Source organism: Papio anubis, chromosome 3 (genome assembly GCF_008728515.1).
Source record: "Papio anubis isolate 15944 chromosome 3, Panubis1.0, whole genome shotgun sequence".
Classification (NCBI taxonomy): domain Eukaryota; kingdom Metazoa; phylum Chordata; class Mammalia; order Primates; family Cercopithecidae; genus Papio; species Papio anubis.
In genome coordinates this window covers 144,699,228-145,275,943 of record NC_044978.1, presented here as the reverse complement: position 1 = coordinate 145,275,943, position 576,716 = coordinate 144,699,228, and the positions used below count along the sequence as shown (strand labels likewise).

Here is a 576,716-nt window from a genome sequence, read left to right as displayed (position 1 = left end):
ACAAGCGAGTGTCACCATTCCTGGCTAATTTTTGTATTTTTTTTTAGTAGAGATGGGGTTTCACCATGTTGGCCAGCTGGTCTTGACCTCCTGACCTCAGGTGATTTGTCTGCCTAGGCCTCCCAAAGCGCTGGGATTACAGATGTGAGTCACTGGGCCTGGCCTTGTTACCTTCTTTTTAACATCATTTATTAATTTTCTCATTGTGTTCAAGGCCAAAATGAGAAGGAATCAGCCAGAAGTTCTCTCTTCTTTAAAAAAAGTTTTTAGAGATAGTCCTGTCACCCAAGCTGGAGTGCAGTGGTGCCATCACAGCTCACTGTGACCTCGAACCCCTGGGCTCAAGTGATCCTCCCACCTCAGTCTCCCCAGCAGCTGCGATTACAGGCACATGCCACCACATCCAGCTAATTTTAATTTATTTCTTGTAGAGACAAGGGTCTTGCTATGTTGTCCAAGCTGGTCTTGAACTCCTGGCCTCAAGTGGTCCTCCTGCCTTGGCTTCCCAAAGCAATGGGATTACAGGCATGAGCCACTACACTCAGCCATCTTTTTGTTTTTTGACATTGTACATGGTCAGCTTTGATAAGCTTCACTGTCTCTATCTCAGTTGCTAGTGATTGGAGAGAACTCTATATTAATCTTCAATCCATTAGCTCAGGAGGAGGGACAGTGGACATTCTGAATAGCGATCCCATTTAAAATCCTATAGAACAGTGAACCAAACAAAGAACTCAGTCATGAAAGGTTAGATCTCACCAGTCTTAAGAGACTAGAGGCTTTGGTTATCTAACCATGGGAACGCTTGCCCCTGATTTCTGCTCTGGCTCTACTCTGGAATACGGAGATTGGTCCAGTTAACTGGACACATGGAATTGTCTTGCTAACCATGAATACTGTATTTCAAACTCTTTGTTAAGTGTTATAAACTGCCACTTGTTCAAGTGACAAATAATTAAGACTGATATTTTCATTTCAGTGAAAAATCTAAAGACTGACATTTTGTGCTGAGTGACAAAAATGGGGGCAAAGTCAACCTAAAATGGTCTAAGAAAAAGAACAAATGCTAGAGAAGATAATTAATCACTCAATACCAGGCCAAAGACAGGAGTGCAGGAGATATGATATACTAGTCAAGTAAACTAGCTCTGCAGTCAGCCTTCTGGGGTTTGAATTCTGGTGACCTTAAGCACAGTACTTCATCTTACTAAGGCTCATCTTGCTAAGCCTCAGCTTTCTCATCTGTAAAATAGAGAGGATAACATTATGATCCTCATAGGGCTGTTACTGGAATTACCAGTGCCTGGAATAGAGAATGTGTGCAATAAATGGTGCTGGACTTCCAGCTATGGGAGAGTAAGGACACTGACAAATCATCTCTCCCAAAAATAATTATAAAACTGGACAAAATTGTCAAAGAGTATCATTTTAGGGTTCTGGAAACCAATTAAAAGCAAAGAACAAATTGAAGAGCATATTATCTACCGAAAAAATGCTGGGCTTTGGGCAAGAACGAAGGTGACTGCGGCAGTCCTGCATGTTCGTTTGATACCTCTCACCCCCAGCTTGGTCAGCACAGTAACTTTACCAGGGTGGAGCTGGCCTTGAAAGCCAGTAGCAAAGTGATGACTTGATTTGGAGGGAAGGGCAGGAAATCTATGCCCCGCGGTGAATAAGAAAAGCCTTCAGCTCTCCTAGCCTGAGGCTGCAGTCTCAGGTGAGGAAGCTCCTGGAAATGAGATAGCCATTGAAAACTCAGACACTAAGCTCTCATCCTCGGATGTCTGGGTGCCTGTACACATGCAGTAGAGACCCGAGAGAGCCTAAGAGAAAGCAAAGGTGAAGGCGGACTTGAAAACTTCCCAAACTTGGAATGCACTCTCCAAAACAAACACAAATCCACAGCAAAGCATGGAAACCTTACAGGCTCAAGGTGTTTGAGCAAAATCTCCCACTAGCCACTGGCTGATCACTCAGCTACAAGACATAGCGTCATGGCCGGGCGTGGTGGCTCAAGCCTGTAATCCCAGCACTTTGGGAGGCCAAGACGGGCGGATCACGAGGTCAGGAGATCGAGACCATCCTAGCTAACACGGTGAAACCCCATCTCTACTAAAAAATACAAAAAAACTAGCCGGGCGAGGTGGTGGGCGCCTGTAGTCCCGGCTACTCGGGAGGCTGAGGCAGGAGAATGACGTGAACCCGGGAGGCGGAGCTTGCAGTGAGCTGAGATCGCGCCATTGCACTCCAGCCTGGGCGACAGAGTGAGACTCTGACTCAAAAAAAAAAAAAAAAAAAAGACATAGGGTCATACTTAGAAAGACAGGTAACACAGGAAAATAATAATTTTTTTAAAACCCAAACTGAGAAGAGCCTTTTTTTTAAGACTCAAACTGAGAAGAAGGCAGCTACACACTGGAGTGATCCTTTATGTAGAAAATCCTAAAGAACCAACAACAAAATGACTAGAATAAAATAAAGGTTAAGCTAGATTGCAGGAATGTAAAAATCAATTGTATTTTACATACTAGCTACGAGCAATCTGATATTGAAATGAAGAAAACAATTTCATTCACAATGGCATCAAAAAGAATAAAATACCTAAAAATAAATTTAACAAAAGAAGTATAAGGCTTGTATACTGAAAACTACAAAATATTACTGAAATAATTTTTTAAAGCTCTAAATAAATGGAGGACACTCCATGTTCATGGCCAGGGAGACTCAATATTGTTAAGATGGCAATTCTACCCAAATTAACATACTGATTTAACCCAATCTCTATTAAAATCCCAAAAGAGTTTTTTTGGGGTGGGGGTTGAAATTAACAACCCTGTCTGCCGATCCAAAAATGTATATAAAAATGCAAAGGACTTAGAATAGCCAAAACAATTTTAAAAAGAAAAACAAAGTTGAAGAAGTTGCATTACCTGATTTCACAACTTACTATAAAATCATATTAATCAAGGCAGATAGTAATCAAGATAGACAAGTCACTCTGTGGAACATAATTAAGAGTTCAGAAATAAATCATTACATTCATAGTCAAAAGCTATTTGACAAAGATACCAAGGCAAATGAGTAGACAAAGTATAACCTTTTTAACAAACGATGCTAGGATAATTAGATACACATATACAAAAAAAAAGAATTTAAACCCTTACTTTACTCCATACACAAAAATTAACTCAAAATGCATCACAGACCTAAATGTAAGAGCTAAAACATTAACACTTCTTTAAAAAAAAAAAAGAAAAGAAAAGAAAATCTTTGTAACCTTGGATTAGGCAAAGATTTCTTAGATGACCTATAAAGGAAAAACTGATAAATTCAACTTCATCAAAATTCAAAACTTTTGTTCTTCAAAAAACACTAAGTACAGCTTAGGGTGGTGGCATGTGACAATAGTCAATAGCCATGCACCAATATTTTGCCCGAGGTGTCCTTGAACTCTTATCTTAAGCCATCCTACCACCTCTGCCTCCTTAGGCCAGCCTGGCCAAAATAGTGAGATCCTATCTCTAAAAAACAAAACAGAAACGTACTCAAAAACACTGAGTAGAAATTTAAAGTCACAGAACAGGAGACAGTATTTGTAAATAAAATATCTGATAAGGATCTAGTATTCAGAATATATAAAGAACCATTATAATCCATTAATAAGATGAAAAACTCATTAAAAATGGGCAAAAGATTTGAATAGACATTTCACCAAAGAAGATACTTGCATGACTAATAAGCACCATGAAAAGATGCTCAATATCAGTTGTCATCAGGGAAATGCAAATTAAAAGTGCAGCGATACCACCACATACCCTCCGTAAAGGCTCTAGTCAGAAAGACACTGACAACAGCAGGTGTGGCAAAGATGTGGAGAAACTGCGACTCTCATACATTGCAAGTGAGAATGTAAAACAGTACAATTGCTTTGGAAAACAGTTTGAGAATGTCTTAAAAGGTTAAACACAGAGTTACCATTCAACCCAACATTTCCACTTCTAGTATCTAACTAAAAGAAATGAAAATATTTGTCTACATATAGACATACACAAACCTTCATAGTAGTGTTATTCATAGTAGCTAAAACTAGAAGCAACCCAAATACCCATCAACCACTGAATGGATAACAAAATGTGATGTATCTGTACAATGGAGTACCATCCAACAATGAAGAGAAATTGACCTCTGATACATGCTAGAACATGAAGGAACCTCAAAAGTATGCTAAGTAAAAGAAACCAGACATGAAAGACTAAGTATTGCACAATTCCATGTATGTGAATGTCCAGGAATGTCCAGGACAGGCCAGTCTATAAAGACAATAAAACATAAGTAGTTGGCTGGGCTGGGAGAGGAAATTGACTGCAAAGGGCAAGAGGGAGCTTTTGTGGGTAATGGAAATGTTTTAGAACTGGATCGTGGTGATGGTCGTACAAATGCATAACTCTACTAGAAAGCGTTGAATTGTACACTTACAATGAGTGAATTTTATGGTATGTCAAATGTACCTCAATAAGCTGTTAAAAAGTGTTCCAATTACCTGAGAAGATAATACGTTTGACTAGAAACCCATCAAATGTTTGACAGAGCAGAAAATTCATCTATTACTTCTCAGCCTCAAACTACATCCTTACGCACGGTCAGATTCAGCTACTTAACAATGAGTGTCTATTAGTTATCAGAATCATCAGAAGGTAGTTTTTAAACGGTCCATCCCAAATCTTCATTATTGTAAGAAAAATAATGCTTATGATAAAAAATTCTATTGCTGGTGAATCAGAAATGGCATCTTTTTTTTTTTTTTAGAAAGAGCAACATATTCAGGCTGGGCATGGTGTCTCACACCTGTAATCCCAGCACTTTGGAAGGCTGAGGTGGGAGGATCACTTGAGGTCAGGAGTTCCAGACCAGCCTGGTCAACATGGTGAAACCCCATCTCTACTCAAAATACAAAAATTAGCCGGGCGTGGTGGCGGGTGCCTGTAATCCCAGCTACTCAAGAGGCTGAGGCAGGAGAATCACTTGAACCCAGGAGGTGGAGGTTGCAGTGAGCAGAGATTGTGCCACTCCAGCCTGGGCATCAGAGTAAGGCTCTATCAAAAAAACAAACAAACAAAAAAGAAAAAAAACCACATTCATCCATTGATTTTGTTTCTCTGCCTGTATACACACCCAGTGGAATCTAAAATGCTTAGGATTATAAACAAGGAAACTGGCACCCAAAGTTCACACCATTCTTTAGCGGCAGAGTCGGGAAGACTGGAATTAAGGTCCTCTAAACAATCGTTTATAACGTTCACCATCACACCAAATTACATCTTTACTTCTTTTACCTTTGAAGACACAAAGAACCATATTCTCCTCAGTACTTTGGGGGTATCTCAATATCAGTGAAAAGAAATTACTTAGATGGGCAAGATGGCTCATGCCTGTAATCCCAGCACTTTGGGAGGCTGAGGTGGGTGAATCACCTGAGGTCAGGAGTTTCAGACGAGCTTGACCAATATGGTGAAACCCCATCTCTACTAAAAATACAAAAATTAGCCAGGCGTGGTGGTGCACACATGTAGTTCCAGCTACTCGGGAAGCTGAGACAGGAAAATTGCTTGAACCCAGGAGGCACAGTGCGGTTGCAGTGAGCCCATTGTGCTGCTGCACTCCAGCCTGGGCAAGAGAGCGAGACTCTGTCTCAAAAAAAAAAAAAAAAAAAAAATTACTTACTGAGGAGAATCACAGAATATTAAAGCAAAAAGGATCTTGGAGTATATATCCATCCAAAAAATGCTGGACTCTGGGCAAGAACAGAGGTGTCTGTGGTGTTCTTGTATGTTCTTTTCTAGGGGTCCCCCTCACTCCCACCCCAGCTTGGTCAGCACAGTAATTTTAAGTGCTTCCTTTTTCCCTTCCCCGTCCCTTTCCCCTTTCCTTCCCCCTTCCCCCTTCTCCCTTCCCCCTTTCCTTTCCTTTCCTTTCCTGTTCTTTTTTCTTTTCTTTTTTGAGACAGAGTTTCACTTTGTTGCCCAGGCTGGAGTGCAGTGGTAGGATCTCAGCTCACTGCAGCCTCTGCCTCCCAGGTTCAAGCGATTCTCCTGCCTCAGCCTCCCGAGTAGCTGGGATTACAGGCACATGCCACCACACCAGGCTAATTTTTATATTTTCAGTAGAGATGGGATTTCACCATGTTGGTCAGGCTGGTCTTGAACTCCTGACCTCAGGTGACCCACCTGCCTCGGCTTCCCAAAATGCTGGGATTACAGGCGTGAACCACTGCGCTCAGCATGCTTTCCTATGTAAACTAATATTTTCCTCTGATTTCTATCTGTTTGTCCTGAATTCTTAAGATTTCAAGCTTCCTGCCCGTCCCCCTCCAACAGAAGTTCTTTCTACCACATCATTAACAGATATTAATCAAGTCTTTGAAAAGTTCCAGGCATGATGTGGCAGACACTGGTAGCTGCCTGTCAAGTAGCCTTGCCCCTACCCTATTCCTTGGTGGCAAAGCCCACCTTACTTCTTGGAGTCTAAAAATGCTACATATTTACTTTGTCAGCCTCTCTTTTGACTAGTGCATGAACATGTGATTAAATTCAGGCCAATGGTACCTAAAAGGAATTCTTCAGGAGGGTAGGGCTTCTGCAAAAGCTTCAAACTTGAGAAAGAGCAAGAGTGAAAGAGAATATCATCTTCCTTCTTGCCTTTGGACCTTGTGTGAGGATGTGATTCTTACAACTTCTGTAGGCACCTTACAACCATTATGGATGACACTTTCAACAATAACATAAAGACAATGGACTGGAAAGATGGAAAAACCCTAAATTCGTGATAAGATCATTGAGCCATGTGTGAAATTTGTCAGAATCAAAATGGAGTCACTTGTGTTAAAAACAAAAAACAGGCCAGGCAAGGTGGCTCAAGCCTGTAATCCCAGCACTTTGGGAAGCCGATGCAGGTGGATCATCTGAGGTTGGGAGTTCGAGAACAGCCTGACCAACATGGAGAAACCCTGTCTCTACTAAAAATGCAAAATTAGCTGGGTGTGGTGGCACACGCCTGTAATCCCAGCTACTAGGGAGGCTGAGGCAGGAAAATTGCTTGAACCCGGTAGGGGAAGGTTGTGGTGAGCTGAGATTGCGCCGCCATTGCACTCCAGCCTAGCAACAAGAGTGAAACTCCGTCTCAAAAAAAAAAAAAAAAAAAAAAAAAAGATAAAGAAAAACTTAGCCAGGTGTGGTGGTGCACCTGCATTCCCAGCTACTCAGGGCGCTGACACAGGACGATAGCTTGAGCCCAGAGGTCAAGGCTGTCATACACTATGATCCTGCTACTGCACTCTAGCCTAGGTGTCACAGGAAGACCCTGTCTCAAAACAAAAATAAGACCAGGCACCATGGCTCACATTTGTAATCCCAGCACTTTGGGAGGCCAAGGAGGGTGGATCACCTGAGGTCAGGAGTTCAAGACCAGCCTGACCAACATGGTGAAACCCCATCTCTACTAAAAATACAAAATTAGTTGGGCGTGGTGGCACGTGCCTATAATCCCAGCTACTCGGGAAGCTGAGGCAGGAGAATCGCTTGAACCTGGGAGGCGGAGGTGGCAGTGAGCCAAGATTGCACCACTGCACTCCAGCCTGGGCAACAAGAGCGAAACCCTGTTTCAAAAAACAAAAACAGAAACAAAAAACAAACAAACCACAAAAAGCCTCTGACAAATAGAGCTGGGAAAGCCAGGAAGATAATGAGTCTCATGCATAAATGCCTGATAACAAAAACTATCACAAAGACTGCAAAACCTGCAACTTTGTACAAAGGCCATCACAATTTTACATAAAAAATCCTTCCACAAGGACATGTGCCCAGAAACTGCTTGTCCAGCCTCAGACTGGTGTCACCCTTGTTATTGATCCTTGTAGCCAAGGATAAGTATTTCAAAACGATTATGTAATATTCCTTGTTTGTCCTTAAAAAACCTTTATCTTCTTGTATCTTCCCTAATACACACACAGTTTACTATGGCATGTGTATTCCCATTGCAATTCCCTATTCCTGAATAAATATCACCTTATTTTAGAAAACATTTCTCTGTTATTTATGTTGACACATGGACAACCCTAGAACCACCAACCTCCAGTCATTGAGTTAAGAGAGGCAATTAACATCCCTAAGCTTTCAGTCAGTTTTAGTTGGGTATTCTGCCCTTGGTAGACATAGTATAATACAGCAGTCCCCAGCCTTTTTGGCCCCAGGGACCAGTTTCATGGAAGACAATTTTTCCATGGACTAGGGGTGGGAATGGTTTTGGGATGAAACTGTTCCACTTCAGATCATCAGTCATTAGATTCTCATGAGAAGTGCACAACCTAGATCCCTCGCACGTGCAGTTCATAATAGGATTTATGCTCCTATGAGAATCTAATACTGCTGCTGATCTGACAGGAGGTGGAGCTCAGGCAGTAATGTTTGCTCACTCGCCGCTCACCTCTTGCGGTGCCACCCATTTCCTAACAGGCCACAGACCCGTACCAGTCCTCAGCCTGGGACGTGAGGACTCCTGGTATAATATAGTACAGTGGTCAAGAGTACACACTGTCTGTGGTCAAATTTCAGTTCTCAAGATTTAAATAACCATAGGCAAAGAACTTAACCTTTCTGATCTTCATTTCTAAATGAGAATAATAATAGTAACCTACCTAGTAGGTTGTTACGTTGATTAAAAGGGTTAATACATATAAAACACATAGAAGTAGTGCTGGGCATCCATAAGCAATCAATAAGTGTTAGCTATGATTACGCTGCCAAAAGCATGCTCACCATTACATGTGAATAATTTACATAAATGTTGAACCACTCCAATTATTAAGTGCTTTCTTATATAAACTAATGTTTTCCTCTGACTTCTACCTGTCTGTCCTGTATTCTTAATCATAAAGATTACTCTCTCCCTCTTTGTATTTTTGAGCATTGGTATCAATGTAACTCCCCTCCCCAATCCCCAAACACACACACAAACCCGTTCTCTTCTCCATATCATATACTGTCTTCTCAATTTCTTCAACCACCTTTGTTCATTATTTTGGCACTCCGTCTCTGTAAACTCTCTAATATGTCAATGTCTCTTTTGAAGTGTGATAGTTCGAATTTTCAGTTGAAAGGTATTTATCGAGTGTTCATTATATGCCAGGCTGGGCATCATAATCCAGTTATAGTCTGGTCAATTCTGCCAAAGGTTAGCAAATACCTGGTTATCCTTACCACTTTCCCATACTCATGGTAGACACCACTAATCAATCACAGCATTTTTCCCCCCTACTGGATTCAGGACTCTCCTTCAGGAACCTACTATGATTAAAATGAAATTGAGTCTCTCATTCCTGGTATAAATGAAGATTGCACTAGCTTTATAGTCAAATTATGACACCTGAAATATTTGACTCTTTTTCTCAGGTACTATTCACAAAGCCAGGTCTAACTCATTAATGCATCTTTAAATGATTTTTTAAAAAATGTTTTTCCTTCTGGTCTCTGTGTATTTATTTTCAAATGGTTATAATCAAACTATTGTGATGTTTTCACTTGATATTTTCCAAATTATTTCATACTTTTGCAATCATAGCATCAAGAAAAAAGTTAATATAAAGATTAACTATATTGTGATAATTGACAACTGTACTACAATATAGAGCCTTACACATATTCCTGTTACATTTTTATAGCTTTATTGTGATACCTGAACCCACTTAAAGTTTTTTAGTATATTCACAGGGTTGTGTAATCATCACTTAAATCCCTATTAAATTTCATCATTTATTTTAAACTTATTTTTTAATCCCCAAATTCTGCCATTTATTATTTATTTCAAGAGATGGGGTCTCACTCTGTTGCCCAGGTTGGAGTGCAGTCATGCCATTACAGGCTCACTGTAGCCTCGAATTCCTAGGCTCAAGCAATCCTCCCACTTCGGCCTCCCAAGTAGCTGGGACTATAGGTACACAACACCACACCTGGCTAATAATTCTGCCATTTAGACTGCTTATTCTTGCTTATATGTGTGAACTCTCTTTTTCTCTGCTGTAATAAAATGGCACCAGACAAGGTTAAAACCATTGTCAGGTGGCTACAAGTTGAGGTAACTCATCCAGTACCCCCTTTTTTTTTTAAAGGTAGAATCAATTAAATAAGCTATAAAACCACCTCAACTGTGGTATCAATGCCAACCCTGGCAGCATAAGAAATACAATGACAGTGTTCTACCTGTCCATCCAGTTAATAACTCCCAAAGAAAAGAAGGTAAGTTCTGGTTGGCATAACTTGTTCTAAATGCATCCATCTTATTGCTTCTAAAAGTAAAAAATTATGAGTCCTAACATTTGGCTAAATTTGGCTAATGACTGATATAAACACTTCTGGCCTGCAGTTTCAGCAGTATATTCCCAATCACCCCCTACTTCTTTTTTTTTTTTTTTTTTTTTTTAAAGATCAGGCTTAAGTTTGTTCATATCCAGTCTCTGGCATCTCTTTGTAAGCAAGGAGTTGTTTTATTCACTGCTCTGATGCTTCCTGGCACACAGTAGGCTACATATATGTATATACATATGTATATGTATACTTATGTATACGTAGGCTACATATGTGTGTATATGTATACATATTTATATATGTATGTTAAGTGAATGAATTAATGCCTTCAACAAATATTTGACAGTGATTTCATGACTGCTTTTATTAGTTATTTTGGCAATCACTTATAACTGCTAACTTCTGCTTGCCCATCAGCCCTTAGCTTAAATGTTACTTCCTTCAGGATGCCTTCCTGATCCCCTCCACTAGTTTAGGTGCTCCTGATCTCTGCTCCCTTTCATACAACTCTTATGACTGATAAAAATGGCATGAGGGAAATTTCCATGTTTATTGTGTTCATCTTTGTATCCCTAATTCCAAACTTCCCAAGCTTGGCACCCAGCACCCAGCAGGTTCTTAATATTTGTTGAGTGAATGAATAAATGAAGTAAATTGGAAATGTAATTTGTCTTTGTCTAAAGGCAATAACTCATTCAATATAACCTTGTCACTTGTCTTGACCTTCACCTCCTTTTTTCTTTAACAACCTTATTGAGGGAAAATTTACATACCATAAGATTCACCCATTAAGCTCTTCTTACTAATTTTTTTCTCTCTCATTTTTGTGTGTGAAGGTCATTTTCTAATGGCAAAAATGGAAAGAAAATAGAAGTAGAATGTTGTGGAATCTTAGATAATGAATGGGCTCTTAGAGCCCAGTTTAGCAGGGTTTACTTCTCAGTTTTACTTTTCAATTGTGACTGTAAGCAAATTAACTTCTGTAGGCCTGGGATTCTGATCTGTAAAATTGCACTAATATGAATCTCTTCCTGGGCTCCTCTAAGGATTAAATGAGACGACACATGCAAAGGATCCCCAAAAACAATAACTCAAAAAACGTTGATTCCCTCCCTTCCTTCTGTCATCTGTTAACCTCAACTTCCTAAATAGAAAGTCTATTCTTTTGCCATCATCATTATTTTGTTTGGAGCCTATTTTTTAAAAATACTCAACCTTCTTGCTTCCTTCGCTACCTAAGTATTTCTGCAAGCCCACTTTATTTTGCAGCTTAGCTTTCCTGGCACAATTCTTACAGATTTTGGTCTCTTTTAAAATTCATTCTTCAGCATATGCTTTCTCTCTCCATCTTTTGAATGTGTTTGTGGGAAAACCCCACCTGAGATGACTAGAGAACAGTGGTTTCCTTGGTTACCATTCCCTTTCTTCTTCATTGGGAGTATTCTGCGGTGAACTCAGAAATTTTATTTTTCAAAGCTTCCCATTCTTTTAAAAATGCTTTTCCTTTTACAGCCTCTCGCTCAAAATCATACCCTTCTTTTCCCTGGATCTGTTTTCTAAAGTCTCCAACCGCCTGCCTTCTCTGTGTCTTGTATTACCCTCACATCCCCCAGCTTTCTACTGCTCTCCCAGGACCAACCATTTCTTCCCCGGGAGTCACATTACATCAGCATTCCTAATGCAATATCTGTTATCTGCCAGATTCTGCTTTATTCTAGGCAGTCACTTAAAAATGAACCTCGGTACTGGTCTAACTTAACATGGAGGAGGAATTGTCTAAGGTTAAACGCAAACTGCTGAGAGATTTGGGGTGGGGGGCACACATTTACATTCATTCATATTAAATATATACCTGTTGAATTTGTGCTTTTTCTCAAATGCTTCAGAGACCCGAGCTTTAGGGTAATTGGGATGGTAGAAAGGATGGGTTTCCAGAAACTTCGCCCAAAATTAAAGACTCCATCAAAAGGACTGCTCCATACACTCAAGGAACACCCACCAACAAATCCCGTCTCCACAACCACCAGATTATCTCACCGGCGAGTGAGACTGCAAGGTTTGGGGGCCCGGCCGTACCACTCCGCGCTGCGCACGGGGGTTTCGTACCCATCTGGCCGCGACCGGCCGTTTCCCCCTCGCTTGGTTCTGCCCCTGCTCCCCCTGCGCAGGCCTCACAGTGCGTCTGGCCGGCGCTTTATAGCTGCAGCCTGGGCGGCTCCGCTAGCTGTTTTTCGTCTTCCCTGGGTTATTTCTGTCGGGCGCGCCGCGAAGATGCAGCTCAAGCCGATGGAGATCAACCCCGAGGTGAGCGCCAGGTGCACCGCTGCTCGGAGAGCGCAAGGCCGAGGGAGAGGGAGCCGAGTCGCTGACCGGTTCGGTTTTGCTTTTTTCTTTGCATTTGCCTTTCAGATGCTGAACAAAGTGAGTGGCGTCTCGCGCCGTCTCTGGCCCCCTCCCCCGCGAGCGCCGAGGCGGGGGCGCCCACCGGCTGCGGCTGCTGGCAGAAACCAAGCCGCCCGCTGCGCACACCGGAGACGGCAGGGCTGGGGCGTGGGCTGGGCGCCCTTCCTGAGACCCTGCATTTAGCGAAACCGGTCACGGGGAGACGGAGGGGCTGCGCCCCTCCGTCTAGCTCGGCGAGCTAGCGCCGAGCGGAGCTCCCGAGGGCGTGGCGCGGGCAGCACAGACTCGGCTGCACGGGCTTCGCGGGCGCCACGTGTGGGCCGCGCTTTGTGCTGTGTCATTGCGCCCGCCAGGGTGGGGGTGGCAGGGCGGGACTGGGGCTCCTCCCAGGCTCGGGTGCCGGCGCGGAGGGCGCGCGCCTGCTGGCCCCGCCCCCGGCAGGTGCCCGCGACCCGCGTGTCCCCGTGCCCCTGGCCGCCTTGTTTCCTCTCCGCAGGTGCTGTCCCGGCTGGGGGTCGCCGGCCAGTGGCGCTTCGTGGACGTGCTGGGGCTGGAAGAGGAGTCTCTGGGCTCGGTGCCAGCGCCTGCCTGCGCGCTGCTGCTGCTGTTTCCACTCACGGCCCAGGTAGGGCGTGGGGCCCAGGATGCGCGAGCCCCCGGTAGTGCACGCCGCTCCCCAACTTGAGGCGTCCGGGGCTTCCCGCCCCGCCACCTCCCCTGTAGGTGATGCGGGGCGCGCCTCTAAGCAAGGGAGGAGCCTACATTTTCGTGGTACCTACTCCCTGGGCTGCTGTTCCAGCAGTGCCTATTGCCTTCTCTCCCATCCGACCACAACTGCTTTAAATTTGGAAGAGCGGCAGTGTCTCAGTTCCATCGATCCCGTTATCCAGGGAAATCATTCATCCTACTCATGAGTTCCCTCGAACTTGGGCTTTTTCGAGCCTCCGGTTCCAGGGAATGGCTGCTGGTTTCCCTTTAAGGGCTGTAACCTGTCAACTCATTGTTTGCTTCTCAGACTCCCACATAGCTGTAGAATGGAGGGGGAAGGGCTATCCTAAATCGCAGGGAAACAATTAGGTTCGCTAATTCTCCGCCTCCATTGCCTGGGTTTCTGATAGTCTTAAGGCGTTCTTCTCACTTCTCCACTCCCACTACTTGCTCACTTGGTTTTTAGCCTCTTGAATGTATTTCTTAAAGCTTAATCATTTGTGTATGGCTTCTGTGCGGGAACCTCCTTCCTCTTCACTTAACCTCGTTCATCTCTGACCTTGTAGCTAAATGAAATGGGGGTTATTAGCTCAGTTTTGAAAGCACCTTTGCATTTCCCTTGAAATGATTTTCCTCCTCCAAATGTGTATGGATAGATGTATCTCAAAGACAGCATCAGATTTTTTTTTTTTTTTTTTAAAGGATAGGATATTTGCTGTCTTGTGATGTATGGAATCCCAGTCATTAGCATGGCATTGTCTTATCTCCTGTTGTTGTCACTTGACTGCTGATGTGGGAGAGACTGAAATTAGCTTTAGCAAAACTTGGGGCATCACTCCAAAGGTGAGGTTAACTGAAGCACCGTCCTAAGGCCAGGTGTTCTGGAAGCATCTGTAGCCAAAATCAAGAGTATGGGAAGTTCCAGGCCTTCTTCCTAGTAAATAAGCTAAGTATTATGGGTAAATACACTTATTACAGCTAATAAGATGATCTCACTGACATGTTTTTGTTGCTAAAGTCTTTTACTCGGGCTAAAAGGGAGCTGCCATATTGTTGGAAGTCGAATTAGCTTCTTGGTTGACCAAATCAGTCTCTTGTCTCCAGTTGAGCATCACACAGCGGTTTTTTTATTAGGGCAACCATGATGACTCGGAGGTTTTGAGCAGCATTCAGAGGCAAGGCCTCTGGGAGGCAGTGGTGCAGCATGTTTGCCTTTAAAAGCTGAGTGTTCTCCTTTTGCTGGATCTTATTAGAGAACATTCTAGTTTGTGTTATGTTTGAAAGAGCTCGATACTTTGTCCTTTAGTTTCAATTCAACCTATCAGATTTATCGAGCGCCTTTTCTGCTACATAGAATGCCTACTGGAAAAAACACTGAAGCCAATTGAAAGAAAAGTTGAGATTTTATAGGCTGACTTCAAAGATGCTAACGTTAATTTGGAAGGCATTTAATTTTTGACTAAGGGAATGTTATGACCCCCTACATGGACGACTTCTGAAACATTAAGTGCTAGTAAACTATTTACAGAATGATTTCCATGGAAGAGCTCAAGTAGCCCTAAAAGATGGGGCTATCCCCATTTTAATATTTCATCTAATTAGCCTAGAAAATGAAAGAAAAACTCTTACTGGTCAATGAATACTAAATTGAGGATCTAGTTAGATAGAAGTGAAAAAGTTCTGCTAGTTGGAGTTTAAGTTGATCTTCTGGGGTAAGAGATCCTACTCTTCTGTTAGTACCAGAGAGCAAGCTTAAACTTCAGTTCGTGTACAGAAATGCGAAGCTACTAGAGTTGGAAATGTGTTTCTGATGGTCTGTCTGGTTTTGCTTATTATGGGAAATCAGTGTTTCTATATTAGTACCCTACTCTTTAACTGGGAAGTCCTAACTTATTTATTATATTTTTATTTTTTAGAGACAAGGTCTTGAACTCCTGAGCTCAAGTGATCCTCATGCCTCAGCCTCCCTAGTAGCTGGGATTATAGGTGCAAGCCACTGACCCTGGCTCAAGAAATGATAACTTCTAAGGTCTTTAAAGCTAGTTAGTGAAAAGTCCAGATAGGCTTACTAAATTACTGTACAAAAAGCTAGCAGATGCTTTGAGGAAATCTGTTTCCTAGTCCCATTCACTTACCAGTCTCTATCCTCCTCCTCAAATTGCCAGTCTGTCCTCAAAGTAAACTGTTTAGCTGGCAAGGACAAGCTAGTGTCACATCTTCCTCTTGTAAAATCACAGCCCAATACCCTGGACCAGTTGTCTTTCCTTCCTTAAAAAGAGGGTGGAGGGGGAATGGTTAATTTCTTTCACTTGCTCTTTTCAGCAGTTAAGGCTGTTTTTGTTTTTGAAGTGAAGTGTACTTGAGCCGAGTAGAAGTAGAACTTGAAAGAATAGTGAAATGTAAACCAGCTGGTGCTCTTGTTGGGCATTCAATTGACTGAAGCTTGATTAAGGATGCCTATGTGAAATACGGTTAAGTGTTAAAGAGAGAAAATAATGAACTGGTTTGTTTTCTGACTTCATGACACCATTTTGGGCTGAAAGGTTGCAGTGGTGTCTAGACACAGCCTTGGGCAGTATCCAATGCAGTCACTGCACTGCAGCACCAGGGTGGAGTCTCCGAACCTCTCAGAGCCCCACTGGCCAGCGTGGGTGTGGGAGGCAGACAGACGGGCCCTTCTCTGGGAGTTGACCAGCATCTAGAACTAAGGCTCCTGGTCACACATCCCCCTGGTGTTTCCATTTAGGTGGTAGAACTCACGGTGCTACCATCTGTTCTTTGCACTTTCATTCTGAGATGTAAAAACGCTTTTTACATTCGCAGCATGAGAACTTCAGGAAAAAACAGATTGAAGAGCTGAAGGGACAAGAAGTTAGTCCTAAAGTGTACTTCATGAAGCAGACCATTGGGAATTCCTGTGGCACAATCGGACTTATACACGCAGTGGCCAATAATCAAGATAAGCTGGGATTTGGTAGGTGTGGGTTTTGAGGCCAGTCATCCTAAGCTTGAACTTGAAACATGGAGTTCAGAAACACTGTGTTCCCGAGGTCAGAGATGCTGTACCTTTTGAACCCATTTTGTAATGATGGTGTCACACGCTTAAACTGACTCACAGTCTTCCTCAGAAAGGATTCCTAGCATTTCTGAATTTTGAAATGGTCCCATTTCACAAATTTTAGAGCTGAAAGTTCAAATTTTGAGGTCTTTTGAAATATGTTGTTCTTGCTATAGGTTTGTAATTAGTGCCTCTTGGGCTTGTCCACGCTGAGCAGTAACAAAATGCTTACGTCAGTGGTTATCCAGTCAGGTGTCTCTATGCTGGACTGTTGTGTTTCTTTACATTTCTATTCAAGATCTTTATTTTCTATCTGAATAACTGAATTACTAAGGTTGAATTTTCTACCCCAAAGTAATAATCTTGGTTTGGGAACCATTTTAGATTAGAACATGATGATAGTGTCATGTATATAATAGATGTGAACTGTACATTCTTAGGTGCTGTAGATACAGCAGGTAAACAAGGCAGCCCCGGCTTTTATGGCTGTAGAAATCTCAAATACGTGTTACAGATTAAGAATTGCTGTGAAAAAGTGACAGAGATTTGAGAGATGAGTGAAGTGGGAGGGAAAAAGGGGTCCGGGGTAGATGAGAACAGAGGCAAGAAAGAGCTTGGCATATTGGGGGAGTGGAGCGACCTCTCTGGCTTGAAACTCGTGAATAGAGAGGGGTTAGAAAAAGAGGCTGGGGGAAAAGGTACAGCTCATCCACAACCCTGGAGGCAGTATTAAAGATTCACGTTGCTCAGCATGTTTGGCAAAGGCTTAAGTCAACAATAAATATGTACCCATTTGTATTATTTTATCTGTGCTAACATCCATTTTTTTCTTTAAGAGGATGGATCAGTCCTGAAACAGTTTCTTTCTGAAACAGAGAAAATGTCCCCTGAAGACAGAGCAAAATGCTTTGAGAAGAATGAGGTAAGAGAACTTTCAGAGCATTGCCTTTAAATAACTCTAGAGATTTTTGTGCTAATTATTTTCTTTTTTTTGCAGGCCATACAGGCAGCCCATGATGCCGTGGCACAGGAAGGCCAATGTCGGGTAAATGCAAATACAAATCGGAGCCAGGCTGCCTGGGTGCTATCTGTGTTTCCACTGAAATTGTTCAGGAATATCTTACTGGAACACAGCAAATGTTATCCACCCAAGGCCAAATGACACCAGAAAGTTCTACGCAAATAATGCTTTGACTAGACCTTTTCAAAAGGCTCTTCAGAAATTGTATTGGCTGTTGAAATCTTGAGTAAATTCAAACTGACAGTATTTTGTTTAGATCCAAATGAGTCTTATAGGCCAGGTATAGTTGCTCATGCCTGTAATCCCAACAATTTGAGAGGTCGAGGAGGGTGAATCACTTGAGCCCAGGAGTTTGAGACCAGCCTGGCAAACATGGTGAAATCCCATCTCCACAAAAAATACAAAGAGTAGCGAGGTCTGTAGTCCCAGCTACTCGGGAGGCTGAGGTGAGAGAATTGCCTGAGCCCCGGAGGCAGAGGTTGCAGTGAGCTGAGATCATGCCACTGCACTCTGGCCTGGGTGACCCTGTCTCAAAAACAGAAATGAGTCTTAGGGAATGTACACCTCTCCTAGTAAGTGAGCATTTCAAATAATCTTCACAGGCTATTGGGGAGAATGAAATACACCACAAAGGACAAGTTCTAGAAGGTTTGAATGTACCATAATCTGATGAGAACCTCTGAGTCAGCTGCCAAATTTAAGTCAGATCTCAGTGTCCTTTTATATAAAAAAAAAAAAAATTTTGGCAAGGTCAGGCTCCATTGCCCAGGCTGGAATGCAGTGGTGTGACCTTGGCTCACTACAACAGTTCTCTCACCTCAGCCTCCCGAGTAGCTGGGATTACAAGTACACACCACCACGCCTACTAATTTTTATATTTTTTTGTAAAGATGGGGTTTCAGCATGTTGTCTGGGCTGGTGTTGAACTCTTGTGAGCTCAAGTGATCTGCCTGCCTCTGCCTCCCAAAGTGCTAGTATTACAGGCGTGAGCCACCATGCCCAGCCAGATCTCAGTGTCTTTATAACTACAACTGGCTGTGCCATTTTCTAGTATTGACCTTGCTTGAGATACTTAGCCTCTCTAAGCCTCAGTAAAAGTCCTGTAGTAATAGCATCCTCATAGAATTGTTCTGACAGTTAACAGTATATTTACCTTAATGGGCTTAGCGTAGGGCCTAATGTAAGACATACATAAGTATTAGCTATAATTTTTTAAAATCAAATCAGTTCAAGCATATTTCACTTGAATTGCAAGATAATTTTTAAAATAAGTTCAGCTTACACTCATTTTCAAAAAAATGTCTTGACTTTCTTTAGGTAGATGACAAGGTGAATTTCCATTTCATTCTGTTTAACAACGTGGATGGCCACCTCTATGAACTGGGTATGTTTCACTCCGTTTTTGGAACTCAATGTAGTTTCATGCATTCTTTCAGACTGAATCTCTTGATATATTGTTGTGTGACTTTATGGCACTTGGCATATCATCGTTTATAAAGCCACAGTAATAAAGTATTCTCATGAGGGCACTTAACCCCTTATTATCCCCAGAGCAACTTCCTGAGGCAACTGACCTAATCAGTGGCTTTAATACCTAATCAGTGGCTTTAGTCAGAAACCATTGAAGAGCGTAGATTGGATCAGTGCCAGGTGAAGGTATATGTGATCAGACTTTCTTTTCCCATCTCCTCCTATAGCATACCCTAGTATCATCCTTTCTGGGCAAAGAATAAATCTGAAAAAGGATCAGTGCCTGAATATGACCTTACTTGTCTAAAAAGAATCTGGATATGTTGGAATAGTTTCTATTAGCTAGTTTATGGCATCAAGAAAGACGACCTACCTTGTAAGATTCATTCCTTTTGAATGAATTAATGGAGAAAGACTTGTAACTGTGTTGTCTCAAGCCAAGATACCACCTACAGGCTTACAAAGGCAAGGAAATAGTGAAGGCAATCTAGTCATTGGAGGACAGATGAAATCTCAGGTGTCTCCTCTTCTTGCCTCCATCTTTCCTATACCCCAGAGACTGCATCTGACTTTTGCTCTGTGGCCTTTTCGTAGAGTTGGGGCACAGGCCCCTCCATTAGGGTAGCTGATTTGAGCTTGTACGATCTTGTAGACTAGAATTGCCTGGGATGGATGCCTAGGGACACTTGAACCTCATTTGCAGCCTGTTGCTTCATAACCAGGCTTCCTTTTGTGGGTTTGGCAGTGGTTTTTGGAAGAATCTAAAACTTCCATCTGGGCTAGGTAAGCATGGTAGCCAGAAAACATGCAGAGAAAATTGACGTGTCTGGCTTCTTTTGTTACAGATGGACGAATGCCTTTTCCGGTGAACCATGGCGCCAGTTCAGAGGGCACCCTGCTGCAGGTCATCTTTGGAATGCATCTCTTCCTAATGGGCCCCACAATTCTTTGGCCAAATTTTCTATTCTAAAGTGCTAACACTCTTCCAGGACAGCCAGCATCAGTTGCCTGGGTTAATAGCAGTCTTTAGGGCTGCAAGATCATCTTAGTAATTCTGTCTACCTTATTTTATTGTGAGTGGTTTTAAACAGGGCTTCAGAGACACCCTGAGTAATCTGTTTCATGTGCTGTCTTTAGTCCACAGTTAGAATTAGCCTGAAAGCTGTTGCTTTGCTTCCTGGTGGGATTAAGGTGACCATTGTCCTCTCGTCAGATTACATCATAGTTAAAAGACTCACGGAACAGTAGACTTCCATAATCCCTCTAAGACGACTGGATTTGGGTCAGTCTTGGAGGTAGTGTATTATAGGTTCTAGTTAGGTGGTTAAATTTAGGAGTTTTTCCTTCCCACATGGTCTACTGTTACAAGAACAAAAGAAGCAGATTTAAAATGCACCTGACAAAAACTCATAATATCCAGGATCACTTTGTAACCATCCTGGATAGAAAAGTGATTCTGGACAAAGGTTGGTAGGTGACTCTAGGCCTTTTCACTAAAAAATGAGTGTCTAGAGTTGAATCAGTTTACTATTATAAAGGAAAAATGCTTAGTTATGATATAATACAAAATACTGTTTTTAGCTTGCTGTGCTGAAGAAAAATACACAAAATGCTGTTAAAATATAACTATACTTCATTTGAGTAGTAGTAGTATCAAATCTTACTTGCTGTGTGCAGACCAGGACTCAGCAAGCATTTTCTATAAAGAGCCAAACAAAATATTTTAGGCTTTGTATGGCATATGGCTCCGTTGCAAGTATTCAGTTCTGCTGTTACAACTCAGCAGCCTATAGACCCTCTAAATGAACGTATGTAGCTGTTTTCCACCACCACAGGCTGGGTTAGGCCCACATGCTGCAGTTTACTGTACTTACGTGCTCTTCTAGGTGATGTATGTCTTTTATAGAAATCCTTTAATGACACAATAAGGTAGGTATTATCCCCATTTGAGAGCTGAGAAAACTCAGAGTTTAAGGCCTGAGGTTAGTGACTTACATGGCAAACTATGGTTCAAACCTATATAGTCTGGCCAGGCACGGTGGCTCATGCCTATAATCCAGCACTTTGGGAGGCCAGAGTGGGAGGATCGCTTGAGCTCAGGAGTTCAAGACCAGCCTGGGCAAAATGGTGAAACCCTGTCTCTACTAAAAATACAAAAATTAGCCGGGCCTGGTGGTGCATGCCTGTAGTCCCAGCTGCTCGGGAGGCTGAGGCACAAGAATCGCTTGTACCTGGGAGGTGGAGGTTGCAGTGAGCCGAGATTGTACCACTGTACTCCAGTCTGGGCAACAGAGCAAGACTCTGTCTCAGAAGAAGAAAAAAAAGAAAACTTAGTCTGCATTTAGAGTTTGTGCTCTTAGCCACTGTACAATACCAATAGGACCTTTCATTAGAAAAGACCTCCCTTTGGAACTTCACAGACCTGATAGCCCCAAGGTGCTAGTGGACCTAATAGGGAGGATTGATTGCTCTCGTCTGTCAGACACACCTGAGATCAGTTAAAGCTAATTCTTGGTATTGAAGAGGTATGTGGGAATAGGAATATGGAATGAAGAATAGACCTGGAGAGCCAGGATGGGAGGGAGGGGTTACATGAGAAAATCAGAATTTACTTGGTGAGAATAAGAAAACAGAGGGAGAATTTCTGGTCTTTGATCCGTTTGGAGGAAAGACCCTGATCCTTCCTAGTGAAGCATTTAAGGTACATGCTAACTCATCTAACACTGCACTAATGCCATAAAAATGTGCCCCCCATTGGGATACTTACAAGTGTCATGTGAGTAGCATTTTTAAGGTGTGGGGAAGGTAAAATTTTTGTATAGAGATGGGGCGGGAGGGACTCACTGTGTTGCCCGGCTGGTCTTTAACTCTTGGACTCAAGTGATCTTTCTGCCTCAGCTTCCCAGAGTGCTGGGATTATAGGCATAAGCCACAGTACCTGGCTAAAACCTTTTTTTTTTTTTTTAAACTATTCTAATTAGAAACTTATTTAAAATTAAAAGAGTTTCTAAATTAAACCAGCATTTTAGTTAAAATTCTTACCCTAGGTAAGACTGGTTCTATATGGTTAAAGATGTTTTAGGTTGTCTAAACTTCACACTAAATCATTAAACTGGTGAGAAGATACATGCACTTAACCCAAATATCCTAAACTTGGATGAATTAGGTCCCTGCACATTAGCTCTATAGAAGATGGTTATCCTCTTTAAAGATACAACTTTAATAGTGAAATCAATATCTAGTAAAGTCAATTCAGGGAAGACAGGTCTGGAATATTGATATATTAAAAAGCCTGGTAGAAGATAAAAGGTTGATGTCAATCCAGATACTCTTTGGTTGCTTTTTTTGAGAAAGGGTCTCGCTCTGTCATTCAGGCTGGAATGCAGTGGTACAATCATGGCTTACTGTATTCCTTGAATTCCTTGCTCAAGCAATCCTCCCACCTCAGTCTTCTGAGTAGCCAGGACTAGAAGTGCACACCACCATGCCCAGCTAATTTTTCAAATTTTAGTAGAGATGTTGCTCAGGCTGGTCTTGAACTCCTGAGCTCAAGCCATCGGCTGCCTCAGCTTCCCAAAGTGCTGAGATTGCAGGCCTGAGCCATGTGGCCCAAACTCATTGAGTTGGTGATTTCTAAATTTTAGGAGTAATGTTTCATTACCGTTCTGTATCATAGAGCATTCCCTTTCTCCTTCAGGTATCTTTCCTCTGGGCTTTTTGTTACAGATTCAACAGAGTAATATTTTTGATCCCCAAACAATTGTATCCTAGAAGTTGGTAAATAACCCTGGGATCAATTTTCTGTTACCAGTCTTTGTCATCAAGATTTTTATTTTATTTTTTTTTATTATTTTTATTTTTTATTTTTTTTTTTGAGACGGAGTCTCGCTGTCGCCCAGGCTGGAGTGCAGTGGCCGGATCTCAGCTCACTGCAAGCTCCGCCTCCCGGGTTCACGCCATTCTCCTGCCTCAGCCTCCCGAGTAGCTGGGACTACAGGCGCCCGCCACCTCGCCCGGCTAGTTTTTTGAATTTTTTAGTAGAGACGGGGTTTCACTGTGTTAGCCAGGATGGTCTCGATCTCCTGACCTCGTGATCCGCCCGTCTTGGCCTCCCAAAGTGCTGGGATTACAGGCTTGAGCCACCGCGCCCGGCCTGTCATCTAGATTTTTAAAAGTAGTAACATATGTCACTTTACCATCATTCTTTAAGCTTCCATTGCTTGTGTGTACCTAGAATACCAGGTAAACATTAAGGCTGTTTTTTAAAATGTTTCTTAGAAGACAATTGTCTTTATTTTGGGAATTTCTGAGTTACAACTTGTCTTTTATGCCACCTTATGGAAGAAAGATCGATTTCCAATTTTTAAATTTGAGGAAAATAGCATTAATGGTTGTGTTTTTGTTGTTGGTTTTTTTTTTGTTTTTTTTTTTTTAAACTTTTCCAAAACCAGTTACAAGGTGAGAGAAGCACAAATCCATTTGGTGGAAGTGATAAAGAAGTCAAATCCATGATGTAACCCTGTCTTTCCCATTACCTGATTTTTTCCTTTAAGCCCTGGTTTTCAAATTAATGATGGAATTAAAGTTGATGAGGGTGAACTTTGAGCATTAATAGACCTAGGAGCCTTTCCCTATGTGACTTTCATTTTTGAGCTCTTGCTCTTTGGATATTAACGACATTTCTTTTTTCCAGGATGCTGCGAAGGTCTGCAGAGAATTCACCGAGCGTGAGCAAGGAGAAGTCCGCTTCTCTGCCGTGGCTCTCTGCAAGGCAGCCTAATTCTCTGTGGGAGGGACTTTGCTGATTTCCCCTCTTCCCTTCAACGTGAAAATATATAGCCCCCCCCATGCAGTCTACAATGCTTCAGTACTTGTGAAACACAGCTGTTCCGTTCTGCAGACACGCCTTCCCCTCAGCCACACCCAGGCGCTTAAGCACAAGTAGAGTGCACAGCTGTCCACTGGGCCGATGTGGTGTGAGCTTCAGATGGCGAAGCATTCTCCCCAGTGTATGTCTTGTATCCAATATCTAACGCTTTAAATGGCTACTTTGGTTTCTGTCTGTAAGTTAAGACCTTGGATGTGGTTTAATTGTTTGTCCTCAAAAGGAATAAAACTTTTCTGCTGATAAAGTAGCCACAGCTGATTCTCATTTTCTTTTACCCTTTCCCCAAAATGTCAGATGATTTTGGTAGTAATATAGGAATGTCTTCCATATAGGTAACTCATACAGTGCTGGTAAGAATTAGCATAAAAACATAGGTTTGGTGTGTCTTTGGATTTTTTTGCGTTTGTATTCCCTATGTATACCTGTAGGAACTAATCTTTAAAGATTTTTAAATAGGCAGATTTTATAGCACAATTCTAGACTTATTTACAGAAATATTGAAGACAAAAAGAAAATACTGAAGACATTGTAGAAGTCCCATAAACCCACCATCCAGTTTCCTCTATTGGGGTTCTCTAGAGGACAGAACTAATAGGATACATGTATTATACAAAGGGAAGTTGAGTGTTGACCCATACGATCAGAAGGTGAAGTCCCACAGTAGGCCCTCTGAAAGCTGAGGAGCAAGGAAGCCAGTCCGAGTCTCAAAACCTCAGAAGTAGGAAAACCAATAGTGCAGTCTTCACTCTGTAGTCAAAGGTCCAAGAATCCCAAAGCTGAAAAACTTGGGAGTGATATTCCAGGGGAGGACATATCCAGCACAGGAGAAAGATAGAGGCCAGGAGACTGGGCCAGTCTAGTCTTCCCACATTCTTCTGCCTGCTTTTATTGTGGCCACGCTGGCCGCTGAGTAGATGGTGCCCATGTGGATCGAGGGTGGGTCTGCCTCTCCCAGTCCACTGACTCAAATCTTAATCTCCTTTAGCAACACCCTCACAGACACCCGGGAACAATACTTTGCATCCTTTAAGTTGATGTTCAATATTAACCATCACAATTATTGACATGTTGATACACTGCTATTAAGTCCATAGCTTGTTTAGATTTCCTGGCTGTTTCCCTAATGTCCTTTTTCTGTTTCAGGATCCCACCCAGGAGCCCACATGACTGTTACTTGCCCTGTCTCACCAGGCTCCTTTGGGCTCTGTCAGTTTCTCAGACTTCTCATTCTTTGACGACCTTGACAAATTTGGGTACTATCAAGTATTTTGTAAGGTGCCCCTCTATTGGGATTTGTCTAATGTTAGACTAGGGTTATGGGTTTTTGGGGAAGAAAACCACAGAGGCAAAGTGCTGTTTTCATCATATGCTATAAAGGGTATATAAGCTAATTTATCACTGATTCTGGCCTCTTACCTGGCTGAGGTTGTGTTTGAAAGACTTCACTGTAAACTCACTCCCGCGGCCTTTTCCATGCTGTACTCTTAGGAAGTCACCATGCAAAGCCCACACTTAAGGAGCAGAGGTGTATCTTCTATCTCCTTGAGGGCCAAGTATCTATATGAATTATTGGGAATTCTTTTGGAAGGGAGAGTTGTCTTTTTTCTCCTATTTAACCATTTTTATCAGTATGACCTCATATCGTATACTTTGGATTTATATCATAACCCAGTACTACTTGTTGCCCACACTGTTCCGTTTTAGTTCTTGGGAGCTCTTTCAGTTGGCTTCTGTGTCGCTTTGACATACCCCAATCAGTGTGGTGTGTTTTGTTTTTCTTAGCAATTCTTACTGTGTAGAAATTAATTTAAAAAAAAAAAAAAGCAAAATTCTTTGGCATTTGTTGTTAAACTTTACTTTATAGATCAATGTGCTCTTGTTTTATAGGATACACTATTATGTAATTTATAGGTTTTCATTAAAGATTAAATGAGGATGTATGTTCTCAACAATGGACATGGAATGTAACAGTTCACTTCCAGTTACACAAAGTGAGGGAAGCGGGGAAGAAACCCAATGCTTCCTGCCTATACTGTGATCCTCACAGAAGGGCTCTGTCCTGTCTGGTGCCAGGAATCCAGATAACTTGGGTCTCAGCTGCCTTATTCACAGTTCTCTTAGCCCTGATTATGGTGGTAATACTCCTGATTCCAACTTTTTTTTTTTTTTTGAGACAGGGTCTCACTCTGTCACTCCCACTGGAGTACAGTGGTGAGATCTTGGCTCACTGCAACTTCCAAATCCCAGGCTCAAGTGATTCTCCCATTTCAGCCCCCGCAAGTAGCTGGGACTACAGGCATGTGCCACCACACCCAGCTAATTTTGTATTTTCAGTGGAGATGGGTTTTGTCCTGTTGCGCAGGCCAGTCTTGAACTCGTGAGCTCAAGTGATGCACCTGCCTCAGCCTCCCAAAGTACTAGGATTACTGGCATGAACTGCCATGCCTGGCCCAATTCCAACTTTTTTTTTTTTTTTTGAGATGGTATCTTACTCTGTCACCCAGGCTGGAGTGCAGTGGCACTATCTTGGCTCACTGCAAACTCCGCCTCCCAGGTTCAAGTGATTCTCCTGCCTCAGCCTCCCGAGTAGCTGGGATGACAGGTGCCTGCCACCACACCCAGCCATTTTTTTTGGGGGGGAGGCGTATTTTTAGTAGAGATGGGGTTTTGCCATGTTGGTCAGGCTGGTCTCAAACTACTGACCTCAAGTGATCTGCCCGCCTCAGCCTCCCAAAGTGCTGGGATTACAGACGTGAGCCACCGCACCCGACCCCAACTTTTATATGAAGGACATCTTGGTTCCTTCAAAGAAAGTGATCACTTCTGTTGACATCCTATTAATGTAAAAACTAAATATACAGTGATTCAGGTGATTCTACTTGCCTTTAAATATTAAATTCTAACTTGGTGCATGACTTCTATACAATCATCTCGAAGGTTGACTTAGGGGAAAGAAAGAAAGGGCTCCTTCCTGCATATAAGCGCTGGTACAAAGGTTATTTTTGGCCTCCGAAATGTAAATTATACCACTAAACTGAGCTGGAAGACTTTATACTTCATATATGAGAAACATATTTATTTAAATGCTCTCAAAATCCAACATAACTTAATGTGCCACCCCATGGAAGGTTATGCAATAGATCATGTATGTGGGTGATTGCCACCCCAGAGGTGCAGATAAATTTTGGTTTCACTAAAGAAATGCACAGAGATTAGGTTACATGCCCATGTTCTTGTAGCTAATCACTAGGGAAACCAGGACTTAGGCTATGGACCTGTATTAGTGCATTTTCATGCTGCTGATAAAGACATACCTGAGACTGAGAAGGAAAATAGGTTTAATGGACTCACAGTTCCATGTGGCTGGCAAGGTCTCACAATCATGGTGGAAGGTGAAAGACACTTTTTACATGGTGGCAGGCAAGAGAGAATGAGGAAAAAGCAAAAGTGGAAACCCCTTATAAAACCAGATCTTGTGAGACTTATTCACTACCACAAGAACAGTATGGGGGAAACTGCCCCCATGATTCAATCACCTTCCACTGGGTCCCTCCCACAACACATGGGAATTATGGGAGTACAGTTTAAGATGAGGTTTGGGTGGGGACACAGAACCAAACCATATCAGAACCTCAGGGCAGCTATCCTATGTTGGTAGTCAATATCATAGGCTTTAGGGTTCCTTAAATCTGTCTTTGAACTTGGCTTCTACCTGAGTAACTTTGGGCAAAGGAATAACGCTTTACTACATCTTCATTGTTTCATGTTGAAATAGACACAGTGAAGATGTCTGGGAAGGGCCTGGCCTCTAGAAGGTGGCATCTAATACCATAGTCTCATCTCCTTTCCCTGGGCCCTTAGCAACACACAACCTCAGGGGGTGCCATCAACTTTGTATTCCATGTTAAGGCAGAGTGCTTCCAGAGGACCTTGCTTCTCCAACAAGCCCTCTTATTTGACACCTTGGATTTGCCAATAGTCTGTGTATAATTGACTTACTCCCTAAAATGTTACTAGTCTTTGGTGATGAAGGTGACTTTTTAGTGCTTTCAACAGCCAAAGCCATGTGATGTTAAGTATCTCCCTATTTATTTGTTTATTTAGAGACGGAGTTTCACTCTTGACACCCAGGCTGGAGTGCAATGGTGTGATCTGGGCTCACTGCAATCTCCACTTCCCAGCTTCAAGCAATTCTCCTGCCTCAGACTCCTAACTGGGATTACAGGCACGCGCCACCATGCCCAGCTAATTTTTGTATTTTTAGTAGAGACGGAGTTTCACCATGTTGGCCAGGTTGGTCTCGAACTCCTGACCTCAGATGATCAGCCTGCGTCGGCCTCCCAAAGTTCTGGGATTACAGGCATGAGCCACTGTGCCTGACCGTATCTCCCTTTTTAAACTAACACCTCAAATGACTTATTTAGTCTAAGTTATACATCTATACAGTATAATACTTGGACTGACTTAAACACCCATGAACTTGGAAAAATGTTCATGTATGAAACTAGTGAGATCTGTAAAATGTGTATACATATGTGTTTAGAAGAGACAGGACTATAACAGCTAAGTGCTTACTATATCTTAACTGCCTTACATGTTCTACTTAGTCATCATATGATGTTGGTATTATTCTCATTTTGCATATAGAAAATTAAGGCACAATGAAGCTTAAGCAACTTGCCTAAGGTCATTGGGTTAATAACTGATGTTCCTGAGATTCTAACCCAAGCCAATTGGCTCTAAGAGCCCATAGTATTTAATGATTCTTCTGGGGGCAGGCATGGACCTAACTTAAAAGGAATGAAGGAAATTTAACCTTTACTGCTCCACACTTTAATGGCCCTTGTAATAGTCTGGCTTGTGTGTCCTTGTAAAATTTGCAACAATAGGATATTATTGTATTTTTATTCTAAAAAACATGGGTCTATGCCTGTGTCTGGGTGTTAAGATTATGGGTGATTTAGCTTTATATTCTAATTTTGTAAACTTTCTAAAATCACATTATTTTTATAATAAAAAAAGCTTAAGTTTTTCCCCTAAGACAGAATTCTGCCATAAGCGCCTATTGGTTAATTCTAGCTTACTTCCAAGTTTCCTTAATTTATAACTGAAGTCAGTGCAACTTATAAACTTAGTTGCCTGTCTTCTAAAATGTTTTTCAACAGGCTCTGTGTTAGTCCATTCTCATGCTGACAATAAAGATATACCTGATAGTGCGTAACTAATAAAAGAAAGAGGTTTAATTGAATCACAGTTCCACATGGCTATGGAGGCCTCACAATCATGGCTGAAGGCAAAGGAGAAGCAAAGTCACATCTTACATGGATGGCAGCAGGCAAGAGGACATGTGCAGGGGAACTCCCCTTTACAAAACCATCAGATCTCGTGAGACTTATTCACTATCACAAGAACAGCACAGGAAAGACCCGTCCCCATGATTCAGTTACCTCCCACTGGGTCCCACCCATGACGTGAGAATTATGGGAGCTACAATTCAAGATGAGATTTGGGTGGGGACACAGCCAAACCTTATCAGGCTCCATTATAGGGCTACTTTATTTGTTTTTAAAAAATTGTTTAATTTTTAGAGACAGGTTCTCACTGTCACCCACACTGGAGTGCAGTGGCATGATCACAGTTTACTGTAACCTCAAATTCCTGGGCTCAACAATCCTCCCACCTCAGCCTCCTGAGTAGCTAGGACTACAGGGATGCACCACCATGCCTGGCTAATTTTTAATTTGTTTTTGTAGAGACAAGGTCTTGCTGTGTTGCCCAGGCTGGTCTAGAGCTCCTGGCCTCAAGTGATCCTCCCACCTTGGCCTCCCAGAATGCTGAGATTTACTTTAGAAATTAAAATCATCTTCATGTGCTCCTAAATCTGAACTTATTTGGAACACATTCAGTTTCCTGCATACCTGCTATGTTAAATAGTGACTTGCCATGCTAATTTGGCAGAGTTACTTTCTTTGTCTCCCTTGATCGATGCCATCTTTTAAATTCATTAAATTATTCACCTGTTTGTTTTCTTGACTGGGCTTGGCATTCACTTAGGAAGAAGGCGTGGCTTGGCATAGCAGGTAAGAGTGAGCTGCTGTGAATTGCCTGTGTAGTCAGAACACCTGGTGTCAAACCTGGCTTCAACAGCTTCCATATGATCCTGTAGGAGGATAATGGTGGACCTCTTCCACAGGATTAGGAGGACTGAGCTGAGATAATGCATACAGAGCTTAGCACACATAGCAAGTACACCTTGAGTAATTATCTCAATTTAACATACACTGTTAATAGAGGGTTGAGAAGTGTGTGTGTGTGTGTGTGCATGTGCGCGCATGTGTGCGTGCGTATGCGTGCACGTGTGTGTGTGCGTGCCTGTCTGGGTACATGTTTGAATCTTTATGAACAAAGGAGAAAGAGCTGTAGAGTAGTCTCAGCAGAATAAATAGAATGCATAATATTCCCTCCTAGTACAAAATATCTGTATTTGGACACTTTAAACCAGTTGATAGTTTCCTTTCTCTGGTCATGTTCACAATCAACATCCTTAAACTGATGCAAACTCAGATTAAATATGAACCTGTCTTTTAACTCTTTTAGGAGAAAATAATTTCTCCTCTTTTAGGACTCAGATACTTTCCATAGTGTTAATCATTCTCCAGAAGGCAGGCTTAAAAGATTAATATCTCACATTAGTATGGTACATTTGTCAGAATTAATGAGCTAATTACCAATACATGATTATTAACCAAAGCCCATACTTTATTCATATTCCTTTAGTTGTCACCTAATGTCCCTTTTCTGTCCCAGGATCTTATCCAGGATACCACATTACATTTGCTGTCATGCTTCCTTAGGCCCCTGGCCTGTGATTTGTTTTTACTAAAACCAATTACAGTGACCCAGGGTGCTTTGTCTTTGTCTCCTGACAATCCTACTTGTCCCTCATCTCCTGAGGCGCTGCCGCGGCACAGCTCTGGTTGACAGCTTGGGTTGTGCAACCAGCTCCAGCCCTTACCAGCTGGGTGCCTTGGCCGATGAACTCCCTAAGCCTGGATGTCCTCATCTGTAGAGTGAGGTCAGTATCTGCCTCATAGGATTGTTGTGAGCAGCACATGAGAACATTGTAAAGTTCTTGGGGATGTTCCTGGAATGTATCAAGTGTTATTGTTTTTATTTGTTTATCACCACTTAGCTCCTTTCTTTATCTATGTTAATAGAGGGGAGTTTGGCAGGGATACATTAAAACTCCTTTTTCTCCAGTCTTAATCCCAAGGTACAAAGTGCCCTTTTCAAACTTGCACGTTATGCACATGTACCCTAGAACTTAAAGTATAAAAAAAAAAAAAAGAAAGAAAAAATTAGAATTAAAAAAAAAAAAAGTGCCCTTTTCTGCTCAATGCCATGCTAGACCTCATTCCCTGGGTGTAAGGCGCGCTCTCGCTCTCTCTCTCTCTCTCTTTCTCTTTCTTTCTGACGGAGGCTCGCTCTGTCGCCCAGGCTGGAGAGCAGTGGCGCCATCTCGGCTCACTGCAAGCTCTGCCTCCCGGATTCACGCCATTCTCCTGCCTCAGCCTCCCAAGTAGCTGGGACTACAGGCGCCCGCCACAAGCCCGGTTAATTTTTTGTATTTTTAGTAGAGACGGGGTTTCACCGTGTTAGCCAGGATGGTCTCTATCTCCTAACCTCGTGATCCGCCCGCCTCAGCGTCCCAAAGTGCTGGGATTACAGGCGTGAGCCACTATGCCCGGCGGTAATGCCCTATTTCTAAAAGAAGTTTTCTTAAAAGTTATCTTAAACCACAGTGCCCAACCCATCAATGCCTTGTTCATTGCAACGAGACGAATGCATTTTGCCTTACATTAAAACATGAAGAATATAAGTGTATTTACCCTCTTGAGAGTACCAATTTTTAAAAGGGAATGATATAATTTAAAATTTGTAAGCTAATTTTCTAAGGACAAGAAGTGTTTTGAATTGAAAACAGATTCATAGGTTTTTGCTTTGGTTGACATAAGGTATCTCTAGTCATTAAAATAAACAACCTTTAAATGTCCAATATTTGGATGTTTAAATCCAAATTGAGTGGCTAATATCTGAATTAACCCATTTCACACCCAAGCACACTGACTAATACAGAAGACAGATGATGTATTCAAAGCTATGTGCACTATATCCAGTAGGTGGCAGCATAGGAAAACTTATGGCACTATTGTACTGGTAGGATGAGTCAGAAATTTTAATACCAGGAGCAATTTGGTGACTGCACTTCTTAGGCAAGATGGAGCAGTTTGATAGCATATCCCATATCATTCTTCATTTTAGCGCAGTGTTTCGGACTGGATGAATTAGTCCAGATACAGATTGGCCAAAACTGGAATTGCCTGTTGGTCCATTGATATTTTTGGGTAGGTTTTATTTATTTTTTCATGAAAGTAAAATGAAAGAGATAAGCAGTAATAGTTTCACAAGTTCACTATAATGAATGTCTCTTCTGCTTACATCGAGTTAGATATTATCCCAAATATAATTGATTTTATGTAATCAATTATATAATCAGTTCTACTTCTAGTAAAACCTTGCTTTCAAATCTATCTTAACATAGTAGTTTAATATAAACCGGTTTGACTGTTCCATCAAGAAAACTGAATCTGGTTCCAACATTAGTTGGGTTACATTAATCAATTCTCTTTTCCCTTTTTGGTCTCAAATGTGTGTGTGTGTGTGTGTGTGTATATATATTTTCTTTCTTTCTTTCTTTCTTTTTTTTTTTTTTTTGAGATGAAGTCTCACTTTGTTGCCCAGGCTGAAATGCAGTGGCGCGATCTTGGCATACTTCAGCCTCCACCTCCTGCGTTCAAGCAATTCTCCTGCCACCGTTACATGAGTAGCTGGGATTACAGGTGTGTGCCACCACGCCTGGCTAATTTTTTGTAGTTTTAGTAGAGATAGGGTTTTACTATGTTGGCCAGGATGGTCTAAAACTCCTGACTTCAAGTGATCCGCCCACCTCAGCCTCCCAAAGTGCTGGGATTATAGGTGTGAGTCACTGCGTCCGGCCTCAATTATATCTTAAAATAAAAGAATTAGGTAGGCTTGAAGTCTACTAAAGTCTCATATCTTACGAGTTTATGTACCACAAGCTTTGAAAATGTTCTTTTTTTTTTTTTTTTTGAGAAAACAGTAGCAGCAATGAAATAATAGTTATTATTTTCCAGGGTAACAATTTTACGAGATAAATACCCATTTGCATGCGGAAGTCCTAATTAATCCCATTCCCTTGTGGTCATACTTCCAACAATGACAATTTGATGTGGCAGGTTTGGGATGGGAACAGATCCTCAATTTTAGAGTTTTTCCATGATCTACTTTTTTTTTTACTTAATGTAATTTTTTTCATTGTAATACACATTTATTTCCCTTTTAGTGCTTTTTTGGGGTTCTTACAATAGAGCTGATAATCTTTTTAACAGGTGCTTTCAAAAGAAAGAGGTGATGAGATAAGGATCAGAACTGCTGAAAGACGTGTAGGAAGTAGCAGGGTTTTTCTTCTAGACTCAGAACCTGGTAAGATTTTTTAGAGTTTGAACGTGACTCAATCCTTTGTCTTATACATGAATCCTCTCTGCTTTTATATTCAGCCAGTGGGTTATTTTTGAACCCCTAGTTCTAGTAAAGCTCAAATGTGAGTGCTTCAAAGAAGTGCGTTATTTGTGAACCACCAAGCTGAGGACCAAAACAGGTTTTATGAGAAACTTACTTTTAACAACATAGTGTTAATTATCCATAAGCAACTTAATTATCTTATGCTAATAGAGGGGATTATGGCATGAATACATTAAGTCCACTTTAAACTAACTTAAATATTTTTATATTATTGTGTCTGTTAGTCTAAGAGTTCTATAAGGAAGGGGCCATATGGTTGGGTGTGATCGCTCACACCTGTAATCCTAGCACTTTGGGAGGCCAAGGCCGGAGGAATCCTTGAGCTCAGGAGTTCAAGGCCAGCCTGGGCAACATAGTGAGGCCCCATCTCTACAAAAAATAAAACACTTAGCTGGTTATGGTGGTATGCGGCTGTAGTCCCAGCTACTCAGGAGGCTGAGGCAGGAGGCTCACTTGAGTTCGGGAGTTTGAGGCTGCAGTGAGCCATGATCACACCACTGAACTCCAGCCTGGGCAACAGAGTGAGACTCTGTCTTACAAAAAAAGAGTGGGGGGCATATAAGTTCAAAAGAAGTTTATAATCAATTCAGCTTCCTGATAGTGTCACTTATCACAGCCAGCCTTTCTTAAAGTATGGCCTGGGGTCCCATGGGGCTCCCTGAGACCTTATAGAGAGTCTGTGATGTCAAAACTATTTCCATAATGATACTAAGACATTATGTATCTTTTTCACTCTTGAATGTAGAAGTAGATAGGTGAATCAGATGTCACTATTAAGCCAGTACTTTAGTTTAGATGGAAAAATGTAAAACAATGCCATTCTTCTATTTTTTTAATTGTAAAAAAAGTAGTTCTTTTTTGTAAAAAATGTGTTGTTACCATATTTATAATTTTTTTTTTTTTTTTTTTTTGAGACAGGGGCTTGCTCTGTTGCCCAGACTGGAGGGAGTGGCATGATCACTGCTCATTGCAATCTCAACTTCCCAGGCTCAAGTGATCTTTCCACCTCAGCCTCCCAAATAGCTGGGACTACAGGCTCAAGCCACCATGCCCAGCTAATCCGTGTATTTTTTATAGATATGGGGTTTTGCTATATTGCCCTTGTTGGTCTCAAACTCCTGGGCTCAAGCGATCCAACCATCTTGGCCTCCTAAAAGTGCTGGGATTACAGGCGTGAGACCTGGCCCCATATTTACAATTTTAATTTTAAAGTTAATTAATAAATATTTAAATTATTCTCAGCTTTAATTGCTAAGATGATATATATCAATAGACATAACCCACCTAAGAAAAGTTATTTGAGGTCCTCAGTACTCTTGAAGAGATAAAGGGTTTCCTGAGACCCAAAAAGTTTGAGAATTATTAGACTAAACCCAAGTACTGAGCTAGAGATACTCCCCCGTCTCTTTTTTATTTTTTGGGACGGAGTTTCATTTTTGTTGCCTAGGCTAGAGCGCAATGACAAGATCTTGGCTCACTGAAATCTCTGCCTCTTGGATTCAAGTGGTTTTTCTGCCTCAGTCTCCCAAGTAGCTGGGATTGCAGGCACCCACCACCACACCTGACTAATTTTGTATTTTTAGTAGAGACAGAGTTTCCCTATGTTGGTCAGGCTGGTCTCAAACTCCTGACCTCAAGTGATCCACCTGCCTCGGCCTCCCAAAGTACTGGGATTACAGGCATGAACCACCACATCCTCCCCTCCTGTATTTTTGGATGTTTGTTTTGCTGCCTACAGTTTTTACATAATTAATATAAGCTATATGAAGAATATTGTTCTCCTTTCATAAGTTTCCATGTGTCTCCATAGCCATTACTCTCATCGTTTGTAATCCCTGTTATACTCTATGATACTAATATATAATATTATAATTTAATGTAATTATTCTTTTTATAACAGTATTACATTTTTTGTTATGGAATATAGTCCAAGGTGACAGCAGGGTCAGTATCTGGTTAGGGCCCTCTCCTTACACTATAGACAGCAATCTTCTCAATACACCCTCACATGTTCTTTCTTTGGTGCCTGCAGTGGACAGAGAGAGAGAAAGCCCCTTGGTGTCTCTTCCCATAAAGGCACTAATGCCACCATGAGGGCCCCACCCTCATGACCTTATCTAAACTTAATCACTCCAAAGGCCCCATCTCCAAATACCATCACACTGGGGCTTAGGGCTTCAATTGATGAATTTCAAGGGGATATAATTCAGCCCATAGCAGAGGTTCACCCCAAAACAACCTAGTAGCACAAATTCACCTCATGTTAACTTACATATGATTGGGTATATTTTATATTAAATAACAGAAAACAATTTTAGGTACGTGGGAATTGTACAACAGTTGCTTCAAAAAATGCATGCTTAGGGGGTTGGTGATTAGGGGTGACTTTGAAATCTACGTCAGGGGCTCACCATCCTCATCAGAAATCCTTCACTCCTCCAGAGAAAGGGCAGCCACGTAATCATTTGCCCAGGCCCCAAATGCTCTACCTGGGATGTTTGATTGGCTTGAGCAAAAGGACTTTGATGTTCCTTCGGGGGAGTTCAAAGGACCGCTCAGCTGCCATAGATTATCCCAAAGTTCTGTGTAGTCAGATTGCCTGGTGCTTTATTCCTAAGCTGCTTTTATGCCTTCCTGTCCTCACCTTGCCTGACTTCTGAGCAGCAGGGCCCGCTATTCACCTCTTGGCCAGTCCCAGCCTCAGTAAATGCATGCTGTTGGTTGATCTTTGACTTTCAATTCTACCAGCCCCACAGTTGCTTCTTATAAGCAATTTGTAATGCCCCCTTTACTCTCCTAAAATAAAATTCATAGCTAATATAACCTGCCTACACATATAATGTTTACACATCGATTTAAAGACAGAAAATATGTGCTTTTCAACCTGTAAATGCTCAGGTATTACTCCATAAGATGCACAAAGTAGGGAGAGACTTGTACGTAAACATGAGATCCCTGAGAGAGGAACAGACACGCAGCTGATGTAATCAGGGGTGGTGTATTGGCAACTCAGATACCATAGCAGCTCATTATTGGCCATGGGAAGTTTCCAAAATGGTGAACCATCTTGGTAAAGTTCCAAACACAATTATACTACATTCTGCCCTTGATTTACCCAGTAATTGCACTTATGAAAACTTCAGTACAAAAACTCTGTGAAAAATATTTCATATATAGGATCAGACAATTATACACATATTTTTCATCTACATGAGTCCCCACGGGGACATTCAAAAGCTGTGTAAGACACAGCACAAATTCCTCATTGTATGAGACTGCCTTCTGGTGACTCGGGCCCTGAACACTAAAGGCAGGTGGGACCTGCCCTACTATGATTACAACAACAACATATCTGTCCACACATTTCCAAAGCAGCCCTTAGGGGTTGGTACTACCACCCGTAAGGACCACTTAGCTAGACTGGAGAATCTTTCATAAGTAATCTATGCTTGGCGGAATTCAAAAATGGACCCCAAGATTCCCAGCCCCTGGTGCACAAACACCTTCTCCCAGGTATTTAATCCGACACTAATCCAGATGCTGCACTGAAGGGATTTTGCAGGTGTAATTAAGGCTCCAAATAAATGGACATTAAGATAGAGAGATTATCCTCAGTTGGCCTGACCCAGTCCTTAAAAAGGACTGGGCTCTTTCTGGCAAGGGAATGATTGGCAGCCTTGAGGGGCTAAGAGTGGCCCGCAACTGACCATCAGCAAGGAAATGAGGATGTGAGTTCTACAGCTGCAAGGACTTGAACTTGACCAACCGTCCCGTATGAGCCTGGAAACTGATTCTTCCCCCAGAGCTTCTAGCAAGGGACATAACTCAGCCAACTCCTTAATTTCAACCTTCTAAGGTTCTAAGAAGAGAACCCAGTCACTCTGTGCTAGACTTCTAACCTGCAGAATTGTGCTCTAATGAAGGAGTGTTGATTTAAGCCTCTAAGTTTGTGGTAATTTGTTGTGCAGCAACAGAAAACTCACACAGAATTTAATTTTATTCATTTTCTTTTAAGAGACAGGGTCTCCCTGTATTGTCCAGGCTGTTCTCAAATTTCTGGCCTCAAGCAATCCTCCCACCTCGGCCTCCCAAAGTGCTGGGATTGCAGGTTTGGGCCACTGTACCTGGTCTCACACATAATTTAATAAGGCAATGCAATGCGTTCACTGAGACACTGGGCATCCCCCTTGTCGCCCTCTGTCAACCACCCATTCTCTATCCCTACCACTGACCCTCATGGTTGGACTGGGAAGAAGTCATATCGATTCTTCTCAGTTCCTTGCCCTCTCTAGCTCTCTGAATATGAGAGTGAAAAGCATATACTGAAATTTCAAAAACTGACCACACTCTCTGATTCTAGATCCTCCCTGCGGATGTTGAAGGTCGTTCGGGTTCTCTGGTTCAGCCCACAGCCTATGTTTGCCTCATTTATAACCTCTGCTTATGCTTTTCATCATGAGGCACTGTGCTGGTGAAACCTAAACAGGAAAAGTAATGTGTAACCTTAATTATTTATTGAAATCGGATCTGCATGTTTTACTCATTGCTGCAGAAGGTCACATAAATCTAATCTGTATGAAAACAATGAAAAAATGTTCTTCAGCATGCATGGGACTGAAATATTTCACATTTTGTGTGCAGGAAAGAATCCCAGGCCCTTAGGTATGACCCATTGCCTACTTCCCTCTGGGACTATTTTTTTCTGTGTTCTCCCACCCCCTACTGCCCTTTGTAGCCATTAGGCATCAGAAATGCCATCAACAGAGCCAGTTCACTCTGGAAGGCTCTCTTTTTTGTTCCTTTTGGAAACACGAAAGCCACATTTGAGAGCTTCATGACAATTATTATTTTAAAATTTAAAGCCCATAAAATCATCTTTGAAATAAAGAATAACAGTTGGCTCAGAGACCAGGCTTGGTTTTTCTACTTCACGTGCCTATATTTGCTTCCGTGGGATGCTATGGACCCATGCCCCTTTTTGTAATGATGTGTGGTGCCAGTATAGAGGCCATAAGTTTACTATTATTTGTGCAATTGACTTGTTTCATGAATTTGCCACCAGACTATCTTCTGATAGTGTTTAGCCATCACAAAAGGGGCCTTCAAGTATTTACAGCATTTCCTTCTTTTTTGCCTTACAATATACTCTGGATTTCTCAAACTTAAAATCAGCATGTGTTATACATTAATTTTCTTCCTAATCTTTCCCCCGATTACATATCTCTCCCATTTTCTTAATCGCTTTGACACAGGATTATTTTGGTGCCACTTTGCCAGCCAAAAATCTCCACAGTCAGCAGTTCCTCTGCTCGGGATTCACATGGGCCTGCTGGGCTCACTTCACCCACTCTGCCCGGCAGGCTGTGCTCTGCTCGTGCTACTGGCCCAGATCCCATGCCTGCTGTGGCTCTGTGCCCAGCTTGTGGCTGGTTAGGGTGTGCAGTGACCAACTTCTGCCTTGGGTGCTGGTGTCTGGACAAGGGAGATGTGGTGGTACCCAAAAACTCAGAGACGCCAGCAACCATAGAGCCCCCAAAGGGTGTTACAGCTTTTGGTTGGGAAGTCCCAAGGTCTGAGCCCCCAGGAAGTGTCACAGATTGTTCGGTTCTGCCACCTGCAGCTCAGTGAATGGGGGCATGTGGTGTCAAGTGGTTTATTCACTCCAGTAGCTCTGTGAGCAGGAAGGTATGTTACAGCTCTTTTTGCACCCTCCATTCAGCAGGTTCCAGGTTCTTGTCCCATGACCAAGAGGAATGAGGTATGCAGACATCGGAGAGTGAGCAAGGGAGATAAAATTTTATTGAGCAAAAGAAAAGCTCTTGACAATGAGAGGGGCCCCAAAGCAAGCAGCCCTCTGTGTGAGACGGGGCTGAAAGTGGGTAGTGGTCTGTGGGGGCTGAGCCTGGGTTTTTTGTGGGCTCAGAATGGGGGAGTATGTGCTAATTGGTCCATGATTTGGCCTGGAAAAAGCACCATTCAATTGACTAAAAGGCAGGAAGGAAGTTATCACTCTGGTCGTGGACTCCACCCAGAACTGGCAGTTTGGTTTTCAGGTTTCAGGCTGTCTTTGACTTGAAGGTCGGATTTCACTGGGGACCTGTCCCTATCTGCCTAGGAATTTGTCTCCTGCTGCTATCAGCTTTATTAAGGTATAATTTACATACCATAAAAATTTAACCATTGTAAGTATAGAATTTATTATTTCCATGAATATAGTTGTTAAACCATTACTGCAAATCCAGTTTTAGAACATTTCCATCTTCCCTAAAAGTTCTCTCATGTCTGTTTACAGTTAATCCCTGATTCCACTGCCAGCCCCAGACAACCACTGATCTGCTTTCTATCTCTGTAAATGTGCCTTTTCTGGACATTTCATATGAATTGAATTATACCAATACAGTCTTTTGTATTTGGCTTCTTTCACTTAGCACAAGTTCATTTGTACTGTAGTATGTGTCTTAGTTCTTTCTTTTTTACTGCTGAATAGTATTCCATTGCATAAAAATACCGTATCCTATTTACCCATTCATCGGTTCATGGACATCTGGGTTGTTTCCAGTTTTGAGCTATTGTGAATAATACTGCTCTAAACATTATGCATGTGTTTATGTGGATCAGTTTTAATTTCACTAGAGTAAATTCCTAGGGGCGAGTTACTGACATTCTGGTTTCTGTCTCACTGACTCCTTATATAAGAACTTAGGATACATAGAGCAAAGTCGGGTGTTCTGATGGCATCCACCTAGGCAGGTGGCCTGTGTAGAGGATGGCCCTCCTCCTCTGCCACTATCTGGTAGTGTCAGTGGAGAAGGGAGTGGAAAAGATGACTGTCTATCAGTGGTTACTGGCTGAGCTGCCATATGTGGCAGTGGCCCTACTCAGGCTTGAGAGTCCCTAAAGCTGAATTCCCTGATGGCCCCTATGGATTCTCAAGGAACATATTTCAAGATTTGGTTTTTAGGCCAGGTGTAATGGCTCACACCTGTAATCCCAGCCCTTTGGGAGGCCAAGGTGGGCGGATCACCTGAGGTTGGGAGATCGAGACCAGCCTGGCCACCATGGCAAAACCCCATCTCTACTAAAAATACAAAAATTAGCTGGGTGTGGTGGTGCACAGCTGTAACTCCAGCGACTTGGGAAGCTAAGGCACAAGAATAACTTGAACCCAGAGGTGGAGGTTGGAGTGAGCGAGATCACACCACTGCACTCCAGCCCGGGTGTTAGAGTGAGACCCCATCTCAAAAAAAAAAAAAAAAAAGACTAGTTTTATAAATATAAATATATATATACACATGTATTTTAAATTATATACATATTTTATTTAAAAATTTTTAAATATGTATTTTTTGAGGCAGGTTCTTGCTCTGTTGCCCAAGCTGAAGTGCAGTAGTACAAATGCTGCTCACCATAGTTTCGATTTCCTAGGCTCAAGCAATCCTCCCACCTCAGCCTGAGTAGCTGGGACCACAGGTGTGCACCACCATGGCTGACTGATTTTTGCATTTTTTGTAGAGACAGGGTCTTGCTATGTTGCCCAGGCTGGTTTTGAACTCCTGGCTGAAGCAATCCTCCCATCTTGGCCTCCCAAAGTGCTGGGATTACAGGCATGAACCCTGCCTGGCTTATTAATATGTTTAAGTGTCCTCTATTACTATTTTAAATTTACAATGACAGGCAGTATATGTTAGTAAGAACTTCTGATTTGGAAGACTTGGACTTGAATCTTGATTCTGTCACTAACTGTATATATTTCCTTGAGCAAAAAGCTTAACTTCTCAGAATCATCGCCAAAAGAGGGGGAACATACCTACCTAGTAGGGCCATCCTGTGGCTTAAAAAGGAGATAATTTTTTGGGGGGACCAAGTCTCACTTTGTGGCCCAGGCTGGAGTTTGGTGGTGTGGTCTTGGCTCACTGCAACCTCTGCCTCCCAGGTTCAAGTGATTCTCTTGCCTCAACCTCCTGAATAGCTGGAATTACAAGCACCTGCCACCACAACTGGCTAATTGTTGTACTTTTAGTAGAGACGGGGTTTCACCATGTTGACCAGGCTGGTCTTGAACTCCTGACCTCAGGTGATCAGCCTGCCTCAGCCTCCCAAAGTGCTGGGATTACAGGCAGGAGCCACTGTGCCTGACCAATACCAAGTAATTCTTATACAAGAGAAGTTTGGGAAACTCAGATGTACCCAGTGCTTCCCAAGCCTGCTCAATTGTAAGAATCACCAAAGGATCCTATTAAGCTTCCAAATCTATTGATAGGCCCATCCAGACCTTTTTTTTTTTTTTTTTTTTAAGACAGAGTCTCGTTCTATTGCCCAGGCTGGAGTGCAGTGGTACAATCTCAGCTCACTGCAACCTCCACCTTCTGGGTTCAAGCGATTCTCCTGCCTCAGCCTCCCAGGTAGCTGGGATTACAGGCATGCACCACCACGCTCAGCTAATTTTTAGTAGAGATGGGGTTTCACCATGTTCTTCAGGCTGATCTTGAACTCCTGACCTAAATTGGTCTACCCCGCCTCAGCCTCCCAAAGTGCTGGGATTACAGGTGTGAGCCACCATGCCCAGCCCATCCAGACCTATTAAACTTGAATCTCCAGGGGAGGACTGAGACTCAGTGGATTTAATATGCTACCCAGCTAATTCTCCTGACCAGGCAAACTTGAGAAACACCACCTAGTCTAGCCCTCAGTGTTGGCTGTTCTACAAAAACTCCTGTGTGCTTAAAGAAAAAGTCAAATTCCTTACTCCCAGAGATGCTGATTCTGGGTCGGGCACAAGTATCCAAAGTTTATTATTTTTTGTTTTATAAGCTACCATCCCTGAGTTTGAGGAATAACTGCAATGCATCACTGTTGCAGCCATTCTTTCAGAAAGCAAATTGTGCTCATGTTTCATGGTTACTTATTGAGTCCTTGAGCATGTGCAGTTCTACACGGCAGTATATCCAGAAGCTGAGAATTAGAAAAGTAAAGGTGTCTGGGCCTACTGTAAGGCAGATGGCTATGCTTTAGTCAGGAGTAGGCTGAGGCAGCCTTCTAGTGCAGCATAACTCAGCAGGTTTGGAGTGCAGGTGCACAACTCCACACAGTATGTAACCACGCCAAGTCAGGCACATTATGTAACCACGCCATGTAAGGTGCATTAGGTGATCACCCACGTGAGCTCATGCTTGGCTTGGAGCCACTATTGTCTGTAAAAGGTATAATTATCCTGCTGATGCTGTACATATGGCTGGCACCCAGGGAGAGAACGTACATACAGCTTGCGCCCATGGCTCATGCCCAGGCTAGTTTGCACCCAGAGAGAGAGTAAAAGCCATGTTGAAACTGTCTACAATTCCTCGTGTGTTTTTCCAGCTACCCACTACCCAACCAACTCCCCTCAGACCTCAGTTAGAATCTAACACCTGCCTACGAAGTGGCTGGGAACAAGTCACGGAAGCAGGAGGAAAGGGACTGAGATGCACAAAGAGTAAAGAAAGAGAATCCTCAGTGACAGGTTGCTGTCATGTAAGGGAAGCAGAGATCCCTGGTGAGCTTTGACATATTCTCCAAGGGACCTGGTTGGCAGAATGTCTAGGGTTGTGTCTTGAGGGAAGCCCCTGGTGGGCTGTGTCCATTCTCTATCTAGCCAGATCCCGAGCTAATTACAGGAAGCTGCTACCTCCTCCAAGTCAGGGAGCTCAGTGATTGCTTCTGACTGGAATGTTGTTCTACTTGAGGCAGAAAACCCATAAGAAGATTAATTCTTTTCCAGTATCTTGGACTTGATAGGAAAACATACAAGTCTGACAGTCAATTAGAATGAATCAGAATTCATTTATTTCAGTAATCTTTATATCTGTACAAGGCAATTCTCTATTTTACTCTGCCTATCCAAGTTGTAAGTTTTCAGTTGTCTCCTAAGGTTGTCATAAGTTTTTTCTCTTTGTCTTGCCAGCATCCATATAATCTCTTCTTATGTTGAGAGTATAGGGAGAAATAGACCCAGGCTTGGCTCCTCTAACAGCCCTCCCAGAGGATCAAGTGCATGACAGATCCAGGCAGAAAGAAGCGCAGTGAAAGTAGTGACCTAGAAAGTTGCTGCTTATCTGGCTCTGCTGGCTCTGACCCCTGGAATCTTGGTGGCTGTGGTCAGGTAGGGTTCTTAAATAATCCAGTGTTTACCCCAGACATGAAGGAAACAAATTACAGTCATGAGCCCTATAACGACGTTTCAGTCATTGATGAACTGCATATATGACAGTGGTTCCATAAGAGTATAATGCAGCTGAAAAATTCCTATTGCATAGTGACATTGTAACCATCAAAGCACAACTTCACTCCAGTGTGGTGATGATGCTGGTGTGAAAAAACTTACTGCATTGCCAGTCATATAAAAGTCTAGTATACACAGTTATGTACAGCACATAGTGCTTGATAATAATACATGACTATGCTACTGGGTTATATATTTACTATACTATACTTTTTTTCATTACTTTTGAGTGTACTTCTTCTACTTATTAAAAAAAGTTAACTGTAAAACAGCCTCAGGCAGATCCTTCAGGAGGTATTCCAGAAGAAGGCATTATTATAATAGAAGATGACAGCTCCATGCATGTTATTGACCCTGAAGACCTTCTAGTGGGACAAGATGTGGAAGTGGAAGACAGTGATATTGATGATCCTGACCCTGTGTAGGCGAAGACTAATGTGTGTGCTTGTGTTTTAGTTTTAACAAAAAAGTTTAAAAAGTAAAAAAAATTAAAAATGGAGAAAAACTTGATATAAAGAAATAAAATATTTTTGTAAAGCTGTACAATGTGTTTGCATTTTAAGCTAAGTGTTATTACGAAAGAGTCCAGAAGTTAAAAAAAAACTAAAAGTTTATAAAGTAAAAAAGTTACAGGAAGTTAAAGTTAATTTATTAAAGAAAAATACTTTCAAAATAAGTTTAGCATAGCCTAAGGGTACAATGTTCATAAGGTCTATGATAGTGCACACTAGTGTCCCAGGCCTTCACATTCACTCATCACTCACTGTCACACAGAGCAGCTTCTAGTTCTGCAAGTTCCAATTATGGTAAGTATCATATATTGGTGGTTTTAAAAAAATCTTTTATATTGTATTTTTACTGCACGTTTTCTCTATTTAGACAAATTTAGATACACAATACTTACCATTGTGTTATAATTGCCTGCATTATTCAGTACAGTAACATGCAGTACAGGTTTGTAGCCTAGGAGCAATAGGCTATACCACATAGGCTGTGTGTAGTAGGCTACACCATGTAGGTTTATGTAAGTACACTCTATAATGTTCACACAACGACGAAATCTCTTAATGACACATCTCTCAGAACATATTCCTGTCATTAAGCAACACGTGTTGTATAAGTGTTTGTAATCTCCCTCTAAATTACATTTTTACCCATCTGTCTCCTGGCTAGATGGAGAACTTCTTGACAACAGGAACCTGGCTTTATTTAGTTATATCTCCAGCAATTATCTCAGGGTCTGGCACAGAATGGAGAGTTGTAATTGTTGGTAAAATTAATGCATGAGATATAGACTCTGTCTCTTTAGAAATAACAAAATGATGACAAGCCTAAATTTATAAGAGGAATATAAACTGCTGCATAGATAATAATCCATGCACTTTGATGTATCTATATCTGCATTCAGCAACCAATGTTTCAGTGGTCTAGCATTCCCCAAATAAATACTTTCTACTTCTGTTATTAGTTATCAACATCTGCTTCATATGGCTTAAATAATCTTTTATTTTTTGTTCTACCCTCAATTGTACAATTCAAAGAAAATATTCACGCTTTCATAATGTGCTTAATTTTGTCAATTATAAATTTTTTTCAAATTTGATTTATTCATAGTTTGACTTCTCATCAAATGCAGCACATTTTGAGCTCCCTTATCTGCTGGATTTTCTACTTTTAACAAAAATAGAGTATGAAGATAGAGCACATAAAAAATCTAACATTAAATCTCTGCCTAAAAACACAATAGGAAATCCCAGAAATTTTTGCCAGAATAATTGGAACACACCAAGGAAAACCAGCACAACAATTGCCAGGTGAAAATGTTCGTGTTCATTTGAATCACCATTGGTGACCTAGTTTGGCCAAACCATTGTGTTATCTCATCCTCCTAACATACAGCACCTGAGTCAGCATTCTAAAAAGCAAAACAAAACAAAACAAAAAGCAACACCAATTTTCAAAATAAGTTTGAACTTGGCCAACTTGTGTTTTATGAGCTTAACAACAGCAAGCAATAATGTTTGTTACAGTTTAATTTGTTTTCTAAAGAATTGATGTCCCTGGGCCTTCATCTAAACTAAAAGTGACATTGTGGTACTTAAAATGCAAAACATTCAGGACCCATATGGAGTAAGAACAGACTGATTTTCATGTATGTTTAAAAGGTAATGGATTGCATTGATTGCCATTTTATATGGAATTCTGCCTCTCATACTAGGATTTTTCAATATGAAAATTCAGATTTGGCCGGGCGCGGTGGCTCAAGCCTGTAATCCCAGCACTTTGGGAGGCCGAGGCGGGTGGATCATGAGGTCAGGAGATCGAGACCATCCTGGCTAACATGGTGAAACCCCGTCTCTACTAAAAATACAAAAAACTAGCCGGGCGTGGTGGCGGGCGCCTGTAGTCCCAGCTACTCGGAGGCTGAGGCAGGAGAATGGCGTGAACCTGGGAGGCGGAGCTTGCAGTGAGCCGAGATCGCGCCACTGCACTCCAGCCTGGGTGACACAGCGCGAGACTCCGTCTCAAAAAAAAAAAAAAAAAAAAAAAAAGAAAATTCAGATTTAAGTTAGACAAAGGCAGAGGAAATATTTTGACTTTGGGTCAATGTGGATATGCAACAGGAAAACTTCCTCTTCCAAATATCTGGGAAAGCCATGATCACACCCTTGAAAACATCATTTGCTAACGAGTAGATCTGTTTTGTAACTGGAGAGCATCTGCCTTGCATTTCCAGAGCCCCCTCATTTGAGGGTATGATTTAGAGAAGCACCAAGCTATAACATTCCAATGGTAGTTTTTAAATATTTTTCAAGGGCATCCCAAATTCCAGGCTGTTTTTTCCTATTGGTTGTAGGCTTCAGTTGCTCTCCAGGGCTGACCTGTTTGTTTTGTTACATTCATTTAGTATAGAAGATCTAGAAGAAAATGAGCTTTAGGGTTCACCAACCCTTAGGTTTTCATTGCCCAAAAGCATCAGTGACTGACATGTATGTCTAACACCTACTGCTCCGGGAGCTGCGCTCTTCCTCACCCACATGGCCACTGTAGGAGGTGCCATTTTCTTATGTGACCCCCACCCCTCATCCAAGCTGGGCTGTCTCTTCCTTGACTTTTTATTTTTATTTTGCATTCAGGGGGTACATGTGCAGGTTTGTTACATGGATATATTGCGTGATGCTGAGGTTTGGGCTTCTATTGAACATACCACCCAAACAGTGAATACAGTACCCAATAGGAAGTTTTTCAACCCTTGCTACCCTCCCTCCTTTCGTCCCTCCCTCCCTCCCTCCCTTCCCTCTTTCGGAGTCCCCAGGGTCTATTGGTCCCCTCTTTGTGTTCATGTGGACCCATTGCTTAGCTCCCACTTGTAAGTGAGAACATGTGGTATTTGATTTTCTGTTTCTGCATTAATTCACTTAGGATAATGGCCTCCAGTTGCATCCATGTTGCTGCAGAGGACTCACGATTTCACTCTTTTTCATGGCTGCAGAGTATTCCATGGGTGTACATGTACTACATTTTCTTTATTTAATCCAATGTTGATGGGCACCTAGGTTAATTCTATAGCAAAGATGTTTTTGTTATTGTGAATAGTGCTGCAATAAACATATGAGTGCAAGTGTCTTTATGGTACAATGATTTCTTTTCTTTTGGGTAATGGGATTGCTTGGTCCAGTGGGAGTTTTATTTTTATTTCCTTAAGAAAACTCTAATTTGCTTTCTGCAGGAGTTGAACTAACTTACATTCCCACCAACAGTGTATAAGTGTTCCCTTTTTTCTGCAACCTCGCCAACATCTATTATTTTTTAACTTTTTAATAATAGTCATTCTGACTGATGTGAGATGGTATCTCGTTGTGGGTTTGATTTGCATTTCTGTGATTATTAGTGGCATTGAACATTTTTTTCATATGCTTGCTAGCTGCTTCTATGTCTTCTTTTGTGAAGTGTCTCTGTCCTTTGTCCACTTCTCAATGAGGCGATTTGTTTTTTCTTGCTGATTTGTTTATGTTCCTTACAGATTCTGGATATTAGTTCTTTGTCAGATGCGCTGTTTGAAAATATTTTTTCTCATTCTGTGGGTTGTCTGTTTACTCTGTTGATAGTTTCTTTTGCTGTGCAGAAGCTCTTTAGTTTAAATTAGGTCCCAATTGTCAATTTTCTTTTCTTTTCTTTTTTTTTTTTTTTTTTTGAGATGACTTCTCACTCTGTCACCCAGCCTGGAGTGCAGTGGCGTGATCTTGGCTCACTGTAGTCTCTGCCTCCTGGGCTCAAGCAATCCTCCCATCTCAGCCTCTTGAGTAGCTGGGATTACAGGTGTGCACCACCATGCCCAGCTAATTTTTGTGTTTTTTGGTAGACACAGGGTTTCTCCAGGTTGACCAAGCTGGTTTTGAACTCCTCAGTACAAGCTATCCGCCCACCTTGGCCTCCCAAATTGTTGGGATTACAGGCGTGAACCACTGTGCCCGGCCTATTTTTGCTTTTGATGTCTTAGTCATAAATTCTTTGCATAGGCCAGTGTTCAGAATAGTATTTCCTAGGTTTTCTTTTTGGATTTTTATAGTTTGAGGTCTTAACATGTAAGTCTTTAATCCATCCTTAGTTTTTGTATATGGTGAGAGGTAGGGGGTCCAGTTTCATTCTTCCGCATATGCTTAGCCAGTCTTCCCGGCACCATTTATTGAATAGGATGTCCTTTCCCCCATTGTTTATGTCAGCTTTGTCAAGATCAGCTGGTTATAGGTGTGTGGCTTTATTTCTGGGTTCTCTATTCTGTTTCATTGGTCTATGTGTCTATGTTTTTACCAGTACCATGCTATTTTGGTTACTGTAGCCTCATAGTATAACTCAAAGTCAGGTAATTCAATGCCTCCAGCTTTGTTCTTTTTGCTTAGGATTGCTTTGGCTATTTGGGCTCTCTTTTGGTTCTGTTATACATTTTAGAATAATTTTTTTTCTATTTCTGTGAAAAATGACACTGGTAACTTGATAGGAATTGCATTAAATCTGTAGATTGCTTTCCAATCCATGAGAACAGAAAGTTTTTCCATTTGTTTTTGTCATCTATGATTTCTTTCAACAGTGTTTTGCAGTTCTCCTTGTAGAGAGCTTTGACTCCTTGGTTAGATATATTCCTACGTATTTTATTTATTTATTTATTGGCTATTGTAAATGGGATTGCATTCTTGATTTGGTTCTCAGCTTGAACATTATTGGTATACAGAATTGCTAGTGAATTTTGTACATTGATTTTTGTATCCTGAAACTTTACTGAAGTCATTTGTGAGGTCTAGGAGTATTTTGGCAAAATCTTTAGGGTTTTCTATGTATAAAAAACATTACTCAGGAGACTGAGGATTGCTTAGCCCTGGGAAGTTAAGGCTGCAGTGAGCCAAGATAGCACCACTCCACTCTAGCCTGAGTGATGGAGTGAGACCCCGACTCAAAAAAAAAAAAATTATATTTTCACTGAAGAGAGATAATTTGACTTCGTCTTTTCCTATTGTCTTTCTTTCTCTTGCCTGATTGCTCTGGCTAGGACTTCCAGTATGAGGTTGAATAGAAATGGAGAGAGTGGACATCCTTGTCTTGTTCCAGTTCTTGGAGGGAATGCTTTCAGCTTTAGCTCATACAGTATGATGTTGGCTGTGGGTTTGTCATAGAAGGCTCTGATTATTTTGGGATATGTTCCCTCAATGTCTAGTTTGTTGAGGGTTTTTATCATGAAAGAATATTGGAATTTATAAAAAACTTTTTTCTGCATCTGTTAAGATGATCACATGGTTTTTGTTTTTAATTCTGTATAAACAGAATTCACACCATAAGGTATGAATCACATTTATTGATTGGCATATGTTGAACCATCCTTGCATCCCAAGAAGAAAGCCCACTTGATTGTGGTAAATTATCTTTTTGATGTGCTGCTGGATTCCATTTCCTAGTATTTTGTTGAGGAGTTTTTAATCTGTATTTATCAAGAATATTTGCTTATAGTTTTTTGTTTGTTTGTTTGTTTTGAGACTGAGTCTTGCTCTGTTGCCCAGGCTGGAGTGCAGTGGCGCTCACCGCAAGCTCCGCCTCTTGGGTTTTCACCATTCTCCTGCCTCAGCCTCCCGAGTAGCTGGGACTACAGGTGCATACCACTATGCCCGGCTAATTTTTTGTGTTTTTAGTAGAGACAGGGTTTCACTGTGTTGGCCAGGATGGTCTCGATCTTCTGACCTTGTGATCCGTCCACCTTGGCCTCCCAAAGTGCTGGGATTACAGGCATGAGCCACCCCACCCGGCCTAGTTTTCTTTTTTTTTGTTGTTGTTTTCTTGCCAGATTTTGGTATCAGGATGATACTGGTTTCATAGAATGAATTAGAGAGGAATTCCTACTCCTTGATTTTTTGGAAGAATTTCAGCAGGATTAGTACCATCTCTTCTCTGTATGTTTCATAGAATTCAGCTGTAAATTTGCCTGGTCCAGGGGTTTTTTTTTTTTTGGTTGGTAGGATTTTTTTTTTTTTTTTTTTGTGGTAAATTGAGTCAATTTCTTAACTCATTTTTGGTCTGTTAAGGGTTTCAATTTCTTTCTGGTTCAATCTTGGGAGTTTGTGTGTATCCAGGAATTTATCAATTTCCTCTAGATTATCTAGTTTGTGCACATAGAGATGTTTATAGTAGCCTCTGAGGATCTTTTGTATTTCTGTGGGATCAGTTGTAATGTCATCTTTGTCATTTCTGATTGTGCTTATTTGGATCTTGTGACTTTTACTAATGTAGCTAGCAGTCTATCAATTTTGTTCACCCTTTGAAGAAACCAACTTTTTATTTTGTTGATTAAAAAAATTTTTTTTGTCTCAATTTCATTTAGTTCTGCTCTGGTTTTAGTAATTTTCTTTCTTCTGCTAACTTTGGGTTTGTTTTTGTTTTTCTAGTTCTTTTATCATTTTTGAATTTATTGTAATATTGAGAAAGCCAATCTATAATGAAAACCAATAGTCAAAACAGAGAGCCTGAGAAGAGAGACCAAAGGGGATTACTGGCTGGTTTTATAGCCCTGGTTCTAGTAGTTCCTTGGGTTCAACGGCATCCCTGCTTGGTTTGGTTGTTCTAGAACTCCTTGGGTTTCTATCACTTGAAACCAAATACAACATCAAGAGTAGTTTATAGTCACCTCCAGGGAAAAGTTCTTTTTCTGGAACTTACTTGAATGATTTGTACATCTATACTCTATATGGTTGCCAGAAACAGTGTTAGCTGAGTAGCTTTCTTCATTAGAATTTACTGGAGGAGATAAAAATGGGAGAAATAAGTTCAATCAAGATTTTTTGTCCTTAATACAAAAAGATGCTATTATTGACACTCAATAGAATGCTTATTATTATTATTATTATTATTATTGTTAGGGCTAGTCAAATGAAGCAGTGGGAGTGGAGAAGAAACAAAGAAATCTGTAACTAGTTATGATCAATTAGTTGTAAACACCATTATATGGGACCAGCCTAGAATTCTTTTTGAGTTACTTTTCTAACAATTAGCATTAACGCCATTCAAATTTGTAAATGGCACATATTGAACACCTATTGTATGCTGGGCACTAAGCACATAGAGATAAAGGCCTAATTCTCTACAGAAGTTCATGGTCTAGGACGATTGTGCTCAAATTGTCCTCTTCAAGTTGGCAGCCACTGCATCACCTGGGAACTTGTGAGAAGTGCAAATGACTCCCAAACTCAGCAATCTGTGTTTTAACAAGCCCTGCAGGTGATGCTGACATAGCTAAAGTGTGAGAACTGATCTAGGGACTTATTTATGTGTATCTGCTTACCCATTTCCCTTCTCACTAATGGCACAATTTGTAAACTATAATACAAACCCAACCCCCAATTTAAATGATTGAAAATGGAAATCATTTTGAGCTTTCTGAACAATAAAATCAAGCCATAGATGTCCTGGGAAAATCACTCATGCCCTTGCCCCAGGGCCAACAATAAAGGTAGGTGTGGGCTCCTGGTCTGTCTAAAGTGGCTCCAGCTTATCACAGCAGATAAGACAACACATGGAAATAAATCAGAACGCTTGGCCCTTGCAGGCCTTGACTCCATCTTGGCACAACCTCACTCAAACCCGGTCTGTGAGCTGGGAGCCTGTGCCAGGGCCTCTGTGGGGAGGTATCTGAGAAAAGTCAGCCATATCAGCCCTCAAACCACATCACAGAGCTCTCACCCTTTCCTTCCTCTATTAAAACCTACTACTTGGTGCAAAGAGAGAGAAACTGAGAACAAACTAAAATCAGTGTGTTTAGAGAAGGTAAGAATTCTTCAACCCTGAGAAGTTCTAATTGTCATTGTCTTTGTGAAGACTCTGTCTTCTAGTCGCCTTCTCTCGCAGAACTTTCTCATTTGTTCTATCATTTTGCTTCATTTCTTAATTTTAATATTTCCCAACACTCAGTCTAATTAAGCAAATATGTCAGTGAGTACCTAATAGGCAAGCCAAGCATAACATGATGAAGAAGACTTAGTTCCCGCTCTCAAGAAGCCTAGAGTTGGCGATATTTCACAATCAGTCAACCACCACTTGAGGGCTGAAGTGCATGCCAAGCATTCAACTAGGTTCTAGGGGTTAAAAATGAATACAACACCACCTGGGCACTGAAAGAGCTTGTTGCCTGCAGGAGAGATGGGTACAAACAAAACATGCTAAGGGCTGTCATGGAGGTAAGAATGCATTAAGAAAGGGCAGAGATGAGAATGAGTGAATCTATCTGAATGAGCAGAGGAAGGCTAGAAGGAGAATCTACCTTTGGAGTTGGGTTGGCCTTGTCAAGGGTGGTGGACAGAGGGATAGCCTGTGACAATGTAGTGTGTCCAGAGGAAAGGGAGAAGCTCATGCTGGCTAGAGTGCACCTCTCACGGTTGAAGATTAGGTTGGAAAAGTAGGCTAGGGCTAGGTTGTGAAGGATTTCATATGCCACACAGCAGGCTTCAGAGTTGAGACCTGATTCTCTAAAGAGTAGAAGCTCATCAAGGTTTTATCAAGCAGAGAAGAGATATGATCAGATCCAGGTCTTAGGAAGCAGTGCGGAGGGTGGATTTAAGGTGATAAAATCAAGAAGTGAGTGTTTTAGTTATCAGTCACTGTGTAACAAATGACCCCAAACTGAGAGACTAAAAATGATGATCTGTTATTGCTCACAATTTTGTGAGTTAGTTGAATGGCTCTTCTGCTGTTCTCATCTGGGCTCACTCATATGATGCCATTCAACTAGTGGATCTGAGGGTTGGACTAAGGACACTGCAAAGGCTGGGCCTCATTATCCATGTGGTCTCGAGGCCATCCTTGCTCCATGGTCACTCATCTTTCAGTATCTAGGCCATGTTTTCTCACATATTGGTGAGAGTGTAAAGAAGGCTAATGCCGAACTTCCATGTCTTCTCAAGGCCTGTCCTTGGAGGTTGCATGATATCTCTTCTGCTACAGTGTATTGGTGATAGCCACATGGGAGAAGGAGACAAGATGAAGATGTGAATACAAGTTGGTTTATTGGGAACCACAGATTATGAAGTTATTTTCAGAATGTAGGCAATAGACAATGAAAGGCTGAGCTACGAAGTCATGTGAGTGGAGAGGAGAAGATATTTAGAAAATGGAAGAATTCACCATGCAATAGGACATCATATTAAAGCTCAGATGAGAGTTATAGGTGCACAGTGCTAATGAAGGTCAGGTTGCAGGTGTAGTGGATACTGTTGGTGCTTCCTCCTCCATCCCCATTAGCTGCCAAGCCTCCATCTCCCAGCTGCTGTGAGTGCTGGCTGACAACTCACAGCTGTTCCTTTCTCTGGAAAATTGCCCTCAACTGAACAGGAGCTGTCTTCTAGGGAGGAGATATACTCCACCTCTTACTGATTGGCACAGGCCACAAAAGGCCGACCCCTTGCCTGTGGGTGAGATTGACTCAGTGGTACAATTCATGCTCCAGAGCTTCCCTGTGGGATCAGGCTGAAGCTGGTCTCCAGGTGAGTCCACATCCTTGCTCAGCTGCTTCTCCTGCTCTATGCTGCTTCCTTCACTTTCCTTCTTCTGAGAGCGAGTCCTGGCTCTAAGAAACCCAACCTAAGAAGTGGAGAGAAAAAACGTTCAATTAGGTGCTGGAATTCTTTTTGTATATTTTTTCTTCCCCAAAGGTACCTAGATGCTGGAATTTCTTTTTTCTTTTTCCTTTTTCTTTTTTTCGGAGTCTCTCTCTGTCACCCAGGCTGGAGTGCAGTGGGGTGATTTCAGCTCACTGCAACCTCCACCTTCCAGGTTCAAGCCATTCATTCTGCCTCAACCTCCCAAGTAGCTGGAACTATAGGTGTGCACCACCATGCCTGGCTACCTTTTTTTTTTTTTTTTTGTATTTTTAGTGGAGACAAGCTTTCACCATGTTGGCCAGGCTGGTCTGTAGCTCCTGACCTCAAGTGATCCGCCCACCTCAGCTTCCCAAAGTGCTGGGGTTACAGGCATGAGCTACTGCGCCCAGCCCCTAGGTGCTGGAGTTTCTAATAGGTTAGCTCCTCTATGCTTTCTTGGTTATGCTATTTTCTCCATTTTTCAGTTCATGGTTCTCTCCCTACTTTTTGTCTTCTCCCCTATAAATTAGTTTCTCCTTAAAGATTTTTCTGCACAACTGGGCAGATTTATTTAGGAATGCTTAGATGATTCTTTCTGTTAGCTTTATCTGCAAAAGATAAAGCTTTACAGAAGGGAAGCCAAAAAGATAGGATTAACTCCAAAACATAATGACCTCAAGCTTATAATAGTTGTTCTATGAATAAAGAACACAGACTATGAGTTTGAAGACCCCACAGAGTAGACATCTGTTACATGTTTCTTCAGCATCTGTGTTAGTCCAATCTGTGTCACAATAAAGAAACACCCAAGGCTGGGCAATTTATAAAGAGAAAAGGTTCATTTGTCTCATGGTTCTGCAAGTTGTACAGGAAGCATAGTGCTGGCATCTGCTTCTGGTGAGGGGTTCAGGAAGCTTACAATCATGGTGGAAGGCCAAGAGGGAGTAGGCATACGACATGGCAAAAAAGAGCAAGAGAGAAGGGGGAGGTCCCAGACCCCTTTAAGCAACCAGATCTTGCACAAGCAAGAACTCACTCATCATAAAGGGGGTGGTGCTAAACCATTCGTATTAGTCAGTTCTCACACTGCTTTAAAGATACTACCTGAGACTGTGTCATTTATAAACAAAGGAGGTTTAATTGACTCACAGTTCCACATGGCTGGGGAGGCCTCAGGAAACTTACAATAATGGTGGAAGGGGAAGTAGGCACATCTTACATGGCAGCAGGTGACAGAGTGTATAGGAGGAAATTCAAACTCATATAAAACCATCAGATCTTGTGAGAGCTCACTATCAAGAAAACAGCATGGGGGAACCACCCCCATGATCTAATTACCTCCCATCAGGTCTCTTCCTAGACAGGTGGGGATTATGAGGATTACAATTCAAGATGAGATTTAGGTGGGGACACAGCGAAACAATATCACCATTCGTAAGGGATCTGCCTTCATGATCCAATCACCTCCTCCCAGGCCCCACCTCCAACATTGAGAATCACATTTCAATGTGAGATTTAGAGGGGACACAAACTTCCAAACCATATCAGGGTCCTTTTACCCTCTGACCCATAGCCTGATTCCTCCAATAAGGACCAATCCTCTTTTCCACCCTTAGCCCATGTTCTTCAGGTGGAGCCCCATTTCTGATTCAGAGGAAGGCATGCAACCTAGATATACACTGATCAGCACATGATACTACCCAGAGACTTGTTCACAGATATAGACCACAGGTCAGGCCAATCAGACAATCAGACTCAATTCAAAACTTTGCTTAAGTTCCCAGAGAAGGAGGTTCCTGCTTTTCTTCCTTTTGGTGTGAATCAGGAAGTATGTAACCCCAGGAGCTGCCGGCAGCTATTGTTTGCTGGTGAGAGGAGGCTCCAAGCAGAAGGAAGTCAGCACAGAGGAAACAGAGCTAAGAAATAGACAAACTGCATCCTGATGTCATAATATGAGCTCTTGTATAAAGCTGTGCCTATTATTCCTGGACTCTGCAGTTACATGAGCCAATAGATGTCTTGTCTTTTTTTTTTTTTTTTTTGGCTTAAGCTGGTTCCAGTTGCATCCTGCCACTTGCAACCAAAAGAGAACCAACTAGAACACATGGAATTTTTATTTAAATAAAGCACTTGCTTTATTATACTTAGACATTTGTCTAAAATAATAGACATTTATTATATTTAGACATTGAAGTGCTTACATAGACATTTAATAAGGCTTCTTAATTAGAAAACTAAATAAAAAGAAAACAGTATTAGCCAAAATGAAGATTGGCAGGTAGGTGGAGGTAGTAGGACACATGAACTCTTACTCAGCTCCTAGTCCAGTATCCTCTTCATTTTGTCATATCACTGCTAAATTCCAAACCTCTTCTGTACAGATGCTCTGCTTGCTATCTTGTTTCTATTGGGTCTTTGGATATTTTTCTTTCTCTCATTCCCTTTTTATCTCTATTCAAGGGACCTACTTACAAATTTGAGGCATCCCTATATTAAAAAAAAAGATCTTCATGAGTACACAACCCCTGACTTCCAGATCTCTGGCCTTGTTTTAGCTATTTAACATTGAAATGCTTCCCCAACCCTTACCATGATAACACCATGCACAGACTGCTTCACCAGTAATTTTAGAATGTTTACAAAAGGGATCATCAACTAACATCTATTAATATCCTAGGAACCTTGCAAGGTAAGTATTTCTATAGCCATCTTATAGACGAGAATATTTAAGTTCAGAGTAAGTAATTTGGCCAGAGTCTAAAAGCTAGTAGGTGGGAGGCTGAGAAGGGTGGGTCACTTGAGGTCAGGAGTTCGAGACCAGCCTGGCCAACATGGTGAAACCCCGTCTGTACTAAAAATACAAAAATTAGCTGGGAATGGTGGCACACACCTGTAATCCCAACTACTTGGGAAGCTGAGGCAAGAGAGTTGCTTGACTCCAGGAGGCAGAGGTTGCAGTGAGCCTAGGTTGCACCACTGCACTCCAGCCAGAAATAAAATAAAAGCTGGTAGGCGAGAGTCAGGATTCAAGGAGTGCTGCCTCAAAGCATATGCCTCCATATGCCATGTTCTTTCCATTGCCCATCAGGCAAATACTAGGCTTTCTACAACCGCATTGGGGAAGGCAGGTACTTTTGCACCTCTCCCCAACCCCTGCTCTTACACTGAAACCTCCTTGAAAGTCCTCCATGAGATTAAAACTGCACATTCATTAATTTAAAAAAAAATTGCTGAGCACATACTGGATGCCTAGCATAGTTCTAAATGCTGAGAAGGCAACAGCAAACAAGATAATGTTCCCAGTCCTCAAAGAGCTTAACATCCCCGGGGAGATAGATAATAAACGTGCAGACAGATACTCTGTCATGTCAGGTGGTAACAAGTTCTAGAAAGAAAAACAAAGCAAGGTGAGGGAGTGATATGGTTTGGATGTTTGTCCCCTCCAAATCTCATGTTGAAATGTGATTCCCAGTGTTGGAGATGGGGCCTGGAGGGAGGTATTTGGATCACTGGGGTGGGTCCTTGCTCTGCTGGATCTCTGTTGACTGCAATAGGGATGGCACCAGGTTCACCAGGTGGAAGAAGAGACCTGGAGCCGTCAGATAAGACATAGGGTTTTATTAGCATGAAACTTACACACAGGGGTGGTCCAGTGGCAGCAGGCTGGATAGGAGAACCACAACCACTTGCAAAAACCCTGAAATTTATATAGCATTTTCACTCAGCACCCTTCCTCTAACAGTCTCCATCTGGAAAACATCATTTAACTCAAAACAAAGGGACTTTATCCCCTGTATAACCCTTGTTCCATGAGATGGGCTAGGGGTTCAGATGTTCCTCACAAATATGAAATTAATCTCTGGGTTGGCCACTCCTCGATTTCTTAGCTTGCAACTCCAAACACATATTCAGGTGCACCTGCTATACAGGGTAATTCTCAGGGTATGCTTAAGTTTATTGCTGCCAGGTTGATCTGCCATACAATACCTCATGAATGACTTGGTGCTGTCCCCATGGCAATTAGTGAATTCTTGCTCTATTTGTTACTCAGAGATCTGGTTGTTAGAGTCTGGCACCTCCCTCCCCTCTCTTGCACCCTCTCTAAACGTGTGACACATCTCCTCTTTTACCTTCTGTCATGATTATAAACTTTCTGAGCCCCTCAACAGAAGTAGATGTTGGTGCCATGCTTCTTGAAGGTTCTACAGGTTGGTACCTGCAGAATCATGAGCCAAATAAACCTATTTTTAAAATTTCCAGTCTCAGGTATTCCTTTATAGCAGTGTAAAACAGACTAATACAGGGGGTCAGAAAGTGATGGCTTGCTAGTTTAGGTGGAGTGGTCAAGTAAGACCTCTTTGAGGAAGTACATTTGAACAGAGACCCAAATGGAGTGAAAAAGTGAGGTATGCAGTTTTCTGGAGGAGGAGTGTTCTATGAAGACACTGCTTCCTCAGTGTATTAGCCTGTTCTTATGCTGCTAATAAAGACTTACCTCAGACTAGGTAATTTATAAAGGAAGGAAGCTTAATTGTCTCACACTTCTGCATGGCAGGGGAGGCCTCAGGAAACTTAAAATCATAGCGGAAGGGGAACAAACATGTCCTTTTCCACATGGCGGCAGGAAGTCAAGTGAGTGCTGAGTGAAGTGGGAAGCTCCTTAAACCATCAGATCTCTTGAGAACTCACTATCATGAGAACAGCATGGTGGAAACCACCCTCACGATTCAATTTCTCCACCTGCTCCCTCCCACGACACGTGGGGATTATGGAAACTACAATTCAAGATGAGATTTGGATGGGGACACAGCCAAACCAAATCACTCACCATGGGGCATCATCAGCTGTGACTTACCACCCCACCATGCCTCCACTAGGTAGATTTCCCGAACATAGGGAAGCCATGCAGAAGAAGAGCAGAAACTTCTATAGTGATGGTGGGTGTGTGGTGGAGCATGGCTGGGAATGAAGGGAGAAAAGAAGATGCTAGCTACAGATAGGAATCTGCTTTCTTAAAAATGTTTACCACCTAAAAGCTATGTGGTAACATGAATTGGATCCTAGAATACAGAAAGGACATGAGTGGAATAATTGGTGAAATCTGAACAAAGGCTAAAACACCTCCATCTTGGATGCTAATCCATCACTTTGACTTCTGATTAACCCAGATCCAGGAAAGCCTCTAAGATTTCCAGTTCATCTATTGTTCCTGTGTAACCGTAAGTACTTACCATAAGTCCTGCTCTTAGGTTAAAGTGACCTTCATGCTATCATATTTCAGTTGTCTTACACATCCCATCTGAGTGACCCTTAGCTATGGTATATAAGCCCTTGGTCTGGTGGGTAATGGCACAGGGATCCACCATTTTGTCTGGCTGCTGCCTGAGACACAGACATGGCTTCTGTTCATAAGTCCCTATTAAATATTTCTTTCTTAGGAACCGAATATGTTAACCTCTTTTTTGGCCTTTCAGCTTCCTTGGACTTTGGGTGCAGGTTTGCATAGGCCTGTCCACTGCAGAACAGTAGTTAAGGGTAATATTTACCAATGTTAATTTTCTTAGTTTTGATAAACATATCATGGTTATAAATGATGTTCACATTAGGTAAAGCTGAGTAATGGCACCAAAGCTGAGTAATGGGAGCTCTGTGATGTTTTTGTAACTCTTCTGTAAATCTAAAATTATTTCAGAATAAAAAGTTTAAAAAAGACAAAAAAAGCCAGGCATAGAGGCTCATGCTTGTAATTCCAGTACTTTGGGAGGCCAAGGCAGGAGGATTGCTTGAGTCCAGGAGTTCTAGATCAGCCTGCACAAACTGAGCAACATAGTGAGACCCTGTCTCTACAAAAAAATACAAAAATGAGCTGGGTGTGGTGGTGCATTCCTATAGTCCCAGCTACTTGAGAGGCTGAGGTGGGAGGATCACTTGCGTCCAGGAGTTTGAGGTTACAGTGAGCTATGATTGCACTGATACAGAATGGCTGGGCTCCCAGCTAAACCCCACCCTTAAGCCTAGAACTGTGGCCCTAAGTGAAAACAGCTGACACCATTTTCCACACAAATGCTGCCTTTTTGACCTGCCACGCCCCTATCCTGTGCCCATAAAAAGACTTCAGCTGGCAGAGCAACACAAGTGGCTGAGCAGCAAGTACAGAAGCAACTGAGCATCAGAGAGTACAGATAGATGGGGCTAACTTCAGACTCTGGCTTCAGGGAAAGATCACCTTCTTCCCGTACCATCCCCTTTCCAATCCTATCCCGCTGAGAGCCACTTCCATTGCCCAATAAAATTCTCCATATACACTAACCTTCAATCTGTTTGTGTGATGTGATTCTTCCACGATGCCAGACAAGAACCCAAGTGCCCAGAGGGCAGGGGCTTGGATGCTGCTGCGGGACTCGCACAGAACCTGCTCCTGCCACAGAGGAGTAGTGACTGGCAGGTTCTAGCGTTCATTCTCTCTGGTTCCTGCACTCACTTGCTTGAATGCTTCCTCTCGGGAGGAGTGGCCAGTCGTGGGCTGAGTGAAACGTGTCACTCCAGTTCTCACCCACAAAGAGGGTCAAAGTCAACGGAACAAGCCTATCTTAGCACCACTACACTGCAGCCTGTAACAGAGCAAGATGGTCTCAAAAAAAATATAAAAATAAAAAAATGCCATCCACTTTATACTAGCAAAATATTGATGAAACTACAAAATGTTACTGAAACTCTCAGTAAACTAGGTATTGAGAAAATTAATCAAAACTCTCAATAAACACGGTATTGGTGGAACATATCTCAAAATATTAAGAGCTATTTATGACAAACCCATAGCCAATATCATACTGAATAGGCAAAAGCTGGAAGCATTCCCTTTGAAAACCGGTACAAGACAAGGATGCCCTCTTTCACCACTCCTATTCAACATAGTATTGGAAGTTCTGGCCATGGCAATCAGGCAAGAGAAAGAAATAAAGCGTATTCAGTTAGGAAGAGAGGAAGTCAAATTGTCTCTTTTTGTAGACAACATGATTTTATATTTAGAAAACCCCATCATCTCAGCCCCCCAAACTCCTTAAACTGATAAGCAACTTCAGCAAAGTCTTACAAAATCAATGTGCAAAAATCTTTACACCAACAATAGACAAGCAGAGAGCCAAATCATGAATGAACTCCCATTCTCAATTGCTAAAAAGAGAATAAAATATCTAGGAATACAGCTAACAAGGGATGTGAAGGAACTCTTCAAGGAGAACTATAAACCACTGCTCAAGGAAATAAGAGAGGACACAAACAAATGGAAAAATATTCCATCCTCATGAATAGGAAGAATCAATATGGTGAAAATAGCCATACTACCCAAAGTAATTTATAGATTCAATGCTATTCCCATCAAACTACCATTGACATTCTTCACAGAATTAGAAAAAACTACTTTAAATTTCATAAGGAATCAAAGAAGACCCCGTATAGCCAAGACAATCCAAAGCAAAAAGAACAAAGCTGGAGGCATCATACTACCTGACTTCAAACTATACTACGAGGCTACAGTAAACAAAAGAGCATGGTACTGGTACCAAAACAGATATATAGACCAATGGAACAGAACAGAGGCCTCAGAAATAACACCACACATCTACAACCATCTGATTTTTGGCAAACTCGACAGAACAAGCAATGGGGAAAGGATCTCCTATTCAGTAAATGGTGCTGGGAAAACTGGTTAGCCATATGCAGAAAACTGAAACTGGATCCCTTCCTTACATCTTATACAAAAATTAACTCAAGATGGATTAAAAACTTAAATGTAAAACCCCAAACCATAAAAACCCTAGAAGAAAACCTAGGCAGTACTATTCAGGACATAGGTATGGGCAAAGACTTTATGACAAAAATGCCAAAAGCAATTGCAACAGAAGCCAAAATTGACAAATAGGATCTAATTAAATAACTTCTGTACAACAAAAGAAACTATCATCAGAATGAAAAGGTAACCTACAGAATGGGAGAAAATTTTTGCAATCTACCCATCTGAAAAATGTCTAATACCCAGAATTTACAAGGAACCTAAACAAATTTACAAGAGAAAACAACCCTATTAAAAAGTGGGCAAAGGATATGAATAGACACTTCTAAAGAAGACATTTAGGCTGGGTGCGGTGGTTCATGCCTGTAATCCCAGCACTTTGGGAGGCCAAGGTGGGCGGATCGCTTGAAGTGAGGAGTTTGAGACCAGCCTGGCCAACATAGTGAAACCTTGTCCCTACTAAAAATACAAAAATTAGCCGGGCATGGTGGCTGGCACCTGTAATCCCAGCTACTCAGGAGGCTGAGGCAGGAGAATTGTTTGAACCCAGGAGGTGGAGGTTGCAGTGAGTCGAGAGTGTACCACTGTACTCCAGCCTGGGCAACAGAGTGAGACACCTTAAAAAAAAAAATTTTATATAGCCAAAAACATATGAAAAAAAGCTCAACATTACTGATCATCAGAGAAATGCAAATCAAAACCACAATGAGATGCCATCTCAGGCCAGTCTGAATGGTTATTATTAAAAAGTCAGAAAACAATAGTTGCTGGTGAGGCTGTGGAGAAATGGGAATGCTTTTTACATTGCTGGCGGAAATGTAAATTAGTTAAACCATTGTAGAAGACAGTACGGTGATTCCTCAAGGATCTAGAACCAGGAACACCATTTGACCCAGCAATCCCATTACTGGGTGTATACCCAAAGGAATATAAATCATTCTATAAAGACACATGTACATGTATGTTTATTGCAGCACTATTCACAATAGCAAAGACATGGAACCAACCCAACTGCCCATCAATGATAGACTGGATAAAGAAAATGCAGTACATATACACCACAGAATACTATGCAGCCATACAAAGGAGTGAGATTATATCCTTTACAGGGACATGGATAAAGCTGGAAGCCATTATCCTCCGCAAACCAACACAGGAACAGAAAACCAAAACCTGCATGTTCTCACTCATAAGTGGGAATTGAACAATAAGAACACATAGACACAGAGAAGAGAACAACACACACCAGGGCCTGTTGGTGAGTGCGGGCTGAGGGGAGGGAACTTAGAGGACGGGTCAATAGGTGCAGCAAACCACCGTGGCACACATATACCTATGTAACAAACCTGCACGTTCTGCACGTGTCCCCCCTTTATTTTTTATAAGAAATTTTTAAAAAGACCTAAATAAATAGAGAAATATGTTATATTTATGGATTGATGAACTTGGTATTTTAAAAATGAAGACTAGATGTAATTGCCCAACAGGTTTTCTTGCCTCCTGCAGAGACAAAACCAGTTCACTGAGACCATGGTATTCCAGCAAAAGAAAAAAGAAAAGAGTTTAATTGACATAAGCCTGGCCACATGGGAGACGAAGTTATTACTCAAATCAGTCTTGCCAAAAACTCAGAGGCTAGGGTTTTTGTGGACAACTTGGTGGGCAGGTGGGTAGGGAATGGAGGCTGCTGAATAGCTGGGGATGAAATCATAGGGTTGTGGAAAGCAGTCATTTTGTGCTAAGTGCACCTCTGGGTGGGCCTGCAGGGTCAGTTAAGTCATGAGTCACAGGTCCAGGTGGGATCAGCTGGTGGCCAGAAAGTCTGAAAAAAAATCTCAAAAGGCCAATCTTAGGTTCTACAATAGTGATGTTATCTATAGGAGAAATTGGGAAAGTCACATATTCTATGGCCTCTGGCCACATGACTCCTGAGCAGTAAGGGATTATAAAACTACAACTATATTTTAGCAAAATTCAGGCCTCTCTCATAATCCTAATATTGTGGACTTCCATTAGTCTCACAAAAGTGGTTTTAGTCCCTCAACTAGGAGGGGTTTGGTTTAAGGGAGGGACTTTATCATCCTTGCTTCAAAGTTCAGCTATCAACTATATTCCTCCCCAAGTTAGCTTGGCCTGTGCCTAGGAATGACCAAGGACAGCTTGGAGGTCAGAAGCAAGATGGAGTCAACTATGTTAGATTTCTCTTACTGTCATAATTTTGCAAAGGTAGCTTTATAAACAGTCCAGAAACAGACAATATGCAGTCACTAGGGTTATGACAAAGGGACAATAAAACACAAGAAAAAGAATGATCTTCATAAATAGCAATAAATCAATTGGATACCCACATAGGAAAAATGAACCACAACTTCTATACTACATGATATACAAAAATCAATTCCATATGTACTGTATGAAACAAAGCTTCTGAAAGAAAACAAGGATATCTTTATGACGTTGGTGAAGGCAATTATTTTTCAAACAGGATGCAGAAAGTATAAACCGCAAAGAAAATAAGTCATAAATTGGACTAAATTAAAACTAACAACTTCCTTTTTAAAAAGATCCCATTAAGAGAATGAAAAAACTGGCCAGGCGCAGTGGCTCTCACCTGTAATCCCAGCACTTTGGGAGGCTGGGGCAGGCAGATCACCTGGTAGGCAAATCTCCTGAACTCAACCAGGAGTTCAACACAAGACTGGCCAACGTGGTGAAACCCCATCTCTACTGAAAATACAAAAATTAGCTGGGTATGTTGGCATACATCTATAATCTTAGCTGCTCGGGAAGCTGAAGTAGGAGAATTGCTTGAACCCAGGAGGCAAGCGAGCCAAGATTGTGCCACTGCACTCCAGCCTGGGTGACAGAGTGAGACTTTGTCTCAAACAAACAAACAAACAAACAAACAAACCGTAACATGGGAGAAATTTGTATCTCACACATCTGACAAAGAACTGGTCTCTAGAATACATAACTACTACAAATCAGTAAGACAATTCAACAGATACTTTTAAAGCACAAAGCAACATGGATGAATCTCACAGACATGATGAGGTCAAGAAGCCAGACACAAAAGAGTATATGCAGTAGGATTGGTATGATTTAATTTATATAAAGTTTAAAAGCAGGCAAAACTACTGTATGGCAATACTTGTTATATTTAAGGAGGAGGTGGCTAGTAACTGAAAAGGGGCATGAGGGTGCTTCTGGGATCCTGGTGATATTTTATTTCCTGATCTGGGTGTCGTATAAAGGAATGTATTCATTTAAGATTTGTACACTTTCTGTATATCTACATCTATATCTCTGTGCTATATTTCAATAAAAGTTTGTTAAAGTGCCATATGGCTTAGTTGGAGAGAAAAGTGTAGATTGGGATGGTAATGAATTATTCTCCAACGAACTGTTGAACTCACCATTGTATTACCTACTGCGGCAAAACAATTATTCTGAAACTTAGCAGCTTAAAACAACAAACATTTATTATCACTCAGTGTCTCTCATGAGGTTGCAGTCTAACTGTTGGCTGGGGCTACAGTCATCTGAAAGTTTGACTGGGACTGGGGGATCCACGTTCCAGCTCATTTGTACTGTTGACAGGCTCTAGCTCCTTGCTAGCTGTCAGCGGGTCTTCAGTTTCTCATTACATGGCCCTCTCCATATAGCACCTGAGTGTCCTCACAACATGACAGCTGGCTTTTTCCAGAGTGAGTGAGCAGAGGGGGAAAGACAGTGCAAGATGAAAGACATTGTGTTTTTAAATTACCTAATTGTGGAAGCGACATACCATCACTTCTGCTATATTCCACTGACCACAGAGATCAACCCTAGTGCAGTGAAAGGGAACTACCCAAGGGCATGAAGACGAGCTGGTAGGGATCTTTGGGAGCCATTTTGTGATGGTTTCCACAGCTATCTTTCTCACAACCCTTCCTAGAATATTTATAGAAATTCTAAGATTCTTATACTTCTCTCTATTATAATTCATTAATATGTACAAAAATCTCTAGCTGCTTTCAAACTGGTGACTCCATTGGAAGAACTTGCTGGTGGGGGTGAGGAGAAACCTGAGAAGAGGGTCAAATTCTCCCATCCCTGTCCCAAGGGGTATAAACTCTGTGAAGATGGTCCTTTCTAGCCTGTGATTTCAGAAATTCTGGCAGGTCCCCCTGCCCTTGGTACCGCAACACAATGTGACCACTAATCCCTGAAATAACTCCAAAGGAAGCCTATGCCACTAGTGAAAGATGTTTCTTTCCTATCAAATGCAGGCACACTGGCAGCACAGTAAAGCAGTGGTTCCCAAACTTGGCTGCTTGTTAGAATTTCATGAGGAGCTGTGAAAAATAAGAATTCCTGAGTCTGCCCAGATCACTGATTCAGACTCTCCAGAGGTGGGCTTCCAGACTCTGCAGTTTGAGAAGGCTTCTCTCCATCTGTCTGAGTAAGAAAAAAATTTTTTAAATAAATAAAAAAGAAAAAGAGAAGTCTTCTCAGGAAGTTCTGACAGAAGAGTTGGCCAAGCATCTGACAGCTGGTCCTGCAGCGGTATTTGGAAACTACTGACATATACCATTAGCGTGTGTAGATTTCAGACCCCTTCTGGGGAGTGAGTTTCAATGTTGGGGGTGGGGGTGGGGTAGCCATTTGTCCACAAAGAGCCCATTTTTCTTCCCAGCTCTCTCTGCTCAATGTGCTGAGTGAGATAGTGCTTCTCAGCCTCTTTGAACGCTTTCTTGTCCCTCTGCCTGCACTTTGGTTCCCATCACGTCAGCCTTGAAGGTGGAGTGGCCTGTCAGCACCACAGGCTTGTGTCTGGAGCCACAGGATCTCCTTTATCGCCTCAGCTTCAGGCTCTGTTGTGTGAATCCAGGCTAAGAGCAGTTCAACGACTTAGGGTTAAGAGGACACACGGCCATCACTTGACCCAGCCAGGAAATCCTTCCTCTTTAGCAATAAAAGGACACAATGCTTTGTAGAGTTGCCACTTAATATAGATGAGATTACAGTTTGTGGACTGGATTAATCTAGAGACTTGTTTTCTCACCTATGAGAAAATATGCAAGGCATGGGAACATTCTTTGTAGTAGTAAAAATTGAAAATATTTGTTTTTTTCATCCATTCACTCAACAAATATTTACTGAGCATCTCTGATCTTATCTTCTACTACTCTCTTGCTTATACCTCTCCAACCACACTGACCCCACTGATCTTCTTAAAACAACCAGGTACTCCTCTGTCTTAAAGAATCTGCTGCAGCCTGGAACTTTCTTACCCAGTTGTCTGCTGAGTTAACTTCCTCATCTTCAAACTTTGCTTACCTCTCACCTTCTCGATAGGGCTTAACCTCACCACCCTATTTACCTCTGCAACCAGCTTCCCTTTCTTACACTGTTCTACCTTTTATTCTTCACAGCGATGTTTACCTTTTAATATACTATTTAATTGATTAGGTGATCGTTTATCGTTTGAGTTCCTCTTTTGAATGTTAAGTTTCATCAGGGCAGGAATCTTGGTCTGTTTTTTTCACCATGTTGTCCCAGATACCTGGCATGGAGTCTGGCACGTAAGAGACACTTGATAAATATTTGTTGAATGAATCAATTGGGAGCCGGAAGAGCGGCATGCAATACAGATAAAATCACTGGTGTCATAGAGTTCATGATTTATTGGAGGTGAATGCAAATAAATTATTACAGAAATGGTTATTTACTAATAATTGTGATAGCTAAGAAGGAAATATGGAGTTGTATATGAGAGTATATGAGGGGCCCAACTTAATTAGGGGGCCAGGGATAATTTGTGGTGGCAGCAACACTTAACCTGAGACCAGAAGGTAGAGTGGAGTTACCTGGCTGAAGGGAGCTGGGGAGGCAGTGGAAAGACCCTCTTAGATTTCAAGTATTTTTTCAGTTGTCCAGCTTGTGACAACCGGGCATGCTGACAACCTCATGGAGGTGCCTCTCTTTTCTCTTGAAGTAGCTATTCAAACTGAGTTTCCAAAAGTCTGTAGACTACTTACACTACCTCTACATCAACATCTGAACACCAACTTCAGAATATTTCTCTTGTTACAGATGGATGCTCTTTGATGAATAGCATTTTTGATCTTCTGAATGTCTCCTTAATCAGTTGAAAACAAATTAAGTTTTTAATTGATTAAATAAATTTACTCAGTCCACTGGATAAAGTTTAAATATTTATTGGATCAGTACACTGAATAAATAAAGTTGAAATATTCTCAGCAATCAATCAAGAGTTTAAGAGATCTTATCTCAGAAATAAAACCACATAAAGGCTGAGGTAAAAGAGCTTCACACTGAGAGGAAAGCCTTAGTTGATGAGATGAGCAATTCTCTAGGTATTCTTCCCAGCACTTGAAATAAAGTACTTTGCACAAGGCAACTAAAAAGAATGTCTGTAAGAATTAGGTCAAAGTTGTAATAGTTAGGCAAGGCACAGAGGTTTACACCTGTAATCCCAGTGCTTTCAGAAGCCAAGGTAGGAGGATCCCTTGAGGCCAGGAGTTTGAGACCAGCCTGGGCAATATAGAGAGACCTGTCTCTACTAAAAATAAAAACAAAATTAGCTAGGCATGGTAGTGTGTACCTATAGTCCTAGCTATTTGGGAGGCTGAGATGAGAAGATCACTTGTACTCAGGAGTTTGAGGCTACAGTGAGCTATGTCATGCCACTGCACTCCAGCCTAGGTCATAGAGTTTGGGACCCTGTCTCTAAAACAAACAAAAAAAAATTTTAGCACTTAATCCCCTTCTAGAGATCACCTGGCTGCATTAGGCAGTTTTTTCCTTTTTATTACTCAGAAGAACAAACACATTTATAAGAAAATATACAGGTATGAAATAACGAGTCAGTGGTAAATACTGTGAAAAAGATTTTGAAAGCTTCTGAGTACTAACAGATCTTAAACATTAACTTGTTAATTCACTTCTGGGAACTCAATCTTTGACCTGGAAACAAGAAGAAAAACAGCATCTTTTCTTGAGCAGTGTGTTCTCAGCTTCAGAGCTGCCCAGAGATTGGGCCTCAGATGATACCTTAGAACCAGACTCAATGCTTGTGGGAGGACCATGTAGGCTCCTTCATCAGAGGCATATAGTGATACCTCCATTAATAAAGCCTCTGGGGATTCTGTGTTCTTTTTGCTTTTTTTCTGTTTTATTTTGCTTTTTTGCTAAGTTAGCCAGGTTGTGGAGGGGAATGGTATAACTTTATCTGAAGGTGGTGCTGGTTGTGACCGTGTCAAAAGAAGAAATAACTTTATCTCAGGATTTCCCTCTGTATCAGTCAGGAGATGCTAGGTTATGCTGCTGTAACAAACAACCCCACAATCTCAGTGGCTTAAAATAGTAGAGGTTTATTTTTTTCACTTAATAATACATGTCCATTTTGGGCCTGTGATGGGAAAGGCTGCCACAAAGGTCTCTGACATATCCTGGAGACATTTTCTCCATTGTCTTGGCTATTAACATTCAATTCCTCTTTACTTATGGAAATTTCTGTAGCAGGCTTAAATTTCTCCCCAGAAAATGTTTTTTTCTTTTCTACCACACAACCAGGCTGCAAATTTTCCAAACCTTTTTGCTCTGCTTCTCTTTTAAACATAAGTTTCAGTTTCAGATAATCTCTTTGTTCACACATATGAGTGTACACTTTTAGAAATAGCCAGGTCTCATTTTGAATGCCTTGCTACTTAGAAATTTCTTCTGCCAGATACCCTAAATCATCTCTCTCAAGTTCAAAGTTCCACAGATCTCTAGGGCAGGGAGAAAAAGCTGTGTCTCTTTCCCAAAGCATAGCAAGACTGACCTTTACTCCACTTCCCAGTAAGTTCCTCCTCTCTATCTGAAAGCACCTCAGCCTGGACTTCATTGTCCATATCACTATCAGAGTTTTGGTCACAACCATTCAACAAGTCTCTAGGAAGTTCTAAATCTTCCGTCATCTTCCTGTCTTCTTCTGAGCCCTCTAAACTGTTCCAGCCTCTACCAATTACCCAGTTCCAAAGTTGCTTCCACATTTTTGGGTATCTTTATAGCAATACTCTACTCTTGGTACCAATTTTCTGTAATAGTCCATTCTTACACTGCTATAAAGAACTACCTGAGACTGGGTAATTTATGAATAAAAAAGGTTTAATTGACTCACAGTTCCACATGCTTCACAGTAAGCATGACTGGGAGGCCTCAGGAAACTTATAATCATGGCAGAAGGTGAAGGGGAAGCAAGCATCTTCTTCACATGGTGGCAAGAGAGAGAGAAGGGGGAAGTGCCACACACTTTTAAACCATTGGATCTCATGAGAACTCACTCACTATCAAGAGAACAGCAAGGAGGAAATCTGCCCTCATGATCCAATCACCTCCCACCTGGTCCCTCCCCCAACACTGGGGATTACAATTCAACATAAGATTTGGGTGGGGACATAGAGCCAAACCATATCACATAATTATTCATAATGGGTGGGAAAGGATGTTGCTAGTAAGTATATTATAGGTGGTCTTCTGGGTATTCTCAGTAGCTGTACATGCTTGTTCATATATCACATGTCTCATTAGCATCTTAAATCTCCATCCAGGGATGTGTTTTTTTACTATTATGGTGAGCAAAGGGTCAATCTGAGGACAAGTAAAATTAAAATGCACATGCTTTCTACAGGGGAAAGTCCCTGAAGATAGTTCTGCTTGGATGGGCTTGATTACAATGTGAGTGCTGGGGTTTGTTATGTTGCTGGTGCAGTTGCCGTGTCGCACATAACAGACACGGTAACAGACGTGGTTACCAGATCATGTGTCGACGGTGCGGTTTCCATGTCCCAAGGACATGGTTATTTCCTTGACTATCTATCTTGTCTCAATAATACTGTACTAAGCTTTGGCAGCTTGTATTTTTTTCTCTGAAATTATATTTTTAAGAGTTACCCAAGTTGACACAAGGAACCCTAGTTCATTCATTTAATTGTAAGAACAGCCCTTCTTGAACCTTAATTGGCACATGAATCACTAGAGGATCTTGTTCAAGTACGGATTCTGATTTGATATATCTGAAGTTCTCAACTGAAGTCAACACTGCTGGTTGGGCATCACATTTTTTGAGGCAAGGCTGCATAGAATTTCCTTGAATGCATATGGGACAATTTATCCATGTATTCCCCTGTTGATGAACTCTTAGCTTGTTTTAAGTTTATTTTTACCATTACATAACATTACAAGTATTACAGTGAACATTCTTTTGCATATCTCTTGGCATCCTTATGCCAGAGTTCTCCAGAGTGTATACCTAGAAATGCAGTTGCTGGTCTACCGCTGTTCAATTTTACGAAGTACTGCTATCTTGCTCTCCAAAATGGTGGTTCCCACTGATTGCTCTACCAGCAGTTTAGAAACATTCCTCTTGTTCCATATGCTTACTGCACATGGTACTTTCAGCAGTGAGTGTGTCTTTTCATATATTTATTGAACATTTGATTTCTTTAGTCTTTTTTCTAATTTTATGTGACAGATACTAATCTCAGTGTGTACCTCAAAAATACGATTTTCTTCACTTTGCCAAAATGAAACTGAGGGTTAACCTGATTAAGCCCACCACACTTAACCTGCCCTGCTTGCTTTTAATCACTTACTTCTAGTTGATCTAAAAACTCCCACTAGCAAGTCATAAAGCCAAATAATACAGAACTAAACTCCTACTAGCTTCCTTATAGATAACATCTCTGACTGTGGGTCACCAGAGTAACAGTTGCTTAAGGTTATTTTTCAGGAGCGAAGGGGCAGGTCTTGTCCAGTTCAAGCTGGTTAAGACCACCAACCCTTCAACTGGGTCTGGGAGAATGCCTGAGAGGTGACATTTTGACATTAGAGGGCCAAAAATTCTACCCGCAGATCATGCTGACACTGCCACTTTCTGAACCTGTGTTCTATGAAGAGTCATGAAGCTAGACTATGCGTGCACAGATTATGGATTAACTCACTTTTCCTAATCCTTACTTGCCCTTCCCCTCGCCTCAGACCACCTTGCTCCTCTATCCCATAAACATCCCTAAAACCTCATCTTTGGGGAGGTGAATTGGGGAAGGTTCTCCCACCTCCTTCCCTGGCTGCCTTGTGAGTAAACTGTTTCTTTTGCAAAACCCATCATCACAGTGATTGACTTGCCGAGTGTGGGCAGAATAAACCTAGTTTGATATCAAAAACACAACTGAGGCTGGGTGTGGTGGCTCATACCTGTAATCCCAGCACTTTGGGAGGCTAAGGTGGGTGGATCACGAGGTCAGGAGTTTGAGACCAGCCTGACCAACATGGCAAAACCCTGTCTCTACTAAAAATACAAAAATTAGCTGAGCTTGGTGGCGCGTGCCTGTAGTCCCAGCTACTTGGGAGGCTGAGGCAGGAGAATCACTTGAACCTGGGAGGCAGAAGTTGCAGTGAGCTGAGATTGTGACACTGCACTCCCACCTGGGTGACAGAGTGAAACTCCGCCTCAAAAAAACAACAACAAAAAAACAAACAAGAAACACAACTGAATTTTGAACCTGTATTTTTCTAGACTGGTAGAAAATTAATCTTAATCAGTTTGGGCTTCCCTTACCACCTCTTTCCCCTGAGATTAAATCTAAATTCCGGGAGGTTTATGTAGATCCAAGGTGTTCGAGTATAGATCCCAGGTCCTCCATCTCTGTATATTGTCACTGATGTGTCCTTCAATCCTGCTATCAACCTAAAGCATAATTGCCTGGTGAGTTCTTCCTGCCCACTGCAAAGGCAAAGTTAATTTACTGAAACCAGGGCATTGCAGTAGAGAAAGAACATAATTGACACGAGACCGGCCTGTGTAGGAGAACTGGAGTTATCACTCAAATCAGTCTCCCTGATGGCTTGGAGGTTAGGGTTTTTATGGACAATCTTGTGGGCAGGAGGCTAAGAAATGGGTGCTACTGATTGGTTTAGGATGAAATCATAGGATGTGGAAAACTGTCCTCATGCACTGTGTCCACCTCTGCGTGGGGCCATAGGATTAATTGAGTCATGAGTTCCAAGTCTGGGTGGGGGTCAGTCTGAAAAACATCTCAAAAAAACCAATCCTTACGTTCTATAATAGTGATGTTATTTATCTGTAAGGGCAATTGGGAAAGTCACAAGTCTTGTGACCTCTGGCCATATGACCCCTGAGCAGCAAGGGATTACAGAAACTATGCCTACATTTGAGCCAGGCCCCTCCCATAATCCTAATCTTGTGGCCTTTCTTTAGTCTTACAAAGGTGGCTTTTGGTCCCTGAGCAAGGAGGGGATTAGTTTTAGGGAGGGACTATTATTCTTACTTTCAGGTTGAACTATAAACTATATTTCTCCTAAAGTTAGCATGGCCTATAGCCAGCAATGATCAAAGACAGCTTGGAGGTCAGAAGCAAGATGGAGTCAAGGCCAGATTTCTCTTACTGTCATAATTTTGCAAAGGCAGTTTCAAAAGGAAGAAGCTGAGGCAAAATTAATATAAGTAGAGTTAATTTGGGCCAAGCTTGAGAGTTGCAACCAAGAAGCACCGATTCAAGTTGCTCTGAATATATACTCTGATTGGCAGTAGTTACAAATGGATTTTTAAAGGGAAAGAAGCAGCAGTTGTTGAGTTGTTTACCAAGAAGTTACATTAGAATTATGCAAGCTATTGGTTATCCATTGTTCTTTGTCTCATAAATTCCAGGACCATGAGGATAATGGGCAAGGCAGGTAGTTGGGGATGAATTCAAATAGTTGCCCCCAGGTATGGGATAGGTAGAGGGGCATTTTGGGGGGAATGATTGAAGTTTCATACTCATGTCTCTCTGGGCCTGCATACCTCCATATAGCTCAGACAGCCTGAGCTATTTTTCTTTTTTCATTGCCAATCTGGCCCTTCTGTGTTAGCTTAGAGTGCACTGAAGCATCTGCTCTTCTTGCCATGCTGGGATGAGGAAATGTCTGCAAGACTCTAAAGACCCAGGAGCCTAGATGTCCTATGCAGCAATTTCCTCCGTGAGCTTTGGAAGTCTACTAAATAAGGAAAGCATGTTGTCCATTCAGCAACCTCCTTGGGACCCCCTAACAACTGCCTTCTTATCTCTTCTCTCTGGTCTCTTGTTCTCTTCTCAGCCCTGGAAAGAATTTTTCTTTGTGTTGAAGATTAGGGTGGAGTGGAATGAGGGAAGTCCTCTCTCTGTAATTCCTTTTTCCTTTTTTTTTAAATTCTGCCAGTATTCACTGGTTTCCTAAGGCTTTTAGAAATGAAAGTCAGAAACACTCTTTTTTTCTTCTTTCAGCCAGTCACATCCTTCTCCTGAGGCAATGGGAAAAGAGAGACCTAAGTGTTTGAACCGGGGAGAGGAGGAGGATAGGGCAGATTGTGGCAATGTGAAATGGTGCAGCAAATGTGGAAAATGGTTTGGCAATTTCTCAAAAGATTAAACATAGAGTTGCCATATGACCCAGCAATTCTACCCCAGTAGAAATAGAAATATATGTCCACATAAAAACAAATGTTCATAGCAGCATTATTCATTGTAGCCCAAATGTCCATCAACTAATGAATGGATAAAATGCTTTATATTCATATAATGAAATATTATTTGGTGATAAAAATTAATGAAGTGCTGGTACATGAGACAACATTGGATGAATCTTGAAGGCATTATGGGAAGTGAAAGAAGCCTGATGCATAAGACCTTATATTGTATAACTTTGTATATATGAATGTCCAGAATAGACAAATTCATAGAGACATAAAATAGTGGTTGCCTAGGGCTTGGGGGAGGAATATGAGTGACTGTTACTGGGTATGGGGTTTCCTTTCAGGTGATGAATATTCTGAAATTGATTGTGGAGATGGTTGGACAACTTTGTGAATATACTAAAACCAATGAGTTGTATATTTTAACTTGGTGAGTTGTATCACATATGACTTATATTCCAATAAAGCTGCTAAAAAAATGAATCAATTGAAAAAATACTGGTTGCTTCCTCCCCCTAAACTATTATTCAACTACATGCACATCTTATGTATTGCAGATATTTTTATTTTATTTTTAATCATTTTAAATTTATTTAGTTTTTGGAGATGGAGTCTTACTCTGTCACCCAGGCTAGAGTACAGTGAGTGGTGCCATCTCAGCTCATTGCAACCCTTGTCTCCAGAGCTCAAGCAATTCTCTCACTTCAGCCTCCTGAGTAGTTGTGACTACAGGCATGTGCACTGTGCACCACTAATTTTTTAAATATTTGGTAGAAATGGGGTTTTGCCATGTTGCCCAGGCTGGTTTCAAACTCCTGAGCTAAAGTGATTCATGCACCCTGGCCTCCCAAAATGCTGGGATTACAGGTGTGAGCCACTGTGCCCAGCCCAGATATTTCAAAAATTTGAAGCAGACATTACATACAGGTTATCTTACTTTTCCTCCTAAATATGTATTAGGTGCCTACTTTGATCAAACTACTGAAGCAGTATCATTTGTCTGGGTTAATATCCAAGGTTCATTGTCCCACCCCAAGGAAATTAGGGACGTGGACACACAAGGAGTGAGATTAAGAGCGGAAGCTTAATAGACAAAAGAAAGAGAAAAGCTCTCTCCTGCAGAGAGAAGGGTCTTGAGCAGGCCTTCCAGTCCGCAGTGAAGTGCAAGAAGTTTTACAGATGAGCTTGAGGAGGTGGTGTTTCATTTACATAGGGTGTGAAAGATTGGTTGAACCGGGTGTGCCATTTGCATAGCATGGGAAAAACTGGTTAGGGCTAGGTGTGCCATTTGCATAGTGCATGAGAAACTGGCTACCCCCATCCTAATCTTTTATTATGCAGATGGGTTCTCTACCTGGCAGGTGCCATGTTACCTGTTCCTTTACTATACATATGGTGACAAAGAAAAGAGAAGATGGAGCCTCCATGTTGAACATGGCTGACCCTCAGATAGCCCTTTTCTATTGGCACAGCTGCTGGCATTCACCAGTGCAAGCTTCCAGCTTGCTTATCTATGTCTGCAGCTCGGTTTTTCAGGCTGCTCTTTGTTAGAAAAGAAATGATTTGGGGGCTGCTTTTTGTTAAAATGGAAATTCTGCTGAGGACTCTGTTGCCCTTACTATCTGCCTAAATAATTTCTACTTTCTGTATCAGTACCATAGTAGGATACTGTGGAAAGACAAAGATGAATAAGGTATATCCCTTCCTTTGAGAAGCTTCAATATGATCATTTCCATTCATTTGACTTCTAGCTGCTGTGGTCTGCAAATGGTAACAATTACTTATTTCACCTGTCCACATTAACGTCACAAAGTTTAGTGAGTTGAAAGTAGCAGTTAAAATAATCAAGAGGATGGAAGGATTCTGTAAGAATTCATACTAAAAAGATTTAAACTTTTTGGCCTGTAAAGATGAATGTGGAGAAGGGCTAAATTGGCTTGAACTGAAATGTTTGTTCCAAACTAGGAATTCTCAATCTTGTAATTTTTGAAGAATCTCTGTTCCACCCTATATTCATTAAGCCAGACTCTGGGTGTAAAACGCAGGCATAAATAGGTCTTTAAAACTTCCCAGTTGATGCCAATGTGTAGCCAAGTTTGAAAGTTACTGGCTTAGATGCCTTAACTGAATAGTTTCCTGCAATTAAGAAAAGTGATATAAAGGGTGAGCAGTTAACCTAAGTATATGCTTTACCCATCAAAGAATATTTTTGGAAGGCTCCGCCATACTTGGTGTGACCTTCCTGAGTAAAGTGACAATGCTAACATAGTAGGTGGCTCCCAATGACCTATTTGTGACAAAGAACTGTCAGAGGGACATAGGAGTTTATAGACCAAGAAATGGAACTTTGGGCTAGAATCCAGAAGAGGCATTTCTCAGTGCATTAAAATAGAGGGGCTATACCAAAAATTGTGGGAATTCACATCTCAAGGGAATTGAAGGGGAGGAAGTAAGAGAAGCAGGAATTCTGGGAGGTAATTTCTTGAATGCTGAGTGCTGACTAGGCAGGATCCAGTCTCTTTGGTTAGGTTAAAGGTAGAAGTGTTGTATGACAAAGTTAGTCTTATGAGGACATATAGGCTGTAATTAAGGCCCATTAGAGATATATTGGGCCCATTGCTACTCTTTGGGCTTTACATTATGAAGCTCAATTACACCATTCCTTAAAACATTCATTAGTTTCCACTCACAAGCACAAAAGATTGACCTCTGGTCTGGCTCAGTGGTTCCAGTGTTCAAATGTCTTGCATTTATTTTTCTGGGTTTTTTTTTGGGGGGGTTGATTTTCATGTCCAAAATGAGAAGAGAATTATGACTGGAAGTCTTTATCCACCATATGATACAAGCAGGGACAAAGGTTTCTGTGTTTGCTCAAGGCTCTATGCCGAACAGGATGTACTTTCGACATCATGCCTTTTTGTAAAGCATTATTCCTTCAGTAGCAGTGAGATGAAACACAGCATGTCAACCTCCATATGATTGGGGTCTTGGCACTGGAGTTATCTTGGCACTAGGAGCTATTTCCTGGTACAGGAACCTAGAGGAACTGCTTTCCTGTTATGTTTCAGCTGTCCAACTTGATTGTCCTCTCTTCAAGGGGATCCAGAATAGGGGGCTAATTCCATTGTGGGGAAACTTTACCCAGGCTTTTAGGACCACTAGGCAAGATTTCCCATGGCAGAAAGGCTGTCAGCAAAGCAGGAGCAGAACATGCATTGGAAGAGTCCAAAATAGGGTCACATCACAGTGCTATGGGGGACCCTGGCATTTGGTTGGGTAGCCTCAAGGGCATTTGGTTTAGGATCAAGCCAGAGTTTATTTGACAGCTCTTCAGTATCTGAAGAGGTATTATGGGGGAGTCATTTGATAGTTCATTTCCACCCTTGATTACCCACCCCCTTTTTTTTTGAGCCGAGGTCTTTCTCTGTCACCCAGGCTGGAGCACAGTGGCATGATGTGTTCTAGTATACTCAAGGGAATTGAAGTGGAGGAAGTAAGAGAAGAAGGAATTATTTGGGGAAGTAATTTCTTGAATGCTGAGTGATGACTATGCAGGACCCAGTCTCTTTGGTTGGGTTCAAGGTAAAAGTGTTATATGACAGCGTTAGTCTGATGAAGACATATAGGCTGTAATTAAGGCCAATTAGAGATATATTGAACCCATTACTACTCTTTGGGCTTTACATTATGAAGTGCACCAGTGGTAGCTCACTGCAACCTTGAACTCCTGGGCTCAAGCAATCCTCCCACCTCAGCCTCCCAAATAGCTGGGACTACAGGTTCAGGCCACCAGAACCCACTAATTTTTTTAATGTTTTTTATGTAAAGATAAAGTGTCACTGTGTTTCCCAGGCTGGTCTTGAACCCTGGGCTCAAGCTATCCTCCCATCTTACCTCCCCAAGTGCTGGGATTACAGGTGTGAGCCACTGTACCTGGCACTGGGATTACAGGTGTGAGCCACTGTACCTGGTCCTGATTACTTTTTTTTTTTTTTTTTGAGACAGGGTCTCACTCTGTAGCCCAGGCTGGAGTGCAGTGGCATGATCTCAGCTCACCGCAACCTCCACCTCCTGGGTTCAAGCAATTCTCCTGCCTCAGCCTCCCGAGTAGCTGAGAGTACAGGCATCCACCACCACGCCCAGCTAATTTTTTTTTTTTTTTTTGTATTTTTGGTAGAGACGGGGTTTCACCATGTTGCCCAGGCTGGTCTCGAATTCCTGAGCTCAGGGTGATCTGCCTGCCTCAGCCTCCCAAAGTGTTAGGATTACAGGTGTGAGCCACTGCACCTGGCCTAACTATATTTTAAAGTGCATTTCTCCCCAAGTTCCAGTTGCTTATGGGATTTAGCTCTGAAGTCAGGGTATCTGAGATTTTATAATCCATGTGCTGGGAAAGAGAAATACTTCTAGAAATTTAGTTCTGCTAACATTGTCACAAGATTGTAGGTTCTGCAAAATCAAATGGTGTTGGGTGAGTTTTATTTTGCCTTTGATGGAATGGGTTGCTTCTTGATATTAAAGTTGGAGAAATGGGTGAGATTTTGATATAAGAGATACTGGATGTGTGTTATCAGTGTCTGCTCTGATATCTCTTTATTTGATTACTGGGCACATTCTTGAGTTGGAAAAACAAAGTTGCTAAGGATTGGAATTGTCTCAATTTTGTTTTTACTTTTACATGTTGACACTATTTGATTAAAGCCATTGCACATTCAGTTTATTTTCTTAAAGTTTGTTATAGAGGCAACTGAAGTTCTGCAGATTTGTAAATAAATTATATCTAACTGTACATAACCTGGGTTACATTCTTGAGTGAATCATATCAACATTGGCAGAACATTTAAATAAACATGCTAGGAAAGGTTAAATAGAGGTTAACCAGTTTATTCTTCCCTTCATACCAAGTTCCTTAGGCATTTGGATTCACCTTAAAATTTTCTATTTTACTCAGCAAAAATTTTAAGAACAAAGAATTTTATTATCATTCTTAATAAAAACTGTTAATAGAACTTGCTATAAAAGCATGTTAACCTTTTGTTAATTGCTCATTTAATCTAAACAGGTCATTGCCTCTTAAGTGTTATAATATAAGAACTAAAAGTTTTTATCATCTCAACAGGTCTTTGCCTCTAAAGTGTCACAATATGAAAAAAGTGTTTTTTCTAAAAAAAAAATGTTGCACATAAAGTGTCATAAAAACTATTTGTGGCTGGGCATAGGCTCACACCTGTAATCCCAGTGCTTTGGGAGTAGGAGGATCGCTTGAGACCAGGAGTTCCAGACCAGTTTGGGCAACATAGCAAGACCCTGTCTCTACAAAAGATAAAAAATTTAGCTTGGTGCCATGGCTTGTGCCTGAATTCCTAACTACTTGGGAGGCTGAGGCAGGGGGATCACTTGAGCCCAGGAGTTCCAGGTTACAGTGAGCTACGATCATGCCACTAGGCTCCAGCCTAGGCAACAGAGTGAGACTCTGTTGCAAACAACCCTGTTTGCTAGAGAGTTGTCTCTCTATATAACATCCATAGCTGGTCATAGTGGCTCATGCCTGTAATCCCAACACTTTGGAAGGCTGAGGCAGGAGGATAGCTTGAAGCCACGCATTTGAGACCGGCCTGGTCAACATCTTGAAATCCCATCTCTACAAAAACTTAAAAAGAAATTAGCCAGGTACCGTGGCATGCACTGCAGTCCCAGCTACTCAGAAGGTTGAGGCAGGATCGCCTGAGTCTAGGAGCTTGAGGTTGCAGTGAGTTATGATTGCTCCACTGTAGTCCAGCACCCCAGCCTGGGTGATAGAACAACAAAGACCCTACCTAAAAAAAAAAAAAAAAAAGAAAGAAAGAAAGAAAGCAAAGAAAAGAAAATACCAATAGATGTTTCAACTTTTAACAGAGTTTATGAGTGGGGTGGACCTTGGAAGAAAAGGGTTATAGAATAAATGAGAACATTGGATTTCCTCTGTGTTCCTAGTGAAGCGCAGCACCCCTAACTTCTTTCTATAATAGACCTTATCCCTTTTTGTACAGGGGTTGCAGGGCTGACTCATGACCCAAGTTGGGCTGATCACTGTTCCTTATCCTCTTAACTTCAGTGATTGGTCCAGAACAGACATGTGACTCAAGCTGGACTAATTTTAGAACTTTCATGGAATTTTGCAGACAGGGGATAGAAATAAATAATTCTTTTTCTTCTTCGATCAGGGAGTGATCAAAGGATCCGGGAGTGATTTGGGATGTGAGTCAGTCACCACAGGCCACCACATTCCTCTTTGCATGGTGTATTAGTCTATTCTTGCACTCCTATAAAATACTTGAGACTCAGTAATTTATAAAGAAAAGACATTTAATTGGCTCACAGTTCCACAGGCTCTACACAAAGCATGGCTGGGGAGGCCTCAGGAAACTTACAATCATGGGGCAAGGCAAACGGGAAGCAGACATGTCTTACATGGCTGGAGCAGGAGGAAGAGAGAGAAGGCGGGAGGTGCTACATACTTTTAAACAAGCAGATCTTGTGAGAACTCACTCATTATCACAAGAACAGCAAGGGAGAAGTCTGCTCCCATGATCCAATCACCTCCCACCAAACCCCTCCTCCAACATTGGAGATTCCAATTCAACATAAGATTTCGGCAGAGGCACAAATTCAAACCATATCACACGAAGATTTTCATGCTCTGCTCTGAAAATCTCTACCACATGGAGTCCCCAACTGGGCTGGCTCTGAACGAAAGTAGGAGAGCCAGTGGTGTAGAGAATAGTTGCAGTATATTGGATGGAGATCAGATAATAATCACCTAAAGAAATGCCACACTATTTTTGTTTCCTAGGCAACATAGGCAAAAGAAAATACATTATCTGTATTTGAGCCATTTGCATGAGTTTAAAAATGTTAAGATATTGGCTCTAGTATTAATTCTCAATGTGATATGGCTCTAGTATTAAATTCATGGAGAATGTCCTTTTGGAGTACGAGAGAATGAGGGCAAAGGCAAATAAAAGGAAAGAGAAATAGAGATGGTTACAGTCATAGGAGAATTGTGGAAAATGGAACATACTAGAGTTACTGAAGTCCAAATCATTGCTTAGCAGTTAGTGTTGAGTATGCCAAGAACTCCAGCCAGGCTGGAGTTCTGTGGCGCGATCTTGGCTCACTGCAAGCTCCGCCTCCTGGGTTCATGCCATCCCCCTGCCTCAGCCTCCGGAGTAGCTGGGGCTACAGGCGCCCGCCACCACGCCTGGCTGTTTTTTTGTATTTTTAGTAGAGACGGAGTTTCAGTGTGTTAGCCAGGATGGTCTCGATCTCCTGATCTCGTGATCTGCCCGCCTTGGCTTCCCAAAGTGCTGGGATTACAGGTGTGAGTCACCACGCCCGGCCGCCAAGAATTTGTTGTATTGGTCATTGAAAATGTTTATTGATTACATTATTCAGTGTATCCTTTTATGGGAATACATTCCCCTCTTCTTCCTGTTTCCCTGTGGAGAGAGATCCCCACTGTCCCACTCCTGGCTTCTGTTGCTACTTCTTACTTCTCTCATGGCAAAAGGAGTTCCTGGGTTAATCCATTAAGTGTGGAAGAAGGAAGAGTGCGTCCTCAGCTGACCTCCTCCCTCTTTCCTCTCTTTGGGGATCTGCCTGCCTCCAAAGAGCCTGTGTTCTGGTCTGGTTTAATGATATGCATGCTGAAGTACTTAGAGGGGGAAAAAATAAGATGGATTCATGGATAGATGCACACATAATTATAGAATAAAGCAAGAATAACAGAATGGTAATGTAGAATTTAGGTAGTGGGAAAATGGGTAGTAATTGTAGAATTTTAAAAATTCACTTTATGTTTGAAAATTTTTATGCTAGAAAGGTGGGAAGAAGCAGAATGCTTTATGACGGTCTTGCTTGACATGGGCATTTGATATAAACTTGGAAGCTGGCAGAGATTGTATTCCTTAAAAAGAGCCTGGCATCAGGTATTGAGTTTTGCAGATCCTATTGGTATTACATCCAATTGGGTAAGTCTAGCTGTACAGTCTCAAAAAGTGACCAAACAGGTCAAACCAGTGATTGTCTCGGAGCAGCAATTCTTCTTCACTTGTGAAAGCTGTTGCTTTATTCACTGGCAGGAATTTTGAAATGCTATTCTGTTTACCAGAAGGCAAAGTAATGGAAACTGGATATTTGGGTGTTTGAGGGGATATGGAGGTGGGTGGGGTGGGGAAAAACATGTTTTAACTTAATTGAAAAAATGCTTATAAAATGCTTAGCATGTTGGCTAAGTTTTCAATAAATGTTAGCTATGATTATAATTGGCTTCTTACCTAAAAAGTAAATCACATATGGGTGTAATATTGTAGTAGCTTGAATTATATCCCCCAAAAAGATATGTTCAAATCCTAACCCCTAGTACCTGTGAATGTGACCTTATTTAGAAGTCAGTTCTTTGCAGATGTGAGTTAAAGATCTCAATATGAGAGTATCTTGAATGTTGGATGGGTCCTACATCCAATGACTGGTTGGTGTCCTTATAAGAGAAAGAGAGAGAGACACACAGGGTTGGTGGCCACAGCATGAAGACAGAGGCACAAGTTGGAGTGATGCTGTCATATGAGGAAAGCTGGGAGCTGCTAGAGGCTGAAAGAGGTTAGGGCTCTCCCCTAGACTGTCAGAGGAGTTTGGTCCTCCTGACACCTTGATTTTGAACTTCTGGTCTTGGAACTATGAGAGAATAAGTCTTTGTTGTTTTAAGCCCCCAAGTTTGTGGTAATTTGTTATAGCAGCCCGAGGAAACATACAAATGTCAAACCAAGAAAAAGGATGTTTAAAGGGAATATGTGTTTTTTAATTTGTTTTTTTGTTTTTTTTAAATAATGGAATAGTATGGATCAGATTGGGCGTGTCTAGTGGGGACATATTATAATCACTTGGAGGAGGTTTCAAGGCTCCATCCCTCCTTTCTGGGGGTGGGGAGTGGGGGCACTAGAAATGGAGCAAGCTCTGCTCTGAAAATCTCTACCACATAGAGTCCCCAACTGGGCTGGCTCTGAACGAAAGTAGGAGAACCAGTGGCATAGAGAATAGCTGTAGTATATTGGAAGGAGATCAGATAATAATCACCTAAAGAAATGCCACTCTGCTTTTGTTTCCTAGGCAACATAGGCAAAGGAAAATACATTATCTGTATTTGAGCCATTTGCATGGGAATAAAAATGTTAAGATATTGGCTCAAGTATTAATTCTCAAGGTCTCCTGATACCTTCTGAGAGAGATGGCTGAGTCTTTTTTTTTTGAAACAGAGTCTCACTCTGTTGCCCAGGCTGGAGTGCAGTAGCACAATCTCAGTTCACTGTAACCTCCGCCTCCCCAGTTCAAGCGATTCTCCTGCCTCAGCCTCCCGAGTAGCTGGAATCACATATGCCTGCCACCCCACCCAGGTAATTTTTTTTTTTTTAGTAGAAATGGGGTTTCACTGGCTGGGTGCGGTGGCTCATGGCTGTAATCCCAGCACTTTGCGAGGCCGAGGTGGGCAGATCCTGGCCACTATGGTGAAACCCTGTCTCTACTAAAAAAAAAAAATACAAAAATTAGCTGGGTGTGGTGGTGCACACCTGTAATCCCAGCTACTTGGGAGGCTGAGGCAGGAGAATGGCGTGAACCCGGGAGGTGGAAGTTGCAATGAGCCGAGATCGCGCCACTGCCCTCCAGCCTGACAACAGAGCAGGACTCCATCTGAAAAAAAAAAAAAGAAAACGAAAAAGAAAAAAGAAATGGGGTTTCACCATGTTGGCCAGGCTGATCTCAAACTCCTAACCTCAGGTGATCCTTCCGCCTCCGCCTCTCAGAGTGCTGGGATTACAGGCGCAAGCCATCATGCCTAGTCAGTCATTTTTATAGTTATGTTATTTTCTGGAATGTTGGGTAAAATGCCTATGTGATATAGGCAGGACAAATGGCAGTCTTGGAGCTTAGGATCTGAGTCTGAGGTGTCTCTCTGTTTCCCACCCTCATCATTCATCCATGGTCATGGTATCACTCAGTCATCCTCAACTATTTTATTTTTTAAATAAAAGAAAAGAGTAACACAAGCAATTCCTGTCGATTGTAAGATAATTAGAAAATGCAAAGCAGCCAGGTGTGGTAGCTCATGCCTGGAATCCCAGTGCTTTGTGAGACTACGGTGGGAGGGAGGATTGCTTGAGGCCAGCAATTAGAGACCAGCCTGGGCAATGTGAGACCTCGTCTTTACAAAAATTTTTAAAGAATTAGCTGGGCTCCCACTTGAGCCCAGGAGTTGAGGCTGCAGTGAGCCATGATTGCATCCACTATAGCCTGAGCAACAGAGCAAGAAACTGTCTTAAAAAAAAAAAAAAAGGATAAGAAAATATAAAGCAGTCACATGGACTTGGAACTTAAGTTACTCATAATCATGTGAACCAAAGATTGTCACTGTAAACACGCTGGTGAAAATCCTCACAGAATTTTTCTATGCAAGTATAAGCATGTAGTTACAAGAATTTGATCACACTATACACACCTTTTGAAAAGTTGCTTTTCTCCCCTTTAACTGTGTATTATAAGCATTGGATATATTACTAAGCATAGAATTACCTCAGTCCTTTTAATGGCTATATATTGTTCTGTTTTAATAATTTATTGTAACTTAATATATCCCTTATTGTTAGACATGTACATTACTGTAATTATTCACTATTGTAAGCAACACTGAAATGAGCAATCTTTACATATTAATCTTGAGGGTCTATTGATTTCTTTAGAGTTGATGCCAAACTAGTCTCAGAAGCATTTATATTGGTGTACTCTCCCACCAACAGCATTTTTGAATGCCCATTCCCCTGCAATTTCACAGACTGGTAATTATCAACCTATTTAATGTTTGTCAATCTGCTACATAAAATAAATGGAATTTTGTTGTCATTTGTATTTCTGTGATTGTTGGTCATTCCTTTCCTTTTTTTTTTTTTGACACAGGGTCTCACTCTGTCATCCAGGCCAGAGTGCACTGGTGCAATCTTGCCTCCCTTGCAGCCTCAATCTTCTGGGCCCAAGTGATCCTCCCACCTCAGCCTCCTATGTAGCTGGGATCATAGGCATGTGACACCGCACCCAGCTAATTTTTGACTTTTTATAGAGACGGGGCCTCACTTCGTTGCTTAGGCTGATCTCAAACTCCCAGGCTCAAGCTGTCCTCCCAAAGTGCTGGGACTACAGGCATGAGTCACCAAGCCTGGCAATTATTGGTAATTTCTAAAAGACGATACGATGCTTGTTCCGTAATTTAGGTGTGCAAAAGGCACTCTTTATTTTTCTGTACTCAACCTATTTTCTCAGCTTGTGAGTCCTTACTCCACTGGGAGACAGAAACAATCTCCAGTGCCATACACTTTTCCCTGGATCACAGCCAAATTCCAAGGGACTAAGCATTAAGACATTAGGTATGAGTATTGCTGTCAGGGTCAGGGAGTATCCACCTGATTGGCTCTGTCACCCCTTCCCCCATAAGAATCTACTAAAGTGAGGTGACCATTTACCCATTGGTCCTTGGTCATCTGTCCCTTCATGATAAGTGACAACAAGATGTTCCTTATTCCTGCCAATGAGGACCTTTTTTTTGGAGACAGGTACTCACTCTGCCACCAAACTGGAGTGCAGTGGTGCTCTCTTGAGTCACTGCAACCTCCACCTCCTGGGTTCAAGAGATTCTCCTACTTCAGCCTCCTGAGTAGCTGGGACTACAGGCATGCACCACTATGCCCGGCTAATCTTTGTATTTTTAGTAGAGATGGGGTTTCACCATGTTGGCCAGGCTGGTCTGGAACTCCTGGCCTCGAGTGATCCACTTGCCTTGGCCTCCCAAAGTGCTGGGATTATAGGCATGAGCTACCGCGCCCGGCCAGATCTTTCAGTTCTGACAGCTCACTTCACCATTTCTGAGGCCCCCTTTGGGGCACAGACATCATTCTGCTGCCCTGTGACAGGTTGGCACCCAATGGGAGAAATTATGAGGCTGTGAGAGATTCCATCAGCCTAGACACACCACCACTTGCCTAAGGCAGTCAGTATGTAGCACTGAGCTATTCAAATGCGGGAAGGGCAAAGGGAGAAAGAAAATACCTGTTTAAAACATTTGCTAAATAAATAAATAAAATAAAGTAAAACATTTGCTAATATTTCAAAGTATATATCCTACCACATTATTGGCCAGTTGTACTAATTCTTTGTGAAATGCTCGTTCTTGTTTTTGGCTCATGCCAACTACTTTCAATTTTCCCAAAGCATCATATTCTCTTGTACTTCCAAATGTCTTTTAACATACTTTTTTCCTCCTGATTAACTCCTGCTTTAACTCTCTGTATTATCGTATTTCTGTTTCCCTCCATAATAACATATATCACGCTACATTGTAATTGCATATTTATTTGTTTGTGGCAGTGTAGGCAATAAAACCTGCTAAAACAATTGTCCTTCTCGTTGAAATTCTATACTCCCTGAGGTTAAGGACTATGTCGTAGACCTTTTTTTTCTTCATTCTGAATATATTCTAAAACAGATTTAGAATAGAAATAGTTTACACTCTTGGTAAATACACTTAAATAAAAATAAGGATGAATAAGCAGTGTGGTTTAATGCACAGGCTGTAGAATACCCCATCGGACAAAATTGAGTAAGCTGGAGATTGTTATTTACTAGCTATTCAGCTTTGCATAATTTTTGATCCTCCTAAGTTTCAGTTTTCTCAACTATAAGATGAAAAGCCTTATAATGACTTGATAGGTAGTTGCTGTAAAGCCTATTGCCTGCCACGTAGGAAGTGTAATAGTTTATTTTCATGCTGCTGATAAAGACATACCTGAGATTGGGTAATTTATAAAGAAAAAGAGGTTTAATGGGCTCATAATTCTACATGGCTGGGAGGCATCACAATCATGGCAGAAAGCAAAAGGCACATCTTACATGGTGGCAGGCAAGAGAGAATGAGAGCCAAGCAAAAGAGAAACCCCTTATCAAACCATCAGATCTCTTGAGTCTTATTCACTACCATGAGAACAGCATGGGGGTAACCACCCCCATGATTCAATTGTCTCCCACTGGGTCTCTCCTACAATATGTCGGAACTATGGGAGCTACAATTCAAGATGAGATTTGAGTGGGAACACAGCCAAACCATATCAGGAAGCAAACAAGTTCAGGTGATCATTATTAATATTAGATGGAGAATGGAAAGGCCAACATGCTTACAGCTTTCTACTTTACTGATCCTTAATGGAAAGCACTGCAAATTACTTAAATCAAACAATTTATGCTAGAGAATTGATGCTAGAGATGCAAACAATAGTGATTCACATTTATTTTGCTAGTCTAAGTTTTAGGCAGGTAAAAACACTGTATTCTGGGAGCTAGCATGTGTTTGAGTTTTAGAGTTTCTGTATTACTTTTTTGGAAGTGGGCATTCCATGAATTTAAGGCAGAAATTGTGAATGTGAATGATCCAAGCAGCTACCACCAATAAATGAAGTATGACTACTTCATGAGTAAAGAGTGACACGGATTATGGCAAATGGGACAGCCCCACCCCTTCCAGGGGCAGGAAGGGGCAACTGCTACTGAGCTCTGGCTTTGACAATGCAGGAACGCAGAGCCAGCTGCATCTTCCAAGTTTTCAAGACAAGCGATAGAATTCTAGGGTTGTGGTTTTTTTTTTTTTTTTTTTTCCCCCCATAAAGTTTCCTAATTTCTAGACATTGGCAATTAATTCAAGCACTATTTTAAAATACTGTGCAGACCAAAACCCATGTCTGCAGGCTACAGCTGAATCACGGGTCACCAGCTCGTGACCTTTGATTAATGATATTATTAACATTTTCAAGAAGCACTAGAAATTTGGCCTATTTTAGAGTTTAAAGGGATGATAAAACATTACACAAACTTTGTCCAATGTAATATGAACTGTTTGTAATATCCCATGCAGTCAATTTGCATTAAACATCAGCTAATTTTTTAAAAGAGCTCACACAGTATATTGTAATTTCTTTCATCCTTCAACTAATTCAGTATTAAGGTTCGGCTGAATCTGTTTTCAATCTTGACCTCCTGAGGTAACAGCCCAGGGAGTTCTAAGTAAACTCCATTCTCCTTACAGGCCTCTGTTTGGTATTTGCTGGAGAAAGCCCTGTAGCTCAACAGGCAGATGGCAGTAAGAAATTAACTTGAATTTCAGCAAGGCTGGGGTTTCCATGGGAACAGAGGAAGCAGCCATACTGCCTGGCATTTGAACAGAATAGGAAACAGGCTCCCCCGCCACACAGTCTTAGAAAAATGGCTGCATTATTCTACTCTCTCCCCATATATTTAGTTTTTCCCTCCTAAAGTGCTTTAACCTTAGTTTATAATAGGATAATAAATGACATTTAGTTAATGCTTCAGGTGTCTGTGAGTTAGGTTAAGATATCTGTATCAGACAAGTTTAAGCATTTCTAATTGCTGAAATCTGAAAATTGTTAGTAAGCTGTAAGGTCTCCCTCAGGTAAGCTATATCGTTTACTAAGGAAGCCATGAAATGCAGAAAGTCATTGTTTTAATTTTTATAAATTTTTAGTAACATTTTAAAATAAATTTTTTAATGAATTTTTATAATTTTTATAATTTTTAATACATTTTGTATAAAGAATAGACATTCAAAGAAATTTGATTTTTCTGTCAATGTGGTTTTCTTTTGGGAATAAAATATATCATTAATAAGTTTGTCTGAACTTCCAGGCACCCAATGGACATGTGAGAAATAAGACTCCCTGGAAAGCACTCTGCTCTTCTGAATTAATGGTTGAAGAGAGTTGGTCTCATTTGTGCCTGTCTCTCATCCAGAAGAGAATTAAAGAGGAAGCTAAGGAAGCCTGAGCTTCATGTCCCATCCCTTTTGTCCTCTTCCAAGGCCCTGAGGAGACCCTTTGGAACATTCACATGGCCATATATATTTGAAAAATTTTGTAAAATATGTAAAATATATTTTAACTGCAATTGATTAAGACTACTGTCTCTTTCCACTTGGACTTCCTCTCCATCACAATTTCCCTAGTGTTGGGTGGTGATGAAATGGTGGCAGGTATTTTTGTGGTCTGGGTAAATGTATGTTGAGTTGGCAAGATATTAAGCATGGATTTAGTGGGATTTATTTACGTGGTTCATGGTTTTGTGTACGGGTAGGCCATTGCCAGTTGTCCTGGTACAGGAATATCTTGTAGAAATACTTCTATTGCCTGCTATGCCTGTCACTCAGCACCGTGACACAGAAATCCTGCACTAGACACTTGATGCCTGTGTCCTAGGGTGGCTGGCACCGTGGGGTATGGAAAAAGAGGAGAAACAAGGTTGAAATGGAGCTCAGAGTTAAGCTGTAGAAAACTCTTCCCATCCTCAGATACGTAAAATCATCAATGGAGAATTTGGTTTTCAATGAGTCCTGGTCAAAATGGAAGTTCTTGTGATATAGTTTGGATCTGTGTCCCTACCCAAATCTCATGTTGATATATAATCCTCAGTGTTGGAGGAGGGGTCTGGTGCGAGGTGATTGGATCATGGGGTCAGATTTCTCATGAATGCTTTAGCCTTATCTCCCTTGGTGCTGTGGGTGATTCTCTTGAGATCTGGTTATTTAAAAGTGTGTGGCACTTCCCCTTTCTTGCTTGCTCCTGCTTTGGCCATGTAATGTGCCTGCTTCCCTTTTGCCTTCCACCATGACTGTCAGTTTCCTGAGGTTCTCCCAGAAGCTGAGCAGTTGCTAGTATCATGCTTCCGGTACAGCCTGCAGAACTGTGAGCCAATTAAAACCTTTTTCTTTGTAAATTACCCAGTCTCAGGTATTTCTTTACAGCATTTTGAGAGCAGACTAACACATCTTGTCCATCAAGAATAGACTTGATAATGGAGCATATATAAACACACTGCACAGTTTTATGAACATTTTGTGATATATAATTTATCAGAATTTCTATGATTAAATTTCTAGTTGAACTAACATGAGGTACTGACAATGAAAAATGTAACATAAAGCTCAATATACAACTACTACCAGAACATTGATGACAAACCAGTTAAGGACTGCTGCTTCAAAGAACATTTAAGATTGGTCACTACTAAAGGACTGAACTATAGGAAAATTGAAAGGCCTGAAATATTGTATCTCATATAAAAAAACCTGATAGAGGTTTCCCCAATTTGTCAGCAATCTTAAAAATTACATCACATTATCAACAACTGCCATGGTCTGAATGCTTATGTCCCTTCAAAATTCATACATTGAAACTTAACCCCCAATGGAGTGGCATGAGGAGGTGAGGCCTTTGGGATGTGATTAGGTCACGAAGGTGGTGCCCTTATGAATGGAATTAGTGCCCTTATAAAAGAGGCCTGAGGGAGCTTGTTGGTCCCTTCCACTGTGTCCTTAGGTAGAAGGTGCCATCTTTGATGAACAAGTTCTCACTAGACACTGAATCTGCTGGCCTTGATCTTGGACTTCCCAGCCTCCAGAACTGTGTGCAGTAAATTTCTGTTGTCCATATTACCTAGTCTATGGTATTTTGTTATAGCAGCCTGAATGGACTAAGACAAAAATGAACTGTGAAGCCAAAAGAAATTTTCTGAACCATCAGTAACAAAAATTAAGATTTTCATATGCCATGGGCCAGGAATTCTTAATATTGTTAGTGATGGAATATTCTTCTACAAAATCTTGTTGGTTCAAGTTTAAAACAATTACTACTGTTATTGTTGAGTTTTTATAACACAATATATGTATAAGGTTTAAATTGGCCAGTTCAAAAATGATTTATCCTTTATAAGCATTGTATTCCACAGTTATGTTTGATAAACTCCCAGTTATATGATCAACTCCAGGCATACACTGACTCAGTTACATATATATTATTTTGAGAGTAGGTTCATAATGGTTCAGAATCATTCCAGTTTACTTTAAACACAGATTGTGTCTCTAATTCTGGTGATAATACATAACCCTGGATTTAAACAGTAGTTGCTTTAAACTTTCATTTATTTATTTTTTATTTTTTAAAGACAGTGTCTCTGTCACCCAGGCTGGAGTGCAGTGGTGGAGTGCAGTGGTGCAATCATAGCTCACTACAGCCTTGAACTCCTGGGCTCAAGTGATTCTCCTACCTCAGCCTCCCAGGTAGCTAGGACTATAGGTGTATGCCACCATGCCTGTCTATTTTTAATTTTTAAATTTCTTGGTAGAGACAGGGTCTTGCTATGTTGCTCAGGTTGATCTTGAACTCCTAGCGTCAAGTGATTCTCCTGCCTTGACCTCCCAAAGTGCTGGATTACAGGGAAGAGCCACTGTGCCTAGTCTTAAACAATAGTTTCTAAACAAACAATGATAGCACAGTGATTGTAAAAATGAAGAAACAGAACTTAAATTACTTCAATGTGTTATTCTCAATGCAAATCAACCCTGAACTTTGGAGAGTTTACTTTTTAGAAGCAATTTTTCATAAGCTTTCTCCCCTTTAAAAAAAATGTATTGTAGATATAAAAAAAAAAGAAAAGAAAAAATTAATCCATTATTTTTCCTTTTTCTACTATAATGTATATTGTAGTTTTTATTATTTTATTTTAGTTAAAAATTTTCCTGGCATGAGTATGCAAATGAAATATAATAAAAAACACTTTCAGTGAAAAAGCCCCAAATGTCAATTTAAGTGGTAGAGACGAGTGAATAATCTCTCTCTCTTCACTCTATAGAAAATGATTATCCAAGCCGGGCACAGTGGCTCATGCCTGTAATGAGCACTTTGGGAGGCCAAGGCTGGCAGATCATGAGGTCAGGAGATCAAGACCATCCTGGCCAACATCCCATCTCTACTAAAAATACAAAAATTAGCCGGGCATGGTGGCGCATACCTGTAGTCCTAGCTACTTGAAATGCTTGAACCCGGGAGGCAGAGGCTGTAGTGAGCCAAGACCACACCACTGTATTCCAGCCTGGCTACAGAGTGAGACTCCATCTCAAAAAAAAAAAAAAAAAAAAAAAAAAAGAAAAAGAACATGATTATCCAAAATATAGTTATATAAAGAGGTAATCAAAGAGGATGCAGCCCAAAAAAGATAGGAAAAAAAAAAACATTATAGAGATGTATTAGGCAGCTAGATAACGAAAACAATTATATGATTCTTCCGGATTTTATAATAACTGTGTTGTATGACAGTCTCTTAAAACTTGTAATCTGTTTGATTTCTTTTGTCTTCCTGAATAAATACTCACTTTCAAACCTAATTTTACATTTGTAATTTGTAAGAACTTCAGGTTCAGTAAAACTTAGATCTACCCTTCCTCTCATTCCTCCTATAAAAGCAAAGCCAGTTTTGTAAAGGTAGAATTAGAGTAAAATGGACAGGTATTGAATACAGCTCACTGAATTTTTATATAACCATGTGACCACCACCCATGAAGATGTAAATTATTTCCATCACCAAAGAAGAAACAGATGTAAAACCTCTAAATACACTTAGCCTGAAGAGGCAAATACATCTACAAAACAAGAATATCTTGCTAAGAATAAGCAATACTCAAGGAACATGGTGAACTCTTAGAGATAAAGTTATAGATACCACAAATAAAAATTCAGTAGAAAGACTAGAAAATAAGGTTACAGAAGCCACCCAGAACATTAAGCAGAAACTAAAAGAGGGAAAAGATGAGACAGAGGAAAACCAAGAGGAAAAAATCCAGAGTACTCGCTCTGTCTCTCTGTCACCCAGGCTGGAGTGCAGTGGCGTGATCATGGCTCACTGCAGCCTCGACCTCCTGGGCTCAAGCAATCCTCCTGCATCAGTCCCCTGAGAGTAGCTGGGACTACATGCCCAGCTAATTTTATTTTATTTTATTTTATTTTTTGTAGAGATGGGATCTCGCTATGCTGCCCAAGCTGTTATTATTATTATTATTATTATTGCCTGTCTCACTCTGTTGCCCAGGCTGGAGTACAGTGGTGCCATCTCAGCTCACTGCAACCTCTGCCTCCCGGGTTCAAGCGATTCTCCTGCCTCAGCCTCCTAAGTAGCTGGGATTACAGGTACACACCACAAGGCCTGGCTAATTTTTGTATTTTTAGTAGAGATGGTGTTTCACCACGTTTGCCAGGCTGGTCTCAAACTCTGGACCTCAAGTGATCCTCCTGCCTCGGCCTCCCAAAGTGCTGGGATTATAGGTGTGAGCCACTGCGCCCAACCCAGGCTGTTAATTTGATTCTTTGTTGTGCCTCTTGAATTTGTTTAGGTTGCATTGTTCTTGCATTTTGAACTTTTGGATTATAAACTGATCTTCAGCAGGGTTTGTCTGTAGGAATCTCATGAGGTTTGGATTGAAGGCATGTCTTCCAAATTTACATTTGCGTCTTCCAGGTGACTTACAGGTCCTAGACCAAATTCTAAGTTAATTTATTAGCTTGTGGTGGTGGTGTTGGGGGAGGAGGGAGGTTCCTGGATCATGTGCACTTTGTTCATAAAGAGAATTAGGCTTATATTTATACATTCTCAAGGGAGGTTTATCTGTAGTCCCCTGCCCTTCCCCCCACACACCCAGAGCTGAGGTCAAGACAAAGAAGCTTTATTTGGGAGGTCGAGGCAGGTGGATTGCTTGAGCCCAGGAGTTCAAACCAGTGTGGCCAACATGGCAAAACCCCGACTACAAAAAACACAAAAAATTAGCCGAGCGGGTGGCACACACCTGTAGTCCCAGCTACTTTGGAGGCTGAGGCAGGCAGATCACTTGATCCCAGAAGGTGGAGGTTACAGTGAGCTGAGATTGTGTCACTGCCCTTCAGACTGGGTGACAAAGTGAGAACCCATCCCCCCAAAAAAAATGAAAAGAAGGAAGCCTCCTTTTGTTTCCCTCTGTGGTGACAGTGGAATATCTTCTGGTCCATCGTTTCTCTGTGGGAGTAGCCGCTGTGTGTGTGTGGGAGACAGAGACAAGGTGTGTGAATGTGTCTGTGTGTATGTGTGTGTCTGTGTGTGTGAGAATGTGAGTGTGTGTCTATGTGTGAATGTGTGTGAGTGTGTGTGTCTGTGAAAGCATATGTTTGTATATGTGCATGTATGTGAGAGTGTGTGTGAATGTGTAGGTCTGTGTGTGTGTCTTTGTGTATGCCTGAGCATGTGAGTGTGTGTGTGTGAACGTGTGTGTGTGTTTACGTCTCTGCGTGCGTGTGTGAATGTGTGTGTGTGTGTTTGTGTATGTCTGTGTGTGTGTGAATGTGTGCGTGTGTGAGAGTGTGTGTGTTGGTGTATGTCTGTGCGTGTGTGTGTGAATGTGTGTGTGCATGTGAATGTGTGTGTGTGTGTGTGCGTGTGTTGCTGCTCAGTTCCAATTCTCCACATAGCACAGCCCCAGGGCCTGGACTCCTAGCAGGTAAACCCTGGCCCTCGGCTTCTGAGCCACCTTTCACTCTGTTTCTCCAGAGGAGTCAAAGGTCAATTCATGGGCTTACTGCCCTGGCTTTATGTTTCCCCTCCAGTTTGCCTCCTGGGGATTTCTGTTCATTTCTTTTCAGCTCAGCTATGCATGCAAAGAATATAATTTATAGTTTTGGTGGCATTTATAGAGTTTTGTAGTAGGAAAATGATTCAGTATGTCATAGTCTAGGAATTAGAATTGTTATTCACATTATTTTTGAATGGCTTAAAAACTTAAAGCAATGATGAATTCAGAGTAGTTTTTAAGACTTCCCTAAAGACTTCCATACCTACTTTTTCATGTTGAGAGTCACTATGTTATGGGAGCACAGAAAAAGTGACTAATATTGACTTGGTGGCTAAGGAAGTCTTCACCAAAAAGGTGACATTTAAGCCAGAACTTTGAAGACGAGAAATTTATTAAACACTTATTAACATCCAGCCACAAGTCTGCAAAGTATGATACATGATGACATTTGGAGTTTTTCTTTGTCCAATGGGTTTATCTTATTTTATATGCTAACATATTAATAAGAAGTAATCACTTTGTATATTAATAAATATGCATACTTAATATATAATGCCACCAAAGTTATTACTAGCCATGATTTCTAAGTTCCAGGCAAGAAAATAGGTGCATTATAAATAAAACTGAGACTCAGAGAGATTCAATAATGTTTTTGTTCATGTAACGAAATGAGTGACAGGGTGGGAATCAAAATGAAGTGTGGTAGTCATGAATTGTGCCCCTCTGGGAGCTGAACTGACCAAAGGCCCTAGCTGTTGTGCTCTGAAATCCATTGTCTTGTTTGTACTGAGGCCACACTTCCCACTGGACTTTTCCCAGTCAGTTACTGAAAATGGCAGGGACACTAAGGCGGGCCTGTTCCTAGGAGACCCAGGACTCCTCTGAGGCTGACTTTGGCTCAAGGACCTTCTGATGGCCTTGCTGAGCTTTGAACTGAATGGCAGCCTGAAGTCGCTTCTACCCAACAACCTTCCTTCCCTCTCTTCTTCACTCAGTGTCACACTTGCATTGCGCTCTGACTGCTTCCTCAGCATTTTTCCAGTTCCCTCTGTGTTTTCTCTCATTTAATAAAATCTTTGCATGTTTAGTTCTGTCTTTTCTTCTTCTTCTTTTTTTTTTTTTTTTTGAGATGGAGTCTTGCTCTGTCACTCAGGCTGGAGTACAGTGGCACTATCTCAGCTCACTGCAACTTCCCCTTCCCAGGTTCCAGTGATTCTCCTGTCTCAGCATCCTGAGTAACTGGGATTACAGGTGTGTGCCACCACGTCTGGCTAGTTTTTATTTAGTAGAGATGGGGTTTCACTATGTTGACCAGGCAGGTCTCGAAATCCTGACCTCAGGTGATCCACCCATCTCAGCCTCCCAAAACGCTGGGATTACAGGCATAAGCCACCATGCCCCACCTAATTCTCCTTTTTTTTTTTTTTTTGGAGACGAGGTCTCACTCTGTCACCTAGCCTGGAGTGCAGTGGTGCAGTCACAGTTCACTGCAGCCTGGAACTCCTGAGTTCAAGCGATCCTCCCACTTGAGCCTCCTAAGTAGCTAGGACTACAGGCACACACCAGGCACATGCTGCTAATTTATTTATTTATTTGTTTTTGTAGAGGGCTCTCATAGGGGCTCTCCCTATGTTGCTCAGGCTGGTCTCAAACTCTTGGTCTCAAATTATTCTCCTGCCTCAGCCTCCCAAAGTGTTGGGATTACAGGTATAAGCCACCATGCCTAGCCTAATTTCCACCTTGGTGTCTGCTTCTCAGAAGACCAAGACTATCACACTATTTGACCTCAAAACCCACGCTCTTAAAAAAAATTAACTAAAAATCGATCAAAGATCTAAATGTAAGAGCTACAGCAATAAAACTCTTAGAAGAAAACAGCAAAAAATTTTCATGACCTTGGATTAGTCAATGCTTTCTTAGATATGACACCAAAAGCACCAGCAACAAAAGAAAAAAATAGATAATTAGACTTCATCAGAATGAAAAACTCTTGTGCTTCAAAGGGTACCACCAAGAAAATGAAAAGTCTCACTACAAAATGGCAGAAGATATTTGTAAACTATATATCTGGATAAGGGACTTGTATCTAGAATATATAAATAACTCTTATAACTCAATGATAAAATGAGAAGTAACAACTAAAAATGAACAAAAGTTTTGAACAGATATTTCCCTGAAGAATATGTACAAATGACCAAAAAGCACATGAAAAGATGCTTGGCATCCATTAGCCATCAGGGAAATGCAAACTAAACCCACAACCGGATACCACAACCAGATACACACTAGGATAGCGATAATAAAAAAAAACTTGGACAATTCCAAGTGTTAGCAAGGATGTGGAGAAATTGGAAACTTTATACACTGCTGCTGGGAATGTAAAAGGATGCAGCTGCTGAGGAAAAGTCTGGTCATTTATCAAAAGATTAAACATAGAGTTATCATATGACCCAGCAATTCTACTTCTTCTCCTATACTGAAGAGAAATGAAAACATTTGTCCATACAAAATCTTGTACATGAATGTTTATAAGCAGCATTATTCATAATAACCAACAAGTGGAAAGAACTGAAATATCCATCAACTGATGAATGGGAGGGTCTGTTCCAAGATGGCTGAATAGGAACAGCTCCGGTCTGTAGCTCCCAGAGTGACTGATGCAGAAGACAGGTGATTTCTGCATTTCCAACTGAGGTACCTGGTTCATCTCACTGGGACTGTTTGGACAGTGGGTGCCGCCCACCGAGGGTGAGCCAAAGCAGGGGGGGCATTGCTTCACCAGGGAAGCACAAAGGGTTGGGGGATTTCCCTTTCCTAGCCAAGGGAAGCCATGACAGACTGTACCAGGAAAATCAGGACACTGTGCTTTTCCAATGGTCTTAGCAAACAGCACACCAGATTATACCCCGGGCCTGGCTCAGCAGGTCCCATGCCCACAGAGCCTCACTCACTGCTAGCGCAGCAGTACAAGACCGAACTACGAGGCAGCAGCCTGGCTGAGGGGAGGGGCGACCGCCATTGCTGAGGCTTGAGTTGGTAAACAAAGCAGCTGGGAAGCTCGAACTGGGCGGAGCCCACCATAGCTCAACCAGGCCTGCCTGACTTCATTTCTAGGGGTAGGGCATAGGTGAACAAAAGGCAGCAGAAACTTCTGCAGACTTAAATATCTCTGTCTGACAGCTCTGAAGAGAGCAATGATTCTCCCAGCGTGGTGTTTGAGCTCTGAGAATGGGCAGACTGCCTCCTCAAGTGGGTCCCTGACCCCTGTGTAGCCTAACTGGGAGACACCTCCCAGTAGGGGCCGACTGACACTTCATACAGCTGGGTGCCCCTCTGAGACAAAGCTTCCAGAGGAAGGATCAGGCAGCAATATTTGCTGTTCTGCAGCCTCCACTGGTGATACCCAGGCAAACAGGGTCTGGATTGGACTTCCAGCAAACTCCAATAGACCTGCAGCTGAGGGACCTGACTGTTAGAAGGAAAACTAACAAACAGAAAGGAATAGCATCAACATCAATAAAAAGGACATCCACACCAAAACTCCATCTGTAGGTCACCATCATCAAAGACCAAAGGTAGATAAAACCACAAAGATGGTGAGAAAGCAGAGCAGAAAAGCTGAAAATTCTAAAAACCAGAGCACCTCTTCTCCTCCAAAGGATCACAGCTCCTCGCCAGCAATGGAACAAAGCTGGATGGAGAATGACTTTGATGAGTTGACAGAAGTAGGCTTCAGAAGGTCAGTAATAACAGACTTCTCTGAGCTAAAGGAGGATGTTTGAACCCATTGCAAGGAAGCTAAAAACCTTAAAAAAATATTAGACGAATGGCTAACTAGAATAAACAGTGTAGAGAAGACCTTAAATGACCTGATGGAGCTGAAAACCATAGTACGAGAACTACATGACACATGTACAAGTTTCAGTAGCTGATTTGATCAAGTGGAAGAAAGGGTATCAGTGATTGAAGATCAAATTAATGAAATGAAGTGAGAAGAGAAGTTTAGAGAAAAATGAGTAAAAAGAAAGAAACAAAGCCTCCAAGAAATATGGGACTATGTGAAAAGACCAAATCTACATTTGATTGGTGTACTTGAAAGTGATGGGGAGAATGGAACCAAGCTGGAAAACACTCTTCAGGATATTATCCAGGATAACTTCCCCATCCTAGCAAGGCAGGCCAACATTCAAATTCAGGAAATACAGAGACCACCACAAAGATACTCCTTGAGAAGAGCGACCCCAAGACACATAATTGTCAGATTCACTAAGGTTGAAATGAAGGAAAAAACGTTAAGGGCAGCCAGTAAGAAAGGTCGGGTTACCCACAAAGGGAAGCCTATCAGACTGACAGCGGATCTCTCAGCAGAAACTCTACAAGCCAGAAGAGAGTGCGGGCCAATATCCAACATTCTTTTTTTTTTTTTTTTTTTTTTTTTTTGAGACGGAGTCTCGCGCTGTCGCCCAGGCTGGAGTGCAGTGGCCGGATCTCAGCTCACTGCAAGCTCCGCCTCCCGGGTTCACGCCATTCTCCGGCCTCAGCCTCCCGAGTAGCTGGGACTACAGGCGCTGCCACCTCGCCCGGCTATTTTTTGTATTTCTTAGTAGAGACGGGGTTTCACCGTGTTAGCCAGGATGGTCTCGATCTCCTGACCTCATGATCCGCCCATCTCGGCCTCCCAAAATGCTGGGATTACAGGCTTGAGCCACCACGCCCGGCCCAACATTCTTAAAGAAAAGAATTTTCAACCCAGAATTTCATATCCAGCCAAACTAAGCTTCATATGTGAAGGAGAAATAAAATCCTTTACAGACAAGCAAATGCTGATTTTGTCACCACCAGGCCTGCCTTACGAGAGCTCCTGAAGGAAGCACTAAACATGGAAAGGAAAAACAGGTACCAGCCACTGCAAAAACATGCCAAATTGTAAAGGCCATTGATGCTAGAAAGAAACCGCATCAACGAATGGACAAAATAACCAGCTAACATCGTAATGACAGGATCAAATTCACACATAACAATATTAACCTTAAATGTAAATAGGCTAAATGCCCCAATTAAAAGACACAGACTAGGCTGGGCGTGGTGGCTCACACCTGTAATCCCAGCACTTCAGGAGGCTGAGGCGGGTGGATCATGAGGTCAGTATCGAGACCATCCTGGCTAACAGAGTGAAACCCCATCTCTACTTAAATAAAATAAAATAAAATAAAATAAAATAAAATAAAATAAAATAAAATACAAAACAAAATACTAGCCGGGCGTGGTGGCGGGTGCCTGTAGTCCCAGTTACTTGGGAGGCTGAGGAAGGAAAATGGCATGAACCTGGGAGGCGGAGCTGGCAGTAAGCTGAGATCGCGCCACTGCACTCTAGCCTAAGCAACAGAGCGAGACTCCGTCAAAAAAAAAAAAAAAAAAAAAAAAAAGACACAGACTAGCAAATTGGATAAAGAGTCAAGACGCATCAGTGTCCTGTACTCAGAGACTTATCTCACTTGCAGACACACACATAGGCTCAAAATAAAGGGATGGAGGAAGATCTACCAAGCAAATGGAAAGGCGAAAAAAAGCAGGGGTTGCAATCCTAGTCTCTGATAAAACAGACTTTAAACCAACAAAGATCAAAAGAGACAAAGAAGGAGGCCATTACATAATGGTAAAGGGGTCAATTCAATAAGAAGAGCTAACTATCTTAAATATATATGTACCCAATACAGGAGCACCAAGATTCATAAAGCAAGTCCTTAGAGACCTACAAAGAGACTTAGACTCCCACACTATAACAATGGGAGACTTTAACACCCCACTATCAATATTAGACAGATCAATGAGACAGAAGGTTAATAAGGATATCCAGGATTTGAACTCAGCTCTGCACCAAGCAGACCTAATAGACATCTACAGAGCTCTCCACCCCAAATCAACAGAATATACATTATTCTCAACACCACATCACACTTATTCCAAAATTGACCACATAATTGGAAGTAAAGCACTCCTCAGCAAATGTAAAAGAACAGAAATCACAACAAACTGTCTCTCAGACCACAGTGCAATCAAATTAGAACTCAGGATTAAGAAACTCACTCAAAACTGCCCAACTATGTGGAAACTGAACAACCTGCTCCTGAATGACTACTGGGTAAATAACAAAATGAAGGCAGAAATAAAAATGTTCTTTGAAACCAGTGAGAACAAAGATACAACATACCAGAATCTCTGGGACACATTTAAAGCAGTATGTAGAGGGAAATTTACAGCACTAAATGCCCACAAGAGAAAGCAGGAAAGATCTAAAACCGACAGCCTAACATCACAATTAAAAGAACTACAGAAGGAAGAGCAAACAAATTCAAAAGCTAGCAGATGGCAAGAAATAACTAAGATCAGAGCAGAATTGAAGGAGATAGAGACACAAAAAAACCCTTCAAAAAATCAATGAATTCAGGAGCTGGTTTTTTGAAAAGATCTACAAAATTGATAGACCACTAGCAAGACTAATAAAGGAGAAAAGAGAGAAGAATCAAATAGATGCAATAAAAGATGATAAAGGAGATATCACTACTGATCCCACAGAAATGCAAACTACCGTCAGAGAATACTATAAACACCTTTATGCAAATAAACTAGAAAATCTAGAAGAAATGGATAAATTCCTGGACACATACACCCTCCCAAGCCTAAACCAGGAAGAAGTTGAATCCCTGAATAGACCAATAGCAGGCTCTGAAATTGAGGCAATAATTAATAGCCTACCAACCAAAAAAAGTCCAGGACAAGATGGATTCACAGCCGAATTCTACCAGAGGTACAAAGAGGAGCTGGTACCATTCCTTCTGAAACTATTCCAATCAATAGAAAAAGAGGAAATCCTCCCTAACTCATTTTATGAGGCCAGCCTCATCCTGATACCAAAGCCTGACAGAGACACAACAGAAAAAGAGAAGTTTAGACCACAATCTCTGATGAACATCAGTGTGAAAATCCTCAATAAAATACTGGCAAACTGAATCCAGCAGCACATCAAAAGCTTATCCACCAAGATCAGGTTGGCTTCATCCCTGGGATGCAAGGCTGGTTCAACATACGCAAATCAATAAACGTAATCCAGCATATAAACAGAACCAAAGACAAAAACCACATGATTATCTCAATAGATGCAGAAAAGGCCTTTGACAAAGTCAACAACCCTTTATGCTAAAAGCTCTCAAAAAATAGGTATTGATAGAACGTATCTCAAAATAATAAGAGCTATTTATGACAAACCCACAGCCAATATCATACTGAATGGGAAAAAACTGGAAGCATTCCCTTTGAAAACTGGCACAAGACAGGGATGCCCTCTCTCACCGCTCCTATTCAACATAGTGTTGGAAGTTCTGGACAGGATAATCAGGCAAGAGAAAGAAATAAAGGGTATTCAATTAGGAAAAGAGGAAGTCAAATTGTCCCTGTTTGCAGATGACATGATTGTATATTTAGAAAACCCTATAATCTCTGTCCAAAATCTCCTTAAGCTGATAAGCAACTTCAGCAAAGTCTCAGGACACAAAACCAATGTGCAAAAATCACAAGCATTCCTATATACCAGTAACAGACAAACAGAGAGTCAAATCATGAGTGAACTCCCATTCACAATTGCTACAAATAGAATAAAATACCTAGGAATCCAACTTACAAGGGATGTGAAGGACCTCTTCAAGGAGAACTAAAAAACACTGCTCAATGAAATAAAAGAGGACACAAACAAATGGAAGAACATTCCATGTTCATGCATAGGAAGAATCAATATCGTGAAAAGTAATTTATAGATTCAATGCCATCCCCATCAAGCTGCTAATGACTTTCTTCACAGAACTGAAAAAAACTACTTTAATGTTCATATGGAACCAAAAAAGAGCCCACATTGCCAAGACAATCCTAAGCAAAAAGAACAAAGCTGGAAGTGTCATGCTACCTGACTTCAAACTATACTACAAGGGTACAGCAACCAAAACAGCATGGTACTGGTACCAAAACATATATATAGACCAATGGAACAGAACAGAGACCTCAGAAATAACATCACACATCTACAACCATCTGATCTTTGACAAACCTGACAAAAACAAGAAATGGGGAAAGATTCCCTATTTAATAAATGGTGCTGGGAAAACTGGCTAGCCATTTGTAGAAAGCGGAAACTGGCTCCTTTCCTTACACCTTATACAAAAATTAATTCAAGGTGGATTAAAGACTTAAATGTTAGACCTCAAACCATAAAAACCCTAGAAGAAAACCTAGGTAATACTATGCAGGACCTAGGCATGGTCAAGGACTTCATGACTAAAACACCAAAAGCAATGGCAACAAAAGCCAAAATTGACAAATGGGATCTAATTAAACTAAAGAGCTTGTGCACAGCAAAAGAAACTATCATCAGAGTGAACAGGCAACCTACAGAATGGGAGAAAATTTTTGCAATCTACCTATCTGACAAAGGCCTAATATCCAGAATCTACAAAGAACTTACACAAATTTACAAGAAAAAATCAAACAACCCCATCAAAAAGTGGGCAAAGGATATGAACAGACACTGCTCAAAAGAAAACATTTATGCAGCCAACAGACACATGAAAAAATGCTCATCGTCACTGATCATCAGAGAAATGCAAATCAAAACCACAATGAGATACCATTTCACACCAGTTGGAATGGCAATTATTAAAAAGTCAGGAAACAACAGGTGCTGGAGAAGATGTGGAGAAATAGGAACGCGTTTACACTGTTGGTGGGAGTGTAAACTAGTTCAACCATTGTGGAAGACAGTGTGGTGATTCCTCAAGGATCTAGAACTGGAAATACCATTTGACCCAGTGATCCCATTAATGGGTATATACCCAAAGGATTATAAATCATGCTGCTATAAAGACACATGCACATGTATGTTTATTGTGGCACTATTCACAATAGCAAAGACTTGGAACCAACCCAAATGTCCATCAATGATAGAGTGGATTAAGAAAATGTGGCACATATACACCATGGAATACTATGCAGCCATAAAAAGGATGAGTTCATGTCCTTTGTAGTGACATGGATTAGCTGGAAACCATCATTATCAGCAAACCTTCACAAGGACAGAAAACCAAACATTGTATGTTCTCACTCATAAGTGGGAATTGAATAAGGAGAACACTTGGACACAGGGCGGGGAATATCACACACCAGGGCCTGTTGTTGGCAGGGGGGAATGGGGGAGGGATAGCATTAGGAGAAATACCTAATGTAAATAAAGAGTTAATGGGTGCAGCAAACCAACATGGCACATGTATACCTTTGTAACAAACCTGCACGTTGTGCACATGTACCCTAGAACTTAAAGTATAATAAATACATACATACATACATACATACATAAATGGGTATAATACCAACCATGTAAGATCATTGTAAGGATTTTTTTTTTGAGACGGAGTCTTGCGCTGTCACCCAGGCTGGAGTGCAGTGGCCAGATCTTGGCTACTGCAAGCTCCGTCTCCCGGGTTTACGCCATTCTCCTGCCTCAGCCTCCCGAGTAGCTGGGACTACAGGCGCCCGCCACCTCGCCCGGCTAGTTTTTTGTATTAGTAGAGATGGGGTTTCACCGTGTTAGCCAGGATGGTCTCGATCTCCTGACCTCGTGATCCGCCCGTCTCGGCCTCCCAAAGTGCTGGGATTACAGGCTTGAGCCACCGCGCCCGGCCGATCATTGTAAGGATTAAGTGACAAAATGTGTGTTAGATTCTTGCTACGAATAATGTGCTAAATATATGTAAACTGTCTAGAAAAAAACAAAAAAACCCTGATGAATGGATATACAAAATACATAATCATACATTGGCATATTATTTGGCAATAAAAAGGAACAAAGTACTGATACATGCTGCAACATGAATGAACCTGAATATCATGCTGATGAAGTCACACACAAAAGGGCCACATATTGTATGATTCCATTTATATGAAATGTCCAGAACAGGCAAATGTATGGAGACAGACAGTAGAGTCATGGTTGCCAGGGCTCAGTTGGATGAGGTAAAAATGTGCCAAAATTAAATGTGGTGATACTTGCACAACTCTGTGAATATACTAAAAACCATTGAATTGTACACTTTAAATAGGTGGATAGTAGGGTATGTGAATTATATCTCCATAAAGCTGTCACCAAACAAAACCAAACAAAACAAAACCACCAACAACCAACCTATATTCTTTGAATACACTACATCTCTAATTTGGCACTTATCATACAGTATTTTGTCTTGTGTGTTTTTCTCCAATCATAATCGGCCAGGCACAGTGGCTCGCCCCTGTAATCCTAGCACTTTGGGAGGCCGAGGTGGGTGGATCATTTGAGGTCAAGAATTCGTAATCAGCCTGGCTAATATGGTGAAACCCCATCTCTACTAAAAAAAAAAAAAAAAAAAATTGCCAAGCATGCTGGTGGGTGCCTGTAATCCCAGCTACTTAGGAGGCTGAGGCAGGATAATAGTTTGAACCCTGGAGGTGGAATTGCAGTGGGCCGAGATCACGCCACTGCACTGTAGCCTGGGCAACAAAGTGAGACTCCGTTTCAAAAAAACAAAACCAAAACCAAAAAACTCGAAAACGTTACTTCATACCCCCCACATCATGATACTCTCTGAATTGTGGGGTTTCTTCAAAATTTATTTTCTTCACTATATTTTTCAAATTTTCCCCAATGGCACATATTATTTTTATATTTGAAAGAACTACATTATAGAGAAATGAAAATATCATTTCACTAATGAAGTACTACTAAGTACTATTCAGCCATGGAAAAGAATGAGATTCTGTCATCTGCAACAACATGGATGGAACAGGAGGTCATTGTGATAAGTGAAATAAACCAGGCACAGAAAGACAAACTTAGCATGTTCTTACTTATTTGTGGGAGCTAAAAATTAAAACAATTGAACTCATGGAGATAGCAGACCCATGGCTACCAAAGGCTGGGAAGGATAGTTGTGGGGGGGTGGGGATTGGATTGCAAGTGGGGATGTTAACGGGTACAAAAAAATAGGAAGAATAAATAAGATCTAGTATTTGATAGCACAACAGGGTGACTATAGTCATTTAATTGTAAATTTAAAAATAAGTAGGCCGAGCGTGGTGGCTCATGCCTGTAATCCCAGCACTTTGGGAGGCCAAGGTGGGCAGATCATAAGGTCAGGAGATCAAGACCATCCTGGCCAAAATGGTGAAACCCTGTCTCTACTAAAAATACAAAACATAGCCTGGCGTGGTGGCGGGCACCTGTAATCCCAGCTACTTGGGAGGCTGAGGCAGGAGAATCGCTTGACCCTGGGAGGTGGAGGTTGCAGTGAGCCCAGATTGTGCCACTGCACTCCAGCCTGGGTGACAAACAAACAAACAAAAACTAAAAGAGTATAACTGGATTGTTTGTAACACAAAGATAAATGCTTGAGGTAATGGATATGCCATTTACTTTGGTGTGATTATTACACATTTTGTGCCTTTAACAAAATATCCCATATACCTCATAAATGTATATACCAGCTCTGTATCCACAAAAATTGAAAATTTAAGTAAATAAAAAACCACAAAATTATTAGCTCCTAAAGAGCATAGTCTTTTGTATCTTCCACATAGTAGGTTCTTAACAACTATTTATGGATATTATTGATAGCAGCACTAGGTTTGAATTCTATTATGGTTCTAAGTCTGTGAGTCTTTGGTAGCCTGTGCGAATTTGTGATTGGTAAAAGCTCAGAAAAAGCAAATGTTACCTTATGATTATAAACCTTAAAAGATGTAAAATGTATTTTCACTGAAAGAAAAAAAAGTTTTCGTTTAAATGCCAATTTCAATGCCAGATGTATCAGGGATATGATAAACTTTCATACTCATTTTCAAATGAATTCAGATATACCATCTGGGCTAGCTGACTTACCCTCCTCCTAGTTACTCCATGCAGTGGAACCTGCCTATATTAGCCCATTCTCATACTGCTATAAAGAGATACCTGAGACTGGGTAATTTATAAAGGAAAGAGGTTTAATTGACTCACAGTTCCGCATGGCTGGGGAGGACTCAGGAACTTACAATCATGGCAGAAGGCGACGAAGAAGCAAGTGCCTTCTTCACAAGGCGGCAGGAGAAAGAGAACAAAGAGGGAGCTGCCAGACACTTTTAAGCCATCAGATCTTATGAGAACTCATTCACTATCATGAGAACAGCATGGTGGAAACTGCTCCCATGATCTAATCACCTCCCACCAGCTCCCTTCCTCAACATGTGGGGATTGCAATTCAGATTATAATTAAAGATGAGATTTGGGTGGGGACATGGAGCCAGACCATGTCACTGCCCAAAGCCATGTATTGTATTAGTGTACCAGAGTCATTTTGTGAACTATTTGCTTTGCCATGTTTCTTTATGGAAACAAGGTCATCTTCTGCCCACATGTCTTTAGCCCTTTCCCATGCTTGCCTTCTTTATCTTTTCTTTGTATACTTTTCCCTCCCTCTGTTTTGGACGGCAGGGTGGAGGTAAGGATCAGTGGTCTATACTCAGCAACTGTTTGTTTGTCAGGTCCAGCTTTGGTCTGTTTACATTCAGTCCCCTTGTTCGTGCCTTTCACAATGATTCTGCTGGATGACTATATCCACCTCATTTTAGATGAGGAAACTGAGGCACACCCTGTAAGTGGCAGAGTCTGGACAGGACTCTGTCTAGTTTGGTGTGCAGTTAGGAGCAGACCTGGCGCCAGGCTGTCTGGGCTTGAATCCAACCCTCCCCGTCCACCAGCTCTGTCCCCTGGTTTCCTCCTAGGAATGATAATAGTCCTATCTTACAGGGCTGGAATAAGGATTGAGTTAGTCAATTATTTGTAATGCACTTATAACAGTGCCTGGCATAGCATAAGTGCCACATAAGTGTTTTCAAAGTAAATAAACTAAAGCCTGTCTGACTCCAAAGCTGGTAATGGTGGAATTTTAGGCCTGCTTTTTGTTCCATTCCCCTATTATAGCAGCAGAATTGGACAAAGATTAAACTCGAATTCTGGATGGGGAACAGAGATTTAGCGGCTGAGGCACCCAGGTGACCTCCGGCCACCGTCAGAAATCTCCTGTCAGCAGCCATTCTGAAGAGGGGAATCCATTTGCTTGAGGTCCCAGCGCCGGGCTCACATAGGTCAGAGCTCCCTGGTGGCCTACCAGGGGATACCCAGGCAACAATCTAAAAGGTAGTGTGTGCCCCTCACCCGCAGTCGGGACCTGGCCTGCCTCTCCCAAGCTATCATTCCCGCCTGGTGCTCTCCTCACCAGCTCCAGTCTTGCTAGCCTGCTGCTGGCTCATCCATCTGGAATTCTTCCCCCAGACTGTTACACAGTTAAATCTCCCTCACTCCTGTCACCTCTTCAGGACATTTCCTTACAGACACCTTCCTTGATCATCACTTGGGCTCTAGTGCAAAACAGAAGGCGTGCTCAAGTGGGAGTGGCCGACGAGAGTTTAAAGGAAGGGTTAGAAAGAAGTGAGCCGGGTCGGGAGACCATAATGGGATGGGGAAGCCTTTACCATACCTAGGCCTGGGAGGTTTAGTGGGACAAAAGGAGACGGGGAACCTTCTGGAAACCCCCTACCCACCTGCAGGAAGGGACGAGATAAATAAATGCACGTCTCTCCTTAGCTCACTGACCATCTGCCTCCCTCCCATTAGTGGAACCGTGACTCACAGGTCAGCCTCCCAGCCAAAAGGGGGGAAGGCTATAGGAAATTACCCCGCGCTTTTTCTTCCCAAGTCATTATCTTCTCCTCTTCTATCTTAACAACACCCGCCACAATTATCTTCTTTTGATTTACATGTCTATTGTCTGTCCCGGCCCTCAATTCCTTCTACAATGTAAATACCTCGAAGGCAAGGTAGGGTGTCTATGTTATGTGTGTGTGTGTGTTTCCGTCTCTGCGTCCCCAGCGCCTGGCCCAGTGCCTGACGCATAGTAGGTACACAGTGACTGTTGGTTGACTGCATCGACAGACTAGGACACAGATAGCTTCCCTGGAGAAGGAAAAGCTCATCGGGGTCGTTTTTCTTTTTCTTTTTACAAAAAGATCAGGTGGCTGTGTACTTCCCGGCGCCGGGCCAGGGGCTGCCCCGCCTTGCCCCAACCTCTGCGGCCAGGAGGGACTGCAGGTGCTGCGCGGCCCGCTCGTCCTCCCGCTCCGGTGCCGCAGCGCCGGCTCCCCCGGGTCCGGGTGCGCCCCGCTGGGCGCGCGTCTCCCATAAGAGGCCAGACCCGTCCGCCCGCCCCTCGGCAGCCGGCCGGGCGCAGGGACGTGCGGGGCGGCCAGTGGAGTCCCTCTACCAGGCCGGTGTGAGCGGGAGGGAGACACGCAGTGCTCACTCCGGGTTATTTTTAGTCGGTAGCTGTGCCCCACCTCCCCGGGGGCGGAGCGGCCCGCCAAGGTGGGGAGGAGAAGAAGCTCCTGGCGTCTCCGCGCTCGCTCCCGCGGGGCACTCGCGGCGCGTTGGAGCCCGGGCGGCTCTGGGAACAGCTGCCGCGGCGTCCTCTAGCAGCTCGCGGCTCTCCCGGGACCTGCGCCGGCCGGGGGCGGGGAGAGGCGGGGAGGGGAGGCCGGCGGGCGGGAAGGGGCGGGGAGCGCGCTCCTGCGGCGGCGGCGGCGGCGGCGGCCGTCCTCATCCCGGCGCTCGAGCGGACGCGGGGCTGCGCAAATGGCTTGTCCCGCTCTCGGTCTGGAAGCTCTTCAGCCCCTGCAGCCCGAGCCGCCCCCCGAGCCCGCCTTCTCCGAGGCGCAGAAGTGGATCGAGGTAGGTGCGGGTGGCTGGCGGGCGGCCTTGCACTGGCGCCCTGAGCCACGGACCCGCGCACGCTCGGACCGCAGGTCCAGCCTCGCCTTCCCCCAACCCCCCCGCTTTCTTTTGCCGGCTGCTCCAGGTCACCCCTTGGGCCTCGGCGAGCCGCGAAACCCTAGCGCTTTGGCACTGGAATCCCGGGCCAGGGTGGGCGTGAAAGGGGACACTGCAGTCTAGCTGCGCGTGAGGGCAGGAAGGGATCCCCTGCGCCTCCATCCTTCCTGCCCGCTGGCCTCGCAAATCTCAGCTCGCGCCGCTTCCAGGCGCTGCCAAGGGAAGCGCAGTGCTAGCAAAGCGTTGCAAAGGCGCAGGAAGCGCGAGTCCCCAGAGACTTCACCGGTGCTCGCATTTCGGGGTATCTTGCTTCTGGTCCCACATTTCGCCCCTTGCCCTCCTACCCGCACCTTTCCGGAGCGGAGTTGGCGGTGTCTCCACGGAGGCGCATACCCACCGGAGCCTCTTGCTGTATTCCTGGCACCGGGTCAGGTGTGAGGCTGGCACAGTGCGCAGGGCCGGGGTAGCCTGCAAGACCCCCCTGCGAGCACGCATCCGCATAGACGCTGCCCAGCCTTTGGCGACATCCGCCCCTCTCCATCCCAGGGTCGGCAGGGTCGGTTCCGAAGTACGGGGTACCCGGTCTGGTTGGCATATTTCACTTCTTAAATGACTCGTTGGCAGGCCAGAGAAATCACTGGAGCTCTCGGCTCAGTCCAGGAAGCGCTCGCTGGGTGATCCTGATTCACGATATCTATCAGTAGATGCAGCTTGGTAGCCCCGAGCTCCCGAAATGACCTGTCTGCGGGGTTCAGGACGCTTGAAGGGCATGAAGGGGAAAGGTGACCCCCCTATGATTAGTGCAAGGAGCCTTTGCTTCGATGGGTGGCCTTTCTGGAGGCTTAGTGGAAGGTATGAATTTGGCCTTGTTTCCCTCAGTGACAAGCAGACCTCTTTGCCTGGTAGTTCAGAGGAGGAAGTGTACCGCTAAATCATGACCCAGCAGTGTTGAAGCTTCCAGAATTCCGCCTGTCACTTAGTGACTCCCTACTCCGTTCAGCATCGTGGTTCTCAAGAAGCTGCTAGAGTAACAGAGCTCCAAGTACAGATTTAAACCTGCTGAGCTTCCTGCAGAAACCACCCTCACTTAATGTTGCTCTCCTGCTCCAGCCAGAGAGCTGTACCCTACAGGGTTAACCTGCTTCCCGCAAGCAAGAGTGCTACTTAAGAGTTTAGAAACATCTATTTGAAAATAGGGCTCAAGAAACAAAACAATGAACATGAGGGTTGTCTTGCTGAAAGCCCCAGGCATGTCTCATAATTTCATAGCTCACCATCAGATGAGAAAAAGACCTTGGCTTTTTTATTTTTGATATGTGGCTGGAACGGTTTGGCGTGTGACAGGTGCCTCTCTCTGTGTTGCATATTTAGGCTCCCAGGATACACAGGAAACATTTGTAGTTACTGGCTTGGTGCAGAGTTGGATAACTATTTTTCAGGTTCTTGAACTTTAAAATTCTCAGGAGAGATTTCGAGTGTGGGTAGGGGTAAGGGGAGGATCTAGAAGGAGAACAGTCTTACTATTCTTGAAGGCAAGTGATTTATTCTCAATTTCCTTAACTGTGAGTATCGTTGACATATTCTCTTTTAAAAAAATGTATTGTGGTATAAGTTACACACGTAAAGGTGCACACATCTGAAGTTTACACCTCCATGAATTCTGACATATGTATATTACTATAGCCCCCACCTAAATCAAGATACAAAATATCTCCTTTGGCCCAGATTACAGTTTGCTTTTAAGAGGTAGTATATTTCAGGCTATTATGCAGTGCAGAGTATTAGCTCTAATATCACGTTTAAGAAAAGGAAGAAGGGATTCCTTAAGAAAGTAGAGCCTCATTAAGCCCTATAGACAGTTTGGCATTGTTCTTGATGCTTTACCATTCATACCAATTTAAGAATGTTAAAACCGTAATGGGGCATGCGTGGCTTTAGGACCAGGCATCCCAGGAGAGCTGCGTGTGCATTATTGAAGCGGCCTATCTCCTTTCAATTGTTGGGTTCAGTTTCAGGGAAAGGAGAGCTTCCCCCTCCCAGGCTATATAAAAAGGTAATTGCTCCAGGGGAAAGATAGAGACCTCCCCCTTCCTTCCCGGAGGTTCTTCTTGAAATGTAAATGCCGTGTCTGCAAACCAGGGGAACCCAGGAGTTGTAACAGATGGTTTTGCATGCAGTTGCCTTGTGAACAAAGATTCCTCAGCTAATATAGCAATAATGTAGTACTTAGGGCCAGCGAATTCCCGGGGTGGGGGAGGGGGGATTGTTATCTCGAGACAGTTGCAGCTCCTCTAGGGGCCCCATTGTCTCTGGCAACATCTTCATTGGTAGGGCTTCGTTTTTACTTTTATTCAGTTGGTGATTAAATTTCCCATAGTTTTTTTTTTTTTTTTTCTTTCTTCTTTTTGAGTAGTCGGGAATTTCACCCTTTCATAAAAATGTTCCTTTGGGTGGAGCAAGTTAATAAACAAACTTTGCTGCTTGTCTCGCCTCGGTTCTCGGTCTTCCTTGAGTCATGGATTGGCAAGAAAACATTCATTCTTAATAAAGGCTCAGGGAACCAGCTCCAGGACGTAACTTGTTAGTGAGGAATTTCTCGGCCTGCAGCCTTGGCTATTTGAGGACCATGTTACTGGGCAGGAAATGTGGCCTGGGAACCATTCCCCCACCTCAGCCCCCCTCCCCTCACTCCTTCCTTAGCTGGCAAAGGTGAAAGCTCTAATGGAGCTCTAGATTGTCACAGACCATGTGGGGACAGCCCCGTAACACTCCTAGTGACTTTTTATAGCTGTAGGAACAGGCTGCACATCTTACTGTGTGTTTGGGAAGACTCCTAGAGGAGACAGCAAACTTGAAGTAGTAACTCTGGCTAGCAGCAGGCAGGGGAGTGACTAACTTCTTTCCATACTACTTTTCTAGAAGGCCTTAGTAACAACAAAATAACTAAGAGTTATTATTGAGAGCATCCGTAAAACAGGATACTAATAACAGCTCCTATTTCATAGGAGTGCTGTCAGGATTAGATCAATTAATATATTTAAAATGCTTCAAACAGTGCCCAGTACATAGGAAGTGCTGTGTAAGTATGGTTAGTAGTAGTATTACCATTATTATTACCACTGCTATTACTTTTACTACTACTATTATCATTATGCTCATTATTACTACTATTGCTATTGCTATTGTTTTTTCCGTTGTTAATAACAACTAAGGTTGATTTTGAAAGAAATGATTCAGAATACCAAATTTCCAGGGTAGAAAATATGATTTAATTGCCTACTGATTTCATCCTGTTATCTCACTCAACATGTTAACTCTGGATACCTGGAGTAGAAGTTAACTAGATGCTACATGTCACTCTAATTTGCACTAAAAGTGACTTGGGGATCAGAGAAAAACCTTTAATATCTACTCATAAAATGATCTTGGTAGTCCATCAAAGCTTAGAAAATTATTCCTCAATATTATGCTGAATATGTAAGTTTAATGTGTAATCTTTGTTACCAAACTCCTAGCAGAATGTTCAATGCCTCTCCTCTTGTAGATGATCTAATATTAAATCATTATACAAATAATGGGTCCAAATGTTCATCTAAATGCAGCAGAGTTTTATTCACTGAAGTTGTGTCAACTGCTAGGAATAAGAGTAATTCTTCCATTGATTTGCTTTCCCTCTTCCTCCCTTCTTTTATTCTTTCCTTCTTTTTTTCTGGTGGTATTTATTGAGTTACAAGAGTTTATTGGTAGGTTAGATGACTCTGATTTTCCTGATTCCCCGCTTCTCTTGGCCTCACCACCCACAACAATATTTATCTGTTCTAATCTGTGGTTCTTCTTTTCAATGCCAAACACTTTCTGAAGAAACAGATGTCCTTCAGCTTGGTTTCGGTTATGATTTGGAACAGGTTCCCAGGCCTTTAGGGAGGGACTGGAAATTTCAACCCAACTCAGCCTTATTTCTCAACTTGAGAAGTTCCTGGACTCCTTTACCTTCAATCAGAGTGTGCCCATGGGGTTTGGTGATGAATACAATCTTATTTGTGACCTAATCCATACTTCACAAGAGTGAGAGCTAGTGCTGGAAGGGATCAGTTTCTCATTTTGGTTCATTCCCTGCTGCCCACATAGAATTGTTTTCTTATTCAGCTGGGACCTAATTCTGAAGATTAAAAACACTGAGGGTATCATAGCTCTCCAAGACTGAAAGATGCTTGTGTTGTTTGGCAATAGGGAAAATTTATGAATAGCTTTTGAGATAATTTAGCATTTAATAGCCCGTAACATATGACATTTGTGATGTAATACCATAAGTTATACATGTAGTCATTCTAATTCTCCACCTCTGTAGGGACTAGACTCTTAACATCTTTTTCTCCCAACAGGTAGTTAACTTTGCAGATGGTCCTCCAGCTCTGCATAAATTGCCAAGGAAGAGGAAGAAAAAACTTTTCTGGCGGATCGAGGAAGGAGTAGTGGTCTGAATAGATATGTAAATGAGAGCAGGCGGCATCTTTCTCACAATGACATTTAAATAGTCTAGCTTGTTTGTATACAAGAGCAGCTATGACACAATGCTGTCACATGGTAGGAAAACAGTGAGGTCCCACAGATTTGGGGAAAGGGGACGCGGAATGGGAGGTGGAGCTGGCACTTCTTGCCCCGGCATCTCCCTGGAAACCAGTTGCATCAGGCGAGCTCCGAAGGGCAGACTGAGCACTGGCTACCAAGAAAGGGAAGGCTGAGCATGTGTTCCCAGCCACTGGGTCTCTTGGCCTCCTGCTCTCTGCCGACGGATGACAATAGAGCCATGATGTAGACAGTTGGCCTTGATTCTGTGGGTGGCAGTCAGTGCTAGGTGGGACTGGGAAGCTCTAGGAGTACTAGAAATTGGCCTGGCAGCTTCTCTTTTCGCTTTAGACCATTCTGAAGCTTAAAAGCATCGTAGTTGGGGGATAACATGATGATAAAAATTATGGCAATGATGCTGATGTTGCTGATGATAAAAGGTACTATTTATTGAGTGCTTATTATGTGCCTGCTAAAGTCTATGTACAGTTGGCCCACCAAGTGGTGCAAAATACATTTTGTATTTTGGCCTTGATTTTCATGGTTCAGGACAGAATCAGTTAACACTGGTTGATTTGTGACCAAACTGTTCTCGCTGGAATTAGATTTTCCTTTTAAGCCCAGTTCACTGTTCTGAGATTTTAAAAAAGGCACAGTACAATTTTGTAATAGAACACCTCATATATTCCTTAGGATGTGTGTGTGTTTACATTTGAGGCAGAAGAAAGGTATCAGATATGATCTTTTCTGAAGGAAGGGTAGGGTGGAAAAAAGGATGACTTCAGTGCTATTAAATGACGAAAGGAAGGAATAATAGAACTTTGGTTTTAAGTGATTGAGAAATATAAAAATAGCCTAAACTAGAGGGCTAAAGATAATATAGGGGAAAAATAGTTCTTAAAAAAATGATAGAATAATTTGAAAGACTTCTGCCTGGACATGAGATGTTACATTTCAAGGAGGAATGATGCAATGGAATTCAGTTCTACTGTGATAAAATTCCATGTTTGCAATATTGAAAACAACACTTCTGAAGAGACGACCTCATACATCTAACCCTGATAGGATGTGTATTAGTTTGTTTACACACTGCTATAAAGATACGACCTGAGACTGGGTAATTTATAAAGAAAGGAGGTTTAATTGACTTACAGTTCCATGTGGCTGGGGAGGCCTCAAGAAACTTATGATTGTCATGGAAGGCAAAGGGGAAGCAAGACAGGTCTTATATGGTGGCAGGAGAGGGACAGCAAGTGAAGACGGAACTGCCAAACGCTTTTAAAACCATTAACTTTCATGAGAACTCACTCACCATCATGAGAACAGCATGGGGGAAACTGCCACCATGATCCAATTGCCTCCCCCCTGACATGGGGGGATTACAACTTGAGACGAGATTTGGGTAGGGACACAGAGCCAAACCTTATCAGGATGGCTAGTGTATCTCAGGGAATTACCTTTGGCATCAGGAAAAGGACAGATGATGTAGTCATATAAGATGCACCTAAGAAATAACTTGGCTGACACCTTTTCCCACTGTCAGCAAAACTGTGCTCTATGCTGAGACCTTAAGAATAAAATATTGGTTAGGGTGGGAAAGCGCCATGTTTCTGCTGCCCTGCATTTTGCCTGTGAGAGTTACTCTTGTGTGGCTATTGGAGGCTGCAGCTTGGCCTCCTGGTCAGTGTAAGTTAGGGACTGCCCCACCCATTCATCCCTAGATAGCCCATTAGGAGGCCATGGAGGAATACACCTGCACTTGCTTTTAAAATCAAGGTCAGCTGGGTGCGGTGGCTCCCGCTGAGGTTGAGGTGGGCAGATCACCAGGTCAGGAGATCGAGACCATTCTGGCTAACACAGTAAAACCCTGTCTCTACTAAAAAAAAAAAAAAAAAAAAAAAAAAAAAAAAAAAAAAAAAAAAAAAAGAAAAATCAGCTGGGCTTGGTGGTGGGCACCTGTAGTCCCAGCTACTCGAGAGGCTGAGGCAGGAGAATGGCGTGAACCTGGGAGGCTGAGCTTGTAGTGAGCCGAGATTATGCCAGTGCACTCCAGCCTGGGCGACAGTGCAGGACTCCATCTCAAAAAAAAAAAAAAAAAGTCAAGGTCAAGAACAGAAGGACTTGTGGCTTTTTCATTTTCATGACCGAACAGTGTTAAAAAAAATTCCTCAGTCTTATTTTTTTTTACCAAGTGTGTTCACCGAATGGGTCTGCAACAAGTGAGGAACTGAAATTATATTTATTGCGATCAGTACATCACTATCCTTTTCTCCCCTCAGAAGTGTTTAAAAAATATTTTGAACAATTATTTTAATTGAATATCTTACTACAATTGAAATTGAATGAAAGCTACAATAAGCTCAGTCAAATTGTTAAAATATGAAAATAATTATTTGGGAGGCTTGGCTATCACTCATTTGTAAGTTTGCTTCAGTATAAACAGCGACAAAAATAAGCATTAATATTTTAATGTGTGAAAGTGTGGTTTCAAAAATTATTTCCTGAAAAGTGTTTACTGAGCTCCAACAATGTGCAGCATAGTACTAGGCATAGTGTTAGTTAATGAACAAAATAAATATAGTTCCTGCCCTCATGAAATATACAATGTGGCGGGCGGTGGGGGAGGGACAGAGAGATTAAACAATACATATATAATTACAATTTGAAATACATACGATGAAGACAAAGAATGGGGCAGGGGGGCTTAAGAGAAAAGTACTCTTTAAAAAGACAAGGATTCTTAGTGAAAGTAAGATTTAAGCTAAGACCACTGAATAATCCTAAGCAGGAGAATTTGATTGATGATGATTTATTGAGAAAAGGGGTTGCGTTGGATGCAAAGCATACTTTTATTATTATTGTGTATTGAAACAAGGTAGGGTAGAAGCACTCTTAAATTTCTCTAGGTCTGTTAAAGGTAGATGTGTGTTGGTGGTGGGGCAGGGGGTGAAGGTACCTGCCTTGGAAGTTCTTGAATATTCCTTGCAGGCCACTCAGAGTTTGCATGTAGATCCACTGTCCATTTTACATCTGAGGCACAGATAAGAACTCTTCTAAGAAAAATACAGAGAGGACTTTGGGATTTGTGTTTGAGCCTAGACTCTGGATTAAAATTCTTGGACAAAACAGAGGCTGTAGAGGCTGTACTCCACTCTTAGTAGGAAGGGGCTGTGGGAAATCTGCTTGCTTTTCAGGGAGGGAAGGTAGCCATTTTGTGTGAGACTTTGGGTGGTGACCCACAGATGTTTTCTCATTTGGGAACTTTCCCCAGATTCTTCCAAATAAGGGGGCTTTATAAACTAATAAAGCCAGGTGCCCTTTGGGAGCCTCATAAATTGTAAATCCTGGAGGTCTCTGACTGAGATTCCTTTCAACACTTGAACCCACCATTCTTAGACCCCCTCCCCCATCTTCCCAGTCTAACATGGCTGCTGGAGAGTCGTGATCATATCACCTTTCCAGGAAGCTGGATGCAGGCAAGGCAAGTGAAGAGTGCATCCTTCCCATGTAAGGTGCCTTCCGGGAAATCCTTTCTGACATACCGGCTACTATTTTATTGCCCAGAACTTCAGGAACATGGCCCTTTCTGGGTGTAGGAGAGACTCTGGAGAAGGGTCTTTTACCCCAGGCAGGAGTAATGCTCAGATAATATTCTTGAGTTCTATTCTTCAGGAAAAAGGGGAGAATGGCTATTGGGATAGCCACACCGTGGAATGCCCCTTCTCCACTTCTCCAGGGACAAATCCTTTCAAGACAGAGCTTAAACACGACTGCCTCTGCAGCACGGTCCCTGATTCCTCTAAGCTCATTAATCCTTCCCTTCTCTGTGCACACCTGAGCCTCAGTTTTTGCCTTTTTTAGAAAAGTTGCCATATTTTATTATCACGAATGTGCGTGTGCGTGTGTGTGTGTGTGTGTGTGTAGGGGGGATTTGCCTCCTTTGGTGAACCCCAGAACCCTGTGGCCAAGACTGGGTCTTAGTCATCACCCCGTTCCCTCCTTGTTTCAGCCAGGCTGTACCTCGCTAGGGCCCCACAGCCACATTTCCCCACTGCCTGAGCGCTTTCTCAGTGAGTCTGTGCCCAGCTACAGTTGCCTGATTGGCACTTGGACTCGGCTGTGGCAGAGAAAATAGACTCTCTTGCTGCCCTGACAGGAAGCAAAGTGTGTGCATGTGTGTGTGTGTGTGTGTGTGTGTGTGTGTTTGAGTGATTAAAAAAAGCAGTTTACCCAATAGTTGCCTGGAGACAGTCAGCGATTGGACACTCAGAGGGTGATTTCTCTGTTGGTCCTTGGGTGAAGATATTCTTTAGGGTGCTAAGCCTCCCTTCAAGTTGGACTGGCTCCTTGAACTTGGAGTTCCTGGCTGCAGGGCTGGAGAGCAGACATCTCTTTTCTTTAAGTAAACATGCCCCCAGCATTTGGCCCTGGGACTCTCACCTTCTCTTTCTTTCCCTAAGTCAAAGCAAACCTCTTTTTCACCTGTTATAGAAGTGTAGCTAATTCCCACTTCTTAGGATTAGGGAAAGATAGAGCACTTCCAGTGATAGTGAATCTAAAAAGAAATGGAAGAATTTTTATTATAGTGGTCACCTGTATGAGTTCTTATTAGGCAGGTATTTTTAAAGGAAAATAACCCAAAATGACTGACTAGTAGCTGGTATCAGTAAACGACCATGGCTGTGACTGTTAATTGTCATGACCCAGTGGGAGCACTGAGAAATAGCATCCCCTCCTCCTTTACATGGAAAAAGAAAAAAGTTGCCTGTGGAGCTGAATGTTGTCATCAGCCAACAGATGAGGTTGCCACCTGTTCCCTAAGGGACCATGCAAGATGTCATAAATAGGAGGGGCCAGTGGCCAGTAGAAGCCTGATTCATTATGCTGTTAGAGTTGACAGAGTGTGATAATAGTGATAAAAATGGCTAGTTCAGTGCCAAATAAAAATAACAGCAAACACACTTCTGGAACACTTACCACATACAAGTGGTAGTCTAGGTGCTTTCTTGAGTTCATGAGGTGGTACATTATATATAGAACAAACACCCAGCACAAAATGGGAGCACGGAAATGGTAACTGATATGCTTGGAGCCACACAGATCATCAGTGGCAGAGCTGGGATTTGAACCCAGGCAAACTGGTTCCAGAGCTTGGACTGGTGACGGCCGTGTCCCGCTGCCTTATCCTTAACAACTGCTCAGTATATATTTACTCATTGGAAAAAGTACCTTTGCGGACCCGTTAGAAGTAAAAGTGATTTGGGTCCCAAAAAGTATTTGGGACCCGTTAGAAGTAAAAGCGAAACTTCTAAAAAGAATCACGATCCCAAGTAACTACCTAACCAAGCAGGTGACCTGCCTCTCTCCCTCTCTCTCTCCATTCCCTTAATGGTTCAAGATGCTGTTTATTGAGCATCTTCTATATACATAGCACCGTTAGTTGTGAGGAAACAATTTCTTCTGTATGGCTCCCAAGCACACTTTCTGAAACTGGAGCCCTTTCAATGTTTTTTAAAAGATAAATGTCAGGAGGGTGGTTAGGACTATGATGAAAAATCATTACAGGGGCCCAATGAACCATCGTCAGGGGGTGGAACCATTTTTATTCCCTTTCACTTCACATCCCCTCCCCCAACCTTTTTGTCCTTGATTGGGACCTGACGCCCCCACTGGATTCAAATAGTCCTCGATGCTGAGATCCAGACTGGAATGATTATAAACAAGGGGAAGGAAAATGTGGATTTAGGGCGTCTCCCTGCCAGGCACTGTTAGGTTCTTTGCATATAGTATTCTGTTTAGTCTTTGTGTAACACAGATATCTGCTGCCCCCTGTCCCAGTTTGAGGTTCTCTACTGTGCCTGTTTCAATAAATTTCACTCATGTTAAGACTGGCAGGCCTGATCCCACGTAGCTCCTGAGTCCCCACATGGTACCCACATGATAGTCCTTTTTTTTTTTTTTTGAGACGGAGTCTTGCTCTGTCACCCAGGCTGGAGTGCAGTGGCATAATCTCGGCTCACTGCAAGCTCCGCCTCCCGGGTTCACCCCATTCTCCTGGCTCAGCCTCCCGAGTAGCTGGGACTACAGGCGCCCGCCACCGCGCCCGGCTAATTTTTTTTTGTATTTTTAGTAGAGACGGGGTTTCACCATGGTCTCGATCTCCTGACCTTGTGATCCGCCCGCCTCGGCCTCCCAAAGTGCTGGGATTACAGGTGTGAGCCACCACGCCCGGAGATAGTCCTTCTTTTGGCCTCATCTGGCACCTCCCAACAGCAGCTCCACTCTTAGACCTCTCGCGTGGCACAGGTTCTGGTGTTCTGAACAAATACAGTTGGCTATTTTATAATGTGGGTTTCTGTAATGAGGATTATTACATATGCGATTGGGAAATAGGAGAAGCATGCTTGGAAAGGTGCAAGTTGCGATGGTTCGTGTGAGATTTTTATGAGCACTTGCGTATTTTGTACCACCAAATAGCAGTAGTTGAAAACAAAATAGGATAGTAGAAGTGAACACAACCAGCCAGGAGGTGAACACCCCTCTTCTTGCTCTAGACTCCATTTAGCTTTGTGTTGATTGAAAGGTCTGGTTTTCCCAGATCTTTCTGCATTTTCCTCTTATCTCCATAACACAGCAGCGTCGGTCTTTCCTCACACCCTTCCACCATGCACTCTGGCCCCTGCCTTTTTGTGAAATCCTCCGTTCTGTAATAGGAAATAGAAAACATCTTTTTATCTGTGCTGGTAATTTTTAGTGTTCTTGTTTTTGTTAGGGCTCTGGTTGCAAAGTTGAATGGGGTTTGGGCCTTTTACATGAACTCTGTATTTTCCATAAGCCCTGTTATTTTTAGTGTGTGATTTTGTAGGATACAAGGTTTTTGGCTGTCTGTCTTAGTTTGGGACATTATTCATACATTTACAGGAATATGGATACTGTTTTATGGTAGAAATACTTAGATATTAATATTTTGTGCAGATAGTATCTCTCACACACTCACCTACACAGATGCATAAAACAATACCTTAAAGATTCCCAGTGCTGGAGCCTGGGATCTTGGGTCATATGGAAAACTTTTTCTTTAGAAATTTCACATTTCCTTTCTGCTGTCAGAAGACCTTGGACAACATTTCCAGGAGAAGCTTCTCTTGCCTTTGGAGGAGGTAGTTGAATATTGTCCGTGTGTGTGTTTTTCTGATCCATTTTTCTTTGGGATTTTGTGCCTGGGTACTACATAAAGCAGCACTCTTTTCACCCAGGGAACCTACAGGAGTTACTTATTGTGAGTGAGAAACTCAAGTGAGTTGGAAATGAGGAAACTGAGACTTGAGGGTTGGCGATTTTACTGCAGGTCAGTGACTTCTTGGCTGCAATTATTCCTGTTCTCTGGAGCCCTGTCTACACTAGTATATGAGTATTGGCAATTTGTCTCAGTTTGGGACATCATTCATTCATTCATCATATAGTTATTGAGCATGTCCCAGGGACTCAGTAGTATGAGAGACAAATGTGGGATTTCTATTCCATCTGGAAGGACGTATGCTGAGCACAGAATCACGCGTGTGATGCATGTTCAGAAAGGGAAGAGCAAGTTGGTCTGGAACACGAAGAGGACTGGGATCTCCTTTGGTCTAAGGGGCAACAGGACAGCCTCTCTGAGGAAGTGCTATGTAAGCCGAGACCCCAAGGATGAGCAGGGGTTGGCCAGCAAAAATGAGCAAGAAATCACGTTCTAGGCCGACACTTAAGGCTGTGTGGAGACTCTAATGGAAGAGCTGAAGGAGACCAGTGAGGGAGGAGCTTTGGGAGTCGGTACAAGGGAGGTGCAGGATGAAGCTGGAGTGTCCTGCAGGAAAGCTGCATGGTCCTGGCACCGAAGACAGGAATCCTCTGTGCTGCTTGGCCCAGCCTGGGCCATGGCTGGCCTTGTCTGGGAGGACAGCAGTTGGATTTTCTCCAAACTCTCTCAAATTACTATAGTTCCTGACAAAAGAATAGAAACATAGCTAACATTTATGAGAGCTTATGGCCTGGCAAACTCTGTCCTAAGCACCTAACTTTTCAACCATCCTATGAGCTAGCTACAAACTCTATTACTACCATCAAATGTAGAAATGAGTGAATGGCTAAGGGTTATACAGTCATTAGGTGGTAGAGCTGATCTTCAAACTCATGCAGTCTGGCTGCTTTACCTATACTCCTAACCACCATGCTATGGGGTATGATATGGTTTGGATTTATGTCCCTGCTCAAATCCATGTTGAATTGTAATCCTCAATGTTGGAGGAGGCACCTGGTGGGAGGTGATTGGATCATGGGGGCAAATTTCCCACTTGCTGTTCTTGTGATAGTGAGGGCGCTCTCATGAGATCTGGTTGTTTAAAAGTATGTAGCACCCTCCCCTGCTCTCTCTTCCTCCTGCTCCTACCATGCAGGACATGCCTGCTTCCCCTTCTGCCATGATTGTAAGTTTCCTGTGTCTCCCCAGCCATGCTTCCTGTAGAGCCTGCAGAACTGTAAGCCAATTAAATCTTTTTTCGTTATAAATTACCCAGCCTCAGGTAGTTTTATATAGCAATGTGAGAATGGACTAATACAGGGTGCAAATTCTGGCTGTTGACCAAGGGTGTCCGTGAGGGATATTGATGAGGGGGAACAGCAGTAAAGAGCTGGGGGCAGGAGGGTAGAGGTAGGGGATGCCTAAGGATGCTGGAGGCCAGTGTTGGCTTTAGACATGTTTTCTATATTTTAAAAGAAACTCCAAAAATAAGTCCTCTCACCTTGACAGTTGTTGCCACCTGGGAAGGACAGTGATTGTGTACAAAGAGGGCTCCAGGCGTCTCCCAAACTTCACATTCTAATGTGTAGGGACTCTGGTTCCCAAGCAGCCTGATGAACCCTGGTATTGCTCTGACATGATAGGCCACTAATTTTTAACTGCCATCAAGAGTTGTAAGTAGTATAATATATTTAAAAATGTATTTCTTATTTGATTTTAAACTCTGTGTGTGTGTTTAATAATTTTTTCATTCTATTTTTGTTTTGTTTTAGTTAGCATTCTTATGGTTGCAAGCAACAGAAATCCAACCAAAACTGGCTCCAAAAAATAGACAGTTGATTGCTCATTGACGGTCTGGAGGTAGATCCCTACTTCAGACAAAGGCTGACTCAGCAGCTCAATGATATCAGTAAGGACCTGGATTTTCTCTGTCTTTCCACCGTGCTGTGCACTGTGTGGCTTTATGCTCTGGCTTTACATGGCGCCTCCACACCTGCCCTACCCCACTTCAGAAGGTCCAGGCTTTTCCACTGAGGGCTGGCTGGGAAAGAGTGACTCCAGTCCTCAAGTTCTCTTTACACCCTGGGCAGAGAAAGAGAAAGAGAACACATTCCTCATTCACGATCACCAGGGGAATAGATGAGTTGATTAGCCTAAGCCAATCAGACTTCACCTGGTCCATCCCTATCAAAGATGCTGGCTGCTACCCAACAGAGAAGCAGTGAATTCCCTAGAGGAAAATCTGGGTGCTTTTAGTAGAAGAATGGGTAAAGTGGATGCCAAAGAGGCTACCACCAATTGTTACTAACATTTTATTAAAAATTTGGTAATATACATGAACACACACAGGTGATAAGGGAAGGAAGGAAATAATTAAAATGAACTATTCAGAACAGTGACTACTTCTTGGAGGGGAGTATAAGATTATAAGCTGGGAGTGGTTAAAAAGAGGCATTAATAGATTGTTTTATTCATATTTTTACAAGACTAGAACAGTGCTATTTTTAGAGATATCGCTGAATGTCAAGTGCCAAACCCACACCTAATTGGTTCTGTTAGGTGTAAAAATGCAATTGAACAAACTGGATTGATTTTTGAACTGTTGATTAAAAAATAAAAATGTTCATTCTGGGTACTTCAACTCTCTTTTCTTCTCAATATATATGAACCTTTACACTGAATTATTGTAGCTTTAAAAAGATGTTAGAAATGACAGTATCCAATACCAGTATCTGATTTGTTTTTTCCCATTTAATTTCATATTTCTCAGGTAAAGATATATATTTTTTGGAGCCTGAAGCCTAGAAATAGCAAAACCATGCAGTTGCTGTTCATCGGACACTCTGGGTCCGGGGGTGTGCAGCTCTGTGCCTGAGCAGTCCCCAGGCATGTGGGGCCTTTCTAAAAGTGGATACAGCGGCTGTTGCCCACTGATCCTCTGTGCTGAGTGACCCAGATTGGCACAGCGCAGCTGGGTTCTACCAGGGCGAGTACGGGAAAGAGGAGTAAAAATAAAAACTGGTTGGATGGCTTAGGTGGAGTCAGGATACTTGAAAGCTCACAGGTTACTTTGCTGATTCTTGGGCAGATTTTTCCTTTTTTCTTTTTTGAGGGGATAGTGATGATTCCAATAACAGTTTTCTATGTTTCTTGGATTTGGCAAAATAGTTTCATACAGAACAGCAAAATGAAGTGAGGGGTGCTTTTTCTATATGTAGAAAATATGTTTTTTTTTGAGATGAGAACGTTTTGCCCTTGACATGAGTTTCTTATTTACTCTATTCAACATTCAAGTCTTTAATAAACTTTTCCCCAATGGTATCTCTTTTATGGAGTTACTTTCTGAATGAAGACATTTCTGTCTTTTTTTGTTAATAGAATGAAATGTACTTGCCATTATAGTTTCTATATAGTTTTCTATGTTATCTAAGAAAAATGAGTAACAGTATTTAGGTATGGTGTCAAGGTATCCACCCAGAGTAGTCGTTCAGTCTCTGCCACTGTTTGGCATTTTGACATTTGTGTTTTTAAAGTATGGATTTGCTAATTTTTGAAGCTTTGGTCCGTACTATTAGAAATTTTGAGGTTTTATTTTTGGTGTTTGACCAAGAGATTTTTTTTTTAATGCAAAAGCAGATTTTATGTAATGTTTTCCTCAGTTATGGATAGCTTTGATAAACTACATGAAATTTTTTCCCTCCTGAATGCTTTGTGGCTTTTAATGTAATCATCTCTCTGTGATCTGTAGGCCAATAATTAAATCTCCAAATGGCCTTTGCGTTGCAATAGCAACTGAAAAGAATATTAAATATTTATACTTAAAATATATGGGACATGTGGATATAACTTCTTTTAAAGATAAAATATCCTTAAAATACCCTAGTGGTAGGAATATCCTAGTTAAGACACTTTTCTGGGAAAAAGAATTTTCTGGAGTGTTTACATCATGACACTAATTTGGAATAAGAGTTCTTCTAAGAAATTTCTTATGTTTTCATTCATTAAGTTATTTACAAAATCTATTAAGAGACTGCTAATAGCTATGGGTTTCCTTTTGGGGTGATGGAAATGTTCTGGAATTAGATAGTGGTGATAGTTGCCCATATGTAGTACTTAGTGAAAAACTAAAAAATGTTTAATTATAAAAGGGTGAATTTGATGGTATCTGAGTTATATCTTAACAAAAAATCTGCTAAGAGTTCTTAATGTTTTAAGCATGATTTTGAGCTCCCAAGATACGTAAAAAGCACATGAAATTAAGACTTCCAGATGTGTGTACAATAATGCAGCATAACAAACCACCCCCAAACCCAGTGGCAGATAGCAATGGTATATTTTATTTTTCTTGCTTATGGGTTGAAGGGGGGTCAGCTTGAGCAGCTCTGCTTCAAGTTGTGGGTTGGCTGTACTTGGCTCAAGGCTGTGGGTTACGTTCAAGTCTGTTTCATGTGTCTCCTTTCTTCTTGGACCAGAGGCTACCTGGGAGATGCTCTCTTTATGGCAAATGAATGACAGGTGCACCAGAACCCAGCCAAAACCATGCAACAAATGGATTTAAAGTCTCCACTTGCATCACATCTACTCACATTCCACTGCAAAAGCAAGTGATGTGGCCAAGCCCACAGTCAGTGGGGCAGGGAAAGGCATTCCACTCACAGTGGGAGGGGAGGGGAGTGGATATTTTTCCAGCAATACACTCATCTACCACAAAGTCTGTTCAGGGTTCCTTGGTGCTGCAAAGGAAGATGTGAACATTCTCCCTCGGTACTGGAATGTTTGAGAGATGGGCATTGGGTTCCTTGGTGTCTTGGTTTGTTTTCTGTTGCTATAACTAAATACCACAGGCTGGGTAATGTACAAAGAAAATAAACTTATTTCTTACAATTCTGGAGACTAGGAAGTCCAAGGTCAAGGGGCTGCATATAGTGAGGGGCGTTCTTGCTAGTGGAGACTGCAGAATCCCGAGGTGGTGCGGGGCATCACATGGCAAGAAGGGCTCACTAGAGACGGCCAAACTGGTTTTGGTAAGAGACCTACTCTCGTGATAACTAACCCACTCCCTTGGTAACCCATTAATCCAGTAATTCATGAATGAATTAATCCAATCATGAGGGCCGAATGCTCGTGACCAAATCACCTCCCAAAGGTTCTATTTTTCACACTGCTGCACTGGGGACCAAGTTTTCAACACGTGAATTCTGGGGTACACACTTAAGTCATAGCACTTGGGTTGAGTCTTGAAAAATTAGCAAGCATTGTCAGTTGCATGGGACAGTAAGGGTGAGGAGAGGTGACAGCAACGGCTAGACCTTGAAGGTAGCATGAGCAGAGGCATGGAGGTGTGTGGTAGCAGAGTGCACTTGGGAAGCAGCAGAGCTGGGACATAGCATTTGGAGAGTGCTGCTGGAAGAAGACACACTGGGTCACATCAGCAGAGGCCTTGTGTGCCATGCCTGAGGGTTTGGTGCTGGAATTAAATGGGCTGGGCTCAGAGTCAGCCTGAATCACAAACTTGGCTCTGCCATTTACTAATGCTGTGACTGTGGGGGAAGTTATTTGGCCCCTCTGTGCTTTACCTCTTAATCTGTGAAATGGTGAGGGTATTTTTAGCTACCTTGTGAATTGTGATTAGGATTAAATAAATTAATATACTCAGTGCTTGATATAAAGTCAAGTGCTCAATAAGTTTTAGCTGCTGTTAGTATTTTTTAATGGAGTTTAGATTTTATTTGTAAGCAGTGGGGTATGACTTAAAAGTAAGAAAGGGATATGATTATATTTTGGCAAGATGACGGTGGTGGTAGTGTAGGAGATGATTACGATGGCCAGCATGGAAGCAGGGAGGCCATAGGGTTGTTGCAATAATAGAGGTAAGAGATGATGATGGCAACATCAATGGGAATGAATGTGAGAGATGTTAAAGGCGTAGAAATGTTGAGATTTAGTGACTGAGTGGATATGTGAGGCGAGAGAAACAGAGAAATCCAGGGAAAGGAGGAACAAAAGATTGTAGTAGGATTTGTTCTGTATTTAAGGATGGGAGAGACTTGGACATATTAGAAGGCCTTGACGAAGGGGTAGAGAGGAAGCCATTGATTATATAACAATGAGAAGGAATGATGGATAAAACAAGTTCCTGAGACATTCAGAGAGGGAGTTGAGAGTAGATGTACATAGTAGAAGGGACACTTTAGATACTTGTCAAGAAAACTGTTAAAAGTTTTTTGATGCTGATTTAGTTATTGGTGCATAATAAGTTATCTCAAAACACAGTAGTTTAAACCAACAAATATTTATTGTTTTATAGTTTCTATGAGTCAGAAATTTGGGAATGATTAGTTAGCTGGTTCTGGCTCAGGTTTTTCTTGAGGTCGCAAACAAGATATTGGCTAGGGCAGGTGTCGTCTGAAGGCTTGACTGAAGCTGGAAGATGTGCTTCTAAGATGGCTTCCTCATGTACCTGTATGCAGGAGGCCTCAGTACTTTGCTGGCTGTTGGCAGGAGGTAGTAGTTCCTGTCATCTAGGCCTCCCTGTAAGGCTGCTTGTATGTCCTTATAACATGGCAGCTGATTTCCCCTAGAGTGAATGATTCAGGAGAGCGAAAAGGAGGGCATGGTAGGACCTGGCTTCAGACTTCACATGTCACCATATCTACCAACTTATCTGCCACTGTATCGGCCACCATAGCTTCCTAAGAAGTTAGTCACTAAGTACAGCCCACACCCAAGAGGAGAGGAATTAGGCTCCACCTTTTGAAAGGAGGAGTATCAAAGAATTTGTGGACATATTTTAAAACCATCATAAGTGGCTACGCAGTTAATATGTAATTTTAACTGTAACTGGTCATTTATCATGTTTCAAATATAAAGGATTCAATATTAGATATTCTGATACTAAGTCATTTGTCTAGTCCAGTCTATTTAGATAAATGGTGAGGGTAAGATAGTCTATCTAGATATATTGTCCAAAATAGGTCTAGTATTTTATTTATTTATTTTTATTTTTATTTTTTTGAGACAGTTTCACTGTGTCACCCAGGTTGGAGTGCAGTGACGCAATCTTGGCTCACTGTAACCTCCGTCTCCCAGGTTGAGGCAATTCTCCTGCCTCAGCCTCCTGAGTAGCTGAGATTACAGGTGTGCATTATCAAACCTGGTTGATTTTTGTATTTTTAGTAGAGATGGGGTTTTGCCATGTTGGCCAGGCTGGTCTCATACTCCCTGACCTCAACCTCAGGTGATCCACCCATTTTGGCCTCCCAAAGTGCTAAGATTACAGGTGTGAGCCACGATGCCCAGCCAGGTCTAGTATTTTAAACACAACCACCATCACCATCACCACCAACACCAAACAATACAGGAATAAAAATGCTTCCACTCTGGAATCCCAGCTGATACAGGTAATCACTGGTAATATGCACTATTTATATTGAAACTCATGTTACTGAAACTTTTGATTAATTCTGGAACCTATTATTCAAACAAAATCTTACAGAGATTTGATATCTTCTTTTCTTTTCTTTCTTCTTTCTTGTAGAGATGGGATCTCACTTTGTTGCCTAGGTGGCCTTGATCTCCTCCTGGCTTCTAGCAATCCTGCCTTGGCCTCCCAAAGTGCTGGGATTACAGGCATGAGCCACTGCGCCAAGCCTGAGATTTGATTTAATATTTTCTTTTCTTTTCTTTTTTAAAAATAAGCATGTAATAATAATTACTGCCTCCCTGCTAGTGAATAGCTCTGGCTCAGCAGTTCTCAACTGTGGCTACACATTAGAATTATTTGGGAGCTTTTGATTTAAAATGATCTGGATCAGAGCCTGAGCATTGTTATTTTATAGACGTTTTCCCCCGAGTGATTGCAATGTACAGCCAGGCTGGAGAACACAGCAGATGACAAAACAAGTGAGTAAGTTGCACTGGGTGATACTGGCAGATCTAAGATTTAAAACTTGTTTGAATGGTTATGTGGGGGTGTGTGAAGTGATGTGCATCCTGGGAATACAGTTATATTTTTTCTGCCAGCAACATCATTCCTAGTTCACATGATGGAATAAAATAATCAGTATTTTATGGTGCACTCTAAAGAGTAGTAGAATGTTCTAGATACCTGAGCAAATTTGACCACAGCTTCTTTAGGAGAATCATATTTTCTGCACTGAATCACAGATATCCCTGAGTGTAAAGTCACATCACAATCAGTCATTCTCCTTTGTATGAATGTCCTCATTTATTCATTTATTCACTAAACAGATCTTGAACACTTACTGTGTGCCAGGTAGGTACATTTAATGTCCAAGGCACTGAATGCCAGACACTGAATGCCCAAGGAAGAACTTAACCTTATTCTTAACCTAATATCTTAATATAGATTCTAGCGCCAAGTCAGTGATTCTCTGTCCCATAGAGGAGACAAACAGGTGCACAAAAGTGGAGGCCAAGATAATGAAACTTAAATAACTGTACAGCACAGCACCAACCAATCAGAGCAGACCCAGTCACAGTAGTGCCCGCCATGGTGAGTACTGGCTGTCTGTCAGCTCCAAGTATTGGTAATACCAAGTGCAATGTTTTAAACACCTAAAGAGGAATGTAAACAAGAGGGAGCAGAGAGAAGGGAACCACTTTTATAATTCCAAATTCATGTTTCCCTCACAGAGGGAGCTGAATTGGTGTGGTTGGCTATACCAGTTTTCCATCCCGTCCGGTATACATACCCCTTGCCAAGTGACTGCAGTTCTTCTCCCTGAAGAGGTGGAGTCTATTTCCTGACTCCTTGGATGTGGACAGGCCCTCTGACTTGCTTTGGCCAGTAGAATGCAGCAGAAGTGATGAGGTACCCGTTCCAAGCTTAGGCTGTAAGACACCTTGGGTAATTCTGCTTGTTCTTGCTCCTCTGTCATCACTGTGACAAGATGCCCCAGATAGCCTGCTGGAGGATGAGAGACCTGGACAAAGCCAAGTTGCCCCACTTGCCCCAGACAAAGCTGTCCTAGATCAGCTAATAGCCAGCCAGCACCTACAGTGAAGTTTCTCAGCAGAAGCACTTTGCCGTTAGGGGTTGGATCATTGTTTGTTTTGGGGAGTTGTTCATTTTAGGATGGTTAGCATCATCCCTGGCCTCTACTCACCCGATTGCAGTAGTATGCCCCCAGCCAAAGGTATGACAACCAAAAATGTCTCCAGACATTGCCAAATGCCCCCGAGGGGCAAAACAGCCTCTGGTTGAGAACTTATGCTCCAAACTGATGAGTGTGTCCAGCTAAGATCAGCAGCGCTACCTAGTTTCTGACCGCAGATACATGAGCAGTAAATGCCTAGTGGTGTTTACCACTGAAGCGTGTGGTTATTTGTCTCATAGCATTGTTGTGGAATAGGTAGCTAATACAGTGATCAAAAACATGGAAACATGGAAGTGGGAGATGGAACTGGACAATTGGAAGTAGTTCAGTTGGGTGGGAACTTGACAAGTAGATTTGTAGGTAGAGTTGGGTTAGTGTGAAGTACAGAAGAGGCTAGAAAGCTAGGGTAGGCTGTATCCATGGAGACTTTAGGTGCCTTGGCATGAATTGGGGACTTGGTTATTCATGGGCAGGGGGAGGGGTGCTGTCAGAGGTTTTAGTTATGTATTTATAGCTGAGGAAAAAGGGTTATCAGTCTGTACTGTAGGCAGCAGTAGGGAGGGGGAATTGGAAGCAGGAGGGAAGACTCTGCAGTAGTTGGTTGATTCATACATAAGGCCTGAATTAGGGAATTAGGAGAATGATCATAGGTGTGGAAAGGAGGGGAGGGCTCTGAGGCACGTTTGGTGTAAAATGGATGCAACTTGGTAACCTGTACATTGCTACCTTTGCATATTTGGTTTCCCCTGTCTCAAAGGCTCCCTCTTCTCCAGTGGTGCTCTACTCAACTGTCAATACTCAGTTCAACACTCGGGGAAGTCTTTTTGCTAGCTTCCATGTCTTGTGAAGGCAGAGTTTATATGACTGTCACCTTTGTTTTTTTGATACAGAGTCTCGCTACCATCGCCTGGCCTGGAGTGCAGTGGCGCAATCTCGGCTCACTGCAGCTTCCACCACCTGGGCTCAAGCAGTCCTCCCACCTCAGCCACCCAAGCAGCTGGGACTGCAGGTGCATGCCAGCACCTGGTTATCTTTTGGTATTTTTTAAAAGGTGGGGTCTTGCCACATTAGCCAGGCTGGTCTTAAGCTCCTGGGCTCAAGTGATTTACCTGCCTCAGCCTCCCAAAGTGTTGGGATTACAGATGTGAACCACTATGCCCAGCCATGCTAATCTTTTTATCATTGAATTGTCCATCTTATATTTGAACTAATAATCAGTTGTAAGTCTGTCTCTTCCATATTGTTAGCTGCTAATTCACTTATTAAGCACCCTTTCTATGTTTGGCCTGGTGGTAGGTGCTTGGGACACAGTGGTGAGTTAGAGAGATATAATTGCTGATTTCTTGAAGCATATAGTCTAGTCTCCCCACTAGATAAACAGGCAATTACTGTACATGCTGTAATGGGGGAAGTAAAGAAGGGTTTAGGAACATACAGGACAGACAGCCTGGAATGTGTGGGTGCCAGTGAAGACCTCATGAGAGCAAAGTGATGAAGGGGTAGGATGTGGTGTAGGGAGGAGTTAAAACCAGGGAACTGTGGGCTTTGTGGCTCTGGATTAAGAGAAAACAGCACATTTGAGGAAAAGAAGAAAATTCAACATCATTGTAAAGGGTCTTGTAAACTATGATCAGAGCTGTGTTGGGAAAAATCACTGATTGATTTTCAATCCTGCTGCAGAACAGAACCATTGTATGGTGCTTTTAATAGTAGAGAGACCTGGGCCCCACTCCAAGCCTGTTTAATTACTATGACCAGAGCATGTGGCTCGGAGATACACACACACACACACACACACACACACACATATATATACACACACACTATATATATATATCTGTATGTGTATGTATGTATTTAAGGCTCCGTAGGTGATTCTGGTGTGTGACCAGGGTTGAGAGCTGTAGGGCTATGTGGAGAGCAAGAACTAGAGTAGAGGAGCAAGACTGGAGGCAGGGACACCAGAGAGACAAAGAGTAATCCAGGTGGTGATTATGGAAGTTCAACCCAGAGTAGTTCAAGTGGGACTGGAGAAAGCATGTATAGATTAAGAGATATTAGGAGTTAGAACACATAGCACTTAAGGTTGATTGAATGTAGGGGCCTGGAGGGGCGCAGTTCAAGAAAGGCTCCCAGTTTTCGGCACAACCACAGAGTGGAAGGTTGTGCTTGTCACTGATCTAGGAAATGTTAGAGGAGGAGCAGTTATTTAATGAGAAAGGTAAGGTTTTTAGGTTTTAGGTGAGTTTCAGATGCTCATGGAACCTCCAAATAGCATTGTCCATTAGTTTATTGACTATAAGAGTCTGGAGTTCAGGAGATGTATCTAGCCCGGGGAACTATAGGTCAGCACCGTCCATCTTACTTACACTGGAGCCCATGAAAATGAATGAAATTGACCAGGGAGCAGGTGAAAAGTAAAAAGAGAACTGTAAAGAATAACATTTAAGGGATGAATAGAAAGAGGAACCTGCAGAGAAACTGAGATAGGGAAGTCAGAAACGTGGACAATTAAGCGGGAGAACTCCTAGTTGTTAAATGTTGAAGACAACTAATAGTATCAGAAGCTAAGGCAAGAGGAGTTTTCTAGAAGGAAGGGAGGAACACAATTGTCAGATGCTGCCAGGAAGGTAAATAAGGAACTGAAAAGTGACTGCTGAATATGGCTGAAAAGGTTGTTAGAGATCTAGGCTGGAGTCATTTCAGTGGAATGGTGGGGCAGAAGCCAGACTGCAGGGGGCTGAACAGTGAGTAGGAGGTGAGAGGGGTTAGACAGGGAGGGGTCCTTCACATTACGTCCTACTTTCTTGGCCATCACAGAATCCTCAACAGTCAATAAACTTTGAAGAAGTGAAAGTGTGGGTATTGGAAAGTAAGGATTAAGTTGATGCAACATTTTTAGCCTGACTGGTTGGGCACATGGCAGTGGCATTTGCTGAGATTTGAAGCAAAACCAGAAGAAAGGGCTGAGCTTGGTTTTGTGTGTTAGATATGCAAAGGAGAAGATGCTAAGTGTAGTTGTAGATATACTAAGTTTGGTGCTCTTTTTCTGATTATTCTGTAAGTATAGCATTGTCTTCAAAGTCACTCCAAATACTACCAAGTATTACTTGGTGTTGATCAGAAGTAGGATTTCCCCTCAACTTTGTATGCTTGAAAATGTGATAGAACTTGAAAAAAAGAGGAAATATAGGAATTTAAGAAAAAAGTCTGAACAGCATCATTTTGGGATATAAGTGAGGCAGGACTGATAGAAAGGGGAACACATCCTCTTTGCCTAAGGAAGTTGGACTAGTTCTACCTCTGTTATGGCATTTAAAAATTGTATATTTAATTTTTCAGTGTATTTAACTTCTCTTTGTCCTCTTGAAGTTGGGAACATTCGGTGGTACTCTGAACCAGTGGATAATTGTGACCTGGCGCTGTGCCTCTTGGGCCAGCTTTTGTTTCCTTAATGAATGCACTTCCTTCATCTGTTAGTGATAAGCAGGCAAGTGAAGAATTCTTATCTGCATCTATGGATTGAACATCTGTTTCTATTCCACTGTGTTTCAGTTTTAACTTCTTTGCTTAGAAATTAATGTGAGCAAGTGAGCCTCCTCTTTTGTAAAGTCATTTTGGATTGAGAGTATTTGTTATCTGAGCATTTTATATGCATTAAATTGATAATTTAGAATTTTTTCTAATATTTTGAGTGATGCAGAAATCATCATCATGGGTTCTCTTAAATGCCTGTGATAGTGGGTTTATTTAAAAAATGTAATTTTGTGCATGGAGATTATTGGAGGGATACCAAATTTATCCTATGGGTGTTCAATTTTGTCAGAGAGTTATGATAAATTTTATTCTGCATATTAAAAATGTTCAAGAAAGGAAAGCAAAAAATCACCATGACAACTCAGTAGAATACCATTATTTTGTTTTTCTGAAGGGAAAATTCTAAATCTGAGTAATGAGGTATGAGAAAAGAGCAGTGCAGATTGTGTCTCTGGCTTCCAGGAAGTGAGCTCATAAAAGAATGGATTTGATGCCCTGGGTGACTCAGTGTTATTTAGGGCCCCATTTCTTTTTTCTCATAAGGAAGAGCTATAAAAAGGTGGCATATATATTGACACTACTAAAACAGATCTGCCAAAGAGCCTGTTGAATTTTTCTTTATTATGCAACTTTTTGGAGCCAATTGTAAGTGTCAAGGCTGAGAATGAATGGAGAGCTGTAGGGGTTGGTGGGGGAAGGTTCTTAAGATGTCATCACACCACTTTTGACACTTCAACACTGAAAGAGTGCTACTAGGGTGAGTTTGATTAGAATGATTCTGGCAGAGTGTCAAAAAAGAAACAATACATAGTCAATGAATTGATACATTGATCAGTAGTAAAAAGTAGAATCAAGCCATGTACCATTTTTGTAGAGAGACTAGTGGGCAGATCAGTTGTCAACACGGCATCCAGTTGTAGCACCAAACTGGTCATCTAGAACTCAGTGTCTGACCTGTAAATCGTTGCTATTTCAGGGCTTCTGTTACCCCTCTTGGGGAAGCACCAAAGGACCTACAGGAACATCAGTATTCCATAGAGGAGGGATGAAGTGCTCAGGCATAGACCTGACTGACAAGGCTGGAAGTAGCTTGGGAAAGTTACTTAACCTCTCCAAACATCAGTTTTCTTATCTATGAAATGGTTATGGTTATAATACCTATCTGATAGGGTTGTTTTCAGGAATACATGAGTTAATATATGTAAAACATTAAAAGAAATGCCTGAAACATAGTAAGCACCAATTATTAGCTCTAATTATTGAAGAATCTACAAGTGATGCTTTTTTTGGCTGTGACTTTTCTAAATTGGATATGTTTATGAAATGGACAGGCAAACAATTACTTTTTGTTGTTGTTCTTTGGTAATTACTTTGTAATAAGTTAAAATGGGATGGATATAAATGGGGAGGGGATATATTGAAACCCAATTTTCAGTCACATGGCGTCATGTGGGATACTGAGAGATAACTGACACATGGAACATTCTGGTCTGTAGCATTTAGGGAAAATACGGATATTTAGCAAAGACGTATCTAAGGGACAGCCTAGGTAACTTATCAGTTCAAGAGTGAGGTTTCTGATGTGCATGACATCCAGGGGTGAGATTTCTGCTGTTATATGGTAGGAAAAGGAATTGCATGCTATTTTCTTTAATTGTTTTTAGCCAAAGTAACTGTTATAGCTGTATGCTATGGTAAAACACTGCAGCTTTTGGTTGTTAGGAAACCATTGGGTTATCTGGGCTCTTCTTTTTCCCAAGTTCTGAAGATGAAGAGCTGGCTATCAGAAGGTACAAAAAGAATAAAACAGTTTGTGACTTCTGAGACAAAAATTGTTATCCATAACAATAAATACTTATGTATACTGTATTTTTTAAAGTTAAACAATATTTATTTTCATTTGTCTTATTAGAAATGATGAAAATACAGAAAATGAGGATGTACAGATAATGTACATGAGAGTGAGATGTATGAGAATGTACAGATAACATACATGAGAACATACACTGTTCTGTACATAGAATGTACATAGAATGTATGTACATTCATTCATAATACTTTTGCACAGAAATCTACTTACATGAACATTTTCTGGGTACATACACATTGATGTAAATGGGATTCATATGCTTTCTATTTTAAAGTACATTATAAATACATTTACTTTACAGTGAATATACATCTCCTATATAATTGAGCAATTCATAAAGTAATCAAAGGATAGACCAAAAAAAGTATTGAATCATTATTCTTTATCAACGTGTAGATTATTTCCAATTTTTATGAACATGTTCTTAAGTAACAGGACTGGGCACTTGCCAGCCAGGCAGAACAGTGAGCCTCCTTCAACCTAAAGGGTTATTTATTTTAACAGAGCCAAGGCAGCAGCTTCTCTGTGCATATGTACCTCTGGGAAGATTGTTTTCTGATGAAGGCATGGTTTCATTCAGCATTTGATGACAGATCCACACCAGTTTAGTGAAAGAGATATAGTCATGTTCAGTGATGCACCAAGGAAGGGCAGGTTATTACCTTGGAAGTCTACATTTGGCAACTATTTCACAAATTTTGTCAGTCAAAACTTGATATGAAGATTCTTAAAAATTTAACTTGGCCAGGCATAGTGGCTCAATGCCTGTAATCCTAGCACTTTGGGAGGCCGACGCAGGTGGATCACCTGAGCTCAGGAGTTTGAGACCAGCCTGGGCAACATGTGAAACCCTGCCTCTACTAAAAATACAAAAATTAGCCAGGTGTGGTGGTGCATGCCTATAATCCCAGCTACTCAGGAGGCTGAGGCAGGAGAATCGCTTGAACCCAAGAGGCGGAGGCTGCAATGAGCTGAGATCATGCCACAGCACTCCAGCCTGGGCGAAAGAGCAAGACTCTGTCTCAAAAAAAAAGTTAACTTACCATGGACCCAGTAATTCTACTTTTAGTAGCTACCTTAGAGAATTGAAAACATATGTACCTACAAAAACTTGGTCATGAGTGTTTCTGGAAGCATTATTCATAATAGCCCAAAAGTGGGAACAGCCCAAATGTCTATGAATGGTGAAGGAATAAAGGTGGTATATCCATACAATGGAATACTCTACTATTTGGCAATTAAAAGGAATGAACTACCAAACCTCAAAAACATTATGCTAAGTGAAAGAAACCAGATGCGAAAGACTAGATTGTGTTATTTCATTTATATGTGATGTCCAGAAAAGGCAGATCTATAGAGACAGAAAACAGAGTTGCCTGGGCTACAGATGGGTGTAATGATTAACTGCTCATGGGCAGGAGGAATCTATTGGGGATGATGGAAATATTCTAAAACTCATTTGTAGTGATGGTTGCACAATTCTATAAATTCACTAAAACTTATGGAATTGGACTTTTACAATGGGTGAATTTTGTAGTATGCAGGTTATGCATCCATAAAGCTTTTTTTTTTTTTTTTTTTTTGAGACAGACTTTCACTCTTGTCACCCAGGCTGGAGTGCAATGGAACGATTGTGGCTCACTGTAACCTCCGCCTCCCAGGTTCAAGTGATTCTCCTGCCTCAGCTTCCCGAGTAGCTGGGATTACAGGCACCCCCCACCATGCCCAGCTAATTTTTGTATTTTTACTAGAGACGAGGTTTTGCCATTTGACCAGGCTGGTCTCGAACTCCAGGCCTCAGGTGATCCACCAGCCTCGGCCTCCCAGAGTGCTGGGATTACAGGCATGAGCCACTACAACCGGCCCATAAAGCTGTTTTTTTAAACATAACAAATGGTATTTGATATTAAAACACTGAAAAGGAAATTGATAAGATATCTATAGTACTTTTGTGTTTTTTGACTGGGAGGAGGCCAAAGTGCAACTTTCTTTGGTCATCTCATATCCTGATTCCTCTGACACCAGCTGCCTCTCCCATACCACCTAAATTTGACCCCAGTGAGATCAAGGTTGTATATCTGAGGTGAACCAGTGGCAAAATCAGAGCCACGTCTGCCCCTGGCCTCTAAGATCAGCCCCCTGGGTCTTTCCCCATCAAGGTTGGTGAGGACATTGCCAAGGCAACCAGTGGTTGGAAATGTCTGAGGATTACAGTGAAACTGATCAGGCCCAATTTGAGGTGGTACCTTATACCTCTGCCCTCATCATCAGAGCACTCAAGGAACTATCAAGAGGTAGAAATAGAAAAATAAACTCAGTAGAAATATCACTTTTGATGAGATTGTCATCAATTTGATGAGATTGACAAATATGGTACCGATCTTTAGCCAGAGAACTCTCTGGAATCATTAGAGAGATCCTGGGGACTGCCCCATCTGTTGGCTGCAGTTGTTGATGGCCACCACCCTCATGACATCGTAGATGACATCAACAGTGACATGGTGGAATGCACAGCTAGTTAAGTAGTACAAAGGAAAATATTTCAGTGAAGATCATTTGACAAGCAACCAGCCAACCAACCAAACAAACAAAAGGACATCAACAGAAGTTCCCAACCTGCCTGCTCATCAGAATCTCTTGGGAAATAAAATTAAATAAAAAAAGAGTCCTGGGCCTGACCTCAGCCTTAGGATTCCTGTTTTCAATGATCTTCCTAGATTATCGGCTAGTCAGGTTGGAAACCACTGCTTTTTTGTGAGCCATTGCTCCAGATCCTAAACTATTCTGAAAAATACCAAGACAGACGTAGTCAACAGGTGCTGATTTCACCTTCCCTTCTGGTGTGAGCTAAATAGATGTCAAATCCCCTGCCTCCCCATGGTTTACCTTGAAAGCCTTTCTTCTCCTACTTAAAGCTAGACTTGGTGCTTCTTTGCATTCACCTTAAGGAATTGACTCACTGCAGAAGCATCAGCAGCACCGTTTTTTAAAAAAACTGGAGAGACAAAAAAGTATTAGCTGCAGAGCAAACAACATTCCTGCCCTCTCAATTTCTAGGTGCTCTTTCCTGTGACCCTTCTGCCATCTTGCTGTCCTGTGCCTCTCACTCCACTACTTTCTGAAGCTTGGGTGCCCCTGTGTGGTCCAATCTTCGCTCTACCTGCATCTCTGGGGGTGGGGAGGGGGGCGGAGAGAGAGAGAGAGCACGCGATAGTGAGCTCTGGGGGTAGCCTCTCTGCCTCCCTGGAATTCTGGGGAGTACAGTTTTCTTTATCTTGTTGATGAGTTATTGTTTGTTTCTTCTGTGTTTATGTGTTCTGCTTAGTTCAACTCAAGTCAACAAATAGTTCCAGAGTGAATGTAGTGCGTGAGGTCTGCCACGCATGGTGTGCGATGTTACCAAGAGATGCATTATCAGATGCTATGAAGGCACCTAGGCTTTGACAATTAGGGTTGCCAGATTTAGCAAAGAAAAATACATGATGCCCAGTTAGATTTGAATTTCAAATGAATAACAAAATTTTTATTGTAAACACATCACTTTATCTGAAATTAGAATCTAACGTTGTACCCTCTATTTTATTGGACATTCCTAAAGTTTCCGTCAGATCTGGCTTTTCCTTTTGGCTTTTCCACTTGAACAGTTAGGTACTCAGTAGGTTACTTAACATCTGCAAACTTTGGTTTCCTTAATTAAGGCAAATATTACCTATAAGTGTGGGCTTCCTTCCTTCTCAGTGGACTCCAAGCTCATGGGGAACAGTGGTTAGCCCTGTGTGCCAAGTTTAGAACTTATGCTTACATTTTATTGTCTGGAATATAATCAGATGGCCACACCTAGCTCTAAGAGTGGCTTGGATATGGTCCTTATTCTGGGCAGCCACGTGCCTGAAGTGCCAATTAGGGATTCTCTTATGTGGGAAGAACTCGGGAACAATTAACAGTCTTCGCCACACATTTTTTTTTTCTTCTGTCTGCAATGCTGTTAAATAAATGCTATTGATTAAACACATTTAATGGAATAAAGGCCCCTACCCAATTGCAACAAATCAAGAAATTGTTTGGATCACTGCCAAGGATATAGAGTAGGGGATTATTCTTGGATTCAACTCACTAGCTGACCTGTCCTGCCATATTGGAAAAATATTTTAATCCTTAAGTGCTCTAGCTTTTTCATTTGTGTGAAGTCTGTGTTGACTGGGGTCACAGACATAATTACATTGTGTAGCTGGTTACTGATCCAATTATTGGCAGTTTCAAAATGTGCCACCTGGATTTTATACACCTTCTATTTTCTTGGTGACTGAGTTAAAGTAGAGGTGTATTTTTGCAGAAATTAGGTTCTAACGTCAGCACATAGAACAAACATTGTGTATAGTTAAAATTACTGAATGTGGGCTGATACAGTGACTCACTTCTAACAGACTGACTAGGGAAAGGGAAAATAACAACTTTACAGTAGAGAAATCTGGCAGACACCACCTTATCAAGTATTCAAGATTAACCTTCCCAACAAGTCATGGTGCTTCATGTGCCCTCTGAAGAGCACTTCATCTCTGTGGTATTCTTCCCCCAAATCTGTGCCCCAGATTAGTCATGACATAGTATCAGACAAGCCCAAACTGAGGGACATTCTACAAAACATCCAACCAAGCACCCTTCAAAAGTGTCAAGGTCGTTAAAAGCAAGCAAAGACTGAGAAGCTATCACAGATTGATGGAGACTAAGGGGTCATGATAATTAAATACAATAGGGACATTAGTGGAAACACTGGTGAAATCCAAGTAAACTCTGTAGTTAATAGTGTTGTAGCAATGTCAATTTCTTAGTTTTTATAAATGCACTATGGTTAGATAAGATGTTAATATTAGAGGAAGCTGGATAAAGAACATATGAGAACTCTCTTTGTAACTTTTCTTAAATCTAAAGTTATTGCAAAAAAAATTTTTTTAAAACTACTCCTGAAATTCTCTTGAAAATGCCTTATGTTGTGAATGAGAACCATGTGACACCTTGAAAGAAGCTTAACATGTCCGGTTTTCTTCCAGCATTAGGGCAGATTACCGTTTTCTTAATAGGTATTTAACTTGGATTTTTCTGGTGCTGGTAATAGAGCAGTGAGAAAACAGTTAAAAAAATCTCTGCCCTCCTAGAGCTTACATTCTAGTAGGGATGTAATAAAATAAATAAGCAAAATGTATTATATGTAAAATAGTATTAAGTGCTATGGAAAAAATAAAGCAGGAAAGAAAGTAAGTATTGGAGGATTGATAAAAGTTTAGAGGTTCAAAGATGTCCTCCCTAAGAAGATGACTTTAATGTAAAGACATGAAGGAAGTGAGAAAGAGAGCCGCATCAAACAAACACAACAGTAAAGCATCCCAGATAGAGGAAATAGTGTGTACAAAGGTCCTGAGACAGCACTTGCCTGGTATATCTGAAGAACAGCAAGGGATGCTGTTTGCTTACTTGAACCACAGGTGGAGTAACTAGTTTTCATTTGGAGTCATGTTGTAGGAAAATTGTGTATCTTTGAATTATGCTCAGCTTGGTGAGTTGCTTACATTATGAGAGGCATGTGGGAACTCCACCTGACTGAAGGGGCAGCCTTCTTCCATCTCATCAAGGGTCATATGCTTATCCAGTGAAATGGAAGGCTAAACTCTCCACGCTATTGAAAATGTTATAGGCCAGGCACGGTGGCTCACACCTGTAATCCCAGCACTTTGGGAGCCCGAGGCAGGTGGATCACTCGAGGTCAGGAATTCGAGACCAGCCTGGGCAACATGGTGAAACCCCGTCTCTACAAAAAAATACAAAAATTAGCCTGGCATGGTGGCGCATGCCTATAGTCCCAGCTACTTGGGAGTCTGAGGCAGGAATCACTTGAATCTGGGAGGCGGAGGTTGCAGTGAGCCGAGATCGCACCACTGCACTCCAGCTTGGGTGACAGAGCAAGACTGTCTCAAAAAAGAAAATATTATATCTCGGCCGGGCGCGGTGCCTCAAGCCTGTAATCCCAGCACTTTGGGAGGCCGAGACGGGCGGATCATGAGGTCAGGAGATCGAGACCATCCTGGCTAACACGGTGAAACCCCGTCTCTACTAAAAAATACAAAAAACTAGCCGGGCGAGGTGGCGGGCGCCTGTAGTCCCAGCTACTCGGAGGCTGAGGCGGGAGAATGGCGTCAACCCGGGAGGCGGAGCTTGCAGTGAGCTGAGATCCGGCCACTGCACTCCAGCCTGCGCGAAAGAGCGAGACTCCGTCTCAAAAAAAAAAAAAAAAAAAAAAAAAAAAGAAAAGAAAATGTTATATCTCTTTTATTTTTTGGTCGAGCACATGTAATTTCTGTTGAATTTGTTAAAGGCAAAGAAAAGATGTTTACTTTATGTGCCGACTTTGTGATATGACCACAGAGCCCATTCATGATGAAGACATTGAATGTTGCTAGCAAATGTTGACTTACTACCTGTTGGCTGCCCGTTGTCTCTGGCTTTCCTCACTGGATGCGTACTCTCCTACCTGCTCGGGAGGAAGTGGTCAGGAGGAGTGAGCTGTGTCTTTTTTCCCTTTGGTAGACAATGTGGCTTGCTGTTGCTGGTGGTAAATTATGATGGTTCTACTCTGCCCTTCATGAATGTCACTGTCATGGCAATAAAGTGTGCATTAGTAGAGCATGGGATTGTTGCACTCAGTTTTAGAATGTCCTTTGATAAAGAATTCCTTTATTATGGGTCCTAAAAGGCAATCTCTTTAAATGTACCTTTCAAACACTGGGCCACTTATATAGATGTGTGTTCCAGTTACTCATGTATAGCTAATTAGTCCCGTGATGGAGACTATATGGCTGAAAGCCTGCTAGAAATAAAAGAAAATGAGAGTTTCTGCTACAGAATAGAGCATTATAGTTTCAGTTGGAGCTGTACTATCTTATAACAAATACCATGGCTTTAAAGCCATATAACAAAAGGAAAACACTTTCATCTTGACCTCTTTAACCTATACAAATGTATCCCTCTCTTAATCATCTAGAATTGTATATAGAAATATAAACTATAAAATTAGAAAGACCTGAAGATACTTGAATAAAAAGAAATAAAATTTTCTTTTATTCAACATGTATCTTTATCATCTGGCTCAGACTTTTCCATCTTTAGGAGACGTATAAAATGGAACCCTTTCAATTGAATTATCTCAGGAGCTCCTTTTACTGTGTCATTAGGAAAAATAACAATGTTTTGGGAATAACATAAAGTATCCTTGTGTCTGAAGTATCTGGGTTTAAGTAGAAATTTTATATCATCTGGGGCAACTTTTTATTTTTGGGATTGAGTTCTTTGTCTATGTAAACTTACTTTATGTAGTTTTAAAGTAACTACATAAAGAATTTTCCTTCCATTTCCATAGTGTGCTAGGCCAAAATTGGTTCTGTTTTCTGTATTATTGACAGCTTTGATTGAGTCCTACCATACCTTTCAGGGAAGATTGTTGAGTTGGTTGCTGTGGTACGTTAAGGAACGAGCACTTTCACTAGGACCCTGGTTGTGGTATTCTGATAGAATCAGAAGTTAGATTCTTGGGTTACACTTAAACCCTCCCAATGAAAAGGACTTTTTATTATACTATGAAATGAGAATGAAATATTCATTTGCTTGGAACCCGTTAAATTCTTAAATTTCATATAGGAGTTACAGAATAAAGACCTATTGTTGACTAAGGCTAATCTGAAAATCTCTATCATGCTTCTCTGCAAGCTGTAAAGCTGCGCAGCTGTGTTCTGGGTCTTGGTATTTAAAACCTTTGGATTTCCTGAGATTGGTAGTGGGAAGGAGTGTAGAAGTGAAAATGCCGAGGAAATTACTGCTCTTCTTGATCTGGGATTATAGGACCTCTCTGACCTTTAATTCAAGATTCCTTATTATGAGTCACCTTAATGTTCCCCTGGAAATCACATGTTTTGGGGAACACCTAAATAGCTCTCTTCATTCTGTAATTGGGGAATATGTAGGGAAGGGTAGGTGATTCATAGAGCATCTTTCGTGGTGGAGGAATCTGAGTGCTTGGAGGCCTTGCAGCAGGAAGTGGCATTTACAAATGGTGCTCAGAACAAGAACACTGCCTGTGTCCATAACCAAAAAGAAACTGAGGACCTAGCATGAGTTCCCATTAAAATCTGTGTGGACTGAGTCATTAAAGCTAAGTTAGCGGCTTCACTTTTTTCTTTGGCCAAAAGGACAAGACATACTGCTTGATATCTGAGAAACTGAACTGCAGATGAATTTAAAGATAGTATTGGGGTGCCCAGTTTCTCTTAAAAAGAAAAAGGAGGGGAAAGAGAACAGGCTTGTCTATGTTGTATGGTTCTTCAAATGTTAATTTTGCCAAAATAATTTGATTTGACTCCTTGAAGCTTACCTTGGAGAACTATAATTTGATAGACTATTCTCTACTTTTACAATAGATTTTCTTCATCAGCTAGACTAGTAGAAGTTAATTTCTTTTTAGTTTTTTTTTTTTTTTTTTTTTTTTTGAGATGGAGTTTCGCTCTTGTCACCCAGGCTGGAGGGCAATGGCGTGATCTCGGCTCACTGCAACCTCCGCCTCCCGGGTTCAAGTGGTTCTCCTGCCTCAGCCTCCCAAGTAGCTGGGACTATAGGCACCCACCCCTCCCACCCACTACACCTGGATAATTTTTGTATTTTTAGTAGAGACGGGGTTTCACCATGTTGACCAGGCTGGTCTCGAACTTCTGACCTCAAGTGATCCACCCACCTTGGCCTCCCAAAGTGCTGGGATTACAGGCGTGAGCCACCGTGCCTGGCCGAATATTCTTAGTGGTAGTATAATTGTGTTTACTTTTGGCCTCATGAGAGAAAGGAAAATATACTACTCTATTAAATACTTCTTGGTAGCTGGGTCTCAATTTTCCTGCTCTTAGATCTGGGCATACTTTTATAAAAGGCTTGAGTGTATTTTTTTCCTATTATGGCTGCATGTCACCCCCATTCATTTATTCAGCAAATACTTACTGAGCATCTACTTTATGTCAGGAACTTTTCTAGCTCCTGGGGAGCTAGCTCCTGCCTTCTGGGAACTTAGATTCTAGAGGGTAAAGACGAAAAAGAGGCAAGAATATATGTCAGACAGTGATAAGTGTGGAGAAAAATAAAGTAGGGCAGTGGAGATAAGGATTATTTGGGGAAGGGAATGTGCTGTGTTTTAAGGTGATCAGGGACAGTCTTACTGAGAAGGTGACAGTGGAGCAGAGACCTGAAAGGAATGAGGGTGAAAGCCACAAGAACACCTGGGAGAAGAGCCCTCTGGTAATGGGAACAAAAGGGGGGCAGGGTGGGGCCGTGAGTGAGAGGAGGAGCAGTAACAGGAGTCAGAGTGTTTGTGAGGCTGGATTTGTAGGATCTCATAGCCAAGAGAAGGATTTAGGATTATTTTCCTGTGTGAGTTGCATCCTAATACGATTGTTGATATTCTTCTGCCCAACCTCCTTCATTTTCCTATACCATTTCCAGTTGTTTCAACATGTAAACTTTGTTAAGGTTTCAAAAATAAACAAATATAACCCAAATAACAATGTATTAAATGCAAAAGATTGAAATCTGCACGTCTATTTCTACTAAACTGCTCTTCTTTATATGTGTCATTTGCTGGGGAAAGCAGCATTTGCTACTGACCTATTTAAATATGCTGAGCTCAGAGCCCTTCCCAGCCCAACAAAATGCACTTGACCCTCTGTGGGGATAGAAGGTTGATAGATTGTTTCGTGATTGTATTGTGTTTTTTTTTTTCTTTTGGTTGTGCACCTGACTTTGATATTTATCTGGGTCTGTGCATTTTTTAGAAAGTAAGCTCTGAAGGCCAGGCGCAGTGGCTCATGCCTGTAATCTCAGCACTTTGGGAGGCCGAGGTGGGCAGATCACTTGAGGTCAGGAGTTCGAGACCAGCCTGGCCAACATGGTGAAACCCTGTCTCTACTAAAAATACAAAAGTTAGCTCTGTGTGTGGTGGCAGGCGCCTGTAATCCCAACTACTTGGGAGGCTGAGGTGGGAATCACTTGAACCTGGGAGGCGGAAGTTGCAGTGAGCCGAGATGGTGCCACTGCACTTCAGCCTGGGTGACAGAGCAAGACTCTGTCTCAAAAAAAAAAAAAAAAAAAAAAAAAAAAGTAAGCAAGCTCTGAGAAGACAGGTATATTTGGAGTACAATGGTTATTGTAGTTGATTCCCTGACACCCAGTCCACTCCACTATGGTCATTTCAGTTGATTCCCTTATGTCAAGTCCCTCCTCCTAAGCCACTCATGGCGTTCCTATGCTCCTTGCTGGTTATTTATTAGTTAAGGATTGGGCCATTGGTTTGGTCATGGCTTATGTTGAGGGAGCTTCTATGAAGGATTTCCTTGCTTCTAAGAAAGACACCGAGAGAAGGTTGCCTTTCTTCTTTTGGTCATTGCTGTGTCTGGATGTGATGCCTGAAATTGCTGCAGTTATTTTGCTACCTGCCTGAGAATGAAATTAGTATGCTCTGAGCTACAGAATTATCCAATTCTGGGTCCTGCTCACTTTGGGCTTTTTATGGCATGAAATATATCTTTGTTGTTTGAGACAGGTTTATTTGTTTTATTTACGACTGAAAGTGTCCTAACTGGTAAAGGTGTATTAATTCCCTTCTGGAAGTTTTTTTCAGAATACGTTATATGGATTTACATGTAGCGTTTTTCAGTAATATTTAGCCCTATGGATTCTAAACTTACTGAAATGATTTAGAAGGTTAAAGTGGGAATGTAGTGACATTATGTTGCCCTTGTTAACATCTGGAGTTTTGTTACATAAAAGCAGTATGAAAATGTTGTGTGTTTAAAGAGCTGAAAAGGAAAAATAAAAGAAGTGCAGATACGGAGAAAAACCCAAAATTATTAGACTGTATTGTTCAAATATTCTGTAGCTGTACTAATTTTTGTTGGCGTATTTGTAATTGAATGTGCTGTACTGAAACCTCCCATTATGATGGTGATTTTGTCTATTTCTCCTTGCAATCTTATCAGTCTGACATATGTATTGACATTTATATATTTATATTTCTCTGGATTATTTTCTGAGATGCGTAGCATTTACACTGGTTATGTCTTTCTGGTGTATTTCAATTTTTATATTATGTAAAAATAAAGAGCTGAAAAGACCCTTTAGACCGTATTAGTTTATTTTAATGACCATGCAGTGCACTTTAAGTTTGTAATGTCTGAACTAGTCATAGTAGAAAAGAAAGGCAAATTGTAGGATGCAGTGCTCTTTAAGTTAGTAACGTCTGAACTAGTAATAGTAGAAAAGAAAGTAAATTGTAGGATGCAGTGCTCTTTAAGTTAGTAACGTCTGAACTAGTAATAGTAGAAAAGAAAGTAAATTGTAGGATGCAGTGCTCTTTAAGTTAGTAGCGTCTGAACTAGTAATAGTAGAAAAGAAAGGCAAATTGTAGGATGCAGTGCTCTTTAAGTTAGTAACGTCTGAACTAGTAATAGTAGGAAAGAAAGGCAAATTGCAGGATACAAACCCATGTCCGTGTACCAGATTCATCACAGCTATTCTTGCATGAGCTCAGATACTTTAAATTAAAAAAAAGAAATGTTGAAGAACTTGGAATTCATCCCTTTATCCCATTCATTTATTAAGAGTTTTCTTAAGCACAGGTAATAATAGCAAATTGAGACATCAATATTTGAAGGTTTTAAGGTGGCCAGACTGTGGGCTCATCAATTTCCGTACTTTTCTATCATCCAACTGAGTTTTGTGGGTGAAGAATGTTACCATTTTATTTGTTTTAAAGCAGCATATTTGGTGTTTTTTTCTCACATATTTCTTTTAGTTCTTATAAAGGCTAGGAGTAGAACTTTGCTGTTCAAATGGGGAGTGAACAGTAAAATTAAAAGGTTGGCCAAGACCCTGGGAAAATGCTAACAGTGAGTGTCTTTTTTGCATCTGAACTGAAATCTGAGAGGTTCCTAGGTTCTGCACAAGGTAGCTTTGTGCATATTTCTCTGATTGCTGAGCCTGGATTGAGCTACCTGACAGGCCTCTGATAATCAATTCCAAAGCACACACTATTCTCTTTCAGCATCTTGTAGGGAAAGGTGGACAAAGAGTGTGAAATAAATATTCTCTTCCCAAGTCTCCCATCCCAAGTGTCTCTTTGAGGTGGGATACTGACAAAGACTTAAAAATACCCATCTCGCTTGCCCCCTCCCACATCCCTAAATACAACAGGCAGCAAACAACCCCAAATGCCTAACAGGAAGACAGTTCCTTTTTAATTTTGGCAAAATCTAGGAACTCTTTGTGTTGTGGTGTCCAGAAACATAAAAGGAGAATTCTATGAAAAGATTTCAGCTAATTCACATTTACAGGGTGCCCATTGCTATGCCACCATGTGAGGTGTTATTTAAGCTTTGCAGAGGTAAATTAAAATGTACTTTTTGTTGCCTTGCCTGCTTAAAGGGGAAAGCAGAGGCATGGGATGTTATTATAAAGTAAGGAAGTTGATTTTCATGTGAGGCTTAGTGCAAATCAGCCTGTTGTTTATTCTGAAAAGCATGCTGTTTTCTACAATACAGACTTCTTTATTTGCTTGTTTCTTATATTAAGATTTCTCAGTGGGACAAAAAAGGAAAAAAAACCCGTAAGAATAGAGAGAATGAAGTGGGTGGAGAAAAGGGACGGAACTCAGAAGGTGAAGAAATATTGTGGTTTGCCTAAGGGAATCTGGGAGGTAAGGAGATGGAAGAAGTTGGGCGATCCATTCAGTTAAAATAAGTGAAGACAGTTGTGGGTTAAGAGAAATAAGACTTTCTAATTATGAAGATCTGGCACATGTAACTGGTCAAATATTTTAGATTCTAGATGGACATTTCAAGAGAAGAGGTAATACAATGTAATAGAAATATTGGCTAATGATTAACGACTGCTTAACATGTACGTGTTGAAACTGATGGAGAACAAGACCTTATAACAATCCTATGAGGTGGGCACTCTTTTTTTTTTTTTTTGAGATGGAGTCTTGCTCTTTCGCCAGGCTGGCAGTGGCAGGATCTCGGTTTACTGCACCCTCTGCCTCCCGGGTTCAAGCGATTCTCCTGCTTCAGCCTCCCGAGTAGCTGGGACTACAGGTGTGCGCCACCACGCCCAGCTAATTTTTTTTCTTTTTTTGTATTTTTAGTAGAGATGGGGTTACCATTTGGCCAGGATGGTCTTCATCTCCTGACCTCATGATTTGCCCCCTCAGCCTCCCAAAGTGCTGGAATTACAGGCGTGAGCCACCGTGCCCGGCTGAGGTGGATACTCTTTTCATTTCCATTTTTTTTTTGGTCTTTTTTTGAGGAGGAAACTGAAGCTTAGAGAGATTACATTTCCTAAAGTCTCAGCTGGTAAGTAATAAAACCAAGGTTCAGACCAAGACTGTGCCCCTAACGGCTATCCTATACTGTATCTGAATACCTGAGGAAATAAAATACAACTGAAATCACTTTGCATTTTTTAAAAAAACAGAGCAATAGGGGCATAGGATCTTAAAGTTTAAAAGGTCTTAGAGGTCAGATTATAGAGAAAAAAAAAAAAATGGAAGTCCAGGGAGACTTCCTAAACTGTGTCATGGGGTACCTTAGAAACATTTTTACCTTTGTATTTTAACTTCACAAGTAGCATAAAATGCATAATCTTCTCTGTCAATTTTTTTCCAGTTTTTTGTTCATTATGAATGTCAGGGAAGGTATCTATTTTAAATTGGACTGTGTCATGAGTAATGCTTGAAGAATTACATGTTGTGCTTGGCAATTGGTACTGCATGCAAAGCTGGAATGTAGGGAATTTTTCTGTTTTGTACTCTCTCTCTTATTATGTGTAGGGTGAGGAGAATGGAGCCCTAATGCAGTTTCTTTAGGAAGTGTAGTCCACTAGCAGTAATTAAAATGATTATTATGCGGTAATGCCAAGGGCTCTAGAATAGAATTTAAACATTCCTTGATGTTTTCGAGATAGATCTTAAAATAGATATCGATATAACACAAAATGGAAGGTACAGAAAATTAATTTTAGAATGTCAATTTTGGATATATTTTGATGAGAATATGAGAAAGTAGCCACAAATCACACCTTGCACCATGAAATTTGCAACAGAAATTTCAAAGCCAAATATATTTAAGTGTTCTTGGAGCCCACTTTTTGTTTTATTAAAAAAGACCTATCCAAATGCTGAAAATGAAACTAGTAGGAATTATATAAAGATGAAATAACTTATATTGAGGATTTTACGTAGTTATCATGACTTTGATATTTTTCTATTCAAAAAATAAAAACGCCTAGTACCATACGTAGGAAAACAGACTAATACTGTAAAAGTGCCTCAACTATCCATTAGACACTTTATTACTAAAATTTCTTCTGGGGGTGGTAGGAGAAGATGGAATTTCCGAGTTGATTTATAACATGATATTTAAGATGCAAAGAACTGGCCGGGCGCGGTGGCTCATGCCTGTAATCCCAGCACTTTGGGAGGCTGAGTCGGGCGGATCACGATGTTGGGAGATCGAGACCATCCTTTCTAACACGCTGAAACCCTGTCTCTATTAAAAATACAAAAAATTAGCCAGGTGTGGTGGTGGGCACCTATAGTCCCAGCTACTCGGGAGGCTGAGGCAGGAGAATGGTGTGAACCCAGGAGACGGAGGTTGCAGTGAGCCGAGGCCGCACCACTTGCACTCCAGCCTGGGCGATAGAGCAAAACTCCGTCTCAAAAAAAAAAAAAAAAAAAAAGAAAAAAAAAGATGCAAAGAACTATGTTGCTTTATTTTAAGGGACCCATCAGGCCGGGCACGATGGTTCACACCTGTGATCCCAGCACTTTGGGAGGCTGAGGCAGGCAGATCACTTGAGCTCAGGAGCTCAAGACCAGCCTGGTCAACATGATGAAACCCTGTCTGTACTGAAAATACAAAAATTACCCGGGCGTGGTGGCGCATGTCTGTAATCCGAGTTATTCAGGAGGCTGAGGCAGGAGAATCGCTTGAACCCAGGAGGTGGAGGTTGCAGTGAGCTGAGATTGTGCCACTGCATTCCAGCCTGAGCAACACAGTGAGACTCAGTCTCAAGTAAATAAATAAAAAAATAAAATAAGATTAAGAGACCCATCAGTGTTTTGTGTTTGGTTACTCTCCAGTAATAGCTTTGTAATTTCTGTCTTGCTCCTGCATTGCTCTTGCATTTTTCAATCCAATGCATTTTAGTTGGTCTACTTGTACACTTAATTCCCATAACAAGCCTCATTAATCTCATTAATTCCATGCCCTAGTGAACTGCTGAGAAGAAAAGTTGTCATTACCATGGATTCTGTCACATGAAGGGATGGAATGGTGGAAACCACCTTCCGTTTCCTCCCTCTATCTCTGTTTTGCTGCTGTCCAAATATTTAAAGAGTATTATAAAAAAAATTGATTTCAGATATTTGAGAGATAGCATACTTGAGATTTAATGTATTTGGGCAACTGAGAGGTGTTTGATGTGAGGTAGAGGTACAAGGAAATGGGAGTGGGTTTTATATGTATAATAGTGCGTGACAGAACTAGGATAAGCTAGAGGCTAGATTATGTGTCAGTTACAAATGACCCCCAAATCTCAGTGGCTTGCACGATAGAAGTTTTTTCTTGCTCATGCTATATATCCAGTGTGGGTTGGTACCCAGACTGACAGAGACTTCCTTTGCAATATCTCCAACCATGACCACCCTTACGGTGCGGAGGGAAAGGAGCTTTCTGTTGGGACATGATTCATGGGCCAAAGCAAGTCTTATAGCAATGCCTACCTGCAGGTGGGGAGGCAAAGAGCCATCAGACTTTGTGTCTCAACAGGACGACCAGATACCAATGACAGCCAGTACTGTTCTCTAACTTTTGTTGAGAAAGAGTGAGGTCAGTAAAGGATTAAGGTGGGGGCAGTGCCAACCACTTCAGTCTTGCGTTGCTCCTCGGGGAGTATCTTCTTTTAAAAAAATTCATTAATAGGCTGGGTGCGGTGGCTCATGCCTGCAGTCCCAGCACTTTGGGAGGCCAAGGTGGGTGGATCACTTGAGGTCAGAAATTTGAGACCAGCCTGACCAACATGATGAAACTCCATCTCTACTAAAAATACAAAAAATTAGCCGGGCATGGTGGCGGGTGCCTGTAATCCCAGCTACTTGGGAAGCTGAGGCAGGAAAATCGCTTGAACCTTGGAGGCAAAGGTTACAGTGAGCCAGGATTGTGCCACTACGCTCCAGCCTGGGTGACAGAGTGAGACTCTGTCTCAAAAAACAAATAATAATAATTGATTAACAATATTGCATATGGAGGCAAGGGCCCAATATGTGATTCCAGGCATGTTAGTTCATTCTCTTCTTCATTCTTTTGTTCCTTCACCCCTTCACTAAATATTTATTTAATGATCACATATTGAGTATATGATGTAAGTGCTGGTTTATTTTATTGATTTTGCTTTTGCTTTTGTAATCTGTAGTGATTATTTCTTTAACCCATTTTTACTGTCTTGTCAATTTTTAGTTGCACTCAGGAGCAGCCTTTTGTATGCATGTTTATTTTGAATCTATTATTTTTTAAATACCTTCAGGGTGTGGACCTGATCTATTTTCTTTGCCATACTATCCACATGTATTATTAGTAAATATTTGATAACGAGAGAGAAACCATAGTTTATTGGTTATATCTTTTTCAATATTTCTCTGAAGCAGTTTTGATTTTAAAAAACTATTCCAGTCTATTAACATTTTAATTAGCATCTTGAAATTTTATCTGTAATACACAGGTAAAATTTTTCCCTTGCTGTTTTACTTGTAGAGTCAAATGACTCTAGTATGTGTCGTTCAGGTGACACAAAAAAAATCTCTGCATAATGAGTAAAATTATCCCAGAGGAGGGAGCTCTTTTAGACAATGAAACATAGTGGGGTCCTTGAGTGCAACTAAAATTTCTCTTCTGATTAATCACCGTCCCCTTGATTCATCTTTGCTTGGTCTTGTATATTTCCATTGCATAGTCTGACTTGTAATGTGGTTCTGTAGTTTTGTCTTTCTTAGAACTGAGTGATCACAGGAAGTATCTTCTTTGTCTTTGTAGTCCACTACCCCTCTTCTCATCCTACAGGCCTTATTCAATAACTTGTACATAGTAGCTGTTCAATAAAAGCTTGTTAAATATTAAGGTGATGGATATCACGATTACCCTGATTTGATTATATGAATGTATCAAATCATCACATATACCCCTAAAATATGTGCATCTGTATGTATCAATGAAAGATAAAATCTTGTTAAAGGGATTTGATTTTCAGTGATGATAGGGGTTGTGCTTTTGAGGTGATGCAAGGCTAAGAACAAAACTGTAATTGTTTAATTCAGAAAGTAGTTGTGGAATGGAGTCTGAAGAGAGATGGGACAATAGGGCCCACATGGAAGGAAGATTTTGTGTATAGAATGTTCTAGCCTCTTTAGATTGCCTTGACTTGTGTCAGGGGAGCAGTTTGTTTCACTTTGCCTATATAAGATTAATGTTTCTGAGATGGAAAAAAAACACACAAAAAAGGAGCTTTTTGACGTAATCAAGCCTCTATCAATCACTTCTTGCTTCTTAATAACTTTTGTATCTTCCTTTCAGGAGAGCAGTTGAAGTGAATTCTTCTGGGACCAAATCCAGTGTTTCTGCCTTGAAGAAACATAATTAACTGACATTTTAAAAGCCACTTTATAGACCTGTTCTGACTCTGGGCAAAGGACATTGCTCGATTTATAGTTTATGAAAAGTCTACTTTTAGAATTCGGGTATGTTTTGTGGTAGTTCTTTTAGTTGATTACTTTCATTTTTCTTTGGGAAATTATCTAGAATAGCTGTAGTGATGTCATCAGAAGCTTGACTTTTACCTCCGTGTACTTAGAGGGCTGACTGACGCACAGGGAAATATTTCACAGTGAATGGTGAGTTTAAACTTATGTGTGCAAGGAAAAGGTAACTGCATTGCAAGCAGCTTCCCTCTCCCTCCCTCTCCAAGGAGGGGATGATAGCTATTATTAATTGATTTTCCTCTTACTGTGGAAGCCAAGGGTTCAGATATTAATGGAAAAAAATTATTGAAATGTCAAAGATTTTGTTTTGTGGCTTGGGTTCCCTGAAGCCTAGCTTGAAGAGACCAGCAGTGAATTTACAGTGTCGCACTATAAAGACACTGACAAGCTTTTTGTCATTAAAGTTAAAAATATTACAACAGATTGCCTGGGTAATCAGACCTTCCTTTGATGTGTGTGGTAAGAATTCTTATTCAAGGGAACTGAGGCGGGATATATATTCATTATTAGAGACTTCAGCGTGGATATGATTTTAAGTTTCGATGAAAAGCTTCCTTCCAGAATTACCATGCTTCAGGAAATATGGTTAAGAGTTGATCACATTTGTTCACCAGCCACAGACATTCTTGCCAGTTTGATAGCACGGGTACAAGTGATCTCTGTGCTTCTAGGCATATGCACCTATCATTGTTGGGTCTTCCAAGGATCTCGTATGTCAATCCAGACCCATGCATCTGGTGGCTTTTGTCCTTCTGCCTGGAGCCCAGCCTCACTTTCATGATAATGGGTCCCCTTCCAACTTTCTAATAAGGAGGATTTGTGTTGGTCCTTGTGTTCTTGGGATATAGGTAAAAGAAAAAAAAAAACAACAAAAAAACCTTTGAAAGTCTACAAGTCCACATTGGTTGCTTCCCTGTCATCTTTTTTTCTTGAGACAGTACTTTGTCACCCAGGCTGGAGTGCAGTGGTGCAATCATGGCTCACTGCATCTTCCATCTGCTGGGCTCAAGCGATCCTCCCACCTCAGCCACCTGAGTCGCTAGGACTATGGGCATGTGCCACCATGCCTGGCTAATTTTTAAAATTTTTTGTAGAGAGGAGGTCTCACTATGTTGGCCGGGCTGGTCTCAAACTCCTGGGCTAAAGTGATCCTCCCGCCTTGGCCTCCCAAAGTGTTGGGATTACAGGCATGAGCCACGGCATCTGGCCTCCCATCATCTTTATCCTTCAAATGAAGAGTCCTGGAGGGACTGGTCCATGTCCATAGGTGAGGAGTGTCAGTGTTGTCATGTTGCCAATTCATGCCCTCTGCGGAAGGTGCCAGGCTAAGAAAAATATATCGAAACAAGATAAAACCAAACCAAACAGCCAAAGACTTCTCCTATCCCATAGCGACCACCTGCCCCTTCCTGCCTGCTTCTCATCATAGTATCCCTCGTTGAGGCTTGGAGGGTTGAGCCCCACATCTAGACTTGAATACTTGAACATGTGAGGCCAACTGCTGCTACTTTCCCAGGCTCTCGTGATTTAAACTCTGGGCTACTAGTGCTCTGGACACTTAAAATTCGTCACTCAGTGGATCAACTAAGTGCGTATTGCTGGACTTAGTTTTGTAGGTATCATTTAAGAAATTCCTGGAAACAAAATAGGAACTATTTATAAAGTTATTGACCTTTTGCCAGCATAGTTCCTTATAGAATAAAACTGGTCTCATTTCATATCTCACCTCACTCCATGCCTTGTCCATAGTTAGTATTCAAAATGTCAGGTCAAATAAATGAGGAATGAGTATCAGACAGATTTATTAATGGAAGGCAGCAAAGTGAACAAAGGCAAGTAGGCAGGGGTAGGGAGACAAGCCTGGGAGGACTTTAAGGAGTCAAGGAAAATAACAGACTTTGGGGGCTGGTGAGATGAGAGATGGTTGAGTAGAGATGGCTGGGTCAGAGCAGGATTCACCTAAGGAGCATCCCACTCAGTGCTGTAAAAGACTCGCCCTGAGAAATACTCATGTGAACTCCCTTTGTGCAGTCTGTATGGTTGGATTTCTCTGACTTTATGCAAATATAACCTGACTCCACTGTGAATATGTTGGCGCATCCAAGAAGCTGCAAAACTCTTACTACTATCCCATTTTAGATGAGGAAGTGAAGACTCAGAAGAGTCAAGATATCTGCCCAAAGTCTCACAGTGGAGCCTCTCTGCAGACCCTCAAAATATGCATATGTATTCCTATGTAAAAATACCAGGTTTTCCAGTGTTCCTCCTGAGCCCAACTGTATAGTGTTGATTTGCCCTGAGTGAAAGTAGGGAGGTGACGAGAAATAGGAACTAAGTAAGGTTGTTTCTTGTGTGATTTTATGGAATCAAACAAGGTAGTTGAATCAGCAGGTTTTGCTTCCACCTGAAATAACATCTTCATTTTGTTCTGCTCTTTCTTAAACATCTGTGATGGTTTAAACTTTTGGGAGTTCAGCTGGACTGTATTGAGGGTAAGCTTCCAAGAGGGGACAACTATTGGCCCCAACAAACTATTGTCATAGAATCTTCTAGCACTTAACTTAGTCCTGATGTTTCTCATAAATTCTAGGGATGATCAGCAATTTAGTCTTGGAAGTAGGCCTTTTAACTTTAGTTGTAGGAATCAATGACCCAGAATTACTTGCAGCTCTATCCTGAAAATTTGCTCATCCTGACTTGCTCTGTATATGGGCTGTGTATAGATCAGTGTGGGAGTATGTGCTTGCTTCATTTTGAGGACTTTTTATTACATAAGCTGAGGAACTTGAACTGAAATTCTATGATATGACTTTTTATTCCTGAAGTGTTGCCAGGGCTTGGCTGATATTTCATGCCAAATTTAAAAAATAATATTATTATTTATAAGCGATTACATTTTACCATGCACAGTCTGATTGTTTGACTCATTATGACTCATGAGCAGCTGAAATGTGTGGCTTGAATTTTGAGTCAGTTCATTAGGAAATATTCAGCCAAAAAACATTTATTGGGGCTCCTCTAGGCCCAGAGTATCAAGGAGATTAATGCCGCCAGTAGTAGAGATGACTATGCCATTTCAAATTTGAATGATACAGTATTGAGGTGAGTCAGAAAATGTATCCAGTGATAACTAGTAATAGCTTGACATTGGGAAAATATTGACTGCTTTTATTAATCTTTTAAAAAATATGGACATCCTTGCTATAATTAAAAAGCTGCTATTTATACCTAAATGCATCTATGTTGGGGAAGAGGGATGATTTAATAGCTATAAGCTGGTTGGGTCTTTTTCAGAAATTGTACTGACATTAACTTAGAGTGGTTCCTATAAATGATGTCCCAATACAGTAACACCATATTCATCTTTTAGAAGTTCACTTTTGGCTCTTTTTGTTTAATAATGTTGCCAGACTTTACAGCTGTACTGTAATTTGAAACAATGTGAAAACTGCCCTATTTACTCATTCCAAGCAAAAGGGCTAGTGCTGTTAATTTTCTTGTCACAAGTTGATTGAATTAATAGCCAACTTCATTCACTCTTCCCTGGTTCTTTTTATTAAAAACTTTTCTTCCTTATGCAATCATTTTGATTTAAATTCTTTAAAAACAAAAGAGAAGAACGTGCTAACAGTTACTCCTTTATGTTTTATCTGCCTCAGAGTAGTGTAGAAATGTTATGTTATGAATTCCTGAAAATGGGATCATATAAGGGCTTTATATTGTATGCTACCCAAATCCTTTTATGTAAACTGGGGGAAAAAAAAAATCAGATTCTGAATGAAAGCACAGGGAAAAAAGAGTCAGGGCTGATTTTAGCAGAGTAGCCCAAGAGGATGAATGTGTTTTCATTGTACTGCCTTCCAGAAACAAGGGAGGTATGACTCAAGACCCAGTTGATACCTGTGTACTTTCCCAGGAGGCTATGTTTATGATTCCTAGGGCCCGTAGATTGCATCTTACACAATATTGGATTCTGCTCATTTCTGTTGGTTAATTCAGTCTTCACATTCTCCAGTATAGCTTCTTTTGGCTCAGTTAAGATTTGCACTCCTCTCAGTTTACTTCTCCTGTTCCATTAAGGCTTATGTCATTGGCATTGTAGGAAAGAATTTCTTCCTGTTCCCATTACTGTTGTTTTCATCAATGGTCCTTCTTTGCTCTCCCCTGAAGGATCTGCCCTCAAATCACTTTACATCTCGACCTGGGTGTGATAGCTCTGCTTGGATGCACTTAAACAAAACATGGGGGAAAATGGAACTAATTCATTGTGCTGCCTGCAAGATAGCACCCCTACCCTGCATTGTCAACACTGCCAGTCTCCTCTCCTGTCCATGGGATCCAGTGAGAGGTATTTGGGTCCCAGATGTTTTAGGGTTAATTTGTGTGCTGCTCTTTCTGCTACATGCTGGTTCAATTAGCCCATCCTCTGGCTTTCCTCAAGCCCATGCGTAGATTGGTGAAACCGTTTCTCTGATTTTTCTCTACACTTGACTTTCCATTTCATTTTACCAGGCCCTGCTCCCTGCTGGGCTGACCTGGCCCTTACCTAAGCCCCACACTCATACCTGCTAGCCCATCCGGATAAATGAAGTCCGTTCTGTAGTCTTGCTGTTTGTAGAGGTTCGCACAGCTCAAGACATTCTTTACCACCATCAGGTTATTTCTTCTCCCTTATTATGTTAGACTCCATTTAAGACTCTCAGTCTTCTCAAACTCAGCACTTGAATGATCGCCTGTGTTTGTAAAGCATTTTTACAGTGTGTGTATTTTCACCTAGAATGTCTCATTTACAAATGTATCTAAAACGTATTCAGGCTAGGATTTGAATCCAGGCAGTCTGGCTGCAGAGCCTGTGTTCTTAAATTACTAAGTTTCATATTTGGGATAATAGAGAGATGAGAATTTGGACAAAAACCTTTCTATATAACCTGTTCGTTGCTTGCATGGCATTCTATCTCATCATGGCCAACATGATCAAAATCTCTCAGCTGAAAATTACTATGTTGCTGGGTTTTTTTTTCCATGTGTGTGTGTTTTTTGAGACGAGGTCTCACTATGTTACTTAGGCTTGGACTTGATCTTGTGGGCTCAAGCAATCCTCCTGCCTCAGCCTCCTGAGTAGCTGGGACTATAGGTGCAGGCTTGCTGTTTTTCTTTTTATCAGGAAGTTCCCTTGAAGCTTTAAGAAACCAAACCTCACTTTTTCCTCTCTCACAAATGGCTGGGATTCATTACCGGATTGATTGCTCCACCATTCACTCTTGTGGTCCATCATCTGCCAATAGACTCACCTTTTAGGAAAAAAAAAAAAAGGATAGGCTGGGCATGGTGGCTTACGCCTGTAATACCAGCACTTTGGGAGGCCAGGGTGGGCAGATCATGAGGTCAGGAGTTCAAGACCAGCCTGGCCAATATGGTAAAACCCTGTTTCCACTAAAAATACAAAAATTAGCCAGGTGTGGTGGCAGGTGCCTGTAATCCCAGCTACTCGGGAGGTTGAGGCAGAAGAATCACTTGAACCCAGGAGGCAGAAGTTGCAGTGAGCGAGATCTCTCCACTGTACTACAGCCTGGGTGACTGAATGAGACTCCATCTCAAAAAATAAATAAATAAATAAAAAAGGATAGCCCTGACACAGGTTGAAAGCCTGTTATATGGATCACAGAGAATGTGCATTTTTAAAAACCAGCCTCATTAGCAGAGATTATTAGCTATGTCCAACTTAAGTTCCCCTTTAAAAAATGTTTTCTTCTGTATTAAGGCTGTGACCCACAGGCCTCATCCTCACAAAGAGGCATTGGAGTTGGTGTAGCTGAGCAGCAATTTATTAAAAGTACAAATTGAAGATTTCATATGGCACTTGGTCTTCTTCATGCCTCTTGTAGTCAAATATTTTTAATAGTGTCTAAAAAAAGTGTCTAGTTGAAAATTAGAGGATACTAACAAATGGAATATAATTATGTACTGAAGGGATGTGATGGCTGTTGTTCTAGGTGCTGAATTGCATATCTCAATCTGTATTTTTCTTTCACTTTTTGGGTTTGAAGACTTTTAGATAATCCCAGTATCTACAGAGGTTACTTAAGGATACTAAGTGACATGAGGTTTTTTAGTCATAGGGGGAAATAGAGGTAAAATGGGAAACTAAAACATTAATATGTAGGGCAGTATTAAAAAAAGAGTATAGTAATTGGGTCAGTTTATATATGTATGCATGTGTATGGGAAAATCAATGCATTGGAAAAGAGAGAAGGTTTTTTGCATTATATTCTAATATCATTGTGTTAGAATCATGGCTTATAGGTGGGGAAATGAGCCTTAGAGAGGCTAAATGAGTTGACCCAGAGACTCTGCGGAAGTGAGGACAGAGCTGGGATTGAAACACGTCCTCCTGGATTCAAGTACACTTGACCTTTACCTTCTGGCTGAATGGATGGCAAGAAGGATCCACCACATCAAGAGGAAAAATTAAAATGGAAGATGTTTATCTAGGGGGCTAGTGTGATATCATTGACTTTGGACTAAAAACAATGGTTTAGCTCAACTCTGGGGGTTACCAGCTTTGTAACCTAGGTAAGTTGCTGAAGTTGGGACCTCAAGTCTGGAGATCCTCATAGCTAAAGGGAAAGGATTTTTTGAGGATAAGCTTATCCAACACCTTTGAGGATTGAGATCATGTGCATGATAATATCTGGAACTTGATAAATGTCAAATTCCCTTCTCCTTCCTTTACATATTGATCTATAAGTTGTTTAAATTTTTCCTCATGACATTGTGTTCTTCTGAGTCCTTTTTGTGTTAAAAAACCTCATAGAGAACAATGTTATTATATGCAACATGTAGACATAATAAGTTTTTTAAAAAAAATATCAGTTTTGTGTGTTGTAAGGTAACTTCCAGGTTAGTTACCTTGTGGCCAAATGATTTGAAGTCTCATGGAGCCATGAAAATGTCATCTACAGTTTAAGTTTTTTTTGAGACAAGGTCTCATTCTGTTGCCTAGACTGGACTACAGTGGTGCAATCGTAGCTCACTGCTGCCTTGAACTCCTGGGCTCCTGGCCTCCCGCTTCAGCCTCCTGAGTAGCTAGGATTACAGGCACATGCCACCATGCCTGGCTATTTTTTTTTGTATTTTTTGTAGATACAGGATCTTGCTTTGTTGCCCAGGCTGGTCTCAAAATCCTGACTTCAAGTGATCCTCCTGTCTCAGCCTCCCAGCGTGCTGGGATAATAGACGTGACCCTGGTCTATAATTAACTTTTAAAAGAAAATAGCAGGCCAGGCATGGTGGCTCATGCCTGTAATCCCAGCACTTTGAGAGGCTGAGGCAGGCGGATCACAAGGTCAGGAAATCAAGACCATCCTGGCTAACACGGTGAAACCCCGTCTCTACTAAAAATACAAAAAATTAGCTGGGCGTGGTAGCGGCGCCTGTAGTCCCAGCTACTCGGGTGGCTGAGGCAGGAGAATGGCGTGAACCCGGGGGGCGGAGCTTTCAGTGAGCTGAGATCACACCACTGTCCTCAAGCAGAGCGAGACTCCGTCTCAAAAAAAAAAAAAAAAGAAAAAAGAAAAGAAAAAGAAAACAGCAATAGTAGTATAAAGACCAAGAGAAATGGCAAGATGTTAACATCTTATGCCATTTTTTCTGGTGGCTGTGAATATTTATTTAGCATGGCTATTATGCTGTGGAGTGGTTAATGTCCAGATCAGTTCTACATAATTGTAAAGCCCACCTCAAGTAAGAGGAGGATAAATGGGTTAAAAGAAAAAAGACTAGCAGGGGTTCCTGTGGTTTATAAAAAGGAAATGGTTGAGGCAGGCAATTAATGACTGAGGATTAGTAAACCAGGGTTAGCTGGTGCACAGTTTTGATGCAGACCCTAAAGGGGGGCAGGGGCATGCCTTTCTCTTGCCTGGTAGAATGGGAAATATCATTAGAGGGCAAAAATTATATTTAGTTTAAACTTCAGTTCCTTATGTTTACATAAGAAAAGATTAGATTACAATTTATTATAACTCATTCTCCAAAATATCTGGGAGTAAATAAAAAATGAAATAATCTTCTATTATTCATATTAACAGGATGGGGCAGGCAGGAAGAGTGTGTGTGTCGACAACATAGGACAATTAATAGTATAAAAACCACTGATCACTGACAGATCCCTCTTCTGTTTTCTTCCTGACCTTCTTGGTTTGAGAACACTAGACATAGCTGAGTCCTTAGCATGAGAGAAGGGGGTTGAGAGGAAGAGACAACTCACGTACTATTGAAGTTGATTGTCTTGAATTAAAAAACCCATTATCCCAATCTGCCCCCTTAAAAACTATTTTCCTCTCAGCTTCTCACACTCTGTGAAATATACTTTTAGCCTCTAATGCCTGACTTGATCCTCACCGTAGTGATTAGAGTCAGATGTTTAGACACGCTAGACTAATCTAATGCACTTTGACTTGGCCACAGCTAAGACTGTAAATCTGTATGTCAGATACCAGGCGATTGACATTTTTGTTATGACCATAAATTACGCTGGACCTGGAGACTGATGTAAAATTATGCATTATGTCACTGTGTCAACTACTCATCATGGAAGACTTTGTTTGGTGTTGGTCCTGAGTATGAAACTTCATACTCCTAGAATGCCAATTTCAAATTTAGATGTCAGCCATGATGATAAGGTTTTATAATTTGTGCTTTAAAGCAACTTTAATCTTACAAGTGGGTCTCTATATATAAAGAATAAAATTGTTCAATGCTTTTAAGGAATGTTGTACACATATTGTGGTCACAATATCCTAAAAAGAAAATGTTGATAAAATGGAAAGTAAACACAATAGAGTGATTAGGAACGCGGACTCTGGAATCAAACCTTAGTTTGAGTCTAGGTCTTTCTTGCCACTTATTAGACGTTTAATCTTTCTTAACCTCATCCTCCCTCCTCCATATATACTATAGGAGTAACAATATAATACGTGTTTCATAGAGACATTGTGATGATTAATTGAGATGATGCATGTAAAGGCTTTAGGCTGGTACATTATGAGTGCTCAATAATTACTAGCTACAATTAATAATAGAAATAAATATTAAGGGTACCACCCTTAACATCTCAAATTTATAACCTTCCTGAAAATGCAGAGGGATTAATTTCTGTTGTTGTTTTGATGTTGATATTGTAGAACATACCAACTTTTGTCCTGGAGACACATGGAGAATGTCAGTAGTGTGTCCTGAAGATGTATTACTGGGAGGTGACATTTTTAATGGATTTTTAATGGATTTTTAACACCATCTAGATAAATAGATAAAATAAAATTCTTTAAACTTTCCATCTCCTGTCTTGCCCCCTCCCCTCCTTGAAGAGAAATTTGGTGGCAATAATGTGTATATGATTTCCATGCTGGAACAAATGATTTAAATTATTTGGGGTTTTGAAGCAGCATGCTGCAGGAGAAAAAGGAGAGGCCCAGAAGTCTGAAACCCAGCCTTGCCCATACAGCTGTCGTCTGCCTTAGGAGACAGGTTTTGGAAGCATCACCAGCTCTGTGATGCTTCTGTGATCTTGGTTAGCTATTGTCCTTTATCTATGTGTCTGGTACTGCTACTTGTGTACATGTCCATTATTATGCTGGGAACACAGCACGGTGGCTCACGCCTGTAATCCCAGCACTTTGGGAAGCCGAGGCAGGCGGATCACGAGGTCAGGAGTTAGAGGCCAGCCTGACCCACATGGTGAAACCCTGTCTCTACTAAAAACAAAAAAATTAGCTGGATGTGATGGTGCATGCCTGTAATCCCAGCTATTCAGGAGGCTGAGGCAGGAGAATCGCTTGAACCTAGGAGGTGGAGGTTGCAGTGAGCCGAGATCACGCCATTGCACTCCAGCCTGGGTGACAGAGTGAGACTCCGTCTCAAAAAAAAAAAAAAAAAAAAAAAAAAACACAAAACAAAAAAGAAAAACAAACAAACAAAAACAAACACAAAGTATTACTTGCCATCAATTAAACTGTGAGTTCTTTGAGTGTATTTTATGTATAGTACCCAGGCTGGTGCTGAGTCCTGACTTAGGAAAGATTTGTTGAGTGACTGTGTGACCAGTGTAAAGGTGTGACTGTAGGCTTACTTTGCTGGGTGGTTTTGGGCAATTTATTTACTCCAAAACCCAATGAACCTCACATCTGATTTGTCTCCTGCAAATAGCTAATGTGAACTCAAATGAATAAATGTAAATAGTTTCTGTAATTTCAAAATGCCATAAAATAGAAGATTTAAAAACCTGGTCATGATAATAACAATAATATTGAAACCCAAGCTATAATATTTACCGTGGTATGCTTCATAATAGTGAGAACTGAAAACAACTGAGATTTTCTGTGGCTCACGCTTGTAATCCTAGCACTTTGGGAGGCCGAGGTGGGTGGATCACTTGGGGTCAGGGGTTTGAGACCAGCCTGGCCAACATGGTGAAATCTCATCTCTACTAAAAATACAAAAAAATTTTAGCTGGTTGTGGTAGCGGGTGCCTGTAATCCCAGCTGCTCAGGAGGCTGAGGCATGAGAATCTCTTGAATCTGGGAATTGGAGGTTGCAGGGAGTTGAGATCATGCCACTGCACTCCAGCCTGGGCAACAGAGTAAGACTCCATCACAAAAAAAAAAAAAAAAGAAAAAAAAGAAAAAAAAAAAGAAAAAAAGAGAAAAAGAATAAAAGAAAAGAAAATTTTATCACTAGGTTATTTGTTCAATCACCGATGCTACCCACACACAATATAGTATTAGGCAGCTGATAATATTTACTGAATGTTTAAATTATGCGCTGTTCTACTGTGAATGAGCTGGTCTAGGCAAACCTATCCCCAAAGGCTAAGGGAGCTGAGAGGCCAAAGAAAGAGGCTGACAAATCTAGTTTCTCAGAAAGAAACAGGGACTTACAAATAGAAGCAATGTCTCTGGCAGCTGAGAGATGGTGGATCCCTGCACTTGGCCTGCAAAAAATATCCTTCACAAGTTAGATACCCATCTTTATGAGGGATTATCTATGCTGTAGGCATTGCTTCTTTATGAGGGGTTATCTATGCTGTGGGCATTGCTTCTTTATGAGGGGTTATCTATGCTGTGGGCATTGCTTCTTTATGGGGGTTATCTATGCTATAGGCATTGCTTCTTTATGGGGGTTATCTATGCTATAGGCATTGCTTCTTTATAGGGGTTATCTATGCTGTGGGCATTACTTCTTTGTGAGGGGTTATCTGTGCTATAGGCATTGCTTCTTTGTGAGGGGTTATCTATGCTATAGGCATTGCTTCTTTGTGAGGGATTATCTATGCTGTAGGCATTCTTTATGAGGGGTTATCTATGATATGGGAACACATCACAGAGGTTTTGTTTCATTGAGTCACTCTGGGTGAAAACAGTCTGTTTTCCTGCATGCCCCCGGCCCTGTTCTAAGCATTGAACAAATATCTCATTTAATCTTTACAACACCCCTTTGAAATCCAGATCCAGAGTCCTCAGTTTACAGATGAAGTAGAAGCTGTGTGACTGGCACAGGAAGAGGTGAACCGTTTTGGGCATCAATCAGAAGCAAGCTGAAGAGCCATTTATTAAGCATAGGAAAAACAACCCTGATAGGTGATCCATCCAAGAATTAGTAGTCGTTGTCTCTGGAGACTAGATTTCTGAGGGAGTTGCTCTCTACAGGGAGTCAGTGTCGTTCTGTTGCCCAGGCTGGAGTGCAGTGGTGTGATTTTGGCTCACTGCAATCTCCACCTCCTGGGCTCAAGTGATCCTCCCACCTCAGCCCCCCAAACAGCTGGGATTACAGGCATGTGCCACCATGACTGGCTAATACTTTTGTATTTTTTTGTAGAGATGTGGTTTCACCATGTTGCCCAGGCTGGTCTTGAACTCCTGGGTTCAATAGATCTGCCCACCTCAGCCTCCCAAAATGCTGGAATTACAGGTGTGAACCACTGTTCCCAGCCTCTATACAGTATTTTAAAATTGGTTTGAAATTTTTTTTTTACAATGAGCATATATTATTTTATATTTAATGAAATAAAGCAATAAATGATCATTCACTTTGTAACTATCCATTTTATTAAAAAGAAGTAGCCAAGAAATGAAATGTTAACATAACTGAAATGTTAATTTAATTATTTCTCATTTTGGCAATGAAAGTTATTGAATTCAAGCTAAAATAGTGCATTTGAACCACAATGAGATACCATCTCACACCAGTTAGAATGGCAATCATTAACAAGTCAGGAAACAAGTGCTGGAGAGGATGTGGAGAAATAGGAACACTTTTACACTGTTGGTGGGATTGTAAACTAGTTCAACCATTGTGGAAAACAGTATGGCGATTCCTCAAGGATCTAGAACTAGATGTACCATATGACCCAGCCATCCCATTACTGGGGATATACCCAAAGGATTATAAATCATGCTGCTATAAAGACACATGCACATGTATGTTCATTGCGGCACTATTCACAATAGCAAAGACTTGGAATCAACCCAAATGTCCATCAGTGACAGACTGGATTAAGAAAATGTGGCACATATACACCACGGAATACTATGCAGCCATAAAAAAGGACGAGTTTGTGTCCTTTGTAGGGACATGGATGCAGCTGGAAACCATCATTCTCAGCAAACTATCGCAAAACAGAAAACCAAACACTGCATGTTCTCACTCATAGATGGGAACTGAACAACGAGATCACTTGGACTCGGGAAGGGGAACATCACACACCGGGGCCTATCACAGGGAGTGGGGAGGGGGAGGGATTGCATTGGGAGTTATACCTGATGTAAACGACGAGTTGATGGGTGCTGACGAGTTGATGGGTGCAGCACACTAACATGGCACAAGTATACATATGTAACAAACCTGCACGTTGTGCACATGTACCCTAGAACTTAAAGTATAATAATAATAATAATAATAATAATAATAAAAGAAAAACACTCTAAAATAAAAAAATAAAATAAAATAAAATAGTGCATTTGAAACAAAAGATACCTGCCCCTACCCAGTACTTTTCGTGTTTTCTGGGTCTCAGCAATTCACTTGCATTTGACTTTCATTTATCATATTTGTGAGAATAGGTGAAGTTTTAACTAATAAGTAATGTAGTATTAAATCTCAGTGACTGCAAAAAAGACTAGAGCTTTCTAGCCAGCAAATGCCTCTTTCCATAAGGGAACAAATTCTCCAACTTTCAAAAATGTGGTATAACAAACGGCTCTATTTTAGATTGTATGGAAGTTGTAAACTTTAATTACATCTGTGTTTTTCTCCATTCACCTGGTGTGAAGAGGGAGGGACTCAACCTGGGTGAGCAGCTATTTAAGCATCTGGCACAGGAATCTTGGTCAGCCACATGCGTGTGCAGGACTAGAAAGAAGTCCAGGTTTGTGTTGGGAGTCCATCACTAAGTGTTTATGTGCCAGTGAAGTCACCAGGCCTTCAACACCCACAGCCAAGAGCTGTGCGGAGAGAAGGAGGTTGCCACTCCTGCAGTGTGGTTGACGAGCCTCGGTGCCCGGCACCTGCACCTTGTTGCCTGTGGGATTCCAACTCTCATTGTTGCCTCAGAAACTTTTGTTACCACAGAACTTTCTCACACTCACTGGCCCAGACGTTTGCAGAATTCCAGGGCTAGTGTGTGGTCAGGCAGCCAAATTCCAATTTTAGAATGCTGCTTGTGACCATGAAACTCTGTTAACTCAGGCTTTTAAAGGGCTGACATGGTGAGAGAGAGAGAGAGAGAGAGAGAGAGAGAGAGAGAGAAAGAGAAAGAGAGAGAGAGAGAAACTGTGTTGGGGAGGAAACAGTATGAAGATGAATAAATAAGCAATTGTTTATTGTTCTCAACCAGAGAACAAACATATATTTTGATCTCTACAGGATCTGAGTGTTAGCAGTGATAAAACATAGGTATTTGAAATGTGGAATGATGCTGGAATCTTAAATCATCCACATTTCACAAAGGATTGTGTTAAAATTCTTTCAGAAAGGTAGAGGGGTTTATTTCACTTCTGAATCCAGTCACTTCACAATCTGCCTCAGTAAAGTATCTCAGAATTTTACATTTCTAAGTCACTAAGTTCTATTTTATTTTATTTTATTTTATTTTATTTTATTTTATTTTATTTTATTTATTTTGAGATGGAGTCTAGCTCTGTTGCCCAGGCTGGAGTGCAGTGGCGCGATCTCATCTCACTGCAGTCTTTGTCTCCCGGGTTCTACAGATTCTTCTGCCTCAGCCTCCTGAGTAGCTGAAATTACAGATGCCCACCACCACGTCCAGCTAATTTTTGTATTTTTAGTAGAAACGAGGTTTCATTGTGTTGGCCAGGCTGGTCTCAAACAGGAGTTCGTGATCCGCCCACCTCGGCCTCCCAAAGTGCTTGGATTACAAGCATGAGCCACTGTGCCCGGCCAAGTCACTAAGTTTTTTTTAATGCCTACAATAACCCTTTCTCCTTGTGAAGCTTATAGAAAAGCCTACATTTATTTCCTCCCTCCCTCCCTCCCTCCCTTCCTCCCTTCCTTCCTTCCTTCCTTCCTTCCTTCCTTCCTTCCTCCCCTCCTTTCTTCGTTCCCTTTTCCCTCCTCTCCTTCCTTTCTTCCTCTCTGCCTTCCACGTTTCTTCCCTTCCCTCTTCCCTCCCTCCCATGCCATTCTTTGACAGGTATTATTATCAGCATTGAGGATATAACTTCGAACCAGATGGAAAAGTTTCCTTGCCCTCAAGAAACTGACATTCTAGTGGAGATAAACAGATAATACCTACTACATAAGAACTTCAGAAATATTAAGTGCTATGAATAAAACTAAACAAGGTAATGTGATAGAGAGAGGGGCTGAGAAATGTGGATGGGGGGGGCCTTCTGATTTTAATTGGGTGCTCTAGGCCAGCTTCTCTGTGGAGCTGACCCTTCAGTTGAGACCTGAATGATGAAAAACTGTGAGAGATACTGTCAGCCAGACCCGAGGGCTTCCATTTTCCATGTGTCAGTGGCGGCAGGTGGGGCAGGATGGTAATACCTACCTCACAGGTTGATTGGGATTAACTGAGGTAACATGCCCAAATGCCCAGAATAGTGCTTTGGTACTTAATAGCCTTGAATTATAATAGTAGAACTTAAAAATGTTCCCACCCCCATTTTTCATGCCTGTGGAAGTAGTTATCATGTCATCTGTATAAAAATCTGCCAGATACAGAGGTCAGAATAAAAGGTCTGCCAGAGCCATGCCTTGGATTCAGGGTGTAGGACTAAACAAGATGATGCCAGAATCTAGCCCTGCCCCTTGAGATTACCAGTGGGGTTAATTATGTTCCTTTATTTGCCAACTTTATTTCAGCAGTTGGCTAGAGCTTAGTTATTTGATGGATGAGTTGGACATAGGACTTCCCAATACGAACCACGCCTTAGGTTGACTTAACCCGATTCGTCCTCCCCAAGGAGGTGAGATGCAGGGAGCTCTGAAGGCAGGGCCAACATGCTGGCCTCAGGAGGCCCTTGAGATATGCTCACATGCTTGGCAGGTCCTCCACTGAAATTCCCAAGTTCTGCTCTGCAGAACGTGGAAGAGATGGCTTTGGCCTGGAAAATTTGATGGAGGTGTTACCTTGTGGCTGCCAAGAGCTAGATGATAGAGATTCCTCATGCAAGAATGCTGGAGAAAGCACATTTTACTGTATGTGGGCCAATTTGAATTTCTTCTTACTAGTTGGTAATTGTTGTAGGCTTTGCTTCAAAAAGGTGCATACAAGGCTTACTCGAGTAACACATTTGTAACTAATGCTTGTGTTTGTATAGCGTGTACACCTTGACCTGGATCTTTGGGCCTTACCGCAACCTTGGGGGTTGTTAGGGCTGGCCCCAAGAATCGTATCCCCAAGTAGTGTGGCATAGTGATTAAGAGGTATTGATATTCTGAAGCTAGACTTCCACAGGGTTGGGTCCCGGTTCTACCAGTAGCAGTGAGATCCTGGTTAACATATTTACCTACTCTGTGACTTGGTTCCTCATGGTAAAGTGGAGATCATTGTACCCACCTCATAGGAGTGCTGTGAGAAGTAAGTTACTCTGTGTAAGCTCCTTAGAGTCATACGTGGGTGTGAACCAAGAGTTAAATGGTGGGGAGACAGAGACTTAAGAGGTCATATCGCTGATTCGGGTGAGCAGATTTGCAGAGTTGAGACTCAAACACAAATTTCATTCTAAGTCTAGTAATCTTCCTACTTTTTCTTATATGTAACAGTTACTGGTTGTGATTTTAAAACAAACTCAGAAAGAAGCATAGGAAGGTATTTAGGGTCTTAGTAATAGAATCGCACACTATTCGAAGTAGTGGTACTGTTATCTCTTTTTTATGTATGGGGAAACTGAGGTATAATGCAGTTGTTTTGCAATGACCTGATGTTACTTTGGCTGATATTTTTAGTATGCCACTGGTCTTTTCATTTCTGGGTCCTGATTTTATAAGCAGTGTAAAAAGCATAAGACTGAAAGTGATGTTTCCAGTATTAAAATTAAATGAACTGTCCTGTGAGGCAAAACTATAAAAGAATACAATTAAAAAGATGAATTAGCAATTCAGTTATCACAATGAGATTAGAGGCCAGGCATGATAGCTCATACCTGTAATCCCAGCACTTTGGGAGGGTGAGGTGGGTGAATCACTTGAGCCCAGAAGTTTGAGATCAGCCTGGCCAACATGGTGAAACCTCGTCTCTACTAAAAATACAGAAATTAGCCAGGTGTGGTGGCATGCACCTGTAATCCCAGCTACTTGGGAGGCTGAGGCACTAGAATTGCTTGAACCTGGATGGCAAAGGTTGCAGTGAGCCGAGATCACACCACTGCACTCCAACCTGGGCAACAGAGCAAGGCTCTGTCTCAAAAAAAAAAAAAAAAAAAGAAAAGAAAAGAAAGAGAGAGAGAGAGAGTGAGAGAGATTAGAGACTTTTCTCAGTGGTGCTGTCCTTCATGAAATATACCTGAAACTTCTCTTTGCAAATTATCTTCACAATGGGTATCACCTTATTTTATTTATTTGTTTTTTTGAGATAAATGAGTGATCTCGGCTCACTGCAACCTCCACCAGGTTCAAGCGATTCTTGTGCCTCAGCCTCCCAAGTAGCTGGGATTATAGGCGTGCATCATCATGCCCAGCTAATTTTTGAATTTTTAGTAGTGACCAGATTTCACCATGTTGCCCCGGCTGGTCTCGAACTCCTGATCTCAAGTGATTTTGCTGCCTCAGCCTCCTAAAGTGCTGGGATTACAGGTGTGAGCCACCGCGCCAGGCCAGGTATGGTATCACCTTATTTTAAATAAGCTTTTAAGGTTAATATTAATTTTTTTAAAAGAAAAATTTTATTTGAGCATCAATTTAGTAAAAATGTAGACATTACTTGATACCTTTTTTCTTCAGCAATAGAAAGCACCTTCAAAGGTAGAGCAGGAAAATGGTATGTAATCAATTTGGGAGTAAAAAGCTGTTTAGCTTGTGTGGCCAGATTGTGGTTTTCCTGTGTGGCTCTAGCAGATAGGGACATTTCTTTTTTCTTTCTTTCCTGTTCTATTTTATTTTTTCTTTGATAAAGGGTCTCGCTCTGTCACCCAGGCTGCAGTGCAGTGGCACAATCATGGCTTACTGCCATCTTGACTCCTGGACTCAAGCAATCCTCCTGCTTCAGCCTCCTGAGGAGCTGGGAACACAGGTGTGTGCCACCACACCCAGCTAATGTTTTCAGTTTTTTTGTAGAGATGAGGTTTCGCTACGTTGCTCAGGCTGGTCTTGATCTCCTGGGCTCAAGTGATCCTCCTGCCTTGGCTTCCCAAAGTGCTGGAATTACAAGTGTGAGCCACCATACCCAGCCTGGGGATTTAAAATGGAGTTCTGTTACCCAACGGCAGCCACAATGAAATGAATGAATGCCCTTCTGAGGGGACTACTGTGAAGGCTAACATTCACAGGGTGCTTGACAGACATCAGCATCAGACACCTCCGTATGATATGGAGAAGTAATGAAAGCCGCAAACTTATGATCTGGCTTGAAGCCCTAACTTTTCTTTCCAAGTAATCTCTTCAGGGAAAGCCTTTTGGCTTTGACTACAGCTATCCACAAACGGAAAGATTTGAATTTCATGAAGTCTGGGAAAGAGAGTTTTGGGTGGTATGCACACCAACATTATCAAGAGGCTGTTAAAATGAATTTTGCAAATGAGCAAAAAGTAATTTGCATTAAATACAAATATGTTGTCTTGGGGTAAAAAAAAAAAAATCGTGCAGAGCTCTGAGACTGCTAGCAGATGGATTTGAGAGTGGAAATGGGAGGTGAGGTGAGAAGCTGTGGTGGTGGTCTATTGGGAGAGGCAAAGAAATGGGTCAGTTGTGGGCTTGTTTTAATACAAGCAAACAGGTCCGAAGCTCCTGCCTTCTCCAAGCCTATAGCTTGCGGGAGAGTGGGTGGGACCAAAAGTCCTCTAAGCAGATACATTCTATATATACAAAATACATCAAAATATTCTGGTGTCTGTGATTATCCCAGTCTGGGAGAATTCTTGGGTGAGGGCTGAGAATTGAGAAGTTAAATTTTCGGTGAAAGTGCTATAAAGGTGTGGAGTTTGGGGAAAGTAAGTGTTTAATATGGGAAAGATTGTGAGTGGCTTGGTGGAGATAAGGGAAAGGTGGGTTGGGTAACTGTGAAGTACCATAGGGAATCTCAGTGGGGTTTCAGGCTGCCAGGGCCAGTCAGTGAGTTACTGTTTGCCCATGAGTGATGTTCTGAGCATCAGAATAACTAGAATAGGATACTGGCATACCATCATTACTGTGATTCCCTCCCTCCTGCCCTTTCTCTCATTTTGATATGATTGACTCAGACTTTTTAATTAAACTTTTTATTTTCTTTTTACCATGCATACTAGCCTTATACATATGATGTAGGGCTCCTTCCTTCCCTCCCTCTCTCTTTCTCTCTCCCTGTGAACGTGGAACTCTCTGCTAATGATTCAAGCAGTGATCATGATTCTTTCTTCTGATCTTGTTTTATATATACAGCAAAAATCAAATTGAGACCCTTTGGAAATAAACACATTAGTACATAGCTCAGCACCAAGCATATAGTGAGTGTTTTTAAAATGTCAGTGGAATGAAACCACCTGGATTAAAGTTAAAAGCTGTTTTCCTAGATCCTTATTGGCTGCTTAATCTTACCATGGATTCTTACAAACCCGTGGACCCTCATCTGAAACTCTTGGAGCCAAACGCCTTTCATATATCAGAATTTTTCGGATTTAAAAAAGTTTATACAGTGCAGATAGCATGTATTATGTAACTTCTTCAGTAGCAGCACCCATATCCAAACATACCATTTTTTTTTTGTTTTGTGATGAAACTTATGAATGTTCACATTGAATAAATAAAGACAATGCAGCTGTCAGGCAGTTCAGGTCAAGTTTTGTCACTAATTGAATTTTCACCAAGCTTGCATACTTTTAGGTTTCAGAACTTTGGGGTTTTGTAGACCATAGTGGCTTTTTGAAACTATTTCCTGCTTATGTTGCTGTTAGCTGTTGCCCAGTATGCCTTAAAAAAATTGGATTCCCCTGGGTCAGACAGTGGCTATTGTTATCATTCGTCTTCTGTTTCCTGCAGGAAACCTGTACTTCTTTTAGGCTCTGCAGCAAAGAGAAAATCAGAAGGAAAATCATCTTTGGTCTTCCTTCTAGGTGTCTGTTTTAGATCCTGATTAGCCTTGTCTCTCAATTGTAAAAATATTCCTCTCAGCCACTAGATTCCTCAGTCACTCCCCTGGTCCATCTCCTCTATCAGTGCTTGAAGAGTGTGATGTCGTTCATTGCTTTTAACAATCTGGGGTTTGGCCTGTTACAAATGGGTTATTAAACTAAGAAGGGCATATCTGTTTTCCTTCTGAACATTTTACATTTTAAACATGGAACAGATGTAAAAAGTAATTTGCTTGTTTTAATACAGAGAGATAGTGACTTCTAATGGCTTCCTGTCTGGGAAGGGTCTTGATCCCATGAACTGATCCCATCTCATCTATTTCTTCCTTATCCTTTTCTCTTGGTCTTGGTTTCCACCCTTGCTTTTCAGTACTCTCAGGCAGTGTTTTTTTTTTTTTTTTTTTTTTTTTTTTTAAGACAGAGTTTCACTCTGTTGCCCAGGCTGGAGTGCAGCGGCATGATCTCTGCCCACTGCAAGCCCCACCTCCCGGGTTCAAGTGATTCTCCCACCTCAGCCTCCCAGGTAGCTCAGACTACAGGTGTGTACCACCACGCCTGGCTAATGTTTGTATTTTCAGTAGAGACAGGGTTTCGCCATGTTGGCCAGGCTGGTCTTGAATTCCTGACCTCAGGTGATCCGCTAGCCTCAGCCTCCCTAAGTGCTGGGATTACAGGTGTGAGCCACCGCACCCACCCGGCCTGGGTGGTGTCTTTCTTACCACCCCCATCTCTATTTCTTTTGCCTGCTGCCTCTGCTACCTGCTTCTTTTTAATCGTGTTCACTTTTAGTTGTTTACAATCAGTTGCTAATCTCTGAAAACAGTTTCCTAACAAACACATTTCCTCACTCTTCCTGTTGGAGGCTTTTCTGTTTGGGATTCTGCCCACATATGCAGACACTTAAACTTCTTGTTTCATGGCTGTTTTAGAGGACTTGGGTTGCTGGGCAGCTGAGAGTTGGATGTCTGAGGTGCTGCTGTTTTAAGGAACATTTATATGCATGTGAGTGGTTTTGATTTGAAACTAAGGCTGCTAACTGTGAAATCTGAGAGAGTGAAAAGATTCTTGTAAGATTCTAGGCGATTCTTAGTTCTTTTCATGGTCTGTATATAAGAAGTGTTTTTCTACATCGTTCTTTGTGATAGCAATAGATGTTTATAACATTATAGACATTTCACAGGAGACTTTAGTTAAATTTATGAATCATAACTTTATCCTGGCAGTTTTACTTTAGAAATAATGTATGCTTAGAGTAATTCAGATAACTCAGTCCTTTGAAGGTTCTCTACATATTACTGCCTTTCATATTTGAAGATAGATTTGGAAATGATTGTCCTTTGGGTGTAAAGAGTCCAATATATACTGCTGTTGTTTCCACATGGCATTGTCATTTCCTACCAGGGACTCTCCCTTTTAAACTTAGAGTTGGCACGGAAACATTATTGCTCAAAAGAGCCACCCATTCCCGGGTGTGTTTGACAGGTCTTTGTAAACAAAATTCTTCAGCCTTGCTGAAATTAGTGGAAAAATCTAGGCTCTCATGTTTACAGTTGACGTGGGTTTTCCTTTTACCTAAAATAACCATTACAAGTAAGATACTAAGTAAAAAATATACTCATTTCTACTTCGTACATAAAAATAATAGATGTTTGATGTGTTCAGTGAAATTTCAGTTAACTCATAACTCTTTGAGGCCATGGATGCAGAGGTGGCATTATTAGTCTCTACCTCCAGTGCCTTGCACAATTCCTGGGCACAGAAAGAGACATTTAATTCATGTTGGGTAAATCAAAGAATGATTGATCATTGGCACCTCCTGATTCTATTTGGTGATCAGAGAAAGTGGCAGGAGTTAAGTTATTTTACATACAAACATTTCTTGCAAAATTTGGAGAGGATGTTTTGATGGCTTGAGATCTTTTAATTTCTTTGAGTACTTTCATTGTCCTTCCCACCTCTTCCCTCTCTCCACTCTGAACTGCATAGGGCCTGCCTGCATGAACTACTCACTTCTTCTGACCCCAAGGAAGACCATATCATGTGTTTTAAGTACCCCATAAAGTTTGTCTTCAAAGTAAAGCTTCCTTTGCCAAGCTCACAAATGATGGATTTTTGTTTTCCTTCGGCCTGAGGGTCAAGAGAGTGGGCACTTTTGTATGTATCAGTCTTCAGGGCCATTTCCTCCCTCCTATCCTACTGCCCTCTCCCTGTCTTAGGCAAGAAATCAGTTGGTTCTGAGCACTGACCTCCGCTGGGCCAGAGAGTTCTGAAAGCCTTTGTGTGTTCATTTCCTTAAAGAAGTGGAAGGTAACATGTTTGAAAGCCGGGCAGCTGTGGCCTGTTCCAAAACATCAATGTTGATTGTTTGTTTTTCTGGATTTTAACAAAGGAGCTTTTGCCAGGAGACCTTTGCCCTCTTGCTCGTTCAAACCCCAAATTACAAAAATACATAACAAAAATAAAACAGAAGGCAGACTTAAGGTTATCTTACCAAAACAGGACTTCTTCCTTCTTTAGATTGTACAAACACATGAGTTCCCAGTTAAATTTCAATCAATCATTCCTGATGGATTCAGCTAAAGTTTTGTTTTATCTTTAACTCATACCACGTTGTCTAGTCCTTGGAGCTTAGTTCTGTTTCCTCACCTTGTTTACCTACAAAACGGTGCATTTATTTGAAAAAAAGAAGAAGAATTTACTGGTTCCTTTTTCCCTCTGTGTATTCAGCAATAAAAGAAAAAATTCTCTGAAATGTGTGCTGGGGAATAATAAGCAGTATTCCTTGGGTGGTCTTAACAGCTCAACAGTTAGATTGTTCTGAAATTGAAATCCTCAAAGATGATCTGTTCAAAGGAGGAGTGTTGACTTTCTAATCTTTTGGAGAGAGGAAGGGATGCAGCGTTGGCTAGAGACAGTATGGGGTGGTGGTAAAGAACATGAACTCTGAGGCCAGTTGGTTTGGTTTCAAATTATCTGCCTCTTACTAGCTGTGGACCTTGGTTATATCACTTAACCTCACTGTCCCTCATCTGTATAATGGTAATAGTGGTAGTACCTCCTCCATTTGTCATGATTAAATAAGTTAATATCTCTAAAGCACTACATAATAAGTGCTGTGTGAGTGTTTTTGAAATACATGAAAAGGAAATACAGATGAGATAATGTCAGAAGAGATTAGTGTCAAGCCCTTGAAGGGAGGGGGCCAATTTCAAATGAGAAGAGCCGATAGGGAGTGACAGAGAAAGCAAGTAAAGTGGGATTAAATGATAGACGATGCATTTGGCCATTTGGAGTTCTTAAGTAACTTCTAACTATTCAGAGTGTGACTTTAAGCAACCCAACTTACCTCCCTATCGGTAAAAAGTGACACTTAGCTGGCTCGATATTCTTTTATGTGTCCCAGCCCCAGAAATACACAGACTGGCTTCCATTTTTAGTGGAGTGCTGTCAGCAGAAGCCAGACTGAGATTTCAGGTTGGATTGCGGAAAGATGAAAGAGTTGACACTTGGTGTCTAAGTCATTTCCTGGCAGTGAGTGAGAAGAGAGAACATCACTAATGGCAAAGCCAGGGCTGAGAGGCACGGGCTTGAGTTGCTGTGTGAAGACAATCGCTCATTGCTGCCTGAAGGCTTCCATGGTTTCTTCCATGATTTCTTCCTTTCCTCTCTCAAGCATTTGATTCCCCTTTTTACTTTTTTTCTGACTGTTTCTCTTTCAAAGTTGCCTGTGAAAGGGCCTTCTTGTTTGAAATCTCTTCTTGGGAAGGAAGAAAGTGGCATGCAGCAACATAAATAGCAGGTGCAAATCCTCCAGATGAGTTCCAGCCGAGGGAGAGTGGTGCTTGAGTGGCTGTGCTGAATTCCTCCTCCAACTTGATAGCATATTTTTGATATTACAGTCCATCTGTGCACCATTTTTTAATGTGTATGTTTTTGTTTTTTTGGTTTGCTTTATTCTCGTTTTTTCCCTTGGGCTCTTTAAATAGTGTTATTCTACAAAGGAGGTTTTTTTTTCTTTTTCTTATTTGTGCTTCTAGTGCTCTGACCCATGGGTTTTTTGAATATAAATTCACTTGCATTTAGCCACCGAGTGAAGGGTACTCATTTCTGAGGAACATACTTATTATTCTGGCATAAGATATGCGAACAGACTGTTCTCTACAGATTTGAATATCTTTGAGAGGTGCTGGTGACAACAATGGCATTTGGCAGCATGATGCTCTGTTCAAACAAATATTCAACTTGGTTTATGTTAGCGTTTGTATCAGGCGGTGGTAAGCACAGTGTTCTCAGATTTGAACCACAAATAATGATGGAGAAAGGATGGTGAGAGCCACAGAAGTGGTCATTGCACTTATATTTTTCAAGTTTGCTTTTCTTGATTTTTTTCATTAAATTTTCATTCAGTGTTTTTATCAGACGGGATGTGCTAGATGATGCTGCAGTAACAAATGATACCCAGGTCTCAGTTGCTTAAAGCAACACCGTTTTCTTTATTGGCTGTGCTACATATCCATGGAGGGCTGGCTGTCATATAGACCTTCCCTATGGATGCGTGGTGATAGATATCCCCCTGTCACCAGTTACAAGGGCAAGGAAAGGAAATATGGTGAATCATGCACACTGTCTTGTGGGATTTGGCTTAGAAGTAATATTAGTTCTGCTCACATTCATTGGCCAGTCAATGAAGGGCAAGTGCAATGGCCATGCCTAACTTCACATGGGCAGGGAAACACAATCCTATAATGTTCTTGGAGGAAGGAGAATTGGAAATATTTGGTGAACAGCACTAAATGCCTAATACACTATAGACCTTACATAAGCCAAATACCATAATGGTGTCTAGGGGCACAAAGATGAATGGAGTGCATTTTAATTCTAGAGAAATTATTATTATTTTTGGGGGAGGGGGAATAGCTTTATATAGGAATTTCAAAATGATGGTGATGAAACTAAGATGGTTTTAAAACCATTTCTGTATTTTATTTTATTGTTTATTTATTTATTTTTTGAGACAGAGTCTCGCCCTGTTGCCCAAGCTGGAGTGCAGTGGTGCGATCTTAGCTCACTACAACCTCTGCCTCCCGAGTTCAAGCAGTTCTCCTGCCTCAGCCTCCCAAGTAGCTGGGACCACAGGCATGTGCCACTACACCTGGCTAATTTTTGTGCTTTTAGTAGAGATGGGGTTTTACCACGTTGGCCAGGATGGTCTCGATCTCCTGACCTCGTGATCCGCCCGCCTCAGCCTCCCAAAGTGCTGAGATTACAGGCTTGAGCCATCGCGCCTGGCCCCATCTCTGTATTTTAAAAGATTAGGAATGTTTCCTTTATCAATTCATTTCTCCAGTTTTTGTAAGTATCTTCCAGAAGTTACAAATAGCTACTAAATAATCTTCAGAACTTAAATCTGATGAAGAAAAATTGGCTTTAACTTAATTTTACATAATGTTTGGGTCCTCTCTTGAATCTTTATATGTGAAAGACATCATTTTTGTGGTTTTGCCATGCTTTAGCAGTCTAAAAATTGAATGTGCCTAAGGAGAATAACTTTTTTATTACATGCTGGCTTAAATCTCAGACAGAATTCCATTGAAAGCCAATTGGTTTTCTGTTTTTTTTTTTTTCTATGTGTCTTTCAGTGCTGAAATTGGAAATAAACCAGCATTATGGCTTCATAACGGAAAGTGTAGCAATTCTGCACAATGCGCAAGCAAGTTTGTCATTTAAAATAGCAGACATCTGTCAGAAGTTGGTACTGACCTTCTAAACTGCAATTGAATGTTCAGATTGTTATTTCTCCATTCTCCTCAGATGCATTTCCAGTGTTGGGCTCACAGCCCCATGCTTCTTGTCTGCTTCCTAGTGGGTTATGGGTTGTTTCCTAGAGTCTAGACATGAAATGAAAAATGATTATGTAATCTATTTCCCTTCTTCTCTGCAAAATTCAGAGGAAGGGTGAAAGCTTTGAGACATACCACCTCCCCCTGGTTGGTGGGAAGAGCAGATTTTGGGGATCTATAGACATGGGGTTGGAATCTTGGCCAGCCCCTTCCTACCTGTGGCACTTTGGGCAGATTGGTTTATCTCTTTAATTCTCAGCTTCCTTCCCAGTAATATGAAGAGCCTAAGAACTGTTTCAGTGGCTTGTTGTGAGGGTTAAGTATATGATTTATATAAAATGCCAACAGTGTCTGACATGTAACAAGCACCCAATAAATATTCCCTGTTGGCACAGTGCTTACTGGTTTTTAAAGAACTTCATTACATACTATCTCGTGGGAATACACCAAGGAGGTAAAAGGTATCTAGCTGAATTAGTTTTCCATTAACTTCCCAAAAAAATAAATACAGACTGCATTTTCTTGGAGTCACAGATGACTTTGCAAAGATCTTATTTAATTATGTCTATGTTTTCTTCTCTACTCACATTTTCCCTCACCCATCATCTTGTTAGATTACGTATAGACTGAATCCTGTACATTTTTAAAGTTATAAATCTTTTCTTGTGCTATTATGAGTTTTGGGTGATTATTTCAGCCAGCAATCAATGATTAAGGGCTGAGGGGATTGGTGTTAATACTATAGGAGAAGAGGCCGGGCGCGGTGGCTCATGCCTGTAATCCCAGCACTTTGGGAGGCTGAGGCGGGCGGATCGCGAGGTCAGGAGATCGAGACCATCCTGGTTAACATGGTGAAACCCCGTCTCTACTAAAAATTCAAAAAAATTAGCCGGGCGTGGTGGTGGGCACCTGTAGTCCCAGCTACTCGGGAGGCTGTGGCAGGAGAATGACGTGAACCTGGGAGGCGGAGCTTGCAGTGAGCCTAGATCGTGCCACTGCACTCCAGCCTGGGTGACAGAGCGAGACTCTGTGTCAAAAACAAACAAACAAACAAACAAACAAACAAACAAACAAAACAAAAAAACTATAGGAGAAGAAAACAAAAACTTTTATAATTTTAATAATAATCACTAACACCAATTGAATAATAAATCTGTGCCTGGTTCCTAATTGAAGTTTTCTTTTTTCTATGAAATCATAGTTAATCTTCTCTCCACTCTGTAAGGTAACTACGACTATTACTTGCACATTGCAGGTGAAGAAATTTAGGCTAAGATGTTAAGTAATTTGTCCAAGGCAGTATACTTAGTAAGATTAGCACTGGAATTTAAATCCAAGATCGTTTGATTTCAAAATAGCTGTTTTTCCCCACTCAGCTCTATAGTACAGATAAATTTGAGTTTAAAATAGGGAGGTTATATTCCTGGCTGATGCATGTTGTGTGAACACTGTCTGAGTGGATTAATTGTGGCAGTTAAAAATAACAGGGTGTGTTGTTGGCTTTGTGTACAGTCTAAACTTCTTTTCTGGATGACTTTAAAATATGAGTGTGTTGCTGCTCCTGATTCCTAACAGGGAACTTTAGAGACCTGGAAGCCTGTCGTTTGTGTAACTCTCTATGTATGTATGTCAGATTCTGTGGACAGGTGGCCCCTCATCTGTATCCCTAACAGGAGGGTTAGTAATGAGAAGTAAGGGTAAAGATAGAAGCTAGAAAAACGAATAGGCTGTACCTTCCCGTCTGAATTATTCTCTCATTTTTCTCATCCCTGACAACTTTCTCAATAAATTGGCCTAGCAAGTAAATCCATGGGTCTTCTGTCCTTGTTGGGAATAGCGCCATTTGGGCACAGCTTTGCCATCAATTTTCCATATAAAAACATTTCCTAAGGTAAACATTAAGGCCTGAATGACAACTACAGGTTGAGATTTTTACTTTGACTGATGAGGCTTACTTGGCTGGACACCATTTTTCAATGGCAATGATCCTTTCTGTTTTAAAACCTGATTGTTAAAATATGGGGCATATGGGAGATCTTAAAAAGATCAAGTTCCAAGTATAATTCTTTTTCAAGTAGGCAGTGGAGTCTGGTGCATAATGTTCCAATCTAGTTTCACGGTCCTTTTGATCAACCTAAAATAAAACTGAACAAGACGGCATCTCTGAAAGGGTTAATACCCTGGAATTTCACACTTAACAATTGGCATTATGTTCTTTGCATTCTTGAGGAATTTTCTCACTGATGTCAAAAGACTTTGGTTTGTTATGCAAGACAGTGGTCCAGTGACTTTGCATATCACATTCTCTTAACATGAGGGAAATCCCTGCATGCTAATTAGAGAAGGAAAAAAGTAGTGCAAGTGGTTCTTTGGCTAGAGATGAATTAAATGAGGGAGGGCATTTAGTGAAAAAACAAAGCACAACAAAACCCTTGCAAATAAGCGGGCATTCTTTTGAAGTGGCTGCTTACTCTGGTCATTTTGCGTAGTCTTACTGCTATATCACTGTGATTCCATTTTTTTGGGGGAAAACACTTGAATGTATATATAGTTTGTTTTTTATTTTTCTGATTGTTTTAATTACCTATTGCAGTGTAAGAAACCACTCCAAACTTAGTGGCTTAAAATAACAACAATTTATTGTTTCTTAAGTTTCCAGGAGTTGACTAGTTCAAATCTGTTCCATGGGTTGTTGGCTGTCCCTGTGTTCAGTTGGTGCTGGGGCTGGGTCCAAGGAAGCAAGGAAGGTCCAAGACATCTTTTCTCACATGTCTGGTACCTCAGTGCTTCTCCGTGTGGTCTCTCTACCTGGCAGGTTTGGGCACCCTCATAGCATGGTGGTCTCAGGGTAGTTGGACTTCCTCAGGTAGCTGGCCTTCAAGGAAAAGAAAGCAGAAGCTGTCACTCTTCTTAAGACCAAGCTTGAAAGTGGCAGCATGTTACTTCCACCATATCCTGTTGGTCAAAGGAAGCCCTAGAGTCAGTCCAGATTCAAGGGAAGTCAGGGAAATAGACCCCATTTCGGGAAGGGTGGAGTGGCATGTCCCTATAGGAGGAAATGAATTGGTGGCCCAAATTGCACAAGTACAGGGAGGACTGAGGGCAGAGGGGCTCATCCTGGCTGGTGGGAACACCAAGGGCAGAGGAGAGTTTTGTCCCACTTTCTGTTTAGTGTTCTGGGCAGACACTGCTATATGAGTAACTTCATGCCAGCTTGGAAGGGGTACACTTCCAAGTGACATGAGAGGGCAAAATGGTGAGGTCAGGTGGAGGAGGCCCCAGGGCACTCACCAAGCCTCTCTCAGCTCCTGTGTGATGGCGGAAGTAGCCAGATGTTCTGGAATTCTTTCAAGGGAGGGCTCAGAAGGCAGCTGAGTTAAGAGGCAGTGGGCTTAGGCCAGGAACTGGGTGGAAAATGAGACCCAGAGCTGGCTGTGGCACCACTGGAGGCCAGCCAGTGGCACTCTAAGGCCCTGGCCACCAGCTATAGACATCAGCTGCGGATGTCATTGGAATATCCAGGGTTGAAGAGCTAGCCAGTTTCACTCCCATGGTCACCAGGCCAGGCAGCAACCCAGACTAGCTGCTTTGCAGCAGAGGGCAGCTAGGATGCAGAGGACAACATGTGATTTGCATTCCCCTTCTCTCACATCACCATAATAATGGAGACACTCCCCCCTCTCCCCTTTCCCCTCTCCCCATACACCTGGTTACTGTCGGTTTTTGGGTTTTCTTTTTGAGACAGAGTCTCGCTTTGTCGCCCAGGCTGGAGTGCAGTGGTGTGATCTCGGCTCACTGCAACCTCTACCTCCCAAGTTCAAGAGATTCTCCTGCCTTGGCCTCCCGAGTAACTGGGATTACAGGCATCCACCCCCATGCCTGGCTAATTTTTGTATTTTTAGTAGAGCCAGGGTTTTGCTATGTTGGCCAGGCTGCTCTTGGACTTCTGACCTCAGATGATCCGTCGGTCTGGGCCTCCCAAAGTGCTGGAATTACAGGTGTGAGCCACCATACCCGGCCCTGGATACTGTCCTGATGAACAGAAATCTGAGTGACTGAGCTTGTTGTCTAAAAAGACCAAACCTAAAGGAACTGTTTAATTTATTGCATAGGAGTAAATATTTGCCAGACTTTTCTGCAGTTGGGTCTCCCTTTTTCCGGTAGTCTGAATAAAGTCTTCCTATGGTTGTTCACATTCTAATCCTAAGAGCCTCTGGCTAGATTATCTTATATGGAAACAGAGACTTTGCAGATATGGTTAAATCAAGGATCTTGAGATGGGGAGATTATCCTTGGTTATCCCAGTGGACCCTATGTTATCCCAGAAGTCCTTATAAGAGGGAGACTGGACATCAGAAGCAGAAAACGGAGAGATGATGATGGAACCAGGTATTGGAGCGATGCATTTCGACAATGGAAGAAGGGACCATGAGCAAAGGAAATCAGGTGGCCTCTAGAAGCTGGAAAGGGCATGGAAAACCTCCTGCTCCCCACGCCGAAGCCTCTAGGAGGAAGGCAGCCCTGCCAACACCTGGACATTAAATTTCCTACCCCCAGAACTGTAAGAGTCAATTTGTGTAGTTTTAAGCCACTAAACTTAATGTGGTAACTTGTTAGAGCAGCAACAGGAAACTAATACACCCTTCTTGTCCTAAACCAGTCACTTAGAAACACTGAAGCTACCATTTCTTTGCTCGTTTGAGTGCAGAATAAAGCGAATAAAGTTCTATTTTATTTTTTTCTCCCATTCATTTTCCTGGTAAGATATTATTTCTGACTATCTGATGAGCAAGAACATTGAGGGGTAGGGAGTGAAGTTCAGTAACTTTGCCCGGGTTGAATGGTTAATGATTGAGCAGGATTAATCTAAGCTACAGAGACACTGTCTGGGAATATCATGCAAGAGCAGGGTCTTATATAAAAATGTATTAAGTAGAAGTTTATATACAGAATAAAATCTTATTTCTGAAGTCCTATATTGTAGCAACCGATTGACATGATGATTCCTATAATAGAAATAATAAAACAATTGCCACTACATGACTCAAATTATCCACTCCTTCTTATTTTGAAGACTTCACTCAACTTCTCAAGAAATAACCAGTGTACTGTATTTGTTCCACTTTCAATGATATAGGCACTTTTCAGTTTATTGCTTTTGTAAAGTTTAGTTCTAATAAAGCTCATAGAGCCATAAGAAAATCTCTTTAAACCTTGTTTTTCTTTTAAAAGAATACATTTTGGGTTGTAAATTAGGAGGCCGGGAATTCTTCTTCCCTCTTTGGAGGTGATAGTGGTGGTGGTTTGAACTGTCTCCTTACTTAGATCTAGGTACCTGGACTCCACAAGTGTTCACTTTTTGCACTTCTCCATCTGTGTAGAGATGACATGACATTTGTCTGAACATGAGTGTACCTCCAGTTTACCTCTCCTTAAGCTTTTCTGACCTAGAGAAGTGAGCAGTTGCCCCCACTGGAGGACTAGGGTTGCAGACTTACTTAGGGCCTGCTCATGGGTCTGGGGCTTTAAAAAATAATGTCCATATGTTGGGGACAGCTTGTATTAAGAATAATCTTTGTGAGCCAGTTAATGCTGTGAGAGATTTTTTCCTAATATTGTCATTGTGCTATTTGCAGCACAAGTTCCAACAAAACAGCTTTTCCATTTTATCGTCGGGATTGTAGAGGCAGCATGTAAAGTAATTAAAATAATGGCACCAGGGCAATCTGTGTGAGAGATGCTGTCAGGACTGGAAACAGAATGCAGAAATTTCCAAATTTCTGTGCGTACTCTTTGGTCCTTCCCAAGGAACCTTCACATGTGTTTCAGTCCTTGTGGAGGATGGGAAACTACGATTTTGTCAGCGTCTGGGTATATATTGGAAGTGTGGAGCTGGTTGGAAAAAAAAATTCATGAAGGAGATATAAAGCAGAAAATTACGGTAAAAACACATGGTTTCTGTCTGGTCTTCTGTATTTCCTATGTGAAAGGTGAATCCTTGAATCTGAAAATGAAAGCCATCTCCAATGTCTCCTAGGTAATACGTCAAATACTGTCATGGACCTCGGATCCCTTCATTACACTCTTTGTTATTTCTGAATGTGAGCTTGACACACAAATCTTCTTTTAAGAAGGCTTTCCAGAAGGCCTACTGTAGCTGTGTGCATGCTTTAAAATAAAAGTAAATCCCTTTCTCACTTAAGCAAAACAAAACACCAACCTATTTGTGTCCATGAAAAATATCTTTGCATGTCTAGACAGTAGTGCTGATCAGCTGCCTTTTGTAAGGAAGGAATACAGAAAAACTATTATTCTCCCCAGAAACCTTGTAAGGTCCTATGTGACCCAAGTGACCTCTCACTCAACTAGTGAAACAGGAGCCAGAAGTGTGCAAGGAGCCTGAGCTGGAGCTTGATGCTGATGTTATAAATCAGCCTTGGCATTACTGAGCTTTCCTGTTTTTAGCCAGTAGTCCTTGGGGACTGTTGCTGATTGAGGGTGAAAAAAATTTCAGAACCATTGTAAGTGGTGACACTGACATATCATTAGGCTTCCACCCAGATGGCATTTGTAACAGATAGAAAGGAAACTGTAATGGAATTAACTTAAAGAGGAAAGAATTAAAGCACAATTTTACAGGCATACATAGCATAGGAAGGATCGAAAGGGAACTTTTATTTGCTCTCTGCTTTTGCTAGATACTGAGATTGGTGTGTTGTAGGTGGACTTCACGACAATGAGGAAAGGTTTTTGTTTTTCATTTACAGAGTGGCCAGAGTGGCCAGGAGGGTCCTATGCTGGTCAGTTGAAGTTATCTGTGTTTACCTCTCTGTTCCATGTAAATTCAGTTTCTTCCCTCTTCTTCTCCTGGGCATCTTTTTTTTTTTTTTTCTTATGACTGTAAGTCATTAAAGCAGTTCCCGAAAACTGTCCTTAGGTCTTTAGCTGTTGTTGGATGCAGTTGAGAATTTTTTGCTTTCACAATGGCCCAAAGTAAATTGTCACATGTGGTTTAAGTCTGGACCCTGCAGTGACCACTGGATGATCATATCCATATCCAGTCCATGATACACTGAATTTGTTACCAAAATATCTTCTAGCTGGAATATGAGAAAGTGCTGGGAGCATTCATTGTTTTATTGCAGGGTAGCTGTTTTCCCCAAACAGCTACCTTTCTTTTTTTTTCATACGGCTGTGGAATAAACCACATCCAAAGTATTTTCAAGTATGTGATTGTCCCTTGTATTGAACAGATATTAAAACTGAACATTTCATGGCATGAGGAAGCTGCTCATTGAACAGAGTTGTACCCTCCTTCATCCATATCTGCACAGATGAGAGAATGCAGGTTCAGAGAAGTAAAGGAACTTGTTTGGGCCACATCGTCAGGCGAGTAGTGGAGCACAGACTCGTACCTGGTCCTGTGTGATTACAGTGCTTGTGCCTTTTAATTTTTCTTTTCTTTTCTTTTTTTTTGTTTTTGACAGTCTTGCTGTGTTACCCAGGCTGGACATAATCTCTGCTCACTGCAACCTCCATTTCCCGGGTTCAAGCGATTCTTCTGCCTCAGCCTCCCGAGCAGCTGAGATTACAGGCACCCGCCACCACACCCAGCTATTTTTGTATTTTTAGTAGAGACAGGGTTTCACTATGTTGGCCAGGCTGGTCTTGAACTCCTGGCCTCAAGCGATCTACCCACCTCAGCCTCCCAAAGTGCTGGGATTACCAGCATGAGCCACTGCGACTGGCTGGCTTGTGCCTTTTTATTACAGAGCTTTTCAGATTTCTGCAGTGAAGGACTATTTTTGTTTATTTGTTTTGCTTTTGTTTTTTTTTTTGATTTCCAATCCGCTGTAATACAGGGCTGATTGCACAGGATCAGCATGCTGCTTGCATCACATGCACCTCGCCCAGGCCAGCTGGCCAACACCTAAACAGATTTACATCTCGCTCAGCAAGATGAGTCCTGCCATCACATGACTTGGATGTGGTGTTGATGGCCAGACTGCTATAAATGTGGATTCTCAATCCTGTAATGTACAATGCCATGGACCAGTAGTGATCAATTCACAGATCATGCTTGAAGTAATATGCTTCGGTTTAAGGGTGGGGGGAGCATCTGTCAGGGAAAAGCCAGACTCCTTTGACTAAAGAGAAACATTGGGAGCGCCGTTGGGAGGCTAGGAATAGAATACGTGGAAGATGTACCCTTCAGCATGCAGATGTTGTGGTTTCTTATTCTCTCCAGGACAAACTTGAATTCCACCAAGTCATGCTCTGATTCAGTACATGCAGATTTTTGTTCTCAAGTCAGATGGGGACATAATTGCAGTGTCCATTGTAGGAAAAACACCAAGCGATTTCTAATACCTACAACAAGCAAAATTTACATGGTGGAAAGGGGTTCAAAAAGGGGACCAGTGCCGTGGCTCATGCCTGTAATCTCACTTTGGAAGGCCAAGGTGCATGGATCGCTTGAGCCCAGGAGTTTGAGACCACCCTGTAGAGAAACCCCCATCTCTACAAAAAAAAATAAAGGAATTAGTTGGGTGTGGTGGTGTGTGCCTGTCATCCCAGCTCAGGAAGCTGAAGTTGGAGGATTGCGTGAGCCTGGGAGGTCAAGGCTACAGTGAGTTGTGATTATGCCATTGCACTGCAGCCTGGATGACAGAGCAAGATGCTGTCTCATTAAAAAAAAAGAATTAAAAAAATTTTTTAAAAAAGGGGGCTGGGTGCAGTGTCTCACGCCTGTAATCCCAGCACTTTGGGAGGCTGAAGTGGTCAGATTACGAGGTCAGGAGTTAGAGAACAGCGTGGCTAACATGGTGAAACCCCGTCTCTACTAAAGATACAAAAAAATAGAGCCCGGACTTTTGTGGTACATGCCTATAATCCCAGCCTCCAGAAGGCTGAGGCAGGAGAATCATTTAGACCCAGAGGTGGAAGTTGCAGTGAGGCGAAATGCGTGCCATTAGCCTCCAGCCTGGAGCAGCCAGTGAAACTCCATCTCAAAAAAAAAAAAAATGGAGGAGGGCAACATCCTTGCATGAGTTTCTCAAGAAACTTTATTAAATTAACTTGGTGATTTATTTCAGGTTCCTTACCTGAGCATCTCCTGTATACACTAGGCACTTTGCTTGATGCTTCATGATTAAGGTAGTGTTCCTATACTTTCCTGTAATTTACACCTGCTGGAGGAAAGGGAAGTAACAAAGAAACATTTTAAAAGTGTAGTAAATGGTACATCTAGTTCTAGATCCTTGAGATCAACCATACTATTTTCCATAATGGTTGAACTAGTTTACAATCCCACCAACAGTGTAAAGTGTTCCTATTTCTCCACATCACCTCTCAAAAGCACGTGCCATATGACTGGCCATCCCATTACTGGTATATACCCAAAAGGATTATAAATTTATATGCTGCTATGAGACACATGCACACGTATATTTATTGCAGCACTATTCCTAATAGCAAAGACTTACGGAATCCCAACCCAAATGTCCATCAGTGACAGACTGGATTAAGAGAGTAAAATGGCACATATACACCATGGAATACTATGCAGCCATAAAAAGGATGAGTTTATTGTCCTTTGTAGGGACATGGATGCAGCTAAAACCATCATTCTTAGGAAACTATCACAAGAACAGAAAACAAACACCGCATGTTCCTCACTCCTTAGGTGGGAACTGAACAATGAGATCCCTTGGACTCAGGAAGGGAACATCACATACGGGGCCTATCATGGGGAGGGAGGGAGGGATTGCATTGGGAGTTATACCTAGTGTAAATGACAGGTTGATGGGTGCAGCACACCAACATGGCACAAGTATACATATGAAACAAACCTGCATTATGCACATGTACCCTACAACTTAAAGTATAATAATAATAATAAATAAATTTTAAAATTATTATTAAATAAACTTGAGCATTAATTTTATTAGTTTCCCCTCTATAATTAACAAATTTAAAGAAAATATTGTTTAATGCTTAGTTATATCTTTTTTAGGTGATTAAATAGGGTCTTCATAGTAATTTTATTTTTTAAGGTCTTTAATCAGGAAACTGGTATCTAACTAAAACAATGTTTCTATGGGAAAATCACATCCTACAGAAATATTTTTGACTTCAATGCTTTCCTCAAGAATAAAACCTGTCAGAAGTGTGAAAACTGCCTGTACTTAGCAGAGCAATTTGTTATGTGAACCAGTATTGGTAAATGTCCCTAAATGGCACCACTGGGTTTCTTTGGCCTGAGATATAATAATCTCCTAGAATTTTATGTTCTATAAAATACAGAAAAAATACCATGGTCTATTATTTATTTATTTTTTTGAGACAGCGTCTTACTCTGGCACCCTGGCTGGAGTGCAGTGGCACAATCTTGGCTTACTGCAACCTCCACCTCTTGGTTTAAGCGATTTTCCTGCCTCAGCCTCCCAAGTAGCCAGGACTACAGGCACACACCACCACGCCCAGCTAATTTTTGTATTTTTAGTAGAGATGTGGTTTTGCCATGTTGGCCAACCCGATCTCGAACTCCTGACCTCAGGTGATCCACCCGCCTCTGCCTCTCCAAAGTGCTGGGATTATAGGTATAAGCCACTGTACCTGGCCCACGGTCTGTTATTGATAATATAGCAGACCTATTTCTATGGTGACTAAATAGAACAGAAATTAATGATGTTCTTAAAAACTTTTAAAATGATACTGAATATGAATATGTGGCAGAATAAGAAGTTTGGTCTTAAGTCTTTGATTCTGATTGTTCACAGATTCTTTTCCTTCATGTTTGATTTTACTTCTCTTTCATAGTGTGGAGATCTCTTTCCCTTGGTGTTGCATTTGTAGGTATGAATGACATGAACCCTTCTTCCCAACACTTTACTGTGAAAAGTCAAAGATGCCATGTATTGCTAGGGATTTTTAATTCAGCTTCTGTCTCGAGTAGAAATTAATTTACTAGGAGAAGATGTAGAAATCCTGGTTTTATAGTCATCAATGAAAAGTGAAATTTGCTTGTATTTCAGTGAAAAATGAAAACCAAAAAGCTTCTTTATAATTTAAATCTATTAGCAATGTTTCAAGCAAAGATCTAATTAATGTATTTTTAAAAATATTAGTATTTGTCTTAGTTTCCTTGGCCAATCCTCTTTCTTATTGTTGTGTTTCTGAGTTTCTGTAAAGAAAGACTTAAAAACTTAGGGCATGCTTTCTCTCCAATCGGTCATTTTTTTTCCCTTTGGTAAAGACACCATTGTGCCTTGGTTTTAATATGAGGAAAAATGAAGGTGGGAGTAGAATTTGCATTAAGTATTTGGAGTTTTTCTTCCTCCCCACCCTCAACATCTAAAATATGCATGGGATTTGGAAAACAAATTAGAAATAGGATCTTTCACAGATATTTTAAAAATGCATTTCTAAATGGTGGGGAGTTCTGATGTCTGAATAGTGCCATTTCATTTAGGAGCTTAGGTTGCAAAGTTGTATCTAATACTCGTTTTCTTTTTCTTGGTTTTTATTTTAACTTCTTAAAGATTGAAAGTCTTTTTAAGAAATTGATATTAAATATCCACTTTGCTAATATAAAGTAGTTTGCTAGTATAAACTAATAATGGTATAAGCAATTTTAATTTTTTAGGTTTTTGCTGCTGCTGTTTGTTTTTGATGTGGGATATGTGCTAAGGAAATAGAGAGTAATTAGACTCAGAAATGGTTTTGCTTCTTTGTCTCTCTCTGTCCCTAAACTCTTGTGTTAGTGGGAACACGGAGACCACAAGAGCTGTGATTCTTTCTCTTAGACATTAATTTTAAAATAGCCTGGGTGTGGTAGCTCATGTCTGTAATCCCAGCAATTTGGGAGGCTGAGGTGGGCAGATCGCTTGAGCTCAGGAGTTCAAGACCAGTCTGGGCAACATGGGGAAACCGCATCTCTACAAAAAATACAAAAATTAGCCAGGCATGGTGGTGTGCACCTGTAGTTTCAGCTACTTGGGAGGCTGAGGCAGGAGGATTACTTGAACCTGGGAGGTTGAGGCTGCAGTGAGCCATGATCATGTTACTGCCTTCCAGTCTGGGCAACAGAGCCAGACCCTGTCTCAAAAATAAATAAATTAAAAAAATAAAAAATAAAAAAGGACAGATGGACTGGTACAAACCATCAAAGACACATTTTACAAAAGACACAAGTTTGGCCACTTAGCATCAGCGTCTATTCTTGCCCACTTTTGTATGCATGCTTAGCATATCCCCCAGCACACACATGGCTCAAATATGTATTTGTGGAGCAAATGGATGAAGGAATTAATTGGGTGTATAACCAACTAGTTAACCAACTAGCTGATTTCACGATAGTTGAGAACTCATCTGTGTGGGTTACCATTGTGGATTGAAATGACCTGCATTTTCAAACAGGTACTCTCTCTTCATTTTGGTTGATTGTGTTGACAAAGAAAGACTCTGTAACACTCAGAAATCTAAATATAGCTCCACGCAGATGCACACTTGTTATAAGAATGCAGTATGGAAATTAACTATGGATTGAATTTTAATCATTTAAACTGCACACATCTCCTACCCCTTCTTCCCTCTATTGTATCACATGTAATTACATTATTATACATCAATCATTTAACTGGGGTAAACAATAATTTCTGGAAAACTAAGATGTTTAATTTGAAGAAACGAATTGCTAAGTAAATGAAAGGGAAACATACAAATGTACTGGGTGATTCTTTTGTGTAGCTGTTTGTTTAGCAATTCAGGAAGTGACTTAAACTTTGCCTGCCAATATTAGATGCTAGATTGTTATCAAAGGAAGGGTCCTATCATTTTTCATATGTGTTTAGTTAGAGATTTGTTTAAATGGAAACATAAGCTAGCAAGCAATGGTTTCACTTTTGGGAAATGATTTCCCTCGTAAAAGCTTCATGTCTCATGCTCTAAGGTAAAGAGAAAAAAAAAATCATATTGGATGTTTTTTTTCTTTCTGGTCTGGGAAGTGCATCAAATGTAACCAACACAGTGAATTCAGACCACCTGTGAGATTCCAAATTGCTTTTCCTGAATCATTGTTGAATTAAATAAAAACATTTGATTATGGTACTTAAAGCAAATCAAGGAATATTCAGATGAATCAGTGGATAAACACATTTAATAGTAGTATGGACTTTGCTCTTATTGCAGATGGATTATTATCCAATGAAACCATTCTTCTTTCATGTTGTAAATCTTTCCAGATTTCAGGAAGCCAGGGCAGCTGTGTTTTTTTAAACCTTCACATGTGATCCAAAAGTACCATTTCTTAGGAGAAACGAAGATCTGTTAATTTACAGTATTTGTAAGCAACGGCTAAACCCTTTTCTGTAAACATCGGAAATACACCTGGTAAAGGAAAGCTCTTCTGCCAGATAAAATGGAATGTTCTCAGTTAACCAAGGGAGCAGCTTGGATGAGAGAGGCCATGGAACAAGTGCTGCTGAGCATCTGATTCCAGTCTGTGAAGGATGTGAGGGAATTTGCCTGGCCTCAGGGCTAGAGAACTATTAATATAAGCAACTCAGCAATTTCTGTCTATATTGCTCACTTTGTCTTGATGTCTTGAGGAATATGCTAACTTAAAACTCATAGACTCAAGGAAAGGCAAGCTGGCTAGACTTAACTCAAACTGAATCATAGAAGAGGCTACATCTGTCAGAGAAAACTCTGTGATCATGGACAGTGCAGATATTCCTATCTGGATAGGTATTGTCGGCGGGACTGAAGAGAGGTGAAATGTGTGCAAGAGATGGCTCAGAGATTGAAGAGCGCTTCCAATTTCTGTGACTCGGAATGGTTCCAAAAATGTAGAGATTCATTTGGTTTGAGTTTATGTTCTGGCAGGTAGTCTTTGTACAAAATTCTATTTTTGCTACTCCTAAACAGCTTTTTGGTGACTTTTCAGTCATGTTACATATGACTGAAATATATGTATGTGTGTATGTGTGTGTGTGTGTGTGTGTGTGTGTGTGTATATATATATATATATATATAGTACAGGGCATAGAATAAGTTTATTAATGTTTCATTGAGAACATAAGACTGAAATACAACTACAGAATGTTGAGGAAAATCAATATTAATATATGAGTTTGATCTTAAGGGTAGGTCAGTGGACCTTGAACTATTTGGTTGGTGTCAGGCCGTGCCTGTGGTGTCTCTTCATTGGCCAGCACAATGGCGTCTTTGTCTGGGAATCTCTATTCTCTACCTCTCATTAGGGTGGTCAACATATCACAGCGGCCTTTCCCTTCCCAAATAACTGTGAGAACAAAAGTGCCAACACAAGCATAAGCCCTTGCCAAGTACAACAGCATGAGGTTCCATCAGGCCTAAAGAGGGGCATCCTGAGAACCCTCAGTGCCCTCTGAATTGGTCATCACAGCAATGGGATTTTCAGTCTTGCTCAACATTGGGGATTTGAATAACTCTTAGGATAATCTCTTCTCTAGTGGTTAAGGATATAGTCCCCATAAAAGAAATCTGCTTGTGGGTAATATTTTGCCAAAATCTGACCATCCACAGTCTGATGTGATGACCAGGCCACCAGACTGAGATTAAAGAGCTGAGCTATTTATTGACAAAGGCACCAACTTCTTCTAGCTCAGCATCTTGCTCAATAACCACTGTGTGCTTTTGTAGGCGCATGAAGAGAATATTCAACATTTTCCCATTCCTTTTTTTTTTTTTTTTTGAGATGGAGTCTCGCTCTGTCACCCAGGCTGTAGTGCAGTGGCACAATCTCGGCTCACTGTAACCTCCACCTACCAGGTTCAAGGAATTCTCCTGCTTCAGCCTCCTGAGTGGCTGGAACTACAGGCGCGCACTGCCATGCCTGGCTAATTTTTGTATTTTTAGTAGAGACAGAGTTTCACCATGTTGTCCAGGATGGTCTTGATCTCCTGACCTCATGATGTACCCACCTCAGCCTCCCAAAGTGCTGGGATTACAGGTGTGAACCACTGTACCCGACCCTCATTCTTTATTAAACTTATAGGAAGCCTATTTATATCTCAAGCCTCTGATTGACAACAGTTGATTGATTGTCTGTGAAAGGTGAACTTTTACCATTCTATGTTCCCAAGCTTTACTTAGGCAGAAAGCCATTGCCATCTTCTGAGACGAACCCCTGTAATGTAACCATAAAGCAGGAAGGATCATAGGCACCTGTGGAATTGTCCTCAAATTTTTTGGCAATGAAAATCGCAACTGAAGCACTGCTAATATTTTCAAGAAAAACAGTAAAAATGGATTGTTACAATTAGTTCCTCCAATTAAGTATTCAAGAAAAGCATAGAAGTATGTGAAGGTTTCCTTATCTGTTTATCCAGTGACCTGTATCTTTCCACGATACTTTCAAATGGAATTTATTTAGCCTAAAAATGGAAATTAATTTTGCACTGATGGCCTGAGATTAGAGTTTCTGTGCATTCTGGAGATGAGGGTAGCTACTGACCTTTCTATCTTGCTTTATTATCTGTTGGTCTTGGCAGTACCTTTCTCTTCCAGGATGCATTCCCAGAACGGTTCAGTGAAACAAATGCTCTTTGGAGGACTTTGGCTCTTTGTGGCTGAGATAAATATATATCAACTTAAAGTGGGTTTTATTTTCCTCTGTGAATGAGTTCCTAGAGAATTGCAATTGTGGAAAGAACTGAAAGCTCAAATATAACAGAATGAAGTTTCCCTAAAGAATTACAGTTTGAAGCCTCAGTACATTGAGTAATTGTGCTACAATAGGTACTTCTGGTCAAAGGGTTTGAGGGTTGCTGTCAGTCTATTTTCAAAACTGAAGATGAGGAGAATGATTCTCAACTGCAGGTTCAATGGGAACATCGTGGGGAGAAAAGTCTATTCTGCTAGTCATTGGTTTTTGAAGCACAGATGGGGCCTGTGAGATTTGGGTGGCATGATGAGGAGAGGGGAGTAAGGGGTGATGCAGCGGGGTATAGGGGGTTTAGACTCACCTTCCTAGTTGTGTTGCAGTGTTGAAACCTCTGAGTCTATTAGTGTCCTACAGAAGTGTTTGTTAAAATAGATCAAAGACTAAATTTCTAACCATTAGGGAAGGGAAAGGCATTCTCAGAGATTCACAAATATACGTAGTTAATGGAACCATAACTTTTAGAAGTCAGTGTTCATAGGACAGATGGGAATAGCTGGAATGAAGTGAGCTTTGAATGCTGATTGCTTTATTTTTATACTAGCTAATGAGTGAATGTGCCACACATCCTCTAACCTTTCTGGAATGGTGAACAAATGGACAGATGTGCTGAGTAAGTGTTGGAAGACGACTACATGAACCCTTAGGCAATTAGAAGGAATTTAAAGAAATAAACCATGTATTTACGATTAAACCAGGAAAAGCCTGTATATAAATCCAATTGGTAACACTTTATATAAAGATCAATGATAAAAATCCTTAATATTTTTCATGATCTTTCGAAGTTTCTTTGAAGGTGGTAAGTGGCCTCAGAAATTTGAATTATCACGAAAGGAAAAGGAAGAGTGACTTAAGGATGTGTATGTGTGTGATTCCAAGTTAAAGATTCTGGCACAGATCAGTGTCATGGAGACATTAGAGACGAATTTGAAGGTTAAATTTTTTCATTGGGCCAGGTGTGCTGACTCATGCCTGTCTGTAACTCCTGCACTTTGGGAGGCTGAGGCGGGTGGATCACTTGAGCCCAGGAGTTTGAGACCAACCTGGGCAACAAAACATGGTGAAACCCTGTCTCTACACAAAATATAAAAAATTAGCTGGGCGTAGTGGCGTGTGCCTGTAGTCCTAGTTACTTGGGAGGCTTATGTGGGAAAATCACCTGAGCCCAGGAGGTTGAGGCTACAGTGAGCTGAGATGGCCGCTAACTGTACCACTCCAGCCTGAGTGATAGAGTGAGACCCTGTCTCAACAATGAACAAACAGTGCTTCCACAACCCAACAACAAATAAATTTATTCATTGCGTTTCAAGAGGAGCGAGTGTTTTGAGAAAAGACTACGAGGACTTTTGGCAAGTTGAGTTAAATACTGATATCTGCTTCTTTAACAGGATCACCATTCTTGTCTATATCTGGAAAGAAGACAAACCTTGGGCAGCAAAATGCTGTTTTTATTATTAATGCAGTGATGTCAATCCAAACTAGATGACTATGATTCATGGAATCTTCAAGGAAAACCAAGTACTCTTTTTTAATAAAGTAATGGAGCTGGGAATTGCACATCTGCTCTTAAAAATCTGTTTTTCATGATACAGAACATATGTTAATCGTCACATCTTTTATTAAACTGAAGGAAAATTCTTGTTGAGTAGATTAATTCTGGATCCTGAAAATGCGGGACCATGGAGACGAGCATATCGAGACAAATGTCTGTCTGTCTTACCAACTTACCTCTAGAACAGTGATTTTCACACTGCTGGATGTGACCCTTACAAGGGTAATGAAATCAAGCTAGTGGGTTGGGAGTAGCATTTTTTTTGTTGTTGTTTTTGAGACAGGGTCTCCCTCTGTCGCCCAGGCTGGAGTGCAGTGGCGTGATTTCCGCTGACTACAACCTCTGCCTCCTGGGTTCAAGAGATTCTCCTGCCTCAGCCTGCCGAGTAGCTGGGATTACAGGCATGCCGCACCATGCCCAGCTAATTTTTGTATTTTTAGTAGAGACAGGGTTTTGCCATGTCTGCCAGGCTGGTCTCAAACTCCTGACTTCAGGTGATCTGCCTGCCTTGGCCTCCCAAAGTGCTGTGATTACAGGAGTGAGCCACCACGCCCAGCCTGAGAGTAGCATTTTTAAAAAATGAAATGGAGTGAAAAATGCAGAGTACATTGAATGTAGGAGGTTTTGGGAGCTTTTGCATTATTGTTTTCTCTTGTGTGTCTACACAAAGGTGTCTACAGTCATGATGTAGGAGGTACCTTTCCTGTATTTCTTCTAGAGCTCCAGCTTTAGGTTCGCTTTAGGTTGGCTGGACCAGCAAAATCCCACCCCTAATTGGAGAGGTCAGGCTGACTGGTTGAGGCTAGAGTGATGTCTGATAGAGAGGGCTCGAAGACTCAAGCACAGCTTTTGAGTCTCTGATTCTGCAGTTACATTATACCTGCAGGTTCAGCTGCCTGAGCTTGTCTGTTTCCTTACAGATGTTTATCATAGTGCTCTCTCCTTGGCCTGCACTGACCCAAGAATCAGAAGCAGTATGTCAGTGCGTAAGGAAGCATAATTCATTAATTCTTTTTTTTTTTTTTAAAGATCTTTTTGGTAACAGTTTTATTGAGAAATAATTCATATACCACACAATTTATCAATTTAAAGTGTGCAAATCATGCTTTTCAGTATATTCACAGAACTGTGCAACCATCACCCACATCAATTTTAGATTATTTTTATGACTTCAGAAGGAGACCTTGTAGCCTTTAGTTATCATTTCCCAACCTTTTCTTTCTTGGATTGAGGTTGCAGCCTCAGCGGATACCTTGAGAGAAAAGATGAACTTCGGCATCTATAGGCTGATATGGTGATCTCCACACTTTATTTATTAACTCTTCAGTAAAAAAGTTTTTGAGCATGTACCCCCAATTTACGTAGATAGAAGTACATTTGTTAACTTCTATTTCAGGCTTTAAAAAAAAGAAAAAACATCTGTAAATGATATATGCCACTGTACTAATATAATATTATATTATCAAACACACAGAGTTCAGCACTTAGTAAAAAAAAAAAAAAGCTGGTATTTGCTCCACACGCCCCTGTGACTCAGCCTCTGTGGGCCTCCCTCCCATTTTGATGGCCTTCAGTTAGCATGTACAGGCCCAGTTTGGTCTGGGCTCAGCTGACCCCTGGACCTCTCTCTCATCCCCTGGTACCCTCCCAACCCACTCCTTGCTCTCTGGCCTTGCAGAACTCCAGACAGTGCTCCCAGATGCTGGCTTTTCTCTCCCGATACCACCCCACTATCTTGACTTTCTCTCTACGTGGAATGTTCTCCCTGTCCCCGTCTTTCTGGCTAACTTGGTCTAATTCACACAGCATATGCCCAGGTTTACCTCTTCTGCTAGTTTTCCTTACTCTCTGAAGCCCAGGTAGATGGACCTACCTCCTTTTCCCCTTAACAGCTATACCTGTTTATTTTAACAATGTATTTATTTGTTTGTATCCAATTTTAGGCCCCAGGGATTGGACTCGTACATTGCTTACATTTTCTCCCCCACCTTCTCTTTCTCTTACTTTCTTATTACAGCAGTGTTGACAAGTATATTCTCCCATATACATGAATCTTTGCACTTTCCCGCATGTCTTCCTAGGGATAGATTCCTAGAATGTCGATGCCACTTTTTGATCATAGTTTAAAAAAATCCAGAAAAATGGGTTGAGACCAGATTGTGAAGTGACTCGAATCTCAGATCTCCAAACATTAAAGCTTACTGATTGGGCACTAATCACATGAGTGTGCTAGAGCTGCTGAAACAAACTACCACCAAGTGGGTGGCTGGAACAACAGGATTTATCATCTCAGCAGTTCTGGAGGCTGGAAGTCCAAAAGCAGAGTGTTGGCAGGGTTGGTTCCTTCCAAGGACTGTGGGGAAGGATCTATGCCAGGCCTCTCGGCCTTCTTCATGTTCACCTGACATTTTCCCCGTATGCCTGACTGTGTCCCCAGATTCCCCCTTTATGATGGTACCAGTCACATTGGATTAGAGGCCCACCTTACTCCAGTGTGACCTCATTGTAGCCTAACTAATTACATCTGTAATGACCCCATTACAGATAAGGTCACATTCTGAAGGTACTGGGGGTTACGACTTCATATGAGTTTGCGGAGTGGCACACAATTCAATCCATGACATTGATTGACACAAAATTGAAGTTATATATTATTAGGGAGATTTGCTACATTTATAATGTCGAATCTTCCTAATTAGGAACAAGATATATTTCTCTTTTTAAGATTTATTTATATTTATTTTATTAAGTCAATTTTATAGATTTATTGAGTTTGGGGCCTTAGAAAGAATATTTGTAAAATGGGATCAGACCAGGAAGAATATGGGTAAGCCACATTAGAGAAGTAAGAGAATGGAGTGGGGTGACTGGCATGTAGTTGGCACTCCATGAGTGTCTGTGGAGTAAATTTACTGCATGAGTAGAGGGAATCAAAGGTAAAGAACATTTAATTTTGCACCGTAAAAGTTGTAGGGGATGATGGCCAGGTGTGGTGGCTCACGCCTGTAATCCCAGCACTTTAGGAGGCTGAGGCGGGCAGATCACTTGAGGTCAGGAGTTCAAGACGAGCCTGGCCAATGTGGTGAAATCCCGTCTCTACTGAAAATACAAAAATTAACTGGGTTTCAGTGGTGGGCACCTGTAGTCCCAGCTACTCTGGAGGCTGAGGCAGGAGAATTGCTTGAACCAGGGAGGCAGAAGTTGCAGTGAGCTGAGATCATACCACTTCACTCTAACCTGGGCCATAGAGCAAGACTCTCTCTCTCTCTCTCAAAAAAAAAAAAAAAAAAAAAAAAAGTTGTGGGGGATGTTGCTGTACAGTTTGGGTACTTACATATTTGAATTTGTCTAAGATTGTCCTTTATCAGGACAGATTTTCTCAATTTGATAATTCCCTTTGTGTGTATGAGTCATCATAGAGAAAGTGTAGAAGCTGAAATACTATTACGAGAAAAAGAATGCATAAAATAAACTCATTACTACCAAGATCTCCTTTTCCTTCTTTAGTCTTTAGAAATACAGATGATTGAAAATTTACGTTACGTGGAAAAAATAAGAAACACCCTAAAAAGGTAATTATTTTATTTTTATTTATTTATTTTTTGAGATGGAGTTTCACTCTTGTTGCCCAGGTTGGAGTGCAATGGCATGATTTCGGCTCACTGCAACCTCCGCCTCCCGGATTCAAGCTATTCTCCTGCCTCAGCCTCCTGAGTAGCTGAGATTACAGGCATGTGCCACCACACCCGGCTAATTTTTTTTTTGTATTTTTAGTGGAAATGGGTTTTCTCCATGTTGGTCAGGCTGGTCTCGAACTCCTGACCTCAGGTACTCTGCCCGCCTCGGCCTCCCAAAGTGCTAGATTACAGGCGTGAGCCACAGTGCCCAGCCTGAAAGGGTAATTCTTTTAAAACACTTTAATTTTTATGGTTGAAAGAAGGCTCACAGATCCCCCGTCCTGCTATACTCTGTTGCATTTCCAACTCTTGAGAGTCTTTTCCTCCCCCAGGGCCTCTCCTGTCTCTCTTCTCCCCCATGGAGTGCTGGTTCAGGAATATTTGAGGATTGGCCTACTGTGCAAATACTCAGCATTGCGTCTTTCATCTCAAATCCTACAACTGAAAGCAGAAACATTTTACGTTTGAAAGAATGGGAAACCTTTGCAATTCACAGATCTGCAGTTCCCGGTTTCAAACACTTGCCTTGATGTTTGTTACCTCATTATAGTCCTCAGTTAAAACCTCTACCTTCAGGGTAGCACTGTGAGCACTGTGTGTTCAATTATTGCATTCTTTCCTTTTCTTTCATCTTTTTTATTCTGCACAAAATTTCATCCCTTTAGCTAAGCTCCCACCTGCCGCATCTTCTTACCTTTTTTCCAGATATCTCCATGCTGGGAAGCCTCTGCCAGTTGGACTTGTTTCTCAGGGGAGGCTTCATTCACCACTTTGCCTCCTCATAAGCCCTAGGCACACTTTCTGGATAAATTCTTTCTTCTTTTCTTTTCAGGATCAAACAACTCAGCCCCCGCTTGGCTCTTCCCCTAGGCTCCAGCTCTAGTCCGTAGAGCCTCTCCCCACTGCCCTCCAATACAGAAAGAATTGACAAAAAGGCAAAAGCATGTTTTGCTACTATGGCAACCATGCCCAGCCACATCTTTCCCTTTTGAAGTTCCTTCGTTATTTTATTTATGTAAAGTTATCGAATAAAGCTGAGCTTCATGCTTTTAACCATTTCCAGCCCTCGTTTGAAGACTTGGCCTTATTTCCTTTCAAAAGCCTTTATTATAGCTGTTTGGTACATGAATTTCTTCATCACGGATACCTAGAATATTTTCCATCAATGGCCCCTAGAGCACTTCATCGTCTCTGGATGTACAAGTCCCTGTGTGAGAGGTGGTGCCTCAGCTTGTCATGCACTCCCAGTTTGAAAATATCTTTTGTCAGATTTGTGGGTGATGAATTGGCTGTAAATCTGAAATAGGGTGGTATCTTTAAAAGTGTGGACTTACATGTGATAACTCACTTTGGGATATGAAGTGAAATGTCTCTACTCCTAACAATGGTTGACTTACAAACAGCTTTCAGGAATTGCTTTGATTCATATTATTAGTATGAATGAAGTTATTCAGAAGATATAGGGCAGCACATAATTGTGTACAGGGGATGGAGAGGACACAGATCTCTTCTAATGACATGATTAGGGAATTTGAGGTCACTTCTTTGGGGTGTCCACTGAAGCGAGAATTGTAATGTCTTTATACGGACAGAGTAGATTAATAGACACTGGAGACTACAAAAGGTGGGCGGGTGGGAGGGGCTGAGGGTTGAAAAATTACCTATTAGGTACAACGTTTACTGTTCCAGTGATGGGTACACTAAAAGCCTAGACTTCACTGCTATGCAGTATATGCATGTTACAAACCTGTACTTGTATACCCTAAATATATAAAAATAAGAAATTTAAAAGAAAGAATCTTATAAAACTTTTAAGGTCATGTCATAGGATTCTCAAGTCCCTTTTATCACTTTTACTCCAAGTAGATTTTTCACTCTTCTTTAAATATCTCCAGGGTCTGAGATGATCCCCCTTTTTCGGGGATCACATTTCATCTTCGTCTCCTAGTAAGATAACTTTTTCTGAGTGAGCCTGTCTTTCTAAGGTCTGTCATTGCGTTAGCTTATTCCTGGGTTTTCAACCATTTAAATTCCTCAGGCAGTATGCAGACATTTGCACTTGTTTTTATGCAGCTGGAAGAAACAGGGGAAAGGAATGTTGTGTCCAGGCAAAGCCATGGCAGCATACATCCAAGTAATGCTGAGATGAAATGCTGACTTGTTGACTCACTCAACAGACATTTACTTATATAACTTGTGGGGCATAGTGCTGGATGCTGAGTACTTACAGATAGTTGGTGTTTTCTGGCTTGAAGAACTTCTTTCCAGGGGAGGAAGTATGTATAATATATATTAGATGCTCACTCTATAACCCTCCCCAATTCCATTCTGTTTCCCTATTTAGAAGCAACCACTAGCCTAAATTTGGTTTTTATCATTCCCATTCATGCTTTTATATTTTTACTACATATATATGTATCCATAAACTATATATAAAATTATTTTGCATGTTTTTGAACTTTATAGAAATAACACACTGATTATGTAATCCTGCAACCTGCTTTCTATGCCTCTGAGATTTACCCATGTAATTCTCGTTTATAATTTTTCCTACAAGTTTTATTGTGTGAAAATAATATTATATATTCATGTCATCACCTGTTAATAAACACTTAGGGTGTTTCAATATTTCACTGTTGTAAACCTTGTAGATTGAGCAATCTTGCATGTCTTCTTGTGCAAGAGTTTCTCTAGGTGTATCTGTATCACTGTTGAGTCAAATGATTTGTGTTATCTTTAGTTTTGCTAGATTTTGGTCAGTTGCTCTTCAAAGTGATTATGCCAACTTATCCTTCTACCCGTGCTATATTTGAGTTTCAGTTCCCTGCATCCTCATCAACACTGGGCTTTGCTGTATTTTTTGATAACTGCCTTTATGATATTCTCATAGCTCCCTGAACTTTGCCTTCTCATCATACTTGTTTAATGCCCTTGCCAGTCTGTAGACTCTAAGAGGCAGGGATGGTGCCTGTTTGTTCACCATTCCACTCTCAGGAGTTTCTGAAATCCAGCACCTCCTTCCTTTCTTCTACACTGCAAGGCCAGTTTCACATGCCAAATCTTCTGCAAAGCCTTCCTCCATCCCTCAAAATCAGATGGCTCTTCCTTTTTGGGGGACCTCTGTTGTTAATAGCAGTTTTGGTGCCTCTTTAATGTTCACCATGTCTTATATCTAAATGTGTACTTTTCTGTTGCCCTCAATAGATTAGCTGGTTCTCGAGGGTGGAGAAGATTTTCCTCATCTTTGCAGCATCCACGGTACCGGTGCCATGTATGTTTTAGGTGCTTAATAAATATTTGAGTGAATACTTCAGTGCCTGCTATGTTCTGGGAAATCATTCACACCCCTCTTACTTGATGATACTTAATGCTGTTGCTGACACAAAGGATATGTACCTAATGTAGGTTGTTTATCGGTGGCCAGGTGGTGCTCTAGAAGGACTGCAGCAAACAAGAGGACTTTTCACCCCACACCTGCCCCAGTGCTGGGATTATTCAACCTCTTCATCTTTGTCAGTGGGTTAGGGAAAAAATGGTAATTATGAGATACTGTATATATAGATACACATGCACATATACAGTTGACCCTTGAACAATGCAGGGGTTATGGACACTGACCGCCACCTAGTCAAAAACCTGTGTATAACTGTTGACTCTGCCCAAACTTAACTACTAGAAGCCCACTGTTGACCAGAAGCCTTACTGAGTCAGTTAACATATATTTTGTATGTTATGTGTATTATGTACTGTATTCTTACAATAAGCTAAGAGGAAATATATTTACTGTCCATTAAGTAACAGTGGATCATCATAAAGTCTTCATCCTCATCGCCTTCACATTGAGTAGGCTGAGGAGGAAGAGGAGGGGTTGGTCTTGTTGTTTCAGGGGTGGCAGAGGCAGAAGAAAATTGACACGTAACTGGACTTGTGAAGTTCAAACCTGTGTTATTCAGTGTCAACTGCATATATGTATTTCTTTTGTGAGATTTCTGTTTATATCCTTTGCTCTCTTTTGGGATAATTGTCTTGCTTGTATAACCTCTTTCTACATTAAAGGTATTAATACTCTCTTATTTTGCTAGCTTATTTGTTATCTAAAGCTTGTTTCTTTGGATGGATCTCCAGCCTGAATGCCTCCTTTCAACTCATTTCTCTGAAAGGAATAGTCTTCCTTTTTCCACCCTTCTGTTCCTCTTCCATCTCCTTCCCCTCTTCTACCCTTCTCTCCTTGCCCTGCCGCCTCCAACATTCTTACCCTGGTCAACACCAACTTATCCTTCCTATCTAAGTTTAAATATCACTGCTTTGGAGAAGCCTATCTGGTCCTCCCTTCCTACTTCATGTCAATCAATCTCCCTGTGCCCTGTTATTCTCTTTCAATGCCCCCCCCACCACCACCACATTATTCTCTCCCATAACTGCCTTCATGCTCCCTTCATGGCTCTCACCATCATTAGCAGTTACATGCACATGTAATGTTTTTATCCACTGCTATAATGTAAATCTCTTCCAGGACTGGGATAAAATCTGGTAAATAAGGGAGTGGGTAAATTAAACAGCCAAGTCATTCTTTTTGATCACTGTGTTATTAAACTAAAATGATTTCTATTTCATTAGTTGGTAAAGAAATTGTTTAAAGACTTCCACTTGCACTCTGAAAAGATTTTATGTTTGCTAATGGAAATTAATAAAAATGGAGTGTTTTTCAAATGGGTGGATGATGGGGGTGGGAGAGAAGGAGAGAGAGAATGTGCATCTGGGAGCAAAACAACTGCATATTTGAGAGTAGGTGTGGCCAGCTGTTCGTTCTATGCTGGAGGATGCCGCACCCCTCCTGCTGTGTTTCCCCAAGTAAGCTCTGGGAGAAATCTGTAGCATTCAAACAGTCCCCTGAGTATGTGTCACAAGTAGTGTATCTAGTGGCAGTGCACATTTCACAGCTATTGCTAAAAGATAAAGCAGAGACGCAAGCTATGCAGGGCACGTCAACATTCATTGCAAGCTATTTTCTAGAAAGCACTTGTGAATCTGATCTGATTATTAGGCTGTTTTCAATGCATGCTAGGTATGGTTTAAGGTCAATCCCATGCTCAGTGGTGAGAAGATGGGAGATCGAAATCCTGACCTTCTCTGATTCTGCATTAAATGCTTTGATGGCACAGAAAATGTATACCTGAGGGTTTTACAGCTGTGCTTGTGTGCGTGTGTGTGTGTGTGGTCAGATTTCATGAAAACATGCTTCTTTGACTGATTAGTTGGGGTTATTGACATGAATACCATAGATACAGCCATAAAATGTACTGTATTTCTCTATGGGTTTGACTATTATAAATATTTATGTGTAGTTTAGAATGCAATTTTTCCAGATTAAAAGGAAAACAATAGCAGATCGTTCTGAAAGATGAAGAAAGGGAGGCTGCTATCAATTATAGTGTTTAAAAGTATGGCTTTAGATAAAAGGATGATGTGTTATTTAATGTATCAAACAATATTGTGAGCAAATTCTGGTTGATCACATCTGGGTGTGTTCCCCTTAACTGTAAAAGGAGAGGGGTGAGCCAGGAGTGATTAGTTTGGAAACGGTCCAGGGGCAGAGAGGGTGGGGCTGAATTGTATAGAGTGGGGAGCGACACTGCTCAGCTTGGCTTTTACAACTCGGAATGGGTATTTGAAGAGGACACTGCTTTTATCCTGCTGGGTGCAAGGTCAGCTGCAGATGCTCTTTCATTGTTTCTTTCTAATCAACTTCTAAGAATGTGGCTTAAATGTTCAGCTATTTCCAGGTGGTTGGCATCATTTACTGAGTCATCTGCTAGAGTTATTTCATACACTGCCTAAAATGACTCAAAAAAAAAAAAAACCAAACAGCTGTACTGCAAACATGCTGATGAGGACCTCTGCATTTAGTTGCTTCGACTCAGCACACAAATTAATTTAATGTTCTGAGTTTGGTGACTTACTCAGATCCTAAATTGCTACTGCTGTGGTTAGTCTGTAATGTCAGGAGTCTTGTTAATCATGGTAGTTATTAACCTGTTGTTAAAGAAAGACTCTTCGACCTCAGACAAGATATACAACGGTGGTACCTTCTGACTTGATACTAACGCATAACAAATCTCTTGTTCCTTTAAAATAACTAGTAAAATTACTTACCTGGTTAGTGAATTTGCATTTCAACATTCTTTTATTTCCAATTTTGTTTAACTCCTGGATGTGAGACACATTGTTTTGTTTGTTTGTTTTGTTTGTTTGTTTTTGCCTGCATGAGTCCTTGTAATACCAGTGAAACAGGTAGATCATTATCTTTGATGGCAATAGTGAGTTTGTCAGTGAGATGATTTGGCCTATTGAGGTTGTAAAACTTATGACTCCATAGCTGCATGAGCTTTAATGGCCATTTTCCAGAAACATGGCTAGGTTTATATTTCTCACACAGCTTAAATTTTAGGTTTATGTCAATTTTTGTTTTTGGCCTCACCCTGGATAGTTTTATTTGCATCTTTGTTGCAAATTTTCTCATTTTTCTTATTATGTTTGATTTTTGGGGGGTACGTGCACGTGTGTGATATTTTCATGCCCAAAAGAGCAACTGCAGATTCCCTGGGTACACCAAGTAACATGCCTTGTCTTAAGCAACTAATTAGACAAAATTGCTTTTTTATCAGACTCGTCTAGATTTAAAACAATATTGTATGCCCTTGACCATCTTCTTTGACCAGTGGTGCAGTTTTGACAGAGACACTAACGCAGAGGGAGGGAGGAGATGCTGCCTTTGTCAATGGGCTGCTGCTTTATAACAAACCATCTGCTCTAGTTATTAGGTTGGTGCAAAATAATTGCGCTTTTTAGCATTACTTTCAATGGAAAAACATAGTGGCTGAAAACAATGACAGCATTTATGTCGCTCACAGACCTGCAATTTGGTCGGAGTTCTGCAGGGCTAGCTTGTCTCTGTTCCACTCACTGTCAGCTGGGTCAGCTCAGAGGTTTGGGGCTAGAATCATCTGAAGCTTGTTTGCTCACATGTCTGGTGGTCGATGCTACAGGTCAGCGGAGAGTCAACCACCGTACCTATACGTGGCCTCTCCATGTGGCCCGGGCTCCCTCACAGTATGAGGGCTGGGTTTCAAAGCGCAAGGACAATATTCTCTTGCTATGTAAGAAGGAGAGTACATCCAGCAGTCTCTGTCACGGAGGCTAAGACCATCAGAGCTTGAGGGCACAAAGGGAAATTCTACTTGGAACCTGGCATATTAAACCTGAAAATTCAGAATTTATACTTTGGTTAGATACAGAGAAAATGCATGTGTGCTCTCTTCAGTAGATATAACAAATCTCTTGAGTTTATTAGATACATAGCTCTCAATTTAGACAAGTTTTCTGAAATATATACCTTAATTTCTCAATTGGCAATTCATTTTATCTGCTTTCACATTCTTACTGACATTATTCTGCTTGTAATAAATGTGATTATCTTGTTGAATAGGTATAGGCAATTTATTTTCTGGAGGCCTATAGAAAGAGACCTAGAGGAGAATTATGGATTGATATTTTTATATAACCTAGGGAAATTATGTGGATTTTAACTGGGTCCATTATACCATCGGTTTGAGAGGTGATGTGATATTAATAAGGAACTAACTTTTTTTTTTTTTAGCATTTTGTCTGTTCTAGGCACTGTTTTAAGTACTTTACATAAATTGCTCGTTTAATCCTCCGAATAGTACTGAAGCAAGTAGTTTTATTATTTTTATTTTACAAGTGAACAAACAGTGGCCCAGGGAGGCTAAGTAGCTTAGCCCAAATCATAGAGTCACTCAACGCTGGGGCTGAGTTAGAACATAGGCAGTTGCGCAGTTTGGCTCTGGAGGCCACATCCCTGACCAAGGTGAAGGTAGGCTTTGGACAAAGTCGTGGCCTTTGACTTTCATTTCTTTTCAGAAATCACATGATGCTGCATTTGTGAACAGTTACACAAATCCATTCAAAAAACATTTGCAAATCATCTGACTGGAGATTTTAAAAAAACCTTAAAATATCATCTTTGCCTTCAAAGACTTTATTATTTAGTAAAGGTAAAATAAGAACATAACTAGACTATAAAGCAAATAATGGATAAATAGATGAGGAACCATGAAATGGGAAACTTCAGGGAAGGGCAAAAAAGAGAAAGATATTTTGAAAAGAGGAGGCAATTAATAAATATGTTGATAACTAAAATAGTATAATTGGATTGTTTGTAACACAAAGAAAGGATAAATGCTTGAGATGATGGATACCCCATTTACCCTGATGTAATTATTATGCATCGTATGCTTGTATCAAAATATCTCATGTACCTCATACACCTGCTATGTACTCACAAAATTTTTTAAAAAATGGATGCATAGTGTCTTACTTGATGAAAGGAAGAACTTGTAGCAAGCCAGTCTCCTTCTTTTGCACATTAATCTTGCTTCCAATTTATTTGCTACTATAAAATGATTAAAATGAGGGACTTGTAAAAAAAAAAAACAAATATGTTGAAATTAAATCAAAGTTTGAACAGATCTTGAGAGGTACCTAGTAATCCAATAGGGGTAGAATGGTACTTATCACGTATGTGCAGGAAACACCACATAGTTCAGTTTGGGTTTGGGCAAGGAGAGAGTGGGAGCCAAGGCTGGAAAGGTGAGTTAAAGATGGATTGTGGGCCAGGTGTGGTGGCTCACGCCTGTAATCCCAGCACTTTGGGAGGCCGAGGTGGGCGAATCACGAGGTCAAGAGATCAAGACCTGGCCAACATGGTGAAACCCCGTCTGTACTAAAAATACAAAAATTAGCTGGGTGTGGTGGTGTGTGCTTGTAGTCCCAGCTACTCAGGAGGCTGAGGCAGGAGAATCGCTTGAACCTGGGATGTGGAGGTTGCAGTGAGCCAAGATTGCGCCACTGCACTCCAGCCTGTCAACAGAGTGAGACTCTGTCTAAAAAAAAGAAAAGAAAAAAAAGGATGGATTGTAAGTCCTTTTTTGAATATCAGGCTAAGGAAGTTGAACTCTTTCCTGAGACAATGGGAAGGAATTGACAGTGTTTGAATAGTGTACTTGAGTGGAATGAGTTTACATGAACTTATATGAACTTTTGAGGCATGGTGATTCATTTAGTTGCTGTTTAACCTGCTTAAGTTGCTCTCTAAGCCTCATAATGTTCAGTTATAAAATGGGAAAAATAATATTGATTTCATAGAGTTCTTATAAGGATCTAGGATCTGCAAAACTGCCAATAACGTACAAGTTATGATTTCTGATATACTTTTGTATCATTTACTATTTGGAAGATGAACATGCTGATTATGACTGAGTTTCATGGCAGTAATTGTCAGGATAAAGAGCTTAAAGAGGAAAATTTAGTTAGGATGGTGTATTAGTGTTTAGTACAGAAAGGAAAAATCATTTTAGGTATTTCTTTGCCTCCCTCCTTCCTTCTTTCCCTCCCTCCCTCTGTCCCTTCCTTCTTTTTTGACAGGGTCTTGCTCTGTCACCCAGGCTGGAGTACAGTGGCTTGAACATCGCTCATTGCAGCTTTGACCTCCTGAGCTTAAGTGTTTCTCCCACCTTAGCCTCCCAAGTAGCTGGGACCACAGGTACGCCCCACTGTACCCAAATAATATTTTTATTTTTTTGTAAAGATGAGGTCTCACCCTGTTGTCCCAGCTGGTCTTGAACTTCTGGGCTCAAGCAGTCCTCCCGCCTCAGCCTCCCAAAGGGTTGGGATTATAGGTGTGAGACCCTGTGTACAGCCCATTTTAGGTATTTTGATGGAGGGAATTTAATAGAGGGAATTAGGTATGTGGATGGTATGAAGGCTAAGAACAAAACAGGAGACAGGGAAGCAACCCAGAGATTAACAATAGCAAGAAGCTACCACTAACTACTCCTAGGGCTGAAGGGACTTAGGGACAATATTTTTACCTTAGCCCAGAGACAGGGGCTGCTAAGTGGGAGCTAGAACCATGACGAAGCTTGCAGTAAGAGCTGCAATGTGGAGGGAGGTGCTGACCAGGGAAAGCTAGAAGCGTGGAGGAGAAATGACCACTGCTAGAGATGTCACCTGAGGCAAAGCTAGGGAAGGGAAGACTTCCTGGCTTTTCCACACCTTCTGCCTCAGTCTTCACCCAAGCCTCCCACTGACGGATGAATATCAGTGAGACTTTCTTACCTGGAAGCCGATTGTCAAGGGAGCCTGGGAAATTTAAGTTCCCTTTGATATAAAGCAGAGAGGGGATGTGGGCAGTAGGATATGGATCTTAGAGTCAACAGACAGAGGATCATCACAGATAGAATTCTAATTGACTATAAAAATCTGCAGTCAATATGGAAGCCACTAGTCAGGTGTGATTATTTAATTGAAATAGAAATAGTTGAATGAAAAATTCAGTTTCTCAGTGTACTAGCTGTATTACAAGTACTCAGTATTCACATGTGACTAGTGGCTGCCATATTGCATAGTGCAGATATAGAATATTTTGATCATTACGGAAATTTTTCTTGGACAGTGCTGTCTTTATGCTGTCATGAAGTCTGGTTAGAGAAGTGCAAATGGAAAGGCAGCTGCAGATTTGAGAGGCAGCGAAGAGGTAAAATGAGCCTACCTTATACAATTATAGAATCCATGGTGGGGAGGGGGAATGAAGTCAATACAAGTACTGTTATGTTTGACTCTGTGGTAAATGTCTTGGTAGTACTTTTAGAAGCAATAGAAAGCCAGGAGAAAAGGTTAGGCATGGTGGCTCATGCCTGTAAACCCAGCAGTTTGGGAGGCTGAGGTGGAAGGGTCACTTGAGTCCAGGAATTTGAGACCAGCCTGGGCAACATAGTGAGACCCCATCTTTACAAAAATAAATAAATTAGCCAGGTATGGTTGTACATGCCTATAGTCCCTTCTATGGGGGGCTGAGGTGGGAGGATCACTTGAGCCTGGGAGGTTGAGGCTACAGTGAGCTGTATCGTGCCACTACACTCCAGCCTGAGAAACAGAGAAAAACCTTGTCAAAAAAAAAGAAAGAGAGAGAGAGAGAGAGAGAGAGAGAGAAAGACAAGGAAAAAGAAAAAGAAAAAGAAAGGAGGGGAGGGGAGGACCAGGAGAAGAATCTGATTGGGAGGAGGGATACTAAGATTGCTTTGGGCCATGATGGGTTTGAAGATCTATCCAGTGACATATGTGAAGCTATCTAGACGGTCACATATTTGGAGCTGGTTAGAGATTGGGCTAGAAATATAAATTTGGAAGTTGCCTTCACGGAAGTGATTGTTGCATATTTGGAAAGAAAGCCAGCCACTAAGAATTTGTGGCTTTCTTTAAGTGCAGACAGAGTAGATCCTGTGGTCCAAATCTTGGCAAATTTGAAGATGGTAACTCCATCTGAAATTGTTGATGACTCAGTTGCATACAAAAGTCATCAAAACCAAAACAGAAGTGACAGGTCAGGAGGATAGGGTGATTGGAGATCTTGATGGAATGAAAACTTGTTAAGTAGGTCCAGTAGGTGTGAGGTAGTATCAAGAGTAAAGGGATGGCAGGAAAACAGATGCTGCCATTAGGAAACCTTTTGAGTTCAAGATCTTTGAGGAGATGCTGCACAGGGTTGGGTGCAGAGGAGGTTTGAGGTAAGGTGGAATTGGAATGGCAGGAGTCTCTCACTTGGAAAAGGGAGGTTCCAGGCACTAAGTCCTTCGAGAAGTTGAAGTTGCTATGGATTCATCCATTAAATATATTATTTTTTCAGCATTTACTATGTGCTGGCACTGTGATAGACACTGGGCATATCACATTAAATATCGTCTGGCACCTTCAAGAAATGCATTGCTTAAACTGGAGTCAGAATCTCCTGCGGGGGAAGGGGCTTATTAAAAATGCAGGTGCTGGCTCCATCCCTAGGGAGTCTGAGAGATTTGGTGGTTGGGGACAAAGGAAATGGGCTGAAACAGTAGAACCGAGAGAGCAGAGGTGATGCTGGTTGTGTGTGTGTTGGGGGACTATCACCAACTAGTGTCTGGGCCATGGACACATTTAAGGAGGTAGGAAAGAGACAGGGAGGCAGCTTCTAGATCCATGTCGCAGGAGGAATGCTAAAGAGGCAGGTTTTTGTTTCTGGAAGAGTTTGCTAGAACTAGCCAGCCCTAAAATTAGGTTGAATAATTTTTCTACCCATACTTTTGAACTAATATTTAATAAAGCTAAATATTTCAATCGCCTTTGTTCACTCAGTGGACTTAAGGCATCTGATCCTGGCATTCAAAAAATGAAATGGAGCCAGGTACAGTGGCTCAGCCCTGTAATACCAACACTTTGGGAGACTGAGGTGGGAGGATTGCTTAAGCCCAGGAGTTTGAGACCAGCTTGGGCAACATAACAAGACCCTGTCTCTACAAAAAAAAAAAAAAAAAAAAAAATTTACCAGGCATGGTGGCGTGTGCCTGTATTCCTAGCTACTTGGGAGGCTGAGGTGGGGATGGTTTGAACCCAGGAATTTGAGGCTGCAGTGATCTATTATTGTGCCACTGTACTCCAGCCTTGGCAACACAGACCCTGTCTCTAAAGTAAATAAATAAATAGAAATGCTTATCACTTCAGGTTTATGGTGAATTTACAGTTGTCACTAGCAAGCTGTGATGCTTCTTTTCTAGCAGCAGCCTGTTTCGATGCTACGTGAGCCCCAGGTTTGCTGGAACATCTTTTACCTATATTACACGTTGGCCTTGGTCTGTAGAATGAGGTGATGCATAGGTTAATTTGTTCCACTATAGAAATCATCTTATTATATATGTATCTTATAATATCATGCTATAGATGTTAAATATATGCAAGAAGATTTTTTTAAGTTGTTTGTCAGTTTTTAGTAGAGATTTAGGTGTGTTGGTTATACGATTGATTCTCAGTGTTTTTCAGTATTTTTCTAATTACTCAAAATAAAAATATAAATAATTTTTAAAGGCATAAAAGCCCAAAAGAGCCACCTGCTTTGGTCATGAGTTCCTCTGCTACCTGTCAGCCCTCTCTTGGTTCATTTGGTGCCATTATGAGTGGATGAGTAGGTGTGTCCCTTTGGCTTTTCCTCTTATAGAAAAAGCCTTTTATTTCAGTGGGTGTAGCTGACAGATGTTCAGAGCCAGAGCACCACGCATGCTGGCAAGGAAATGCCTGCTCTGATGAGCTTCCTGCCGTCCTCAGTTCCCCTGACTGTGGCAGGTGCTGCACATTGGCCCATTGGAAATTGCAGTTGTTTTTAATATTTTTTTAAAGAAATGATCTCCGACTGGCTCTGTTGCTCCTAATTTCCTTTATTTGTTTAATACTCAAGATGCAATAATCTGGTTTGTTTATAGTTTTGTGGAAATAGGAATAATGGACATTTATGTAGTGGTTATCCTATGCTAGGCCTTCTTCTAAACACCAGCACTTCCTAAGCACCTGTTAATTTGTTGAATCTTCACAGAAACATTATGAGGTAGGTACTATTGTTACCTTTAATTTCAAATGAGTGAACGGAGGCAGAGAGTGTTTTAGTATGACTTGCTTACGGCTAGGAGGCGGCTGAACAGGGTTTCATAGGCTGCAGTCTGGCTGCAGAATCCATGCCATTGGCCATGCTTCTCTCACTTGAGTCCCAGAATTCTGGATGCAGTTTGTTTGGACTTACTTCTTTGATTGCTTAAAAACGACTGAAGAGGTTTTGCCTCATTTGATGGATATTCTATTGTGAGTTGCACACTTTCTATTGTCTTTTACTTTAAAAAAAGAAAAGATAAAAAACATGAAATTATAGATGGTTTTTGAGAAGCTGAGGGTCTGTGGTCCCACTGGGCTGTTTGGTACCTAATTTCGGCCTCTAATCCCTAGAGCAAGAGTACAGTGTTAGCTTACTGGTAACACCCTTAGGACATCTGTGACAAACTGCCACAAAAATAATAAGAAAGAAGCAGGGTTTACTGGGGTCATATTGAGGGCCAGTGCCTGATTTCTGTTAGGTTTTTGAAAGCTTAGCAGTTTCCTGATGGCTAGAAGGCCTTCAAAAAGTTTTTGAGGATTTAGAATTGTGAAGGCCATCAGCAAAACTTGAGTCCAAATGGCATTTCTCCCTCACATGTTGTCCCTTTGCTTTGCATGGAAATCATTACCTTAGTTTAAAAACATAAAAGAGAAAAGTGCTCAGACCTAAGTAAGACCCTAATGAAATGAGCATGTGCATCCCACAGCCCTTCATCAGGGCCTCGCCCATGATTGATTGTTCTGCAGGACTGTCTAAATCAGTAGCATGTTTTTGGACAGCTTGCAGAAGACCAGCCTATTTAGCATTTTGGCCAGTGTTGCCAAAGGGGCTGCTGCTTGAAGTCTGCAAAGTTCTCTTTGTATGATAAATAATTATAAAGGGAACTGTCTACTTGAACATCTGGCTGATGGAAAGACTGACTTGAAAAAGTGCTGAACTTTGAGTGCATCCAGCCCCAACATCTGGTGTGGGGACGCGATGGATTTGGGAGGGGGCAGTATGTTTGACATCTGTGTATTGGTCCTAGAATGTTCTTTTCAAGTTGTTTGTGCTGGTCCCAGTTGACTTGTATGCTGTAGGAAGTAAAAAGGCAACTGCAAAAAGGATTAATTAGATTCCATCTCTCTGGGAGAAAAATATTTATTGGTAACTTACAGTTTGAGATGAGAGTTTTCATTGGTAATGTAACTTCTTATGGGTTTGATTTCCTCCTTGAATAGATTACAATCCAGGAGATATCTCAAGAAGAAAAAAAGTTCTAACATCATGAAGGTTAAAAGATAGAAGAGAGGAAAAGAATCCCACAGGAATCGTGAGAGCACTTGGCATAGAAAAGCAGAAGTAATTCAAACATAAACTAAAAAAAAAATGCTTTGAATTACATAGAAAAGCATACGTAAGTCATCAGTTGGTGCTAGATGCATCTTGAAATTTTGAACTTTTATACATAACATACACTGAAAAGAGCACAAGTTTTATACCAATGACCCAAAACCACAAAGCAATTTACTTTTATTAACATTGGAGTAAATACCAGTGTTTGCTGGCTTGTGGCTTGGATATGAAACATAAAAGAGGAAAAGTCTGTTTCGCTTTTTTTCCCCCAAAAGAAATACAGCTGGCAAAAGGCAGCATTTTTACCTCACTTGTAATTGTCAGGAAATTTAAAATAGACCTTTTATTTCTTTTTTTAAGTTTATATTGAAATTCCATCTTTACATGAAATCAGCGAGCATAGGTTTAATAGCACACATTGGTCTCTCATGTGTAGTTTGTATTATGTGAAAGGCCAGAGCAATTTTGAGCACCAGCATGGCACAGCTCTTAATTATCTTGGGATGAGGTTACTTGGGTAGCTCCAGGATCATGAACCACCCAAATATGTAACCAATTGTCTTCTATGACCATTCACTTCCTGGAAGGTCCCAGAGGAAGTTACATACGTAGAGAATAAGTTGAGAAAAATTCATTAAAAAAAAAAAAAAACACCTCTGAAGTTCTTTTTAAAGTCCTGAAGAGCTTGGGCAGGGTGACTTGGGTGTCAGCTGCTGAAGATCTAGACATGATTGGCTTCCTTGCAGTCACTTTTTCTTTTTATAGTACACCCACTTTATGTAGCAGCCGTTGGAAGCAGAGCCTATATTATCTGTGTTTAGGGCTCAGAACAGAAAAAAATGAGAGAGGTTTAATGCTTTTCCAATTGGTAGTAAATCTGTGATAAATGTCTAGAATCCAGGACCTGGATTGAAATTAAATTGATGGAAAGCTATGACTCCTAGTCAATTGTGACATGGCTTCCAGTTAGAGATCTATCATGAAAGCATCCAAGTGGTTTCTATATCTGCTCCCTACCCCTCACTTCTCCCAATCCTTTTTTTTTTTAAACTTTTATTTTTTGAGACAGGGGTCTCATTCTGTCACCCAGGCTGGTGTGCAGAGGCACAATCCCGGCTCACTGAAGCCCCCGTTTCCTGGGCTCAAGCAAGCGATGCTTCCACCTCAGCACCCGCCGAGCAGCTGGCACTACAGGTGCGTGCCACCATGCCTGGCTAATTTTTTGTGTTTTTAGTAGACATGGGGTTTCACCATGTTGGCCAGGCTGGTCTTGAACTCCTGACCTAAAGTGATCCGCCTGCCTCGGTCTCCCAAAGTGCTGGGATTACAGGCATGAGCCACTGTGCCCGGCCACATTTTAAAATGTTTTTGTAGGGATGAGGTCTCACTCTGTTTACCCAGTCTGGTCTCAAACTCCTGGGCTCCAGCTGTCTTTCCAGCTTAGCTTCCCAAAGTGCTGGGATTACAGGTGTGAACCACCATGCCTGACCATCCCAATCCTTTTTTCTTTACAGTGACACCTTTTTTAAACCCAGATCTCATTTTGTCACCCCCTTCCCAAGTCTGCTTAAAATCATTCCATGGCATCCCATTGTTCCTGGGTTCAGCTGATGTTTCTTCAGTGCCTTGGTCCTTGTCCCACCCACATCTCTAGCCAGGTATCTCTGCTTGCCGTTGTTCTCTGAGCTCCTGTTCCAGTATCTTTCCTCCTGTCCCTCACACTTGCCCTGTACTCTTCCTCCACCGGCCTGTGTGCATGCCATTTCCTCCCCTGGAAGGCTCTTCCCTCTTCCTTACCTCCTACTCATGATTCGAATTTCCACTCTGGATCTATTTTGTTTTTCTTTTCTTTTCTTTTCTTTTTCTGAGATGGAGTCTTGCTTTTTCACCCAGGCTAGAGTGCAGTGGTGTGATCTCTGTTCACTTGCTCACTGCAACCTCCACCTCCCAGGTTCAAGCAATTCTCCTGCCTCAGCCTCCTGACTAGCTGGGATTAAAGGCACGTGCCTCCATCCTGGCTAATTTTTGCATTTTTAGTAGAGACAGAGTTTCACCATATTGGTTGGGCTGGTCTCGAACTCCTGACCTCGTGATCAGCCTGCCTTAGCCTCCCAAAGTGCTGGGGTCACAGGCGTGAACAACCATGCCTGGCCGAGCCATTTTCTTAAGTAGGTCAAATCTGTTCATTATAACCTCCCCAGCATCGTCTGTTTTTTCTCTGCCTGGAATTTAAAACAGTTGCAGTTTTACATTTGTGTGTGATTATTTGACGACTGTCTTCTCCCCTCCACAAGCATCCTCATTGCGCTTTTTGTGTGGAGCACAGAGTCTTTCCTGTTACAGTAGGTGCATGCAAATATTTGTTGAATCAGCGAATTATCTCTGAGGGTGAATCTACTCCCTGATCACAGTGGAAGACTGGAACTATAACCCTCTACTGCAGAATTTAGAAACTTGCAATGGGGTCGTGCCTGTCATCTCTTTGTCCTTCCTGCCTACTTTTTTTGGGTGCACATTCTGTATATTTTAAACATCAAACTTGCAAACTTTTCTTTTGGACTACTGCATTCCTAGCAGCCCAGAACTAAACTGAGCAGGGTGGGAATTCTCCAAGTTGCATTTCCAGCAGTCTTTCTCCTGCTGGCGTCTATTTTTTCATTCTCAGCAGAACCCCCAACTTTCTTCCCCCTGTGCTGCCATTTGTTGCCTCCTTTTTGGAACTCCAAAGTCCATAAGCCAGTCTTGTGGGGGCTGGTTCCCACCTGCCCCCACATTTGTTCCTGTCTGAGAAATCTGCTTGATGAGTCTCTGAACTCATCAAGTGGTGGTGATTCTCAAGTCCCTGCTGCCAGCACACCAGTGAGGTCCAAAGTGTCTTGGCCAAAATGCTCTTCAAAGGCTTGCCAGACCTTGAGTTAAAATTCTCTACTCTGGCAGGACCTCTTGCTACCTCTTCTCCTCCAGTGTGGATCACAATTCCTGTTCTCCTGGTGTTCCCATTTTCCTCCATTGGTTTCCTCTCCCTTGTAAAGAAGTTCCTATGGAACATAGGTTACAGCCCACTTCTTCAGTTGCTGTTCCCATCTGTCACATGGAGGGCTGGATCAGCAAGTTTTCCTCCTCCAGTTTTTGTTTTTAACTCCAAAGCTAGTATTTTATGTTGACACTTCTCCTCTCTGAGTTTGAGATTATCCTTTTAAAGCCCAAGTAATAATTTTCTGTACATGTAGAAAATATGAAGACTTCCTTCCCGATAGAATAGATGTAAGCCAACTGTGGCCCCACTGCCTGATTATACAAATAAAGTTTTATTGGAGCAAAGCCATACCCATTCATTTTATCTATTGCCTATGCCTGTTTTCACACTACAGTGACAGTTGAGTAGTTGTGACAGTGTCTGTTGTAAAGCCTAAGAGATTTACTGTCTGGCTCTTTTTTTTTTGAAACAGAGTCTCACTCTGTCTCCCATGCTGTAGTGCAGTGGCACGATCTGAGCTCACTGCAACCTCCGCCTGCTGAATTCAAGTGATTCTCCTACCTCAGCCTCCTGAGTAGCTGGGACTACAGGTGCACACCACCATGCCTGGCTAATTTTTGTATTTTTAGTAGAGACAGTGTTTCACCATGTTGGCCAGGATGGTCTTGATCTCCTGACCTTGTGATCCACCCACCTTGGTCTGCCAAAGTGCTGGGATTACAGGCGTGAGCCACTGCGCCCATCCAGTCTGGCTCTTCTTAGAATACCTTTGCTGACCTCTACTCTAGATCAGTGGTTCTCCACCCTGAGGACACATTAAATCAACTGGGAAGCTTCTTTAAACAATGGCAATGCCCAGGCCCCATTTCACAACAATTAAATTAGACTCTCTGGCTGGGGCCATGTTTCCAGGTAATTATGTGCAGTCAGATTGAGAAGCACTGTTAATAGGTTTCCCTTCATTTCCTGATTAATTGATGAACTTTACTTCCTGGGCCTTCCAAATTTATGATTACGAAGGCTTAGAGACAGTTCACTTCCTTAGCCTCAGCTGAGAGATGGAGTGATTACAATAAACCTCATGCTTCACTTCATCTCAAAAGTCCCCAGTCTGCCCTAAAGCTAATCTCTAAATAGCCAGAATGATAGACTTCCTGTGTCATTTTTCAGGTTGTTCAGTACATATTTTCAGGATATACCTTCTTTTACTATTAAATTCCTTCAATATTATTATTATGTTTTAATCATGGTAAAATATACATAACATAAAATTTATGATTTAAACTATTTTTAAGTGTATAGTTTAGTGACATGAAGTGCATTCATATTTTTCTGCAGCCATCACCATCATCGATTCACTCATTCGGTTTTATCTTGTAAAACCGAAACTCTCTACCCATAAACAGTAGCTCCTCATTCTCTTGCCCTCCAGCTTTTGGAAACCAGCATGCTACCTTTTATCTCTATGAACTGGAATACTCCAGGTACCTCGCATAGGTGGAATCACACAGTATCTGTCCTTTTGTGACTGGCTGACTTCACCTAACATGATGTCCTCATGCCTTCATCCATGTTATAGTGTGGATCAGAATTGCCTTCTTTTTAAAAACTGAATAACATTCCCTTCTATATATACACACATTTTGTTCATGCATCCATCAATGGACATTTGGGTTGTTTCCATTTTTTGGCTATTGTGAATAATGCTGCTTTGAACATTAGTGTGCAGGTATCTCTTTGAGTCTGTTAAATGTTTTTTAACCAGTGTATTAGTTCGTTCTCATGCTGTTAATAAAGTCATACCCGAGACTGGGTGATTTATGAAGGAAAGAGGTTTAATGAGCTCACAGTTCCACATGGCTGGGAGGCCTCATAATCGTGGCAGAAGGCGAATGAGGATCAAAGTCACATCTTACAGGCAAGAGGGCATGTGCCGGGGGACTCCCCTTTATAAAAGCAACAGATCTCATGAGACTCATTCACTGTCACTAGAAAAGCACAGGAAAAACCCACCCCCATGATTCGATGACTTCCCACTGAGTCCCTCCCATGGGAATTATTACAATTCAAGGTGAGATTTGGGTGGGGACATAGAGCCAAATCGTATCCGCTGGTTATCTTTGATTTAGCCCTAAGGAGAATTCAGATCTGGCACATGGTGCTTACTATTTTCACACAAAAGATGATGTTCTGGGAAGGTCAGAGGCCAGTAAGCACTGTACATCTTGCAGTTCTACCGGAAAACAGAATAATCAACATTGTGCTTGTAGGTACCCCTGAACTCAGAGGCTAGATAATGCTCAAGAGTGTTTCTCACTGTACATTGGAAGCATTGACACATGCGGGACGCCATTCATACAGTGTCACATATCAGAATTCAAAAGATGGTGCTTGCCTGATGCTTGTCAACATTTTGATAATCTCCACTTTTTTCATTTGCTTTTCATGTGGTAAAAATGACAGCTCTTTGGAAGCCTGAGAGTTCAGTATAGCAAGTCCACAGGGCAAAGCTTGCATGTTTGCTTTTATTTTCACAGGTCTTCAATTATTTGAGCACAAATACAAAATCCAAAAAGCTTTGAGAAGTGGAAGTTTTCTTTTTCTTTTAAGTTTAGTGTTTTCATTTTCAGCTGGCCGGCCTGCCTTTATTCCCTCCCTCCCCCTCCCCCTCCCCTTCCCCCCTCCCTCCTCCCTCCCCCTCCCCCTCTCCATCTCCCTCTCCCTCTCCCTCTCTCTTCCTTACTTCATTCCTTCCTTCCATCTTCCTTTGGTAAATTCATTTAGCAAAATCTTGACCTGATCTGAAATGACTTTAGGTTATTCTTTATCTTAATATATTAAACTTAATGTGAACGTTCATACATTTTACCACAGAAGTATTGTATTTGATTACAGAGTGCTTCCCCAGATCTTTTGGAGGCGTTACATAGTAGACAGTACATATATTACCATTCTAAAAATGTAATACATTACCAATTAGCTTCAAGAGTTTTGGGTAAGGCATGGAGTCCTGTATTATCAGGTATCTGGTTTTCTCTCATTCAGGTAAGATCAAAGGTGGTGATCACACTTTGGCCACCTTGAGAGTCTTTTTCACCTAGTGTCTCTTTGTCCAGTGTAACTGGTGGGTACCAGCTCGGATGTCTAACTCTGGGCTTTTGTGTGTTGGGAATGTTTGTAAAGCTCTTTTATGGCGACACTGTTATTTTTTAAGAAGTTGAAAAACTGTCACCTCACCCTGGGAAACACAGGCAAAGTGTTTATCTGGTGATTTTCTTCCCAAAGGACTCATCAGAGGACTTGTTGTCATGAGTTCACTCCAACATAGTCAGACGGGGTAGCTTTCACCGTGATGTTTGTAATGATGTTGCAAGTGTTTAGGGCCAAGAGTCATCTGTGCATCCACTGGGGCTGAGGATGATAATTCCTTTTATGAGGTGGGAATTAGTAATCTGTGCCTCCTGGTAGCTGGACACTGATATTTTTAAACCCCACCTCCCACAACAGTTGAAATAAAGCCAAGCACATTTAAGTGACTGACATTCCTCCCCTTCTGTTGATCTGGCTTCTTCTTCAAGGGAAACAAATCTCTTATGTTCTTCTAGCATATACAAGTGTGGTTACAACTCAGAAATCATACTATGCTGGTCTATTTGCTGCCTCCCTCTTTCAGTTAGTAATAGGTTTCCAAAGTCTTTGAAGTGTTGCTTCTCTGGAATGTCCCTCTGTGGCATCAATGACTTCCATGTACTTGTCAAAGTGAGAGAGGAAGGTGATTCTCAGTGCGGGCTGCTGGCTGTGCTTGCAGCCATAGGCATTTTTCATAGTGTCCAAGGCAGTGCCAGCAGCACACATTCCAGAAAAGCTTTCTTTTTAGTTAGGTAGTTTGTTTACTTGTTTATTTGAATCCCAACAGGAAACAATTTCTTTTTAGTTTTAACAACCTTTTTTAGGATTATGTCATAGCTGGTTTTGAGTTTTTTTTTTTTTTGAGATGGAATCTCACTTTGTTGCCCAGGCTGGAGTGCAGTGGCGCAATCTTGGCTCACTGCAACCTCTGCCTCCCTGGTTCAAGTGATTCTCCTGCCTCAGCCTCCCAAGTAGCTGGGACTACAGGCGCCTGTCACCACGCTCGGCTAATTTTTGTATTTTTAGTAGAGACGGGGTTTCACCATATTGGCCAGGCTGGTCTTGAACTCCTGATCTTGTGATTTGCCCGCCTCAGCCTCCCAAAGTGCTGCGATTACAGGTGTGAATCACCGTGCCTGGCCAAGATTTTATTTTTGTTTTAAAGCAATCAGGCTCATCTTTGAGCATAATTATGGGATTTTGTGTTCATGGATAATAACTGTAGTGGCCAGGGTTCTTGAAGGAGGCAGGAGGAAAGGAACATCCAGTGGGCACCCCATACTTACCCACTACCCATATATCACCGTCCTCACTCTTCACTTTTTTCTTTCCTCAAACCTCCAATACCATTCTCCTTTTAGCATTGTCAACTGATCACTTCTAAAAGCAATCTGAAGAGAACTGCTCATCTTCTCACCAAATTTACCATCTGCCCTGCATCTGTACCCATTTACTCTGTCTTCCTTCCTTTGCAATGGATGATCTCTCCCTGCTCAAGTGTAAGGCTAGACCTTACCCTTGTGATCTACATCTTTCAGAGATTTGCTCTTTGTTCCTGCGATTGTCATTTCTCTCTTTCCTACGTGATGGACTTCTCTTTCTCTACGGGGTCATTCCTTTAGTATGTGCTCTCCCTACACATCCATCTCCAGCTACTTCTCCTTTTCTACTCATTCAGAGAGTTGACTATGCTGTTCCTCCTTTATCCACTCCAGTGTACACGTCTCCCCACCATTCTGTAGAAATTGCTCATGTCAAGGTTACCTGTGTCTTTTATTGCCCCAGATCCAGCAGACAATTCCCAGTTCTCATCTTACACAACCCCTTAACAATTTAGACTATTAACCACGCCTCTTCTCTTCAAACATCTTTTCTGCATCTTTTCTGACTTAATGGTTGGCTGGCCTTAGGATGCAGTCCTTGGACCTCTTCTCTTGCACACTCCATGGGTGATTTCATCTAGTGGTCTCTGACCACATATTTCGTTCTCTCTCTTATTTCTGTCTCTGTCCTCTAGGCCGTGGGTTAAAAGCACTTAACTTGGAAAGAGAGAGAGGCAATTCTTGTGGAGAGGTAAAAAAGGAACTACAAAGGTTAGGGAAGGTACTGGTAGCTCCCAGGACTTTGAAGTGTAATTGTTTTTGTGTCTGAGGATGCCAGTCTTTCCAAACTAAGACTTTTTTTTTTTTTTAACGTAGACGGAAGACTAATCATGTCTAGAGGTTGGGGTTTTGAATTGTTAGTAGAAATCTTAAAATAGTCATGTGAAAAATAACAGAAATTGTAGAACAGCAACAATTAGATCTCAACTCAGATTAACGAATACAGTTTGAGCTATCATGTGTTAGCTCTAACTTGCTAACAAGAAAATATTTTTGTATTAAAAAATATTGTGCTAGTCACATTGTGGTGAAGTTCAACTACTATGCATCGTGTGTCTGGGCACAGCAAAGCTTTGTTTTAGAAGCTTTTAGAAGCTGACTCACCTTGAACTGATTTTAATAAAAGTTTGAGGATGGTGGAAAGAGCAGAGTGGAACAATGCTTAATATTTCAAAGCAAGGACTTGAAAATCTATTTCTGCTTCTTAGTAATAGGATCTCTGAGGTTCCAGAATTATTTTTGAACTAGTTCACTGGCTCTTGGAGGCCCTGCTCCCCACGTCCATGGCACTGACGAGTCTCTTGCCGTAATTGCTTTTTCACCTGGCATTTGATGAAAATTGTTTGGGGAATTACTTGGTCATATATCTAAGAAGTATCCAACGTTTATCCTCCTAGAGATTGGATTTAATGGCCAAATGGCTGGATTTGGCCCTGTCCATGTCTTAGAGTTGCATAATTGTTAAAATTCCTGACTGCTATGTTCCTCAATTCAGTTTCAAATTAAAAAGTCAAGTGTGTGTGTGAGGCAGGCTGTGATCCATCTTTTTGACTTACTAATTCCAGCCATGTATGTTTGTTCCTGGAGCTTCCTTTAGCTCTGCACACACTCCTTTCTTCCTGCCCATCTGAGTTCAGCCCACCTTTTTGGAAGCCCTCCCTCTCCAATACCCCACTCTCACCGGACTTGTTTCACTTCTCTTGAACATCTACACACAAGTGCACTTTCTTTCCTTAACTTTGCTATAAACTGGATGCCTTATGTGGTGTGCAGTTTTAATTCCTTTATGGTTTAAAAGATTCTGCATGGAGCAAGCACATCTGTACGTAGTGTTGTGTGGGTAGTATTGCCCTGTAAGTCCGCTTTTTCTTTCTTTCAAGAGAAGCCATAAAAAAACCGTTTGTTTGTTTTTGCTTAAATATTAGCTCTTCGAATTTTAAAATTTTAGTGGCTTATGCACATTTTTTTAAAGTACCATGTGTGCCAGTACAGCAAAGGCCAAACGATACATGTAGGAGCCTGTTTGGCCGCTGAAGCCATGATTTTGCCAACTCTGCAGAAAGCCAGTTCCTTCCCTCTGTCCCTCCCTGCCTCCCTCCCTCCCTCATTCCCTCCCTCCTTCCCTCCCTCCTTCCATCTTTCACTCTCTTTCCTTCCTTCCTTCATTCCTCTCTCTCTCTTTCTTTCCTTCCTACTTTCTGTTTTTCTTTCTTTCTGACAGGGTCTCACTCTGTTACCCTGACTGGAGTGCAGTGGTGCGATCATGGCTCACTGCAACCTTTGCCTCTTGGGTCCAAGTGACCATTCCACCTCAGTCTCCCAAGTAGCTGGGTCCATATGTGCATGCCACCACACCTGGCTAGTTTTTGTATTTTTTCTAGAGATGGGTTTTGCCATGTTGCTCAGGCTGGTCTCAAACTCCTGGGCTAAAGCGATTGCCCACCTCGGCCTCCCAGAAACCCAGTTTCCTAAAGCAAGTTCCACAGAACACTGATCCCACCCATTGGATAATTTTCCTGCAAAGTGGTCTTGGTTAGACAGATTGGGAAACAGTATTTTATCCCCCTCTGGAGAATCTCATTAGCATATTGTTGGCACTGAGAAGTTCAAAGTTAAAAAACAAAACAAAACTCTTTTAAAAATGCAGCATTCCCCAAGCTTACTTGACCATGGACCCTTCTTTCCACATCACATCTCTTAACATCCCATGGAGCTCGGATTCTGCAGAAAACACTTTGTGAAATGCTGCTGTAAGCATTTTTTTTTTCCTCCTCGGTAGGCCAGAGAATAAATGCGAAGGCCAATCTCCATGAAATAATAATGTAATCCCATTCAAGACAAGAGGCGAAGAGCAGATATTGCCTCTGCATTTTAGCTCCTCCCAGTGCCATAAAATGACCACTTGGTAAATGTTGATGTGAGTGTGGATCTTTTAAGGACCTGCCAATACCAGGAGTGGAAAGAGGAAAGGTGTGTGCTGTTTACTGCATGTTCTTGGAGATGTTAGGTCTGTTTCTTTGGCTTTGCTCAGGTTTGTCATTGTGTGCAATGGTACATCCTGGTCCCATCACTACCAACATGTTACATAATGGATGAGGCTGAAGAGACTCAGGCAGCAGGCAGCAATTTAACAAAACAGAGAAAGAACAGAGCTGTTGATGGTTGGAAAATGCATTAGTCTTTTCTCTCTTTTACAAACAACAGATCCCTGTGTCAATTAGCAGTAAAATAGCAACTGGTCTGTTTTGCTAGTTCTACTGATCACCTCCCTGGCAGTGTAATCAAGAGTCTAGGTCGGGGCGTTTTTCCCACCCCTGATACAAGAATCAACTGAAAATGGATTAAAGACTTAAATGTAAAACCTGAAAGTACAAAACTACTAGAAGAAAACATAGGGGAAAACTCCATGACATTGGTCTGGGAATGATTTCTTGGATATGACCCCAAAGCACAGGCAGCAAAAGCAAAAGTAGACAAATGAGAGTGCATCAAACTTAAAAGCTTCTGCACAGCGAAGGAAACAGTTAACAGAATGGAAAGACAACCCACACATTGGGAGAAAATATTTGCAAATCATACATCAGATAAGGGGCTGATGTCCAAAATATATAAGGAACTCAAACGACTCAATAACTGGAAAATAAATAACCTTATTTAAAAATGGGCAAATGGCTAGGCACAGTGGCTCACGCCTGTAATCTCAGCACTTTGGGAGGCTGAAGCAGGAGGATCAGTTGAGGTCAGGATTTTGAGACCAGCCTGGTCAACATGGAACAAACGCGTCTCTACTAAAAATAAAAAAATTAACAAGGCACGGTGGTGCACACCTGTAATCCCAGCTACTCGGGAGGCTGAGACATGATAATTGCTTGAACGCATGAGGGGGAGGTTGCAGTAAGCCTAGATTGCACCACTGCACTCCAGGCTGGGCAACAGAGTGAGACTCCGCATCTCAAAATAAAAATAAAAACAAAAGTGGGTGGCCAGGTGCGGTGGCTCATGCCTGTAATCCCAGCACTTTGGGAGGCTGAGGAAGGTGGATCACAAGGGCAGGAGTTCGAGACCAGCCTGGCCAATATGGTAAAACCCTGTCTCTACTAAAAATACAAAAATTAGCTGGGTATGGTGTCAGGTGCCTATAGTCCCAGCTACTTGGTAGGCTGAGGCAGGAGAATTGCTTGAATCCAGGAGGCGGAGGTTGCAGTGGGCTGAGGTCGCACCACTGCTCTCCAGCCTGGGTGACAGAGTGAGACTCTGCATCTCAAAATAAAAATAAAAATGGGCAAAGGGCCTGAATAGACTATTCTCAAAAGAAGATACACAAATGGCCAACAGATAATATGAAAATATGCTCAACACCTCTAATCAGTAGAAAAATGCAAATTAAAACTACAATGAGATATCACCTCACACCTGTTAGATTGGCTGTTATCAAAAAGACAAAGGATAACAAACATTGGTGAGGATCTGGAGAACAGGAACCCTCGTACGTTGTTGCTGGTATTGTAAATTAGCATAGCCATTTTGGAAAACAGTAGGGAGGTTCCTTGAAAACTAAAAAATAAAATTACCATATTCTCCAGCATCCCACCAATGGGCATATACCCAAAGGAATTGAAATCAGTGTGTTGAAGAGATGTCTGTTTTCCCATGTTGACTACAGCACTATTCACCATAGCCAAGATATGGAAACAACAGAGTGTTCACAGCGGATAAAAATGTGGTGTATATATACACAAAGGAGTACTATTCAGCCTTTACAAAAAAAAAGCCAGGAAATTCTGTCATTTGGACAATATGAGTGAACCTAGAGGACACTGTGCTAAATGAAATAAACCAGGCACTGAGAGACAATTTTCAGGAGTTTAGTAGAGACCTTTGCTTTTGTTTTCTATTGCCTACCTGTAGCCAGGAAATCAGAAACAGCCATCTGAAAGGATGCTAGTTTACATTATTCAAGTACTTTACGTCTTTCTATAAGATGTTGACTGTTTACAAATAAGAGTATATGCAAGTTTAGAAGTATCTGAATGTTTATATAGTTACATGCTTTGTTTTCAATCATTATTTGATAAAATTCTCCAATTTCATGAATATTCAGAAATTATAATACAGTTGGAACACTGCAATTGAATTAACTCTTAGTCCTATAATGTATGTCATACAGACTGTGAGTTTGCAGTAGGGGTCTGGAGCCAGTTCATATGGCTGGGGAGAAGGGATTGTGTCTGTTTCTTCCCCACTTTGCATTCAGTGATACCAGGTTGAGCATGAATTCAGCTGAGGTGGGAATATTGAAACCACAGAAGTTGGCAAATGGTGTACATTAGGAATCTCCCTATTCCCATGTTAACTGGTTGTTAAACATTTAGTAGAACACCCTTAGTCCTAGGCCATTTCTTAGGATGAGTTGATTATAAAGAATGTGGGAGTTGAACAGTGAGAACACATGGACCCAGGGAGGGGAACATCACACACTGGGGTCTGTGGGGAGTTGGGGGCAAGGGGATGGAGAGCATTAGGACAAATACCTAATGCATGTGGGGCTTAAAAACTAGATGACGGGTTAATAGGTGCAGCAAACCACCATGGCATGTATATACCTATGTAACAAACCTGCACATTCAGCACATGTATCCCAGAATTTAAAGTAAAATAACACAAAAAAATGACATTAAAAAGAATTTTTAAAATACAATCAAGGAACTTTTAGAACATAGTGAGTGTTTTAACAATAACACAATTGCCTTTTATTTATTTATTTTTAGAGACAAGGTCTTGGTCTGTTGCCCAGGCTGGAGTGCAGTGGCATTATAGCTCACAGTAACCTTGAACTCCTGGGCTCATGTGATCCTCCTGCCTCAGCCTTTCAGAGTGCTGGGATTCCAGACATGAGCTCCTGCACCTGGCCCTCACAATTGCCTTTTATATCTTTATTCCTTTCTTCATTTCCCCAGTCTTTTGGTTAATGGTGTGTGGCCACAAGTTCCCATTGTTGGTTGATTAAACATGGTTCTCACCTATTAGTTCTATAAAGAATAACCTTGCTTTTTTTTTTCTTTAATTTCAAGAGGATAGTCCAGTTTTGCATTGTTTCCTTAGAGTTCTTGGTAACACCCTGGAGACAGCACTTGTTCTTCATTGCTGTGGGCATTGTTCGTGGAGGTGGAGGTAAGGAGAGCCAGATACAGAGCCTGAGCAAGGTTCACTCCTGTGGAGGCCAAGATGGCTGCGCTGCCTCTGGCTGGGCAACACCACAGTCCGCATCACAAGGCTCAGTGATGAATGGCATTTTAGTGGGCTGTGTTACCACCTGCTGTCTGTATCACAAACCAGCCAAAAGAACAGATTTCCTGCCATAATACATTATTTATAAGTCTAAGGAACCAAAGGAAGATAAGTAGGGAAATATTTTGTTCCAGAAATGCCTGATGGTATTAAATGAGGCATCTTGTCTTCCTTCCTTCTGTTCCTCTTCACCCTCCCTTAATGGATATGTATTTTTCATTCCATAGGGGACTGAGTTGTATATAGGATTATTTCAAGCTGAATTCTCTGGGTACTTGTGATGATTTTTTAAAAACAAAGATAAAAATCCAGGGACCTGACAAAGATTGTTATTATTCCACCCCGGTGGTGATGAGTGAATTGATAATAAATGCACAGATGTGTTGATGTTTTTCTGGATTTGGGGGTTTATTTTCTTACTACACATTTTGAGGAAAAGGCACATTGAAGAGAGCAGAAGGTGGCATAGGCAGTGGAAGTCTGATCTTTCTTTGCAACTCCACTGATAATAGGAGGAAATCAGCAACATATTTAGACAACATGGCACACTGGCTAGGAGCGCAGGTCAGGAGCCAGACTGCCCAGCTTAGAATCCTGGGTCTGCCACCTGCTAGCTATAGGAAATTGGGCAAATTACTTAATGGTCTGTACTTTTGTTTCTTCATCTGGAGAGCAGGGATAATAATAATGCTTATATTCAGGCTCCTGATAGCCCACTGAGCACTTTTGTGTAAATTAGAAAAGGCAGCTCCCCAGGGTGGACTCTATGGCTTGGGTACAGACAGTAGCTTTATGTGAATTAGGAAAACAGAACTCTTCCTTCAGAGGAGTTTGCGTAGTTTAGCAAAGAGAGCTCAGGCTGGGTGTTTGCCCCAACATGACAGCCTGTGTAACCAGCCATGGTAGCTCTGACTACCACACCAGGTGCTGAGGAGTAAATGAGTTGATAAAGATTCAATACAAGATGCTGCTATTATCATCATCATTATTTTGAGGTGACAAGCTAGCGTAGAAGAGGGTTCAGAAGAGCCTATAGATTCGTGCAGAGTAATCTTAGAAAATGAAGCAATTTGCTGAAAGCCCTTGGTTATTAGCAAAACTGTGGCTAGAGCCCAGTTGTCTTGACTTGGTTTTTCACAATCCTGACTAGGCGTTGCTACACAGCTATGTGATTCAAACAAAAGAACCATTGATAGAGGATAGGGGTGAGGGGCACTACGGTCAGTCCCAGCCCCAGGTGCCACTGAGAGCCATTCAGATAACAAACTCTTAGAAGATGATGGGTTTTCCTCCTAAAACCACACAGTATATTGGTTCCTTTGTCCAGAAGTTAAGTGTTAATTTAAACATATGCCATGAAGTAGGCACGTGGGGATCACAGCTACCATCTTAATGGTGGACTTGAGGAATATTAGTAGATGGATGAAGATGTATTTCTGTAATATTTGAACTAAATAGCTTTTAAAAGTAGTATTTTTCACTACAGTCTTTTCTGAGTAAAACTAAATGGAAAAAATACCTTTGTTTTTTATAAGAGGGAAAATAAGGGAGTTGAGCTACTGTGCAAGTTATGCTATATTTTTCCAGTTCCCTGTAAAACCTTTTTCATTATAAAATGTAACACAAGTATAGAGAATTACATGAAACAAATACATAGCTTAGCTAATCATTTAAGGTGAACAGTCTTGTAATGACTACTCAAATCAAAAATTAGTATTTTGCCACCCTGGAAGCGCATTTGTTGCTATCCCTCAATGATCACTCCTTCCTTCCTTCCTAAAATCACTCTTCTCATGTTCTGTTGATCACTTCCTTGCTTTTCTTGATAGTTGTGTTGCCCAAGTCAAGCCCTTTTAAAGGATAGGCTGTTTGAACTGTGATCCTTCTGTCTTTATGCTGAGCATTTCACCATGTTTTATTTTCATTTGGTAATCTAATAACTTGTTTGGGTGAATTCTAGTAGTTTCCTAACTTGAGTTTGATGCCTTTTTAAATGCCAAGAATTGGCTACATACAACAGTTTTGTGGTTACTTTGGATTCTTAGTTAAACATTATCCAGTTATTAGAATATCAAATAGTGAAATTGATCACTTCTTCAGACAGCTCTACAACTGTTACAGGACTGTGTGTTCTTGGCAGAGCCTCTAGTTTTGGTTCTTTGTCTGAACTCTGGAAGCCAAGGGGCTCAACCCCTTCTTCCTTCCCATCCTCATTGGTAACGTCATGTCGATTTAATGGCTAGTAAGTGCCATTTCTGTGTAGTAAGCAGGTGAAGAGTGAGTTGAACATAAATGTAGTGACCGATAGTGAACTGGCAAATGAGTATCATTAGAGAAAATCAATATGAAAAACTCCTAGAAATTAATGAGGTGGCACTGGACAGGTTGTTGACCTGAGTATTTTCCATGGGCTGTTGAACTACTTTTAGCCCTAGCCCCCAAACATTTTATTATGAATGTTTTGAAACATTCAAAAGAAAGAAAAAGAAAAGGGATGGAAGAGGAGGGGAGGGAGATTGGTTCAAATAGACCCATATACCCACCATCTAGTTTCAACAGTTGTTAGCATTTTCTATATTTGTCCCCTACACACACATACCACTCTTGTATTTTTTCGGTCATTTCAAAATAAATTATAGATGTCAAAACTCTTTCCCTTTATTTTAGTATGCGTCTCCAAAGTGCAAGACCACTCCCCTATATAACCACCATGCCATTTTTGTTTGTTCAAAATAGTGTGTCACTTGGTCCTCCAGGCTAGAGCACAGTGCTGTGATCACAGTTCACTGTAGCCTCCAACTCAAGCTATCCTCTTACCTTAGCCTCCCAAGTAGCCGGGTCTACATGCATGCACCACCACACCCGGCCAATTTTTTTTGTTTTTTATAGAGGTGGGGTCTCACTGTGTTGCCCATGCTGGTCAAACTATTGGCCTCAAACAATTCTTTCACTTCAGTCTGTCAAAATGCTGGGATTACATGCGTGAGCCACTGCGCCCAGCATCACTCTTAATAAGGTGGACAGTGATTATCATCACATGGCCAGCATATATTTAGCTTTCCCCAAATGTGCCCAAAACATTAATTATAAATATTCTTTTAAAGTAGGATCTCATTAAGGAATATACATTGCAATTGGTCATTATGTCTCATGAATCTCTTATCTAGAATAGCAACCCCTCCACTTTTCTTCATGACATCAACTTTTTGAAGTCCAATTCTCTTATACAATGTGTCATTTTTTGGATTTGCATGATTATTTCTTCATAGTCTCATTTAACACAGATAACGTGTGTAGGAGGTTATCACATGGGCTTCCCCATGTGATTTTGTGCTCAGCACTTACAAACCCGGATCCATTGTTGAAGTGGCAAATTTGCCTCAACTAGATTTTCTCTCCCCTGGGCAGGATTTCTGAACAAAAGTTGCAGCCACCTGATTTAGACACTCCAGTTATGGATTTTCTTCTCCTTAAATATGAAGCTTGAAAAAAAATAATAGAACTACCATTTTTGCACACTCAGTAAGTACTAAATGTCCTGTTAGATGGTTCCTACCCATGATTTCCAACCTGTAACAGGTTGAAAATTGGACTGTTGTCAATCAGACTTCCATAACCATCTTTTAAAGGGAGCAGGCTCAGAGAAATGAAGTCATTTGTCTAGTTCTCAGGTGTCAGACCTGGAATTGGAATGTAGATCTGCCTAATTCACAGGTTTTATACTTCACTGTGCTGAGGGCTAGCTGACAGTTAGATGCACTGATTTGCCAAAATTAGCCAAGAACTGGTGGGGCGTGGTGGCTCACTCCTACAATCCCAGCACTTTGGGAGGCCGAGGTGGGTAGATCATGAGGTCAAGAGATTGAGACCATGCTGGCCAACATGGTGAAACCTTGTCTCCACTAAAAATACAAAAATTAGCTGAGCATGGTGGCACACATCTCTAGTCCCAGCTACTCCGGAGGCTGAGGCAAGAGAATCTCTCGAACCTGGGAGGCGGAGTTTGCAGTGAGCTGAGATTGCGCCACTGCACTCCAGCCTGGCGACAGAGTGAGATTCCATCAAAAAAGAAAAAAAAAAAAAGCCAAATACTAAAACATTTATTCAAGGAGCAACATGATACCCAGGTAACAATAACACTGTGGTCAAAGCACATCTCTGCTCCTTGAAATGGAGGCAACCCATGTAGCCTATGAGCTCTCCACTAGTCCATTTTCTTTCTGGACTCTTCCTTCTCCCTGCTCTCAAGTCAGTTACTAAGGCTTTATGCTGTGATAGAGCTCATTTTGAGTGTTGTCTGTCTTTCTGTGCAGCTTCTGTTCTTCCTTTTTGCAAGGCAAGGACAACTTAAAGATGTGCACACACAGTTTTGCTAAACCCCACTCACACATGTCTCTGGACTGACCCATTTTCTGCATCTAGATCATACAAGGGCTCGAGCAAAGGAATTAATGCTCCCAGGGTGCTTTTGAGCATCGGCTGTATTCTTAATTAGATTTTTTTTTGTAGAGTCTGTCAGTCTGTGTCTATAAACAGTGCCTTCTGGTTTTCTGATGACATGATGAAAATATAAATGGATTCTGCAGATTGCATTTTATTATCCTCAATATTAAGCACTCAGAACTGGTGCTGGAGGGAATTATGGTCGGATAATTTTGATTAAATAACCTCAGGCCTGGACTTCTGTGTTGTTTCTTTGCCAACACAAACTGAATAGATATAGGGAACTATTGTTATTAAAGAAAGTGTAGCAGTGTAACTGCCACAGAAAGAAGAGTTGGGCTTCAGAATGCAGCGTGGTGGGGCAGTGAAGCCCTGGGCTGGGCGAAAGGAGAACTGAGTCTAGACTCATCCTTGCTGCTAGCTAGTTATATGACGTTGAGCAAGTCACCTGATTTCCAGGACATTATTTTCCTCATCTATAAAATCCAGGGGTTGTGCATATAACCTGAACTTTAGCATAAAGAAAGGACATGGATGGATCTCTAGAAAGATCCCTGGATGCTGTGTGGGAGATGGCTTGTGGAAGGGCTGGAGTGGAAGTAGAGAGATCCCTCAGGTGGCAACTGCTATTATCTTGCTGAGAGATGATGGGAGCCTACACTAGAGTCATAGCGTAGAGACAGAGAGAAAAGGACAGACCTAAATATATTTTGGGTAGAGAATGTTATTCTTCTTGGTGGTTTGAATGTATCTCCGTGTTACTGGGGGAGGGAGATGGTAGTGCCATTCATTGATATGGAGGAGACCAGAGGTGGAACAGGTTGGAGTAGGGAACAGATGTTAAGACTTTGGTATTGATGTTAGTGTGCAATAGTTTTTTTTTTTTTTTCTTTTGAGACCGAGTCTCTCTCTGTCACCCAGGCTGGAGTGCAATGGTGCAATCTTGGCTCACTGCAACCCTCGGTCTCTTGGGTTCAAGCAATTCTCCTGCTTCAGCCTCCTGAATAGCTGGGATTACAGGTGTGTACCACCATTCCTGGCTTATTTTTGTATTTTTAGTAGAGTTGGGGTTTCACCATGTTGGCCAGGCTGGTCTCCCAACTTCTGGCCTCAAGCGATCTGCCTGCCTCGGCCTCCCAAAGTGCTGGGATTACAGGTGTGAGGCACTGTTCCCAGCCTGAAATAGTCCTAGGTACCCAAGTGGAGACGTTGACTAAGAAATTGGATATTTGATTCTGGACCAGAGATCAGTACTGCATGTAAAAATGTGAGTTATCATCATCTGTGAGTTGTAGAGAGTCATAGGATTGGATGGGACTATCCAGGGAAGGAGGTGGGGGTGGTACAGAGAGAAGAAAAGAGACTCGAAGAGAGGAGAAAAATGCTTGCAATTACAGCTAGGAGGAGAATGACATAGAAGTCCCTAAGGCTATGGAGAAAGGAATATTTATTTAAGGAAGGAGAAGGAAATCAGGAGTGTCTGCTGGTGGGGAAGACTAGGAGAGGCAAGGGATCCAAAATGGAGGGAGAGGGTGACTGTCATACTGCTGCGATGTTACAATGAAATGAGAAAAATGTCTTTTGGGTTAGACAGTGTGACAATATTAGAATATAAGAGGAGAGCTGGGAAAGCATGGCCTTATTTAAGATCAGGGAGGAAGCTGAAAAAAGGACTGGAAAGGGAAAAACCAAGAATGAGATCCGTGACAATTTTATTATTGCTGCCAATAATGATAATGGAATGTCCTGAGCTCTTACAATGGAGCAGGCAATGTAGTCTGGGTTTTATAGACATTAATTTATTCTTCATGCAAACCTTTGGAGTAGGTTCTATTAGCATGTCTTAATTAGGAAAGCTGAGGGTTGGTGCAAGTTCATTAATTGCCTAAGATGATTTAGCTTATGCTGGGGGTCTGAGAGTACAAGGATTTTCAGTGACTTAAATGAGGACAGCTTGCAGATGGCTAAGCTATGATGATAGGGTAATGGGTGTAGGATACTTATATAGGAAGTTTGGGCTGTGACAGGAGGGAGAAGAACAGGATGGTGATTGAAGGTCTGGATTGAATGAGGGTTTTTAGGAAAAGAGGAAACTCATGCTGTCAGTAGAGAAATGATGGATACTGTGGGTAGAGGGGTAGGGTTGACATAAAAAGGCAGGACCTAGGGATGAGGAGGGGTAGGGCCCAGAGCCTTGATAGAGGAACCCAGTTTAGGAAGGAGAGAATATATTTCTGCCTTTTGAGCTGGCAGGATAAAATGAAAAGATAGGTGTGGATATGGCATGTTGTTGGGGGGTGTGTGGGGCCAGGGATGGTGGTTCTAAAAGAAAGTCTTCCCCGATGGTCTCTCTCTCATTGCAATTCCAACCATGAGGTCATAGGCTATACATGGGGCTGGGAGAGTCCACGGAGAGATAATTAGGAGCAACAAGCAAAATGTCATTCTGGAAGAATCTCTTTAGAAGTAGGAAATTGATGAGAAATAGAGAAATTGATTACTTCCCTTGTTCCCATCTTCTGGGGTGTCTCTTTTGCTCTGGGTTCAGGTGTAACCTGTAGTACTGGCACACAAGGTCCTTCACCATCTCGACCATGCCTACTCTGGTACCTCGCCACCTACCACCCTTCTCATCCCCACCTCCCGGGACCCCTGTGCTCAGCTCTTTGAGCTTTTGGTCTTTGTTCAAAGAAACCTTTGTACAGGTCTTTGTATCTGCCTGAAGCGCTCTACTTCATCTCCTTCCTTGGGAAATTCCTTCTCATCTCAGGACCAACTTAAATGTCAGCCACTCAAGGGCCTTCCCTGACTGTCTTAGGAGAGGGAGTTTATTCTTCAGCCCTTGTATAATATTTTGCTCAAATGCTGCACAAAGGGTGCTTAACTGTGGCATCAACTCTGTAGACACGTTCTGTGGGTTAAATCCAGGCTTCATTATTCATTAGTTTTGTGCCCTTGGGCAAGCTACTTAACCTTTTTGTGCCTGGATTTCTTTGGCTTTAAAATGTAAGCAATAGTCAAACACCATAAAGTTGTTATGAGGTTTAAATAAATTAATATGCGACAAGCATTTAGAACAGAGAGGGCATATGGTAGTGATATGAATGTAAGCTGTTGTCATTCAACTATTTCTTCAGTTATGCAATTTGTGTTCATTGCTTCTTCCATGCTCGTGTGCCTCTCTTCCATAAATTTATTGAAAACCACACATCTCTTCCATCAATCTATTGTTTTCTAATGTTTTATTTTTTTTCCTGGACTGTGATTTCTGCAGGATTGGGCCCAGATCTTGTCATTTTGGTCTTATGCACACCTTTTACACTGACTGACATAAAACAGGTATTTGGTAAATGATTTATTGGTTGATTTCTAATTCTGGCTTAGATGAGTGTGATTCATCAATGTTTACAAATTGCTTCTGTAGAATTTTGATTCGATTGTTTCTAGCAATCCCACAAAGGATATATTCCTCAGAAAATGTCAAAAGTAAGATAAATTTTGTTCTGTTTTATTACACAATTTAGGTATAAAATATGCAGAGATGTTCTTTTGAGTTAAGTCAAATATAATCAGAAGAGAGTAAGCATAATGAGCTACAGATTATCTTCAGTGAACTAATGAGGTGTTTGTAGGAGGAAATTACGGTCTTCTGAAAAGTGTGCCTGCTTTTGTACAATTTAGGGAAAATATTCATGTCTTTCAAAAATTGCCAAAATCTGTTAAATCTAGTATTTTGTTCCGGTTGCTTGAATCTAGGCACCCTTATTTCATCAGCCAACAGAATCTCCTCTTCAGATCATTATAATAGGGTTTGTCAACATTTGTTTAAACTCTTCTTCAGATAGATAGTTTGTGAGTGGACTGTAGTTGTCTACCAGATTGCTTTCAAAAAACGACCAAAGATTAATGAAAATGTTTATAAAATACCTTATATAAAAATGGGAATGATCAGGCTGGGAGACTGATTCTTGGCAGCCTTTGACTTTTTATGGCAATTACATAATAACAATAGTTACAAAGAAATTAGCGGAGTGGAGCATACTGATATACAATGTTTTATATCACATTATAAACACACTGTGAAAATGTTGCCATAAAGTTGTGTGGTTTTCTTTATTAGACTGTTTTTTTTTTAAAGTCCCCCATGTTTCTTATTTGGATGGTTCAGAGCAGTTCCATTGACATAGACAAACTTAGAAACATAATTACCTTTTAGTTCTGTGGAAAGGAAATAGGATACAGATGAGCTTCCTCAATAATTACTTCCATAAAATAGTGTGATCACACATTAAAATCTCCTCTTGCTTCTTTCTGCTTTTGGTGTAACTGCTAAAGTAGAGGAACACTTTTCTTTTCCTTTAAAATCATCAAGATTTTGGCGAATTATCCATTCATTGATTGTGTTAATCTTCGTGTCCCTGTAAGAAATATTTTGGTTAGTGAATTAATCCTAAAGCATAAAGCAAGAAAAATCTGGTATTGGGCTTCCTTGAAAGGCATATAGGGCATAGTTGGTGACATAATTGCCACCGTAAGTACTTCTGAGGGTCCCCTTGAATGGAGACATATATCGGAGTTTATTATGCCCACCTTTAAGATAGTGGTGTCCAGTAGTTTTTGTCCATGCATGCCCATTAGTTTGTGTGTTTGTATGTTTACTTGTTTGGTTTTATGTTGAGCACCATTAGGGAACTATGAGAACTTTCACTTAACCTTGAGTGAGATGGGGAGCTATGGGGGTGGGAGCGGGGTCTGAGTGGAATGGTAGCATCATCTAATTTTATAGGATTACCCTGACTGCTGGGTTGAGAATAGATGGACAGGAGGCAAGGGTAGAAGCAGCAAGACCAGTTAGGAGACTCTTGACCTATGTAGGTGTGACAGTGGCTTGGAAAAAGACAGTAGAATGCAGGCAGTTAGAAGCAATGATTCTGGCTAAGTTCTGAAGGGAGAATCAACAGGATTTGTTGATAGATGTGGTTAGGTGTAAAAAGATAGAGGTCAAGCATAACTCTTAAGATTTTGGCCAAACAGCTGCAAAGATAGAGCTCTAAGGATTAAGTGATCAATGGGCAAGGATCAAGAGGGTAAGAGAGCAGGATCTGGGGGGCTGATGAAGTGCTCCTGACATTGCATGCAGCTCTTCCCCTGCTGTCCCCTGAATGCTTCTCAATCTGGGCTCTCTTTTCATCACTTCCATCTCAGGCTCTTTTTAAGAGCTCTGCTAAACTTCCCCGTTCTGCTAAGTTTCCCCTTCTGCTAAGCTTCCCATCCTGCCCTTGTGTCTTTGGAGAGTGATCATGAGCTGATGGTTTGCCCAGTGCCTTGTCTGGAAGGTTACTGAGAGTCCTTCATCAGTCAGGATCCGGGTGGCACAGTAAGGGAAGGCAGTCACTTTTTATATGCCCTGCAAATGGACTGTTGGTACTGGTGGTTGATTCTTGGCAGCTGTTTTGCTGTTTATAGCAATGGCTTATGCTATCATGAGGGGAACAGGAATTAGCAGTCTTTATTGTTAGTATATAGAATGTGTGATATTGTAAACATATTATAAAGATGTTGCTGAGAAGGGTTGTTGAGACAGGCCATTCCAAATCCTGACTACAGTGGAAGGTCCTCCCTCTGTGGTTCTGAACTGCTGGCTTAGTTTAGTATACAAGGTGAGGGCTTTGTGAAATGTACTGTGCATAGGAATCATATGGGAATCTTTTTAAGATGCTGTTTCTGATTTAGTAGTTCTTAGAGGGGGTGGAAGCATTGAGAATCTATGTTTCTTTCTTTCTTTTTTTCTTTTTTCTTTTGAGACAGAGTTTTGCTTTGTCAGCCAGGCTGGAGTGCAGTGGCGTGATCTCAGCTCATCGTAACCTCCGCCTCCTGGGTTCAAGCAATTCTCCTGCCTCAGCCTCCTAAGTAGCTGGGATTACAGACGCATGCTACCACGTCCAGCTGATACACACACACACACACACACACACACACACACACACACACATATATATATATAGTGTCTGTAATCTTATATATCGTATTTTTAGTAGAGACAGGGTTTCACCATGTTGGCCAGGCTGGTCTTAAACTCCTGACCTTGTGATCCACCTGCCTCGGACTCCCAAAGTGCTGGGATTACAGGTGTGAGCCACCACGCCTGGCTGAGAATCTGTGTTTCTAATATTAATTGCAGGTGAAGATGCTGCTGCTACTGGTCTAAGGACCAAATTTTCAGTGGCTTGGTCCTTGGTGAATTTCTGCAGTCTGTACAGCTGTTGATCCTCCTAACAAAGATCCAAGTGCATCTATCCTAAATAGATGGAATGGATGGCATTTGAATTGGTAGAGAGCAGTGTGAAGACCATGCTTGGACCTAATGGGCATGGGAGAGGGATGACAGAGAGCAGAGGAAGAGGAACAGTGGTGGAAACTAGCATCTTCCTGCAAACACATGGTGCCTATTCCCAGAATTGGGAGTCTAAGAAGTTGAATTTGATCAGACTATATCTTGGAGGACTTTTGATTTGCAGACTGACTTTTAGATTGTTATATCAATCCCTACTTGAAAATTTTCAGTGGCTATGCATTACATGCCAGGATAATTTTAAATGGTAAATGAGCAATTTAGGTTGTATGTGGGGCACCAATTTTTTTATATTCTTTTTTTTTTTTTTTTTGAGACAGGGTTTCGCTCTGTCACCTAGGCTGGAGTGCAGTGGTGCAATCTTGGCTCACTGCAACCTCCGCCTCCCGGGTTCACATCGTTCTCCTGCCTCAGCTCCCGAGTAGCTGGGACTATAGGCGCTGGCCAACACGCCTGGCTAATTTTTTGTATTTTTAGTAGAGACGGGGTTTCACCGTGTTAGCCAGGATGGTCTCAATCTCCTGGCCTCGTGATCCACCAACCTCGGCCTCTGAAAGTACTTTTTTTTTTTTTTTTCTTAATAGTTACGTTATCTTGTATTTATCATAAGACTTTAGATTGCTTTTCTCATCAATCGGTGAGCTTCCTGCACACAGTGGCCACAGTTCATGTGTGGTTCTCTCTCTAGATCCTGCTCATTATCATTGCTCAATACATGGAGAAAGGCCTAGGTAAAGTGAACCAGAGATTCTGAAATAAATATAGCTAAACTTTGTTGGGTTCTCAGTGTTGGCACTGTTTTCACTATAACATAATGCTTTTAACAAAAATGTAAAGACTTATGACAAAATGTTTTAGAACCTTTCTAATCACTTCTTGGTGAACAAAGTTTAGTATTACAGAGAGGATTAGTGATGTTTCCAAAATGTAAATCATTCTGACAGATGACCCATCAGTGGCAGACAAATCATGTACAGATTCTGGGAAAAAAATGACAACATGTTTAAAGTCTATGTTTAAAATATTAACTTTTTAAATGGGATATTTCTTAATTTATTTTGGGAAAACTAGATATTCATAAACTGTTGAATGACTTTTTAAAATTCATTTTCTTACCATCCCTCAAATAAGAATGAGAGGATATTAACAAAAAAATTGTTTGTGACATTACATAATGGGAGTGGTTAATGAGCATTGAGACCATTTAGTTTCTTTAGACTGTTTTATTTGTAACAAAAAATCTTGTTTGATTTTTCTGATGGTTAAAGTAATATATATTGTAGAAAGTTTTAGGAAAATATTGAAAAATTTAAAAAGTAAAGTAAAAATCATATACGATTCCCAATGTGAAGAAATACCATTTTTGGCATATTTTGTGTATGTGTCTTATAATATCTGTCTGGTTTTGGTATCAGGGTAATAGTAACATAGTAAAATCAATTGGGAAGTATTCTTTCGTTTTCAATTATCTGGAAGAGTTTGTGTAGAATTGCATTATTTCTTCCTTAGACATTTGGTACTATTTATTAGGTAAGCCTTCTGGGCCTGACATTTTCTTTGTGAGAACGTTATCTATCTATGTCTTTGTTGAGTGAATTATGGCTGTTTGTGTCAAGGGATTTATCAAGTTCATCTAAGTTGACAAATTTATTGGTATAAATTTATAACTTTTCTTGTTATTCTTTTAGTATCTATAGTATCTGTAATAATGTCATCGCTGTCATTCTTGATGTCAGTAATTTCTGCCTTCTTTCTTTTTTGACTAAAAACAAAAGGGTTACCAATTTTATTGGCTAAGAGTTTATTAATATAGCCAAAGGTTTCTAAATTTTATTGATCTCACAAAACCCCCCACCAGCTTTTGGTTTCTTTGATTTTTCTCTATTGTTTTTCAGTTTTGTATTTGATTGATTTCACTCCTGAGTTTCCCCCCTTTCTTCTACTTAATTTGGCCTTAATTTGATGAGATAAAGCACAATTCATTGATTTGAGATGATCTTTTCTGATATGGGCATTTTGTGGCATTCCTTTCTTCTAAATACTGCATTAGTGTCTTTCCATACATTTTGATATTACCATATTCTTTCACTACAAAATACATTCTAATTTCTTTTTGATTTCTTCTTTGATCAATGGGTTATTAAGATTATGTTATTTAGTTTAAAAATGTTTGGGGGATTTTCCAGTGATATTTCTGTTGTTAGCTTAGAATTTAATTCCATTGCAATCAGATAATATATTTTGTATGAATTCTTTTAATTGTATTGAGATTTGTGTTCTGACTCAGAATTTGGATGGTCTTCATAAATGCTCACTGTGAACTTTAAAAAATGTACATTCTGCAGTTTTAGGGTAGAATATTCTAGGAGTGTCATTTAGGTCTGTTTGGTAGATAGCGTTGGTCAAGTCTTCTATAGCGTTATTGATTTTTTCTCTCTGCTTGTCCTGTCAATTATTGAAGGGAGATATATAAATCTCTGACTCTGTTTGTGGATATGTCCATTTCTCTGTATAGTTCTATCTGTTTTGGCTTGTGTATTTTGAAGCTTTTTAATTAGGTGTGTGGATGTTTAGGATTCTTACATCTTCCTGATTAGTGAGCCTCTTTATCATTATCAAATGATTTTATTTCTGTTGTTATTTTTGTTATGAAAGTTTCTTTGTCTGATATACAGTTATATCAGACTTTCCCGGAAAAGAATATGTATTTCCCAAACAATACAGTGTAACAACAATTTACATATAACCATATATATATGGTTAATCCAACTTTCTTTTGATTAGTGTTATGGTATATCTTATTTTATTCTTTTATTTAACTTTTTGTGTCTTTATATTTAAAGTGCATTTCTGTAGGCAGTATATAGTTGTTGGGTCCTGCTTTTTTAGCCATTCTGACAATCTCTGTCTTTTAATTGGGGATGTTTAAACCATTTATATTTAAGGTAAGTATTGACATGATCAGGTTTAAGTTTATAATCTATTTTTTTTTCTATTTGCTCCTTCTGTTCTTTGTTCCCCTTCCCCTTTTTTGTTGCTTTTAAAATTGTTAGTATTTTTTATGATTAATTTTATCTTCTTTCTTGGTTTGTTAGCTATAACTTTATTTTGCTGTTTTAGAGGTTGCTTTAGGGTTTATAGTCAAGTCAGGCTTCATATCCATGAGTTCTACATCTGTGGGTTCAACCAACTGTGGACCAAAAATATTTGAAAAAAAAAGCATCTGTTTTTGTTTTCGTTATTTCATAAACAATACAGTGTAACAACTATATAGCATTTACATTATGTTATGCAGTGTAATCTGGAGATGATTCAACATATACTGGAAGATGTGCATAGGTTATATGCAAATACTACACCATTTTTTATCAGAGACTTGAGCATTCACAGATTTCGGTAGCTGAGATGGGTTTTGAAAGCATTCCCCCATGGATATTGAGGGATGCCTGTGTACATACTTACCTGGTATATTTTAGGTGCTCAATAAATATTTACTGAATGAACACATGAACAAATGTCTCCCTGGTGCCCAGGCCACAGGGCTGCTGAGAGCCAGAGGCACCAAGAGTGGTTGTCAATCCTGTGCTGTCAGACAATTATTCTTTCCCAGCTTTCAATTTTTTCTCTTTTATGCCATATTATTAATGGATATTGACTTTAATCTTCCTGTCTTGATGTTAGTACCTTGAGATTAGGCATCCATATCCTCTGCTCCCTGAGTCCGTGGAGGTTTCAGTAAATAGGGACTTTATCCTCAGGTGCGCTTTCTCCAGGCTTTTTTAAAGTGTGCGTGGGGTGGGTCCTCTGGATGAAAGAGACTGTGGCCTTGACTGACTGTGCCCAAACCCCCAGAAGTAAGAAATTCTTATCAGGAAGGGCAGATATTTTTTAAGGTAGTAAATAGAAAAAAAGGCTTCAAAGAAATGGTCTAAATTTAACCTTAGTTGATCTAGGCAAAGCTATACATGGGAAGGAAATTCAGGCCTAACAGATTTTCCCCATTCTTGGAATGCCACCAGTTTTGTCAAGGTTCTTGAAAAAAAATTATATATATATATAATTTTATATATATGTAATTATATATATAATTATATATATATAATTTATATATATACACACATACATATATACACATATATAATTATATATATACACACACACATGCACACACATATATATATGATTGGGCTTCTTGATTTAAAAAGAAAAACTTATACTCTCTTTTTCTTTTCTCTTTTGCAGCAAGTAACTGGCAGAAGTTTTGGTGATAAAGATTTTCGGACAGGTTTAGAAAATGGAATCCTCCTCTGCGAGTAAGTATAGCCTATATTCAGTTGATTTTATTCAAAAAACATCATTAATACTATCCAGTTTGGCTGTAAGACTTCTAGTGTTTTGTTTTGAATTTATTCACAGTTTGAATCTGAAACTCAAAAAATCACTGGGCTAGACAAGAAACACAAGTCAGTGTGGCAGCCTTGGTGTTCCAGTAGGGAGTGGTGGGGACTGTGGCAACTGCAAACAGACAGAGAGAGAGCATCTGGTAGCTGCTGCTCAGCTCCAATAATCTTTCACTGTGCATCAATTTGATCCCATGTAATTGTAAGGGTGGACCTAATTGTGGTAAAAGTAAAACTTTTCTCCCCATTTAAATCCCAAACAAAAGCAGCTTGCACCAAAAGTGGACACAATATACTTACAACATCTTAAAAGCATGCCAGGTAATGTTCCTCACTTTGCCTGTTTCACTGGTGTATTTTGAATATGTTTAATTTGTGCTGTTGGCAAAATTTAAATGTGAACAATAACTGCAGTGTTTAATTTTTGTGTTTCGAAGAATTTGGGGCTCCTGTGAAGTAGCTCTAGATATAAAATAAGCAGAGCCTTCATACTTATAAAGTATAGACATAAATTTCAAGATTTATGGATAGACGTAAATTTTAAGATTTCAAAATTTGCATTTATTTAACAAGTTCTGTAATTTCAATACTGATTTTTGTTTTATTGAGGTGAAATGTACATACAGTGAAACACATAGCTCCTAACTGTACAATCTAATGAGTATTGAAAGATTTGTGCATGTATGTAACCTATACCCTAATCAAGATATGAAACAAAAAGTTTCCTCATGCCCCTTCTCATTCACTCTCAAGCCCCTGGAGACAAGCACTGTTCTGATCTCTATCACAGTAGGATCTGTTTTGCCTTCTCTTATACTTGATTTCAATGGAATGACATAGAATAAACTTGTTTTTGACAACTTTCAGAATATTGCTTGGGATCCAATGATAACATGGAAGGAGTGTGGGTTTGGAGCCTGAGGACTAGAGATTGATGTTCTTACTTTACCCCTAAGTCATTTAATCTCCTCAAGTCTCATTTTTTTTCTAAAATCATAATAAAAAATTTATAACTCTATTTCATAGGCTTTTTATGAGCTTCAAAAGAATAGAGTGAGTGAGGCACTTTCAAAGATTGTGCAGCACTGTACAGATGTTGACTATTTTGTTGAACCTCTCAACACAGCCCTTGTCAGCATTTTTTTCTGCCTCCCGCCTGCTCTTTCTTCAAAGAAAAATGTATATCTTCTATTTGATGTTTCCATATTCTCTTTCCTACGAAGTCTCTCCACCCTACTCGTATATCCCTCACCACCTCTTTTCTCATTATTACATCTAAATCAGAGCTTAACTCTTAGGTAAGCTGTAATTACTTCAGCACCTCAGTGGATGCAAGCCAGTCAGGCTCTGAACTCTTTCCCTCTGTTCTAGCACTTGCTTTTCCCATGATTCTGGGCTTAGCCCTCTCCAAATATTAACAGACTAGCTAAAATCTGATCTAATTCATGCGGACCATGTTGGTTCAATTGAAGTGGGTCTTTAGTCCAATTTTTGTTTACCCAACATTTGCTCCAGAGATTCTTGTAGGCATCCACTTCTCTGCTATATTCTCATGCCTGGGTAGGTAGGATGAAATTGTCTAAGTCCTCTGATCACAGGGAATTAGACCCACTGGTGTATTTGAAGGAGCATGAGCTTTGGAGTCTGCGGACTAGGGATCAAGCCCTTGTTTCCTCAGTGGGACTCTAGCTAGCAGCCCCAGCAAAGAGTTTGCTAAAGTGGAATGAACCACATAGGAGGCCTGAGGCAAGGAAAGCCAGTAGCGTGAACCTCTGCTAGGTCCTTTGAGAGAAAGCTGGGTCAGGAGCCAGCGAAACCAGATGCACACAAATTTCTAGGCATGGAAATTGCAGAGCAATGAGAACCAAAACCATGACCCAGGAGCTGCATGCAATGGTGGCTGGGGACGACGGAGGAAGAGAGTTTTCTTCCTCACGCTTATGGCTAGGTTTTGTCTAAGTCGAGACTATTAGGCTGCCACAGACTGAGATTAGCAGGTGTATTTTCTGGGACTTGTACCCCAAAGCCAGTCTAGCAAAAAGGGGGACTTATTCTGTTGAAAATATGGGATTGTTTGATGGCGGGGGCCAAAAGCCGGGACACTCAGCATGGAGGATTTTAGGAAGTTGAAGGCTCCCAGACAGTGGAGCCACACAGATGTCAAACACCTGTCTTTGGAGATTAGATTAGAATGCCTAAGACTGTACCACTCTCTAGAACCGGAGAGAGTTTAGTGGATGACGATGATTAGGAGTTCTAACTCATAGCTACCCCACACCACAGAAACGTTTAAAAATATAAGGACTCTCTACAATTTCAAATTTTGAAAACTAAGCAGTTTAGCTCTTCCTAGAATGGGGCTTTTTATAGTATATAGGCTTTAAAAAGTTATTTGATGCTTTCCAGTTTTGTGTTATTCAAAATAGAAGCCCAGTTGGTATCTTGGAGCAGTGTTATCCCAGTTGGCAAATACATGAGCAGCATTGTTGAATTCTTTCTTTTGTTCAACAAATGCTCATCTTTTTGTCCAAGCTGGATCCACTCTAAATGTTGGTAGCAACTGTGTAGAGACACCAGCATCTTTGTTCACTAAAAATTTCCTGAGCTGTTGTAGGAGTCTAAAGAAACAAGCCAAAAAAACCTTCATCATTTTCATCAAACAGAAGGGTACCTTCTGGGCCTGGAGTCTGTTTTTTCCCCTGACTAGCCTGTTTTCAAACTTAACTGTGGTCTCTAAGGAATATTATTATACCTATTTTACAGAGAAAGTAACTGAGGTACAAAGGATTAAATAACTTGGCTAAGGTCATACAGATAAAAAGTATTTAAGTTTGGCCGGGCACGGTAGCTCTCGCCTGTAATCCCAACCCTTTGGGAGGCGGGGTGGGTGGGTCACCTGAGGTCAGGAGTTCAAGACCAGCCTGGCCAACATGGTGAAACCCCATCTCTACTAAAAATACAAAAAATTAGCCGGGCTGGGTGGCGGATGCCTGTAATCCTAGCTACTCAGGAGACTGAAGCAGGAGAATTGCTTGAACCTGGGAAGCAGAGGTTGCAGTGAGCTGGGATCGTGCTACTGCACTCCAGCCTGGGCAACAAGAGCAAAACTTCGTCTAAAAAAAAAAAAAATTAAGTTCAGGAGGTCTGATCTCTTAACTCTTGCTCTTAATCACTGCCCTGTTCTAGAATTGGGATTTTAATGGGAGAGAAAAGAAAGAGATTGGCGGGTGGAGAGAGGAGAGGGCATTAGTGCCTGCAGAGCTAAATGTGGGGAGGGTGGCAGTGCAGAGGGTGAACCATGGGGTCTCAGCTGGGCAGAGGACAAAGAAGGACTGTGTGGGGTTGGTGGTCTTAGAAAAATATAAGCATCAGGGGCCTGGTGGTCCCACTTGGGCTAAGAAGGCAGCTTCAATAAAAGCAAGGACAAGAGAGCTGAAAGGGTCAGAGGCTGTGGTCAGTGGAGGATGTAGGAGTTTCAGTTTTTGATAGAGCGATCAAGACCAGATGGAGACAAATGAGAATTGTGGACCTGGATTAAAGACTACAGAAACAGGAGAGAGAAAAGATGAGCCCCTACATACAGCATGTACGATGGAAACGGAATACCCTCAAAATCACCCTGGGAGAGCTCTTTCTCCCTATGGCTTTGAATATCAACCCCCCTGCAGGAATATTAATACATAAATGTATAACTTACAGTAATAGCAAGTATAATATAGAGTGCCTGTGTCCAGTGGAATGGCAGTAGATGTGTTTTTGCCATACTCATGTCTGTCTTCCTCTGTTGTTTTTGCCAAGTGTGTGTGTAGTTGAAGTTTCGGAGGTTAAATGCTTAAATGGTATGAGCCCTCTTCTGAGTATTTAATAAGAGGCTGGGGTCAAAGTGTGACAGAGTCACAAATATGTGACAAATGTTATGCTGTTAGAAGTCTTAATCATATACGGCAGTGTCCTTGATGACTTATGAATCAAAAAGGAGGGCTGCAGAGAGTCTTTAAAGAAGCTACTCCCAGGTTGGAGTCATTGGCAGATGATATTCTCTACTTCCCTGTACATACACCAGGCTGTTTGAAATAACTCCAGAAAAGAAACTTTCTGACTTGTGTTTCTGACTCTGATTTTATTATTTAGATAAGAGTCTGTGGAATTATATCTGGATCGGGGTTGGCAAATTATGGCCCTTGGCCTATTTTTTTGTTTGTTTTTTGTTTTTTACTGGCCTTCTTGCTAAGAATGTTTTTTACATTTTTAAAGGATTGTAAACCAAACTAAATTAAACAAGAGTCTATATGTGGCTCACAAAGCCTAAAATGTTTACTATCTGGTCCTTTATAGAGAAACTTTGCCAGTTCTAAAGGACTGTTGGATTAATTTTAGATGTAAATTATTTATCCTTGTAAAGTTAAGAAATTGAGTTTAGGCACTGCAAAATACTATTTGGGTAAATTAAATAACATTTTACAAAAGATTTTCCCAGGAGTCTCTTTACAAGTTTTCTCCCCCACCTTTTTATTTTGGACAATTTCAAATTTATAGAAAAGTTACAAGAATAATATAATAAATATCCATATACCCTGCACCTCAATATACTAATTATTATCATTTTGCCATATTTGCTTTATCTCTTCATGTGTATATATGTGTGTGTGTGTGTGTGTGTATATATATATATATATATATGCCTCTTTTTCTTGAACCATTTGAATGTAAGATGCAAACATCATGAAACTTGACTCCTAAATGTTGCAGGGTGGATCTTTTAAATATAGGAACATTATCCTCCATAACCATTCAAGGCATTTAGCAATGATATAGTAATGTCTAAAGCATAGTCCAGAGTTAAGTGTTGCTAGTATCCCCAGTAATATCCTTTATACTGATTTTTTACAAATCTAGGATCTGGCTAGGGGCGGTGGCTCATGCCTATAATCCCAGCACTTTGGAAGGCCAAGGCGGGTGGATCATGAGGTCAAGAGATCGAGTCCATCCTGGCCAACATGGTGAAAACCCGTCTCTACTAAAAATACAAAAATTAGCTGGGTGTGGTGGCACATGCCTGTAGTCCCAGCTACTCAGAAGGCTGAGGCAGGAGAATCTCTTGAACCCAGGAGACAGAGGTTGCAGTGAGTTGAGATTATGCCACTGCACTCCAGCCTGGCGACAGAACGAGACTCCATCTCAAAAAAGAAAAAAAAAATCTAAGATCTAATCAAAGGTCACACATTGCATTTGGTTACCATGCCTCTTTAGCCTCCCTAATCCTAGAAAATCTATCCAGTCTTTTGTGTCTTTCATAACATGAACACATTTGAAGATTCCAGACCAGCTATTTTGTAGAATATATCTCACATTTGGGTTTTTCTAATTTCTTCCTCATGGTTAAATTCAGGTTAGACAGTTATAGTAAGAACACATGGGTGATGTTCTTGGCATGGGACATAGTAGGGTTTGTCCCATTGCTGGTAATGTTATGAGTGATAATTGGTCAAGGTGATGTCCCCAAGATTTATGCATTGTTAATATGCCTTTTCTCTTTTGTCATCTGTGAAAGATACTCTGAAATTGTGGAAATAACTTGATACCCCCAGATCTTTCATCCAATGGCTTTAGTATCTATTGATGATACCTTCCTGAATCAATCATTACATTGAGAGTTGCAACAATGGTGACTTTCTAATTCTATTCTTTCTGCATTTGTTAGCTGTCATTCTTGTGTCTTTTTGAAGAAAAGAGCTTTTCTCCCTCCTCTTTTTGAGTATCACTAATCCATTGGCATCCATACTTTTACATAACCCTTAATTGCTAAAAAATTCTCTATAGATAATGAATGAGGTAAGTGATAATAGCAGGCTTGTTTTACAAATATAACCAGAATATAGAACGTCTAAGATTTTAAAGTCAGTCCACTGGAAATAGATTTTAGAGCTCTTGTGTTCGTATAGGTAGATGGTTCGTATTTCTATTTGTTTTTATATTGTCTTCCAATTCTTGCTTTATCTTAGTGTTCACCTTTGGCAAGGTCAGATGTCCTGCCCTGGCCAATGTTCAGGCAGAATCACCAATGTGACTATATTGGGCACACCTGCCCAAGGAAGGAGCTTCCAGTGAAGACTTTGAGAGAGACAGGTACTAGAAGAATGTAAGCATCAAAGGCGTGGGAGTCCCACTTGGTTTAAGAAGGCAGGTTCAATACAACTGAGGGCATGAGAGCGCTGAAAGGATAGGAGGCTGGGGTCAGTGGAGGATGGAGGGGTTTCAGTTTTCAATAGAGTGGTTGAGACCAGATGGAAACAAACGAGAGAGGTGGACCTGGACTAAAGACTACAGAGACAGGAGAGAGAAAAGACTAGCACCTACTGGCAGCATGAATGATGGAAACTGAGTACCATCAAAATCACCATGGGAGATGTCATATTTCAGCATGGGGGCTCCGGGTGAGGTCACTGGGGAGTTTAGGTAAGAACTCTGCACAAGAAAGACCATTAATGGCCACTGTGATTTTCTTTAACCCCTGAGAAAAGTACAGACCACACATGAGTTAGTTCTACACAGAACCTTCAATGTTTTTAAGTTAGTCATTGTAAAGATATTTCTTTGAAAGCATAGATATATGTGGATGAGAAAGAGTCTGCTAGTGCCTTACCATTTTCTATCTTATCTGAAGCATTCACTGCAAGAACTTTAAGGAAATGAACTCTTAAGTGTTTTAGAATCTCATGTTTTTTGACCAGAGCTGTATGAAAGTCGTATTTCTATTTGTGAACATGAAGGGGTATAATTGACTTAGGAGGCTGGAAAGATTCCCTCACTTTTTGGTGTTGCTTGATGTGTGAAATCAAGAATTGATAAGCCTTGTAGAGATAAGTCATCTAGTCACCACATCAAAAGGAGACAGAGGTATTCCAGTTTTTCTTTTGTTTCTTCTGCTCTCATGTTGCTTGTTTAGGGATAATTCTATGAAATATTTCAATTTTTTTGGTGGGGTCATTCTAGAGAAGGGATATGCTTCTTTATATTTTGTCTCTAAGGTATAAATGAAAGTAACTGGAAAATGTCCTTTTCCTGGTGATGAGACACAATTACTGAATTATAGAAAACAATAGAAAAATTAATTCCCTTGTCCACTGTATTAAATATTTAGTGGGAATCTTAATTTAGAATCAGGAAAGTGGGTTTAAAATCAATGACATTTTCACTCCCACCTCCCGGTGTAGAATCCTTTTTTTTTTAAAAAAAAAAAAAAAAAAAAAAAGCTTCAATTTTTATTTTAAGTTCTAGAGTACATGTGCAAGATGTGCAGGTTTGTTACATAGGTAAATGTGTGCCATGGTGGTTTGCTGCATAGAGCAACCCATCACCCAGATATTAAGCCCAGCATCTATTAGCTATTCTTCCTGATGCTCTCCCTCCCCCAGTGCCCTCCCCCTGCACCACTGAGAGGCCCCAGTGTGTGTTGTTCCACCTGTGTGTCCATGTGGTCTCGTCATTCAGCTCCCCCTTATAAAAGTGAGAAGATGTGGTGTTTGGTGTTCCGTTCCTGAGTTAGTTTGTTAAGGATTATGACTTCCAGCTCCATTCATGTCCCTGCAAAGGACATAATTTCATTCCTTTCTATGGCTGCATAGTATTCCATGGTGTATCTGTACCACATTTTCTTTTCTTTTCTTTCTTTCTTTTTTTTGAGACAGAGTCTCTCTCTGTCGCCCAGGCTGGAGTGCAGTGGTGGATCTCAGCTCACTGCAAGCTCCGCCTCCTGGGTTTACGCCATTCTCCTGCCTCAGCCTCCCGAGCAGCTGGGACTACAGGTGCCCGCCACCTCGCCCGGCTAGTTTTTTGTATTTTTTAGTAGAGGCAGGGTTTCACCATGTTAGCCAGGATGGTCTCGATCTCCTGACCTCGTGATCCACCCGTCTTGGCCTCCCAAAGTGCTGGGATTACAGGCTTGAGCCACCGTGCCCGGCCAACCACATTTTCTTTATCCAGTCTATCACTGATGGGCATTTGGATTAATTCCATATCTTCACTATTGTGAATAGTGCTGTAGTGAACATATGCATGCTTGTATCTTTATAATAGAATGACATATTCCTTTGGGTATATACCCAGTAATGGGATTGTTGGGTCAAATGGTATTTCTGCTTCTAGATCTTTGAGGAATCGCCACACTATCTTCCACAGTGGTTGAACTAATCTACATTCCCACCAATAGTGTAAAGCATTCCTTTTTCTCTGCAACCTCACCAGCATCTGTTGTTTGACTTTTTACTAAACACTATTCTGACTGGCGTGAGGTGGTATCTCATTGTGGTTTTGATTTGCATTTCTCTAAATGATCCATGATGTTGAGCTTTTTTTCATATTGGTATAGAATTCTTTTTTCACTTTCCTCATTTCCTACTTGCAGAGATGTGTCAAAATGATGTTAGGCCTACATTTAAAGAATGGGTTTTTTTTGTTTTTTTTGTTTTTTTTTTTGTAGTGGAGAGGTTGAGTTGAAGTTTGTTAGTGAGAATTTTTGTTGTCAGTGATAGAAATGCAGCTGAAACCAGTTTAAACAAAAATGGGATGTGATTGGTTCATATGAATAAGCACAGAGGTAAATCTCACACACACACACGCGCACGTGTGCACGCATACACACACACACACACCCAGGTACAGATATAACTATATAACCATGCTTGAATTGTGTTATCTGACTGTTCTGTCTGTCTGTCTATCTATCTATCTATCCATCCATCCATCCATCCATCTCTTGCCTCTGCTTTCTTCTTTAGTGGCTTTGTCTTTGGGTAAGTTTTCCCATGTGGTGACAAAGCTGGCTACTGTTAGCTTTTAGCTTATATTTTACTAGCTTTGCAATCCAAGCAGGAAAAAAGAGATACTTTTTGGGGGTAATTCCAGTAGAAGTCCTGGTGCCTACCCTTTATTGACCTGAATTGGGCCTGGTGCTCATCTTGGAATTAACTGAGTGGCCAGGTCTGGATTTGCCCTTGCTTGGAGCCAGAAAGTAGCATGGGCACTCTCCATGGTCTGTCCTACCCTACAACTGCCCTACCTTTCCTGGAGAGTTGGGGAGGGAAAGTTGCCCACGTGGAAATTAAGAAGCTATTATCAAAGAAGAAGGAATGACTGTTAGACCAACAAAACCAATATGTGCCCGCCGAGGGACTCTTACATCCAACCAGGACAGACAGCCTTCAGAACTTCTAGTGGAGAAAAGGTGAGCTTAAGAGTGGTGTGCAAGGCTTATTAGGTCTGTTTGAGGCCTGGGTTAGACTTACATAGGGGTGTGTTCGAAGAAGGATGCTTTGGAGGGACTTATGTTTTCAGACCTGTCCTGTCAGGAGTCCATTCCTTTATTCCTCTCCTCTTTAAACTACGGAGTGAGTTACCTTGGTGAGGTAAAACTGAGGCCACCAAAATCTACAGATCCCTCCTTCCTTGGGAGTGTTGCCAGAGAAAAGCCTCTCTCTTAAGAAGCAGGCTTTATCCTCTACTGGTCATTTCCCTCAGCCCTCAAGTGATAACTGCCCTTCCTCTGAACTTCCTCCCAGGCTTTTTACCTCCATCACCAGGGGTTTGGGCTGATGCTTCCAGGAGCTGCCATTTTTCTCCTGATGTGGCTGCCATGTTCCCCGACTCTGCTGCCTCCAAGCACTTGGAGTTGGGAGAGAGACCTCTCTCCCGATGACAGCTCTTTGAGCAAATCTTAGACAGGTGATCCTCTGGGTAGTCTGTACTTTTCCCTTTTAATTTATAGTACCCCTTACTGAATAACTTGGCACCAATTCTCTGAGAGTGGACAGGAGACCTTGGAGCTATCCAGTTGAGTTTCTTCTCCCAATCATTTGCTGTCTCCTAGAATAAGGCCTCTCTCCATTTCCAGCTCTGTCCAACCTCAGGGTGTGTGTCTGCACACTTGAGACCTTTTCTTTCCAGGGGTTGGGGTTAATGTTTGCTTCTCTGGCATTAGTCCTGATATCTCTACATCCTGAATTTCCTAGAGTTTCTTTAACCATTTCTTCCAGGAGGTCTAGGAGAGCCCCAGTCAGTGGGATCCCTGTGGAGCTGTTCAAACATCCTAGGTAGGTTTTGAAGCTGATGAGCTCCTATGTCTCCACAGGGATGCTATTGATGTCACCAGAGCAATTCCTTTTTGCATCTGAGTGGTTCCACTCATTGCAGATAATTTACCTCTTCTGCCCTGCTCACTTCAAGCCAGTGGTGCCTCCCACTCATGGGAACAACCCCATACTCACCTTCAGATTCCCAAATGCTTCCTGGCAATGGCAGTATGCAGATACTTCATGGCTATTTGTAGCTTGCCCGTAGAGAAATGCAAAGCCAAATTTAAAGTGTGTGTATGACTGTGTTTATTTTCTTACCTTGATTCTTACTGATATGCTCTCCCTTATTCTCTGATTTGCTTATCATTTTCCCCACCCTTTTCTTCCATTTTGGTTACTATCTAAGGACATATATTTAACAAAAGCCAGTTCAAACCCTTTTATGAGAGCGTATAGTTGAACGTGAATGGATTTTGGAATTCCTGCATTGAATCCTATGAAATTGTGTCAATAGACCAAAAAATAGTCAGATAATGTGATTTCCTAGGGTTCAACCTAGTAGATGAAGCAGATCCTAGATTTGCCTCCTGTGTGTCCTTAGGCTAGTAACCTAACCTCTCTGAGTCCCCCAGTTTACTTATCTATAAAAACAGATAATAATTGTAAAAATCCATATAGGATTGTTCTGAGGATAAAATGAATTGAAAATATGTATAAAATTCTTTGCTCAGTGTTTGGAACATAGCAGGCACTTAAATGTTAACTTTCCCCCGTTCATCTATGTAACAGAGAAATTACTACTTCATGAGGTTTCTGGGAGATTCCAGTGAGAGAATACAGTCAAGCACTCAGCATAGCATCTGGCACTTGCTTGGAACCCTGTACCACTGGCTGTTCTCATTATTGTTTTTGGAAATAGTCCAAAAGTCAATTATGAATATGACATAGTCATTGCAACTCCGTGTCACTGTGCACCCAATGGCTCACTCTCTTGGGCTGCCAGCAAGCCACGGGACGAAGGCATTTGGATTATACTTTCTAGCTTCTCTCATCTAGCTTGTGATCAAAAACTGGGCAAGAAAATTTGGGTCCCTTACAAACTTGATCATGTGTGAATAATGAACTTTGGCTGGCAGAGCTTGGGGACTAGAGTGATTGTTTTGAAAACAATAACCCTGACCTCTGTGGTGATGTCATTTCCTCCCATCCATCCAGTCTGTTGTGGTTTCCTTCTCTGGGAAGCTGTTCCAGAACCTTCTAGGCAGTGTTAATAGGTTCTTGTCTGACTGCTAAGTACCTATACACAACTCCACTTTAGTGCTATCATAGAGTTCTACCTCTTTGTCCCATCTTTGTACCGGATTGAGAGCTTTCTTGAAGACTCTTTATCTTTGTATTTCGCTCATTGGACACTGGTATAGCAAATAATCCATCTATAGAAACACTTGGTGAATAGATTGAGACCCAGATATAAAATTTCTACCTAGGCCACCTGATCATCAATGACTGCCTTTAACTTTCTCCCAGTCTTAGTCAATATTATTCTCTCTCTTTCTGTTTCTGAGACACACACACACACACACACACACACACACACACACACACACACACACTTTGTATAAACAACAAACCCGTCCCTAAAGACTGGGAGACCAAAGGATGGATGTATTTGCTTTCTTCAAGTATAAGATCCTCTATTACAAATTCCATCTTCCTAGGAGTCATAGAACTGAACTTAAAAGTTTTGTTTTGAAAATATATTGTCATGAAATGAAAGTGTGAGTATGTTAATCTACAAATAAGTGACCAATAAAGAATGTCTTAGTGGATTTTTGTCTCAGTTCCTATGTTGCTGAAATGATTTTCCAAAGATAAGAAATCTGTTGGCAAACACTTGTTCTGTCATCACTGATAAATGAGCTGCTTGTCAGAAGGAGGTCTGGCCTTGGATTCTTGTCATGGTTTCAGCATGAGATGTGGTGTGTCACGGATGTGTCCTAGTCTTGTAGGACAGGTTGAGGGTTGATGGTGTAACTTGGAGTGGAGACATTTTATCACATGGAGGAATTGTTGGCTATCGACCATGTGCTGCATAGCACCAAATTAGGCACCAAGAGCCATAAAAACAGAATATAAGACATGATCTTCAAAAGTTTTATGATGTGCTTGGGGACTGGACCCACACACACAGAGCAGTTAAGTTACAGTGTAAACCAGTGTATGAGTAAATGTAAAACCGACAAAGATTTAATCTCCAAGATTTAATAAAAGGTTAAACAAGGATACTGTTACATCTTGGGAGACAGTTAATTGGGGAGATATAATATTAATTGACTATTACTTAAGAAAAGAATAGGTTGAGGGAAAGGGAAAATCATCTTTATAGAAAAAAACAAGCAGTTTTTTCTTTCTTTATACTTTTGTAACACTCTGGTCACAAAAATGTGTGGTTTTTGTCCCTCAAAATGACCAATTCTCCAATACCAGCTGGTTATCTTAAAGTTTAACTTAATCTCGACACTACCTGGAGATATACAGACCACACAGGTTAAGGGCTCAGTCCCACAAGACTGCCCCTGCCATTTAGATGCCAGCTGCAAGCAACAGGTCCTCAGGTGACCCACAACTTCTGTCTACTTGGCTACAAATTGGAGGCTCTCATGGCCTCCTTAGGTTTAAACACTTATCAGAATGGCTCACAGAACTCAGGAGAACATCCGTGTATTTACGGATTTATTCTAAAGGATTTGATAAAGGGTACAAACATGAACAGCCAAATGGAAGATGCAGAGGGGAAGGCATGGGACCAAGGGAATGGGGTTTTCATTTCTTTCTGGTTGGTCCATCCTCCCAGCACCTCCACATGCCCAGCAACCCAGAATATCTTCAGATTCTGTTTCAGGGATTTTTATGGAGGCTTTGTCACTTAGGCATGATTGGTTATTAATTCCATTTCCAGCCTGTCTCCCCTTCCTGGAGGATGGGAATGGGGCTAGAAGTTCCAAGTTTCTAATCGTAGCTTGGTCTTTCTGGTAACCAGCCTCCATCTAGGAGCCTACCAAGAGTCACCTCATTAGAGCAAAAGACGCTCCTATCACCCAGGAAATTCCAAGGGATTAGGAGTTCTGCGTCAGCAACTGGGGTCAGAGACTAAATGTTAGAGTGAAAAAATGCACCTAGCATTCCTATTGCTCAGGAAATTACAAGGAGTTTAGGGACTCTGTGCCAGGAGCTGGGGATGAAGACCAAAATATGGATTTCTTAATATAATTCACAGTATCACAGCATCCTACACAGGCACAAAAGCAGGAGGGAAGGTTTGGAGTCAGGAACGAGTAGGCTGTGTTTGGCACATATAGAGGATAGGGGCCTGAAAGGGCAAGGACATCTCTTCCTTTATCCAACTGACTTTTATAAGAACCCACTTACGAGTGCGATAAGTTACTGTAAAGATGAATGCATTATGCAATCAAATCATGTAATGGTGGTGGTGGTGGGAGGGGGGGCAGCTGATCTGAAATCTAAATCCTGACTCTGTGTGGGATATAAACCTCAGATTCCCTTCAAGAAGCACATTTAGGTGGAAACCTGAATGAAGAGGAGAAATTCTTCTCTTCTACCAGGAAAGAGGAAAGGGAAATGAAAGTTGAGAAGAAACATACTCTAGGGCTGAAAGAATAACATGATTGAAATCCCTATGACTGGAACAAGCTCTGTGTCTTGGAGGAATTGCAGGTAGACTTGTTTGGCCAAAAGGTAGAAAACCAGTGGGGCAATGGTATGAGATCAGTGTGGATAGAGACAAGTAGTGGGGGCAAGATTGTGCAGGGCCTTGCAAGCCATATAAGGATTTGGTGGTTTGATTCCCAAGAGCAGTGAAAATGAAGCGGATTTTGAAGAAATCAACAGCACCTGGTAGAGTATAGTGATGAAAGAAAGAAAAGACAAAAAATGATTTTGGTGTTTCAGTTGAGTGGGGTCCTGATACAAGCCAGAAAGGTTCCTCTGTTTGTTGGAGAGGTCATGGTTTCAGTTTGGGCAGGTCGAGTTTGGGATATGGACCAGCCACCCAGGACCAGAGTCCTGTAGGCTGTTGGGATTGAGGGCCTGGCCCTTATAGGTGAGACGATGCATTCAACTTGCTCAAATTGGATTTGTGAGCCATTGTCAGACATCAGGGTTAAGCTGTGAGATATGGAAGCCTCTCTGAGGGAAAGGCCACATTAGAAAAGAGCTGCAGAATGAGGTCTCAGTTTGAGGAAGTCTCTGCCCTGGATCATGGGTGGGAGAAAGAGAAGCTCACAAAAGAGCTATCAGAGAGATGAGAGGAAACCCAGGAAACTGTGAGGTCACAGAAACCAAGAGGGCTAAGAAGACTTTTAAGAAGGTGGAGGTGATCTGTATCGTACGGGCCCCAGTAGATATCAGTTTGAGCAAGACCTCAGAAAAGGCTTGCCTTGCTTGCAGAAGGAAGGACTGGAGACTTTTATCAATTAATATGTAGCTCTGGGAACTGCCAGTCAACTGATCATGATTCCACCTAACTGTTCTAGGTCTAGCTCATGTTTTTGTATCATTCCAACAGGCTGTTGCTAGAGACCTTGTGTAATATAAACTACACATGCAATCTCTTTCTGAAAGATTGGTAAAGAGATGAGATGAATATGACTCAATGGCTGATTAGTAGAGCAACCATACAACCTGTCATTCAAACTGAGACACTGTTCAGAGTGAAAGTGGGTATTAACCAGATGAGATGCTGAAACAAGTGGAATCTGGGACTGACCTCAGCTAACTGGGATATATGGTCACCCCAGTTATTGATGACTTTAGACTGGTCCCTACTTGTCACCATTGCTTTGTTCAGTATTCACAAACTGATCCCTTATTTAGTCCTCACAGCAACCCCAGTGAACCTAGATCTCCCAACCCGCTTCTGTAGATAATTAGATGGAGACCCGAGGTGGTAGGGCACAATGTGTCTTTGCACGCTTTGTCTAGAGCTCTCTCTCTAACCCAGATGCTTGCTCCAATCTCAGCAAACTTGAGTCCTTATTCCATTACTGATTTTGGCCTTAGCAGACTGGGAAGAATTTGATAGGCTTTCTATGTAGGGTTCTCCCTTGTCCTTCTGCCAAATCACAATTGGCGACGCTCACTTGGCCTGTCTCCAGCTTTTTGGCACCAAGACTCATTAAGCCTTTAAGTTCAAGTGAGGACATTTCAACCCACTCCTTTTTTGAAAAAGATCTCTAGTGAAAAAGCTGCTTTTTGTTGGAAGATTGGCCTGGCTTAGGTGGGGGCTTAGGCAAGAATTGAGTATCCCCAACAGGCTTCTGTTAGAAAGATGAAAACAGATGGAGAACATGGAAGGTGAATATGCAGGACTCATGATGAGCAGAATGAGCCCCCAGTGTTGCCTTTTTTTTTGAATCCTCACCAAATAAATAGCCCTTGGTTCTTACTCAAAAGAGGGACTCAACACAGTAGGGGTACTGTCTCCATTCAAACTCTTCATTGGACATCAATTTACAAAGTCTACTCTGGGAGCTGTTGTGTGCACTTGAACATCTTGCCTTTGGAATATTCTCAAGCTCATCCATCTTTGTAAATATTCTGTTCGTTAAAAATTATATGATCCTTGTCACTTCCTTTCTCCTAATACACACTCTTACATGACACAGACCCAATACACACTCTTACATGACACAGACCCAGTAGGGCATTTACAGAGTTTGTTTTGAAGCTTCCTAGAAAATGTGTTTGAAACTTATTTTAGCAGAATTGTCACTTGGAACCACTTCCCTCAACATGCGGCAATTCCCTCATCCTGTTAATCTGCTCCTTAATACATCTTAAAATTCTCCTGACTTGAATCTCAGGCTAATCTTTCTCCTCCTGAATGAATTTTTGACAGATATTTTAGAATGATCAATTGATTTAAGAAAATATAACAACTGGTTTAAATGTGGGCTACTCGTGTGGTAGATGAGAAACTGGCCTAGCCCATTGCCTGCCTGTGGGGTTACATGCTGGATTAGGCTTTGCTTAGATTTAAGAGGATTTAGTAACTCTAATTGTACTTCCTTAATAATCCATTTTTTGATTGTCTCTAATAGGCTGTCAGGCTTGGTGGGCTGACTTCCCATGATGAAGTATGCAAAATCCCTGCCTCACCTGTTTTGAATGTTCCCTTTGGTTACTCAAAGGAGTGGACTTTTTCTTAAATAGCCTACTAAGGACCCAGTTTATAAATGATTTTTTTTTTTTTTTTTGAGTTGGAGTTTCATTCTTGTCGCCTAGGCTGGAGTACAGTGGCACGATCTCGGCTTGCTGCAACCTCTGCTTCCTGGGTTCAAGCAATTCTGCTGCTTCAGCCTTCCAAGTAGCTGGGATTACAGGCATCTGCCATCATGCCTGGCTAATTTTTGGACTTTTAGTAGAGACGGGATTTCGCCGTATTGGGCAGGCTGGTCTCGAACTCCTGCCCTCAGGTAATCTGCCCACCTTGACCTCCCAAAGTGCTGGAATTACAGGTGTGAGCTACCGTGCTCCACCAAGTGATTTCTTTAAAAAGTTAACTGTGAAGAAATAGACTTCCTTCTTGGTATCAAGAGGTAGAAAGAGTGAATAAAAAGAAAAAGTGAAGACTGTATGTCTGAGTGATTAGCTCTAGTGCTTGGCCTTCTTTAAGCCACCGCAGACTCTGCTGGGAGGCTAACATTCCCAAACATGGCTTCATCATGACTGGTGACCTCTTCCCAGAAGACGGGACATGATTCAAGTTCATTTGCCTGGAACGCAGTGTTCCTCTGTCTGGGTGCAATGATTCTATTCAACTCGTCAGCCTTGTCCATTTGCACTGGCCACAGAGGTTGATCTATTGTTCCTACGATTCTCTTTGTGCTTCCCTACTTTGTATCTTTCTTGCATTTGCTTCTAGCCACCTGGGGTGCTGTATTCCCTGTCCATTTCCATCTCCTTAAATCCCAAACACACATAGTGGGCACCTTTCCCTCCACCACAACATCCCCAGTGCTGCAACCTGAATTCAGTCTTCTGAGCGCCCATGGCTGCGACAGCCATTGGCTGTGACAGCCATACATCCCGAAGTGGAGATGACAACCCTGATTTCAAGTGCTATCTCCCTCATTTCTCGTTTGAAGGAGAAATTTTGGCTGTGCCTAGAGCAAGTCATTTGTCTCACACATGGCACTACTCATGAAGTTGGATATTTTAACTTTCTATTAGATGATAAATTCCTTGAAGTAGTGACAATGACTCACCCGTCTTTGTATGCCTAATGGTGGTTGCACATGGCAGGCGTGTAGTAAGCTTTTGAAGGGAGGATGGGAAAAAGAAGAAATTAATACTTTTGAAATTATTGATATGTTTATAACTAACCAGTAAATGTATAGTAAAACACTACAGTTTTAACTTGGTATGGATCATAGACATAAATGTAAGAGCTAAACCTACAAAATTCTTAGAATAAAACATGGCAGTAAATCTTTGTGACCTTGGATTAGGCAATCATTTTTTACATATAACATCAAAAATACAAGTGACAAGAAAACATAAATCAATTGGACGATATCAAAATTAAAAACTTTTGTCCTGCAAATGATACCATCTCTCAACCCACAGAATGGGAAAAATATTTGCAAATCATATATCTGATAAGAGGCTTATATCCAAAATATATAAAGAGCTCTTATAACTCAATAATAACAAGATAACCCAATTTAAAAATGGATAAAATATCTGAATAGACATTTCTCCAAAGAAGCTACAAAAATGACTAGTAAGTACATAAAAAAGATGTTCAACATTGTTAGTCTTGAGAGAAATGCAAATCAAATCCATGGTGAAATACCACCTCACACCTACTAGGATGGCTATAATAAAAAAGGAAGACAGTAAGAAATGTGGCATGATGTGGAGAAATGAGAACTTTCATGGATTACTTGCAGGGTTGTAAAGTGATGTAGCCATTTTGGAAAACAGTTTGGCAGTTCCTCAAAAGGTTAGACATTAAGTTACCATATGACCCAGCTGTTTTACATATACCCAAGAGAAGTGAAAATACACATCCACACAAAATGTTCGTAGCAGCATTATTCATAATAACCAAAAGGTGGAAACACCCAAATGTCCACAGAGTGATGAATGGATAGGTCAAATGTGGTATATCCTTGCAATGCAATGTTATTTGACCATAAAAAGGAATGAAGCATTGATGCATGCGACAACATGGATGAACCTTGGATGAACCTTAAAAACATGATGTTAAGTGGAAGAAACCAGTCATAAAAGACTACACATTATATAATTTCATTTATATAAATGTCCAGAATAGGCAAATCTATGGAGACAGAAGGCAGATTAGTGGTTGCTTGGAGCTGGAAGTTGTGGGTGAGTAAGAGGGGAAGTGAAAAGTAATGGATTTGGGGCTTCTACTAGTGGAAGGGAAACTAAAATTAGTTTTTAGTGATGGTTGCATAATCCTGTGAATGTACAAAAATATTGAATTCTACACTTTCAATGGGTAAACTGTATGTGAATTGTATCTCAAGTTGTTGAAATATACACACACACACACACACACAATGGAATTTAAATTTTTGACTTCAAGATGTTTAAAATGTCATCTAGAAGAATCATTCCAAGTATCATTTAGTTTATTTCTGATGTACTAGTGTCATATTGTAAAGTGCTGCTTGTATTTTAGAACATCATTGAAGAGAATGTTTCATAGATTGGTGATATTTATATTGTCTACTTCAAAGGAGATATAAAGAAAATTACAAAAATAAAACTAAAAAAGACATGTTCATTAAGATCAGAAATAGTTATATCAGACAAAGAAAGGCGATGGAGTGGAAGAACGAGAAGATGTTATTACTTAAATACTACATGGCTTTTGCATCACTTAAAACTCTTCTTCTGCTGCAGATGAAAAGGTTTTGCTTGCTGTGTGATGATTTTCCAGCCAGAGCCTCTGGCCTCAAGAACATATTCCCCAGTCCTCTGAATAAAACTGTATTTTGTATTTCTGCTGCATGCCCAGTAAAGGAGAATAATGTGTGCTGCCCAAGGGGAGATGGCCATATTGTTTTCTCCTTGCCCCATTTGTATATCCCGTAGTACATCAAAAAAGAAGGACCAAGAGACTTTACTGCTTCCTTTGGAGCCAACCAGCTCCTAACTCTTCTTTAGAGAAGAGCAGGGGGACTCCACTCATTCCCATCCCCTCTTTCACAGACCAACAGGAACTTCATGCAGTAATAACTGGTGGGAAGGAACTAAAAGCCTATCAGATGATCCTTTCTCCAGTGTGGTTGCTTGGATCCAACTTTACTCTTGGTCCTGAGAGAATGATTCATATGTGATCATGATGGCTCCTGCCTGTAATCCCAGCACGTTGGGAGGCCAAGGCGGGTGGATCACCTGAAGTCAGGAGTTCAAGACCAGCCTGGCCAACATGGCAAAACCCCATTTCTACTAAAAAATATGAAAAGTAGCCGGGTGTGGTGGTGCACGCCTGTAATCCCAGCTACTTGGGAGGCTAAGGCAGGAGAATTGCTTGAACTCGGTAGATGGAGGTTCCAGTGAGCCGAGATCGTGCCACTGCACTCTAGCCTGGGTGACAGAGAGAGACTCCATCTAAAAAAAAAAAAAAAAAAAAAGAATTACTAACGACAACAAAAGTTGTAAAATCGTTAGCAGATGTAAAGTCTGTGATAGTTCCAAAACTGATGTTTTGAGTCCTTCCCAATACTTTATAATGTTGCTCATTTCATTAACAATTCACTCAACAAAGAAAGATTGAGGCCCTTCGAAGGACTGGTCCTTATACTAGAGCTGGAGTTACAGAGAGGACTAACTCTTTTCCTGATGAAGAAGCCAGATAGTTTCTGTGATGTGTGATAAATAGGGAAGCCAAACAGTGTTGGGACCCAGAGGTGGAAGGCACAGTCTCTACTTAAGAAATGGTTTGGTGAGGAGGTAACATTTAAACTGGGTTTTGAAGGATGAGTAGGAGTTTGCTAGGCCACAAAGGAGTGAGAGGAGGCCTGTGGGAAAGGCAGTTCAGGGGAGGAAGCAGTAAGCATGTGAAAGTGCCTAGCTATATGAAGAGGCTTTGCATGCTCAGGGTCAAAGGCTAGGACAAGTGCGAGGTGGGGCAGACTAGAGGTGAGAGGTAGGTATCAGGTCAGTTTGTGAACAGTCTTGAATAGCATGGTAAGGACTTTCAACAGCATCCAGTGAGCAATAGGCAGCCAGCACAGTCTCTATACAGAAGAGCAATGGATTTGCTTTTTAGACAATTACCTCTGCTGGCAATGGAGACTTTTGATTGCTTTCTGCTGTGCCCCAAATACAAATAGGTGTATAAAACACCATGCCTCCCAAGGAGCAGCAGAAATGCTTACCGCACCTATCTTGCTATGCCTGTCCTTAGTTTACATCCTTACTATGCACATCTACATCTCAGAAGTTCTCTTCCAAGTTACTTGTTTAGAACTTGGAAGTTATTTCCCTATAGAAGCAGTGTTCTTCACAAAGTCTGATGTAACCCAAACCACATCTGAGATTGTGTCAGCCCCACTGTTGAACCCAGCCTTGTGAGTGTGTCTGGACTTAGCTGGTGTTGGGTAAACGTTTGATAACGAGATGTGGAATGAATAGGAAGTAGATTCAGAATTCTTATGGCCACATTGGGAGCAGACTGTCCTTTCTCTGCAGCTGTTGGCTTGTCCTCATCATCTTCAGGACGGCAAGTGAGGCTGGGGAGATGGGAGCCTTGAAAAGAGTTAAAGTCGGATTTTGGCAGAATGCAGGGCCGGAGCCAGCTGTGGCTGCAGTGATCATGCAGCCGGGTCTGTCTTTGGAGCTTCTTTCTGCCTTTCTTTTGTCAGCATCCTCCCTTCCTTCCTCCCCATCCCCAGCTTTTCTATTGCCTTCCGGCTGTCCAGAGACTACGCCCATAGAGGCCTGTGCTTCAGAAGGATTGGCATTGTCTCCTTCCCTCACTGCTGTTCTTTCATTGCTTCTAACCTAGCTTTAGCCACAGGCAGGATGCTCAGGAAGAGAAGTGAGCCAATGATCAACACAGCCAATTTTCACCAGCGGGAGGGCTGCATTGAAATCTGTTTGGAGAAGATTATAATAGTGCCTGCCATTTATGAAGTGCATATTGTATACCAGGCCTGTGCCAAGTGCATTAGATGCATTGGTTTACTTATTCCACATTCTCAAGCTATGACTAGTAGGTATTTTTGTCTCCATTTGAAAGAGGAAGAAACTGAGGCTTGTGGATGTCAAATGCGTAAGTAACTTGCCTAGTGAGTTACAGGGCTAGGATTTGAACCCAGGTCTTTCTGTTTCTGGAGCCTCCTGCTGTTCTTGGAATTTTATGGATCCCAATCCTGGAACACTTTGTTCTGAGAACTTGCTAAAGAAGAGTTGGGAGCTGGCTGTATATTCCACCCCAAGACTGGATACAGAAATCTTCAGAGCTGCCTCACAGCAATTTCACCTTCTGAGTTTTCTCTCCACCCTCTTGATAGCAAACCCAGCAGTAACTAGGTTTTAGCTGTGCAAAGGAAATACTAATTACAGTCATTTAAACATAATTACGACATAGCACAATGATGATTGCACGTATCATTGCCTATGTCAGAGTAACTTTAGTCTCCATTTTATTTAGTTATACTAAGTTCTTTTCATGTGTTGGCAGCTTTCATGGTGCATTGATCATGTGTGTCATCCTAAGCTTGTAGCTTATAAAAGCAGGGAGAGTCTTGAGTGGGAAAGGCAGTTTGGGGGTGATTGGGCTTGATTACCAGGTGAAGGCATTTGAAAGGCATCCTGTGGCACCTGGGTGCCTGGAAGTCTTTGGAAGAGGGAAGGAGCCTGGCCAGAGCCAGGTTTTAGCAGTGGTCAGTTTGGGTGCAGTAGGCCTATGGATTAGGATGGCAGAGACTGGTGGCTAGAGATTATCTGTAGAAATGCAGAAAGTGAAGCATCATAGAAAAGCACTGTCTTCAGATTTAGAAACCCGAGTTTATAATCCCAGCTCTACTGCTTAGGACCTCTGACCTCAGACATGTGCCTTCACCTCCTGGGGACAGTTCCTTTACTCCTTATCTAGATTATTTGATTTTATTTTTATGCCTTTTCTAGTTCCCAAAGTCCATACTTTCCGGACAGCAAGAATAGTTATGCAAAGGATGGACTCTGAAAGAGGTGGGAAATGGATCAAAGCACTCTGAAGATATTCAAATAATTGCTGTCTGTTCCTTCCCATGCTTATAGTATGGATGATTTTATTAGTGTTAGTATTTTAGTATTAAGAGGGATGTGACAGGCAAGAAGAGGTTTTATTTTTCCCCCTAGAAAATGTGGGAAAATGGGTCCATTTGTTTACAGTATCCCAAATTTTAGCTCTTCTTCCTTCTGCTGCCATCCCGGCAAGATCCAGAGGAAAGTACATGCCCAGGTGTTAAACTTCACATTCTGGAACAGGATTTTCTTGAGTACAGTTTACCTGGGTAAAGGCCTCCTGCAGAGGTATAACAGTCAAGATAGCGCTGGGTGCTGTAAGTAATAAACCCCGAAATCTCAGTGGTTTAACACTGTGGAAATGTATTTCCACTCTTGTATGGCCTAATGTTGGCAACAGGGAAGGATGGAGACAACTCTGCTTTAGGCAGTTGTTTAGGGACACCAGCTAATAGAGACTCCATCTTCAACACACAACTTCTGAGGACTTCTAGATGTCAACATCTAACTAGTAAATGTGGAGGAGAGAGAATGGAGAATTGTTTGAGAGGGTTTTTAGGGCCAGGCCTGCATGTGATAGAATTACTTCTGCCTGTGCTCCATTGGCCAGCACTCTATTATATAGCCACAGCAAATTGCAAAGGACGCTGGGCAATAAAGTTCAGTGTGTGCTTGAGACAGCAGGAAGATAAGTATGGTGAGCAGTCTCTGTCACAGGTGCTGTGTTAGAATACTAACAGCACTGCTGAGCCCTAGAAATTCACGGGGTCAGGCCCAACTTCTTGGAATTCGAAATCTACAAAAACCTTCTAAAGCTCCTATGATCTCTTCTTACGTGTGCTCCAGGCAAGTGGCTTAAGTGTGACCTATATTTCACACATTCTGAACCGTGCATAGCACCCCACAAGCATTTGGTAGATATTGATGGCAGCTTGCGTTCCAACACTCTTGTTCATTTGAAACTCCTCTTTGTTTCATGTTTCACTTTTCCCTATATTTTAGTCAGATTTTCTTGATCTCAGAGGATTTGTTAGTTTTCCTGGTTTTGCCTGGACAACTCCAGAAAGAAATCTTTTAAAATGACATCTGTAACAGGTTTATGGTCAAGGTTAAATTGATCTCATGCTTATGCCATGTTATGTTAAATGAAAGTGCATATACTTTCATCCAGGGTACATAGTCAAACCCAGAAAGTGATCAAGGAAACCACATAGAAAAACACTATTGAGCCAAATTAAAAGGGACACAAAGTGGGTAATTTTGTGATCATAGTTGCCTATTGCAGCTGTACAAACCAAGCTAATGAGATGATGATGTAATCTCTTGTTGCAAAGAATAAAGTGATTTCCTATGAGATTAAGCATGAACTTTCCAACCTTGTGTTTAAGATTTAGGTAGCTCTTCTGTTCTTCCCCAAATTCTAGGATAATTATTAGAATTAAATTTCTGAGCTGAATAACTTACAGAGTAAGCTCAATCCTTTTTAAATTTGCAATGCTTTCAGAATTTTACATTTAATGTTCACATTAAAGTCCGATAACATGTAAGCTGCCCATTGCTATAATTCCTAATGTCTAGATGGTCTCATAAGGTACCATTTTGTAGCACTATTCTTAGTGCTGTGCTCCTTGAAGAGCTACTATATGGGCTGTTGGAAGAGTCTGTCTGAAACAGAACCTCTCTCTTGCAGAGTAGGGCTTTGAGGTTGTTTGTTTTTTAAGTTGCAGGTAGAAAAAAAGTCTTCACTTTGTATTTCATAATCACTAAATGATGATTGAGAGACTACCACATGCTGGATATTAGGGGTGCAAAGAGTTATTAAATACAGTCTGTGGTTGAATCGGAACATTAGCATCATTCCTGGGTGTCTCAACAATCGTTTCTTTTTTGTTGTTGTTAATTTACTTTACGTTCTGGGATACATGTGCAGAACGTGCAGGTTCGTTACATAGGTATACATGTGCCATGGTGGTTTGCTGCACCTATTAACCTGTCATCTAGGTTTTAAGCCCCAAATGCATTAGGTATTTGTCCTAATGCTCTCCCTCTTCTTGCCCCCCACCCCCTGACAGGCCCTGGCGTGTGGTGTTCCCCTTCCTGTGTCCATGTGTTCTCATTGTTCAACTCCCACTCGTAAGTGAGAACATGTGGTGTTTGGTTTTCTCTTCCTATGTTAGTTTGGTGAGGATGATGGTTTCCAGCTTCATCCATGTCCCTGCAAAGGACATGAACACATTCTTTTTTACGGCTGCACAGTATTCCATGGTGTATATGTGCCACATTTTCTTTATCCAGTCTATCATTGATGGGCATTTGGGTTGGTTCCAAGTCTTTGCTATTATAAATAGTGCTGCAATAAACCTACATGTGCAGCATTCCATTTGAACAATTATTTCTTAATCTTTTAAGAACTGTGTTCTATAGAATGTGTGCAAAGCATGTCTTTAATTCACCTTCTCAAAAATTAAGATGGCCATGCATTAGGATGTATGACAGTGAGACACGTATGTGCACCGTTCTGTTCTTCCCGTGGGTTTTTAATCCACTAGGGAGCATGCCCCACGAGGGGGAGACGGGGGAGACCTAGGTCTTCCCTGCCTTTCTTCGTATTCCCAGAACCCAGCTTCAGACCACACATCATGCATACCCAATAAATGCTTGCTGAGTACATGAAAGAACATATGGCGTAGGCTTACTTGAAATGGGTTGCAGTGTTTTTCAGATTTAGAATATAAAAGTTTAGTAGACACCATTTCATTTTTGTCATAAAATTAACATTTATTTTTGATTACTCTCAGTGCCATTAGCTTGTTTCATAATTGAGGATTATCCAAGATCATAGCTTTTCTTCCTGTTTCTAGTTGTTTCTCAGCTGGTGTATGCTAGGCAAGCTATAGACATTTGTTGACTTGATTCATTTATGTGAGATGTTTATCTAAAGGTGGCCAGAGAAAGAGAACAAGCAAAACTTATTTTTATTTTGGGTTTTAGCAACTGGCTGATAGGAACATGGAAACTAACATAGCCTGCAGTTACCTAGCAAAAAGGGAAATGCTCAGTATAGGAAGTGAATGAATTTGCAAGTTTCCATTTATCAAATGCTAGCAACAGACATCACCCCACTGGATTCTCACCCTAATCCTGAATGGGAGGCAAAGCTTATTTTAAATCCCCATTTTATGAAATGGAAAACTGAGAAGACCCTGATTAAGAAACTTTTCAGTAACTCATAGCTAATATGTGTAGGATTCAACTTTAAAACCTAGGCTACTGACTCCAAATTCACTGTCTCTTCTTCTTCATCAAGCTGAATGTTGTAAGTTATTGGTGATGTTTTATCTATGCTCTCTGATACCTATGATTTTTAATAAGCAGAAATTTTCTATATGCATATAGTTGTAACTTTTTTACCTATTTGCAAACAGTGATGTTTTGAAAATATAAATCAGATTATCTCAGTCTCTGTTTTACAAGCCTTCTTATGCTTCGCATTGAACTTAAGATAAAAAATCTAGATGCCTTACCTGGGCCTGGATTTTGCTTACACCGTGGCCCTCTAGTCCCAGACCTCTTCCTTCTATTCACTCTGCTCAGCTACATTGGCCTTCTGGTTATCTCTTGAATATACCAAGCCCACTCCTACCTCAAAGCCTTTCTGCTGACTGTTCAATCTGCCTGGAACTCTTGTCCTCCAGTCTCTCTTTGGCTAATTCCTTTGTATCATTCAACTTTTTTCTTAAATGTGACCTCCCCAGCAGCCTTCAGACCATACAATTAGAGTACTACTGCATGGCCTATTACTGCACTTGTGTGCTATCTGAAATTTTCTTCTCATTTATTTACCTGTTTTCTGTTCCCCCCACTGCCCCATCCACTCACTGTAACAAGATTACAAATTCCAAAGAATAAGAACTTTGCTTGTCTTGTTCACTGTTGCCCTTCCTGTGCCTAGAATAGTGGACAACACATAGCAGGCACTTGATCAAGGATATTGGATAAACAGTAAATATCTGAAAATAGTTTCTTCTCATTGGCTCTTACATTTTTGACATTTAAACATTTTCTTTATTTTTGTTGTAGTTTTGGGTATATTTAGCACAGAAGACATGGGATGGTACAAATGCCTAATAGTTTTGTTGTGTAGGATTATGCTAATTTTCCAGAAAATTCATCTTTTGATGAATACAAAGATGATCTCCTACCAGAGAGAACAGACTACCTGTTAAGACCTTTAGCCATATGTTTTGGGAACCACAGGCAGGAAATTTGCATAGGGTTCTGCTGAGTGGAGATATTCTTCCAAGTGGATGACAGCGTCCTTTCCTCTGGAATTCCTGGTGATGAGGTTGCAGGTCATCTGTAGAGGGAACTTGGATCCTATGTGTCTTACACTTCACCAACAGACACTGTCTTCCATTTTCCTTTTATTCCCACCTGGTGTTGATATTATCCCATTGTATTTAGGTAGTATTTGTTTGGGTTTTTTATTTTTGTGTTTTGTTTTGAATTACGCTTTGATGACACATACTGAGGTTGGACTTTCTAAAGCACCAAACTGTGATATAAAATGGCCTAAGAGGTAAAAACTGTCCCAGCTGTGCTTCAGATTAGCTGTGCATGTCTTTGGGGTTCATTTTTTCTTCTACAAAAATGGTGGGACACATACATGACCTGTCTCTACAGGGCAGGACTTTTGGGAAATAATGCACCCCAGAAGTTATATAAATATAACATACCATGATCAGCATAATCACTTTAAAGCATGTCATCAATAAGTATTTACTGAAAATATTTATATTTTAGCTTATATAGGATGGCATGGTGGTTTTTAATAAAATTGCAAGTGAATATCCTTGACTTTTACTCAAAAAATCTCTTACACAAAAGATGTCCTTGATTTAACACAAAATACAAGATAAGCAGGTGTTGAACATTTCAACAATGTGAATTCAATGTTATCTTTTATTGTTGTGTATTATAAACAGAGCACAGGATTGGAGCAATGTTTACCAGAAAAAAAATACAGCTGTCTCAGTCTTGAAAGTGAACATTATGGCTTTTTATTTTTTAATTTACAGTAAAACAATGTGAGAGAGATCATAGTTTCTGCTTCTTTTAAGTAAGGCCTATTGTTATAAGTCAGTTGATTGATTGATTGATTTTTTTTCCAATCTTCCCTTTATGTGATAGGGAAGGTTCTGCTATGTAAGTGTAATTTTTACAAAGGATGAATACCACGAAATATTAAAAACAGCTTAAAAATCTAAATATATGTAAAAGAGGAGTTTTGGGGCCAATATTAATATAGTTCTTAGATATAAAGGACAAAAAGCATACTTCTTTAAAAGATAATTTTTAAATAATGAATTTTGGGGTAGGACATTTTGTTATTTTTTCTACTTTGCCTAGTTAACAACAAGGCTCAGATCTTAGTCTGTCTGGTAGCAATGGTATTTCATCTTATTAGGAAAATCTAAAACTATTAGACAGAGTGTTTAATCTGCCAGCTCTGTAGTCATTAGTGGTCCACAGCTATTTAAAAGGGCTTAGCTCCATATGTATGGATAAGGAGTCTCCAAGGTAAATTGTTCAACCTCCAAAATACATTGTTAAGTGAAAAGCAAGGTGTAGGACAGTGTATACTATAAGCTACACATATATATTTTTAAATTCTATATTTTTTTAAAATAAATTCTCCTCTAGAAAGTCTTTCAGGTTGCCTTCAGAGAGTAGGCTGGAGTCCTGTGGTACAAAGGTGACAGTAAGATATTTTACTGTATATCCTTTTGATGTTTTTGAATTGTCAACAACTGTACACAAATATTATCTTAAAATTCAGTTTAAAATGACACTGTTAAAAACTAGTAAGGAAAGTAATGTATCTGAGAAAAGCAAAAGTAGTGAGTAAAAGAATTTTGTACATTTAAAAATGTGACTTTGGAGATACCTATCTGTGTATTTTAAACCAGGAGATTTGGGATATTTACACCACCTGATAGAAAGCACTGATCTAAGAAATTTGGATTCTGGGCCCGAGTGTGCTACTAATCAGCTATGGGGAAGTCACTCAGACGTCAATTCAGACTTCACCAGGCTTCAGTTTTCTGAACTATAAAATGAGAAGAGTGAACAAATTGCCTTCCAACTGGTGACACCAATAATTCAAAAATAAGTTCTAAAGAAGCATTTTTAAAAGGTTAAATTTATAGTTAAAAAATAAGTGCATTCATGAAAAGAGCAGCCAGCTTGGCTCTCCGTGGGCAAAACAGCACTTGTGCACTGTGAGTACTGCCTCTTGGTGGCAGCATGTTGGAATTGCCATGAAAATTACTGACAGCAGCCAATTAATCTTGCATGCAAAAATGGAATATCCTGTCACAATCACTGTATGGACATTTCTCAACATATAAATATATAGTGGTATCAAAGTCAAAGATAGTTTAAATTCAAGACTATTAAATCATCTGGAAAATTTTTGTTACTGATCTATAGAAATCTGGCAAGCATAGGTTCTTTATAATTTGTTATAACCTTGGATTGCATGAATTTTAACAGAGGTCAGCAAACTTTTTCCATAAAGCACCAAATAGTGAAGATTGTATGCTTTGTGGCCCCTCAGGTCTCCATTGTAATTACTCAACTCTGCAGTTGTAGCACAAAAGTAGCCATAGACAATATGTAAATGAATGAGGATGGTTATATTCCTGTTCCAGTAAGACTTTATTTATAAGTACAGGTGTTAGACCAGATTTGGCCCAGGGATTGTAGTTTGTTGACCTCTCAATTATAATACACTTCTACCCTAAGTTTCTCTTTGCACAGTATTCTAAGTTACCTAATTGCCTGATTCCTGAATGTGGAAATAATATTCTACATTCTCCAGCCCCTTACCTTCAATCACTTATTTATGAATAACCTACTTTGCAAATGCTACACTTTACCCAATTACCCCGATGCTAACCACATTTTAGTTTTATAAGTTGCTCTCCTTGTTTCTGTTCACTCTGGATTTTTATGTCCTGAAAACAAGCAATGATAGTTGTTTCTCTTGCATTCCCTTGCTTGTGTAACCATTGTTATATAATTTCAATCTTTAGCTGAAAATCTTTTGCTCAAATATCTTTTGTACCTAGGGACTCTTGGTCAGCCTTGTTTAAAATCTTCAGAATATGATTGGCTAACCTCTTATTAAACATATTCTTCCCTTTTTAAAGTGAAGCTCAACCACTTTGAAAAAGCCACTCTCCTCAAAGAGCAAGTAGGGTCTGACTTAGAATTTGTCTTGGCAAATCATTTGTAAAGATAGATACTGGTCTTTGAATTTAGTGCATCCCTGGAGAGACCCCTGTCTTAGCCAGGAAAATTGGCAACAAGCTTTACCTGAGTTGTAATACCTGGCTCCAGTTCCAGATAATTCCCTCACAACCTTAATCCAGCTCTCCCCCTTGTCCTTTTCCTTGAAGCCCTCTTCAGTCTCTACCCTTTCTCCTCTCTCAACATTTCTAAATTCTAAAACTTCACCTGCCATGGACCAACTTGATATTGGCAAAGCTCTTCACTTATATGCATGAAAGCTGATAGATTATTGAGATTTACTACATGCTTTGAATTCACTGCTTTTCCTATCCAGCAATTTAGCTGTAGCCCTGGATAAAGGTGATTTGTGTGATCCATCTTGCTTTATGTCTCACCTGACATTCTGCCTTTTTCATGACAGGTTGCTGAATGCTATAAAGCCAGGACTTGTTAAAAAGATCAATAGATTGCCTACCCCCATTGCAGGACTGGTGAGTATGTGGAATTGAGATTTATTTTCCAATATTCCTTTGCTCTAACCTAGGGGTCATGACAGTACCATTTATTACAGTTCTCTCCCACAATATATATTCCACTTGAATGAGAACGCATTGAATCCATTAAACGAAGAGGTCACTTAAAATGAAAGATTGCAGTCATGCCTAAATGGCATGTTAATCTTTGTTGGTGTTTTTTCCATGAGTAATAAGGACCTTCATTCTCAAAGAGCTAAATTTGTTTTGGGGTGAGAGGCTGATAATTAGGTTGACCCTTGGGGGAGGAATGTGATTTTAATTACATTTTCTCATTTCAGTTCATCACTGCGTTCCACTAGAATGGAGGGTAGGGGAGGTAGAGAGGAAGAGAATTTTAAGAGAAAACAATAGTGTCATAATAAATTGCTGTTTTCAATATTATTTAAATACCACAATTGTAGATCAACTATTCTGAAGACGTACTGGGACACTAAGGTGGTCTGACATCATCTGGAAAACTGTTTAAACAGAATCCTTGCCCTTCTGAACTTATCCACATAAAATCTAAAACTTACATGTTCATATGTGGTTAGAAGCAGAATATTTTTTTCATGCATTGGTATGTCTTGTAATTCTTGGCAACTAATTTTAATTGCTTCATCGATGTTGCCTTTGTGTAGAAAAAGGAAAGAAGTAAAAGATCAGGAAGACAATCAAATTTCAGTTTCGGAAGGAATTGGCATATATGTGCGTGCGCGTGCACACGCACGCACGCACAGAGAGAGAGCTGAGGAAGTATATAGCTTGGTAATGACTCACTGATTGTTTCCATTGTGATCGCCTTCTGCGCATGTGGTTTTGCAGAAAGCAATGAGAAGAATGTCAAGAATTTAAGCAGGATCCTACATAGACCTTACTGATTGTTGTTAAAAAGCTTCTTAGCCATATCACGATGACTAATTGAAATTAGATGTGACAAAAAACCAATTGTGTTTGAGAACTGTGAGGGGTCCTTGGAGGAAGGTACATGGTTTCAGCAGATTGAATGAAATAGATGTTTTCTTGAAGAACTGCCATTTCTGCGGATGCATTTTATTCCCCATATTGGTTGGTAGTGAACTGGTGATTAGTCCTTAAAAATCCTTCTAATTTTGTTCTTCAGAATCATGTAACCAAGTAAGTTAATATCGAGATAGATACATATATTTGGAAGGAATATATTTGAATAGTTCCATATAATAAATAATATATGAGTATTATATATTAATGTATACATATATCAATTATTTTTAAACATTTAGTAAATTCACCTCTCGTAAATGTTAAAGCCAAGGTCTTAATGATCCTGATGAATATCTGTCCCTAAGCCTATGGCAACTTTTTGGACCTTGGAGCTCTGGGGTTTAATGTTATAGAAGCAAAATTTGCAACATAAAACTAAGGAAGGCCCCAGGAAGATCCAGATGAGGAGAAACAAGTCGCTCCCAGTTCAGTAGCTAAAGAGAAAAGGGTTTCGAAACCTCAATTTAAAATGGAAATCATAAATAATTTTAGTAAAATTAACTCTTAGGGGCACATGCATTTGTCTTTATATTATTTCCTATCACAGATCAAATGTTGTTTCTCACATATTGCCTCTGTCTTGGAGCATTCGGGTAACTTGATACAAGAAGGCAAGGTGACCTCATCTTCTTTCCTTCTATTTATGTTCTTGACTAGTATTCCTCTACTTTCTTTTTTCATTTGGATTTCCTTTTCACTTTGTCCTTGCTATCACCTTTTTTTTTTTTTGCCCTTTTTCAGTGAACACCTCCCCTACTTACCTTCACCCTGTATCAGTTATATTTTATTTACTAATTTATTATCTTTAGTCCAAAAAAATACTTTCTTAAGTCACCTACTACCCATTCACTAGTGACTCCTGAATCTACAAATCTGGTCAAACTCTTTTTCTTTGCTTCATTTGCCTTCAGATCAACATTTCCACAAAAAGCAGAGCACTAGTTGTGGCCCTGGTGGGAAACAGATTGCCACCCCACAACCCCCTGTTATGTTCATGTACTTCCAGGGTTCTCATGTCGTGCCTGTGCCTCCCTTTCTACACTCATGTTCTTGTCTGTGTCCATGACTTCAGCTTTCCATGATATGGACCCAAAGCAGCATTTCTCATCAAGTACTCTCTCCTAAACTCCAGACCTGGTGTTCTGTCTATTGGACAGTTCCATCTGGATTTCCTACAAGCACCTCAAACTTAACATATTCAAATGAGACTTGAATGACCAGTCCCGTGCACCTATTTCCCAATGTCAGTGAAGGCATCATAGACATGCAGTCGCACCAGTTCAGCTATCAAAGAATTTTCCCATCTGTCTACTTGTCTGTATTTCCTTGGCCACTGCCCCAGAGCAGGCCATCCTCATCTCTTGCCTGGACTATAATAGTTGACTCACAGTTCCGCAAACACTCTTCACTCCCATGAATGATGCCTTTTCTTGTGATATGTGTTATTCATTGAATGTTTTCCCCCTGCTCTTTTTGACAAAATTATATTTGTCTATCAAGATCTAACACAGACTAACACATCTTTTAAGTTAAAAAATAAAAAATTAAATAAAACTAAAGATCTAACACAAAACAGCCTCCTTTGTGAAACCTTTAATATTTATAGTCCATTATGGTCTTTTATTATAGAATACAGAGAGCATCCCCTGGTATAGGAGAAAATGAGTTAATACTTGAGAGACAGAAAAGTCAGCTCTGTTTTGAAATATATTTTGGAAAGTAAGACTTTAAATAACTATGGTTAACAGTTTGAAATTAAAGGCCTGTAAATGGTTTCGTATTCATGTTAAGACACTATGTCTTTAAGTAGTTGGCCATGATCTAACTTACCGATATCTATAATGGGTCCAAATGATGTTAGATGTCCTGACAATGCACTAAGAAATCACAACAGTTCTCAGGAAACAATCTGACAAATCTACATTCAGGGACATACTGCAAAACAGCTGGCCTGTCCTCTTCACCACTGTCAGCGTCATTAAAAATACTGCCCCATCCCCAAAAGGCTGGACAACTGTTGTAGATTAAAGATGACTAAAGAAATATGACAGCCTCATGCAGTGCATGATCCTTAATTGGGAAAAAGCAACTATAATAGACATTACTGAGACAATTGGGGAAATTTAAGTATAAATTGAGTATTAGATAATAGTATTCTCTCAGTGTTATATTTCCTGTATGTGATAGTTGTCTTTGTGTATAGAGGAGAATACTCTTGATCTTAGACAGCAAATATATATGCTGTATTCTGAGATCAAATGTCGTGATGTATACAACCAATCCTGAATATGTTTAGCAAAAAATTCTGGGTACATAATATATAATTTCATATACACAGAGATAAGAAGGAAGGAAGGAAAGGAAGGAAGGGAGGGAGAAAGGAAGGGAAGAAGGGTGGAAATGTGGCAAAATACTGTCTCTAGATAAAGGGCGTACGGGGTCATGGTACTATTCTTGCAACCTTTTGGTAGGTTTGAAGTTTTTCAATATAAAAAGTTGAGGATTAAAATACATTAATTCTGTTATTTTCAGGTGAGACATAGGGAACCTCAAGTAATAGATTTGAAGATGGCAGAGATCATCTTGTTAGTAGAGATGCAGCCTTTGTGTGAGGGCATTTTTCAAACAATATTTTCTTCTTCCTAATATTCATGACAGTCAGGAAAGGGCAGGTAGAAAAATCCCTGAAATGCTTCTGAATACATCAGGTTGGATTTTTAACTTTGTCAGGGGTTGACAGGCCACTGACCATCTATTGATCAAGAAGTCTGTAGTAGCAGGGGCCATAGAGCTCTGAGAAATGTGGCCAGAGGGTTTCTATGCCTGGAACCCATGCCCGTGTGTCTTAATGGGCTAGCGTTGAGAAGCCAGTCCATTAAGGTGGCCCAGCTGCTTGACTTGAAGATAAATAGAAAAGTGTGTTTTCACATAGCAATCTCAAATTATAAACATATGTAGATTTACAAAGGCATGAATAGGTGTATTTTAGCCGCTGAGTTAAGCTGTGGTTACAAAGAATTCAGGGGTGAAGGTGTTAAAACAAAGTAGTTGAAAATCATTTCCTGGCAAGAATGCAAAGACCCTGGATCTGGGTCTGCATTTCTTCTGTAACGATTGCTGACATATGAAGCCGTGTGGTGACTGCCTGCAGATGCTTGCATTCTCTTTTAGGTGTTAGTGATACTGTTTGCTGCTGCCAGACAAAAAGTCCTCAAATTTAGGTCTTGGCATACCAAAGTTTTTAAAAAATGCTGCACTTCAGTCTGCTAGCTTGTCAGTTTTGTACAATCGAGCCACATCTTGAAACTCAATTTAGTGGTCATTAGAGATCATGCTAAATGTTGTTTCATCCCAGGAGCTTTGGGTTTTGTGCAAAAGCTGTGGTTGTATGAAATCTTTGCTTATGATTGGAGTTTGGGGATTAAGCTTTTTCTTGCACAGATTTGAATTGTGACAGCCATTGTGTGTGCACATATGCACATGTGAAGTATAATTGGAAATAGATGATATTTGTGGATTCTGCCCCTGAGTGCTGAACCTTCTTAGAGTTGTCATAAAATACTGTTTGATTTTTCCATGGGTCTATGAGGATAAAAGTGATCTGAGGAAAAGACAATTTTACTTCTTAGATGTATCTTAGAAGGACATCTTAGATGTGTTTGTTTTACAGATGAGGACATGTGGGTCCATAAAGGGAAGTTATTTGCCCCACGTTAGACAAACAGTAAAAGATGAGATGGATCCTGAGCCCTGGCCACCCCTCTCCTTGCTTATTACATATCCAGTGTTCCCAGCTGAAGATGGGACACATTTTAATGACAGATTATTTCACCTTTTTTGAAAAAGAGAGGAAGGCAAAAACTCACTTTTTAAGTTCATCTTTTTTTTTCTTTCTGTTGGCCAATACCTACAAATTATCTTTCTGAGCTCACGTATCACTTCTTAGCCTGATGAACGATGGAAATTTGACACTAGCTGATAAGCAGGAATGTGAGTGGTCAGATGATCCTACCATTTGGTACCCTAACCCACTCAGAAACGCATTTTGGGGCAAAGGATGTACTTTTCTCTAATCAAAGATAAGATTTCAAATATGGTTAGAGCTTCCTGCCATGGATACGTTCTTTAGACTTTAGAAAGCTTTCCAAAGTTATCTGCTTTATTTTATGAAACTGACATCAGAACAGTTGCCATTTCGTTGAGTGAGATCAGAGTAGGGGAAGTGATGAAAGAGCTGTAGAGATTTCCACATTATGAGAAGAATAAAAATATTGTTTTGGACAAAACTAGACATACAAGACTGTTAACCTGAGTAGTACGAGTGAAAAGCCTTTATGCAGACTTCATCTTTTTAGGAAGATAACAATGCAATAAATTGGGGTCCTCGGTGCTTTGGATGTCTAACTGTCAAGAAAGGTTTTCCTGCAAATCCTACCTAAGAATTAGCTCTGGTGTGCCTCAACTCATCCTGATCAATGTCTTCTCTTTTCGTTTATATTCTTATAACTTCCTTTAGAAGTTCTAGAACTTTTACCTTCCCTCCAATAAGATATATAGTTTACCTTAGAAAAAACTGCTTAAAGTTCTGTTCTCTGGGCTCTGTCTCTCCTCCAGTTAAAACTGTTGTTTTTCAGCCAGGCATGGTGGCTCATGCCTGTAATCCCTTTGGCACTTTGGGAGGCCAAGGCATGCAGATCACCTGAGGTCAGGAGTTCGAGATTAGCCTGGCCAACATGGTGAAACCCCGTCTCTACTAAAAATACAAAAATTAGCCAGACATGGTGGTGTGTGCCTGTAATCCCAGCTACTCAGGAGGCTGAGGCAGGAGAATTGTTTGAACCCAGGAAGTAAGCCAAGATTGTGCCATTGCACTCCAGCCGGGGTTACAAGAGTGCAACTCTGTCTCAAAAAAAAAAAAAAGTCTTTTTGTCTGGCCAGGAGGAAGGCAAGGCAGGCAAGAGGGAGGTTAGAGGTGAAAGTTACCACAGTGATAACCATCACGTATCACATTCCTACTCCACCCCAGGTGTAGTGCTAGATCATCCTTCCTAATCTTTACAACACACCTGGGATGTCATTATTGCTGTACCTTTACTCTAAAGTTCAAAGAAATGTCACCAGCTTTCCAACTAATAAGAGGCAGACTTGGTACTTGAACCTGGGTTTGCCTAGCTCTGTGTCTGTGCCTTTTCCATTGTGTTACACTCTCTCCATTAGACCTTAGGCTATAGAATTGAATCTCAACACTTTCAGAAAATTTGTTTGGAGACAGCGATGTCTAAGGAGACCTAAGTTGTTAGAAAACAGACTCTCATTTAAAATGTACTAACTCAACCAAATTCAGGAAGTGGCCTTTATGAAAAAGGCACTGCTCCATGTAATATTTCTACCATGGCCACTATCAAATCAGGCTTCACGTGGCCACACCTAACAAGTGATCATAGGAAAGCTTTAGAATTCTTTAATGGAATCTTTAAAAAATATGTCAGAGTGATTTCATTCATAATATGCAACAGAATTTCCTAAAGTGCTCTCCTGTCTCTCTTTCTCTTCTACATTCATTCTCTGTCTCTTTCACACACACACACACACACACATACACACACACACACACACACACACCTTATAGTTGCCAACCCTCCAAAACCTCTCTGTACCCCAGTGACCTCAAATCTTTGAGCCTCACACTGTGCTAGTTCTTGCCTTCCTTGCTTCTTACCCTTTTGTCTGCTATGACTAACGGTTAGCCCTTTCCAGTGCAAATCAATCCAGCTAGACTCGGCTCCTTTTGCCCCCGATTCTGATTCTGGACAACAAAGACTCAGAGACAGGAAGACAGAATTCTCATTCATGGGTAGGGGGGAAGGAAGGGCTTCGAATAAAAACTCTCATGTGTTTTTCCTGCTACCCTGTGTTCTCTGTAGTAGTAGCATGGTACGACCTGGACTCTCTAGGGGTCGTCCTGCCCTTCCTTAGGGGAACAAGTAAAAACTGGTAGCCGAGTGATGTTCTGTGTGAAGGAGGCATATTTCACTGAGGGAAATGAATAGACATTGTGAAGTTTCTCAGCCAAAATGGAATTTAATGACACACTTTCCTTTTATCCTCATCCCTGGCACAGTATGAGAAACCTCGGTTGTGTTCCCACACCACACACAGAGGGAATGCTCAATTTGCTGCTCTCAAGTTTGATGCCAACGCCAAGCCAACGTAAGAGTGGTGGTTAGCATTTTAGTAGGTTTAGCCATGAAAGACTACACACTGCAGGGAAAATCAGCAAAACACATGAGGTCTTTGGTGCATTCCACCTGCGTTCAGTTGAAAGGTGGAATATGAACTTGTGGAATCTAAGTTTATTTACCGCCTCCCAGGTTGATAGAGCTTGTTTGCTGCTGGTTGAAACAGCCTTCACAGTTAGCTTGTAAAAAAAGTACAGGTCATCTTGTGTCCCTCATCTCATAATTTTATATGGCTCCCTACTGAATGTGGAATAAAATCCCAACACCTCAGAAACGTATTTAAGGCTCTTCCTGAGTGAAGGTAACATTTGAGTAACATTCGAAAGTAACATTTATCTCTCACTTTGTACATCACGCTTGGAAACCAGGGCAACAGATGATTCATGACCTAAACCAAAAGGCTTGACCACATGGTGAATACAGTGATAAAAGTGTGTCAGATGGCGAGAGCAATTCTCCACTGTAGGTTGGACCGGGTGAAGGGGAGTTCTGATGCCCACTGGTGTAGGCTGGCTTTTGGTTGTTACTGATGTGCTTGGATCAGACCAACAAGTTAGTCCCCTTGCACATCTTTTGTGGGTATTTGGGAAGACTTAATAAGAATTTTTTGTCCCTCCACTCATCTTGTGGTTTTCTTATTTGGTGAGGGTTTTAGTTATCAATTGCTGCATAACAAATTACCCCAGAACTTAGTGGCTTAAAACAATAACATTTATTATCTCATAGTTCTCATGGGTCAGGAATATGAGCAAGGCTTAGCTGGGTCTGTGGTTCAGGGTCCCTTACAAGGCTGCATTCAGGGTGTTGGTCATTTCATTTCCAGGCCAGAGTGGGGAGCTTAGAACTTCCGCTTCTAAGCTCACTCGTGGATATTGGCAGGATTCAGTTCCTCACAGGCTGTTGGCCAAAGCCATCCTTGGTTACTTGCCATGTGGGTCTTTCTATAGAACAGCTTAAGGGTTGCAGCTTGCATCATCGGAGTGAGCAAGCAGGAAAGGCCAGAGAAAGAAAGAGAGAGGGAGGGAGGGAAACAACAAGCGAGATGGAAGTCACAGTCCTTTATAACCTAATCTCTGAAGTGATGTTTTATCAATTCTGCCTTATTCTATTAATTAAAAGCAAGTCACTAGGTCCAGCCCACACCCAAGGGGAGGAGGTTCCACAAGGGTCTGAATGCCAGGAGGAAGGGATCTCTGGGAGCTCTTTAGAAGTTTCTTGTCACAGTGAATGAAATGGTTGTATCCATCTATTGAGCAGCCAGGGCATGGATCTCTCATTCTCCTGAACATGGGCTCCTTGTGCTTATAGGACTTTAAAGATAACACAGTTTTCCTTGGACAGCCTTTCTTGCATGACATCCAAGGTCTTTTTTCTAATTTTCTTCTGCACATATACACCAAATAGAGATGATGTGTTCTCTCTCATGCCTTCCAAGTAAAAATCCACTTCAAGACATAATTCCTGCCTTTTAGGAGACTACTTTCTAGAAGACAAATGTAGAAGAGAGGTCAAATGTAAGGTAGACTGTGAAATGTTGATGAAGCATAACATGCAAGAAATACCAAGGAAGAAATTTTGATTTGTGATTAAGAACTTTGGAAGAGCTGGGATTTGAACAGGGCATCTACAAATAGTGAAGATCATGGAGTTAGAGGAAGAAAAACTAGCTTCAGGGCATGGAATGAGAAAGGCTCTGAGTCAGAAGAACCTGGGTCTTATCTGGAAATGGCTATCATTTGCATTATTTGCACTGGGTCCAGTGGCTGCAGCTGGACACAGAATCCCTGAGAAAAATCCATGCTTGGAAACTGGACCAGGAATAGTAAGCTGAGACCAAAAATGCCATCTGGGGGTGCTTGGACTCATTTTGTGTGCAGTAAGAGCCACTGAAAACAAGGGAATCTTGTGTTCCAGATAACTGAGGTGGCCCTGTAGAAAGCTGATTATGGTAAGATACCAGCAATAAAAGTCAAGTAGGAGATAAGTAGTCCGAATGAGAGAGGATGAACACTTAAACCTTAGTAGAAGCAGTGGGATTAGAGATGAGGAGACAGGATTTGCTTTTCACTAAATGTAATATGCCATCAATGATGAGACACACCATTTTTAAAAATTATAGCTCATTTTAAAAAGCTGCTAATTCAATGATGACACAATGCTAAGCCACTAGCAATGAAAAATGCATCTTTATTTCAGAGGTTAAAAAAAGTGTACATCTTAGAACTGATGAAATACAACAGATAATCTTAGGAAGATGACATTTGCATTTTGGACTTGAGCAATGTGGAGGATTCTGATGCCATTAATGGGAATCATGGGAACATGGGAATGAGAAATGGGCTCCAAAAGAAAAGATGCATTCTCTTTTGGATATATTGAGTTGGCTATCTCTAAAAGATATTCATGTGCAGATGTCTGGCAGACTATTAGAAATGCTGGTTTGGAACTCAGGGAAAAAGTTACAAAAAAATTGGACTAGGTTAATGAATGGATTATTTTGAAGTTAAATCCTTATGCTTAAGTGTAAATGAAGACATTTTTTTTCTATAACCACAAGCTATGAAGTTCCCCTCCCCCTTCAAATTATAGTATTGTCTTTGGAGTGTTTGATCCACATTGGCAGGGATTGGGAGAAGGGAGTGAAAAAAAGGAGTTTGAGACTACAGGAAAAGTCATTAGCAGTTGCACTTAGAATTGAAAATCATGACAGAAAGACCAGTGCAGTGGCTCTTGCCTATAATCCCAGAATTTTGGGAGGCTAAGGCAGGTGACTGCTTGAGCCCAAGGGTTCAAGACCAGCCTGGCAACATGGTGAAATCTTGTCTTTACTAAAAATACAAAAAATTAGCCAGGCATGGTTATGCATTCCTGTAGTTCCAGCTACTTAGGAGGCTGAGGTAGGAGAATCACCTGGGCCTGGGAAGTCAAGGCTGCGAGCCGTAAATGTGCCACTGGACTCCAGCCTGGGTGATGGGAGTGAGACCCTGTCACAAAAAATAAAAAAGAAAGATTTTCATATAATTGACAATTCATTGAGATATCATGTCCACCCCATCTTGTACCCTGCAGCCTCTCTTATACTAACCCTGATATTTCATTCTTAGTACTAGATGAGTGTATTCGTTTGCTCTGATGGCCATAACAAAGTACCACAGATTGGGTGGCTTAAATAATAGAAATGTATTCTGTCAATTCTGGAGGTTAGAAGTCTGAGATCAAGGTGTGAGCAGAGTGGGTTTGTTCTAAGGCCTGTCTCCTTGGCTCGCAGATGGTTGCCTTCTCCCTGCATCTCCACATGGTCTTTCCCCTGTATGTATCTGTGTCCGTATTTTGCCTTTTTATAAGGACACTGTCATATTGGATTAGGGCCCCCTCAGATGACCTCATATAACTTAATGACCTCCTTATAGTCACTACAGTCACATTCTGAGTTAGAAAGGGTTAGGAGTTCAAGATATGAATTGGGGGAGGGAGGAGGAGACAATTTAGCCCATAACAGTGGGTTAGCCAGCTAAGCCCTTAAATTCTTATTCACATGTGTTTTGAATGCCTAGACTTGCTAGCTGAAGTCTAATATCCTCTTTCTGCACCACAAACTATTTTTCCAAATTTGTTTCCATAATTATTCTGTGTCTCTGCCGAAGTGGAAGGTTATATATAGCAGTGCTGTAAAACTTTTTTCCCCCCTTCATTTTTTTTTCCCTTTCCTGTTCCCGAAAAAAAAAAAAAGCCATTCTTTGAAGAAAGAAACCACTTGTTCTCCCTTATCTTTCGTTGAGCAGCGTTTAGCAGAATTTGTGACATTACATCAGTTCCTCACTTTTTTCCCTTAGGAATAGACCTTCAATTACAAACTGTGAGCAAAAAATATATAATAGCAGGAAACACATATTTCAGCCGAAGTCTGACTTCTTTTTTTCCATAGTTATAACTTACCTAGAGGATAACTTTCTGTGGAACTAATTCTTAGCATGTATTCCAAACCCAAGTTTATAGGGATTTTATTGTTTGACAACAGGAAAAAAATACCACCAAATATATGAAAGTATCATTTGAAAGAGGAGACCATGCTAGGCTGAAACAGCACTTCTCTTAAAACGTGCCTTCCTCTGGATTGTTTTTATAGGAAGTTTGCCTTGGCAAGCGTTTCAAAAGAACTCACTAGTCACCTCTCTTGTAATTAGCTGGCTTTCTGCTAGAATCTTAGGTCTACCTTCATCTCAAATGGGTGCAAAAATTAATTCCTCTCTGTCACTCTGTCCACAGTATAAAATACTAGATTCCTGAGTAGCTTGATATCTAATTTTTCCTTTCTATAATTTAACTATATTCAGTTTAAGGTTTTGATTGAACTTAAACATAACATTAAAAAATGGGATGATCGATATAATGTTATAGGAGTGGTCCTTTCCCTCTTTTCCCTCAGGGTTAAAAGAATGGTACTTTTTCCTCACAAAAATCTGTATCTCCAGCCATGGAAAGAATATCAGACAAACCTAAATTGAAGGATATTCTATAAAATACCCGACCAGTATTCTTCAAAACTGTCAAGGCCATCAAAAGCAAGGCACGTCTGAGAAACAAGGGAAGTCCAGAAAAAGTTAAGGAGACATAATGCTTAAATATCATATGGCATTCTAGATGGGATCTTAAAACAGAAAACACGTATTAGGGAAAAACTAATGAAATCCAAATAAAGCATAGATTTAGTTAATAGTAGCGTACCAGTGTTTAACCATTAACTGTGATAAATGTACCATAGGAATGTAAGATGTAAGACATGACTTATACTGAAACTCTGCATATTATCTTTGTAGCTTTCTATAAATCTAAAACTATTCTAAAATAAAAAGTTAACTTAAAATAGGATGAATGACAATAAAGATAAAAGAGCATAATGCAAGGAAACTATGAAATAGACAAAGAAATACAGAAGTTATTAATAAATATTAAATGTCAGCCTACCGCTTGATGTATTCGTATCAATAAATGGCGGGATACCAGTGAGTCCATTGGCATATTAATCCAATAAACTTTTATAAATGATGAATTGGTTGTAAACATTGTGTTTTATAGCATTTGAAAATTCCAAATGGTAACTCCGCACACGATGCTTCTGCTCACATATTTCAGCATCCTGTTTTTAGAATCTGCAGAAAGAAATATTTCATGTCCTTTAGGGAGGTTTAATAAAAAGCAACAGGTGGAAAATGGATTTTGCAGTAGCATGAACAGCCATAACCATAAATACTAGTACCTCGGAATTATACCAGCAGAGGACTGTAAACACATTAATCTCCCAGCAGTGCAGAAATTCCATTCTCAGATGTCATCTCAATTTCAGGCACAAAGATTGAATGCCTCTGTTTAAATTCAAAACACTGAATGGATATGATGATCCTTTATTTTCATGGGGATTCATGGAGTGAGTTTACCAGTTTCCTCATCTATAAGATGGGGTTGATAAATCCCATCTCAGTATTCTGGGATTAAATGAGATGATATACATAAAATACCTAATATGATAGATAGTACACAGGATGTTTTCTTTTCTTTCTTTTTTTTTTTTTTTTGAGACGGAGTCTCGCTCTGTTGCCCAGGCTGGAGTGCAGTGGCAGGATCTCGGCTCACTGCAAGCTCCGCCTCCCGGGTTCACACCATTCTCCCGCCTCAGCCTCCGAGTAGCTGGGACTACAGGCACCTGCCACCACGCCTGGCTAGTTTTTTGTATTTTTAGTAGAAATGGGGTTTCACCATGTTAGCCAGGATGGTCTCGATCTCCTGACCTCGTGATCCACCCGCCTCAGCCTCCCAAAGTGCTGGGATTACAGGCTTGAGCCACCGTGCCCGGCCAGGATGTTTTCAATAAATGGTAATTTACTACTTATTATGCTCATGAACATTAGCAGGGCCTTGGAATCTCAGAACTAGAAGCCACTTGGAGATTTACTTTTTGAAACACTATTATTTTACAAACAAGGAAACTGAGACCAGAAAGCGGTAACTTGCCTGGAGTCAGGCAGCAACTTTGTTTCAGAGTTGGGACTTGAGTCTTTGTTCCTCAGGTCCCACTTGGGTGCTTTTTCCAGATCCAGATTTCCTGACAGTACTGCAAACCTACTGTGTGCTAGTGGCTGACACAAAGCTCTCTGCAGAATTCCAATCTTGGCATCTCTACCTCTGAAGATGCCATTCCCCTTCCTCAGAGGGAACGGGCTTCTCCGCCTCCCTCTCCAATAGGTGTGGCAATCAGCTGTCTTCCAGTTCCCTTTCACTGCATCAGCATTTCAGCCACTGCAGCCTGCTTGTGGACAGAGCAGGGTTGGCAGTGGTGACGACTGTTTTGGGAAAGGAAATGTAAGGGCATTTCGGCTGCCGTGCTGGGGCTGACTAGGAGCACACAGGAGACATGCCCCTCCCATCTCCCAGAGTGGGTCGGCTGGAGTTCATTGTGGAGTGTGAGGACAAGTGGGGGTAAGTAAAATACGTTGTATAAAATATAGATGCTTAGGGGTATCCATGATGGAAAGAAGGAAGCTATTTAGACTTTAAAACTTGGTTTAAAACAAAAGTTACTTTTTATTCACTTATTAGTATGGCGAAAATAATATGAAAATTACTTTCCTGTGGATTCATCTTGTCCTTTGATAACTGTTAGCACCTGTTGCTTTTAATTAAGCTTTTCCCCCTTTAAATTCCCTAAGGAAAGCATTGTTTTTTATTTTCCGGTATGTGGTAGAAGACACATAACTCTATTAGTTTAGTCAAAATAAAAGGGATTTTTGAGAATTTTGAGAATGAAAAGCAACTTAGCTACATTTTTAAGATGTGGTCCAGCAGCACTTGGTGTCATGGGGGAGATGTGGCTGCATTCATGGGGGAGCTGCTTCACCTGAGCCCCGGCCACATTCTGCTCCTGACTCTACGGACCCCTTTGCTTTTTAAAAACTTCCGTATCTTAAAATGAGGATGGAAAGAAGTGAGGAGGACACTGGGGAGGCAGGGAGGAGTCTGGAGGGAAGGGCTGCGTCTCCAGCCTTGCCCACTTAGTCCTTGTCCTTCAAAGTCACTATTTACTGCAGGCCAGGAAAGGAATGGGGGTTATTTCTGGACAATTGTGTCATAAAATCCCGTCAGACCTGTCTGAATGCTAAACGCTCCATGGCACTGGTTATCCAGGGGAAGAAAATTTTCCTTAGCCAAATTTATGAGACTGGGTTGAAAACCAGGTTGAAATAGAACCTGGCGAATCCCCATGGCAAAATGATTCATCTTGTGGAGTCGGAAAATCTATTTTTATCACCTTTATTCAGCCAGCTCCTGATTTTGATTCTCTCACTGAGCTACGGCCATTTCCTTCATGGTGCTGAATAGACCAAATGTCTCAGGAGTCTGAAACTTCTCTCCCCCAACTCCCAGTGTGGCTGATTCAGCAGCCCTGGGAAAAGGGGTTTGTCCTGTACTGCACGGGGTGGGTTCTGCACAAGGTGAAGGTCAAATAAAACCGAGAGGCTGCAAGTGTCAGCAGCCGGCCTTTGACTCAGGAATCCTGCCTGAGGGTATGTGCCACTCTGCTCTCCTGCTCTCTCTGTAAGGTGACTAGAAGGTGACTGGGCAGCCGTTAACTCCTCCAATTTTGAAGACCTTCCCAAGGGAAGAAAGGGCAAGAATAAGCCACTCTCCTTATAGCTGCCTTTGCATCTCCTCAATCTAATCATCGGGCAGAGAGGGACTTCCTGGCATCATTGTATTCATTTTCCCATTTCCATTTAGTTCCATAACTATGCATTCCAGGCTGCTACATAGTCCCAGCTGGTTCTTGCTGGAGTCCCAGCTAATGCTGGGAGGAGTGGCAATTGCTTTCTATAATAAGAAAGTTGAAAGGATAAAGATATGGAAGAAGAACTCACTCTTGAGTTTCCTTTTCTAATGGATTCAGCATGCTTACTCTCTGGGAGCTATAACAAATGGTGATTAGGAAAGCAACAGGAATGTTGACTAGATAGGAGCAGTGACCATGGCTGTTGGGGGCATTCCCTGCACCTGGTATATAGTAGGCACTCAATAAATATTTGGGAAATGAATGGCCAGGATACTGTTCCGCACAGGCTTCAGTTGGCCTTCTTGACAGCTCTCCTTCAGGACGTAGTATGCAGGGCAGCTGGGAGCTGACATTCTGGAGTGAGACGGCCTGAGTTCAAATCCTGGATTGGCAGCTTCTCAGTTGTGTGCTGATCTTTGGCACGCAGCACAATCATTTGTTTCCTTGTCTGTAAAAATGGACGTAAGATAGTAACTACCTTATATGGTTTTCATGCAGAGTAAATTAATTAACATGGGTAAAGAGTATAGATATTTTTTTCTTGTCATGTGGTTCAAGATATGAAGAAGAAGAAAAGTAGGAGTAGGAAAAGAAGGAGAAAGAGGAGGAGGAACTTTGGCTATTGGGATAAATTTGGGACCCTTTGAGATTTTGGCCCTGCCTTTTAGGTGGAATAATTCCCTAAACCATGATTCAGTGATGTTTAAACCTTCTACTGTCCTATAGAGAGAATAATTTGAGAATAAAAGAATAAAATGGTCCAGACATGGTGGCTCATGCCTGTAATCCTAGCACTTTGGGAGGCTGAGGCGGGTGGATCACCTGAAGTCAAGTGTTTGAGATCAGCCTGACCAATGTGGCGAAACCCTGTCTCTACTAAAAATACAAAAGTTAGCTGGGCATGGTGGTGGGCACCTGTAATCCCAGCTACTCAGGAGGCTGAGGCAGGAGAATCGCTTGAACCTGGGAGGTGGAGGTTACAGTGAGCCCATATCGCACCACTGCACTCTAACATGAAAAGAAAAAAAAAAAAAAAAAAGAGTAATAAAATGGATTTCAGGGGGAAAATGATGACAAATTATTGCCACGAGTTATTGAACTCCTGCTCCTTGCCAGGTACTAACCATATTCAGTGTTGAAACAAACTGTCAGTCCTTGCCCTGATGGACGCTGCAGTTGACTCTCGAGGGCTGCTGGGCACTGTGAATTCAATGGTTCAGCGAACACAGCTGCTACATTCCTTGTTCTCTACCTTTTAAAAAGGAATGTTGAGTGGATCTAGAAGGATGAAGCTTCAAACTTAGCTCCCAACAGGGAACGAGGGGTAAGGAAGTAGGGAGAGATTTGTGTGTGTATAGAGTGGCAGACGAAGTCTAACTGTACAGCAGTATAAAGGCAGTGAAAGAAATGTAGACATGGTCATTGGACTGAACCATGAAACTGAAGGGAAATCCAAAGCAGTGATGTATCATCAACCTGCGAAATGTAAAGAAGCACATTAAGTAGTGAAAGAGTGAAAGAACCAAAGCAGTTGTTGTAATGATATAAAATAAGAGCCTTAACTTATTAGACCCTCAGAGTCCCAAAGCCCAACCTTGGGAGTATAGATTCAGGAAGGCTGGATTCCTTTGGCATCCTCTCTTTTCAGCTGTGGGTACTGCCACAGCAGGTGAGCTTGTGTTTGGTCCCTTTCAGAGCCTGGAGTCTCCCATCTCTTGGAAATACCAGGGTATGTATGAGCTACCAACTCCCATCTGGCTTAGATGGTCTGTGGAACATTCTGTTTTAATTTGGTGAGTCCTTTTTTGACTCTAGAGTCTTCAACAGTACCTGCCCTTCACACCGTTCTCTCACCTTTGCCAGATCTGCTTTTGAGTAGCAGTTTTATCCCTAGATGTCTTATAGCCTAGACCTGGTAAATCACCAATGTGAATTATAGAATGGAATCATTTTTCATCCTGCTTTCATCCCAGTGGTGGATTAATTTTTTGGATCTCTGTTTTCTGTAAGCAGTCATTTCTTCCACAGCAGCCATCTGTGAAGAAACAGAGCTTACGAAATGACTGGGGCATGTTTTACATGGCTGTGCTCTGTTCCTTCTGTTTGATTCCCATGTAAGCTTTGGCAGTGATTTCCACAGGCATTTCTGTGGGAGGTGCTGGAGAATGACTTTGGTAAACAGCCCCTTGGCTATTGTTGGCTCTTTCCCTGCAAATACCATAAAGGACACAACTTGAAAAGTCGCTGTGGTTTCTGAGCCCCTCCTTGGGCTGACCCCAGGTCTGACATCTGAAAAGCTGAACTCAGCCATGCTTGTGGTAGAGCAGCGATGTGGACAGGGTCTGTGTTTGCCTGGCTTCTTCTGGGCCACTCTGGGATGGATGGGAGCTCTGACCATAGAACTTACTCCCCTCCCCTCATTACACATCCTGGGATTTTCACACTAGCCCTCAATCTGCTGGAGTCTTTTTAGATAGAATCTCATTTCATCTTCCCCGTTTCCATTTCAGGTTTTCATTCCACTAAGAATGGAGTGGCTGGTTCCACTGAGAACCAGCCTTAGGAGTTCTCAATGTATTGATTTTATTTACACTGCTAGTGTTACATTTTGTTTTTAGGAATATGGAGAAGCTTAGGGAATTTTTGGACATATGTTTTTCTTTCTTTCTTTCTTTTTTTTTCCCTAATGGCCAGAGGATTCTGCTCTCAAATTACTCAATCAGGGTAATTAAGGACTAAAAAAATTTAAATGTGTGAATTTAATGGTAAAAACTTGAAGGAAAAACTACCTTCCTTATAGGAAGAAGAGAAAAATTGATATAAATAAACTTGTTAGAAAGAGAAAACTGATTTACCAGCAACTGAACACCATTTTGCTTCTTGATTTTTTTGCCATTAAATAGGCTATGCTATTTCCTGAAGTTGACCCATTTTCCTTGCTTCTGCCAACACTCCCTTAAGATAAGCATTTATGAAGTTTATTCCATGCTAATATTTCAATTGTTTCCAGAATCCATCCCATCACAGCAGCTTCCATACTGCCAGGGATCTTGACGTCAGTATTTCCTGAAGTTAGAGGACGGTCTTACATGTATGTAAGTGTAGGTATCTATAGTAAGAGAGAACAACTTGCTATATAGTGCTTATATGAGTCAATGCCATTAAAGTGAAAATAAGAACTAAAAAAATTATAACATTGTCCTCACATTATTTTTAAAGCATTATCTGTTTTGATGCTGGCAAAACTGATTACCTTATATAATGGCCAAAGGAACTATTCACTTTCAAGAAATAAGCAACTAGCCTGTCTTTGTTTTCATCAGCGTGTTTTTTGGTGACTAATATGTTGATTTGATGAAAGCTAATTGCACAAACTTGCGATTTGTGGGGAAGAAAGTAACACATTGAACTATGTCTAACAGATGTGGGTGTTCATTCCATTGGTGGATCCAGCACTTTCTTCCTCAATAAAGAGTATTTGTTCCTAAAATAACTGGTGTCCTTCAGGGCATAGAATGTCTAACTCAGCTAAAGGTATTTAATTTATATTATAAATGTACATATATATTTTATGAATTTTAATAGAAATATGTTAATTTATATTTATACATTTAAACATAAAAACATAAAATACATGAAATATGTTTGAGTGTATTGTTAGGGACATCTTTGGGCTCCTGTGGATATACTGTTTTTTCCCTAACATAACTTACATTTAAGAAAATTGTATTTTTTCATGAAATTTACTCAAGTAAGACTGTAGGCTGAGTTTAATGTATATGACAACTTAACTTTCGGCCCATATTGCACCAAGTTAAAGCTTTCTTCTTTGTCTTTGAGCACAAGAATAAAAGCTGGCATACTATCCGATAGACTGAAATGTGTCCTCACGGTCATTTTGACTACCTTATGAGCATGATTAATTGACAACATGTTGTTACTATCTTAATTCTTTGGTCTGAGTCTCAGCTCCTGTGTCAGACCTCTGAGTCCCAAACGTAGCACCACAGTCTGGGTCTTCACATCTTGGCCAGGTTTCTGTTAAAAAAAACAAAGGTGCCTCTGTGTTATACTTTTATGGAGCACATGTGGTGTGTATTTATTTTGTGATAGGTTTTTATCACTTGGTAGAAAGATGTTACTGTATCTTAAGTGAATGTTCGTTTTCACCCCGTTGCTCCACAGACCCTAGTTGTTTCTTTCCATGGGCGATGGATTTTTAGGAGAATGTTCATAAACCTGCTATGAAAATCTTTCTTCTCCAGATGTTTACTTCTGTATTTTTATCTGAAATTCAACCTTTTCACCTATGGACATGCTTCCCTGCAGCAAATAACACGACAAACTCTTTGTCTTTATATTTCAGACTCCCCACCCATTCCCCCCTGCCCTGAGCCTTCTCAATTCCAAACCTATGATTATGCTGGATGCTTTACATGTTATGCTCCAGCTTGTAATGGGCCAACTGAAAGATAAACTGCTATTAAATACATCTATGACTCTTTTGAGCACAAATAGAGCTGCTGAAAGAGTTTAAAAACATAGTGACTCCTCGAAAGACTGTGAACATTCTTGAACCCTTTGAATCAAAGTGAATTTTCTTCACACTCTGTGTGTGGGTATACACTGAAACTTATAAGAAAGAACCTCAGTAGCAAGATATTTGAAGCCTTTTGTGTTCTTAACCCTGCAAGGTTTTTCTTGGCAAGACTTGAAGAAAATGTAGCTGTCGTCTATTTTCTGCTCCTGTTGAGGGGAGCAGTTGAGTCTGGGAGGCCTCTGATGTGTTGGGGAGAAGCCTGCAGAGTAGAGAAGAGCCCAGAAACTCCAGGTGCACAGTGATTCCCTAGTTATTCCATTACCTAGTTACCTGGTTTTCTATTACCTAGTCACCTAGTTATTCCATTCCATTCAACCTCCTCTCCAAGCAAGGCTGGGTTGTTCTTCTATTTTGATCTTTTCTCATGTGTCTCTGTTGCTGTGGAGCTGCGACATCAAAGCCTACCCCAGACCACACGTGTCTTCTGTTGCCACTACGTTTCCCTCTGGACACTGGATCAGCCCTACTGCCATTAGGATGCTTGTGCTTTCCAGGAAGCCTCAATTTATCTGTGCTGGGGCAGCTGCTGAGGGCTACACAAGCTTTGCTGTCATGGGTTTAGCCTTCAGGGACTCCCCCACTTGCCTAAGTTACCTCTTGGGTCCTTGATTGAAACTCCAGTTGCCAAGTAATGAAGATACAGAATTTTGCATTGATCTCTCTTCCCTTTGCCATCTTACCTGTTTCCATTCTGAAAAGAACTGCTCTGAACTGGCAAATGCCTACAAGGGACTTCAGTGTCATAGGACAGGCTACTTTGACTCCTTTGTATAACCTCAGAGTCACTGCCAGTACAAGGGTAAAACAGATTTTGTTCATCGTACTCAAATTCAGTGCGATGTGAGCTGTTGGAATGCTAAGAAAAACTTAGAGATATTTTTAGCAAAAATGAAATATTTTGATGCCTATCGCTCACCTGAAAATTTTCCCTGATTGGCTATCTCTAGATTTTTAGCAGCTTCACAAAGGGGTATTGTGTTTGAGTCGGAAGAGAAAAATATTTTTATTTCCTGTCCTTGACGTTTAGTGGAATTGATAAAAAGCATCAAGGATCTTTGAGTTCTGGATCTCCTGCAAAAAAACACATTATGTAAGAAAGGACTTGAATGGTTTTTTCCTGTTTGTCAGTATGAGGGGAGAGTTACTGTGGAAAGTGAAGGGCAGTGATCAGCAGGATTGGAAGACAAAGAGCTTTACTAGAAAATCACAGCAAGGGTGATCAGGCAGTTACCCTATTATCTGGCTCTAAACTTAATATTGACATTGACAACCGCTTTTACATCCTCCCCCCAACATAGTTAACAGGCTCCTTACTCATTCCTGAAAAGGCACTGTAGCAACTTGAGTTGTAGGGTTGTTGGAACTACCTGATGTTTTATTACATGGTTATTTAATCAATAAATGATTGAGTGATCATCTCATGGCTGATCAGAAAGTATTCATTAAAAAAGTCATAGGTTTAACTTTTTTAAAAGTCAAGTCAATGCAGAGCTTATGTATTTAAGCAATTGGAAGACAAAATATTAATATGTTCGGTTAAGGATATCCATTTCATTTCATACTTGGCAGTTAATTTTTTTTTTTTTTTTTTGGCCATAGTTTACATGGTCCAACTGTTAGGTTGGTTAAATTTGCCAATATGAAATATTAACAATGGGGTGAATGCTTTATGAAAACAAATTGTTTCTGCTTGGTCTACCTGTTTATTCATTCATCAAGATTTCCCAGGCTCTGTCAACTGATTTCTAAGCAGACATTTGATGATATATTGTTATAGGAGTAAATAATATGTTATAGAAATAGAAAACTGCCTTCCATGTAGAGTAGAAAGAAGCCTTCATTGGTCTGTTTTTTTGTTGCTGTTGTTTTTTTTGAGATGGAGTCTCACTCTGTCACCCAGGCTGGAGTGCAGTGGTGTGATCTCAGCTCACTGCAACCTCCACCTCCCTGGTTCAATCAATTCTCCTGCCTCAGCCTCCCGAGTAGCTGGGAGTACAGGCGTGTGCCACCATGCCCAGCTAATTTTTGTAATTTTAGTAGAGATGGGGTTTCACCATGTTGGCCAGGCTGGTCTCAAATTCCTGAGCTCAAGTGATCTGCCTCCCTTGGCCTCCCTTGGCCTCTCAAAGTGCTGGGATTGTAGGCATGAGCCACCGTGCCCAGCCTGTATTTTTTTAAATAAAAATAATCCTTGGATAACTGTTTGTTGTTCTGTTACACTTGTCTATCTATAGAATGAAATCAATGTGGTTTTTTTCCCTCAACTTTCTTTTTTATTCTTCTTTAGCCCCATCATCCCATCTCTTTGTTCCTAAGTCTTTCAAATGCTTTAACCACACTATTTTCTTACCTGATTCTCTGTTCCACTTAGCATGTTATTCCAGGCAATGAATGTGTTGCTTCCCCTGTGATAGATTATGGCACTAAAATAGTAATGAGCTTTAGTACAATAGGAGCAAAAATTACTCTCCTAGGTAAGCCCCATTCTTCCCCTAGCTCATTTCAGTGTTCCATTAGCCACAGAAATGCCAAGGATTCTACACACCTACATATATATGTATATATGGAGAGGGAGAGAGACAAGCAAGAGAGAGAAAAAGAGAGAGAGGTTGAGACCGAGATTGAGACAGAGAGAGCTATTTCCCTGTCAGTTCTTTATTACTGGAAGGGTCAAAGATTTGCAAATGGAGATTTTTCTTTACATCTTCTTCTTCCTATTATCCTTTTTTGTAAACAATGTTTATTTTATTTTTAATTGACAAGTAATAATTATATATATTTCTGGGGTACAAGGTGATGAGGTGCTCTTATGATGTCTATACAGTGTGGAATGATCAAATCAGGCTAATTAACATGTCTGTCGACTTATTCTTTGTGGTGACTTATTTCTTTGTGGTGAGAACATTTAAGATCTACTCTTCACACAGTTTTGACATATATATTGTTATCCGCTGTAGTCGCTATGCTGTCTAATAGATCACTAGAACATACTCCTCCTGTCTAACTGGAATTTCATGTGCTTTGACTAATATGTCACCTTTCTCTACCTACCCCTTACCTCCTCCTCAGCCTCCAGTAACCCCCATTCTACTCTCTACCTCTATGAGTTTGCCTTTTTTAGATTCCACATATAAGTGAGATCATGTGGTATCTGTCTTCCTGTGCTTTTTATTCTTTTTTTTTTTTTTTTGAGATGGAGTCTTGCTCTGTCACCCAGGCTGGAGTGCAGTGGCACGATCTCTGCTTACTGCAAGCTCCGCTTCCCAGGTTCACGCCATTCTCCTGCCTCAGCCTCCCGAGTAGCTGAGACTACAGGCGCCCGCCACCATGCCCGGCTAATTTTTCGTATTTTTTAGTGGAGACGGGGTTTCACCGTATTAACCAGGATGGTCTCCATCTCCTGACCTCGTGATCCGCCCGCCTTGGCCTCCCAAAGTGCTGGGATTACAGGCGTGAGCTTTTTATTCTTAAAGATATCAACTGCAGAGGCCCAGCTTCATCCCGTGTCTTAGCCACTTCCCAGCCCAGGGTGACCTTGGGCTAATAATTTAATTTTACTCTAAGTTTCACATGTTTTCATCTATAAAATGATTAACTATACTACTGACCATAGAAGACCATTGTAAGGATTAAATGAGCTAATATATATAATAAAATATACAGATATTATGAATATATATGCATACATAATATATACAGATACATACAGACATATGTATATTATATCAATGTATAATAGTATACATATATACATATATAATATATACATATACATTATAAATATATACATAAATAATATATAAATATATAAAATATAAACATACATATATACACATTATAAATGAATACAATATAATATACATTATAAATATATATAATGTTTTATAACATATAATATATGTGTGTGTATATATATATATAAAACAATGAGTACATTTACCTAGTGCATGGTATGTGCTCAGAAAAAGATGACTGTAGTAATGGTGCTGGTACAGGTGTTAATGTCATTCCTATTCTTCCCTGAACCTCTATTTTCCCATCTATTAAATGGCATAGTAATAGTACTTAACTCATTAATTTGTGAGGAATAAAGGCATATGGATCAACGTAGCATGTTGCCTGGCACATTATAAAGTCTAAGTGAATGGTGATGGATACTTCTTCAATGATACAGATCATTGTACTTCTTCTGTTTATCTCTATCCTTTGTTTAAGGCTTACACTTTAATCCATAATCTTACCATGAGGCCCTGAAATTACACTAGCCAAGTCAATTTGAGCCAGTGATTTGCTTTCTTCATTTCTGTTTCTCATTTGTAAAATGAGAGTGTTGAACTAAGTACTCTGAATAGTTTCTTCCTCTAAAGTATTTTCACAACCATTTTATCTCACTCAACTCATTTTAAGAAATACTATTAGTTTAGTAAGGTTTTTGGTGGAGCGGGGGCAAAGAGGAGAGCCTTACTAAACTAATCTCTTTAGTTGTTCAGTCAGTTTTCTGTTATTCAAAAAGTTGGACTGTTTTGTTTGATTAATGACACCATCAACTGGCCCTATTCCAAAGTGTAATTGATCAGTCCATAATTCCCCAAGTCATTCTTATTTCCTATGGTTATATTTTTAATTTATAAACCCTTGGCCAGTTTCACCAAAAATGGAATCCTGATGCCTTCCAGATATATGTTCCAAATATCGAGAAGCAGTATTCAATTTTGTCTCTTTGCCAATGGCTGCTCTCACCTTGTTCCAACTCCTAAATCCCCATCTCGTTTTTTCCTTTTTGGAGAAGAGTCGTGAAAAACTGGTTTCCATTATAATTCCATCACCCCTAGAGGCAGGAGGACTAAGTATGCAGTGCGGTTTCAGGCCAAGAACATTGGACTGGAGGCGCAAAGAGCTGGGTTGCAGAGCTGGCTCTGCCTCCAGAGCTGAGGGGCTTTGGGCAGGGTACTTTCTGTTGCTTTAGTCCTTAGTTGTCTCGTTTGTTGAGTGAAAGATGAAACAGAATGATTCCTAAGACCTTTCTACCTGTGAACACTCATGGTTTCTCTTCTTTCTCATTTTGTCCCCTACTGTTAATTTTTTTAAAAAGACTCTGGGTCTCACTGTGTTGCCCGGGCTGGTCTCAAACTCCCAAGCTCCAGCAACCTTCCTGCCTTGGTCTCCCAGAAGTGCTGGGATTACAGGCATATGAGCCACTGCCGGGCCTGTTAATATTAACTACCATTTATTTAGTACCTACAATATGCCAGATATTAATCTAATAATAGTTAATGGTTAGTTTGTGCTCACCATGTGCTAAGCACTTTATTTCTATTCTTTACTCCTCACAGTAACCCAACAAAGTAGATGAAACTAGTGTCCTCCTTTTACAGATAAGGAAACTGAGACATTCAGTGAAGTCCAGGCTCATGGGTATGTACTTGGTGAGGCATAGAGCCAGAAACTGAACCCAGGAGGCTGATGCCTTGCCCTTGCCCTTAGTCATTTTATTATATAACATTCCTAAGGACTTTACTTTTTCTTTTTCTCTCTACAGTAGCACTAGGAAGGATATAATAGTACCCTCACTTAAAAAATGAAGAAACCAAGTGCAATGAAGCTAAACTGTTTAGCCAAAATTACCCAGCTAGCGTATGACAGAGCTGGGGATCAAACCTAAGCTTGGCTCCTAACCACCGTGTTCCAAGACCAGAGTGGATTTCTTACTTCTCTCACACGTATCTTGTGGGTTAGTGATAAGCGAAGTACAGCATGTTTTAAAAAGAAGGATACTTTTGCTTTCTGTTCGTTAATTTTTTTAAGCATATAAGATAGAAATTTTGCTAGATTTACTTGAAGAAACAGATAGAAATAACTTTGTAATCAACACATGATTTATATGTAGATAGATTCTTTGTTATTAAGATATTACAGTTTAATCTAGTTTCTGTTGGATTTGTCTTATATTTCAAAGAATGCTGTCTGAAATATTAGGTTTGTGCAAATGTAATTGTGGTTTTTGCCATTAAAAGTAATGGCAAAATGAAAAGTAATGGCAAAAACCACAATTACTTTTGTACCAACGTAACAATAAAACTTGGCCATGTACCCAAATTGTAAGAGACGGCAGGCTTCACCCCCAGTATCCTCAGTGTGGCTGCCATTTCTTATGCCCACTCTCCCTCATGCTGCTATTTAAAAATTAATTGCCCTGTTTACAAGGTGAGACTCAAAATTTGATATAGAATCTAATGGGTTAATTTTATATTGTGTGTATGTATTTTTCCTATTGATTCAGTCAACAGGTACACCTTTAGCACCGCAGCAGGATCGTAATTACCTGCTGACTGAATCACAGGAAAATACCTGAATACCCTTTAGCTCATTTTATTCTCCTAGGTATTTAAAAAATGAGCCTTCTGGCCGGGCGCAGTGGCTCAAGCCTGTAATCCCAGCACTTTAGAGGCCGAGACTGCATGGATCACTGCAGGTCAGGAGATCAAGACCATCCTGCCAACACGCAAACCCCCCGCCTCACCGGGGTCACAAAACCAGTCGGCTGCAGGTGGCAGGCCTGCAGTCCCAGCTACTGGGAGGCTGAGGCAGGAGAATGGCGAAACCCAGGAGGCGGAGCTGCAGTGAGCTGGAGATCTGACCATCACACTCCAGCCTGGGCGGCAGAGTGGCAGACTCTGTCTCCAAAAAAAAAAAAAGAGCCTTCTACTTTCAAAATGCTCTGGAGTAAACGGCTCAAGGCCATCTCATTTCACCATCTCTGGGTGCCCCAAGTTGGAATCAATCATACACCACTTGGCCTGAAATTCAGATAAGAGTTGACAGGAAGTGGGCAGGAACTGTTTCCTTGTTTTTTATTGTTTGTATAAATGTTAAGTGCCATGGCAACAAAAAACTAACAGCCAGATGAAGAACAGAAACATATGGAGAAGTGAAAGACAGCCTCGAAAAGAGATATTTTAAAGAAATTATTCATTTGACTCATCTTGATATGAATGAGTGTATTGCTAACATGATTGATTGTGTTGCTGAGTAGAAATGCAAACTTACTAAGATTAGAGAATTAATGAATTAATTGGTACCCCTTCTTATTCTACAAAGGACTTGAAACATAACAATATTAAGTTATAGTTGGGGGAAAAAGTAAAAGCTTTGACTATGGAAAATATCAGTGTAACCAAAAGATAATATAATTTTTATAATCAAGGCACACACTTTACTCTGAGTTTCCTGGCAGCCACAGCTAAAAGGAAAATATGATTAATTACAAAACTTTTAGCTTCCATCAGACATAGTCAATTTCTCATGAGGAAGAAAGTTATTCTTAACATCTAGGTTTAAAATAAATTCCTTTCATAGGTATTCATATTGGAGACTAACTCTTTGATTCCAAAAATTCAGAATGTTTTCTGTCTTTCTTCCTCCATAATAGGAAATTGATCCCATTCAAGATGAAAAGTAAGTTTCTAAAGTCATTGTCAAGCCAGCTGTGTAATTAGGTAAAAATACAGATGGACTGTGAGGGGAAATATGTCTTTCATCCTTCCAGCAATATCTACAGAGTTCATGAGTTTAGTTGAACTTTCATAATTATGGACATTTATAACAGCCTTGCCTTCTATTGCTAAGCTCAGAGATCATTCCAAACAAGTGCATGATTCTTAAATTTTTCTAAAGGAGTTGCTCAGGACAGAATAACACTAGTAAGGCTTGCTTTACTTTATATAGTTGTATCATGAAGTTAGCACTTAATTTTATCAAGTTCGAATGGTCAATACTGGACATCTTCCAGGGGTAGGCTGTATTGCTGGCATTGAGCACTTCAAGGATGCAAATACGAGATGAAATTAGAGTGTTTGTATGAAGCCAAGGTCAAGGAACTATACCCTGCAGGCCCAAACCAGCCTGCTCCCTTTTGTTCATGGCCTGTGGGATAAGATTAATTTTTATATCTTTAAATGGTTGGAAAAAAATAAAAGAAGAATATTTCATAATACATGGAAATTAAGTGAATTTCTAATTTCAGTGTCTATAAATATAGTTTTATTGGAACACAGCCATGTTCACTCATTTATGTAGTATCCATGGCTACTTTCATACCGCAGTGGCAGAGTAGATACAACAGAAAACATATGGACCACAAAGCCTGAAATGTGTACTATTTGGCCCTTTCAGAAAAAGTTTGCCAATTCCTGTTATAGTGGAGAAAGTGCTTTCTGTGTGTATTAGTCTGTTCTCATGCTGCTAATAAAGATATACCCAAGATTGGATCATTGATAAAGGAAAGAGGTTTAATGGACTAACAGTTCCACATGGCTGGGGAGGCCTCACAATCATGGCAGAAGAGCAAGGGACATCTTACATGGCAGCAGGCAAGAGAGTGTGTGCAGGGGAACTCCCCTTTGTAAAACCGTCAGATCTTGTTATGAGACTTATTCACTATCAGGAGAACAGCATGGGAAAGACCCGCCTCCACGATTCAGTTACCTCCCACTGGGTTCCTCCCACAATTTATGGGGATTGTGGGAGCTATAATTAAAGATGAGATTTGGGTGGAGACACAGCCAAACCATATCACTATGTGTTCATGAGCTGTGTGAAGAGTCTGTGAAAAGAAGAACCGTCTTCTCTTGTAGACAGCCCCTCTATGTGATGCATCCTTTATATCTCCATATACTGATCTTTAAAACGTGGCATGTGCCATGCTTGCATCAGGATCCATCTGAGAGCAAGAACACTCCAGAAGGCTGGAATCATGAGCTCAGGGCCCAATATAAATGCCATTGCCTTACTTTGGAGCCTTTCCCCAATGGCTCATGTTCTTTTGGAATCAGTGACTTTTCCTGTCTCCTGTTGTCCTAGGCTGCTGCTCACCAATCCATAAAAATTATAAACATAGATATTTAACAATTTTGTGCCACAAAATATTCAAATTACCCTGCCACTACCTCTTCTAGACACTTGGTCTGTTCTTTATTAATGCTGTCCTTTTCTCAGGAGCTTGGATAAAATAGCTTTTTAAAATATTTGCTGAAATCTGTTTGCCTTTCTGCTAGGCTCTGCATTTTATGTCCTTATTACTATTTGATTATAATGATTATGACAATTTTAAAGCTTTATGTAATCAGAGGTAAGGCAGACTTTAAGAATTATGAGCTGAAAGTTCAGGTTCATGGCTCATAGAAGTAATATATAAAGTTATCTCCTTAGGAATTTTAATTCTTTGAGGTGAACGGTTTAAAAAATAAAAGTGCAAAGTGCTTATGTGTTTAATTCCTATTGTAATACCCAAAATCTGAATGGAGATTTATAAAATCATGTAATTATGGGGTTAGCGTGACCCTAGGTGCCACTGGTATAATTAGCCTTCCAGGTGCTACAGGAATCTCTTCTCTCCCTTCTGGAGTGATGACCAGCTAGTCTCTGTGAGATCTCTTGCAGTGATGGGCAGCTGTCTGACTTCCAGTTTAGTTCTGTTATCACGTGAGTGTCTACCGTGCCAGCCACTGTGCATTCAGGGTTACAACCATGAATGGCATGGTTTCCACCTTTGAGGAACTAGCTAGTGGAGGAGGCAGACAATTTCAGTTTAGCATGGTAGGTGATAAGATGGATATATTCACAAAGTGCTGTGGGAATATAGGGGAGGACCTTAATTGAGTCCACTTGGGAATTTGGAGAAATCTTTCTAAAGAAAGTAACACAGGAGGTGAGTCTTGAAGGATAATTGAGTTCACCAGGCAGAAAGAAAAAGGTGGTATGTATGTTCCTGGCAGATAGAACAACGTGATGGAGGGCATAGAAACATGGAGCAAAGTGTGCAAGGCACCACTAGACCAGTGGATGAGGTGGGGTGTGGTGGGGGATGAGGAGGGCAGGGAGATATGGACTAAGTCTTGAGAGTCCGTGTGTACCTGGTAAAGGACTTGGGATCCATTTTCATGGTGATTAAAAGAAAGTGGTAACTCTGAATGATAGGAATGAAAGAACGGAGGAAGGGAGGCTTATTTCAAAAGGATGTTGGTGTCAGTGGATCAGACTTCATGGTGTGCTGGTGATGACCTCTGATGAAAGATTCTTGAGCCAGTTTCAGTCATCTTCCCTCTTGGATCCAGGGACTGGAGGCCAGCTTTGGCATCCTCCATTCATTTTTAGGTTACCTACTATGTATTGCATACCTACTATGTACCAGATCCTGTGCTGTTATCTCAATGTGTAGGGACATAAAAACAAAACAGATAATATCCTTGACCTAAATGAATTCTCAAGCTCAGCAATATTAGGCCAGGGCAAGTCAGGTTCAGCACCTGGGCCTGGAGAAGCTGTGGTGTGGTGGCCAGCTTTGTTGGTTTCCAAGCTCAAATTCACTAAAGCCTGTTCTTTTCATGGTTGGCTTCAGTCCTTATAAAACTACAATTTTCGAAATCCAAAGTTTTCTTCTTGAGAGCCATTTGAATCAGTTTTTCCATTCCCTTCTTCTAAGGAAAAGGAACTATTTTGCTTCCACTCATATTTAATAGATATTCCACTGTTTCTCTTTTTGTCATTTATCTATTATTGCAATTGAACTAGGCAACAATCACAAAACCTCAGGGCTGTAAAACAAGTGTTCATTGCTCATGCACCTGAGATGGCTGGATTGGTGGCTCTGCTGAGGTTGGCCAAGGTGATGGGTGATGAGGGACTGCTCCACATACCTATCTTACTCTAGTTGGCAATGCCAGGCTTGTGCTTATGCTTCCCAGTTCCTTCTGCTATCACCCATGAGACCTTGCTTCTGGACTACTCATCATTCTATCAGTATTTCTTCCTAAAAGGTGCACTCAGACCTGTACAACCTTCCTCAGGCGTGGTCTAACCAGTAAAAACTGCAGGGGAACCATTATTTCCTATCCTCTGGACACACTGCTTCTATTAGTTGTTAATTTAGGCTGAGATGGGATTAGCTTACTTAGCAGATGAATTGCACAGTTGGCCCTCATCTCACATTAAGCTTGAGAAAAATAAAACTTCTCAGATTTTTGCTATATATACTGCTGCCAAGTCTCATCCATCCTGTGAAAAAAACCTTTGTCTTTCATGCCTAGTCCTTGAACCGTGTCAATTGGGTTTTGTAAAGGGTCTTTGAAATATGTCTTGAATTAACTACGTTCATGCATTCCATAAATATTTATCATGTCCCTATTAGGTGCCAGGCACTGTGCAGGGAACAAGACATGAACATAGTCCTTGCTCTTGTAGAATTTGTGCTCTTCTTGCAGAAGGGTAGGATAGATGTCGAAGATTCAATAGTCAGGATTAAAAGGCATTATCTACTTTGTGACATGTTTGTTGCCATGGAGTCTTCTCCATTCTTTTTGAGAACTCCTGTAGTTGATTAAAATTCCAGTCATTGCCATTTGATTGATATTTGGGGTTTTGGTGAGATGTTGACACATCTGCTCGAACAAGGCATGAATAGTTAGCGGATGTGAAAACTGTTCACAAATTGCAAAAAGCAGGTTTCTCTTGAACATTATGAACTTGATTGACATTACACTCAGGGTGGTGTTGGTTTAGCAAGCGTGTCCTACTATTTTCATGGAAAGTTCAAACATCTTTCCCCTGTGCCACTTGATGGGCATAAGTGTGAAGGATTTTAGGCAAAAGAGCATGTGGTGAATACTGAAGCCTATCAAAACTTTCTGTCACTCACAACTACACGGTGTGCCTATGTTAGAGCTAGTTGACCGCCTTCCATTGGTTCTAAGGATACCTGGTTAGCAGTGTACTCGGTGTTGCCCGACTCTAAAGCTGGGGTATAAGTACTGGGAGGAAGCATCACCCCTTTTTGACTAATCCAGCATTCAAAATGCAAAACAAATCTAGGTGAAGTTTTTTCATTCATTGAACAAATATCAGAAAATCACCAGGTACTGGAAATTGATCAGCAGGCAAAATGCTCTTGAGGAGCTTACATTCTAATGATAAAACAGATAATAACAGTAAAACTAGCAAGAATTTTTTTTCTTACATATTTAGGCAGCAAGTTCTGTAAACAAGGGTGTAAAGTGCTGAGATGAAAGACTGTAGAGTGTTATTTTATTTTATTTTATTTTTGAGACAGGGTCTCATTCTGTTGCCCAGGCTGCAGTGCAGTGGTGTGATCACAGCTCACTGCAACCTCGACCTCCCAGGTTCAGTGAATCCTCCCACATCAGTTTTCCGAGTAGCTGGGACCACAGGCATATGCTACAGTGTCTGGTTATTTTTTATTTTTATTTTATTTTTTGTACTTTTTGTAGAGACAGGGTTTCACTGTGTTGCCCAGGTTGGTCTTGAACTCCTGGGCTCAAGGGGTCTGCCTGCCTTGGTTTCCGAAGGTGTTGGGATTACAGGTGTGAGCCACCACACCTGGCCAGTAATTTTAAATAGAGTGGTTGGCAGAGCCCTCATTGAAAGGTAACATGTAGAGCAAACATCTGGAAAATGATCTGAAAAAAGAAGTTAGCCAAATCCCAGCACTTTGGGAGGCTGAGGCGGGTGGATCACCTGAGGTCAAGAGTTCAAGACCAGCCTGACCAACATGGCGAAACCCCATCTCTACTAAAAATACAAAAATTAGCTGGGTATGGTGGTGCATGTCTATAATCCTAGCCACTTGGGAGGCTGAGGCAGGAGAATTGCTTGAACCCGGGAGGCAGAGGTTGCAGTGAGCTGAGATCATCCCATTGCACTCCAGCCTGGGCAAGAAGGGCAGAACTCCATCATACACACACAAAAAAGAAAATATCATAACATACAGAGATGACTACCAGTGTCAAGGTCCCTGGTTCTACTTTTTTGATCACTAACTCTGCTATTAAATTAGCTACAAGTTTTTGAGTCCCCTGATGTGCCCAGGCACTGGGCAGTTTACATCTATTGCTTGCACCTTGCCTAGGAAGTATATTACACTTCCCCATCTACAGTGGAGGAAATTGAGACTTAGATGAATTAAGTCAAGCCTCGTATCTTAAGCAGCAGCTGAGATGGGATTTGAATCCATCTGACTTTGAACTTGTGGAAGCCTGAGTATTTCCTCCTGTCTTGTGGCTTCTCTCTGTAGAGACATAATCTTGGTAAAAACAAACTGGGAATTACCCTTTGAACCAAGCAATTTGGGGAGTGTTTTTGAAACTAAGAGATTAGGTTTCTAAGAGATAAAATCATATAACTGCTGTTCTTTAAAATTCACCACAGGATCTACTTTTTCCAAGAAATCTCCCCTGAATAAGGGAAAGTATTTGGCATACAGCATCCAACTAGGTTAATAGAGCTCTTTATATAGCCTATCTGCTATTAAAGCAGCCATTCTACACAGAATTCTGTTTATTTTAACTGTCATTAATGGCTATTCCAGGAATCTATCTCTGTTTCTTTGGGATACAAAAACAGTTCTGTATGCACTGATTATTGATTGCTTGACAATCTTGACACATGATGAACACAGACCTTCCTTGTGTTCTAATGTTGCAAATTGTATCATCATGTGGGCTGTTATAAAGTGGTTCTCATTTTTCCATAGCATCAATACCAGGATGGAGGAGTTGCCTCCATTTATAAGGTCATCATGACCAACAATGGCATAAACGCAAAGATAAGTGTAAAATTACCTTTGAAGCTTCGTAAAAAGGGTTATACAAGGGAGCCTCATGTGCTAGTGTGCATAAAACACACTAAAAATATACCTAACTCCACTCTCTCATATATTTAGAGTTTACAAGAATCGAGAGAAGAGATGATTTTTAAAAAGGTATCCAGGGAAGTTTAAACTGATGCTTTTTCTTTCAATAAATAGGTCTAAATCAAGCAAAGATGTTAAAATGTGTGTGTTTTAAAAATCTTTATAGCTTCTCTCTGTCTCTCTCTCTCTCTCTCTCTCTCTCTGTGTGTGTGTGTGTGTGTGTGTGTAATTAGAATTGTGAGGAGAATTCTTACTAAAGGTGGCCTGGCGAGCAGACCCAGCACAATTTTTATCAGTGAGGTGTTAAAACACCACTAGAAATGTAAGGTGCTGAGGGAAACTTGATTTACCAGAAACTTCTCCTGACACTGCATGGAAGGAACCCCTACCTAGGCCACATAGGGTGAAGGTAGTCTGGCGGGTTGGAAGTGCCAAGGGCGGTCCTAAAGTACCCTCTAGTGAAGGTGGCTCCAATCAGTGTGGGCTTTTGTGGGAGCTTTAATTGTGAGGTTAGGGTCTGAATAAGAATCCTGGAGAGCTGACCTTGACACCAACACACACTTTTTTTTTTTTTTTTCATATCCTCATGCTCAACTCAATCTCCTCTGAAACTTGATGTCCAATAGCTAGGTTTTAAGGGTTGCGGATTATCTACCTTATCACAGTGGCCACACGTGTCAGCCTGGTGGTGATGGTGTTTCACGTTCCTCAAGGACTCCTCATGGTGCCTGGATGTCAGTTTGTATAAAGCTTTAAATGAAGCTGCTCCATACACATCAGACAAAGTAGTAGCCACCCATAAATGATGTGTGCTTTTAGGTCACTTTGACGCTTTGGTGACAACTCTTGGATCATTTCACTCTTCTCTAAAGAGTCATAAAAACTGATACCAACATTGAAAAAAAAAAACTTCAAAGTTTGTCTCTTAGAGTTGTAAAGGCAGGAATGAGATGCCTGCCTTAGATCTTATGGGAATTTCACCAAATAGAGGGGCGGTGTATAGGAGGGTATCATTTAAGCCACTGGCTAAATGAATGGTTTAAGACAAATTAGGCAGTAATGTCTGATTATGCTTCTTTCCAGTTCAAAATCTTTATTGGTTCTGTTCCCCAGCAGGTTACAATCCATATTTCTTTCCACAGTCTGCCCAGCCTTATTTCCAGTCCCTCATTTCTATTTCCTCCACCTCCCAATACCATGACTGTCCTGGCCCTTCCCTCATCAGAAAAGAGGCAAACCTGAAGTTAGCCCTGGAGACCCAGCTCACATCACCTCACTGAAGCCCCGTTAGGCACTTCTGAGTGGGTTCCCACGCCCATGGTCCAGTTTTCTACGATGATGTCAGCCATATTGTATTTATGAAAGATGCATTTGTGTATTTCCACCTTGGGACAGTACATTTTTTGAAATGTAGAGACCATTTTCTATCAACTCCTTCAGCATGTAGCATGATTCTAGCTCATGAATGATTGGGTCGATGCTATGAAGAGGAGGGTCCCTGTATATAATCTCAAGGCAAGCAGAGCTTCTTTCTTTGTTAAAACTGTTGGATTTTGAATCTCAACAGACTTGTCTTCACTATCTGATATTATGATAAATGTTTGACTTACTAATGCAGAAATTTAGCTTTGTGAAACACCTACAGATTTTTTTTTTTTGTATTGCCCAAAAGGGCATTGTCTTCGTGGCTGAAAAAAAATCTTTTATCTGGTTTGGCAGATTAGTTTGGCAGGATAGAGCTGGGCTGGGGATTATGACAATATGTGTGGAAGGCAATTTTTGTTGTCTTTTAAATACAATTCTCTAAGAAGTGTAGATTTTTAAATACAATATCCTTGCTGTTTTTGCCCCCTAAAACGTAATAAAAATAAATCAAAAGTCCAGCTTCAAGTTGTTTTACAGGAGCACCTTCAATTTCTTCTTCTGTCTTAGATGGTCCATGTAACCTGTGTCCTGTTCTCTTTCCCAAAGTTGTACAGGAAGAAGGGTGCCTCCTCCCTGTCTTGATCCTACTTCCTTCCAGAATCTTCTGAACCAAGCCCCACTATTATAGTCCATCCCTCTCACATTTTCCACCCCTCATCTTACCATCAGCTTCTACCCTTCAGTCTACAAAGCTACTAAGCCCTCTTTTACTCTTAAATCCCCCTTCCCCAACCTGGCTGCATCCTCCGACTCCCGTTTTCTTCATCCTCTTCTTCATGTGCAACTCGTTGCAAAAATAGTCTCCATTTACATCATCATCCCTCATCATCTCACATCTTAAGCTTGTACCAGTCTGATTTCCACTTCTTCATGGGATTAAACCTACTCTCAGAGTCACTAACCCCCATCAGCTACCTCCTATGTGATTGATACTATTGGTCAGTCACTACCTGAAATTAGCTTGCTTCTTGACTGTTGCCACACCACAGCTTCTAGCTCTCCTACATTGCCTTTATATGCACCCTACCCTTACCCAACACAGGTATTCTTCCGGTTCTGTCTTTGATTTTTGTGCACCTCTCTCTATCTTTCTTCTCTTGACAACTCTGCTTGCTCTTTTCTTTTAAACCACTGTCTATATGCTAAGGAACCCCAAGTCCATATGCCAAAAACTCCCAAGTCTCTATTGATAGTCCCGATCTCTTTCCAGGGCTTATTTCCAAGTACTACCTAGACTTCTTTTCCTGTGTTCCTGACAATTTCTCCACTTTATTCTGTTCAAACTGTCCAAAGTGTAATGAATCGCACAACCCAATCCTCCATCTGCATTTCTCATTTCCCTTAACACCTTATGTCCTTTATTGGCAGCACAATTCTTATAGCCAGCATCCTGGAGGCGTTCCCAGCACTCACCCTTCCATCTCGTTGTTGCAAAGTTCTGCAGATTCTAAGTCTTCACTCTCTCACACACACATCTACCCTTTCCTTTCTATTCCTCCTGGCCTTTGTCGAAGCTCGTGTGTCAAAGCACAGCGAGGGATTCTGTTACTCTCCTGCCCTTTCACTGCAGCAGTGAAAGACTTCAAATTCCTGCACAAGGCTTTTAGGGCCACACAAGTCTGACTGTCATTTATCTTATATAAGCATAAGGGCACAGTGGAAAGCAGCACTCTGTTAATGGTGAAAGTCCAGGCTTCTGAAGTACATAGACATGAATGAAAACCTCGGTCCTCCCCTCCCTCAAATGTGCTTCTGTGTAAGCTTCATCCTTGTGTACTTGCCTCTCTATTGTCTTTTTTGTGCTTGGGTTAAAAACTATTCTGAGGTCGGGCAAGATGGCTCACGCTTATAATCCCAGCACTTTGGGAGGCTGAGGCAGGAGGATTACTTGAGCCCAGGAATTCGAGACCAGTCTGGGCAACATAGTGAGACCCTGTCTCTATAAAAAATAAAAATAAATTGGTCAGGCATGGTGGCATGTTCCTGTAGTCCCAGCACTTTGTGAGACCAAGGTAGGTGGATCGCTTGAGCTTGGGAGTTCAAGAATAGCCTGGACAACATCATGAAACCCTGGATGTACAGAAATACAGACATCAGCCGGATGTGGTGTGCACCCCGGTAGTCCCATACTCTGGAGGCTGAGGCAGGAGGATCGCTTGAGTCCAGGAGGTCAAGGCTGCAGTGAGCCATGATTACAGCACTGCACTCCAGCCCGGGCAACGGAGTCAGACCCTGTCTCAAAAAAACAAACAAACCAAACAAACCAAAAAAACAACTATTCTGATTCTTTCCCACCTCAGGATGTTTCTGACCCATGAGAAGCCCAAGTGCTGACTTGGATCTGTCGAAGCTGCCAGGCTCTGTCTGACCCTGTGTTGTTTAATTCAACCTAAATGTGAAGGGAAAAGAAACAATACTGTGCTCACACAGATTTAAATGTTTTAAACATTATTCTCCCTTCCTTTCTCTCCAGTTTAGAAATGCTGCACATAAATTTAGTCTTGCTTCCTTGGCTGTATTTTTTCCCCCTCCAGAACTGCATGGATTTTTCTGTAGGTGTTAGAAAATCTAGATTCCAATTAACTTTGCTGCTGATTACTTTGTAAATCTTGGTGAGTCAGGGCTTGTTCGTAAATGATGATGAACATTTTAAAGTTCTTTGAGCATGGCGATGCGTGAGCAGAATACAGATGAACTAATTAGAATGTATAGTCGCTGCTCTTGTGTGATTGGTTTTGAGAAGGCTGTAAATAAACATGGGGCTTTCAAGTCTTGTTTATGGTTTTCAAGGGGGAGGTTTGTGTGCCTTATCTCATATGAAAAAACAGTTTACAAAATTTCTTTAAATCTCTCTTGATCTTAAGTTCATATTCTTGGGCACTAAAATGTAGACAAGTACCATGGGAAAGAAAAAGAAGTGGATATTCTGCAAAAATTCCACTGATGTTGAAGAACTAAATTCCTACTGAGAATTTGATCAAAAAGAGACTAGGGGAACAGCAGAATGGGAAAAGTAACCAACAATTCTATTCTTTATGCCTCCTAATTACACCGTGAAGAAATAGACGGATGTCACAAGAGCATGCACTTCAGTAAACATTTGCTTGAAAATGGTATTTAAGAATCCTTCGAAATCTCCCCAAAGGCCTCTAAAAAGCCTTCTGTCTGGAGAGAATTCTGATTATAAAACATTTTCTGCACGTCTCACCCTCTTTCATAGGCAGTATCATTATTGCTTGTGGGTTTGGGGCTTTGTTTTGCTTCTGTTTCTGTCGTGAGCCTCTGAGCAGTGTTCAGAAGTAGGCAGGGTGCCCTTTTTCAGGTGTTCCTGGTGCCAGGGCCAGACATGGGCATGAAAGAGTCACCGTCCTGTCCTACTTCTTTTGAAAAAGAGGCTTGGCAACCTCCCTCCACTTTGCACATTCAGTTTCCAGTTACAACTTTCTGTCATCCCTTTTGCTTCCTTTTAAAAATTTTGTCTCACCATTTGTAGAGTGATTAGTAGAGTGATTATGAGAAGTTTTCCCTACTTTCCCCTTTCTAGTGTGGTGAGGACAAGTCAGGCTTTCTGAGTGGTATTTTAACTTTCCCTTGTCTCCTGTAATATTTAAAGAAGTCTGAGAGAATTTCAGTTAGCTGAGTTCCTATCCAGAAATAAAAGGAAAAGGAAAAGTGTCAATAAGTATTGGTAGTAGGATAACAATTTTGGTGCAACGCTGAGACAAAAAGGAAATTGTTTTTGATCTGTCATGAGAATTAGCATGGGTCCAGTCATTCTGTCCTAGAATAAATTAATTTAGACTTTAAAAATTGTGCTGATTAGATAGCAAAATCTGTAGCAGAATTCAAAATTGTTACCCCTAGTATCTGGATGGCTGCATAGTCCACTGTGGCAATGATTATTGGTATGGAAATGCCTAAAATAGGAAAGTTCAGGCTGGAATCTGGAAATAAGTGTTGATTCCTGTATCTCCCTTCTGTAGGGCTAAGGATTTGATAGAATTATTAAATAGATATTTGGATATTTGCACCAAGGAGAAAAATATTGCTCTTTCTGGGTCATGGGGGAGGGGTGATTTTTGCTTTCCCTTTTATCGGAACTGATAAACATTTGATAGAAAAGAACACAATCAGTGAGAGTACACTGGGCAGAATGTTATGAAAGGATTTGATTCTCCAATTATAGCATTCTTAACTAGATTAAATCGAGCAGCATCAATTTTGAAGGTGGGTCTGTTTTCCTCTTCCAGTGGAACACTGCAAAGGATTGTCTTGTAAACTTCAAACACTGTGCTTAAGTTGGGAAGATTCATCTTCTGTTATTAGTAGTTGAAGGTTTATAGCATAGACTGTGGCCTTTATAGACTTTGGACCAAATCTCTGTGCCATCACCTACCAGCTCTGTGATAGTGTCCATGTCGCAGAAACCATACTCAGTTTCCTAGATCTGTCAAAGTTGGTGGTAATATATTCAAGAGATTATGGATAAAAGAGGATATATATGGGGGGCTGTAGTGTATGCACACACAGTAAATGTTCAGTAAGTGCTACCCATTATTGTCTTTATCCTGATATCCATACTCCAGATGTGTTATTCTTTTCCAGAGATGTATCTGGAGCATAGATAATCAGAATCCCATAAACAGCTTGTAAAATGAAGCAAGTATCTCTCAAAATTAAGTAACCAGCCCAGATATTTGCAAATGGATTTTAATATTTTTCCTACACAAAAGGGTAGAATTGAGTCATTTATAGTGATAGATGCTAAAAATTAGAGCAAATTTCTTTCCTCCATTGTCCTGAATTTGTAGTTTACTGAGAAATTCTGGGAAACCCAATATACCAGTGGCTTGAAAAGCAACTGTGCTTTGGAGAATAGCACCTCCCTCTCCCCATCCTGCAAAAATTGAATAAGTATTGCTTGTGAATGCTTTGCCTGACAGTGCCCTCTCATTTTTCCCTACAAATCACCCATCTTTTCCTCTTAGCCAGGCATTATCAGATTTTATCACTAAAGTCCTAATATATCTCTATTAGAGATGAAAACAGGAGACCATAACATTTTGCCTACTTCTTCATTCTTGGACCAACAATCAGAAAATTACCATCAGGGATCTCCTGTCAAATTTAAGTCAGGAGTGTTGGACTCCTTAGCAGTCCTCTTCTCTGCGTCCTAGAGCAGGAGGATCCGTGGAACTGTGTTCCCACTCTCTGTTTTACACCTGAGGAAATTATAGAACAGAAGGTTTAAGTGACTTACCCTAGGCTCATCACCCAGCAGATAATACAACAATACCTAATATTTACTTAGTGCTCATTTTAGGCTCAAAGCTCTCTTTGTGTACTTTGTATGTTATTTCAATTACTGCTCATAACAAGTGTAAGAAGTATAGATAATATGATTATTCTTGTTTTACAGATGAGAAAAGGAGCACAGGAGGTGAGTAACTTGCCCACAGTGGTAGACCTGGAATTAGAATTCAGGTAGCTAAATCCAGAGACTTCTGTCACTCATTTGCTCTGGGGGCAGAAGAGAATTCACACTGAGGCTATTTCAGGTTTCCCTGGTTCCCATGAAAGCATTATTGCTTAAGGTTATTATAACGAAAAATAAAAGACACACTTGCCTGCAATTTGGGAACATTTATTTAGCAAATACTTATTGAGTACATAGTATGGTTAAGGGTCTGTGCTTGGCTCTGTAGGGGAATACAAAAGTAGGCATGATTATTGCAGCATACGTTGAACCCAATATTTCTATACAGAAAAAAGTAGACATGATCCCCATTTTGTCTTCAATGAAATTAATGTATCCTATTCCAGAAACTTCCCAGGGACTTCCATAGGGTTAGCATGACTGATGTCAGTTCTCACTATAAGCCATTGAGTCTAGGAAATCCAAATTACCTGAAGGGTAAATTGTCCCTACGATATGGTTTGACTCTCTATCCCCACCCAAATCTCACCTTGAATTGTAATATCCCCACGTGTGAAGCAGTATCAGGTGGAGATAATTGAATCATGAGGCGGTTTTCCCCATGTTGTTGTTGTGATGGTGAGTGAGTTGTCATGAGATCTGATGGTTTTATAAGGGGCTTCCACCCTCACTCAGCACTCATTCTGTCTCCTGCTGCCCTGTAAGGAGTTGTCTTCTGCCATGATTGTTAAGTTTCCTGAGGCCTCCCCAGCCAGCCCTACAGAACTATGAGTCAATTAAACCTCTTTCCTTTGTATGTTACCCAGTTTTGGGCAGTTCTTTATAGCAACGTGAGAACAGACTGATACACCCTCTTAAAAACAAATAAGAGAATAAACTATGAATAAGCGGTGTCCTCAAATTAGACCTTGGCAGTTGTGAAAGTGACACGACACTGCTGTGTTGCCAGTGCCTAGAAGCTCGTGGGATCTTGGAGTGGTTTTGTTTTCTAGTTGTCACCATTCTGTTATAAGCAAGGATCAGTCATCTAAGCCAAGATTTCTTTGGTTTATGCATAGTGATTTGAGGGCTAACTGTCATGGGTTGCCATCTTGGGAAAGATAGTTAGAAGTTAACACCCAGAAGGAATTTAGCTATTTCGGTTTATATATATATATGTGTGTGTGTGTGTGTGTGTATATATATATTTCAAACTGGTGTTTGGTGTCTGTTTTCATTGTTCCAGATAGAGTCTTATGATTTTTTAGAAGTTCGTTTGTCTCATGGTAAAAATAACCCTTAGCTTTTGTATCTTTCTCTAAGAAGAATTCCAAGATGTTTAACAATGGTCCAGCTACTTTTTACCACAAGTATGCTTGGACTGGTGAATGATTAGATCCCCAAATTCCAGGGGATCTGATGGTTGAGAGAAGGAAAAGTGGGCATTTTTGGCTGTCTCAGCCTTGGGACTGGAGTTGTGATGTGTGTGGTTGGAGCTTAGCAATCTGTTGCTGCTCTATCTGTGCCACCCTGAGTCTGAACCAGGGTAGGTATCCCATCTCAATTTGTGCCCCACACTCTGACAGTGTCTAAGATGACAATGATAATAGCCACTACAAGTGACTAACATACAGACTGTGTACTAGGCATGACACTAAGCTCTTGGGAATTTCTTATTTAACCTTGACAGTGTATACTATATTCTTATTCCTGTTTCACAGATATGGAAACTTGTCCAAGATCTCAAAATTAGTAAGACAGAGTCAGAGTTCAAACCAAAGTCTGTCTCATTCATCCCTGAACTCTTAACCACGGAAGTAGGCATCCCTATTGGTGAAGACGCTAAGGTAGGAGTCAGGCCATATGGGTGGTCATGTCACATTGAACCCCTCAACATCATCTGTGAGGACTGGAATCAACTTATTCCAAACTCTTGTTAATGTTGATATTTTGAGCTCCCCCAAGAATCACAAATAGTCTAATGGCATCTAGCATGATGAATCCTTTCCAGAAGGTCTTCAATTTGCTTTGCCCAGATCCGTCAGAGGAATCACTATCTATGGCAGCTATAGCCTTACAAAATACATTTCTTAGATAATAGGACTTGAAAGTTGAAATTACTCCTTGGTCCATGGGCTGCAGAGCTTTGAGTGAGGCTGTGAATGTGGGGAAGAGATAATCTTGGGGGAGACATGACGAAATATCAGAATACTGAAGGGCAGTTGGGTAGAAGAGAGCCTCAGCATGATGTAGGCAGTTTCCTGGAAGTATACTTAGAACCAATGAGGAGAAGACACTGGGAGCAACATGTTGATACAATATAAGAATGAGTTTTCTGTGATAACTGTGTGAGGTGATAGATATGCTAATCATTCTACACAAAATCATTATACAAAAATTGTATGAATTTAAAATGTACAATATGATGTTTTGATATACAAACATCTCATTGTACACTTTATACAATTTTTATTTGTTAATTATACCCCATTAAAGCTGGGAATAAACTTAAAAAAGAACAGTTCTCTGTCACATACCGAGTTATTCAAAGATGTGCTGAAATGCATCAGAAATTGGCCACTTCCTCACACCGAAGCCTTTCAAGCTTAGACTGGGCAGCTTCATGATGAGAACTCAATCATTGTCAATCCTATAATTCTTTGATCCCAATCAGCAATGCTCTTACAAGTGCCCATCAGAATACTTGCAAAACCTACCCACTCAAACTCCTCTATTCTTAAAGCTGTTCTTCCTTTCACCAAGTTCAGGGAACTAGCAAGGGCTCTGCCCAATGGTGTGTCATAGAACAATACAAGCTGATGGGTCTGCACAAGGAGGCAGAATAGAGGATGCTGAGGTTAAGGGCGGGACCTGCCTGGATTTGAACCCTGTCTCGTCACTTGCTGTGCATGCATGCTGAAGTTACTCTACCTCTCTGTGCCTTGGTTTCCTCATATATTATTCTGTACATGGGATAATATTAAAATGAAGTGTTTTCAAGATTAATGAGATAATACATGTAAAGCCCTCAGAACAATGCCTGGCATGTTTGAGGTATTCAGTAAGTGTTTTCGTTGGCTTTATAAGCATGTCAACAAATTTTTTTTTTTTTTTTTTTGAGATGGAGTCTCGCTCTGTCACCCAGGCTGAAGTGTAGTGGCACGAACTCGCACACTGCAAGCTCCGCCTCCCGGGTTCACGCCATTCTCCTGCCTCAGCCTTCTGAGTAGCTGGGACTACAGGCGCCCGCCATCACGCCAGGCTATTTTTTTGATATTTTTTAGTAGAGACGGGGTTCCACTGTGTTAGCCAGGATGGTGTCGATCTCCTGACCTCATAATCCACCCGCCTCAGCCTTCCAAAATGCTGGGATTACAGGCGTGAGCCATCGCGCCAAGCCAACAAAACTTTTTTTTAACTTTTTACTTGCTCTCAGCCAAATAAGTAAAGTATTTATTAAAAAATAATCATGACAAGGGCAACAGTAGTAGCAATAGTAGTAATATGTGACTGAGGCAGAATTAAATTCCAGAGCCCATACTTTTAATTACCTACTTAGTGTTAGGTACTGAGTTTAGGTGCTATACTTCAATTGTTTCCTTTATTCCCCAGGAAAAACTGGTAGGTAAATGTTACTGCATTTTATAGATGAGGAACCTGGGGCTTAGAGAGATTATGTAGTTTGCCCAGTATTACCAATAAGTGCCCAGAAAGGCGTGATTAGAATCTGGGTCTTTTTATGTTTATCTTTGGAAGTATTGCTACACTTGTGTAGTAGTAACAAATAGCCCTTTTTTAGAAATCTTGTGCTTAAGTGGCATCAGAAAACATGATAAGTTCATTTCACCTCCCAGGTAATATCCTTAAAATTGGCAGCTATAGGCTGGGCGTGGTGGCTTATGCCTGTAATCCCAGCATTTTGGGAGGCCGAGACAGGTGAATCATGAGGTCAGGAGTTTGAGACCAGCCTGGCCAACATAGTGAAACCCCGTCTCTACTAAAAATACAAAAATAGTCAGGCGTGGTGGAACCCACCTGTAATCCCAGCTATTTAGGAGACTGAAGCAGGAGAATCGCTTGAACCTGGGAGCCAAGATTGCACCATTGCACTTCAGCCTAGGTAACAGAGCAAGACTCTGTCTCAAAAAAAAAAAGAAAAGAAAAGAATTAGTAGCTATGACAGTTACTTAAACGGGCAGTAAAATGGCATTTGAGGAATAAATGTCAATAGGATCCAGTATTTACAACCATAATTGACGGTGAAATTACAGACTCATCACTAAGAAAGCTTTCCTATCACATTACAATAAGTCATGTAATCTGAAAATAATTTTAAAACAATAAGTTGTCAAGGTCCAGCTTCAGGGCATCCAACGTGACAGCTGATCTGATACACCAGAGTTACAACACAAGAACTGTTGCATTCTCTTGCAATGGGGTGTCATGGGTTTCATCCACATGCACGCAGAGTATATGTATTCAAAACAGTGGTGATATAATGTTCTACTTAGTTTTGGATCTAGATTTCTCCAAAAACCAATGCTGGAAAAATACTCTAAAATGGATGATTTCTTCTGGCTTTCCTTCAGAAAGACTGAATGAGAAAAATATGATGCTGCTAAAATAGGCCAAAATGTTGATGAAATGTCTGTGGATATTGGAGGAATAGTCAAATGTAAATTGTCTCCTTTGTCATAAAATAAGGCGAGGCTACAGGTCTAGGTGTTGGCGGTTACTATGAGTAGTAAATAACCATTGAAAGGTTGCTTGAGTTTGAAATTGATTGCAGAGATAAACATTTTAAAGTTTTCTCTCAAATTCTAGACATGTTATTTACCTCTCTATTCAGGTTATGTGGCCCATCTTTCTGCACTGGCAGGCTTATTACATTTTTTCTTCCCTTTTTGTCTCTTTGTGTTTGTGTTTTTAGTTTTTTGTTCTCTTGACCTTCTACATATGGTGTAAGGAAAATATGCACAGAATGTAATCAAGAAATGTACCATATAATAAAAAAAACCACAAAAAACAATTTTGTGCTTCTTAACATTGTACTGAATAGAAATTACCAACTGAGGGAAACTGAGAAGAATTGTCTATGTAAATGCCTACACCCAAACCGGCATAGATATTGTTTAATAATTGGTTTTGTTTCTCATGATTAATAATGCTGTGTCACCTGTTACCCCACTTGAGAGATGCAGAAGTTGGAGATCAAAATGCTCGCTTTCTTAAGAGCTCAGTTGAAGACTTTGGTCTGTGGCAAGGATGCCTGCTGCCCTTTTAGCCTGAACTAAGCCAGACTTACCCACTCAGCCCCCAGGAAGAGCCCAGCATGCAGTTCTCCTCTGTAGGGGCAGCTCCCGTAAAACTTCTCGTATGGAGTGGAAGAGAAAGTGCACATTTTACCTGAAGCTGGAGGAGGAGGCTTGGCTACGCATACTCAGTTCCTTCATCTCTCAGATACCCCATGAACAAGATGGCAGAAAAATGCCCAGGGGTTATGCTAAGGGAGCTTCCTCTACCTGGAAACTCGAAGTAAAAGAATAGGAAGGTCCGTCCTCAACAGTCAATTAGAAGATGAGGCCCAGCTGAAATCTAGGACCTTTTTTAAATCTGGCTGAACACATTAGCTACAGTATCTGTGGTTTCCAAATACTATAGTAAATATATTGTATGTACTCAGATTACTAGAGATGCATTGTTAAAGTAGTCAAGTCGAGGACCACGTTCAATACTGAAGTGGGTTTCAAAGATAATGAAACATAATAAGGACTCCAAAAATGCTACTAAAAGCAGATTCTCAATATTGGCTGTGCATCAAATTCACTTTAGTTCACTGAAAAATAACCTGTTGATTAAAGTTCTGTTCCTCATCATCACTGGGAAAGGATTTATGCTTTAAAGTTCCTATGCTATTTAATCTATTTAGCATTTCTCTGGCCATTGTGACTGAATTTCTCTTTCGTAAGGAAGTAGATAAGACTAAATGACAGCCATTTATAGCATCATTGCTGAGGACACAGCTGAGGGTCTGCCCAGCATGAACCACATGTTTGCAGAATGGTTGGTGGACAGCAGGTCCCAGTGTGGGATATTAGGTATGAGTGTCACCATGTGTCTCAGTAACACAGAATGGTATCCTTGGCAATGTACTCTGTGATCTCAGCAAAACATTAGATATGCTGCATCAGCTTGAATGCTGAAAATAGCCTGCCTGGCATGCATAATTCTGTGGCCATTCTATGCTTTAACCAGTAGTCCTACAGGGAAGCCCTGACCTGAGGCATTCTGCTGATAGCACTAACAAAACTTTGCTTTCCAAGGGGTTTGAAAGAAACACTTTCAAAACGTGTGGCCTCACTTCCACTTAATTGCTATAGGGACTCTCCAGTTTCAACAGGAGCTCTTGAATCTGAAGTTTAAGCCTTAGTTTTGTTCTATCAGCCCTCTTTTCCTTCAGTGATATGTTTTGCATTAGCGTTGCAGTGGGGTAGACACTAGCCCGTGCTGATTTTGGTTTGCATGCTTATGCTAAGTCAGAGGTGTTAATTTTGGAGGAAGAATGAATCCTGGTTTGGACCTGTGCACTTGAGGAAAGGAGGAAGTTATAATTTCACACCATCTATAACAGTGGCCCTGCTCTGAACATTTTGTGGCAAAGAAATGTGTAGTAGGTAGTTCTGGACAGACAAGAGGAATTTAAAAATCAATAACATTTAGGCAAAGGTTAAAGACAGAAGGATGAATGGCACTGCCCAACGAGAATAGACTGATGAGAGTTATTGACCATGGGGTGTGACTTGGAGAAACTGTCATTTAAGGATTGGGGGAGAAAAAAGGACTCAGGAGGAGGACTGAGAAAAAGGAACAGAGAAATAGCGGAAAGTGGAGCATTCTAGCATCCATTTGAAGGAGAATGAAGAAAGAGGAGGTAATGAACTGTGTCAAATGCAAGTAGAGGTTTAGCACATTGCAAGAACTGAAAAGTGTCCCTTGGATTAGCAAGTAAGGAATGATTGTTGACCTTAAGAGGATTTGTACCAGATGGTTAGAGTTGAAGTCAGATTGTGAGGGGGATCAAACAGGAGGAGAGAAATAAAGACTGTTATTATGATCAACTCTTGTGGACAGGAGAGCTGAGAAGGAAGAGGAGAGAATATGTGGCTCAGGGAGCCACACAGCCCTTGGAGGACTGTTCATTAGGGTAGAAATGCTTTTTATCTTGTTTATAGGACAAGGAGAAAACTGGTGAGAAAAAGATGAAGACAGAGACAGAGAAGAGAGGGGAAAATAGGTGTGAAGTCTTGGAAGTTAGGAAGGGATGACTTTGACAAGGAAGGAGAGACTTCTTTTGTCCTCGGAACAGAGGAAAGGAGATGGAACACAGGGGTGTATAAAAAAGGAATGGAGTATTGACAGTGCCATTTCTGTAGGCCTTGACTTTCTCAGGGCAGCAGCAGGCAAGGATGTCTGAGAGTAACTGGCCAGGGCGGGTGTAGCAGAGAGAATATGAAGAGAGAAGCAGGAAGTTGGATTTGTTGTTGAGGGCAATGGGATAAAATTGTGGCTTCCACAAGGACTCAGCTGAATTTGGAAACGATGAATTTATAAGGGAGCCAATATGTTCCATTGGGTGATCAACAGGTTAGAGGTTTGGTATGAGGTCCAAGAACTAGTGCATTTTGAGGGTGAGCAAGAGCCTGATGGATAATGTGTTCGGCCATGGAATATGGTACTGGATTTTCTACAGTATCACTGCAGGTAATGACAAAATTCAAAGTGGGTTTCCAGAGTGGTGTGGTGCCTGGCCTCAAAGGAAGGGGAAGTAGATGGCTTTTATAGGGTTTGATGTCAAGGATGTCGAAAACCAGTGCCACCTCAAAAACCCTTATTCTTATTAGGTATTTACCAGAGCCTGAAATTCCTTGAGGGGTGCCTTATAGCAGCCTTTCATTTATAGTAAACTAGAAATAGATCTGAGACTGGGGATATTTTAATCTCCAATGATTTCTACCTAAGCATGAATGAAACATGAAAGGAGCAGTTCTAAGAAATAATTTTTGGTTGGTTTGTTGATAGGGGTAGGAGCAAATGGAGAGGGTGAGATGGGCACTGAGTATGAGAAAAAGAAACGTTAGCTGCTGAGCTGAATTCTGCTTTGTCGAACTTTCCTAAACACTGCTCCATCTGGAAATGTAACAAAATTAACAACATCTTCACAGATGCAAGATAATGATCTTGCAAGTGCCCCACTCAAATTATAAGTTGTATAGAGATACACACAGTTTGGGGGTTCAGAAACCACAGAGAAACAAAATTTGATGATTAGCAATACATTGGATTTGGGGGAATTACCATTGAAATTGGTTTTATATTACATTTTAGTGCCCAAGATTGCATATTTTACAATCCTAGTTTTTTTACTTAAGGAAAGAAAATATGAGACATCTTAATACCAAAAGGAAAATTAAGAGTGGAGTTTGAGTGATGTGGAATTTGACAGTGAAGTAAATAAAAAAAGGACCTGTGAGATAAGATTTTCTGGCAGAAAAAAGCAAGGCTCTTAGTAGCAAATTTTAAATAAGTAATGGTCAAGGAAAATAACATGAAACAGATTCTCTCATAAGCTCGGAGGAGAAAACACAGAAAGGAATAATGCAAGGTCAGGCTGAAATGAACTGGAATTAGAGTCTGTGAAATCGCACGACCAGAGTATTGTCACATGTTGTTTGTGTTTTGATTTCAGTATCTTGGCAGTTAGATAGGACCTAGTCAGTAATTCTTAGGTGAGTTAAGAACTTTCTAGACATAAGGCTTTGGGAATGAGGAAACTGAAGGGGGAGACAGCGTTCAGAGGAGGCAAGCACTTCCCAAGGGCTACTGCTATTCAGTGACATCACGGAAGTGCCTGATTTAGAGGTTCTTAGATCCTCAGACCAAGATATGGTTATCTACAGGAATGGGACAATTTCTGTATTGGGGGTTATATAGATAAGGAAAATCTCCAAGTAATGTTAGCCAGTGTAGGACTTTCAGATCTTCTCCAAACCAATGTATGGCAATCAGCCTCTCCTACCAAAAAGATGACTTTGAAATTTACTGTCATGTCTCCTCTTCCTGTGCACCAGTGGTGATGCCAATAAGCAGTGAATTTTCAGACAACAGAAGGCAAGAGAAAAATAGTCCACGTCTAATTGGCTTGGCTGTCACTGGAAAAGACCAATAGCTGAGAAAGTCAACAGCATCAACAGTCAATTTAAAAAATCTTTTTAAAAAAAACGTTGCCATCTTTTTCTGGATTTAACTATGGTATGTAATCACTATGTAAAAATAAAAATTAAAAAATATATAAAGGGACAATAAAATAATGCATAGCAGTCCACTCAGAGACTGTTAGCATTTGGTTGATGTTCCTTTAGTAATTTCTCTGTATGTTGATATGTATGTAAATGACATGGTTGAGGTCACACTGTGCATCACTTTTCCAGCCTTCATTTTCCCTGGACCTTGATCATGAGGACTTCGGTATGTTATTAAGTACTCTTTGCAAATGCTATTTTGATGGCTGTATACCCTTTTCTCACATGAATGTGCAATAAATTATTTAACTGCAATCCTATTGTTGAGCATTTGGATGGTTGCTATTTTTAAGCTATTGTAAGTCAACTTGTGATGAACAATAGTGTACATAAACCTTCTTTTTTTCCTGACCGTTTTTTAGGACAAATTCCCAGGAGTAAAGTTGCTAGATCAAAGAAAACCCACATTTTTAAGGTTTTTGAGACGTGTTGTCAAGTGATCCTCATAAAGGTTGTAATACACACTTTGCGTGTGTAAAGTATTATAAGGGACCCAAGGGAGATACTGGATTATGAAAGCTAATGGCTATTAGGTCATTAGCTTAAAGAACTATTTTTAAAGTTCTGAGTCCTGGACCTTTGCCATAAGCTCCCATCTATAATACAATTAGGAAGACAAATCTCTCTTATATGCCATCTGTGAGGGAATTTGTGCCAAATTATTCAAACAAAACTCTTTCCTATAATGCAAACTCAGAAGGCAAGAAATATCATGGGTTTTGTTGAACTAGGTTTATTCCAGGCAGATCTTAAGTACAGAATCAGGTGGGATCTGGCAGGGGTCATCAAGTAAAAGTTTCAGAAAGACAAAATGTGTTGAAGGTGTGAAGAGGACCATCTTGATTTTGACTTACATCCTTGAAGATCCCCCTCCCCTCCCCTCCCCTCCCTTGTCCTCTCCTTTTTTGAGACAGAACCTTGCTCTGTCGACCAGGCTGGAGTGCAGGGACACAATCTCAGCTCACTGCAACCTCCGCCTCCCAGGTTCAAGTGATTCTCCTGCCTTAGCCTCCTAAGTAGCTGAGATTACAGGTGGGTGCTACCACACCTGGCTAATTTTTTTGTATTTTCCATGGAGATGAGGTTTTAATATGTTGGCCAGGCTGGTTTCGAACTCTTGACCTCAGGTGATCCACCTGCCTCAGTCTCCCAAAGGACTGGTATTATAGGCATGAGCCACCGCCCCCATCCATTTTCATATTTTAGGATCCAGACTCATCCCTGGGAGATAAGCATAGGCCACAAACCTATCAGCTTAACCATCATCCCTGTCATTGTTTTAATGTGTTGAATGTAAGCTATTAAGACTTCAAATGTGGCTCGAGTATTCCATTATGCTGTTTGCTTTTTGCCTTCTGGGAAAACATTTATGAGACTGTGTAAGGGAGCGAAATAGGTAGGGCACTTGGGAGTAGGTTTAAATCCCATCTCTTCCACTTGCTGGCTGTATGACCTTGGAGAAATCATTTTACCACTCTGAACTTTGGTTTTAATTTCCTCATCTGTAAATTAGGAACCACTGAATTCATCTTGGAGGGCTGTTGTGAGAATGAAAAGAATAATGTCTGTGAAATACTCAACACAATTTCATTTCTATGGTTTTTAAAATCCTACTGATGCACTCCCAATTATGTGAAATCACACACACACACACACACACACACACACACACACACACACACACACACAATTTATTACGGCATATTGTGAAGTAGCAAACGATCGGAAACAACCTGTAACCTCTAAATATCCATTGGTAGAAGACTAATGTAATTATTCTGACTAGTAGCTGTTGTTACTGCGTTAAGTGTGAAGACACCAGATAGCATTTTTTAAAAACATCACTGATTTTTAAAGGCATTGTGATTGAGATTGAGAAAGTGATGTTTTACCTGTTAGCTCTGTATTATTTCATCAGGTATGGTTTGAATGGGTAAATATCTGCCTCACCCCAAATGCAATCATTCAGTAAATATTTATTATGTGCCAGCATGGTGCTATAGTTTCACAAACCCTTTACAAGTTTGAATTTTTTAAATTGGATTCATTCAGGGATGTATTCTTTTGGAAATAATTTTCAAATGCTGTTTCATCATGCAGGTATGACATTCTTTAAAAAGTGCTCATGGAAATCTCTGTCATATGTTTGAGAACACTCTGTACTTAGTTTGTAACTACTTGGCATACAAATTTATATGATATATATAAAGCTCCTATCAGGAGCGTCTTGTGAGTAGTAGGAAGATGTTTAAGGTTAGAGCCTAAATATATGAGATATTTAAAACACATTTTGGCAAGTGTGGGTTTTATTTTTTATATGTGAAAGAAGCTGTGTCTTTTTTTCCTGGAGCTTAAATACACAAAGCAGGAATGTACCTGGTGGTAGTAGATACTTGCTTCTTGCAATGTTGAGATGGCACAATTCTAGCAGATACTCCCAGCCTGTTGATCTTATAGGAGAATCCCCTACTACTTGGGGTTTCAGGTCCATCAGCTGTAATGGGCACAGTTGGTATTACACTAGCTGCCTCTAAGAAGAATAACCTTTCTGGAACTCTTTGTTCTCTGAGAAGAAAAAAGATAGGCTTCTGTCAGCCATTTGTTGTCATTTATTGGCTTCAAATGAAAACTAACTTGCCTAGTTGGACAAAAAGAAGAATGTGTAAGATGTAAAAAGGGGATGGTACACGCACAGTGACATTAATAAGCAATACATTTACAAAGTGTTTGTTAGTTCACCCTCTGCATAACCTGTTGATTTGTGCATATTTCTTGTGAGGTTTATGTTTGTTTCTGAAACTTCTATTTGTCCAAATACATTTAACTTTAATTATTTCCAGTCTTGTGTTTCTATATGTGTTTATGATGAAGAATGCTTTAAATTTGCTCAATATACCTTTTTTCCAGACTTTTTTTTAAATTTCAAAAGTAACTTATTGTTGTATCTTATTATAAAGGCAACACTTGCTCATGTCAGAAGAAATGAAAATGATGACAACCTTTTGGGAGGACAATATGGAAATACCTAAGAAATTTTTAAAAATACAGATATCCTTTGACTAAGCAACTTCTCTTCTAAATATTATAATTTACAGATGCACTTCCATTTATGTGAAATGACATGCATAAAGAGGTTTTCATTGCAGCATCTTTGTGGTAGCATGTGATTAAAAATAACCTAAGTGTCCATTAACAGAGAAATGGTAAAATTAGTTGTGGTCATTTATGGTTAGGATGACCATTCATCCAGGTTTGGCGGGGATGGTCTTTGTTTATGTCTGTTGTTCTGCAGGAGTTCGGAATAGCATGCTCTTCTGTTTCAAAAGTACCTTGATTTGGCCAGTAAATTTTGTGTTTAGCCTAATTTGAGTGTAGTCTTACTATGGAATACCATATAATAATTTTTTAAATGATGACATTCTTTATCTTTGACTAATTTAAAAAAAGCAAGATGTAACTACATTGGGTTTAAAAATATTAAAATATGGAGGAGGATGTGAAATATGTATAAGGAGATTCATAAACAGAATTGACTCTTGATAATACATTGATATACAGATTTTCTTCAGTATACAGTAGGCCCACTGCATCCAAGTGTTCTGCTTCTGCAACCAAATGCAGATTAAAAAATACAGCATTCCCAGGATGTTAAGCCCTCACGTATGGAGGGCTGACTTTTCCTATATGTGAGTTCCACAGGGCTCACTGTGGGACTTGAGTACACATGGATTTTAATATACTTAGGGGTCCTGGAACCAATTCCCTGCGTGTACCAAGGGATGACTGTACACCAAATACTTCTGGAAATATGTATAAGAAACTGAAAATATTAATTGTTTTGGGGCTTGGAATCTTGGTGGCTGGAGGCCAGAACTAAGAGGGAAACTTTACAGTATACCCGTTTCTGTACTTTTTTAACCATGTGAATAAACTACCTATTAGGAAAGCCCACAATGTTAGAAAGGGAGGAAAAATTTTATATCTATATAGAAAAACAACTTTAAAATTATACATCCACAGTGCTTATTCCAAATAGTTCAGCTGCAAGTGATTTACTTTTTTTTTTTTTTTTTTTGGAGACAAGGTCTTGCTCTCTCACCCAGGCTAAAGTGCAGTGGCATGATCACAACTCACTGCAGCCTCAACCCTTTAGGCCCAAGTGATCCTCCTATCTCAGCTTCCCGAATAACTGAGACTACAGGTATGTGCCACCACACCCGGCTAATTTTTAAATGTTTTGTAGAGATGGGGTCTCCCTATGTTGCTCAGGCTGTCTTGAACTCCTGGGCTCAAGCCATCCTCTAGCCTCAGCTTCCCAAAGCACTGAGATTACAAGTGTTAGCTACCAGGCCTGGCCACAAGTGATTTTTTTATACATATCTTTTTGAATATTGGCACCATTTGGACTTCAGGATTAAACTTCTTCAAATTATTTTATTGCCTAACGTAAGCATATACCAACATAAGTATATACCATAATTATTTCCAACATAAGTATATACCATAATTCTATTTAAGCAATCTCTTGTTGTTGAACATTTATGTTGTTCCAATTTTTCATTTTAAACAATGTTGCAATGGGCATTCTTTCATAAAAATCTATGTGAATGTCCATTTGTATTTCTTTAGGATAGATTCCTCAAAAGAGAGTATCTGAATCCAACAAATGCAAAATCCTAAGGCTTTTGGCCCTACAATGCTTACTGAATTATTTCCATGTATATGGTTTTAAAATATGACTGGGTAATTTATAAGGAGGTTTAATTGACTCACACTTCTGCATGCTGAGGAGGCCTCAGGAAACTTACAATCATGGCAGAAAGTGAAGGAAGCAAGGCACGTCTTACATGGTAGCAGGAGAGAGAGAATGGGGAAGTACCAGACACTTATCAAACAACCAGATCTCGTGCTAACTCACTAATTATCATGAGAAGAGCATAGAGGAGACTGACCCTATGAGCCAATCATCTCTCACCTGGCCCCTCCCTTGACAAGTGAGGATTACAATTCAAATTACAATTCCAGATGAGATTTGGGTGGGGACATAGTCAAGCCATATCAATTTCTAAATCACTCTTCTAAAATATAGTATAGAACAAATTTACACCCTTGATAGCTGAATCTGAGACTGTCAACTTCTTTATACCTTCCCAACACTGGATCTTATCATTCTTATTCATCTTGGTCAATTTGATGGGTAAAACTGTTTCTCTGCTGTTGTTTTAACTTGCATTAAATTTTTTTTGGGGAGTAGGCCAAGTTTCCCCCCACATATTTATTGACCATTAGTATTTCTTCTTTCCCCCTTCCCTTTCCCTCCTCTCCCCTCCCCTCCTCTCCTTTGACAGGGTCTCACTTGGTTGCCCAGGCTAGAGTGCAATGGAGTCATAGCTCACTGTAGCCTTGAACTCCTGGGCTCAAGTGACCCAGTAGCTAGGATTACAGGCACGCAAAACCACACCTGGCTAGTTTTTAATTTTTTTTTAAATAGAGACAGGGTCTCACTATATTTTCCAGGCTGGTCTCAAACTCCTGGACTCAAGGGATCCTCCTGCCTTGGCCTCCCAAAGTTCTGGGATTACAAATGTGAGCCACTGCACCCAGCTCTATTTATATTTCTTATGAATAAAACTAACAGAAGAAAAATGTGTGATTTTTTTTTTTTTAGTGGGACCAAAACGTTAAAAGAAGGTTCTGAGAATGGAGTAGCACATATCTTGGCTTTCTTCTTTTTGCCAGTCAAGGTGCTCAGAATAAGAGCTATTATAGAAATGTCAAGTCTAAAATGATTATGTAAGTCTACAGGCCAGCTGCTAGGTTATACCTGACTTTGTACCTCTGAATGTCAGGGCTGTTTACCACCTCCTGTCCTGTAAGAATCTTGCCCAGTCACTGAAATTGATTGGGCATAATGTCACCACTTCTGATCCTTACACAGTGGCATTTACTGAGGCAGGAAACGTCTTAAAAGTTAATTGCAATTTTCTCGATTATTTTAACTCACAATAGCGTGTTGCACCCTTAAACATGAGATGGGGAAATCATTTGTTTAAGGATGGTTTTACCTTAATCTGCTTTTCAAATGGCACTGAGTCAGATGTCTCTTGACATAGTTGCTCAGTCCATCTGGTGTACAGACGGTCATTGTTAATGTAACAGTGATCTGTGTCATGTATATGTGTCTAAACATCAAACAAATCAAACTCTTTTGATGTCCTTCTCAATCAGTCTTTAGTTTCAAAAATATTCTTTACACTGCTGAGTGTAACAGCAAAATTGCTTTAAGTCCTTTCTCTCCTCCCCCACTGTACACTCAAACAGTGTTTTAAGGAATTTGAAACACTTAACTGCTTCAAAAGACGCATGATAGGGGATGATTGCCTCTCTCTAGTATCCTTTTGGCACGTGTAACATACATGCAGTGGTGTGTTCATTTCTCAGTACTTCATGGTCTGTGGTGCCTGACAAGACCCAGTCTCCATTTGGAGGCTTTTCTGTTGCTTACCAGGGCTGCAGAGGAGCTGCTTTTTAAGGGCAGTATTTCAGTAGTGAACTGGGACTTTGGGGAGGCACAGCCTTTGGGGAGGGCACCACCAAGCTCTTTTAATTTTCACTAGTAACGTGGTAAGGCAGGCAGGCACAATTTACATTTGACACACAAGGTAACTGAGTTCCAGGCCTATGCATGGAGGAGACAGGATTTTAAAATTCCAAATCTCATGTGTTTTCTCACCACATCATGTGAGGTGTCCTATAGAACAATCCTTAAGTGAATGTGTTTCATATCAATTTTCAAAGATCATAGTCAGCATATAAAAATAGACAGTTAAATGTCCATGTTCCATTTACTGTCACTCCTTCCCCTGAATCATGTACTTGGCCACAAAGAAATCCTTCAAAAGCTCAAAGAAAATGGAGATATTTAACAGGTCACACTATCTGATCATGATGCAATGGGTATAGAAATAATAACAAGAAGGCAATTAAAAAATTTTTACCCACTTGCAAATTATGAAACACATTCACTGATAACCCTGGAATCAAAAAGAAAACCAAAAAAAATGACATCACTTTCATTTTCATTGGAAGTGAAAGTTATCAGAGAAGAAAGAAAAAAGAATATTTTATTGTCAAAACTTCTAAGCACAGTAAAAGCTATACTCAGAGGAAATATTTTATTCCTCTTAGAATAAAAAGAAAAAATAGGACAAGTAATTACTCAGCTTAAGAAAGAGAAACAAAATAATCCTAAAAAACTGGGAAGAAGGAATTAATAAAGATAAAAGCTGAAAGTAAAGGGATAGAATAATGCATAAATAAATCCAAAAGCTGGTTCTTTGGAAAGACCAGTAAAATAGATAAATCCGTTGAAAGCCCAATTAAGGGAAAATAAGATAGCAAAAGAGTACAAAGTAAAGGCAAAGAAAATAAATGGCAAACCAATAAATAGAAGATAAATTAAAATCATTTGGAGACTTGTATAAACAAACTCATGGTAAGAGGTTTGAAAACCAGCAAAAAAGGGTGATTTTTCAGCAAAATATAAATGATCAAAATTGATCCCAGAAGTAGAAACCTTGACTATATCAATTACTGTAGAAGATGCTGGAAAGGTAGTCAAAGAGTTAACATTCAAAAGGATTCCAGAGCCAGATGGTTACAGAGCTAACCTTTAAAGACAGGAAAACTGTGTCTGTCTGTCTGTCTGTCTATCTATCTATCTATCTATCTATCTATCTATCTATCTATCTGTCAATCATGTATCTGTGTTCTAGCTTTATTGAGGGATAGTTGTCAGACAAAATTTGTATATATTTAAGGTGTGCAACATCATGATTTGAGATATGTGTACACTGTGAAATGACTACCACAATCGAGCTAATTAACACATCCATTACTGCAAGTGCAGTGAGAACACTTAAGATCTACTCTCCTAGCAAATTTCAAGTATACAATACAGTGTTATTAACTATAGTCACCATCCTGCACATCATATCATCAGAATGTATACATCTTATTACTGATTATACCCTTTTGACCAACATCTCCCTATTTCCCACAGCCTCTGGCCACCCCAGTTCTACTCTCTGCTTCTGTGAGTTCAGTGACTTTAAATTCCACAAGTGATGGCCAGGCATGGTGGCTCACACCTGTAATCCCAGCACTTTGGGAGGCCAAGGCGGGCAGATCACGAGGTCAAGAGATCAAGACCATCCTGGCCAACATGGTGAAACCCTGTCTCTACTAAAAAGCACAAAAATTAGCTGGTTGTGGTGGCATGCGCCTGTAGTCCCAGCTACTCAGGAGGCTGAGGCAGGAAAATTATTTGAACCCAGGAGGCAGAGATTGCGGTGAGCTGAGATAACACCACTGCACTCCAGCCTGGGCAACAGAGCAAGACTCCGTCTCAAAAAAAAAAAAAAAAATCCGCAAGTGAGATCATACAGAATTTATCTTTGAGTCTGGCTTATTTCACTTGGCATAATGTCCTCCAAAGTTCATCCATGTTCTCACAAATAACAGGATTTCCTTCTTTTTTATGGCTAATAGTCCATTGTAAATATGTATGTCAGATTTTCTTTCTCTATTCATCCATTGAAGGACATGTAGGTTGTTTCCATTTTTTGGCTATTGCTAATAATACTGCAATGAATATGTTATTTAAACTCTTCCAAGTGAATTAAAAAAACACTTGCTTAAAATGTGTAGTGTGCTGGCCATAGTGCTAGTCCTAAAATAGGTGGTACATGCATGAGTGTGAATTCCTGCATGATAACTCATGGAATAATGGAAAACTAAGTCACAGGCTTTAACTATAACCTAGAACTGCATGTGTATGTTGTTCCTACCACCATGGTTCAGGTGGTGCCAAGGAATAGTGATCCATAGGCACATACAGAAAAGTAGATGGAAGGTGGTACTGAAGCAGGTCTTTGGAATATCCTCCTGAGAGAGTAGGTGGCAACTCACTTTTATTAGCCCATCTAAACATTATTTATAACCTATTGACATGCTTGGTTTGGGCATCATATTCAGGCTAGTGAGGTTTATGTCTTTATATGCTATATGCCTAAATTTATAGACCAGGAGGCAATGCAGTGTAGTGATAAGGGGTAGGGGCTCTGGAGTCCGACGGCCTGGATTTGATTCAACCATTTATGTTGGTTCAGCCATTTATGTGTGTGCCCTTGAGCACATTACATTATGTCTCTGTAGTTCACTTTCTCATCTGGAAAATGGGAATAATAATAGTATCTACCTCATAGGGTTGACATGAAGCTTTAGTATGTAAATATACATAAATTGCTTAGAACAGTGTCTGACACATGGAATGCACTCAATAAGTCAGTAATGATGATGATCCTGATGTTGATATTTATAATTATCATTATCATCATCTTCAGCAGTATTTTTATAAGTTAGAGGGAAAGGCTACGTATGGCTTTTGAATCAAACTGGCATACCTGTTAGCTTTGTCATGGGTGTGTTGTGTGCTCTTGGGACATTACTGAAATTTATTTTATTGTGGTAAAATGTGCATAACAAAATTTACCATTTTAATCATTTTAAGTGGACAGTTCAATGCTGTTAATACATTTGCATTGCTGTGCAAGCATCACCACCATCCATCCCTTGTAACTTTTCATCATCTCAAACTGAAACTCTGTTCCTATCAAACAATAACTGTATGGAACTTATTTTAAACATCTTTCTCTACGTCTGTGAGGTAGGCATACTTAGGGCTAGGTTGTGAGAACTAAATGTGGAAGAAATTGCAAAGCCCCACACATCTTATACAGCCTTAGTACTTCTTGTCCTTAGGAAACCCTACCTATATCTTCCCAAACCTGAGTGCTTAGGAAAGGGTCCTCTGCAGTCACATTGGTGGCTCTCAACATTCTTTATGTTCACCCTTCTCTTCTCTTCCCCCTCCATGGTGACCTTTTTCTCAGATATCTTGTTTTGTGAACAGGAACAGCATATGCAATGTGTTAACTCATTTTAGTTGCCAAGAATGTGCTAGGTGCTATTTGGGAGAGATAACTTCCTCCATTAGATTTACTGTATAAATTAGGTCAAACACTAAGTTGGAAAGAGGAAGTCAGTATCCATGGAAAATTTGTTATTTTGAATATACTTTTTTTTTCAACATTCCTTGAAGATGAAATGTGGTTTCCACTTGTGCATGATTACAACATTGAGAATCTAGAGTTATATGAAGACAGGCTTTTCTCCACACCTTTTTTGAATTACATGGACAAAAATTGGAATAGTAAAGGCAGCCCCAACTTAGGTTAAACACCTGATAAACTTGAAAACATAAAAGGAGTGGTGGTGATATTTCCACCCGATTTCTCTCTCTCTCTGTTTTTTTTTTTGGTTTGTTTGTTTGTTGTTTTTTTTTTTTTTTGCTTTGAATTCATACCCTATGTATCTCTTCTCCCTTTTCATACACATTTTAATATCAGCAGAATATTTCAGGTGGACTTTTCTCCAGCTGAACTTTCCAAATACCGAAATTACTTCAGGGTTTTTTTTTTATTTTTTATTTTGTGGTGTTTCCTTTCTGGCTGACTTTTTAGCCTTCTCAGTAGGAATGTTGTGACCTGTAAATATGATAGGGGTAATGGTGTTTAGATCTCATCACATGGCTCTTTGCTCTCACACTCATTTGACCTCTATATGCCTGTTTCTTTTCCTAATGTCATCCACATGTCTGACCTGGACTATGAAATACTTTGTTCCTGGGGTCACCCCTAACTAGTAAATCATTGTCTTAACCTGCAGCTCTATAGAGACAAGTGTGGAATATATCCTTTGTTGCAAATATTGAAGTATGCAGAGATTAATCAGACCTTGATGTTTGACTCCTATTTGTCTCACGTGTCTTGGGGGTTGGCATTGCCAGTGTAGGAATGGATTGAAAGTTGACAGTTTTAGATGATGAGCCACAGCCAAAGTGTGATGACTATTTGACTCCTATTTGAATATGGTGTGAAAATATAAACTGTGTTTCAGTAGTTCATCTGGCTCAGCATTTCTTAAACTGTGCTTTGTGAGCTATTAAAAGGTGTATGATGGAAAAAGGGATTCTGAAGTCCAATAAGTTTAGGAAAAGCTGAGTTAAAACTAAGAGTCTCTTAGTAAGAATTTCTCAGAACTGTTAGTCTAAACATTATGAACTCCAAGTGGGGAATATTTTATGCAGCATTTTCCAAACTTTATTTGATCCAGAATCTCCTGGGACATATCCTCTAGGACTCTGTGATGTGTTTATTGCTGGTTTTTTGTTTTTTTGTTTGTTTGCATTTTTTATACCTAACAAAATTTACCATTTTAACCATTTTTAGGTGTACAGCTTAGTAAGTTATATTCACAGTGTTATGCAATCGTCACCTGTATCCATTTGTCTTTGTTCAGGCTGCTATAACAAAATAGATTATAATGGCTTATAAACAACAGGACTTTATTTCTCACAGTTCTGGAGGCTGGGAAGTCCAAGGTCAAGGCACTGGCAGATTTGGCATCTGGTGAGGACCTGTTTCCTGGTTCATAGATGACCATGTTCTTTCTATGTCCTTCCATGGTGGAAAGGGCAAGGATGCTCTCTGGGGTCTCTTTTAAAAGATCAGTAATCCCATTTGTGAGGGCTCACCCTCGTGACTTAATCACTTCCTAACACTCCACTTCCAAATACCATCACATTGATGGGCACAAACATTCGGTCTATAGCACTATTTTGAGAACTTTTTCATCATCACAAACTAAAACTTTTTACTCATTAAACAACAACTACCCATTATCCCCTACCCTTACCTGAGACCCTGGTAACCTCTATTTTACCTTCTGTCTGTATGAATTTGACTACTCTAAGTACCTCATGTATAAGTGGAATCCTGCAGTATCTGTCCTTTTGTGTCTGGCTTATTTCACTTAGCATAATGTCTTCCAGATTTATTTACACTGTAGCATATGTCAGAATGTCATCCCTTTATAAGGCTAAATACTATTCCATTGTATGTATAGACCACATTTTGTTTATCTGTTCATCTGCTGATGAACATTTGGGTTGTTTCCACATTTTGGCCGTTATAAACTTTAGTGTGCGAGTGTCTATTTGAGTCTCCGCTTTCAGTTATTTTGGGCATATACCTAAAAGTGGGATTGCTGGATTATATTGTAATCCCATGTTTAACTTTTTGAGGAAACATCAAACTGTTTTCCATAGCAGTTACACCATTTTACATTCTCAGCAGCAATGCACAGTGGTTCTAGTTTCTCTATATTCTCATCAACACTTGATATTTTCTGTCTTTTTAAAAATAGCCATTCTAATGAGTGTGAAGCGATATCTCATTGTGTTTGATTTGCCTTTTGTTATTGTTGTTAACTTCCAACCCAACTCAGACTGATACGTGATTCTACTACCATTGATTACACAGTTCAGCACAATATATGACTCATGTGGGTTGGAGACAATCCAAAATGGTATACTCCTTGTTCAATGAAATGAGTTCATTGATCACACAGTTGGATGTGAGTAGAACACCAAATTGTTATAAAAGTTTTTAAATGCTTTGCTTAGCTTCTCTTCTCTTTTCTCTTCTCTTCTCCTTTCCCTTCCTTTCCCTCCCCTCCCCTCCACTCCCCTTCCTTTCCCTCCACTACCCTCCCCTCCCCTCCTCTCCCCTCCCCTCCTCTCCCCTCCCCTCCTCTCCCCTCCCCTCCTCTCCCCTCCCCTCCTCTCCCCTCCCCTCTCCTTCCCTTTTTGACACAGGGTCTCACTCTGTCGCCTAGGCTAGAGTGCAGTGGCATGATCTCAGCTCACTACATCCTCAACCTCCTGGGCTCCATCAATCCTCCCACCTCAGTCTCCCAAGTAGCTGGGACTATAGGCACATGTCACCATGCCTGGCTAATTTTTGTATTTTTTTGTAGAGATGAGATAGCATCATGTTGCCCGCACTGCTCTCAAACCCCTGGGCTCAAGTGATCCACCTGCTTTGGCCTCCCAAAGTGCTAGGATTATAGGCATGAGCACTGTGCCTTGCCTAAATGCTTACTTTCAATTCTGCAGTTATTTCATCATGGACCAGTACCAAACCCATAGCAATCCACAGACCACAGTTTATCACTGCTCTCAAGTCACATTTTACATGTCAAATATATGGGAACTGTTTAATGGCATATGATAGATAGTTAAAGCAGTTTTATTCTAAAATAAGTGAAGATATTTTTCATTCAATTCCCAAAATGCAACTAGTGAATTATGTTGGAAAACAATCTGGCCATATAATATACTAATGTATATGTTGGGTTTTAAGGTTAGTTTAAGTAGCCTGGGGAATAGTTCAGTAATTTTTTGGAGGGATAGATTCCTTGGAATCCAGACAGTTTTCCTGATAGGCTGCACTGTGGTATTGCCCCTCAAGTGAGCTTGAATGTCAAGTCCTTGAGAGGTGATACAGCTGCTGTTTGGATGGTCATGAGTCTGGAATCCAGATAGAGATAAAATCAGGGTGCAAAAGCCAACAGAGTCTTTGGGGTTGGGCACTCTATTTCCCTAACTGTCCTATGAGGAAAAAATAACTAATATATGCTATGCTGGCAAGGAATTGTGCTTCCAAAGCTCTTCCAAGCAGAGTTAATTAAGTAATGTATGCTCACTTCATTTTGTAGTTGGTCCTCTTTGACATCAGGACTGTTAACTTCAGCAAATGGAAGCAGCATTACAGCTTAGTGCATAGTTCCAAAAGAATATCTTTAAAGCAAAACCAAATTTGATCACTTTGTATGCTAAAAATGATAGTAGTAATTCACATTCTACTCTAAAACTCCGAAAGAAAAATCCACATCTGATCCACTTTTGTGAGTGCAGCCAGTATTGATAGTTTTGTCTGCCCTAGGGAGTCTCATTTTCCTTCTTTTGGAAACTATTCCTTCTCTATTCCTCCCTGACCAAGGATTCACAGTCTTTTCTATCCTCTTTCATTAGCTACTATTGGAGGGAACTTGACCCTAGACAGGTCAATATGGGTCTTTTCCTGGGATGTTTTTCAAACCGCAAGTGAGAAGAGAGTCAGTCCTCTGGGGGGGCGCCAGCCTTCATGTATGACACTTGGGAACTAGAGGTTCATGTGGAAGAAACTCATGAACAGCAAGAGCCAATAAGCCAACATTTAGAGTGGGCAGACAAGAGATGAAGTAAGTCCAGGTCCCCAGTACCTGAGGCCTTGGTTTCTAGCTGTTTCAGTGAGTCAGCTGCATCCCCACCCTGCGCCCTGCTGGGTCATACTGGACTCTGTAATCCAATATATGCCTATTTACGTCTGGATTTCTCTCACTTGCAAATAAGAGTCTCTTATCATGACCCCTTCCTGCTCAAAACACTTAATATACTACCTTTCAAACAGCAAGTATGCCGTTGATAGCTTTGAGTAAGCTTTAAAAGTTAAAGTTAACATAGCCTAAGTGCTGACTCATCATCATTCTAACCCAGACTCACACTTTGCTCCCATTGTTGAAAAAACAGTAACAGATTATTTCAAAATACCGTAAAATATCCAACTTTATATTCTTTTTAAAAAATCATTTTTAGATATAGAATATGGGATGGGTGAAGTGAAGGGGATTTAACTCTTGAGGGCTAATGACATCTGTGAGCGAGAAGAAGGTGAAGGCATGGCAGAGAGGTGGAAGGAAGTAGAGGAGGCTTGTTCACACTTCTTCCAAGATTGGAAGAGGGGGCTGACCAAGAATGCCTGGAAGGATTAACAAGTGGATCCAGGAGCCTACTGATGTGGGAGCTCATAAATTTGTGGCAGTTCCAGGCCCAATCATGGCAGCATTATGTCCAGTAGCACTGCGAGTCAAGCATTAGAGACTTAGGGTGATAAATAATATTCCTCTCTTCCTCTTCCAGCTGAGACATAAACATGGGAATCAGACAAAGATCACAGTATCATCTTGACTTCTCATGGAACAAACTGGAGAACATGAGTTTAGCGCTTCAACAAAGTGGGTTTGCTAATCCTCAATCCTGAATTAAATGAATGTATCCACCCATTTCTGGCACAGCTGGGCAACCACAGGCCTCCCCAGAGAGAGGCCCCTTACCACACGGCAGAGACCAAGAGCTTGTCTCAGGAAATGCAAATGGCTGAGCAGGAATGTCCCATTTCTTCTCCCAAACCAGCTTAGGAAAGGAGGAGGGAGGGGCCGGGAGTGTTATCCCTGCTGATGTCCCTCCATATAGACACACAGCTGATCCTTCTTCCAGTGGAGGCAAGAGATGGCTGGTTTCGATGCCAAGGCTCACTGTCCCAGGCTAACTGTTCCATCTGTGTTATTTCCTCCTCCTAGTCCTTGTTCTCTTATAGAATGACAAAGAGGTGGGGATGCTGAAGCTCCAGGCAGTGGCCTAGACTGGATCACGAAGGAAATAAGGCAACAAGGGGAGAGAGAAATGGACTGAGAGAAAAGAGCAAAGTCTGGAAATGAAAGAGCAGGTGTTATAGGAGAGAAAGAATGAGAATCCTAGAAGAAGAGGGACTAAGGTCAAAGAGGAGGAGCATTTACTTCTTATGCCCCAGTTATTGTTGTTCTAGGTGATATCTAGGTTAAAAGAGAGCAAGAGAGCACTGCAAAGGCCCTGGCAGGAGCTCACCTGGCATGTCTGAGGACCCGTGAGCAGGTGCCTGGTTGAAGCCGCATCGGGGGTGGTAGGTAGGGGAGCCTCGGAGATGTGATCAGAAATGTTGTGGGTAACAGGTTCTATAGGACTCATAAGGACATAGGCTTTTAGAAGAGAAACCTGGGACAGAGAAGGGTTAGGGGGCAGAGCTGGGATCCTCAGTGTGGTGGTGTGACATTTGACTCCAGACACACAGTGCTTCCTGAAACAGTGCTCTGGGCTGGCTTCCCTGGCACTGTCTTCCCTGGTTCTCCTCCTCCTTGTGTTTGCTCCTCTTCAGGCATGATGAACTCATCCTCCTCTAACTGTCCTTTACATGTGGATGATGTCTCTGGGTTAGCCTTGCTCGTCCCATGTCTGACCTCTCCCAGGAAATATCCTGCTTTCCCTTGGCTTCTCCTGTGTTCCTGGGTTGGTGATTCCCAAACCTACATATTCTACAGGGGCCTTGCTTCTCTACTCCAAACCCAAATATAAGTCCCTGATGAGCTGTGGCTCTCTAAATATAGAGTGCTCCCAATTTATTTCCCTTCCTCACAGATCACCTCTTGCTCCTGTTCCTTAGGACGATCTCAATGGCTAAAAACCATGGCATTACCTGAAACCCCATCTTTCCCCTTGTCCTCTATCCCCACATCCACTCAATGGCCAATCCAAAGAGAGGTGTTCATATCTGCCCCCTCTGGTTTAGCTCTCCCTGAAATCTTTTAAAATTAGTTAATTAATTGTTTTGTTTTGTTTTTGAGACAGGGTCTCGCTCTATTGCCGAGGCTGGAGTGTAGTGGCCCAATCACGGCTCACTTCAACTTCTGCCTCCCAGGTTCAAGCCATCCTTCCACCTCAGCCTCTTGAGTAGTTGGGACTACAGGTGTGCACCACCAGTCCCATCTGATTTTTTAAATTTTTGTAGAGATAAGGTTTCGCCACATTGCCCAGGCTGGTCTCGAACTTCTGGGCTCAAGTGATCTGCCTGCCTCCTAAAGTGCTGAAATTGCAGGCACAAACTACCAGGCCACGCCAGGCCTGGGATCTTAAATGGACCCTCTCCTCCACTCATTGGCTCTCTCCCACTGCACCTGACATCTTTTCCCAAAACAAAGCTAGGATCCCAGGACTCCTGTTCTCATGAACTGGTCTGGCTTCCCCACTGCCCAAAGAACAGCCCAGATCTTTAGCAGGACACTCACAGCCCTCCTCTGTCTCACCTTTCATAGTTCTCTTCCCCTCCCACCTCCCCTTTTCTCTTCTGTGATCCACTGCGCTTCTGCTCATTTCCCATCCATAAAATGTTTTCTTCTGCTTCAAGCAGCCACCCAGCTGCCACCTTCTGGGTCAAACCTCCCCAGAATTCCCCCAGGCAGAATGAGTAGCTCTTTTCTCTCAGTGGAAGAGCTGGTATCCTCATTAAGTGCTCCTGGCAAATAAAAATGCATTGAAAGTCTGGCAAGTGCTGATTGTTGTTGGACATCAGCCAGTCACTGGAGTGTGACTGTTACCCATACAGGCTGAGGCAGCAACTGTGAACACACGGCAGGTACAGGAAATCCCCAAATTCTATTAATTACGGGGTAAGTTCCTAGAGATATTTTGGTGATGTATTCCTTAAGTTCTGAGTTTCTTAATTGCATTTCTGTTAAAGGGAGTTTGCTTCAAATGTAGAAAACCTAACCAAAACCATGTTTAAAAGAAAAACAAGTCTTATAGGTAGAATAGAAAAGTAACATTATTGTTGGTTGTGGATTTCCTAACAAGATCTGGGTCTTCTGTGACAGACTTGCAAATCTGAAAGTCTTTCTGAGGTATGCTAGTCCTTATTAAAATTTCTTCTTTCTTTTCTCATTCTCTTGCTTGCTTGCCTGCTTGCTTGCTTGACAAGGTCTTGCTTTGTTACCTAGGCTGAAGTGCAGTGGTGCGATCATAGCTCACTGCAGCCTCTACCTCCTGGGCTCAGGTGATCCTCCCACCCCAGCCTCCTGAGCAGCTGGGACTACAGGCATGCTCCAGCATGCCCAGCTAATTTTTTAAAAAACATTTTATAGAGAGAGTCTTGCTCTATTGCCCAGGCTGGTCTTGAACTTCTGGCCTCAAGGGATCCTCCTGCTTCTGCCTCTCAAAGCACTGGCAATACAAGTGTGACCCACTGCACCTGGGCCTTATTAAGATTTTTAGGGCAAATATTTCTTGTAGAAAATATATAAAAATGAGAACTTCAAAAGAGGTAATTCTAGTTTACATTTTAATATTTTCCACCTAGTCTTTTCATTTATAGAAACTGAGAATTATATGGATGCTTTATTCATATATTGCATTTTAAATATCTGGCAGTAAAGGTGTCTGGATTCATTTGAAACCCAGATGAGCACTCCCTTCATTTTCTGTGAACCCAAATCCATGATCATGTTGATCTTTCCCTAACGGGGTAAAAGAAATAAAGCCAAGAAGGTTGGGCACAGAAGGGAGCTTCTCATTCCCTGTCTGGTTTCCATAGAGAACTACCAAATGCAGGGTGTCTGCCCCAGAGCCAGAAAGCAAGAGAGAAACCTTTTTTCAGATGGAAATGACAACTGAAGAAAGAGAAAGGTAGCAAGGAGCTTCTTGCTTGCCTTCGGAAGAAAAGAGGAAGAAGGGCCTGGATGAGGCCCCCTCCTCCTGCTCCTTCTCCCTCTGATAGCACTGCCATGGGCTGAGGAAACCTCTTCTGTAGCTGTTGGGATCCTTGATCCAACTGTTGTCAGAGGAGACGTGCACCTGGCATCTCTGAATATGCATATATCCCACTGAAGTGTTCTGCCCAGCTTTTAGGTTCCATCATGTAATTCCTACTCTTCTTCATGTGTACTTTGGATGAAGTAGGCTTTTCTGGTCTGAACTTAGAACCACCATGCAAGGATTTATATCTGTGGGATAATTACAAATGATGGCTTATAAGCAGCTACCTTACAAATGACTTTTGGTATGTAGCCTGCCCCTAAATTTGAGGCTGTTTGTATAAAACTGCCAAGCTGGTGGTTAATAACAACTGAGTAACAATAGCAGCAACTGTCTTTTTTTTTTCTTTGCCATCTCCTATGTAACTGGCAAGTGCTATACCTACACAGTGTGCCTGTTTTTCATAGATGGATAAACTGTTTTTCATCATCGCATCTTCCATGGTCCTTTCGTGCCTGAGTGAACAAGAATGTCTTAATAAAAACTTCCACACAGTGAGTGCCCAGAAGGTGCCAGACACTGAGCTGTGTTCTTAATGCATGTTTTCTTTAATTATGACATCCCTACAGGTCGATAGCATCCCCCACCTTACGAGTTAGGAATCTGAGGATATGAGGATCAGAAAGGTTAGGATCTATGCCCAAGGACACGTAGCTAAGAAGCAGACAAGGCTTCTTACTGGAAAAGCTTCTAACTGGAAAAGCTATTTGTGCCCTGTTCCTTGATACATTTGTTCTTCTCTTGCTTCTGTTTTCTAATTTGATGTCATAACTCTATTTATGTGTATCTTGAACAATTCCAGTTATTTGATGGATTGTGAAGACTAAGGAATTCTGCTTTATTCATTGTTACAGATACCTAGAAGAGTACGTAGCACATTGAATTGAGTTTATTTAAGTATTTAGTGAGCACTTGGTACATGTCAGGAACTTTGCTATACTCTGGGGTAGAGACCATCCTGGGCTATACCCTCACCTTGCCTTTGGAGTGAGAAAGGAAAGGGAGTGAGTTGCAAGGATGTCTTTAGAGTAAGAGGCCCTGGGAAGGTAGCAAGCTCAGGTCTTACCATAGCCCTTGGGGAATGTTTTTATACACAGGGCAAGCCCACAAATCAATGAAATGAGAAACCACTGGCCCATGAACAAGGAGGGTTTAATGTATGGAAGTTACATAAACAGTGGTATAAATCCATATATTAATATTAGTCTAGTACAAAATAGACTCTTTGAGGAACTTTATGTTATGTCTGTCTGTTGAATTGAGACTCATGCACTACTTGCCAATTAGCCAGAAATGGTGACTTTCCATCAGTAGCACCTGAGGATTTACCTCATGACTTTGCGGTGGTCATCTCAGAGGTGACAACCATTTTTCCTTGAATTTTGTGGAATAGATTTTTACTAATGAAGTCACAATCCTACCTAGTCCAATTTATCTTTTAGAAATTCAAGAACCTTTTCTCACAAACTTTTTTGGGAAAAATCTCAAACATACAGAAAAATTCGAAGAAAGGTATGGTGAATAACTGAATACAGGGTCAGCCAGCTACGGCCTATGGGCCAAATCCACCCAATGCCTGCCTTGGTAAATAAAATTTGTTAGAATACAGACACACACGTTTGTTTACATATGATCTGGTTACAACAACAGTGTTGAATTATTTTAACAGAGACCACCATGTGGCCCACAAGGCCTAGAAGATTTACTATCCGACCCTTTATAGAAAAAGTTGACTGACCCTTGATCTAGATTCACTGCTTGTTACTATTTTACTATGTGCTTTATCTCTGTCTTCACAGACAGGCAGACATAGTCGCAACCTCTCTCTCTGTCTCCCTTCCCCCACACGTGTGAACATATATACACATGCATACTTTTTTTTTGAACCATTTGAACATTATGTTACTGACATTATGATAATTCACCCCTAAATAATTCATATGGATGCTTAAAAATAAAGGCAGTCTCTCATATAAATGCAAAATCATAATCACACCTAAAAAATTAACATTCATTCAACAATATCATCCAATGTGCAGTTCATATTTAAATTTGACTTTTACACCCTCACTTAGTTTTTCCTCTGGGATCTGGGGTCTAATCAAAGATCATGCATTGCATTTGGTCATGATGGCTTTGATCGCCCATTTTTGTTTTACATGACATTGACTTTTTTTGAAGAGTCCTTTAAAAACTTCTTGCAAAGATGTATGGGTTTGTTAGCTCCATGATAGTAAGAGCTAAATATATAGCCATTATAGTAAAGCAGTGTCTTGTACTTCTTTTCCCTTGGGATAGAGACACTTTTAGTGTTTGGCTTCCAAAGTTAACACACTAAGATGTGGGCTTTGCTGGAAATTGTAAATGTGGAAAAATCTCAGTGTGAACAGCAAGGCAGATGAGAATTCACAGGATGCATTTTATGTAATTGAAGGCACAGCCCTTCTCGCTTGCTCCAGTGGCTGCCCTTGCTAGCTCTTGGCTGGGTGGCTCTTCCTTCTGGGTTTTCTTCTGCCTAGGGCCTGGCTCCCCTCCAGCATCATTAGGTTGTAGCAAGAAGCTGGAAACAGACCTGCAGTTATTTAAATCTTCTAGCCCAAATTGTTTGGGCTGGCTGGCAGCACAAAGCTTTTGTGTTTGCAGGCTGCGTACTGAACATAGCATGGTGTTCAAGGGCGGGTCTGTGCGTCTGCAATGCACATAGGAGGAGCACCCTGTTGAGAATCTGTGGGGGTCACAGTCATGCACCTCTTAGGAGACTATATGCTGGTCACAGGTCTTGTCCTTTATTGTGATGTCAAATGATTCCCAGAGAGTGTCAACACTTCCTTTGCTTTCCTCTGGGCAGAAAGCACTCAGAGCTTAAAGACCAATCAGTGGATACTTGCACTCTCAAGTGAAGACTCACCTGGCTCTGTACTAGTCACTCTTTGGTTTGGAGTTGCCTCATTGGGTAGTTAAAGGGTTTGTTTACTGTTCCTGAATGGTAGAATTGTACGTGAGAGGTGCACATGTTTTTGAATGTGGTATCCTCAAGATTGTTCAAGGCTAGAGTCAGTGGAGAATTTGAGAGTCACAGAGCCAAGTAAGTTAAGAGAGTGCATATTTATGTGTGTTTGTTTGCTGGTGGGTGGCAAGGAGGAAGAAGAACATCATAGAGAAAGAGAAGAGACAAGAAGAAAAAAACTAAAATGGAAATTTCAGGAAGGCTGAATTCAGAATAAGGCACCTGGAAACTTGGAGAGGTGGGAAAAAGAATTGGCACTTTTCAGACTTAGATTTTTAACATCTGGGGAAACTTTCCCCCCCGCCCCCTACCTGTGTGGAGTTAATTGGGAGTTGGATTTAGTAGCAGGGTGACTGGTATGGTGTATAACCTCTCTGTGCCTCAACTACTCCTCTAGAAAATGGAGACAATAACAGTGACTGCTGTGTATGGCTGTTTTGAAAATAAACTAAATAATCCATATACATCCTCAGAACAGACCAGGTAGATAGATGGCAAATGCTTGAAGAGTGTAAGCTACAAACGTTTAGTTTATATTAATAAGTGCCCCATTGGTGAATATATATGGTGAATTATATTTACCATAATGGTCTGATATCTGAAGCCTTCACCTATCTTTAACCTATTTTCTTAACAATAATGAGTAAATTTTTTAAAGCCTTTTAAAAAAGAATTCACCAACTGCGCATGGTGACTCATGCCTATAATCCCAGCACTTTGCAGGGCCAAGGTGGGCAGATCACTTGAGCTCGAGACCAGCCTAGCCAACATGGTGAAACTTCATCTCTACTAAAAATACAGAAATTAGCCAGGCATGGTGGTTCATGCCTGTGGTCCCAGCTACTCAGGAGGCTGAGGCAGGAGAATCACTTGAACCTAGGAGGTGGAGACTGAAGTGAGCCGAGATTGCATACTACACTCCAGCCTGGGTGACACAGTCGGACTCCATCTCAAAAAAAAAGAAAGAAAGAAAGAAAAAGAAATTCACTGGCAAACTTTTGATTCTCATATTGACAAAATATTTTTCCACTTTTTAGCAATAGTTTATTGTACTAACTTTTTATCTCCATATGTGCTCATAAATATTCCAATAATAACAAAGTAGGTGACTTTTATTCCTTCTTCTTTTTCTAACCAATCATTTACATGTAAGCATACCAAGTGAACATCCACATGTACTTATTCCACTGGCAATAAGAAAAGCAAAATTCCAGGGAGAAGATTTTGCTGTCTCTGGAAAATGATGTGACCCAAATTGGAAGTCTGAGTACTGAGTAAAGACAAGTGTGGAAGCAAGTAAGACTGGCGTGGTTGGCATAGCTAAAATCAGTAATACATTGATATGTCTTGTGATAACACAGTTAACTAGAAAAAAAGGTGGAAAACAGTTTATTTCAAGTAACTGAAATATTGGGACAAAATAAGTATTTTGAAAAGAAAGATGTTGTATTTAAATTAAGTAACAGGATGATCAATGCACAACTAGAAAATTTGGGTCTGTTAGAAAGGACTCCGTATCACCACTTTTTTCATTCCTTGCCTTCTTTCCTTTTCTTTTCTACCTAGGACAGGGTCGATCAATGAAGCATATATGCCAGAGAAAGTGGAAAACTGTAAAACTCAGGGGATGGGAGGGAACTCTTACATTTGATAATTTAAAAATGTGGAAAGTGACTGAAGGAGACACTGGTGAGGGTATAGGTGACTTCAGACATGATCTGAGCAGCTAGCTCACTGTCAGCCTCTGAGAGTTATTGTGAACGATGGCATCTCTTGCCTGCTGAAAAAGACCGAGGCTTTACCCAAAAAGAAAACATCCTGGGATGAAGGCACCCTCATTGGGGGAAAATAAGGTTGTAGTAACTCCTCATTGGTCTCCCTGTCTCCCATCTTGTTCCTTTGAATACTTTCTTCACACCATCTACCTCCCACCAACCCCACCTGCAACAATCTCCTTCCACCATAGATCTAGGCTTTCACTTCTCAGATACAGCCCCCTGTGACATTCTGCAACTTGCCTTCCATGGCCTTCGAGGCCTGTATGATCAGCCTCTACCTGCATAGCCTCATCTTCCTTTGGTGCTGGCCTCAGGTTTTTATGCTTGAATTCTTCACATAAGACATGTTGTTTTGGACCTCCATCCTTTGGGGGCTGTGTGATCTTGGACAGTTTGATAAATTGTTCTGTGCCTTAGATCACTCATCTGTCAAAATTGTTCATAAAGTTGTACACGAATTAAATGCGTGAATATATGTAAAGTTCTTGGAATAATGCATGGTGAATAATAAGGGCAATGGAAAGGTTAGCAACTTATTGCTGTTGTTATTTTGAACCTGGATGTATTAATTTTTTATTACTGCATAAACCTAATGTGTTTCCCCTTTGGTTATCTCTCATTTTCTGAATGTCAGAAGTCTGGATATGGTGTAACTGGGTTTTTAGCTCAGGGTCCCACAGGACTGAAATCAAAGTATTAGTGTGGGCTGAGATCCTATCTGAACATCTTCCAAGCTTCTTCCAAGCTCATGTGGTTGTTAACATAATTCATCCCCTTGCAGCTGTAGAATTCGTGGCCGGCATGAATTCTGACCTCACCTTCTTCTAAGAGATTCCCTGATTAGGTCAGGCCCAATCAGATAATCTTTCTTTTGATTAACTCCAAGTCAACTTGCTAGTGATATATCACAGAGTGATAGCCCATCATATTCACAGACTTCACTTGCACTCAAGAAGAGGTGTGTACATTGCAGGCAGGATTCTTGGGGGTTATCTTAGAATCCGGACTACAAACTGGGTAACTGGGAAATATCTTTTCTGTTCACTCAGTTGAATTGCACGTGGGTGAATATATGATTCTGTAATCACCATCATTTCAGATTTTTGTAGCATCTTTCTCACAGCATTCAGATGGATTCACATCAGTCTGGCTTCTGGAGCCAACATTCCCTACCCTGTAGTTTTCACTAACCAACGGGGTCAGTTACCACCTTCAAAAGTCTTTTAGGAAGAGGACAGTTAGAGACTTGTAACTGATAAACCTCTTGACTAATATCCTGGAGTTCCAAAAGGATGACCCACAATTTGCAGTCCCTTTCAGAACCATTTGTTTGTACTTAATGACTTAAAATAGATGGAGACTGACCCCTCCTTAATTGTCAATGGTGCCTGCCAATTCAGAGTAAATTTGTATCTGCTAGAGAAAATTTCACTTTCTTTTGACAGTCTTTTGCATTAGTCTTTTAAAAGCTTTCCCTGTCCTTTTTTTCTCATTTCAATTAAGTCTACATTTTTTTTTCTTGCATTTAACCCAGTTTATAATCCACAAAGAGGTATTCCTAGTCAACACCCATAAAGGTATTACTAGTCAAAAACCCATAAAGATGTATATACAACAAGACAGGGACAAAGAAGCAATAAGGAATACCTGTTTTTGAGTACAGTTCCCCCTAACAATGTTAAGTTTTCCTTTTCTTGTTTTTTTTTTTTTTGTTGTTGTTGTTTGTTTGTTTTTGTTTTTGTTTTGAGACAGAGTCTCGCTCTGTTGCCCAGGCTGGAGTGAAGTGGCGCGATCTCGGCTCACTGCAAGCTCTTCCTCCCGGGTTCATGCCATTCTCCTGTCTCAGCCTCCCGAGTAGCTGGGACTACAGGCCCTGCCACCACGCCCGGCTAATTTTTGTATGTTTGGTAGAGACGGGGTTTCACCATGTTAGCCAGGATGGTCTCGATCTCCTGACCTCATGGATCCACCCGCCTCAGCCTCCCAAAGTGCTGGGATTACAGGCGTGAGCCACTGCACCTGGCCTAAGTTTTCCTTTTAATGGCATTTTACTTGTAGTTTTATACAAATGTGTCAAGCTAAAGGGAAAAATGAATCTGGCATGGCTGTGGGTTTGGAGGTTTGAAGTGTCTGTTTATCTGGCATTTCCTAACAAAGTATGATTTGTTATGCAAGCTATGATTTAGACCTGACCATAGCTGCCTTAGTGACCAGTATCCCTACAGCAACTTGGGAGGGGCTGGTTCATAAAGATAATCTAAGATAATATAGACTTGGATTTCTTTTTTTTCCTTCTAGGACAATATTATCTTATTCTTGAGAGGTTGTAAAGAGCTTGGCCTTAAAGAATCTCAACTTTTTGACCCAAGTGACCTCCAGGATACATCCAACAGAGTAACAGTCAAGTAAGTAAAGCATGATTTATATTTAAGGGAGACTCCTTTATAGTTTGATTTGCAATTTTGTGATGATGTTGTAAGTTCTAAGAGACAGAGAATTGGTTATGCTTAATAAAATAAAAATGTGAAGGTAAAAATCAACTTTCGAAACAACTCACGCTGGCTTTCCCTCTGTGCATAGCTTTCATTCTAATCATAATTTTTTTGAATGCAAAAATCTTGCATATAGAGTTTGAATTTTGAAGAGAAGGAGAAAAATGTTAAATAAAGCTTAACAGAGAGGCAAGAAACAAATAGGCACAGAATCAGTGTGTTAGACAGAAACTTTTATTGGCGCCAATTGAGCATTTGAATAGGCTCTTGGAAGGTAAACAGATCTGAACTCTGCTATGCAAGGAAGGCATTAGATTTTGGAGAACTCACTTCTTCATTTACAATTGTAACTGTCTTCTCATATGTGTCAGTGATCAAGTTCTTTGAAGATGGATCATTGGCACTTTGACTATATCTACTTAGTGAGCCCTGTTTGGGCCAAATAAGTCTTGGAGCAGAGTGTCACAATAAAAGAGACAGCAATGTACTTCGTGTAAAGAAATAGCTTGTGACCAGGGTATGAGATGGCAGAGATAACTTTCCTGTAGTTTAGAAGTTCTTTAGATCCTGCTGATTTCATATAAAACATTTTCCACTTTAGCCAAACAGTGTTTGACATGGATATGCCTGAATAATAAACATAGTTTCATAGATGGGGTCTGTGAATTAGTAACTTTTCTTCTTTTGATTGTTTTTGGAGTCATTTTATCATGAAAGAACAGAAAAGGGAGAGAAGCCAAAATTCAGAGCTGTTAATTTTATACTATTTGCTTGATTTTATACTATTTGCTTGATTTTTATACTATTCGATTTATACTATTTGCTTGATTTTTATGCTATTTGGTTTTATACTATTTGCTTGATTTTTTATACTATTTGATTTTATACTATTTGCTAGATTTTTTTATTTTTTAAAAAGGATGAGGAAAAATAGGAAAAAAGTGACTACTGGATAAAATAAAATTTGGATTTTATATTGGATTTTATGATTCATGACTGGGAATATGGGGGAATCAGTGGTGATCTATTATCTAAAATTACTTTTCTGTTGTCAATGTGCCATTCTTTAAAACTTCTCTGGGAAAAATTTTAGCTAAGCGAAAAAATAACAGAGTAAAATTTAGGATATTTGAATATGGAAACCACACTAAACCTCATCTTGGTCATCACATGCCCCATTTATTATTGTACTTAAATCTATCCTCTATAAACCATTGTTCACTTTCGGAAATTGTTTTAGGTTCTGCCTCATCTCCCATTCATAGTTTCACCTGGGTGGCAAGTGACCAGAAACTATAGTAACTGTGCAGCTTCATAGGTAATAATTAGTCACACACACATTGCTTGGAGGGTGAAGGAAAGGTCACTTTGAAAGTGTCTGCTGCTGCATTCATTTTTTTTTTTTTAGAGCCACTTTAAATCAATATGTTACTAAACCAGAATTCTGAACCTGATTGGTTTTAAAAATTCAGAACTCGTATCACCTCTATTGCTTATCTACAAAAAACTGGGCATCAGGAAAATGAGGATCTAGCCCTAGGTCTGCTGCTCACTAGATCTGAAGCCCTAGTTAAGCTCCCTTCTTCAGCAGGCCCCATGTATTCATCTAAAAATGGAAACTGGACAGAATATTCCATCTGGTATGATTCTAGGTACAGCTTGCTCAGTGCAGATATGGGAAGATGGAACAACCGACTTGTAAAGAAAGAAACTTTAAATCAAGGTGTGGAAAGAAACCTAAAGGGGAAAATGTCACTTAGGCAAATGATACATGGATACAGTCCCTTCTTAGTTACTGTACCATCTTTTTGTTTTCCTGTCCATTTCTCCTTCTTTTTTTTCTGTCTCCTTTTCTTCCTTCTGCATTCTCTCCCTTTTTAATCCTGTCTTTCTTTCCATCTATCTCTCCTTTTGTATGTCTTCTCCTCATTTTCTTTTTAATGTTTCCTTCACTTGACTACTCTTATTTTCTTTAGGCAATACTTTGCCATCACATTCCCCCATGACCCTGGCATTTTTCATTCATTCATTCAACAAATGTTTGCTGAGCAGCTTCTATGTGTTAGATACTTTTCATCACTGGAGAAATAGAATGAACTCAGATAGCCAAGGTCTTCTGCTCATGTGGAGTTTACAGTCCAGTGTCAAGAAACGAGAAGCAAAGAAGTAAACAAAGAAGATCATTGCAGGAAGTGATAAGTGCTGAGAAGAAAATAAAATGGAGTAATAAGCAAAAGACAGTGGCCAGTCCAGAGGTGGCTGAGGGTGGCTTCTCTGAAGTGCTGGCATTTCAACTGAGCAATAACTGAGGGCTGAGACACACATGGGAAGGAAGAACAGGCTGTGGGAAGATCTGTTGGGCATTCAGGACAGAGAAAGAGCAGGTACAAAGGCTGGGGAAGAGGAAGAACGACAAGCTTCATGTTTAAAAGAAAGAAAAGTAACTGGTGCGGTTGAAGGATAATGTGTAAGGACGTGTGTGGTGGGCGTGGCAGTCCACAAGCGGGGTGGGATGTTGAGCTCAGAATCATTATAGAGAAAAAACATTTTACTGTATGAGTATTTCAAAGAACATAAAGAATTTTAGCTTAAAATGATTCTATAAATTCACTTACAGTACTTAGAAAGTTGTTTATAGTTTTAGTAAGGAATAGAGTATGGAATAAACTATTGGATTTCATGTATTTTTGATAGGTGATGCTGGTTTAATTTGGCACTGTACAGGGAATGCTTGTAACATATGCAGATTTTGTAAACTAAGGTAGTTAAAGTAGAACTGCTATATTTCTCTGTTGTCCCTCTGAGAGTTGAGCAGCACATCCGTAGACACAGAGAGGAGCACCCCATTGCCACCAATTACTAGCGGAAGCAGTAAGGTATAGGGGTAGATCCTACAGAGGAACTTTGGATGGTTTTCTGGAAGTTGTGTTTTAGAAAATACTCTTTCGTTTAGCTTTCATGATAGGCAGTTTTTCTTGTGTGTGGTTTTTTTTTTTTTTTTTTTTTTTTTTTGTAACATGAGTAGACAAAAAAAAAAGGAAAAGCCTGCAAGTGATTACTGCATGTGTAATTTAGTGAACTCTACCTGTAATGGATGCCAGACAATCTTGATGGGAAATGAAAGTATAATCTAGACAGGCACACAGCAAGTATCATTCCAGGGAATCAAAGCAACTGGATGAAAACGTACACAGGCTCTGGATTGCTCCCGAGTGTCTCTGTCAAAATTTGGAAATATTTCCACAAAATAGGTGGGAGTCATTCAACAAATATTTTGTGAGCTTCTGTGTACCAAGCACAATTTTTAGCACTGGGTTACAGTCTCAATGAACTTTTATCATCAATGCAGAAAAAGCTCTGTGTTCCCTATTCTTAATTTGTTTTCCATAAAAGTTTCAAATCTTTTATAGATTTTTAAAAATCTGGTTTCTTTCTTAAATTAAAAAAACCCTAGCAGATTGGGAGGCCAAGGCGGGCAGATCACGAGGTCAGGAGATGGAGACCATCCTGGCCAACATGGTGAAACCCCATTTCTACTAAAAATACAAAAATTAGCTAGGCGTGGTGGTGCGTGCCTGTAGTCCCAACTATTTGGGAGGCTGAGGCAGGAGAATCACTTGAACCCGGGAGGTGTAGGTTGCAGTGAGCCGAGATCGCACTACTATACTCCAGCCTGGTGACAGAGCGAGGCTCAGTCTCAAAAAACAAAAACAAAAACATAAAACAACAAAAAACCCTACCAGATATCCAAGCAGGTAAGGTCATCCCATTTTTTTCCCCTGTTAAAAACAGAAACATGAAAACATTTTTAAAATCAAATCCAAACTGGACTAATGCTTTCAATCTAAGTCCTTGTTGATGGTTTATTTCCATGGTATACTACTTGCTTTCTATTTCTTCAAATTTCAAAGGACTTAAAATGGTCCATTTATTCATTAATATGTACTTTAGGTCAATATATGCTGCAGTGAAGTAATCAGGGTCTAAATACTTTAAGGAATTCTTGACTGGTTTATGTGATAGACTTATACTCCTTTCCCCCTCACTGAAGTTACTGTGGAAAAAAGAAGTGCAGTTTGTTTTTTCTAGTGTTTATTTGTTGACGTGTTAAAAAAAAAAAACTTTGAAATAATTTTGCAGGAACTCTTCTATTTCATTGTATGAATATTTCGAAGTAGCTTTTCTGTTTATAGTTAGAGAGTAAACATGGGTGCATATTTGAGCATGCATGTGTGTATATTTGAACATAACAAGCATATTTTCCTGCTTATGGCTTATTCCCAATGCTAATTTATATCCAGAGCAGAAAAGAACAAATATTTGGATAGGATTGCTTCTTGTACACATATTTTCAGGTCTGTCTAATTAAGTAAGGTTTCAGACCTGTGTTAAAAATACTTGCATTAAGATTTTGGATGTGCAATCGGATTTCAGTTTGACAGTGGTCTATGATCAAGGCAGAATCTTCAATGGTTAATCTTTGAGAATACAACTATGAACAGTCCTAGTTCTAATTGGACTTTTTCTATTTCCAGACTTTATAAAGCATCATCTTTTTTTTTTTTTTTTTTTTTTTCTGAGATGGAGTCTCGCTCTGTCGCCCAGGCAGGAGTGCAGTGGTGCGATCTCTCCTCACCACAAGCTCTGCCCCCCAGATTCACACCATTCTCCTGCCTCAGCCTCCCAAGTAGCTGGGACTACAGGCGTGTGCCACCATGCCTGGCTAGGTTTTTTTTTTTTTTTTTTTGTATTTTTAGTAGAGTTGGGGTTTCACTGTGTTAGCCAGGATGGTCTCAATCTCCTGACTTTATTATCTGCCCACCTCGGCCTCCCAAAGTGCTGGGATTACAGGTGTGAGCCACCGTGCCCAGTCAAGCATCATCTTTTTATACTGTACTGTGGAACTTTAATCCCACTTTGTCCTTCTACATTTTGTTTTCTAAGTAATTTTATTCAGTGCCCGAAATCACAAAACTTAAACCTTAAAAAATAATACATTCTTCTGATCTCATTATATATGTTAGCTTCGAGTACATCTTAGTGGCATTTAAGGAAAGATCACAATTTAGAATCTGCTATTCTGACAATATTTTCTTTTCCCTTTCCTTGACTAGGAGCCTTGATTATAGTAGGAAGCTGAAAAATGTAAGTGTTTTAACTTCCAAACTTGTATCTTTGATGGTTCAAGTGTAAAATTTAGCTAAATTCAATGCTTCTCATATGCCTTGCCAGAAAAAGTCCTTAGAAAGAAGTATATGTGTATTTCATAGAATAATTAATGACCATGATAGAAATAAAAATAGTAAATTGTGTATGTGTTGGGCTGGGGTGGTGGTGGTTCTCTTTATTTAGATAAGTGCTCAATCCAGAAATAAACAAGTGAAAGCTTGTGCTCTGTTTATGCTCTGTTTATGATTCAGTTTCTTAAACACAAAACAATCAGGCTCAATACTAACATTAGCCCCTTTCCATTTGTAGGCACAGATAGGATTATTAAATTAAGCAGTTTGGCAAATTGTTGTAGGGTAAGATCTGCATAATATGAATAGTGTTGACTGCCATGAGTCTATACTCTGTGTATTTTGTCCTCCTTTTAATCTTTTGCATTTTTATTAGTACTTGCCAAAATGAACTTTTTGTAGATCTTATTTTCAAAAGGCAAGTATGTTAGTGCTGTTTTATTTTCAGTTTAGATTGAGGAATGAAAGAAGTTACATTCTGCCTCTAAAATTTTAAAATTGGCTGAAATCTCTTTTTAAAAAAATCTCCCCAGGTGCTATCATATTTGATTGACATCTTTTTCCTCCTGTGTAAAACTAGAGGTATATGCCATTTTCATCATAAAATTTTAAACAAATCAGAAAACTTTTAAGCTAAAACACAAGTCTTTTTTCCATTCCCCCATTATACCTTTTAAGATAGCCTCATACTCTCAGTACACATTAGTTATTTTATGGTCCTAGTTAATGTCCTGACATTTGAATCTCTGGAAATGTATTTGTAAGCAATCAGTTCAAAAAGATGTTCTGGAAGTTTTGAGGGGCTCATGAAGTAAAATTTTCCCACAGAGGTAGAAAATGGAATCACCTCTTAGCATCAATGCGCATAACCATATTTTGGGTCTGTCGCCAGCTGGATTCATGTAACTATATCATGTTGTCCAAAGCATTTTCTGGCCTACCAAGTAGAAGGAGGCACAATAAGTACTTCCCATCCTGGCTGAAGCAATAAGACAGAATGTGAAAAGAAAGTACTCCTCTTAGCTTCTACATGGGCCTCAGTTCCCTGTAATTCAGTGTGAAGGAGCTCATCTTCAGCTGACTCTGCTGGGTTTCATGGGAAGTGAACGTGAGGAGGATTTGCTTTTGTGGACAGTTTCTTTGGAAATACAAAACAAAATTAACTTGGGACTGTAGCTTCAGACCATTGAATACTCATAGACATTCTTAAATATCCAAGGTGGTTTAATTGGTAGCAAGCCTTGTCAAGGCTCAAAATTTCCCATCTCAGATTAATGGGAATCTAACTATACCCCCAGAGCTAGGTATCTGCAGATCACATTCTTCATGACACTGCTTTCTTTCTACTTTAATTAGATATATTATGTTGATCCTGTGCTTGGAAACACTAATTAACCTTTATCACTTGTTTGGGATCTTTTTTTTGCCATTGACCTTAGCAGAACCTCTGTGCCCACAGGTAGAGATTATGGGCCTTCAAAAGCACCTTTCTCAAAAGGAATTTGACAGTCTCTTTCATTGCTTCTCTGGATAAAGATTCCAAAGCATTTTTGAAAAATTTTGCTGCCTAATTGTGAAACTTTCACTACATAAAAATAATGTTGGTGGATTTATTTTTCCTTCTTGCTGACTTAGAGATCATTTCCTTACAACCTAACTTTTCCTAACATTGGAGTCGTTTTAACTACTGAACCATGTTTGTGTTGACTGACATGGCATTGGGTTCTTATTAAAGTGATTTTACATTTAATGAATACCTCATGGGTGGTGGTTTTTTAAAATCAGTGTAAATCAGCTCTTTCCTTCCTGCCTTCCTGTTAGTGGTGCATTATTGACTCCTTAGTTTCAACGTCATTCTTGAGGGAAAAATCTGCTCTTGTGCGTTTTGTTCCACAGGTATTAGTTACCATTTACTGGCTGGGAAAAGCAGCGAATAGCTGCACATCCTACAGCGGAACGACACTGAACCTGAAGGAGTTTGAAGGATTGTTGACTCAGATGCGAAAGGTAACTTGGCTTTTCTTCTTTATCCCTGAGCAGTAGACAAGGTGGGAAAGCTACACATTTGCTTGTTTTTAAGATTACTGGAGTACTGGGTTGTGGAATGGTATGGGCCAAAGATAGGCACTCAAGGAAATGATCACTTGTCTTACCAATGACGTCGTTGCCTCACACATCTCACACCCACCTGCGCTTTCATACCCTTCACAGAACAGGAGTTCTGAGCTCCTTCCAACTTTTTAATTCCAAAAGAGCAAATTCAGTCTGACAGTATATGCCTTTGTATGCCAAGAAGCTCAGTGCTTGTTTTCTTGGGGAAATAATGCTTGAATTAAACAATGCAGTATTATGCAAAAATGAAGACTCGCTCTGCACTTTTGTCCTAAAGGACATTTTGCTTACCCACTGGGGCCTTGGTGTGGGTGAAGTAACAAGAGCCAAGCTCTTACCTTGGCATACACTCTGGACAAGCCGGGATACTTTAAATGCATTCTCCTCTAGCATGTGCATGTGATGGTCACTGTTTTTGAATGACATAGGAATTTGGAAAACATTTCATACATTGTTAAAAGCTTCATTTGTTTCTTTGAGTATAGAAAAGACTGACCTAAGGTAGGGATTTGTCAAGGAAACAGTTGGATGTTTCATGTGTACTTGCCTGAGGGTTTCATGTGAAGGTCCAGCAATATATGTAAGTCATACAAATGGCTAGTACATAGTATTACCCAAGAGAGGCCCTCCCAACCCGCCTTAGTGAGCAGGTAAGGCTTATTTATAATCGACTGCCATGCACTTTTTCTATTTTTTTATTTTTTTGAGATGGAGTCTTGCTGTCACCCCACCTGGAGTGCAGTGGCACAATCTCAGCTCACTGCAACATCTGCCTCCCAGGTTCAAGATTCTCCTGCCTCAGCCTCCCAAGTAGCTGGGATTACAGGCAGCTCCCACTAAGCCTGGCTAATTTTTGTATTTTTTGTGGAGACAGGGTTTCACCATGTTGGTCAGGCTGGTGTTGAACTCCTGACCTCAGGTGATCCACCCACCTCGGCCTCCCAAAGTGCTGAGATTACAAGTGTGAGCCACCACACCCGGCCCCTCCAGGCATTTTGGATAAAGTCCACATTAGAGGACAAATAATTGAGGCCTTACTCGTCCTCATTTCTCTAGCATGCAAAATAAGTGAACTAGAAACATTCAGTTCCTTGCAATTTTTCTTTTAATATTGAAAGCAAGAATTGGTTCCAATTTTCTAAACATTTATTTTCCTTTCCTTAAATTAAAGCTAACGGTCCTGATAGTTCTTCACATTTGGCTAAGGCCAGTATGGCTCATGTATTTATAAATGGACAAAGCTTTCATATTGGTCATAACGCACATACACAAAGTATTTTAAGCTGAATTCCTTTAAAAATAAAATAAACACACATACACAATGAAGCACAACTCATTGCTTCTCAGTCTCACCTCTTATTTGTCCTTTAATTTCTCATCTAACATCCAGTCTGGATTTGAGAAGTCTAAATGTTTATTGTTTTTATATTAAATTTGGACTTGAATAATAATAGATAGGTCATCAAGCTCTGTCTCACAGTTCCCCTGCTAGATTCTGTTGGAATCTGATTTATTCTCATGATTGACATTTCTTACTACTAGTCCAGCTCCTGTAGAATCTGAGAAGCTATTGGTTTCTTCAGCTCTCCTAGCTTCTCTTTCTACAGTTAGTTGCTTTAACTGCTGTAAAATGACCTGTTGTTAACAGCTGTTACCGTTTATGTTGAATGTCGATAACATCACAGGACATGATGGAGTAAGTAGTATCCCGGGATACATGACTCTTAGCAAAAATGGCCAGCCATGATACTGCTATATCTCCATCTAGAGAGAAAATGACTTGAACTTCACTGATCTATCCAAGCACCTGGAAGTACTAGTTTTATAGGTAATATATATAATCTCATTTTGTCAGTTAGGATCGGGTTCAGCTGGGAAATGCAAAAGCCTCAAAACAACAGATAAAATAAGATAACAATTTTATTTCTAATTCACTTAAACGAGACGTGGACATAAGCAGTCCAGGGCTGATGTGGGGTTCCATGTCTTTTCACCAACAGAAGGCCCAAGCTTCTTTGTCTTTTTGTACCGACATTCTCAACCCATGGCTCTTCCCCTGCTGATCCAAGATGCCTCTTCAGGCTTTAGCGATCGCATCCACATTTAGCCAAGAGAAAGGAGGAATGGCGGGGAGAAGATTCCATGCTCTCCCTTTAAACACATCTCTGGGAAATTACACACTACACACATACTTACATCTTACAGACTTGAACTTGGTCATGCACCCATACCTAGCTGCAAGCAAAGACTTGGGAAAAGTAGACTTTATTTCAGCTAAAAACTGTAGGCATTTTTATTAGGAGAGCAGATATTGAGGGACAGCTGTATTCTCTTCTGTACATATGCAGGCTGAATACATTCTTTTCTTTCACAAAGGAGATTATCCACAAATTTTTATATTCATTTTTCTACTGGGTGAAATGTGCGTAAAAATGATACAATAGGGTGTAACTTGTTAAGTTCAGTAGTGAAGGTGACCCAGGTAGAGCCCTTGGCATAAAGTCTGGCATGTAGTAGGTATTCATAGATTGCTGCTATTGCTGTATTTTTTTAAAAAGGAACTCTGAAGTCATAGTGACAGTGGCCTTTCACTGAGACTGGATATGTCAGAAAAGTCCTTCCAAAGGAAGTGGCACTTCAGCTGAACAAAAAGGATTTACTACAAGAATATTAAGATTGAAGGGACACCCATGGGGACTAGGGTGACCCTAGAGATTTCGGGATCTTTCTCTCATCTCTTATCTCTCCTTAAACTCATTCTTTCTTCCTATAGGCAAACATTCCCTTATAACAGGGAGCGTGGCCGATATCATCCCCAGGACTACTTGCTTCTAGCTCCTTGCCCAGAAAAGCAAGGGAATTCTTTCCCCTGGCCCCAGGTGTAAAATTCCTAGTAATGTACCCTGACCCTGTGTGGGCCTTATTCCTGAAGCAGTCACTGTGATCAGGGGCAAGTGATACCATGACTGGCCCAGGCTATTCCTGTTTCAGGGGGTGAGGGGTATTACAGGAAGAAAGGGAAAAGGGGAGGGAGCATGGTGGGCAAGCAGATGCAAGATTTCTGCCTAAAAGAGCAACCATCTCAATTTCTAGTCCCTCAACCCACCTTATGTTTTTTTATGATACTTATCATCCAACTTTGTATTCATTTGTGTTTTTCTGCGTATTTTTTGTCTTCTCTACTGGAACTTAAGGCCCATGAGGACAGGGTATTTGTTGACTTTCTGGAATGTTTTGGAATAGAAGAGTGCCTGTCACACAGAAGATGCTCAGTAGATATTTGTGGAATGAACAGCTTCCACAACCAGGGAATGGTGGGTGGAGAGTGGCTGAGCAGGCTGGAAAAGTAGAACCCTAAAGCCCTCTAGATCAGGGTGAGCCACCTTACAAATCACAAAGGGAGCAGAAAAATGTTGAGCAGTAAAAGAGAGGCATCTGGAGTTTCTCAGAAACAGTTAAGTCATCCACCAATCCTCGCTGGTTCTTGTTATGTCTGAGAAAGGGGGACAGGAAGAAGATGAGTAAAATAATCCCAAAATTTCATGATGCTAGTAGTTCTCACCCCTTCATTAATATACTTTGACTAGAATAACTCAGTAGCAGTTAGCACAAGGGACTGAGATTCTAGATGAAAAGCAGAAACAATGTTAATTAGAGCCCAAGAAAGGAGAATGTAGATATGCTAATCTCTGTTGGTTTATATCTTCTACTCGCCCTCAGAAGCTTCACTTTAAGTGACCAGAAAATGAGTTATGGTGACTTGATGGGAACCAATAGAATTGCCCATCCAGCTGATATCCTTATTTTTATTTCTGGCTGAAGAGCCAGCCTGTCACTTCACCCTGAGCTTCCTAGGGATGAGCTTGGCCAAGGACAGCCATGGGTGGCCTGGTTTTCACTGCTTCAACTGGCCATGCCATTCAGCTCCCAGCTCTTGCACTTGGTCCAAGGTTTGATTCTTGGCTTTCTACACAGCCATGAATATAACAGCCTTTCTGTTTTTCCTTCCCATAACTAGCTGTGAGAAAGCAGCTAACGCTCCAAGAGGCATGTCGACGTTCTCCTTTCTTCTCCTGTGGTTTGTAGGGTGAGGGTGGGGAAGACATTTGGGCCTGTGGGGAGCCTTTCTGATATTATTTTCTTGAAAACCCAGTTGTATAATGGCTGCGCCAAGGAGTTTGTAGTTGTGTCATTTCCAGATGTGACCAGCGGTCTGGCTCCCTGAGTGTCTGCCTTCCCTGATGGGAAATTAGGCTCAAGACATCTAGACATGGGATATAAACGAAGAAAGAGAGAGAGGAATATCAGGATGTGTGGAAAGTTGTGTCCTTAGCTACATTTGTAAGTGTTTTATGATTTGTATATATTGAAATTTACCTATTTGAGAGAATCAATTGTACTAATTGTAACTATAGCTAACACTTTCAGAGTACTTGTTCTGTAATAGGCATTTTTCTGACTACTTTCCATGTATGAACACATTTAACCCTCCCAGCAACTCTACGAGATAGGTGTTATTATTAGTCCCATTTTACAGATGAGAAAACTGAGGTCTGGAGAAATTAAATAACTTGCCTAAGGTCACACAGCTGGCAAGGGGTAGAGCCAATATTTAAACCCAGCCAGTCAGGATTCGGAGACCATTCTCTTAACCATTACCCTAAACTCCCTCTCCTTTGCGCTAATCATGCTCCATATAACGTTTCAGTCAACAGTGGACAGCATATATACAGTGGTCCTAGAAAATTAAAATGCAGGTTGAGTATCCCTAATCTGAAATCTGAAATGCTCCAAAATACAAAACTTTTGAGCAAAGACATGACTCTGAAAGAAAGTGCTCACTGGAACATTTTTGGATTTTGAATTTTCAGGTTTGGGATGATGCTGAACTGGTAAGTGTAATGCAAATATTTCCAAATCCAAAAAAAGTCAGAAATCCTGAACAGTTTTGGTCCCAAGCATTTGGATAATGGAGACTCAATCTGTAGCACATTTTTACTGTATGTTTTCTATGTTTAGATATGTGTGGATGCGCAAATACCATTGTGTTGCAGTTACCTACAGTATTCAGTACGGTCACATGCTGTACAGCTTTGCAGCATAGGAACAATGAGCTGTACATATAACCTAGGTGTGTAGTAGGATCGGCCATCTAGGTTTGTGTGAGTACACACTATGATGTTTGCACAACAGTGAAATCTCCTAATGACATATCCCTGTCATTCAGCAACACACAACTGTATTTATAGTTTTGTGATCTAGTCATAATAGCGTTTAGCTGAGGAACATAATCCAGGTTAGCATCATCTACAGAATAAGGAAGCAGTAAGTGTCTAGTAGTAGAGAAGATGCTGATGCTGGAACTGTAACTGTATCGAAGATGATCAAATATTTTCAGGTATACCATTTGGGATTTGGAGACAGAGTTTTGGGTTGGAATCACAGCTTTGCCACTGACTATGTGATCTCAGTCAAGTTACTTAACCTCTCTGATTCTTATTTTTCTCTTCTGTAAAATAGGGATAATGCTAACCATGTTGTAGGATGAGTGGTTGTGAGGATTAAATAACATAACATGCAAAAAGCATCAAGTATAGCCACAGACACATAATAAGTGATCAATAAAAGTGACCTTTGTTTTTTAGCCATTTGGCCTATTCTCAGTAGGTAAATAATCCAAGATGATTACTTGCATTTCCAAAGAAATTAAATATGAAACCATATCCAATTTGGGTCTATAAATTTTCAGTGAGTCATGAGTTCTTCCTTTTCCAGCTAGTCAGGCCTGGCTTTTGTTCAAGTTCTGGTTAACTTTTGACCTAAGAGTAAGCTACCTTAATTTCCATAACTGGAATTTCTGCCTTCCTCTGGAAGGTCATGCTGGCTCTACTCACCCAGGCCATTTGACAACCTATTCTTCAGGGCATCAATCAGTCCTCAGTCTGGAGGCTGCAGGGTGCTCCTCTCAGTCCTGCCCTTGTCCTTTTGCCCACTCCCTTCTCTTGATGCAAAGCTGTGTGTGTCTTGTAAATTACAGCCACTCTGTCCCCCCCAAAAGGGCCTCCTGCTGCGGAGTATGTCAGAGGCTCTGGATATAATTGATAGAAGCAGCCAGCAAAGGCACTTCCTGCAAAGGCATTGGCTCCCGTGGGCATCCTAGACAGTTTAGACGAGTTTCCAAAACTGCTAACATGAAGAATATTTATTTTTCCTTTCTATTGGGAATGCGGAGGGGACTTTCGCGAGCATCCCAGGAAATCTACAGTGTGGCATTCCAGTCTTTGTGGATGAGAACATGCCTCTCTGCCAGTGTTATCCACAGTCCTAATTTTAAGCGACAGTCTGGACGATATTAAATTGAGGTTTATCTTTGAGTGACCAGAGTTATTTTTGTTTTAGTCAGCCTGGACTATTGTAATTAATGCTAAGACACTGGCGGGAACAAGGCTTTTATTATAATATGAGGGTGAGGATGGCTTTGACTGACCTTTCTTCTGCTGGAGTTTCAGTGTTTTAGTATGTGCTGCTTGTGCTGGAAAGAATTTATAATCACAGGCTGTCAAAGACAGCCATTGTTCTCCCTGCTCTGAACATGTGGGTCAGCCACAAGTGCTTTCAGCTCCCCCAGCGCCAAGAGCTGGCCGAGAGCGAGAGCATGCCTGGATTCTTCTGAGGCATCAGGAAAAGCGTTTTGCATATTTTTCATTGCTTTTTTTTTTTTTTTTTTTTTTAACTTTTTGCCTCAGAAAGACAGCTCCCTTTCAGAGCAGGAATTTCCCTTCAAGGTAGCAGGAGATGAATGCGTGCTGCTCAAAGATTTTACACAACTGATTCTTCAGCAAAGACAAATGCTGCCTGTATTTGCCAGATAGCATAAACAGGAGCAAAAGTTGTACAGCTAAACCAGGGGCTCATCCCCAGGACAGACATGCAGTTATGGATTCCGAAAGACAAGTCAAGGTTAAGGTTTTGGTTTTTTGTTTTTGTTTTGGACTATCATTGTACTGTTGTGAATCCAAACTTTGTGATCCTTTCTTCTCATTCTTTCTCTACTTTTTTTTTTTTTTTAACCTAGGGAATATGAGTTATTTGGGGATTTTTAAAAAAATGTTGTGCATGATTTTCTGATTGGGAAAGTTGCAGCGAAGGAGGTTCGAGGAACAGAGTGATGACTTTTCGATGATGATTGATCCTGTAACTGGTTGCCACAACCTTTCCATTCTGATGTGATATGCAGGGGGTTTTTTTGGAGACCACTGGAGACCCATCTTCCTGATAGTGTAGACTAGAATTATGTCTGTAACCCTTTCATTTTCTTTTTGAACAGGAGACTGATGACATTGAGAGTCCTAAACGCAGTATCCGAGACAGTGGCTACATCGACTGCTGGGATTCCGAGCGCAGCGACTCCCTCTCTCCTCCTCGCCACGGCAGAGATGATTCCTTCGACAGCCTGGATTCCTTTGGCTCCCGCTCTCGGCAGACGCCTTCACCAGATGTAGTCCTCAGGGGAAGCAGCGATGGTAGGTTGGAGTCTTAATAAACTGTCCATCTTGGAATTAAACATTTGCAGGGGCTGCACTGCGGCTGGCAGAGGGATGGGCACTGGGAAAGCAGGCTCCATATTCACCTTGCTGGAACTTAGTAATTCTCTAAACTGGCAGAAAAAAAGAAGTCTTTGAATGTTGTTTTTCATGGTCCTTAGAATTTTGGTTGGCTTTGCCAAGAGTTTATTTGAGCACTGCCTCAGTGAGCATATCTTCTATTGGAAAATGTGTTACCTCATTCCTCCGTTGGTCTCAGTGAATCAAGACACTGTGCAGACCATTAGCTCATAAAGTGTGTTGGAGGTTTATATACTCTGGGCATGAGGAAGGGAAATGTTTGAGTGAGTACCACACTATATAAGTGAAAATGGATCAACTTCCAGTAAACTGGAAATGAACTGCACACACTTTGGAAAGTTCTGAAGCCTGGGATTGTGCAACTTTAATTGGCATGGTTTTTGGCAATCTGTTTGATGCTTATGATACCTGACTGGTATAGCTAGCACGATGCAGGTGGCCGTTAATGTATAGTGCACAACCCAGGCTGCCTGCTTGTTCTGAAGCTGGGATTGATTTAAACCCTGTGGGTTTTATATCACTTGGAAGAAATGATCATTTTTCTTTACAAAAATGTGTAATCATGTAACTTGATATAAACATAATGCCTATTTTTCAGAAGCTGTTTGTCTTACTTATCTTGTACCTTTGTACTTTTAGAAGGAAAGATGGTTTGGTTCTACATATTCTGCATATAGAAACTTGCAGAAAATCATGAGGGCTGGTGGGAAATTTTTAAATTGTTTCCTTTTTTAATGTATTGCTTGGTTGATGCTACTATATCTAGCTAATATATCTTAAGCCTACTCTGAGATCAGAATTATATTTTGTAGCTAAAAGATCCCTTCCAGCTATAAAATTCTGTTATGAAAATACTTGACTATTTAATGTGTCCAGGATCTAAGTTAATTCCTTGGTACACAGTATCTCATTTAGTCCTCAGCTGAGATTTTAGAGATACTCACTCAGCATCTCAGTCAACACTTCCACAGAGCTGTGAGACACTACTTATTCTTACTTGATGAGCCTTTGAGAAGTTAAGTAATCATCTCAACATTTACAAATTACAAAAAAATCACTGTCAGAAAGAAGCATAACAATGTTAGCTTTAAGAAGTGTGAATACAAAATCTATGCTCTTAAGCTTAATTTACCCACACTTCTTTCTCTTTGCCTAATAGATGTTTTATTCTGGAATGACTGCAACTAATGCTTTTGTTTAGGACTTAAACTTTCCAGCAAATAGTTTAACCTCGGGGCCACATAGTATGTGACTCCTAAAGAATTCCAGGATGCATTGTGAACCTCTGGCAAAGCATTTCTAAAATGTTATATGTCATCTTAAGTGCCCCCCACACTATTAGAAGTTAAATACCAAATTCACGATCTAAGTGAGCTTTAACATAACCAAAGAGTAGATTTACTTTTCTGAAACATACCTTAACCAAACAAACGATTTCATCCATATTATTTTGATTAGTTGTTTTAAGTTATTGCATTTTCTTTATCCTGTTTTTTTTCTTAACTGGTAAGGTAGATCATTTATCATTACCAGCTTTGGGGTGTTCAAAGTTTAAACGAATCACATCTTGAAGGGTGATTACTAATAATATACTAATATGTGTGAAGTACAATTTAGTTTGCAGCAATTAAAATTGATAAGCTAGAGTGTTTTTATGAATGTTTTCTCCATCCAAAAAACATGAAATTAGAGCTTTACAAAACACCATCCATGAAAGAGCTTCTTATACACAGATTTTACCAATCAACCCAATACCTTAAGGCTTATGTTCTTGTAAACTGATCAAGACCTAATGAGATTCTTAAAGAAAAACAACGCATTTATTAATCTGCTGTTTAAAATGTAGTATAATTTTAGCCAAATAGATGTTGGGTTTCATAAGAGTTTATAGTGTGTTTTTAAATGATGCTAATTAAGAAGATTGCTGGTCCTAATAAACACTTCCAAATTTGAAAAAAACTTGTTTTTTTAAATCTTGAGAATTTATTTCCTAGGACTCACAATCAATTGGGGAATATCTTACCATGAAATTCTTCAACTCTATGTTGGGCCAATATAGACATCTTTCATTTTATTATTATCCATTCCCATTAATCCATTCAATAAAGATAATCAAGGGCCATACTCATGAGAGGCATCATGATTCTGTGGTTTGGACACAGAGCTACCTGGTAGGATGCTGTAGATCCCAGGGTTGATTCAACAAATCTGTCTTGCTAGACAGGTGCCCAATTTCTCCCCCAGCATTAATAGCATCTCTTCTGAGTCCACTTAATGGGCTTCATTGAAGAGGAAATAACAAAACCCTCTACCCAGATGTTTTCAAAATTAAGAACATATTTTGTAAATATGATGCATTAGGTTAAATAAACAGTCTAATGTTTCATATCAAAGATGTGCTGAGGAAGGGAAACAAGTAATGAGAGAAATCAAAGTTCTAGAGGAAGATTAAAAAGCGAAGGGTTGGGGGTGTGTATGGCAAAGATACGTTTAAAAAAAAAAAAAAAAAAATCTCCAGTAACTGAGAGAGAAGTGTAGACTCATGGAAAGGAAGAATCAGACTTGGATTTAAAAAAAAAAAAAAAAAATCACTGGCTGGGCGCAGTGGCTCATGCCTGTAATCCCAGCACTTCAGGAGGCCAAGGTGAGCGGATCACCTGAGGTCAGGAGTTCAAGACCAGCCTGGCCAACATGGTGAAACTCTATCTCTACTAAAAATACAAAAAGTTAGCTGTGCATGGTGGTGGCCACCTGTAATTCCAGCTACTCAGGAGGCTGAGACAGGAGAATCACTTGAACCTGGGAGGTAGAGGTTGCAGTGAGCCAAGAACACACCATTATGCTCCAGCCTGGATAACAAGAGTGAAACTCAAAACTCCGTCTCAAAAAAAAAAAAAAAACCCAACATCATCATCTCATGCTAGATTACATTCTCCTAACTCTGGAAATAAATGGAGAAGCCACCTTAGTAAATTTCCATGTTCACAGGGAGAAGTGAAGTCAAAACTTTTGAGGTGTCAGCCTTAGATAAGAAGACTCTGACATTTTCCAAGGGTATACTGGGCCGGCCACCTCCTAGGTGCTTTATGTCATCTCATTTAATTCTTGTGACAACATGTGATTACTTGTATTATCACCTCCATGTATCCCATGAGGACCCTGAAGTATAGAAGATTTAAGTGTCCCAGGGTCACACAGCTAGTAGGTGGTAGAGCTGAAATTTCAGACCCTGGCCTCTAAATCCATAAACCTATACTTCTTTCAACTGAGCTACCCTGTCCTGGAGCATTTGCAAGGCTAACATTTCTTGAAGTGTCTTAGACATTCACCAAAGAATAATTGGGGGAAAAAATTATTTGCTTATGTTGTTAGACAACATATTTGGAGACTTTCACTCAGTATATTATAGATAATATAAATAGGTATCTGTATCTATATATGTGTGTGTATAGATACTATACACAAATAGGATTCATAGATTATAGGATTTTAGAATTGAGGGACCTGAGATAACTCTAATCCATCACTAAGCTTTCATAGTTGATTGAAGAATCATTTGCTTTATTTGTTCAACAAAGTGCAGCACTTCTTGTAGTCAGTACACTTTTATCAGAGGACATTTTCCCAAGACAGGTGTGTCACAGAGGAAAGAACTTTGGAAGTCAAGAGAACAGAAAGTAGAGTTTCACAACTGTCACTAATCAGCCCTGCAGCAGAGGTTCCTAAGGTATCCCTGAGCCTCTGTTCCCACCTTTATAAAATGGGGATAGTATCAAATGGGGGAACAAATTCAAAAGTTTAGCAAGGTAAGGTAGTCTTAGTGTTTGTTTGTAAAGCAATTCACAGGGAGCTCTAAACATTTCATTATGATACTGAGACAGATATTCTTGTTTAAAGACCGGGTGGAAAGGAGCTAAATTATGAGTCAAATACTGTACTAATAAGTAGTGAAATGGTCAAAACTTCAGAAGGAGGACTGAAAGCATGTGGCATGAATAATTCATAAACTGAATATTTCATCTGCAACAATGAACAACTTGTTTATGGTCAATGCCTTTAACTTTTACAGTCTTTTAAAAGCCATTATATCATTTAACCTCCAGGGCAAATCATTTTATTCCTGTTTTACAGAAAAGGACAGTCAAGAGTGTTAGAGACAACCCTAGGAGCCCCAGCTCATTTCTAACAGATCCGGAACTATTATGACCTAAAGAGTAGCCAGCATTTGTTAAGCACTTAGTCTGCCCCAAGCACTGTACCAATAGTTTTATATGTATCTGGTTCTTCCAACAGCTATGAAGCAGGTATATTATTATCCTTGTTTTATAAATTGGGAAACTGAGGCTTAAAATGCTGATGTAACATATGTAAAGTCTCATGGCTAATGAGCAGCAGAACTCAAAAGGAAGTGGCTCTGACTTAACACCAACCTTCTCTGCCAGGCTGCCACATCTCCTGGCTCTTAGTTTAAGGCTCTTTTCTTAAGGGTAAATAGGTATATATTTTATTTGTTACCAACATAGTTGAATAATCTTGTAATGCTCTCATTGATTAATTGTTTTCAACCAGCATTGAAACAGTGGCTACTTATATGGTAGTGTTTGTTGGAATGATGGCTTCATTCTTATAGATCCTAGAAATCTAATAAGATGAGACTCAGGAAACAAGAATACCATATAATTATTGGGGCTTTTGTCCAACAAGTGGCGGATGTTGGGAATGTTGAATTCCTTTGTGTTGTCTAAAACACTCTAAGCCAAACCAACTCATTTATTCATCAGATAATCTAAGGATGCCCACTGTGTACAAAGGCAATGGCATAATAACTACAAAAACTATAAAGCCCTTATTCTCAAAGTACAAGGTAGAAAGTGTAATGTGCCAGAAGAAACGACAAGATCATGGGGTCATAGGGTTCACAGGAAGAACAGATTGCCTCCAGCTGTGGGAACCAGGAAGAGTTCCCATGCAGAGGAACAACTTGAGCCATTTCCTGGAAGCCAAACCCTTGGTATAATCCAAATTGATCACTTTTCTGAGTTTCTGTTGTTCTTCTACATCTGTGCTTCTTGATTATAACTTAAGTTCTCTAGGTATGTTATGGGTTGGTTAAAGATGCCTCAAAGACAAAAGGCTTCATAATTTTTATTTGCTGGAGTATCTAGCATAGTGTAAGACATGCAGCAGGGGCTCAGTGAAAACTTCATTGGTTAATTTCTGTTTTCTTCTTTTGAGAATAGCAGAATCTCAGGAGGCATATAATCCTATTGCAGATGTGTTGCTAATTGTAATTCTCAGATACAGTTAGGCTTATGTCTGTATTTTTTAATTTTGCCCTTGTCAGGTTTTTTCCCTGATTTTTTTCCTTCTTTTCCCACAGTGGAGTAATCTACATGGATCCTTTAGATTTGTTAAGTGAATGATTTAAGAAGGAATCCTCAGAACCCACACATTGAACCACATCCCTAATGCGTGCTTAACATTGGGAACTTTCTGCTAGCCTAACACACTTTCTCAGCACCCATCCTGTTTTCCCCAGGGAGAGGAAGTGACTCTGAATCCGACTTGCCTCATCGGAAGCTGCCAGATGTGAAGAAGGATGACATGTCTGCACGGCGGACTTCCCATGGTGAGCCGAAATCAGTAGTGCCTTTTAACCAGTACCTCCCGAACAAAAGCAATCAGACGGCCTACGTCCCCGCGCCTCTGAGAAAGAAGAAAGCAGAGCGCGAGGAATACCGCAAGAGCTGGAGTACCGCTACCTCCCCTCTGGGTGGGGAGAGGCCCTTCAGGTAAGGCCTGAGCGCCGCTGCCCTCTTCCTGACTTGGGCATTAGTGGTTTGGGAACTGCAGCTCCTGGAATCAGGTTAAATCACCAATCAGAACTTTGATGGAAGATTACAGATGGAAGTGGGTGGGACAGATCTTTGGAGACAGCTTGTCAGGAGAAAATAGAAACTTCGTGAATGCGCCTAGAACCGTGCCTGGCACACAGTAGGTACTCAGCAACTGCTTGTCTAAATAAGCAGATTTCTGAAACCAATTCTGTTGATAGGACATTGAGCGCAAATCTGTCATCCGTGTCCTTCTGCAGAGACTGCTTGACTCCCAATCCTGTCAGATTAGGCATAGAAAGATTCCTATCTTTATGCAAAAAGATATTTTAAAAATCTAGGCTTAAATTAATCTGATATAAGCTCAAATATGTGATACATGGAATATGGTTCACAATCACATATAGAAATAGTCATAATAAGTGGATTTCTCATCTCTTTAGAGAAACAGTGTTTTCCTTAATCTCTGATTATGCTTTTGTATTTATTTATTTATTTATTCATTTATACAGCAAGTATTTATTGAGCATCTACTATATGATAGGCATTGGGGACCCAATAACAAATAAGGCAGAGTCCCTGCCTTCAAGAATCTTACAATAAAATAAACTTGTCTAATAGTCCATCTGTACTATTATTTTCCATTGAATAAAGATTTTACTACAATTTTTAATTTGCTGAACAAACTAATGAATTTTACGTTTCCAGCAGAAAAGGTTTTTGCCTTTCATTATCAAGTCTGGGATAACTCTCAGTGTTGTGGGTATGATGCATTGTATAAATTAAATGGTTGCCTTGAATTTTCTTCACATTATCACATTATATTGTCTGCTATGACTTCCTTTTCTAAAGGGAAAGTAATGTCAGAATAGCGGGGAGATGTCATGGGGTCTGCTCCCAGCCCAGTCTGTTAGTTTGGTAAACCGTATCATCCAACTCACTAGCTTTCCTGAAACGATAGAGGAAGAGGGGAGTGAAGTGGGGTCTGCTGGTGAAGACGACCCAGCTGGCCAAATGAATCCTGGTTGGAAGCCTTCCAATGGTGGGTGTGAATTACCCGACGGCAGTGGTAAGGAGCACCCTTCTTCAGACGGGGCTGTGGTGGCCCCAGCTCCCAAGTCTGAAGAAAAAGATGCTGTTGAGATCCAAAAGCGCAAAAGGCTAGAGCAAGCTGGAATCAAGGTCATGCCAGCAGCACAGCGCTTTGCCAGGTCAGCTCTGGGCTGAAGGCTGGCCTGACTGGCTTTCTGCATGCCTGGGGGTTTGGAATCTGTCTAGAGAGTTGGAGTTTTCATCTTATTTTTCCACTTCCCGCTTTTCCTATTGCATCACTGTTCCCTCCTCTGAGCACATAGACGATAGTCTTTGCCTTCAGGCATGTCTCTGCTAAGTACCTCCTGGGTATTTTAAATGAATGTGAAGAGTGAGCTCCTCACTGCTGGGTGCAGACCTTGTCTTCGTCATGTATTTGTGGTCAGGCATGTGTGGGCTGCAGGATTTACCTAGCAATAACATTGTATTTTTCTATTGTTTGTGGCTTGTTAATTTTCACGCTACTCCTAAATGGCTCATATCTTACTTTACACATCACTAGAAAAATAGTCTGTTTCTTTGAAATGGGGAACACTCTCTTTAGAGAGTGGCTGCCTTACAAAAATCCACTTACTTTCCTTGTCCCAAGAGAGTACTAAGTAGAATTGGGTTTATTTGACTCCTTAGTTTCTAAAGCATGTTGATTCAAAAACAAAGAATGGAGTAATTACTTCTCTTTAATTTTAACAAAGGTACTAGTATCCAGTCCTGATAGCTTCATATTACATGTGAGATGGAGACCTTCAGCAATCAGAGCCAAGGAAAACTATAGTTCTACACTATTCTGTAATGTTTTGAGAAGCTGGTTAATTTTTCTTATAAAATAACCGCAATGATCCTAACAAATAATAATGCAGCCAAAATGTATTTTACAAATCGACATTCATAATAATTTGACAGTTGAAATTCCTTTGCCACTTGCTGTTTAATTCTTTTTTTTTTTTTTTTGAGATAGAGTCTCACTCTGTCACCCAAACTGGAGTGCAGTGGTGCGATCTTGGCTCACTGCAACCTCTGCTTCCAGGTTCAAGCAATTCTCCTGCCTCAGCCTCCCAAGTAGCTGGGATTACAAGCGTGTACCACCACGTCTGGCTAATTCTTGGATTTTTAGTAGAGACGGGGTTTCACCATGTTGGCCAGGCTGGTCTAAGAGGTGGCTGATATACCCATCTTCCAGAAGTGCGAGCTGAGGATCATTGATAGTGACGTGCAAAGCTGGTCACTACCAACCTGGTGACCAGATTCGGATGCTCTGACCACAGCATCACATCTTCCTCTCACACATTTTCCGTTTCTCTGTACAACTCCACATGTGGTTTTTTATGTGGTCCAGGTCTTAATTAAAATATCCAGTGTTGAGTTACATAAATTTAATTCTAGAGTACCTTTGTATTAAAAAAAAAAAAAAAAAACAACTAAGGATATACTTCCTCCTTGTGTGTGGTATATTACAGATAATCATGCATATTCTAAACATGTATGTGCTTCTGGAATATTCTAACATAAAATTGTGCTTATGTTACAAAAAGCTCTCTGAGTTTATTAAATAATGAAGAGTAATATAATAAAATCTTTTTTAAAAATCCAGATTTTTTAAAGTTTTGATACAGAGACCTTATCAGACACATTTTTTTTCTGCATCCCTTGAGCACCCCATATCCCATGTACCAGAGACCGGACTAGATGCTGAGAAGACAAAAATAATAATAGTGAGGGGAATAATATCTCCTCACTAGGTACCATTTTTCAGACCTCTCCCACTTCTGCCTTTAAGGACATAGTAGTAGGTAATAAGTGATACAGATAAGAATATGAACTTACGTGAAATTTTACTCTTCCTGTCTCTGACACACATTTTTCGTTTATATCACATGTGTAAAGTCTTTAAGCTAGTGTTTACCAAGGATACCATCATCCTTAGAGTATCTAAAATAGCAGGGGAAGAAGAGGGGGAGCTGCGTTAAACTAATTCAGCACACTCAGGAATAATGGTCATGTAGAGAAGAGAAGTGGGGCAAAGACTGGGAAGTCCATACACGTACTGTGCCACTTCAGTAACTGGGACGTTTATTTTATTAAAAACTTTGAACTCTTTTATGACAATTCCCATTCGCTGTACAAACATCAAATCATAGTTTAAAAATGTAATTCTAATGAATATATATTATCTTTGTTTATTTCACTTCCATTCACGTTTCCTGTTATCTGGCTTAATTTTAACCTATTTCATTCAAGTTAGCTCTCATATGCAGAAATTTGCAGGTCAGTTAATGTCATTGCCTCAGATCTTCTGACTTAGCATTTAAAATTGGGCTCTGGATAATTATGCATATTCTCAGAGAATGTTCCCAATAGCAACACAACACAGCTGCTCCAAACACCCAGAATTCATTTGTTAGGCAGATTTTTCAGCTGCCAGCCAGCTCCCTCATAAAGGTTTTACACATAGCATGCCACCAGCCTGGCATGTCTACGTCTTTGTCACTTACTTTTTTGCATGCCACAAGAGTTGAGAGTCATTCTAAGTTTATCCACATTTGGGATCCTGCTTTTAATGTGGCAGAAAGTAGCTTAACTGGAATGAAGTATCATGAAGAAGAAAAGGACTCTTGGTGTCTGAAAAATAGTAATTTAAATCATTGAAATACACTGATACCTCTCAAGGCATTTTAACCTCAGTGTTCTGTCTTTGACATCCAGATGAATTCTGGCCAGCACGTCTCTGCACCCAACAAGAGGACCACTTGTTGTGGCCCATTTCTCAGCTGGGAAATGTTTGTAGAGATGAATGAGATAATAGAGCCATATCCGAGGGGAGGAGCATATAGATGAACAACAAAGCTTTCTTTTGTAGACTGTTTTTTGTTTGCTTGTTTCCCAAGTATTCTTAAACACCTTGCTAGACTGGGTGCGGTGGCCCAAACCTGTAATCCCAGCATTTTGGGAGGCTGAGGTGGGCAGATCACTTGAGGTCAGGAGTTCGAGACCAGCCTGGCCAACATAGTGAAACCCTGTCTCTACTAAAAATACAAGAAAATTAGCCAGGCATGGTGGCATTTGCCTGTAATCCCAGCTACTTTGGAGGCTGAGGCAAGAAAATTGCTTGAACCTGGGAGGCAGAGGTTGCAGTGAGCCGAGATCGCATCACTGCACTCCAGCCTGGGCAACAGAGCGAGACTCGTATTATCTTTAAGACAATATACAAACGGGAGCAAAGGCGCATGTTATTTCATTTTCACATGAGGTCAAAAACCTAGAAGTCCCAAGCTTCCTGTCAAACAATATATTAGCAGTATCTTAGCATCAAGAGACGGAAAGTAGGACTTCTTAATAAATGTGTGGAGTTTAATATTTATTAGAGTTTCCACTGAAGGGAAGAAGTATATAAATTACTTTTTCTTCTATTTTATTTTATGGTTGCGCTAACTTAATTATCCCCCAAATATCAGAGTCTGCCAAAGAAGCCAAGATTTCTGTTTTTAAGAGGATAAAATAAGAACCAAGATGCACTTACCCTGAATTAAAATGCCATAGAGATTTGAGTTCTTTTACTTAGTGTTTCCCACTGGAGAAGTAAACTTTTTTTTAACTGAATTATAGGTTTCATGTGATTGTACTTCTTTTCTAATTGTTTTCATATGTTTCAGCACTCAGTGCTTGCTTTCTGCTAGTCTGTGGATCTTCTCAACCACGTAGTAATTAATTACAGAGGGGAAAACTAGGCGGGGGGCAGGGTAGGGGGTGTAAAAAAACCTCCGAGGAACAATAGACATTTTAGAAATCTTTAGAGGAAGAGCAGATGCAGCTAAGTGCCAGACACGGATTCCTCTACAGTCCTCCTTACCAGATGCCGGTTCACCATGGCTGCTGAACAGATCCTCGGGTATCGGGGACCAGCCAGGCACATAACTTGCACGAACCTTTGTGACTCTGGATGTATTAGGGCGGTGCACAAGTAATTGTGGGTTTGCCATTTTTAAAGGCAAAAACCGCAATTACTTGTGCACCGACCAAACAGCTGCCCTGATTGGAGATGGGGTGAACAGGGAGGTTTCCAGTGTCACCCAGAACATTCCCAGGGGGACTAAGAGGCTTTTTTGGAGAGCAGAGTTTCCTTCATTGGAACACACTAGCTACCAATCTAAGCTGGTTGCTTATGCATTGCCAAGTAAAACTGGGTGAAAGAAAACACCAGCTCTTCCTTAGTTTAAATCATTATCTCATTCATTTTGAAATATATAAGCCTCAGAAACGTTGAGACAAGAGCTTTTCTTTCCCCTCACCTGCTTTGGACCCATAATCTCTCCTACCAAGATAGCTAGCCTGCCTTTCTTTAGGTAAGGCTGTGCAGGATCGCCAGTTGGAGGCAGGGCTTGGCATTTCTCGTTTCACATTGTGCTGTATTCCTTCCACATGAAACAGTGAGCTGTGCCCCCAAAGCAACTCCTTCTTCCCAAAGCTACTCATCTATGAGTGACTTGGATGAAATAAAAGTGCCAAACCTCCTCATGAATATAAATCCAGACAGCCTGGGCCTGCCTCTTGAGTATACTTCAATTAATTTACCTGAGTTCAGATGGCTTGAATTAGAGACCTTAATATTCTGTTCTGCAAAGTGGGCATAATAATTCCTATTTTGCAGGGCTGTCATGAAAGTTAGTGTATCTGGAATGTTCCAGCTACTAAGAGTTGTAGTTATTGAAAAATAAAGTAAAACAGACCCAAGTTTCACAAAAGACTGCTCTTAAGGTCCTTCAAAGAAAAAAAAAAAGCACATTATAAAAGTCATTTAAATATTTTGATACCTAGATGCCTGTGAATACAATCCTACATATCTACCTTATACATATTATTTATTATTTCAAGGCCAACAGGGCCAGCTCAAAACTTGTATCATTATGTTTTGCTCTCCATGAATCTGCCTTGAAGCTCTGAACTTAAAAGACTCAAGCAATTAGTGGAAAATCAGTCACTGTGACAATTTTTCAAGTGGGTGGGGAGTGTCTTCAGATAGCCAATGGTATGAAAACTTTCTTCACCCTCTTTTTTTAATCTATTTTTTTAAGTCCACATATCTAAATTGAGATCCTTTGAAATGAGTCTTGCCACACTGGGCATTTAGCCTAAAAATAAACACCCAAGGGAATTTGCAGCCTGGCTGGGTTCACAAGATGCACAAGGGACCAGATTCTCCCTGCTCAAATTGGCATCGCAAATTGGCAGGGCCATTTGCATAAACATGAATATTTTATTCCAAAAAAATCTGCCCAAGCTTGGGGAGGTTGGAGCCCAGGACTGTTTGGTTTGTCCAAAAGTGGAAAGAATGTTGCTCTTGGACTTCAGGGGTTCAAGCAGAAGATCTGCTCCTAAATTAGGGTATGAGAGCTCTGATTGCACTGCTGCATTCCAGCCTGGGTGACAGAACAAGACACTGTCTCTTGAAAAAAAGAAAAAGAAGAGTTGGGAGGTGGAGAGACAGGAGGATGGAAGAGGGAAGAAAGGGTTGCAGATGGAAAGGTGCAGGGTAAGATAAGCTTCCTGGCAGTGGAGGACCACGGGAATGGAATAGTTTAAGACCATCCTATGAGTGGTCGTAAACTATCCCAGATGTTTCAGGTTAGCTCAGCCCTGAAGAAAGAATTCCTTACATTTTGTAATCTGTTACACATTCTAGGTGTGGTGTCACACAGCTGCATTCATTTGTTTTCCCCCAAATCAGTTTCTTGGTGGCTCAATTTTCTGCCCTGTCAGTCAAAAACAAATTAAGTGTCTACTGGGTACTAATGTGCTAAAGAAAAAAGAACAGTAACAAAAAGCTTCCCATTTTTCCCCAAGTTCATGCAAAGAATCTGCACTGTCCCTTTCAGAGCCATTTAGGATCCTGCTTTTCTGTTGCTGATGAAAGCCCTGAAAATTAAATGAATTTTTAGTATTGCTAGTGTCTGGCTAAATTCAAGGTTTTAAAACCCACCCTAACTATGCTGCAACTCTGGACTGAAATAATGAACAGATGCCATTTGAACTAACAATATCGAGAAGACTTTTCACTAACAACACAGTTGTCTGTCTAGAGACGGGGATTTAATTTTTTTTTGTCTGATCACATGTGGAGTCCCATTTAATTTTCCCCTATCAGTCAAAAACAGTTAAGTGAAGACAAAGAAGCTATTCGTGATATTGTCCTTCGCAAAGAAAACTCTTTCCTGACCCACCAACATGGCAACAATTCAGAGGCAGAAGGTGAAGTTGTGTGTCGGCTGCCTGATCTTGAGAAGGATGACTTTGCTGCAAGGAGAGCAAGGATGAACCAAACCAAGCCAATGGTGCCATTAAATCAACTCCTCTATGGCCCTTATCCAAAGAAAGGGGCAGAGAAATCAGATGGCAGCAAACAGCTCTCAAAGGGAATCTCAAAAAAAAGAAGTCTAGAATATAAAAGGTGTGCGTGGTGTGTATGTGTGTGTGTCTATGAAAGAGAGACAGGGAGAGAGGACATAATTAAGTGAAGTCAATTTGTATTGTACCCCTTCCAGTTCCTCTTTCCAGCCCCTCAATTATATGTACTTTGTAATGGGGGTTTATTTTGAAGCGGAACTTTAGGTATTCAATCTCCGCTAAATGCAGATGGCAGACGGTAGAGTGTCCATGTCCAAAATAGGGCTGAATTTGCCAAAGAAACATTGAATTCCAGTGTGTAGATGTGCTGAATCAGGACTCATCACCACATATGGGTGCTGGTGTCATCAGTTGGCATTATTAGCAAAAATAGACATGTACTATTGCCTATCAGAGAACAGCCACCTCTCACAGCTGCTCCAGTCCATTCAAAGGAAGCAGAAAAGTGATAAAAGCGCTTCTCTCTTATTGGCTCCGTTTAGATGTTGGAAGAAAGAAAAATGAGCCTTGTTCTTTCTTCTCTCACACCAGCAGCATAACCCAGACAAATGATAATGGATATTTCCAATCAAAAACACTTCTCAAACTTATAATATACTTCTATATGTTCTGTCATAGAAATTGTTTTCAGGCCAGTTTCCTTCTGCCAACATTTTCCCCGTCCTCTTAATACATGTTGGAGTGAACTGGGGAAAGGAAAATTATAGTAAGATGGAATTTGACCAGTGATTTTTGTCCTAAGAGGGAGATATGATTTCATTTAGGGTGCCCACTTGCTGAATTTCATCCTGCAGAGTTAGTCATTCGTGTATTTTTCCTTATATCAAAATCAGCTAGAGTTAGCATCTACATTATTGAATTGTCATCTTTTTGCCCATCACTTTAGAGTTTTTTAAGCCTGTTGAACTTAGTATATAATTATTTCGGCTGTGCTTTAGACAATTAAAATCGTTCTTTGGGCAGAGTTGTTGAGCTCAGTGGAGTAGTTGATCTTTTTTATTTTTCTTAGGAAGTACCAGATACAAAAACCCATGAGAGATTCCTGGATATAGAACAGGGATTAGATAAGAGAAAATCTGGCATCATTTCTTTACAGGACACATTATAGCTTCAGGAGGCCCTTGGTCTTTGCCATTGCAGTTGGCAGGCCTTGTAACAAACGATTTTTGGAGGGCCTTGTGGGAGGGATCAGTTGTGCAAGTGAAACAAAGACTTTTGGATAACTGACTAACATCAAGGCATATTGATGGCAATCAGCAATTTGAGTCAGGAAAAGGACTAACCTTTGTATCTCCCTTTTTTCCTTTCTCCTCCATGTAATTTTAATTCCTGATATTTCCAGCTACATTTGTCTGTTGTCACCTGACTCTGTGTTTGTGGACACAGTTCTGGGTCTGAAGCAGCCCTTGACCTCTCTAGATAGCATCAAAGAACTTATTTAAAAAAAAAAAAAAAAAAAAAAAAAAAAAGGTCCCTAGTGCCTCTTTGCTATGCTGTTCCTTGATCTCCTTCCTCAAACTAAGACAATTCTGTAGCCTTTCTATTTTTGTGGGCTCTGCAAGCATGCCAAATCATCAAGGTAACAAAAGACTACCTCTTGATTTTCCAGCTTGAATGATATATTTTGTGGGAAAATTAATAGGCTCTATTTATGTATTTTTTGAGATTGTTCTATCTCAAGAAGGATATTTAGTTAGAAATAGACTTTTAATGGAATATTTATATATATAAATGCCACAGCTTTGGTTTAAATCACAGTTTTGTCAATATTAGCCAGATAATGTTCACTTCATAGGAGAACAATTGAAAATATCAATTTTAGCATCAATAAAGGTGAACGGTTATTAACACAAGAAACAAGTGGGTATTGACCCTTTCAATCCAGGTAAAGAAGAATACCCTCTGCTTTTCAAGTTTGCCTTAGCCAAACCTGACTAATGCCATGAAGCAGACGGTGAGTTTAAACGTTGAAACTTTATGTTCAGATTTGACTTAGATGTACTTTCTGGCAGCTGTGGGTTTAGGTTTGAGATACTTAATATGTGAACAACGTTCCAGCTATCTCCAAACTAATCCTAGAATTTGGATCATGCAGAGCTCATTACGAACATTTTACTAGTGCAGTAAAAAACATTCCAAGAGGGCTAAGGGATTCAATCAGAAAACCTGAATTCATTACAGTAACTTGAATAGTGTGGGAATTGGGCATCATTACCATCCAACCAAAATCTCATTACCATTAGTAATCTTTCAGCAGGCATGGCTTCTCTTCCTAAACTGTAGTTGAGACTATCATCTGGAAGGGGGGAAGAAACCTCTGTCTCATTCAGAATTATAATAAGGGTGATATAGATGAAAGTCATCACAGCTCCCATTGATTCCATTTTTGAGAAAGGGAAAAGCGTTTCCATCATTTTGTTCTGTCCTCAGCCTGTGAGTTTCCATGCTTGACATTCTCTTTGTCTGCTCCCCTTCCTTGAACTTGATTTTTCGATTGGTGTGGGGGCCTGGATCGAATGGACAGAAACCAGGGCCACACAGAAGAGATGAAGTCGATAGTGACCTGTAAATTGAGGGCTCAGGAAAGTGAACCTGTGGAAGGAGGACTCAGGAAGGTGCCAGATCGTCACAAGGATGACCTGGCCCAGCGGAGAATTCAGGGCAGCCTTGCCCCTCACCGTGAGCCCCCGAGCTTCATTACACTCTCCAACATAACAGAAGCCGACTTGGAGACGTGGGAGAGACTCAAAGTGTCAGGAAAAGCGAGGTGTGTCATGTTTCCCCCTAGCAGTCACGGTATTTCATTTTGAAGGCATGAAATGCTTATCTTTGTGTCTTTTTTTTTTTTTTTTCTGTCAGGGTCTTACTCTGTTGCCCAGGCTGGAATACAGTGGCTTGATCACAGCTCACTGTACCCTCGATTCCTGGGCTCAAGCAGTCCTCTCCCTCAGCCTCTTGAGTAGCTGGCACTACAGGCCCATGCCACCATGCCTGGTCAATCTTTTGATTTTTTGTAGAGACAAGGTCTCACTATGCTGCCCATGCTGTTCTTGAACTCCTGGGCTCAAGGGATCCTCCCACCTCAGCTTCTGAAAGTCTTGGGATTACAGGCATGAGCCATGGCACCTGGCCAAAATTTTAATTAATTAATTTTTTTTTTTAAATAGAGATGGGGTCTTGCTATGTTGCTCAGGCTGGTCTTGAACACCTAGGGCTCCTAGGGCTTAAGTGATCCTTCCATATCAGCCTCCCAAAGTGCTGGGATTACAGGCATGAGCCACCGTGCAGACCCCTTGTATCATTTCTTATTTTGATGGCTTGAAAAAGTGCCTCTCACATCACAGAGCTCCTGGAGCTCAGCATATTCAGCATGAGGTGAATTTATTAATACCAAAAGTTGCAAACCACATGGAGAGAAAACATTCTCTTTTTAACCCAGCCACCTTTCCAAGAATGGTTATTTATTTTGATAGACTTGTTTACTGTAAATAATTTAAACTTGACTTTCAAATAATTTTAATTATTCCACAGTACCTAAGATTTTCTTATGCCCTTATTTATGATGTTAGAGATGTTAGAATTGATGTTTTAAAAGCTATGGAAGCTTAAAGACAAGGTAATGATCATTTCTAGGCAAGACAATGATCATTTCTTCATTTGAGTGTTAATGAAAAAGCAGTTCTGCTCTAGCCTTAAAAATATTTTTCATATAGTCTTCCCTCGGTATCTGTGCTTGATTCCAGAATTCCCCTTGGATACCAAAATTCTTAGAGGCTCAAGTCCCTTATATGAAATGATATAGTATTTGCATATAACCTGTGCACATCCTCCCATATACTTTAAATTATCTGTAGATTACTGATAATAGCTACATTAACATAAGCATACCTTATACATGTATACCTAACACAGTGCTTTCACATCACTTTATTCATGTGGATTCAATGTAGTACTTAGTGCACGGCAAATTCAAGTTTTGCTTTTTGAAAATTTGTGGAATTTTTTTCTCCCAAATAATTTCCATTGAGGTTGGTTGAATCCTGTCAGTGGGATGCTGAACTCACTGATAGGGAGGGCCAACTACTTCTAGTTGCTTTTTTTTTTTTTCTCCCCAAACATCTTATTGCTTTGTACTTAGACATTTTTAGAACTTATTTCTGGTTTTGACTAGGGATGGAGATGTTCAGCACATCTGTGCTTCTGAGCCTTCCCCAGAAATTAAAGCAGAAACTGCCATTCATGATGACTTTGCCAACCGCAAAGCAAGGGCCTCTAAGAAAGCTTCCAGCCCCAGGCAAAAGTTTGTGCACTTTGGGCCAGTGACGGAGATAGATCAGCAGAAATGGAAGCGGCTTAGCATTGGCAAGGCTGGGCCTAGAGAGGATGAAGAAAAAGTCATCTGTCGTGGCAGCAAGATTCAAACGGGCTCTGTGTCTCCTGTCTCAGCGGCCACTTCCAGCTTAAAGGGGCACCAAATGCTTAATCCACAAAATGACCGCAGGTATTTTTTGCCATACATGTGCAAGGATAGCTGCATGGGAGTCGCTGCCGCTTTTAGAGTTTGCTGAAGTATGTTATACAAACCCCTAGAGATGACATAGTTTTAACAGACTGTGTATAGCAGAGAAGTAAGGTTAGTGGGTCCGCCTGGGGGGGACATGTGTGTGAAGTTAAATGGCAGGCATCCATTTTGATTCTGTTATCACCAGAATCGCTGCCTGGGAATGCCAATAATCTTGGCAAATGACCCTTTTTCCCTCAGCTGCATCCAGTACTATTTTATTAGTTGAAAATACTGAATGAGCTAAATGGAATGTTTTAATGATATCACTAGGGTTTCCTGGGGTTATGTATAACCTTTTTCTTTCCTATCCCTTAGAGAGAGGAAGAAAAAGTTATTAGTATCATGAGTTCACGTTTTGGACATCTAAGTAGACGTATTAAAAAAGTAAAGGTCTCCTTCCTCTCCCACTTTTTAAAATTGTGTAATAAATCAGAAGTCTTAAAAATCTCCTCTTTGGGAGTTTCTGTAAGTCAAGACTTTCCTTGGATGAATCGCCATCCAAATGTGTGAGGGAAGAACACCTTATAGGCCTGTCCCAGTTCTTATCCTCCCTGGAGGCCCCCCGGTTTTGAGTTCCCAAGCCCTCTTTTAGGGATTTGGTTCTGTGGGCTGGTAGGAAGCACATACAGGACACGTGTAAAACTGGATTGCCCTGGGAACCTCCATTCCCTCTGTGCGGCACGAGCAAAGTGAGGCTCTCCATAGCAGGAGGAAGTGTTCATAGCATTCTTCTTTATACCTTGCCCTTGAAATCCAAAGGAAATGATGGGTGGCCTATGACCTTTAGAAGGGTTTCTTTGGTTCCAGACTTGGGGTGACACCATAGAAGAGAGAAGGCTATAAACACCCAAAATAAAGAGTTGAGGTTTCAGAGGATGGTGGGGATCTGAGGTGGGGAGAAGGGGGTAGGAAATTAATAAGAAATACATCCTCGAGGCCTTGAATCCTGAGAGGCCCATCATTCAGTCTTGTGGTGACAAAGTCACGCCAGCCTTGTTTGACCTTCATAGGCCCTAGCCAGAGTTCACATTCCATTATCTCAATCTGATTATCTCATCCTTACTAACCAGCCTTACGAATGAGAGCAGCCACATTCTTCTCTTATTAATCTTTCAGTCCCAAGGACTTTCATTGTCTTCTTTTGTAACCCTTGTTCCTCTCCTCTCTTGCCACCAATGCTACTTGATCGTCTGCAGAACAGTGAATTCTGGCCAAGGTGACTATTACAGAAGGGCCTCGTGGCTGGCTCCCGTGCCGGAGTCTCAGGAAGAGTGGGTCTGCGGTCTGGGCGAGTGCTCGAGGGGGATAGAGGAAGGTGAGGAGCAGTTTTTCCTGCCTTCCCGGGAGGTGAAGGAGGACAGATGGGGTCAGGGCCTCTGGTGTGAATTCTTTCCTAGGAGTGAAACTGTCCTCTCTGGCTTTAGTTACATCCAAACAGCTGCCACAGGATGGCAAAGAAGAAACGGAAAGCACTCCAAGAGATTCTGAGAGACTGTCAAAGGCAGGAAGATCAGAGGAAAGCAGCCAGCCACTGTGAGCATCTTGCCTGCGCTCCGCTCCGTGGTGTGTTGCCCCTGCTGTGTGTGGCTGTCGTGTTCCCAAAAACACAGCTTAAAGTCACAGTCTGCACTTGGCGACTGATAGAGCGTGGAGTAAAGTGAATAAAAGAGTGTGCTCATCCCAAGATCAGAGTTCTGCTTCTGGTGCCCGCTCTGGGTAGAGATTTTAGCCTTTGCATGTGGCTGAGAATTGGCCAAATTTCATTCTCAGGGCTCATGAAAACCAGAAAGGGACCCCTATTCCTGTGTGAGTACCAGCTGCATGACAGAGGGTCGCAGTATTCAAAAGGGAGATTTCCTGCTCAGCTGCTCTGTGTGCTGCTGCCTCCAGGGATGCTGGCTTCTTCTGTCTTGAATTAACGCCAGTGAGTGATGCTACTGAAAATATCTTTAGCAGTAAGTGGCCTTTGACTGGCTGGACTGAATGTTGCCCTAGGGCGTGTCCTCTGGCCTCTGAGTGTGAGGCCTCAGGGACAGAAGAGAAGTTGGAGAAGATGATAGCTCCTGCCTGGGGTGGCAGTGGACTGAAAGGTCAGCGAAAGTTGGATGATTCACGAAAAGACGACATGATGGCCAGGAGAACTGGGATGTCTCTTAGACACACTGGATCCAACCCAAACCAGTTCCTTCCAGTTCCATTTGCAAAGCAACAGGATGCGGAAGAATCTTCCAAGGGTCCACCCATGAAAGATCAGAGGTCAGAAGGTTATTCTGTGCTCTTGTGACTGTTTCTCCAGTCTGAGCTTTCAGTGTGTTCTTAATGCATTATGGCACTTCAGTGCCACTTACCTGCCGTTGCTAGCAGAAACAGAATGATTAAAATTGGCCTCATCTGCCAAGAATTTTTTCCTCTTTTTGCATGTAAGCAGGTGCAATTTAGTGGTGAATTTACCTGTTAAACATTTTTTTCTGACTCTGGTGGACTGAATAAATGGGAAATTATTTTATTTCTTTCTAGCTCACATAGTTGGGTAAAAGGGTTGAACTTCTTTCTGATTTGCTTGATTTCACTGTGATTCCAGGTCCAAAGATGATTAATACATTTATAAAAGTTGTAATTATATTAATTTTTCCACATTAGCCAGCACTCATTGCCTTCTGGAGGTAGGATTTCTATTCCATGCTCTGACTTGACTTAGAGTCAACCATGACTTGATGACGAGTAAGGAAATAATTATCCTGGGGTTCCTGTTCCAGTTTAGGGTCCTATATGTTAAAGCCTCTCTTGCCATTTCATAAAAGTGATACATTTTTGTTAAATGTGTGGTCAGCCTACCAATGTAGGGCAAAGAAGTGAGGAGAGCTTTGCATAATTTATAAGCTCACCATAAAATAGGAAGCAATGGAGTTCTGCTTCTCCAAGGACCCTGATGGCAGTGGGAGAGAAGGCAAAGTAGGAGGCAAGGAGAACAGTAGGTAATCTCTCCAGATTTTTTAAAAAATCAATACCCTAGCCATCTTGATCATCTGAATTTAATCTATATTTTTCTTTCTTCTGAATAAAACAGTAATGGAGCCTAGCACTGTTTTCAGGGAGCAGAAGTAATATTTGTGTTTTACAACCACAGATTTCTTTATAGCGTTTCGTCTATGTCTGCTCCCTCAAGCTCACCTTGTCCTGGGAATTCACAGGTAGGTTAGAGGAATCTATGTTAGCTCCATTTCACAAATAAGAAGACTGATGTAGAGAAAAGCTACATGAGTGGATCACACGTGATTCCCGAGCTTGTTAGGGCTGGGGAGACAGAGGAACAGAGTGGTGAAGCTGGTCCTCCACAGTTACTCACTTTCCAGATGCCGTGGACTTGACCCTGGATCCGCAGGCTTCTGTAAAGCAAGGTAGAATGGAAGGAAAGAAGGAGGTGAGGCCTAGAGACTGCCTACTGGATATATTTAGGTGCTCTCCTGTTCATTTATTCCTTATACCACCTTCGAGAGGAAGAATTTCCATCTGCGTTTTGCAATTAGGAAACCGAGGTCCATATGTCCACAGCTGGTACCTACAAAGCCAAGATCCAAACTCAGCTCTATTGGAGTGGAAACGCACCATCCCTCTCCAGCATGATGCCTACACAAGTAACTAGAGGGGACTGTGGAAGTCTGAGGAATTCTGTCACTTTTTTTTTTTTTTTTGAGATGGAGTCTTGCTTTGTTGCCCAGACTGGAGTGCAGGGCCCGATCTCATCTCACTGAAACCTCTGCCCATTCAAGTGATTCTCATGCCTCAGCCTCCTGAATAGCTGGGATTATAGGCGCCCACCACCATACCCAGCTAATTTTTGCATTTTTAGTAGAGATGGGGTTTTGCTGTGTTGGCCAGGCTGGTCTGAAACTCCTGACCCCAAGTGATCCACCCGCCTCAGCCTCCCAAACTCCCGGGATTACAGGCTTGAGCCACTGCACCTGGCCTGTCACTCTCTTTGTGATTTGGGAAAGCGTCCTTTTTATTTTCACATGGCAATGAGTGGTTACTCTGAATACAAGGAGGAATGGTCAGGTGAACTATGTGACATATTGTGTGATTGAGCCAGCAAACACCAGAGGGATACACGTTTCCTTTCAACAAGTGTTTATTGAGTAATAATGACTATGTGTAAAGCACTGTGCTGGGTGCTGGGGGGTGATCTTAGATGAGCAGTAAAAACACTTTAAATTAAGCTAATGCTAGTTCATGATATAGAAATAGATAACTATCAAATTATTGATTCTGAAATGCTTTATTAGTAGTGAAAGTTACATAAATACAGGGAATGGGTGCATAGGCTATTCCCTTTATCTTTCTACCTACCCCTACCCTCAAAAGTAAACTTTATTTTATTTATTTATTTATTTGAGACAAAATCTCACTCCATCACCCAAGCTAGTGTGATCACAGTTCACTGCAGCGTGTACCTTCCAGGCTCAAGCAATCCTCCCACCTCAGCCTCCCAGGTAGCTGGGACCATAGGTGTACAGCACTATACCTGGCTAATTTGTTTGTTTGTTTGTTTTTATTTTGTAGAGACAGTCTCACTATATTGCCCAGGCTGGTCTTGAACTCCTGGGCTCAAGTGATCCTCCCACTTCAACCTCCCAAGTGCTGGGATTGTAGGCATGAGCTACCATGCCTGGCCTCAAAATTAAACTTTATTGACTTTCTTTTTTTGTAGGATGCTTATGTCAACTGTGACATGTGTGGCCAATTTTGTACCTCATAACCTATTGACTCACGTACTTTGCATTAAAAAGAACATTTTATTACTTTTTGTTTTTGCTAACTTGCCTTTACTTTTTGATCTCCTGTAGGATGATTGGGAAAGTCACTTGACACCTCAGCTCTAATTATCTTCCCCTTGCCAGCAAAGGCAGTTCTGCTTAAGTTGGTGCCCTTTTAAAGCTAATATATTAGTCTCACAGGAAATACCTCAAACCTGCAGTACATTACTAGTAAAGAGATAAATGAAGGTTATCTTCAGAAACTGGGTTATTATTTTCAATTTCTTGAGCACCTGGTAAGTATTTAATAAATACTTATTGACTAGTCTGACCACTGTTCAGGGAACCCAAACAGAAAAATGTCTGCTCCTGTGGGGCTTACATTTTGGTATAGATCTACATTTATTGGTAGAGATGTCCGTGAAATACTATTAATTACTTTATGTAGCAATAATTTAAGTTCAGATATATCCTACATGCAACAACATAGTTAAAAAACTCACAAAATGTGCTAAAGAAGCCAAACTCAAGAGTACATACTATTTGCGTCTGTTTACATAGTACAAAACACTCAACACTAATCTATGCGTATGTTCAGTTTGTGAAAATTCATTGAAGTATATGTGTGGTATGTGCACTTTCTGTATGTATCTTATACTTCAATAAAATGTTAATTAAAATATTCAAATTGAAACACAAAAACACATAGCAACTATTAATAGATTCTTGATTAACCATCCATTGGAAAGAAATTCTCTGCTCTCTTCCACAGATAACTTAGAAAACACTGTGTTTGAATAAATTTATTCCAATAGGCCTATTTATTAACTGGGAAACACCTAGTCTTCAGAATTAATGTTGCCCTTTCTTCCCTTCCTCTTCCCCTTCCCTTTCCATCAGAGTCTCACTCTGTCGTCACCTGGGCTGGAGTGCAGTGGCATGATCTCTGCAACCTCTGCCTCCCCAGCTCAAGTAATTCTCCTGCCTCATCCTTCAGAGTAGCTGGGACCACAGGCGTGCACCACCACGCCCAGCTAATTTTTTTGTGTTATTGGTAGAGACAAGGCTTTACCATGTGCCCAGGCTGGTCTTGAACTTCTGAGCTCAAGCAATCTTCCTGCCTTGGCCTCCCAAGTGCTGGGATTACAAGCATGAGCCACCACACCCAGCCCACTCTCTCTTGATGTGAAAGAATCTGCTTTAATGTAGTAGTGTTTTGGAAAATTGAGAATATTAGGTTCAACTGAAACACCTTCTGATACCCTGGAGAAAGAGAAGATGAGTCTTATTCCCAGAAGAAAAACATTCACAAACCCTTTCCTTGTCTTGTTTTTGGCCTTTTCAACAGAGATTTGGGGTTTTGCAGTGGTATGGTTGCCTTCACTGTGAATTAAATAATTATCAGTGAATGTACATTATTCTAGAATGATAAAAGCATAAGAGAGAAGGGGGTATGTGTGTGTACACTCATGCATTCTGGGGTGTTTTCTCTAAGACTGCAGGAAGAGATGTTTAGAAATTACCCTTTTCCTGTAAACTGTTGTGAAACTGATCATGGGACCAGGTAATTTTTGCTGCTGACTCCAAAATGTAATTTATTGGAAACTGGAAGCAGGATGTATTTTCTTTACTATTCTTTGTCTACCATCAGAATTGCAGAAAGGAGGAGCTTTTCAGGGTATAGGTAAGAACTGACCCTTAAAATTTACCTTTGCTGAAGAGACAGGCATTTGTGGGAGCTGTGTTGTTTTTTTGTTTTGTTTTGTTTCTTTAAATGTGCTTGAAATATGCCTTGTAATGTTCTAATATTTTTCTAATTTAGTCTTTTTGCTTTAGACTCATTTAGACTTCAAGTGACTATTGCAGAGGGTACAACTTTATGGATCTAAATTATCAGGAGAATATAAAAGATTAGAAAAAAACTTTAGTTTTTCAAGTTATGGAATATCATCCAAGTCTGGTTTTGATTAAGACTACCAGTTTTCTAGGAATTGTGGTTTCTGTCAAATGCATGTGGAAGGCACTGATTGGGGTTCTGGTTAACTTTCAGAAAACTGCAGAAACACTCTTTGATGTTATTTGTGCAAATGCATTAACATATCAGGGACAGGGTCAGTAAGGGTGCACTTGTACCGTGGGTGTCCATTACAGCCCATTACTGCTGAACATAAAGGCACAAAAAGTTGAACGGTTTGTGAATGACTGTAATACATGTTTGTTTTCTAAGCTGCCTTCTCTAAACATTGTGGATTGCACCTAAGCCTTCCTGTGCTTATATTGAACAGATTCTTTCTTTTTGGGTAGTGTGGGGATTATTTTCATTTCTCTTCTGGGTTTTGAGATAAATGTTGCATTTTTTAGAAACATCAAGACTTGTCTTTGATTTTCAGCAGTCAATGAATATTGCTAATTGTATAATGCCACTTCTCATCCAGTATCTCAGCAAAAAAGGTTTGGCGCACATGTATTTCACCAGCAGTTTTTATTTCCAGCTTGCTTACAGCATTCACTTTCAACTCCGCCAGTCCTCTAATTTTGTATTTGATCTTATAGATACGGTCCGAGAACTCCTGTGTCTGATGACGCAGAGTAAGTTGCCTTGTATTTGTAGGATTACATTAATTACTAGCCTAAACTGCATGCTTCCAGTACTTACCACTAATTGAAATGCAACTGATGCAAGTGAACTGAATAGTTAGCTGACTTGTGCAACAAAGCACTTGAAGTTGGAATGCAGAGCATACATTCTGTGCAGGAAAGATGAATGAAAAAGCAACTTAAGCATGATTCTAATATGAAGCTGCTGCTTGAAACTTAACATTTGCTTTTCATAGACTGGGCATGTTAAAGTTGTTGTTCTTGTTATGGTTTGAACATTGGTACCCCTTCTGAACCATAGAATTATTTAAAGGGTATTCTGAGTTTTGCACTTAATTCTTGATATGTTGGGGCTTAGAGTTAACAACGAAGTAGTCATTCCAATAGTCTCGTTTTTTAACTAAGAAAATAAATCCCAAACCACTAATTATAGATTCAGAAGCCCAAGTTCCTCCCAGGTTGGAGTCATATAAACTGTGGGATGCTTGAAACCAAAACATCGGAGTTTTGCTCAAGTTCCATGGCTTAGCAAGGGGCCAAAGATCTAAGACATGACTGGCCCTTCCCCTCCCTGCTGCTTGGTTTTCACTCAACCAAGCAGAGGTTCATTCCTTATCCCATATTTCACATTCAAATTTGAGAAGAATCCAAACCCTCCCATTTGTGACCACGTTAACTCTGCTTCAGAAATGGATTTCCCATATGCAGATCATTCTGCAACTGATATATAAGGCAAACTTTATTTATTTATTTATTTATTTATTTATTTATTTTTTGCAAAATACTAGCCTTCTCAGATTCATGTAATTTGTATATGAAGAAATGTTGATTAATACCTAAATCCAGCATCAGTAGTCTGCTCATCCTGACATTGAGAAGCATTTTGTGGCCTCATGGGAGCCTGGGACATCCAGAATGCAATCACCAGCCCTCCTTTGCCTGTCCTTTCCTGAGCCTCAGTTTCAAGTCACACAATGAGGAATTTGAATAGAATTTGCATGTAGAACACGCAAACATCATTTCCACCAATGACAATGAGATTAGGCAAAACATTAAGTGTCTTCAGATTGTGCTGTTTCCATGTTTGTGTTCAAGATGTCTACTTAGTTTGGACTCCAAGCCCTAAGTGGTCAAACTCCAGGGCCAAGTTTCCCATGTGTGATCTGACATAAAGAACACTTATGCCTCAAAACTAAATTCAGCCTGAGCTTGACTGACTGCACAGAGTTAAGTAGTCTGTAAAATTGAGCCCTGGTTATTACTTTTCAAACCTGCAATGGCAATATTTAACATTCACTGAAAGGAGGATTTTATAAGATCGATAGGCAAAACACTACTTTGGTTTGGTGAGCAAAAACATTTTGATAGAATGGATTTCTTCTTCATCAATGCAAGGCTACTATACAATTTGCTTAAAATAGACCCCTAGGAAACCCTAAAAGGTGAAAGAAAGGAAGAGAAATTAAAGAGTTTCTGAATTTTGCCTACACCTGAACACAAAACTTCACCCACAGGAAAAGTTAATGATTTCTTAAAAGGAGTGGGGACAGGGACTCCGTTTTTGCCTTCTCTTAAGTTTACAAAATGCAGCCCCAGGGACCAAGAAGAGTAAAAGGAGCTTCTTTTCTAGAACTCTTATCTAGGGATATCCAAAGTGCTGGGTTTCCTGCTTAGAGCAGATCCAATTTACATGAAACCATGTGGGGAACAAAATGAAAAGTTGATATCAGGAATTTATTCTTAAAATAGAAACTTATACTATTTTTAGTTTATTCCCTTAATATCTCCTTTTTCCAAAATCTTTAAAGGCATTTTTTTGGCACAGGCTATGTTTATTAATAATTGACACATTCTTAAAATAGAGCCCAATCAGAAAAAAAGATGAGCCCTTTAAAGAGAATATAGGTCAGGGGCAGACCTACCGCACAGGCAAACGGAGAAATTTCCACCTCCTGGCCAGCCAAGAATGTTTCCATAGATTTAATTTCACCTTCTTGCCCTTTTCCTCACTTGCACACTCTTTCCCTCCCAATACCCGGCCCACCAAAGGAGTCGGTACTTTGTGAGAGCCATAGGCCATTTTATTCTGAATTCCTTTACTGTAGACTTGGCCCAGAAACAATTTCCAGGCGCTTGGGGTAATTCCATCCTGGCCCTCAAAAATGCCAACCCACCACCAAGGGAGACTCCTGGACTCTGCAGCCAGGAGCCCTCATGCCAACAGCCCAAGGGCATAGACATAAGGTACTGCGGAGCACAGTATTAGTCCAAGTCACATTAATATTCTGGAAGCTGGCCGTCTCCAGGATCCCATACCTGTCAACCCCCATCCCCAGACACACACCTCTTCATTTGGGAGGCCAAGTCTAACCTGAAATAGGGAACATGTTCTGAATGACAACTCAGCCCATTTTCTTTTTAGTATTATCAATTCTCAACTTCTTAATTTTTTTAGAAAATGGCATAAATATATCACTCAGGTTTGTTCCTTGTTTTTTGGCCAGTTTGCTGATATTTCTTTAAAACAAAAAAAAAACTTGAGAAAAAAATAATACAGGTTGAGCCTGCCTTATAGAAAATGCTTGGAGTGAGAAGTGTTTCAGATTTTGAACTTTTTTAGATTTTGGAATATTTGCATATACATAGTGAAATATCTTGAGGATGGAGCCCAAGTCTAAACATGAAATTCATTTATGTTCCATATATACCTTATATGGATAGCCTGGAGGTGATTTTATACAATAGTTTAACTAATTTTGTGCGTGAAACAAAGTTTTGACTGCATCCCATCACACAAGGTCAGGGGTGGAATTCTCCACTTGTGGGGTCATGTCAGCACTCAAAAAGTTTTGGAGTTTGGAGCATTTCAGATTTCAGATTTTTGGATTAGAGATGTTCAACCTGTACTTCCCGGTACATGAAAGGGCAAACAAGAGTTTCTCCTTTTATTTAACTAACTGGCTTCTGGCCACATTTGGGCTGAGCTAGTTAGAGCTTCACAGTGGGAGTGGAGATGGGAACGCAGGACAGACAAAGGTAATTCTTAAGGCCTGCTCTCATTTTCTCCAGGCCCACTGGGTGAGATAATCAAATCCCAGATCCTGGAGAAGGCTGCCATTTTCTTCTTGGGGTCCCAGAAGAAAACCTGGATCTGTGGCCACCCATTGTGGCCTAAACCGAAATTCTGACCTGCAGATATTACAGATGGCAGAGCTGAATGAAGGAACCTCTTTCCTCTCCCATAATCTACAAACTACTTAGTGGGATGATAAGAGGGTCCCAGTTCAGACAGGCTTAAGTCTTCTAAGATCTTAGCAAAGATTTTAAATCACTTAAAAGATGAACTGACTAGATTGAATATTTTAAAAGTAAGATTTTTTTTTTAACTGTGAGAGGAAGAATGGGATGAATTTTTGTGTCTTTCTGGAAGGCCTGCTTCAGTGAATTTTGATCCATGAAGTTTAAAAGCATGGGTTAGACTTTTCTACCTAATCCTGCAAATTTCTTAATCTTTCTTAGATAACTAATTAATAGTCTAAAATAGATGAAAAATCACAGCCCTTCTCCTCTATCGAGGACTACAGTTTCTTTTTTTCTTTTCTTTTCTTATTTATTTATTTATTTATTGAGATGGAGTCTCACTCTGTCACCCAGGCTGGAATGCAGTGGTGCAATCTCAGCTCACTGCAACTTCTGCCTCCCAGGTTCAAGCCATCCTCCTGCCTCAGTCTCCCTAGTAGCTGGGACTGTAGGCATGTGCCAGCACACCTGGCTAATTATTATTATTATTATTGTTGTTGTTGTTGTATTTTTAGTAGAGAAGGGATTTCACCAAGTTGACCAGGCTGGTCTTGAACTCCTGACCTCAAGTGATCTGCCCACCTTGGCCTCCCAAAGTGCTGGGATTACAGGCGTGAGCCACCACGCCTGGCTCAGTTTATTTTTTCTAGAAGGCACAGCTGCTGAAATCAACATTCTCCACTGACATGGAGGCGGCATTATGCAGTGGCTTGTCATATCCATGCTAATAGGAACCTCAGCTAAGAGTCCTTCTATGCAGCCAGATTATTAGAATACTCTTGGGGAAGACAGGTTGCAAGTACAGTTTTCAGTTTAGTTCTCTTAGGTCAGACTTGAATTGTCCAACATCTGGAGAGCGGAGAGAGGCACTCACACATTTGTACAGATTCCTTTTGAGTGGATTGAAGGGAAGGTGGGCAGCCATTGCTTTGGGGGTCATTTTCCAGACAGCTGCCTGCTAGGGAGCCCTTTGCATTCAGCGATGCTGCTGCTGTTCATTGTCTGGCCATGGGAGTAACAATTTTGGACATCACTGATGATGTCTGGAATTCTTTGGTGTCTAAGTGCATGGTAGTTTTTTTTCTTTGTGTTAGGCTGGTTTCAGAAATGGACTATCACCATTTTTTGTTGCTAGCACTTAACAGTGAGCTTTAAGAGCCCTCTATGTCTTGAATTTTGGGCTCCATAACCCACTTGTCCCAAAGTGAGTCATTTCTTTGAAAGAAAAATAAAAGGAGGAGGATTTTGCTTTGGTTTCTATTTCTGTTTTCATCTTGCTGCTTCAGCTTTTGCTGTAACAAAGGTTTATGTAAGCATCACAAAAAAAGGCCCTAGGTCTTGCGCAATGTTTAATAAGCTCCTATAGAATATATAAATTATATGTGCAGTCTAAGAGTTTTTTAAAGATTGTTTTCCCTTTCATTTTTCTTTTAAAATAGTATATTCAGAGGTATCCTGACAAAAATTAAATGACTGTGCATATTAGAATACAAAATATATACCTAATTTATGTATTTGACTCCTTACTCTTGTTATAAAATGCCTTATTTTCTTGATTCCAAGATGCCATCAACTGCACTATCAATTACAGCAGTTTTACAAGAAATAACAAGACATGATTACAACGAACATATACATCAGCAATCCATAGTTGTCAGATGCATCTAAAATTCAATAAAATAAAATAAGAAAAAGTGGGTGTCTTAAACTTAAGGCCAAATGATATTTTTTTGGAAATGGAGAAACTGCCTCCATTCACGTAGGAAGACTTTAAGCCAGCTTTCTACACAAAGAAGCATTTACCGTAATACAGTTTTACTTCATGGAACACCGCCCTCTTTCCCCACAAGTTCTCCCCAGGTTATACCTTTTAATTATCTTAATTTTATTTTTTAAATGCATTTCCAAATGAGAGGAGCCCGGGGCTTCAAATACCATTTTTCTAGTTCTTCTTTAAACCTATTTTGGCACCTACATATAAAATTATATTGACCCGATTCACTGGCATCACTGAAGACAAAGATGGTCACATTTTTGGCGTTTGCGGCAAAAAGAGGCGGTGGGGTGCCAGCACGCCCACCGCCCGCCTAGGGCCAGAACACGCCGCCCATCACGCGCTGTGCGCAGCCAGGGAAGGGGGCAGTTTTCCAAGCCCGGTAGCGCCCCCACGCGGCAAGACGCCCGGGCGCGCGGAGACGCGACAGGCGCTGATCGCGGTCCCTCTTGTGTTCGCTCTCTCCGCACTCAGGAGCACGAGCATGTTTGACATGCGGTGTGAGGAGGAGGCCACGGTGCAGCCGCACAGCAGGGCCCGCCAGGAGCAGCTGCAGCTGATAAATAACCAGCTGAGGGAAGAGGACGACAAATGGCAAGATGTGAGTTCCGGCCAAGGCGCGCGGACAGCGGGGAGGCTTCTGGTAGCAGAAAATCCAGCCGGGTGGGTAGAAATGGACCTGAAAGCCATGCGAGGGAAGGGAGCCCTTAGAGGGTTTCAAAAGGTAACACGGTAAACGTGGGACTCAACGGAAGGTGAGTAGCAGCGTGAAGGTATGGAGTGATAGCCCAGACATGTAATCAGCAAACACCCTGGCCAGAAGCTTGGCCACAAAGGTGGGGAGGGGAGGCAGGAAACTGGAATGGGATGCAGAATTGAGGCTGCACTATCTTCTGAGGTTATATATTTGAAACTGATCATGATTATGATGATAGTAACGATAACAATGACCAACATCAAACATGTACCAGTACCAGGCATTGTTCTAAGTGCTTGCATGCATTCATTTAATCCTCTTAGTAACTCAATGAACTAGCAACTCTTATTGTCCTCGATTCCACAGACGAATCCCAGCACAGCTGTCACTTGCTGAACGTCACACAGCTAGCGAGTGGGGGAGCCAGGATTAGAACCAGGGAAGGAAGGCTAAAGAGGCTGATGAGGGCTTTGAGATTGTGTGCTGAGAGCCAAAGCGGGGAGAGAGGAGGGAGAGTGGATTATTTCGTTTAATTCTCACAAAGCACTCTGGAGGTAGCTATTGCAAACTTGACTACACCTTTAGTTTAAAAAGTTAACTTCTCTAAAGTTGATAAAATATAGTAACAATTATGTCTAAAATATTTTGAGCACTTACTGTGTGCCTGACACCTTACATCTATTTTCACATTTAACCCTACAAGCTTGTAAGAATAGGTACTATTATCATCCTCATTTTAGAGAGGAGGAAATGGAGGCACAGGGGGACTAAGAAACAAGCCTGAGATTCCACAGCATGGAAAAGATAGAGCTGGGATTATTTCCCGCCAGTGCAACCCCATCCATCTGACTCCAGAATCCTCACTCCTCATCATTATGCTATAACTACCTGTAGGATTGTGGTGAGGTTGTTGTAAGGATCAGATAAATTAATACATATAGAATCACCAGATCTAAAGGCTCCAAAACTATTTTTTTCTGCATTGACTACCTTCCGAGTGGAAAATGAATCCCTACTATTCTTTTGTCAGCAAATCTATTCACAATGCAGAAGTTATAAATAGGAAGGAATGAAGTTTCTTAGTTACCTTGCGAGGCAATTCTCTGAAATTTGGCAACTGACATGAAATGTGATTGCATATTTCACACTGCCATATTTAAATAAATGTGCTGTCCTGCTATGGATACTGTAGATAATATCTGGATGTTTCTGCCTTTGAGGCATTCCGGTTCCAGACTTACATTGGATTGTGTGAGAATGCACACAATGTTATAGTGCCTGGGCCCATAGTCAGTTCCCTAAAGAGTAGAAATGGAGATGACTAAACTCTGAAGAATACAAATGGAATTATGCGCAAGTCTGAAGAAGAATATTATATCTCTCTTTCCCTTCCAGGACCTGGCTCGTTGGAAGAGTCGTAGAAGAAGTGTTTCTCAGGACTTAATCAAGAAAGAGGAAGAAAGGAAAAAAATGGAGAAGTTACTGGCTGGAGAAGATGGGACAAGTGAACGAAGGAAGAGCATCAAAACCTACAGAGAAATTGTTCAAGAAAAGTGAGTTCTTTCTGTTGTCATTTTTAATGTACAATATTATCTAGGTTTTTTTTTTTTCTAAAAATTGTTGGCTGTCATAAAGGTTCTGATAGTAACATTTTTATATTCCCTGTACTATCTCTTCAGTGCCACCCTGGTTTCTACCAAGGTCCTCTTTGCAATTTTCATTAGTTGACTTTGTTATTGCCTCTCCCTTCTACGTCCTTTAGAGAGCGGAGAGAGAGAGAGTTGCATGAAGCATATAAGAACGCTCGGTCCCAGGAGGAGGCAGAGGGGATCCTTCAACAGTACATTGAGAGGTTCACCATCAGTGAGGCTGTTCTTGAACGCTTGGAGATGCCAAAAATTCTGGAAAGAAGCCATTCAACAGAGCCAAATTTATCCTCCTTCCTGAACGACCCCAACCCCATGAAATACCTGCGGCAACAGTCACTGCCTCCGCCCAAATTCACTGCCACTGTTGAAACCACCATTACTCGTGCCAGTGTTCTGGATACCAGCATGTCAGCAGGCAGTGGGTCTCCAAGCAAAACTGTCACTCCCAAAGCAGTGCCTATGCTGACACCCAAGCCTTACTCCCAGCCCAAAAATTCTCAAGAAATTCTGAAGACCTTTAAGGTAGGACAAGTTCCTTAAGAATAGAACCAAAGTTGAACTCCAGGGAGTCAAGGGAGAGAAGCATCGTGACTCAAGAAAATGTCATTCTTTTTACCATACAGAAGCAAAATGTGTTGACATTTACAGCTGTGAAAGCCATAGGTCTCTGGAGATTTGGTTTATAAATGCTTCAGGGACGGTCGTTTCCCTCAATTGCTGTTGTTAATACAGATGGACTCCTAAATAAGATTGATAGTGGAGTCGTCTCCATGAGCAAGGTCTATTTCCTAGTTTGATATAATGGCATGATTTCTCTGTACTAGTGGTAAAAACGCTAATTTAGTAATACCCTAGTATTTCTAGGTATCGGGAGTTATGGCAGACTCCTCAAAACAGCATTTTATTTGCTTTTGGTTCAAATAGAAGTATAGCAGCTGCCTCTGTTTTAGGAAGAAATTAGCATTCAGCATCCATTTGACATTGCAGCATCCAAAAAGATGCTGCAATTGATACAAATACAAGGAACACATGGGAACATGGGACATACTTGGCCCTCAGATGAGACAGGTTTTTTAAACAAGTGGAAAGAAACTGGGTTGTTTTGCTAATGAGTGTGTAAAATAGTGTTCCAGACTGAAGAACTTGTGGAAACCAAGCATCTTTTCACTTCCTCAAATTCAAGTACTTTCCCTTATGTTAGGAGGTAGCACTCATCCTTTGTCTTACATTCTTTTGACTTATAAAGAAAAATCAGTTCCCCTTGTCCTTGTGCTTAATGAGTTTGTAACAAACAGAGGTGGACTGCGTCACTCCGAGATGTGACCATTACGTAGAAAAGTTTTTGTAACTGATTGAGCAATGCGATGCCATGTAGCTTCCTTGCTGTATTTCAAAGGGAACAAAGCTACCCTTTCTGACTTTTGCTAAAATAACTCTGAATGTATCTCAAAAATCTCTCTTAGGCTTTGATAAAACAAAAGAAAAATGTCCAGACTGTCTCATCTGGATCACATTGAGTTGTTTGTCCCCTTATAAGGACAGGGGCCACGTCTCTGTCATTCATGGCTTCATCCTGAGAGCCTGGCACAGTTGCCCAGGACAGAGTAAGCACTCAGCAAGTTTTCCTTAAATAAGTAAGTGAATTTTTCCTGAGAAGATGAGCTACTAATCATACGGACTCACACACACACAGATACACACATGCCCATGTGTGCTTAATGGTCTGCCTAAGTGTTTCAGAAGCTTTCCTTTACCTAGGGCCTATGATAATGAATGGCTATGGTATTTCCTGAAGGAAGATTCTATGTTGAGGTGGCCCAGAATAGGATAGGGAATACATTTATTTAACTGGATTTCCAAGACATCTGATCATACAGTCTAGGTGTCCACTTTCCCTCCTTTATGTAAATAGTGCAAAGTGATTGTTTAAACAGAAGAATTAGCATAGATGATTTTATGGCAGAACTTCAGCTCTGAGAAAACTCTGTTCTTCACCACTGCGGCAAAGTGGAGCAAAGTGGTATGGCGGCCTCAGAAAGCACTTCCATGGAGGGGGTTATTAGAGAATTTGAGCAGAGGCCCTCTTAGAGCTGGAGATTACTCCGCATCACTCACTGGTGGGGTCCCCTGCCTCATCATAGGCCTCACTGGCTAGTATTTCTATTGATGGCCTACAGTGCCATTACTGAGTGCATGGACAGCAACTTTGGTCAAAGGTAACATGCAAATCAGACTGTTGTTACAAGCTAATAATGCCAGGACAGAAGCTAAGGAGTAGGCGTGTGTGTGTGCGTGTGTGTGTGTGTCTCTTGGAGGGCAGGGCAGGGAATACAGGCTCCGTTGTTTTTCCCGTACAACAGAATTAAGGATAAAGGAACATCAGAGAAATAGTTTAAGGCATTGTTTTTCAAACTGAGAGTTACCACCTGTTGCTAGGTTATAAAATCAATTTAGTGGTTTGAAGCCAACATAAAAAAAATGAACTGGAATAGAACACAATAAAAAAACATAGTGTATCACACAATGAAGGCAAAATTGCTTGGAGAAACTTCTGTTTCAGTTATATTTATGTGTGTGTGCTGAGTTGTGATTTAAATTCCTTTTTATGGGTAACAAATAATAGAATAAGAAGACCAGTGGCTTAAGGTAAATAAACTATAACTAATATCCAGCCTTACATTATTTCTTTTAAAAGATTTTAAAAGGCCTAATGAGGCTGGAACTATAACTAATACCCCGCCTTCCATTACTTCTTTTAAAAGATTTTAAAAGGCCTAATGAGGCTGGGCAAGGTGGCTCACAAAGTAATGCCAGCACTTTGGGAGACCGAGACAGGCAGATCACTTGAGACCAGGAGTTTGAGACCAGTCTGGCCAACATGATGAAACCCTGTCTCTACTAAAAATACAAAAATTAACCAGGCATATTGGCACACGCCTATAATCCCATCTACTTGGGAGGTTGAGGTACGAGAATTGCTTGAACCAGAAAGGCAGAGGCTGCAGTGAGCTGAGATTGCACCACTCCACTCCACCCTGGGCGACAGAGTGAGACTCCGTCTCAAAAATAAATAAATAAATAAATAAATAAATAAATAAATAAGAGGCCTAATGATAATAATGGCTAATAGTTAAGACTTAAAATGTGTCAGGTACTATTCTAAATTTTGTACATATGGTAATCCATAAAATCTCCATAACAGCACTATGAGGAAGATACTGTTACTTTAAATTTTGCTTCTGAGCACAGAGAATAGGAAACCTGTTGAAGATTCCATGCTTGTTAAATGGTAGAGCCAGGTTTCAATCAGGTCACCTAACTGCAGAGCTCCCTCTCAAAACCACTCTACTTTCTGCCTCAAATTTCAAGACCGAGATTTCCAGATGCCTTTCAGTAAGCCAGGCTAACTACCCTCTCTGGTTTCCCTTTCTTGCTCTAACTGCCTCCCCTAGATGTGAGTGCAAAACAAAAATATTTTAATGTGCATGGTCTTTTTCTTTTAAAAAAATGGAGGTTATAAAAGTAACTAGAAATAGAGATTCATTGTAACAGAGCATAGTCTCAGGTCCCTTACCCTCTGCCTTAGCCTCAAAAAAAGTATCTGTTGCCCCTGCTACCACCATGGGATAAGCTGTAAAAATATTCCTCATCTGTGGTAAGTTCTGCCTCATTTGTATGCTAGCCAGAAAAACAGTCAGAATTGTGGAATAGCAATCAGAACTGAACTGAAACAGTATTGGAACCCCAATATGCGGCATGTGTTTGTACTTAAGATTCTTTGGTTTTCTGTACTCTAAAATAAAAGCAGACCATAAATGAGGTGAACATGAAATGGAATCTAAAGTGAAGTGGCCCAAGCAGGCAAACTACCTTTTAAGGAGGCCCTTAAAGATAGCGTTTATAGAAGCCCTAACTTGTAGATCCCATCAGAACATTTAAGAGACCTCTTTCTTGATTGGACTGTGGTTTTTAAATGATCATCTTTTGAGGTAATTCTGAACGTGTCGTTTTGTTACAGTCTTTGATTGGGGTATATATAGCATGTTTTTTGTTCATTCTGGTTTTTATAGGTAGATGGGAAAGTCAGCGTGAATGGAGAGACGGTTCATAGAGAGGAGGAGAAGGAAAGAGAGTGTCCCACGGTGGCACCTGCCCACTCCTTAACCAAATCCCAGATGTTTGAAGGTGTGGCCAGAGTGCACGGGTCTCCCCTGGAGCTGAAACAAGACAACACTAGCATCGAAATCAACATAAAGAAGCCAAACTCTGTTCCCCAAGAGCTCACAGTAAGAACCGAACATTTCCCCGCCTCCCTTTGGGATAATTCCATGGTGAAAGAATCTGTTTTTAAAAATAAGTAGGTCATGATAATGACCATTTCTTTCTATGTTGGCGTATTAGTTTGCTAGGGCTGCTGTAAGTATCACAAACTCAGTCGCTTAAATGACAGAAATTGTCTCACAGGCCTGGTGGCTAGAAGTCCAAAACCAAGGTGTTGGCAGAGTTGGCTCCCTCCACTGGTCATGAGGGAGCATCTGTTCCAGGTCTCTCTCCTAGCCTCTGGTTCCTGGGCTTATGGATGTGTCATCCACCTCTCTGCCTTCATCTTCAGTGGTGTTCTCCCTATGGATGTGTCTGTATTCTGATTTCCCCTTTTTATTTTATTTTATTTTATTTTTTGAGATGGAGTTTTGTTCTTTTTGCCCAGGCTGGAGTGTAATGGCTCAATCTTAGCTCACTGCAACCTCTGCCTCTGGGGTTCAAGCAATTCTCCTGCCTCAGCCTCTCGAGTAGCTGGGACTACAGGCATGCACAACTGCACCCAGTTAATTTTGTATTTTTCATAGAGACAGTTTTCACCATGTTGGTCTTGAACTCCTGACCTCAAGTGATCCACCCACCTCAGCCTCCCAAAAGTGCTGGTATTACAGGCGTGAGCTACCGCACCCGGCCTGATTTCCCCTTTTTAAAAGAACACCAGTCATACTGAGTAGGTCCACCCTCCTCCAGTGTGACCTCATCTTAACTAATCACATCTGCAGCAGCCCTATTTCCAAAGGTCACATTCTGAGTATTTAAAGGGTTAGGACTTCAGTAATATGAATTTTGGGAGACACAATTCCACCTGTATCATTGGGGTATAATGGAAGGTATTACAATTTATGAGCCAGAAATTACCTTTTCTTGTCTCACTATTGGTGTCCAGTGTTATAGAAGAATAAGTAAATCTTTAAGATACCTTTTTTTTTTTCCTGTTTATTTAGGACCTCATTAGACTTGTTAGTGCCATTTGAAAATAACTGGTGCTATCAGAATCTGGCTTTCCATCCCCAACGATATATATAAAAGGGCCTTTTTCTTATTAAAGAAACAAAAATTCATTTAAAAGCTGAAAGTAATGTAGAGCATGAGAGTACTATTGAATGGCAAAGCTAAAAAAATATATGCTAATACAGGTATGGCAGAAAAGTGAACTCACTATGATATTTGTTGCTTTGGAGTAGAAGACATCATTGGGAAAACTACACTTTCTTCCATCTCTCACCAGAAAGACTCACGCTGGTTTTACTAATCTAACCAAAACTGTCACTACACAGATACAGCCCTGCTTTTGAGGTGGGGGCTGGACTCTGTTCAACCTCATTTGTCCTCACCAGAGGCTGAGTTTCTGCTGTTCTAATTTATAGCATTTGGGTTTGTATTATAGTTAAAAGAAGGAAAGAACTGTCAAGATATTTTCCCCCAGGACCTAGAAAGGTTTGGTGTGAAAGGAAACGTCTTCCAGCACCAAGGGAGCTGAGCGTTGTGTGACCCAGCTAGCTAAAACTCACCCAGAAGGCTGGATATCATTATTTTTTTTCCTCTATGATTAGTCTTTTGAAGACTAAAATTATGTTTTTCAGAGGAGTTGAGAAGATATAATTTTTCCCCGCAGTACCCAAGTGCTCTATGAAAGAGATTCACATGGGAATAGACCAAAATCATTTTCTCACCATGGTAACATGTTTCCTAGTCTCTAGGAGCAAAGTTTTGTGATCCAGGCCAATGCATTCTCTCCTGAACTTGGACTTCCTGGACTTCCATTTTACTTTTCATTTGCATACGTCTTACCTCTGCTAGAGATTTCTTGCAGATGATCAGGAGACAGAATATTGAGTTCTGCTAGCAGTATGAGAACTTAACTGATACAGTAAACATTAACTTATGCTGTTAAAATTAGACTAGAAGCCCCCCAAATTAGACATAGGGGTGGCATTGCTTTTCAGGGCAGTTAATAATTCTGTTCTTATTTCTCTTTTGCCATTTTTCATGATGAGCATTTTCTAAATTCCCTTCATAAAAAAGATTTCACATTGATTACATATCCCCCAAAGTATCTTGTTTTAAGAGAAGCAAAATTACACGATCTGAAAGAAACCATGCTATTTCAAAAGTTTATGCATGATCACATGGAGAAAGGTGGCCTTCAGGACTTTCTTCCTAGAAACGAGCCGGATCCTGGTCGCCTAAGGATGCAGGTCTAAACTCAGAAAAGCCTGGGAGTCTTTCCCTTTTGTGTATTTCTTCCTTGGAGAAATTGCCTAGTTCAGAGTAATTTCTAGTTCAGTGAACCCTAATGTTTCTGAATAGGTAGTAGTATTTATGGACCCTGTCTATAGTACTTGAGGCTCTTAAATCAACTGGGACAGGGGGTATTGCATTACTTTCTGTGTGGGAAAATCTCTGTATATATCTCTCAGACTATAAGCTATTAGCTGTACTACATAGGACTGTGGCTTATTACTAAGACACTCATCATACTCACATGCAACTTAGGACACCACAAGTTTTCCATTCAGAGTGAGTTATCCCAAGAGTCATTTTAAAAGAATCACTTCTCCAGTAAACCTACTCCTCATTTTACTTCTTTCTGCATGATTCCAAGCAAAGCATTTCTTGACTTTGTTACAGCCAGTATACTCCTGTTAAAATAAAATTAAAAAAAGGAATTACTTGGTCATGGCAAAATATGGTGACCAACTTAAAACAGGAGGCTGCACTTCAGGGCCTCCCAGAGATTGACACCAGCTTGGACTTCATTTTCTGTTTCTAACTCACTTGCCTGATTCTGTGGGGCTGTCAAAAGATTAGTGTTCTTCTTTTTAAATAGTGTCTTTCTTCCAAAAACTGCATTCCCAACAGATACACTCTCTACAGAGGAGTAGCTTCACCCACCAGTAAAATGTCACAATTCCTTTAGGGTGAGCTAGAACTGTTCAAAGGGCACAGCAGCAGCAGTAGGCAGGAGCATGAATTCAGGAATGGAGGGAGAACAACAGAGAAGGGCGGCCCGAGACCTGCTGGGGGAAGGGATGCGTGCGAAACGTCAGCGTCTGGGCCCCGGATGGGCACTATGGATGATGTCATGTTATCTCTTCAGTTTCCTTCTACTTCATCTTTCTCATTTGAAACTCTTGGGACCATCACTTTCTTACTTTAGAACTAGATCCAAAATTAAGTTAGGAATTTCAAAAAATGTTTTGTCTGTACCTCCTCATGCCAGATAATTCCCAGTCATCTTCAGTCAAATCACCTTTAAGATAATAAGATTGTGATAGCAGTTACCTTGCAGATGGGCACCTGTTAACTGGTAAATACGAATTAAGGACCTACTGTATTACCTGTTTTTTGAAATAGAATAAACTTCTAAACTTGCCAGGAAAAAAATGTTCATAAAGCCACTAGAAAAGTATACAGAACAATGTAGAATTAAATCCAGAGGGACTCTGACTTAGGATGGTTCAACTTACGATTTTTCAACTCTATGATGGTGCAAAGGCAATATACGTTAAATAGCAACTGTACTTCAAATTTTGAATTTTGATCTTTTCCTGGGCTAGTAATATGCAGTAGGACACTCTCATGATGCTGGGCATGGTTGTGAGTGAGCCCCAGCTCCCAGTCAGCCACGAGATCACAAGGGTAAACAACCAATACTCTGTAGTGCGCTGGATCTCCAGATGATTTTGCCCAACCGTGAATGTAAGAGTTCTGAGCATGTTTAAGGTAGGCTAGGCTAAACTATGATGTTTGGTAAGTTAGGTGTATTCAGTACATCTTCGACTTAACGATATTTTCAATTTACAACAGTTTATCAGAATGTAACCTTATCATAAGTCATGAAACATCTGTACTAGATGGTGGAGTAAGAAAACCAGAGGAATATAAGATTGCAAAGAACAGGCAAGATCCTTGTAGGCTGGGTTTAGTCTGGGAAGGTTTTGTGTGGATGTGGAGTTTGAAACTCGACAGTAAGTGTGGGATTTGTATTGAAGTGGAGGAGGGGCTATTCTGCACACCAGGAAGAGCAGGATCAAAGGCATGGACAGTGGTGAGGAGCCCACCAGAGGACCCCAAGAAGGCTAAGAGGTGATGAGTGTGCTGTATATTCCAGGCAGAGGGATCAGGTCCTCCTCTGACCACCCCGTCCCCTCGCCCCCAATTATCCCTGAGATATTTCAGGGGTTTTGTTCATTTCAGCGTCTCTGTTAAAGGACCAGTGGAAACCTCTCACTTTTTTTTTTTCATTTTAAAATACTGGCTTCTGTAAGAAAATCCTGTTATAGCACACAAGTAGACTCCTAGAAATAAAGGACTGTAAAATAGTTTAGAAGGTCTTCTAATCTGAGGGCTAATATATCCTGTGTTTAGTGGCCTACAGAAAGATATTTTTATGTATGTCTCCCCCAAAGCTATTCCAGTGTTGTCTTGATTCCCTGTCAGTTACATTTGTATCTGAAGCTCTTCTTTCCTCAGTGGCACCAAAATGACCCTTTTCAAAAATACCTAAAATACTTCACACACTAGATCAAAGGTTAGACTCCACCTGAACAAGTCAAACTGTCTGAGCCTTAATTTATATTTAAAAAGAAGTATAATAATAGCAGAGACATCAGATGGTATTGTGAGAATTCATGTCTGTAGAGCACTTAGCACACTGTCAGGTGACTCAGAGACCACAGGTGCCACTCAGCTATCTTTAATATTGTCATACAACAAGTGGGAGTAAGGAAGTTGTAATATTTAATACATTTTGCAGAAGCCCATAAAGGCAATCAGTATGAAGTTTTTTGGATTAAAGTAAGATGGTCAAAGTTACCGTCTTGAACAGATGTGAATTTCATACAAATGAGATTAATTCCTTGTAATCTTCTAACTCAACTTGTTGTTCCAACTGTAATTCTCTAAAAAACATACAGATGTGGACAGCTTTTTCTAAAAGACAGTTGTCCTTGCAGACACTTACATGATTTTTCCTGCAGCTTTTTTTTGTTTTTGTCTTTTCCCCCCTTTTGTAGAGAATGGGGTCTCACTATATTGCCCAAGCAGGTCTCAAGCAATTCTCTGGGGCTCAAGTGATTCTCTCACCTCTTCCTCCCTACATGCTGGGATTACAGGCATGAGCCACCATGCCCGGCACTTCCTGAAGCTCTTTTTGCCTTTCCTGTTGTTCCCTCCTTTCCAGTTCTGGCCCCCTCCTGCCACCTAAACCCCTAAGACTCCCACCCATCTACGCCTGTGTCACTCCCTTCCATGTCTGTTCATCGGATCTCTCTCATCAGCTCATCTCAAATGACGCAGCCCTTGTTCTCCCTCCTAGTCAGCACCATCCCACCAGGTTCGTGGCAATTTTCCCTCATTGACCAAGGGCCAAACTCACCTATTGGGTATCTAAACTACTTCATCTGCTTTTCTCAAACTAAGTCACAAGGTAGGTCTGTTTTTCCCATTTTGAAAAAGCTCTAGGTCTTCCTCTTGAAAATTCAGTACTTATGTTTTCTGTTCCAGGAAAACAGACAATTGGATCTTTCTTGAAACATTGCATTTTGCAGTGAGAGCAGGGTGAAGGCATTTGAGTAGGTGCTGTTTTTCTTACAGCTGAGACCAACTGCAAATTCCTTTTAGATGGCAAATGTCAATAAACATTTCTTTAGAAACTGGTTTTCTCCATCTAGAAGTAGTTGTAAGATTGCTAGATTTAATGATTTTTAAGTCATTAAAGAGATTTAGATACAGATGCATTTACAGATTTCAAGAAAGCATACATCAGAGAAAATAAAAAATTAACCTGGCCTACCTATCCAGTTACCTGGATCAAAACCTCATTTTTTTTTTTTTAATTTGAAAAGTTTAGTACAAAAAAAAAAAAGTATAAGACATGGAGAGCCTGATTCTCCATATAGATTCTCTGTCTTCCAGTGGCAGTAGATATTTGGAGGTATAAAAGTGAAAAGAGAAATCCATGCACAGCATATGTGGCACCTGGGTCTGGCACCGCAGTGCCAGAGCATAAATAGACTGATTTTCCAGGCTTGTGTCCAGATAAGCTATTCAAGACAAGAGCCAGGAATTCACTCAGAGTCACAGAACCGTTGCTCAGGAGAGGACATTGGACATCATTTGTTCCAACCCATAGAGGTTAAATGATCAGTCCGAGCTCACCAGCAACTCCATGCTAGAGACAGGCCCAGCACCCAGGTCCTCAGTCTCAGGAGGGTGCCTGCCCTCCTGCTTCACATTTCTAATACATCTTCCAGTATCGTTCTCTGGGCCAGTCCACCACCAAGATCCTAGTTAAAATGAGCAGCCAGATGCCAGGTAGGCTTTGGGCTAGACCGTGTCTCTCTCAAGCCAGGAAACTGCCGCCTCCCACCTGAGGCCCCAGGGCTGAGTCTGGCACCCGGGCAGTTTGGATCACATTCTCAGTTAAGGGGAAGCCAGCTCCTGGCTGAGTCCCATGCAGTCTTTCTGTGCTCTCATTCATTCACATCCAGGGATCTGTTTTTATTTACTTGTTTTCATTCTTGAGAAAGTGTTACCAATTGGAGAAGGGAAGGGCTCTCTGTTGAGCTGTAACCAAAGAAAAATACAGGTCAGAAAACACATTTTTCCAGCAAGGCGGGTTTGTTTGAAGCAAACCTCTGAGTGTATCACTGCCAACTTTGAACTCATTTCCTTTGAAGTAATGATGTGAGTACAAAAGTAATAAGCCTCCAGGATGGAGTATCCAGACATAAGTTAATTAACCTGGCTTTGGGGATTTCCCTTGATTACAGATAGCCTATATACATTGCAGAATACAGAAAACTGGAGAAACCATCAACTACCTATTACTCAGCCACTCTGAAATGAATGCTAAGATTTTTAGAAAATGTATATTCTTGTTTTTCTCAGTGTGTATAAAGTATTTTTAAATGGGTTCCTGTTATTCAAATTGCTTGCTTTTTCTCTTACTTTATCTGAATATTTTGCTAGCAGTAGCCAGATTTTGATGACTAGCATACATTTAAACTAAGCCAGAGTATACATTCCATAAATAATGCATAATATTTATTTACTTAACAAGGATTACGCATCTGGCTCCTAATCCCTCAGAACCTGGACTGAACAGAAATCCCTGAGATGAGCTGATGGCCAGGGGCAGTTGGGTCTCCAGGAGCCAGGAGAGATTCCAGGAGAGTTCTAATCTTTTGCAGAATAAATGAGTGGGAGGTAGAGGAAAGAAAGGGAATGGAAAAAGCAGTTTGAATCACTTCAGCAATAAACAAGACTCTCAGGTGATAGATTGCCTCTCCTGGATCAAAACTGCCAAATACTGGAGGACAGCTTGGAGGGGATATGACTCTAAGCCCAGATGGTGGAGCATTGAGATCACCAGCACAGGCAGGGTTCCCACCTCCCCTGCCTTCTAGCAGTATGACCCTCGGTAAGTTGCTTCACCTCCTGGGCCTCAGTTTCTTCGCTTGTATAAAGGGAATCATATTGGCACCTACCTCCTAAGCTTGCTCTGAGAATTATGTGAGATGATTCTTATGAAAGGCCCAACAGCACTGACACGTGGCAAGTGAGTAAATATTGATTGCAGTTTCTGCTGTTGCTACTATCAATTTACCATATCAAATGTCAGGATGTAACCTTTAAAGCATCCTTTTAAGGTAAGATAAATTGGGTTATCTGGAGTTTAGTGTTTGAGTGCTGAGCCATACAGAAATGCCTTGAGAAATGTGAGAATTCTTGAAAGTAGAAGTTCTCCGGCACGCGTCAGTGGTAAAACGTTGCTGGAATGTGGTGCGCTGGTACGATAAGCCTTAGTAAAGTAGTTAATGCTTGAGCACCCCCGTCCCCTTTGCATCACACATCAGGTCTACAGGGCTTCACGAATTGTCTTATTTCATTGATTCTAAGTGGCACACTTTTCACATTTTAACATCTCTGAATCAGGATCTGTCTTATAATCAATAGTGCAGCATATTTAACAGATGGTGTGTTTTCTTTCTTAGTAGGACCTAAAGTAATACCACTTAAAATGGATGGCGTTTTAGATTTAATAAAATATGTTCATTTCTTTGTTCATTTTTGGTCTGGTGAGACGTTGGCCCTGTTGTGCAGTTATTTGTTTTGTTTATAGTATTTGGAAACACCAGTGTTCTCAAGAGGCTCATTCATCAATATTTAACTGCAAATTTGTTTCCTGGTCTCAGATGGTTTTCTATAATGTAATCCATTTGTGGGGAAGGGAAAGCTAAAAATCAGTATTTCTGCCAGTATTTTCTATATAGACATCATAAAACAAAAATGCCATCATGTATTAATATTTCTACATGTGTGGGCGAGCACTTTAAATTATAAAACCCAACTTATTCTTTTGCAATGCTAAACTGGTTGATCTTCAAATCCCACTGCCATGTTGGTGGTTCATATAGTAAACAATGTAAACATACACATGTACCATAACCTAAATATAACAAAAGAGACAGTTAACTATTTTCACTCATTTCATTCTCTTGCAGGGATTCAACCCAGACTTGTTGATATATGAAAATATTACAAAATCCATTAAATAATACCAAGGTGATGCATATTTCCTGCCTAGGGTTTTAAAAGTGCATTTTAACTTAATATTATGTTCTTCCAGAATTGATATATATGACTGTCCATCATTAGAAAATGCCCATCTAATTATGAGGATTTCAAAACTACCCCATCCTCCAAAGAAAAATCACATTTTGCCACTAGATGCTATTGTAAAACCTTTTAGAAACTTGAAAGTTTTGTTGTTTAAAATTTTTTTGTTTTTAAAGAATTTAGTGATGGTTTCCACCAATGCATTAACTTTAAATTTCATTTTGAGAGGCAAAATTTGATTTATGGATAAAATATATATACTTATGAGAGATGAATAAATTCATAGTTCTTTGAGAACCCATGGGGATATTTTATGAATTATTTAGTAATGCCTTTTCTGAAATCAACTTTAACCTTTATCTTAAAACCTTTTAAAATGGATGCGATATTTCATACACACTTTAAAATTTAACTTTAGCTTTTTACAAGAAACTTCTACCAAAAAATGCAGTAGTCATTAACTTGCTCTCTTTAATTGTCAAAATATAATCTAGCTAGTATTTAATTTAACATTTTATTTATTTTTGCTAAGCAAATATTGTAATAGCAGGATAATTTTGGACTTTGTTCTAGAGTCAGTTGGCTCCCAGTGAAAGACAATGTAAAATTACATTGATTTTGTTTTCCAATTACAGAAGTAATACATAGTCACTACAGAACATTTTGGAATATATAAAATACATGTAAAGAGAAGGAAAAGTCACCCAAAATTTAAGCACATTAAAAATAATTACAATTAACATTTTGATATTTTCTTTTTTTCCTATATGTTTACGTATAGGCATGTATATAATCTTATACATGTAAACATCAAACTATATGTACAGTTTACATTTCCTATCATTGGACAGTATTTTCACATATCATTAACTATTATTCAACATCTTTTTTTCGTGATTATATTGCCTTTATGGACATGCAGTAATTCATTCAATCATTCCCCAATTATTGGGTATTTAAGTTGTTCCAATTATTTTTACTATTATAAATTCCATCAAGCATAAAACTGACACAATTGAGGTACTACTGAGAGAGAGGAACACAAGCATTAGAATAATAACTGAAGGTGCCATGGAGATGAACATGACAGTGATGTGCCAAGTGGATTAGACAGTGAGGTCCAACTCACAGAGACTTCTTAGTGGAGAACAAGGAGGAAAGGCAAACCTGAATTCCAAGCCATAGAAACAGAAAGGAAGTGATGGGTATGAGCACTAGTATGTTCGAAACTTAGTAGGACTTGGCAAATGATGACTATTTACAGGGTATGAGTCAAAGATCACTTCAAAGTTTATGTGATGGGAAGAACTGCTGCTATAAACAGAAATTGTCAAATTTGGAGGAGAAGGCCATTGACCCTAGAGGTGAAACCAAAGCTCTGATGGACTCTCACAGCTGGAGATGAAAATATGAGTTATACACGGAGAATGTAATGGTGAATCCATGGGAATAATTTATATACTTGAGGGTAATTCAGCACAGGTAGAGGAAAACAGGGTCCAGTTGAAATCTTTCGGAATGACCCATACTTTGATGAAAAGGAAAAAGAACCAATGAGAGAAGAGTAGGCTGAGAGTGGGGAGGAGAGGGAAAAGGAGAGAATGAATTAGAACTCCAGTAATAGAGATTCACTGGGAGCCCAGGAAGGATGAGAACTTTAGACTAAAATCCACAGTGCTAAGGGCCACAGGCAACTATGCCAAGACAGGCCACAAAAGACAAAAAGACTTCACTGGTGTTATGTCCCTAAGCCAGCTTGAAAGGTGTTCAGGAACAAGTGGGGGATAGCCATGATTTTGAACTTTTGGTGGTGAAAGAAAAGAAAATGTGGGATATACATCCGAGGCAGTCATAGGAAGTTTGGGGAGATAGTGAACCGCATGGGTGTCCTGTTCTCCGTCGAATGTCTCCCTCCAGCCAGTCCAGGCTGTCACCATGAAGCTGCCTGGGAAGTAGAAGAGGGAATTTGTATGAGCAAACCACTTTGTTGGCCTAAAAATTACTGCTTAAAAAATAATTTTTAGAACCTTTAAAGTAATAATTTATTCAAGGGGGGAAAAAAATCTCTTTTTCAGGCAACCACTGAGAAAACGGAACCAAATAGTCAAGAGGACGAAAATGACGGTGGAAAACCAAGAAAAGGGAATATAGAACTTGCCTCCTCAGGTTTGTTTCATAAGAGACTAGTTTTAAGGCAAATCATGATAACTCTTAAGATGTAATGGAAATAGCCAAGAATTTTCCTACTGAGCCACAGAAAGGTAGTAATTAGACTCTAGGAGTGGTGTTGTTGTGCTGCCACCTAGAGGCTTCCTGGGGAAGTTCTGCCCATATGGTTAATGTTGCTCTGAAAATATGAGCCCGTGCTTTTTCTTAAAGCTACCCAGGTTTATTTTGTTTCTTATATATTTATCTCTATAATCATGAAAAATATTGTGTTCTCCCATATAAATTATGCTAAAAATTGAGGGTAAGATTTTGACACACAGTAACAGCAACAGATAAGCGAGAGATCAAAAACATAAAAATAGATGCTGAAATGATAATGCTCACATATAGTTTAAAAAGAATAAAATAGTGCCATGAATCTGGACAGTGAGTATAATATACTGTATTCATTGTTTTAGCAAGGAGACCCCTGTTCCTGAAAGTCTTGTTGCTCAGTATTTTTTGCAGCCTTATCAATATGTTTAACACATTTCTTCTTTTGATAAACCGTAAAACCTCTCACCCTCTTCCAATACCAAATTATTACCTTTATAAGGCCTTTCTCAAGTGTTTACCACTTGAGAAAAATAATTTGTTAAGTACCAAATTATGTTTAAGTGACATTTTAAAATAAATTAAATATCACTTAAAATAATAGCGTATACTTTTTCAAACTAGATTATGCCTTCATGTTTTGATATGCCCCCTTGGGTAGTGACTTTCCCACCCCTTCTAAAGTGAACCTAATTCTTCTTTAAGTATCAGAGAACACTTTATTTTCATTGCATTATATACATATACCCCACAATCCATAACACATTCCAATTAAGAAATTCTGATGTTAAAATGGAGTATTGAAATACAGAAAAAGGAAGCATCAGGTTGCTGCTCATTCACTGGAATAGAAACTACCTGTAGATGTTCTCTCAACCAGCCCAGCTGTCATAATCATTATATATTTCATGTCAGCTTTCTGTTCCATGTAATGTTATTCAGATATAAACCATGACCCTTACCAAAAACTTAAGTTCTTCATAGTGTGGTTATAGGACATGTTTTATGTTGCTTGTTGTTCAGTACTATGAAAGAGCTTTGGGAATTCCAGCATCTTAGGCTCTTTTATACCTCTCAGCACACTGTCATCCAGCTTATATTGCCAGGACAGGATATGGACTGAAAGTCTGTATCATGGCAATGTCATATTCGTGGCTTTGCAGAGTAAATGGCCCTATAGTTATTTGATTTTCTTTTCCTTCTCTATTTCTGGATGTAACTCCATTGCAGAACCACAGCATTTTACAACAACCGTGACCCGATGCAGCCCGACTGTGGCCTTTGTGGAATTTCCCTCCAGCCCCCAGCTGAAGAACGATGTGCCGGAAGAAAAAGACCAGAAGAAACCAGAAAATGAAATGAGTGGAAAGGTGGAGTTGGTGCTGTCGCAAAAGGTGAAGTGCAGAGTGGAGGAAAGCGGTTAAACCCACAAGTTAACATGGCCCCATATTACAGCTAGCTGTTGCTGTGGCAGTTGTGAATAATGAAGATTTATTTTCTCCCCTCATCTTTTTATCCTATCTTTAATGTGTAGTTTTTCTTTTTCTTTTTTTGTGAGATGGAGTTTTGCTTTTGTGGCCCAGGCTGGAGTGCAGTGGCGTAATCTCTGCTCACTGCAACTTCTGCTTCCCAGGTTCAAGTGATTCTCCTGCCTCAGGCTCCCGAGTAGCTGGGACTACAGGCGTCCACCACCACACCTGGCTAATTTTTATATTTTTAGTAGAGACAGGGTTTCACCATGTTGGCCAGGCTGTTCTTTGTAGAAAGGTGTAATATAAGTTTTAAAGCCTTGCAGTTAGGTTTTAGTTTGCTGTGTGTGTTTGCTTATTTGCTTTTTAACCCATCAGCTTACTGGCCAATCTCTCTCCAATAATCACCTATTTGTTAGCAATGGTAATTCCAATGCCACTGGATTTGGATAACAAGGAACCTAGAAAATTATTATTCTGATATAACAGGTTTTAAAGTCTTGTCTTTGGTAAAGTTTCTTCCTTGTTTAGAGTCTCATCTCATACACATTAGTTTGATTTGTTTTCAGGTACAGAGTCTAAAAATATTCATGAGTTACAGCAGTTGTTCTCAACCTTGATTACTCTTGAGAATTTAAAAAATACCAAGCTAGCTGGGCGTGGTGGCTCACAACTGTAATCCTGGCATTTTGGGAGGCCAGGGCAGGAGGATCACTTGAGCCCAGGAGTTCAAGACCAGGCTGGGCAACCCAGAAAGTCTTCATCTCTACAAAAAAAAAAAAAAAATTAGCCAGGCATGGTGGTGAGCGCCTGTAGTTCCAGGTACTCTGGAGGCTTAGGTGGGAGGATCACTTAGCCCAGGAGGTCAAGGCTGCTGTGAGCCGTGATTACACCACTGCACTCTAACCTGGGCGACACAGCAAACCCCATCTCAAAAACAAACAAAACAATCCAAGCGCATTCCAGACCAAATAAATTAGAATCTCTGGAGGCAGAGCCCAAGCATCTGTATTTTTAAAAGCTCTCAGGTAATTTTATTGGGCCACCAAGACGGAAAACTGTGGACTGGCACAACTGGAAGACTATCTGTGGTGGTGTCCCACCTTCCAGAAGGAATCCTCAATTTGGATCTGACCTTAAAGTAACCTTAAATTTGTAGCTCCAGTTTATTCATCATTTACTCAACGAGTATTGACTGTGCACCTACTATATCATGCCTGGCCGTGTGCTAGGTACTGGATAGTCAACAGTGAACATGATGCAGTCCCTGTCCTAAGGATCTGAGAATTCTGTATCCTTGGTAGAGCCTCTAAAATGCCTGTTGCCTTGATGCATTTTCAATATTTCAGACCCTAGCTATTCTTCATTTTTATAGATAATTAAAGAATGGTCTACAGGTCTGGAAAGGGGAACCAAACTGGGGGTGAAATGTTGGGAGGCAGGCAGAAGTTCCCACTTTTGCAGGTTTCGCATTATTTTGGACTAGTAACCATTATTTATTATCCTTCCAAATTTACTTGCTTTTGCCACTTAAATCTAAACTGAAAGGAAAAATCTGTATGATTGCAAGTAAAAAAACATTTAACTTGAACAGAATGAATACCCTAAGTAAAAGGTAGTCATTGCCAGCCTCATCTGTGCAACCTCATCTTGGAGTCCATCTGTGGATCACCAGAGTCACACCTGCCCAACTACGGAAAAAAATTGTTTTCAGTTCTTCAGTTTGTTTGTGTGTGTGTTTCTGTGCATTTTGCCTTTTGGTCATCTGGTAAACATTATTCTCAGAATATTTTTTAAGCATAAAATTAAATACGCAGGATTACAACAAAGCACCCATGCTTACAGGCTAACCTTTTTACATAGCGGTCATTTTGATCATTGCTGATGACCCTTAACTGTTTCATTTACAACCAGGCATTACTGAAACGTGTTTTTGCCAGCCTCCACTATGAGGAAATGCTCTGAGGCTAATTGGTGGGTTGTCAGCTTCGGGAAGGCTAGACCTTATCATTTGCTGTGTAGCACCAACATTCATTTGGACACCTGGTTGACCTCTGTAATGCAGAATGAGGTGATTAGTTTTCTTCCAGATTCTCTTAGAGTTGAATATGTTATTCATAAAGAAAAATAAATCCTTCGGAGGATAAATTCTAACATAAATTATTCTGAGGACCAAATTAGGGATCAACGTGTAATGAAACAAGTGCTCTGTGGTCTCACTCGCCCTGAGGTCATTGATCTATCAGGAACAAAGCCACTATCCAAAGAGTGAATCAGAGAAGGTCCTGTGAGCAACTCAAAAAACATAAACTTATACAGCACGCTCTTCATTCAGACCTACGCACGGTGTCAACCGATGCTTATTTTAGACATTTTTGTTTTAGTAAGTTTGGTAATCTGGTCTTTCGCAATCAGCTGATTAGAAGTAACAAATCAGAAGGGTGCTTCTACTAAAGGTCATTCAGATTAGGGAGAAACAAAATTAAGTAGCAATAACAAGAAAAATCTATTTTACAAAACAAACATAAGAATTTTTAAAGTCTGTAATTTTGCAACTATTTACAAGTAGTGACAAGTAGTCTAACATGCCTCAAGAATTCCCTAAGGGCATCAGATACTAAGGCACTGTTCGACAGTGGTTATTGATAATAATGCTTCTTTGTCAACAGGCAAAGTATACTGTCTTTAATGTGCTTTGCATAAATTTGTGGGTGGTTATGTAATGTCTTTAGAATAATGTCTATTGAAAAGTAATATTACTTGAATGTTTAGCACTTATGGAGTAAGATTTGTTTTAATTATCTTATGTGGAACATCTAATTTCCTGACATTACAAACTCAGTTTTGTGTGGTACTGTGAAGAGAATTTGTGATTGTTTAATAAGAAAATAAGAGAGAGTGATGTGTAATTCCAAAGATGGAATTATATTGTCTTCTGGTTTGGAGAAAAGTGATCATTACATTTTTATGCTCTTGTCTGACTTACCTAAAAAATTGACTTTCTATTAATGTAGAGAAGGATGAAAGCGTTTTAGGAAAGAAACAAAAAATTAAATGTTTAAAGTTAAAGTGAAATGTTAAATGTTTGAACTGATTGACTTCTGTTATAACCATGGATCCTTAAATTTTATGTCACCTGTGTGTTTATTAATGGACAGTTATTGTAATGTTTATGCCTGTTGTCCATTGTCCAGGTGGTAAAGCCAAAATCTCCAGAACCAGAAGCAACGCTGACATTTCCATTTCTGGACAAAATGCCGGAAACCAACCAACTGCACTTGCCAAATCTCAATTCTCAAGGTAAAGAGGAGGACACGTTTTATTTTAGGTCTACATGTTCTGCTGAGCCCATCTGTAGTAAACTATTACTTAATTTAAAGGAAGATTACGTCCTTTATGTTGATATTCCTTTAGCCAGCATGTTTGCCAGAGTCTGTGATGGCTGAATTTATAACTTAAGAATGGAAAGCTGGGGCTGGATTCTCTATTTTAGCAGACCAAGAACCCTAGCTGCCAAGGCCATTTGGTCAGCCAGGCACTATAGGCACAATAGAGCCTATACAAGTGTTAGAGCTTTAAAATGTTGGTATTATCAAAATTAGCTGGACGTGGTGGCACATGCCTTTAGTCCCAGCTACTCAGGAGGCTGAGGCAGGAGAATCGCTTGAACCCAGGAGGCGGAGGTTGCAGTGAGCCAAGATCATGCCACTGCACTCCAGCCTGGGCGACAGAGTGAGGCTCTGTCTCAAAAAAAAAAAAAAAAAAAAAAAAAAAAAAAAAAATTATCTCTAAAATATAAAGATAGTCATAAACTCAGAAATTAATATATTTAATAAAAAGTTTAATATTATGTCTATTTCACTGTTAATTCTAGTCATCACCATTTAATTTGACAATAATTTTGAGAAAAAGCCATTTTTTTTACTCCATAATAATTCCTGGGTGCCTGATGATTATTGAGAAATCATTCACCATCATAGTTAAACAGGTTATAGACAAACATTTTAATCTTTCCAAAAATCATTTGTAGCTATATATATATATATGTATATATGAGAAACATATGTGTGTATGTGTAACACACACACACAATACTGAGGATTTAAAAATGTTTAACACATACATACTGAGGATGTATTTTAATGTGTTTGATATGATGTGGGAAGGGGTTGCCTCTAAAAACATAGGCATTTAGGGCTTTATAAGAAAGTCTTAAAATGGCACTGACCACTGAAAATTCCCCAAGTACTGTGTAGACCATATTTAGGGTTGTGACTTCACCCCTTTATTCTTTAAGAACCCAATTTGAATCCCTTTATCCCAGGGGGAATCCCAGGTGCCCATGACCACCAGAAAGGGCCCTGAGGGATGTGAACAGTGGAGGATGGGTTCTGAGAATTCACAACCCAGAGGGACTATTCTTCAAAACAACTAGACCACTGAATTTTACTGCTGTGAGATCTCTCTCTAGATGTGGAAACGGGCCAGACGCAGTGGCTCACACCTGTAATCCCAACACTTTGGGAGGCCGAGGCAGGAGCACTTGAGGCCAGGAGTTTGAGACCAGCCTGGGCAACACAGCAAGACTTTGTTGCTACCAAAAAAAAAATTAAATTTAAGCTTACTTTCTTTCTTTCTTTTTCTTTTTCTTTTCTTTTCTTTTTCATTTCTTTTTTTCTTTCTTTCTTTCTTTCCTTTCCCCCTCCCCTCCCCTCCCCTCCCCTTCCCTTTCTTGAGGGAGTCTTGCTCTGTCGCCCAGGCTGGAGTGCAGTGGCACGATTTAGGCTCACTGCAAGCTCCGCCTTCCCAGTTCACGCCATTCTCCTGCCTCAGCCTCCCAAGTAGCTGGGACTACAGGCACCTGCCACCACACCCAGCTAATTTTTTGTATTTTTAGTAGAAATGGGGTTTCACTGGGGTCTCATCTCCTGACTTCATGATCTGCCCGCCTTAGCCTCCCAAAGTGCTGGGATTACAGGTGTGAGCCACCACACCCAGCCTAAACATTTTTTTATAAAACAGCTAGAGTTCAGGAGGCAAGAACTGTAGGGTTTCTTGTTTTTCTTTTTTAATAGACTTTCCCCAGTGGATTTTGTAGATTTAGCTTATTTTTACTTTTCTTTTTAAGGGTGGGCAGCTATTTCAGCCACTGGCAGAATCTGAGTTGGCTTCCGTTAGCTATTATTGATGTTTGGCAGATAAGTTGGGCTTTATCTACATAACAGGGAACTCTTGGGAATAATTAACTGGTACATGTACTGATGGTTACTAGGTTCATAATGTGGAAACAAGTTCAATACTATTTTCGAAGCATTTATCTTAAATTTGTCAGTCCTACTGTCCTGAAGGGAATTAACAAAAATGAAGTGTCACAACTGGGCCAGCAAATGGCCATATTTGGACCAATTTTAATTCTGCCCTATTTCTAGTACTTTGTAATTGTGTAGATAAGTGGTATAGAGAGGGAATAAATATTTTAAGCCATTTTAAAGCCATGTTTTGTTTTCTTATAAATTTACACATTCCATTACTTATTGTGAGGCATTTTGATTTTATAAAATGTGCTGCTGAATTGAGAAACTTTACTTCATTCTTTACCCAAGTTGAATGATTAAAAAATAAAATTTAGTAGAGTACTGAAACATTTCAAAGTTTATTCTTTAAGATAGAATTATATTTGGAGTACACCAGTTGTATACTTGTATTAGTTTGTTTCCATGCTGCTGATAAAAACATACCTGAGACTGGGTAATTTATAAAGGAAAGAGGCTTCATTGACACACAATTCCACATGGCTAGAGAGGCCTCACAATCATAGTGGAAGATGAAGGAAGAGCAATGGGACGTCTTACATGGCGGCCAGCAAAGAGAGAGCTTGTGCAGGGAAACTCCCCTTTATAAAACCATCAGATCTCATGAGACTTATTCACTATCACGAGAATAGCACAAGAAAGACCTGCCCTCATGATTCAATTACCTCGTACCAGGTCCCTCCCATGACACGTGGGAATTTTGGCAGCTACGATTCAAGATTTGGGAGGAGACATAGCCAAACCATATCAATGCTTTTACCCGGTTCATGGAAACTGTAACTATAGCTGCATGCTCTGGAGACAGAATGCCTGGGTTCAGATTTTCATGTGTGTAGTTCTTAGCTGTGTGACTGTACCCATCAGATTTCCCCTAATCTCTAATCAGTACCTATAAACTAGAAATAATACCAGTAATAACCTCATAGGGATATTAGAAATACCAAATGGGAGAATCCATAAAAAGTGTTTAGCTCAATACCTGGCCCAGAATAAGCATTCATAATGTAATCTAGTAATCGTAGAATAGCAGCAGGAGTAGTAAAAGAATAGAGCAAGACACCAGGCAGGAATAAACTACTCTTGAATCCTTTCTTTAAAATAAGAGTGTTCATGTTGTGGAGATCCGGTTTTTCACTGCAGTTCTCAAACACTGGTGTGTGCCAGGGTCCCTGTAGGGCTTGGAGCCCACTCTCACAGTGTCTCATTCAGTAGGTCTAAGCTGGGGCCAGAGGATTTGCATTTCTTACAGGTTCCCAGGTGATGCTCAAGCTGCACATCTCACCACACTCTGAAAAGCAGTGGCCTCAAGTATTTATTTAAATTGTGCACCAAAAATATCATTGATTGATATGACAATAACAGTAATAATTGCTTGAAGTTTATAAAGTTTCCATCTTTCAAGAAGCCAAAGACATCTAATAAATGTAACCTTAAAATACATGATTTGTCTTAAATTGGGATGGGGAAATCGGGGAGGCATAGGTCTCTGCCCAGCACCCATTTAAGGGACTGATCTGAAGTCAAGCATCAAGTCCAGTGGAACTCTAGGGTTAGGATCAGGTATCCTGGAGAGACACCTAATACTTTCTCATCCAGAAAGTGGTCTCTTCCCCATTTCTATAAAGTCATCCATTCGTAGACTGGTCACACAGGTCACTGAAGATCTGCTGGTCGACCCTAATGCTGTTCCACACGTTTTCCTTACACACACACCCATGCATTCAGTCTTTAAATGCCCTGAAAACATTCATAAAATACATTTGAAAGTGACAAATTTTCTTTTCTTAACTGCCTCTCAGCAGCAGAAAGATATCTCAAACTGATGTTTCAGTGAAATATGTGCACATTAAAAACTGATTTTTTGGGGGGACTTGAAAATGATGAGAACAGCAGAGTTTTAAGGATGCAAATCCTTGCCATGAATCACCACAGACAGGCATATACACAACCTTTATTTATATATACAAAAAACTTATGAAGTGTAATATATATGAAATAGTAATTAAACCACCCATCTTTGCTGCCCTTTATACTTTTCTAGTGTTCTCCAAAAAGCAATACAAATTGTACATTTTTGTTCTTGCATAGTATATCATCCTATCATTTTGAGATTTAACATTTTAACACTATCACCATTAAGTGTGACCCTATGAAATTTCACCTAACACCAAAGAAGACAAACAATAGCATAAACTGTCCCGGTTCTGTTGATTTTGTCCATGTCTTCAGGTTTTATCTGTGTATTATTAAGACATTTTGTACTGTAGATTTACTGACTGTCAGTTCTGGTATTGACTATAGCCAAACCCCCTTTCATACTTGGGAGCATGGTTCTATTCAGTTCTCACCCTAGTTTTCATGGTTTTCTGTTTGTTCTGTTCTGCCATCTGATCTAGAGTCGCCTGGCACTGCCAGTGTTCCGCTTAGAGTTCAGAACTCTTGGCGACGATCCCAGTTTTTCTCCCAGTCAGGTAAACTGCATACTGGGTAGCTGTATTTCTTTTGTGCAAAAATCCATGTTGGGGCGATCAATGATGTCTGGCACTTGTCTTCATTTCTGATTTCTGGGGAAAAAATTATTTCTTATGCACAGTTAGCAAAGAGCTAGTTCTTTGGTATTACTACCGTTATGCTAAAATTGTGGGTGGGGGGAGAGAATCACACAACTTTATGTTGATTTCAAGAATTCAGAGAAATAATAATATTCATCATTTTCTTGATAGTCCCCTGCCTTTAAAAACAAAAAAAAAATTAAAAGCATTTACCGGAAACTGATCATGGTTCTCTTGTTAACTGTGTCACTGTGTTTGCTTCCTGGGTGACATCTGGCCTCTCTTTGTATGGTACTTCTCCATGCCAGACAGTGAGGGAACTACTTAGTCAAGCCAGAATGCAAAGTGCACTAAGAATCAGTACTAATAGGAACAGTTTTTGCTTCCTGTAGTCTGGTACCTGATGTTAATTGATGTGATCAATCATTTGATAGTGGTTTTAACTTTCTTTGGTGATGGGTGCAACCTGCTACAGGGGTTGTCTGCTTTATTATGATTTTCTGATGTTCTTGGCTTACCAAACACAAAGACACACACACACAAAAATTGGTTTAAAGCTGATGTAGGAACTACACTCCACTGATAAGTCAAAAACAAAGACAATTAGAAGATACTCACATTCGTATCTTTTTTTCTTTCTTTTTTTTTCTGCGCAGTGGATTCTCCAAGCAGTGAAAAGTCACCTGTTACAACACCTGTAAGTCACTCATTTTAAGGAATAAGATTATGAGTTAGTGTGATTTTAATTTATAACATTTGATTGGCTTAAAGAGTATTCAGACTGGGTGCAGTGGCTCATGCCTGTAATCCCAACACTTTGGGAGGGTTAGGCGGGCAGATCACGAGGTCAGGTGTTCAAAATCAGGCTGACCGACGTGGTGAAACACCATCTCTACTAAAAATACAAAAATTAGCCAGGTGTGGTGGTGCTACTTTGGAGGCCGAGGCAGGAGAATTGCTTGAACCCAGGAGACAGAGGTTGCAGTGACCCGAGATAACGCCACTGGACTCCAGTCTGGGCGACTGAGCAAAACTTCATCTCAGAAAAAAAAAAAAAAAAAAAGGAGTATTCAACCAAAATTGAGACCCAAACAATTGATTTTTAAAAGAATAATTAAAAGTCATATGTAGCGCCATTGGGTAAATTATAAAGATATGGATTATCATTATATGGAATTGTTACCGTGCCTGGAAATAAATGATAAGAAAGCAAAATCTAAGAGGCAGTTAAAATGAATGTGACAGACTGGGCATAGTGGCTCACACCTGTAATCCCAGCACTTTGAGAGACCGAGGTAGGTGGATCACTTGAGGTCAGGAGTTCAAGACCAGCCTGGCCAACATGGTGAACCCCTGTCTCTACTAAAAATACAAAAATTAGTTGGGCGTGCTGGCGGGCACCTGTAATCCCAGCTACTCAGGAGGCTGAGGCAGGAGAATTGCTTCAACCCAGGAGGAAGAGGTTGCAGTGAGCCAAGATCACACCACTGCAGTGCAGCCTGGGCAACAGAGTGAGACTCCATCGGATCGAATCGAATAGACTAGACTAGACTAGACTAGACTAGACTAGAATAGAATAGAATAGAATAGAATAGAATAGAATAGAATAGAATAGAATAGAATGTGACAGTAGGAATTAGTATTAAAACTGAGTTTCTATAGACACATTTTTAAAAATGCATCTCATTTTTTAATATGAGGATAATACTTGAACATAGTATATTGTTGGCAGATAGGACCTGCCTGAACTCTCCAAGAGACCCAAGCTCTCATTTTTGTACCCCTTCTCATAATCAGTATTTGACCAATATTAACTATAATGTTGCTTTCCATTTTGTATTTTAATGAAATAAGAAAGCATTTGTTAATTAAAATAAGACACAAGGTGCTGTGGACATTCCTTGCTGCTGCATGGCATCTGAACTGGTGTTTCTAATCTCGGGCCTGTCCTCCTCATTCGTCCTCTGGAATTTACATTGGATTTGGAGACTTTCTCTGTGGCACAACCAACTGTGGCATTGCCCATGAGCAACCCCAGCTCAGCCACATAATCACTACTGTACCTTTGACTCTGGATCTAGCTGTGTAGCCCTGAAGGTGTTATATAACTTCTCTGAACCTCATCTTCCTTAACTGTACAATAAGGTGACAGTACTTTTCTTTTGAAGTTGTTATGAGCCTTAATTGAAATAATTATTCAGAAGCCCCTAGCACAGTGACTGATACGTAAATGAATCCTTCCCCCACTCCCAATAGCCAATCCAAGAGGCCCACCATAGTCAATATCAATTCTTATTTATAGGCAAATTGTCTCACTTAGGGAGTCCTAAGTATCTCCGCAGAACAGAGAAGGGATCCATCACTTGTTGCATAACCCACATTACAAAACTAGGGACTATCTGTGGAGGCTCACTCCCAAGCCAATACTGGGAATCCTGAGTTTCCTGGGAAGCTGAGTTCATTGATGATGGATGGGAACCCCAGAACGATCCCAGAGCTGGCATCCATGGCACATATCTGAAGTTTTCCATTTTAAATTGCATTTAGAACAAAGATGTCGGTTGTTCATGCCCCTGGGGAGGGATGGAGAGGAAGGGCATTCCAAAGAAACACATTCTGATTTCTTGTTTATGGAAAATAGAATAAGAAAGACAAAAATCACTGGCCTATTTAAGTAAATCCTCTGAAAATTTCATGTACTTTTGATAGTAAATGGCTCATCATAGAATAGAAAATAAAAGAAACTTGAAATAAGTAAAGCTTCAAGAGGAGATAAGCATTAGATTATGCGGGCCTCCATAGACTGGCTATTTTTGATTGGACTTGGAGTACTTGAGGCCCTCAGGACTGTGAAAAGAAGGGACTCTGATGGTAGGAGATGCATTACCCAGCATGAAGGGATTCCATTCATTTATTCAACAAACATTTGTTGAGGGCCTAAAAATATAAGGTCTTGGGATAGATAGGAGGGTGAGGGGCCCTTCCTGCCTCCTGAGAAGTCCCTAGGCCAGAGGAAGATATGGACTTGTAAACAGGTAAATTGTAGGACCAAGTGGGTTAAATGCTGTCCATTCTGACTTCCTCTATCACTTTTTACATCTCTTATGATAGTTATCACACTATCTTCTGGTCATACGTATATATTGGTCACTCTTCCACCCCACACGCACTCAGGTATAAGCTCCATGAGGCTGGGCCACTTGGCCAGCTGGTACCCCTGCCCTGGCCCACAGTGAGTGCCCAGGAAATAATCTGCAAAAGAAGGAGCAAGATCATGGTTTCATTCTCTCTTGTTTATCATGCTGGTTTCTTCCCCTTTATCCTCCTCTTAACATACCCACTGCTTTCCTCTCTTGCCTTTTGACACATATTCTGTATTTTCTGTACTCAATCCCCCTGCCCCACACTTCCTCCTCCTATCTGCCCACTCCTTACTTGACATTCCTGAGAGCACCGCCTAGTGAAATTTAGAAATTAAATAATTCCTAATTGTTTCTCTTGTTTTCCTACTACTGAACTTTCCTCAGTGGTCTTTCTGTGGCTTTATTCACATAAACATCCCCTTTTCCCTCAAAAGACAAAGAGGGGCCGTGCCCCTGGAAAAGCTTCTGAATGTTTAAACCACCTCGAAATTCTAGGACAATGACAGGTGGAGCCAACTTCCAATGTCATTAAATTCTAATAGAATTCTGGTGTAACCACATTTGGATAACATTTATGGTCATCCAAGGGAGTTTGGGAAATTTTAGATTACAGATGCTCTTCAACTTAAGAATGGGGTTACATCCCAATAAAGACATCGTAAGTTGAAAATACTCAAAGTCAAAACTGCATTTGATAACGCCAAACTTACTGAACATTATAGCTCAGCCTAGCCTACCTTAAATGTGCCCAAAATATTTATGTTAGCCTGCAGTTGGGCAAAATCCTCTCACACAAAGCCTATTTTATGGTAAAGTGTTGAATATCTCACGAAATATATTGAATACCAACCTAAAAGTGAAAAACAGAATGATTGTTTGGGTATTTGAAGTACAGTTTCTACCGACTGCATATTGCTTTTGCACCATCATAAACTTGAAAAATTGTTAAGTTGGGGACCATCTGTATACACAATTAAATGATTTTCCCCCTGCATAACTTACCAGAGCCTGTAATATGCTAATGTGCAGTGTGAAACTCAGGAGTGGCAAGTAGGAAGCGATAAGCTAGTATCCCTAGCTTATTGGCCCACTTGTGTTTGACTATTCTGTGAGCATTGTGGCCATCGCAATCAATTGCAGGAAGCACGGTAGCAAGAGTACAAAATGAGGCCCATGTTTCATTTGTCCAAATATATTAAAGTTCTAAATATTTATGAAGTTATAAATCAAGCATCACCCATGGCCTGGCCTGCATTCTCTGCTTCAAAATACTTCCCTGGGCCAGCCCACCTGCATGCACCTGAATGGTAATGTGAATCTGTTGGGGGCCAGGCAGAGTGGGGGGTGGCCTGGCCCAGGTACCCTGGGCACTAACTGGATCTATCAAAGCCTTGGATAGGACTGCCCCTGTTCATCTTCCCAGGCTACCAGGGTACACAGATTCTGCCTGCACCCCTCCCCACCCCAACCCTGTTTCCCATCCCCCGACACCTTCCCCACCCTTGCCTTGCTTTTTCAACTCAAGATTCCCAGGCAGTTGCCTCTCTGTCCTACCCCTTCAGAACAAAGGGAAGGGAGGAGCACAGGTACTGAGGAACCTGGTCTGCCTGGGCACCTACTCTGGGTGACTGGGGCAGCCGACTTTAAACACAGCAACCCCTCTTTACTCGTTTCCGGGGGCTGACTGATTTCCCTCCTCCCTCCCCCGACCTGCACCCTCCCAGTCTCATATTCTGTGGCCTGGACACCTGCATTGGTTCATGGATTTTTCTCTGTTATTCCCCATTATTTACTTGTTTCCCAAACTTGCAAAAACCTTTTATTAATACAAAAAGGAAATAAGTCTTTGAGCTTGAGCGTTTGTGTCATGCGGGCCCCAGGGCAAGTGATCTGCTTGCCTGGATCTTAGGTGTTACTGGTAAGCATTTGTGAGTTAAATAACCCCCTGTAGGGAAAGGTGGTATGGAAAAGCAACTGCAGTATAAAAGATTAGTTTTATAATGTGGCAAACACTACTTACAAAATGCATTTCTGCTAAAATAACCGGTCTTGTTTGCTTGGACCCAGGATCAATATGCAGAATGAGCACCTTAAGCTCAGAAGCATGAATGCGTTTAAGAGAAATCACTTCTAAGAGAAATGAAGCAAAGCTTTCCAACGCCAGTGGCTAATTACTTTGTGTTTTCATTAGCTCCAAAAAGATTCACAGAATCATACCAGCATCTTGGAAGTAAATCAAAGAGGGACTAAGATTAAAAAATAGTTTCTGCCACCAAAGAGAATGTTTAGATATGTGAAGCCTTCTGCCTCTGTGTGTCAATCTGGGTGCCAGGCCAGAGGCCAATTGTCTTCTCTTGACCTGGCCTGTCCCTTGAGGACATGGCTCCATTCTGATCATGCTTTTATTTTTCTAAGCAGTTTAAGTTCTGGGCATGGGACCCAGAAGAGGAGCGCAGGCGACAGGAAAAATGGCAACAGGAACAGGAACGTTTGCTTCAGGTAGGACTGGGTTTGCTGCTTTTTTTGTTTTTTCTTTTTTTTTCTCTTACTTTACTTTCCATTGCATTACGTAGACTTTTAGCACAGGAAATGTGGAAAGGAATCCACATGGATTCCACATTTTGTGTCCATGTAATGGAGTACCCTGTGTCTCATTCTTCCTGCCAAAGACTACAATAATAAACATGATGAAAAACCATTCATATTAACGCTGAACCAAAAACTCCTCCAAATATGGTTAAGGGCCAGTCTACCCATTCATCACCTCCTTAGTTGCCAATCAATTTCTGGTCCAAGTAGCAGGGGGAATTAATTATCTAAAAGCTCTCTGCTAGCATACACGTGAAATAAAATTTAGCCTCAGTCTAGTTTCTTAAATAGAAACGTTTGCTCTACCTTTGAGGGCCAGGTGTGGTGGCTCACGACTGTAATCTCAGCACTTTGGGAGGCCGACGTGAGTGCATCACCTGAGGTCAGGAGTTCGAGACCAGCCTGGCAACATGGTGAAACCCCATCTCTACAAAAATACAAAAATTAGCCAGGCGTGGTGATGCACACCTGTAATTCCTGCTACTCAGGAGACTGAGACATGTGAATTGCTTGAACCCAGAAGGCAGAGGTTGCAGTGAGCTGAGATCGCGCCACTGCATTCCAGCCTAGACAACAGAGTGAGACTGTCTCAAAAAAAAAGAACCAGCCTGACCAACATGGAGCCAGTCTCTACTAAAAATACAAAATTAGCCGGGCATGGTGGCATATGCCTGTAATCCCAGCTAGGGAGCCTGAAACAGGAGAATCGCTTGAACCCGTGAGGCAGAGGTTGCAGTGAGTCGAGATCGCACCATTGCACTCCAGCCTGGATGACAAGAGCGAAAATCCGTCTCAAAAACACACAAAAAAAGAAAAAGAAATGTTTGCTCTACCTTTGAGTAAAAGCTGCTGATTATCAATTCTAGAAAAATTCTGGTAGTAAGTTCATCATACTCCTACTTCGTGCCAGTTTTATGGATGAACACGGCTTCAAAAGGCAATCTAGCAACCTAAAGAACTAACCCGTGTTGGTTACCTGGGATGTGCAGGAACTGTGGTTAGTGCTTGACATTTTTACTTCATTTATCCTCAAACAACACTTCAAAGTATGTCTTATTAGCCCTTGTTTGCAACTGAAGAAAGTAAAGCTCACTGAAATTAATTAATTGCCCAAGGTTACACAGCTAACAGGTGTCAAGACCAGATTCAAATCCAAGTCTGGATGACTTTAAAACTCATGGTCCTTCCACTACATTCCCACTAGTACTGATTTTACAAAAAATAAAAAATAAATAAATAAAGGAAAATATGTTAAATCTCATTAATTTTGGTGACTTTCTGCTGCTTGTAGAAAGCAATGCTTAATGCAAGTTTATTTTACTTTTTTTTTCTTTTCTTTCTTTTTCTTTTTTTTTGTTCTAATCCTTTTGGCTGAATTCCCAGGGGTGAGATGGTGGATGGTGATTTATATAGCAGTAGTAGATGGTAGTGTGGTTTTGGTTCTGCCTAAATTTGGCATTTTGGAACTTGCAAAAGGTTAAGACTTCAATACCAAACTGTTAGTAGGAACCTGATTCATCAAAGTCTTGGAGCTGCTGGGATTTGAGGTCCATTGTGAGACCTCAGTGCACCCCGACCATCTGCTCGTCTCTCGGAGAGTTAGGTCCTCATTCCCTATGTAAATGATGAACAGCCAAGAGTCAGATTTCCACACGGTGAAGTCAGGCAAATGTGCTCCCCACTGTGGTGCTCTATTACATGCCAAGGGGTGACCCCTGGTAACAGACGCAGGCACCGGACCTTTCTATTGCTCCTGTGTTTCTAACTTGTTGCCTGGTATGGCATCGTGGGTTGTGGGCCAAGGTGTTTGTCGGGGAGGGCGTGAGAGAGAGAGAGAGACTCTGTGTGTGTGTGTGTGTGTGTGTGTGTGTGTGTGTGTGTGTAATACTGCATCTTTCACTCTCTGCCTCTCTGCATAATCAGTTCATCCTCTTGGTGAGGGGAACACATGATGTAAGCTCCTAGAACCAAGAAGTCTAAGAAGCTTTACTGGTTTTCAGCTTTTATGTAGTTTTAAGGTCTCTTTCCTCTATTCTAAAAAGCCCCTGAGGTCCCTCTCTAAAACTTTACAATATTTGGTTTTCATAACACATTTTTACCTGGAGATAAAGAGCATGCCATGGGTTGATCAACAGTGATTTTGTTAGAGTTAATAAGAACACCATGCTCCAGAGAATGCCAAGAAAGTCCTTCTGCTCCTAAGATACCGACAAAACAGGTGATGCCTGCAGGAAATCTCAGTGGCTTCCCCATGAAGACAGAAGCAGACTTGTTTCAGCCCTGAAGAGAGGATTGACAACAGTCAGCCTAAAATATTTGAGTGTGTGCACCACGCATCAATGGTTCCTTTGTCTGTCATGTCAGGATGCCATTCCCAAGGCATCAGGAGTGTCACTTCTCATTTTATGCATTAATTTTAATCCCCATTTATTCATTTCTTCTAATCAGCCATCAGGGACTCCAGTCACATTTTGAACACCATTTTTACTCATAGTATGTTCTTTCCCCCCCCCAGAAATGGTGACTTGTGCTGCATTGTTTCTGAAAACAAAAATGGCAGTTCTGAAGAAGTACTCTAATGGACTGGTTAAAAACTACTCTTAATTCAGGAGTTACTTAAAGCTAGGAAGAATATTTTGGTAAAATAGTCACAAGCAAAGAGTGATTCAGCTACTCAGCTAATTATCATCTTGTCCACAGTGGACCTTTCTGTATTGTCTGTCTTATAAACTTTCAAGGTTTTTCATCTTTTATCACACTCTCCTCGCAGCAATGCATTTCTATTAGTGGAATGGCAAAACTCATCTCTAAAGGGCCCAATAAAACCAAACTATTGATTTAGCACACCTGGGACAATACCCAAGTGAAGGAAGATTTTAGAGGTTTTCCACCTTTCTGTCTTTTCTCTTTCTGTAAGCAAAACATGAGCAGTAGAAAATACTGCTGTCCATTGGATTTTTATGTTCCCAAAATGTTTGAGTGCCACAAAACTGTATTCCCTTTTCATTGCATGAATCAATTACATTCAGAATCCTTACAAGAAGAAGATAATCTTGCAACGTATTGTGCATGGTGGTTTAGGGGGGAAAATTCCCGATGACGTATGCAATCAGTTCAGAACAATCTATGGAAATTCCATAACAGGAGAGATACCAGAAGGAGCAGGACAAGCTGAAAGAAGAGTGGGAAAAGGCCCAAAAGGAGGTGGAAGAGGAAGAACGCAGATACTATGAGGAGGTAGGAAATTCCCAAGAAGGAATTTGACCTTGTCGTCCCAATTCCTCAATCTAGCAACACTCTCTGTGTCTGTGGCATGCAGATGCGTGTGGCTATGTCTGACTCTTTACTGACAGCAGAATCCCATCAACCTCTTTAAAACAGTCATGTCATTTAGGTTCTAAAAGACCAAAATTCCCCTCAAATACAGTTCATGGTAAGGGCGTGTTGAGTCAGTCAAGGGAGACGATACAATTACATCTGTTCTCTAATCAGTGAGTCAGATTCTTGATTGATCTTGGAGAGGTGACATGAAATAATCAGTTCCATTCATTTGTGTGTTTGTTGTTTGGTAATAGTGAATTAATTCTATGAGGATAATTTTGATATTGAGGCTGAATGAATGCATTTACTATAGAGCACTAAAGAGATTTGGAGGAGAAGAGAATTTGGTTTAGGTTCATTTTGTTTTTTAAATGAATAAGCCAGAACACATTAGATAACTTAAAGGGGGCTGCATTTTATGTATATTATCTAAAGTTTGTTCATAATTAATATTGTGAATTTTATATTCAACAATACTTTTGGTGCATAATCAGATCCCTATGTCATAATCAGATCCATATATCAGAAAATAGCATTTCTAATTAGGCTTCTTGTATCACTCTAACCAATTAATTTGCGGAGTCTTTGTTTTTCAAAATTAAATGTTAATTTCTAAATTATTACCCATGGAGAGTGTTATATGATTTGCATGCTTTTGGAAAATAAGACTTTTTAAAATGCCCTGCTTGTTTGAACATATTCTGATTTTTTTCTAAAGTGCCTTAATGACATTTTTCTTTTGACAAATACGATTTTTATTTTCCCCCCTTTCATCGATTTCTGTCCTTCCCCTTAGGAGCGTAAGATAATTGAAGACACTGTGGTTCCATTTACTGTTTCTTCAAGTTCCGCTGACCAGCTGTCTACCTCTTCCTCCGTGACTGAAGGCAATGGGACAATGGTGAGACCACAGATTAAAAGCAATTTGTGAAATAAAGAAACCTAAATAGAAGTACAAAACCCCAAGACCAGGGTTACCCAACAGACTCAATAGTTTAAATCCAAAACTAGCTATTCCCCTAGAATCACGTCAGCAACTATGTGGCCATTGTGCCCCATTGTTCCATCACTGCTGCTGCCAAACTCGAGTCATTTCCTGTGGAGCAGTAAAGTCATTACCCCAGCCAGATCTATCCCAGTAGGCTGGAAGCCAGAGTCTCTCCACACCTGGCTGGCAAGATCTCAATTAGTGAAGTCATGTTCTGGAATATTCTTCTCACAGCCCAGTTGCCAGATCATTCATTCATTCAATAGACATTTATTCCCCTCTGCCATACTATACATTCCTTTCCATTGTTTGGCAGCAGCAGAGATGTCAATAATATGTTCTCCACCAGCGTCCATGAAAATCGCTTCTCACCCCCCACATTCCACAAGACTTGTAGTCCCAGCTGCCTGGGAGGCTGAGGCAGAAGGATCCCTTAAGCCCGGGAGGTAAAGGCTACAATGAACATGATCTTGCCATTGCACCACTGTACTCCAGCCTGGGTGAGAGAATAAGACCCTATCTCTAAAGGAAATAATAATAATTTTTAAAAACTAGCTAATGGATGCTGGGCTTAACACCTAGGTGATGGGTGCAGCAAACCACCATGGCACCTTTTATCTATGTAACAAACCTGCACATCCTGCATATGTACCCCGAAACTTAAAAACAAAACAAAAAACAAATTTAAAAACCTAAATAAATAAATAAAATGAACTTATGTAGGACAGCACTAAAAACAAACAAAAATTCTCAAGAAATTTACATGTTGTCTTTGAAGGCCAGAGAGAGCCTATAAAGTCTGGTCTGCCTCCACATTCCCCAAATAAGGTCATAGAAGATGGAAGGATAGGGCAGAAGTTATATCAAGACCTGGATAGTCCATAATCCACATAAAGGAAAATAACCTGTGGATACCAGAAAACCATTTGTCCTGAAATGAGCAGTCCTATGACTGTTTTATTTTGAAAGAGGGGTTTTCTAATCAATTCCCTTTTGTAATAACTTTCAAAAGAGATTCAGATTATACATTTATTCCAAGTAGTTGGAAATCAGTGGCTATTCAGTTAATTTGGACAACTGTTTTTAAATTATAGGCAACATGATTGAAAAATACTTCAGATATCCCTGGCCAGAGATAAGGGTTATACAGTGTATTTAAAATGTATACTTAAGATTTTCATTGTTTTTCTCCTTAGAATAAGATAGATCTGGGAAACTGTCAAGATGAAAAACAAGACAGAAGATGGAAGAAATCATTCCAGGGAGATGACAGTGACTTATTGCTGAAGACTAGGGAAAGTGATCGACTGGAGGAGAAGGGCAGGTATGAGCCCATTTCAGGCCGTCCATGAAAATTTACAAAGCTGGACTCTACTCGTGCATGCCCAGGAAGGGTACTCTTTGCTGATGCAAATTATATTCAGCTTTGAAATGAATGTTCGAGTAATACATTACATATTGCTTGGACATATTTTGTAATAGCTCTAAAATCAGTGTCCTTATGCTCTTGAATATAAATAGCCTTCTCTTTTTTCTTTCTTTTTTTTTTTTTTTTCTTGAGATGGAGTCTTACTCTGTCTCAGGCTGGAGTGCCATGGTGCGATCTTGGCTCACTGCAATTGCCACCTCCCAGGTTCAAGTGAGTCTCCTGCCTCAGCCTCCCAAGTAGCTGGGACTATAGGCACGTGCCACCACAGCCAGCTAATTTTTGTATTTTTAGTAGACATGGGGTTTCGCCATGTTAGTCAGGCTGGTCTCAAACTCCTGACCTCAGGTGATCCACCTGCCTCCGCCTCCCAAAGTACTGGGATTACAGATGTGAGCCACCGTGCCTGGCCTAAATAGCCTTACTTTTAAAAAGGCAAACTCTTTTTTAAACAAAGGGGACAGTATCAGTCTTCAAAAGCTGATTCAAAGCCCCAAACCTAAGTATTACTCACTTGAAATGATGAATGTGTCTGGAGTGATAGAAATTGAAATGAGAACCTGGGGTCCCACCACTGTGGTTTCACTGTGGACCTGAACTTGGCCATTATTATCCCCTGAGCTGTAAGAAACCATGTTTATTCTGGTGATAATATAAAGGATAACCAACTAGTCAATTGATTATGGGTAGTCACCCCATCCATGCTCTACTGTGTTCCATGGGAGATCAGAAAAGGACAGCTAGAGACCCCTGGAGCACTCAAAACTAGCTCAGACTGGAGCAGACTCTGTTTGTGGCTGTGGGTTGTAATGGGTTTATTGATGCCACCCCACCCCATCCCTTAGCTAGAAGGGACCTACAGAAAGCCCAAGAAGCTGGCAGTGCTCTGCAACCAACATGTTGTTCATGAGAAAGATGTTTTCCTCTGGGCTCCGAGATACCAGATAGGTGTTGGCAAGAGTGCATGCATGTACACACACACCAGCATCCCAGAGGGATCTGAGGCATGAAAGGCTAAGTGTCATTTTCAAAGACTGGCCAACTTGAAAGTTTGGCTGGGAGCAGAGCTCTCCGGATGGGATTTTGCCCTGAGAATCCTCCTATGCTCATTAGCTAGAAGACTGGTTAAATCGTAAGCTGCAGGTGCTCAGGCCTATGTCCAGAAACTATAGGGCCCTTGGATGACTTTCCAGTTTACACTCTTGAAAGGGACTTTTATGCAATGAAAACCACTAGTCAGGAAGATCTGAATGATGCTGATAAGCTATTTACAAAATGTACAAAAAATGTAACTTTACAGAAAACCTTTTACCTTCATTTTTGCAATTTTTTGCATTTTTGCAATTTCTCCAGACAGATGTTTTACATGAATTTTAGCTAGTTCTCCAGGCTGTCCCTGTTTTCACCAGAAAAACTTTCCTTTTATCTCCTCCATCTGTTCATTCTTTGCACACAGAAGCCACTGAAAGGCCAGTGAGTGACCATGGTCTTCAAAGGTTTCATGTGGCTAAATGATTTTTACAGTAAGTCCTCTCTTGTGAACATCAGGTTAGCACTGGCATTCCTTGAAATTATTAGAATGAAGACCTTCGTGGACAGAGAAGGCATCAGAAATGATAGTTTGTTGAGCTTGTTAAATGGATGGATAATAGAAATTTGTAGTACTTTATCATTTTAAATCTATTTTAAAATAAAAAGAATAAATAAACAGTCCCATCTCTTTTTTTATATTATAATTGGTACTTCCATCCTTTAAGTTATAGGACCAAGAAGTTTCATTCAGTTACTTTTCTGTCTACTCTGAAGTATACCTCTTTATTTTAACAGCCTAACTCAAGGGGCCTTGGCTCATTCTGGAAACCCTGTATCAAAAGGAGTTCATGAAGACCATCAACTGGATACCGAGGCTGGGGCCCCACGCTGTGGGACGAATCCACAGCTTGCTCAGGGTAAGAATGGAGAAGACCAGTTTCATTCAATGTTTAAATTGTTGTTAGACCCTCACATTGTCCAGAAAGCTATGATCTCTGCTGGCTGCAGGCTTCTTTCTAAGGGCCCTGGACTTCTAGCTTATGCCCAATATATAGCAAATAAACTCCCACCACTGTGTGCTGGGGACTCAGTGAGACCTGAGACGGTGTTCGCACTTTAAAAAAAATGTAACTTTACAGAAAACCTTTGACCTTCATAAGTAGTGCATTCTGAGACTTCCTCAAATTCCTAATTCCACCATTGGACATAATCTCCCCATAAAATGCTTATGGAGGAGTGGAATCCCCAAAGCTGGGTGAGATGCGGGTGCTGGAATGTTGGGAAGGTCCCGTCAGCTCCCATTGCCACTTCACCCTCATTCCCACCTGTGTCTCCCACACTCCTGGCTCGCCACAACAAAATTTAAATGTATTCCTCACCAAAATGACCAAATTCTACATGCCGAGCGTCTTCAGTATCATTCCTAGATAACTGAAACTTCAAATGCTGAATGATATAAAGAGGAGGAGTGAGCTAAGAGGATGAAAGAGTTACCCTGGTAAATGTATTTATTGCCAAAGCAATAATGGTGGAATTAATGAATTTTGCCTTACACTCTTCAGCCTGTTGTCTACACAGATATTTACCTGGGTTGATTATAATACATAAGCATAGATTTGTGCATGTTCCCAAACAGAGATATCCCTGCAAGCTGAATACCATTCAGGTGCCCTGTGGATTTAAACCACATCGCAGTTGATGTGATCCATGAGTCAGAGAAAGCAATGGGTGTTCACTGTGTTTTAGAAATGATGTTCCAGATTATAATTGCGTCCACCCAGATTTGCTTTCTTTCATGCATAAGAAGTCCGTGTTTTAAAGTACTGTTTTATGACATCAGAAATCAGCGAGGGGAAAGGGCATGGTTCCTAACCTCCTTTGCTTCCAGAACTAAATCGTGATGCAGTGATTTAAGTGGCCTCTCTAACCACCATGTGCCCATGACCTGCATGAAATCGCTATGAAACCTCAACAGGCGTTAGCACTTTAAAGAAAGGTGACTTCCTGGGTAGTAAGGTGATTTTACTGTGCACTACATTTATGTTCTTTAATTGGCCTCAGATCCATCCCAGAATCAGCAGGTATCAAATCCAATGCACAGTTCAGAAGACGTGAAGCCAAAAACCCTCCCACTGGATAAAAGCATTAACCATCAGATCGAGTCTCCCAGTGAAAGGCGGAAGTGAGTAACCAGACACGATGGTTGTGGGATTCCCTTTTTGAAAAATTCATTAACTTAGAAGGGGGAAGAATGAAAAATGTGAGATGGCAAGATGACAGCCATATTTTTGTGCTTTCTCTCCATTAAATCTTATTGACAAGATAGTCAACATAACTGGAAGTTTGGGGCAGTCTTTCTGGCAAGTGAATATGTACTCTGAATTTATCGAGTTGTAACAGGCAAAGTTATATTTTTAGCCCACAAATTTAAACATTGGAAAGCAGGTGCAGGCCTGTTGTGTTTGTAATTGATTTGAGTTAAATCACCTCAAAGTCTGTGGACAAAGTTTCGTTCAAGAAAAAAATGTTACTCTCTCATTATTATGCTCTCCCTTAAGGTAACTACCTGGGTCGTATTTTAATTTTGTAAGAAAGTATTTTTGACAATAATAGTTTCTATCATGTTTGAACCATTTCATTATAGTAGGCACCCTGTTGAAGAGTTTACATATATTTATCTCCTCTTTATCTATTAACTCACTGAACCCTTCCAATAACTTTATGAGATTGTTCCTGCCATTTTACAGACAACGAAATTGAGGCTCAGGGAAGTTAAATAACGTGTCCAGATTATTTAACTGATTAAGTAAGTAGTAGAGGAATTCAAAATGAACCCTCAGTTTCACAGTAAGATCACATTTGAGCCAGAGATACCTTATAATCACAATGTTTAAAATGTTGTAACATTCATAGTACTGTAACCAGTCATTCTACCTAGAGCCAGACCACCTCCATTCGGATTTTGGCTTGGTCACTTACCAACATTGGACCTTGAGCATATTACTTAATCTTCCTCTGCCTCATTTACAAAATGGGAATGACAATAGTCCCTACCTCACAGGGTTTTGTGCCTGGCTAATAGTAAGTGCAGGTGATGAAGATGATGATGATGATGATGATGATGATGATGATGATGATGATGATAACTTGTTTTGTAAGAGAAAAATATTTATTTATTGCCTTATATTTTCTTGTTACATTTTCCTTTACCCCAATGCAATATTTGAACCATTTCCTCTGTTTCTTTTATGTCTATCCAGTTTTATTTCTATTTGTCTATGTGACACTCGAATCAATAGAAGTTAAAATTGCCTGGAAGTAATCACTATTGTTATTGATTATTGCAGTGATGTTTAATCTTTTTTTAAGCATTGGTACTTACACTTTAGGGTGTTACATGAAAATGTGATATTTGAAGAAGACAAGCTTTCGCTGGCAAGGGAGGTTTGGGTGGGAAGCAGGGTCAGGGAGTTCTGCTGAAAGCGGAAGACAGGTGGACTCACACGCTGTTCGCTTCCGTGTTGGTATTTTTCTTTCCCTTGTTCTTTTCTGTGTTCTACCCCTTTCTTTACAAATGATATTCACTTTTAAAAGCAAGAGCCCAGAACTGATGGCTTAATCACAGGCAGGGCTCACGTACAACCGTTCTGGTAGCTTCTAGCTGGGAGCCATTCTGACTTGTTGATGCCTACGATATACCAGTTGTTACATGTTTTGAACATGACCCTTCATCACACATACCCATAATGAATTTGTTGATAAGGGAAGTCACTGAAAAGAGCTCCTTTAAGGTCTGCCCTTCATCTCTGGGCTCTCCTTGAAGATCTCCCCTGGATCCCTCCTCATCTTTCCCCTTCCACAGAATCCATCATTTTTATATCTAAGTAGCATGCCAAAGCAGTTTGGCAAGCAACTTAAAAAACAACCTGGCAATTTTAGCTAACGAAGAAATTAACTAAAAATAAAGATTATAAAAATATTCTGTCTTTTCTGTTCAGCAATGCCAGCATGCCAACCTGGTTTTGATTTTATGTAGTTAATACATGTACAATTCTTGCTAGACATTATTAGTATTTTTGTTCATTTAAAAAATAAAATACTGCCAGGAAACGCTGTGGTCTTTGATTTGGTTGTCAAGAAAGTTTCATTTTATTTTATTTTCCTAATCTAAAATGTCTTTTTTAAATGGAGTTTGGCTTCTCTTTACTTGTCATAATTTCTGACTCCTTTACCACATTACAGGAAAAGTCCCCGAGAGCACTTCCAGGCTGGGCCTTTCTCTCCCTGTTCTCCCACCCCTCCCGGTCAGTCACCAAACAGGTACAAGAGGTCAGCAGGCCTTTCTGAGGCTGCTTTGTTGTGACTAGAGCTTGCCAAGCATCATTTCAACTGAATTAGTGCTTGCCAAATGATTTTGAGGGATGCGTCCATCCACATCTCTTCCTACACACACACACAGGCAAGAGGAAAGAGAACATTGTTCATCTGCCTGCAGATTTATCAGCTGCAATAGAAAAAGTCAGGCCTGTGACACTGGTGCCGCTATGGCCACAGGGCTTTAATTACATTGTGTGGAACCTCCAATTTAATAATAAAATCCACCAGACAATTGCTGGGCTCCAAAGCTGGCGCCTTTCCCTCCAAGAGGCCTCAGCCCTTCTAGGCAGGATCCGCTCGTGGCTCTTACAGAGAACCAGGCGGAGGCTGACAAACGAAACTTCATCCTTCTAACCTACTCCAGCTCTCTAATGATGACTTCTGGACATTAACGGGGCCCCATGATATTTTAAAAAGCTGCCTGAATTCCCGTTCCCTGGAGAGACAAATTACTGAGTACTCAGAGATTTTCTTTGATGTAGAAATTTCATTTAACTATTGGATAAAAGGGAAATACTAATAAATAGCATTTGGTTAGGGGAACTCTTCCTCTTTTCTACTGTCTTCCTTTCTGTTTCTCCTGTCCCTCTGTATCCTGCTGGTTTTCAAATGATATTGCATATTTTTAAATTCCTTGTGTAATTCCAAGAGTGTCTCAGACATCTGGCATCATTGCAATACGATCTTAGTTGTACAAAAGCTGCCTTTCAGAGGACAGCTGTCTAGTTTCAGATGGGTTGCTGATGGTGTCCTCTGACCTGGTTTTGCTCTGCTGGTTTGGTTCCAGTCCATTGCTGGGCACTGTACTGGATGCTGCAGGGGTACAGAGAGGAGGTAGATTCAGTCCTGCCCTCAATAGGCTTACAGTTTAGAGAGAAGGCAAGTGCCTTCATTCACAGAGTGTTTGCACTGGAAGAAGTCGTAGAGATAATCTGGTCCAATCCTTTCCTATTAAAAGGTTGGTGACAGAGCAAACATTAAATCTCACCTCTCTGGGCCCTCTGCCTAGTCTGCTGTATCACAGGTGATTATTTTCAAACAAAAATGTTGTTTTCTTAGTAAATAAAAAGAAATGCTGTAGTGGACCAGTGAATCACTTACAGGAAATTTAAAAGCAACATTGAAACCTCAGCAAAGTGAAACTCAGTTATCTTTTAGGACTTATAAAAAAGTATGATAAATATATTGAATCATTCTGAGGCATTTGAATAGACTACAGCACAAACTTCTTGAAACAAATAGCCTAATAATTTAAACACACGCACCAGATTCAGTACCACAGTGGAGACCTAGTATATTTAGTCTGGCAGTTGTTTGCCATTTATATCTAATGTTGAATCTCCAATTCATCATCAGTTCTGTCATTCTCATTTTATTCATGATATAGGCATCTTAAAAATCCATGTTTTCATTTTTGCATGAGGTTACATGTCTGTGTGTTTGACCAGGTATTCTAAACTGAAGTTTTATTGTGACGTATATTTTTAAACCTAGGTCTATAAGTGGAAAGAAGCTATGCTCTTCCTGTGGGCTTCCTTTGGGTAAAGGAGCTGCGATGATCATCGAGACCCTCAATCTCTATTTTCACATCCAGTGTTTCAGGGTACGTACTTACTGCTTTTCTCTCCAGACACAATTTCGTGATGTCTTTTGGCATTGTTCTGTGCTGAGAAATGCCTCTTAGAAATTCTGGAGGGCTTTGTCTGTGAGGTCTCCCTGTCTGGGTTGTATAGACGTGTGGTTGGATTCCATCCTTCAGAAGGAAGGTCTCCTATCACGAATCCCTCTGGGATGTCAGATTAGAAGAAGCAGAAAGGTTTGTGCAGTTTGTCCTTACAAAACAGTTTTTGTTGCTAAAGAACATATACTTCAGCAAGAGGCTGAGAATGGGACGCTGGGGAGGATGATGCTCTTCCAAATCTTTTAGGGCCATGTGGATTTATTTGGAATGTAATGTCTATGCTGTTTCTTAAACTCTTATGACTTAACGTGAAACGGTTTTAGTCTTTGACCTAGTGGAAAATTGTCTGTCAATTCAGTGGCTAGTTAGAAAATTGTAGGTCTCAGAATGAATGTGTCTGTAATCTTAGATTAAATATCACTCCTTCAAAAAAGCTGCCCTGCCCACCCAGATTAAGTTGCCTTTGTTACAGGTCCTTATAGAACCTTTCTTGGTCCTTATTACTGATTATCGAATTATTTAAATATTATCTCCTCTAATAAACTGAAACTCCGTAAGGGCAGGGACCATATCTGTCTTGCTTACCACTCTTTCCTCTCTACCTAGCAGAGTAGGTGTCAATAAATATTTTTAGGTGAATGAATTAGTAAATAAATGGAAAATGAGGCCTAGATTCTAGTCCCAGATCTCTTGGTAATAAGTAGATGAGTTAACCAGTTATACCTGATTTATTATGAAATTTATAAGCTGGACTGTATCAGCATATCCTGTCTTTATTTTCCACTCATGGACACATTTCAAAATAATATGTAATTTTTGAAGGCAAACCCTCTGTCTCTGAGGAGGAGTCATTTCTTGGTCTGCATAATGCTGACATACTTTCTTTTCCCTTCTTGAATTTTCTCTTATTTCTTGTTGGTAGTTTCCTTGGCTATGAAGTAAAGTTGCCTGGGTTTAAAATAACTCCCACTTTGCTGATAAGCTAAGAGAAAGTCAGTGAAGTTGTCCCCAAATTATTAATTTAATAATACCAGTAATCACTTGAAAGCAAGATTTGTCATAGGCAAAACACAACATAGATACTTATTTTAGATTTCATTTATCAAAAGTATTAGAATGAGACCACAGTTTCCTAAGTTTTATTTTATTTCTATAGAGAACCATTCCACAAAGGACAAGCAAAAATATTCTCATTGTAAAGATTAAGCTAGATAATGTATGTCCTAAATTGTCTAGGGATGTTTTGAGGCTCAAGGAATATGCTTTTTAAGATTTGTAGTTATGCCAAGAAATATGTTTCAACACTGCATTCTATTCTCAGAAACTTTATCAGGGCTAGAAATGAGCAAGGTGGTAAGGGCTCTTTGCAGATTCTCAAGGGTCAAGAAACTTGCCTTCGTAACTCTCAAGGCCTTTATTCACTCTAATCATTCACTTCCTGGAGCTGGCCTGACACTTTAAGGTACATCCCCTCTTGGATGTATTCCCCACTCTTGCAACGTAGAGGCAGCTTATAACATGATTTGGATGAAGCCTCACTCTGTCCCAGCTCACCTTAGAGCATGAATTAGGGGCTAGATCCTGGTCCTCCTGCAAGAGGTTGGCACCCAGACCAACTTCCACTGCCCTTTGTACCCTTCTGGTACAAACTCCAAGTATATCCTACAGTCTCCTTCTGTACTCAGCCTGTGTTGGTGGAAATTCCCAGTGGGTTTGTTGCTCTGAATATCATTGCCTTTAATGTGGAAATATAAAATGGAACAGTTGGCTGGGCACGGTGGCTCACGCCTGTAATCCCAGCACTTTGGGAGGCCGAGGAAGGCAGATCACCTGAGGTCAGAAGTTTGAGGCCAGCCTGGCCAACATGGTGAAACCCCATCTCTACTAAAAATACAGAAAAATTACCCAGGCGTGGTGGCACACACCTGTAATCCCATCTACATAGGAGGCTGAGGCAGAAGAATTGCTTGAGCCCAGGAGGTGGAGGTTGCGGTGAGCTGAGATCATGCCACCGCACTCCAGCCTGGCCGACAGAGCGAGACACTGTCTTAAAAAATAAATAAATAAATAAAATTTAAAAATGGAACAGCTACTTCCTAGAAATTTTGATCTGGTAGAACTTAGCAACAATGCTGGCAAGCCTTTAAAGATTATTGATGGACACGTTTCAATTGATAACTCGTGGATTAAAGCCACTAGGGTTTAATGCATTTGAAATGGTTCTTCCATTTTGATTGAGAAATGGTGTATGATAGAGGTTAAGAGGCTAGGCTTTAGAGTCAACCTGCTACCACTTATCAGCTTCACAACCTTGGGACAAGTCAACGAACGTCTCTGAACCAGTGTCCTTCTCTGTAAAATGCAAGGAATTAAGGTAAAATGCTAACCGTATATTTGCTTTTGCTATAAGTTGACACTGGTGCAGCATCTTACACATAATAGATGCTCCACAAATGTGGTGATTGTAGTAGGGATTGTTGTGCTATTCACATAAACAGTAACTAAACATTATAAAGAAACAATTCCTTATGCATCTTATGATGTCTGTTCTTTTTACCCTATAGTGTGGAATTTGTAAAGGCCAGCTTGGAGATGCAGTGAGTGGGACTGATGTTAGGATTCGAAATGGTCTTCTGAACTGTAATGATTGCTACATGCGATCCAGAAGTAAGTACTGGGGAGAATGCCTCATGATGACCTAGTGTAATCATATGTCTTCCTTAGGACCCAATTTAGAAATTCAAATATTTTTCCCCAGCCATTGGCACTCTACTCTGAGAGAAAGGTTTTTTAACATCTAGGTTTAAAAAAAAAAAAAAGATAGTGAAATAACCATTTATTTACCACTCGTTTCTTCCTGGAAGTTTACTGCTACAATGTGGACCGATTCTTTTTATCCTGAAGTGCATCAGCACACTAGCAGGTCGAAACATTGCCTGAGCTCACTACAGAGATTTTGGTGCGATAGAAAGGAGATGTAAGGTCTGTCAAACGCTGCTCACTTGTTCAGGCATGTCTTTAGACAACTGGCACCGTTTGGGGATGGTTAAATATGGAGAGTGGCTCTCCACCGTTTATCAGATCGAGCACCAACTCATCAATGTGTGCACGCCCTACATTCAGGAGTTTCATTATGTCATATGTGTTCCCAACTGAATGGAAAGTTCCTTGAGAGGCAGCAATGATGGGTGGTTCTACTTCTCTGTGGATTCTTCCCCACCTCCTATCTCTACAATACCTTAGTAACAATATGCGCTTAACAAATTATTTGCTGCCTTAGTAAGTGAGAAGCCTGCTTTCCCATCTTGCATCCGGGCCTCCTACTGTGGAAGGTTCATGTTAGTTTGCAGGGCAGCAGGGGGTGCTGTTGCCTAGCCGCTGTTTAGAAAATCTGAAAATGGCCAGTGGCTTGCCTCGGAATGTTTCCTCATTCTCCATCATGAGTACAGTCCTTCTGGTGGGTCACCTAGACAGCAGAAGACCTTTTAGTGCAGATTCATCAGTCAGAAACTCTTTTAAAAAATTGGAGTGAAGATAGGGAGTGTGAAACTCAAGAATTTGACTATTTCTCAAAGTGAAGTCACGTTTTTACTGCCTTTTTACATGGATCTCAAATCTCTGCATGACTGAAAACTTTAAGAATAAAAATTGAAAGTAATTTGTTTTATAGCTATAGATTTAGTAAATTCAGTTAAATGTATGCCTATTAATAAAATGATGGGAATTAAAAATTTAATCAAACCCAGGTAGTTTAGATCTATAATAAATACTTGACTTGAGATCAAAACAGTTCCAACTTAGAGCCGCTACTATCAAACTGGACTATTTATATCATGCATGATATTAATTTTTATACCATATATATATTAAAATACATAAATAGTATACCATATATCATAAATATATACACACAAATGAACACATATAATACATGTATAATAGGTAATAATTATACGTATATTACTTAAACTGGACTTTTGCTTTTATATGCTAACGAGGAAAACTAAACTCTTTTCTCCCAGATTTCAATGTAATTTTTCCTATGGTCTTCTTTTTTTTTTTTTTTTTTTTTTGAGACGGAGTCTCGCTCTGTCGCCCAGGCTGGAGTGCAGTGGCCGGATCTCAGCTCACTGCAAGCTCCGCCTCCCGGGTTCCCGCCATTCTCCTGCCTCAGCCTCCCGAGTAGCTGGGACTACAGACGCCCGCCACCTCGCCCGGCTAGTTTTTTGTATTTTTTTAGTAGAGACGGGGTTTCACCGTGTTAGCCAGGATGGTCTTGATCTCCTGACCTTGTGATCCGCCCGTCTCGGCCTCCCAAAGTGCTGGGATTACAGGCTTGAGCCACCGCGCCCGGCCTTTCCTATGGTCTTCTATAGATTGTTCTTTTTCTCTACCTCAGTGAACCTCAGTGAACCAGCTGAATATAATTTATGGAACCAGAAGAGGGCACTGTTAGGTTGAAGGACTGCTCAAAAAGATTTGAAAAGTGCTGTAGATCTGAGTTTGTTTCATAATTTCAAGTGCTTGAAGGATGCCAACAGAACAAACGTGAACCCCCCTCTGGGTGACAGTGACCTCTTTTTGTCTAGATATTTTTAAATTGAGAGGTTGGGTGATTCATTGTCATTTCTTTTGGAAATTAGCTTTTTAATTCAAGACCAGGAATTTTTCTCTTAAGTATGCAAATATAAAGGGCATTAACTGCTTTCAATTTCAAAACCATGGAGTTCCTGTAATGAGCTGAAAAATAAGAAAGTGATTTGGAGGTAGGCCACAAAAATGATTTTTTCTTTATTTTATATTTTAAATGTAGTGTTTTACCAGGATTTACTAGAGAAAACAAGGCCCATTGTTTTCTCTGCCTAGATACTTCTATAGACATTCAATGAATAAATAAAAGTTATAGATGATATAAGGTTAGAAAAATTGAATTGTTCAGAAAGACACCAAATTAAAAGTGCAACTCTCCATTGTAATCACTTTCCAATCATTTCTTGGGGTGGGGCAGAATATATGTTTGTACATGTGTATGCAAACACACTTGCACACATGTACACACAGAGATACATATAAGTATGATGTATCTACCTGGATTTGTGTTGGTTTTTATTTCACAAAGGTGATGATCATATATATAGTCATGGTGTTCTGTACTTTGTTTCTGTTGCTGTCATTTTGAACTTAATGATACATCTTGGCAATTTTTCCAGATAACATGCTGTATCTCCTTTTTCTTTTTAATGACTTTTAAATAGCTGCATGCAATCCCATTGTGTGGACTTATAGTTTAAAACTAATTCTCTATGAATGGACACTTTGGTGGTTTCCCATTTTTTAATATTATTTTTAAGTGAACATCTTTGTGCATATATCTTGATGAATATTTCAAAGCATCTCCATAGGATAGATTCTGAGCAGTAGCACAGCTGGCTTAAAAGGCATGTGCTTTTTAAATTTTCAGACATCTTGCCTAATTATCATTCAGAAAAGTGCACTCTCCCTGCAAAATGTATGAGAGACCCCCCTTTTTTTCCTCTAAGACTGTATCAGCTCTGGATATCGTCAAACATTAAAAATTTCCACTCTGCTTGGTGGGGGAAAAACACCGTATTGCTGTATTTCCGTAATTATGAGTTTGAACATCTTTTCATATGTTTATTTACTATTTACATTTCCTTTTCTGTAAAGTGCTTCCCTATCCTTTACCGGTTCTTCTATTTGGCACCTGATTTGTATGAGTTCTTTGCAAATTAAAGAAATTTGCCCTTTGTTATATTTGCTGCATATTGCGGTTAGTAGTTTTCCCACTCTGTGATTTATTTTCATACAAAAGATTTTCATTTTATGTAATTAAATATATATATATTTAATACATATAAAATAAATATATGTTTCTTTTTTGGATTATAGGTTTCTTAGGATAACTCTCATTATTTAAAGTGTATAAATTTAGCTGAGATTTCTTCTAGAATATTTTTTTTCTTCTTCACATGTAAATATGTCATAATCAGGATTGTATTTGGGGGTAAAAAATGAGGTTGATATCTGGCCTGATTTTTTTTCCAATTAGCCAATTGTATGAATATCACTGAATGAATAATCCCTCTTTTTCTCACTAATTTGAAATGCTAGCTTTCTCATAAACTAAGTTCCCATATATATTTAGGTCTATTTCTGGATATTTTATTATGTTTTATTAACCTATTTATTCTCCATTACTGAATGTTTTTAATTATTGTAGCTTCATAATATGTTTTAATATTGGGTAACAATGGTCACTTTCTTTCCAATTATTTTTTCCAAAATTTTCCTAACTGTTCTCCCATGTTCATTTTTCCAGATAACATTAGTATCTTTAGGCTAATTTCAATTAAGTTAACACGTGACAGAGAGAATGACCAGCACATCTGAGAATACTGTTTATTTCTCTGCTGATGTCCTAATAAATAAATATACCTTAGGAATGAATAGGTAGAGGGGATTATAATTCAGTTGAGAAGTATAAATATGCTTGAATTGGTCAAATATATCCAAGATGCAATAAAAGAGTCAGAATGGGAAAAAAATGGCTAAAAACCATTTTTCTTTCCTTTTTAAAATTTGATTTAAATTGAGAAGAGTGGAGATGGATAGATGTGAGGGGTGGTTTACATCATAGGCATTCTGAGTGAAACAAAATAATTTCATTTTGTGGAATAATAAAACCTGAATATATAATCCTATTTCTCCAAGTAACTAGTCACATTTAAATGAAATTTTTCTCTTGAAGGGAAAAATAGCATGCCAGCATATTAAAATGCAATTCCTAAAAGCAATGTAAACAGTTTTTAAGTTCATATGTAAATGGGAATGGAAGTGCAAAACAAATGACCTGTCATGCATCCAGCCGTCACATGTTTAACTTGTGCCATTTGTGCTTGGGTGTTGGGTGACTGTGTCTTTGTACATGGTGTTCTGTTCCATCATTCACTCTCGCAAAAGCATTTAATGCAAACTCCCTGGGGTCTTTTCAGATGTTGCAATTGCCTCATCACAACAGTAGTGCCTAAAAAGGAGAAATCCTGTGAAGGTTTCAGCAGAAAATACGGAACCCAAACGATCCTTTCTAGATAGGATTGCCAGATAAAATATAAGATACCTAGTGGAATTTTTTTTATCCAAGTTAAAGTTGGATTTCACATAAACAATACATTTTTTTAAGTATGTGTATGTCCCAAATATTGCATGCTCTGGATTTAGCATAAGTATGTCCCAAATATCAGATAGGATATGCTTATACTGAAAAGTTCTGTGTTGCTTATCTGAAATTATATTGTACTGGGTGTTGTGTATTTATACTTGCTGAATCTAGCAATCTTATTTCTAGATCATATGTCAAATTCCCCATATTACAATGTACTTATTCTTAGAGAAATCAAAACCTAAGGAAACTGAGAAAAAAGAGATTATTTTCTTGCTTATTTGCCCCAGATGACAAGGTAGAAAACTTGATGGAGATGCTTCGGTTTAGGGGCAATCCAGAGCATTTGATCAAACTTCACGGTGCATGTGAATCACCTGTGCACGGCATTAAATGGGTCTGGCATGCGACTCAAGAGCCTGGATTTCAAACAGACTCCAGGTGATGCCAATACTACTTGTCCTGGGGCCACACTTCAAGTAGCAGGATGGGAGAAGTTTCCAGTCCCCAGCAAGAGGAGACTGTGGTAAAGGCAGTTGCTCATTAGGGAGGTTTTAAAATGTCTGAAGCGAGAAATGTTGCCTGACCACCCTTGTTTGTGTTGTTGTTTGTTTTAATCACAGGTGCTGGGCAGCCTACAACATTGTGACATGGTTTTCAAGCTTCCGGATCACTCACCATTTCTTTATTGAGGGTGTCCCCTGGCAACTGCTTAATGAAATCCCAAGTTCAGGGGCTTCTCAGCATTTACCTAATTTCTGAAAGGCTCTTCTGAAAGGTGGTATCTGTTCTTTTGTAGCACAGTGTTTGTGTTTTTCCTGTTTATTGTTTTGGGTTTTTTTTTTTTTTTTTTTTTGCATTTGCACAGTATACACAAAAGAATATGGGGTTGTAATGATCCTGAATAGCTCAAAAAAGGTTTTAGCATGGTCAAACAGGCTTATGGTTTAAACTGTATTATTCTCTTCTTTGGGAATTAGCTAAATGATGCAATAAACCTGTTTTGTTTTAGAATTTCTAGGAATTAAACACTTTATGTTTACAAATTGAGTTGCAGAAAGTGCAAGACATGCCAAGTTGAGACACACAGTCTTCTAAGACTGGAGGATAAATTTAATGCATTTCAGAAACTAAACATCACAGCAAGCTCTATCTCTGAGCTATAATTTGTTTTTAATACAAAGACACTAGTTTGATAATATATACTGTAATCCTGAAACATTTGTGTTACTTACCTTTGGAGGTAGAAATTATACCAATAAATTATTGCACCGTTAGTATTAGATTTTGTGTACCTTGGAAGTTATGTCATTAATATAGGCTGGTTCATCAAATAAAGCAAAACCTTGCAATATCAGCTAGATTTACACTCTGGGACATTGCCCGAAGGTAGGAAGAAAGCAGAGGGAAATATTTCAGTCATCATTTCCAAAGTCATTATCAAAATCTGTGAGGAAGTTTAATCTTCCAAAGAGTCAATGTCAGACATCAGGCCTCTGTTGCCTGCTTCTCTCGAGACACTAGATTAGGAGTCTTCAATAAGAGACTTAACATGAGGCATATGGAAGATGAGGCACCGAGATAAGTTCATCATTAGGTGTGAGCACTGCTCACCCTTGCTGGCAAGTTCTCCTTAAGGGCCTGAAGCACAGGTGTCCAAAGAAAAGCATTAAGTCCATCTTAATAGAATCCACGTAGTGTATGATGTGGTCAGCCCCTGGTCTGTGATCAGCAAGAACCTACAGCACAGATTATGCCCCGCCCACTTCAATGAATACCGACTCTCCTCCACTCTCCATCGCTTTTTTTACTATCAAGAACTCCGGACCTTGCCTGTGGAGAAGTTTAGAGAGGAACTCTTGTGGAGAGCTGTGTTTATTTTCTGCCCTGTGCGATGAGTTTCAGCTGGCCAAGAAAGGAGTCAAGTTATTAAAAAGCATCACAATGTAGATCTCCAGGCTGGGTTTTTTGTTTTTTGTTTTTAAGACTGGGGAAAGGGGGACTATTTATTCTGCCTTAAATCAATGGCAAATAAGTCAAGATGACATTTTGTGAATGTAGACTGTGGATACACTCCTAGTAGATTGATGTAGTCATAAAAGGGGGTCAAGTAGATGTTTTTCTGTTATGTAAGCAATAATTTTTCCGTGTCTTATTGAGTATGGCTAGCGATTATTTATTACATGCTAGATGGGTTCCTTGCATGTGGGTTCCATATAGGTGCAGAAATTTCCTCAGCCACTGGAGGGATTTCGACCATATTTGTCATTTGGATGAGCTGTTATTAGATTGAAATGTACACATCATTTCATTAAAAATTGTGCCTTAGAAAATGCAAAGCTGTTGCACATAGTGACAAATTATGGATGCAGTACATTGAAGAAAGATGAAGTCACTTCCAGGTTTCCAAGACTTCTCATGGAGGTGTTTGCTGTTTTACAGGAAAAAATAAAAATAAAAAAAGAGAAAAAAGGAAAAAATTAAAAAGAAAAATTGTTTTGAAAATGTACAGATCAAGTCCAATATTTTGATTATTCACTGCATGTTTTATTAAATATTTTGATAATGTGGATGTTTACACTTTGCATGATATTAGAGTACCACCAGTAATGCACAAACATGTACAATATGGTCATTCATAATGGATTTTTATAGAATACCTTTTACATGTGCAACTCCATCCGTTATGTAAGGATTACATGAATATTGCACATTCTCTTCTAGTTTCACAAACCCATTTATACATATTTCTTAGTGAGGCTCATTGTACATGTATTGAAGCTAGAATCGAGTCAAGAAAAATAAAGCCCCATTCTCCAACTGCAAAATGTGCTTTCCCATAATGAACACTAGTCACCAGCACAGAATCATCTCCAACATTTACTAAATTCTAATTGCCAACTGTTTCTATTTCTATTTGATTTAGATTTCATTTGGAGTCTGTTCCATGGCAGCTTAGGCAGACTAGATCTTGTTTTTTCCAATGCATCGTAATGAGCATGATCTATTTCTTTTCAAATAATCTTTGAGATCCCAGGAAAAAAAAATGCTCTGCTCCATTGAGCTATAATGTAAATGTGTTTGTTTAAAAAACAGATGAGGCAAGTGAGTGATTTATTGTTCCTGAAGAAGTATGTCTGATTTTTTTTCTCATACTCCAAAAGCTAGTCCCTACTCTTTAATAAAAATCATGGGTAACTTTTTGTTTTTCACTAGCGAACTTCCATGATATTTTCTTTCTATGTAGTGTGATTAATGCAATACATATTATAGTTATCTATACACAGTGTAAGATTTAACAAACTGAAATGATCCACCTGATATGTGAGTCCGTCCAAAAGATGTTACTGCTCTGGGTGGGCCAATGTTCTATATCGGTTATACTAACTTTCATTTAAAATATTTATTCTAAAATGCCTCTGAGAAACAGTAAAAAATAAAAACAACAAGTTGTCTAAAATGCAACAGCTTTTATAGTAAATGTACATTTATAAATAAAATACTCAAATCAACTCTGTATTCCATTAATTATTTTTGGAGGGGTGGCAGTTAGTTTTCTTACATGGGAAAGAGAGACTCAAGCTTTCTCTTGTAGCATTTGGTCCAGGGTTACATAGACAGATGATGGCAATGCTGCATGTTTGCATATACCTATTGATGCATAGTTGAGGTCAGCTATTGAAGGCAAACCAAACTCACTGGCTGGTTTAGGGGTCACTGAGGAATTGCCTTCTATGGAAGGGTTTAAGCTCCTGGAGATGAGACACACAATAACCAGCAGAGACCATGCAAATGCCAGTGAATTTGTCTGAAACAACCAAATAATGGTCAGCGTGCAGCACTGGCTAGACAAAAACAAGGCAAACTTCTTTTTTTCTTTTTTTTTTTTTTGAGACAGGGTCTCACTCTGTTGCCCAGAATGGAGTACAGTGGCGCAATCTCAGCTCACTGCAGCCTCGACCTCCCAGGCTCAGGTGATTCTCCCACTTCAGCTTCCCAAGTAGCTGGGATTACAGGCATGTGCCACCACACCCAGCTAGTTTTTTGTATTTTCAGTAGAGACAGGGTTTCTCCATGTTGCCCATGTTGGTCTTGAACTCCTGGGCTCAAGTAATCCACCCACATCCATCTCCCAAAGTGCTGGGATTACAGGCATGAGCCATCGCACCCAGCCAAGGCAAACTTTTTGAAGTCCCTGTATTCTGCCAGTTTCCCCAGCACTGCCCCAGTGTTCCCCACTTATTATGTATGTGAGGTGTGTTTACTAAGGCCCTTTTCCTCAGGTGTGGAGCCAGGAAATCTGCTGTGAAAAAGTAGCATCCCGCTGACACTGTTGGCTCTCTGAAGTACACATGTATTCTGCCTTGCACTCTGTTCCAAATTTGAAGGTGGTGGCAATACCAAGCAAATCCCCTGAAATTTTCAATTGCTTTAACATGATACTTTTTTTTACAAAGTTTTGCTCTTGTTGCCCAGGCTGGAGTGCAGTGGTGTGATCTCAGCTCACTGCAGCCTCCGCCTCCCATGTTCAAGCGATTCTCCTGCCTCAGCCTCCTGAGTAGCTGGGATTACAGCCACCCACCACCACGCCCAGCTAATTTTTTGTATTTTTAGGAGAAATGAGGTTTCATCATGTTGGCCAGGCTGATCTCAAACTCCTGACCTCAGGTGATCTGCCTGCCTCGGCCTCCCAAAGTGTTGGGATTACAGGCGTGAGCCACGCGCCAGGCCAAAATGTGCTATTCTAATTGCCACCATGCATTGTCTTCTTTTTGCAGAGTTTGATGGACAGTTAGTAGTTGCTGCTGTTTGCATGGAAAAGTGGATTCTTCTCATAAGAGAGTTTTAGTAGCTATCAGGTGAACTTAATATTTTCATTGTTATTTAAATGAAAGCCCATTGAACTAGAATGCATTTCGAAACAAAGACTGTTACTCTAATATGAGGTCTATGAAGAATATCTTTATTCAAAAACGAACATTTTGCCTGAAGGTTGTTGAACTAGCTTTCTTTCCATGGACTTTCTTCAAGACCTAAGGACTCCTTTTAGAGTCCAAATCAAGGCTCCTTTCCCCGTTCTTTGGCATTATGTAAGGTAGTGGTTATAAACTCAAATGACTAGAGGGGTTACGAACCAGGTAACCAGTTAGGCATTGTAAATGAGAACCAGAAGAGGACAGTAGAGAGCAGCGTGGAGTGTGGCAAACTGTTCTGTCTAAAGAAAGAGGCAGCTACTTGGCTTCATCAGTCGTTTTATGTGAAATCTCTGGTTTTTAAATGTTGACAATTTCAAACACTTTCCAACACAGTGCTATGCAAAATTGCAGGGTTCAGCAAAATATATGTGCAAGTCCAATTTTGTTCTGAGGCCACTAGTTTCCAACCTATAGCTCAGTCTCCTCTTTGCTTTTCTATCAACTGCTACTAATTTGATCATTTTATTTTATTTTTGAAAAATCTATCAAGAAATGGCCATGCAAAATATTTGCTTTTCAGAGTGTCTTGGGTCACACAGAGAAAGAAGCCAATAGAGCCATTAATCATCAGGTAATACTGTTATGATTCATAACACTTTTAGGCAGCAGTATTTGTGCATTGTCATCAAACATTACTATTTCACAAATGCCCATGTTCAGTGTTTTGCCCAACTGTGCCCTTCCCCTTAATGGTAAACGTTCATGCTTCTGAGTGACTCAAAAGGACAGAAAAGTGTGCAAATAGACACACTATAATTTTTCCTAAATTTGTTTGGCATCATTTTACCAAATGCGCTTTTGCAAGCATTGTTTTACTTATCAAATAGCATTTCTGGCATGTGAGAAGATAGATGTATGCCTCCTCATTTTACAGGTGAGAGACTGAAGTATCAGAGGGATAAGTGGCTTATTCTGGATGAGTATAAGATTTTACATAATTGTGTATTTTGCCTTCTGTCCCCAATCAGGGTGGATCAGGATAATTTCCTATCCAACTATTCCTGGTGCCCGTGTCTGGAATCTTATTCCAGACCAACTAGGAGGACATTTGACCATAGCTAGACCTTGGTAGGATTTCATCTGCACCCAAACAGAGACTAGAACACTGTTTTTATAGTAAATTTACACATATAAACAAATATTCAAATGGACTTACTATTTGTCTTAGTCCCTTTTGTGTTGCTATAAGAATGCCTGAGGCTGGGTAATTTATAAATAAAGTATTGCCTGATTCTGCTGTCTGTAAAAGTTCAAGATTGGGCATCTGCATCTGATCAAGTCCGCAGATGGCTTCCACTCATAGCAGAAGGTGAAGGGAAGCTGGCACATGAAGGGATCACATGGTGAGAGAGGGAGCAAGAGGTGCGGGTGGGAGTGGGGATGCCAGGCTGTCTCTAACAACCAGCTCTTATGGAAACTGACAGAGCGAGAACTCTCTCACCCTTGAGTGGGAGCTTCAATCTATTCTTGAGGGATCCACCCCCATGACCTAAACACCTCCCGTTAGGCCCCACCTCCAACACTGAGGAACAAATTTTAACATAAGGTTTGGAGGGGACAAATATCTGAATCACAGCAGTATTTTTGTTTTTTGTTTTTTGTTTTTTTTTTCTCTTTGTGATTTGATTTTTTACTCTGGAAAGAAAAGTGGAGCTTTTCTTTGTGGCAAGGCTTTGGACACCTTGGTGGTTGCCGCAGTAGAGGCTGAGGAGTCTTTCTGTGCCAACCACACCCCTGGCCAGAGCCCACTGACCTCTCCTTGGAGATGGAGATACGTACCATCTCCAAAACCTCCTTTTCCCTCTCAAAGTCTTATTTCCAGAGTCAAGGAAAAACTAGTGCTGCCTGATAGATAACACATTGTCCCACTCAACTTTTGCTTCACAGCCAAACCTCAAACTCAAACTCAACAGCCCAGCCCTGAGCAAAGGGAGGGTCTCTTTCTAACCATTCCGATGGGGAAAGGATTCTGACGGCACTCCACATTGGTTCCCATACCGCAATATTATTTCACTGCAAATAGATCCATTGATCCATGAATGAAAGTGTTTCCAGTTTTTCAGCAGGAATAATGGCATTGTCTGTGATAGCTTGTGTCCTTTGTTATTCACCAGGTAGACAGGGAATTATTTCAGCAGGTCCCGTGGTCTTAGAAAACACCTTGGCTGACTGAGATGACTCTAATAGAGCTATAGGGAGCATCTATCCAACATTTTCTCAAGCACTACACTCATGCTCCTTTGCTATGGAATTAATGACTATCCCAACCTCTGACCCTGGAGTATTGAACACTTCCTCCTGAATCCATGAAAATCTGTGATTGTCTGATACCTTGAAAATCAAGAAACTTCATCTTGTTGATAGGATAACATTCTGGGAAACATGGAATCATTGATTAGACAAATGGAGAATGCCTTTTCTGAGATGATACAAGAAAGTGTTTAAAAAATGAATAATCAAAGGAATTTGCCTTGCCCAACAGTAAAATTTACTGGAATTTGCCTTGCCCAACAGTAAAATTTACTGTAAAGAAAATAAAGTACATATCTCAGGCAAGAATTGATAAACTAATTATAACTGTCACAGCAATGAATATGATACACAAATCCAAATAAACATAAAAACTTTAGTGTATAATAATAGTGTCACAAGCCAATGACCAGAGGAGAGATAGTTGATTAACATCATCTGTTTACAATAAAATTAATTCAAGGTAGATTAACGTGTTAAGTGCAAAAAAAAAGCAAAACAGGAAAAGAAAAGATAGGCTTAAATATGTTTAAATACATAATAAAGAGAATTGAAGGCAAATTTTAAAAATAATGAAAAGCTGGGGAAAATATTTCCAACAAATATAACAAAGCGCTAATAGCCATAAACTATGAAAGCCTTTTACTAATCAATAGAAAACATACATAGACTCACAGAGAAATATAATGGCCAATAAATAACAAAAAATTTTCAACCATACTAGTTATACAGAAATGCAAATTAAAACAAGAGTAAGATTGATGGCTGGCCCCGGTGGCTCACACCTATAATGCCAGCACTTTGGGAGGCATGAAGCAGGAGTATCACTTGAGCCCAGGAGTTCAATACCAGCCTGGACAATAAAGGAAGCCCCTGTCTCTACAAAACAAACAAAAACAGTAAGACAAGACTCCTCCTATCTCCCCAAAACCAGGAAATCATTTAGCTTTTTTAAGAATTAAGAACTTCTATATGGTGAAAAGAAAGTTTTTAAAAAGCTACAACCCAAGAGAAGATATTTGTTGCACATAAATCAACAATTAGTATCCAAAATAAATAACTTCAGAATATCAATAAGAAAAATACAAACAGATCAATGGAAAACAACAAAAGACATGATGGGCATTTCATAGAAAACGTGAATAGCAAAACACACAAATATATTCCATATTTTTAAGGAGGAAATATAAATTTAAGCCGTTATGAGATACCATTTTATACAAGCCAAGCTGATAGAAATTTAAAGCTTTGATAAGACAAGTGTTAGTGTGGATATGGAACAACGGGAGCTCATACACTACTGATAAGATTGTATATTGGTAAAACAATGAGACACCATATCATGCCAGTCAGAATGGCGATTATTAAAAAGTCAAAAACAACAAATGATGCCAAGGTTGCAGAGAAAAAGGAAGGTTTTTACACGATTGGTGGGAGTGTGAACTGGTTCAACCATTGTGGAAGACAGTGTGGCAATTCCTCAAATATCTAGATGCAGAAATATCATTTGACCCAGCAATCCCATTACTGGGTATAGGTATATTAATTATTCTATTATAAAGATCAAGCACACATATGTTCACTGCAACACTTTTCACAATAGCAAAGACACGGAATCAACCCAAATGCCCATCAGTAATAGACCTGATAAAGAAAATGTGGTACATATACACCATGGAATACTATGCAGCCATAAAAAGGAATGAGATCATGTCCTTTGCAGGGACATGGATGGAGCTGGAAGCTGCTATCCTCAGCAAACTAACACAGGAACAGAAAACCAAATACCACATGTTCTCACTTATAAGTGGAAGCTGAACAATGAGGACACATAGACACAGGGAGGAGAACAACACATACTGGGGCCTGTGGGGAGAGGGAGAGTATCCGGAAGAATAGCTTACAGATGCTGGGCTTCATACCTAGGTGAAGGGATGATCTGTGCAGCAAACCACCATGGCATACATTTACCTATGTAACAAACCTGCACATCCTGCACATGTTCCCCTGACTTAAAATAAAAGTTGAAGAAAAAGGGGGAAAAAAAAGAATATATATTGGTAGACAATTCTGTATTATCTAGTGAAGCTGATGAAGCTCATACCCCTTGACATAGCAATTTCACTTCTAGAACATAAATGCCTTAACCTAAACTCTAGAGAAGCTCAAGAAAATTCTCACCCATGTGCCCTGGGAGACACGTTCCAGAAAGTCCTTCACAGTACAGTTTGAATATTAGAGTATTCTATCTTAGTAGTGAAAAATGAGTGAACTGCAGAGTACACACATATATTTAGGTGCATCTCAGAAAATATAAGATTAAAATAGCAAGGCACCCGTAATTACATACAGTACAACATCATTGATATGAAGCCCAAAGACAATAGAAAACTAAGCCTTATAGTCTCTGGGAGTACCCAATATAATAAAAGAGCAAATCAAAACAAAGGAATAACACAAACAAAATTCAGGATTTGCTGTAGGAGGAAGGGGACCCCTATCAAGGAGGATACACAGGGGCTATCAACTTCATTGCATTTTTATGTTTTCACATTTATTCATAAGTTTTGTTGTGTTATGAGTACCTTCAACCCTACTAAATATTGACAAACTGCTTTCCAAAGTGATTGCTCCAAATAGTTCAACAAAACATAGAAGATCCTGTTTCCCCACATCATACTCAAAACTTGGTATCTCTAGTTTCTTAATTTTTTTGCCTTTCTGATGGAAGGCATTGCTTGAATTTATGTCTCCTGACTACTGATGAGGCTGAACTGGGCATATTTTCATCTCTATTGGACTTCTGAGCACAAAAATGGACCAGTTTCCACTTCTGTGAATTACCTGTTCATTTCATTTGCCAATTTTCCTATTCTCCTACCTCAACCTCCCCAGTATCTGGGATTACAGGCATGCACCACCACACCAGCTAATTTTTTGTATTTTTAGTAGAGAGAGGGTTTCACCACGTTGGCCAGGCTGGTCTCCAACTCCTGACCTCAGGTGATCCACCTGCCTCATCCTCCCAAAGTGTTGGAATTACAGGCGTGAGCCACCGCACCCGACCAAATGGCTTTATTATTCATAGAGCTTTTTAGGGGATGTGTAAATATCCTAGATCCCAATCTTTTACCAATTGCTTGCATAAAGGTATCCTGCTACATACTCTTTTAAAATTCTTAAAGTTTTGAATTTGGATCTTTATAAAGTGAAGTAGGGATCTAATGTTTTTCCTCTTTGGATAGTCGATTTTCCCAGAACTCCTTGTTTAAAAACTCATCCTTTCCCTGTTGATTTGTAATATCACTCCTGTGGGATACTGATTTGCATATATGTAAGAGCCTGTTTCTGGAATTTATTTCATTTCATTAATATATTTGTATATCTCTACACTAATATGGCACTATTTTAATTACCATATTTTTATATTAAGTCTTGCTATCTAGAAGGGCAAACTTCCTTTCTCGAAGTTGTCTTAGCTATTTTTGGATCTTTACTCTTTCATATAAATTTTAGGATAAGCTTGTAAACTCTAAAATGCCTTGGGAGTTTGATGAAAATTGAATTTATAGACTATACTTTTCTAATTAGTATTGCTCATATACAAGAATACCACCGATTTCTTTATGTTAATCATGGACCCAGCAACTTTGCTGGACTCCTTTATTAGTTCTGATGCATTGTTTATCGTATCTCTTGAATTTTCTATGTTAATCATCATCCACAAAAAAGATTATTTTTTTATGTTCTCATTTTTTATGTCATATTGTATTGCTAAGCTATCCAGTAATTGGTGATAATAGACATCCTTGTCCCATTGTTATTTACATAGGCAAAAAATTGGAAAACATCCCAGATGTCTAACAATAGGGAAATCATTGTGAAAATTATGGCATATCTTTATAATAACATTCTGCCATTGAAAAATTCCATTTTCAAAAACATTTACTTTAAATTATTAAAGTACCCACAATAAAATGCTAAGTTTAAAAAAGCCATGAGGCCAGGTACAGTGGCTCATATCTGTAATCCCAGCACTTTGGGAGAATCGCTTAAGCCCAGGAGTTCGAGACCAGTCTAGGCCACCTGGCAAAACCCCCATCTCTACTAAAAACAGAAAAATTAGCTGGTTGTAGTGGCATGAGCCTGTAGTCCCAGCTACTCGGGAGGAGGTGGAAGGATCATCTGAACTTGGGAGGCAGAGGTTGCAGAGAGCTGTGGTCGTGCCACTGCACTCCAGCCTGGGTGACAGAGCAACACCCTGTCCCAAAATAAATAAATAGCCATAATATCAAACTATGCACATGATTCAAGTTTTATAAGTCAAATCTATTATATATATATATAAACTATGTCTCATGTTTTGTATTATATATGTAACCCGAGCATCTGCAGTTTTTAAGATTTATAGGGCCATGCCTTCCCATGATATCCAGGCATAAATCCATGCCCCATTCTACAGGACGATAAGAAATTTGGCCCTTTCTGCAATTATATCTGATCTTCAGAGTGCCCTGGTTTTTGTTTTCCACAGTTCTTGCTCAGTGGCTGCCCCAGGCTTCTTCTTCAATCACTTTTGCCTGTTTCATCTTTCCTTCTATATGCAATTCTCTCTCTTCAGTCCAACTAAGCCCTGAACATGGATACAACCCACCACTGTTTTATTCTTCAGAGACCAGCTAACAGGGGCCTCTCATGGTTTAATAAGTTTAAATATGGCTTGAGGAGAGCATAGCCAAATTACAAGACAAGAAAGGAAAACATCAAATTGGAATTAACGGATCATTGCTCTTAAAAATCCATTGGCTATGCCTGTTCACAGGGAGTCATATCCATCCTTCCTCCTTAGCTCCTGGCCTCTGGCCCGCTGCCACATTGAGAGGCACACTTTTCCCAACTAGAGTTTCCTTCTATTCTCTCTCTCCTCCCCTCATTCTTCCACCCCTACCCCTAGGAGAGCACCCTTGTATTTAAACATGCTAAAGGAATCCAAATAAAGCCAGCAAATATCACATTGATTTTTACAGCCAGCCCACAGCAAAGATAGCCTTTCCCTTACTAAACATCTCAATTAATATATCTGTCTAAAGAAGGAGCACAGACTCTGGAGTTGGGATGTCCAGGTTCACGTCCCAGCTCCACCACTTACCATGTGACCTCAGGCAAGTTGTTTATCTTCTCTGTGTCTTGGTTTCCTCATCTGCAGAATGAGGATAATAGTAAAACATACCATATAGTGTTATTGTGAGATTAAATAGGATCATGCATTTTAAATAGGATTAAATAAATATTTTAGCATATATGGTAAATATTAGCCATTTCGATTAGGATGACCATGCATTAGGACTAGTAACAATATAGTGAAAGTTGAGCTTGTAGAATTACTTTACCAATATTCAGGGCTACAGTATGAAAAAACTCTTGCTTAACTTGTATCAATATTACTGGATATGCTTATCAGAGTAACTCTTCTGAGAAGAGGGAATCTGCCCCTGAAATAAATTCTAGCTTATAGCATTAGGACCACAAAGAATTTACAAATATTCTCAGAACCTCTGCAAAATAAATATGTACCAACCTGAAAAGGAAATACTGAATTAGATATGCCAAAATATTGACAGCAGTTATTTCTGATTAGTGTAATTATAGATTTTTTAAAATTTTTATCTGAACACTTTCGAGTGTTTTCTCCACACTGACCATCTATATGGCTTTTATAATATGGAAAAATAAGAAAGTTACAAAAGAGAGAAGGAAAGCCTTCCAGATCCACACCAGAAAAGACAGTTTCGTAGAATTTGTTGAATTGCCAAAACCCTGCAGTGAAATGTAGTCTAGGCTTAAATAAAGAGAACATTTATTTGAGTATGCAGTCCTGGGAGAGCCTGGCTATTGTACGGCCATCTTGCTGCTCTGTGAGTGGACTGTGAGCTTTTCAGCTGCTGCCCTTCAATATATATAATTAGAGTTCTGTTCCCATGGGGGAGAGCCAGGTCTTAACATGAACTTCTAGTTGATACCAGACCCTAATCTCCATTTGCTGTTTACGTGTGTAGCATTTGTCCTCGCCTTAAGAGTGAGTCACAAAAAATGCTTCAGCAAAATCTTACGTCAGTTGTATAAAACCACGGTGTTACCATTCCCAAGTTTGTTATGGCCTCAATGTATTTACATAGCAGAAGGGACTTTAAGATCCAGTTAGAGGTTAATGGCAAATGTCCTCTGCCCTCAGAAATACAACAATGAAGATGAATCAGAGGCTTTTGATTTTGAATTAGACCTAACATTCTTGGAAAAAGTTGCTTTGGAGTCTTTATTCCATCCTATTACTCCTTGAAAAGAAAAGGGCAAAGCTTTTCCTTTTTTTTTTTTTTTTTTTTTTTTTTGTCGTAGAATAGAATCCTGGGACTACTTGATAACAAAGGCTGATGAAGGGCAGGCAGATCATAAACTCACAGCAAACATGGTAATTGGACAGGGATGAACGTTTTCCAAACTGTGTTCCTCAGGAGTGTTGTATGAAATGCTCTTCAAGAAACGGATTCCATGGTTACACCTGAGTAAAAAGTGCTGCATATCGTTTTTCTTGGAGATATAGAAAGCATAGCAAAGGCCTACACAGTTCTGCAGGAGCCTGTTTAAATTTGTTAAACTCACATCTTTGTCTAACTATACTTCATTAAGAAGCTCTATTCCAGACTCTTCTCAGCATCTTCTAGCACTTAGGTTCCACAGTACACACTCTGAGAAACATTGACTGGACAATTGATACCTTTGGGAAATCACACAAATACCTTACCAACATGCAGACATGTTTTGTTTTTGTTTTGTTTAATTCTTAGACCTTTTTAAAATTCTTGATGGCCAGTCACAAGAATGGTAACTATAAAATCAGTTGGGGCTGGACACAGTGGCTCACACCTGTAATTCTAGCACTTTGGGAGGCCGAGGAGGGCAGATTAGCTGAGCTCAGGAGTTCAAGACCAGTCTGGGCAGCATGGCAAGACCCCATCTCTATTAAAATATACAAAAAATTAGCCAGGCATGGTGGCACACACCTGTAGTCTCAGCTATTTGGGAGGCTAAGGCACGAGAATCACGTGAACCCGGAAGGCGGAGGTTGCAGTGAGCCGAAATTGCACTCCAGCCTGGGCAACAGAGCAAGACTCTGTCTCCAAAGGTAAAACTTAAAAAATAATAATAAAAGAAAATCAGTTGGGATACTTGTATCTGGAACTATGACAGCAGGAAGTGGAGGCTCAGGTGAGTTAAGGGTCAGGGAGCTGTGGCTGAGAGCAAACATGGCTGAAATTCACTAGACTTCTTTATTCAAGATCTAATTCTCCTAAGAAATTTCCAGTGGAAAGTAGTGCTTTCATCAAGAACACTGTCAAGAATATGGTGGAAGCATTTGTGTTTCAGTGCTAGAATAATAATACCCCCCAATAAGACTTTTATTGTAGTCAAGAGACAGAATATTGAAGAAAAGTAATTTCCATATTTAACTTTTCTTTCTCTCTCCCACCTTCATCCAGCACTCAGGAGGGAAAACTTCAAACCTCATATGCAAAAATCTCAGGCACTGAACCATGGGCAAAGATTTCCATGGAGCTGGTGGGCCTCAGCTTACCTTATAAAACACATATCCGCCGGGCACGGTGGCTCATGCCTGTAATCCCAGCAGTGTGGGAGGCCGAGGCGGGTGGATCACAAGGTCAGGAGATCGAGACCATCCTGGTTAACACAGTGAAACCCCGTCTCTACCAAAAATACAAAAAGTTAGCTGGGCGTGGCAGCATGCGCCTATAGTCCCAGCTGCTGGGGAGGCTGAGGCAGGAGAATGGTGTGAACCTGGGAGGCAGAGCTTGCAGTGAGCCGAGATCGCGTCACTGCACTCCAGCCTGGGCGACAGAGCGAGACTCTGTCTCAAAAAAAAAAAAAAAACAAAAAAACAAAACAACAACAACAACAAAAAACACATATCCACCTTAATCTGAATTTGAGAGACTAGGCAACTAACAATTGGTTAGTACTGAAAAAGTGCCATCAGACAGTCTACCCTAATAGACAAAGTAAACAATAGAATGCCTTTCAGAAAGCTGGTGAAGGAACTCTCATGAATTCTGATCTCCTTGGTTCTCTAGACTCAAGATTCCACTCTAGACCCAAGGATTATCTTGTTTGGTGTATCAATAGAGTATTCTGGATAAAGAAAATGTGATACATATACACCATGGAATACTCTGCTACTCTGCAGCCATAAAAAGGAATGAGATCATGTCCTTTGCAGGGACATGGATAAAGCTGGAAGCCGTCATCCTCAGCAAACTAACACAGGAACAGAAAATCAAACACCGCATGTTCTCACTCATAAGTGGGAGTTGAACAATAAGAACTCATGGACACAGGAAGGGGAACAACACACACCGAGGCCCCTTAAGGGGTGGTGGGGGAAAGGGGAAGGAGAGCATTAGGACAAATATCTAATGCATGAGGGGTTTAAAACCTCAATGACAGGTTGATAGGTACAGCAAACCACAATAGCACACATTTGCCTACGTAACAAACCTGCACATGTATCCCAGAACTTAACATTTTTAAAAAAGAGAGTATTTAATATATGCCATTGTATTTTTTGTTTTGAGAACCTTTGAATAGGATAAAATCAGCCTTGTCTAAATTCTTAGTTTATCTTTGTAAAAAAAAAAATGTAAGGTAAGAAACTATATTTTGCTTTTGTGAACCATTTAATAAACCATTTTGATTTATTAGTAAGACATTTGCAGTAATTTCCTGTTTGAGTATCATTGATCTTCATCTTCTTACATAGAATTTAAGAATTATTTCTGATGCTTTGAATTGAACCAGTATGTGAGTCTGTATACATCTATGTGAGTCACAGAAGAAAATTATGAGTAACCTGAATGAGGAGACCGTTGAGCAACCTCACAATCTCATCTTCTCTAATATCTGTCAGAAAAGGGCTCAATAAAAACAGTGAGATTAGTGATAGCTCTAAAGTTACAACTGTATCATTTACTGCCTCTCATTAAAAAAAAATAAAATAAAAAACACAAGAATAGGCAATCTCGAATTCCCTTTCTCCCAGAGTATCTGTAGTGGTAAATCTGTTGCCTTTCCAACCCTTATTCTATAGCAGTTGTTGAGGTGGGATTGACTCTTCCATCAGCTCCAGGATTGGGCTCTGATTGCTGTAATCCAGCAAGTTAATCTCACCCTCTTGCCATAAGTATTGGTTCAAGTAACCCAGGTTTAAACCAATCGATGTTCCAATCAACAGGAATCTCAGAACGTTTGTTAAGAGTTAAGGAAAGCATTCTTTTTCTTTTCTGGATAATTAAGAGAAAGTATGTGGATCTAACTGTACTGACAGATATCCTATAACCTTAAAGGGCCCAGCCTTAGGGTGAAGCCCACATTATAACTAGCATATGTAGATAAAAAGATGGCAGAAACAAAGCCCACAAGGACATTATTGAGCTCCAAACTAACCACCTTTGGAATTCACACCACTACGGTTTCATAAAACCTTGTAAGTTTCCTTATTGCTGAATTCAGTGTGAGACAGTTTTTCCATTACTTGCAATGGAAAGTATCCCAATTGAGAGAGAAATATTAGGCTATGTTTCAGCCACAGAATCACATTAAAATAAGCATAGATACTTATAATTCCATCCTGGGTAGTACTTAGATTTGAGGTTTCAACATACATATTATTATGTTTATTTCAATGTAAGGATATGATTGGTGTGTTAGACCATTCTTATGTTGCTATAAAGAATTACCTGAGGCTGGGTAATTTATAAAGAAAAGAGGTTTAATTGGCTCATAGTTCTGCAGGCTGTACAGGAAGTCTGGGGTTGGTATCTGCTTCTGGTAAGGCCTCAGGAAGTTTCCAGTCATGGCAGTAGGCGACAGGGAGCCCGCATGTTACTTGGCCAGAGAGGGAGCAAGAGGGAGGGGGGAGTCCCAGACTCTTAAACAACCAGATCTCACACAAACTAATTGAGCAAGGACTCCTATATCACTAAGGAAATGGTGTTTAACCATTCATGAGAGATCTGTCCCCATGATCTAATCACGTCCCACCAGCCCCCAATTCCAACACTGGGAATCGTATTTCAGCATGAGATTTGGAGGGGACACACACCCAGACTGTTTCAATCGGTTTTGCAGTTTTTCCTTAGTAACACTTTCCCACATTTAATAGCATTAATTTCCCTTTTCTTCTTATTTATTGTTCCCCAGTACCGACCTCCTGACTTTCCCATCTAGGAGGAAATAAAAAAAAAAGGAAGCAGTGTGATATCTCTTTTTAAGTCAACAGCTCTCAGTTTACGTGTGGCTTACATAAACATTTAAGTCCAGTTACCCTTTGGGCTAACTGAGTAATGAGAAATAGTTGTGCCTCAGCACAATTTTGTTAAGAAACAAAAAAACAAACCAAAAGATGGCCAGTTGTGGTCAAATTCAAATTCATGGTTTCCCCCACAAATCTAACGTTGTGTTATATTTCTTTGACTTTTAAAAACTTACCACTTCCTCAGTCAATCTTTCTTGGAGATGGAGGACCAACTGATATGGAAAATATTATAATATTTAATTTTCAAATATTAAATCCTGGATGAAAATAGCCTCTATAGACAGTCTTCTGATGGATCTTTTGGATAACACAATGTAGATTTCCTTCTCCCAACCACAAGACAAGCCTCTAGTTGACAATATTTGGGCTAAAATATCAGAAAAACGAATTGCTGTGCATAAGAGGACACATAAGTACTTAACCCAGAGAGATTCATACTATTTACCTCAAAGCCAAGGTGATTCCCTTCGGCAACCTGTGCTGGAATTGGTAGGCTAAAGGGCACAGTTAGAGAGAGGTTAAAAGAGTTATTTCTACTTGGTGACTAACCACATTTGATTGTCTTAAGTGCATCTGGCTTCTAGAGTGTGCTTTTATTTCAGATGATTATGAATGTTCCAAGTGGACTCATTGCAGCCACCTGGCTTAAGGACTGTAAGGCACTTCGAAAATCAAATTTCAGGAGAGAAGATTGATTCGAGAAACAATGAACAAGGAGAAATCTTCCCTTTGCAGAGCTGCTGTGTGTCAAAGTTTATCCTCATTATATTATGGTGGGAAGAAAAGAACAAATTAAGACATTTAACTGCTTAAAATTTGAGACCCAATTGCATTTAACACCACAAATCTTGTTACTGGACCTGTGGGCTTACCTTCTCCCTATGTGAAGTCTGGTATGTGTTAGCAAATCACATTTTTAAAAATCAGAGAATGGATCTGGGCTAAGTGGATAATCACTGTTCACGTTCCCCGCCAGATAAGAGAAGATCCTGTAGAATCCAAAGAGTTTTTAAATTAGATCAAAAGTCCCTATAAGGAGAAAGACCTTAAAATTACCTTCTTACCTGGTCACCTTTGCTAGCGCTAACACACTTTAAATTAATAGCAACCACGTGACGGCAGAATTTCTAACTTTTAACGTAAGAGGCCACTCAAACCCTCAAACTACCCTTTCAAAATTGGCATCCATAATGAAAGAACCATTAAGGGCTTAGTGATGTTCCAAGAACTCTTCTTCAAGAAAAATAAATAAATAAATAAATAAATAAAGAGAAAGAAGGAAAAAAATTGGCTCCTTTTCTTTGGCCAGTAACTCACATTTTAATTGAATTTTGATAAGATGATGGATGTTGTACTGTATTCCAAGTCTATATGCTAAATTAACAAGGCTGTCTGCTTAGTTTCCTCTTTTGAAGGCACATGGAGATGAGCGTCTGCTAATTCTCTTACATAAAGCATGATGAGGATGTCTCAAATTCGTGTTTAGTGCCTGGAATCACCCATTTTCTCCAAGCTGGTTTTATGCTGAAACAAAACTATCTGGTTTAAGGAAAAACTCCAAGTAGAATCATGTTCAATCAGCCAGGAAGAATAAATCTCAGTATTTCAAAGGCAGCTGCTAAAGCATTTAAAACTTTCTAACCATATTTTAAAAGACTTATTTGTGCATCTCTTTACAGTAAGGACATGTCTCTAGTGCTAAATGCAGGTAGATCATGCTTGTCTACAAGATAAGAGTGATGAGTGGCATGATCAGGAAAAATAGGTAATTTCAGCAAATTTTGGCACACAATTATTCATTTGCTTCCCAGTCTTTCTGCTTTTATAAAACTTGGTAGTTAAACTCTATAACTCAAGCTTTCTATTTATTCTGAATAATTTCAAAGCCACAGACTGGAATGTTGACCGTTCCCTAGGAATATGAAGGCTCAGGGAAGGGATCGATTATTGCTATTTGGAGTTTTTGCATTTTGGCTTAATGATTATTTTACTTTTAAAATTTCTAGATATAGTAGGCCTGCCCAATTACCAAAAATAATGTCTAAGTTGGTTCATCATTCTGGCACCAAAAAAATAGCACACTAAAGGGGAACTATCTACCACCTACAGGCTGGAGAAGTCACATACACAGTTATTCATTAGAGAAGCCAGAAAAACACAGGGTGGGCTTGCAGCGTGGCTGCCACAAGGTTCCCAGGTGACCATGGGCTTGTGTTTGCTCTTGGAGAAATTGACCTCCAGGCATCCTGAGAACCAGGTCCAAACTTCAGGCAAACTCCTCTTATGTATCTTGGTCCAGACGTCCTCCCTTGAAATAGACAAGGCACTAAGAGTTTTTGTAGTCCATTTACCCCATGATACCCCCTTTTGTGTGATACCGTTATGGGTTGAATGGTGTCCTCCTTTCCCTCAAATTCATGTGTTGAAGTACCAATCACCCATACCTAAGAATGCAACCTTATTTGGAAAAATGGTTGTTGTGGATATAGTTAGTAAAGCTGAGGTCTTACTGAAGTAAGATGGGCCCCTCTAATCCAGTGTGACTAGTGTCTTCATAAAAAGACGAAATTTGGACACAGATATATGCAAACAGGGAGATGTACATTTGGACAGGGATATATGCACATATTGGATGCAGATATATGCACACATATAAAGATGGAGGCAGAGATTGAGGTGATACTTCTAAGAGCCAAAGAATGCCAAGGATTGCCAGCAAACCAGTGGAAGCTAGAGTACGGCACATCGCAGGTTCTTTCTCATAGCTTAGAAAGAACCAACAGTGTCAACATCTTGATCTCAGACTTCTAGCCCTCAGAACTGTGAGATAATAAATTTCTGTTTAAGCCACCCAGTTTGTGGTTCTTTGTCATGGCAGCCCCGGCAAACTAATATACTAACCCAAGCTCTGTATTCAAACACCCCAACAGAATTTACAGTTCAAATGTAGATGTCAGACACTTTTATCTTCAGTGAAGATCTAAGTTGTCTGTTTGGTGTAAAGGAAAGATATAAAACAATATGGCCAGAAAGCCAAACCCTATTTTTGAGAATATGAACTATCATTGGCATTTAATTGAAAACTTTGAACCAAAACCTCATTTGTGGCTGACATTTGCACATCTCATTAGAGATTGGTTAAATTACTTCTTCTCTGGGTCTTATCTCCCTCAAGTATGATGGCAGGCTTAGGCAGAATACTCGCTAAGAGCCCTTCCACTTCAACATTCTACTAATTATTATGTTGTTAATTCTTGTAAAACAATTCTTGATGCAAAACATTTTTCAGGACCATAAAAATATAAGTTCACACATATTCCTAGCGCCCAGAGAAAACACTCTAAAATTTCCAGCATATATACTGCAGCATCTCAATTTGATAAATAACTGTATCTCACGTGTTTATTTGCATCCAACATACTTTCAAAGATGATTGGCATAGCTTCCATAAATGCCTAATATGAAAACAATACTGGAATGAGGTTAAAAGTAGATGGGCTTTGTAATGAATGCAGGGAGCTCATTGGCCAGAAACAACAATGCTCACAAGAATGGCTGCAGATGATCACCAATAGGTAGTTTATCATGGAAGGGGCTTCGCCTATGTGTCTGCCCCATATCCTTTTTAAAAATAAGATAGCATGATTCTTATCTCCATTTTATAGACACGGAACCTGAGGCAGAGAGCTGAAATAGGTTGCCCGAGGTTACACAGCTAGTAAGTGAGAGAATCAGGATTTAGACTCAAGCAGTTCCATTTTGTTTTTTTATTTGTTCTTGTTTTCTTTATTTAGAGACAGAGTTTCACTATTGTCGCTCAGACTGGAGTACAGTACACAATCATAATTCGCCACATCCTTGAACTTCTGGGCTTGAGTGATCCTCCTGCATCAGCCTCCCAAGTAGCTGGGACTACAGGCATGCACCACCAGGCATGGCTAGATTTTTTTAGAGACAGGGTCTTGCTGTGTTGCCCAGGCTTATCTCAAACACCTGGAGTCAAGCAATCCTCCTGCCTCAACCTCCCAAAGCACTGTGATTACAGGTGTCAGCAACCACACACCTGCCCCTATATCTTTTTGTGGCTGCCCTGGGTTTCATGTGGAAATTTCCCTGAAATGGACCCAAGAACTGGAGTCAATAATCTGAGATCTTTGCAGATTATTTAAGGAAACTGGCCTACCTAGCACTTGCCAGACTACCTAATGATGGTCAACCAGGGTCAAAGTCATTGCTAAGGGTGACTGCAGTTACCGCGTCTGAGAACCCTTCAGTTTTTAGTCATATTTGGTCTTTTAGAATAGCTGAAGATATTTCTAGTACCATCTCTTTGTAGCAAATACATTCAAGCTGTTTTTCAGAGTCCACAGACACTTCCAGTGCTCTCTTTGAAATAAATGATTTAGTAAATCTTTGAGGTTAACCTTCCTTTATAGCCTGATGTTTGTAATGGTGCAGACTCAAAGCTGCTGGATTAATGCTGAATGGTCTCTACTACAGCCCTCCAATCTGTTGATAACTGTGATTTCAGAAAACCAGATGAACTTCAGTTTTGATTCTAATTTGTCACTGAAAATTGTAGTTTGCCTCCAACAAACCATGAGCATTTTTTCTCTTGCCAAATATTTAATTTATAAAATATTAAGTGGTATGTTTATCAGAACAGAGCACCTATTGAATAATAATTTCCTTGCACTAGTTATACCAGCTATCATGACTAAGTTTACTTTTATTCATTCGTGAATATCTATTGAGCATCTGTTATGTGCTAGACACCAGGGGTACAAAATGGAATGAGATAAACATGGTACTCTTCCTTGAAGAGCCTACAGTCCTGACACAGAGCTAACCAAATAATTACAGTGCAGCATGGTGGGTGCGACTATAGGGGAAGAATGACACGGTATATGGCTTAGAGTTTATGCTCAATCAAAATTTGATGAATGAAAGAATTAATTAACAATATGGGAGCACTTGGCAGGTACAATCAATCCAGCCTTGAAAGAAGCCTTCCATGAGGAGATGATTTAAACTGAGACCTGAAGGTTGAGTAGGAATTTGAAAAAGGTGGAAGGGAAGGGGTGACAACAGAGAAAGATATTTTGGATATGAAGAACAAATTCCAAAGCAAAAAGTTATATCAAGAAACATGACACCCTGGAAAAACTGAATTAAATATAGGATGCTTAGAATGTGTAGAATCACATAAAATAAGGCTGGAAGATAGGCAGAGGCCAAAAACTGCACAGATTTGTAAGAATGTTAAGATTGAATGTTATCCTAAAAACAATAATATCCATGGGAGGGTTTTAATCAGCTGGCAAATATCATAAACATCTTTGCATTGTAGATGATCCCTTTAGCTGCAGGAGGGATCCAGTATTGGAGACAGAGATGATAGTAATCTAGATTGGGCAATGGTATAAACTATCAAAAGAAGGGTAGTATTCAAGAAGCGATTAGGATGTGTAATCCAAGGGGCTGGGAACTATATGTGAGAGATGAAGGAGAAAAAAGAAAAGATGATCTCCAGGTTTCTGGGGATATGGTTTTTTTTTGTTTGTTTGTTTGTTTTTTTAAGAAGGAGTCCATATCTTTTAATGTCCTTGAGACTATTGAAGTTATAGTAGCAGACACTAGGTAGCTGTGTTGTTGCACAACAAACTGTGCAACATTCAGTGACTAAACAAAGTGTTTTATTATTTCTCATGATTCTGCAGTGTATGTTGCTGAGCTGGACGAGTCTTCTGCTGATCTTGCTCATGCTCTCTCATGTATTTGCAGTCAGTTGGTGGCTTGGACTTTCCAAGATGGTATCATTCACATACTGGGGGCCTTGGTGCAGATAGCTGGTAAACTGGGCTCTGCTGGGATGTTGAAAGAGTTTGGCCTCTTCTTTCTTTCCACGTAGACTCCACATCCCATTGTCTCCACAGGGTCTCTCTAGAGGATAGCTGGACATCTAAGATGGCAATTCAAGTCTCCCCACAGTGCAAAAGTAGAAGCTTCCAGTACCATGTCACTTCCGCTACATTCTGTTGGTTAAGGTGGGTCACAGGACAAGGCAGAGTCAATGTGGGAGACTCTAAACAAAAATACGAATGTGGAGAGGTGTGATTCATTGAAGCCATCTCTGCAGATGCTGCAACATATGATACTACCATTCACTGAGGACAGAAAAACTGGAGGAGAAGCAGGCTTGAGGGAAGAAGAGCTTTTAAGTTGAATTGTGGATGGACTGAGCCTGAGACATCCCATAGGTGGGGAGATATTTATAGAGATCTGTACGTTTGAGAGAAGACTGGACTAGACATACACATTTAAGAGTCCTCATCAGATGGTCATTGAAAGAGGGAGATGGTACAGAATGGGAGAAGAGACCCCAAAGTAGAAAACTAAGAAATTTCAATATTGAAAGACTGGGAAGGGGAAGAGAAATCTCAAAGGGAGGCTGAGAAGATGAAGTCAAAGGAGTGGCAGGAATATCAGGAGAGCTTTGAGCTGCATAATCCAAGGAAGATTGACTGAGTCAGATGCCTCCAAAGAGACTGAGTCAGAATAAGTTAGGTGATGCTGCAGTAATAAAATAATCCCTAAAGTCACAGTGACTTTGCCAGAGGCGTTCAAGCCACAGCAACTCCATCTTGAATAGGAACTGGGTAAAATGAGGCTGAGACCTACCAAGCTGCATTCCCAGAAGGTTAGGCATTCTTAGTCACGGGATGAGAAAGGAGGTCGGCACAAGATACAGGTCACAAAGACCCTGCTGACAAAACAAGATGCAGTAATCTAGCAGCCCATGCTACTGGCTCTGCCTATGGAGTAGCCATTCTTTCATTTCTTTACTTTCTTATTACACTTGTTTTCACTTTACTCTATGGATTTGCCTTGAATTCTTTCTTATGCGAGGTCCAAGAACCTTCTCCTGGCATCTGGCTCAGGTCCCCTTTCAGGTAATAGCTTTATAATAAAAGTTTATTTCCCCCCTAACACTCAGTCTGTTGCAGGACCCTGAGGAAACTCACCTCTGAGCAGTGATCCAAGAGTCCAGACTGGTTCCATCCTGTGTGTCTTACATCTTCAGATAAGACCTCAACAACCTCAATGACAGGGGGAGGGAAGGCAGGAGGGCTCACACATGTGCTTCTAGGCTTCAGCACAAAAGTGACATATATCACTCTCCCTTAAAGGATTTGGCCAGAAGCAGATTGCAAACTAACCACAAGGAAGGCAAGAAAATGTGGCCTTATACATTCAGGAAGAGAAAAGTGATTAGAACTTCGTGAACACATAGTATTGTCTTTGCCACGAAGATCAAGTAAGATGAAGACTAAAAAGTGTCTTTTGGGTGGAGCCACAAATTATCTTTGTATCCTAATCAACTCACTCCAATAAACCCTCAAAAAAGATGCCTCTTGAGATACTTAAGTACCTACTGCATATTTAATAGTGTGCCTAAATCTCATTCTAAAATAATCCTTAATAACTCTTCAGTCCTAAGAATCTTGGATTGGAATAAATGGCTCTCCAAGCCTGTATAATAATACCCACCAAAAATACAAAACATCTTCAAGGTGCCTTCCATTATGGTAAAAGCCAATTTGGATAAACCTGTGGTCAATCTGGCTGACTTTGCCTTTTCAGACAGTCAAAAATATGAATCAACAGAGGCAGTGGCTGTGTAGAGGCTCTATTTTAAGCCAGAATATTTAATTGCATTGTCTTTTCTTATGACAAGTAATTAGAAATGACTGCTTCCTACCAGTCTGAATTACAAGATGATTATTTCCCTTTAAGATTCAATGGCTGCTTGGCATTGCAAGACTGTGGTGTTATGAAAAATACACTAATTACTGGAGAGAGTGGCCAATGAGAAGCAATTTTTCAGCTTTGCGGGTCCATTTTAGCCACAGGGGGGATGGACTAAGTGGGAAGGAACAAAGATTCCATGAGGACCCCACTTGTGGATTTTTCAGATGGTGGTTCTGGGAATATTGGCATGTCACATCTAAAAAGACTCCTTTTCAAACTAGCTTCTCTTCTCATGACTTAATTAACCAAGAATATAAAATTAATAAAAGGCAAGGGAGTGATGAACAAGAAAGAATACTGTGCTTCCAACAAGAAGAAATGATCAATCAGTACCAATAGGAGCGAGACCATTCCTTTCACCAGGGAAGAATTTCAATCTTCAGTCAATGAAAAAGAAAGATGCCTGGAGAAAAATCAGCCCAAGGAAGTATTTTAGGGTGGTGGGTAAACATTATGTTGTCTTGTAGGCACCATTTCCCCTAATGATGGGAAATAATTATTTTAAAAACATTAATGTGGGGAGTAAAAGATGCAGCATTCAAATTACAGTCTTATGCTCTCTCTGGTAAAAGTCAGTCAAAGTTAGAAAAATAAGAATGCCCAAGCAATAGAAGCACATGATTCAGAGGAACTTCACAGGGCAAATTCTTCTTAGCTGCAACTAAGAATTATTGCCACTAATAAGACAGTGCTTTGTGCTTCCTCCATGACGCATCTCAAAGGAAGGACGTTGAGTTAGAAACTTACCATCCCAATATTTGTGTTTAATCTCCTATAAAATATATTCAGGTTTCAAAAGACAGTGTGACTACATCAACACAGTGATTTATTTGACACAGGTACCTGCTCAAGGGAGGACTAAGAGAGGGGGTTTGCACAGTCAAAGTGGTTGATCTCATTGGATCCTCAGAAGGACAGATGAAGCATCTGGATGGTCTGTGCCAGATTGTTTGCAAAGCTATATATTTAAGAAATAGAAGCCAGAGAGAAGCAGGCATATCTGGACATTTTACTACCATACAACAAGGGCTTGCAAATGGCCATGTAGCAGTCATTAGCCATCACTGTAAGCATATGATAATCTCTGGTTACCAGGACAATGAATAAGTGGAATTATAAAACACAACCAACCTGTGCGTGTACTCCTGAACCTAAAATAAAAGTTAAAAAACAAAAAAACCGGCCAGATGTGGTGGCTCATGCTTGTAATCCTATCACTTTGGGAGACCAAGGCGGGTGGATCACCTGAGGTCAGGAGTTCAAGACCAGCCTGTCCAGCATGGCGAAACCTCATCTCTACTAAAAATACAAAAATTAGCTGGGTGTGGTGGTGCGTGCCTGTAATCTCAGCTACTTGGGAGGCTAAGGCAGAGAACTGCTTGAACCCGGGAGGTGGAGGTTGAAGTGAGCTGAGATCGTGTCACTGCACTCCAGCCTGGGCGACAGACTGAGACTCCGTCTCACAAAAACAAACAAACAACGCACAACCAATGAAGAAAATGGTTTTTCTCTTGGATAAGAAAGTAACCAGCATCTGAGGAGTGACACTGAAAGTGTAACAGAGAACTGCAAAGGGGAGGTGACTAAAGAAGAAGTACATTGGAATGTGAAGTTTTCAGTCACTTCTAATGATCAAAATCATGCTCACATTGCCCATTACCATAATAAGGTAAATGACCAGGAACGTGACAGAAAAAAAGACAAGCTGCAACTCAGCTTGATCTGTCGGTCCCAGGGGAATAAACTCAGTTACAGCTGTCCAGTGTTTCTTTGACATTGTATTTGCTTGGCTTCTAATGAGGTATAAAGAAAAGAAAAGAAAAGAGAAAGCATTTGTCTTTTGTCATTTAGCCATTCCCAAAAAAGACAGTATGGCTACCTTTAGTCTCCTGTAATTGTTTCTGGGTCCTATGAAGAAGATAACATTTTACTGTAAAGAGGTGAAAATTTGTGAGTTTGCAAAATGTAAAAACAAAGTCAGAAGATTCAGAAGGATGAGGCACAGTACACACGAAAGTGCATTAATGACTTATTTTATAATCATAGAGGATTCTGTGCTTTGTAAAGAAAGTACTTTTTAAAAAGAAGATATTTCTTTAAAGTTTAGCAAAATCTGTCTTCCAACTTCATAGTATTTAAGCCATAATGAAAAGCATTTTCTGTTTTCTTTTCTTATGCTCTGAACTATGAGTTCTTGTCTATAGAGTTAAGTGAACTTTCCTTCCATCTTCCCCCACTTTGTGATCTCAGATGAACTAGCTTCATATGTAGCCTGCCCCTCCTTCTCCGCTCCTTTTTTTTTTAACCAGAAATAAGTATGTAATGGGTAGAAATTTGTTTTAAAATTTAAATTATGTGGGCCAGGTGCAGTGGTTCACGCCTGTAATCCCAACATTTTGGGAGGCCAAGGTAGGTGGATCACGAGGTCAGGAGTTTGAGACCAGCCTGGCCAACATGGTGAAACTCCGTCTCTACTTAAAAAAATACAAAAATTAGCCAGGCATGGTGGTGTGTGCCTGTAGTTCCTGCTACTCAGGAGGCTGAGGCAGGAGAATCGCTTGAACCCAGGAGGCAGAGGTTGCAGTAAGCTGAATTCATGCCTTTGTACTCCAGCTTGGGCGACAGAGCGAGACTCGATCTCACAAAGAAAAAAAATTTTTTTGCCTATACACCAAAGCATCCCATAATGAGTGGGAGAAAAAGTTACTGGGTAGGTAGGTAGATAGATAACAGACAGATGGAGATGGATAATTTTTCCCCTCTCCAAAATAGGAAAAATATGCTTGTGACTGCATGGAAAAAAAATCTTAAATATTTCAAACTCTTGACTATTTCTGATGATGGATAGACAAAGGAGTAAAAGGTGTCATTTTCAATTTTATCCATTTACCTGTTGTTTCGGGTTTTTCCAGTGAATAATTATTACTCTGATAATTACTTAATCATTTGATTTTTAAATCAATAACTAAATTTATAGAGATATTTAACCATGGTAGTGGGGGTATTTCTAAAAGAGAAACTATTTTTTAAAATACAAGATGTCTTTAACTTGAGAATGTGACAAAGTTATTTCTTGGTAACTATAGCACACATAGAAATAATGCTAACCTATTTAATGTAGCTGAACTACCATATTATTTGGGTAGAAGATATTCATTTCAAAATTAATGACTCAACAAAAAAACATTAAATGTAAAAAAAGTTTTTCCTAAAATGTCTTCATTAGAAGCAGATGATCTTTTGCAGAGATTCTGAAGGAAACTTATGAGTACACCAAAGGCTTGCTAACACTGATTCCTTATTATTATTATTATTATTATACGTTAAGTCTAACACTGATTCTTTATTATGTTGTCTGAGGTTCCAATGTTTGACTTTTATTTTCCTTATTAGTACTAGTATTACTCTTACATACATTAAACAGGATAAAGGTTTTTTGTCGTCGTTGTTCCTGTTTTGTTTTTCTTTCTGTTTTGACGCATGATGAGAAAAAGAGGTGGAAGAAGTTACATGTAACAGGAGAAAATTGCTCAGGAAAGAAAAAGAGATCCCTGAGGTCTTGGACAAAAGTTTAAGAGAGAGACAACAAAGAAAGGTGTTCTCAAAGAAGATATGCATATAGATATAAGGAGGAGATTAGCTGAATATAAACAACTGAATTACAGCTGCTGAAAAGCAAGGATGAGGGGCAGGGTAGATGCAGTATGTTTACCCTTCAAGAGAATGTGATATATGGGTTTAAACAGTTCCAGGTTTTGCAAGAAGGTGGAGTAGTTGTCTCAGTGTGGCTGGGTTGCTGTCTCTTGTGACCTCTGAGTGGGTAGGGAGACTTAAAAAAAAATAAAAAAGCACAAAAGCACAGTGCAACGATCTATTTGCATTACAGGATTTCCTAAGTAAGGAGTTTGTAACTTGAGGAGTCCTTGTAACTGACTCTTAAGTAGCTTCAACCATTTTGTATATGACTAGAAAAAACTCTATCCATCTCAAATAGAAAAGATGACAGAGGAAAAGTTGACTTATCTTAAAATCACAAAGAAAGGTTTCTCAACCCACTCAAAAGTTGTAAGAGGAGAAAACCTTTGAGCAATAATTTAAAGTCACTTTGGACAATGCTTAGTGCATCAAGAATCTTCAAATACTGAGGTTGGTTATTCATCGGGTCTTATGTATCCAAGTACATATAGCTTCTAATGTGACTTAAAAAGTTTACAGACCATAGTCTTTAAAAATCAACCTTGTTGATTGATACTTAACAACATTGATTCTACTGTATTAGATTGAGTGGTTTATTTTAAGCTACAGTGCAGAGAGCAGTACTTTGCTTGAAAACAGTAAAATAATAATGATAATCATTTTTCTTCTCCCCCTCTTTTAGGCTTTGACCAGGAGAGAATAACTACAAGAAACTACTAATTTACAAAATGTGCAGATGACCTACTTTATTCATAACCATAGGAGTTTTAATTTATTAAGCAACAATTTAATATAAGCAGTGCCTAGTAATTCTAGTTTACTGTGTGTTTTGTAGGAGAATAATGTATTACTTAATGGGGAAGATAAATTTCTTATTGGAAAATTTTAATAATGAACAAAATCATGTTTGGGTATTTCCATGGGAAGTAATTAGTTGCAAAACTGTCCTTCCCTGAAGTGTGGCAGTATTGGTGGTAATTGCTATTTAGTGGTGAATTCCCTTCTAAACAATCTATTCATGCCTTGCTGCAGTAGAGTGAAGGGAGGACCAGGAATGGAACGACCCATGTGAGAGGTCCAGGGCTGGGAAGAATGCTCATTAAAGAAGCTCCTGACATCCATTAGCTCCAATCTCTGCTCCAAGCTACCATTGTGGGGATATGGAGACTGAAAATTCTGCTCCACACTCCCAAATGACTTGGCAGGTTGCAGAAAGCCTAGGTACCCAGCATATGTCTCTCCCTTTGGCTTGCTAAACTGCCTAAAACTTGTTCCTGCCACTGAAAAGACCCCTTTGCATCAAGGTATAAGCTCTAGAAAGCCCTTGGTAAAATGCAAATGTTAAACCAGATGAGGAACATATTAATTCATGTGAATCTGTGAGCACTTGGGCATTAATTAGTAATTATGTTATAGAGAAGTTTTGGAAACTGACCAGGTATTATTAAAACCCCTCAAGTGACAAAACTCCAATTCAAACCAGCTTAAGCAAATAAGAAACTTATTGGCTTGCAAAGCTGAGAAGATGCCTGGGGTAGCTCATGGGATAAAGGGTAGAGCTTTAGGAACAAAGTCACAGGGTCTGGAACCAAGAATCCAATACCACCAGAATTCTCTCAACCCACCTCCCAGTTTGTTTTATATCTGGGTGTTGATATAATACTCTATTATTGAAGATGACCTTTCTCCATTCAGCCAAGGACTATTAATGTGGCCAGATTGGTGCTTATATTATCCTAATTTAGCAACACCGAGAGAGAGAGAGAGAGAGAGAGAGAGAGAGAGAGAGAGAAGAGATCCCATATTTCATCTGGCATCTACATATCAATCCCAAAGAAGCCCGTGTATGCATGGTTCAATAGGTCACATGCCTACCCTTTGGACCAATAACTATTGGAGTGGACACCATGATTGGTTCAGTCTGGGACACGTGACTATCTCTGTGGACAGAGAAGAAGGATGCCATGATAGAATTCCCCAAAGGAGTCCCACGAAGTAGAAAAAGAGTTCTCACACAGAGAAAAGGAAACCAGTACAAGATATAAGACCCAAAAAGCTATTATTCATCACTGTAGGAGAAAAAAGTCTAACATTTTCTTAAGGCATTTTCCATATGTATTTGTTTCCTGGCTTTCACCCTACAGATTTTGTATGTATGGTGGCTTTTGTGCAGACCCACTGTCGGTCTCCTTGGTGAAGATAGTAAGCTGTGGAAACCCAGTCAACTGAAAAATGCAACGAGCAGTATTATAAAGGTGGAATCTAAGCTGCTATCACAAAGGTCTCCCAATATTATGTGACTTAAGCATGAAAGGCTTAACATTACTCTCCCATGTAATCATCCAGAACTTAAGAGTCCAGGCTTGTAGAGCAGGTCTGCCATCTTCAGCATGCAGCTTCCTTCCCATCCAAGGTGGCTGCTTTATCTTTTATGTGCATCCCAAATATCAGAAAGCATGAAGGGGCAAGGAAAGCCCTACTCATTTCTCTGTAAGGTGCAAGTTGAATATGGTACAATCCCTTTGCCTAGAACAGACATGTGATCACATTGAGGTTCAAGGGAAACAGGAAATGAGTCTCTGACTGGGCAGCCATGTGTCTAGCTGAAACTTCAGAGTTGGTTATTAGAGGAGGAGAAAAATGGATATTGGTGAATGATAAGCAGTCACTGCCGTACAGCATTATTCCTGAAGGCTTGCAGATGCGCTAGAAGGCCAAAGAAAGACTGAACAACTCCTCAGGGTTACATGTCATCCTGTTCTTCCCTCTTCTTCAGAAGCAACACCGGCCCAGTGCAGGAGAGTCATCTGCTGGGAAAAGTGGGAGCAGGAGCTGTAAGGCAGTAGGGAAGAGCACCAGAAGCAGAGCCAGTACTCAATCAATAGCCACTAATATGGCTGCACTCATTGTGAAAACATTAAAATATAGCTATACCATTGGGTAAAGGGTCAGTCCCCTAAGTTCTTTTGAATGCCTGTCTGAGATCCTATCTACTCCAACTCCTCTCCTGAGACCCTCACGCTTCTCCCATGATGCAGCAGCTAAAGAGTTAATGTCTGGCTCAGAGAGAGTCTCTAGAGATCAGAGCCTCTCTGATGGATACTCCACTGTGATCAACCAGTGTTGACTGGTGATAGTTTGAAGATCATCCTTGGCTAGAAGCCTAACACACAGTGACCTACCTCAGCCACCAAATTCACTCTAAAATAAAGATAAAGTGCAATGGATGGAGGTTACTGAACCTCATCCTTATTGTGCATTTGAAATCTTGCTGTAGATACCAAGTTTCTGAAGTTGAGTCAGATTTCCATGACCCATAACATCAGCGAACATGACCCTTGTAGGTGATGTTTATTTTGAAAAAGTTCAGCTTCTGAGTAAGAGAAACTCTGATGATGTCTCTAAAACAATGCAAATAAGCCATTAAGAAGTCAAAGTGTGGGAAAGCCGGAATTAACCTAATAGATAGCCCTCCCAAGGGCATCTTCACACCACTGAATCCTTCTTTCAGATGGGCTAGAGAGGTGTGATGGAATAGACAGATTTGGGGATAGAAGGTCTGGGTACTAGTGTAAGTAGTGGAAAGAATGGGTTTGGAGCCTGTTTCCCTGATTACAATCTGTACAGCTAGTCTCTATATCTGTAAAGCAGAGGATAATAGTACTGTCTTTACCACAAATATAAAGCCTATAGGGGTTGAATGAATTAGGTATGCTGGGTGACTGGTATGTAGTGGACACTCAATACAAATAAGTCCACATTTCTTTTGCTTTTATTCTCTTGTCCTCTTCCCCCACTTACCCACACCCAGACACATACCACCTCCCACACACACTTGCATGGGAATTTGTAGTGAACTACAGTCAGGTAACTTAATGTATTTCTTGGGTTTTTAACATGAAAAAACAAGGAGAATGCCACATTTCTTGAGTGGTGAGTGAGATTATGAATGCACAGCAGGATACAGATGTGGAGGACTACTAGTGTGGTCAAGAGGAGCAAAAGGAGGTGACAGATTTACATATTTTCCATGCATAGCTCCATCATTTCTACAGCATAACTTATAAAACCATCTAAACTACACATTTCAGTTTACTGCTGGGTTAAAGCAAGGATATGTAATATTGAATATGCCAATAATTACAGCAAATGATTCCATCTTTTAAAATGTGTCTGGCCCAAAGTAGACACTCAATCATTATCTGTTGAGTAGAATGGATTAGTGATGAATCCAGCAGATTTTTTAAGGCAAAGGCAGCAAAAAGTAGAATGTACTTAAGGTATACATGCACTTATTTCATACCAAACCCAGACTAATGTTTGAAGAAATAAAAATGAACCAGCTGATGAATTATGCTGAATTTTACACTTCTCCTCCAACTGGTAATTGCTTTAAGGAGAGCCTCTGCCTCAGTCATTGTCAGCTAAGAGATGAAAATGCATGCTTTTTCTAAATGTATATTTGAATTTCCAAAGTCTTGCATTTCACATGAAGAACCATATTTCAGTCAACATTTCCACTTACTAAAAGGAAGTAATCAATGAATAAACTTTGTTTTTAAAGAAATACCTTTGGAAAGAGAAGTAGAAATTTATACATAATTCATGAATTGGCAAATGATTTTTCTGTATTTTTTAGCATTGCTCACATAAAACACATGGCCCAGAGGTGCAAAGTACGCCTTCTCTCTGCAGAGCCATCAACAGGTGTTTGTTGAGTGTCTTTTGGACTCTATAATAGAGAAGCTCAAGGTGGTGACAAGAAACCATTAGAGACAGGGAGGGATGCCATCAAGAGAATTTCTAATGTGTTAATAAAACACATTCCGTCAAATTGGATCTTGTTTGGGGGGAGTAAAATTTGGAAGGTTAGAAAAAAAAGGGGGGCATGTGGCTATTCTTTTATGAAGGGCCTTGTGGGCCATATTAAAGAATTTAGACTTTTTCCTATAGCAACAGGAAGCTGTTAAAGATATTTGGTGGCATATACAGAGTGATAGAGAAATTGACCAGATCTGTACTTTGGAAAAATGATACTGGCGACTTAGGGAGGATGAATGGGAGGGGGTAAGCCTGAAAGCAAGGGGCTAATCAAGGAGGCTATTACAAAAGCCCAGGTAATAAATGCAGGGGGTGCTGACCTCAGACCATTTCCATAAGTACGCTGATTAAAGAGGAGCAGGGGACGGTTCAGGGTATGTTAAGGGGATAGAATCGATAAGTATCTGAGGACAAGCAGGGGAGAGCACTTAGGGGTCAAAACTGACAATAAGACTCAAATGAGTCTTAAACAAATTTAAATGATAGATTAATATCAGGGGTGAAGTTACAGTTTTCCATTGAATCCTTGCCTCTCATGGCATTTAACTGCAAGGTTTGTTGATTTCTGTATTGTATGCATGGAACGCTTGTCTGATTTTCACTTGTTTAAAATCCAGTATTATTTGGACTGTTCAACAATCTCCTCTATTCTTCAGATTTTCGGAAACCTGACCTGGGTTACCCATCCCAGACACCTCTGTTCAGCTAGGGCAGTGACCAGGGATGGGACCTCCAGCAGTGACAGAGGAGACAAACCTTTTATTTGTCCTAAAATTTTAAACTTTTTTTTATCAATGTGTAAAATAAACCTCATTCTATCAATTTTGGCAAAAAAACAAAAACAAAAACAAAAACAAAAAAACAGCTTACTTAAATAGAGTACATGTTTTAGGACCTCAAAACTTAAAATTACTACATTCTTAGTCCCACCTAGAGACCTACAGTATAATCTATAGTATAATACTGTGTTTTCGAAGTATGGTCTAGGTACCACTAGTTAAGGTAACACATAGACGAATATGGCTTTTTGTTCTTTTTGAAGATTATGTAATTCTTTGATTTCTAGTTATAGCAAGTCATTGTTTTCATTTTTAATAGTGATAGGAAGTTTCCTTTTCAAATAAATTTATGTAGATAAAGAAAACTAGTTCAATGAAAAGAAAAGTAATAAATAACATAGGAGGTTCTCTGATGTGTCAAAAATTGTGAAGGTGACACAAGAGTGAATGAAGTTTGGGGAACCCTAGGCAAGTAGGCAGAACCTGGGACTCAAAAATCAAGCCCCAGCTTGGCTAGAAGCAATCAGAGTCTGAAGCAAATTGGGCAGTTTGGCTGAATCTCATCTGTGAAATGAGGATGGCAACATCCGCCTCATAGGGTCTTAATCAAAAGAGACAGAGTATGTGATGGCACCCTGAAACCTGCCAAGTGCATTAGGAACGTTAGCTTTTATTGTTGTGACAGGTGCCAGGATGTTCAGGCGCTGATTTACAATTGCTTTTCCAGAGAGAAATTGTAGCACCGGGAACCCACCTCCCCTGCACAGCGTACCGGGCCCTAAAACGCATCTGTTGCTTCCTGATGATCTTATCAATCTTTAGGGGAAGGAGCTTATTGATTTGTTTCCCTTAGAAGTGCTTCTGCGAATTGATCTGGCCGTTTAGATGTTGCAGGCTTGCTAATGCCTCTGCCTGCGTCCCTGGCTGTGGTTGGAAATGATCCTGCTGCGGGGAAAAGGCCGGATAATTCTGACATTCTCCAGTCCGGCCTGGCTCCTCAAGGTCTGAACAGTGCCTGAGCTGATGCTTAACTCCTGCAGAGTTCTGGTTGTTCAAAAACATCAGTTATCTCAGAATTTGGTTCTGCTCGGAGCAGTAGCTGGGTTGACAGCGATGGTTATTTTTATGTATCTTTTTCATTTAAAACATCCAAAGATGGGGGGGAGAAAAAGAATGTCATACACTCCCCAAATAACCACTTCTACAATTTTTTTCCTGTTCAAACATAGGTTCAAGTGAGGCAGCAGAACCACTGAATAAAGTGCATGGGGTTTTAAATCTGTGTTTCTGCCACTTCCTGAGCCACCTCAAGCTAGTTATTTATCCCCCTACCCAAGCCTGAGTTTATACATCTGGAAAGGGAGGATATTAGTAACACCCACACATAAAGTTTTGCTGTGAGGAGGACTGAATGATATAACTTGTGCTCTGAAAAATTGAGCTCTACATCTGTGCAGAGCTTCACAGTAGGGTCTGGACCCATAAATTACTTTCTCTGAAAATTGTTAAGCAATTGTTAAGCCTTGGTTAAGCACAATCCATTTATCACTTGCAATAGACATCCCACACCCTCAGACAGAAAGGGGTTGGCATTCCTGAATCAGCCTACTGCAATACTTATCAAATAGGATAGTGAGTTGGACACTGTGTCAGGGAAAAGGCACTTGGTCCTCTGCTTTTAGGAAAAAGTCTTGGCCCACAAAGAGGGAGGACCTAATGATGTAATCTTTGTCATTTGGGATCAACCTCCTAAATGCAACCTAATATGGCTCCTTCCAGCTGTCCTACTGTTAATTAGGCTCTAAGGAAGGCTGCCTGAAAGATAAGTGATGGGCAAGGAGAGGAGATGGTCTGGGCCACAGTCCAGCATCCAAAGTGGACCCCGTGGGGATCCTACCCATGCCCAGAGCACCATGGAGTTCTTACTACCCCAACTTTTGGGGCCCAGGAGGCACCTGGTACAGGTAAACATTCAGTAGTACAAGCATGTTGTTTAAAATCTGTGAAATCATTCACAATAAGCAAAAAGCTCTTAAATATTTAATAACACATGGGACTGTGCACAAATATTGCTTTGTGCACAATCAAGATCTTTATGGGGTCATGAAGAAGGTTTTATTCACTAGTGTGTGAGTGAGCACAGTATTGTGTATGGCCAGATGCAGTAGGGCAGAGTGGTCTCTAAAATCAGGCTTAGCTGAGTTCAAATCAAATTCCAGCTCCGCTATGTACCAGCTGTGGAATTTTGAGTGAGCTACTTAATCTCTTGTAAGTCCTGGTTTCTTTGTCTCTAAAATGAGGATAATCATAGTACCATCTTATAAGGTTGTTGCCAAGATTAAATGAGATAATGCATATAAAGTGCTTAGCACAGTTTCAGCGTATGGCAAAGCCTGAATAGAAGTTAACTATTATTATTATTATTGGCCATCGGTGCCAGGTTTCCTTTCTCATGAACATAGAGAATGTTTCTAGACCTGATGCAAAGAGGTTGCATAATCTCCCTAATCCAGTTCTTGGGAAGGTTGTTTCCTGTTCCATTGTAACATTTTTGGAGAAATATAGATGATGCTGGCATGTGAGTTTGAAAGAAGACACAGGTTGCATTTTAAGACATTGATTTTCAGCCTTACAACCATTGTGGTTTTTCTAATTAACCCAAGCTTCTCCTGCTCAGAAAGTTTTTACTTAGTAGAAGAAAGCCACATCTTGATGCTGCCGCTGTAGTCACTTTCTCATTGGTGGGACTATCTCTCAGACCTATTAGTGCTAGAGTTGACTGGGACTGGTTTTCATGTCATTCTAAAGGAAAAACCTGTTCTAGGATCTCCCAGTGGATCACAAGCAAATTGGGAAATTCATGTGAACAGTACCCAAGTCCATTAATATTACCCAGGGGCATAAAAACCTTAAATGAACATCTTACCAGTGGTGTTGTGAAATAATTATGGACTTTGATGAATTATCTAATCCATCAGCCACTTAATGGCTTTTTTTTTTTTTTTTTTTTTTTAGATGGAGTTTCGCTCTTGTTGCCCAGGCTGAAGTGCAGTGGCATGATCTCAGCTCACTGCAACCTCTACCTCCTGGGTTTAAGCGATTCTCTTGCCTCAGCCTCCCCAGTAACTGGGATTACAGGGGTGTGCCACCACGCCCAGCTAATTTTTGTAATTTTAGTAGAGATGGGGTTTCACCATGTTGTTCAGGCTGGTCTTGAACTCCTGATGTCAGCTGATCCACCCACCTCGGCCTCCCAAAGTCCTGAGATTATAGGCATGAGCCACCACACCCGGCCTAATGGCTCTTTTTTAAAAAATCATTTAAATTTATCCATCTTTGCACATGCAACAGCCTGGAATGTCATTCTCATACCCCAGTTCATCTGGCGAATACTGCTGAATATTCAACATTAATGTCAACTCTTCAAGGACACCTCTTATGTTTGTTAAGATATTGGTTCAGTTCTTTAATACAGGTGAAACAATTGCCAATGGAATAAGTTTATATATTTTACTGCACAAATCTATAGAGGGCAATAGGATGGCTCTACCTCAAGGAGTCGTTCATGGGCCGAGGCAACTTCTGTTATGCTGCTTGGCCATTCCCCCAGATCTTACCCTCATTGGTGCAGTTGAAGATGACTCATCATCCTCATGTCTACGTTCTAGCCTGCTGCAAAAAGGAAAAGAAGTAGTTCAGGGCAAGCAGCTTTCATTGACCTAGAAGTGGCATGTATCCTTTCAGCTCATACCCATGGCACATGGCCATGTCTAGCTTCAAGGGAAACCGTGACTATGTTTCAAGGGAAATATAGTCTCTATCTGAATGGCCATGTGTCAGCTCCCAAAAAAACAAGGAGTTCTCTTGCTAACTGGAAGAAGAGAATGCCTATTAAGGGACAGTTAGCAATCTCTGCCACATTACTCCTTACCATTCCAAGCAGCATTAGAAATACAGGAAGCATTTTTACTGTCTTTTTTTGTTTGTTTTTGAAACCAAATACCATGCAGCCATCTAAAATAGACAAATCTACAGGTTTTCATAGGAAATAGTCTTTGGGATATATAAGTTAAGCAAAAAATACAAAATATAGAAAATATGTATAATGTAATAACATTTGTACTTATACACACATATGTAGAGAGAGAGAGACTGTTCTCAGAAGGATACTAAAATAACTACTACTGGTTACTTTGGGGAGACAGAGGTAAGAGGGAAATACGCTTTTTGCTAAATAACCTTTAAAATCTTTTGAATTTTTAGACTGTGCATGTGTATATGTGTGCAATTTTTTCTTAAACGTTGAAATCGCTGAATTATTCAGACTTCTTTTTACTTATTACAAACTACTTTTTCTGCAAGGAGGTGTGAATGGCATGGAAGCTAGTCTTAACTAGTTCTAGCACTGATGACACCAAAGGACTTTCTCAACAAACAAAAAGTAACTCCAAGGCTAGCATTTAGATGTGGTTCCCTCCTATTAAGCAGAAACTTTCAGAGCAACAGAATCCTGGGTAAATAAGAAGACATAATTATCTTAAGGCCAGAAAATCAACTCCTCAAAGAATAGTTTGCACCTTAGGTAGCCTCCCAACGAATATCATCTATGCGTCTCAAAGGACCTATAATGACCATGAAACAACCTTTTAAATGGGTTACCCTAATTTCTGCAAATACGTGTGTGCTGAAATTTTCAACTTTTTAAAAACTTTTATTTTATTTTACTTGTTTGTTTATTTATTTATTTATGTATTTATTTTGAGACAGAGTCTCACTGCGTCACACTGCTGGAGTGCAGTGGTGCAATCTTAGCTCACAGCAACCTCTATCTCCTCGGTTCAAGCGATTCTCCTGCCTCAACCTCCTGAGTAGCTGGGATTACAGGAGCCCGCCACCACATCCAGCTAATTTTTAATTTTTTTATTATTATTTTTATTTTTTTATTTTTTTGAGATGGAGTCTCGCTCTGTTGCCCAGGCTGGAGTGCAGTGGCCAGATCTCAGCTCACTGCAAGCTCCACCTCCCGGGTTCACGCCATTCTCCTGCCTCAGCCTCCCAAGTAGCTGGGACTACAGGCGTCCGCCACCACACCCGGCTAGTTTTTTGTATTTTTTTAGTAGAGACGGGGTTTCACTGTGTTAGCCAGGATGGTCTCCATCTCCTAACCTCGTGATCCGCCCGTCTCAGCCTCCCAAAGTGCTGGGATTACAGGCTTCAGCCACCGCGCCCAGCCTAATTTTTTTAATTTTTAATAGAAACGGTGTTTCACAAGCGGTCACAAACGGTGACCTCAAGTGATCCACACATCTCGGCCTCCCAAAGTCCTGGGATTACAGGTGAGCCACCACACCTAGCCTAAACTTTTATTTTAGGTTTAGGGGTACATGTGCAGGTTTTCTATATAGGTAAATTATGTGTTGCAGGGATTTGATGTGCAAATTGTTTCATCACCCAGGTAATAAGTATAGTACCCTGTAGGTAGTCTTTTGATTCTCATCCTCCACCCTCAGGTAGGCCCTGATGTTGGTTGTTCCCTTATTTATGTTTGTATGTACTCAGTATGCAGTATTTGATTTTCTGTTCCTGTGTTAGTTTGCCTAGGATAATGGCCTTCAGCTCCATTCAAGTTCCCGCAAAGGACATGATCTCATTCTTTTATGGCTGCATAGTATTCCATGGTGTATGTGTACCACATTTTCTCTATCCAGTCTACCACTGATGGGCATTTAGGTTTATTCTATGTCTTTGCTATTGTGAATATGCTGTGATGAACACACATGTGTATGTGTCCTTATGGTAGAACAATTTATAGTCCTTTGAGTACATAACTAAGTTCGTCAATCTGCTTTCCACAGTGGCTGAACTAGTTTACATTCCCACAGCAGTGCATAAGTGCTCCCTTTTCTCTACAGTCTCACCAGCATCATCTTTGTGTTTGTTTGTTTTTTCCCCCATCAGTAGAGTGCTTAGAGAAAATAAAATTTAATCTTTTCAGAATTTTCTAAGAAATGACATGTTTGTGTTTCAATGGACCTGAAGGAAATTCCAGCATAAGTAGATGAATGGCCTCAGACATTTTCAAATGTTATTTATTTATTTATTTATTTATTTAGACAAAGTTCTGCTCTTGTTGCCCAGGCTGGAGTGCAATGGCGTGATCTCGGTTCACTGCAACCTCCACCTCCCAGGTTCAAACAGTTCTCCTGCCTCAGCCTCCCAAGTAGCTGGGATCACAGGCATGCCTCACCACACCCAGCTAATTTTGTATTTTTAGTAGAGAGAGGGTTTCACCATGTTGGCCAGGCTGGTCTTGAACTCCTGACCTCAAGTGATCCACCCACCTTGGCGTACCAAAGTGCTGGGAATATGGACGTGAGCCACTGTGCCCGGCCCAAATGTCCTATAGGTTGTGACTTCTTTCCAGTCCATTGAAGGCAAGAATGGGCATATAGAGGAGTTTCCATGCATGATTGTTCCAATATGTGGTCAGGTACAGGGATATTAATATGTCTGAATATTTTAACAGCACCCTGGGCTTTCAGTGACAAGGTTGGAAAACTTTACTACAATGTGAAGCAGAGTCTATATTTCTTAAGAAATTTCTGTCCACTTTGTTTTAAATCAATATTGGAGAGCATACTTTTTCTAGCCTCAAAAAGAAAGAAAATTGGTTAAGAAAACAGTAACATTTTCACTCTTTCCTCTGCTAATTTATGTTGCTCTGTCTTAAGACTAAGATGGAGGGTGTATGTAAATTATATCTGTAAGAAATAAAAGACATTATGGAGGAAGGTAAAGGGGGTGATGGGTTGCTCATATTATTCTCTACTTTAAAAAATTTGAGATATGATTCACATACCATAAAATCCATCTTTTTTAAAGTACGTAATTCAGCAGACTTTCGAATATTGCCAAAGTTGTGCTGCCATCACCACTGTGTAATTCCAGAATATTCTCATCACCCTCTCTGGCTTTTAACATCTGCTTAGGTTGTGAGCAGAAAGGCTAAGGGCAAGGCCAGGCGCAGTGGCTCACGCCTGTAATCCCAGCACTTTGGGAGGCCAAGGTGGGTGGATCACCTGAGATCAGGAGTTGGAGAACAGCCTGGCCAACGTGGTGAAACCCTGTCTCTACTAAAAATACAAAAATTAGCCAGACATGGTGGCGGGTGCCTATAATCCCAGCTACATGGGAGGCTGAGGCAAGAGAACTGCTTGAACCCAGGAGGCAGAGGTTGCAGTGAGCCAAGATCGTGCCACTTCACTCCAGCCTGAGCCAAAGAGCGAAACTCTACCTCAAAGAAAAAAAAAAAAAGTAAAGAAAAAAGAAAAAGAGAAAGAAAAGAAAGGCTAAGGGGCTAAGGGCAGTACTGAGTTCTAGGCCATGCTAGTGACTCCTCTGGACTCTGAGAGCCCCAGAGGATGGGACTTTAGGGTCAAGGGACATGTGTTTGGAGCTCATCTCTGATACATACCAGCTTTGGAGTCTTGAGCAAGTTGCTCAGCTTTTCCGTCACTTGGATTTCTTTTCATAACAATACCGTCTACCGCAGAAGTCTTGAAACACTATATAGATAACAAATGCAAAACAGCTAGCCGAGTATCTAACACATAGCAAATACTCCAGAAAGCACAATATCTTAAGTTTCAAACAAGTCAGGTTTACATTCCTCCTTTGTCCAAGGTGGCCCTGCCACTGGGGCCGTAAAGAAATTAAGTTTTACACCCAGGCACTTCCTGTTCTGGAAATCATCGCTTAAATCATCTGAGAAGTCATATAGCAAGCAGTCATCCACTATGTTCCCTAATGAAATTATATCCAGGTAAGAGGCCTTTATTCCCCTTGATGTCTGACTTTCCCCAGAGGGAGGTCTTTGACATCAAACACATGGCTAAAGTAACATCATTGTTCAATCACTTGGCCTTGGGGTAATCCAACAAACCCAATAGCTTCAAGTTCAGACAAAAAGTAAAGTAAGCGACAGCTAGGTAACTAAGGAATTCCTTTCCTGTTTTTTAAAAACACCTTTTTAACATACTGATTAAGAGGCTGAGCTTTAGATTGAGTCTTGCTTTGCCATTATTAATGATGTGACCTTGGGTAAGAGTCAATGGATTTGAATCACGATAGTGTGGTGCATGCAGCACAGTGCCCATCTCATATAAATCCTCCATAAACAGTAACAGAGTGCTCCAGTCCTGCTGAATCACCTCCTGCTCCTCTGAATCACTTCCTGCTCTCCCTGGCTTTCTTACTGTCACCTCCACCCAGCCAGTGGCCTATAAAACCCTGGAACTTTCTTTGTGCAACTTAGAGGGCTTGTTTTATTTTCTTTTGTCCCTTGAAGGAGCATGTGATAGGATTAAAACTTCTCTAAGATTGCTTCCACCTATGAAGTAAAATGATTACATGTTCTGATCCTGAAGAAATGTTCTTAGAATCAGAGCTTCACAGAGACATGGAACTCCCTGTTCTCATCAGCTAGCCAGGAACCAGGAATGACATCCATTTCTAGTTTTTTGTGTGGGTGCCATAGACTCCATGGCAGTCTGGTGACAGCCAAGAATCCCTTCTCAAGATAATGTTTTAAAGTATAAACAATAAGGACCATCTCCCCAGCAGGGAAATGTTGGGGAGATGCTGGTTAAAGGATACAATATTTCAGTTAGGTGAAAGGAATAGTTTAAGAGATCTATCCTACAACATGGTGACTATAGTTAATAATAATGTATTGTTTTCTTGAAAATCACTTAGAGGGTGGATTTTAAGTGTTCTCACCATACACACACACACACACACAAAAGTGATGTATATGTTAACTAGCTCAATTTAGCCATTCTACAGTGAATACACATTTCAAAACATGTTGTACACAATAAATATATGTAATTTTTGTCAATCAAAAATAATTTTTAAAATTGCTTAATAAATAAGTAAAATTTTTGAAAGGAAAGATAATCTTCAAAAGTACATAGAATTATAACAGAAGCCAATTGAAACAAAGTTATAAAAAATGTTTTAAAACAAATTTGTGCTGTAGTAGCATATGTGCTTCTTCAGTAATGCATTAAATAACAAGATACAATGTCTGCTCTAGTATTTATCATAATTTCAAACTTATGAATACAAATGCTCTATCAAGATAGCTTCAAAAACTATTGTGAAATAAAAATATCTGTGATTTCCACTGGCTACAAAGTCACAGGTACTGATAATTACTACTGTGGCTGTGTTGCCCACATTCATCATTGAAGAAAATGCTGCATTTCAGGTAGAGGTTAGTGAAATATATATGTAGTTTTCCCTTTTCCCCTTGAATTCTATCTATGAACCCAAGGTTGAGAACCCCTGCATTAAGCCAAGACTAACACAATTCAAAATGTCTACCATGGCGATGGGGACATGGTCATAGACTGTTTTCAGATAATCCTACCTGTTGGTCTAATGAGGTCACAGGTCTTTGCACTGCACTTTGCTTTCTAATGTGGAAATACTGTAAGGTGAAGACATTTAGTCATTATTTATCCACATAGATTTGTAAACAGCCACTCTGAAATGAGTGCTGGAAAATGAAAGATTCAGGTGGACTTGTCATTTGCGCCATCCGTTTGTCAGGATGGTGATGAATGAGTGTAGAGGCTGACATACTTTCCCATCCACCAACTGATGTTCTGCACTTCATAAATGTAACTGTTTTTTCCCTTCCACATTCCATGCCCCTGGCTACTTCTTGTCTTGTTCACTTACCAGAAAGAGACCCTGAGCTGCAAATATGTTGCCTTGCAGGAAACATTGTCCCTCCTCCTCCGGATTGCAAAACCTCTCAGGCCTTGGACTTTCTTCTGAGTCTGGCTGAGATTCTCATCCCAATACGGCTCTCCTGTTGCCCTTTCTAACCTCCACCTGCCTCCAGAGTCTCTTGCAAAATCTCCTCCAGGGTCCAATAGTGTGTAACCTTGTGTACTAAAATGAATTCTTCCTCTTGTGAAGGCTCTAAAGAGCAGTGGTTAAGGAACACACGCTCTGGAGACCAGCCAGCTAGGACTGGAATCCATTCCTGTTGCAATCCTACTAACTTTGTAACCCTAAGCATATTATCCACCTCCTCAATGCCTCAGTTTCCTCATAAGAAAAAAATGGAAATGGCATTTTATCTCACAGGGGTCATGAGGACTAAATACATTAAAGCTTGTAAGTTTAAAATAGAGCCTGGCATGCAATAGGCACTCAATAAATGTTAGTAGGTGTTTCTTGTCAGCCCCTGACTGATTTTAGTCTGTTCCTGTCCACCCTCAGCAAAGTTCTCCAATTCCAACCTTTGTACAGTCACTCACACTCTGTGTTCCTGGACTGTTGACTTAAGTGACAACTGAGGGCTCTTTTTAATTTTCTAAGGCCTGAGCTGGACAGGTCAAGAAAGGTTCCAGAAGTTACAGCATGATCAGTAGCAGCAGCAACCAGCAACAGCATCATGATAATCATGTCTGACATTTGCTGAAAATTTATACTATATTAGATGCTTACTGTATGTTATATTTAATCCTCTCAACAACTCCAAACTCTACGTAATTACTCACATTTTTGGTTGATAAATCAGACACAGAGGGATTAAGTTATTTGCCCCACCAGGTGACACAGTTCTCTTCTCTGAATTGAGGACCATCTCTAACCATAGGCTGTCTTCCTAAGGATATGCAGTGGTCACAGAGACACATCTGGAGTGAGTTATGGACAGCTACTATTTGCTGTGTTGTCTACTTCTCTCTAAAACCACTCTCTGATTCTCTACACTCTGCCATTTTGAAGGAGACTTGGCTTAGGGGTGGCTATCTGGCATCAGCTCTGCAGCTTTTGTGAAGTCACATGTGGTCCCAGAGTTGCCAGGAAAAAGGATGCCTTGATGAGCCAAAATGCAAATTTCTTAGGAGAGGAAAAGTGAAAGTGAGCTTGTTCACACTGTGCAGGGCTCCAAGGAAATGACACAATGTAAGAGACAGAGTGTCCTGCCACTAGGCTCCAACATATTACGGGGATATTATTTTGCATTTCATCATAAACTTTCCTCCCAACAGTTTGTTTCTTTGATCAGCAAGAGAAGCAGAGGTGACCCAAATTAAAATGAAGGTGGTATTCAAAATACTAGAGCTAGAGCTGGGTGCGTCCAGACATTTACAATGCAGTCCTCTCTGGGAAACTGGGATGGAGGTGAGAGGCATGGTTTTCTCACCAATCCCCAGAGTTTCCCTTGTCCTGGAGACAAGTCACTCAAAGTCGCTCAAGACCAGGAGAAGGAAATTTGGTGATCCTCATCAGTTTATTCACATCTGAAAAGATTTCTAGGGCCTTCTCTGGGATTTCCAAAGAAACCCTGTGGCTATTTGTTTTTCCTCTTCTTTCTCTATCCCTCTTCTTCCTCTCTCCACTCATTGCTTTCTTTTTCTCCATTGGTCTTGCCTTTTCCAGAATGCCTGTCCACTAGCCTGCCCAAAAGCTTACAGAGACTTACCTCATGGGCTTCCATGACTATAGGAAGGTGAACTTTCCTGTGGCCAGGCCCAGGACCTTGATTGCTCTTTTTGCCAACAAATTATTGCTTTTGTGGTCTGCCTGTCTCAGACCTTCTAAGTTATATTTACAACCGAAGACTAGAACCTAAGAGGTTCAGGAATTGCTGGCATATTAAACTAGCACAATTAGTGGCACTCTTTATAAACAATGTTATCTTGGAGACTTTACTGAAGGGCATTTAGAGATAGAATGTTTAAGGAATATTTAAAAGCCTTTTATTTTATTCTTTTTTTTTTTTTTTTTTTTTCCAGACAGGGTCTCTCTCTGTCACCTAGGCTGGAGTGCAGTGGCATGATCATAGCTCATTGCCACCTTAGCTCCTGGGCTCAAGCAATTATCCCACCTTAGCCTCCCAAGTAGCTAGGACTACAGGCATGTGCCACCACACTTGGCTAATTTTTCTTTTCTTTTCTTTTCTTTCTTTCTTTTTTTTTTTTTTCTTCTTTTTTTTGAGAAGAGATCTTCACATTTTGCTTAGGTGGGTTTCCAACTCTTGCCTTCAAGTGATCCTTCTGCCTTGGCTTCCCAAAGGATTGGGATTACAGGCATGAGCCACCACACCTGGCCCTAAAAGCCTTCTAGAAAGATGATTCAAAGTTTGATATGATGCAAATATCTGAGATTTCTGAATGAACTTGCCTGATCAAATGCAAGCCACATTTGGATGCTTGTGGCAAGAAGCCCTGATAAATTTAAACCAGATCAACTGCTAATCCTTAAACCAGAGGAGGCAAACTGTGGCCTCCCTTCAAATGAGGGAAACTGAATTATGTGTTGATTATGCCCAGTCAGAGAGGTACAAAGGTAAGTACCAGAAGTTTACACAGGGCTTCTGCTTGGAGAAAGTGGCCCAGTCAAAGGGTCCAAGGAAGAGGCAGGATTCCATTTTGGGGTTGTAGTGAGGACCCCTTCCCTCCAAAAGAGATCATTAAAGCTGCCAGAATTCTTCCCCTCACCTGTTCCCAAGGTAGTCCCAGTTCTGGAATTTTCTGATTTGTGTTTCTTATAGGGTAGTTTAGTGGTTCTCATAACCTCTAGACCTTAAAGCACATTGCTGGACCCCACCTCCAGAGTTTCTGATTCAGTAGGTCCAAGGTGGGTCCCAAGAATTTCTGTCTAGCAAATTCCCAGGTGAGGCTGATGCTTCTGGTACAGGAGCCACACTTTGAGAACCATTGGTATAGTTAAATGTCACAGGCTCTAGAATGAAATTTTCTCGTTTCAAAGGCTGGCCCCATCACTCATAAACCAGGGGTGCTTCAGCAGGTTAAGTCTCTGTTGCCTCCATTCCCTCACCTATTTAAAAGAAAACAGAGGATAGGAATTGTACCTGCTTCATGGTCTTGTTTTGAAGGATAGATGAGAAAATGCATGGAAGGCACACCCTGTTCCATATAGCACTTGGTCACCTGCACACATGGAGCTTGTCGGGTGTCCTGGGGTGTCAGCAGTCTGCAGGGTTTTGGGGAGCTGGACAGCCCAGACCTTGCCGGACATCACTGGTCTTGAAGGCACCTGCATGCAGAATCCACTGTCATTTTAAGTCCACCTCAAAGACCTGAATTCAAATCCTGCCTTGGCTGCTACTTAGTCCACATATCCGCAGCCAGATGTGGACTAAGATTTATCAGTCCCTGGTGTGCTTCTAGGGGACAGAAAAGCATGGACAAGAATCCTCCCTGCTCTCTGAAGCACTAAATTTTATATTTGGCTGAATTTGGCTGCATGGGTTTAGATGTCACAACCCACCTGGATGTCCAGAGCCAAGTGGGGTTCTTGCTATTTTTAGTACAATTTCCTTTATCTTCCCTTATCCTTTTGAAATAAAACTTAAAAAAATTACCAACCCAAAAAATATGAATCAAGAAAAAGAAGAATTCAATTGCTAAACTTGCTTTTTGTTTTTATTATCAACAATCAAGTTAATGGTACACTCTTGGAAAACTATATGCACATGTAGAAATATTTCCCTTTTAAATAGAAGCATTCATTATAACACATATAAATAAATTCAAAAATCTGAAACATAACTTATGACAATTATGTTCACAAACATAGTCCAACAGGAAAAAAAAGAAATCAGACAGACATGCACCTGATAACAAAAATATATACCATTGTCTGAACTGTGGCCTCTCTAAACACAAAAGATTGAACCCGTGAGAACCTTATTACACCATAAAGACACGCCATAGAGACTACAAGAAGAGAAAAACATTATACGGTCACGTAGAGGAGACGGTCTGTACTGATATTAACACGATACAATTGAGTCACAGAACACAGTTGTAGAAAGACACCGAAAAAGTTAAAGCCTCAACATTCAACTAATATCTAGAGTTTGTGCCTTTTAAAATAAAAATAACAACAAAAAAATCAAAACAGAGATGTCTAAACTGCGCGAAGAATGGAACCCTCAATATACAGTCCATCCACCATACAGGATGTGAGTCCAGTTCGGATCATTCCAACAGAAATGCAAACCGAGACACTTCTGCAAACGTGTGTGTGCCTTTTCCTTGCTCGGTAGATTTTTCTGCAGCCAGTTATGTGGACTGCAATTGACTCCAATCCAAAGCAGTGCCAAAAAGTTCAGTAAAAGCTGGTGGAAGAAGAAAATGCCAACGGGGTAGGCGGGAGCAAGGGGGAAAAAAAGAGTTGCGAAACATGAGACACATTTTGCAGAGTTTGTAGATGAAAAGGCATCTCATGGATAGGGCATCTTTCAGGGCCCAACGGCTGCAAAGATTCGGGGTTGGGAGTTGCAACTGTGTGGGGTTCCGATGCCCTAATGGCGGGATAGTGTTCAGCGAGGTGGGACAGGCAAGGGGGAGCGAGAAAGTCATTCCGGCCACCGGGACAGTCTGAGTGAGTCGTCGCCGCAGTGACCCGAACCCAAGGACAGGAATAGGAAGGGGGAGCTGGAAAGGCGTCCCTACTCTTCCCTGAAGAAGAGCCCCAAGAGAATCCGTGCTGTTAGGAGGGAGCGGATTTAGGGGTTCACAAGATCGAATCTTCAGTTCCAGCTGCAGCTTCTCCCCAGCCCCTCCTTTAATTTGTCTTTTTTTTTTTTTCTTATGTTTTTTAAATCTTTCTGGGTTGTTAGCTTTTTGTTTTTTAATGGTTTCTGTCTTCCAACTTTTTGTTTTTATTTTTACTTTTTTGTCTTTTTTTTTTTTTTCTAAACAAGTCACTGAGTTGGTTGCGAGCCCCCATCTCTTCCTGTCACCTGCTTGGGCCACAGTCATACATTCCCCGAGACAGACACAAACTGACACGCAGACACAGCCCCCTGAGAGTGCCCCCGCGTCCAGGCCGCGCTGCTCACAACCCCTGGTCAGCAGCAGGAGCCCAGGCCCCGATGCGTGGCCCCAGGCAGGTGCGAAGCCAGGGAAGTTTGTTTTGTTTTGTTTGGGAGTTGAGGAAGGGGGGTAGGAGTGGGGTTGAAATGAGGGCGACGCCTTTTTCCCTTTATTCTTAGAGCGATTACTTTAGGCCCTCGATGAAAAAGCCATGGCAGCAGCGACGACAATAGCCTTGGGCCTACCCGCTCGCCCACTCGCCCGCCCGGGCCCTGGCTCGCCCGCTGTCGCCGCCGCCGCCGCCGCAGGATCCCAGATCAGAACATACTGCTCTTCACTAAGGCGGCTTTGGCACCGTTGGGTCTTTGGAGCGAAGATAGGACGCTGGCGAAGGGGCCCCCAAGCGAATCCGGGATGGAGGTGATGGGGCCGGGGCCGGGAGCCCAGCCTTGTCCAGGGCCCCCAGCCGCAGCCAGGCCTCCAGCTGCTGCCGCCGCCGCGGCCGCCGCCGCTGCTGCTGCGGCCGCCGCCGCCGCTGCTGCGCCGCCCTTGCCGGGTTCGCCTCCCGGGCCCCCGGGCCCCGCCGCCCCTGGAGCTCCCGCCGGGCTGGGCCCGCCGCCGCCGCCGCCATTCGCCCCGCAGCTGGGGGTGGGGTTGGGGTTGGGACCTGGGCCCCCAGTGCTGTCCGGGTCGGTGCTCTTGGCCTCTTTGCTCTCGTCGTCCCTGGAGGAGTCAGTTTTTTTGCCCGAGGAGCCGTTCTTGGCCGCGGCCGCCGCGGCTGCCGCTGCGCGCTCCTGCTTGCGAAACTTGGCACGGCGGTTCTGGAACCACACCTGGCCCAAGACGGAAGGAGAGACGATGAAGCAGGGGAAGAAAGAGGAAAATGGGAAAGAAAAGCAACGATTAGGGTGGCCCACGTTCTACTTCGGCTTGTTTTAACACCCTCCTCCCCATGAGCCGTGGTCACCCCTGCGCGCACCCAGTCCACCAAGTCTACCGCTTCTTGCTGCTGTGCATCTTCGGAGAAACTATCTTAGGGGAAGTGAGCACGCCAGGGAAATGAAGGCTTGCGGCAGAGTTAAAAAAGCTACAGGTCCCAGAAAGACCCTGAAAGGGAAGGCCTTATTTTGGTGGACCTCTGTTCAGTCTGCTTCTTGAGCAAGCCCCGAGCTCGTCATTCAATCCTAAGCCTAAATTCTAAAGTTCAACTCTAATTGGTAGAAGGAAAAGGGATCCTCTGGGTTTGCTCCGACGCCCATCCCGGGCCTTTGGGCCTGGAAGAGCATGCGATGGTGCGTACCGCTTCTCGGTCGGGGGCTCACCCAGAGAGGCGCTGTGGCCAACTCGTGAGCGCACCTGTGTCTAACAGTTTAGAGTAAGTTATGGTTCTTGACCTTCATGAAGTTACAGACCCTTTGCAAATCTGATGCAAGTCATAGTTTCCGGGAAAATGCACCTATATGCCATGGGGCCAGGTTAAAAGCACTTGAGTTAGGAGGCATTTGGGAAAAAAGAAACAAAGGAAGGAAAGACCTATAATACGGGAGCAAAGTCTGCACACCTTCCACCATAGGCACTTCCTGTCCCCGAAATTGCCTTGTTCATCCACGTCCCAAGGCCCCCCATGTCTCTGCTCGGGTGGGAAACACTTCGCAGCTGGAAATAAAATGCCAAGAGCGCGCGCTCTAAGCCTTTCTCGAACATACAGCCACACCAAATCCAGTATTTCTGATCGGCCCTGGGGCTCTAGGTCTTTCTCACTCGAGGTTCCAGGACTTCGAATTTCACCAGCCGCCCCTCACCCCGACACCTCCCCGGATCAGTGCGGAGGAGCTGGGTCGGTTTCCAGGCGCGCGTACCTGGACTCGCGCCTCTGTGAGGTCGATCTTCAGGGCCAGCTCCTCCCGAGTGTAGATGTCGGGGTAGTGAGTCTCCGCGAAGACCCTTTCCAGCTCTTTGAGCTGCGCACTGGTGAAAGTTGTGCGGATGCGCCGCTGCTTGCGCTTCTCGTTGAGGCCGCCGTGGTCCGTGAAGAGTTTGTAAGGAACTAGATAGAGTATGACAGAGGAGATAGAAAGTGAGCGAATCAGCCAGCAGCGCGCCGGCCGTGGAGCTAGAATGTGGGGACTCCAAGGTCAGGTCATCCGGCAGCCGCTACCTACACCCGCGCAGAGAATCGCACGGAGAAGCTGCCAGAAGAAACCGAGCAAATTTGTTATCTACGGAAACCTGGGCTCAAACTTCGTACGTGGCGGAGTCGTTTCCGGCACAAGCGCCTTTGGGTGGATTGAAACAGCGCGATGTGACGGACTGGGGACAGTGCTTTCAGCAGGAAAAAACCAGAGAGGAAAAAAAATCCAAAAACCTCAGTAGGAGTATCAGGGAGCCAGGAAAGAAGTTACCAAACAGTTCCACTTTGGAAACTTTTCAATTCTCAGAAAGTTGACCCGGCTCAAAAGTTGGGAGAAAGTGCTGCAAAAAAATAATAATAAATTAAAGAAATAATCATAAAAATGACCAGCCAAAGAGGTGTGAGCCGCTGTCGGTTCTTAAAAAAAGAGACACTGCCAGTAATGAGCTTTACTCTTTGTTATTTAATTATTTTCTAAGCTTTACGTCTCATCGCAAAGTAAATAAATTATGCCTATCATTTTGGCAGCTTAAGATAATTTTGTTGGCGGTTCGGGTGTGACTAGGATAGTGTAACCCTGTAAGTGAATTACCCCTCCCTGCAATCGCTTCTAACGTGATAAATTCTTTCATTTGTGTAAGCAAATTTCGTTTGGTAAATACTAAACACATTTCCATTTTCAAATGCAATCAAGGCTTCCTATATACAGGCGGAAAGGCGGTTTCCTCCGCTGAGAAAGCTGAAGGTCCTTACCTGCGGCGTACGGACTGCTCTGGTGGTCCCTGAGGGTGCCCAGGCTGCAGGATCCCGGCGTGAGGGACGGGCAGCCGGACGTGGCCCCAAAAGTGGTCCTTATCGGGTTATACTGGAAGCCACTGGCCTGGCTGCAGGAACTGAAGTCAGCATAGGCTGAAGCCAGGCTCGAGGTGTCCATCCCAGCCATACAGGACTCGTAGGCAGAGGAATTGAGGTAAGAATATTCCATTTTATACATTGAAAAGGTTCTGGATGGCTCAGCCAAGTGGAAAAATGAAATAAAAGATGGATATGGAGAAGGTGGCTGGAGTGGGGAGATGTGCACAGCTCAACGCCTGCCTCCAAACTGGCCTCCTTACTACCAGCAGAGCCTAGTTTTATGAAAAAGCCTCCTATGAGATGCCTTGTCTGAGGTCTCTAGAGCATATAGTCCTCATAATAAACTTGGCTCTTTCCACTTGGACAATAGCAAAGCGGTTGGTCTTATTGCTGGCGCTTTTTACATGACAATAACTCATCCGTCTATTGGGCTGGCACTGGGGAACTGAGCTGTCCAACCTCCCTATCATTGATTCCTGCATCTCTAATTAGAATTTAATACCACACCATTACGCACCGAGCCCCTGATCCTCCCTTCTAACCAGCTCCCTGCCCTTTAATTCAATCACACTACTTGGAAATAATGAAAGTTGGGTGACGATTCTCCCTGATCCAATTTCCCCGAGCTTTTAAGCCTTTTTAACTGATCATATACCTTAGGCATAAATTGAGATAGTGTGTGTGTTTTCCCCCTTTTACGTCCTCTTCTTTTTTTTTCCCCTCAGTTAGGGAGAAGAAACCTTGATGTCATAGAAAACCTGTTTTGTAAGAGTGTTACACGCTCAATTTAACAACAAGCCTACCCCCCGAAGTGCATGAAATGTTGTAAAGGACTGGGACATTGGCAAGACTCAGGCGCCCTGTAACATAGAGTAAGTGGGTCAAGGGGGTTTATGTGAACGATAAGCGGATTTCTTTAAAAATACACCTGGTAGAAGGGGTTAAAAAAAAGAGAGAGAGAGAGAGAGAAAGCATCTTATAAATTGCATTTCTCCTTGCAGCTAAATGTGCTTTCAAGAGACTCAGGGTATACAGCCACTTAAAAATAATAATTAAAAAAAATCTGAGGAAAGCTTTTGAATGTAAAACATCTGGATTCTCAACCGTTGTGTTCTTTGCGCTCAGTTCTGTGTCTGTTTGCATTAGCGCAAGGTTTGCATTTGGTTGGTTTGGAGTTTCAGTGAGGTTGTTCGTTTTAATTACGCCATAACTGGCAAGCGAGCATGAAGCGTACCCAAATGTATCTCCTCTTTCATCTCTTTCGGGCGCTCTCCCTCTTTCTCTCCTCTATTTTATTTCAGGTGCCCACAATCCTCCACAGACCCGGGGACTGTGTCTGTTTGCCTTTTAGGTTTGCGGACGACAGTGAGCGAAATTCTTGCCATGTAAATGCCCAGGCAATGGCTCCAGGTCGGGCACCTTTCTTGTCCGATTCCTCAGGCTTTTGGGTGCTGGCAGCGAGGCACAGACAAAGAAGCGAGCAGTGATTTGTGGACCTCGGTGGCCCCATGATTTAAGCGGAGGGTAATTTTCATTTGGTTCGTTAGGCCCTAGCAGAATGAGGGAAACTATTTCATTAAATCCTTCCTCTCGGTGGACAAGAGGGGGAAAGCTTAGTTGAATCGCCGTGTGGTGTAAACAAACCCTGGATATTTTATATGAATTAAATGTGTAGATAATTAGTTTTATTGCATTCATTACCCCCTTTATGTGCTCTGTAACAAGTCAGTAATTAAAGTAACAAACTCATAAAGTCTTTATAGGGGCATTTAGGCGTTCAGTGTTTGCCAAACTAAGTGGTTTAATTCGATGCTAGTGCCGGGGAGTGGATGGGCGCCCGCTCTCCCCTGCCACCGTGTTTTATTGCGCACTAAACTGCTGCGGACGCAGTAATGGATTAAACAGGGACAGCGGTCCCCCAGCCTTGTGCTTCTCTGCAGGGTGAGTTTCAGGCTCGTTTCAGGTGGTTGCAAATCCTCGGTGCGTGAGGAAGCGCTAAAGTCGGGAGTGCAGGGAGCCGGACCTACCGAGGATCCTGGTGATAGTTTTACGGGGAGGGCTGATAGTTTTATTGCAGTTGTATGTTGTACAATGCGTATTTGATAAAGAAGGGCCCTTGGTGACCAGTGTGCACTTTTTTGTGCACGGGGGTGAAATGAAAATAAATGTGTACAAGGTTTTACTGCGGCGGGAAACAAATTGCAACGCTCTAAATGGTTTTTCTTTATGGTCACCAGACAAGAGGAGAAAAGGGATGCAAACATCTGTCTTCAGTCCCCTAAACCTAAAGGCCAGCTAAGACGGATGCGAATCCAAGTGCTATTACAGCGGAGATTTGTCTTTATTTATCCTGCTCTCATGAATATGAATCTGCATTTGGGCCGGGAGGTGGCTGTATCCCTTTGGACTCCACACATGGAATTTCCCCCACGCTCATCCCCCTCCCCAGCCACTTAAGGGAGGTGGGGGATAGGTTGTCAAGCACAAGGCTGAGATCGTCCAAGTTTCTTCGTTCCCTCGGATTTCGGGTTGGGGGATGTGCTTGCTGGTTTTCTGAACGCAACTCTGCCGCCGAGGCCTGCACTCGGGAGATGTGGATGTAGGGAGCACAGGCCGGGTTGTCCACCGCCAGCCCGCTCCTCTGCTGCAGGGTTTAAGCGCGTTTCCCTGCAGAAGAGAGTGACCAGGAGTGGCCAGGAGGTGATGTGTTTCGGCTCCAAGGCCTATTTTTGACAGTAACTAGGTTCACACTCCACTTGGTGCTAGAGTCTTAGTGTACCCGGGGTGTGTCTCCGCGTGGTGCAGAGCGCGCACTCTGCTCCGGAGGTACGGCTGGGTGCCGCGCCACTGCTGTGCGCCCCGGCTCTGATCCCTACGCCTGAGCCGACTGCAGGGCAATTTCACCGTGGGTCCTAAGTTTGCTGACAGTCCCCAGGCCCCGTTAGTTTTTAGGGAGGAGGCGAGACTAGGACCTAAAAAGTGCTGGGAGCTCGGAGTAGAGGGGTTCACGTTGGCAGTTTCTGAGGATGGCTCTTAGGTGAAGATGTGGAACTTGGAAACTTAGATGGTGCACAGAGGCACTTCCTGGGCGAAAGGGAGTGTTGGGGTGGGGAGTTCAGTGAGCAACTCAGGGGACCTGGATACTGACGGGGCGTCAGAGGGTGTCAAAGGGAGAAGCTGAGTGATCTGGGCGAGGTCTCTGCCGAGCAGCGCTGGCAAGGGAAGTGCTTGACCGCGGAGGGTGTCGGGGAGCGGTCAAGGGGCAGGTCCGGCGCTCGCTCCCTCCCGGTCCTGGGGTCCCTCCCCGCCTCGCGGTCCCGGGCCGCTTAGCCAGCCATCTCCGGGCACCCCCTGCTGCCGACCGCCCCGGGTCGGGGTGCCGTGAGCCTTCTGGCCTTTGTACCACCAGACCTTTCAGCGCCGGGCCCACACGGTCGGATGAGCAAATGTGCTTGACTTCATTTTCCCCTTTGTAGACCTTGTAGGTTTATTTTGTTCAGTGTCACCATCCCTCCCCCACCACCCCTGGCCTATCGTCCCTCTGCCCGTCTTTTGTGGCCCGGGGTCCTGCTTCTGCTTGGAGATGAAAGGCGTGCGGGGCTGGGCCAGGCCAGAGCCCCAGCTCCAGCGCCCTGTTTTGTTCCAGTTGTGCTTTCTACACGCGAGCTCTCCCCTAAAAGTTGTACTAAATGGTTAATTTAATTATTCCAACTATAGACCAACTGCTTCAGCAGCCTCCACCACGCGTCTGGGAGGAAAAAAGAAACCATCTATAAGAAATAATCTAATAAAAGTGAAGTGTAGAAAAACCCCTCCTGATTTTCAACCGGCACAAATAGAATTAAGCTTCAGCATCCTTTCCCCAAACAGACCTTTTGTCCGGATCACAACTTCAGCCAACCAGCAATGTGTACAGTGCCTGCTATTTATTTTAATAGAGGCGGGTGGGTAACAGGACGGATTGATAGATAAATGACTACATGGATAGATGGATGAGTTTGATCCATCTGCCTCTGCCTTCCCTTTCTTAGTATGCGCACACGGTTGACTTTTTCCCCCTGCCGATTTTCTGAATCAATAATGGAAAGGCAATGCTATGTGATAAAAGGAGGGGAAAAGGCCATTTAAAACACCGAAAAGGAAGAGATTACCAGCATATATACTATCAGAAAAAAAAAAAAAAATGTTTACATGCTACTCAATACCAACTGAAAAAGGTTGAAAGTTTAAAAGAAACTTTTCTTTCCTTTTCTTCACCATTCATAGAAGGGTTTCTTTTTCTTCTTTTTTTCCTTGAAAGTCAGAAAGAATGTTAGAAGACAAGGAAACAAAACAGCAAACAAAATGCCATTGTATTGTAGTAGCGATTCATGGGAAAACGCTTGTCAGCCTCCTAATGCCTCACTCCTAGGAGGCTGTTTCGAGGCTGTTTTACCGCAGGCGAAGCACAATAACATGGGAATGAATAAAATATTAAATACCAGTGAGAGTTTCAGAGGAATTCTCTTTTTGATTGCTTTATTTGATGCTGCATCCAAATTATCCCAGCACAGCTAGCCCACTGTCTGGCATACTCAACACAGAACCAACATTCCTTCAACCGAGAATGAATAGACAAGATTTGTCCTTGGGTTTCTCCAAAAAGACTTCAGCAGACAGCAGTCTTTCCCACTCACCTGCACTAAGAAAATAACCTAGACAGAATTTACTGGGACACTATTTCCACGGAACAGAAAGCATACCAGTCACAGTAGCCCCATATCTGATGACCCAGTACATTCTCATAGCATTTTAGAATTTCCACCACATTTTCCATTTGCCTAGCAACCATGATACACGTTTCATAATAGAAACTCTTTGAGGTTCTGGTAACTAACCTCCTGGCACTGTGAGACTAACAATTATTAACTGATTGACAATAGCGTATACAAAGCAATTAACACAGTGCTTGGCACATGGAAAGAATCCAGTGACTGTTAGTCACCAGTATTATGATGATGGCAGTGATGATGATGTTGGTACAGTCTCCTAGAATTGTATATTAAACACTTGACTTTGAGATTTAGATGGTGCATAGACACAGCATTTTTCCTATTGCACGTTTATAATGCATGTGGAAGAGGGTAGGCTAAATCAAAAAGCAGGCTCTAGGATATCAAATGGGAGAAAAGAAAGCAACCAGGCAGATAATTTTATTTTTTTGGAATTTACTGGAAGGTATATTTGTATTAGATAGGTTAATTATGTTTTGTCTTACAATATTATATACAGTATTTATGCATAATTAATATGGTGATTTATGTTGTATGTAATTGTTAGTATGTTCAGGGTGATCTCACTTTGAAAGGCATTTGCCCTGGGTTAGCTGTGTGGGTTTGGGTTGAACTTTTATGGCTAACTCATAGATGATGCTTCTGTATCTGGATTAACTTTGAAGGTACCCCATGTGTATGTGTTATATAGGTGATGGTGTACAAATCTCCAAAATGCATTATTTTAAGAACTTTTCAGGACATTTAAAAGCCCCACTCCACTCCTCCCCTCCTCTTCTCTTCACTCCCACAATGCTATAATTAGCAGAAGGGGCTGCCTGTTACCTTTTTGCTGGAGTTTGGCTAATAGTAGTAACATCTGCTGGGCTGGTCGGTGGGGAGACATGGGGTATTTAATGTAAAAGTGACACAGATGTAAAAGTGACATCTGCTTGTAACAAAGGAGAACCAAAATTAAATTAGCTAGGAAGCCCTCTCTGTCTAAACCCAGAAAGAAAAAAAAAAAAAAAAAAAAAAAAAAAAGCCCTATTTGAAGAAGGAGGGAAAAAAGTAATCATGAGCCCTGACCAAGCTTGAGGGTGCAGAAGAGAACTTGTAGATGGGATTATGATTTTTTTGAGCCAGCAGCTCCCAAAATGACTGGAGGAGCAGCATCCTAAGGTAGCAATGTCCTAAGACCTTGAAGGCAACTTCTTACGCTCCAAAGAAAATGGTCAGACAAGTTTATCTTTCTTAGCCAAGCAATGGCCTGAGCTGTGTAAGTATAGTATGGGCTGAGAAATCATTTTCAGGTTGAAGACAGGAAGGAAATAAGGGCAAAACCTTCAGAGTTAATAATATCTCAGTATATTTTTGGGTAAGTTTGAGCAGAAACAGATTTTCATTTAACAGCTATATTCAAACTCCTACTTCCAACTACTATAGATGAACCATTTTTCACCAGGCACATACATGTGCTTAGGAGATTGCATTTGGCAATCAAAACTGCCGTGGTGCCTAAAATAGGGCTCAACTGTGGCACAGGGGTGGGAGTGGGGGTGGGGGTGAGATATGCTTAGCATCCTCCTAACCATTGTTCTAGGAAATCACAAGTGTTACAAAGGAGCATCTCTCTTCCTTTTTCTTATAATGATTTCCTAAATTTCTCTAAGTGGAACACATTATGACAGCTTTATATAACTTGATTTCACAATGATAACAGAAGCCACTGGACAAGAATTCCCTCAACCTCCTACGTTTCAATCTATAAATCGATCAACTTCTGCACCCACTCATTCTCCATTGCTCCTGCTACTTGGAGGAGGGGAGCCTAGTCTTATCTAAGGCCAATCCCTCTATCATACTTTGGAGTTTGATCTCTTCTGCTAGCTCAAGGACCCTACCCAATTCTTCCTCTCTCATGGATCTTCGAACTCTCATCTGCTTGTCTGGACATATCCTGTTGTTCTCTAAACATGCTCAAGCCATGCTCATACAAATTACCAACCAACTCTTTATCCTTCCTTGGCCACAACCCACCACCACTTACCTCTCGTCTGCCCTTTACAGTCAAACATCTTGAAGGAATTATCTCTTCTCACTGTCATTATTTCTTTACTTCTCGATCACTCCATAGCGTCCTGTAATATGGCTTCCACTACCCTCATGCAAATTAAATATTTCTCGGTAAGGTTATCAGATCCACTGGGGGTTTTCCAGGCCTCCACTTACTTGAATATGTAAATCACTAGGGTTGTTTTACAAATGGTTCTCTTTCTCTTCACTTCTAGGCATATAATGTGATTTCACTTCCCTGCCCCCTAGAAGTTAGATATGGCCGTGTGACTTACTTTGACCGATGACAATTGAATGGAAGTGTTAAAGTGTGACTTCCAGGTGGAAGCTTTGAGAGCTAGCATCCAAGTCTCGACCCTCCCTCTTTTGCCCTCTTCTATGCTCCAGATGGTGACTGCTTTGTTAGTCTGAGTTTCAGAGTGAAGACACCATGAAGTAAAGAATCCAGCAGACCCATAATGGACATATATTTCCTTAGAGTCTCAGGGAAGGCTTCTGGAAGAGGTGACATCTATACTGGGTACTAAGCAGTGAGTGAGAGTGAGCAAATGGTGATGAAGTGGAAAAGAAGTTTCCCAGTATGTCAGCAACAATCAAAGGCTCCAAAACCAGACAGAACATAGAGTGTTTGTGAATTTCTAAGTGGTTCAATTTAGCTTTTGGTTAGGGCAGAATTGATGGGGGCTGGGACACACCGAGAGGTGTGTGATGAAATACAAGATAAGAGCAATAGATCTGGAATCAGACCCTACAGGATTATGGATGCAAAGTCATGTGATTTGGGGAGGAGGGGATGATGGAAAAGAGAAGCCAAGAGATAAATTAGAAGGCTGTAGCACAATGCTAGTCAAGGAATAATGGATTTTTCAGCCAAAGAATAGCAGTGTAGGATAAAGAGAACTAAAGGGATGCAAGAGATGTTAGAGAAGTAGAGTGTTAGCACAGGCAGAACCCACAGTCCTGCACAGTGCTGAGATTTCAGGGGACCCAGGAAGATACTTCAAAGCAAAAACCCTCTCTCACATTTTCTGGCAAGACCTTCACTTTAGTAACTTGGGTCTAGTGATCCTCATTAACATACTTCCCTGAGTTTGGCAGCGCTTAATGGTATTATCCATTCATTCATTCACTCATTCAACCTGTATTTATTAATTACCTACTATGTGCTAGAAATCTGCACCTTAGACTAGAAGGAGTTCAGATATTGTCTTGAAAGCTAATTTTTGAGATGAAGCAAACCCAAGAACCACAGGCATCTGAGAGGAAGGGGAGCCGCTGGACTTGAAAGTGGGGACACCCACAAGAAAGTCTGGACCTTGCAGGGTCTAAAACTCACACTGGATGGCCTGGCCATTGCACCTGTCACTGCTCAAGCTGGGGAAAGACCTTAATTGCTTCAGGGATCATAATAACGATTTTGTGAAATTATTTTCAATCCTAACATTCTGTTCATTGATTTGGTGGAGAGGGGATTGTCTGGGAACCTTCTTTACATATATTCTTACGTGAAAGAAAGGACATAAGGGATAGTGTGTATACTGGGAAATCAAAGCAGTATTTTGAGATTCATAAAGAGGGCTCCATGAAGAACAGGAGAGAGGAGACTGATTCTCTTCTGTTCCTCCATCCTTTGCATGATGGTCTTAGGATTTTGCGTGTTATCCCTGCCAGGTATATTTTCAAGTGAAGATACCGAGATCCCAGTACCACAGAGGAAGAAAGTACTGATGGTGACACAGCAGGTATTTTAGAAGTGGGGGCAGCTATTTTAGATGGCACTTTCTATGTTGTTCCTGTCACACCACGAAGATGCCCGTTTTGTCCACCCACAAGAAAGCTGCCTTTGTCCTGGTACTCAAGGGTTCTATGTTGCCTCCATCATATCCATAATTAATTCCAATAACACGTTCTTGCATTCTTCATCAGCACAGTCAGAGAGGTAACCGAAAGGCATGTCAGGAACACTGGAATCATTCACTGTCTTAAAGGACTCAGCCTTGAAATACATATAAAAATGAGTTAGAATTCAACAACTTTAAAAATATTTCTTTTTCGGGGCTTCCAAAAGACTGTGCTGGTGCTGCTGTTTGTTTGTCTCATTTTGTTTTCTTTAGGAGGTTTGTGGGGTTTGCCAGTAAGGTGCTGCAGCATCACGCATTTTAATGTGTATTTCAGCTGATTCAGAATTGAGAACAAATGCAATCCAGTACTCAGGGACAGGCACCACATGTCCCAGACCTTAGGAGCCAGAAGACAATAAAATGCTCACAGTGATGCATGTTTGTAGTATTTCCCCTGTTAGATATAATGGATAATATTTCTTTTCTTTTAAAATACACACTTCTTTTCTTCTCTCTCTCTCTTTTTCTCTCTCCCCTCTATCTCTTTCTCTCACCCTCTCTCTCTCCCTCTCCCTCTCCGTCTCCCTCTCCCTCTCTGTCTCTGTCTCCCTCTCCCTCTCTCTCCCCACTCTGTCTCTCTCTCTGATTTGTTTACTCTAGTAAGTTAAACCACAGCCTAGAGAACTCTAAGGCTAAGGGTTCTAATCACAAACACTGCCAACTCCCTTGCATATTCATAAATCTTTATCATTGCAATTGGGCTTGAGGAAGAGAAGGAGGAAAAGGGATTTCCAAGAAGAGCCAGGGAGGCTGCTAGGAAGGAAGTAGAACATAATAATGAACAAAACAGAACAGTGAGTCACACAAGAGACTGCAGAGCAGAGGCCAATGGCTTTAACCCAAACCCCAGGGAAACCTCTTGAATGAACAGTGTTAACTGCTGAGAGGTGAGCCACCAAGGTCTAAAACAACCCCAGGGTGGGGCCAAATTGTGCCCTTGCAGAGACAGAGCTGAGGACAGATTGGACTTACTGGCCTTGCCTTGTCCAGGCTCACATTCTTGGGGCAAATTCTTTTTTCAGCAGCTATTGGGCAGCGATCTTCCTCCTATCTGCTGAAAACCCTCTTAGAGTCACTGCTGCTGCCCCTGGTCTCTGCGTATGGAGATGGGGCAGCAAAGCCCCTCCCAGGGGAGGTGAGTGGTTGCTGTTGAGAGGTGGTCGGGCCAGAACAGGCTGCACCCAACAAAGGGAGAAAACTGTGATGTGGCCCAAGCTGGCCCTGTGTACCCTCTTCCTATTTCATTGATTACCTCCTTTTTTAAATTTCAAAATAATAAATATCCATTATGGAAATTGTTACAGCATGTGTGAGGAAAGGAGAATAAAAGGAATTAATTTAACTTTCTCATATAATTTTTCAGTCTTTTTTTCCATGCATACATTTTTTTAAAATGAGAAACATTCTCTATGAACTGTTTTGTTCATGTTTCTCACTTTTAGAAAAATTTTAATTTTTTTAAATTTAAAAAAATCAAGTGGTCTCCGTTAAATTATATATTATAAACATCTCCCCATGTCATAAAATATCCTGACATGTCATCTTTTTTGGCTACATGATATTCCACTGCAAGATAAACCACAGTTTATTTAGGCAACCCTGGTGTTTTACATATATATTTAAGTTGTTTCTAATTTTTAAAATATATTTAAAATGCTGCCTTGGACATTCTTTTAGCTAAATATCTGTGCACATCCATATGCTGAGGATCAATTTCTTTCTTTCTTTCTTTTTTTTACTTGTTAGTGATTTGAAGCTCAAAGATTAATTCCTAAAAATGGAATTCCTTGGTCACAAAGTACACACTTTTAAAAAGGCTTTGGAGTTGTAAAATTGCCTTCCAGGAAAGTGATACAAGTTTATACTTGTAGAGCAGAATATGACACTGTCCGCATTCCAATACTCACCAACATTGCATAGTTCCATCAAAAAAGTTTAGCCCATTCTCTTTTTACTGTGCTATTGTAAATAAGTGAGAATTCTGAAGAAAGGGGAGACGGTGCCAAAAGAAACTAGTGATGCTATGAAAAAGAGGGAAAGCAGGAACAGGTAATTTTTAAGAATAACAGAGATCTAGAAAAATAGAGGAAAAATGTCCAGCCCAGCTTTATTTATTTATTTATTTATTTATTTATTTATTTATTTATTTATTTGAGATGGAGTTTCCCTCTTGTCACCCAGGCTGGAGTGCAATGGCGCAATCTTGGCTCACTGTAACCTCTGCCTCCCGGGTTCAAGCGATTCTTCTGCCTCAGCTTCCTGAGTAGCTGATGTTACAGGCATGCACACCTCACCCAGCTAATTTTTGTATTTTTGGTAGAGAGAGGGTTTCGTCTTGAACTCCTGACCTCAGATGATCCACCCGCCTCGGCCTCCCGAAGTGCTGGGATTACAGGTGTGAGCCACTACGCCCGGCCCAGTCAGCTTTATTTAAAAAATAAAAATCTAATGATGACAAAGGATCCTTTTGTGTATGTTTAGATCCAGATGATAAAAGGAATTGTATTTTTTCAATGTTGATAAATGACAAAGAAAATTGAATAAAACTCTTATTTAGTTTTTTTATTATTTTATTTTATTTTATTTTATTTTATTTTTGTCAGTGGCATGATTACAGCTCACTGCACTCTTCATCTTCTGGGCTCAAGCGATTTTCCTTCCTCAGCCTCCCAAGTAACTGAGACTACAGGTGCATGCCACCATGCCTGGCTATTTTTATAATTTTTTTTTAGAGGCAAAGTCTCACTATGATGCCCAGGCTGGTCTCGAACTCCTGGCCTCAAGGGATCCTCCTACCTCAGCCTCCCAAACTGTTGGGATTACAGGTAGAGTGAGCCACTATGAACGGCCCAAAACTCTTATTTTAATCTTGTCTTTTCTGTCAAAGAGAATGGGCTTCAGTATGGAAAGGACTAGTGTGAACACTGGTGACGGAGACCAGAGCCCTATGTGCACAGAGTGATTGGGAAGGGTCCAACTACTCTAATGAGTTCTGCAAGAACACTGTCCTGGAGAACCAAGAGAACTGGTCATTATGATGGCCACATGACTGTGATTTTTGTGGAATTATGGAGAATCAGGCAGGAATGAAAAAACTGCTCTTCTGGCAAATGCTTAAATTTTCAGAAAGGGAAAGTGTGTTCTGAAACAGGTCTGTAAGCTCAATAACAGTTTTGGGTAAAATTTTAGATTGGATTAAAAGATAATTGTGGGAAATTTTACATGTTCAAAGAAGAGAGAAAATATAAGGAAGCATGAACCACTTACTCAGATACAACAATGATTGATTCATAACCATTCTTGTTCCACCCCTCATCCCAATCCCCACTGCCTCCCTACTAGGTAGTTTTGAGGCAAATTTAATATATCATATCATTTTCTCCTGAAATATTTCAGTATTATCTCTAAAAGATAAGGACTCTTCTCTTAAAATACACAATCCAAGTACAATTATGATACCAACAATATTAATAATAATTTCTTAGTATTCTCAAATATCTGATGTTCAGATTCCCCTGATAATCTCACAAACATTTGTTGTAGTTGGTTTACTTGAATCAGAATCCAAGCCTGGTCCATGCATTGTATTTGATTTTTGTGGCTCTTAAGTCTTTTTTGATCTGTAGATTCCTCTCCCACCCCTGCTTTTTTTCCCTCCTTGTAATTTATTTGAGAAGAAAGCAGGTCAGGCCAGGTGTGGTGGTTCATGCCTGTAATCCCAGCACTTTGGGAGGCCGAGGTGGGCGGATCATCTGAGGTCAGGAGTTTGAGACCAGCCTGGCCAACAGGGAGAAACTCCCATCTCTAGTAAAAATACAAAACTTAACTGGGCATAGTGGCACATGCCTGTAATCCCAGCTAGTCGGGAGGCTGAGGCAGGAGAATCGCTTGAACCCAGAAGTCGGAGTTTGCAGTGAGTCAGCCAAGATTGCACCACTGCACTCCAGCCTGGGTGACAGAGCAAGACTCTGTTTCAAAAAAAAAAAAAAAAGAAAGAAAGAAAAAAAGAAAAGGAAACAGATCATATGTACTATAGGATTTCCCACAGTCACCTCCCCATGGACTTGTTTCACTCTAAATCCTATTATTTCATGTAAACTACTAGTTGAATCTAGAGTCTTGATAGCATCATGTGCAAGTTTTTAGCAAGGATACCATGTAGGTGGTGCTATGTACTTCCTCCTGCACCATACCAGGAGGCTGGTTAGCTCTCCTTTTAGCATGTAAGGTCTGATCTGTGGGGTTTAGGGGTTGTCTGCTGGAACCATCCATTATAAAGCTTCTCATCAGCGTTTTACTAAGGATTTTAGGAGCCATGGATTATCATGGCTTAGACTACATTACTTCATTCATTTAGTAGGTGTACAGTGGTGATATTCTAAGTATATCACTCCTTGTTAATGTATTAGTTAGAATGCTTCTATAAAGAAAATATTATTGTGTCCCTAAGCTATGGTTAGTATGGTAAGATATGAAAAGGCAGGATAAATGCTGAATTCTTACCTTTTATTTACCATTATTATGAACTCCTGCGTTTAGACATATTTTATGTATTTTCTTTCATTGCAGTAATTATTATAATTATTAATCAAATTATCCAAGCTTTGGCCATTGGAAACCTCTTCAGTTTGACTTCTCAGTTTTTGACAACCCCTAATCATGTTCGATAGCTTCTTTATCTTGGATAGCTTCCTTGCTTTTGATAGCTTCCTCACTGACTGGCACTCCGAGATGTTCTAGGCTCATCTTTTACACTTTTTGCCTAGACCTGGCATCAGCCATTTTGCCAAGAAGCCCTGGTTCCTTTTCTTGGGAACTGGTACTTAGGGAGCACATTGTGCTTGCTAGATTGGATTTTGGAATGAGTGATTTATGAGTATTTTGGAAAGGAAGCGATTGTTAGTAGGCACCAGGATATAGTTGAATTAAAGTCATCAAACATCTATTAAATAATACATGGCTCGTTCTAAGTGAGGGAGAGGAGAATAAGCATAAACAAACAGCTGGGACATGATGCTATGTATAAAGAGCTTTGGGGAAATAAACCAGGCATGAAATAATTATGTCTGGAGTCAAGGACTAAAGCTTCATGAAGAGCTGGCATCTGAGCAATGTAAATAGTCGAGTGGACAGGTGAAATGGAAGAAGATTCTGGGCAGAGAAAAGAACATGAGCGCAGTCTCAGAATCATCAAAGTGCATGGTGTGTTTGAGGAAGAGTCAGATTTGCTTCATTTCCTTTGACAGGGTTAGTGAATTTCTAGAGCAGCCGAATGCAGGAGACATAATGTATTTGGACTTTAGCAGAGCATTTGTCCAGGCCTATCATGATATCATTGTGGACAAGATGGAGAAATATGGACTAAACAATAGTACCATTAGATGAATTAACAACAGTTAGGTGAATAAATGAACCCAAAGGATGCTGATTAGTAAATTGATGTTAGCATAGAAGATGGTCTCTAGTGGAGTGGCACAGGGTTCTGTCTAGTACAACATCTTAATCAATGATTTAGATTAAAGTATAGAACAAATACTTAACAAATCTGCAGATTATATGAAACTAAGTGGGGCAATGAATAGTTTTAGTGACAAAGTCTGGATTCAAAAAGATATTGGCAAGTTGGACCTCTTGAGAACATTTCTAGGGATGAATATAAATTTCCATAGCTGAGTAAAAAACTAAGCAAACAAACAAGCACACACAGACACACACAAAAACAATAGAAGCATAGTGGTAAAGCATACATGAAAAGGAGTTTCAATCTGTATAATTCTCTATGCACATTAGAACCATGAACACTTTTACGCTGTTGGTGGGAGTGTAAATTAGTTCAAGCATTGTGGAAAGCAGTGTGATGATTCCTCAAAGACCTGGAATCAGAACTACAATTCAACCCAGCAATCCCATTACATGGTATATACCCAAAAGAATATGAATTATTCTGTCACAAAGACACATGCACATGTATGTTCATTGCAGCACCTTTCACAATAGCAAAGACATGGAATCAACCTAAATGCCCATCGATGGTAGACTGGATAAAGAAAACGTGGTACATATACACCATGGAATACTATTCAGCTATACAAAAGGATGAGATCATGCCTTTGCAGGAACATAGATGGAGCTCAAAGCCATTACTCTTGCCAAAATAACTCAGGAATAGAAAATCAAATACTGCATGTTCTCACTTACAAGTGAGAGCTAAATAATGAGAACTTATGGACACATAAAGGGGAACAACAGACACTGCGACCTATTGGAGGGTGAAGAGTGAGAGGAGGGAGAGAATCAGGAAAAATAACTACTGAGTATTATGTCTAATACCTGGGTAACAAAGTGATCTATACAGCAAACCCTCATGACATGAGTTACCTATGTAACAAACCTGCACATATACCCCTGAACTTAAAATACAAGTTAAAGTAAAAGAAGTGCATACAACATGATGGGGATGTTGATCAACAGTGGACTGCTCTGATCTCTCTTGAAGAATACTTAGAAACTGCAATTGACAAACTCGAGTAGTTTAGAGGAGAGTGGTCTGATAGGTAGGGGAATTTTAAAAGCAACATTAAGGAGTCAAACAGGGACTATAAAGCTGCAATAGCTATGGAGCTGCCATGTAAAAAGGAAGTCAAAGTCTTTTGCAATATTACCCTAAGGCAATATAAAGGTACGACTAGGAAATCATTGGGTAGAAGCCAGCAGGAAACAGATTTCTGCTCTATAGAACTTTCTAATAGTCAGAGCCTCCTGGAGGTGGAGCAGGCCGCTCCACAGATCAAACTTGCCATCAAGACAGAGACGACTAGTGGGGAGGTTGAGGAAAAGAGCCAAGCACATTAAGCAAGAATTAAGTTATCTTCTGTATCAGAGAGTTCATGACTCCTGTCTTCCTCTTAGCAGCCTCTTTTTCAGGCTTGCAAATGCTCATGCTACTCACTTGGGTCTTAGGGCCCACCCTGAAAAGCTCCTCATTCATACAGAGCCCCATGCTTTGGTTCTTGGTTTCCATCCTCCTCTTATGCACCACTGTCGAAGTTGTCACATCCACTAAGAATCAGGAGAGGTGGATTCTAATTTCAATTCTTCTGATGCTAATTCTAGCACCTCAGGTGTGGTAGATTTAAGATGGCCCCAAATGTTTTGATGTTGCTCCCACTGAGAGATGAAGTCTAACTTCTCTTCCCTTGAATTTGGCTTGGTCTCAGTGACTTGCTTGACCAATAGAATGTGGTGGAAAGCATGTGGTTTCCAAAGCTAGATCACAGGAAGCCTTGCTGTTTTCACTCCAGTGTTTTGGAATGTTCACTGTTTGAGGAAGCCCTGGTATCCACTAGGGCAGAGAGAGAGAGAGAGAGAGATGCCTGGCAAGTCCCAGTTGTTCCAGCTGTCAGATGTCTGAGCCATCCCACTGAAGCTACAGATACAATGTGAAGCAGAGCTGTTGCCCCCTTCAAGCTCAGTCCAAATTTCAGTTTCGAGGGCAAAATAAATTGTCGTATTTTCAGCCACTAAGTTTTGGGATGGTTTATAGCACAGAAGTAGGTAACCAGCACATCAGGTAAGTCACCCTCTCTCTTTGGGGATCAATTTTCAACCTATAAATGAGGGAAAAGGACCTAACACTTTCTAAGGTCCCACCCACTCTGACATTCTATACAACAGACATTGGTTGTCCCAAGATTCCTTTTAAAAGTTATTGAGGACCCCTAAGAGTTTTTGCTCATGTGTGTTATATCCATTAGTATTTGCCATATTAGAAATTAAATCTGAGAAAAAAGTTTAAAATATTTACTTAGGACTTTAAAAGTAACAAAAGTAAATTAAACATTAACACAAATAATATACTTTTGATGAAAATAGTATTTTCCAAAACAAAAAGTTGTTAAAAGACTAGCACTGTTTTACACTTTTGCAAATTTTTAAAATATCTGGCTGCATAGAAGACAGCTGGATTCTCATATCTGCTTCTGCATTCAAATTGCTACCATATCACATCATGTAACCTTTAGAAAATTTCACTGTACCCTCAAGAGAATGAGCATGAACAAGGTAAGAAATGTATTAGTATTATTGTGAGAATAGTTTTAACCTCACAGACCCCCAAATGAATGTTGGGGACTTCCAGGAGTCCCCAGACCATACGTTCAGAATGACTGCCCTAAAGAAATGATGTGGGAAATTAATCTATATTCATTCATTTGTAGCAGATAACAATTAACAGGTTCAAAGTTTTTGAGTAATTTACATTTTAACAAGGCTTAAATCTTCCTCCAAAGAATCAGTCTCTAATGGTAGCATTTCAGTAACACAGAAGGTCTTTTGTCTGGCTGAGGGTCCCCTGTTGTGGTCCACTTCATGGATGGGTAGCTCCACTGCCCTCTCAGCCTCCACTGAAGTCTGGCCCTGGCTGGAGAAAGGCTGTAGCCTCAAGACTGAACCCATCAGGGACAAGAAGAGAGCAGAGAATACCTGCAACCATATTCAGATTATGTAGGGCTTCTTCACTTAAAGAGAGTATAGCCTTCTTATTTTATTAATAGAGAAGGGTCCAGGTCCAGTAAGTAATTAGCAAAGAACTTGAGATTACTAACTCTCATTACTCCTACTTTAAGCAATTAGTCTGGGTTCTTTATCATATTGTAAACTATGCTAAGAAACTATTGTAACATGGAGGTAATATGCTTGTTTATTTTAATTAAATTATTGCAAATCAGAAATGATATCATACTAGCCTTTCCTAGCAATATAGAGATTTCCCAGAACTTTTAGCTGCATATTTTTTAGTAATTGCATTGTGCTAATCAACTAAAATGGCCCAGTATAAATGTTAATAAATAAACATAATCAAAATTACAATCCTAGACATACCCAGTTGCCAAGGACTTCAAGAAATCATTGAATCTATCCCTCTGCCTCCAGGCATACTTTCTCTTCCAATCAATTCTTAACAGAAATCATGTCAGAAAATATGTTCTGTGTTGGGTCACTTCCTTCTATCTTTTATATATATTTTTTCAGATACCCTAGTCCAGGAAAAAAAATGACAAAGTTATTTTAGAAAACATCAAAGAAGACTGAGATATTGCAAAATTTGTTTGAAGGGAGATTTAAATTATCAAATGAACCATTTTTTTTTTCTAGAAATGAGGTAGTGCATGCATATGTTTTGCCTAATACATACAAGCCTACTAAGACTACATATTTTGATTATGATTTCAGTTCTTGATTTCTGGGTTAGAGGATTTTATTTTTTATTTTGGTAACACCCAATTTTAATGAATGATTAATTGGGTGTTTTTCACCTAGTTCTATGAGGAACTAAATATGTTTTGACGCATTTAAAAGTTTTAGGATTTGCTGGTACAAAAAATGGTTAGAAAAAATGAATAAGACCTACTATTTGATAGCACAACGGGGTGATTATAGTCAATAATAACTGAATTGTACCTTTTTAAAACACTTCAAGAGTGTAATTGGATTGTTTGCAACTCAAAGGATAAATGTTTGAGGGGATGGATAAACCATTCTCCATGATGTACTTATTTCACATTTCATGCTTATATCCAAACATCTCAAGTACTCCATGAGTATATACACCTACTATTACCCCCCAAAAATAAAAATTAAAAAACAACTTAATATAAAGGTTTTGTGAAAAGATAGGTAGGCTGTAACAGCTAGCTAATTCTTTTGGTGGGTATTAGAATAATCAAAGATTTGCACAAGGTTGAAAATCTATCTTGTTACCTTCAGGACTAAATGATTTATGAGAGAAAGTCAAACGACTATGTGTCAGATGATGGCCTTCAATTCTGGCCCTATGGAATTTTCTAAAAAGATAGTTCCTGCATTATCAAGGACTTTCAAAACAACAAAATAATACTCTAGTGAGCTCTGGTTATAGAGAATAGAGGCACTTTGCTTATGAGAAAATGACTTTTGAGTCAGAGCTTAAATGTATAGACTATGAAAGAAGGAATTAATCCCTAGGTCTCAGGCACATGGAGAGATGGACTTTGCTTCCTTTTTTCCCCTACAACACACTGGCGCAAAGCAGGACTTCTGCAGTTCTGTTCTGTAAATTGGATAGAAATTTGCAGCCGGGCTCAGCCAGAACTGCCCTGAAAGCTCAGTCTAATACATACCCAACTCAAGTCTCATCTCTGATTGTCCCATTTCGCAAATATGTGAACTGATCAGGAAAAGCTCTCTCTCCCCAACCCCAAATATCTCCTCCAGTGCCAGAACTTTTGTTCTAAAGAAGATTGCTGTGGGACTGGATCTAAAGAAGAGAGTTAACGCCTTAAACCTTCACTAGCTGATGTTTAGCTGAGACTAATACCTACACAAAAAGTCCTTTGCAAATGGGTCCTGGATTGGTCACTGGTGGCAGTTGGGAGTGTGGCAAATGGACTGAATTCAAAAACAAAGTTTGAAAAGCCATAAAATTTGAAACCTAGGGCTTAGTGAGGAGTTCTTAGCCATGACACCAAAGACATAATCCATTAAAAATATTGATAAATTGAACTACATCAAAAACTTTTACATTGAAAAAAAAAAGCTTGTTAAAAAGATGTAAAGACAACGTACAGACTGGAAGAAACTTTGCAAACCACATATCTGATCAAGGTAATGTATCTAGAATATATAGAGCACTCTCAAAACTCAATCGTATAAAAACAAAACAAAGTTAGTAAATGGGCAAAGGCATTTTATTAAAGAGGAGATACAGAAGGCAAACAAGCACATTAAAAAATGTTCAAGACCACTAGCCATTAGGGAAATCTGAAATAAAACCAGAATGAAATAAAACCTGTTAAAACAGCTAAAATTTAAAAATGCATTGTAATAATACCAAATTCTGGCAAGGACATGGAGAAACGGGATCTCTCATGCTTTGCTGGAGGGAATGTACAATGGTACAGTCACTGTGGAAAATGGTTTGGTTGTTTCTTATAAAACTAAATATGCACTTACCTTATGACCCAGCAATTGCATTCTTGAGCATTTATCCCAGAGAAATAAAACTCCCTTAAAAGCTTGTATACATGGATGTTCATAGCAACTTTATTTGTGATAGCCAAAAATTGAAGATAACCCAAATGTCCTTCAACAAGTGAATGATTTAGCAAACTGTAATACATTCATATCATGGAATGCTAGTCAGCAACAAAAAGAAACAAACTACTGATACATGCAACAACCTGGATGGACCACAAGCGCATTGTGCTTTGTGAAAAAAGTCCATTTCAAGAGGTTAAATATTTACATAATACTCTTGACATATATACAACTACAGAGATAGAGACCAGATTAGTCATTCCAAAGGACAGGAATGGGGCAGCAGAGGTAGCGGTCAGGTGTGGTGGCTCACATCTGTAATCCCAGCACTTTGGGAGGCCAAGGAGTTCAAGACCAACCTGGTCATAGTGAAACCCCATCGCTACTGAAAAGAAAATACAAAAATTAGCTGGGCATTGGGGTGGGCACCTGTAATTCCAGCTACTCGAGAGGCTGAGGCAGGAGAATCGCTTGGACCCAGGAGGTGAAGGTTGCAGTGAGCCGAAATTGCGCCACTGCACTCCAGCCTGGGCGACAAGAGTGAAACTCTGTTTCAAAAAAAAAAAAGGAAAAAAAGGTAGCATGAGGGAGTTGTTTTGTGGTGATTGAACAGTTCTGTATGTTGATTGTCTTGGTAGTTACATGAATCTATGCATGAGTTAAAATTGTATAGAACTTAAAAAATCAAAAATAAATATAAATGGATGGGTACATTGCTCAACACTAACAAAAAATTGCATAGAACCATATGCACACACATACATAAACACACAAATAAATGCATGCAAAATGGTGCAAACTGAATAAGTTCTGTAGTCTAGTTAACAACATTGTACCAATTTCAATGTCCTGGTTTTGATACTGTACCAATTATATGAGATGTCATCATTGGGGGAAATTGGGTGAAGGGTATACGGAACAGTATGCACAATTTTTGCAATTTCCAGTGTGTCTGTAATTTTTTCAGAATAGAAGTTTAACAAAGGGAAGCAGACACCAAAAACAAACATTCTTTTTTATACTTTTGTTAAGATTTAGAGCTACTGTCTTTGGCTTAGGGAAAGCATTCCATTCACCCACTATGACTTCTTTCTTCAGCTTTAAAATGTGTTGGAAAGTCAGAAATGGTGCATCTGGAGCTCCTCTTCTCTCTGTCATTGGAAGTTTGGGCTGTTTACAATGGTCCTGATTTTCCTTTTGAGTATATGGTAGGACTACACTTCCCTGACCCATTTGAAGTTGGACACATTTCCATAATTTGCTATGGCCAAGGAAATGTGAGCAGAAGAGACATTAATCACTTCCAGAAGAAAGTTTTAAGAGCCAGTGTATAATTCCCTGAATTCCCTTAGTGATATGAACGAACAGAGACACCCTTGTGACAACCAGTGTTGAAACAAATAACAAGTGGAAAATAAACTTTTGGTGTGTTACTGCAGAGATTGGGAATTATTGTGGCAGACTTGCCTCTTCTGAGACAAAAGTAAAGACATATTGGTATAATCTTTCAAAAAGCAATTTGGCAAAGGGTACTGATATCCTTTGATACAAAAATTCAACTTGTAGGAAAAGAAAATTATGAACATTATATAAAACATCAAGCACAAAGATGTTCAACAAGGAATTATTCATAATAAAAAAATAAGCAAACACTAACAACAATAAAACCACAAAAGTGGCACAGCATACATATTCAACAAAAAAGGATGCATTAACAAAGTATAGTTCTATGGACTCTGTAGTGTCATGTAGTCATTTACATTATGTAAGAAAGTGTTTATAGTTTAATATTAAATTTAAAAATCAGGATGCAGAATTGTGTGTAGTATAATTACGTAAGCATATGCGTAAAATACTAAATGTACTACAAGTGACACACAAACAAATGGAATGACAAGCAAAAGACTGGGAAATGATATCTGCAACACTTTAAAGAGTTTATATTCAGGATTTATGAAGAACTCATTAAAAGTAACATAAACATCTAAAGTGAATATGGGCAAAGGCTGTGAAAAGGTAATTGCAGAAAAAGAAATCCAAAGAATAAACATAATGAAAAGATGTTCCTCTTCACTAGGAATTAGGTAAATTAAAATAAAAACGAGATAATTTGCAACAGATATTGAAAGAAGTTTAAAAGTCTTAAAATACCAAGAGTTGTCAAGAGGGTGAGAGAAAATGGGAACTCTCATATGCTGCTGGTGACCTGAAAGAGCAAATTGGCAATAGCTGGTGCCTTGAAGATGCTCATGCCCTGCGACATAAGAATTTCATCTCTAGAACATACCTTACAGAAACTGACACCTGCACAAAAGGATGCTTAGGACAGCATTGTCTGATTTACTAAACATTGGAAACAGCCTAAAAAACCAACAGTAAGAGAATAAATAAATGATAATAATAAAATTTAATCTTACCAACAGTCTAAATGAATGAACTTGATTTATATATATAAATATGAGTGAATCTTGAAAAGATTGTTGAATAAACAGGGCAAGTTGCAAAATGAAAGTGTGTAAATTTATATACATTAAAAATATATGAACTATTGTTGTAGGGATACAATCAAAACAAGCCAGGAAAGATACATATCAGTTTAGATGAGTGAGTGTCATTAAAGAGCGGGGAGAAGTTGCTTCTACTTTAGATGTTTTATTTCTTTAAAAAATGGCAAATTGTTAAAATTTGTTAAAGATGACTGGTGGATTCATGGGCATTTATTATATCATTCTTGATGATGTAATATTTTCTTGATGTTTGAAATATTTCATTATGATGATGATAAAAATCTGGAAGGGAGTAAACTAGGTTTACAATGGTTGTCCCTTAAAATTATGAGCAAAGTTTCTTCTTTGTTATACTTTTCTGAAATTTCCAAAGTAGTCTCCATAAACATATTTATTTTATAATTAGAAAAAATCTAAATTAGTCTACCCTCTATCTCATACAGTTTTAGTGGAAAGGGAACTACTATAATTTTTGGCTTAACTTCTCTGTAGCAGATAGGATACAGAATTGTAAAGAGTTGAAAGACAGCTGTTCTCCCTCCTCCTCTGCTTTAGATACAGAAAAGAAATTAACATAAAAAAAGGAAATACCTGTTTTCCTCTCTTTTAACATGACAAGTCCTTTATCCAGGCCCCAGATGTCTACCTAGGAGCTGTCTTCCCTCTGACTCCCCATTCACCTTCACTACAGTGAATTCTGAATTTTGCAACTAGAATCTCCCATCTCAGCTGTCTGTAAATTAGTCTTTATTTTATATCAACACTGCATTTTTTTTCTTAAATATTGGTGGGACTTTTAATGAAAGAGGGAGAGCACAGACTTGAGAGAGAGCACATGCTCTTGAATGTGGAAGGAAAAGATGAGGTAGAAGCAGTGAGGATGGGGCAGCGTTAAAACATGATGGGTGCAGCAAACCACCATGGCACGTATACACCTATGTAACAAACCTGCACGTTCTGCACATGTATCCCAGAACTTAAAGTATAATAATAAAAAAATAGAGAGAGAAGCAGTCCTGACATTGGCCAACATGGAGCAATGTCTGCCTTTATCTGGACTATGTCAGGGGAGAGCATGAGTGCAGTCTCACACCGGGACAAGTTCCACAGTAGAGTTTCCCACACTGGGGAAACCACACGAGCCAGCAAGTCTGGAGTGCGATGGAGAAGACTTGTCCTGGGAGAACCACCTTCTTGATGATGACATTCTTTCTGCCAAGTAAGTGTCCAATCTACACTTTTGCTACCTTACCCTTCAGTCTTGGGTACTGAGAGAGAACTCTATTTCAGTGCCTGAATAGAATGGTATGATTAAGGACACAAAGTTGAAGTATGATTCTAAGCCTGTTCTACCACTAACTAGTTATGTACCTTTGGGCAAATTATTTCCCATTGTAAGCTTAAGAGGTTTCACATGTAAAATGGGACTGTGTTAGTCTTTTTGTCCATAAAACACAGAAAACCAAAATCAAGGTGGCTTTTAAATATACACATGCACTAGGATTTTTTTTTAAACTTTAAGTTCTGGGATGCAGAAAGTGTAGGTTTGTTACATAGGTATACATGTGCCATGGTGGTTTGCTGCACCTATCAACCCATCATCTAGGTTTTAAGCCTCACATGCTCTCCCTCCACTTGTCCCCCAACCCCTGACAGGCCCCAGTGTGTGATGTTCCCCTCCCTGTGTCCATGTGTTCTCATTATTCAACAACCCCTTATGAGTGAGAACAAACACTTCTCAAAAGAAGACATTTGTGCGGCCAACAAACATATAAAAAACACACTAGGATTTTTTAAGCCACCATAACCGTAGGGCAGAGGTAGAAAGCTGAAGAACCCATTTCAGATCTGGCCAGTTCGAAGGTGTCAGACTTTGGCATTGGGAACTGTTTCTCCATGAGTTTTGCTTTCCTCCATGTGGCCACTTTCTCAGTTAGGATGGCCCCAGGAAGTGGCAAGATGGCCACAACAGCTGCGAGCTTCCATCCAAGCAAAATGGTTTCAGCAAACCCAGTGGAAAGAAGTGCCTCTTTGCCAGTAGTCCCAGCGAAAGCCCCATCATGGCTTTCTTTGCCTTTGATAGGTCCAACCTTTATCCCAGCCAAACCTTAAACAATTGCTGTAGCCAGGAAGATGCATATTTTCCTCGGCAAGGCTTGGGTTGTGTGCTTCCTCGTGCAGTTAGGAATGGGAACAATCCCACAAAACTGTATAGATACATGCTTCTTGGAAGGTTCCAGGGAAAATGAATGCTGGGCAGGACCAAGACAAAATAAAACTAGTTTAGAGCTGTATACTACAGTGGATACAATATCTACTTTTTTCATGAGAATTAAATAAAAATGTCAGAAGAGCACTTGGCACAGTACCTGGCACGTGGAAGCATTCTGTCACACTAACTAGTACATTACCAAGTAAATCTTTGTGGAATGAATTTTGAGTGTTTGAAAAGCCTCAACAGCAACAATTCTAAGTGGATGCATTTCCCATTTTTAGTGAAAAACTTTAGAAGGGGGTGGCAACTCACAAGCCAACTCTAATTAGGGCTGTGTGGAGTGCTATGTTGAGAAGGATTCTGAGGTTAAGTTTCAGCCCATCAGGGATTGGTGCCATGCTCAATTCAGAATGCCTATAGACTCTCAGGTTTCATATTTACAATCTTTGTACTAATACTGAGTATATAAGAGTACTTAGAGAGCCCATCTGCTTAACTTTGGGCTGGTGAATTATTAAAATATAAAATTATGGCTGGGCAAGGTGGCTAATCCCAGCACTTTGTCAGGCCAAGGTGGGAGTATTGCTTGAGCCCAGGAATTCCAGACCAGCCTGGACAACATAGTGAGACCCCCATCTCTACAAAAAATTAAAACTTAGCCAGGTGTTGTGGTGCATGGCTGTAGTCCCAGCCACTTGGGAGGCTGAGGCAGGAGGATCACTTGAACCCAGGAGGTTGAGGCTGCAGTGAGCCGTGATCATGCCACTGTACTCCAGCCTGGGCAACAGAGCAAGATCCTTCCTCAAAAAAAAATTAATTACATGTAGAGTTTCAATCCATATTAGAATAGCTAATGAGGACCACATTATGTGTAGTTTGAGAAAGGAGAGGGCAGGCATATATCTTATTTACTCCTGTAGATTCAGTGCCTAGCACGTAGTAGAAACTCAGTATTTTTTTTGCATTGAACTGAAAATAATTATGCTGAAATTCTTCCCATGGAACCCAGGGGATACTGGGAAAATTAAACCATGTGAAACTTGAGTAGTGTTAATGTTTTGTTCATAAGTTTCATGAATTTTTGCATACACTTCATGGCATTTATATTAAATTCATTAATAAAATATTCCTCTGTGTGAACTCAATAAAGCATTTTAAAATAACAATAAAAATGTCCTCCTGCCCTCTTATATATTTTCCAGTAGTGTCACTGATTTCTTAGCTCTTTAAGAAGTAATGAAAGAACTCTGCAGGGTGGCAAGTTAGTGACAGCAAATGTGGTCTGGCCAGTCAGACATGGAAAAGGTGTGTGTGCCAGGGTCACACTGGCTACAGACAAAACTTTTTCTGACATCACTTCACATCTGAAATGATGCCACTTCACATGCTTGGGAAATACATGTATTTCCACCACACAGCGTGGGGAATGTGTATTAGAAATGACTGCATTACCAGGCATAGAATGACTCAGGTATGGCTAACAGGAGGAATCAAGAACACTGGATATAGGAGCCATAAGAAAATAACACCCTCCATGGTGTCAAGAGCATGAGTTTCAAAGACAGACAAACTTGAGTTCAAACCCCCGTTCTGCCAAGAATGTTGGTATGTTACTTCGTCTCTCTAAGCCTCAATTTCTTCACCTGTAAAACAAAGCTAAAAATGATATTGGCCTCATACATTATTGTGAGGGTAAACAAGATATTAATCATAAAGCTCTTAACATATGGTATGTGCTTAATAAGTGATAGCTCTTATTATTGTTGTTGTTTGGATTTTAAGCCCAGCTCATAGGATGTTAGTTGGTAAAACCATAAGATGAGTTAAAGCTTAATATTTAATTAAATGTATGAACATACATGTGCACACACACACATCTAACAGCATAATATGGTGGATTATCTATTGCTATATATCATTGCTGTCATATTCCCTAATCTCATGCCAAGAATTTCTTGATGTTTTACCCCCATTAATGCATGATATAAAAATAGTCCTTTTCATTCTCTTTGGAGTGCTTTTTGAAGATTTATTTTTTTTTTTCCTCTTGGATGTCCTTAGGAATCCCTTTATATGGCACTGAGTCAGGATGGGGCAAAAATTTTACCACGTAACAGTATTTTGCTGAAGGAGATAAAAACAGCTAGTCACACAACACAGACTGCTTTGTACAATGTTACTAAACCCAAGGGATGTCAATACAATTAAAACATCCAAACCTGCTTTGTTCCCAGTTTTTCTCTCTTATATATTAAGTATATCATGACATAGCATAAGTAGAATTTGTGCTCCTATTACCTGAATGCTGAGGTCATAAGCACATCTGGCCCATGGTCAGGAGCTGACTTAAAGAAAGATCCCTAATTCTGATTTTTAAAAATTCAAGAGTCACTAATCATTATGATAATAGGTAACTGATTAAATACCCATTAGGTATTGTAGCAGCCTAAAATAATGGCCCCCAAAGATATCAGGTCTTAATCCCTGCAGCCTGTAAATGTTAATTTATATGGAAAAAGCATCTTTGCAGACGTGGTTAAGATAAGGCTCTTGGGATGGGAAAGTTAGAGTAGATTGTCCAGATGGACCTAATGCAGTCACATGGGTGCTTATAAAAGAGAGGTGCGAAGAGATTAGAAAGAAGAGGAGAAGGCAGCACCGTCATGGAGGCAGAGATCAGAGTGATGCCACCACAAGAAGCTGGGATAGAGAAGGGACTGATGGAGTGCAGCCTTGTCAACACCTTGATACTCATACTTACTTGATACCCCAGTGATACTGTTTTCAGATTGCTGGCCACAGAAATTCTCAGAACTATGAGAAAATTATTTTCTGTTGTTTTAAGCCAATAAATTTGTGACAATTTGTTACAGTAACCACAGAAAACTAATACATGTATCATGCCCTGTGCAGGGTCACTGTGTGTGTGCGCACATGTGTGTGTGTGTGTGCGTGTGTGCGTGTGTGTGTGTATTCTCTGACCCTCACACTAATGCTAAGAACCAAGTATTGTTTGTTTGTTTGCCTGTTTGAGACAGAAGCTTACTCTATAGCCCAGGCTGGAGTACTGTGGCGTGATCTCTGCTCACTGCAACCTCCGCCTCCCCAGCTCAAGCGATTACTTGTGCCTCAGCCTCCTGAGTAGCTGGGATTACAGGCATGTACCACCACACCCTGCTAGTTTTTGTATTTTAGTAGAGAAGGAGTTTCACTACCATGGCCAGGCTGGTCTCAAACTCCTGGCCTCAAGTGATGCACTGGCCTCGGTCTCCCAAAGTACTGGGATTACAGGCATGAGCCACTGCACTCTGCCAAGTATTGTATTTTTACAGAGGAAATTGAGGCTCAGAGAGGTTATATAAGTAAACTGAAGGCACACAGTAATTTTGTAGCAGAACTGGAGTTTGAATCCTTGTCTCTACTCCTTCCACTCCACTATGCAATTTCTCTCGTTCATCATTCAGCACAATTTAAGCGAATTTGGATAAGCAACTGGGATAAACATGGGAGACTTGGGGTTTTGTTTATAAAAGGAGTTTCAAAACACTTGGGTATAGTAAAGAGTTGGACTGGTTTTGTAGTGTTGTTGCTATGGATACCACCAGGGTACCACAGGCTTCAAATTCCTGTAGAAATACTTTGTATTTGGAGTTGGGCTTGGTTTTCCAGAGCAATGCCTCTCCAATGCTGAGTCCTAGGCCCTCCCTTGGTAGCAACCTCAGAAAATCTCTTCACATGCTCTTTTTCTTCTATCCTTATCCCAACAGTATTCTGCTATTACTTGTAATCGGAAGCTTCTTCACTTAATGGTGTGGTGTGGTCACGTGGGTGCATTCTCTAATTTGTAGTTGAGCCTTAGTATTGACTGGGAGGAATGACCCTGGGTCTGGGGACTATAGCCTTCTTGGTCTTGCTGCCCCTCCCTTGACCGCAGTTGTGGGCCTAATGCATAATCCAACTGCTTTCCAAAAAACCGTTTTTCGTTTGTTTGTGTTTTAAGCCTGATATCTTCTCTTGGCTGCAATGAGTTTTCACCAATACCCTAAGGACTACCATTCTTCATTGCTCTTTATTCTAAAGAATAGGTTTTATTGAGTGGTGGAGAGGGAGGAAAGTTTGTGTGGGGTTTCTTGCCCTTCCTGCACAGCCACTCTTCCCAATCCCCGGTCTGCACCACATGGTCACTTCTCAGGACTTTGTCCAGTCTGTTCTCTGAGTACTCACTGTGGTTCGTGGTGCAAGTATGCAAGAGGGTGTGGACTCCAGTCTCTTCAGCCCCCAGTGGTTTCACATCGTCCTGCCAGCCCTCACCAAGCTTTCATGGACGTACAGCTGCTCTAGCTGAACTTTTCTTACCTTTCTATCTATCACATTTCTTCTTTCACCACATGCATCATATTTCCAAAGATTTTGTACCAGTTGGCTGCTCTGTGACCTCTTCTCTACAATAGACTTAAAAGGTTGTGATTTATGTTAGCCCAGCCAACTTCAAATTTCATTGTGAGAATTCGAGTGATGTTCTTTCCAGGTCTCTACAATATGGGTTGGAAGCTGGAAAAATGACAGAAATTTAAGGGCCTAAACATTCTTAAAGAGTATTGACTTCTAGAGTATTATAAAAGACTAAAGCCCATGCTTTTATAAGACTCCTATTTCCCAATCATATGAAATCAATAGAACAGCAATTAGTAAGCATGATTTCTTCACACTAAAGGAGCAGCTCAACAGATGAGAAATTTTAACCAATTTCTAGAGTTTGCAAAGTAGATGATAGACTATAGACGGATGACTCAAAGTGGAGAAAGTCCCTTTCTAATGGAGGATGCTGAAGACAAACAAGCTGAGTTGCCTTTGGAGCCAAAGGGACTCTGGACTTGGAAATAGCAGGTTTGTTAAAGGGAAAGAGAAAGGTGGCAGCAGAAATCAGAAATACTAACTGGAAACTCGAATGCCATTTACAGTCTATTATGCATTCACACTTCCCATCCCTGCCTTTATTTAGAGATCATAGAGAAGCCAGGAATTTACCTGTCACAAAAAAAGTGGTTCTCTTCTCTTGTGTTATATAATCTTACTGGGAAGAGTGCACATTTAGTATGGGTGTTGCTAACTTAAGAATAGCCTTCCTTCTTGTGGCATTTGGATGAACCCTAACATAAGAGTTAGCTCCTTTCATGCTCACTGTAAAGAAAAACCTCTGTATAACCAAGACTTTGTTATTATTGTAAGACAAAAATGTAATTTAAAAATAATAATTTAAAAGAATTACTTGTTTACTTCTTACTCTGTGCCAGTACTTTTCTAAAGTAAGAGTCCATCAAGAGATAAAACATTTATCAGACATTTGAAAAAGTCTAAAATTGAAGGTAAAGCACTAATATTAAAACAACAGAAAAGTTAACATAAAATAAGAAATAGGTATGTGAAGAGTAAGAAGATGAAATTTTTAAAACTGAAAGACTCCAAATACTAGAAAAAAATCCACAGAGATCTTGGATTCATAGTGAAAAAGTTATATAGAGATGGAATAGTTTAAAAAGAAATGGCTTTGGAAATATTAAAACATGATTTCCCAAATTAAAATATAGTAATAGATTTATTGGAAGACCAATTTAACAAAATATTCCAAAATACGTAAAAATAATAATAGTGGCTGGATGCCATGGCTCATACCTGTAATCCCAGTACTTTGGGAGGCCAAGGCAATTGGATCCCTTGAGCTCAAGAGTTCAAGAGCAGCCTGGATAACATGGCTAAGCCGCATCTCTACAAAAAATACAGAAATCTACTAGGGTGGTGGTGCATGCCTGTAGTCCCAGCTACTCGGGAGGCTGAGGTGGGAGGGTCTCTTGAGCTTTGGAGGTGGAAGCTGCAGTAAGCCGAGATCATACCATTGCATTCTAGCCTGGGCAACAGAGCAAGATTCCATCTTAAAAAATAAAAATAATAAAATAATCAAAATAGCACACTTTATACACTATATGTATGTAAAGAGAGATAATCAACCCAAGAGATTCGCAATAAAAACATCTGTAAATAATATTTTCATATTTTCAAGTTGCTTGTTTTCTACTATGTGGCTCCCATTGACATTTGTGTCTTTTCATTAAAGATGCTACCACATTACACACACACACATGCATGCACACACATACACACACACATACACACATACATACACATATACACACACACACACAGATGACCCTTGAAAAACATGGGTTTGGCCGGGCGCGGTGGCTCACGCCTGTAATCCCAACACTTTGGGAGGCCGAGGCGGGCGGATCACAAGGTCAGGAGATCGAGACCACGGTGAAACCCCGTCTCTACTAAAAATACAAAAAATTAGCCGGGCGCGGTTGTGGGCGCCTGTAGTCCCAGCTACTCGGGAGGCTGAGGCAGGAGAATGGCGTGAACCCGGGAGGCGGAGCTTGCAGTGAGCCGAGATCGCGCCACTGCACTCCAGCCTGGGCGACAGAGCGAGACTCCGTCTCAAAAAAAAAAAAAAAAAAAAAAAAAAAAAAAACATGGGTTTGAACTGCACAAGTCCACTTTTATGTGGATTTTCTTCTGCCTCTGCCATCCCTGGATCAACTCCTCCCCATCCTCTTCTTCCTCCACCCACTCAATGTGACAATGAGGAGGATGAAATCTTTACCAGGATCCACTTCCACTTAGTGAATACAAAACATATTTTCTCTTCCTTATGATTTTCTTTGTAGCAATTTCTTTTCTCTAACTTACTTTATTAGAAGAATACAGTATTATACAAAATACGTGTCAATAGACTGTTTATGTTACTGGTGAGGCTTCTGGTCAACGGTAGTCTATTTGTAGTTACGTTTTTAAGGAATTAAAAGTTATATGTGTATTTGGGACAGCATGCAGCATGGGTATCCTAACCCTCCTGTTGTTCAAGCGTCACCTATATATTCTTTAAGATCCCAGATTATCTGCAAGATCAAAACTGCTTGGTCTAAGGTGGATCATACACACTTATGCTCCTGTATCAAAGGCCATGGTAAGAAATGCTCTATAACAGCCCTCCTAGTGGAGAAAAACCTGTTGTCAGGGTGGAAAATTTTTGTAACCTCCTAAAGCAAATGAATATAAAATCTCAGACTAGCTCCATCAGCAAAATGTTTTGCAAAATTGTCATTTGACATAGGTTAAATTCTTAAACAGTCTCAAATGAAAAAAGAAAAGATAATGTTAACTTTGAGTAGTGTGGGTTTCAGGATGATGTTAGACGCTTGTACGCTGGTGGCCCTTGCTAAATGCTATTTCAGCCTGAGTCCTCCTTACAGATAATCTCTTTCGGTTGGTAAGAAAGGAAAGAACAGATAAAGAAGTTACCAAATAAAGAATTTAAACCTCTATTATAATTATCTAGCCACTGATGTTTACAAAAAAATGTATCAGTCATCCCAGCTACTCGGGAGGCTGAGGCAAAAGAAGAGTTGGTACCAGGGAGGCGTAGGTGGAAGTGAGCCGAGATCACACCTTTGCACTCCAGCCTGAGCCACAAGAGCAAAACTCCATCTCAAAAAAAAAAGTATCAGTCTTCTGTTCTACTTGTGACTAGATTCAATATACATTTTTAAAGAGTCTACTATTTGTAAAACAGTGTGCGAGTTGCTGTATTAATGCAAAGACAAGCAATTCTAGAGGAACTTACAGACTAGGTTTTTTGTTTTGTTTTGTTTTTTGAGACACAGTCTTCTCTGTCACCTAGGCTGGAGTGCAGTGGTGCTATCTTGGCTCACTGCAACATCTGTCTGCTGGATTCAAGCAAATGACTGAGGCCTCAGTCTCCCAAGTAACTGGAACTACAAGCATGCACCACCACACTCAGCTAATTTTTGTATTCTTAGTAGAAATGAGATTTCGCCATGTTTGCCAGGCTGGTCTCAAACACCTGACCTCAGGTGATCCACCCACCTCAGCCTCCCAAAGTGCTGGGATTACAGGCATGAGCCACTGTGCCAGGCCGCTTACAGACTAGTTATGGCAATCATAATAATAACTAACTTTGACATAGCACTCACTCTGTACCAGTATTATTATAGATGCTTTACATGCATTCATCTTTTAATTTTCACAATTACCCTTGAAGTGTGTTCTGTTATTATCACTCCTATTTTACAATTCAAGAAAATAATGTTTGGAGAGGTTAAAACTTGTCCATAGTCTTTTAACTAATAAGCAACGGAGACAGAATTTAAATTAGACACTCTGGTTACGAAACCTGTGCTCTTAACTGTTTCTAATACTGGAACAAGACAAGGGTACCGTTGACCAGAATATAAAGTGGGGGGAGATAATTGTTATAAGAAATAGATATGAAAGTGACTCCTGTGTTCAAAGAGAACTGCAGCCTGCCATTCTCCCCTCAGCTCACACGGGCTTTCTTTCAGCTCTTCAAGCACAATGAGTGCAAAATCTGAGCTCCTATGGCTCAAGACCTTGGCATGTACTATTTCCTCAGCCTGGAGTTATTTTTAAGTACTTTATAATTAATTTGATTATACTTAATGGAAATATAATCATATTGATTTTCTTATAATGCATTAGAATTATTTGACATGTTTAATAGTTAATAGTTTATTTGTTCATTTTTGCCATTTGACTATGTCATTTTTTTTGGGTCATGTTTACCATTGAATCCCAAATGACTGCTGCATGGTAGGCCCTGAATATTTGCCTGTTGTTGTTGCAGGGTTGTGGGGAACTTAGGAAAGACTTCATACAAGTGGTGGTTTTAAAGCTGGCTTTTTAAGTTTGTTAATATATTTTAACTTGTGAAGTTGAAGGGGAAGGAGATTTAGGCTGGAGGGGCAGCATCATGTATCCCTAACATGGTGGTCATTAGGCTTAAATGAGAAAACATAAGAAACACTTTATAAAGAGTTGAATATTTTTGTGGCAGTGGACTGGTAAGACTGGGAAAATAGGGCAATGTCTTCTGTAAACTGTATTTAATCTTCATTTACAGATAAGGAAACTGAAAGGCCAAAAGCTTGTGCCCTCCACAGTTAGCGAGCAGCAGAGCGAGGATTTGTACTTAGGATTGACTCAACGTCCATGAAGGTAACTGCTAAACCATACTATCTCTGTGTTAAAAAATCCTGAAACGCCAGGATGTGGAATTGGCACTTGATGAGACGAATCATTGAGCATGGGTAGGACTAGGGTCAGCTAAGTACAGCATGCCACAAAACTCAATAATCAAGTTAAATAATATTATAATGCAACAGTAAAAAAAAAAACAAAACAGCATCTGACCAATATGGCGCACCACTCCAGCCTGGGTGACAGAACGGGACTCCATCTCAAAAAAGAAACACACACACACACACACACACACACACACAACCACAAGACAACCTCCTGTTCCTCTTTTCTATTTTTGTAAATAAAGTGATTAAAACCAGGGATGGGATTAGGGTAAGGCAAGTGAGGCGAGGCTATAAAAGTGTAGGGTTGGATCCTGTTCTTTATTTTAAATATTGATGTTTTGTTTGTCATGGATGACTTTTGCATTCATTTTGATTTTTAAAAATATTTCTTTAGAGCAATATTGATTCCGATTACTGAGTTTTTACCCTCATAACTTTGACACCCTAGGGGAGTTCTCCACTTGCCTTATAGTTGTTCCAGCCCAATCTGGAAGCATGCTTTCAAAAAGAGTAATCTGACAGTAGCATGGATGATGATTCAGAGGAGAGGCTGAGAAGAGCAGGCTCAGAGAAGGATGTAGACAAGAATGGATGAAGACCCAGATGACTTTGGGAGACTGACCTGAGCTCATGCCACTGCACTCCAGCCCAGGTGACAGAGCTAGAAAAAAGACTCAAATAAGTGAATTGACAATGAGGATGGAAACCATGGGGAGAGCTAGAATCTATATGATTTGGCAATTGTGTGGTAGGAGGATGATGACAAGGACTCCAAGATAATGCCATGACTTAGAGGAGTTAAAGATAACTCGGGACCTGTGCCACTTTAATGAGAAAAGAAAAGTCAGGAGAAAATCCTGGTTTGGGGGGATGATATCAAGTCTGAGGTTAAGGGTATGAGACAGCAGCGTGCATTTGAGGGGTTTTGGCCCTATTTTTAGGCTATTGCTACTGTTATATAATAGCTTTAGAATATAAAACATTTGGCCGAGTGTGGTGGCTCATACCTGTAATCCCAGCACTTTGGGAAGCCGAAGTGGGTGGATCACTTGAGGTCAGGAATTCAAGACCAGCCTGGCCAACATGGTGAAACCCCATCTCTACTAAAAATGCAAAAATTAGCCAGATGTGCTGGTGGGCGCCTGTAATCCCAGCTACTCAGGAGGCTGAGGCAGAGAATCACTTGAACCTGGGAGGCCTGGGTTGCAGTGAGCCAAGGTCATGCCACTGCACTCCAGCCTGGGCAACAGAGCAAGACTCTGTCTAAAAAATATATATATATATATATGTATATGACATTTGAAATAATTGAGGCAATGATTAAAACTTGGAAATCATTTTGTTCTAGAATTTTTATGATATATTTTGATTTCCTTGGTAATAAAGTTTTGGCTTTTTTTTTTTTTTTGGGACGGAGTCTCACTCTGTCCCCTAGGCAGGAGTGCAGTGACACAATCTCAGCTCACTGCAAGCTCCACCTCCCAGGTTCATGCCATTCTCCTGCCTCAGTCTCCTGAGTACTGTGACTGCAGGTGCCTGCCACCACGCCCAGTTAATGTTTTTGCATTTTTTTTTTTTTAGTAGAGATGGGGTTTCACTGTGTTAATCAGGATGGTCTCGATCTCCTGACCTCGTGATCCGCCAGCCTCGGCCTCCCAAAGTGCTGGGATTACAGGCATGAGTTTTGGCTTTTTAAACATAAAATGACCATAATGTCCATTTCTCATTTCTTCCATGGAAGAGATAATGATAGGATTTATTTGTATGCTTAATACCAAGATTTTCATTTTTTGATCTCACATCAGACATCCTTAGTGTTAAGGGGTATTAAAACAAACACCCCATCTCTCTGAGGTGTTTTCTGTGTCCATAAACATTCACCCAGCTACTTTATTAGTTATTTTCTTTCTTTAAACCCCTTCTTACCTGAAGTATTTAAACTTATTTTTTTTCTGAACTTCGCCTAAGTATTTTGCTATTTCATAAAGCAAAGCGTTTTAAAATGTATCCATTTGCTAGCAATGTCTTTGGAAGGCCTTTCAGCCCGTTGTGTTATACAATACCCTATTGTGTATATGTAACCCAAACTAGTTTCAGGCTATTTTTACCACACACGCTCACATTGGTTTGAGCATTTTAATTGAATCAGACAAGCAACCAATAGCTAACTTGGTCAGTAACCAGTCATTCACTGAAAACAGTCGAACAGATTGTGTCTGTAGACACAGCCTCAATCTTTTTGTTAGCACAGCCATTTTGGTTTTCTCCACTTAATCTCATTAACGGTACCCCCCTCCCTCCACCTGACATATGACTTTCTAGGTTTCCCTGGCTCAATGAATGTTTAAGTTTCCAATTACACGTCCCCAGATGCATTTGTTCTGCCTTAATTCTTTTTGTTCTTCCCTGTCAATGTACTTAATATATTTTGATCCATTGTATTTTTCATTTGTCATAACTCGTTTTTATTTGAGTTTCCAGTTTAGGGTATTATCATTTTAGTATTAGGCATGCATGCCATCTGTGTCTGTAAGGGCATTGAAATATCCTTATCTTGGCTTCCTTTCATCTTTCTCTGATACTGGGGATGGACGAAGGCCTTGTGTCTAATAAGTCATTTGCATCAGCATGTCCCAAATGACCAAGAGATGAGGATGGGAGAGATTAGCATGGTAATCTCATTCTGATGGATAAAATTAGCAGAGATATTCCCCACAAATGGAGAGCTGCCGTTGGCGAACTGCTGTGCTTAGAATCAATTACTAAATTACTTTGAGCTCTAAGTTGACATTAACAGAAAAAAATTGCCATCGACTGAAGGGAAATAAGATAAAAAATATGCGATCATTAAATCTCTCGCTACTATTCACGAATGTGACTCACAAGAATGGTACACAAAATAGGGCACAATTTAATTTTTAACAGTGCCCCCTGTCAACATTTCATCCTGAGCTTCTCTGTGGCCTGTGAGCCTGCCTTGGCCTTTCCAATATTTGCAAAGGAAGGAGAAGCCGGGAGAGGAGAAGAGATCTGGTTCAGTTCCTCCACTTTTCTCCAAGGCTGGGCAGCTAACTCAGGAGCCCCAAGGGCAATTTCTGATGCCTCAGCCACCCAGTCATGCCAAGCAGGGGTTGGCAGTCTGTCCGCCTATGTCCAAAGGAGAGCCACACCAGGCAGGGCCTATTGACATTCTCAATGCCTCCTTCTGACCAATATCAACAACACCAATGTGAAGCTAGCTCTCTCGGTTTCTACTAGCCCAACCTGAGCTGGAAATGACTAAAATGTTTCCTTAGATCATCGCTGGTATTGCTAGCCCCTTCCAGAATTTGATGGACTCACACAGCATTATTTATTCATACAAAATACCTTTACTAAGAAAAGCCTTTCTCTGCTTAGAGACACATTCTTGTCTCAATGGGAAGAAAGTGGTAATGATGGGTATAAACAAGGAAATTAGTTCATATGAGGAAAGAAGCTTTAAAATAGCTTTTTTTTTTTTTCAAAGCCAGGGCCTGGGGAATCCCAGTGGCATAGTAATTGTTAATATTATTAGCACAATATACATATCAGCTGTCAAGATATTATGAGGACTTGAATTCAGTCTCTGTTGGGGGAGTCAGGGTCAACATCATTAACTATAGATCTTGTCTCAGTTTCCATATAGATGCCTCAGGGCAAGTGTCTGCCAAATACATCTCTATAGATGGGCATAACCATAGGATATACAAGAGGCCCATCACACACATCAGTAATAGACAACAAGCTTTTGTTTATCTGAAGGTTTACTGGAATTAACTGATTAGTGTCAACTTGACACAATAACTTTTGTCTACAATGCAGTAGATCATTTTGATGGTTTTATTGATGGAGTGTGTTGTCTAATGTAAATCGTAGGGGAGGTTGAATTTAGATAAAGTCTAGCACATTTTTCTTAAGAGGAAACTGAAAAAGCTGTTTGTAAATGGGCCCTTGACAGGCCACCTTCTGCAGTCTTACGGATATTAGGATAATAATTGTGATATTAATAATAATAATTACAAGGGAGAGTTGTAATTGAAACGTATGCAAGTCAGCGGTTGGCAAATGCATCTTTAAGAGGACACATTTTGTGCTCTTACAGATATTACAACAAAATTGTGGTATTAATAACAGTGATTAGAAGGGAGATTTGTAAGTGAAATGTAAGCAATCCATTCTTAAATTAAACTTAGAACACAAAACCATTACAGGGAAATTAGAAAATAAGGCTAGGTTGTTAAAAGTGACACAACTTTCATGTAAAAATTGCCTGCGAAAAAGGCAGAGAAATGAAATGAGAGCAAGTGGGAGTTTATATACTTACATGGAATTTTAAATAACTATAAACAAAATGTATTCAAAGGCTAAATGCTAATTTGGGGGAAAAAGTAAAAACAGAGTCTAAGCTTTGAGGGATTATTTGTCTTAAACATCATCAACATGTGTCAGTCCAAGCAAACTATATGCACAGTTAATTTTGAGATTTGGGTAAACCAAATCTAGAATAATTAACCATGAGTATTCTTGGTAATTTAAAGTTTCCTAAATCAAATCATTTCTAGACACAATTCATCACCTTAATTTTTTTCCAGTTTTGTCCTAACAGTCTCTACTAAAATTTAAGGGTTGCAGTTTTCTGAACCCAAATTCCAGAAAGAAAAAGGATGACTTACTCTAGTCACAGGAGAAATGTCAGAGTTTATCCTTGAAAGTGAAAATAAGGTGAGTGCCAGGGAGTGGAGGAGCTTAAATGAATAAAAAGATGAAGCAGGCACTTACCAAACAGGCACCATTTAACCCTGCAATCACTTCCTACTATTGGAATATAACTTTTTTCTTTCATAATATTATGTTTTATTGAAATTAGGTCAGTCTAAGATGCTAAACACACTGAACTGCAAAATGGAGTAATTCTCTTCTGAGTGTCTCATCAGTGGTGTCTCCAAAGGCTCCAATTAGCTGTCTCAATCTGGTTTTAGGGGAGAATTGTTTTCTATTCTTCATGAGAAAATATACTACCATCTTGTCCCTTGGTTATATTTCCTTTTTGCCCCCTACATCCTCTGTGCTTGTGTTGTATTGCAAATAACAACTGCACAGATCATAGAGTGGTGTTAATTCCCATTTGGAAGCCTCTCAGAGTCATACTTTTCTCTCTTGGGTTCTTAAGAGTGAAAAAATGAGAATGCCAAAGGAATTTCTTGTCCTGAAAAAGGAGTATCTCATCATTCACCTGCAAGTGTTGAATAGCTTCTATACACATCCTACAAAGAATAACACATGCTTTTAAATCTTCATAAACAAACACACAAAAAAAGTCACAAAAGGTTCTTGTGTCTCCTGCAACCTTCTCTCTAGCTAGATTCTCTGGCCGGAACAGGTCACCTGAGGGTCACCTCAGGCCCCAGTATCCTTCAAACAAAGAGGACCTACGTCTTCTTTCTCCAAGCCATGGACCTAGAAGAACAAAAGCTTTTGGGAAGGGTGGGTAAGGGAGGGTTACTAAATTAACCCATCCGGGCAAAAATGAACCAGTTTAATTAAGTAGAAAATTACATCAAAATAGTCAGGAGCATTTTACAGAATAGAAGAGAGAATATAATTCTTCTGTACGCTGAGGCTGACAATATCAATATCAGCCAACATGTACTGATTGACAGGCACAATGGTTCCATTTTATTTCAGCCTTTCAGCATCTCTTTGTTAAGGATTATCATCACCATTTTCTAGATAGAAAAACTGAGGTTCTTTCAGGTTAAGTAACACAAATCAAAGTTGCACAGATAAATGGCAGGGCTGGAAATTTAACCCAGGGTACAAAAAAACTCTGATTTTAACTGTGCCATTTTACCTCCCTCCTTGTGCCCTCCTGAGCTGGGGTTCACTTGATCGCCCACCCCCACCTCACCCGGGGCAGCCCCGAGACAGCTGAGGGAAGAAGCTGAAGGGTCTTCATTGTTCATGAGGCAGGGGTCGGGCTAGGAGTCCAGCGATCTGCCCTTGGGCAGTGTCTGAAGCCACAGCCCAAACAGTCTCTCTCTAACAATCACTGACAGCATCCAAGGGTTTCTGACGGCAGAAAGACCCAGCATCCTGGGAGTGAGAGGAAGAGGAAGATGAGCCTCTTTTACCCCTTACTAGTCATCCTCCAGATTCCTCAGAAGACAGAGAAAGGGGGTGCAGTGCGGAGAAAGAGAGAGTGAGAGAGAGAGGCCCAGCAGCAAAGCAGGATTGGATGTTTCCTTCCTACACCCCAAAAAGGCTCTGATGGTCAAGCCCTTGTAATGTACGTTGTAATTTAGCCCTATGACGCGTTCAGATGGGCAAAAACCAGATGTGGGAAAATGCGAACACAAACCTTTCTTGTTGCCCTTCTGCAGCCTCCTTGTTCAATGTTCCTGTAATTTCCTGCGAGCCACATGTTGGGTTCTAGGAAGCTGCAAGATGCCCAGGACCTGGTTTCCACGTGATCCCTTTATGTTAACTGGCTTTTACTTTGCCCACCACCTCACTCTTGGAGTTCCACAATAGGATGCTCTTCCTGACCCTCTCTGAGTTTTAAATATTGGGCATCTCTGCTCTGATATTCTCTACAACCTACATGTTTAACAAGGAGGGGCAAGAGATTGAGTATTTAAATTATGGTACATCCACTCCAGATATTAGTTTGACATTTCAGATTCTGCTGAAGGTACTATAATAGCTTCATGCTTATAAAGCTAAGTATAGAGAACAATATTCAAGATTAAACATAAACTCTGATGTTGGTATATCCAGGTGGTTGAAGCATGGACTTTGGAGTCAGACTGACCTGAACTAGATTCTGCCCTTTGCCAGCCATGTGACTCTGGGCAAGTTTTTGCACCTTTCATAGCCTCTGCGTTTTCTTCTGTAAGAATGGTGATAGCCAACACAGAGTTGTTCTGAGGATTCAATGAGATGATATCAGTTTGAAGTTTAGCAAAGTATCGGGCTTGTTGCAAGCATAAAATAAATGGTACCCCATTATCTTAGAAAGAAAATTGAATGTAGAGGAGGGAAGTGGAAATTCTCCAAAATCCAAAATGTTTGTAAAATTCTCCAAATGAGTGAAAGTGGGGTTAAAGAAAAAAAACTCAGGAGAAGGGATTTCTGGGTGGGAGCCACTTACTTGAGATCAGCCTAGTCAGTCTTCAGGATCCATTGAGAGAAGCCCATTGGACACTTCTTGGGTTATGGACCACCACATGGACAAAACACAAAGCTGTGTTCTTGGTACATTTAGGATCTACTTATATTCACCACTGGCTTTAAATTCAATATTTAAAAGGATCTAATTAAGTGAAACAACCATGAAAAGAAATCTATCTGGCAATTTCTATCCACGGTGGGGGTAAAAATGTATTTATAGACATGATTATATGTTGTGCATTCAGCCACTCTTTACTAATCACTCTTCTGTACTACAATGCTGCGTTCCCTTCTAGGGTCTTGGGATTAGGCCAGAAAGACACAGCTCTGCCTTATGTTGCTCACCCACCTAAGGTGCTGTGCAAAACCTTGCAAGGGCAACTTCTGGGCAGAGGCAGCGTTTTGACTCTTTGGGTTATTCTATACTTTCTTGCATTTCTATAATAGACATGTATTTTGTTGTATTCAAGAAAAAAATTATTTAAAAAATCTATCTGCTACAAAATAACCAGTTCAAGCACATTTTAAATTTTCAGTTGATGAGTGGGTGTCAGGGTAAGCCGACTTCAGAGTCTCCTACATTTCTTGTGAATGTGAGATCAGTTCCACCTGGCTCTAGCAGTAAGCCTCCTTGAGCACTGGGAACCTTCACTTGCCAGGAAGGTAGGAGCAGCAAGTCTTAATATTCATTTCTTCTTCTCCTCCTTAAGATGCACTATGAAGCCCAGAGAATGTGGCTTGCATTACTTTTGAACATGGTCATTTCTAAGAATTGACTTTATGTATTAGTCTGTTCTCATACTCCTACAAAGAAATATTTGAGACTGGGTAATTTATAAAGAAAAGAGATTTAATTAGCTTATAGTTCTACAGGCTGTACAGGATGCAAGATGCTGGCATCTGCCTGGATTCTGGTAAGGCCTCAGGAAACTTACAATTATGGCAGAAGGCAAATTTCATCTCACATGGTGGGAGCAGGAACAAGAGAGAAGAGAGAGTGAAGGAGGAGGTGCTACACAATTTTAAACAAGCAGACCTTGCAAGAATTAACTCATTGTCATGAGAACAGCACCAAGCAGATGGTGCTAAACCATTCATGAAAAAATCTATCCCCATGATCCAACCACCTCCCACTAGGCCCCACCTCCAACAATGGGGACTACTATTCAACATGCGATTTGGTGGGGACACAGAGCCAAACCATATTACTTTGTTTTAGAAATTCATTTCTATAACTTAAAATTATTCATAGTATTTCTTGACCTCCTACATTGTACAAAGCACTTTGAATATATTCTCATTTGATCTCGACAATAGACTGAAGGAATATATTATTATGATTAAATAAGTAGCCCATAGTTATAGAATAAGTGTCAAAACTAGAGTCAAATGAGAAAAATCAGACTCCAAAACCTAGATTTTCAACCACAATACTCCGCTGCATCCTGGACTACTGCTTACCAAATGAAATGGGGCTTATGGATCTATATTTAAGATGGGGTCAACCTTTAAATGCCAGAGAACCAACAACTTGGGTTCAGGTTAATCCCTGAACCCAAAACCAGTTATGAGCAATTCCTCTTTTCTTGCTGCCCCAGGGCAAACACCAAACCCTTTGTTTTGTTAATTTCATTGATAACTGCTACCAGGAGTCATGAGAGGACTACAAAATTTAATAGGAATATTTTTTCATGTGTCTGTTGGCTGTATGAATGTCTTCTTTTGAGAATTTTCTGATCATATCCTTTGCCCACTTTTTGATGGGGTTGTTTGTTTTTTTCTAGTAAATTTGATTGGGTTCTTTATAGGTTCTGGATATTAGCCTTTTGTCAGATGAGTAGATAGCAAAAATTTTCTCCCATTCTGTTGGTTGCCTCTTCACTCTGATGGTAGTTTGTTTTGCTGTGCAGAAGCTCTTTAGTTTAATTAGATCCCATTTGTCAATTTTGGCTTTTGTTACTGTTGCTTTTGGTGTTTTAGACATGAAGTCCTTGCCCGTGCACGTTGTGCACATGTACCCTAGAACTTAAAGTATAATAATAATAATAAAAAGAAGATAAGATAAACTGTTTAAAATGGAAAATGTTGGACAAAAGGTCACCATATACCTGAATAAATTACTTTTGAGAAAAAAAAATTTAATAGGAATAGGCAAATTACAGGAAAAGCAGAGCCTCATGAGAGCGGTGCTCAAATATGGGCCTGATTCTTATATTCATAACAATATGAAAGAATAATTAATTATATGGCCATTATATTTTGGACCCCATCTCTGTACTGTGTCCTCTTCTAAGTGCTTTATAGGTACTACCTTGTTTTTGAGGAAACTGAGGCACAAGGGGGTTTATCAGCTTGCTCAATTTCACAAAGAACCTGGATCCTGACCTAGACCATCTGGATCCAGAACCATACTCTTAACCAATACTCCTGCACTGCCTTTACTGGCCAGCCTAGCTGCAGAGGGCAGAATGGGTAGAAGAGAACGATTTCAGCTCTGTACAAAAACAAAGCAAAACAAAACAAAAACAAACAAAAATCTTCCAGATGCTTGGAGCTATCCAACATCATGGTGAATTACCTTAAAATGACAAGTAATCTCCATTGGAAATGTAGTCAAGGCTAGGTTTATGCACCCTGGGATGCAGGTAATCTCCGCATTGTGTGACAGGTTGAAATAGCCTCAAGCGAGAACTCAGTGAGATCGGAGCTTTCAGATTTTGTGCTGTCTCACACTAGGATGCAGTCTCCACCTTTAGATTCCCTAGCCTGGGACCACTGTGAATTCCAGATAAATCAGCATTTATTGAGGCATCAATTTCCTCCTTTCCCCCTCTATCAAAATGTAAGACCTACACAAGCTTGAAGATCAGACCAAGTATCTCTGTTTTCACTCTTCCTCCACCAGATGTCCTGCTTCTAAGACCCCTTCCAACTCTGAAGTTCCACCATTCTTTCTGTGGGATACTAGTTGTTGAACTACACCTCGTATGCAAGAGGATTTTCACCACATTGCACAAGAAGCTAATGGATCTCAGGAATCATATAAAAGACTTCTCCCAAAAGCAGAATTAATATTTCTCATCACTTCCACTACTACCCCCAAGGGTCAAGCCACCATATTCTTTCCCCTGGGCAATTGCAATAGCCTCATCATTGTCTGCTTGCACTCTTATCTGCCCTATATCAGTTCTTCACATTGCAGCCAGAATGATCCTTAATATATACTAATCAGGTCATATCAATTCTTAATTCAAAGACTTTCACTGACTTTCTGTTTCTATTAAAATGAAAGACAAAGTCCTTACAATGATCTCCAAGACCCTTTGTGATGGGTCCTCCTCCACCCCTGGCCTCACCTCCCATGCCTGCCCCCTCATTCATCCTGCTCCAGTCACTAGCCCCATCCTCTAACACACTATAAATTGTTCCTGCTTCAGAGTGTCACATTTGCTGTTCCACCTGCCTGAAATACTCTTCCCCCATACAGCTATATGACTCACTGCCTCACTTCCTCCATGGAGCTGCTAAAATCTCAGCCTTATCAAGGCCTACAACTAGTCCCAAAGGACAATTTCAAAAATGGGCACCCTCTTCATCAAATGCTTTGATCCTATATGCCAGAAAATTTTCACAGCAACACAACCTATAATAACCATGAGGAGAAAAGCAATCCATGAACTTGTACAAAGTACAGTCCCAAGTGGTAGCTCCAGATAGGAAGTTCCCTGACTACTCCATGTAAAAGAGCAACACTTGTACCCTGCTACAGCACTCCCATCTTCCTTACCTTGTACATTCTCTCTAGGACTTATTACCATCTAATATAGTTCATATCTATTGATTTATTTGTTTGCTGACTGTCTCTCCACTCTGCCACTAGAACAAAAGAAGCCAAGGACTTTGTGTTATTCAGTGTTGCACCCCAGCACCTACTACCATGACTGCCACATAGAAAGCACTCAAATATTTGTTCAATGAATGAATGATACAATGTTCTCAGCAACGTAGACTGCAGAGTTGAACATGATCAGGAAAATGTGGGGGGAAATTATGACTTTAAATAGAAATAGGTAGCTGCGTACCCAGTAGTCATTCAGGAGCAGGTTGTTCAGTTTCCATGCAGTTGAGCAGTTTTGATTGAGTTTCTTAGTCCTGAGTTTTAGCTTGATTACACTGTGGTCTGAGAGACAGTTTGTTATAATTTCTGTTCTTTCACATTTGCTGAGAAGTGCTTTACTTCCAACATGTGGTCAATTTTGGAATAAGTGTGATGCGGTGCTGAGAAGAATGTATATTCTGTTGATTTGGGGTGGAGAGTTCTGTAGATGTCTATTAGGTCTACTTGGTGCAGAGTTGAGTTCAATTCCTCAGATGAGTAGATTGCAAAAATTTTCTCCCGCTTTGTAGGTTGCCTGTTCACTCTGATGGTAGTTTCTTTTGCTGTGCAGAAACTCTTTAGTTTAATTAGATCCCATTTGTCAATTTTAGATTTTGTTGCCATTGCTTTTGGTGTTTTAGACATGAAGTCCTTGCCCATGCCTATATCCTGAATGGTATTGCCTAGGTTTTCTTCTAGGGTTTTTGTGGTTTTAGGTCTAACATTTAAGTCTCTAATCCATCTTGAATTAATTTTTGTATAAGGAGTAAGGAAGGGATCCAGTTTCAGCTTTCTACTTATGGCTAGCCAGTTTTCCCAGCACCATTTATTAAATAGGAAATCTTTCCCCATTTCTTGTTTTTCTCAGGTTTGTCAAAGATCAGATGGTTGTAGATGTGTGGCATTATTTCTGAGGACTCTGTTCTGTTCTATTGGTCTATATCTCTGTTTTGGTACCAGTACCATGCTGTTTTGGTTACTGTAGCTTTGTAGTATAGTTTGAAGTCAGGTAGCATGATGCCTCCAGCTTTGTTCTTTTGTCTTAGGATTGTCTTGGCAATGCAGGCTCTTTTTTGGTTCCATATGAACTTTAAAGTAGTTTTTTCCAATTCTGTGGAGAAAGTCATTGGTAGCTTAATGGGGATGGCATTGAATCTATAAATTACCTTGGGCAGTATGGCCATTTTCACGATATTGATTCTTCCGACTCATGAGCATGGAATGTTCTTCCATTTGTTTGTGTCCTCTTTTATTTCATTGAGCAGTAGTTTGTAGTTCTCCTTGAAGAGGTCCTTCACATCCCTTGTAAGTTGGATTCCTAGGTATTATTCTCTTTGAAGCAATTGTGAATGGGAGTTCATTAATGATTTGGTCTCTGTTTGTCTGTTATTGGTGTATAGGAATGCTTGTGATTTTTGCACATTGATTTTGTATCCTGAGACTTTGCTGAAGTTGCTTATCGGCTTGAGGAGATTTGGGGCTGAGATGATGGGGTTTTCTAAATAGACAATCATGTCATCTGCAAACAGGGACAATTTGACTTCTACTTTTCCTAATTGAATACCCTTTATTTCCTTCTCTTGCCTGATTGCCCTGGCCAGAACTTCCAGCACTACGTTGAATAGGAGTGGTGAGACAGGGCATCCCTGTCTTGTGCCAGTTTTTAATGGGAATGCTTCCAGTTTTTGCCCATTCAGTATGATATTGGCTGTGGGTTTGTCATAAATAGCTCTTAATATTTTGAGATACATTCCATCAACACCGAATTTATTGAGAGTTTTTAGCATGAAGGGCTGTTGTATTTTGTCAAAGGCCTTTTCAGCATCTATTGAGATAATCATGTGGTTTTTGTCTTTGGTTCTGTTTATATGCTGGATTACATTTATTGATTTGCATATGTTGAACCAGCCTTGCATCCCAGGGATGAAGCCAACTTGATCATGGTGGATAAGCTTTTTGATGTGCTGCTGGACTCGGTTTGTCAGTATTTTATTGAGGATTTTTGCATCGGTGTTCATCAGGGATATTAGTCTAAAATTCTCTTTTTTGTTGTTGTGTCTCTGCCAGGCTTTGTTATCAGGATGATGTTGGCCTCATAAAATGAGTTAGGGAGGATTCCCTCTTTTTCTATTGATTGGAATAATTTCAGAAGGAAAGGTACCAGCTCCTCCTTGTAGAGGAGAATTCAGCTGTAAATCCATCTGGTCCTGGACTTTTTTTGGTTGGTAGGCTATTAATTATTGCCTCAATTTCAGACCCTGCTATTGGTCTATTCAGGGATTCAACTTCTTCCTGGTTTAGTCTTGGGAGAGTGTATGTGTCTAGGAATTTATCCATTTCTTCTAGGTTTTCTAGTTTATTTGCCTGGAGGTGATTATAGTATTCTCTGATGGTAGTTTGTATTTCTGTGGGGTCGGTGGTGATATGCCCTTTATCACTTTTTATTGCATCTATTTGATTCTTCTCTCTTTTCTTCTTTATTAGTCTTGCTGGTGGTCTATCCATTTTGTTGATCTTTTCAAAAAACCAGCTCGTGGATTCATTGATTTTTTGAAGGGTTTTTTGTGTCTCTATCTCCTTCAGTTCTGCTCTGATCTTAGTTATTTCTTGCCTTCTGCTAGCTTTTGCATGTGTTTGCTCTTGCTTCTCTAGTTCTTTTAATTGTGATGTTAGGGTGTCCATTTTAGATCTTTCCTGCTTTCTCTTGTGGGCATTTAGTGCTATAAATTTCCCTCTACACACTGCTTTAAATGTGTCCCAGAGATTCTGGTATGTTGTATCTTTGTTCTCATTGGTTTCAAAGAACATCCTTATTTCTGCCTTCATTTTGACACCGGGGCCTGTTTTGGGGTGGGGTGGGGAGGGATCATATTAGGAGATATACCTAATGTAAATGACAAGTTAATGGGTGCAGCACACCAACATGGCACATGTGTTCATATGTAACAAACCTGCACGTTGTGCACAGGTACCCGAGAACATAAAGTATATATATATTAAAAAATCTAACATATGTCAAGAATTCTTACAAAAAGTATAAAATAATAAACAACAGAAAAAAAAAGAAATAGGTAGCTGCAAGATTAAGTGCCCAAAGTATATATAAATGGATAGATCATGTAAATCTATGCAAATGTCTGAGCAAATTCCAGAAAAAGAAACAAGGCAGGACACTTAAAACCATTCCTGTTGCCTGTGAGCTGGCTTCTCCACTGGTGCAAGCACCCAGTCTGTAGATCTGATGAGAGGTGACAATGTTCTAGAGGTATGTGCATTGTGCCAAGCCAGGGCTGTGAACACGAAGGTGGCAGAGGCAGAAAAACAAAACTGATCCTCCTTCATGGTCCTTCCTAGCATCAGCCCCCACAAAGCCATACCAAGAAAAAAGAGAGGAAGTGAAGCCTAAGATATAACAGAGAGGTTTTCACCCATCTGGAGTCAAAGCTGCAGCCCAGAGACTGCTCTCTAAAGAACTGTCTGCTGGCCTGAGAGACCACCTGTCTCGGTGATGAGCAAATAAACAGCTCCACTCACTAGGATTTCACAATCTAAGAGCGTCTCTGAGGATATCATATCAAAACACATAGGGAACCATTTATGAACAGCCAGCTGTTCAAAACAAAAATACGGGAGAAATTAAACAGAAGAAAGCTTCTAGGTAAAGGAAAAATATTGAACTCAATTTATTCCAATTACATGCTCCTCCTTTGCAGAAACGCAAAGAAACATGGAGCATAATTTGGGCCACCTCTGCTTTGATGACCTGTACGAAAAAAGGGTTTCCTCTTTCAGCCTGAAACTCCTGTAAGAGCAGTAGATATAAGTCATATTGGTTAGAGCGTTGGCTACACATTTTCCGTGGAACATAAACATACATTGAAAGATTTGTTTTGTGGGGGTGCTTAGTGACCATGTAATCAGCTACATTTGATGTTCCTCTTCAGGGAAAATGATGTAAACTCTCCCAAGGTCATGACTGATGTAATTTGGGGGAAATATGTCATCCATTTCTGAGGCACACCCACTTTCTTCTTAAATAATTAAAATATTTAATCCAAAATTTCTTTTCTGTCCCTATATGTGTCAACCAGAGCTGTGTGAGCAACAGAAATCCTTGAGTCACATAAACAATTTTTATTGTAAAATGCTATCAGAACTGTGTGTGTTTTAGTATAATCCATTTTCTGTCAGGCATTTGACTTAATGATATTTCCTCTTCTACTTATGTATTTCATTATCTGGTTTTGTGTCTTCAGAAACACAATAAACTATAATGAACATGAAAAGATTGGTACGCTTTTCAGAGCATGTTTCATTTTTCATCTTTAATGGATCTTTTTGTAGGGTTCTCACAACCAATCGAAAGAGAATAAAACATTCTCTTGCTTCATAACCAAATTACTGCTCACACTTCCAGCAACCTTTGGAAGGGGAATCCTGGCTATTGATGTCCCTGGAAAGAGAGTGGTAGAAGAAAAGGTAAGTACCTTTGCTTGAGAAAAGAGCGGACTCCCTCGGGCCACAGACATTCAATGGCCACACCCTCTAACTTCCTCTACTTCCTTCCTTCCGCCTTCCTTCCTAGGCAGTCTGATGTTTTGGGTCAATTTTAATTGCATTTGTGTTTTACATTAAAACACACAGTATTCACTGTTCCAACAGGCATTATTTTTGGGAATATAAAGCACAATTTCTTCTCTCCATTCCCTTAAAAATATTTTTCCTTCCCTCTTTTTAGAAATTTCCTGAGAGTAAAGAAAATGTAGTTATAGTCCCCTGGAATCTTGCTTCTCAAGTTGTGGCCCTCAGACCAGCCACATCAGTATCACCTGGGAGCTTGTTGGAAGTGCAGAATCTCAGGCTCCACCCCAGACATACTGAATCAGAATTTGTATTTTAACAAGATCCCCAGGTGATTCACTGGCACATTAGAGTTTAAAAAGCACTGAGTTGGGTCAAATTGAGTGGAATAAATGAAGCCAAATATAAAAGTTTAGATATGGAAAAACATTAATGCACAAAATGGCTTTGATCTTCTAAGAATGTAGTAAGGGAGGCTTACATAATTTAAATATTTCTTTCATCTGACCTTCTTTTCACATGTTTCCCAAGTGCATAAAAGTGTACGAGTGGAAATGTGCAATGTCCCAAGAGAACATTTATAAAACTCTGTCTGGCATTTTTTTTTCTGTATCAGAAATTGAAGACATGGAAGAAAGATGAAAACACTGACTACTAAATACCTATGTGTGGTTACTGAGTGTGGTATACTTGGACACCGAGCTCCCCCACCCATCAGATGTCACAAAGAGTCCTTTTTGTCTTGGATAATTTCAAAACAAACTGACCTCCCCAGGTAAGCCCCTTGTCACTTTCAGAAGAACTCCTTTTAATGTGTGCCCCACTAAGATTTTAAACTCAGAAACTCAAGACTGTATTAAGTCGCTACACTTTCAAGCTCAGTAGGACATTTTTACTTGGAAGGGAAATTACTTGGTAAAACAACTAACTATTCATTTGCCCAGGAATGGGAGCTTTCAGAGAATGTTGAATTTTCTAGTTTTAAAACTGAGACAGTCTCAGCATAACTGGGTTGATTGATCACCCTATTCTAACATCATTTATGACACTCAATTGGCCTAATGAAATTGGCACACAAAAACTAACTTGTGAAGGCAAACAACTTTCATAGAAATAATTTCATAGAAATAATTTACATTTGAGAGGCACAGAATCGAACAGATCATCCAAGAAGATTTCTTTAAATTGGCTGGAAGTGCACAGCTCTTGTTTCTGCATCAATAGATGTGTTCAGTTTCAACTAAGCAGCTCACTAACTGCATTGATTTTTAAGGCCAGGCTGAAGGTATTGAGAAAATATCCAGATGACACAGAAACTGGCATGTTCAGAGGCTGATGAGCAAAGGGAGAATTTTGCTCATGTTGCTCATTCCTGGGACACCTCTAGGTGGGAGTACATATCCCAGGGCTGGTGGTAGTTTAATCTTTCTTTGGCCACTTGATGTTCGAACCATTCTAGTGCAATTCTGTGCCTAAGGGCTCTTGAAATACTCTGGGAATACAAGTTCGTGCTCAAGGTCCAACAGCTGTCAGAGCAGATGGCTGGGGATTTGTTTACTGTGGTCCTAAGTATTACCCTTTAGCTCTAAGGCACTGGGAACAATTTGACAAATTTGATTAACTGAGAACAATATGATGCTTGCCTGGAAAGCTCACTCTACACTTTCACAGAGTTCCTTATGTTCTTTTCATGGTCTGAGGATACGAGATGATATTAGCTACCACCTCAGTCCAATGAAACTATCAGAGAAAACAAAAAAGTCACCCTTGGCTACCCCTTTTGTTTTACAACTGAATGTTTGTGATTCACATGTACAGCCAGCTGTTCTATGAGAGAGATGCTCAGAGCATACCTAGCCCTGCCTTTAAGAAAAATAAATGTGACTTCATGTTGCATGGCACTCTATGGCTTATTTGTCTATTACAAAGTGTATCTGCTTTGTGAAACTAAAAATAAATAGTTAATCTGCTGGAAAATCTTATTCTACCTTCCCAACTTGCCTCTGTTTTTCCTCCTCTCAATTTCCAGTAGTTTCTTTGGTGAACACCCCATGAATGGCTTGCAGAGCATTTTGTGCTTTGAGATGGCGTGTGTATCCCTGGGTCTGTGAAAGGCCACTGCTGCAGGGTGGGGAGACAATAGTCGGCTCTGGGAAGTCTGTGGGAATTCCTGAGGGAGCTGCAAGTTACTATGAATAGCCTGGCATTCGAAGAAGATTTGCAGAGGAGTCTCCTGCTGTGCCCTCTAGCTCTCTACTTGATGGAGACAAACCCAGGGCCTGAGAGGTTGGGAAGGGCTCTGGGAGGACTCCCATTACGGGACAGGCTTTCTTGTGTCCAGATTCCACTTGGGTGACCCTGGGGAGAGAGACTGCTGGCTCTTTTCCGGAGCCACAATGCTCCATTTACAAGCTGCAATTAGTCGCAAGCAAAATTTGTGCATCCACTACTAACTGTCAGCTCAAGAGGTTGAAAGTTCAGTCCTGGGGAGGTCAGGACGTCTTCCAAGGGACTGATGACTCTGCTTACAACCTCCCCTCCTCCAGTACAGTGGGGATCCTTCTCTAGGGGAGAGAACCACATTCCAGAGTGGGATGCCTGCAAAGCTGAATGATCTATGCCAGACAGGCTCATGGTTCTGGGACTATTGGCATAGCAGGCAGATGTACCCGTTATTCAGTGACTTTTCTACAGCAGAATATTGACCTAATTTGTAATAAATATAGCCATTTGAGAAGAGCAAGGCAAGAAATGCTCTAGTGCTGTTAGGATTTAGCTGCTATTTCAAAGTTCAGCCAGTTTTGCTTGCATATTCCATGTGGAATAAAAAAGCCAGAAAGGCCCAGAAAAAAAATGAACTGTTCTTTGCCAAATCAAAATGTGTAAATAGTTCTTCTGAGAGCATAACAAAGGGTCTATTTTGCCTTTAGACACCAGAGCCAGAAACAGGAAAAGGCTACAATTAACTAACTGAAGCACAATGTGAAGTTAATCAATAATGGAACGATTATGATGAAGATGCCATACATTAACTCTACCTAGACATGAGTACTGCTTTCAGAGCATGAACATTCTTTCAAATTCCAGATACCACTTTTTTTCTTTGTGAGGCTGCACTGTAATTTTCCACTGTCTCCTCTATTCTCATTTGCAATCCTCTGAATCTCACTGTAAACTGTGACTAGATTCCTCCTTCCCCCATTTGTGGTGTGTGATGTTGGAATCCCTGAATTGCACTGCTCTTCTGAGAAATGGAGAAGACTTCCATTTGGAGAAAGGGCTGACAAGGATTGAATTCTTTATTTTATTTTATTTTTATTTATTTTTTGAGACGGAGTCTCTCTGTCACCCAGGCTGGAGTGCAGTGGCGATCTCTGCTCACTGCAACCTCTGCCTCCCGGCTTCAAGCAATTCTCCTGCCTCAGCTTCCCAAGTAGCTGGGACTACAGGTGCACGCCGCCATGCCCTGCTATTTTTTTGTAGTTTAGTACTGATGGGGTTTCACTGTGTTGCCCAGGCTGGTTGCAAACTCCTGAGCTCAGGCAATCTGCCCGCCTCGGCCTCCCAAAGTGCTGGGATTACAGACGTGAGACATTGCATCCAGCCCTTTATTTCTTTAATGGGCACACAGCAGCCACTCATTATGTGATGTTGACTCCCTTAGATGAAAGTAAAATTAATCATGATATTTACACTGAGTAAATCATTCCAGACCTTCCCAAGTTTCTACTCAGGACACCAAACACCAAGAATGGGTCTAACCCAGAGAAAGGTCTTGAAGCCGGGCATGGTGGTACGCACCTGTAGTCCCAGTTACTGGGGAGGCTGAGGCTGGACACCTAAGTCCAGAGAGGTCAAAGCTACTGTGAGTATGATTGTGTCACTGCACTCCAGCCTGGGCAATAGTGCAAGATCCTGTCTCCAAAAAAGGAAAAAAAAAAACAGAAAAAAAAAAAAGTCTTGTAAATTTTCAATCAATATCAAAGCTGACTGCTTACCCAGCAAACCCATCAGTAGAAGACAGAAGATGGGCCGGGTGGGAGGGAGACTGGGCTGGCCACTCCGTCCCTGCCCCTCTTGCAGGAACCACACAGCATGAAGACAGGTGGCACGCTTTTAGACTTCTCTCCTAGGCTCCCATTTGGACCAAACTCACATTTCCAAAAGCAAGGCTTTCAATGACAGTGGATATCATGTGACAAAACCAGATACTTAGCCTCCCCCACCACAGTAGAACCTCTGCTTCTTCCCCTCCCCTTCTCCCTTGAAATCACTGAAATCCAGGCGATGTACACGGCTCCCAGTCAGAGGGAGCTGCTTGGGTCTCTCTTCCAGACAGTGTTCTAAGAAACGGTCTTTCCCCTCACCCTCCCTATCACCACCCTCCCCTACCTACCACACCCCCTGCAACACCTCACCCGGAGTTAGCCACAAAAATAACTGTTCCATGGTGGGCAGAATATGATGCTGTGTGATGAATTAATAAGAAATCTCCCATCACCTGGTGGGTAATTTTTTTCTAATTAAGTTAATTGGATTTTTTTATATTATAAAAGGAGTGCATGTTCATTATTTAAAAAATTGTAAAATACAAAAAAAAAAAAAGTAGAAAGTTGAGGGAAAAATAAGGCCTACAGGTGGGTAATTACAGCTCCAGAATTATTAGTCATTTTGACTGGGCACCTGGTAATCCATAAATTCGGTTTTTAGAGTCAACTCCAGTTCCACTTTCTAGTTCAACTACTTGTGTCTTCCCTAAGTCAATGCTGCAGTTATTTATCACAGTTTTCTTGGAGAAGGCAAAATCTTTTCTGTCTGAACTTCAGCCCCACCTAAAATTTTAATGCAAAACTGCGTTCCTCAGAGTTACTGGAGACATAAATTCCTGGCACCCTTCCATTCCAGCCCCAGGGTTTCTCTCCCTCCAGGACTTCTCCAAGCCAGCTCCCTTGGCATCAGCTCTCATGGGAGGAAGAGAATTCTTACTTTTCCCCCACAATAGAACCTTTAAAAATTTCTCTGAAATATGCTGCTTGTATAGTCACATGTCTGAGTTTCTAGCAATTCATCTCTTTATTTCTCTCTCGGTGAAGCATGAATGTTTCTGCAAAAGAATGAAAGCAAAATACTGAAGCAAATATCAGGCAAGATTTTGGCTCATGTACAAAAGTCAAATATCCATCGACCTCAGATACCTGCAGCTCAGCAAGGAAGCCACAGATGAGCAGCAAAATTCCTAAGCAGCAAAAGCAACAGTACAAAAGTCAAAGTTCCGTCAGCCACGCACTCTCTCACTTTGTCACTCTTCTTTGAACTCCATTCAAAAAAATAATAATATTAAGCGTTCTCAGTTCTCTTAGCTCTAAGGAACGGATTGCGATGTGACAATGGATTCTGGTGGGTGGGATGAAGGAAATAGAAAACTTTCAAAGATGGACACAGGAATTCAAAATATGTATATGAGCCAGACGTGGTAGCTCATGTCTTGTAATCCCAACACTTTGGGAGGCCAAGGTGGGAGGATTAGAGTTTGAGATCATGAGTTTAAGACCAGCCTGGGCAACACGGCAAAACCCCATCTCTACAAAACATAAAAAATTAGCTGGGTGTGGTGGTGTGTGCCTGTAGTCCCAGCTACTCAGGAGGCTTAGGTGGAAAGATCGCTTGAACCTGGGAGACGGAGGTTGCAGTGAGCCAAGATGGCACCATTGTACTCCAGCCTGGGCCTGACCCTGTCTCAAAACAACAAGAAATGAAGTGGCTTAGCTGGGTGGTCCTGGCTCATGGTCTCTTATGAGGCTGAAGTCAAGATGTTTTCTGAAGGACAATATGCTATGTGAAATAAAACAGTTACAAGCAGACAAATACCAGCTGATTTCACTGATATGAGGTACCTAGAGTAGTCAAAACCATAGAGACAGAATTAGAATGCTGGTTTCCAGGGACAGAGGGAAAGAGAGAATGGGGAGTCATTGTTCAATAGGTGCAGAGTTTCAGTATTACTACAAGAGAGGAGTCCTGGTGATGAATGGTGATGATGGCTGCACAACGTGATGAATGTATCCAATACCATTAAACCATATACTTTAAAATGGTCAAGACGGTACATTTTATGTTATGTGTACTTGACCACAATTTTTAAAATGGGAAAAAGAAAGAGATGTCATCTGAAAGCTTGACTGAAAGATCAACTTCCAAAATAGTTCATTGACATGGCTGTTCACCATCAATGAAGATCTCTGTTTCTCTCTGGCTATTGGCAGGAGGCTCCAATTCCTAAGCAGGTGGGCTCTCCCTTGGCTGCTTGAATTTCCTCATGACATGGCAGCTGGCTTTCCTTAGAGCAAGAGAACTGAGAGGGAGAGAGCCAGGAGAAGACTATATTGCCCCCTGGATTTAATCTCCAAGCTCCCACACCATTGCTGTCCCCACTTCTCTTTGTGAGAAGCAAGCCACTAAGTCCAGCCCATTCTCAAGGGAAAGAGATTAAGTTAGGCTCCACCCTTTGAAGAGAGGAGCATCAAAACACTTGTGGACATATTTTTTAAATCTACCACACTCCCATACAATTTATTTTTCCCAATACAGAACCCAGAGTGATCATTTATGTCAACTCTCTGCTCAGTGGCTTCTCATCTGATGCGAGTATTAATAGAAACCGAATTCTCACCATGGGTCTCAGAGCCCTGTATGCCCTAGTGCCTCTGCAACCTCTCTGACCTTACCTCCTACCCCTCTCCACTGCGGTCTCTCCAGCCTCCTCACTGCTACTACCTTCTGCCACCTCCTCAGGACTTTTACATTTGTTGTTCTCCGCCTGGAATGCAGATTATCTCAGCTGTCCAAATGTCTCATTATCTCATCTCCTTTAGGTTTTCACTCAAATGTCACCATCTCATTGAAGTCATCCCTGACCACTCCAAATTTAAAATTGAAACTTTCCCACCTTACTTGTTGATATGGTTTGGCTGTGTCCCCACCCAAATCTCATCTTGAATTGTAGCTCCCATAATTCCCTTGTATTGTGGGAGGGACCCAGTAGGAGATAATTGAATTATGGGGGCAGTTTCCCCATACTGTTCTCATGGTAGTGAATAAGTCTCACGAGATCTAGTGGGTGGTTTTGTTTTTTGTTTTTTTTGTTTTTTTGTTTTTTTTAAAGACAGAGTCTTGCTCTGTCACCCAGGCTGGAGTGCAGTGGTGCCATCTCAGCTCACTGCAAACTCGGCCTCCTGGGTTCAAGTGATTCACCTACCTCAGCCTCCCAAGTAGCTGGGATTACAGGCATGTGCCACCACACCTGGCTAATTTTTGCATTTTTAGTACAGATGGGGTTTCACCATTTTGGCCAGGCTGGTCTTGAACGCCTGACCTTAGGTGATCCACCCTCCTTGACTTCCCAAAGTGCTGGGATTACAGCTATGAGCCACCGTGCCTGGCCAATCTGATGGTTTTATAAGGGGAAACCCCTATAGCTTGTTTCTCATTCTCTTCTCTTGTCTGCCACCATGTGAGGCGTGCCTTTTACCTTCCACTGTGATTGTGCCCAGCCACTTGAAACTGTGAGTCCATTAAATCTCTTTTTCCTTATAAATTACCCAGTCTTCAGTATGTCTTTATCAGCAGGGTGAAAATGGACTAATACACTTATACTATCTAACTCCCTCCCCTACTTTCTTTTCCTCCATAGCACTAATTCTTTCTGTCATCCTATATATTTTACCTAGTTCTTTTCTTTTGTGTCTATCTCTTCCTCCTAGCACACAAGCTCCATATGGGTAAGCGTATTTGTTTTGTTCACTACTCTAAATCCAGTGTCCAAAACAGTGTCTAAGGCAAAAGAGGGACTCCGTAAATATTTCCTGAATGTTGGTAGCCAGAGGTAGAAAACACCTGAAGAATCATGCTTCCAAAATGAGTGTCCCCTCTGGTCCTCAGAAGTTTATCTCAGTGGGATAACCAATAAGAATTAAGAGCTACTCCTCTAATTTGGACTGGGTAACCATATTTTTATGGGCAACAAGCACCTATCTGCCATCACTGCATCTTCTGCCAGGGCGAGTTGGATCAAGTGATGCACTGATAATGCAGAAAGCAAAAAACATATGCCAACTAAAGTTGAGGGTGCCCAGGTTGAATTCAGCAGGACTGACAATGAGCCACTTGGTAACAAGGACATCTGCCTTGTGGAGTGAAGCAGATTGAGTCCATGTAGGTTTTATTCTGGCTGTTGGGCAAGTTTAATGTCTCTCACAGTCTTGCCATCTTGAATGCAGGCAATAGAACCAGCCTCTGCAGTGCGATTTGCCCTCCAGCTGCCCTTCAGGGCTTAAGCTCTGGTCCTCACTGCACAACTTCACAAGTCTGAGACTTCAAAAGGAAGAGTTGAAAGAATAATCTGCAAGGCACTGATGCTAATAAAAAGCAACTCAGAGCCTCGGTGTGGTGGCTCACACCTGTAATCCTAGCAGTTTGGGAGGCTGAGGGGGGCAGATCACTTGAGGTCAGGAGTTAGAAAACAGCCTGGCCAACATGGTGAAACCCGTCTCTACTAAAAATACAAAAATTAGCCAGACATGGTGATGGGCACCTGTGATCCCAGCTACTCGGGAGGCTGAGGCAGGATAATTGCTTGAACCTGGGAGGCAGAGGTTGTGGTGAGCCAAGATCATGCCACTGCACTCCAGCCTGGGTAACAGAGTGAGACCCTGTCTCAAAAAAAAAAAAAAAAATTCAGCTCTGGCAATACAGGCTAGCTGACCATGAGCATGACAGGAGGTAGCATGTCTTCCACAAGCTACCTTATAGCCTGCCCAAAAAGAGTTGGGGGTGGATATGTATTGACCCTAATTACATAGACACAAATGGACCAAAAGTAGGACAATTTTTCTGCAACAGGTTGTAAGAGGCATCTTAGAAAGAGCACAGGTTTTCTGGCCAGAGAGACCATGGACGATAATCCTGAGCCTCTTAATAAGTATTTGACCTTGGGCTGAAATGAGACTCCATTTCTTTCTCTGCAAAGTCACAGAGGTAATACCTAATTAACTGGGCTGTTATATTTGAAATGTTATTGTTAGTTATTTTCAAGTTATTGATACCAACTAAAGTAGACCCTAATGATTGTTGTGAGGATTAAATGAAATGCCATGTTATAAAAGGCCTGGAACAGAGTCAGCTCTCAGCAAACGTTACTTCACTTTCTTTCTCCTACAAAGCCTATGCTCCTCTGCAGTGTTCTAGGGTGGACAACAGTCCTGCATTGCCCGGAACTGAGGAGTTTCCTGGGACAACGGACTCTCAGTGCTAAAACTGGAATAGTCTGGGCAAACCAGCATGCTTGATAGTTCTAGTGCCACTTCATTTCCTGTTAAAGCTCAGAGAAGACAACTGCCAACATGTTTTCTTTTTTCTGATTCGGATTCATTGAAAGAAACACAATCTTTTCTTGTTCCACCAAAACCTAAACAAGACAGCCTGGACCAAGGATTCTTAACCTTTTGGAGGCCAGTGATCTCCTTCAGAATTTCATGAAAGCAATAATAGTTAGAGCTGATATTTATTGAGTTGTGTGTATGTCAGGCACTCTTCTACTGTTCTTGTACCCATCTTACACATGAAAAAAAAGAGGCATGGAGAAAGTGACAGACACAGTGGAGGAGTCAGGATTCAGGTTCAGTCTGGCCCTAGAGACCACCCCTTGACCCACAGCAGCCTGCCATTCTTTACATAGTCTTTCCAGAAATAAACACACCAAAGGCAGGCACAAAATTGGCATATAGTTTCAGAGGACGGAGAGACCCTATCATGGGTCCTGGATTGGGAACTGTAATCCATGCTGTATCTTTTATGAAAAGTTCTCCCTCAAAAAATAATAAAATAGCCAGCATGGTGGCTCAGACCTGTAATCCTAGCACTTTGGGAGGTCAAGGAGGGCAGATCCCTTGAGGCCAAGAGTTCGGGACTAACCTGGCTGACATAGTGAAACCCCATCTCTACTAAAGATACAAAAATTAGCCAGACGTGCCTGTAATCCCAGCTACTTGGGAGGCTGAGGCAGGAGAATCACTTGAATCCAGGAGACAGAGGTTGCAGTGAGCCAAGATCACGCTACTGGACTCCAGCCTGGGTGACAGAGTGAGACTCCATCTCAAAAATAGTAATAATAGTGAAATAAATATCATTGCCTGCATCATCTTTGCTCAAGCCTCTCTGAGAAGGGAATGGATTTTTTTCAAACAAATGCGAGTGACTGTGGGTTTTTTGAAGAGCAGTTCATTGTTGCAACGTTCAACACCGTAATTTCATTCCTGAAACGTACACATTTCACTAGAATGGTGAATTAGATGTTTGTAGTTAAAGAGAGGAGATACTTTCATAGAAATACTTCCATAGAAAGTTATTTCATTTGTATATTTTTTATTCCACTTCTAGAAGGCAAATAACAAAAACAGATTGATAGCAACATTTATTTTTAAAAGCAACTTCTGGGACCTTTTCTGGGGTTGTTGGAAATTGACCCCAAATACCTGCACCTGCCTACTGTTTCAGAGCACTTGCTAAGTGACCAGATACAAATTACTTAACACTTCTGGGCCTCAGTTTTTCCTAACAGATTAATTGGACTAGATTTACTCTGAGGTTTCTTTCAAATCTAAAAATTCTATAATTATCTGACTCCTTGTGAAGAACCATAACCCTGAGACACAACAAGTTTATTAAATCAGAAAAAAAGGCTTCTATTATGCCCACCAGGATACTTCCTACAGTCAAAATTTTTTTGAACTAGTACGTTTAGAAGATTGCAATAGTAAAATTGTTAAATATACTTTTAAATGGATTTAAAGTTGTTAGTATTTTTATTTTTAATGTTTATTTATTTATTTATTGAGACAGAGTCTTGCTCTGTCTCCCAGGCTAGAGTGGGATTACAGGCACATGCCACAACAAAGGTGTTAATATTTTTAATGGGCCACGTGTTTGCTGTACTATTTGAGAACATTCAATATTGCCTTCTAAGACAAACCGATAAAGTTGAATGAAACTCTTAAATGTTTAAAATAGTGAGTAAGCAAGTAGCTTGGAAGACATGAAAAGAATTTATAAGCTATGTTATCTGTAGATGGTAAGTTAGTAACCTGTAGAGCAGATAGAAAGGAAGCATGGAATATATGATAAAGTGGATGGAACAAGTGAGCATGATATTTACAGGTAGAAAGGGATGGAAGGAGCAAGTCATTAGGAAGGACCATGCCACCAGGCCGACAGCTACATTATCTGTAAATCAGTTACTCATTGAGATGTCTCATTCTGGCTCCACATTTGCTCTGTTCCAGAGATGCAGGCAAAACCCAGAGCTGCTCAGCAGGCTGACCGGAGAGCAATGCATGTGGCCGGGTGCATCTGTTCCCTGTGTCTCCCTAGAAGACACAGTTCAGTGTTTGTGTTAGCTCCAGGAACCTTCTGAGGGCTGAGCTCCCTTTTTTAACCTCAATTCTGGTCACTGTAACCACACCAATAGTGGAGAAAGCTGACGTAGAGATGAGAGAAAGAGACAGAGAAAGGGAAAGGTGATGGATGGAAGAGGGCAGAACAGATGAGCACTGCTTAACGCAAGACTCAAGTGTGGTCCTTCCCCTTTGTTTGTATCTTATCCAAAATATGTAAACTTGCCCACCTTTTTCTCTGTGTCTTTTAAATTGATTTAATCAACTGTGTGGACTTGAGCACGCTGCTGCGAAACTTCGTGTTTCACGACCTCTGTGACAGTTTGTCTAGCAGCAGACTTGAAAGTTTACCATTGCATTAAAATATTTTCCCACATGACGATATCTTGTCTGATCGCCACACCCATTTTGTTGTTGCACTGGGCTAGAGCAGATCCTGGGAGGGCCCAGCTCTGTGGTACTAAAATGACAACATGGGACTGTGCTGTTGATTTTTCCAAGAACTACCCTCTACCTGAAGAAGACTAAAATATGACTAAAAGGGGAAGAAAATAACAATAAGAGCTCTGAGACAGGTGAGAAGAAATACGATCAAAATTGAAGTACCAGTCCCTAAGTCACTGTCCTTCCCAGTTCCCATTCTTAGGGCTTTGATTGTGCCAGGATGGATACTGACTTTAAGAGACTGCCATTCAGTGTCTGGAAGTTGTCTCCTATGCCGCACTATGCCATACTGAGCTCACCATCCTAAGAGCTGTGAGACCACTCAGTTCACATTTGGGAAGATGACTTGGTTATAAAAAAAAAATTAATAGAAAAATACATAATTCTGACATCAATTTTCTGTTTAAACCTGATAAGCCTGTGTCTTTCCTTCCTGCTTTTATCATCCTCATACAAGCAAGAAGCCCTTGGTGAGCTCAGAGGGCTGTTGTCTGCTTGCCTAGAACTAAAAATAGACTTCCCGATGACTTCCAGCCAGCCTTGTCTCTCCCTCTAAGAGCCTTTTCTGCAAACAAAAGCAAAACTCCCCAGTACACTGGGATCATGCTTGCCTCCTACCAGCTTGACCCTGGTGAGGAGACTGGTCTCGGTAAGCCTACAGAGACATGGAGACTACAGAAAAACTCATTCCCAAAATGCAGCAACAGCATCTACCTTCTGTGCGGAGGCTTCAGAATGCAGTGGGTGCTAAGTAGGAACTATCCAAGGAGGTAGCTGGGGAGTTACGGACAGGGAGGACCCATGCGGTTGGCAGTAAGGAAAGGACGAGGGAACTACATTTACTCCTGATACTTGAATTCCAGCCATGAAGGTTAAGGCCATGTCTACTCACTTATCTCATGCCTCTACCTCCTCCTGGGCCAATTAGTCTAGAGCAGTGGTGTCCAGTGGAACTTTCTGCAATGATGAAAATGTACTAGATTTGCACTGTCCAATACATTAGTCACCAGTCACGTGTCATTGCCAAACAGTTTAAATGTGGCTAGCACAACTGAATTTTTAATTTTATTTAATTTTAATTAACTTAAATCTAAGCACCCACATATGGCTAGTGTTACCATATTGGACAGTGCAGATCAAGAGCAAAAGATGGTCTTTGGAGTTAGACAAACCTGGGTTTGAATCCTGGCTTTGTTGCTCACTAGCTGTTTGACCTTCAACAAGTCACTCAATCTCTAGAAGCCTCCGTTTCCCCATATATGAAATCAAACTTATGACACCTCCTTCAACAGATTGTTGTGAGGATTAAATAAGCTAATACATGGAAAACACTTGGCACTTTGCTGCTCAATACACACAGCTTCCTCCTGATCAAACTTGAATTAAATATTAAGACATTTGGCAATGTCTGGAAATACCCTGAGTTGCTACAAATGGGCAAGTGCTACCAGTACCAAGTAGGTAGAGATCAAGGATTTTGCTAAACATCCTACAATTCACATGACTACTTCCCCACCCCATCCCCAAATAGCGAATTATCCTCCCCAAATGTCAACGGGGCCTAGGTTAAGAAACTTTTATGTACACACACCTTAAGAATTAGACTATGAATTAAAGATCTCACCTCATCATTCCCTTGAGCCTTCCGTCCATTCCCCAAGAACATCTCTCCACCTTTTACCAACCATCCTCCAAACTTCTACCTATATCAAAAACCCCAAACATGGTAAATTTTCTAAAGAATATATAGACAGCCATGTTTATAGAGGCAAAATTCACTTCAGCAAATACAGTCAAAGTCAAGAATTGCCCCTACCTCCACATTTGCTGACCTCTCTGCCTGGAGCACTCCTCCCCTGGATATTTTCATGGATTGCTTCTTCATTCCCTTAACACTTAGGAACTTTATCTCTTCAAACGTGGTTTCCCAAAGAGGCTTTCTCTGGCTGTCTTCTCAAAAATAGCACCTTATCCCCATCCCACCATTGTCTACCCTCATCCTGCCATTGAAACACCTGACACCACACTCCATGCTGATTTGCTTAGAATGGAACATCCTCAGAGCATGGATTTTGTCTTCTCCAGTGTATCCCTAGGGCCCAGCACTGTGCGTAGCACATAGTCAAAGCCCAGGAAATAGTTGTCAAAGGAGTAAAAAAAATATATCTAAACCCAGGTCTAATGGCTCCCATATTTCAGGTGGCATTCAATGCAATAATTTCCTCAAGTGTAAAAAAATATGTTTAAGTCGCTTGGAGTTCTCAATAATAGGAGCTGATCTTGTCAGAGAGTAGCATGGGGCATGTACCTGGATTTGGGGAAAATGAGCAAATAAAAAAACATGACTACTGCGGCAAAATGGGAAATTTCCTCTTGTTCCTCTTTTTGTTTTGCTTTGAAGCACAAAATGTTCTCTTACATTTATTTCTTCTAACAACCCAATTTTACAGAACTGTACAAAAAAGTTTAGACAATTTCATCAAAATTGGTTTTTAAATAATACAATGTACTTTCAAAACTAATCATTTTACAGTCTGCTTCCACTGTTGGGAGAAACTCTGCCAAATAAATGGGATCTCCTTCCAGTAGGGAATTGCTCACTGGAGAGAGAGGCCATGTTATTCCCTTTGGGCTCCCATGGGCAGCCCAGGGACTGGCTCACGGCAGGAGTTTGGCCAGCACATCGTTCTGCCCTTCCTACTACTGTTTCCCCTTCACCTGTGAAACAAGCAGCCCAGTCCTGGGAGACCTCCTTCCAGGCCACATGATCCCTGAGAAAGCATTTGCTGAGACACTGTAAAGCTTGGTCCTAGGCTCCACTTTGCTGCACCCTCCTATCCATCTGGAAACCAGGGCTGTTGGTCACTTGCCCCTTACATCCTTGGCTCTTCCAGAGGCTTCATTCAAACGGGCCCGCCTCTTGCCTGGATCATGCCTTCTGTTATGTTGCTGCTGCTGCCATTTCCTGCCAACGAGGCATGATTTACACTTCCCTCGAGGCCTTGTTTGACTATTTTTTCTGCCCTACCTGGCTCTGCCATGATATCCCAACAGCTCTGGCTGAGGGAAAGCTGACTAAAATTCAACATCTCTTTTTACTACCTAGGCAAAGATCAGTCTATATGCAAAGCTCTCTCTGCAGAACTCTTGGTTTTTGTACCATTCTGTTATTCCCAACATGAACTTCTTTCGTTAGACACATCGACATCATAGTTCTGTTTACTCTCTGGATAACCTCAATGTCATTTCAAGGTCACTTAGTTGGTCACAATTATTGGACTGATTGCTTAGTTTTCTACCTACACAAGGTAGAAATCCCTACTGTATCTAACTCTGAAGATAAGAGCATGTCTTTTTTCTAGCTGGAAATTGTACTCATATTATTCTTTATATTGTTAAGGTGCTTTGTGGTTTTCAAAGATGTTTCTTATACTGATCTCAATAATAACACAGAAAAAGATGGTAAGATTTTCAAGAGCAGGAACCAATCTCTAGCTTATTCATTACAGAGTAGATATCTCAAGTATGTTTCCTAAATGGTGTGCTACATTTGCATTTCCTTGGATTCATCCTGGATAAGACGCCAGGAGACCTGATTTCTGATGGTGGTTTGTTTATAGTCTGCCAACACTGTCCGATAGAATTAGAAGGGTGGTCAACATACCACTTAAAATGTTGTAGTAGTCATACTTTTTAAAACAAGCAAAAAATACATTTTAATAATATATTTTACTTAATATACACCAACTATGATCTTCTCATCATGTAATCAATATAAAAAATTAATAAGATATTTACATATTTTTCTTCACACAAGTCTTAGAAATTCAGGATTTATAGTGACAGCACATCTCGATTTGGACTAGTCACATTTTTAAAAAATAGATTTTATTTTTTAGAATAATTTTCAATTCACAGCAAAATTGGGCAGAAGGTACAGAGAGTGTGCATATGCCCCTCCACACACAGCACTACAGTGGTGCATTTGTTACCATTGATGAAGCCACATTGACACATAGTTATCACCCAAAGTCCATAGTTTACATTAGGGTTCACTGTTGGTATTGAATAGTCTACAGATTTTGACAGATGTATATTGATATTTATTCACCATAATACTCAGAGTAGTTTTACTGCTATAAAAATCCTGCGTTCCACCTCTTCATCCCTCTCTACCCTATAATCCCTGGCAACAACTAATCTTCTACTATCTCCATAGTTTTGCTTTTTTCCAGAATGTCCTATGTTGAAATCACATAGTAGCAATCCTTCCAGATTGACTTTTTAATGTAATAGTATGAATTTAAGATTCCTCTATGTCTTTTCAATCTTTATAGCTCATTTCTTTTCAGTGCTGAATAATATTCCACTGTCTGAATGTAACACAGTTTATTTATATCCATCCACCTACTGAAGGACATCTTGGTTGCTTCCCAGTTTGGGCAATTATGAATAAAGCTGCTATAAACATTTTTGTGCACAGTTTTATGTGGGGGTATCTTCGAACTCATTTGGTACAATACCAAAGAGTACAATTGCTAGATGGCATAATAAAAGAATGTTTAGTTTTGTGAGAAACTATCCAACTGTCTTCCCAAGTGGCTGTTCCATTTTTTATTCCCATCAGCAATGAATGAGAGCTCCTGTTGCTCTGCATCCTCACCAGCAATTGGTGTTGTCAGTGTTCTGGATTTTGTTGTGTTCATTTGCATCTCCCTGGTAATCTAGGATGGGGAGCACCTTTTCATATACATATTTGTCATCTGTATTAGTCCATTTTCATGCTGCTGACAAAGACATACCCAAGGCTGGGCAATTTACAAAAGAAAGAGGTTTATTGGACTTACAGTTCCAAGTGGCCGGAGAGGCCTCACAATATGGCAGAAGGTGAAAGGCATGTCCCACATAGTGGCAGCAAGAAGGAGAATGACAGCCAAGCCAAACGGGTTTCCCTTTCTCAAACCATCAGATCTCGTGAGACTTACTCATCACCACAAGAACAGTATGAGGGAAACCACCCCCATGATTCAATTACCTCCCACTGGGTCCCTCCCACAACATGTGGGAATTACGGGAGTACAGTTCAAGATGAGATTTGGGTGGGGACACTGAGCCAAACCATATCACCATCTGTATATCTTCGTTGGTGGGATGTCTGAAGGTTTTTGACCCAATTTTTTAATCAGGTTGTTTGTTTTCTCATTGTTGAGTTTTAAGGGCTCTTTGTATATTTTGTGTAACAGTTTTTAAATCAGATATTTCTTTTGCAAGCATTTTCTCTTAGTTTGTGGCTTATAATCTCTCTCTCTCTTTCTTTTTTCTGTTTTGTTTTGTTTTGTTTTGTTTTTTGCTGGACTAGCCACATTTCAAGTGCTTAGTAGCCACATGTTGCTAGTGGCTGCTGTACTGGACAGTACAACTTTAGATGGATTAACCTGGTAATGAGATGCAGTCATTTGACCTCTATGATAGGATATCCAAAAGGAAATACCTAGGCTGGGCACAGTGGCTCACACCTGTAATCCCAACACTTTGGGAGGCCAAGGCAGCAGGATAGTTTTAAAAACCTCATTTTAAAAAAAAAGTTTAAAAAAGTTAGCTAGCTGTGGTGGCATTTCCCTGTAGTCCCAGCTACTTGGGAGGATTGCTTGAGTCGAGGAGTTTAAGGTTGAAGTGAGCTATGATTATGCCACTGCACACCAGCCTGGGTAACAAGGCAACACCTTGTCTCTAATAAAAAAGAAATAAGTAAATAAATAAATAAATAAATAAAGGAAATATCTAATTGGTGATTGTTAGGTCCAGGAAGTTAGAGCTCAGAAGAGAGGTTGAGGCAGAATTTAAAGACTTTAGAGTTATCAGGAATTAGGTGGTAGCTGAAGCATGTAAGTGTATCAGACTACTCAAGGAGAGAATATTGACTGGGAAGAGAAGTTCATGACTAGAACTGATTTCCAAATTACCTGCCTACCAAACATCTCCACTTAAGTGATAGGAAATATTCTCAAAGTTGGACTATCCCCAACTCAATTCATTATTTTCCCCTTCCTATTCTCCCTCAAATTTTCTTACCCATACACCAATTTGCAAAAGCTGGAAATCTAGAAGTCATTCTCAACTGCTTCTCTGTCAGCCTCCAGGGCCCATCTGTGGCTGATTCTATATCCTAAATTGCTCTTGCCTCTGTCCCCTATTGTCATTTCATCATCTCTTACCTGGATCACTGCCATAGCTTCCTAACTGGCCTCTCTGTCTCCAGTCAGGCCTCACTCCAATACATTCTGCACGCTGATGCCACAGTGATCATTTAAAAGGTAAATCTGATCATGTCACTTCTCTGACTTAAAATCCTTCAATGACTCACCATTACATTCACAATAAAGTCTAACTTCATCATGGCATACGAAGTTCTCGTGTTTACCCTCCCAGCTGCATGCACACATACCCTGAGCTCCAACCACACTAACTGCCTACCAATTATCCAGTTGTTCTCTCACTTGCTCTCACTCTCTTGTTGTAATTTTTTTTTTTTTTTTTTTTTTTTTTTTTTGAGACGGAATATTGCTGTGTCGCCCAGGCTGGAGTGCAATGGCACGATCCCGGCTCACTGCAAGCTCCGCCTCCTGGGTTCGCCATTCTCCTCCCTCAGCCTCCCTAGTAACTGGGACTACAGGTGCCCGGCACCATGCCCGGCCAGTTTTTTGTATTTTTAGTAGAAACAGGGTTTCACCGTGTTAGCAAGATGGTCTCAATCTCCTGACCTCGTGATGCGCCTGCCTCGGCCTCCCAAAGTGCTGGCATTACAGGTGTGAGCCACCGCACCTGGCCCTCTTGTTCTCATTCTTGCACATACTTCCTCCTGCCTTCCTTCCACACCCTTGCTCTCTGTATGAAGCTGGGCATCTTCTCTCATATTACCACAGCATGACTTTACTATTATTTTGTAAGTGTTGTATATTCATCTGTCTCTGCACCTAGACTGTGAACTCTCTGAGGCCAGGGATTGTATCTGTCATCTCTGTGTCCCCAAAACTTTACCCAGTGCTTGGCAGAAAGTGCTTGATACATTTTATGGAATAAAAGAGCAGAAGGGCCAACCCAGTACCCAAGAAGGATCAGGCAAGCCTATCACATAATATTACTCGAGGAATTTATCCAGAGTTAAACTGTTGGGAGAGAGGAGGAAGTGGCTCCAGAAGTATTGGAGGAGTGAAACATTTAATGCTAAGTGGTAATGTTTGAGATTTTTTTTATGACTATATTGTGGCTGAGTGACCAAATTAGAGATGGCGTGGTTAGGGAATTAACACCTCACCTCTATCACACAAACCCACTATCTGAGTCCTTTTTGTGCTGCTATAACAAAATACCATAGACTGGGTAATTCGTAAGTAACAGAAATTTATTTCTCACAGTTCTGAAGGCTGAAAAGTCCAAGACTAAGCCACCAGCCGATTCAGTGTATGGTGAGGGCCCCATCTCTCTACTTCCAAGATGGCACCTTGTTGTTCGGTCCTCATGTGGAGGAAGGGTCAAAGAGCAAAAGGGATGAACCCTGTGGGAAGCCTTAATCCTACTTATGAGGAAGAAGCCCTCATGACCTGATTCACCCCCTAAAGGCCCCATCTCTTAACACTATTGCACTGGATATTCAGTTTGAACACAAATTTTGCAAGAGACACAAACTTTCAAACCATAACACCCAGCAAAACTCCTTGCTTGTTCCTGTGCACAGTCCCTACTTCCTGTTGTCCTTCATCTGCCATTCCAGAGTGGAGCCTCACATACTTCTACTGGGTCCCCAGCTTCATTTGGTGGGCCCTGTATTTTGATGGAGGGTGTCCCTTCAAGGAATTCTTGAGTCCACAATAAATCCCTTCGGGCCTTTGGAGTCAGAATGTCTTACTTTAGTTGGGACCTAGAGAATTCTCCAGAACTGAGGAGAATTACCTCAGTCCACCCTGAGTAACAGTGTGGGAGAACCAAGACAAATATTTTGGACTGATCTGGTGGGGATGTGGCTTTGAGCCGGCATCAGAAGTTAACGAAGGAAATGAGTGGGTTGAAATTGGCTGATGGGAATCTGATGTGTTGCTTAGTGCAGCATCCATGTCACACGGGCTTTCCTACTCCACTCGGTGATCACATCTTCCCAAGGAATCCTTCCTTGCGCTCAAATTCAAGACACTCACCTCCTTCCATTACAGTTGTGTGTGCCCCAGTTGCCTTGACATTCTGGATTTGCATTTTAATAAGCCATTATTTCTAGAGTAACTTTTCCGGTGTTATCATCTGCAATAGATTTTTGAGTGACCTCTTGCAACCTTGCCACAAAGTCTGGATATGGCTCTTTAGAGCCTTGTCTGATTGAATTAAAAGAAGGGCAGGTGGTTCCTGGGTCCTGAATTTTTTCCTAGGCCCTGAGGCAAATGAGCTATGATTTCTTGTATAGACATCTATCTACTCTCCAGAGTACAAATCTTGCCTTCTTTGGAGAGGAAACAGAGTATTAAGAATTTGGGTGCCAGAATCAGACAAACCTAAGTTCAAATCCTGGCTCCACCAATAACTGCTTGTTAAGATCTTGGGCAAATTGACTCCTGTGTGCCCCAGTTGCCTTGTATTAGTTTTCTGTAGCTGCTGTAACAAAGTACCACAAGCTACGTGGCTTAAAATGACAAAAGTGTCTTCTCTCACAATTCTGGAGACAAGGAGTTGGAAATCAGTGTGAGTCGGCTGAAACGAAGGTCTCGGCAGGGTCGTGCTCCCTCTGGAGGTTCCAGGAAAGAATTCTCTCCCTGCCTCTTCCAGTTTCGGATGACTGCGGGCATTCTTCCACCCGACTGCCCCACTCCAGTCTCTGCCTCTGTGGTCACATTGCCTCTTCCTATCCCATGTGTATGGAATCGCCCTCTGCCTCATCACATGAATCTTATCAGAGGATGTATGTGATGGCATTTAGGACCCATCTGGATAATCCAGGAAAATCTCCCATCTCAATATTCTTAGCTTAATCACCTCTGCAAAGACTGTTTTCTCAAATAAGATGACATTTACAAATTTCAGGGGTTCGAACCTGACATTGTAGAGGCTGCTATTCAGTCTACTACATTCCCTAACTGCTGGTTATATATGTATTAAAATATTATTTTTATATTTTACTATTTATCAATGAAAATAGATGTCCTATTCAAAATCTGATATGGATTGGTTTGTTTGAGTTCCCCCATCCCCACTCCCCCTCAGCAGGCTAGAGACCAAGGACGCGCATGCAAGTAGTTGGGGTGTGGGGGAAGTGGTCCCAGGAAACAGGAGGGTGGAACTAGGAAGAGTGAAACAGAAATGGAGGGAAAGTCAATATAAGCATACATAATTGAGCTAGTCATTCTGGGCAGCTGGAGCTCAACCTTGCTGGTACCCTCTGAGGAGCTGTGTAGATGACCTCGGAGTTGTCCTTTTGAGGGATAGAGAGGGGAGCATTTGTCCACCATCACTCATGTTCCGTAGGTCCTGTAAGCAGCTTCCCCACACTTTCAAGCTTGAGCACACATCAGAATAGCTGAGCAATTTCCCACAAGTAAAATCCTTGGCAGAAGCAGTGAAACCCCAGGGCAGAAAGCGAGAGATAAGTGGTGTCGCTGAAACAAGGTACTGCCAACTTATACCTGGAGGAAACTGGTTGTCATGGCAACAGCTAGACTAAAAAGATAAGTCAAGAAGATATCAGATGAGGCATACAACGGTCCTGTACATTTAGGGTTGTTGTAAGGATTAAATGCCAGAAGGTATGTATCTAATCCATGGTTAAACCTTCAAAAGAAACAGCCATTATTTTGGTTGACGTGGTTACTAAATACCTGTCCTTGTATCACATGCCTAGCATAGTGCCTAGCACATGGGCAACTTGCAATGTGTCTTTGCTGGCTGGCAGGCTGAAGGAATGGAAGGAAGGATAAGTGGATAGATGGATAGGTAGATGGATGGATAGGTGGATGGATGGGTGGATGAGTGAGTGAACTGACAAAAGCAAACAAAGGTACCAGCATATGTGCTTTGATATTTTCTCAGAAAGAACCCACAAGTGTCTCTCTGATTAACAGATCACGTAGTCAGATGTAGGGGCTGTGATGCCATGGATGTACATAATAAATATGTAGCACCTGAGATTAATGCTCTCTTAACCTAACTAGTAATTTTTTTTCTTCCACTACAACCAAAGTTCAATTCACTTAGAATTTCCATTGCCCTGGACAATTTTGAGATTCAGATTTCAGCTGGTTTGTTTGTTTGTTTGTTTTGTTTTGTTTTTGTTTTGAGAAGGAGTCTCGCTCTTGTCTCCAAGGTTGGTGTGCAATGGTGCGATCTCGGCTCACTGCAACCTTCGCCTCCCAGGTTCAAGTGATTCTCCCACCTCAGCCTCCAGAGTAACTAGGATTACAGGCACCCACCATCATGCCTGGCTAATTTTTGTATTTTTGTAGAGACAGGGCTTCGCCATGTTGGCCAGGCTGGTCTTGAACTCCTGACCTAGGGTGATCTGCCTGCCTCAGCCTCCCAAAGTGCTGGGATTACAGGTGTGAGCCACCGCACTCAGCCAGATCTGAGTTGTTTTAATCTGGCTGGGAGTGAATTAGGACCCTCATGGTGTCATGTGCTGGAAGCAACTTGACTTTTGATCTTAGAGCTAAATAGTTTCTTTAGATGCATGTGCGCTCTATTTTTACCCTCATTCTGGGGTGCAGGATTACAGATGAGCAACTTGACAATAGTCTTGTGAGAGGGAGTATATACTTCCTCATGTCATCATCATCTTAAACACTTCATGCTTCACTGAAGCTTACTAGGCAGCACCCCTTGTGTTGGGATCTAAGAATAAAAGATTCACATTTCTGCCCTGTATGAACGCACATCCTATTTGAGGAGATAGTGTTGTTACATAAAAATAAATAATGTTGTTAGACACTTATCATGAGGGCCTAGTGAATGCTCCTGACAAAACTCCCGAAGTTCAGGAGTGGAGGAAGGGTACTGCAAGTCAGGGAAGCTCATCAAATCTTCCTGAAAGAGACAGAGCAAGCTCAGGCCTTGAAGAGAGTATAGATGTGGATACTTTGAAAGGGAGCAGGAGGAAGCAATTCCAGGCAAGAGGAATCATGTTGGATAAGAACTCATGACTCTTTCAGGGGAGCTCAGGCCAGGGGCTTTTAAGCAGATGAGCCTGCAAACAAGAGAGGAAAAAGTATTAGTGCTCTCCCATTCATCATAGCACAAAGAAGAAAGGCCTCTACGCAGAGCAGAGCCAGTCCACCTATTTGTGATCTGGTGGCTACAGTGCCAAGAACAACTTAATTTGGAGCTTAGGCTAGTGAGATCACACTTGGCTAACTTTCCTCCAGCCAGATCATGGTTGGAGGATGCTCTCCGGAAGACTGTTAAGAAACAAAGTCCTTCCTCTCTTAATGTTTTAACCATATATGTCCCATCTCCCCTACCTCTGCCTGGTCTTCAGTGGAAGGAAAAGATTATCCTCCTGGGTTTACTCATTTATTCATCTCTTCATGCAACAAATGTTTATTGAGCACCTACTTTGTGCTGGACTCTGTGCCAGGCACTGGGGAGTCAATGGCGAGCAACTTTGATAAATGCAGAGTTTTAAGATTTAAATATGAGGGGTGCCTAATCAGAAAGGTAGGGGAGACCTGAGCTAAGCTGAGAGCTGCAGGACAGCAGGATGAGGTAGAGTCAGTCAGGTGAAAATGTGGGGCAAGATCATTCCAGACAGAGGAAACAGCTCCTCTAATGACCTTGTGGTGGAAGAGAGCAAAACTCATTTGGGAACCAAGAGAAGGTCAGTTGAGACCAGGGCAGAAAGAGCAAAAGAAGTAGCGGGCAGGATGAGTTTGGAGAGGCAGACATGGCCTGATGAGGCAAGACCTTGTGGTCCAGGCCACGGATTTTGGCTGTTAGCCTAAGAGTGATGGGGAGCCATCGGTGACCCAAGTGAGTGCTGGTAGCAACAGAGTTGGCTACCAGGCTGGAGTGGAGTTAGTACATGCTTTGCTAGTGTTAGCAGCTCAGACATCTGGCTTTGTGATAGTAAAATATAAAATAGTTTGGCATGTCAGTCTGCAGAGAAGGAGAAAAGGGAGCAGAGAAGGGTACGATGATTATTTTTAAGAGCGTAATGTCGAAATTACACTATTTCTGCTCACATCCTATTAACCATAATACTCTCTTGGCCTCTCCTAGCTACAAGGAAAGCTGGGAAATGTGGTCTTTCTCCTACGCAGTCCTGCACCTGGAGCTAAAATTTCTACCACTTCTCCATAGAAGAGAGAATGATTATTGGGGAAGAGTTGGCAGTCTCTGTCATAGGGCCCTTACTGATCTTTTCAGTCAAGGCCAATTAATAATACAGATATGCAGTCATTCAATGAGCATATACTGTATGCCATGCCCTGAGCCCTATGCAGAGATTATACAGATGAATGAGACACAATAACTACACTCAAGTAGCTCATAATCTAGTGTAGTGGAACTCCAACTGGGTCCCATAGTCACCTGGGAGGTATTAAATATCTCAATGCTCAGGCCTCACCTCTTGCCAATTAAATCAGAACCTCTGAGGATGAGACCCTATTATTGGCATATCTTAAACCCCCCCAGGTGCTTCCAGCATGCCAGTCTTCCACTGCTGTTTTAGTAGAAAAGAGAGATGTGTTACCAAATGGCTGCAACACAAGGCAATAGTGCTCTAATAGAGAAAAATACAATTTCTGTGGGAACCAATGTGATTCCTTGAATAGACAAGGGTCATCAGAGAAGCCTGCACAAAAGAGGTGATACATGAGCAGAGTCTCAGAAGATCAGTGGCTGTTTGCTTGTTTGCCAGATGGGCATAGTTGGGAAGGGCATTCAGATAAAGGAACATGACAAAAGCATGGATGTACAAGCCATTTTGGAACTCCAACATCAATAGATATCTTTTCTCCAAGTTATACTGGGCCGTAGACCAGTCAGAGTCCAGGTCATGGTACCTGAAAGCAACTTCCAATCTGCAAATGACTAAATATTTAACATTTTATACTTATTCCCTTACTAATGCCTATAAACACCTGGTCTTGTAGGTTTCTGGGGTATCTCTGAGACCCCTAGCTACGGGATGATGAGGCAGAATATTTTTCTGATGGGGCACGGCAAGGGCAGCACCAAATAGAATGGATGTCAACCGGATACCAGCTGGAATAGATTGCTGGAGATCCTCTGCAGTGCCCATGTTTAAGCCTTTAATTGCTAGAACATGGGGAACTCCAGAGGCTAGCAGGGGGTGGTGGTGGGTAATCCTAAGGGTTGGATTCAGAAGGCCAAGTTAGCAGGGGTGCACTCTGGGGGCTAAGATATTTTAGAAAATGATACGACTGCACGGTTGCATGCTAGCTGTATGTCAGCCCTGGGCCAGATGACCCATGGAGCATCAGAAAGTCAGCTATTATTCTAGTCACAAGCAGATGTTAATGATGCTGAGGTAAGTGAGGCCACCAACAAAGCAGAGATAAGGCAAATGATGGGGGCAGCAAGATGGAATGCTAGAGCATGAATGGAGTGGGGTAGAGAAATGTAGGGCAAGAGTAATGGAAGAAAGGAAGACATCACGGAAGTCAGGAGCCCCGTGAAAGGCTGCAGCTGGAAGCTCCTAGCATCAAATCACTAGCAAATGTTTGTCTGCAGCCTCCTTCAGTCCTGTCCAGTCTTTGACCCAGGCTAAGGTTGTGCAAAATGGCAAGGATCAGACCTCTGGTATGGCCAGCGTTTTCTAGCTCAATCCCCAGTGACTCAGAAGGAAAGAGAAGTGAAGCAAGGAATGTGACAAACGTGGCTGTCACCTATGAATGCACACAGCTGGCCAGGAGAGGAACGTCCAAGGAAGAGTGACTTATGTCAGGCTCCACTTTGGCCTCTTATCCAAAATGAGGAGTGGACAATAGGGAGCCATTGTGTATCCAATCAACTCTCGTTTACCCAGGGGCATATTCTCCACTCTGTGGATTCCCCCTACTTTCTTTGAGTTTCCTCCAGCTGTCTGCCCTTTGACCGTTTTCCTGCCCATCAGAGCCACAGTCAGAGGGTGGGAAGGTGGAGGAAGGGAGAGGAAGTAAAATTCAGATCAGTCATTTTATAGCTATTCCTCAGACATTCTTGCAAAAGGGAGAAAGTTATTGGTTAAACTAACATTCAGTTTATTTAGGGTTTTAATTTATCAGGCTCTGCCTCATCCTTCATTAGCATGGATAATTGGTAATTGGTTAAGTAATATTTATTCAATCTGTGGCGCCTCAACTATTGTAGCTGCCTTGTTTCATTTAAAAAATAGTCTGCATTAGTAAAAGCTATATTGAAATGATTTTCTTAATGCACTTAGAGCTCTACTATTTTAGCATAAAGCCTACATCTGTATTCCTTATTTGTAGGGGAAGGAGGTTGCAAGTAGTTGGAGTAACCACCAATATGTGGGGGTTCATATCCTTTGGAATATTTAAGTAAAATGCTTTAAAGTTGTATTTGTCTGACTTTCGAGTAAAGCAATCCAAATCTGAAACAGACTTGTGTGGATGCTTTTAAAGATCCCCCCTGAGGTTTTTGTGTGGTCAAGGTGAAAGTAGGGCATAGATTTCTGATTCCTTTCCTACCACTGGTCCCCTTACTGTGGACATCTTAGTTTACTTCCTTGCTGGAGTTCAAAAAAGTTGAACCAACTTAGGTCTATACAGAAAAAAAGGTAATTGCATTTGGAGGCATCCCTCAAGTTTATAATAGCATTTAAAATGAAATCTTACAGTTAGGCAAAATAAAACCAAGATAGATGACTTGGTTTTATTACCAGGCTACAGTGTGAGGGAAGTAGAATTTACACTCTAAAATTAGAAACAAAAGTTTGCTTAAAAAAAAAAAAAAAACTACCAAATCGTAGTGGGTTGCTTTGGGGTTTTGGTTTTTTGTTTTATGTTTTTTGGGGGGTTTTTTTGTTTTTTGCTTTTTGTTTTTGGCACTTTTAACTTTGAATAATTCATAGTGTTTTGAATTGCTCAGAATTAATATATTTTCTAGAAGAGGAGGACCAGCTGCTATGAACCACCAGAGAGTTAGGCTGAGACCTGGACTGGTTAAGTGCTGAGGCTTTGGATTCAGAATAGAGCAGCCAAGATTTGAGCAGGGCTGAAGCCAACCCCATTGCCCACA

General features: G+C 40.7%; 3 protein-coding genes, 3 long non-coding RNA genes and 1 other non-coding gene across 30 annotated transcripts; 4 read left to right on the top strand and 3 right to left on the bottom strand.

Annotated features, from left to right (window-relative positions):
- Positions 1 to 12,501: 12,501 nt before the first annotated feature.
- On the top strand, positions 12,502 to 24,150 carry UCHL1 (ubiquitin C-terminal hydrolase L1). Its single transcript, XM_003898620.2, has 9 exons — positions 12,502 to 12,659; positions 12,765 to 12,776; positions 13,255 to 13,383; positions 16,290 to 16,440; positions 17,361 to 17,446; positions 17,522 to 17,569; positions 18,863 to 18,929; positions 19,861 to 19,919; positions 23,709 to 24,150. The coding sequence occupies exons 1-9, from the start codon at positions 12,627 to 12,629 to the stop codon at positions 23,793 to 23,795; spliced, it is 672 nt and encodes a 223-aa protein (XP_003898669.1). The 5' UTR covers positions 12,502 to 12,626; the 3' UTR covers positions 23,796 to 24,150.
- Positions 24,151 to 109,427: 85,277 nt separating this feature from the next.
- LIMCH1 (LIM and calponin homology domains 1) lies at positions 109,428 to 451,175 on the top strand. Of its 24 annotated transcripts, XM_017958654.3 has the most exons (37): positions 109,428 to 109,575; positions 244,159 to 244,229; positions 274,392 to 274,461; positions 314,716 to 314,736; positions 316,434 to 316,559; positions 349,558 to 349,664; positions 354,866 to 354,896; positions 356,888 to 356,998; positions 364,431 to 364,626; positions 370,268 to 370,520; positions 371,507 to 371,773; positions 377,791 to 378,093; positions 380,575 to 380,817; positions 382,222 to 382,551; positions 383,811 to 383,929; positions 384,039 to 384,147; positions 384,610 to 384,870; positions 389,922 to 389,957; positions 395,515 to 395,641; positions 397,133 to 397,290; positions 397,500 to 397,908; positions 401,457 to 401,672; positions 412,407 to 412,497; positions 413,824 to 413,987; positions 417,257 to 417,362; positions 421,771 to 421,845; positions 422,583 to 422,623; positions 427,488 to 427,568; positions 430,803 to 430,895; positions 431,776 to 431,880; positions 433,164 to 433,291; positions 435,221 to 435,342; positions 436,487 to 436,607; positions 438,668 to 438,754; positions 440,297 to 440,405; positions 443,048 to 443,150; positions 448,287 to 451,175. In XM_017958654.3, the coding sequence occupies exons 1-37, from the start codon at positions 109,480 to 109,482 to the stop codon at positions 448,310 to 448,312; spliced, it is 5,112 nt and encodes a 1,703-aa protein (XP_017814143.3). In that variant the 5' UTR covers positions 109,428 to 109,479; the 3' UTR covers positions 448,313 to 451,175. The 24 variants fall into 24 exon arrangements, with proteins under 24 accessions (XP_017814143.3, XP_009204990.3, XP_021794095.1 ...); XM_009206726.4 differs by lacking the exons at positions 314,716 to 314,736; positions 316,434 to 316,559 and having other exon boundaries at positions 427,485 to 427,568; XM_017958655.3 differs by lacking the exons at positions 371,507 to 371,773; positions 377,791 to 378,093; positions 380,575 to 380,817; positions 382,222 to 382,551 and having other exon boundaries at positions 109,431 to 109,575; positions 427,485 to 427,568.
- Positions 131,709 to 135,981, top strand: LOC108585894. Its single transcript, XR_001902455.3, has 2 exons — positions 131,709 to 134,817; positions 135,149 to 135,981. It is a non-coding gene; the product is annotated as an uncharacterized LOC108585894 (long non-coding RNA).
- Positions 166,870 to 196,890, top strand: LOC103884333. The gene is made up of 3 exons (XR_646881.3): positions 166,870 to 167,689; positions 168,634 to 168,784; positions 196,642 to 196,890. It is a non-coding gene; the product is annotated as an uncharacterized LOC103884333 (long non-coding RNA).
- A 44,679-nt stretch (positions 451,176 to 495,854) lies between the features above and the next one.
- PHOX2B (paired like homeobox 2B) lies at positions 495,855 to 505,992 on the bottom strand. The gene is made up of 3 exons (XM_003898623.4): positions 500,136 to 505,992; positions 499,111 to 499,298; positions 495,855 to 498,084 (listed from the first exon to the last, which is right to left on the bottom strand). Exons 1-3 carry the CDS (start codon positions 500,374 to 500,376, stop codon positions 497,569 to 497,571), a joined length of 945 nt encoding a protein of 314 aa, XP_003898672.1. The 5' UTR covers positions 500,377 to 505,992; the 3' UTR covers positions 495,855 to 497,568.
- Positions 505,993 to 523,609: 17,617 nt separating this feature from the next.
- On the bottom strand, positions 523,610 to 523,772 carry LOC116274344. Its single transcript, XR_004182970.1, has one exon. It is a non-coding gene; the product is annotated as a U1 spliceosomal RNA (small nuclear RNA).
- Positions 523,773 to 548,539: 24,767 nt separating this feature from the next.
- Positions 548,540 to 566,271, bottom strand: LOC116274203. The gene is made up of 3 exons (XR_004182802.1): positions 563,296 to 566,271; positions 563,104 to 563,182; positions 548,540 to 549,460 (listed from the first exon to the last, which is right to left on the bottom strand). It is a non-coding gene; the product is annotated as an uncharacterized LOC116274203 (long non-coding RNA).
- Between the last annotated feature and the right edge of the window lie 10,445 nt (positions 566,272 to 576,716).

Coding starts and splice junctions, on each gene's coding strand:
- UCHL1 (XM_003898620.2), top strand. CDS start 12,627: ATGCAGCTCAAGCCGATGGAGATCAACCCCGAG. Junction 13,384..16,289: donor TGTTTCCACTCACGGCCCAG/GTAGGGCGTGGG, acceptor TTACATTCGCAG/CATGAGAACTTCAGGAAAAA. Junction 19,920..23,708: donor CAGAGGGCACCCTGCTGCAG/GTCATCTTTGGA, acceptor TCTTTTTTCCAG/GATGCTGCGAAGGTCTGCAG.
- LIMCH1 (XM_017958654.3), top strand. CDS start 109,480: ATGGCTTGTCCCGCTCTCGGTCTGGAAGCTCTTCAGCCCCTGCAGCCC. Junction 433,292..435,220: donor CGACTGGAGGAGAAGGGCAG/GTATGAGCCCAT, acceptor TTATTTTAACAG/CCTAACTCAAGGGGCCTTGG. Junction 440,406..443,047: donor TTCACATCCAGTGTTTCAGG/GTACGTACTTAC, acceptor TTTACCCTATAG/TGTGGAATTTGTAAAGGCCA.
- PHOX2B (XM_003898623.4), bottom strand. CDS start 500,376: ATGTATAAAATGGAATATTCTTACCTCAATTCCTCTGCCTACGAGTCC. Junction 499,299..500,135: donor GAGCAGTCCGTACGCCGCAG/GTAAGGACCTTC, acceptor TACTCTATCTAG/TTCCTTACAAACTCTTCACG. Junction 498,085..499,110: donor TCACAGAGGCGCGAGTCCAG/GTACGCGCGCCT, acceptor GTCTTGGGCCAG/GTGTGGTTCCAGAACCGCCG.